At 47.1% G+C, this 533,187-nt stretch overlaps 10 protein-coding genes, 4 long non-coding RNA genes, 3 other non-coding genes and 2 pseudogenes across 26 annotated transcripts; 8 read left to right on the top strand and 11 right to left on the bottom strand.

Moving 5' to 3' along the window:
• Nucleotides 1-4,435: 4,435 nt before the first annotated feature.
• On the bottom strand, nucleotides 4,436-12,666 carry LOC109264932 (uncharacterized). Its single transcript, XR_008422605.1, has 3 exons — nucleotides 12,079-12,666; nucleotides 9,714-9,830; nucleotides 4,436-5,290 (listed from the first exon to the last, which is right to left on the bottom strand). It is a non-coding gene; the product is annotated as an uncharacterized LOC109264932 (long non-coding RNA).
• A 13,566-nt stretch (nucleotides 12,667-26,232) lies between these two features.
• ITM2C (integral membrane protein 2C) lies at nucleotides 26,233-39,860 on the top strand. The gene is made up of 6 exons (XM_019445619.2): nucleotides 26,233-26,453; nucleotides 34,137-34,277; nucleotides 36,189-36,377; nucleotides 37,359-37,469; nucleotides 37,983-38,133; nucleotides 38,641-39,860. Exons 1-6 carry the CDS (start codon nucleotides 26,328-26,330, stop codon nucleotides 38,730-38,732), a joined length of 810 nt encoding a protein of 269 aa, XP_019301164.1. The 5' UTR covers nucleotides 26,233-26,327; the 3' UTR covers nucleotides 38,733-39,860.
• Nucleotides 39,861-47,139: 7,279 nt separating this feature from the next.
• LOC128777331 (uncharacterized) lies at nucleotides 47,140-48,605 on the bottom strand. The gene is made up of 2 exons (XR_008422606.1): nucleotides 48,359-48,605; nucleotides 47,140-47,968 (listed from the first exon to the last, which is right to left on the bottom strand). It is a non-coding gene; the product is annotated as an uncharacterized LOC128777331 (long non-coding RNA).
• Nucleotides 48,606-64,255: 15,650 nt separating this feature from the next.
• Nucleotides 64,256-106,621, bottom strand: GPR55 (G protein-coupled receptor 55). The gene is made up of 3 exons (XM_053903836.1): nucleotides 106,523-106,621; nucleotides 89,487-89,735; nucleotides 64,256-67,228 (listed from the first exon to the last, which is right to left on the bottom strand). Exon 3 carries the CDS (start codon nucleotides 67,218-67,220, stop codon nucleotides 66,258-66,260), a length of 963 nt encoding a protein of 320 aa, XP_053759811.1. The 5' UTR covers nucleotides 67,221-67,228; nucleotides 89,487-89,735; nucleotides 106,523-106,621; the 3' UTR covers nucleotides 64,256-66,257.
• On the bottom strand, nucleotides 92,819-94,261 carry LOC128777328 (uncharacterized). Its single transcript, XM_053903840.1, has 2 exons — nucleotides 93,560-94,261; nucleotides 92,819-92,925 (listed from the first exon to the last, which is right to left on the bottom strand). The coding sequence occupies exons 1-2, from the start codon at nucleotides 94,231-94,233 to the stop codon at nucleotides 92,904-92,906; spliced, it is 696 nt and encodes a 231-aa protein (XP_053759815.1). The 5' UTR covers nucleotides 94,234-94,261; the 3' UTR covers nucleotides 92,819-92,903.
• Nucleotides 106,622-131,102: 24,481 nt separating the features above from the next.
• Nucleotides 131,103-134,313, bottom strand: LOC109264929 (uncharacterized). Its single transcript, XR_002078931.2, has 3 exons — nucleotides 134,033-134,313; nucleotides 133,612-133,722; nucleotides 131,103-132,241 (listed from the first exon to the last, which is right to left on the bottom strand). It is a non-coding gene; the product is annotated as an uncharacterized LOC109264929 (long non-coding RNA).
• A 102-nt stretch (nucleotides 134,314-134,415) lies between these two features.
• Nucleotides 134,416-145,844, top strand: SPATA3 (spermatogenesis associated 3). Its single transcript, XM_019445615.2, has 4 exons — nucleotides 134,416-134,847; nucleotides 138,203-138,377; nucleotides 140,513-140,655; nucleotides 145,781-145,844. The coding sequence occupies exons 1-3, from the start codon at nucleotides 134,538-134,540 to the stop codon at nucleotides 140,616-140,618; spliced, it is 591 nt and encodes a 196-aa protein (XP_019301160.1). The 5' UTR covers nucleotides 134,416-134,537; the 3' UTR covers nucleotides 140,619-140,655; nucleotides 145,781-145,844.
• Nucleotides 145,845-168,434: 22,590 nt separating this feature from the next.
• Nucleotides 168,435-169,225, top strand: LOC109264750 (uncharacterized). Its single transcript, XR_002078846.2, has 2 exons — nucleotides 168,435-168,628; nucleotides 169,004-169,225. It is a non-coding gene; the product is annotated as an uncharacterized LOC109264750 (long non-coding RNA).
• A 2,564-nt stretch (nucleotides 169,226-171,789) lies between these two features.
• Nucleotides 171,790-181,827, top strand: CUNH2orf72 (chromosome unknown C2orf72 homolog). Of its 3 annotated transcripts, XM_019445613.2 has the most exons (4): nucleotides 171,790-172,493; nucleotides 175,270-175,383; nucleotides 179,010-179,045; nucleotides 179,194-179,302. In XM_019445613.2, exons 1-3 carry the CDS (start codon nucleotides 171,887-171,889, stop codon nucleotides 179,012-179,014), a joined length of 726 nt encoding a protein of 241 aa, XP_019301158.2. In that variant the 5' UTR covers nucleotides 171,790-171,886; the 3' UTR covers nucleotides 179,015-179,045; nucleotides 179,194-179,302. The 3 variants fall into 3 exon arrangements, with proteins under 3 accessions (XP_019301158.2, XP_019301157.1, XP_019301156.2); XM_019445611.2 differs by lacking the exon at nucleotides 179,010-179,045 and having other exon boundaries at nucleotides 171,792-172,493; nucleotides 179,194-181,827; XM_019445612.2 differs by lacking the exons at nucleotides 175,270-175,383; nucleotides 179,010-179,045 and having other exon boundaries at nucleotides 179,194-181,827.
• A 7,528-nt stretch (nucleotides 181,828-189,355) lies between these two features.
• Nucleotides 189,356-283,427, top strand: PSMD1 (proteasome 26S subunit, non-ATPase 1). Its single transcript, XM_019445609.2, has 25 exons — nucleotides 189,356-189,536; nucleotides 193,964-194,007; nucleotides 194,644-194,717; nucleotides 194,896-195,065; nucleotides 197,043-197,248; nucleotides 199,290-199,433; nucleotides 202,423-202,649; nucleotides 207,330-207,390; nucleotides 208,307-208,435; nucleotides 209,946-210,034; nucleotides 210,472-210,550; nucleotides 211,050-211,223; nucleotides 213,086-213,197; nucleotides 214,379-214,575; nucleotides 215,537-215,632; nucleotides 216,679-216,743; nucleotides 252,527-252,641; nucleotides 256,941-257,057; nucleotides 264,414-264,516; nucleotides 269,676-269,845; nucleotides 271,817-271,909; nucleotides 273,466-273,552; nucleotides 274,324-274,470; nucleotides 280,931-281,087; nucleotides 283,211-283,427. Exons 1-24 carry the CDS (start codon nucleotides 189,521-189,523, stop codon nucleotides 281,075-281,077), a joined length of 2,862 nt encoding a protein of 953 aa, XP_019301154.1. The 5' UTR covers nucleotides 189,356-189,520; the 3' UTR covers nucleotides 281,078-281,087; nucleotides 283,211-283,427.
• HTR2B (5-hydroxytryptamine receptor 2B) lies at nucleotides 222,777-238,782 on the bottom strand. 2 transcript variants are annotated; one of them, XM_019445610.2, is made up of 4 exons: nucleotides 238,326-238,780; nucleotides 236,748-237,359; nucleotides 228,028-228,228; nucleotides 222,781-223,965 (listed from the first exon to the last, which is right to left on the bottom strand). In XM_019445610.2, exons 2-4 carry the CDS (start codon nucleotides 237,163-237,165, stop codon nucleotides 223,073-223,075), a joined length of 1,512 nt encoding a protein of 503 aa, XP_019301155.1. In that variant the 5' UTR covers nucleotides 237,166-237,359; nucleotides 238,326-238,780; the 3' UTR covers nucleotides 222,781-223,072. The 2 variants fall into 2 exon arrangements, with proteins under 2 accessions (XP_053759795.1, XP_019301155.1); XM_053903820.1 differs by lacking the exon at nucleotides 228,028-228,228 and having other exon boundaries at nucleotides 222,777-223,965; nucleotides 238,326-238,782.
• Nucleotides 283,428-287,957: 4,530 nt separating the features above from the next.
• On the bottom strand, nucleotides 287,958-288,571 carry LOC128772532 (40S ribosomal protein S20-like; annotated as a pseudogene).
• A 17,610-nt stretch (nucleotides 288,572-306,181) lies between these two features.
• On the top strand, nucleotides 306,182-458,558 carry ARMC9 (armadillo repeat containing 9). 6 transcript variants are annotated; one of them, XM_019445602.2, is made up of 25 exons: nucleotides 306,182-306,280; nucleotides 313,150-313,240; nucleotides 314,903-315,028; nucleotides 320,240-320,410; nucleotides 321,965-322,120; nucleotides 328,251-328,343; nucleotides 330,037-330,061; nucleotides 337,397-337,554; nucleotides 344,023-344,121; nucleotides 356,626-356,660; nucleotides 360,350-360,464; nucleotides 363,407-363,499; nucleotides 366,906-366,996; nucleotides 368,250-368,373; nucleotides 371,032-371,171; nucleotides 373,140-373,216; nucleotides 375,912-375,986; nucleotides 379,770-379,860; nucleotides 384,211-384,266; nucleotides 424,727-424,831; nucleotides 436,238-436,353; nucleotides 440,793-440,917; nucleotides 445,511-445,625; nucleotides 454,309-454,481; nucleotides 455,877-458,558. In XM_019445602.2, exons 2-25 carry the CDS (start codon nucleotides 313,190-313,192, stop codon nucleotides 455,897-455,899), a joined length of 2,433 nt encoding a protein of 810 aa, XP_019301147.2. In that variant the 5' UTR covers nucleotides 306,182-306,280; nucleotides 313,150-313,189; the 3' UTR covers nucleotides 455,900-458,558. The 6 variants fall into 6 exon arrangements, with proteins under 6 accessions (XP_019301147.2, XP_019301145.2, XP_053759777.1 ...); XM_019445600.2 differs by having other exon boundaries at nucleotides 454,309-458,558; XM_053903802.1 differs by having other exon boundaries at nucleotides 356,626-356,661; nucleotides 360,354-360,464; nucleotides 454,309-458,558.
• A 21,485-nt stretch (nucleotides 458,559-480,043) lies between these two features.
• B3GNT7 (UDP-GlcNAc:betaGal beta-1,3-N-acetylglucosaminyltransferase 7) lies at nucleotides 480,044-484,793 on the top strand. The gene is made up of 2 exons (XM_019445599.2): nucleotides 480,044-480,175; nucleotides 482,284-484,793. The coding sequence occupies exons 1-2, from the start codon at nucleotides 480,165-480,167 to the stop codon at nucleotides 483,476-483,478; spliced, it is 1,206 nt and encodes a 401-aa protein (XP_019301144.1). The 5' UTR covers nucleotides 480,044-480,164; the 3' UTR covers nucleotides 483,479-484,793.
• Nucleotides 484,794-490,745: 5,952 nt separating this feature from the next.
• On the top strand, nucleotides 490,746-508,707 carry LOC109264720 (protein SET-like; annotated as a pseudogene).
• A 5,673-nt stretch (nucleotides 508,708-514,380) lies between these two features.
• NCL (nucleolin) lies at nucleotides 514,381-523,962 on the bottom strand. 2 transcript variants are annotated; one of them, XM_053903792.1, is made up of 14 exons: nucleotides 523,776-523,962; nucleotides 522,608-522,724; nucleotides 520,829-521,312; nucleotides 520,233-520,447; nucleotides 520,033-520,117; nucleotides 519,698-519,839; nucleotides 518,864-518,988; nucleotides 518,135-518,258; nucleotides 517,230-517,387; nucleotides 516,621-516,744; nucleotides 516,310-516,443; nucleotides 515,632-515,758; nucleotides 515,040-515,263; nucleotides 514,381-514,861 (listed from the first exon to the last, which is right to left on the bottom strand). In XM_053903792.1, the coding sequence occupies exons 1-14, from the start codon at nucleotides 523,791-523,793 to the stop codon at nucleotides 514,785-514,787; spliced, it is 2,154 nt and encodes a 717-aa protein (XP_053759767.1). In that variant the 5' UTR covers nucleotides 523,794-523,962; the 3' UTR covers nucleotides 514,381-514,784. The 2 variants fall into 2 exon arrangements, with proteins under 2 accessions (XP_053759767.1, XP_019301142.1); XM_019445597.2 differs by having other exon boundaries at nucleotides 520,033-520,119; nucleotides 520,241-520,447.
• Nucleotides 515,445-515,579, bottom strand: LOC128772734 (small nucleolar RNA SNORA75). Its single transcript, XR_008416900.1, has one exon. It is a non-coding gene; the product is annotated as a small nucleolar RNA SNORA75 (small nucleolar RNA).
• LOC128772752 (small nucleolar RNA SNORD20) lies at nucleotides 516,126-516,206 on the bottom strand. The gene has a single exon (XR_008416906.1). It is a non-coding gene; the product is annotated as a small nucleolar RNA SNORD20 (small nucleolar RNA).
• On the bottom strand, nucleotides 519,920-519,988 carry LOC128772749 (small nucleolar RNA SNORD82). The gene has a single exon (XR_008416905.1). It is a non-coding gene; the product is annotated as a small nucleolar RNA SNORD82 (small nucleolar RNA).
• Nucleotides 523,963-533,187: the final 9,225 nt, after the last annotated feature.

Genomic DNA, 533,187 nt, shown 5'->3' with positions numbered 1-533,187 from the left:
TCCCTCCCCTGGCTCCCGTCCCACTCTGTACAGGGGCTTGCTGGGATCAAGTTCCGAATAAATGACCAGTGTTCGAACCCTTGTCCCGGGCTCTGCTGCTGGGGAAACCCAGACTAAGGCACACTCTGTTCCTTTTCCTAACCCTGAGGCATGAGCAGCCACGCCTGTGGTCAGCCGCTTCATGGGTGGGGCCCCTCTTAGAAGAGCAGGACGTGGAACAACCAAGCTGTGCCGCCCGCCCTTCAGGTCACACGCTTCCCGTCCCTCTCGCCTCCATATTCAGGAGGTGCCGTGGCCACAGCGTGTGTGGCAAAGCCGGACACCAGGTACCTGTGGCCCCAGACAGGCCGCAGACCTGGGCCTCCCGTCGGTGCCCCGGGGCCCCCCCAAGCCCCGTCAGCCGACGCCCCTGCCCCCAGACACTTCTCTTTCCAAAGCAGCTGGACAGGCCCTGCCACTGCTCCGAAATTGTTCTTCCTGGTCATCAAAAATACTAGCAGAACTGGAAAGAAGACTCCCGGTTCCCTCATGCTCTACCTCCTTCCAGAAAAGACTTTTTTGAAAAGTGTAGTACGCATAACCTTACGAAATGGCTGCGCCATTGGGAACTGGGGCCGGAGTTGGCAGACATCCGGGTCTAGGCTAGAACTGGCCAAGGGGTCAGGGTCCTGCCTTGGCCCCCAGCCAGAGGGGCTCCCTGCCTTGCTGGGCCTCCTCAGCTGGCCCTCAACCACTCAACTTTCATTTCTCTAAGTATCCATTGGGTGACAGTAGAGTTCTTTGTTTCCAGCTACAGCCGAGGCTGGGGACGGGGCATTCCTAGAGCGTACCAGACTTGGAGACCCGGAGAGCTGGAGACCCCGAGACCCCGTGGCATTGAGAGCCCACCTGTCCCAGCTTCCCACGTGCCGTCTTGAGCAAAAAAGAGAGGGCAGTCAAGAGAGGTAAACAGAGACGGATAGATGCGTGATACACACGTAATGTCTGATGTGGACAGTAAAGTGTGAAGGGCAGAATTTAGGTGGTGGGTATATGGCTGTTTGGTTTTGAAGCAGCTTTATTGTCTGAAAGAATTTTAGAGTTGCAGAAAAAAAGGCAAAGATGATACAGGGAGTTTCCATATCCACCCTGCACCTGGTTTCTCCTATTATTAACGTCGTAAATTAGCGTGGTGTATTTGTCATAATTAATGGACGAATATTGATGTCCTACTATTAATATGTGAAAGTATTATTAATACTTAAAGCGCATCCATTACTCAGATGTCCCTAGTTTTCCCTTTCCCTGTGCCGGATCCCATCCAGGACCCCACGATGACACTTACTAGCCCTCCTGTGTCGGTAGCCTCCTCTTGGCTGGGCAGTGTCTCAGACTCTGCGTGTTTTCCACGACAGGCACTTGGTAGAATCCCCCACAGGTGGGATCTGTCTGATTATTTCTCTCCTGATTAGGAGACCACCCAGAGAGAGCGCTGCCCTCATCACAGCTCATCAAGGGTGCGCGCAGCCCCGTGACTCAATCCCTTGATGTTGACCTTGATCACCTGGTGGAGACGGCATGGTCTGGTTTCTCTGCAGTAAAGCTGCTCGTTCGCTTTCCCTCTTTCGAGTCTGTCCCCAGGAAACAGTTGCTATGTCTGCCCACACTCAGGGAGTGGGGATTAGGCTCCACTTCCTTGAGAGCAAGTATCTACGTCGATTATTTGGAATTTTTCTGCATGAGACATCTGTCTCTTCTCCCCATCAGATCATTTTCCCCTGTAAAATTCCCTCGTAGTATCTTCTGAACACTTGAAATGTTTTGTAATACAATGGTGGCAACAAAATAAATGATCCAAAAATATTGCCCCGGGGAGGGGGATATACGCCCAGCAGATACCGCTGAACCCCAGGGCCACGTGGCTTTGAGGGATGTGAGGGGACCCAGCAGCACCCACGACCCGTCCTCCGGAGTTCACTCTCCAGCTGCAGCCACCCACGGCCCATGGGCGTCCAACAGCAGTCCCGGATGAGGCGGGCCCAACCCGGAACTCACGTCAGCCCACCTGCCAGGGCACCCCACCCCCCCAGCCCCTCCAGCCCTGGTTCCTTAAGTCAACAATCATCCTGGACTTCCTGCCTCATCGGCTACCCCCTCCTCCCATCCAGTCGACAGCAAATCCTGCTTGGCTCCGCCTTGAGATGTGTTGGTCTGGGACTTGCAAATCAGTCATCCTTACGATAATTATAACAAGCATTCTCAAATCGGGAAAACTCTCTTCCCTCCTTAGGAAACAGACGTAGAAATTCGATTGCGTGATGATGCAATACGGAAGAAGTATTGATGCGGCACCTGGGTGGCTCAGTCAGTTGGGCATCGGACTTTGGCTCAGGTCGTGATCTCCCGATTCATGAGTTCGAGCTGTCCGCGCGGAGCCTGCTTCTGGATCCTCTGTCCCCCTCTCTCTCTGCCCCTCCCTTGCTTGTGCTCTCCCAAAAACAAATTATTTTTTTTTTTAAAAGAATGAGTATTGATTTAATTTCTGTTTTGTGGTAACTGGCAGGTAAATATTTGCTGACCTCCATGTGCTAAATCCTCCGAAACCACCCATGTCAACAGAGCCCCACTCTTTCAAGGTTCTCTGTTAACCGCCTACAACCCTCATTAATATTGACTGAGTGATTACCAAGTGTCTACAAGGGCTAACTCAATCCTCAGGACACTCCGATAAGTGGGTCCTCTGGGATCCTGATTTGACAGATGAGGAAACAGGCACAGAGAGAGGTCAAGCAACTTGGCCAAGGCCGCACAGCAGCAGGCAGCAGAGCCAGGAGTGGACCCGGCAGGCAGTACCTCTTCTTTAGTCCGACATTCCACACGCTCTTCCAGCTGCCTGCCTTCCTCCAAAAATCATCAGTAAGCAGATAATTGAGGCCCAGTTGTCACCAGCTGCAGCCCAACACCTAACCTTTACTGCTCACCTGCTTATACCCATCAGCCTCTCTCCCACATGTTTGCCTTGAGCCCTTCTTTCCAGTTTATCTCTTAACTCAGGCAAAGGACCAGACGGGCACAGCATCCTCTGATGGAAACCCACACTACCCTTCAAGCCATAACCGCCCGGACGGACCGAGAGCTCAAGCGGCCCAGACGGCCCAGACCAGTTTGAGCTCAAGCCCTGACTTCCACCTGCGCAGATGGACCGTGGAATGGCCCACGAGTGACCCAGTTACCTGTACCTCATGACGATACTGAAGTCCCCACCCGAAGATAAACACGAGCCTCACTTACATCACACTGTGTGAATAGGCACGTTTCCTCACGGTGCATGCGCGGCCCTACGCCCTCCACATACGATGACGCCCTCCCCTTTCTAAATATTCATCCTAACCCTAAATAAAGGAAACCCACTCACCCCTGCCGGGGAGTCAGAGCTTCAGAAGTTATTCCCTGTGATCTCTGTATCTGCTTTGCGAGACAACTCACCTGGTGTACTTTCTACCTGTGACCCCCCCCACCCCAGGAGCAAAATGAACAGTAGCAAAGGGGGGGGGGGTCTCAGAATCCCTCCCACTCTGATCGCCTGTTTAACAGCAAAGCAGCTATTCGTCTGGCACTCTCCTTGTACGTTAGACTGGAGTGTTTTACCGTCATAGGCTCCTGGAGCCCTGTGACGCTCCCAGCCCCGAGGTGCTCCCACCTCTGTGATTCTCCCAGCCCTGAGGTGCTCCCACCTCCGTGGTTCTCCCAGCCCCGAGGTGCTCCCACCTCCGTGGTTCTCCCAGCCCCGAGGTGCTCCCACCTCCGAGGTGCTGCCCGGTCTCAGTGATGTGCTTGCTGCTCACGTAGGGGTTTTGATAAAAAGCTAGTTCTGGTCCGGAGGGTCTGGGATGGGGCCTGAGATTCTGCTCTTCTAACCAGCCCCCAGGTGCTGCGGCCCAGGGGCCACACCTGGAGAAGCAAGAGAGGGCAGGTGACATCAACCGCTGGTTATCCGGCTTCCATGCAAAGGAATAAGGAGCAGCCCCCAGGCACAGGCTGGGGATTGAGGGGGTTGAGGTAGATGGGCCTCTCCAGGATGAGGATGGGCCCCGGGCGCAGGGCAGGGCTGTGATGCCACCCACGATGGCCGTGGTCACCAGAGAGACCAGGGGGGCTGGGTGTGGTGCGGACCAGCCTGGGGGCCAGAGGACTGAGCCAGGCCTGGACACACACCCGGAAGTGCGGCCACCCAAGAAAGGGTGTGGGTCTGAGCTGGACCCCCACAGTTGGTTGTCCATCCTTCTCCTGCATATCACACCTTCTGTTTCTGTTTCTGGGTCTGTCCCTGTTCCCCTAGACCATGAGCTTCCCCCGATTGGGGAGCTCAGGGGTCGGGCATCACTCAAGCTCAGCTCGAGAGCTACATCCCAACAGGGGACCACACTGCACGCCTCTAGGGGCACCATCACCTTCCTATCATATCCAAGTCTGTCTATTCAACCTGACAGCTTTCCAGCAGATGGCAGGGGAGCGTCTTGGGGACAAATGCCCACAAACCACCATCAGGGCTGCCGCTCAGTGATGGAACAAAATAACATGAACCCAAGCTGGGCTGGTGGCTTAGGTTCTTAGGGGCCAGGAGCTCAGACTTGCTGAAGGCAGGGAGGCGACTGTCCACCCCAGGCTGGGAACCTGAGCGTTCCTGGGTCTTCAAGCCCAGGAAGCAACCGGAAGACTGGCCCAAGTTCTTGTTGAGGAGGGGCGGGCACCCACCCTCCCATTGGACCTTCCAAGAGGGCCTCTGCCCCGTGGCCTGCCACTGCTCAGGAACGAGGCATGTGAGGAGGACATTCCCGAGCTGTCACCGGGGTGGTGGCTCTGAGTCTGGCTGGGGGAAGCATCACCAACTAACATGGTGGCAGTGATCTCTGTGTCCCATCCGAGATGCAGGCAGACGGGGCATAAGGCAGGAGCACGTGTTCCTCCAGGCTTGGTGGGGATCCTGGGGGCCTGGTTCATCCTCATTCCACAGCAGCCTGTCTGGGGGCAGTGCAGAGGGGATGCCAAGAATTGAGGCCCTCGGGAGGTGCTTCCGGGAGAGCAAGCTGCTGGCTGAGGGTGGCGTCCCAGGAGGGGTGGGGACATCCGGTAGCTTCAGGGTGTTCCTCTCCAACTCGTGGTGATGCTGGGTCCAGGCTGGCAGGCACAGGGGAGCCTTGATGAACTAGTTCCTAAGAGGACTGAGGCTCTCGTGGGTGAGCTGAGGGGAGCTTCCACGGGGAGGTGCTGCGAGGTCTGGATAAGAGCAGTCCTGCCATGGATGGAGAAACTTTGCAAGGGTAAGAGGAAATCGGGCAGAGCTTAGAAAATGGAGAGGGTTCCTAAGACAGACGGGAGTCTGGAAGAGCCCCAAACACAAGAACAGTTCACTCGACCCAGAAATCCCCTCCACTGAGTTTGGTCAAGAAAACAGCAGTAGGGGTAGGGGATGGTGAGTAGAAAGAAAGTGTATAATCCCAGCCACTCGGGCGGCGACTGGTTCCGGGGGCTCTTCCAGAGTCTAAACAAAGATCTTTCACCCTTCATAAAAAATTAACTCGAAATGGATATAGACCTGAGTGTAAAAAGCAAAATTATGAAACTCCCAGAGGATAACATAGGAGACATGACCTTGGACATGGTGATGACCTTTTCTTTACAACCAAATGGATAACCCATGAAAGAAATGACTGATAGGCAGGACTTCGTTGAAAATTTTTGGGACACCTGTGTGGCTCAGTCGGTTGAGCGCCCGACTCTTGATTTCAGCTCAGGTCATGATCCCAGGGTCGTGGGGTGGTCGAGCCCGCGTTGGGCTCTAAGCTGAGTATGGAACCTGCTTCAGATTCTCTCTCTTCTTCCCTCTGCCCTGCTCTCTGGCTCAAGAGCTCTCTCTTTCTAAGAAAGAAAAGAAAAGAAAAGAAAAAAGAAAAGAAAAGAAAAGAGAAAGAAAAGAAAAACTAAAAATTTCTGCTCTGCAAGTGACATTATCAAGAGAAAGAAAAGATAAGCCACCGACTAGGAGAAATATTTGCAAAAGACACATCTGACAAAGTGCTATTATCCAAAATATACAAAGAGTTCTTAAAACTCAACAATAAGAAAGCAAACAACCTGATTTAAAAATGGGCCATTATTAACAGACACCTCACCAAAGAAAATATTCCAATGGCAAAGAAGCATATGAAAAGATGCCGTACATCAGAGATCATCAGAGAAATACAAATTGAAACATCAAGGCAACACCACCACATACTTACTAAAATGGCCAGGATCTTCAGGGAAGTGAAAAAAACCTTATGGATACGTGTCATTGTACATGTGCCCAGACTCACAGAATGTACAACACCAGGGAGGAAGCCTAGTGTAGACCATAAGGCTGGGTCTTAAGACCATGGGTGATAAGGACACGTCAATGCAGGTTTATCAACTGTAACAATGCCCCACTCTGGTGGAGGAGGTTGATGACGGGGGAGGCTGTGCATGAGTGGAGGCAGATGGGATATGGGAAGTCTCTGTGCCTTCCTCTCGATTTTACTGTGACTTCAAGATGTTTCTTTAAAAAAGATAGTCTTTTGGGGGGCACCTGGGTGGCTCAGTCAGCTAAGCGTCTGACTTCAGCTCAGATCATGATCTCACAGTCCGTGAGTTCGAGCCCCGCGTCGGGCTCTATGCTGACAGCTCAGAGCCTGGAGCCTGCTTTGGATTCTGTGTCTCCCTCTCTCTCCTCCCTTCCTCTACTCGCATGCTCTCTCTCTCAAAAATAAACATTAAAAAAAATTTTTAAAAAAAGATAGTCTTTTTAAAAACCTGGGTACCATTAATAAAGAGCTGGAAACCACCGACTCTTCTTGGACTTAAAATAGAGGCTTTCAGGGGCGCCTGGGTGGCGCAGTCGGTTGGGCGTCCAACTTCAGCCAGGTCACGATCTCGCGGTCCGTGAGTTCGAGCCCCGCGTCAGGCTCTGGGCTGATGGCTCAGAGCCTGGAGCCTGTTTCCGATTCTGTGTCTCCCTCTCTCTCTGCCCCTCCCCCGTTCATGCTCTGTCTCTCTCTGTCCCAAAAATAAATAAATGTTGGAAAAAAAAATTTAAAAAAAAAAAAAAATAGAGGCTTTCAGAAAAGGACGTGTCAAAGGGAAATCTGAACATTCAGAACAGGTGGAGCGGGCAGCCAGCATCATAAGAAACCTTCAGTCTTCAGAAGATGTGTCAGAACACATCGCTGTCACGTACCTGCAGCCAGAACAATCTTCAAAATACATCAGAAGGAAAAAAAGGACAGCTTGGGACGACGGTAGAGACACTTTGGATGAAAATGATGACCTTCAGGGATGCACGAAGTTGATTTCACAAGAAGCCAAAGAAGGGAATAGGAGGGTCAGTGGACAGATGAAACAAAGTGGAATGTTAGAAAACTCGGAAGAGGGGCGCCTGGGTGGCTCAGTCGATTAAGCGTCCGACTTCGGCTCAGGTCATGATCTCACGGTCCGTGAGTTTGAGCCCCATGTCGGGCTCTGTGCTGACAGCTCAGAGCCTGGAGCCTGTTTCAGATTCTGTGTCTCCCTCTCTCTGACCCTCCCCCGTTCATGCTCTGTCTCTCTCTGTCTCAAAAATAAGTAAACGTTAAAAAAAAATTAAAAAAAAAAAAAAAGAAAACTTGGAAGAAAATCAGATGACGCCTCTAGGTGACCGCTCACCAAGGAGGAGCGCCTGGGTGGTGGTCTCGGGGGACGATAGCCTGGATGGTGGGGCCGGGGACCCGGCGTAAGGAACACAGGAGCAAACAGACGCTTCCTGGACAAATCGAAGCACTTTTGAAGAAACTGGTTGATGCCACTGAGTTAAAAGCGTTATTTCAAAACACTTGAAAGGAAATCAGATGCACACTAAATCAGCAGAGGAAGACGAAGTATAACCCCGCAGATGTAGAGTCTTCAAACTGCGAAAGCTTCGCCGAGGTCAGGAAAACACAGAAAGGGCGAGGCAATAACACCAGCAGAAATTTTGAGTCCTTCCTGAATTACAGCGAGACAAACAAACGAACGCTCAGCAAATAGCCAACTGGAAGGAATCTGCCCTTTAACGGGAGAGGAGAATCTTTCCAAAGCAGATGGCAGGACCGGCCGCGCTGGACAACTGCGGAACAGGAGCCAAAATTCCATCGGGAAAATTCAAAAGGATCGTGGGCCGTTACCGAAGCCGGTTTATTTCCCACGAGAGAAAAAACACTCTCGGTGATGGGCGGAGAGCACTGGCGGCTGGGAAAGAAACGCTTGGAACGTTGAGAACATTCCTACATCCAGATGTAAGTCACTGGGGAAGAATGTATGTATTTGGAAGAGTATTCTTACATCCCCGATGTTCCACGGGGACATTTGGCAGAGGCCAGGAGGACCCCTGGAGAGGGTTGCCCGATAAAAGGCAGGATGCCCGGGTAAACTGACCAGTGTCTCCTCAGCCTGGTGGTCAGCAGCATCAGGGGTGAGGCATGTTGATAATACGTAGCTCTGACATGACGCGGTAAGAATGACGCTTCACCTCTGGTCCTCCTCCCCCAACCCCCTAACCCCCATCTACTCGTAACAAGCACATCAGACAAATCCCCCAGTGGGACTTTCTACAAAATACCTCAACACTGTCAAGGTCATCAAAAACAAGGAAAGTCAGGGGTGCCTGTGTGGCTCAGTCGGTTGAGCGTCCGACTTTGGCCCAGGTCATGATCTCACGGTTCATGAGTTCAAGCCCCGTGTCGGGCTCTGGGCTGACAGCTCAGAGCCTGGAGCCTGCTTCGGATTCTGTGTCTCCCTCTCTCTCTCTGCCCCTCCCCTGCTCATGCTCTGTCTCTCTCTGTCTCAAAAATAAATAAAAACATTTAAAAAAAATTTTTTTTTAATAATAATAAAAAAAAAGACAAGGAAAGTCTGAGAAAATATCACAGCCAAGGGAAGCCTAAGGAAATGTAATTACCACCGTGTGGGATCCTGGGTAAGATCCTGGAACAGAAAAGTCACATTAGCTAAAAACTAAGGAAATCTGAATAAAGCATGAACTGTAGTTAATAATAGTATATCCATATGGATTCCTGATGTGAATAAAACATCTACATGTAAGATGTTAATTGTGAGGGAAATTGGATGTGAGGCATCTGGGAACTGTCTGTCCTTTATATGTAATTTTTCTGTAAATCTAAAACTGTTCTAATAAATGAAGTTAATTTTTTTTAAATTTAATGTTTGTTTATTTTGAGAGAGCGGGGGAAGGGCAGACAGAGAAGAGAGAGAGAGAATCCCAAGCCAGCTCCACACTCAGCGAGGAGCTCAACGTGGGGCTCAAACTCACAAAACGTGAGATCATGACCTGAGCTGGGATCAAGAGTCAGACGTTTAACCGACAGAGCCACCCAGGAGCCCCTGAAGTTAAGTTTTTAAAAAGTTACTGGGGAGGGGCGCCTGGGTGGCTCAGTCAGTTAAGCGTCTGACTTCGGCTCAGGTCATGATCTTCCGGCTCGTGAGTTCAAGCCCTGCATCGGGCTCTGTGCTGACAGCTCGGAGCCTGGAGCCTGCTTCGGATTCTGTGTCTCCCTCTCTCTCTGCCCCTCCCCCACTCATGTTCACTCTCTCTCTCTCCCTCAAAAATAAATAAAAACTTAAAAATCATAAAATAAAGCAAAAAGTTACTGAGGATACAGGAGATTCGAATACTACCAACCAACCTGCCATAATCGACATTTGTAGAAGTTAAAACCCCAAACTGCACAAAACACACAGTTTTTTCAAGTGCACGTGGAACGTGTGTCAAGATCAACTGTATACAGGATCACCAAGTGAGGCTCAACAAATCTGAAAGAAAAAGTATTTAAATTATTTGGGGTCCGTTCTCTGACCACAGTGGAAATAAATTAGAAATCAATTACATAAAGACAGCTTTCAAATCCCCCAAATATCTAGGAATTAAAAACACTTTTTACAATAATCCTGTGTCAAAAAAGAAGAAAGAAAGAAAGAAAGAAAGAAAGAAAGAAAGAAAGAAAGAAAGGATGAGGGAAATGAGAAAGTATTTTAATGTAAATGAAAATAAAAACCTAATATATCAAAAGTCATCCTGGCCTCCGGCTTCTTTATCCAGGTGACTTGACCTCGTCCCATGACTTTAAATTCTGTCTGCAAACTGCCGAATCCCACATTTTTAGCTCCGGCCCAACCTGCTTGCAGAGTTCACAAATCGAGCTGCTGTTTGGTATCTCCTGGATGCATAAAGAGCATCTAAAACCCCAGATGCCTAAGAAAATTCTAGATTCCCCTTCCATTTCCCCATCATGCATCCTATTCCTTGGCCCTCCAACCCAGGAATCATCCTTAGGAATTCTCTTTCCTTCCCACCTCCCCATGGATCCAATCCCTCCCACATTCTTCTGACTCTACTTCCAGCCAGTCTTGAATCCACCCACTTCTCTCCGTATCCAGAATACAAAGCCTCCCTTTTCAGGGACCCTGTCAACCCCCCGCTGTGTATCTCTAGTGCCTGGCACAAAGCAGGTCCTCAACATATAAAACTTGGCCGGGGGAGGGGGGGGGGTGGCGAGGGGAGGGGTGGGGGTGGCGAAGGGAGGGGATATCTCTTTCCCAGTCAGGGGACGTGGAAAGCTCAGTTGGAAACCGGAAGGTTGTTTGGTGAGCGTCCAGCAGGGCAGAAGGGTGGGTGACGACAGGGCAGAGCTGAGGGGCTATCTCAGCAGATTCTGGAAAAACCTGACGTCTCCTTGACTCACCAGCGCATCTCTCTGTTGTCTTGTTTGCCCCCAAGTTCACGCGTCCCTTCCTTAGCTTTGATTCACTGCCATCCCCTGGCCGGTAGGTGACCCTGACTCAGTGTCGGCTGAATGAGTGAGTTTCTTCAAGCTGCCTGGTCCCCACCCTCTGAGCATCCACGTTCTACCTTCTTCCCGCTAACACATTCCCTCCTCACCCCAGGGCCAGCAGGATCCGTCAGGTCTCCGCTTCCTTCGGCTTCACCGCATTCCCACCTCGTGGTTCCCCACTTGTAGGTGCTCCTAAACCTTCTAAGCTCGTGTTTACAAACATTTCTTAGAGTAAGCCCTTCATTTCAACCATCATCAAGTTTCATTTCAACGAAACCATTAAGTTTCGTTCTAAAGAGAACATTCATCTACATGGATTCGTCCCCTAGAGCTGCCCTAACAAGTACCGTAGCCTGTCTGGCTTACACCGTAGGAAATTACTTTCTGGCAATTCTGGAGGCTGGAGGTCCAAGATCAAGTTGTGGTCAGTGTTGGTTCCAACTGAGGCCTCTCCCCTTGGCTCGTAGGGGCCGCCCCCTCGCTGTCTTCACGTGGTCTTCCCTCTGTGTGTGCCTGTGTCCTGATCTCCCCTTCTTATAAGGACTCCGGTCGTATTGGATGAGGACCCACCCCCAAGCCCGCATTAACTTAATTACCTCCTCAAACATGCTGTTTCCAAATGCCATCGCGTTCTGAGGTAGTGGGGTCAGGACTTCAACTTGGGAAGGGGGGGGACCCAATTTAGCCCAGGACGCTATGTGTCATCGATTCCTAGACTTGCTCTTTCGTATCGACAACAATAATTACAGCCTAAAAAGATGTCATTAAGCCAGCCCGAAAGCTCAAAGCCAAAAGAGAAATGCCTCCCACACCCAGGCCAAAGCCCCGACAGCCACATTCCGGGAACAAGAGTCACTTTCTGGGCCTGCAGACCCCACTTCCCCACGTGATGAATAGGAACTGTGCTCTTTCTTGTGGGTGAAACATAACAGCATTGTAAACTATGGCTATGAAGGAAGGGACAAGGCAGCAAGAACGTATATATTCCACTTTTCTCCTAACTGAATTTCCACTTCTGTGAAGAAAAGACGGGCTCCGGACTGGACAAGAGTGAGTCGTATCTAGCTCACCCGTCTCCACGCGTGGACCTCTCGTTCCCCTGTCCCTCCATGGGACACCTCTTCACCTGCCCTGGCCGCTAGCCAGTGCTGGCCACGCCCACCGCCTCTGTTCCTGCTTTCTTTTCTTCAAATTATTTATTTCTCTTGGAAATAATCACATTGACTTATTTGATTATCTGTGTCTCCTTTCACTAGAATACACTGTGCAGGGGAACAGTGGGGCCCTTGTCTGTCTCGGTTCGCGTTTGTATTGCGGCGGCCTGGCCCCTAAGATCCGTTGCATCAGCCGATTCGGAGTGAATACATAAATAGCTGCTACATTTTCAAGCGGCGGTTTGGCTTTAGGGGGACTTTTTCATATTCATCTTCCGAGGTGTATTTTGCTGAATCCAAAATGTTGAAAATCGTTTGCCTTCCTTCATGGGGAGGTGACTCAACAGTCTAGCCGGGAAGGTGATGATGCCTGCGTGGCATTGAAAGGCAGCAGAAGCGCCACACTGGTAACGGCCACCAGGGGGCGCCACCGAATCGCCGTGGCAGGCAGCGGAGGCGGCAGCTCGGGACCGCGGGGCTGCGGGCGGAACTGGGAGTTCCAGTTGTCCGCGGCGCCGGTGCGCTCTCGCCCTCCAGGTATCCCAGGGGCAGCAGGAGGGGCCCGGCCTGCTACGGGGTCCCCAGGAAAAGAGTCGGCCCCGAAAGCATTCCCTTCGCGAGAACAACTACGAATATACAATACTTGGGTAAAGATGAGCCACAAGGGGCGCCTAGGTGGCTCAGTCAGTGGGGCGTCCGACTCTGATCAGGTCATGATCTCACCGTTCGCGAGTTTGAGCCCCGCGTTGGCTCTGTGCTGACTGCTCAGATCCTGGAGCTCGTTTTGGATTCGGTGTTTGCCTCTCCCCCACTCACACTCTGTCTCTATCAAAAAATGAATAAAAATTTTTTAAAAAGTCACAAAATTGTACTGGGGGCCCTAAAGCTTAAAATAAATGGAGAGACAAACCAAACTCCTGGATAGGAATACGCATTCTCCCCCAAATTAAAGCACCCCCCAACAAAAATCCCAGTAGGGTTTTGCAGACAACTAAGAAAATTCATTCTAAAATTTGTCTTGAGAAGCCAATACATTACAACTGTCAAGAACTTTTTTTTTAAGTAGTGAGTAATGTTTTCGATGTTCTATATATAACAATGCTAGAAGGAAATATTGGTGAATATATAAGTTTAAAGAGGAGAGAGTCTTTCTAAGTGTACAGGCAAGGAAGAAATCCTAATGGAAAATGTGATGAATTTACATATCAAAACAGTCCATGAATGCGATAAAAAGGCAGATGTCCAAATGGGAAAAACACCAGTGACTTCTGGTGGACGGAACTAATAATCTTAATATGCAAAGGAGTCTTCTCTGTGTTTTTATGAGATAAACACGGGAATGGAAAAACGGGGAAAGGACACAGGCAGGGCCTCACGGAACAGGATCTGGAGCCCCCTGGCTAGGGCCTTGCGGTTTATTCTGGCAAGTCCCAGAAGAGGCGGGCAGGGTCTGATTTGCGTTTTAAGGTGCGCCCTCTGGCGGCTGTAGGGAGAACAGACTTTGAGGGGGCGGGGCAGACCCCGGTCAGGTCAAGGTGAGAGACCAGGGAGATGGTCCACGTGAGAAGATGATGTGGACCAAGGTGGGAGAAGCGGTCCGATTGGATAGACTTTGGGGACAGAGCTCAGGGAACCTGCTGAGAGCTTCAGTGCGAGGTGTGAGGCAAAAAGGCAACAAGGATGACTTCAAGATTTGACCTCGGGACGCCTGGGTGGCTCGGTGGGTTAGGCGTCCAACTTCGGCTCATGTCATGATCCCCGGGGCTGAGCCCCACATGGGGCTCCGTGCTGACAGCTCAGAGCCTGGAGCCCGCTTCAGATTCTGGGTCTCCCTCTCTCTCTGCCCCTCCACCACTCACGCTCTGTCTCTCTTTCTCTCAAAAATAAGTAAGCATGATAACTAAATTAAAAATAAAAAAAGGTTTGACCCCGGCTGCTAGAACGGAGCTGTCCTCGCTGAAGTACGGAAGGCTGGGGAGAAGCAGGTATGGAGGAGAAAGGGTTTTGGCGGCGGGAGTGTGAAGGGTCACCTCCGCGTTTCTGGAGGGCAGGTTGTCAATATGTGTCAAAATATTTTGCAAGACACGGGCCATTTTAAACCAGCGGACCCGCTTGCAGCTAGGAATCCAGAGAGCGCTCTGCATATGGGCATCTTCGTGGCTGCTCTGCTTGAAGGGCAAACGTGGAAAAACGAACATTTCTTAGATCCATAAAACATGGCTCATCAAAGCATAGAATTCTATACACCCATTTAAATATCATCTGTGTCTGGTCACGTGGAAAGGTGTTCAGAACATTGTGTCCAGTGGGAAAAAAAAAGCAAATTAGAGAACTGTATGATTCCATGTTTTACAAAATAAATTGCGTGAGTGTTCGCATGCGTGTAGAGCAAACCTGGAAGAAAATACACCAAGTGCACGGTGATGGCGAGACCAGCAGTCATCCTGGGGAAGGGTGACTATGAACAAGGCCGCTGTTACGCGTCGAACCGCGCCCCCGAGAATTCATATGTTGAAGTCCTAAGCCTCACAGGACCTTAGAATTTGACCTTATTTGAAAATAGAGTCAATGCCAAGGTAATTAGTTAAGATGAGGTCATTAGGATGGGCCTTAATCCAATATAAAAGATGTCCTTGCAAAAAGGGGAAATTTGGAAGCACACACACACACACGCACACACAGAACACCTTGTGAAGAAGAAGACAGACATCAGGGTGGTGCTCTACGTACCGAGGAGCAGCAGAGATGACCAGGAAACCAGCAGAAGCCAGGGCAGAGGCCTGGGTCAGACTTCCCCTCACAGCCTCAGAAGGAACCATCTGTGGCAACAGTGTGACCTTAACTCCTAGCCTCCCAAACTGAGAAACCCTACATTTCCGTTGTTTGAGCTACTCGGTTTGTGGGACTTTCTTCATTAAGGCAGCCCCAGCTAACTACTACAGCTGACTTTCTCTACTGTCTGAAGTTTCTGCTATGTGCAGGTACTGAATTTATCCTCAGAAAAAGAAAGCATCTCCCTTTTAAGTAAATTTTCATTGAAAATTAAGTCTCTGATGTCATGTGATAAGACAGGTAGAAACAATTTGCCTCGAAATCTATTTTTTTTTAACGTTTATTTATTTATTTTTGAGAGACAGAGGTAGAGAGCGAGCAGAGGAGGGGCAGAGAGAGGGAGACACAGGATCCGAAGCAGGCTCCAGGCTCTGAGCTGTCAGGACAGAGCCCGACGCGGGGCTCGAACTCACAGACCGCGAGATCATGACCTGAGCCAAAGGTGGACGCTTAACAGACTGAGCCACCCAGGCGCCCCAAGCCTAATATTATGATTTAGTCATTAATACCTATGAAATGGGATTACTTATTTCCCCGAATCTGAACATCAGGAAAAGAAAGTTCATCTTCAGTTGCAATTAAAAGAAAAGAAAGGAAAGGGAAGGGAAGGGAAGGGAAGGGAAGGGAAGGGAAGGGAAAGAGAAGAGAAGAGAACAGAAGAGAACAGAAGAGAACAGAAGAGAACAGAAGAGAAGAAAAGAAGAGAAGAGAAAAGAGAAGAAAAGAAAAGAAAAGAAAGGAAAAGAAAGGAAAGGAAAGGAAAGGAAAGGAGGAGAAAGAAAAGAATACACATGAAGAAAAGAGAAGGAAATTAATTTTTTAAGGCAGAAATAATTAGAAAACAGGGGAAAAAACAGAACTGATAGACCCAAGAGGTAATTCTTTTTAAAAAGTACATAATTAGCAAATATCTGGCACTTTAATTATGTTAATGAAAAAATTGACAAATTCTTATTATATCAAAGTATACGTTTTTACTTATCAAATTAAAGGGTACGTCTTATGTGACTTCCCTAAATGTTGGTAAGAGCAAGATGTAGCCATTTCTCTCCAGTATGGCTGATGATGAATTGAAAGCACATTTCCAGAGAGAAACCGGGCGACATTTATAAAAAGCCCATGAGATGGGGCCAAAGATCTACATACACAGATGTTCGCGAATACGGTGGAATTGTTCATCGTGCCAGATGTATTTGTTTTCTATTGCTGCGGGAACCTTATCGTAAATTTCGCGGCCACACAATTCGCCATCTCAGGGTTCTGCTGGTCAACAGTGTAGGCAGACTCTGCCGTTTGCTCTGCTCCTGGGCTCACAAGGTCAAAAGCAAGGTGCCGGCCAGCTGGAGCTCCAAATCTGGAGGGTCTGGCTGGGGAGGGGGGGAAGGCACTACCCGGGTTCGTTCAGGTTGTTGGCAGAACTCAGTTCCGTGAGGTGCCTGGACTGAGGTCCCTGTCTTCTTGCCCTCAGCCGGGAGTCTCTCTCTGCACCCGAGGGGCACCTGCATTCTTGTCACGTTGCCCCTGCCCCATCCCCAATCGGCGACATCACCCCTGTCTTTCCACGCTTCAAGTCTGTCGGCATTCTTCTGCCTCGCCTGTCTCACTGGAGCCAGAGAAAGTTCCCTGATTCTAAGGGCTCCTTTGATTTGATGAGAGTGGGACCACGCACATCATCCAGGATGTGCTCCCTACCTTCAGGTTCCTACCGGAGTTATTTCTGTGAAGTTCTTTTCACAATGTGAGGTGACAAATTCACAGGTTCTGGGCAAGGTGGGCGAGGTGGGGTGGGGGGATTCTGCCCACCTCTGAGAAAATGCTGACTTTTTTTATAATAACTGCTTTTATTTTTAAGTTTATTTATTTATTTGGGGAGAGAGAGAGAGAGAGAGAGAGAGAGAGAGAGAGAGAGAGTCCCAAGCAGGCTCTGCACTGTCAGCACAGAGCTCAATACAGGACTCAAACTCACAAACCCTGAGATTGTGACCTGAGCTGAAACCAAGAGTCCGTTGCTTAACCGACTGAGCCACCCAGGTGCCCCTGAAATTATTTTAAAGAGAAAAAAAGCAAGATATTAATCAGGGTTTCCCAACCTTGGCACTATTGGTATTTTAGACTGGATAATTAATTCTTTGTTGTGGGGAGTAAAAAATATTGGGTGAAAAGTAGCAAAGTATTCACAGTGGTTATTGTGGGTTTTGTCGTAATAGTTGTTTTATTCTCTTATGCTTTTCTACACTTTTCAAGTTTGAATGGCCATTACTTTTAAGCACTATTTTCCAGAGCAATTTCTCCTCAGATAGGTTTTCAAACATGAAATCTGTGTCTTTCTTCTCGGGAGAAGTTCTACTTGATGGCACTTCAATGCCCTCCTCCTGTACTGTTGCATTTTTTGTATATTCATATATTTTTGTATATTCATAGCTAAAATTCTATTTTTCTTGTTTATTTTGTCAGATTTTTGTGTCAGAATATATCATCTGTGCCTAAAATAAATAGAAGCATCCATAGAAGTAGCCGTTCCTTCATTAAGAAAGAACTATCTCGTTAAGGGGTCTGCCTGTTCAGACCATTTTTTGAGATCATTTCTTTGAGAACTTTCTTCAGTAGCTTCCTTGATTACAGGGCATTATGATATTCTAATTCTTCTTTAGTTCATGTTGGCCATTTGCACTTTCCCATAAACTCGTCTAATTCAAAATATTTATATTGATTAGATATGATTGTATATAAAATAATTTATAACATCCACCTTATCTATAATTATATCTTTCTCACTGAATTAATATTTTCTCTCTTATTTATTACTAAGATGGTCTATAGATTTGTCTCTTTCCACTGATTTTTCCAGAAGAACTCTCTCTTCATATACTCATCAGGTATAGCAATTATGGAAAACAGTATGGAAATTCCTAGAAAATAAAAAACAGACCTGTCATATGACTGAACAATTCCACTACTGGGTATATACCCAAAGGGAATGAAATCAATGTCTCAAAAAAGATACCTGCGCCTCTGTGTTCCGTGCAACATTATTCACAATAGCCAAGACTTGGAAACAACCCAAGGGTCTGTCGACGGATGCATGGATAAGGAAAACTAGTTATATAATGGAATACTGTTCAGCCATAAAAAAGAAGAAAACCCTGACACCTGGGACAACATGGACGAACCTGGAGGACATCATGCTAAGTGAAATAAACCAGAGGGAGAAAGACTGTAAGATCTCATTTACATGTGGAGTCTGACATAGTCAAACTCATAGAACCAAAGAGTAGAATGGTGTTTACCACAGGCTGGGGGGGGGGGGGCGGGGGGGGCGGGGGGGGGAGGCTGGTCAAAAGGTACACATTTTTAGTTCTAAGGTGACTAAGTCCTAGGGATCTAAAGTGCAGTGTGGAGACTAGTTAATCGTACTGTGCCGTATACTTTAAATTCGCCAATGGAGGAGACCTCGAATGGTCTCATCACACAAACACGAGATAGCAACGACGTAAGGTGGTGCATGATGTGTTAAGTAACTTAATTATAGTGATCACTTCACAATGTATACCTACATCAAACCATCACACTGTACCCTTGAAGTACATACACAATTTTCGTTAGTCAATTTTACCTCCATAAAGTGGGGGGGGGGGGGGGGGGAGAGATAGTTCAGAAAAAAGAAAAACAATATATATACTTACCAGTTCTTCCATTTTTCCATTTTTTCATTAACTCATTCCCTTTCTTCTCGTCGGATTTGTTTTGCTGTTCCCTCCCTCGGTTCTTGGTGTCCATACTTAAGTCATTCACTTCATCTTCATTTCTCGTATTATTAATTTGTTGAGGTTTGGTTTACTTTTTTTTTTAGTAATCTCTACACCCAACGCACGCTCCTCTGACTAGTTCTGGAAATAACCAGAACGTTTCCCGTTTGACATCCGCCTCTCCGTTTCATACATGGTATTTTCATATATGTAAATATATCAAAATTTCCATCACGATTTCTTGCCTCGTGTAGTTAGAAAATTGTCCACACCAGTATCTTCTTCTTCTAAATTTCAGCACACCATTTGTTAGGTTGAAACTGTAGTCATTTTTTTCTTTCTTTTAACCTTCTTGGCGATTGCAATGACCAATTTGAGAATAGTATTTCTACTTGTCTGCAAAAGGCTGTTAGGATTTTAATTGGATTTGCTTCGATTTGGAGGGGAATCAACATTTTCGTCATCTTCCCGTCCAGGAATACCGTTCGGTTCGCCTCTCCGTTCTTCTTACGCTTTCTGCCTTCAGGAAAACGTTGTGCCTTTCTCTACACAGGTCATCAAGTTTATTCCCAGGAATGTGACGTTTGTGGTTTCGCTCTCTTGAAGGGAATGTCTCACCCATCCCAGCGCCGACGGCCTGTGCCAAAGCTGCTAGGTTGATGTGACAGTTTGCAGGAAGCCTTTTTAGTGGGGTCACTGCGGGAGAGTCCCCTGTCCCTGCGCTCCCAAGACCTGGAGAGAGTGAGAAGCCCCTGGAGTTAGCAAGGGGTGGGGGTGGAGATTCAGTCCCAAGGGCTGTATGGCCGCAGCCCAGTCGCCATCCCACCTCTCTTCCAAAGTGACACTTTCCACCAAAATACTTTCACGGCACCGATCCAGCTTTGCGGGTCACACCGACGGCCCTGGGGTGTGGCACGAGGATAAAAGAAAGGGCTGGCGGAAGATTCCAGGTGGATAACCGGGAGCTTTGTATCCCCCCCACCTCGGCCAGGGTGGCTCTGGTGGAACGCGCTCGCTGCCGTGAAAGTCTCACCTTCCGGTCCGTGGCCTGACGACGACACACTAAAAAGGAAACCCGGCCCCCAGTATGTACCCAACAGTAACGGGTGGAACGTTCCCGGAGGACGCTGTAAGAATGTGCACAGAAGCTCTGTTGGTAAGAGCCCCACCCTGGAGACAACGCAAGGGTCTACCAGCAGGAGAGCGGATGAGCACATGGGGGTGCGCTCAAGGCTGAGCCAGCCCCCAGCACCCTCCCCGCGGGCCACCCTCACGGTCGTGACCTTAAAGATGCCAGAGGGTGGGGCGCCTGGGGGGCTCAGTCCGTTAAGCATCTGACTTCAGGTCAGGTCATGATCTCGTGGTCCGGGGGGTCGGGCCTCGTGTCAGGCTCCGCGACAGTTTGGAGCCTGGAGCCTGCTTGGGATTCTGTGTCTCCCTCTCTCTCTGTCCCTCCCGCACTCATGCTCAGTCTCTCCATCTCTCAAAAATGAATAAACATTAAAAAATTTTTTTCTTAAGATGCTGGGTAGAAAAGAGCACATACTGTGAGATTCATGTGTAGGTAAATTTTTTTTTCAATAGACAAAGCTCCTCACTGGGCGGGGAAATAATGGTTACTCTTGGGTCCGGAGTGGGGACAAAAGGGAATGTTCGTGTTCTGTTTCTGTCGCTGCTAGTTACATGCGTGCGAATATTTCCGTTTTGGTTTGGTTTGTGAATATTCCTTGAGCTGCACGCTTATAATCTAAGAACATTTCTGTATATATATTATACTTCCATAAAATGTATTCCTCTCCCTCTCCCCCCCCCCAAAAAAAAACTGTCTAAATCAGCAGTTCTCAAATTTTTTGGACTCAAGACCCCTTTAAACTCTTAAAAACATCAAGGAGCCTAAAGATCTTTTGTTTATGTGGGATATACATTTAATGGTATTTAACATATTGAAAATTAAAACTGAGACATATATGGGATATTTATCAAGTCATATAAAAGTAACAGCACAAACCTATTACATGTTAATATATATAACATTTTGATTTTTAAAAACCGTGTTTTTCAAAGAAAAAAAAAATCGGACGAGCAGTGGAGCCTTTTACTTTTTTGCAAATATCTTTAATATCTAGCTTCAGAGGAGAGAGCTGCGTTCTCCTACTTGCTTCTGCTGCCAGTCTGTTATGACGCCGCATGTCATGTAACCTCTCAATTACTCCACTGTACTTTCATGAGAGAATGAGGTTGAAAAAGGCAAATAACATCTTAGTGTTATTAGAAAAATAGCTTTGGCCTCCACATCCTCACAAAGAGTTGTGGACATGCCCAGGTGCCCCCAAAACACACTTAGAGAACCAGTGATCTAAATAGATTAAAATTTGGGGAGGGGGGTGTCCAGGCTCCTACAACTTTAAGCCAAACTTACGTGCACCTCACCGCTCCCTTATGAGAATTTTCTGGTGGTGAATCCACTCCCAAGAATGTTTCACCTGTTCTTCCTTCACAAATGGCACGTGATCACCAGGCCAGCTTTATTGTATTCTCTCTGTAGCGTGCTGAAAGAGCCCAGGCAAAGGCCTTGGTCTGGAGTTCTCTCTTCTGGCCTGCTGAGGTCCCGAACTTCCACACTGACCTCTCCACTCAAAATGTCACCACCTTGATGATTTAGATGGCATGGGTAAATTCCTTCCAAGACACAATTTACTAAAACTGACTAAGAAGAAATAGAAAATCTGAATAGCCCCATGTTTCTTAAAGAAAATGAATTCATAATCAAATGCCCACCCATAATAAAGATGCTGGATCCCCATGCCTTTATTGGTGAATTACATCAAACATTTTAAAGAAGAAATAACATCGATCTCAAACTTTCTCAGAAAACAAAACAAAACAACAAAAAAAACGGAGGCCGGGAAATTCCCTAACTTATTTTATGACGTCAGCATAACCCTGATACCAAGAACCGGCGTTACAGAAAAGAGAGACTGATCGCCCTCATGAACATAGATGAAAACAAAACAAACAAAAAACTTAATGAAATATCAACCAATTGACTCCAGTAATGTATAAAAAGATCAATACAAGTGAGGTTTATTCCAGGAATGCAAGACTTTTTTGATATTCAAGAATCAATTAGTAAATTCATAATAAGAGACAAAACCCATATGGTGAAGATAATATATTTGACCGAACGTAATACCCATTCATGATTAAAACTCTCCGCAAACTAGGAAAAAAAGAGAATTTGCTCAGTCTTATTAAGGATGTTACAGGTTGAATTGTGTCCTCCAAAAAGATATGTTGAAATTCTAACACCCTGTACATGTGACTATATTTGGATATAGGGTCTTTTCAGATATAAGAAAGTTAAGATGAGGTCATTATTGTGGGCTCTAATCCAACATGACTGGTGTTATTATAAAAAGAGGAAAATGCCATGTGAAAACAGAGACACAGGCAGAAGCGAGCCATGTGATGATGGAGGCAAAGATTGGGGTGATGTGTCTGTAAGTCAATAATGCCAAGGTTGCCAACAAATGCCAGAAGCTAGAAGAGGCAAGGAAGGATTCTCCCCTACAAGTGGAAGAGGGAGCATAACCCTACTGAAACCATGATTTTGAACTTTAGAGCTTCCAGAAACTTGAAACAATAAATTTCTGGTTTTAAGCCACCCAAGTTGTGATGTCAGCCTGTATGTCAGCCCTAGGAAACTAATACAAAGGACATCTATGCAAAACCTATAACTAAATTACATTCCTGGTGAAATAATGAACATTTTCCCTCCTAAGATAGAAACGAGGTGAAGATGTCTACTCTCACCATTTTTATTCAACATTGTACTCGAGTCCTAACCAATATGGCTAGGGGAAAAAAGGCACAAAGATTGAGAAAAAGAGTAAAACTGTCTTTGTTCTCAGATGGCATGAGTATATTTTAGAAAACCCGAGGAATCTATAAAAATACCGTGACAAAGAAATATATTAAATTTGCAAAATATAAGATTAATTTTCCAAAATCAATTGTATGCCTATATACTACCAGTAAAGAATTGGAAAATAACATAAATGATAAGTGCAATAACATCAAAAACATAAAACACTTAGGAATAACTCCATCAAAAAATATGCAAAACCTCTGCACTGAAACCTACAAAATATTGGTGAGAGGAATTAAAGAGCTAAAAAAAAAGGAGATCTTGGGGCACCTGGGTGGCTCAGTCGGTTAAGCGTCCGACTTCAGCTCAGGTCACGATCTCGCGGTCCGCGAGTTCGAGCCCCGCGTTGGGCTCTGGGCTGATGGCTCAGAGCCTGGAGCTTGCTTCCGATTCTGTGTCTCCCTCTCTCTCTGCCCCTCCCCCGTTCATGCTGTGTCTCTCTCTGTCTCAAAAATAAATAAACGTTTAAAAAAAATTAAAAAAAAAAAAAAGGAGATCTACCACGTTCATGGGCTTAAATTCAATACTGTTAAGACCTCAGTTTTCCCCAAATTGCTCTCTAGATTCAACTCAAACCCAATTTATATTTAACAGGTTTTGTTTTGTAGAAATTGATAAGCCAATTCTAAGGTTGTATGGATCTAGAAGGGCCAGAATTATCTTGAAAAAGAAGAAAAAGACTTACACCACCTGATTTAAGACTTAATAGAGATCTACAGTTAAGATAATGTGAAGTAGCATAAGGATAGAAAAAAAATAGAGGAACGTAACAGAACAGAGTGCAGAAATAAGCCAATATATAAAGTGTCAATTGATTTTGAAAAAAGTGCCAAGGGCAATCCAATAGAAAAAGGAGCTTCTTAAATGAACGATCCTGGAACATCTAGACAACTGTATAGAAAACAAAACAAAACAAAACAAAACAAAACCTCTACTCCTATACACAAAAAAACAACTAAAAATAGATCATAGACTTATATGTAAAGCCTAAATCTACAAAGTTCCTAGAAGAAAACATACTCAAATATCTTCACAATTTCAGGGTGGACAACGAGTTTTTAGCCAAAACCCTGAAAGTGCTAACCATAAAATTAAAAACCGATACATTGAACTGTATCAAAACTATAAACTTCTGCTCGCCATAAGACAAAGTTAAGAAAACGAAAAGCCCAGCCACAATCTGGGAGGAAATATTCACAATAAATATATATGCCGAAGGACTTGTCTTCAGAATATACAATGAACTCCTACGAATCAATCGTAAAAAAGATAATCCAACTTCTAAAATGACCGAAAGGCTTCAGCAGACGGTTCACAAAAGAAGTTATACAAAGGATCAATACCGTAAGAAAACATACTCAACATCATTCGTCATCAGGGAAAGGCAAATCAAAATCACAATAAGATATAACTTGTTATATCAACTAAAATTGCCAAAATTAGACCGGCTGACAGCACCAAATGTTGGTGAAATTGTGGAGCCACTGGAACTCTCATACCTTGCGGGTGGAAGGGTAAAGCGATACAATCCCATTCCTAGGCAGTAGGATACCAAGGTGGGAGCAGGGCCATGTGACTGGTCTGGCCCAGGTCAGGCCGCAAGGGGGTGCAATATCTGTGGAGAATTTAAAAACAATAATAAGATGAAACCAACTAAACTTGGCTCACTTTATATTATTTCTAAACAATGTCATGGGATAAAGTATGCCTGTCTGCTGGAGTGAACCATTCCCACCTCACCCTTTGTGATGTTCTTTATTCAAGACAAGTGACAATAAATGTCAACCAAAAGTGCCGTGTACACAAATGTTCACAGCACCTTTATTCATTATAGCCAATGATGGAAAGCAACCCAAATATCCATAACCAGGAATTTGGATAGACGACTGCAGTCTGCTAACAAAATGGAATATTACTCAGCAATAAAAAAAAGAATAAAGTATGGGTAAATTTCATAAACATTGTGAGGATTTGGCAGGTGGAAGGTTTAATGTGATTAGGTCCTTGGTTGCAAAGTTGCATCTTAGGGCTTTCTGTTTTCTGCCACAGGGATTAATATAATGCTTGATACGCAGGGGCACTTAGGAAACTCTTTCTTTTTTTATTTTATTATTATTATTATTTTAATTTTTAGAAAGAGAGTGTGAATTGGGGAGAGGGGCAGAGGGAAAGAGAGAGAGAGAGAGAATGAGAATCTCAAACAGGTTCCATGCTCAGCACAGAACCCGATCCCACAATCCTGGCATCGTGACCTGAGCCAAAATCAAGAGTTGGTTGTTCAACCTACTGAGCCAACCAGGCTCCCTGAAAAACACTTTCTGAATGGAGGAATGTATGTTGGGGATGCTGAGTGGGAATCTAACCAAGGGTTGGGACTTAACTTCTTCAAACACCAAGATTCATCTAGGAGTTCTTAGAGTTGGTTAACAAGAGTCCACAGCCCGTTCCTCTCTGGCTCTTGTCCAAACCAAATTTGTCCCCAAATTATCTTCTTCCACCTTCCCTTTCCCTCTCCCAGTTCCCCAGGACAGTGGCCTTAGCTTCAGTTCAACCGTCCTTCTTAACATGTTTGTCCTCAAGTCTGATAAATTCATCCAAGACCTGAACCAGGATGGTGGAGTCTGGGATGTGGGTACCCAGGGCTCAACACAGCCACTCAAGACCTGACAGGTAGGACAGGTCAGTGGAGGGCTTCAGACTGTCCTCAGCAAGCTTTCAGACTCCTCTAACTTCCCCTATCACCCCAACTGCAGAGCCAAAAGCCAGTGTTCAGCCCAAGGCTGTGTGTGTGTGTGTGTGTGTGTGTGTGTGTGTGTGTGTGTGTGTGTTGCTGGGTGTTGTCTCCAGTCCAGTCTGGTCCAGGAACAGTAAGGAAAGATCCAGGGTTGGGGGGACAAGAGATGCTCCAGCAACACAAGCCCCTGGTCTTATACAATACCAGTGAGGCTTTGCAGGGGCAGTCTTGTCTGGGACCCAAGCCTCCAGACACCCGCCCTGCCCATCCTCCCACCTCCCACCACACTAGATCCTTCTGGATAGGGGAGAAATGGGCAACAGGGCTTGGCACTCACTAACCGACGCTGCAGGCTGCCCTTCTTTCTCTACTCCCAGCATCCTTAGCACGCATCCCCAGAGCCCCTCAGGAAGGTTCTACAGGAATGAAAAATGAAGGAAAAAGGATGATGGAGAATGAAAAGAGACGTGGATGGATGCAGGATGCAGGCAAGCAGTTGGGCACCTGGCCTTGAAGCCTCCTCCTGGGTCAGGACAGGTGGGGAGCAGTGGGGACAGGTGCAGTAGGGGCAGTCAGTGTTTCCAAAGAGGAGGGTATGAAAGGGAGCAGGAGAGACGGGGCATTTGTGTAGAAGGCGCATTTGCTGGGCAAACATTCTTTTAACAAAGGCTGTGTTACGGGGATGCTGGTCTCGGAGAGGAAGCTAGAAGGAAAAAGTCTGCGAAAGGGGCTTAGTCCATGGGTGATTGGATGGATGGATGAATGGAGTGAGTGAGTGAGTGAGTGAGTGAATGAGCGAGTGTGTGAGTAAACCTCAGCCCTCCCTCGAACGGAGCAGAGCGCCCGGCAGGGGTCACTGCGCCCCCCAGGGGCTGGAAGGGGGCGCAGGCGCGGCCAGCGCCAAGACCCTCCTGTGGGGGGCGGGGCGGGGCGGGGCGGACTGGGGGCGGGGCTAGGGGGAGGGACGCGAACACCGTCCAAACTTCCGGTGCCTGCGGAGCGCGGAGAGGCGGCTGCACAGATAGAGGCTGCACGGGCAGAGGCTGCAGGGCGGACGCGCGGCCGGGCGCAGCCATGGTGAAGATCAGCTTCCAGCCCGCCGTGGCCGGCATCAAGGGCGACAAGGCCGACAAGGCTTCGGCCTCGGCGTCGGCCGCGGCTCGGGCCCCGGCCGCTGAAATCCTGCTGACGCCGGCTCGGGTAAGAGGGGCCGGGGGTCGAGGCGCGCCCCGCCTGCCCCGGGAACTGCTCTAGGTGCATCGGGGTCCGGGAGCGGTGATCGGAGTGGAGTGAGGGTCCGCAATGGGCCATTCATCCCAGAGTGGGGAGGGGGCTTGGGTCCTCTCTTAAAACGGCAACCGAAAGCAAAAGTCCGAAGAGTGGGAGGGGTCCGAGTCACAGGTCCCCAAGGAGGGAAACGCTCGAGGTCTCTTCCAAAAGTGGAGGGGCTAGGCGGCTGGCCCCAAGACAGGGGAAGGGGCTGGTAGAAATAAGTTGGAGGAATGTTGGTGGGGGGTATGCGTCTGGTTCTAATCAAGGAGGAGGGGCCGAGAGAGTCGAGTCCCCGGTGGGGGATGGGAGAGGGGTTGGACTGGGTTTCCCCAAACTGGGGGTGGGTCATGATTGGTAGGGAATGGAGGGGCGGGGGGTGGGGGGAGTCTGGTGCCAACGAAGGAGGAGGGGCCATTGATTTCGTCCCTAATGGGGGGGATGCTGTGGGGGGCGGGGAATGTGCTGCTGGTCTGCACCTAAATTGGTGGACAAGAAAGTGAAGAAATGGAAATAAGCCAGAACCGGCCCGGCTGCACGTTTGGGATTCGAGGTTCGAAATTATGAGGCCAGGCGCCCTGATTTCCCCACCCCATGCCGTCTGGGTCTCCCTGCTCCCGGCTTCCTTCCTCTCCCGGCTCTCGTTCTGGGCGGCTCTCTCCATCCCGCCGGGAGGCTCCCCCACTGCCCCGGTGCCCTCCCGCATCCTGGAGGCTCTTTGTGGGGGCGGGCCTCGGTGCAGCCCGCCCCCTCCGGCGTCCTCCCCCTCCTCCCCCTTCCCTCCTGCCTGGGGGAGAGAAGGCATTTCCGCCAGTGGAAAACTGTCTGAGCTGCGTGGAGTCTGACCCGGAGAGGGCAGGACGCGTGGCGGGCAGGGAGGCGAGGGGAGGGAGAGCTGGTCCAGCCAGGCTGTATTGTGCCCCGGCAAAGGTGTCCACGTAACCGTCGGTAACCGTCGGCTGCGGCGGTCTTCGGGCGCGCCAAGCAGTCCCGTCGAGACTGGACTTGCGACGTCTTTGTCCACTCCCCTTCTCTTCCCCCTGCTGGCTTCTGAGGAGTCTTTCTCAGGGCAAGATCCCTCCCCAAGTTTTGTGGCTCAGACTCAACCCTGCCTGGAGTATTCTGGGGGCTGCGGGGCAGGGGGGGAAACCTGGGCCCTGCTGGAGGGCACGCTGGAGAGGGGCCTCAGGTGGGTGTCACAGCCCCAGCAGAGACCCTGAGTGTGAAATGCACCGAGCAGCCTCAGGCCAGCTCCCCTGCCCTGGTGTGGTCACTGCATCATCCAGGACCACCTGGGCTGGGTTGGGGGGTTGCTCTGCACCCCCAACCAGAGCAACTCAGTCTTTATCCGATGTTTAGATGGGAGGGGACATTCCATATTTGAAGACCATGGTCTGCAGCTTTAAAAGTTTGCAAGGGTCTCTTCAAGCTTCTTTCCTCCCTTCACCAAGGAGCCCGCCTCCTCCCCTCCTCCCAGCCCAGGGAGGGAGTGGGGATGGGACCTGGCTGGCCCCTCTCTTCTCCCAGGGCCTGCTGCCCAGCTCAGGCCTGGAATTCAGGACCCTGCTTCTGAGAGCTACAGGCTTCAAGCGGAAGGGGAAACCAGCCAGACAGTAGGAGGATGTAATTCAGACTCTGAGAAGGTCCACCAAATTTCACCGGAGTGGCACATTCTCCAGCAGCCTCCTGATGGTGCCGGGCTAGATGGCAGATGCCAGCATCCCCTTGGCAGTAACTGACAACCAGCTTCTGGCTCTGACATCGGGCATCGTCTTTTCCCCCTCACCCAGTGTGAAGTGGAAATCTCAACACCTTCCTGGTGCTGTTTGGAATGGCCTTGGGCCTGATGAGCCAGCCTCCTCTCCCAAACCTTGTTAGCTGGGCGGGTCCCCTAGCTGTCTTCATTGGCAAGGAGGAGCACTGGGGGCCCAGGAGGAGGATTAACCCCCCCCCCCCACCACCACCACCACTAGGACAGAAGTGCATAGCAGTAAACTATCGCAGCTTCCCGAGGCCCTGTTGGATGTTGCCTGTTGGCTCTGACAGTTGCCTGATGGAACTGGAGTGGGGAAGAGAGTTCACAACTCTGAGCCGATGTGCCCTCACCTGGCCAAGGGGCACACTTCTCACGTCCAATAACCAGGGGGCGTAGATCAAGTCCCCTCTCCTGCCTCCGGCAGCGAGCGCAGCAGGCACCCAGCATTCAGACACAGTGCCACCATTATTAGGGTACCATTTATTAGAAGGAGAAGGTGGGTGGGACAGGCAGGCAGACTGGGAGGCCCGGCCATCTGCTTTGTCAAGACAGAGCGTTTGAGGTTTGCCCCGTGCTGATGAGGATGCAGAAGAAAGCTTTGCAGAAGGTTTCCTCTGGCTGAGGGTGACCCGAGAACCCTCCTTGGCCACTGAACTGGACTCCAAAACCAGATTTAAAGCCCTAGAAGGACCGCTTGATGAACAGATGAGTTTGCGAACGCCCTCAGCAGTGAGCTCCCCCGTGGCCGTTAGAGCAAAACGTCCACCTGTGTACAGGCTTACAGGGCCAGGGTGAGACCTCAGCAGCACCCCCACAGCGGGGCTCCCCCTGCTTCTGAGCAAAAACTGAAATACAACGAGGATTCTGTCCCCAGACCTGCTGCTGGAAGGAAGTGCCTCAGTGGGCCGGGAAGGGATGGGGGTGGGGGCCCAGCTGGGCCTCCAGCTGCCCACCCTCCCCTTGGCGCTCGCCTCTGAGATAATGAGAAGCCTGCGCTGATGGGCGACTGGCCGGAAGCCAGCTTGGAAAGTGGGTTGGCCGGGAAGCACCCCCTCTTAGCACCCTCTGGCCAGCCCTGCACCTCTCAGCCTGGCTCCCCTCTCCCGTCCATCTGCTTGTGCTTGAGTGCACACGTACACACACACACGCGCACACACACACACAGCCAGGTGTGGGCGTGTACACACGGGACTGGGCTGGGGGGCTGCAAATGGTGGGGGGGGGGGCTGCAAGAGGAGAGAGACATGTTCAATACCATCATCTTCTCAGCCCCCGGTAATTTTCTCCTTGGCCTTGCCTTTGATTAATGGCTCCTGTGTCGCCCCCTCCCCCAGCTGCATACCTGGGGATCAGATTTCACTTTCCGAGTCCTGGCCTCGGGCCCTTGGCAGGCGGGAGCTGGGTCTCCCAGAGTGGTTGGGGGAGGGTCCCCTGCCAGCCTGGAGGGCGGTACTGGTGGGCGTGGAGTCTTCCTGCCCCAGTGCCCCAGTACCCACTGGCTCTGCCCGCTGAGCTGAAAAAAAGGACCTTTGTGGACAGGTGGTCCTGTTCCTGGTCCTACCTCGTGGAGGGGTGGGGGCTTTGGTCCCCTTCGTGGTCTGTCCTGGGCCTTCCCAGAGGGGCTTTGGCTTTGGGGCACACACCACAGTGGTTTTTCTCTTCCCTCTCTATTTCCCTCTCTTTTCTATTTGCTTTTCTGGGCCGGTCCTTGCATGTTTCAAGGCTGTCAGTACCGCCAGGGAGGATGAGTTCCTCTTAGAAGAAAAAAAAATGTTTATGGTAAAATCACGGAAGCACAGCCTGGCTATCCCCCAACACACACACTCTCCAAGTTCTCTCTCCCCCAGGAGAGCTCTGTCAGCAGCCAGCTTTGCTTCTCATCCTTCGGAGCCTTTGTTCTCTAGAGTCTCATCTTGACCATCAGGACCGGAATAGATGAGAGAATGGGCCCAGCCTGGCCAAGCAAAGCAGAGGGTGGTGCAGGGGTCCACGCTGTGCTTACTCACCCGGCGTGTGTCCAAGCCGCTGAGCCACACGATAGGAATGGGGTTCCACTGAGAGCGAGTCCATGAGTCCCCGTGGGCATTTGTACATAAAACATAGCTCTCTGTGCTCCTGTGGACAGTGGGCATTTGCCCACTCCCCTCACCTTCACTAGGTCTCTCTCTCTCTCTGTCTCTGTCTTTGTCTCTCTGTCTCTCTGTCTCTCTCTCTCTCTCACACACACACACACACACACACACACACGTTGGTGCCCTTGAATCTGTGGTCTGCAGCCTAGGAAAGAAAGATGCTGAAGAAGAATGATACCAAGGAGGCCGGGCAGGAACCCCTCCCTCTCCAGCTGTCAGCCTGGGCTACAGCAAGTGCATTTCTGACTCCCCTGCCAGCCTCCTCCCAGCAGCCTGCGACTGTAGTTTAATCTGCTTGCAGTTAATTTGGGCATTGTTACTGAGAGGCTCTAGCTGGGGGGATCTCCAGGAGCCATGGGAGTCCGCTGAGTTAATGCTCCAGTTGGCTGGGTTCCCCTTGACCGCTGTGGCCCTGGCTTTGCTAAATCATTTAATGAGCGCCATTGCGGGCCTTGGTGCCGTGGGCAGAGGAGGCCCGGGCCCCTCCAGGTCCCCGCACGGCTGGCTCACGTGCCCCACACGAGTGCACAGCAAAGCACTTTGCTCAGAAAGCCCAGTTGCCTTGGAGACAGTATGCAATGTTTTTCCACTTTCCAAGTGAAAGCCCCCCCAAATGTCTGGCTGCTCCATGCGGGGGTGGGGGGGGTGGGGGGGCAGCATTTTCCTGAGTCTCCAGCATAAGCGAAGCAGCTCAGGGGTCTCAGGAAGCAAGCTTCTCCACAGTCCTTCCCGGTGAGCTGGACAGCCAGGAGTCCCCAGGTTCTCCGTTGTGGAGCTCAGGGCCAGGCAAGCAATGGCAGCTTCGGGGCAGGATTCAGGGGCCCTTTCTCCTGCCGGGGGGGGGGGGGGGGGGGGGGGGGCGAGGGGGGCTTGATGTCTGAAGTGCCTTTTGTCTCCAAGCAGGGACATCCATGGCTTCCAGTCTGCTTCCTGGCAAGCTCTGGTCCTGCTTTCCCTTCCTGCCTGCTGCTCAGCCCTGAATTTTCTGAGGTTTGGGCCCTGCAGGCAGGAGGGGTGTGGGCTTAGGGAGGGGAGCAGGGCAGCTGAGCCTCAGGCACGCACTAGGGGGCGTCAGTAAAGGTGGGATAGGGAGCTCTGTGTTAGCCCCAGACACGTGAGGGGTATGTCCCCACACACCTAGGACAGCCGGGGATCCTCAACCTTCACAGTGACCCCCACAGAGTAGGGACGGAGAGTGGTATCCAGGGGGCCTGCTGGAGGCTGCGTTCTTCTCAGCCCTAGAGCCGCAGCCGTGCCCCAGGCACTGACCCAGCCAGAAGCAGAAAGGCTAGAAAGGCTGCTCTAAAACCAGCCTCCTTGTCTGTGAACTTCGTTGTGGAGCAGGCCCTCAGGCTCTCGCTTGTGGCCCATTGGCTTTGTTTTGTTTTGTTCTTTTTAAAAGCAGTTCTCACAAGCTGGCTTCTCTGGTTTTCTGACCGCATGGCCAGGGTGCAGTCTCTACAGCTGGCCCTGGCATTGGCCCTGAAAAGGAAAGTTTCAGCTGATAAAGATCTGCTATTTTTATCTAGCACTTCATCCTTGACAAAGGGCTCTCGGGTTCCTGGTCTCCTTCAATCCCTGCCTCTTCACACTTCCTGAGAGATGCTCCCCTCACGGGGGATCCCGGCCCCCACTGAGGCCTCTCTCAACTTGGGGCCACCACTCACCCCACTGTCTGTGAACGTCCAGCCCCAGGGGCAGGATCCACAGCTGGCACGACAGCCTGACCTGTCTTCTGGGTCTGCCACCGGTGGAAGAGCAGAGACGCCACGACCCTCCTCCACAGAGGTCCCCGGGTGGCGGGTGCCTCGTGGCACTTTGGCTGTCAGGCTGCCCCGTCCTGCGCTGCTCCTGGGAGCCCATTGAAAGTCAAAACCATTATAATCCCCTGGCTCCTGTCGGACCTTGGTTAGAGGGCCCGAGCGTGTGGAGGAGATGCCAGCCAAGTGGGAAGTCTCATGAATTTACCTCTCTGGTCTGGATCACAGGACCCCTGCAGCAGGGCCGGGCTGGGGAGGGTCCCCAGGCCTGCAGAGGGGCTCAGCTAGTGAGTTTGGCACAATGGGTTTGACCTCCCACCCGCGCCAGGCGACCTCCCCCGAGGGCAGACTGCGGCGTTGGGGAACAAGATGGGCCGGGGCACCTGTCCGTCCTGTGTCTGTCCCATGGTGCAGAGGCGGGGGACCAGCTGGTCTGGTGATGGGTGTGCCCAGTGAGGGGGAGGGTCCTCGTGGTATTTTTGTCCTTTTCCTGGGCTTTGAGGGTGTGTGGGAGAGCGGGAGGCATTTGCCCCATCTGATGGTTACCCCTCCACTCCCTGAGGCCTGGGCCCCATGCCCTGTATGCTGTAAGCCAGGAGGCCTCAGGGATCGGGGCCTGGGCATCACAACAGGCCGTGCCTCACCCCCACCAGGCCAGGCCCCCTGTGCTGGGCTAAGAGATAAGGGCTTCTCCAGGGTAACTTGGACCTGAACTGTGTCCCCAGCCCCCCAGCGTAAAGGGAGACAGGAAACCTGGCACAAAAGGGGCTAAGCAGACAGTTTGTGGCTTACGTGGAGACCGGAACTCCTTCCCTTCACCCACCCTGCCTCAGCTCCTGGAGGGTGGGGAGTCCTTGGGCCTGGACTCTGACCTCACCATGACTGTGCCTGGACACCATGGAGGAGGGTGTGAAGGGTGGACAGCGGAGGCCGAGACAGGCCTGGGCTTTTGCAACATCTCCCAGGGTGGGTGAGGGCCCGGGTTAGGGCAGGGGTGCAAGGGAGGACGTGCACAAACAAGAGAGATGGCCAAGGCTCATTAAGAGCCTGAATCCTTAGACTCTCAGTCCAGTGCTCTGGGTAAAGCGGTGTCACTGAGATCTACGCACACACCTTCGTCCACCAGCCCAGACCCGTGTGCCCTGAAGTTCGGTCAGTTGAACTTGCTGCTTCTTGGCAGACCTGTGGCTACTGTTCTGAGCCCAAGTCTGGCTTCCCCAGAGCAGGTTTTGTCCAGGAGCCTCCAGACTTCAGCCTTCAGGCTTCACTCCTGACAGCCTATTTAACACTGCCAGCCGGTGCCTGTGCGGGGCCGTAGCTGAGCTGTGCCCAGCATGGATCGCAGGCTTAGGGCCGCCGGGTCCAAGGGAGACCAGCACCGTGCCCAGGCCCCATGCGCCTCCTGGAGCCTCTGTTTCCATCAGCCGGTGACTACTGCCTGCCATGGGCTTCTGGGGGGAGCCCAGCAGGCACCTCCCGCTGCCCCAATTCCAGCCCACCCTGTGCACCCCAGCTTTCGGGTGGATCCAAAGCCTTCTCTGGCTCCCAGCCTGCCCAGTGCACCCCATTTCCTATAGGTTCCCAGGTCTGGTGCAGTTATTAAGGCCACATCTGTGCTTCCCCCATTCTGTGTTGAAGAGTATATATCGTGATCACAGCTGGCATAATAAAGAGTACTAATGGCATGGATAATCCAAACCTGCCCGCTTAATCCCAGTGGGTCGTTATGTATGGCTTTGATGCGGGTCTCAGTTTCTCTTTACCTGGGAGGAAGCTGGGAGGACCCTGGCGGGGCATCCCTTCCAGATGATGCTCATGTGTCCCCGGCCCCGTTCTCCTCTCCCCTTTTTCCCAAGGCTCGCTCCCGGCCGGCAGGGTGAGATCTCACTTCCGGGAAGGGGGTGGGAGGGTCCCCAGAGGTGCGGGACCACCATCTATCTGGCTGACCCAGCACTGCTGTCCACAGGAGGAGCGCCCCCCCCCCCACCGCTACAAGAAGGGGGGCTCTGTGGGCGGCGTGTGCTACCTGTCGATGGGCATGGTCGTCTTGCTCATGGGCCTCGTGTTCGCCTCCGTCTACATCTACAGATACTTCTTCCTCGCACAGGTGAGGCCAGGCGGGAGGGAGGCACGGGGCTCGGGGAAAGGCTTGTGAGGAGGGGGAACAGCAGGTGACCTGCCCCCAGGTGGGAGTGAGTGCCCAGCCAAGCACCAAAGACCCGCATCCTCCCTCCATGGGGCCTCCTTGGGCTCATGCCAGCCTCTTGCCTGGTCCCGGAGACAGAACTGGAGCCCCGCCCTCTGACCCCCACGGACCCTGGTAGAGTGTCCTTAGCCATGTCTTCAGACACGCCTGAGGCCACCCAGGAGCTCTCCCAGGAACACAGTTAGTGGCGGGCGAGCTGGGACTGGAATCCATCGCCCCTTCCCACAGTGTTACCCTGGAGTGTTACCACCAGAAACTCAGATCCAGAAGAAATCGGAACTCTGTGATCCCTCTAGAGCTGGACCCTGTGGCCGAGGGTCATGCCTTGGACGTTTGCTTGGGTCACAAAACAAGGAAGGCAGAGAGCCGGATAGTGGACGGATGCACCCCCACCTCCCGCAAGGGGTGGCCTCCGCCTGTGACAGCACCCCCGTTATCTACTCACACAGCCAAGTAGGGGCACGAAGCTGGGCGGGAGGACTGGTCATGGTCACGGTGACCTTGCGATCAGCCCAGATCTGGGGAGGGAGACAGTTGCCACCAAGGGAGTTAAATTAAAGCTCAAAAGAATAACCGTAAGTGCACTGAACAGGGAATTTCAGAGTGACAAAGAAGCTGAGAATTGCCAGTCATTTATGACCCAAGTGACCTCCCACCCTCAAGCATTGGCTTTTCGCTTTGTTACTTAGTTTTTCCATGATGGAAATTACTGAAGAGTTTTTGTATTCCATGTGACTTTCCCCTAGAAACCTCAGCTCCCACACACCTGCCGACTTCCCTTTTTTTTTTGGCTCCCCCCCGCCACCGCCTCCCCATCTTCCCCCTCCACGGCCAGCTCCCCGCGTGTTCCCGGTTCTCCCTTTCCCATGGGAGTCCTCTCCTGGGCCCTTTCCTGTGGCCCTTAGGAGCCTGCCTGGCTCCTGGCCCCCTCTGTCCCCAGCCCCAACTTGTACCCTCCTGGGGCTTCTCACCCCACCCCAACTGCTGGGGACTAGGGGAACCTCAGAGCGGCCTCTGAGTCCGTGCCCTGGACAGTATGATTCATGTGCGATGATTCATGCTCTGGGAGAACTTACACTGCAACAGAAAGGGGAATTCTGCCCGTGACAGGCCAGGAGTCTGTACACAGATCTGGAGGAGCCCCGGAGAAGTGCACATGGGCACATCACTGGGCCTCGGTCAGGTCACACAGCCCCCCTGCCCTTGTTGATGGAGCCGTTAGGCCTGCTCTGCAGATAGAGGCACAGTGTTGCTCGTGGGGCCCGGTGTCCAGGGAAGGTGGTGGAACTTGAGTGAGGTTGCACACGGGGTTGGCTGTAGTGATGCCTCCAGAATCTTCACGCAGCTGATTTTCTCTGAGCGACTCTCCTCCCTCCTGGGCACCCAGCCTGTTCAATCCGGGGCTCCTGTGTTTGCCCCTAAGGGCCCCCTCATCCACTCCAGGCTCTTGCTTGGGGGTCTGTCCCTCTGTGGAGGACACGTGGTGGCCGGGTCCTACCCCTGCCGATCCATCCCATTTCAGTCACAGGCTCATGGACCCAGAGGCCAGAAAAAGCCTGATGGATCACCTCGTTTCACGGATGGGGAAACTGAAGGCCAGAGAGGTTGTTCACCTGGGACCTGGCAGATCCCGCTCAACCCTCCCTGACTCCCCGTGCTCCTCAGTTTCTCCACCTGTGAAATGGGTCTCATTAGTCCCACACTTCGTGCTTGCCCAGGCCTTGGGGGTCGTGGCGCAGTGGGGTGGGCGGGGTGGCCGTGCCGGAGGCGCCGTGTGACCGGTCTGCCTGTCTCTTCCTCCACCTTGCCCAGCTGGCCCGGGACAACTTCTTCCACTGTGGCGTTCTCTACGAGGACTCCCTGTCCTCCCAGGTCCGCACTCGGATGGAGCTGGAGGAGGACGTGAAGATCTACCTCGAAGAGAACTATGAACGCATCAATGTGCCCGTGCCCCAGTTCGGCGGCGGGGACCCTGCAGACATCATTCATGACTTCCAGCGGGTGAGGCCGGCCGGGGCCGGGGCAGGAGTGGTGGAAGGGTGTCCTAAAGGCCCAGAACCCCCTTCCACCAAGGGTCGTGAGAAAGGAGAATACGAGCGCCCGTGGTACCTCCGTCTGTGACGGCAACTATGTCTGGCAGACGTCTACGGGTCCGCTTTATCAGGATTTTAAAGACCTCGCTTCTGTTGCGTAGGGGTAGCGTTTCTCACCGAATGTGAGCTAGTGTGGACGCTGGCTGTCATGGCGAGGCCGATGTTCCTTTCAACTGGGTATTTTGCAGTGCCTTTGTTTTGAGGTAGGGCACGCCAGTCAAGCTCGTGACGTGTACAGCTTAGTGGATTTTCTCTGAGGCCCCCATGTAGTGCCACCCGGATCAAATGTGGACCTCGGCCAGCATTCCGGAAGGTTCCCTGGTGCCCTCCCCTCGCCCCAGCCAGTACCCCCTCCCCAGAGGTAACCATCCTTCGCGCTTCTGTTGCCGGTGACCGTTTTGAGGCCCGTGAAACACAGGCTCTCCAGCTATCTGTCCCCCCGAACTTGCCTCCCAGAGCTTCCTAGGGGTTGTCCAGTACGATCCCTTCACTCCGTATCCTGGACAGTCTTCCAGCTGAAACCCCCCAGAGAGCCAGGGACGGAGCATCTCCTGCTGAGGGTCCTGGCTGTCCGCAGGGATGCCGGGACCTCAGAGGTCTGATGGAATGCACGATTGGAACATTACTGGCTTCCCCAAACCTCAGCTCTGGGATATCCCATGAGAAGAGCCCTTGTAACAACCGAGGCCCTGGACAGTGGTGTTTTTCACGTAGTAAGTGGAAGTCCCCGCAAATACAGGCTAGGAGACGAGCAGGAGCCCAGGAGCACCCGCCCGGGTGTTCGGGAATCGGGGGTGCATCGCACCGGCGTGGTAGGGCTGGTGCCTCCCAGCCCACCCAGGCCAGGCCCTCGACTGCAGGGACTGACGGGGCCCCTCCTCCTGCCCAGGGGCTCACCGCCTACCATGACATCTCCCTGGACAAGTGCTATGTTATCGAGCTCAACACCACCATCGTGCTGCCCCCTCGCAACTTCTGGGAGCTCCTCATGAATGTGAAGGTGAGCAGGGGCCCCGCTGCCTCGTAGAGGCCAGGCCCGGGGCAAGGGAGCCTCCTGCTGTGGGGGTCAGGGGGCCCGGGGGCGTTGCTGTCAGCGGGGCCCAGCACCCCGGATCGGTTCCCGCCTTCTCCATCTTCCTTCTCCCACGCCCAGAGTCCACACTTCTCCTTTTCTTCTCCCCACCACGCTTCCGCTCCCTCTCCAGCTTTGTAGCCTCCTAGGCTGTGCCCCGCTTCAGCAGCGCAGGGAACAGGTGGGGTCGCCCCCCTCCCCGAGCAGCACTCCCCGTGGGAGACCAGACCCCCACACGTGCGGCACGGCGGGCACCAGTGCTTGGCACAAACGGAAGGTGCCTGGAGACGTCAGAAGGGCGAGGCCCGGGGCCTCTGGATGGGGGAGGCGGACGCGTGCGGACGGGACCCTGCCGGAGTGGGGAGCGGACAGTGGGCCAGGGGACCCCGAGGGAGGAGAGCCCCGGGTACTGAGCCGGCGCTGCGGCTTCTCCCTTCGCAGAGAGGGACCTACCTCCCGCAGACGTACATCATCCAGGAGGAGATGGTGGTCACGGAGCACGTCAGCGACAAGGAGGCCCTGGGCTCCTTCATCTACCACCTGTGCAGCGGGAAGGACACCTACCGGCTGCGGCGCCGGGCTACCCGGAGGCGTGAGTGGCCAGCTCCTCCCGTCTGGGCCCCTGCCCTGAGCTCTAAACCATCATCCGGCCGTGCCGGGCCCCGTGGCTGGAGAGCAGCCCTCCCAGAGCTCAGACGGTAGCAGCAGTAGTAACAGCTAATGGTGACTGAGCACGTCCTATGGGCCAGGCCCTGGTTTACACTCTTTATGTCCTTCTGAGACGGTGTGAGTTATCCCCACCGTCATTATTCTCGTTGTCCCTTTGAAAGATGAGGAAACGGAGGCACAGAGAGGTTCAGTAACACCCCTGAGGTCGCACAGCAGGGAAGATGGCAGAGCTGGGCTCTCACCCCTTCAGTGCACTGCCTCTCAGTGGGTCTGGGTGTCTCTCCCGGGGCTGCCTCTTCCCCCCGCCGCCCCGCCCCAGGATCCCGAGGTCCCGCGGTCCCGCTCAGGTTCCCAGTCTGATTGCCTTTGCAGCCCAGCCGGCACTGGGCCGGGACACAGTCCTCACTGAGATTTCTCTGTTCCCTCTCAGGGATCAACAAGCGAGGGGCCAAGAACTGCAATGCCATCCGCCACTTCGAGAACACCTTCGTGGTGGAGACCCTCATCTGCGGGGTGGTGTGAGGGCCTCCCCTTCCAGGCCCCGCCCTTGCCCTCTTCCTTCTTTCCCTTCTGGCCACTCCGGCCCTCCTCCTTCCTCTCGCTTAGCTTGTACTTTGGACCTTTCCATAGATGTGACGTGTCTCCTGGTTCCTTTCCAGCCCTGCCCGCCTCCCTGTACCAGAGCCGTGACCTCTTGAGGCCCCACCTCTTCTGAGCTCCCAGGTCTGGGGGACAGGAGGGCGCCACAGGGTGGTTTCTGGGACCACCATCCTGAAGTCAGGTCCGCTGGGGCCAGCCCACAGCTGCACTGGCAGCCCAGGGGGAGGGCTAGACGGAGGGACCGGGCATGTGGGGGTCCTGGGCAAGGGGACAGGGTGGGGTGTGGTATGGTGTTCAGAGATATCTGCACAGTTGGGAAAGTCCCAAAAGGCTTGTTCCTTGGACAGCACATTTCCTCCTGCGTCCAGATACCCAGCCCTGGGCTGAGGGTAGGGTCATGTGCCCAGGGATGGACCCCCCCCCCCCCCCCCCAGAGCACAAGGGAAGACAGTGTCCTGGGGCTCTCCCCCCAGGACTCCTGTCAGTGCCTTCAGCCCACCAATGGGAGCCTGGAGCGAGGGGTGGGGATGAGTCCGTCAAGCACAATCGTTCTCCGAGTGGAACCAAAGAAGGGAGGAGCCAGGGCCCCCCGCCCTGGCCCCCCAGGAGCACAAGTGGGGTCCTGCAGCCATGGCCACGGGAAGGGGACAGAGCAAGGTGGGCGGCCTTGCGGGGCTGAGCGCCGAGCAGAGACGAGGGGGTGGGCTCGTTGCTTTCTCCAAGCTTGGAGCTGTTTGAGAAGATAATGTGGGGGGAAGGGAGAGCCACCTGGTACTTGTGCACCCTGCCTCCCCCTCGTTCTGAAATTCCGTCCCCCGGCTTTGGAGGAATGCAGCCTTTTTTCCCTTTTCCTTCTCACTTTTGCATGTTTTTACTGATCATTCAATATGCTAACCGTTCTCAGCCCTGAGCCTTGAAAAGGAGGCTTCGACGCCTCCAGCCAGACTTAGGTGCTCTCTGGAGATGAAAGTCTTAAATGCTTTGTATATTTTCTCAATTAGATCCCTTTTCAGAAGTGTCTGTAGAACAATAAAAATGTTTGACTTCTGACGTTGACTTGGGAGCAGTGGGTAGGGGAGGGCGCCGGGCAGGTGCACCCCATCCCGCAGGCTGGCCGGGGGTGCCTGGATGCGGAGGGCGGGGAGGCCAGCAGAGGTTCAGCCAAGGAGCATCCGTGTCCCCTCAGTCCCCTTCAGTCCTCACACCAGGCCGAGCCGGGTCGATTCACATTTTACAGGAAGAGTAGACCTGGAGTAGACTTGGAGACCGGAAGTAACTTGCCCAAGGTCATGGCTGCTTTTAAGTGCCTATAAACCATCATGTTTAGTTCTGCACGGGAGATGACATCATTATTGCTTGTCCTTAAGCACAAGGACGATGTAGTGTTCTTCGCAGTTTCGGGGCAATTAGTAACCACCTCGGTGGGTCCGAGCTGAGGTTGGCATGAGTCACAGGGTCTCATTCTACAGACGAGGTGGTGGGAGAGCTTCCCGGAACTTTGGCGGGGTGGACCCAGCGGGACCGGGGTGAGGGTGGGTGCCTACATCCTTGCCACTGGTCTGGCTCAATAAACCTGTGAGGGACATAAATGACTCAAGTTTGCAGACACACCTTGTTCTCAAAGGCAATCTTGGGAAGACGTCAATCTGCATGCAATGCAATCACAATTAAAATGCTGACAGGATTTATTGTTTAACTTGACGAGGTTCTTTTGGGAAAGTAAACATGGGGAATAGTCTGGAAGTCCTTATAAGGGGAAAGAACAGCCTCCAGGTATTAAACATCATAAACTACTATAATTAAAGAGTTCCACGTAGCAAAGGAAAAGGTCAACGGGACTCAGTGGAGGGTCTGGAAATGGTCTTAAATATGAGGATAATTAATGGGACACATGTGGGGTTTTTTTTTAAGTGCAGTTATTTATTTTGAGAGAGTGCGTGTGCACAAGGGGAGAGGCAGAGAGAGAGGGAGAGAATCCCAAGCAGGCTCCACACCGTCAGCGCAGAGCCTGATGCAGGGCTCGAACTCACAAACCGTGATATGACATCACGACCCGAGCCAAAATCAAGAGTCAGACGCTTAACCGACCATGCCACCCAGGCACCCCTGTTGTTGTTGTTGTTTTAATGTTTATTTATTTTGAGAGGGAGAGGGGGAGAAAAAGAATCCCAAGCAGGCTCTCCACTGTCTGCACAGAGCCCAATGTGGCCTCGAACTCACAAACCATGAGGTCATGGCCTGAGCTGAAATCAAGAGTTGGACGCTTAGCCAACTGAGCCACCCAGGTGCCCCCTGGGTTTTTTTTGTTGTTGTGTTTTGGTTTTCTTTAATGGAACAACTGGCTAGCCATTTTGACAAAAATTAACCTGGATCCTACTTTCCAGTAATAATATTAATTCTGCATAAACCAAGGTTTTTAAGTATGAAATGAAGCCATAAAAGGACTTAAATGATTTAGAAGAATCTTAGAGGAGAGAAGACCTAAGTATGATACCCACCAATTACAACTTGGACTATGAAAAACTAGAATTTATGGACAGCAAAATATACGACAAAGTCAAAAGGTTTTTAAGGGGCACTGGGGGAGATGTTTTTGAAACTTAGGACACTTTAAAAAGGGCTATTTTCCTGATAGGCAACATTTTTAAAAATCATGAAAAATGAACAACCCAATAGATAAACAGGCGAAGAATATGAACAGGCAGTTCACAGTAAGGGAAATATAAATGGATCATTGCTTAAGCATGAAAAGATGTTTAATTGCACGTACATAGAAAATACAAATCAAAATTAGGAAGATGCATTTTTGCAAGTCAGGTGAAGCTTTTTTTTTTGGTTAAATATGTTACACTGCGAAGCATTTACTACATACAAAATGCTGTATATAAATCACGAGTATGTAGGGGCGCCCGGGTGGCTCAGTTGGTTAAGCGTCCGACTTTGGCTCAGGTCATGATCTCGCAGTTCCGTGAGTTCAAGCCGGGCCTCGGGCTCCGTGTGGACAGCTTGGAGCCTGGAGCCTGCTTCTGATTCTGTGTCTCCCTCTCTCTCTGCCCCTACCCCACTTGTGTGCTCTCTCTCTCTCTCTCAAAAATAAATAAACATTCAAGAAAGTTTAAATCACTGGTATGGAAGTTATAAAGCATCATGACCAATGTGTTTCTGGAAACCCACCAGCCAACTAATGAAACAAAAGATGCCAATAACACTGGTTTTCTTGCATTCACTTCTCCATTTGCTGCTGCCTAACAAACCACCGCAGAACTTCATGGCCTGGTTCCGAGGGATGGCCGAGTTTGACCAGCTCTCACTGGCTGCTCACTCCTGCTTTGCATGCAGCTGAGAGCTTGGCTGGACTCCGCATCCAAGGTGCCACTCCCATCCTGGCCTGGCTCAGCATGGCCTCCAAGCAATAGCCTGGCCTTTCTTACAGTTTGGCAACTGAGCTCCCAGAGAGAGGGAGCCAGGGACTTCAGTCCTCATAAGGCGTGCAATCCAAAGTTCCAGAATATTAGTTCATTGCATTGTTGGTCAAAGCAAGTTACAAAACCAGCCCTGACTTAAGTGGAGGGGAAGTGGACCACCTCCAGATGTGAGGAGAAGCATTCATGCTCAGGGACGCAGGGAATGTTGGCTCCCATGTTTGGGGACCCCCACAGCATCCCAGCTTCTACCCTCCACATCCCTCACCTCCATATCTTGTGAGGGACATTAAAGCACCTCTATTCTCTGGGGTGCCTGGGTGGCTCAGTCGGTTAAGCAACAGACTCTTGGTTTTGGCTCAAGTTCTTGAGATCTTGAGATCTCACAGTTCTTAAGATCAAGCCCCGTGTCAGGCTCTGCACTGACAGCATGGAGCCTGCTTGAGATTCTCTCTCTCTCTCAAAATAAATAAACTTAAAACAAAAAAAAGACACATCCATTCTTAGAGCTAAAGACCACCATGAAAATATGTCAATTTCCCATGTATTAGCCAATCTCTTTATAGTAATTACCCAAAACAGGTGAATTAATAGCTCCTGAGATTCTCTGCTTTGCTTTACAATTCTACCACATACCTATGAACTCCTAGTGTAGTTTTCCTTGGATTTGAATATTATAAAAGTAATAACATGTCTTATTCTCTGACATGTGTCCTCCCAAACCTTTTATTTCTAAGATTCATCCATGTTAATGCCTCTAATATTATTTAATTCACTTATACTGCTGTATATCAGTCTATTATGTGAATATGCGATGCAATTGCCTACCTATTCTAACAACGAGTATTTGGGTTCTTTCCAATTTTTTGCCATTACAACAATGCTCTTACCAACATTTCATTTACAAGGCATCTGATGTAGCTGCGCGAGGATTTCTCTGTTATATACACCTGAAAGTGGAATTACTGGGTCGCAAGTGTGCAAGTATTCAACTCACAAGATTCTGCCATATTGTGTTTTGTACAGAATTGAACCAATTTACATTCCCACCTGTGCTGCATAGGCGTTTTCCTTCTTCCACATCCTTGCCAACACTTAATATTAACAACCCTTGGGATCTTTTTTTTTTTCTCTTTTTGCCAATGGATTGAGAGAAAAATGGTAGTTCATGATGGTTTTCATTTTCCCTTCCCTGATTACTAGGAAAGTGAGACGAGCTTCATATGTGTATTGGATCCTCAAATTTCCTTTTCTAGAAAATGGCCGTTTGTGTTCTTTGGCCTATTTTTCTATTGGATGTTTTGTTTTCTTCTTATAGACTTGTAGGGGTTCTTTTATATTTACATGTTTTACATAATCTTTATGTATAATGTCATTAGTGTATGAGAAATCTCTTACCCAAGTTTATGACTTGTCTCCTCACTTTCTTTGTTGTTTCTTTGATGAACAGAAATGACTGGTTTTAATGTAGTCAAATCCATCCATCTTTTTCTTTATGATTATGACTTTTTGCGTCTTGTTTCAGAAATCCTTCCTATCCCAACATTGAAGAGATACTGTCTTATATTTTCTTCTAATCCTCAAGGATTATTTTATAATGCTTTTAATATTTTGTATATTACATTTAAACATTCCCTGGAAGTTATTCCTTGGTATGGTGTGAGGTAGGGATAACCAATTGTTCTGTTTTTGTTTCTGTTTTGGTTCTTTCTTTCCCTGCTGAGCTGCAGTGTGTGCCTACAATGATCAAGTTTCCATCTGTGTAAGGTCTGTTGCTGGACTTTCTGTTCTGTCCTAGTAGGTCTATCCTTTGGACCATAACCACATTTTTAAAAAGTCCAGATATCTGGTAATGCAGGTCTCCTACCTTGATTTTTCTGCAGCAGGGCCATGCCCATTCTCCTCTGTTTTCATATGCATTTTGGTTTCATGTGGTTCTATGAAATGTTGAGGTTTTAATGGACTTGTGTCTACACATCCACTTGAGGAGAATTGAGATTGCTCTGATACCGAGTGTCCTGAGCCATGAACATGGCATTTAAACAATTATTCTGGATCTTCACTGTCTTCCTACTGGAAGATTGGCTTATACTTATCTCAGAAGCCTTGCAAATCTTTCATCAGATGGATTCCTGAGTCTTTTCTATTTGTTGTTATAGTAATTATACCTCTTTGTTGCTAATGTATAGAAATGTAATTTCTTTTTGAGTATTGATCCAGTGAACTTGCCAAGCTGTCTTCCTTATTTATTCTAAGACATTATCTGAGGATTCTTTTGTGTTCTCTACATAGGCCGCTGTACTGATTATGAATAGATTTTGTTTCTTCCATTCAAATAATTAAAACTTATTTCTTTTCCTTATCCCACCTCATAGAGTAGGAGCTCTGGTATCATGGTGATGGTCATAATTTTTGTTTTGTTCTTGATTTTTAAAGGGAATTCACCTTGAGTATAGTTTTAGTGATAGATATTGAGAGAATACTCTTTTGAAGTTAGTTGGAGAAGTTGTTCTCAATTCTTTGTTTACATTTTTAAGCGGGATATATGTTGAATTCTTTTATCAGATTTTTTTTCTGTACTTAACCAATATGATCACATATTTTTCCTTTTTTAATCTGTTAATGTGGTGTATATGTCTACACTATTGGATTCTGTTTGTTAATATTTTATTTAGGAATTTTAAACATATGTTTATTAGTAAAGCTGACCTGTAATTTTCTTTCTCGTGCTCTCCTTGTCAGGCTCTAGTGTTAATGGTTCACTGGTCTCATAGAATGAGTTAGGGAGATTGGTTTTGTGGTTTTGTTTTGTTTCAATAAAACCCAGTTTTCTCAAGTATGCACAAGCTCTGTTGTATCAATAATGGCAGTAAAATGGGTTTGACAAGAATCAAATTTTAACATTCCAGAAATTTCACTGCTAGGAATTTACCATATAGATATACTCAAACAAGTACACAAAAATATGTGTACAGGATATTTATGGCTGTAATAGCCAGAAACCAAAAACAAAAGTCCCTCGATTGGGGACTTAACTTTTTAAAAAAAGTATAGATGAGGTAGATCTATTTGTTCTGATGTGTAAAGTTCTCCAAGATCTATAATTAGGGGAAAACAGATGGTAGAGTGACAATATGTATCCCATTAGTGAATTTTCTAAAAGATGGCTCTATGGATGTGCATATACTATTTCTGGAAGGATACTCAAAGCCAACTAACACCAGCTACCTCTGGATAGCAGGGATGGCAGGGAAGTGTAGGACTTTATATCCTTCCTTGTCTAAAGATGTATTCTTTTTATAATTCAAACGTGTGTGTGTGTGTGTGTGTGTGTGTGCGCGCGCACATGCCTTGCAGCAGGTGTTGGGGAGGGCCTGCTGGTTGAGGAGATGCCCTCACTGTCAGCTAACTGCGCACAGTTTCACCCATCTCCCCTGTGGATCTTGAGGTCTGTCACCCCTCCCTCCTAGAAAGCAATTTCTGTATCAGGCCCAGGTTTGGCCTGAAGACTAGAGTAGTTGGAAATGTTAAGTTGACACATATAGGAAGCTCTGTAACCTCGTGCAAGTGTTACTATGGAAACCAGAGCCTGGGCGGTCTCCATGGAAACCCTTCTCAGCCTTCTGCCTGAAGGAGTTACCACCCACTGGTGTTGAAGTCTTACTTAGCAGGGACCTCAGAGCTTCAATAAATGCTTAGGGAGAAAATGGCGCACGAGTCCCTGCCCACCCCAGGGATGTCTGGTGGGCTGTGGGCACCACTAGCTGCGGGGAGTGCCCTTGTGGGGAAGCAGAGTGTATATGGGGCAGATACCTGTGGTAGTAGTTGCAGTGTCCCCAGAGTGGACGTGGGGTCCGCGTCTGGAGGCCCAGGGCGTCTGGACTCCTCTGCTGGCCACTAGTGAGGCTGGCACCATCTTGGTGCTAAGTCATTCCGAAGGCCTTTTCCAGCTTTAAAAACACGGTTTCTGGAGCCCCTGGATGGCTCAGACGGTTAGGCCCCCAACTTTGGCTCAGGTCATGATCTCACAGTTGGTGAGTTCGAGCCCCGCGTTGGTTTCCGTGCTGACAGCTCAGAGCCTGGAACCTGCTTCCGATTCTGTGTCTCCTCTCTCTGCCCCTCCCCAACTTGCTTTCTGTCTGTCTCTCTGTCAAAAATAAATAAACATTTAAAAAGAAGAAGAAGAAGGGTTGCATGCGGCCTGGCAGTGTGGGGCTCAGAGGAGACCAAAAAATGGCCAGTCAGCCTTCCCGGGATTCATCTGAGCTTTGGACAACAGTGAAGAAGAATGGCAGGGTGTGGAAAAATCCAGCAGGGAAGAGAAGTGCACGCTCCTGGGCCAGAGGACACAGCCCAGTGCGATAGAGCTGCTGGCCCTCCTGGGACCAGGTTCCTCCAGGGGTCTTGGGGGCTGGAAGGGAAGCTTGAAGTCCAGGGCTTGGGGACACCAGGGACGGCCAGTGCTCTCCCAGGACGGTGGGTCCAGAGCATCGGTGATGCCCAGATGCTGCTGCCCACCACGGGCATCTCATCCTCTCCATGTGCCACACATGCTCCAGCTGCCAGAGCACAGAGCCCAAGACACGAGCTGGATGAAGGTCTGGGTGCCGGCCTCCCACCCGTGAGACAGAGAGCTTGTCACTGGAAGCTAACGAGTCCTGTCTGGGACATTCCTGCACGAGGACTGAAGAGAAATAGAAGAAGGACAGCCGTGAGGTGATAAGGGGGTGGGGGGGTCACGGGGAGGGGGGGGCTCTGTGACTTTGACCACCGTGGTCCCCCAACACCTGCTGAGCCGGCGCCCACCATGTTCAAGTGTGTGGCCTGGGACTTTCAGTGATTTATGTTGCTCATTTCTTGCATTATCTCTGAGGTGAGTGTGAATTCCACAGCTGAAAACTCAGGTGTGCAGAAAGGTACTTTTATTTTCCCATAATAATCTGTTTTGTATAACAATCTAGTTTTCAAGTCCCCGTTTATCCTGGTGGTGGAAAAATGTAATTTTGGTCATTTGCAGGGTAAACTGAGCCATTACTTTGCTTTCAAGCTCCATCGATTAAAGGCTCACCCTTTTAGTAACTTTCAATTCCGTTCCCCCCTCCCCCAGGGCCCAGCACCAGAACCATGTTCCTGTATTTGAGGTCTTCCCTCCAACGGAGCGCTGATGGAGACAGCCGCTGCCTCTTTTTATAACTGCTAGAAATGTGCGGGATGGGGGACAGTGGCCAGCACATCACCCAGCTTCCATGGGCAGAGGTGGTGGCATCTTCTCCGTGGTTCCACGGCCAATCTTCAACCGCGGTCACCGCGTCACCTCCCAATTACTGAAGCAGTCTCTCCAGCCGCCCAGTGATTCTCTAAGCCACCCAGCATCCTGTCGATAAATCCCCATCTGGCTCAATGAGCTAGAATTCTAGAATTCTTCCTGCTGCTTGTGCACCAGCGTTGCTGAGCAAGAGAGGCTTGTGGGATACTGTCAGAAAACAACTGAGTTCTTTCTTCCCCACTTCCTTTTCAAACCTGCTCAGTGAAGTTGGTTCTCCCCCGACCCCCGCACCTGGGGTGTTTTTGGAGGTCAGTCCGAGATAAGAAAAATGCCTTGGGGTCACGTTCACGACAAAAATCCGATTTCGGGAATTACGGTGTCTAGTTAGGAAAAAGAACCCAGATTCCGAAGTTCATCTGAAGCCGGAGCTGCTCCCCTCCACCATCTGAAAGCTGCACCCCGTGGGAAGCCTGCAGCGAGCAAAGGAGAGCTTAGCCAGCTTCTCCTCGCCCCTGCCTGGTGCTCCCGCGCCCCCTCTCCCTCCCAGGCGGCTCCCGGGTGAGGGCTTGGGGCCCGAGCACTTGTATCGGGCACCTGTGGGAGTCTCGCCTCCACCCCACCCTCACCTCTGCACCTCGATGCAGGTGAATGTGCTGCCAGCTCAGGGCTCCTTGGGCTGGAGCTAATTCAGACCCGCTGCTGGAATATTCCCACATCCTTTGATGCCACCAGCTCCCACAGGGTGGGCCTTTCCTGGCACAGCCACCCCTCCTTGCTCTGTGCTCCGGCCACAGCCCGTCACCCAAGCTTCAAGAGCCTGTCGCACACTGTGTCCTCAGGGTCCTCCCCTCCCAACATACCAAGCTCTCCAGCAGTCTTAGGAAGCCCTTCTCCCCAGGCAAAAGGCAGAGGCATGGCTTTGTGGGACTCTCATTATCATTCTCTCCTTAGAAATGTTCTGCCCAGAGGCACCTGTGTGGCTCAGTTGGCTAAGCATCCAGCTTCAGTTCAGGTCATGATCTCACTTTTCGTGAATTCAAGCCCCTCGACAGGCTCTCTGCTGTCAGGGAAGAGCTGGCTTTGGATCCTCTGGCTTGGCTTCCTTGTTCTCTGCCTCTCTCCCGGCCTCTCAAAATCAAATAAACATTAAAAAGAAAGAAAGAAAGAAAAGAAAAAGATAAATGTTCTGCCCAGTTAGCAAGCCAGAGTGGGGGGTGGGCGCAAATTTCAGGACCGGTTTGGAGCCTCCTCCTTTGCCAGTCCTTTGTTTTGGGGTGTGTGCCCAGTGGGCACAACCCCTCCCTCTTCTCAGAGCCCCAAGGGGTGCTAATGGGTCTCCCTGGGAGCTAACCTCAGGTGATTGGAGGAAGGAGGACCCAGACCCCCCTCAATGACCTCACTTTACCTCTCTGACTTCTTTTTCTCTCAGCTTGTGGGATCTTTATCTACACTTGGATGACAGGTGGGGGAGAGGGAAGATGGGAGAAAAAAACCTCATTGGGTTTACTTACTGCTCAGGCCTTGCAGGTTCCCCTGTGGGCATCCCAGGCAGCTGGTTCTCTAGCTGAGGAAGGTGCTAGAACAATGGGTCTAACTTGAGGCCCGCTCTTTGCACCCCCTGGCTGGGCTGGGAGTTCAGGGAGCATGTGAGGAGGAATGTTCTGGTGCTCCAGGCTCCTGGGAACGGAGGGCACCAAGCTGCATCCGGGACACAAAAGGAAGTCTGCACAGCCTCACTTCAGGGAGGATGGTCAGAGCTCCGGATGCCGCCGTGCGTGTCCGTGGTGGCAATGCAGCCCGGGGGGGATGGCCGCAAGAGAGGGGACCCCGGGGTCCCAGACCTGGGTTTGGAGACCACAGCCGCTATTTATTGGCCGTGTGATTGCTCTGGTTATCTGTTGGCTGCGTAATAAACACTGCAAAACCCGTGGCTGAAAATAGCAAGCATTTGCTCAAGGTTTTACAGTCTGGGCAGGGTTCAGTGGGGACGGCTTGGTTTTGCCCTGTCATCAGCTGAGTTGTCTTTGTGGAGGCAGGAAGACCTACCGCTAGGAGAGCCTCACATCAGTTCAGAGTTCAGCCGGGCTGGTCAGCCGGGAGCCTCAATTTTCTTCCAGATGGGCCTCTCCGCTTGACTGCTTGGGGTTCCCCACATCGCTGGGGCTGGGTTCCAAGAGGGAGGAAGCAGCAGCGGCCAGGTCTTCTAACTGCCTGGGCCTGGAGGCCCCGGCACACCACTTCTGGTATGTTCTATTGGTCAAAGCAGTTCTGGGCCCAACCCAGATCAGAAAGGGGTGACGTGAAGCCCCTCCCCACCGGTTCCCACTACCCGGGGTTGATTTATTGTAAAACTATAGCTAACCTCCTGGGGGCTTCCAGAGTCTTCCCTTGGTGGTAAAATTAGCTCTGTCGGGAAAGGGTGAAGCGGGAGAAGAGAAAGAAGTAGTCAAACCTGGCTTTGAAGAGAAGACACCAGCCCCTACCTCCCCCTCTGCCTGGGCAGCTGTGCGAAGGCAGATGCTTGTTAGGCCACAGGCCCCGCCACAGGCCCGGGGTTCCAGGGTGCAGGGCCCCAGGCTGTGGGCTTTCTGTGGGAAGCAGGGGACGCGGTGACCCAACCCCGGGGGATCCTCAGGCCTCTGTGGATTGAGGGCTTTGGAAGCAGTGGGCGGCAAGGTGACAGAAATTAGGAAATTGCAGTTTGGGAAGGGGGGCAGCCCTAACCAGTCTGGGGAGCAAAAGTCCCTTCTTCCCAATTCACGAGAGATAGAGAAACCTGATTCTCAGAGCGTTCAGAAATGTCCAGTCTGTAGCGGGGGCAGGGCGGGCCTGGGCCGTGGAGGCTGGGGGTCTTGTGGTGCGGGGTTTCAGGAGTGCCCCCTTCTCTCAGGCATTGAAGGGCATCCTAGCCCCTGGCCACCCAGGTGCACCCTCCTTCCAGGCCTGCTATGTGGATGGAGTCCCAGCGCCCACCCAGGTCGTTTCTGCCGCTTGTGAATCCCCCCGCAGCAGAGCTGGCTCCAGAGACCCCCCCCAGCAGGGCCTGAGCTCCCCATTCTGGCCCGCTGTTACCCAGGAGACCGCTGTCACCGAGGATCCCCCGGCCAGGCTTTGCTGAGCAGAGACTGTGCCTCCGAGACCAGGAAAGTTTCCAGCTGGATGTTCTCCGACCCTGTCTTTGTGCTGTGGCCTGCTGTTGCTGCTGGTAATAAAACTTGCATTTACCAGAACTGGGGCAAACACGAGGTGGAAAGAACAGTATTTTGGTGACTTGTACCGAGTCCCAGGGCTTCAGCGGCCACCCTCGGGCGGCTTGGAGCCCAGGGAACTAGATGCTGGCTTAGGAGTGCCGTCTTCCACCAGTTTTGTAGGGCAGCCACGTGGCCCAGCCCTCCTCGGGGAAGGCGAGTGCACCTCGGGGTGAAAACTCTCCGCGCTGGCTGTGCTCCCATCCTTGGGAGGCTGGAGCCGTGAGAAAACCCACTCCTATCTCTGCACGGAGGGGGGCGTCACAGTTTTCCTAGTTAAGAGAAGTTTCTTCGCACATCATCCAGCTGGCCCTGGCCACAGACTGAGGTGGAACCAAGAAGGAAATGAGTGAGGAGGCGATGTCAGTCGTTCATTCCACGAATGGTTTGGAGTCCTACTGTGTCCTGGGCCCTGTCCAGGGAATGGGGACAGACGAGCAGGACACCAGCCCTGCCCTCCAGGAGCTCCCAGACCTGACAGCCAGACTCCGGGCGGGGGGCACACCTGGTACCTGGGCTGAGATACAGACACGGGCCCCTGAGCTCACCTGGGAGCCCGCAGTGGGGCGGGTCCTGGGCATGGAGGGGTGAACAAGAAACGGGCCTGGCCCTCCCAGAGCTCACATCTAGTGGCACAGAACAAACGGGACGTGATGGGACACTGTGCCGTGTTGTGAGGGGCAAGCCCAGGATACCGTGGGGGAGCTGTGTGTTGGGTTCATGTTAAATCTCATCCTGTGCCATCAAGGCTCAATGTCTCACCGTGTTATGACTCCCCCGTGCCACTCTTCTCACCTCTCTTTGACCTGGGCCAACTTCCCAGCAGACCACAGAAGCCCTGACCATCCCGCACAGGCAGATGGTGAGCGCACCCCGCCACCAGCCACCAAGGGCCACTCTCTCCTCACCCGACCTTGAGGCCAAGGGGTGGGACCCCCGGCTTCTTGAGCTCCGTGACCTCCTGGCTCCTACCCTGGGGAAAGGCTGGGGTCTGAGCATGATACAGTGAGATGAGCAAACGCACGGTGAGAACAACTCCCCCCGTCCTCCCTTCAGCGGTGGGCCAGGCCTGGGCAGATCCCAGTTCCTTCCAGATCTACCACCCATCTGCTTTCCAACCCTCCACATCCTTTGGCAAGATTTCGAACCTAGCCGTTTATCTTTGGATTCCCACCGCCACACCCAAGTGCTCTGTTTTAGAATTTCTCTACTACAGGCAAGAAAGCGTTCGGGAGTTTATGCCTTCTTTCAGCTTCATTTCACATTTGCCGAGCAGCATTTTAAGACCACTCTGGATTCCTCAGGGAGAAGCTCACTCTGCCTTTTCTTTTGGGGGTGGGCTAAGGACTTGGTCCTCACTAGAGACAGAGGACCTTCCCTCAACCCGATGACTACTCCAGCCCCGGTTATCTCTTTGTGCAAACGGCGGTCAGCTTCAGTTAGAGGCGGAGCCCAGCTGGTCTGGAGAAGGACACGGATGCTCTAGCTGTATCCCAGCCCGCCCTCTCAAGTTCCTCTGTATCAGACGCCTCTGTGTGCTACTTTGGGCCCCTCTCACTTGTCTTTGGGCCATTGGCCACGAGCCCCAGCCACTACTGAGACCACCCCCCGTGTGTGGACTCGGACCAGTTTCACCCACGCACAGCGCAGCAGCCTCTCGTCCCGGAGGTGCCCCTCTTGCCTTTGGGGTTTCCCTGGACATCGGGGAATGAGACTCTGCGTCCACCCAAGCTCGGCCAGGAAGTCCAGACAATTAACATGCTAGGAGTGAACCTGCGACGGAGCCGGTGGACACATTCTTCTCCTTTTCTCTTCTGAAGGACCGTGCCGAGAAACAGTCCCTTGCACAGCCTCTCAGAGGACGGCCCCCACGACTGAGCAACCGGTTTGTGGCCAAGCTCCATAACACCCTCTGGAACTGGCCTGTACTTCTTCCCAGCAGCGTGCTCCTTTCCCTCCCTCCTGCTCCGGGGGGGTCACCCCCGCCCCAACAAAGGAGTGTCGCTGGACCCTTCGCTTCCTGCTCTGCTTTCCAAGGAACCCAAACCAAGTCATCTTCGTTTCCTTTCCAGAGTCCCTCTTCCAGCCCACAGGATGCTCTTGGTGCCACAGTCGGTGCCCCACCTGCCCCCTCCGAGATGGGCGCGTGCCCTAGGCTGGCTGGCCACACCCCATCCCGCTGGTCACAGAAATTGGCTCAGGACCTGGTATTGACACTGGGACACTAGGGGCCTCCTATACCAATAAGGTCACTGCCTTCCTTCTTCTCTGCCAGCGATGGACTCCTCCTCTTTCGGTCAAGACCAGCTGGACGCCAGCTCCCGGGAAGTCTTTCTTCATCCTCTGTGCCTGAAGAGACCCCAGCTGCTTCATTCAGTGACATCCAGAGTCTCTACCGCAACGGCCTCTCCAGCCCCTGGGCTACCGTCATCGGGCACTGCCTCGCTCTTTTGCCCGGTTGTTTGAATCCGTTGCCGTTACGTAGGCGCTTATGTGTGTGACTGTTTCTGTCAGGCAGGCAGTTCTAGACAGCAACCCGTAGTGGATTGATTGGCCAAATGCAGCGGGCGGTGCTTCTGCTTAGAAAAAGGCCAGGCTGCTCAACATAAGGTGAACAAATCGTTCAGCTTTGCCCAAGGCTTTCCCAGCTTTTGCACTGATTGTCCCATGTCCTGGGAACCCCACCGTCCTGGGCAAAGTGACGCAGTCGCTCACCCTGTCCAATGGGCGGGAGAGTGAAAAGGTTGCTCATTCTAAAGTGAGGGGTGCAGAGGGTTCAGAGCCAGCCCAGAGCCATTCATTCATTCATTTACCACCATTTATCGAGTTCCTACTCCATGCCGGCACTCTGCTAAGTTTGGGGAGTCCAGGCATGAACGAGACTAAGCTTCTGCTCTCAAGAGCTTACAGTTCCGAGTAGAGGTCAGGAAATGTTTTCTGCGGGAGCCCTATTGGAAATATTTGTGGCTTTGCAGACCCTACGGCCTCTGTCGTAACTACCTGACTCTGCGGTTGTAGCTCGAGAGCAGACACAGAAGGTACAAACGGGAGCGACCGTGTTCCAGTGAGACAGCAGGGAGCGGCCCCAGGCTTAGGGGCAGGGACCGACACGTGGAGCCTCAGAACCCCTGTCTGGCGGCACCTCCAAAGGTGGACATGTCACGCCCTGCGTGGCCCCGTGGCACCCCTGCCACGGTTGACTGGACCGACAGTGAGTGCCTGACCCACAAGCAGCCCATCTTCAGGATGCCAGCGATCAACGTAGGCAGGCTGGCCGGCAAAGACGGTGGCCGTTAGGAGGGGCAGCGGAGGCAGGAGACAGAGCTGAAAGGCTAGAAGGGGAGATCAGCGTCAGCAAACTTTCTGGAAACTTCTAGTCCTTCCGAGCACTGAGCCACGTTCCAGGCCCCGTGAGGCCCACCCAGGGAGGTCTTGTGGTGGTCTGGCCAGGGCTCTAGGTGGCCTTGCAGTGGAGCTAAGCGTCCTGTTGGCTCTATTTCCATATACGTCCTGGCCATGAAGCAGCTGGCTTTCCCTCCCTCCCACCCTCCACCCTCCTTCCTTGTTCGACAACGCGATAAGTTTTAGTAAATTTATAAAATCGTGTAGTCAGCATCATCATCTGCTTTTCTTGAAGGAATCTGAGGGAGTTTCCTACAACCAAAAGACCCTCACACACCTCAGCTCCATGTGAGAAGCCGGAATACGATGGGGACGCATAGGAAGGGCTTCACTGGGGCTTGGGGGTCAGGGATGGCTTCCCGGAGAGATGTGTGTCTGAGACCAGAGGACAGTGAGAACCCCCCGGAGATGTGGGGCAGGTGAGTTTACTGTCGCCTCTTTGACCTTCAGGCCGCAGCTGCCAGGTGCTAAAATCCAGACCAGGTACCCAGACTGTAGACACAACTCTCCATCCAGTGCTGCTCACAGCACCCAGAGAACTCAGAGCAGCTTCCTGTTCCTACACATCCTCCTGTGGAGACCACCCTGGTCTCCGTGGACATGGCTTTTGGAGGTCATGTCAGGCCTCTGCCCCCTTGGCCCCAGGAAAGGGAAGAATCCGTGCCTCTCCCCCCAGGGGCCATCTATGACCACCGTCCTGCCTCCACCACCCCAGAATGCTTTCATCCGAGAAAAGGCCCTCATTTAGTGTTTCCCAAAGGATGAAGGTGAGATTATCCAAAAGGGCTTACTTGTAGCTCAGAGGCTTATGGGAAGGGTCTGTCCATATGACACCCCCTTGTCAGCCCCCATCGAAGAGGGAATCTTCTAGTCCCGCTTGCACCCTGGAGCCCCTGATCCCCTCTCCCCACAGCCAGCCTTTCTCCTTCTGGAACGGGAAGCATCATTTCCCTAACAGGAGGGTTCTTGCTTGCCTGCAGGAGAAACCAGTTTGAGTTACCCCAAGTAACCAGGAGAAGCACCAGGTAAAGATGAGTTGCTGAGGGCACCCCAGCAGGTGAATGCAACCTCCTGGGGCCTCCCAGGGCTTCCCTCCAGGAGAGAGAGCTGATGTCGGTGTGATGCTGGGGTCCCCAGCCCCGGGCCCTTGGGTCACCCAGGTGTGGCAGGGAAGCAGACATGAGCCCAGACACTGCCTCTGGGGCGATGCCACCCCTCTCTCCTTCCATGTCCCAGGAGAAGAATCCGGATTGGCTCCACCTACACAGACCTGCGTTCCTCCAGGAACCATGGGCACACGCCATCTCTGCCCAGACCTAAGGCAACCTTGAATATGAGGCATCTTCCACCTGGCCACGAAGAAGACGCACACACAAAAGAAATCATCTTTCCAAATGAGAAGATTCAACTCGAACGTACAGACCATGAGGCTGAGCCTGCAATTGTTTAAATGTCTCTCACGGTAGTAGTTCCCAGGCGCCCATTTTCAAACACCTATTTGAATTCCACAGCAGGTAAATAATACATTAATTTGGAAACGTTGCTTGTTTCTACTTTCACGTGTCACGGAACATTTTTATCTCAACTTTTCACCAGGGGCCTGGGTGTCTGTGTCCTCATCGTCCCCTGGGCCTCAGGGTAAGCCACCAGGGACTTCCAGAGCGTGTGACCTCCCCTCAAGTCTCAGTTACTCCAATTCAGCGCTGTTCGAATCCCTGTGTGACACTATCACCGGAGACGTTATCCCAAGCCACAGGTGGCCTTTCCCATCACACTGAGTTGTTGCGTGAACTTTAAGACAAATGTCGCCTTACTTGTAAGTGGTGATGGGAGACACCCCCGTTATTCCTGCACTGCCGTCACCTCTACCAGGACGGCCGAGGCTCCCTCACCCAGCTGGGGATGACGGGCTCGGGGGCAGGACTCCTGCTCTCTGTTATCTCCAGCAGGTGCTAGGGGACCCTGGCTCCAGGGGGAGCCAAGCCTCCAATTGCCCCCTTGTTCGAAGAGAGGTGTGGGGCAAGGGTGAGGCCTGCAGCTGTCGATCACCAGGCATTTACGGGCTCTGCTGTGCGCCCAGCTTGCGCCAGGCACACGGGAATGGAAAGAAGATGTGAGCCCTCGCTGAGAGCGACGGTTAGGAGGGATCGTTTCTAGTTAGAACTCCTCGCCCGGTGCAGGGCGCCTGGAGGGCCAAATGAGGCAGAACAGGCAAGCAGAGAATATGTCTGTTCTCCGCCAGGTGCTGATCGGGTGGAGGCTGGCACTCGGGCTTGCGCTAACCTCTGCTGGGGAGCAGGTGGGTCACCCTGTGATGGCACAGGGTCTGTGAAGAGCCCGAGAGGGTCTTGGAGTGGGGAGGGAGGGCACAGAGACCCAGAGTGCTGTCGCGGAAAGAGCACTCACCTGCGAATCAAAATATTGGTGCCATTCCTACCTCGGGTCCATATGTTTCCGCATCTGTAAAGCAGTTCCCTTCATTTTGGGTTTTTTTTTTCAACTTTTTAAATGTTTATTTACTTTTGAGAGACAGAGCGTGAGCAGGGAAGGGGCAGAGAGAGAGGGAGAGAAACGCAGAGTCCGAAGCAGGCTCCAGGCTCCGAGCTGTCAGCACAGAGCCCGACGCGGGGCTCGAACTCACCAACTGTGTGAGGTCATGACCTGAGCTGAAGTTGGATGCTTAACGGACTGAGCCACCCAGGCAGCCCTTGTTTTTAGTTTTTCAAGTAGGTTCCAACGTGGGGTTTGAACTCATGACCCAGAGACCAAGAGTCACATACTCCACTGACTGAGCCAGCCAGACGCCCTGGTAAAGCAGTTCCCTTTGAAGGCAGGTCCTGGCCACACCCATCAGTAGCCCCAGGGCCTCAGCTTTATGGGCTCACCCTCCCTTTCCTCTTCAAACGGAAGAGCTTGTGATTTCACCCGCCGGGACCTGGCTGCCCCCACAACAGTCCTGGAAGTCTCGGGAGAAACTGCGCCCTTCTCCATCTTAGCCACGAGTCTGTGGGTCTGACCCCACCTGGGAAATGTTCCCACCTCCTTTCTCCCATAAAGGGCAACTGACCCAAGGCGACTGAGTGTGGGGGCTTTGTGGAAAGCCAGGGGTAATGGAGACGGATTATGATGCACAGAAATTTAACACGCACCCGAGCCCCGTCCTCTGCCGAGGTGCCTCGCTTGCTTCGTGCGGGCCCCCCCCTTCCAGGTTTGCTGGTTCCAGATGCTCCTCGGGGGGCGGGGTGTGGGGTGGGGGGTGGGGGTGGATATTTCTAAAAGTGTCTCCCTTTTGCTCTCTTGATTCTTTGTTTGAATGACAGTTTCTCCCGGTTCCATTGTAAATATCCCAAGACGGAAAAACCATATGGCCGAGCACTCATACCAGGAGTAATGACTCCTAAGAGCAGAAGATGAAGAGCAGAGAAAGGACACGGCCTGGGTGGGGTGGGGAGCAGTGAGCGGGGGAAGGGGGTACTGGAGGAGGGGGCGGAGGGTAGGGGAACAAGTCACAATCGTGCCAAAGACCGGATCTGCTGGCGTGATTGGCCCTTGGAGATGCTTTATGGCATGACGGTGATGTCCCTCCAGGACCTTTACATAAGGTTAGGCGAGGTCATCCTCTGAGGGTGGAACTCATTACATCAACACATTGGAGGAACAGTACTGACAATAAAATATCACATACGATATGATGACGATGATGTTACTGGCACAATCCACTTTACCGAAATATGTTCACATTTCTTTTCTTGTTCTAATTCATTGGACAGGGGGCGGCAGGGGAGGGAGGGTAGTTGCCTCAGTTTCCCCAAACGCAAGGGTCCTCCTTAGAGCAAAGAAGAGGTCAGCTTGGCTTCCTAACCCCAGGAGGAGAAGCAGGGCCCCCACAGCCCACGGCTACTGTTGCTCCCTGCTGTCACAAGGTGTCACTGTTGAAGCTTGCTTGCACAGAGGATGCTGCTGCCCCAAGGCTGGGATGCCCCTGTCCAGGTTCAGGTTTATGGCTCCTTGTAGTCCACTTTTCCACACGCAGGTGTCATTTCCCAAAGCACTGCCCCTGGGGCAGGGTGGCTGGGTGGGAAGGGACATCAAGCGCCAGCCACCTTCCACGCGGGCCTCAGCCCTCCAGCTTTGAAATGAGAACAGCATGTCAGCCTCCCGCCTTTACTCAAGGTCATTTACTTTGAGGGCCTCGCTGTTTTTCTCTGCCGTTGCTCCTTGGACCACCCGTAGCACTCCTGCTCAGGCACGCCTGACCCTGCATCTCAGAGATCAGGGGTGGGGACATGGGTGTCTTTGCTTTCCGAACGCCCCAGAGAGCCTCCCCCTATATATCAACGGACCAGCATCTGCTAAGCCCCACTGCCCACAACCCCACGAGGAAAAGGGCACACTGGTGCCCACATTTGCATAACCAAGAGGGCGCACACACGATCCTTCCTCAGAGGAAGAGCATCTATTTCTAGGTGCCCTTAAGTCTGCCTAAACCAGAGGTTCGTAACCTGGAGGTCAGGCGTGAAATTCAGGGCAGTCATGAACTGGCTGGGGAAAAAAACATTACACGCTTGTTTTCATGAATCGCTAATTGAAACTAGCATTTCCTTCCACGGTGTGAGCGGGCCTCGCACCAGAGGAGAGCAGACGGTCCCTGGGACCCGGCCTCCAGTAGAAGCCCAGCTATTTTCGCATCACACCATAGTCGCTGCAGAAATTTCAAAGCATTGGTTCAGCTCAGCTCATCGCTAATTCAAAAGTATGATAATTATTAACCATGGTCCCAGACCTTCTTATGCCAGGCCTGAGTAATGAAGCATGTACGTGGCTCTATCACAATTTTTAAATTTTGGTAACTGCATTTTAATATATCAGCTTTCCTTTGTAATCCTATGCATTTTACTGTATGCACTTAAAACCGCTGTCCTGGGGGCGCCTGGGTAACTCAGTCATTTGAGCATCTGACTCCTGATTTTGGCTCAGCTTGTGATCCCAGAGTCACGGGATCGAGCCCTGCGTGGGGCTCGGTGCTGAGCATGGAGCTTGCTTACGATTCCCTCTCTCTCTCTTCCTCTGCCTCTCCCACCTCGCTCTCTCTCTAAAAAAATTAAAAAAAAAAAAATAATAAGACTGCTATCCTGGGGAAAGCCCACAAGGGTCTCCAGACTGCAGGAGGAATCCATGCACAAAACTGATTTGAGACCCATGACCTACCCAGAGAGCAATAGGCCACTACTTCGTCTTCTTTTTTGTTTGTTTGTTTTATTTTGTTTTATTATTTTCTTAAATTTTTTAATGTTTATCTACTATTGAGAGAGACAGAATGCGAGTGGGTTAGGGGCAGAGAGAGAGGGAGACACAGAATCCGAAACAGGCTCCGGGCTCCCAGCCGTCAGCACAGAGCCCGACACGGGGCTCGAACTCACAGACCGCGAGATCATGACCTGAGCCGAAGTCGGACGCTTAACCGACTGAGCCACCGGGCGCCCCCTTTTTTTGTTTGTTTTAAAAAGGAACTCACCACAATCCTAACTCAATTATTCTACGTGATTGCAATTCTAGTTCTGAATAAATTATCGAGTGCTTGCCGCGTGCCAGACATCTTCTATGTGTTGCTGCATCGTGGGCAGAGCTGAAGTAAGGACACCGCATGGGGTACCTTGGCCGTGAGCACACATGGTCAGGGGTGGAGACAGGAGTCAGCCTTGACCTTCTGACCCAGCGCCCGAGCTTTCCCCATTTGCCTCCAAGGCCTCGGGAGCCCACCTTGAATGTAGCTCAGGACCATGGCCAACTCTGGCCACAGGAGGGAGGTAGTCTTGGGGAGTCCAGCATTCAGCCCACGGGAGTGGCCGTGGCCTGCTCTGGTCCCACAGTTAACAAGCAACCTTCAGTCCCCCAGGGTCACCCTGGCTTCCTGCCTGGAAGGCTTGGATAAGCCTCACTGAGACCCCAGTGTCACAGCCTTGAGGGGGAACAGAGCCCGGCCCGTGACAGCCACACATCCCATGGGTGACGCCCTTCGGCATCTCTTTCCCTGATGCTGCCTCAAGCTGCCGGCTGCCAAGCCTCCCTTCCCTGTTTCCACATCCGCCCGTGCTGGGCACTGCACAACTTTCCATCATTTACTAGAGATTTCCCAGATCACACTTGCCCTCTGCCATCCTTTTCGTCCTTTCCAGCTCCCTGACTCTCTCTGGTCTCCCCTCCTTCTCCTCCCAATGTATTTCGGGGCCTCCTGCCCCAGGACATGCTGCCAGGTTCCCCACGTGCCTCCCGGCTTTGCCTTCGTGCCCCGCTCCGCTCTGCGCCACACGCTGGATTCCCGTCAGTGAGAGCTGAGCCCCAGCTGCCGCTTTAAGGTCACGCCTGAGACTTAGGAAAACCTGCAGAAAAGCACAGCAGGGAGGCTTGTATCTGCCACTGGAGGTGGCCACACCCAGAGCCCAGAGCCCAGCACACCTTGGGGAGGGAGACATCTCCCCACCCATCTGGTGCCAGTCCTCTAGTCCGTAAGGCCTCTCTGCCCTTCGGGGAAACCCCCACCCCTCCACGGCCAGAGCTGTGGTTGGCCCTGGACCTCACCCGCGACCGCTGGCTTACTGGACACAGTATGTGCCCCAAGTCAGAGCCATTCCGTCTTAAACGCACCATCCATGAGAATCAGCTTTGGACCCTTGGATCTCTGATTCTTTGGACCCTTGGGCCACCTGCATCTGGCCCCGTCAAGTCTGATTCCTGCGGATCTCTCCTCAGTTCTGTGCGCCCCCACCCCCCCGGCAGTCCTCTGCGAGTCCTGGCTTCACCGAGAAGCACACACACACACAGCTGCGCGCCCTCACCTGCACGGAGGTACCCCCCGAGCTGTCCTTAGAGACGAGGGCTCTCTCAGGGGGACACACTCTGCAGAGACGCTTGTGTGACTGTGGGCGCCCCCCGGAACCCCGTCCCAACAGCCTCCCCTCACAGGGAGTATCTTGGTTACACCTGCTCCACGATGGCCCCCAGAACGAAGGTGAACTCGGGGCCCCTCCACCGAGCAGAACTGACCTCGGGCTTTGATGTGACAGCGCTTCGAATCTTCCCTCCCAGACTTCAAGGTGCAGAGGGCCATAAGTAGGTTGTAGCTCACGATCAAGGTGCCATGCTGTCCTTCCTGTAGTGGCTTTGTGAGGAGGACACGTTCTGCGGGCTCTTGGCTGGGGGGGGGGAGGGGGGCGGGCAGAGGAGGCTCAGGCCCGAATTGGGCAGAGGGGCATCTGCTTGGCCTTCGGCTTCAAGCTCGGGGCGTCCACCCTGCCCAGCCACCCACCCTCCCTTCAACGCCCGTTCACGGCTCTGTGTCCTGGGCTCCCTAGCGAAGCCGGCTGTGGGTGGACAAAAGCAGGAGGGGGCCATGACGGTAGCTGCAGGGGGTGCTGCTTCCACAAAGCGCTGTTCTTACGGATCCTGAGCCCCCTGCCCCCTCGGCAGCGGGGTTCTCGCGGTGACCCCAGCTGCCTCCTTTCCTTGGCCCTGGGAGGTCACTGTCCACGGCACCGGGATCAGCGGAGGGCGGTTCGGTGTGGGAATCTCCACCACCATTTCCACGCGGTTCCTGAGAGCGGATGCCGGTGTCTCCACCCCGAGACAGCTCCGCGATACCGGGCTCTCCTCGTGATCTCTTAACAAAATCCCTTTTACCTCTGCCGGTCTCCACAGTCACCTGCCAGGCCTCAGCCCTTTCAAGCATCTTTGCAATTAGCGTCTACTTGTGGCAACTTGCCATAAGGCGGGGATCTTTCTAGTGCAAAGGTCATCAGGATCCCGTAGCAGCTAGGTAGCATAAATATCATGACTTTCAGCTTCACAGGGTCCCCGGAGAGAGAGTCAAGAGGACTGTGCAGCCCATGGACCAGCACGCCTGCCAGATGCTCCACGGGGGCCGATATCCCCAAGGAAGGTCAGCCCTTGTCCCCCGAGGGGACGTGGCCCAGATGTGAGGTGGCCGCTGGGTCAGCAGGAAATGGCTGTTGTATCAGTCTTCCTGGGCTGCCTTAACATCACACCATCGACTCTGACAACAGGAATTTATTTCTCACTGTTCTGGAGCCGGGAAGTCCAGGGTCGAGGTGCCAGCGGGGTTGATGTCTGCTGAGGGCTCTCTGCTTGGGTTGCAAATGGCTGCCTTCTTTCTCCCTGTGTCCTCACATGGCCTTTCCTCGGGGCATGCAGGTGGAGCGGGAGAAAGCACTCTGGTGGCTCTTCACGTCAGGGCACTAATCCCATTATGAGGGCGCCAACCTCAGGAAGCCATCTAAAACTAAGTATCTCCCAGGGCACCCAGGTGGCTCAGTCAGTTGAGCGTCCGACTTGGGCTCAGGTCATGATCTCACAGTTCGTGAGTTCAAGCCCCACATCGGGCTCACTGCTGTCAGCACAGACCCTGCTTCGGATCCTCTGTCACCCTCTTTCTCTCCGCCCCTCCCCCACTCACTCGCGCGCATGCTCTCGCTCTCTCAAAAACAAACATTTAAATAAATAAATACAACTGAGTATCTCCCAAAGGCCCCATCCAAATACCATCATACTGGGAGTTAGGGCTTCAACATATGGATTTGCAGCGGGGGGTGGGGGGCACATATAGCAATCGTCAAGGAGCAAGGATGTCCCCAGCTAGCCCTCGGTACCCAGGCCAGAACTGGGCTGTAGTTGAGACTGTGGGGAATTTAGGAGAAAGAGGTGGCCCCGGGGCCAGCACCCAGGAGTTCACATTCTCCAGGAGCTCTGGATAGGTGAGCAGGGTCCACATGTGAGGAGCCATAAAGGAAAACTCAGATTTAACCCGGGAGAGTCAGACTCGCTCCGCAGGCAGTTCGTGAAGGGACGGGTCACAGCAAAGGACCTCTGGAGTACTGGCCCTGGGTCTTCGGCCCCTTGGTGGTCAGCAGGTCTCCTCTGCTGGGCCTCGCGATGTCTGTAAAAGGAGCCAGGGCCTTGGGAAGCAGCTCCAGTATCATGGTGGTGGTCGGACAAGATGGAGGGAGAGGGTGCAGCTGCTATCGCGGAGAACCAAGTCCCCGAGCAGATGCGGGGACCTGCACTGAGCCAGACTCTGCAGGGTCCGGCTCCTGGCCACTCGGGCAGGCCCCGGCTCCGCTCCTGTGTCTGCTCACACTCGGCGTCCATGTGGCTGCTTCCGCCTGGGCCCCTCTTGGTCCCTCCGGCCAAGATTGTTGGGTCACCAGGCAAGGGGCCACCAGGGACCGGCTCTACACTGGAGCCAGTAAGCGCCGCCCAAGACCAGATCACACAGCATCCCAGGAATCGATTTATTTGGCAAATCCGATTAAACAAGTCATTTTCCACTTAATTGGGCTAGCTTCATACATGCACATATGACAAGTATGCCTCGGGTTTTTCCAGACCGGGAGGAAAAATAGGTCACATTTATGGCCAAATAACGTCCCCCAGCCTCCTTTGATGGCAGGAATTTCAGTGATTTCCACAACTAAGCTCAGCGTTCCCCAACTCGATACCGCTCGCTGCGGGCGTGGGCCCTCGAGTGCTTCAGCACCTGAACCCTGACCCTGACCCTGACCTCTGTCCCTCCTGTGCCTGCTGGGCCTGACTGGCCTCCAGTGTGGACCCTCCTGCAGAGCGGCCTGGTCTGAAGCGCTGGACCTGAGCCCACCCCTACAGGCCCTGCTGAGTCCTCTGTGACTCGTAGACCAGGATGGGTCCCCGTGGAGAGACGGGAGAGGCTCGTGGGCTCCTCCAGCCTGTTGGGATCAGTGGCGGGCGGGCGGGGGGGTCTCCAAGGCTCACCCACAAGTCCACGGTTGCCATATCAACCTGAGCTCACAGGTCTAGCTTCCCCTCTCGCCTTCTCCATCACCCGGCTCGGGCAGGGTCATGCTGCCCCCAGGACAACATTTTATGTTTATGAACATCCACAGGGGGTGATGGGTTGTCAGGGCCCTGCCATCAATCTTCTCTCAGGAAACCTGTCTGGCCCTATGTAAGTGGTCGATATAAGTGCCACATGTTGGACTCCCAGCTCCCAGTGCAAAGAGAGAAACTGAGGGAGAGGCGATGACTGCACGCCCATGGGCTCTGACCGCTCCCCCCCCGCCCCCCGCCCCGCCACCAACCCCCGGCACCAATGTCCTGCTGGATGTAACAGCCTGGCTTTCTTAGAGCCTCTGTCCAGGATGGCCGCGAAACGGTGCAGGGTGTAGGCACCTCAGGGCAGCTTGGACAGCAGAGCCCCTGCCCCAGGCTACCGGTTCCTGGATGCCCAGTGTGGGAGGGGCGGGAGCCTCTGGTCCTGGTCGCGATCATTCCTCCACAGCTATTTCCACCCTTTCGTTGACGCCGTGTTCTCACCCTTCCCTCCACCTGACTACTGGGTTGGCCGGGGCGGAAGCAGGAGGCAGAGGGGCTCCTGCCCTTGGATGCTCTCAGCCGAGCTGGCGATTCTCAAGCAGGAAGCAGCTCTGCCCTCCACGCTTCCTCTCCACCACCCCCCACCGCTACCCCACCCCTTCACAGAGCCCTGTGGCTTCGGGCCTCACCTCGGTAATCACCCAGCCTCCGCCCCCGCCTCCTGGCAGGGTTATCGAAATCGCCCTCTTCTTCGGCCACAAGCCACCTACCTTCCATCCGCCCTTTGGCAGTGGAAGCCCCTTTCCCTCCAAGTGGAAAGTGGTTCTTTTCTTCCTAAAGACCTCCCCCTTTCTCACATCAGGTCTCATCCCTTACATCTCGTCCCACTCACTCCGTCTCGCAAAACCACCCCACAACCCATCCTTCTAGTCATTTTGCTCTCTGGAGCGGCGGCTATGTCCTCGCAAGGCTCACAGCCGCCACCGTTCCTCCTCCTCAGGGCCACTGGAGAGAGAAGCCCGGTCCAAATCGGGAGGCAGTTGTTTGGTCTTCGAGTAGGAACTGCCAGGGGGCTCCATGCCATCGAGATGATTCCTCCCATTCCTGGCTGGCTCATTTGCCTCCTCCCGGCCACTGGAGAGGGACAGTTCTGTGGACAGTGGCTCCGAGCCAGCCGTCCTGGCAGGATTCAGGTGGGCAAGACAAACACATGTTCCTTATTCTCCTCTGGCTGAACCAAATCAAGCCTGATTCTTTCTCATCCTTCCCATGAAATGGTCTAATTAACAATTAGACTGGTCTCGTCTGGTCAAGAGAGCCAGCTAGTCACGTTCAGGAATTTCCCCCTCTTCTAGGCTTGTCCCCACTGCCTCTCTTCCTGCTGCACCAGTGCTAACACTCCATGTAAAGGACATCATGATGGCAACGGGGGGTCCTTGGCCTGTCACCGTCCTTCCCCAGGTGTATCCAATTCCCTTGTGGCTCTCAGGTGTCACCAGTGCCCTTCCACTCTGTCCCCAATTCTTCCACAAAGCGTCCATAGCTTCACCATGGCCTGGTTCACACCGGCTCCCCTCATCCTTCTGCAGCCTTGGGGAGGACACGGGAAGCTTTGGCTGGCTTCCCAGGCCCTTCTTCCCCATAGGAAACTTGGGGCTCTCTGTAGGTTCTTTCTCTGCCCCTCTCACCCCCACTTGCTATCATCTCTGTGAGGTTATTGGCCAACAGAGCCCCAGAAAGGATGGGGAAGTACAAGTCTGCTCTACCCTGGGATCCCCAAACTAGAAAGGAGCTTGCTACATCCCTCCTGCTCCGTCTGTTCCCAGAGCATCTTCCACCATGACCAACCCTCTCGGGTCTCTCTCCTAACTCGTCTCTCTTCCTTTCTAGAACCTTCTAGTCTAACAGAAGGATGGGGAAGAGCTGGGAAACAGCCTGGCTCCGATGGTCTCCTTCTCTTTCTCAATTCTTCTGCCTCATGTTTTTGAGCTTAGAAATAAAGAATTCACCCGTTTCTCGGGTCCTTCAGAGATTCCCAAATACCGGGTGATTCATGTCCAGTTGTCTGCATACTGGGGAAAGCTCTTTGGAGCATAATGAGCAAAGACAGTGTTCAATGAGCATCACAAGGGAAAGCACACCAGCAAATGTGCCACATCCGTCCACCACATCAGAAACGTCGGAACGCGATATCTGCTACTGGGATTTGGGGCCGGGGGTTCCTTCTTCTGCGTAGGTCTTTCCCTCCTTAGATCCTGCTGGTCATGGTATCCTGGCGGACGAGCTGGACCCTGGAAGGCTGGTGGGCCATGATGTCCGTGCGGAATTCTTTGATGACAAAATAGTAGCAGAAGACATCTAGGCAGCAGTTGATGTTGGAGAAACACATGGACAATTGCAAGAACAAGCTGATGTTCTGCTTAGCTCTGCACTCCACAATAAAGCCATTCCGTACCAGGAACTGCAAGAAGAAGCCCAAATGGACCGGAAGAAAGGAGACCACGAAGACAGCCAGGCTGGCTGCAATTGTCCAGATGCAGGCCTTCTGCTGGACACAGTCCTCGGTGAGGCCCTGACGGCGGACCAGGATGTGAATGCTCCTGGAGGAACAGAAACCCATGACACCCAGGGGAAGAAGGAAGCCGAACACCTCAAGGGGGAAGAAGACCTGGGGACTCCAGGTGCCATCGGACATGTTGTGGAAGCACGTGTACTTTTCCACCTTCCCGTGGAAGCTGTAGATGGGAGTACTCCCCGCCCACACGAGGACCCAGATGGTGCAACAGATCCCAAAGATCTTCCTGGGGGACCGGAGGTGGCTGACCAGGAACGGGTACCGGATGACCAAGAATCTATCCAGACTAATGAAGCAGATAGTGAAGACACTCCCGTACATGCTAACGAAGTAGACGCACTCCACGAAGGTACAGACGGAAGGATGGGGAGCCCATACGTTGGACATCGCCATCTTGAACGGAAGGGACAGCACCAGCAGCAGGTCAAAGACTGCCAGGTTGATCATGTAGATGGAAGTGGCAGCATAATTTGGCCACCTCTTCTTCAGGAAGGTGCTAAAGCCTCGGATGGCCAGCACGTTGAGGAGGAGGCCCAGGAGGAAGGTGGGGATGTGGACGGCCAGCTGCACCGTCCCCATCAGCTCATCCACATCGCTGAAGGAGCAGCTCCGGCTTCTGTTTAGCTGCTGACTCATGTTCTTTCCTACAACACCAACAGCAGATTAGACGAAGTTCCTCTCGCTCTCTCCAAGTGATGGACCCAAGTGACTTTGTCCCACCGCCATTCGTGCCCATTAAATAACAATTCGAAAATGCAAGAAAACATTGCCTCTAATCCAGCTGCCCAAGTATAACCACTATTACCTTTTTCTGTGTACCATTCCAGACTCTCTCACACTCGCACACACACGTGCACACGTGTGTGTCCCTTTTTTCTTTTACACAAATGGAATTGTGTGTGAACATCTGTCCTTTTCTTCAGTCGGAACTTTTTCTGTTGAAAGTAGTAACAATCACCAGGATGCCTGGGTGGCCCAGTTGGATGAGTGTCCAACTTCAGCTCGGATCGTGATCTCACGGTTTGTGAGTTCAAGCCCCATGTCAGGCTCTCTGCTACCAGTGCGGAGCCGGCTTTGGATCCTCTGCACCCCACCCCTCCCCCGGCCCTGCTGTCTGCACCTCCCCTGCTCACTCTCTCTCTTTCAAAAATCAAGAAACATTTAAAAAGAAGAAGAAAATAGTAACAATGACATAAACCTGACCCAAACTGGCTTAAGCAAAGCGAGAATTTCACACCGCTGAGAACATGAGAACTAGGGCAGGGCTGACGAGCTACAGCTTGACCAGGAACTCAAATGCTGTTTCGGGGACCCAGACCCTCTTTGCAGGCTGTCTGTCTGCTCCCTGCCACCCGCATCCAAGAAGGCTAGACAGAGTTGACCCCACCCCTGCCCGAAGGGCTGGTCACAGACACGTGACTAGTTGTTCATTGGTTCAGGGATAGACATTTGACCCACTCAGGACAAAAAGCAACAGTAACTCTTACTTGGGTTTCTAGGAAGGGGGTTGGGGCTCTCTCTCAGTGGGACTTGACGTTGGAAAGACATAAAGTCTAGAGGTGCTGCAGCCCCTTGTTACATCAAGGAGAAAACCAGACAGAAAATGGAGAGACATGGAAGAAAGGACATTCCCAGAGGGAATGTGACGGCTTGAGTTCTCCACGGGGCAAAGAAAGGCTTTTACACAGGTGGACAATTAGAACTGGTCTCAAGGACAAGAGGACCAGGCTGCAGTGTGGCTGCACGGGGAAGCTGGTTGCCAACAGACAGAAGATCCCAAGTCAGGGCTTCCGATCAGGCCAAAGATGAGGGTCCAAGGCAGGACCTGGTCAGGTCTCACTTAAGAGCTGGCCAAATTGGGGAGAGGGGGGCGGGTGCATGCCCTTGTGGACTTCTGTATTGTGGTAGGTGACTGCCTTGGTTCAGTGGGCTGTGTAGCTTATAAACAGCAGAAATCTGTATCTCACAGCTCTGGGGGCTGGAAGTCCGAGATCAGGGTGCCAGCACAGTTGGGTGAGGGCCCTCTTCCAGGGTGCAGACTGCCAACTCCTCTCTGTGTCCTCACGTGGTGGAAAGAGGACAAGAGGGCTCTTCGGGGTCTCTTTTCTAAGACCACTGATCCCATCCACAAGGGCTCCGGCCTCAGGATTTAATCACCTCCCCCAAAGCCCCACCTCCTAATGCCACCACCTTGGGGGTTAGATTTCTGCATTTGAATTTGGGAAAGGGAGGTTGGGACACAAAGGTCCGTAACGGTGGTCCTGGAGCAGATCAAAGCCAGGGCGTGTGCAGCCCAGTGGACAGAGAATTCAAATATGAGCCCGATTCCACCCAAGCTCCTTTCTCCCGCCCCCAACAGATGAGCGGGTGCGGCTGGTCTGAGGCGCTGGGCGTGCCAGGTCCTAGAGCACACAAGGTCGCTGCATGTGGGAGGTCAGTCGCTCTGGGCCACAAACTACTCATTAGGACTCTCCTGCCCTCAGTGACTTCCTGGCAGCAGGGGCTGAGGTCCAAAATGTCGATGTGGCAGGGAGAAGGTGCCAACATAGTCTGTGACCAAGAACCCTGTACTAGCGACCAATGCAGCTATCAGCTGAGCTCGTGTTGTGCTACTAGGTTTTTTTAAGTATATGTATTTATTTTGAGAGCGAGAGAGAACGTGCGCGCACATGCACACGAGCCAGTCAGGGAGGAGCAGAGGGAGGGAGAGACAGAGAATCCCAAGCAGGATCCCCACTGTCAGCACAGAGCCCAGAGCCCAATGCGGGGCTTGAACCCATGAACCGTGAGATCATGACCTGAGCCCAAGTCAAGAGTCAGACACTTAACTGACTGAGCCACCCAGGCGACCCTAGTTTTTTTTTTTAATTGAAAAAGTATTCCATGCATTCCATAAGATATTCAGACAATACAAAAAAGAAAGAAAAGAAAGGAAAAAGAAAGAAAGAAACAGAAGCCCCTATTGTACCCCAGGGCCTCAGTTGTCTTTTCCAGAGGCAACCACGGTTAACAGTTCTGTGCATACTTTTTCCAGAAATTTTCCAAAGATAGGCATACACACACACACACACACACACGCATACACACACATATACATACATACATATATACATATGATGCTTCTTTAAATTTGGAAAATATTACACCCACAGCTCTTTGCTTTGTCACTTTGCAATGTTTCTTGGAAATTGTTCCACGTCAACATCGATGAATTGACTTTTTCTTCTTAATACGCACTGTTGTTTCTTGTTGTGAGGAGATACCACAACTCATTTAGCTAATAGCCTACTCACGAACATTTAGGTTTTCTAGGGGTTTTAGGGAACAAAAACTTCCACAACAAACATCTGTGTGACTTATTTCTTTGCTCCACAGATATGGGTAAGAGAATTCCCATTCTGCTATTGTCTTTTAGTATAATTCCCTTATAAGCCTTTGGGAAGGAAGGATTTGGGTATTTTTGAGACCCTATATAGAATGCCATTCCCAGGGCGCCTGGGTGGCTCAGTCAGTTAAGCATCTGACTCTTGATTGAGGCCCAGGTCATGATCTCACGGTTCATGAATTCGAGCCCCATGTCAGACTCCACACTGACAGCAGGGAGCCTGCTTGGGATTCTCTCTCTCTCTCTCTCTCTCTCTCTCTCTCTGCCCCTCCCCCAATCTCTCTCTGTCTCTCTCAAAATAAATTAACATTAAAAAATATATAAAAGAATGCCATTCCCAAACCCTCTCTAACCGCTAGCAAAAAAGAATATATTTTTGTATCATCCATGGAGAACTATGTGTTAAACATTTAACATACATTGCTTGATTTGGCGGTTTCCTATGTGTTAACTATGCTTAGGGGTTTATATCACAAAGGATGTAGGAAAATGTATTTCCTCACATTTAAAGCTTCGTGCTCCCGAGGTGTCTGCGAAGAGCGCCTCCTGGAGTTGTGCAGTGGGGAGCCCCAGGCGCACCTGCTCCCACTGGAGGACACCTGTCAGAAACACAAGCTGGCAGGCTGCTTCCTCCCGGCTACAAATGCCAAAATATCCCCAGGCCTATCTCAGAAAATAGCTAGAATAACTTAGAACCAGCAAGAGAAATTTCAAAAATGATGACAAAGGCAGGCCAGAAAAAAACAAAAAACAAAAAACAAAAAACAAATCCCGGTCTCACCGGAAAGTGTTGCAACACCAAACAGGAAGACTCGATTGGCTCAGAGAAGTCACCTTCAATAGCAGAAGCAGCAGTAAGCCAAGAGCCACAAGAATAAGAGCAAATATAGGTTTGTTTTTAAAGAAATTCAACGAGGCTGCAAAAAAGAGGAACTCAGGCGTCCGTTTTTTAGCTGGGTCATGCTCAGGCGTCCTCCATGGAAGAATCTACTGCATCACCAGTGGTTCAATGACTACAACTAAAGCGGCCAAGAAAAAAAGTCAGTGATGCTCAAAGGTAAAACCCAACCCAGCCCCAGCATGGGGCTGAGTCAAACAAACTAAAGAAAAACAAAGGGAGAAAAATGGTCTGACGGAGGCTGGGGCTTGTCTGACTCGATGGCACCGGGTGTATGTGTGGGAAAGAGACACAATTCAGCTATCAGTGTTCTCCGGGAGGACCATCCTAAAGGGCACATTTGAATTACTGACAGACTTCAAATGGCAACTTTTCAAATGGAAATCTTTGAAGTCAGAGAAAGCACTCTATGGACTGTCAAAAAGAAATTAGGTTGAAAAAAAAAAAAAAAACCTTCCAGCTAACGGCAGAGTAAGCAGAGCATCTGGAAAATTAATCCTCTGAATTCCCTCGGAAAGTTCAAGGAAACCATCTTTCTAAAAAAAACCTTCTTTAAAAAAAAGATCAGGAACATCTCTGGAAGAAGATAAAAAGGCTCCAGCCTGCAGCAAGAGATAAAGCAGTCATTTTTCTCGAAGATCAGCTGCCAACAACGGCCAGTCCACTTGTGCTAGGAGCCAGCAAGCTCCCCACACTTGACCTGTTGCCAGGGGCCCTCGATAGTTCCTGTTCCCGCCAACCCGGGGATCCGCACCAACCCACCTGTCCACCTGTTGCATTGAGGTGGGGGGTGGCGGGGTTGGGACGCTGAGAAGCAGACGCTGAGACAGGAGTAGACATTTGAGAGATTTCTTGGGACAAATGTCGGTGCGGGATAAAGAGGAGAGGCAGGTCGGACACCTGTGGAAGGAGAGAGGGAAGGAAGCCTTCTGTGGGAGGAGAGTCAGCGCACGGTGAGGCTCTGAAAACCTGCTGGCCGGACCACTGGGGAGCCCCTAAGCTTGGGTGGCCTGGTGGAGGGGTCCCAGGTCAAGCGGGAGTCACCCAGGACTAGTGCCTCTGCCGGGCTCGGTGATTGGCTGGAAGCAGCACAAGGACCGTGTGGCCCCAGGACCACCATCACTGTGGAGCTGAAGGGGCAGAGCTGGGCTGTAAGTCACCAGTGCTCCCACGGGGCAGCGGGGTCTCCTGAAGGGGGACGCTGGAGCAGCCACCTGATGGCCACCCCTGAGGCTGTCGTAATGCTTCTATTTACGTCACAAGCTGGGTAGCGTGCGACGTGCAGTAGTGGGGACGTTCCCGATTCCCATTCCCATCAGGACCATCCATATGTGTTCTCTTTCTTCAGCAGGGATGGTGGGTCTGATCGCCTCACAAGAAGCATTTGAACGGGCCCTGGTTCCAGCCTCGGACCAGGAAGGAAATAGAATTGAGTGGGAAGAGGTCACGGGTCAAGCAAATCAGATGTGTGAAGAGACCTGAAGGGCCCAGGATGACCTTGGTTAGTCACCGACAGGCAGCGGGGCGCCTGAGAGATGGGGCTGAATCGGAAACAAAGAAGATGAGAACTTGGATCAGAGAAGCCATGTTTCGTGCCAAATTTATGGAAAGAGAGCCCCTCCCAGATGTTCCGCTCCCATCTTTAGATGGCATTAATATCGAGGCCTACAAACGTCTGTGAATAAACAAAGCAAATTCCTTGGAAACTTCTCTGAAAAAGTAATTCACGACGGAAGAGGTCGGAGGGAGAAAATGTGGACACGAGTCTTTCCTACCCATCGGGGTTGCTGTGACGGTGTGAAGAGCACAGAAAACTACCCTCAGAAATGTGTGGCTTCCAGAAAGAAATGGACTCCAAGACGCAAAAATTTAGACCTCCGTGAGGTAATGACAACGAAGAATGAAAATATCAAGGTGGAAAGCTTAGGGCAGAGCATCAAAAGCAGGGAACCACGAAGAGACGTCAGTTATGATGACTATGGTTACAAATGTAAACTTAAAAGAAAAGTGCTGTAAAAGAGGTCACTTAAAAAAGACAAGAGGTAGGGGCGTCTGGGTGGCTCCGTCGGTTAAGCATCCGACTCTTCATTTCGGCTCAGGTCATGATCTCGCGGTTTGTGAGTTCGAGCCCCATCCTGGGCACAGAGACTGCTTGGGATTCTCTCTTTCTTTCTGTCCCTCCCTCAAAATAAATAAATTAACTTAAAAAAAAATAGTAACAGGGGCGCCTAGGTGGTGCAGTCGGTTAAGTGACTGACTTCGGCTCAGGTCATGATCTCGCGGTCCGTGAGTTCGAGCCCCGCATCGGGCTCTGTGCTGACAGCTCGGAGCCTGGAACCTGCTTCGGATTCTGTGTCTCCCTCTCTCTCTGCCTGTCCCCAACTTGTGCTCTCGCTCTCTCTCTCTCAATAATAAATAAACATTAAAAATTTTTTTTAATTAAGGTAAAAAAAATAATAACAAATTTTTTTAAAAGACAAGTGGTAATCCCTTAGATCAATTAATGAAGAAGGAAGAATGCCCTTGGAGTGGTGGGGGCAGGGATGGTGGTGAGTAATAGGACACGGGTAAAGCAGATATTCCATAAAAGGAAATTAAAGTTATTGTTCCGGGGTTTTTTTCACTTTGATAATTACAGAGAATGTAAGAGGTTTTTTTTTAAACCTTGAAGTAACTAACCACGGACTATTAAAAACAGGATGCATATCTTCAAATCACCAAAGAAGATAGAAACAAACAAACAAATCAGACCATATAGCAAAGGAGTAAATAAATTGGAAAAAGAAACTGAGCAGAGAAATTACAATAAACATAAAAAAGTCATGCTTTCCTTATTAACTAACGTTTTTAGGTCAACTATGAAATACAACTCTTTGTTGCTTATAAAGGACACACTTAATGACAGAGAAATGTTCAACGTAAAAGTCCTATGATGGTATAGCAGACAAATCTGGATAAAAAGAAAGTCAGTGGTAATATTCATATCAAGCATTATAGAGTTTAATAAAGCCACGCATCAGAACCAAGGTTATTTAACATTAACAAAAGAAAAATTATGAAGGCCGATAGAGTTATCTTATGCACTGAATAATAGTCTATAAAAGTACAAGAAGTCTAATCGCTAGAATCTGAAGGGCCATTGGCAAAGACACGGTATAGCATCAGACTCCAATGTACTATAAACTTGAACAGATCAAGTAAGCAAGATATAAGTTGGGATGTAGAGTTATATAAACAATAGAATGAATATAATTTGATTAAAAGCTCTTGAATTGGTTTGAAACAGAAATGTAATCTACTCTTTTCTCAAGTATCCAAAAAAAAAAAAAAAAAAACAATTGCCAAAATGAATTATCTGCCTACCAAGAACAAAATCTTCTATTAAAAAAAAAAAGCAGAAATTATGTTGGCTATATTCTGACCACAATATATAGAAACCTAGGAGATTTTCTTTCTGTTAAAAAAGGTTAACATCAAGAAATATACTAGGGAAGGAAAATACACAAATAATGTCAGACAAATGATGTTCTTTCTTTATGAAGAGTATAAAAAACATATACATTATCAAGACCCTCAACAGACAAACAGGCAGAGGACACAAACAGTTCCCAGAGGAGGATTTACAAAGACATAAATTTTTGCTCATCATCTCAATAAAGAAGCTGGTAAGGGTTCTGTGAAACAGTCATTGACATGCTGGTAAGTACACACAGCTTCTTGACTTGATCATTCACAGTACAAGTCAAAGAAATGTTATTAATCTCTCATCCGGTGATTAGAAATTTACCTCAAGTCAATTATGAAAAAGAAAGAAAAGTTGTGTACAGAAACGTGTTTACTTTAGCATTTTTTTCTGATGGCAAAAAACGCACAAACTTTTAAATAGAAACAGGAGCTTAATTTCAGGATGGTAAATCTACTCAATGGAAATTTTTTCTGTCTGATTATGTTATGTTTATGCTGACTATGCTAAGTAAAAAACCCACAAACTACAGAACTATACATTCAGAATGACTTCAACTATGATTTTAAAAGCCCACACACAGGGAAAAAAAACCTAGAAAAAACTTTCCATATGCCAAACATTGGTCGCGTTCTAACAGGTAGTGGGTGCATAGTCAATCTTTTATCTCCTTCTCTTTTTCTCTCTGTATATATTTTTCCAAGTAATTAGCGGTGACACAAAAACAATTTTAATTTTTGTAAGGTGTAGCAAATGCTAGGAGAAAAGTAAGAAGAGGCTTTGACTTTCCCTTAAAAGAAGAAAAGTCTGGGTGTGTGTTTGAGGCACGGCAGGGGTGGGAGTGAGGCTCATACAAAATTTAAAGAAATGCTTTGAACTAACCAGTGCTCAGCTGATGAAGCATAGATCTTGCCAGGTCAAAGATGAACATCTCAACACGCAACGTCTGAGAAACTTGGGAACAAAGCACAAAGTGACAGAGAGGATTGGAAGTCACAGGTGAGAGAGCAGATGCCACCTAAGAGAGGAGAAATGGCCACAGAAACCTGATGTGTGATTTAAAAAGGAAAAGTCTCGGGGCGCCTGGGTGGCTCAGTCAGTTGGGAGTCTGACTTCGGCTCGGGTCATGATCTCACAGTCCGTGGGTTTGAGCCCCTGCTGACAGCTCAGAGCCTAGAGCCCCTTTCGGATTCTGTGTCTCCCTCTCTCCCTCTCTCCCTGCCCCTCCCCTGCTCATGCTCTGTCTCTCTCTCTCTCCTTCAAAAATAAATAAACATTAAAATAAAAAAAAAAAAAAGTTTCATCTGTCCATAGGTCAGCCATTAGGAGTAAAGAGCGATACAAAAAAACATTCAAAATGCTGATCAGCAATGGAAAGAGGGGCAAGGGAAGGGAAGATATTTAAATAAATCCTCCCAAAGTCTGGACAGCTGTTAATAGAAACAAATGTGGGAGTTCAAACTTAAATAGTTTCTAAATTCGATATTCAGGTTAAATTATCTTGTCTATCGTAAAGAAACACAAGGAAGAGAAAATTCACGATAGAAACTAAACATGAAAAAACTGCCATGTCTCTACGTAGACAGTAACCCCGTGGAGGTTTACAGAAATGTAACATTTATAATAAAATTATAATACTCCTTAAAAATGATAATACTCATATAAAAAGGAGCACTCATAAAAAAAAAAAAAAAAAAAAGGGGCGCCTGGGTGGCGCAGTCGGTTAAGCGTCCGACTTCAGCCAGGTCACGATCTCGCGGTCAGTGAGTTCGAGCCCCGCGTCAGGCTCTGGGCTGATGGCTCGGAGCCTGGAGCCTGTTTCCGATTCTGCGTCTCCCTCTCTCTCTGCCCCTCCCCCATTCATGCTCTGTCTCTCTCTGTCCCAAAAATAAATAAAAAAAAAAAAAAAAAAAAAAAAAAAAAAGCCCAAACCCAATCCTCTTTTGCCAGTAAGAAACACAGAGAAAACAAAGAGACACAGACAGAGTAAAACGATGGGGTAATCTCTGGTTTATCAGGCACACAGAACTCTAGAAAAAAAGGGAGTATGACAAAGTCATTTTTTTTTTTTTAGTAAAAATAGAGAGAGTAACATATAGACTTTCCAAAGGTCAAAGTTACAATAAATAATTAAAACATAAAACAATTTATGTTCCAACGTGCACAGTAAAGAAACACGTAATGGGAACGCACCAGAAATGCACAAAACAGTAGAAACGGAAATATAATTGTAGGTAGAGACCTTAATGCTCCCCTCTCAGAGTATCATCGATCAAGTGGACAGAGAACTTTCAAGCTCTGAATAGCCCAATTAAAAAGGCAGATCGGTGAGGACTGCATCATAAATCAGGGGAATAGACTTTTCTTGCAAGAAGACAAGGATCTTTTGCCACATTTATCCCAGGAATGGGCCCCGCCGAGTATGCCCCGGCGGTGCCACCCTTTCTGTTCTCAGACCACAAAGAAGACAGCACTATTTGCTGAGCACCATGATATTAATAATATATAATAGGTACTTCTATGCATTCTCTTAAGTAGTCTCTTAAATAACGTGTGAGTCAGAGATAAAATCAGAACTATGTCACTGAAATATTGGGAAAGAACCAATGTTTATACACAAAACACAGAGGCGGCCACAGCGTAAAGGGAACCGGGGACTCGTAAGTATTCTTGCAAACACGAAAGCCAGCGAGGAATGATGGCAACCAGGCCTACATTTAGAGAATCTAGAAGCGGAACACGGGGAGACAGAGGTCTTTGTGCTGTTTTGGTAACCTGGGCACTCTCGGCTGGGGCTGCACGTGGACAGGCAAGGAAGCCACAACCCAGGGAGATCGTGGAAAGGACTGGAGTTGCCCGTGGTCTATATAAGAATAGCCATTTTAGCACCCTCAACGCTCAAGGCACGCTCCCCTGTATGACTCTGCAGAATGGGCTCCAGGTGCCGTAGAAAGAGACCTGTCTCGTTACTGGAGCATCTGACAGCAGACAGAGTGGCCTTGCTCTGTACTGAGCTCTCCGTCACCAGGCGTATGTAAGGACAGGCAGGAGATCCATTTATCCAGAATGTTGTCAAGGGAATTCACGCTTAAGAAAGGTTTTGGGGGTTTTTTTGTTGTTGTTTTTTTTTTTAACCCTGAACTGGAATCTTCTGTCAATATATTAATGTTTCCTAATGTTTAGTAAAGAGGAGAGAAAATTGTGTGTGAAGAGGGACTGGCCTAGGAGTCCAAAGGCTCCTAGCTGCTCTGGCTGTGTGGCCTCCGTCTGGGTTCTCTCATCCGAACGGCACTGCCTAGCTCTGCGAGCCAGGAGCCCGTGGCCTCACCTTGCCGGCTCTCTTACTAAAGCAGGCTGGCTCTGGGCTGTGATTCCTGTGGCCGCCTAGGCCGGTGTCGCACTTGGGGCAGACCCCAGGCCTAGTATGCACAGCTGTGGCATCCAGACCGAGCTGTGTGGCTCAGACCAAGCCAGCCCTCCTCCCATCAACAGAAGAACTTTCCAGAAACACCAGCAACAGTGAGAATGGAACTTTGGGAGGTTTGCGGGCTGAGACGGTCCACCCTCCCCCCTTTTGCTGCCAAACTCCTCATCCTCACGGAGCACTGTGGTGTGAGCCACCTACAAGATGGGAGGGCCAGCCATGGCTGAGAAGAGTTGGTACAGCCTGAGAAATGTCATTTGAGGAGGAACACGCTCCTGGACCAGTGTCATCAGGTTCCTCGCCTGAAATTCCTGTCTCCTCTGGGAGTGCAGTGTTGAATCCCACAGGCAGAATATAAATATTTATTTGGATGCCATTATCTGCCACTAACACCATAGCATAAATAAATTCATCTGTCTACACCTGAGCTGGGCTTCTACAAGGGGGACACGATGTGAAAAGGAACAGGACACAGGCGGGACAGAGCACATAGAATCTCCCTGACTCCAAAGTTTTGCTGAAGCTGCACCCCGAGCCTGGCAGGTTGGAGTGGGGTTCAGGGAGTCAGAGAGGGGTCAGTTCAGGGACTTGAGATGTGGCTGTTCCTGTGCTAAGTGCTCTCTGATGGCAACTCGGTACATTCCTGGACCGTTGTTATAATGATGCCCATTTGACAGGTGAGGACAGTGAGGCTCACAGAAGCTAGAGTCTACCCGAGGTCAAACAGATGGTGGGGGGCCTCACTGGCCCTCACGTTGAGTCTCTCCTTTATCTCCCCTCCCCCAACAGCATCACCAGTATCACCGGCAAGAGCCTCCGATATATCCAGGAGCCCCCAGCTCCCCCTTCCTCACTTTTTGGGGTGCCTGATTCCACTTACCGCCTCCTATTTCCCCTCAGACTCTCGCCTCCCCTCTTAAAAACCTCATCCCTTCCTTCAAGTGTCCACTGTCCTGATCCACCTGTATCACCTGACGTGATTTCCCTGCTGTGGCCAAGTGGGGCCAATCATCCGCGTGCACCGTAGGGGTACATATAGGGACTAATCCAGTTATGATATATAACAGCAGGCACAGCTTCCCAGTTGCTGACTGCATGGCCGAGCTCTTCCATCACTTACTGCTCTTAAGAGCCCCAGGAAGAGAAAACCATTATTGTTTCCATTCTCCAGAGGGGTCCACTGAGGCCGGGGAAGTTACTCACGGCCCTGGCCTGCCTGGAGCACCTTGCCCAGGGGCTAGAGGGTGATTCCTGACAGCGTGTGGTCTTGGGCTCTTGGTGCTTTCCAGGCCCAGGTTCCGGGAGGCAGGCAGTAGGGTCGGCAGGAGGTAGTGACACGCAAGCCAAGCCCCCCTGGGGAAGGCTCCCGGGCTGCCTACGGTGAGGTTTCCCCACCCCAGCAAGATGCTACAACCCTGAGTCAAATCAGGAGGAAGTTGAGGGTTCGTAGGAAATGTCACCAATAGTCAAGAACAAACCAGCCCTCCGCCTGCTACTGCTATTGTCGTGGAGGCTGCTGGGGGCTGCGGCCACCCCTTCCAACTGGGACGCCGAGTCTGGGCAGGTGTGGACGGAGCCCAGACCACAAAGCACCAGCAGGCCTCAGGAAGTCACCCGGCATCCAGGAAAACGAGGTCAGTCCGTGGCCTCTGTGTCTCGATTTTTCTAAGTGGCCCGGGGGGCTGTTACCTGTTGGGGGTCCGGTGCAGCTGAGTGAGCCGTGAGATGTCACTTGTCGTCCCAGCTCGGTCACCAGCCTGCCCTGGAGAGAACCACTTCCCTCTCTGGGGTTCGGCTTCCTTATCAGTGAAATGAGGGGGTGGGACCAAGATGCTTTTCAAATGGCTCTAGCCCCAGCCTTGTCTGGCGGGGGGGGGGGGGGGGGGGGGGGGAGTTAAGGGTGGGCTCTTTCCCTTGGCTCTGGAGAGGGGCTGCGTGGGCGTCCCTCCCCACCAAGCGAACGAGAATGGGGCATGAGAAACATGTTTCTAGGGGGACGGTCTCACTCTTAGGCCCTCTGATGTTCACTCAGCTTCCGAAAAAAAACAGGGAGAAGTGGGGGGGCAAGAACCACGGCACGCGCAGAGGTGAGACACAACTGCAGAAAGGCTGGGGGTCACACAGGGACAGCCAGCGTCTGAAGAAGGCTGTCCCGACTTCCAGCCCTTCTGGGGTTCAGGATTCAGAACTGCCGTCCACACGAGGAGTGCGATGGTGCACGCCTTCAAGTTGAGGGGACTGGCGGGCCAGGAAGGCCCCAGCCCGGGGGACGCGTCAGCCCCTGTACATGCATCTTCAAGGGCCGGGCAGCAGGGCGGGTGTGGGTAGCCGTGCCGGGCCCTGGCTTCCCACGCCAGGGCCTCCACCGCAACATGGTTCGGCCTTGGGCCACACAGTCCCCGAGGGCCCTTCAGGCAGAGATTTTCCCCGCGCCTCCCACATGCAGGGCTGGGAGAGCTGAGACTCACTCGTGGACCCTGGGTGGCTCTCAGCAGGGACCCCCTCAGAGATGGCAGCTGCTCAAGAGAGTCTGGGCCGAAACACCCTGACGGATTCAGCTTCGGTGCTGGGGAGGGACCAGGAGATCCCGTTAGAGACCAAAGCACGGGCTATTTTTATAGGCCGGGCACGCTGTGACTTTCGGGTGTCTACAGGAATAGAAACTCCCCATTCTGGGTAATTCATCCCAGCATAGGGCCATCTCTGTAGAAACAACAGCTGTGTGTGACCGTGGGGAGGTCGCCTGGCCCTCCAGAGCATGGGGTCCCTATCCCTGGGAGAAGAGGTTCACAGAGCCATATGACTCTGATCCTGCCCGTGCTTGTGCTATGGGCAGAACCAAGTTCACTCCCTGACCCGGGCCGCAAGCTGGCCTGGGAGTGAAGACCGCAAGGCCCCCGTAGGCCCCTGGCCCGATGTAAGCCCCCATGAGTCGGCCAGGCCTGGGCGTCGTGGGCGCAGCTTTGGAGGCTGGAAGCGTCCGGAAGGACAGGGAGGAGCCATGCAGGTGTCCAGGGCCTGTGGCGTCGGGAGCCCTGGGAAGGGGTCAGCACGCGGGGGCCCACGGCCGGTGACTCTCCACTCAGCCCCTCCTCAAAGGGAGCCTCGCCCCCTGGCTATCCTCTCTTTTGTAATTACTATTTCTGTTTTATTGCTGTTGCTTTTGATTTAGAATTTTGAGTACGTGCACATGATCCAAATACACACGTAAACACATACGGTAAGATGTCTCTGCCCAACCACTGGGCCCCCAAATCCAGTGCCCGCCCACCCTTCAGGGCACCCCTGATGACAGCTTCTTCCAGAGCTTCTATACCAACATATGTACATATATGTTCTCGTTTTCTCCCTCTTTTAACACAAAAAACTGTGTATGACGTAAGCTGTGCTGCATACAAATCATCTCCCACCCTTACTTTTCTTTTTAATTTTTTAATGTGTGTTTATTTTTGTAAATTTTTTTAATGTTTTATTTATTCTTGAGAGAGAGAGAGAGAGAGACAGAGCAAGGGAGGGGCAGAGAGAGAGGAAGACCCAGAATCCGAAGCAGGCTTCAGGCTCCGAGCTGTCAGCACAGTGCATGACACAGGGCTCCAACTCACAAGCGGTGAGATCATGACCTGAGCCAAAGTCCGACGCTCAACTGACTGAGCCACCCAGGCACCCCAATGTGTGTTTATTTTTGAGAGAGGGAGAGAGAACGAGAGGGGTAGGGGCAGAGAGACAGGGAAACACAGAATCTGAAGGAGGCTCCAGGCTCTGAGCTGTCAGCACAGAGCCCGACGCGGGGCTCGTGGGGCTCGAGGGGCTTGAACTCACGAACCCTGAGATCACAAGCTGAGCTGAAGTCATCATGAGCCAAAGATGGACGCTTAACTGACTGAGCCACCCAGGCGCCCCGTCTCCCACCCTTTTTTGAAGAGTTTTGCTAATGACCTTCATCAGGAGCGTGATGGGGGACCCCGCCCGAGGCAGGAGCCTGTTTGGGCCAGAGAGACTCTCCTCAGGGGGAAGCCAGGCAGGGACTTGCCCAAGGCCCCACCCATGACTCTGGTCCCTCCATCTAGGTCCTCTCCTCCCCCTGCCCCCGCCCCAGGCCTGGGTAGTCACAAATATGAAGACTTTTTTCTCAGAAGATTCATTAAGCCTCCCAGAAGCAGCCACCCTGCCCACCCTCTCACCTTCCCGAACAAATCAGAAGCTTTGGGAGCCTGGTGTGGGGGCAGAGGTGGGAGGTCCTGCCTGCCCACCAGCTGGGAAGCCCAGAGTAGGGGGCTCAGACCTCCAACCTTTCCAGTGTCCTGCGGTAGCATCTGAGCTCCAGAGTCACTTGGGGTGAGGAAAGAGCCACTCTGGGTTTGGCAAAGGGCGGCTCCTCAGCACCTAGGGACTCACCACACCCTCTCCTGATGCTGTTTAAATTTCCTCCTTCAGCGACTGAAGTTCTCCCTGTACTCATGGAGCGTCTCTTCCAGAGACGAAGACTTGCCCACTGGGGGCATCACAGAGTGTAAGAGCTGGGCCAGAACCATCAGGATGCCCCCCAATCCCACCTGGGGGAGTTTCTCAGGGACCAGGGATGGGGGACAAAGTAGGGACAGAAGATGCCAGAAGCACAGAGAATAGCCTAAGTGCAGACAAAAGGAGGAAGGAAATTGACATCTTGGGTGAGGCCAGGAGTCTCTGTGCAGCTGAAGCCTGGGGACATGGGGGGCTAGCCAGAGCCGAGACTGGGGGGGGTGCTGGCCAGACAGGATAAAGGCAGGGGTGCTCAGAGGACCCGGGGAACAAATTCGGTGGACAGGAAACCATCCCATCAGGCTTTATAGTATAGTGCCTTTCTTCCAACAGCCACCCAAATCCAGCTACGGTGCGATGGGCAGTTCAGGGACTGGACACAGGACAGACCCACTCGGGTGGCAGGGCCAGGGTGGGGTGAGGGCAACAGCAGTAACAGGAAAGGAGTCGGGAGGGGAAGGGGGTCGCCGTCATCTGAGGCAGCCTGGTTCCAGTGAGAGCCTCAGGCAGCCCCAGGTTCAAGTAGCCACAACCTCACGTAGCTACTACGTCAACTTGGCTCTTGGCCTAACTTCTGGTAATTGCACTCATACATTCATCTAGCCAACAAGGATCCGTTGATCACGACTCTGCACCGGGCACTGGTGATCAAGACAGACAGTAGCACCTCTCTCAAAAACTGTTTTCAGGAGCTGGCGTGACAAGAGGGGTGGGGGCTTGAGGCTGCTGAGACCCACCCCCAGCCCCCACTGCCATTGTGTCAGCCTCAATGGTCTCCGGGGAAAAGAACAACATAAAACACTGAAGGCGGTGGGCGGGGTGGGGGGAGGGGTCCCAGAAATGAGGGTGCCTCAGCAAAGAAGGGAGGGCAGGAGAAACTGAGGACCAAAAGGCAGGAAGAGGGGGATGGGTCCAGCCCTTCTGTGCCCTCCCACTCTCTGATCCAAAATTTCAGGCTCTGCCACAGTTCTGTCCCCAAGCTCGTCCTATGAATTTAGCCTGTACGACTCCACTGGAGCAGAAATGAGGCCCTTTTCTGGGGTCTGAACCGAGTCCCCAAGGGCCGCCCCCACGCTGCCCCACCCCCCTAGTTGCTTGAAAAGACAGCTGGACCGTCATAGCCACCCATACAGACGGAAAATGTTCGGCCTCCTTGGAAGTGGGCACCTGGTGGCTGGCAGCTTCAAGGTCACAACTCACAATGTCGAGGCAGGGTGGAGTAAAACACACAAGGGGGCAGCAACCCTTTAGAACTCACCCCTTCCCCTCCCACACGCCCCCTCTGGTTCTCACTGGAAATGTAGCATTGAGGTTGCAGGCCTGAAGTTCTGGACAACTGGGTGTGGGCTTTCCTTCCGTTTCTGCCACGGCTCTCGTAATTCTTTCAGAGCTCCCTGCTCCCTGCATCGTCCTGCCTGTAGCCATTTATGGCCCGAATTGGGGGGGCCCAAGTCCCCCTGAGCAAAGGCTGTCTTCAAGCCAGAGGCCGAAATTCCACATCAGGCAGAGAGGGCCCTTCACTGGGAAGGTTGTAAAGACCATGGAAAGACGGACACCCAAAGCCTCCCCTCTGGTTGCACTCAGGAGAGGAGAGGTTCTGTGGTTTATACACGAGAGGCCAGCACTTCTAGGGAGCCTCGGAACATCTCAGGACTCGAAGTGGATGCCCCCAGGTTAACACAAGAGCTTCTAGTTCAGGCTCCCCAATGCCCTGTGGGGGTGCAGGACTTTCCAGGCCTTTCCTCTGCTCCCACCTGGCAATCGGGGCTCCCTGCCACTCCTGCCTGGGCCCTAGGGGCTTCTGGCCTATAGCCTCGCCCGGCTTCTCTGTACCTGTCACCTGCCAGAAGCCGCAGCTATTGGGTTGCATTTGTATGTTTCCTAGGGACACGTGGGGGGTTGGAAAGGGTGGATCCTTTTGAAATCGTTTTCTTTTCATGTTTCCTTTTTTTTTTTAATTTTTAAAAATGTTTTATTATTTATTTTTGAGAGAGAGAGAGTGCACGCAGAGGAGGGGCAGAGAGAGACAGACAGACGATCCAAAGCAGGTTCCAGGCTCTGAGCTGTCAGCACAGAGCTCCATGCGGGGCACTGACTCACGGACTGCGGGATCATGACCCGAGTCGAAGCCGGACGCTCAACCGACTGAGCCACCCAGGTGCCCCTCTTCATGTTTCCTTTTGCATAAAGTATACTTAAGTCCTTAGCCCACGTGTCAATCGGAGTTTAATGTTTCCTTTCACACTTCAGCTATTAAATGTCTGTCTTATTTTTTGTGACGTGTTTTCTCCCCACACCACCCCTCCCGACCCCTCCCTATGGGCACACATTTTTATATTTGTTTTGCTGCATGGAAATTGTCGATTTGGGTGTTAACAGTACTTTCTTTTGTTCCCGTAAACTGTCTTGGGCACTTCGATAATGTGCGTATCTTCACTCCTCCACAGTTAGAGTAAGTATGGTATTCATTTCCTTCCTGGAAGTCTCTGAATTTTTTTTTTTTTTTTTTTTTTTTTTAGCCTAGGTTGGAGGATTAAAAACTTCTCCATTACCTAATGCCCGGCAGGTCAGAGTCACGGGGGTCCCAGAACTCCCCACCTCCCTGGGGTGAAGGAAACACTCTCACTCTCAGGCGAAAGCCCTTTGTCCCGAGCGCCTCTTGCCCCCCACATGGAGTCTTCCACTTCTGCTTACTCATTGTCATCAAATACCTGCCCGTCCCACCACCGCTATCACCCCAGCCCTGCAAGGAGACTTCATTAATGACAGAGACACAACCCTCCACCATTTATATCAGGAGTCCCAAGGGTCAGTGAGCGATGCACTTTATAAATAAACTCAGTACGTTCTCCAAACCACCCATGAGGTGTAGACTATCACTAGCCTCATTTACAGGTGGGGAAACTGAGGTGCAGCAAGGCCGAGTCACGAGTCTACACGTGCCCCAAGAGCACAGAGCAGAGCTGAGGCTGGAAATGGCGGTCTTAGGGCTCCAGCAACCCTTCTTGGCCGAAGGTCAGCCCTTGTGCCAAGCTCCCCCAGCTCCCCACATCCACGACACCTTTGCCTCCAGCTTCACAGAGAAAGTCTGGCGAGTCAGGCATGAACCTCAGGCTCTTTGTCCTCAAACCAGTGCTGTCTGCACCCAACCAATAACCTCAAGGTGCTTCTGCAGCTGAGAGGAACTCACCCCCACCTGCAGCCCATCCCACCTGTCTCCTCAGGGGACTCTACTCCCTCAAGCTGTCACTGCGGTTTCTGAGAGGTGGCCGCAGGGCACAGAAAAGGTCAGCAGATGTCACAAGAACAAAAATTCATCCTCTCCTTGTTGATTTTGAAGGTAGAAAATTCTCCATGAACTGGGTGGATCCTCATTCTAAGGTGACCAGAAGTCTTAATTTATGCATTAAATAATTTTAAAACCATGGAGAATTCTGTGAAAGCACGTTAAACTCCATCATAGAAGCCATATAATGTTACATGAAGAGAAAGCTATTATGGAAGAGGAAAGTTTTCAGGATTCGTTACAATAATTGGACCCACACGTCTTCTACGAGAAGAGGACGTGATGAATGAGTGTGAATGAACACGAGTATGATGAGGTCCCGAGGCCTCGCCTAAACCACTCCCTCAGAGTCCAACTTAAGAAGATGGTAAGACGAGGACAGTCTCCCCGGGCGGCCGAAGGTCTAGCATCTTCCAGCTGCCCGGATGTGTCTGCAGCCTGGCTCTCTTACTGAGTCTGGCCCTCCAGCCTGATCCAGGATTGTTCACTCCATTCCCAGACCCCACCTCTTTCTGGGTCCTTGACAAAAACACACCTATTTCCAGCCCAAGCGCTGCCTCTGAAGGCCTCCGTCAGGGCCTCGGTTTCCTCATCTCTGCAATGGGCACAGCTGTGCTGCAGGCAATTCTCTCTCAAGAATTCTCCGCCTCTGAGGTCACAAGGACAAATCCTAAAGCAACACAGGCTGATGGACCTTAGATTCCAGAACCCTGGGGTCAGGTTCTCACCTGCTCCCTGGCAGCAATGAAGAAAAAGCAGCCCTACTATTACCCTACCCCCTGGCACTCCCCCTTCCCCTGCCCCTTCCCTTGCCCCTTCCCCCCTACCTGCTGCCCTCCAGCCCTGCCTCCTGCAGGCCCCCACTCTGAGCCCTTGGCCCCACCCTCCTCCTGCTGGCCCACCTTGCCTGGCCAAGCTCCTGCCTCTCACCAGCTGGCCCCCTCCTCACCTGGACGCCCACAAGGCCCACTGTCCCCACATGCTCCCTGGAGTCCCCTGCTGCCCCTGCTGCCCCTGCCCTGCCAGCCCCCCTTCCCCACCCTACCTCCCCTTTTTCTGCCTGGCCTCCCTCTCTGCTCTTCACTCTTCCTTTGCCCTGGACCCCCCTTCTGGCCCTTGTCTGGCCTCCAGCCACCTGGGCAGACTGCTCAGCCGCCCCTACTCCCCTCCCACCCAGTCACCTCCTCCCACCATCTCCCCACCCTCGGGCCACCCTGCAAACCGTCCCAGGGACCTGGCCCTCCTGCCAGTGGGCACCTGGACCTCTTGGCTTCGTGAGTGGGGCACCTGCTGGGCGCAAGGAACAGCACAGGCCTGGCAGGTGTGGGGCAGCCTCGAGGGCCCTCCGGAGCTCCAGGAAGCCCCCATCTCCAGAGTGAGCTCTCAGCCACGTGGGGGTCTGGCCTGGGTCACCGGGTAGGTGCCCCTCCTCGGGATCGGTCCATAGGCCAAGGAAGAGGTGACAAACAGCTTCGTGTCCACACTCGAGCCCCTCCAGGCTCTCAGAGTTACCACTGGGAGGGGGTGGCTGGGCTCAGAGGACTCAGGGGATCTTTCCCTGCAGGGCCGTTCCCCGCCCTGGGGCCAAGCGGGCTGGCCTCCCTCATTCAGAAGGGGCAACGGTGCCCTGTGCCTGGTACACACCCCGTTCTCCAAGCCAGCCTCCCCAGGAGACAGCGACCAGGGCTCCCTATGGCAGAGGGAGGCTGTGGCAGCGAGGGGAGGGGGGAGGCCTTGCTGCATGACATTAGGGCATGGATGCTTACAGGGAGGAGTCAGGAAGGGATGTTTGGGTACTTCGACCAAGGATTGCCAGGCCTTCCCTAGCCAAGCTTGGCCTCAGAAGTCCCTGGCTTTCGTTTCTGAGGTCATGTCTACAGCCACCTTAAAGCCTCCCGCCATACCAGAGGGGACTCTGGTCACCCCATCCTGCCCCCACCCCCTTGCCTGACCAGATTGCCACCTGGGGTCAGACACTTTCCTCGCCCACCTGATAAACTCCCTTTCACCACTAACAGCTCATTTGCCTTCACGGGGCACGGGCCTGGGCACTTGTGCTGCCTGTCTGGGGGGACTCCTCACTGCCCTGGCTGTTTCTCCTCTGAACCTTTTTACCCAAAAGGCTGATTGATGGCCTTCCTCCTCAGATGACAGAACTTGGTGGCTTCTACCCCAGCCCTGGCTCTAGAATCACAAAACCTCAGTCTGCAAAAGGGGCAGGACCTCTCACACTTCTCTCACCAAAAGAAGTGCAACAATGTCAAAATCAATGCTTGGGTTCCGAACCCCTCTCTCAGCAGCAACCCCCTCCCCGCCCCAGCTCCATTGACTTTTTCTGCCCCAGGACCTTGGGGAGGTAGGTGTGGAAACCAAACTGAGGCGACTGACAGCTGTTACCAGCCTGAATCTCCCACTGAAAGCCCCAACCCCAAGTTCCTGGTGCCAGGGAAGCTGGACACAGGCCAGAAGCAGCAGGGAAACCCAGACTTGACCAATCTGAGCATGGTGAGCAAAATCCCCAGACGTGCCCCAACCCTTGGGCCCCACACAATGCACTCAGTGAGGATACTTCCTGGGCAAGAGGCAGCTTCCTCTCGGGAGACCCCAGTGCTACCTGGGATGGGGTTGGCGTGACCAACTATCCCGGGTGCCCGAGGCTGTGGGGACCCCTGGGATACTGGATCTCCAGGACAGCCCCTGACAAACACGGATGAGCAGGCCACCACGGGTCAGCGAGGAAGCTTTGGGGACCGGCCCTCTTTTCATTCTGTGAGTTTCTCGCCCTACCTCACCCCCAGGGAAGGACATTGTCCTGTTGGGGTTTTGGCCCCGGGGTCTCTGCTTCTAGCTGACTGTGCCCAGCATGCCCTGACCCTCTTTGGCTTCCAGAATGCACACGGGCCCCTCCTTTTCTCCACGCAGACAAGTGAGCACACACAGCAGCCTTCACTGCAGCGTCTCCGGGGTCTGAGAGCACACACTTGGGGGTGGAGCGAGTACTTTTCCCCTTGCCCTCGCAGAGGCCTGGCAGGCACCCCGGCTTCAACACCGCAGTGAAACACATTTCCAAGAAAAGTCTCCCCGCACCACAGCGAGACAAAGGGGCTGTGAGTCACCTGGGCTGCATTTGGCTGTCAGCATGTGGGAAGGTCTGGAACCTATCAGAGAAGGGGCTTCAGGTTACACGAGGCAGCCCTGTGGAAAGGAGGGTGGCCTCCCGCAGCCCCAGCCTGGCCTCCTGTGCAGATGAGGGGCCCGGGCAGCAAAGGATGATGGGACTCCATAGGTCTGCTCACTATTTTCTCCGTCAGGAAGTCTTTCCTTCTTCATGGCTCTTAGGGAGCCTCAAACGGGCAGCATCCCACCTTGCCATCAAGGGGGCTTTGCCCAATTAGTTCAGTCCCCGAGTCCAGAATCACTGCGCTACGTGTGGTGGTCTTCCCTCAGATCTTCACGGGCTTACAGCCAGAATCATGCACGCCCACCCCTAGACACACACGCACAGGGGCACGTACCCTCCCACACACGTATACACCCAGAGATACACCCAAACCTAGAAACGAGCACAGACTCACCCGAACATACATGTACAGAGGCACAGGGACCACCCCCACCTCACACACACACCTCCAAGGACGCGCACGCACACACACACACACACACACACGTGCGCGCTCATTCTCCCACAGACACACTCGTATTCAAATACAGTGAGACCCTGGTTCGCGAGCATCCTTCGTGCCGGAAACACGCTTGTGATCCAAAGCACCTGTACATCAAAGCGAATTTCCCCAGAAGAAATCATGGAAACGCAGATGATTTGTATGATTCGTTCCACACCCCAAAAATATTCATAGAAAAGTGATCACAATGCTGTAATATAATCCAAAATAATAAAGAAGATACAAAGAAAAATAAACAAACTAACCTGCCCTTAGCTGTGAAAGCCTCTGTGGCTGGTTGTGAGGGAGATGAGAGGAGAGTTGCTGTGTAGGACGACTTTCGCTATCACTAATACAAGCACCGTTATCGGCTCGATGGAATCTTTTTCTGCATGGGGGCCATCGTATCAACGGATGTTGACTACGGTACAGTATTAATAAACTCTTGTCATGTATTTAATGTAACTGGCAATCAGGTAGTGGAGGAAAGGGTCTCTCTCTGCAGGCAGCCTGACCTAGAATGAAGCAAAGTATTCCTAAGCTCACTCTTGTCTGGAAAAGCAAAGGACTGTCCAGAGGTGCTTTGAAGTGACAAAAAATACACTAGTCCCAGTTGTGGGCACCTTCCAACATTCTGAAAATCACTGATTTCTGCCAAACACCACAGCCTGAGACAGAGCATCCTAGTATGGGAGATGATCACCCACAATCCCTCAGAGAGAGAGAGAGAGAGAGAGAACCATTGGCTCGGTTGTGATCATGCAACATTTGGCACCCCATACTACTTGTATCACAAGACGTGGCTTGTTCATCAAGTTAAGATGTATTATAAATGTTTGCTCGTCTTGTGGAACACTCGCAGAACAAATTATTCGCAATCCAATGCTTTACTGTACATGTATTTATCACATCGCACCAAATCACCCTCACACACATCACACAAATGTGTAAGGAGATCTGAAGTCAGAAAAAGTACGCATATGCACACACACACAGAGCTAGCACTCCCAGGGAAGCACACCCTGAAACCCCTTAGATCCTATGCAGCTCCATCATTGCACAGCTGACTCGTGGCCACCTGTCCGTCCCCCATCGGCAGTCCCGGCATCCCAAGCACCCCATGCCCAGGGCCCTTAGCGGGAGAAAAGGTGACACAGATCGTTCAGCAGACCCCCAGAGAGGACAGAGCCAGGGGACTTGCAAATTTGGCCTGAGCCAGTGACACTGACATAGTCACTTTTCCACCGTGTGGCATAATCCAATTACTCATGGCAGGGCCAAGCAAGAAGAAGTCCCCAGACCTCCCAGCTACCTCAGGACGCAGTTGAAAAATTTGAAAATATTCCTTCAGCCTTCATTCCAAAAGTCATTTGGTTTTCAAAGAGTCCCAAACCCAATAAAAACAAACAACTGAAGAATGAATCCTATGGAGAATTACATATGAGAAATGAAAATCACAGTGCTTACAATAGTGAACATTTGGTTAATTATGGTGTACCTTGCATGAAATGAAATGTGTTCGATTTGTAGCTAAATGGAATAATACATAAGCTATACCATAACTTGAAGGAAATACACTTGGATGGAATTTTTTACTATGATGACAACTATGCAAATAAACAAGCAGTTGACAATTTAATGGGAAACACACAGGAGAGAAAATGCAAGCGAGAAGAGGAAATAGTCTTTCCCTACACTTCTGTAAAATGGGCAAATAAACATTAAATCCAGCCACCCACAGAGAATAAAGTCACCATCCCAAGTGTTTAAAGATATCTTCTTTGTAGAAGCAGAATGAGTCCTGTTTCTTGAGTTTGACGCTGGGGGACACACTTCTGCCAATTTGCCATTTCAGAAAGATCCAACTTTAAGTATGATGTTTCCGGTTCACTGATAAAGCATTAAAGCATTTATGCGTGGCACTGGAGATACACAGTTGAATAAAACTTGCTTTATACTCTAAGTCTTCTTGGAGGAGATGGTCCCTGAACTGAGGGTGAAGGACAGGTGGAAGGAAATGTGGATTCCAGTAATGGTTAGGAGACCAGGGGACCAAAATGAACTAGGTGAGAGCAAGGAGGTTGTTTGTGGAGTCCACGGTGACTCTGAGGTTTCTGACGCTGGGCCTGGATGGGTCACAGGGGAATTCAAAAGGAGAGGCAGCATTGGGTTCCAGGATTAGACTGGGGAGAAAGTGGTTCCATTTTGGACCCAAGGATTTGGGGTATCCAAAGATGCCACCCACTCTCCATGGAGATATAGAAGAAGGAGTCATCAGGGTGAGGACAGTGGAGAAAGCTTGCAGGGTTGTAGAAAAGAATTCAGAGTGTAAGAAAATAATCTAGGAGCTAACTCTGGGGAAGAGAACTAGTAAAAGGATTGGCGGACAGATTGGACCCGGGAAGACAGAAAGGAGCTGGTCAGAGGTAGAAGGCAAGTCACAAAAGGCAAAGGAAGGTCAAGGCGAAGGGCTAGTCAACACATGAAGGAGCCTCGAAGTGAGGAGGGGCCAGTACTGGAGAGCAAGATGTCTGAATCCTTTAAAATTTGGTTAGTTGTTCTCATATTAGGAATGGGGGGGGGGGGCTCAGGTAAAACCTCACATAAAAAGCTAGCCAGGCAAGGACTGTCCGAGCTTCCTCTCGAAGGGCAGCTGTCAGGCTGGGCTTCAGACAGGATCGGTTTTCTTTACAAAAGACCATGTAATGCTGTTTACTACTCCTAAAATACATAAGAAGTACGATCAGAGTCCTCCTTCTGTAACCAGATGACCGAAAAATGGTTGAGCCAGCCCTGCATACCTTGGCCTTTGGCCCCGTTTCTCGAGGAAATGGTCTTAACAAATATTTCATATCGCATTGAAAAACATTTGCTCGTTCCTGAGGGCGTCTCATCTGAAGGAAAGAAAGGCTGGGGTACTTTAACTGGTTGGTGCTGGGGATACTGGAATCAGGAGGAGAGTAAGTGAAGATTGCAGGTACTCTTTTGACTTGGTCCTCCCAGTTCCGGAAACTATGAAACTCTATAGAATCCCTAGCAGGAGGAGGCTTTGGGCCCTTGTACCCAGGCACCATCAAGGCACTGGGGCAGCCATAAGCTCTCCATGAAGTCTCATGACCTTGTTTCTTTTTGCTCCTCTTGAGCCGTGAAGGACATCATTTTGGGTGAGAGGCAATAAGGCCTCAACGTCCAACCGTTTGTTCATAAGAACTTTGATTCCAGCTGCCTTTCTTCCAGGTCTCCGTAAACAACTCCCAGTTAAAGCAGGAGAGCCTGGTCTTTCTTAAGAGCTCATTAAACGTTACCTCCAAATAGCCCTTGGGAAGGAAAGTGGGCTACGTGATTCCCATCTCCCCACCTGGGCTAGGAAGCAGCATGCACCTTGGAAGCTTGTCCTAAGAGAACAAGCTTGCAAGATGGACAGCGATGGACCAGCTAACAATGAGCCCTTTTTAGCCCTGGGGCCCGGCTGAGCCTCTGAGAACCCGGCGCTTACATTGTCGCCGGCAGGAGGCTGGGGTGCTCTAGGTGACGGGAGTCCTTCCCCGTGGCTCCAAGGAGCTGGGTCATTGGTTTTCTTACAGGAGAGGACATTGCACAGTTCCTGTTGCACAGTTCAGGCTGTGTGGCCCAGCGGGGCAGACAGGAGAGTACAAACACGGATGCCCCCATTTCTGGCTGGTCTAGCCTGTTCTTGCTTCTGTCCTGGGTGGAAAACAGGAATGGCTCTGGCTGTACTGGGGTCTGCAGGGAAGGGAGTTGAGCAGAGCATGGAGGCCAGGAGGCCCGGGAGGCTCAGAGAAGCCCCTGAAGACAGCCTTCACCTCCAGCTGGGATTCTCTCCCACAACACCCAGGAGCCTACAGCCGGCCCAGGGAGGCTGCAGGAGCACAGTCCTGACACAGCAGGACACTGATGGCCGGTTACAACCACAAAGCTAAGCAGCTGCCCTCTGAGGTGCCAGGACCCTCAGTGAGCAGGGTGCTTTGCTCAGTGAAGGGTTCCAACCCAGCACTCAGCACCATACACCCCTCCCCCCATTGCCACAGCCTCCCTCTGCCATAGGGAGCCCTGGTCGCTGTCTCCTGGGGAGGCTGGCTTGGAGAACGGGGTGTGTACCAGGCACAGGGCACCGTTGCCCCTTCTGAATGAGGGAGGCCAGCCCGCTTGGCCCCAGGGCGGGGAATGGCCCTGCAGGGAAAGATCCCCTGAGTCCTCTGAGCCCAGCCACCCCCTCCCAGTGGTAACTCTGAGAGCCTGGAGGGGCTCGAGTGTGGACACGAAGCTGTTTGTCACCTCTTCCTTGGCCTGCGGACCGATCCCGAGGAGGGGCACCTACCCGGTGACCCAGGCCAGACCCCCACGTGGCTGAGAGCTCACTCTGGAGATGGGGGCTTCCTGGAGCTCCGGAGGGCCCTCGAGGCTGCCCCACACCTGCCAGGCCTGTGCTGCTCCCTGTGCCCAGCAGGTGCCCCACTCACGGAGCCCCGAGAGGTCCAGGTGCCCACTGGCAGGAGGGCCAGGTCCCTGGGACGGTTTGCAGGGTGGCCCGAGGGTGGGGAGATGGTGGGAGGAGGTGACTGGGTGGGAGGGGAGTAGGGGCGGCTGAGCAGTCTGCCCAGGTGGCTGGAGGCCAGACAAGGGCCAGAAGGGGGGTCCAGGGCAAAGGAAGAGTGAAGAGCAGAGAGGGAGGCCAGGCAGAAAAAGGGGAGGTAGGGTGGGGAAGGGGGGCTGGCAGGGCAGGGGCAGCAGGGGCAGCAGGGGACTCCAGGGAGCATGTGGGGACAGTGGGCCTTGTGGGCGTCCAGGTGAGGAGGGGGCCAGCTGGTGAGAGGCAGGAGCTTGGTCAGGCAAGGTGGGCCAGCAGGAGGAGGGTGGGGCCAAGGGCTCAGAGTGGGGGCCTGCAGGAGGCAGGGCTGGAGGGCAGCAGGTAGGGGGGAAGGGGCAAGGGAAGGGGCAGGGGAAGGGGGAGTGCCGGGGGGTAGGGTAATAGTAGGGCTGCTTTTTCTTCATTGCTGCCAGGGAGCAGGTGAGAACCTGACCCCAGGGTTCTGGAATCTGAGGTCCATTGGCCTGTGTTGCTTTAGGATTTATCCTTGTGACCTCAGAGGCGGAGAATTCTTGAGAGAGAATTGCCTGCAGCACAGCTGTGCCCATTGCAGAGATGAGGAAACTGAGGCCCTGACGGAGGCCTTCAGAGGCAGCGCTTGGGCTGGAAATAGGTGTGTTTGTCCCAGGGCAAAGCCTCTCTACAACCTAAGCCAGCCCAGGTTAGGCCCCATCCAGGGGCCTGGGGGGCACAGCATCCTGGCTGGTTCCCTCCAGGGACATTGCTGAGACCTGCCTAGCTGGTGCTCTGGCATGGCCCCACCTTCCTGTGCACATTCTCCCTCCCCCAGGAGTCCCTCCACGGGGGAATCAAGAGGCTCAGCCAGTCTCTGAGCTTGGGTGGACTCAGGAACTGAGATGTCTGAACTCAGGAATTTTCTGGAATGGACAGGGGTCCCATGTTTGTCTCTGGGCATCCCCAGCCCAGGGAGCTGGGGGTCAAGACAACAGAGGTAATGATGGAGTCAAGAAGCAAGAGCCTGGAGAGCTGAGTCCTCCTCGGGCTCTGGGCTGGGACGTGGTGAGCCCGGCATGGGGTGCCCCAGGCCAGCCCTGTTCTGCCTGCCTTCCTCCCCCAGGCCCAGTAGTAAGGACAAGTGAGAAGAGTCAGGCAAGAAACCTCTCCGCTATGACACCTTCATCATTTGTCACTCACATAGCAACATCCCTGGGCTACTGGGGTTCCAGGAACGACCTGGATAAGGCTGCCCAGGGCAGTGATGAAAGTTACCTAAGATTGGACACCGGGTGGGGCAAACCTCATGTGGAAAGGGGTGAATCAACATCCCTCCCACATGTGACTTTATGGTTTTTCCTAGAACTTCTGTGAGCTTAACAACAGGGACTAGGAAACCTTGTTTGGGGGTTGGCGGGGGGGCGGCTAGTGGACTCACCTCCCAAGAGCAGCTGACCCTCAAGTATCTCCTCTAGATCCTTCATTGTCCCCTAGCAAATGCCCGAGGAATCCTGAACCCCATCGGGCCACCCCTGGGTCATGGCCACTCTGGCCCCACAGGGCACAGAGCTTCTGTCCAACAGTTGTCAAGGCCCCGAGGTCACTGTCGGTCTTTTGCCTGCTCTTTGCTGACCTCCACGCCCCTCCTGGCCTCACTTGCCTCACGGTAATGGCTCCCTTGCAAACACCCCGAGATGCTGGCCGGTCGTTGAAAGGGAGCCCCATGCCTGCCTCTTCTGTGCCCACAAAGGGAGCAGAGCCCCGGGGGGTTGGTTTGACCGAGCCCCAAGTAGAGTGTGGGGATCCGAAAGCGAGGACGGTGGGGATGCTCCCCCTGCCCAGGTAGAGACCGGGGCGGCGTGTCAAGCCTCCCAGGGACCCCAGCGGCCCAGCCCGGCATGGGAGCACCTGTCTGACCTCTGTGCACCCAAAGATGGGTGGAAAACCATGAGGTGCCTCATCCAGTCAGCTCTGGGGTTCTTCGTCAGGGGCCATAGCTGAACCCTGAGCTTGTGAAGGGGCAGGAAGCCGCTGAGCATCCAAGCTGGGAGGAATGGGGACGGGTTAACACAGCCTGTGGGAGCTGATGGCCCAGGCCACCTCTGTGGATGTCACTCAGCATGGATCCGAGAAGTCTCAAGGACTGGAGTCTGGCCGGCCCTGCACTCCCTACACAGCCTCACCCCCGCGCTCATGCAATCCTGGGGAAAGAGGAGAAATCCTGACTTAACCAAGCCCGGGGTCCTCAGAACAGAAGTTAGATCCTGGAAAAACTGAAGGCGCCTGTGGTCCCATCACACCTGAGTCTGGGGACTGGGAGGTGTGCCGGCCTCATGAGCGTGACTCGAATCCCCGGGGAAACCCCCCAAGTTTAGAGATGAAGGGAAGAAAACTCGCGGAGGGGACTGGAGGGGACATGGTTCCAGTAACCACTGCGGTTAGTTCAGAGGGAAACATCCACAGCCCACAGCCGAGATGACTGTGCCACAGCACGAGGGCTCCTCCTCAGGGCGAGAGCGAGGATGCCGGCGTGAGTGGGAGCCCCGAGAATGACTCAGCACCGAATGATGTCAGCCAGGAGGTGCAGACACTTTCTCGGGAGCGGGAAGAATATAACCGAATGCTCTGTCACAAATTTACATCGGGCTCACTCATCACGACCCCTCAGGCACAGGCCACTGGGCCCAGCGTCGCCACAGAGGGCCCCCCGGCCCACGCTCACGCCAGAAATCCTTCTAGAGGCCCTGCGGGCAACAGGTGCCCCACTAGGCCCTGCCGACGCAGTGCGGTGCTGAATTAAGGCTCCGTCCCAACCGCAGGCGCTGCCTGGTGAAGAAGGCAGATACCTGAACAGATAAGATGCCCCCATATCCTCCTCTGCCAAACGGGGCCTACGTTCTCACCATGCTGCGGGAGCCCGCACCGCTTCCTTCCTCCCCCGGCCTCCAAGGGAAGGACGGACGGTGCCTGCTGCCCCGGGCCCCGGGCTCTTCTCCGTGCTAGCCGATCCTGGTCACCAACAAAGCACAGAGAACACTGAAGAGCCGGAGGCTCAGGGGATCTGTGCAGAAACACGGTGGAGGGCGGGGGGTCAGGAAAGCCCCGCGTTAGGGGGAGGTGGGGTTGCGTGGCTGGGATTTGAGAGACACAGAGCGGGAGCGAGCGTCAGGGAGGTCAGGGAGGCAGCTGCCTGAGGACGCAGCAGGTTTCCAGGAGGCTGGGGGCGGGAGGGGGGGTGGATATCTGAGTATGGATTGAGTGGTAGATGATATTAAAGTGACTTTCAACTTCGTTTCCTATGATGCTGGCACATGATGGTTGCATTAAAAAGGGTCCTTGGGGCGCCTGGGTGGCTCGGTCGGTTAAGCGTCTGACTTCAGCTCAGGTCATGATCTCATGGTTTGTGGGTTCGAGCCCCACAGCGGGCTCGGCTGCTGGCAGCATGGAACCTGCTTGCGATTCTCTGTCTCCCTCTCTCTCTGGCCCTCCTCCACGCATTCTCTCCCCCCTCCCTCTCTCTCAATAAATAAACTTTAATAAACTAAAAAAGTGTCCTTCACAGAAGACAGGCATCCTAAAGTACTGGGCTGAGATGTCACGAGGTCAGTGGGAGCGGGCAAAGAGAAGAAATCCATGAAAGAAGGTTCATAGGAGTTGACTGTGGTGGCAGCTGGGCACAGGGTCCCGCGGAGGCAGGGTGAGGTCCTGCAGCAAACCACACCCGGGCCCGGCTGTAGCCCGGGCAGAGTTTCTGCTCTGGCAGAGACACAAGCAAACAGGACGGGCCCGTTAGACCCTCGGGGACGTCCTGCGCCAGTCAGCACCACGCCAGGTGGGAGCTCAGTGTGGTCCTTTTAGGACTCTACCAGGGTTGAGACATGCTTCCAAACTAAACCCCTCCGTCACATACGTGAATGAGCCCCAGAAAGTAAATGAGAATCATCGTAGATTAATGATGCTTAACCGTGGTTGACCTAATCTGCTTTCAACTTCACCATGTTTGATTTTGGTAGACTCAACTTTCCAACAGCCCTATCACCCTTGTCCGCAACACAGACCCACGCCCTCCACCCCTTTCCAACACCCAATCCAGAGACAAATCTGCGTTTTGGACTACGGCCTGGAGCACCTGCGTGGCGTCCAACAGCTGGTAGTGCACCTGCCCCTCTTGGTCTGTACCACCGTGGTTTTGCCCGTCACGGGACTATTTCACGGAGGCGCGTCTTTACGGTTTTATGACTGTGAATGGAAAATGGCAAAGTGAAAGCATTGACACCGGCAGTGGGAAACAACCACGCAGGGAGATGGAAATTGTGAGGTGTGCAGAAGCAGCCAACCTTGAACCTGAGTCGGCTGTACCTGGGACGTAAGCCAGCCAGCCGTGCTCCAGTGTGAAGGATAAGAGCACAGTCACAGAGCTCGTGCTGGACTTGACGTCTCCAGGGCTTCTTTCTTCTTTCTTTCTTTCTTTTTTTTTTTCTTTTACCTCATTGCACTGCTTACAATTTATTTGAAGAAGCCCATGGAAAGAGCAATTTGTACAGTTTTTTTCCTGCTCTTCCTTTTCTGTACTCCATTTAAAAAGAGAAAACCCTTTTTTTTTGTCAATTCTGAGGTTTTGCCTTTTTACCTCTTCTTTCCCACTTTTTTTTCTTCTGCTCTTCTCATTCCTCTTCCTTGCTTTCCTCTTGTTTTTCTCCTTTCCCTCCCCCAGCCCAAACTCTCAAAACAAAAGTTGTACAGATAACAGCACCTTCCCTTCTTCATATGAATTGAAATTTTGTCTCATATCTAAATAGAGACTTAATGACATTTGAAATAGGCTTTTCATTATTACTCATCCCATTCAAAAGAGATAGTGTGTATATTTCTTCGCATGTAAGCAAAGGACTGAAAATGAAAATGAGATTTTTTTTTTCATATCAAATTGGCAGAGATTTGTTCAATGGCAGTCCTTAGTGCCGGCAGAACTGTAGGGAGGACATTCTCAGGTGATTTCTGAAGGCAATTTGGCAACATGTATCAAGAGCCTTAAAAATAGCCTACCTACTCTTTGACCCCAAGGAACACAAACATCTGTCAGTTCCATTTTGTACTAGATGTAGTTTGGAGTGGCCTGGAATCTAAGAAGGGAGAGTTAGAAAGAACGTTTCTCCCTTTTGTTGGGCCCTGAGAAGATTACACTGGGGACAGAGGGGGTTACTGGACTTCAGATAGAGACCACATGGTCAAAGGTGAGTCCTCTAGGGGACTGTTAGGCTACAGAGAGGGGGAAGCCTGATGTAGGGTAGCTTGGGCACAGGGAGCCTGAAAACCTGGTGACCACCTTGAGAGTTCTTCACACTGGAATGCCCTCCTGTTATCCCCATACCTTCAGAAATGTATGGCTGAAGGGTACAGCCTGGCTTCAGCTGTGAGATCTCAAAGTCAGCTGGATTCTAGCCATCCCTTGAGCTCTAGGTGAGATTGGCTCTTCTGGACCTCAAGGGTCCGGGGAAGGAAAGCTCTCCGTGGGATGTTCTGTTCCATGGACTACAGATGGCCAAAGCCTTCCCAGATTTTCTGCAAGTTCCCAGGGCAGGGGTGGCTGACACCTCCATGAACCCTCCTGGCCACCATGCTTGTTAGCCTCTCCCCAAAGTTCCGCCAAGACTCCCCGCCCACAGGCAGTCATCAGTGTTCTGGGCATTTCTGAAGTTTGGGGCTACAGAGAGATGGGGAGGATTCATGTCCCAGAAACACAAACTTTGGCTTCTCAGTCCAGCATTTCCCCAGCTAAAATGGCCACGGCCACTCTGTCCCTAGGGGACAGTCTCAGGCCGGTTTCCACATGGGCCCCAGCCTCTTTCTGGCAGGCTTCTCTCACCCCACTGCTTTCCTGACCCTCCTCTCTCTCTCTCTCTTTCTCTCTCTCTCTCTCTCTATCTCTATCTCTATCTCTATCTCTCCCTCCCTCCATCTCGAGCCCCTGAGTTGTGACCCAGGGTCACGCTGACACCTCCTCAGGTCCCACCTTCTGCCCTCACAGTTGTCAAGATGCTTCCCTAGCTAAGAGGACACTTGGTGCCAGTTGTTATGGTGATCTTTTCATCCTGTTTTAACTGAGCCTTGGGGAATCGGGGTGATGCCTGCACCCACCCTTGGGTTCTCAAGGAGAATGGACACCCCAGAGAAGCTAGTTCTGAGGTGGCCAGAGGTGAGGAAGGAGAGACGCCAGCTGAAGTGACCAGCAGCAACCAGGAAGATTTTGTGGACCATGGGGCATTCCTCAGGGTTTCTGAGGTGAGCAGGATAACACCCTCCCCACAAAGATATCCGCATACCAATTCCCAGAACCTGTGAATGTGTTATGTTTCACAGCAGGGGGAATCAAGGACACTGATGAAATTAAGGTTGCTAATCAGCGGGCCCTAAAAATAGGGAGAGTAGCCTGTATTATCCAGGTGGACCAAATATAACCACAAGAGTCCTTAAAAGTGGAAGAGAGAGAGAAGAGAAAGTCAGAGGGGTACAATGTGAGAAGGACCCAACCCTTTGTTGCTGGCTTTGAAGATGGATGGAGGGGCCGAGAGCCAAGGACCACGAACAGAGCATTCTCTGGAAATTCTCAGGAAATTCAGAGCATTTCCTGGCCTCAAGAGCCAGGAAAATAGGTTCTCCCCTGGAGAAAGCTCCAGAAGGAATGCAGTTCTGCCAACCTCTTGATTTTCACCCAGTGTGACCTATGTCAGACTCCTAACCTACAGAGCTGTAAGAAGATGAATTTGTGGTGTTTTAAGCCACTGAATATGTGGTCATTTGTTACAGCAGCCAAAGAAAACTGATACAACTTCTCAGACGCTATCAGGGAAGAGAACCTGGTAAAAGTCTGTGTATCTTGGGTCCCTGGGACTGTAATGAGAGCATTGAAGGCAAGATGGATCACCCGGGACGCTGTAGAGCTAAGAAACATCCAGGCCACATACGCCCCGTGTAGACCTCATCAAAGACCATGAGGTGAGTAAGTTTGAATCTACACATGACCAGGTCTCCCAGGTCTCCTGGAGCCACCTGCCCTGGGGGGATTCCCAAGGGAGGTCCTGCAGGCCTGGAGGCTCAGAGATCTGATGGGTGGGCCTCCTGGAGCTCACATTAGCCAAGCTCATTCGGAGAACCACAGCTCCCAAGGCTGCAGGACCTTCTGATGAGAAGGCCTTGTTCCACTTGAGCCGAGATCCCCAGGAAGTGAAATCATAACCAGAAGGCGTCTGAGCAAGTTCTGTGATTTGACTATTTCCAACCATGGCTACACAGCCTGACAATCGCATCCACAAGAGCCTCCCCTGGCATCAGATGGGCTACGCATACCCATGGGCCTGGTCTCCCCCAGCCCACCCCCGACAGAGGGTAGATGGGACTGCCAGTGGCCCGTCCATGACAGTTGTCTTTTTTCAGTGTTCTCACAATAACAGCCAAGCCCTTGTTCTGGCCCAGGAGCCATTCTGTCTCCTGAAGGCAACTTAGCTTAGGGCTCTTAGACGCCATTATCTGTTGATTTTAACCCCTAGCTTTCGGACAACAGTCTTATTTCCCTTCTTTCCACGTCATTGGCAGAAGCCTCCTAGTAGCTTCTGTGCACTGTCAACATCTCCCAATTTATTTGTTCTTGAGACAAAAAACAAAATCCTCGGAGAGAGGGGTGTGAGTGTGAACAGCCTGGGCACCCACATGGCCCCAGGTGTCCCCACCCAGGAAGCCTCCTTTGTCTCCATCCCAGCAGGCTGCAATTTCCAGCCTCGCCTCTCTTCAGTGGAAGCCCCCCCAGTGTGGACAACCTAGCGTCTCATACCCAAGATGCTCCTGCTCTGTCAGTCCGGAAGCCTCTTTGGCTGGAAGACCAGCCCCTTCCTCTCCAATTTCCTCTCAAAATCTGTAAACCTCATATTCTCTGTGGTCTCTGGGGCTCTTTGCCATATTTGGTATTCTTTTCAACTGCCCAACAGAAAGCCAACCATGAGATTCTCCCCTGCCCCCTCACCTGTCACACTAAGTGGCTGTATGACCTTCGGGATAAGGTATTTAACTACTCTAAGCTTCATTCTTTAATTCCACAATGATTTATTGAGCACCTATAAAGTGCCAGGCAGTGACTTAGAAAAGGTGCCAGAGGGGCACCTGGGTGGCTCAGTCAGTTAAGCGTCCAACTTTTGGCTTTGGCTCAGGTCATGATTTCACAGGACGTGAGTAAGAGCCCTGCAACGGGTTCTGTGCTGGCAGGGTGGAGCCTGCTTGAGATTCTCTCTGTCTCTCTCTCTCTCTCTCTCTCTCTCTCTCTCTCTCCCTCCCTCCCTCTCTCTCTCTCTCTTTCCCCCTTTCTCTCTGCCCCTCCCCTACTCACACTGCTTCTGTTTCTCTCTAAATAAATGAATAAACTTAAAACAAATATTTTTAAACGAAGAAATTTTGCTAGAAATATAGCAGTAGGCAAACCCAACCAAATCATCCAACCAACAAAAATCCCAGCCCTCCAGGAGCTTACATTCCAAGGAGAGAAGACAGACAATAACTAACTAACATATATACAAGGTCAGGAGGGTGGCAGGTGCCAAGGAGACAACTAAAGCAGAGAAGAGTGATGGGGGTTGAAATGTGAAATACAATAACCAGAAAAAGCTTACTGACAAGGTGAGCAAAGACCTGAGGAAGCCGGCTTCAGTTCCTTGGTTGCAACGCGAGCATCAGAATGGCGTTTACCTCATCAATCGTGCTGAGGATCGATTAAGTTAATCCATGCACAACATTTAGGTTACTGCCCGGCCCACTGCAAATGCTTCACAAATATTAGATATTGTTATGATCCATGACTTTAATAAATGCTTTTTTGAAGTCTTCGGTGTTTCAAAAGCATTCAATGTAGTCTGTGTTGGGAACTCAAAGATGGCCAGCGTGACACACAAACCAAGGTAGTCTTTCAAAAATCATACACAGGGGCACCCGCGTGGCTCAGTCAGTTAAGTGTCCGACTCTTGATCAGCTCGGGTCTCGATCTCATGGTTGTGGAATTGAGCCCCGAGCCGGGCTCCGCGTTGAGTGTGGAGCCTGCTTGGGATTCTCTCTCTCTCTCTCTCTCTCTCTCTCTCTCTCTCTCTCTCTGCCCCTCCCCTGCTCAAGCTCCCTCTCCCATGCCCCCTTCTCTGTGTCTCAAAATAAATAAATAAATATATATTTTTTAATCATAACACAAACATCACTAGTCAGCTACCGCACTCTGCCTGCCTGAGCCAGGAGTCCTTCTTAACCTACTCCTCCAGGACCAGTCGTCAGCAAATAATTGGAATTGGCAAGCAAAAAGAACCTAATACGCCAGTCCCTGATGCAGCTGCAGTTAGGGACAGATTCATCTTTTGAACTCCCTCCACTATCCTTCTCCATGTACTACGTGACAGTAATTTCCTCTGTCACCAAGAGCTGACATTCCATCTCAGTCATGCTTCCTGTGACATGATCATCTCCATCTGCTTTGAGGGGCAAAGAAAAGAATAATTCGGAATCCACCACTGACATCGTGTAAGACAATACAAACCAGCCTACGTGGCTAGTCGTCTAGCTGTTATGTGTTATTTCTTCAGGCATCACCCAGTAAAAAGATCTTAACTTCCTACTTGCTGCGTTTCCTTGATGTGACAACAGGTCTGAGTCATTGTTAGGGGCATGTATGACAGGGGATCCGATGTTCTTGGGAAGGAAAGCGGCTGTCACACAGACGCCTTGTTCTTCCCACATAATTGTGAAATTTCCACAATGTAAACACAGGCTTCTTCTCACTGCACCCTCTCCTGAGCCTGTTTGAGACAGTCCCAGTGTCCAAATATAGCGACACATTAGTAGTATCACTACTTGGGGGCCTATGAAACATTTGCTCAATGGAAATCTTCTTGGAACTGTAAAGCAAGACCAAACACAATTCAAGTGTAGAGAATGATTACACTTCACCTTTTATGGACCAGATGTTCATAAAGAAGACACACAGGAAAAGAACACCAGGCTCGGTCAGTTGAACGTCCGACTTTGGCTCAGCTCATGATCTCACGGTTCATGAGTTCAAGCCCCGCGTCGGGCTCTGTGCCGACAGCTCAGAGCCTGGAGCCTGCTTCGGACTCTGTGTCTCCCTCTCTCTCTGTCCCTCCCCCGCTCGTGCTCTATCTCTCAAAAATGAAATAAACATTTTAAAAAGAAGAAGGAGAAGGAGACACACAGGAAAATGCAACCAGAAAAAACTATGCGTCAGCGTTTACACCAAATGCTCTCTAATTTTCCTTAGGAGGGACGCCCGATGCCTAGGCCAGTGGGAAGTCTTGTCCTAGCATTCACCTGGAAGCTAGGTTTTATTATGAACTTTTAGTGTTTGTAAATATCAAACTTGGAAAAAACTTGAAAGACACAAATACTTGGTTACGTGTCACCAATTTTATATATATACACATATATGTGTATACCCACACCTTTTTTTGCTGAACACTTTGGAAGTAAATTGCAGACGCAAGATCGCTTTCACCCTTAAATACTTGACTTGCTTCTACAAAAAGAAGGACCTTCTGTTATACAACCAAAATACCATCACCACACCCGATAATAGCAGGAACACAATAATATTATTTAATAGTCAGTCCTTATTCAAATTTCCCCAATCATCTCCTAAATGTCATTTATATCCTTTTTGGAAAAAAAATACCACGTGGCATCCAGTCAAGGTTCCCACGCTGTTTAACGGGTTTTCACGGAGAGCTGTCCCTCCACCTCTTTTGGTCTTTCACGACATTGACATTCTTTAAGCGTCTCGTGGACTATCCCTCAATCTCGGTTTACCCAGTGGCTTCCTCATGATATAATTCAGATTAACTCTTTGGGGCAAGATGCTACCGAGGTGAGGTTGTGCCCTTTCCTAATAGATCACATCAGGAGGCACATAATGTTAGTCTGTCCCGTTATTTATGAAGCTCATTTTGCACGTCTAGTTAAGGCGAGGTCTGACAGAACTCTCCACTGTTACCAAAACGTAACCTGCCAAAAGATGCTTTCATGCCATGTGAACATCCCGTACCCAACGGTGCTTTGCTCAATGGCTTTGGCAAAGGTTGATGCTGTTGACTGAATCTGTCGTTATGGGAGTCTTTGCAGAATGGTGATGACCCAATTCTATTATTCCTCCTTTATTTATTAGCTGGCATTCCTCTGTGAAGATGCGCTGGAACCTGGAAACCTGGGTCTCTAATTGCCATACATCCCATTTAAAACGGCAGGAAATCGTCGGCTGGCAGTACGATCAGGCACCATGTCGGTACACGGCTGCCAGGTCCTTCTCCTCATGCTTCTTTCCCTCCAGTAGATTCACTTATCGAGTACTTTGCTCCCAGCACTGGACAAAGCACTTTAGGTACCCGAGATCATTTAATGAACTCCAACCCCCCGGGGGCTAGCTGGTGTTAGTCTCGTTTTGCAGATGAAGACTGCAAAGCTGTCTGTCTAAGCTGGTGTTAGTCTCGTTTTGCAGAAGAGGACACTGAAACACCGAGAGGCAGCTCGCCCAAGGTCATCCACTAAGTGACAGACCTGAGATCTGGAACCCGGACGCAACTGACCAAAAAGGCTGTGTTCCTGCCCAGCCACTTTCCTAAACCACTGTGTTATCCTTTTTTGTATATAGATACAACAATTCAGGTAGTAGCTGTCCTTGATTTTTTTTTGCTGATTCCTAGAGAACTCCTCATCCTTTCCCCCTGAGTATCAGCCATGCATAGTAAAAAGGCCAAAGGACTAAAAATAGTGACTGTGGGATCATGGATCATTTTTATGTTCCCCTTTATACTTGTCTGTATTTCCCAAGCTTTCTACAATGAACACGCATCGATGGTTTGGGCAAATTTCTAGTTGACAGATTCAGAAAAACTCTTCTTCAGAGCCATCTGTCCCTGTTAGAGCCAGGCCCAGAGGATCAACACGTGGACACATGCCTGGGCTTATGTGCTGGTAAGTGGCCTTTTAGTGACATACGTGATTCGTTCTACACCAAACCAACTGGGGGAAAGAATGCAGTTCAAACGACGGTCCATTTTCCCAGAGTCCGAATCACAGCCTGGCTTTGTGCAAGACTGCAAATGGCTCTCAAGGACAGAGACTGAGCCTGGGGCCTCAAACTTTACAAGGTAACAGCGAGACAAGGAAACACACAAGAAACACTTTTTGAGAAAGCCAAGCTAAGAGATGACCTGTCAGCAGAGCAAGAGAAGTGGCCAACCTTCCCTAAGGCCAGATACACAAGAAGTTACTGAGGCTTCGACAAATTTCCAGAGGGGAAGTCAGAATCACAGACCACAAAGTCCTTACTCTGAGACAGTTTATAAGATTCTGGGCCTTTATAACTTTCTCATGCTTCTTACGCTCGGTACTCCATGTCTGTTTCCCTATAGTCTTCAGCAGAAGGGGGGAAATGCCTTTAAAAAGGAAACAAAGAAGAATTAGTAGGAAGATGGATCTGCAGGGCAAAACTGTATAATTCGGAATAACAAAAAGCCACCTCAAGACAACTCTTATACGTGGAGCGCTTGGAGGTCAACTACTTCCAACCTCAAGAGAAAAAAAAACCGTGAACAGGCTGCAAATCAACAGCTTTTCTTAGATGCATTGGAGAAATGAGGTCACAGGGTGAAGCACCAGCCCGAAATCCGGAGAGAGGGGGGAATACAGAGAAGCGGGACTCACCGGAAACAGAAGTCACCATGGGAGCCGGCAATCCGTAGGAACCCTCAAGCAGTCTGATGAATTGCTAGAGGCTGGGTGCAGACTAGCCTGAAGGTTACAAGGCCCTGGAATACTTTCCCAGGGTTTATTTACTTCCAGGAGCCCCACCAGGCTCTCACTGTGAAAGTAGGGAAACTTCTCCAGTTGTCAAGCACAGGGAGGGAAAAGTAACCATTTTCAAACACACTCGGGGAGAATGTAACGGTTTTGAAAGAGCAGAGCATCTTGTTCTCCTTAACAAAGGCCTGAATCCAGGCGAACTGCTTTACCAGAGCCTTATCTGCCCTGGGAGAGGGGCAAGGAGACATTCCAACGCCTCCAGGCTTTCAATCCGCTTTCTTTCGGGCTGTCTCCCCCTCCCTTTAGAGCCCTTAACACGTTAATCACAGTTATTTCAGATTCCCTACCTGGTAATTCCAAAACCATTGTAATTCTGAGTCTGGTTCTGATGCTTGCTTAACCGACTGAGCCACCCAGGTGCCCCAGTCATAATCTACTTTTATTATACTGGAGCTTGTTGATGTGGTAAATGCAGTGGGTTGAATAAAGTCCCCTCCAAATTCATGCTCCCCTGGAACTTCAGAATGGGACCTTATCTGGAAATAAGATTTTTTGTAGATGTAATTAGCTGTACTAATATGAGGTCATACAGGGTTAGGGTGGACCCTAAATCCAATGATTGATGTCTTCATAAGAAGAGAACACACAGGGATACACACAGACACATGGAAAGAAAAATAATAAAGCTATCGTTGAACTGAACAGCACTATCAATCAATTGAATCTAATTAGCATTTACAGAATACTTCACCCAACAACAGCATAATATACATTCTCGCCAAGCTCACATGGACCATTCACCAAGATAGACCACATTCTGAGCCATAAAGCAGATCTAAATGAGTTGAAAAGAATAGAAATCATGTAAGTTATGTTATCAGGCCACAGTGAAATTAAACTAGAAACCGATAACAAAAAGATAGCTGCAAAATCCCAAAATATTTGGAGATGAAACAACACATTTTTCTTTTTTTTAATTTTTTTTAAATTCGTTTTTGACAGAGAGAGAGAGACCGAGCACGGGCAGGGGAGGGACAGAGAGAGATGGAGACACAGAATCCGAAGCAAGCTCCAGGCTCTGAGCTGTCAGCACAGAGCCCAACACGGGGCTCGAACTCATCAATCGTGAGATCATGACCTGGGCCAAAGTCAGCAGCTTAAGCGACTGAGCCACCCAGGTGCCCCTAAACAACGCATTTTTAAATGACATATGGATCAAAAAAAGTCTCCAGAACTTATTTTGAAAATACTGTAAATGAAAATGGAACTAAAACTTATCAAAATTTGTGGGATGCAGTAAATGCAGTGCTTAGAGGAAAATTTATAGCATTGAATACACATATTAGAAAAGAAGAAATATCTAAAATTAATAATATAAGCTTCTACCTGGAGAAACTAGAAAAAGAAGAGTAATAGAAACCCAAAACCAGCAGAAGAAAAAAAAATGGCAAAAATTGGAGCAGAATTCAATAAAATTGAAAATAGGAAATTAATAGAGAAAATCACCAAAACCAAAAACTGGTTCTTTGAAAAAAAAAATCAATAAAATTGATAAACCTCTAGCCAGACTTATCTTAAAATTGATAAGCCTCTGAATTACTAACATCAGAAAAGAAACAGGGGCAGTCAGTGCTGAACCCATGAACATCAAAAGGATAATATAGGAATATGATGAACAACTCTATGCCCACAAATTTGATCATTTAGATGAGATGAACCAATTCTTAAAAAGCACAATCTACCAAAACTCAAGTAAGGAGAAACAGATAATATGAATAAGTCTATTCAAAGAAATTGAATCAAAAGCCTTTCAAAAAAAAGAAAGCCCAGATGATTTCACTGGTGAATTCTACCGAACATTTAAGGAAAAAAATGATCTAACTAACAGACAAAACTCTGCAAGAATTAGTGATGACTGGGAGGCATTTATTTTATAAACCAAAACAGTTATCAAGAGCTTTCCAATGGATACATCAGAAAGCAGACTAATAGTTGAGAGAATGTGTTAGCTAGATAACTTCTGAAAAAAAAACTTATCTTTTATAGTGTGACACATAACGCAGATCTAAATGACAATATTAAGCAGAATAACAGATTAGATTTTATCACAATTTTAATCTTTATAAAATTGTTTGGTGTATTTGCATTTGTAACATTAAACTAAATAACCATTCAGATGGGCTGTCAAATTTTTAGTTATACAATTCAATTATACATTTAGACTATGAATCATTCAAGTAAAAAGCCTCGTTTGGGGATTCTTTATAGCTCAAAAGTTTGCAAGATTGAAAAGTTCCAAAATCATACAAAACAATATCCATGACGTGTTTGATAGGGGATTAATATTCAGAGTATATACAAACCTCCTAAAACTCAAAAAAAAAAAAAAAGAAAAAGAAAAACAAACAACCTGGTTCAAAAATGAGCAAACAACTTGAATAGACATTTCCTCAAGAAGGATATGGCCACTGAGCACATGGAAAGATGCTCCACATGACTAATCATCAAGGAAATGCAGTCAAAACCACAGTGAGTCCAGGGGCACCTGGCTGGTTCAGTAAGTAGAGCCTGTGACTCTTGATCTTGGGGTTGGGAGTTCAAGCCACAGGTTGGCTGTAGAAATTACTTAAAAATAAAATCTTTAAAAAAAAAAAACCCACACTGAGTTCACAGAAGGCATACAGAGGGCTAACAGACCATGAAAAGATGCTCCACATCACTTATCATCAGGAAAATGCAAATCAGAAACACAATGAGATATCACCTCACACCTGTCAGAATGGCTAAAATCAAAAACACAAGAAACAAGTGTTGGTGACAATGTGGGAAAAAAGCTACCTTCGTGCCCTGCTGGTGGGAAGGCAAACTGGTACAGCTACTGTGGGAAACAGTATGGAGGTTCCTCAAAAAATTACAAATAGAACTACCCTACAATCCAGCAATGGCGCCACTGGGTATTTACCCAAAGAATACAAAAACACTAATTCGAAAGGCTAAATGCACCCCTATGCTTACTGCAGCATTATTTACCATAGCTAAATTATGGAAGCAGTCCAAGTGCCCATCAATGGATGAATGGATAAAGAAGATGTGGAATATATAATATACATATTATTAAATACATAAACATTTTTTAAAAAGAAACAAAACAAATGCGCAAAGAGAAAAAAAAGAGAGACAGAGAGACAAACCAAGAAACAGACTCTTAACTATAGAGAACAATCAGATGGTTAGCAGAGGGGGGGGGGGGGAGGGGGGAGGAGTGAAGTAGGTGAGGGGAATTAAGAGCACATTTATCATGATGAGCACAGAATAATGTATAGAATTGTTGAATCGCTATATTGTACACCTGAAGCTAATATACCACTGCATGTTAACTATACTAGAATTACAATTTTAAAACTTTTTAAAAAGAGAAAAAAACCACAGTGAGAAAAATTAGAATGGCTACTATAAATTAATTAGCGGAAAAACACAAGTGTTGAAGAGGAGGTGGAGAAACGGGAACCCTCGTGTGCTACCGGTGGGAAGGAAAGTGGAACCACTCCTGTCGGAAACAGGATGGCAGTTCCTCAAAGAATCAAAACTAGAATTTCCATATGACCCAGCAATCGCATTTCTGGAAGTGGAAAGACTTGAGGGGGGCCGGGGTGGCTCAGTCCCAGCTGAGCATCAGACTCTTGATCTCAGCTCAGGTCACAACTCCAGGGTCGTGGGTTTGAGCCCCACATCGGGCTCCACACTGAGCATGGGGTCTGCTTGGGATTCCCTGTCTGTCCCTAACCCCCACTCACGCTCTAAAAAAAGAAATAAAATAAAATAAATCTTTAATAAAACAAAAGGAAAGAATTGAAAGCAGAGACACAAGAGATATTTGCACACCCAAGTTTACAGCGGCATTATTCACAGTAGCCGAAAGGTAAAAGCAACCTGATTGTCCATCTATAGACGAATGCTTAAAAACATCATGCTAAGTGAAATAAGGCAGTCACAAAAAGACAAATACGGCACGATTACAGTTATATGCAGTCCCTAGAGTAGTCAGATTCACAGACACAGGATGTAGAATGGTGGTTGCCAGGGCCTGGGCTTGGAGGAAGGAATGGGAATCAATGCGTAATGAGCACAGAGTTTGCAAGGTGAAAGTGGTTCTGGACATGGACGGTCGTGATGGTTCACAACAACGAAAATGTATTTAATGCCATCGAACTATACCCTTAAAAATGGTTCCGAGGGTAAATTTTTATGTTGTGTATATTCTACCACAATTTTTCAAAGAAATAATAATAATAATTCGTGATAAATCAGGCAACCATGTGAATTATTGTCCAAACTGAGACACTTTGGATTGTGGAAGTCGACGCTTTTAACAACTAGACCTGGCCCCCAAAGGGAAAGCTGACTGTCTTGGGTAGCCCAAGTGCCCCACAAATATCCTGCTCTGACCTCAGCTGAAAAATACCCACTTATCTCAGTTGAAAGTGAGTGTCTTTCTTCATTAGAGTAACTAGGGATCTCACAACTAACAATGCCAAGAAATAATTATTCCTGTTTTATAACCTCACGCTTTTAAAATTTGGCCATGAAACTTTTATTTTTTATTTCTATTTTAGAGACAGAGAACTTGCGAGTGGGGCGAGAGGGGCAGAGGAAGACAGAATCCCAAGCAGGCTTTGCACTCAGCGCAGACCCCGACGTGGGGCTCGATCCCAATACTCTGGTATGATGACCTGAGCTGAAATCAAGAGTCGGATGCTTTCCCGACTGAGCCACCCAAGTGCCCCATGGCCATGAAACTTTTAAAATAAAATTGCCATAATAATTTTTAGATGTATTTCAGATTTATGGTTTTATCCTAGAAATCCCTTGTACTTTGCGACTCTGACTTTGGTTTTCAGGTTCCACTGTCAGTATGTGCATGTGGGACACACCTTTCCTTCCTGCCTCTATCCTATCCTTCCTCTTCCCTTTTCCATCTCAATCGCATCCATCCTTCGAGGTAGGTCCCCCCCAAAAGTCCAGCCTTTCCCGACCCACTAGGCAGAGTTCCTCCACTTTCACACTTCACTGGTCCTTTATTTGGCATGAGGATTACATAAGACCTCGATTACTGAATGAATGTTATTAACATCTGCTTGGCTGCCAACGCTGAGAAATAACCATAATTAAAATCATTAATCGCCATAAGGAAAATTACCTGGGACCTCCTCTCTTTAAACCCTTTGGATTTTCAGGAGTTTGGGGGTGCTTGAGGCTGAGGCTTGGAGAAAGAATCTGATTTGGTTCTTGGCCGTGGTGGGAACTGACATTCCTCTTAGTGTTTTTCATGTACAGGAAGTGGTAATTCTCACCCTCCCTGGTCTCAGAGCTCTGACTCATCGGGGTCCCCCAGCCCCCAGGGCCTCGCCTCCGTGCCGCTAAGGCCCTAAACAGTAAGGTGCCTGGCTGAAAAATTCCCCTGGTGGGGAGGGGACGCTGGTCCTGAGAGGTGTTACTCGCCACATTCACGTGGTTTCGTCAGGATGCGTGGACCCCACAAGCCTGGGCCGGGTTACCCTGATCACACAGGTCATTGTAGGTTGAGAAACAGTCCGAGAGGTCACCCGTCTCATGAAGCATTTCACAGCCCTCCCCCGAAGTTAATAATATCACCCTTGTGCTTCTGTACTCCCAGAGTACATTGTGATATGCCTTTGTGCAGTAAAAATTTGGTTTATTTGAGGTTTCTTGCAAACGTTCAGCTACCGTCACGCTCAGTATGTACCTGGATTCCTCTCGTATGGCCGTGGATCCCCAGGATCCCCAACTTAAAAGACAACAAGGACTAATCCCACAGGAAATGGAAGCCTCAGGTAGCCCCGCGAAACCAAAGGGCAGCATTATGAGAACATATAATGTGCATCTCCAGCTCATGAGCAAAGTGTGCACTTAGACCACTTCACACCCACTAGGATGGCTGTAATCCAAAGCACAGAAAATAAAATGTGTTGGCAACGGTGCAGAGAAATGGGAACGCTTATACGTCGCTGGTGAGAATGTCCACTGGTGTGGCTGCCGTGGAAAACAGTTCGGTGGCTCCGCAGAGGGTTAAACATCTAGAGGCACCGTATGGCCCGGCAATTCCACTCCTCGGTACACACCCACACGAATAGAAAAAAGGTGCTCAAGTGGGTGTCAGATGTGTGTAAGAATGTTCATAGCAACACGAGCCATAGCGGCCGAAAGGTGGAAACAGCCCAGCCGTTCATCAGCTGATAGACGGGTAAACGGGCTGGAGCCCAGCCGTGCTATGGAACGTGTAGTCATGGGAGGGAATGGAACACTGATACATTTGCAACACGGACGAACCCTGAACACATTAAGCCAAGTGAAAGAAGCCAGACATAAAGGGCACATCGGTACGATTCCCCTTATACGTAATGTCAAGAACAGGCAAATGCATAAAGGCAGAAAGCAGCTTACGATTGTCAGGGGCTGGGGCGGGGCGGGGAGAGAAAATGGGAAGCAACCTGCTTAACGGGTGTGAGGTTTCCTTTGGGGGTGATGAAAATGTGGTCACACAACTTTGTGAATGTACCGAAAGCCACTAAATAGACCCTTCAGAATAGTGTTGAGTTCTATGTAATGTGAATTTTATCTCAATTTTTTTTTTTAAGTGTGTACTTTGACGGAGGCAAGAGTTTGCCGCAGGAACTGTTTCTCTCTTTGCAATATTTCTTAATCCTCCGGGGTCACCCGTCCTCTTCTCCAAAGCCACCCACATCCCAAGAGACGCCCGAGGACTGGAGGCGGGGACAGGAGAGGTCAGTCTGCTGCGTGACCTTCACCCCAATTTGTGCCCGTTGCTTTCCCTCCACTCTCAGAATCTGGAGGTCATCCGAGCCCCAAGAGGACCTAGATATTCCCAATGCCCTGGCGTCAGACATCACAGGGGCCTCCCTAACACCCAGCATCAATTGACAAAAGTCAGCACTGAACAGGTTCCATGTGAAGTCAGAACATTCTAAAACAGGAGGAAATGAAAGTGAGCCCCAGAGGTCTATTTAAGTGGGTAACAAAGTTCAGGGTAATGTGAAAAAGAGGAAATAGACCCTACTGTCTTTGTATAAGAAACCAGAGAAAATGAGAATACGTGTGTGTTATTTTCATGAAAAGAAACACAGGAAGTATAAGAGAAACTAATGAAAAGGGTTAACTGTGTTGGTGGGAGGGAACAATGTAGAAGGTACAGAGAGGGTGGTGAGACTTCTCTTATACACCTTTTTCTATCGTTTTAACTTTGAACCATATAAATGTCTTATGTAGGCAAAAACTAAAATTAAAGTCTGCAAGGATGGGATAAGGCAAACCCTACCGCAGAGTGTGGACGGGAACAGAACAAAGTGATACTATGTCACACTGATAACCGCACAGAGCAAGGGCTGAATTCGAGTACTCGGTACATCCCTAATGGGATCTGTTCTAAGAACAAAATCAACTGCAAAAAAAAAAAAAAAAAAAAAAAAAAAATCTTATGCTTTACTTAGTAGGCGTTCTGTTAGTAATGACATTGGTCTTGTAATTCTGAAACTCTTTTATGCATAATATAGTATCAAGAAAATACATAGTTGACTGTAAGAGAAGAAAACACTAGTAACAAGTAAAAGAAGTTAAAGAAAAACCCTACAATGTCAAATTTGAGGTGGAAATATCAGTTTGAACTCATGATTGTTTTAAAAATGAATTTCCAGGTTCTGTTCCCTGACAGACACTTCTGCAGCAATGAACACATTATATATTCAATATAGCCCTGCGCTCTTGTGATCTAGCTAGCTGTCATTCACCACGAATGGAGCCAGGACTCCTTGAAGAAACAGTTAGCTCTAGGTCTAGGGCTAAACATGTACAGCGGGAGCCCAGAATATCCTGTGGTGCCAAAGATAAACGCGATCGTGTCAAAGGGATGACCTACGCGACTCCCCACTGCTCAGCGTGGGATTATGTTAATGCCAAAATGGATAACGATAGTCGCAGGTTATAACACATTTTTTTAGTAGGCTCCATGCCCAACGTAGGGCTCGAACTCACGACCCTGAGATTAAAAGTCATGTGTGTGCTCTACCGACAGAGCCAGCCAACCGCCCCATACAACACATTTTTTAAAATCCATGAATCCACTGTGATTTTTAAGGGGGGGGGGGCGTGGAGTAAATTCCAGCTACTAAATGTGGAAGGAATAAAAGAATGAAAACCCCCCACTTTGCAACCTCCGTTGTGGTACTTGCTTTGGGCAAGCCTCATCCGTGATTGCCAGGAACTATTAGGTGAACGGGATACTCCCTTGATGTCGGGACCATGTGAGGATCCCATGAATTACTGATTAATCGCAAAGGAGAGAACGGAGAACGTCACTCAGCGTCACCACGAAGGCACCACCTGACGTCACGTGATACAAGTGGCAATAATGACATCACCTAGGGAGTACTCTTGCCAAACACATTAAGCCTGAATCTAGCCATGAGAAAATAACCAGACGAATCCAGCAGGTGGGATGTCCTAACAAACCCAAGTGGCCGGGACTCTTCAGAAAAGCCTATGTCACCAAAAAAACCAAACAAACAGCAATAGCAACAACCAAAAGGTGACAGACTGTGTTAGATCCCAAGAGACTAAAGAGACATAACCAAGTCTCATGGGCGAACCTCGACTGGATTCCGGAGAGCAGGAAAAACCTCCAGCTTTAAGAGACAGGTGGGGGACAATTGGAGAGATTTGAATACAGATGGTGTCCTGGATGCTATTATGGTTGTGAAAATAGCGTTGTGGTTTTGTGGCAGAACATCCTTGGTAGGAGATGCTGAGATATTTAGAAGTGAAGCATCGAGCTGTCAGCAACTAATTGTTCAGCAAAATAAAAGTAACACAGAAAGGGGGAGAGAAAGAGAAAGCAAACATGACAAAACGTTAACAGTTGGAGAATCTAGGGGAAGGTGGACGGGTATTTGATGTACCCCTTTTTTCAACTTTTCTGTGGGTTTCACAATGTCAAACTAAAATGTTGGGGTGGGGGCAACTGCACGGTGAGCAGACCGTGGTAACAGGCCTGCTGCCAGGCCAAGGCCGGCTGCCACCCACGCGGGAAGCTCAGAACAGCTCTCTGAATTGCACTAGACTAACCTTCCTTTTTTTTTTTTTTTTTTAATTTTTTTAACGTTTATTTATTTTTGAGACAGAGAGAGACAGAGCATGAACGGGGGAGGATCAGAGAGAGAGGGAGACACAGAATCTGAAACAGGCTCCAGGCTCTGAGCCATCAGCACAGAGCCTGACGCGGGGCTTGAACTCACCAACGGCGAGATCATGACTTGAGCCGAAGTCGTACGCTTAACCAACTGAGCCACCCAGGCGCCCCTAGACTAACCCTCCTTTTAAGTCTTCCTGAAGGCAGTGGGAAGGGTGTCCATTTCACTTTCCTTGAACCCCCTTCCCGCGCTCAGCACCTGGTAAAACTCCCACCATTTGCAGATGCTCTGAACGCAACGCCCTTTGGGAGAGTTTAGTGAATGGCAAACGCACCTGGCAAACACATACAGGGGGAGAGAGGAGTCTTCCAGAGTCCCGGGATGAGGACTCCAGGTTCCAGGACCTGTGAGGCTTCTGGCTGGTAGCAGCCCTGTGCTCAGATGGGTGGAGGGGGTCTACCTGCCAAGTCTCCCCCCCTCTTATCTTCTAGGACACCTGGGGCTATTCCTAAGTGGACCTCGGACTCTGCTGGGGAAGCCTTTCTATTTCTTTCCAGCACCACCCTGGCTCAAATGTAGCATTTGTCCACTTACTCGCTCATTTATTCAACCATTTGACAAGTATTTCTTGAGCATCAGGCACTGTTTGGGGCAGGAGGGATGCCCTGAAGAACAGGTAGCCATGGTTTCTGTTCTCAAAGCAAATCGCAACCGTGAAAAGAGCCACGAAGGGGAGGAACAAGATGCCAACAGAGCTGGTAAGGGGAGAAACTGCTGAGGTGACATTTCAGTGACAAGCAGGAAATACAATCTGGGGCTCTGGGGCTGGGATGGATTTGGGTGACGATAAGGAGGAGGGTGTGGAGGGACACTCCCAGGGTTCTGACCTGTATAACTGCCTAGATGATGATGGTGGCCTCAAAAGGACATCCTGGAAAAGGCCTGCAGTGAAGGGGAGTGACAGACATCCACGCAGGCCACTGCACGGCAGAAAGGCACACGGAGAAGCATGGGCTGCGCTGGGGACCTGTGAGTCATTACAGGGGCTATGTGTGGCCAGAGCAGGGCAAGGCGGCTCTGGCTGGCTGGCTGGCTGGAAGGATGCCTTCCCTTCCGCCCCTGACAGCAAGGGTGGCCGGGAGGTGGAGGAGGGGAACCGCTTGGGGACATACGCGCAAACACCCTCTCTGTCACACACACACACACACACACACACACACACACACACACACACACACTTCTGTTTCTCAGGATTTGCTATCCCACACGTGTCTGATTAACTATGCAAAAGTTGGGCATCATTTTATTTGCCCAAATTCCGTTGAGGGAAAACTCAGTATCAGCACTGGAGAATGGAGCCCCTCTCTGCCACACTCCTGCCCCATGGTTTCCCAAGAACAAGAAACTCGGGGCGAGCACATCTCACACGCAACAAGCCCAGGGGACTGTCTCACTTCTGGGTGGACCTAGAGCAAAATGGGGCAAAATAGGGCACGTGTGGAAGAAGGAAGAGTCATAGGGGTGCAAACCCCCAGGGATGAGTAGAAAATGTGGGTTGGGATGTGCATTCATTTCCTGGGGCTCCTGCAACAAATTAGCATAAACTTGCTGGCTGGAAACAACAGAAACTTATTGTCTTGCCGCTCCGATGGCTGCAAGTCCAAAATCAAGGTGTCAGCAGGGCCACACTCCCTCCGGAAGCTCTAGGGAAGATTGTGTTCCTGCGTCTCCCAGTTTCTGGTGGCTCTGGGTGTTTCCTGGCTTGTGACTACATCACTCCAATCTCTGTTTCCATGCTCACATGGCGTTCTCTTCTTCTGTCTGCGTGTCTCTTCCCTGTGCGTCTCTTGTAAGGACACTTGTCATGGGCTACAGGGCCCATCCAGATAATGATCCCATAGATCTCTTCATTTCAAGATCCTCAACTATGTCTACAAAGACCCTTTTTCCAAATAAGGTCACGTTCACAGGTCCCATGAATTACAACGTGGACGTATATTTTGGGGGCCACCATTCAACCCACTACAGGATGAGGCTCTCACAGAACATGGGGGTTAGGAGGCAGCGGTTAAGATCTCTCTCTTTCTAGCGTGGTACTAGCAGCTTGTGGGCAGGGCCACTCATACTAGAACTGCACTGAGAAACCCATCACTCCCTTGGGCTCTCACCACTTCTCAAGAAGAAAACAGAAGGCATTCTGGGAAATGCTGATAGGCCCCAAAGCCCTTCCCAGCTATGCAAATGATACCTCCTCTTCTGGGCCTATTTCCAAGCCCCCCCCCCCTTTGCTGGCCACCCCAGGACCTTGCTATCTCATCTTCCAGTGGACTCTATGACTCTGGGCTTCGATCTTGTTGAACCCCTGGACAAGCATTTGCTAGCTGCCCACTTTATGCCAGACCCAGGTTTCTGAGAAAACCCATTTGGCAATTAACCCTGCTAATTGCTTTGGCGTGCTAGCCTTGGACCCGTACTGTGAAGTCCCACATTTCCTCGAGGGGGAGGGGAGGGTTAGCAAGACGTTCAAAGGTCAGTACAAGATGCTAAAATTCCTTTAGCCAAAATCACTCTCGGAGACCACCTTTAAACCACCAAGAACCAGACCCTGAAGTTCTAAAGCAAAAATTTGTTCCCTTGCTCGGTAGGTAAGCTATTCCTTGCCCTGGGGCAGATCTAGTTTGAAAACGGAGGTGGGAAGAGGGTAGAGGGATTTTTCTCTTTTATTTTTTCATTTCCAGACTTCACAGTTGGCTTTCCTAAATTATGGGCATGTTGGTGGCAATTCACTGTGTATTATTCTTCTCGTGGATGAGCCACGCTGACCCAAGCTCCCTGAGAGCAGAAGGAAACCACTTCGTCTCCCCCTGGAATGGGCCAAAGAGCAGCCCGTACAAGGCTGGACAGAGCAGGTGCCGGATAAAGTCACTGAGGCAACGTAGAGAGGAAGGAGGAGGATGTGAGCATCCTGTGGGTCTCACTAATCCAAGTGGCTCTCAGATATTTTCCCAAACGGAGATTGTTCCCATCAAGAGGAATTCTGGGGTGAGCTGTTAATAGATGGCTTTCTCACCTCAATCCCCAGGTTCAGTGCCTTTCCTCGGGGCCAAATACCCATCCAAAGCCACGACAAGGACAGACAAAGGCCCACCCAGCCAGCTCTGGAGTTATAGGCGGCAGCCATGAAAGAGAGCCACTGTGCCCGGTGCCTGAGACAGAGCTCAGCACATAGTGGAGGCTTAACAAATGTTGACTGTCTCAGAGATTCTCGGTCTGCCAATCTCAGCCAGGGCCCTGGGGCTCCCTGTATCAGTCAGCGTTCTCCAGAGAAACAGAACCAACAGGACGCATAGAAAGAGAGAGATTTGTTTTAAGGGATTAGCTCACATGATTCTGGAGGCTGGCAAATCCAAAATCTGCCGGGTGGGCTGGAGACCCAGGGAAGACCTGATGCTGCAGTTGGAGTCCGAAGGCATTCTCCTGGCGAATTCCCCCTCTCTTGAGGGAGGTCAGTCGCAAGGCCTTCTACTGATTGGATGAGGCCCACCCACATTATGGAGAACAGTCTGCTTTACTCGAGTCCACTGAGTTAAATGTTAAGCCAATCTTTAAAATACATTCACAGAGGGGCACCTGGGTGGCTCAGTTGATTGAGCGTCCGACTCAGCTCAGGTCATGATCTCACAGTTTGTGAGTTCGAGCCCTGCGTTGGGCTCTGTGCTGACAGCTCAGAGCCTGGAGCCTGCTTCGGATTCTGTGTCTCCCTCTCTCTGCCCCTTCCCTACTCGTGCTCTGTCTCTGTCTCTCAAAATTGAATAAATGTTAAAAAATAATAATAATAAAAATAAAATAAAATACATTCACAGAAACATCTAGAATATTTGACCAAACATATGGGTGCTATGGCCCAGCCAAGTTGACACATAAAATTAATTAACCATCACACTCCCCAACACCTGTCCCACCAAGGCCTTCTGGGGATCGCTGAGGATTCTGGCTCTCCCTCTCATTCTCTCTGCCTCTCCCTTTCAGGCTGGGCTGACCCTGAAGCTCTCCCTTGCCCTGTTCTATCCAAAGAGGTCCAGGCACTTAAACTCCTCTTTCCTGGACCTTTCTTTTTCCAGCCAGGCAGTTCCCAATACTTTGGCAGCTCCCAGAATTCTATTCTCCTCAAGACCTCTAGATGGAATCAAGGGTTGTTGGCTGTGCAGGTGGCTCTCCCCGCCCCCTCTTCCTGCTCCTCCCTCCCCACTGCATCACTGCCAGCCCGGACCAGCAGGAAACAAGATTAGGATTAACTGGGATCGATTACCTTGCTTACTTTTCTTCTAGAGCTTAACACCGTGTGAAACAATAGTATTGTTCTACCTGTTTGTTGTTTGTCTCTCTCCTATGAAAATATAAGCTCCGGGCGGGCAGAGATCTCATCCCCAGAGCCCAGCCCAGCAACGGGCACAAAGAGCATCTCAGAGTATTTGTTGATTGAATGAAAAACATTTACTAAACTTTTTTGTTCAACATATGCTATGCTTAAGTGTGGACTTAAGCTCCGCTAGTCAGCAATTTACGATCTCTGAGCATCTCCACACACGTGCCAAATAGCCTTCATTTCTCTCTGCCTGGGAACTAGACCCTGCCTTCTCTGAGCCGTGGATTCGCCTCCCCGCCTCTCTCCTGGAGTCCGCCCCCAGTTGAGCGTCCCAGGGCAAGGACTGCGTCCCCAGAGGCATAGGAGCTGAGTCAGTGAGAGATGCGTGGGGTCAAGTTGGAGGAAAGGGAGCAGGGCACCCAGGAGGAGGCAGGTGGCTGCTAGCTCTGTTCAGCCCGCGGATCCGTCCACACAGTCAGTTCCGGGGCGAAAGAGGCGAGGGGTGTGCTTTGGCGGCAGAGCTCCAACTTTGCACCCAGCTCTTCCTGAAACCCCTCCTGGCCCTGCCCCTGGGGACGCCTCAGGGCCACCTGGATCCGAAAGGCACCTGGATCAGAGGAAGCACGTTGAGCTTTACCCCTCCCGGGACTCTGCGAGCCCAGGCCGCCGGGACCGCGGCCCGGCAGCGCCACCCGGTGGTCGGAGTCGCTCCGCCCGCTCTGGGAGTCGCCGGTCAAGCCGGGGACCCGGTGTGGGAGGGCAGTTTCTACCGCAGGTGACTTGGCCCTTGGCAATGCAGGAATCCCCGCGCGCCTCTAATCCTTACCAAGGCAGGACTCCGATTGATTCCGCTTTTTATTTCAAAAGTAATGTATATTTAATATGAAACACACTAGTAAACAAACAAAATCCCACCCATAGGGTTGCCAGATTAAAAAAAAAAAGAAAAAAAAAAAGGACATCCCGTTAAATTTGGATTTCGGATAAACAATGAATAATTGCGTGGGCCTTGCTTGTTCTAAAAATTTTCAATTTATCTGAAGTGCAAATTTAGCTGGATGTCCTTTTTTTTTATTTGCTAAACCTGGCACCTCTATATTCATAACCTAGTTACACTCTAGTCAACACATTGAAGTATATTTATACAGCTTTTTAAAATCCGTATATGTACATTTTTTTACCCAAAAAAGCAGAAAGAGGCTCATAAGGTAGACTGTTTTGCAACCTCATTTTTCCACTTAACAATATCCCATGAACGTTTTTTTAATAGCATCAAAGTTTCTCTTACAGCCTAGTTTTCCGTGCTGGCATAATATAAGACTCTGACATCTGGACGTAATTATAGTTTCCTGACCTTCTTCTTGTTTTCAAGGGCCCGACTGCCCTGGGCCTTCTCTGGTTTCCGGTACTCCACTACCAGGCTCGCTTTCCTCCGCCCTTGCTGCAGGTACCAGCCGGAATTCTGCAACCCAAGAAAGCAACAAGCGGGCCTTTCCTCAGAGAACCACTAAGGCCCGGGCTCAGGAATTAGACTGTGGGGTCAAAAGCCTCCCTGCCACTCCTCACTCAACAGCAGCAAGGCCTTGGACATGGCCTTTAACCTCTCGGCAACAGCCTCCTTGATTGCAAAGCGGGGCTGGTGATCATGGTAGGGTTACTGGGAAGATTAGCTTTCCACTTCCTCACCAGATGGCAGCCTCCACGTGGGCAAGAAACTTTCATGCCTATCGTGGCCACCATTATGTTCTCATAGAATATACTTAATGCTTGCACATCACAGGCATTCAGGAAATGTATGCTGACCGGGGTACCTGCGTGGCTCAGTCAGTTGAGTATCCAACTCTTGACCTCAGCTCAGATCATGATCTCAGGGTTGTGAGTTCAAGCCCTGCACTGGGCTCCACAATGGGCGTGAGGCCTACTTAAAATACACACACACACACACACACACACACACACACACACACACACGTATATATATGTATATACCAAATGAGCAAATTTCAGATGCTTTTCCACAGGAGGAAAAAGTGTGACCGCCCACTTTGAGGGAGATAGTACAATGCTATTAGGATCTGTTATAAGATAAACTGAGGCCTTTTAAGATTTTTGAGTTTATTTGAGCAAAACTCAGATTGGGAAGTACCAAACTGGAACTGGTTGGGAGCACTTCGCTGGTCAGAGCCATGGGAAAGACAAATAGAGAAAGTGTAGAAGCAAAGAAAGGAAATTCTTTGAGTGTAGCTTAAAGCCTCGTTGGCTGTCTGTGATTGGATGTTCTTAGCATTTTGATTTCTTAATCCCGAGGCATTTACAGGCTTAGATTTTGGTTTGCCTCCACAGGCCTCCACAGCATTAGAGACACATGAGTCTAATGGCTTCCTTGTTGAATTAATTTAACAGATCTGACCTGTGTTGTAGCTACAGGTTCCTGAACAGCCAGATTAGCCTGCGTGGTCTCTCCCCACAATAAGACAGCTGCCACACTTCCAGCTCAAGTAATTCAGTCATCAGGTTTGTGAGCTCCTTCTGCGGCAGAAAAGGTAAGTCTGTCTAGTATGTGAATGGGCTTCAGGTTAGACAGACCGGACTTGAATCCTGGCTCTGCCACTTTCTGGCTATGTGGCTTTGTTTTTTTAATGCTTATTTATTTTTGAGAGAGGCAGAGTGAGCGCGTGAGCAGGGGAGGGGCAGAGAGAGCCGGAGACACAGAATCGGAAGCAAGCTCCAGGCTCTGAGCTGTCGGCACAGAGCCCGATGAGGGGCTTGAACCCACAAACTGTGAGATCATGACCTGAGCCCAAGTCAGATGCTTAACTGACTGAGCCACCCAGGTGCCCCCTGGCTATGTGATTTTGTAGTAGTTTCTTACGGCTGCAAATTACCACACCTTAGCAGCTTAGAACAACACACATTTGCTGTCTTATAGTTTCTGTGGGTTAGAAGTCCCAACACGGGTCTCACTGGACTAAAATGCAGAAGTTGGCAGTGCTGTGTTCCTTCCTGGAAGCTCAAAGGAAAATCCATTTCTGCCATACACCGAACGCTTGTGTTCCCCCAAATTCACCTGTTGAAATCCCAACCACTGATGTGATGGTATTGGGGGTGGGGGATTTTTGGAGGTGACTTGATTAGGTCTTGAGGGTAGCCCTCTGGCCCACCCCTTCCACACAGCAAGATGACGACTGTCTATGAACCAGGAAATGGGTTCTCACCAGACACGGAATGCGCTGGCGGCTCGATCTTGGACTTTCCAGCCTCCAAAAGTAGGAGAAATACATTTCTGTTGTTTATAAGCACCCCTGGACTATGATATTTTTGTTATAGCAGCCGAAGATGACTAAGACTGTTCTCTTGCCTTTTCCAGCTTCCGCATGCTGCCCACATTCCTTGGCACGTGGCCCCTCTCCTCCATCCTTAAAGCCAATGCTCTGGCATTCTTCTACAGTCACATCTTCCTCTGACTCATCCCCTCTCCTTCCCTTTTAGGACCTTTTAATTATATCAGGCCTACCTGGGTAATCCAAAATAACCTCCCTATTTTAAAGTGAGGGACTAGCAACCACAATTCCATCTGAAACTTTAATTCACCTTTACCAGGTAACCTAACAAAGTCACCGGTTGTAGGGATTAGGACACGGGCAACTTTGGGGGACCATTATGCTGCCTACCACAGACCTAGAGTAATTACATAACCTCCAAGAGTTCACTTCGTCATGAAGTTCCTAAAGTTCATAAAGGTGACTGGAGCAGGGATTAAGGGTGGTGATTACATGAGTCATTTATCGCTGTGTAACAAGCTACCACAAAACTTAGCGGCATAAAACAATATTATCTCACCCCCTTCTGAGAGTCAGCTATCAGTGAGGAGGTTAGCTGGGTAGTCTAGTGTGGGTCTTTCACAAGGCTGCAGTCAAGGTATCAGCCAAGGGTCCACTCATCTGAAAGGTTGCCTAGGGCCGAAAGCTTCCAAGATGGCTCCCTGTGTGGCTGTTAGCAGGACGCTTCAGTGCCTCACCCGTGGACCCCTCCACAGGCTGTTTGAGTGTCCTCACAAGGTGGCAGCTGGCTCCCCTAGAAAAAGCAATCCAGGAGAGCCAAACAGAAGCCACAATGTCTTTTTACCTATTTAAAATAATTAAATGATTTTTCAAAATAAATAAGAATCACCCACATCACTCTATTTGATCTATTTCAGGGGTTTCTAAGCATTATCAGCGGAATCCTTCCTCAAATGAAATGTCATAGGGCATCTCAATTTGGCAACCGGCCATAAAGGCAAGGGACCCCAATGAGTGCAAGGCGTGGGACCGTCTACACACCTCTCACACTTCAGTTTACAAACCTCTGATTCAACCTTTTATCTGAGCGGGAACTTCCTGACTTTTCAAAGTTAGAAATGAGAGCTTTTATGAGATTTGAAATAGTCAATCCTTTCTTCTCAATATCTTATTATGAAAATATTTTATTTTATAAATATTTTAGTCAGAAAACCCCCCACCTTAGGGGAGCCTGAGTGGCTCAGTCGGTTAAGCATCCACCCCTTGATTTCGGCTCAGGTTACGATCTCACGGTTTGTGGGTTCAAGCCCCACATTGTGCTCTGCGCTGGCCGTGAGGAGCCTGCTTGAGATCCTCTCTCTCTCCCTCTCTCTTTGCCCCTCCCCTGCTCACATGCTCTATCTCCCTCTCTCTCTCAAATAAAAATTCTTTAAAAAGGAAAACGTCTTAAAGAAAAAAAAGGAAAGAAAACTGCCACCTTCAAAGGAAGGAAGGAAGGGTTAATCATTTGGTTAGAACAGAAATTTCCAACCTTTCTCACTGTGCCCTTAAAACTGTGTACCCAGAAGGCTTTATAACCTGAGAGCCTAAAACAAGTGGAGGAAGGGGTTTTTTCCGGGTAATCTCCTCTCCCCCTTCCTCAACCAGCCTTCCCCTTCCCTCCCTATCTCCCCACCCTATATCAGTCAAGATTAGCCTCCAGAAGCCAGTAGGACAGACGGTTAGCCCCACCTCAGCCTCAGGATGCCATGGGACTCACTAGGTCCTGGCAGGTACCTACAGTTTGCAGCCCGTCCGGTCTGGGTTTAGATTCCAGACCTAACTCACTAGCTAGTTGAATTTCTCCAAGTTACTTAATCCCTCTGAACCTTGGTTTCTGCATCTATAACTTGGAGACAGTGCCCTATCCATTGCCGATTCGCAGTAAAGATGACATGTTTATACCCAGCACATGGAAGGACCTCGGTCAATGGGGGCAATTATTACCAGAGGCAAAGGAGAGTCTGTTAAATGTCCCTCAATATCTTCTCACCCTTTCTTCCTTTTTGTAATAGAAGGGTGAACTGGGTGCCTGGCCACTCAAGCAGAGGCCACATCTCCCAGCCTTTCCTGCCACCAACATGGTCACACAGCTAATTCTGGCCAATGGCATATGAGTAGAAATGATTCACCCAACTTTCTAATCATGCCCTAGAAAGGATGCTTCCTTCCTCTCCCTCCTGTCTTTGTATCTCCCACTGTCCGGGAGATGAAGGGTCCCGGGCCAGCTGTCCTAGAGGCAGGAAAGGAAGCCGCCTCTTGAAGGGACAGAGAGCCTCTCCACCACCTCTCGATCACTGAGCTCAGTAGAAATAAATGTCACTTCTAAGCCAATATATCCTTGGATCTATTTGTTACATCAACTTAGATGAATCATGAAGGAGTTCAAAGTTGTTGAGGAGGAAACTTTTTCCCTCCTTCCCTTCTGGGTTCTTTAGGTGGTCTAGGAATTAAACTGACATGCAACAGATTCACAGGAGAAAAACATTTAATTCTGTACACACGGGAGCCCCATAAAAACATGAGACTCAAAGGCAGTCGGGCAATCGAGGCTTATGTGCCATCGTGAGCTAAGAAAAGGGACAGGGGCCCTGGGTCTCCAAAGGGGAGGAAGACACTTCATAGGACGATGAGAAGAGCAGACATTTAGTAATCAGATGTTGAGCTCACCATGCGGGTAAGTCTATCAGATAAATTATCTCTAGTAATATCTCTCTTTCTGGGCCAGACCCCCATGTAAATTCTTTTAGGCAGTTAAGAGAGGTAAAAAGCTTTTCCTGAGTCTTTGAGTCTTGATTGCCTTCAGCTCAAAATAATCCACATGCCCAAGTAATGCATTTTGGGTCGTATATTCTGCCTCCCTTCAGAGTGTATGCTCAGGAGTCTTAGAATCCACTTTTTAACACTAGCACATACAGCACCTGCCCTTAGTGCCACTTCCTGCCAGATCTCTCCCTCCCGGGGGGAAGAAAAAAAGCCCCAAGAAGGGCTGTTAGGGATGACTGGGCTCCGGCCTCATCCTCCTACTCTCTAAGGTCACACAGAGTCCTGCCACCTCCCTGCTCCTCTCTCCATGCTGTGTCTTCACTCTGCCCAGGGATGTGGCCTAGGTGGGACCCTTTGGCAGTGGCCCTTGAGTCTTAACCTTGCGCTGAAGGACAGTACTCCGTGTCAGACAGGTGAATGCAAAGGTCCTCTGACACCTCTGTCTGACTCTTTGAACTGATGTCGGGAAACACAACATTGGGCCCCACCCCCCACCCCTGCAGCCCGGGGCTGCCTTTGCCCCCAGGCATGGGGGACAGAGCAGGAGAGCGAAGCACCCTACCCTCCTGACAGTTCAGTTCAACTCTAGCCCTTCCTAACTGGTACTCCCCAGTTCGGGACTTGATAAAAGAGGGTTTAGAAAGGGCGAGTCAAGTCCTGGCCCAGGTAAGGGCCTCCTCCCTCGCAGCGTGATCCAAATCCTAAGACTCCCGTGCTCAGCCATGCTGGCAGCCGAGAGCTGGGAGCCTGCTTCAGATTCTGTCTCTCTCTCTCTCTGACTGTCACCCACTCTCACTGTCTTCTCAATCTCAAAAATAAACATTAAAAAAAATTTTTTTTAAGATTCACACACTCAGGTTAACCTGTCCAATAGCAGACACCTGGGTGGCACGGCGACAGGTATGATGCATCCTGGAAGAAACTCGCATCGATTTATAATACAGCGGCCCAGCACCCTAGGGAAGGGTCACCCATGAGTCCCTAATTCTGACCTTTTCCATTTGCTGAGGGGAAGGGAGGAGGCTGGAGAGGTTCTTACCAACACTGTCCAGATGGAAGGGGAGCTGAGTGTCTGGTCCAAGGCTGAAAAACCAGGACCCCAACAATGTCCATCCTGCTTCCGCAAAGCTGCGGGGGTCTTCTGCCATTACCTGGTCTTCCCCAGTTCCCAGGCCTGAGGGGTCCTGCAGCTTTCGGCAGGATTCCAGCTGGGGTTTTCTGGTTGACAGGTTGCTTTTCAGAGTCTTTAACTTACATATTTTTAAAAATAATTCTAAACAACCTAAAAAAGCTCATTTAAACATTTTTTTCATTTAATTTTTTATTCATTCTTGAGAGAGATTGGGACAGACCATGAGCAGGGGAGGAGCAGAGCAAGAGAGGGACACAGGATCGGAAGCAGGCTCCAGGCTCTCAGTCGTCAGCACAGAGCCCGACGCGGGGCTCAAACTCACAAGCTGCGAGATCATGACCTGAGCCGAAGTCGGACGCTCAAGCGACTGAGCCACCCAGGTGCCCCTCGTTGAATTCATTTTAGAGAGAGAGAGATCGTGCATGCCAGCAGGGGAGGGGCAGAGAGAGAGAAAGAGAGAATCTCAAGTAGGCTTCACGCTCAGCACAGAGCCTGAAGTGGAGCTTGATCCCACGACCCTGGGATTGTGACCTGAGCTGAAATCAAGAGTCGGACACTCAGGGGCGCCTTCAGCTCAGGTCATGATCTTCCTGGTCTATGGGTTCGAGCCCCATGTCGGGCTCTGTGCTGACAGCTCGGAGCCTGGAACCTGTTCCAGATTCTGTGTCTCCCTCTCTCTCTCTGCCCTTCCCCCAATCATTCCCTCTCTCTCTCTCTCTCTCTCTCAAAAATAAATAAAACACTTAAAAAAAATTTTTTTAAAGAGTCGGACGCTCACTGACTAAGCCACCCAAAGCTCATTTATTAAAAAAAAAAAAAAAAAAAAAAAAATCAGCAAAGGGAAAAATCTTCCCCACCATTGAACTCTAGTCACTGTGGCCACCTTGAGTGCCTTTGTCCCACCTCCCCAGGGCAGGGAAGGAGGTTTTATGCTTTTTGTTTTGGTTTTGCTAAAGATTTTTCTGGCACTTTGACAAGCCTCTGATACCCTGTAAGATACATATTGGTCTCTGCCTCCAGTTCCTGAAACCCTTGCGATGTCTTAAGTCATAAGGGCACTAAGAGCATTTTTTTTGTTCTAACATTTGGTCATTGACCCTGTCCCTGACACTGAGCTCCTAAATCCCTTGGAATTTCCTAGGTAATAGGAGTGGCTTTTGTTCTAATGAAGTGACTCTGGGTAGGCTCCTGGAAGGAGGCAGGTCACCAGAAAGACCAAGTCATGATTAAAAGCTTGGGATTTCCAGATTTTTCACCTCCAGAGAGGGAAAGGGGCTAGAGACGGAGTTCATCATTGATCGTGCCTACATGAAATCCCACTAGGGTTGGGGTTTAGAGAACTTTCAGGTTGAGAAACACGTGGGAGTTCAGGGAGATCGGTGTGCCCCGAAGTGGCAGGGAGGCTCCGTGCCCCTTCCCACGTCCCTTGCCCTTCACATCCCTTCCCTCTGGATACTCATCTGTGTCTTTTATCAAATCCTTTTATAATAAACTGGCAAGCATTGAGTAAACTGTTTTCCCGAGTTCTCTGAGCCATTCTAACAAATCAATCACACCTGAGGAGGGGACAGTGGGAAACTCAGATTTACAGCCAACTGGTCAGAAGCACAGGTAACAACTGGCAGCTGGAGGTGGGGACAGTCTCGTGGAATTAATCTATGGGATCTGATACCATCTCCAGGAAGATAGCGTCAGAATTTACTTAAATTGGGGCGCCTGGGTGGCTCAGCTCAGGTCACGATCTCACGGTTGGCAAGTTCCAGCCCCACGTGGGGTTCACTGCTGTCAGCATAAAGTCTGCTTTGGATCTTCTGTCTCCCTCTCTCTCTGCCCCTCCCCAACTCATGCGATCACGCTCCCTCTCTCTCTTTCAAAAGAAGTAAACGTTGAAAAAATAAAAAAAGAACTGAGTTAAATTGTAGGACTCCCAGCTGGTGCCACAGAATTGCTCAGTGTAGGGACAACAAAAAAACAAAAACAAAAACATGTATTTGGTGACCAGAAGTGTCAGAACCCGGTTTGGTGTGAGTAGCGAAGGAGAAATACAGGGGGGAAAGGCTAGATTTTTCTAATACATACACATAGAAGACTGGATGGAAGCAGACCCCAAACCATCTCCTGCAGCCCCAGTAGTTCAGGCTTGGACCGGGACCCTGGCTCCCGGATCGTCCAGGGAGCAGCTGGGCCCAGCCACCGTAGGGCGCGCCTCCCAGGCTCAGCCATCTAGAACCAGCCTCTTTGCTCCTCACTGTTTTTCAAATATCCCAGATGCAGTGAGCACCCAGGTCCACTGCTTTTTAAATGTCCACCAGGTGCACAAAAAGCTGTTTTACTTGGAGGCTGGGGCATAATGGTGCATCCGCGAGGTAAAGGCTTTTGCCCTTTTGACACCGAAGTCACACGAAGTGACAGAGAAACTAAACACAGCTGGCCTTAGAGCAGCCAGCAACAGCAATTTCCCTGTGTTGAAAGATTTCCAAAAAGTAGAGAGCGCAGGCCCTTGGTCAGGACAGGGAGAGGCAGGACCCCGGGGTATTGTGGCCTGCTCCAGGGAAGGGCAGCTTGTCCCGTGACCAACAGAGGCCCGGGCCCGGAGGGGCAAGAGAGCCGGACTGGACATGGAGCCTGGGGACGGGCCCTCCAGGGCCCCGCACGATGGGACGGATGAGTCACAGCAGCCGGCTGCGGCCCAGTGCATCGAGGGCCACCGCCTGATACCGCTGTTGGACGAGCTTTGGAAGAGCGACCAGTGCTGCCTGGCCCTGCAGGACATTCCGGAGCAGGCCCCTGCCAATCAGTGCTCCCGGCCCTCGTCCACCCGAGCCACGAGCGGGCACAGCAGCTCCAGCAACTGCGCCGCGCGGCGGCCCAAGCGCTCCGGCGACAGCTCGTGGAAGCCCGCCGACTGCCCCGCCGCCGAGCGCCAGCGCCCCACCCGGGAGAGGCCACGCCCCAGGTGCAAGACCGCAGACCCGTGCGAGCCCGTGACGGCTCGGGCTCTGGCCGGGACCTGTGGTTCCGAGGCGGTGGAGGAGCCGGCGCCGGGATGCCGGGAGCCTTGCCAGCCGCGGGAGGCGCCGGAGCCGGGCTGTGCTGCCCGTCGGCCGCTGCGCTCCAACCTGCGGCGGCTGCGGCTGCTCCTGCAGCAGGTGCACGCGCGGGATCGCCAGCCGCTCGCCGCGCTCGTCGGAATCGTCGTGCAGCCGCGGCCCGAAGAGGAGGAAGAGGCGCGACGCCCCATGGAGACCCTGCTTTGCAGCGCCTTCGCGCCGCACCGCCCCACCGTGGAGGTGCACACGGCGGTGTTCAGCCCGAGCCGCCCCGAGTGCAGCCTGGGCGTCCCGCGCGCCGGCAGCCCAGCCGAGCGCGGGGCTGCGTCCCCCTAGCGCATCGGGAGACCCAGACGGATGGTGAGGGGCCCGAAAGCGGGGGTGTGGGAAACTGCAAGGACGGAGGGAGTGCCGTACTGGTCCAGTGTGGTGGGCAAATCCCCGATGTCACGGCCCCTCTCCTCGTGGCCCTACCTGCACCACTCTGGGTGCAGATTGATTAGATTTCTCACCCCAGGTGTGCTCACGGGGCGATCTCCGGTCAAAAATGTTCGAATTTATTTAATTTGTAGAGTTACACTTGCACCCACCCACCCTACCCCTTGCCCCCTTGCCCCCTTGCCCCGTACTCCAAATCACACTTTTTTGCAAGGTACAGGTTTGGGAGTTTGTAGGACCTGGGCCCACACCTTCCTCTTCACATCCACTTATTTTTTGCTTGGTTCTGTGGGTTTCTTCTCCAAAGAAATCACAATTTACGGTAAAAACTGCCTACTGTGAACCAGGCACTGTACTAAGGGCTTTTTGCGTCTTAGGCTCGCAATTGTATTCCGGAAGAGGTGCTATGTCAGAGTAGCTGGCCGACTGCGCGATTCTTATTCAGCCCTTGAGAGCTTTCCTATCAAGGAATCCAGGCCTGTGGGCCCAGAGGGTCAATCTGCGGGTCTAGGGCCCTGGACAGGGGGCTCAGAAATGAGCACCAAGTGCCTTCTGTCTCTGAAGTCCCCTCCAGAGGCAGCAGCAGGGAAGAAAGAAGTGCTCTGGGCAGGGTGGTCCAATGTCCAGTTGTTCAAGCCTCTGCCACCTTCCCACTTGGTGACCAGAGCAAGCTGTCTCCTCTGAGGACGAGTTGCCCTCCTGACATGTGGGGTCCAAGGGTCAGTTGGTGTCTGAGGTCTCATCCAACTCTACGACACTAGCTTCAGGACAAATATTGACACGCTTGCTCTCGTGCCCTGGACACAGCCAGAGGGCCAGGATCACTGGGTGTGGATTTTAACACCCTCGGAACTGTATCCTGACTGCCTGACCTCGCATCCCCCATAGACTCCATCTTTCTCACTTTCCTGAATAGTCCATGAGGTTGCCCCATGGCTGCCATGTCCGGGAGGAGAGCTCAGACTGTTGGGTGGTCCTCAGCCAAGGCCAGAAAGCCCCAGTCCGTCCTTGAAAAGAACCCCATGGTGATGCAGTCTGTGAGTGCCTTGTCCCCCATCGTCCATGCCCACCCTGCTTGCAATGATTTCCTGCTTTCTTTTTCCTCCTACCGTCGCCTTCAAGCAGCTTGTGTTGAGTTTCTTCTCTGGTCTTTGGCCCTCCAGGGCATTCACTGCCTGTGAGCAGGGACCACGTGAAAAGACAGGAGAAACGTCATCCTAACTCCACGCAGTATATGAATGATCTAGGGCTTGGAAAGGGAGGGGTCACTTCCAGGTAGGGATCTCGAGAAAGGCTGTAGGAGGAGAGGGGTCCACTTGGGATGGATCTGGAAGATGGGACAGAAAGGGAGAGAGGTCTGATGGAGGGGAAGGGCTTTCATACATGCAGGGAAGCAGGCCTCCACGCTCGCAGCTGCCAAGGGCTGGACAAGGTCAATGAGCCTGGGACACTGGTCTGTGACTGTGTTCTAGAGAAGTCAGACTCCCTGCCAGGACCTTGTGCTCCAGCCAGAAGGCAGAGGGGGCCACGGAAGACCTTCTAGCAAAGTCCTGCAATGCCATTCTTCCTCGTCCCTCTGGGCCAGCCTCACTCTACAGGCACTGTCTCCCTGCTTCTTGCTTAAAGAACGCACCAGTATTTTCTCGCGCCGTAAACCTCTCACTCCTCTGTTTCCTCCATCACTCTCCCCGGGAACAGGGACTTCTTTTCTGTGCCACTTGGCCCCTCGGTATGACATGGCACGTTTCTTTCATCTACCAGGAAATACTACCCACATGAGTTTGCCTTATCTAATTCATTTAAACCGGTGGTTCTCAACCAGGGGCAATTTTCACACACACACGCACACACCGGAGACATTTAGCATTGTCTGTAGACATTTTGGTGGCCACAACTTGGGGCGGGGGGGGGGGGGGGCAGGGGGACATGCTACGGGCATCTCTTGGCAGAGGCCAAGGATGCTGCTAAACTTCTCCAACACACAGGAGAATTATCTGAGCCAAAATATCAGTAGGGCTGAGGTTGAGAAACCCCGGGTTAAGCCAGGTGGAAACCCCAGGCAAAAGCCCACTGGTGTCTGAAAATTGAATACTGCAGAGATGAGTGCCTTAGGAGTTCTTGACCTGTCTGCTTTATCTGGACGGGGTCCCTGACCCGGGTTTCCAGTCTCTGACTCTAAGTTGAATCCCCCAGAGGGATCCATCGCTCTTGACTTCAGGGAATTACTTACCTGCTCCCTGAACCTCCTCATGCGAAGGGTCAACCAAGTTCGATGCAACTTTATCGATCTGAGCCATCTTCCACTTCTAGTCCCTGGTGCCTTTTTTTTTTTTTTTTCTTCTTCAATCTTCTCAAGACCTTTTTTAGTTCATTAACTTTAAGGCCTATATAATGATCCGATTCCCTATTGCCTTCTGAAATCATGAAAGAGCTCTGAATGAGAATTTGGCCTTGTCGGATGCTTCCAACCAGCTGTGTCACCTTGGAAGGTGACTTAACGTCTCTAAACCTCAGTTTCTCTTCCTTCAGTTCTTTTCAGGCTCTAGAATCCCTAAACTACTTTCTGTCATTTCATATTTCATATTGGCTCTGGCCTTGCGTGGAGGTGCCTTCTGGCTATGTCTGCCCTTAACCTTGTCCTGGAGCAAAGGCTTCACCCCCTAGGAACATACAGTTAACAGCTGAATATGCACCCACCTGGTGATGCATCGGTAGTGGAGAGAGGGTCTTCTAATCTGAACACATCCCGTGTTGCAGTCAGTGTGACGTTTCAGGTTGTCTTTTAAAAATGCTTTATCCGCGTCCATCCTAAAAGGAAAATCATATTTTTACCTTCAGGAAAGATTCAGAGTCCCCTGATTGACCCGACGACTTTGGGGTTTAGGAGGTAGTCAGTTGTTGCCAGCGTAATGAGTTCGAACAAAGCTGGTATGTTTTCAGGGGAACGTCTTTCACCATAACTAAGGGTTCTTATTACAGCTGGGGATCCCCTGCCCCTTCCCACAGGAGGGGGGGCAGGTTTGGGAAGAAAGGAGAAGCTACTTTAAGAGAACCTGAGTGGGCAGGGGGGAGGGGGGGACAGCTGATCCACGGACTCCCCAGTCTTCGGTAAAGTTACCTAAAACTCCCAGAGCACGTGGTGAAAGCGTTTGGTTTTGGTAAGTGGAAACCGGTGACAGAGCTGAGCGTCACATGAGCTTCACAGCCAGGGTGCCTCCGAGCGAAACAGAAAGCGCACAGGGACCCACGAACACACCAGCGGGGAGGGGCCCGAAGGAGGCGCTCAGGTAGCAGAACCGTGGGGGTCCAGGTTGTCACAGGCCCTGTGGCCAGGCGGAACTAGGTGCTGGAGGGCCCAGCAGGTGCCTTCTGCCCATCCCAGTAACTGGGGAGGAGGGAGGGCAGCAGGCTAGTGTGGGCAGAGGACGCTGTCCGCAGAGCCCTGCCACGGGAGCCCCCCCGGCTTTTGTGACCTCACAGGAGGGCTGTAGGTGACTGTTCTCTGTGGGGCTGAGGTCCGCAGAGCCTTCCCCCAGGGCAGGGGCAAACGGCCCCCTTCCAGGAGGGAGCCGGGAGATTAGGCAGCTCCATGTAGGTCCACATGTAGGTGAACAGAACCCACCATGAGGAAGGGCAAAAAGAAGAAGCCAGAGTCCAGACGCCGCGGCTCCACACCCCAGCACGCCAGCTCGGAGTCCACACCCCAGCAAGCCAGCTCGGAGTCCACACCCCAGCACGCCAGCTCGGAGTCCACCCCTCGGCCCAGCCCTGGGTCCACCCCGCAGCCCAGCTCTGGATCCATCCCCCAGCAGCCGGCACCCCAGGCTCTCCCAGCTCCAGAAAGCAGACCCTCAGCCCGGGCCCCTGCACCGGCCCTGGGCCAGTTGCCTCCGGACCCTACCACAAAAGCATCCTCTCGATCCAGGAAATCAGGTGGGCACAGGGTCCCCCAGAGGCTGGCTCATTTCGGGTCGTGGCGTCGGTTGACACGTATCCTGGACCTGTGCTTGTGGGGTGTGCGGGTTTGGGGTTTCGCGTTTACCCAAGAGACTAGGATTCCTGGATCTCGCCATTCCCCACCACCCTGAGTCTCAATGAAGAAGGCAGCCCCGCGTACATGTCGACGACATTTGCCTTGGCTCTGCCACGATACTAGCTCAACGGGAGTCAGGAGTGCCGTGCGGCTGCTCACAAATAAAAACCAAGGATGCGTTAACAGAAATATACGGTTTAGGACGAGGGAGGTGGTCATACTCCGCCCTCGTCGGACTATCCTTGTGTGCTGTAAAAGATGCTTCCCAGTCCAGTCCAAAAGAGATAGTGCGGGTTAATGGGGGATGAGAGGGCAGGGAAGCAAGAACCATTTGACGTATGCGGTTTGGTTGAAGGCATCGGAGGAAATCTGCCAAGTGAATGTCGGGAGCACACTTGCTCCGTGTTGCCCTCCGACGTCTGACTAAGCGCCCAGGAGTAGGGTTGCTGAATAAAATACAGGACACCCAGTAAAATTTGAATTTCGGACAGACAAATAATTTTTTAGCGTGTGTCCTAACATGGCACGGGCATTCTGCATTTTTATTTGCTAAATCGGGCGGCCTTCCCTGTGGAAGACACCGTAGACAGGCAGATTTCTGCTCAACACGAAGAAGACATTTCCGACGATTAGTTCTGTCTGAAAATGGAATGGCTGTCTAGGAAAAGTGGTCCCCTGTCTTCTTGGGTAGCCAGGGTCCGAATGAACCTTGGATTGTGTAGAGGGAATTCGAGTGGCGTTCAGGAGACGGGCTGGTTCATACTTTTGCTAATAGTGGTAGTAACTAACTCTCGCCACTGGGTATTAACCCAGCATTCGGCTCAGCTGTCTATGTTAACCTTCCCGTTTGACGGTCCTATAAAGGAGCTACTGTTATCCTCGTCTCCCTTTTATAGATGGAGAAACTGAGGCTCAAAGAAATCAAACCACACACTCTCAAGCAAGCAGTAGTAGCGGGGAGAGGGCAGCCTCCATCTACTCTGATTCCAATACCCTTGCTCTTCACTGTGACATTGATCGACCTTCTGGTCCCAAGAGTCCGGTGGTTTCCCCAGGAGGAAGAACACCCTTCTCTGGGATTTTGTTGAATTCGCCGTGAGCCAGTGCCGGTGGCTCTATGGTCCTGAGCAGGCCACGCTCTCTGGGCTGCAGCTTATTCCTCTGCGATGGTGTGGATACAAAAAAAAAAAAAAAAATGTGGGGTTTAGTGAGAGAGCCAGATCCAACATACCACTGTGACAACAATCCTATTTCCATGGCTAAGAATCAATTCATTTTTAACATGTAGAAATAGTTATAAGTGTGATATATCATGTGTATTGTGATCATCAACCACGGACATCAACATTTCTGGATTATGGCCTTCAGAACTGGTATCTGTAGAAAGCAAAATTTTCCATCCCCAAATCTTTTGATGAATGCATGTGGCTCACCCCTGGGGAAAGGATTCTGCTTATTGAGAAGGCCGAGCAGGAAACAGTGATGATCTGTCAGCGGTTACAGTGGACCCCCTACACTTCTTCTGCCAGAGGAATTTTCTCCCTTTGAACCGGAGTGGGAAACAATGTTGGCGATAAGGGACAAAGGCCTTTATTTAAATAAAGGGTGCCATTTTCTAAAATCCAAATCTCTTTGTATGCAGAAAACATTGTAGTTCAGGAAGGTACAAGTCTTCCACTAAAATGGCTATAATCGAAAGATGGACCGGGGCACCCGGGGGGCTCAGTCAGTTGAGCAACCGACTCTTGATTTCAGCTCAGGTCACCATCTCATGGTCATGAGATCGAGCCCTGCGTTGGGCTCTGCACTGACAGCATGGAGCCTCCTTGGGATTCTCTCTTTCTCTCTCCCTCCCTCTCTGCCTGTCTCCCAGCTCATGCTCTCTGTCTCTCAAAATAAATCAGTAAACTTAAAAAAAAAAAAAAAAGTGAAGTTACCATGTGACCCAGCAATTCCACTCCCAGGTACATACCCAAGAGAATTAAAAACACAACATCCACACAAAAACTTGTACGTGAATGTTCACAGCAGCTTCAGTAATAATAGTCGAGAAGTGGGGGGAAAAAACTCAATATCAACCACCTGATGAATGGATAAACAACGTGAGGGGTATCCATACAATGAAATACTATCTGACATATTGACACGTGCTGCCACACGGGTAAACCTCAAAGACATTAGGCTAAGTGAGAGAAGCTTGCCCCCCAAAAGCCCACATGTGTGATTCCATTTATGAAAGGTACAGAATAGGCAAATTTCTTGCCAGGAACCGGGGCAGTGGGGAAAGGCAGTGCCTGCTCAATGGTTATGGGGCTTCCTTGGGGGACAGATGAAAATGTTCTGGAATTAGACAGTAATGATGGTTGTACACCTTTGTTGATTGACCGAAACCACTGAAAACTTTAAGGGGTAAATGTCATGTACAGGAATTAAAAGCCTATTAAAAAAATTGTTTTAACAGAGAAAAAAGACCAGTGTTGCCTTTAGAGTCCCTTCCTTCCCCATTCCAGAAAAAGTATCTGTTGTGGGCGGGTCTAAGCAGGAAGGGTGCTGAGTCTGCCCGGTGGACCGCTGGCCGAGCTTTGGTCAGAAGAACCTGTAGCTCGGTCAAGAAGCCAGGACTGAAGTCACTGCACGAGGAGGGAGTTATCCACCTGGAAGTCCCCTTGGGTAACAGCACAGCATCTCCGAGTTCCGCTGGGATCCTTGGCAGGGGACACATGGGAGACAAGTTTGGGGAGGCGTCTCAAGGACCGTAAATCAGAGCAGCAGCTGGCTTCTGGATAAGTCAGTGAACCCCGGGCAAATGGACCTTGGACCGATGTCAGATGCCCCCTCTTGCCGAGCGGACGGTCCCCTGCTGCCGTCCGTTCCTGTGAAGTCTCTTGAAGGAGCGCCGAATGAGTTAGCAACCCTGAGCCGAAGCCCACTTCTTGAATCTACTTGTTATAAGGGCACAGCCCATATATTCTCTGAGCCTCTGTTTCCCTATTTGCAAACTGAGAATATTCCAGTGGAATATCGAGCGATATTCCACTCGGCAGGGTTGTCCTGACAGACGAGAGGATAATGACGAGGGGAGGGAGGAAGCATTGCTCGGGTGTGAGCTGTTAACAGCGTGATTTTGCAATCCCCAGGGAGCTCCGGTCCCTAAAACAACCAGCTTCCCCTGCTCTCTCTCCTGTGTCTCCCTGGCTCCCGCCGGCCTCCTGGAGGCAGGGGGTCCCTCATCTGTCTCCTTCTCTGTCCATCCAGGGTCTCTGACTCGTGCGGGGCCGCGGGCCTTCTGTTCCTGTTCCGCTTGCCCCGGAAGCTCTGCTTGCTGGCGTCGTCTGGGCCTGTGTCACAGCCGCATCTTTGATGTCCTCCTTCCTCTACCCTGGCCGACCATGCCAGGAAGAGGATTTCCAAGCCTCCTCACTTTCTACAGGTTCTGGAGCGCGTGGGGGGCTGGACCCTCAGGGCACACAATTCCTGGGGTCAGGCTCTGCCCCGGACCATAGTAGCAGCCATGGGTAACTACTTCTTGGGAAGCCCAGGCAGAAAGGAAGCCTCTCCCGGGGTGGCCAGTTCCTGGGGTTTGGCACCCTGCCCTTTCTGACCAGACCCACACCCCCAGGGTACCCCACCTGCACGGAGGGGTGCCAGTTTTCTTCCTTACTGAAAATGGCTTCTTTGGGAGGCACGTTTTTCTTTTCTCCATAGGCCCACTGCTTCCTCAGAGTCTATGCCCTCACAGCCCTTAGTAAATCCCCTGTCACCCAGAGCTTTGTGATTAAATGCTGTGTTTGGCGATTGGCCGCCTTCTCTGGCCCATACCACAGCTGAGAGCTTCTGGTTCTTGACCCGCATCTGCACTACCCCCCAGACTTTAGTGACAGATGCTGACTGCAACTCACACGTGCCCTTGGTAATAGCAAGATCCCCACTCCTTCAGCGGTTTCCGGCTACTTCCGGCAGCTCCACAGGAGACATGCCCCCAGGCTGGGCAGCCTCCCCTAGAGTCTTCCACGGTACCTGGCCTTCCTTTCCTCTTCCACGGAGCCATCAGGAGAAAGCCACCCCTCGTGGGAAGACCCCTGTGCAGAAAACATGGACTGAACATGTCAGTCCCCCTGCCCAGTGGTGCAGGGCTCTGTGCAAGGGCTGGGTGGAGGGGAGCCCTCATCATCTGCCCCCAGTTCTGGGCCCCAGAGTAGTTGCACCTGTATTCAGGGTCTCACCCGATGTCCACGAAGCGGCTTCCCACTTGGGGATCTCACACCCCCAACCCAGAAGCAGAGCCTACCCACCCCTCACCCTCATCCTGCTCCTCCTCTTGGCTGGTGTCTCCACCACCAAATCCCCTCTCCTGTCCATCCTTGAAAAGCACCATCTCTCAGACATACGAGAAGCAAACGGATACCCAGGTGTGTTGGGAGAACATGCGTAAAGCCAAAAATACCACCTGGTAAGTCCCCGTCGAGGAATGATCTGCCCACCACTCCCCTTTACTGACTTTCCTCCCACGCACTTAGTATTCCTATCCATCTGGTGCTAAGCCGAACCACAGATTCGTATCACTTTAAAACCAACAAGCGGGAAAACCTGTTCTGGATAGAATACTAAGCCCTGTGAGGGAAACCAGAACAGGGAACTTTACCCTTAAAAACCGTACCGTCTACGTGGTAAGCTGAGACATGGGCCTTAGGATCTCAGATGCAAGCCGGAAAGTGACGTCTGTCCTAGAGATGTTCTAAGAGCTTCAGGAAAAGAGCGCTCGCTCCTAAATCAGCGTCCAGGGAGACTTTGCAGTGTCATTGGTATCTGAGCTGAGTCAAAAAGGGTCTTGGGATCCTCTGTGGCTTAAGATGAAAAGACAGAGCATCCTAGGTGGCAGAGGGAAAGGTAAAAGGCTCAGAATTAGGCAAGTGAGGGGAAGGGGCAGAGATCCAGTCTGGCCGGGGTAAGACGTGTCAGTCTTGATTCCGCTCAAATTCTAGCACCAGCGTCCATCATCGTGACGCCTCTCGGTGCAGTGGAATGTGAGACCTTGGCCTGAAACACACAGTCACGTTGAATAAGGTTCTCTACTTCAGTAGGATTGATGTCAACACGGATACTGCACTTTGTCAAAGCCTTCCTCGGGAGCGTGATCATCTGTTTTCCTCGCCTGTGTGGTGGGCGTCATATGTTGTTTCCTCGGATTCCTCACCTCCAAAATGGGGTCACGTGACACACCCCGCTTCACATGGTGGTTGTCAGGCTCGAGGAAGACGCTGGGTGTGAGATGCTTGGCACGGGGCCTGGCACACCGCGGCCTTCGCCGCCTTCGTACCCTGCTCCCTGGGTGTCCCGGGGAGCTGGCACCCCAGGCTAGCCCATCCTCAGACGCAGGGACTCTCGCGACAGGGATTTATTGGAAGGGGTGGGCGGAATTGTGTCCCCCTGAGAGGAGGCTCGGTCACGGGGAGAAGGCGTTCCTGAAATCCTGAGGCCACCCTACGATTTCTGCTTTCTCTGCCTGTAGAGGGCCCTAGAGTCCCAGCTTCCCCCAACCTGTGGGCTTTCTGTTTCGCTCTACAGAGAACCTGCAAGAAAACACTCCACTCATCGTAATTCACGTGCTCCAAGCTCTCGGGCCTGCCGCTGTGGCTCTGGGAGCCCTGGGGGCTGCCTGTTACATCACTGAATCCTTGTGAACAAACCCCAGGCCCGCGGCCCGGCAGGTACGTGGACCCCCTCTGTGCCCGCTCCCCCTTGCAGAGCTGGTCCTCAAGCCACCGAGCCGCCGTCCCTGCAGGACCGGGCCGAGGGAGTGTCTCTCCTTCTCTGAATAAAGGGGGAATTTATGGGTGGACCAAGCCCCCAGCCTCTCAGGGAAAGCTTAAGAACCGAGGGACTCTTCCTGGATTCAAGGTCACCTGGCTTTGTCAAGCAGCCCCGAAGCTCTTGGACAATGCCAGACCCATTACTGGGATTGTCAAACCAAGGTTCCCCCAACCCCCACTGGCCTGGGATACCAGACAGGAGGAAATGGGAGACGTGGAGCAGAGGTTCCTAGCCAGGCTCCTAGGGGCAGAGCCTGAAACAGGGATTTGGGTGCACAGGATTTGTGGAGGAAAAAGGGAGTGAGGGAGGTAAGAGGACAGAGGAAAGAGTAGAGCGAGGAGGAGGTCTCAGCGGGGAGTCCAGCTTCAGCTTGACCCCAGGGGAGCTTTGGCGCGTGAGTTACACCACAGAGCTGGTGGGGATCTGGGTGGGCACCAGGAGCACCCACAGTTGTCCCCAGTGCCAAGTCCCCATTGCAGTGAACGCCTGCTAATGCTGGTCGGGTGGTAATGGCAGCTTCTCCACCCACCCCCAGACCTCCACCGTCCCCAGAATGGACAGGGAGTGGCCACAGCAGGGCACGAGGTGGGAACAGATGCTCAAAGTATCTCAAAAGCCCGACCCAGACAGTAAACTCACCAGCTGCTCAGGGGCTCTGCTGCCTGATCGAGGGACTATTGTGGATGCACCTTAAGTTTCATGAAATTCCAGAGCCACCAAGAGGCTCTATTTCCCCATCTAGAAACAGGGAAGACCGTGGGGCCTTCTTCTCAAGATTATTGGAATGTAAGATAAGGTGGCCAGGTGGCGGGTCTTGTTACCCCTACCACCATGGGGGTGGTTGGAAACATGCAGGCTTTGGAGTAGGTCCCAGGCCTGACTCTGCTCCCTGGTGGCTGGGTCTTAGGGGACGCATCACTTAACTTCTGTGAGAGCCACGCCATGGCTAACGTAGGGGGACTAGTGACGGCCTCCAAGGGCGATGGTTTTGAGGATGCACTGAGGGGATGTTCAGACATGCCAGGCGGGTCACAGGGGATGGGTAGATGGTGACCGGCAGTCTGAAGAATGCCCTTGAGCCATTTTGTTCTAGAGGCTCCTTACAACAGGGCCCACGGTGTCAGCTTGGGTTCTGTCCCTCGAGGCACGCAAGTTTAACGTCAGATCCCGTTCCACACCCAGGATCTCTGGAGCCTGGGACAAGTTCCTTAACTCCTGACACCTCATTTTTCTTTTTGTTAAACGGAGGTAATGATAGTATCCCTCTCACTGGGTTGACATCTGTAATATCACTTACTCTTTTTTTTTTTTTTAATTAGCTTTCTTTTTAACTCCCACGCATTTATTTTCAAGGGAAATTTAGTTCTGGCCATAAATGGAAAATCCTATCCCTTTCCATAAAAAGACTACACAGTAAATATACATCCAAAATGTCATGGAATTCTAGCCGATAAGGATACCTGAGAAAGCCTCCGCTTTCAAGGCAGTGCCCTGTGTGCTCCAAGGACAGGTGTTGGATGTTGAGACAGGCAGCGCCACACTGAGACGCTGTCTTCCACTTTAACCGGAGTTGAGAGACCCCAGGAATGGCAGGGACTCCAGTTACTTAATGTGAAGCATCGTATATACTGCACTTCACACAGTGCTGAGCCCTGCGCGGAGGGTGCAGGGAGGGGAGGAAGGAGATGGTTGATGGCAAGGAGGGGAAGAGAAGGTGGCCGGGAGGGGGAAATGGAGAGGACGGGAGAGGAATGGAAACCCGCCCCGGGTCTGGAGGAGGTCACTCCCCCAGGGCCTGAGAGTGAATCAGTGGCAGAGTCAACAAGACCCCAGAGACTGAAGCCCCGAGTGTGTTGGGGGTGGGGGTTCAAGTGGCTGGTGGGCCCTAAATCGCGGACGTCACTTAGAAACGCACGCAGTGCACGAACTTCACCCAGCTTTCTTCTGCTCCGAGGGGTAACTCCTTATGTCCTCTCAGGGTGGGCCCGGTGCCTGGATGCAGGGCTAGGGTGCAGCTTTCTCGGGGCCAGACGAAACCAGCCCAGGGACAGGTCTCCAACCTGACAGGCTGGTCCGGCCAGCGACCAGGGACCAGGGACATGCTGGTCCTCTCTCTGCACGGAGCTGTCCCGCGACCACTCTGGTTTCCCTTGAGGGAGAGGGAGGCTGTGCCACCCACCCTGAGTGGCCTGAGACAGGGTCCTTCCCAGACCCCACAGCCATGATGAGGTGGCCTTTCTGCACGTAACCCACTGCTTTTGTCAAATTACTGTTCCAGCACTGGGATGGCATTGGGGTACTTGAAATGCGTTTTAACCGACCTCAGCAGGCCTAGCTTCTTCCAGACCTGCTTCTGTCCGAGCCTGTGCTACAGGGTCATATCCCATCATTGAGTAGACACTGTGAGTCTGAGGGTCTGATTATGGCACCACCAGCAGGGGGCAGGAGAGGCCTTTCTGGAAGCCTAGAGGTTGCAGTGACAGTTCCTGGACACTAGTCAAGCACAGTGTCTCCCACTCTGACTTCCCACTGTCCCCCACAAGAGCCCCTGCGAACTCTGTCAACAGGCAAGTGGGGCAGCACGGCTGTGACATGTCAGTACTGACCATGTGCCCAGCACCACACCGGGTACGGTGAGACTTGATGACACCAAGGTCCACCAACAGCCGACGGCTAGGCTTGGGACTTTGAGGTCTGGTAAAGTCAGTGCATCTAGGTGGGTCAAGGCCCCCAAGAGAGGGGAACAGGGGACAATAATTCACAGGGAGACACAAATGCTTACCTGACATCCAAGCTAGAAGGCAGAGTGCAGATGGGGGGAAAGAGTGTTCATTAATTAAATAATGCATTCATTCATTAAATATTCCTTGGGTATGTACCCTGTGCTATAGGAGTAAACCAAGATGTACAAAAGCCCTCCCCTGGTGGAGCCTGCATCCTAGAGGGCACAGACAGACAATTGACAAGTGAACGAATAAACAAGATCTCTTGATTGTGTGGCAAATGTTAGGAAGGAAATAGAGACATAAAGTTGATCTGATAAAGAACAGAGAAGGTCAGAATGATCGGGGCGGGGGGGTTGCTCCTGGGAACAGGCTGGTCTGTAAAGGCTTCTCTGAACTGAAGCACACATGCCAGAAAGAGCCAGACTATGCAAATATGTCTGTGTTCTTACAGACAGAATAGCAAATTCAATAGTCCTGAGGCAGGAAGGAGCCTCACACGTTTTGGGGGCCAGACAAGAGGCCAGTATGGCTGAAGCCAAGATGCCACTGGAGGGACCAAGGTCAGGCAGGGCCTCGAAGATTTCTCTTGTGTTCCAGATGGGTTGGAAGCCCCAGAAGCAGGGCAAGAGCAAATTCTTATATAGCACTTCCTGTGTGCAGGCACTGTTCCGGGTCCTTTACATATACTCGTTCATTCATCCTCCCCTCAGAGGGAAGTCTCTCAAGCTGCTGATTTAGATTTCAAAATAATTGCAGGTCCTGTCGAATAGAGAATGGAAAAGGGGGAGGAGGACGAGATCAGAATTGTTTGCACTACTCCAGGCAGGCAAAGATGACACTTGGAACAGGGTGATGGCTCTTAGGGATATAGAACCAGCAAGTCTTGCTGATAGATTGAATGAAGCGATGAGGGAAAGGAAGCCTCAAGGAGTCCTTGAGGTGCCATTGCCAGAGGCACAAGGCACAGGAGGGGGCAGTAATCAAGAGTTCTGTTCGTTGTTACTGTTAAGATGTTGGACAACCAAATGGGCATGTCACATAGGCAGATGGATATATGGAAGTCAGCGGAAAAGCCCAGTCTTAGCTCTAAGCGTAGGAGTGATTAGAAATAGCTGAGATACACAGCCACAGGCGGTGGCTAAGATGACTCGGGGAGAAGGCATAAATAGAGCAGAGAGCCAGGAACTGAGGCCAGGAAGAGGTCGTTTAGAAGTCTGCTAGTGAAGGAAGGTGCCTATGGACAAGACACCTACTGTGGGTCTGCTCTGGGTCAAGCAAGTATGCAGGGTCCCTGTAAGTTCTCAGAGATAAGCAGAACAGATAGGTTCAGGTCAACAAGCGGTGTCCACAGGTAGGGAAAGGCAGCAAGGAGACAAGAATCTCAATGGAAGGGGCTGAGCAGGGCTGGGACCTCTGATCATAAGGACCCTGCCGCTACCTTTCTGCTTGTCCACGAAGTGTGGACAGACAGACATGTGCTTCCCTTTCCTAAGGGAAAGCACCCACTACAATAGGTAGGAATGTTTTTAGAAGGTGATATGGGAGCCAAGCGCAGAATGAACTCTCAATGCGGATCTGTTGGCTTGGACAAGTGCTTCAGCCACTGAAAGCGACCCTGAGGTTATATGAAAGTCGGTGTGTGTGTGTGTGTGTGTGTGTGTGTGTGTGTGCATGGGGGTTACACTGAGTCATCCTGGGTTCCATAGGCTCAGCAATGAGACACAGTGGAAGGGAAATAGAGAGTTTGGTGTCCTTCTTAGTCCATAGACTATAGAACCATCTAATGACAGTGACAAAGCCTCCTCTCTGGGAAAAGGTGTTTCTAGAATCCTCCTTCTTAAAGCGTGGGAAGCCCCTCTCTTAGCATCCCTCCAAGAATGATGAGACACTACAAGCAAAGGGCTGTTTCCCCTCTCCTTTTGGGCACTGAGCATAGTAAAATTCATTGCCACAATCCAGCTTGGGGGCCATGAGGCTCTATCGTAGCTGCTGGGAGCCCTGGGAGAAGGGACAGGAAAAGAAGGCGCCAATGTTGACTGAGCCAAGTACCTGCCAAGAACTTTGCATAAGTGCGTTATAGCCTAAAGGGAACACCAGGCTCTAAGTGGCTGCGTTTAGATGAAACTAGTTGACAAGACAATGACAGAAATTTGAATCCTAAATCATTTATTTTTCCACAAGAGGATCTTAGCTGCTGAACCTTCACCCATGGGGTGGTAAAACTGGGAAGCCACCAAAATTCCAAGGTCATGGAATATTGTCCAAGCTAATGGCTCTATCCTCATTTTTCTTACAGATCCAGTTTCCATCAAGGATCTCTCTTGTCACCAAAATAGAACAAAAAAAAAAAAATTCTGTTTCATGAGTGTGTTTTACCCAGAGACACAAAGTTCGACTTGGCAAGTGTGTTGGGAGACGGGTTTGGGATGACTTTGAGAGCCCCAGGCAATGAGGGTGGGATCCTGCAGTTTCCTGTTGGGGCCACAGACCCGATGGTGGGGGTGGGGGGAGGGCAACTTTCTCTGCACATTCAGAGCAAACTGTTTCTGAGTTTCCCAACCTAAAAACAAGAATTCTAGAACTTAATTCAATACCTAACACAGTCAACTGCACTTCCATCAAGTGGTAATCCCGGTTAGGGGAACAGGAGGAATGTGCTGGCCCCCTTCCAGGCCTGCGCCTTGGGGAACAGGGGCCCTGTGCCTGGGGACACTCTGTCTCTGGGAGGTGGCTTCATTTAGCTTCACCTGTGATGGGGGACACGCGGGGTCAGGGCCAGTCACCACTTGCAGTCTTGTGCCCTCTCGGAGGACTTAGCCACACCCGCCAGAGGCTGGTGGGGCTTGAGCAGCTGAGGCAGAGGTCTCAGTTCAAAGCGGGAGTACGGGAGAGGGGTGTGAAACAGGGAAGAGATGACAGTCCATTCAGGTGCGGTGGCCCCTGAGGACAACTGAGGCCTACCCAGTTCTGCTGGGGCAACGATGGGAGACAGACCATATACCTCAGAATAATCCCACTGGAGGCAGGAAAGCTGGATGTTTAGACACCCGTCCCATTGGTCCTCAGTTAAGGGCTGCTGGAAGGGAGATGGTTCTTTCTTCCAGGACTTTCCTCCGCTCCAGAGATGAAGCTCCCAGGCAAAGAAGGCAGATGGCTGCCCTTGGGAGTCCAGAATGCACTGAAGCCCTCAGTAATGACCAGGGTATGTGAGCGGGCAGGGAGCCAGCCTACCTGTAACAGGGAAGGCAGGACTGGGCCAGGTGGGCCGGGCCAGTCCCAAGGAACCCTGCAGCCCACTCGTCACCTCCCCATCCTGGGATTTCCTTTCCTAAACAGGCACTGACTGATAGGCTGGGAGAGGGTCCCTACCCCTGGACTGAGAGTCACCTCCTCTGGGAAGCAGCCCCCCCAAGAAGAATGCAGACTTCCAGGCTGGGGCAGGGTCACGCTATAGTCCTGTCCTGAGGGTCAGCATGAAGGGGGCATAGATCTGGTGCCGAGGACTGGGGCCCCTGGTCAGCCTGGCTCCTCTGACTGAAGACACTCAGCTCCTTTTCCCGGCATATTAATCAGTCCCTTTTCGTTGTCCCCGTCAGACAACCTCACCCAACCTGACCTGAACAAGACGGGGATGTATTGGCTCCCGTCAAGAGGGAAATTCCAGTGCAGATGTGGCTGGTTCCGGGGGTGCAGACCGTGCCCCCAAACCTGTTTCTGCTTTTGCAGGGTCACCTATCTTCAGGCAGGGGGCCTGACGGCTGCAGCAGCAACAGCCCCCCAGCCTCTGAAGGTCAAGTCTGGCAGGGAAGGTGGTCTGTTTCCCAGCAGCAAAAGGGCTCTGATCAGCCTCAGATCAGGTCCTGTGTCCCTCCTGGAACCCATGCTCTGCCCAGGGGAAGGCAACGCTCTGACTGGCCAGGCTACAACCACCTTTGGAACTGAGGGTCAACCCCACGGAAGGTCTGAGGACTGACGGCAGGGAAGAGGCCAAATGATAATTTTGGTAACCTGTTACTCAAAGAAGTGGGAACCCATGCCAGGCAGCTAAAAACCACAGCTTTCCACTCCAGATGGTTTTGAGCCTGTGACCAGAGCTCTAGTGCTGCCCTCCACTGCTGCCCCCTTCCCCTCCACCGCCACCATTTCACCAGGATGAATGCCTGAGTCGCTAGGAGTCAAGAATTCACAGTTGCCTTGAGCCACGGACCCATGGTATTTGGATTCCTCAGGGCAGTGGTGACCTGGGCAGTCCCACCCTCCCACCTGTGGGAAATGTGACTGGCTGTCATCATGACTGGGGGATACTATAGGCTGTTAGCGATGAAGGCTGAGAATGCAAAGCACAGGACAGTCCCACACAACAAAGAGTTATCCCACCCAAAATGTCAATAGCATTCTCTTTGGCAATCACTGCCACCAGGGCTCATCCGTGGATACTCTGGTAGTACACTGCCCTTGCATTGGGTCTCACGGTACTGGTCACGGACCATAGGCATCACTCTCGAAGAGTAGAAACCATGCATGATAAACGGTCACATGCCAAGCATCCCCCAAGTAATGGGGGGATGTTGGTATGTTCTATTCTGTTGGTATTTCCTGTAGGACATACCCTCTTCCCTCTATTTGTTAGGTCCTGGAGGCAGACACCAGCTGTTTTTCCTCTCTCGAATCCTTCCTGGCACATAATAGAATCTCATGAATGAATAAGCCTGCCCCCACTGGGACCATTTTTTGATAAGCTGAGATTTGGGTTAGGCCATTGCATTCAGAGTGGCTTACAGTGATGGTTGGATTGAACTATTTTAATTACCACCAATTTCGAGCAACAGCCCCAACAGGTGCTTTGGAGAGGGAAGAGGAGAGCTAGAAAGAAGCGTGGCCAAGTATACTTCTGACCACAGTGCAAGAGCTAAGGCTACCGTGGCTGTGAGTTTGGGGACAGCCTGGCTGAGGCTGGGCCTGTGGGTCTGGCATCTTCACCAGGCTAGATTCAGACCTTGGCTCTGACTGTGGTCTCTAGACCACAGACTGGCTATTCCTAAGAAAGTCGGGTCTTATCCCGTTGCAGCAGTCCTTCTGAGGGCGGAAGAGGTACACCAGAAGAGGCTACAAGAGGTGAAGAGCCAAGTCCAGGCTGCCCGAGCCCCCTGCAGCTGCCCATCTGGCCCACCCAGCTAACTGGCGCCAGGTGCTAGGACCAACTGAAAGGTCCCGAGCTTTTCAGATACTTCTCTGGTCCTCCTCCTTCCCACCCTACCCTCCAGAGGACAACCACTCTCCCACTGGCCACGAAACCTGGTGGGCTACAGGTAGAATGAGTAAGCAGGATGCAGGGAACCAAAATGACAAGTCCAGTCGTAAAACTGAGGTGGAACACCCAAGGGCAGCCCCTTCCATCTCCTCTGAGGTCCCAGGCTCAATGCTATGTTTGGCAGGGCAGTAAATCAGGCCTGTGGCTGCTGGTAGCCCGTAGAGGTAAGATAGCTTTTCACGCTGCTGCTGCGAGTTCTGCCTTCACTGGAAGATTCTGGAAGACCTTTTCTCCCCAGCCAGCGCTCCTCGGTATAGGCAGCGACAGCATACACATTAATAACATGCAGATACTATACTCTCACGACACCTCACACAGCCAGTCATGGAGACTCGGAGCAGGAATTTGAGTTGGCAAAGTGCCCTTGTAAAAACGATTCATGATACGTTCCTGGCCAAAGTCAGGGAACTGAGCCATGAGCTGGCAAAAGGACTGGGGCTAAGAAGTCTTAAGGTACCTCCTTACTGGGAGTGTTGCATTGTTGGCTGCCAAGGAGGGAAGTATCCAAGGAAGAAGGCCAGTTGGTCTTAGCTGCAGGGCTGAAGCAAGGGATCCAGGCTCAAACTCCTCCAGGAGATTGAGAGCTAAGGAGTTCTGTTCGAATCCGGGGCGACTGATCCCACTTAAGAAGAACATAAAATAGGGGCACCAGGGAGGATCGGTAGTTGAGCATCTGACTTCGGCTCAGGTCATCATCTCACAGTTCGTGGGTTCGAGCCCCACATCAGGCTCTGTGCTGACGGCTCGGAGCCTGGAGCCTGCTTCGGATACTGTGTCTCCCTCTCTCGCTCTCTGCCCCTCCCCCACTTGTGTGCATGCGCGCTCTCTCTCTCTCTCTCTCTCTCAAAAATAAACATTAAAAAAAGGAGTACATAAAATGGATGAATTGGACAATCGGCTTGTCTTGCATTAGACTCAGGATGAAAGGTCTGGGTGGGCCAGCTCCATGAAGATGCTGAACCCCTGGGATTGTGTTCCCTTTTTTACCTTTCTCTTCCTCCCTCTTCCACTTTTTCTGCCTTTCTCTTGCCTGCCCACCTCCAGTGGTCAAGGGTGAGCTGCTTGTACCTTGTTCTGGGAAATCCGAGGATACCCGGGACGCCTGTGTGGATTGAAGTCGGCTGCAGAATGCCACTGGGATTTAGATTTACCCTCTGGTGCTCTATTCTGCAGATGTGGTAGGAGGTGTTTTGATGAGCTGATAAGGGATCTTGAAGGAGGTAGTGCGTGTGGAAGAATCCCAAAGCTACTGTAGCTCAAAGAGCCCAGCAGGCCCCCCGGGCGAGCCCCTGAAGCTGGGCAGAGCTGACCAGGAGAAGTGGGTTGGAGGAACTTTTGGGGTCTACGTTGCACTTCGGGGGGATTTGTGTTTCGCGCATATGGTGGGGGCGGTGTTGCTTTCTCTGTGGGAAGAAGCAAAAGGAAAGTCTTGTTCTAGTGGGCTTAGGAACCGATTTGCCCACTTTCTTCCTCTTACTCACTTAGCAAAACCACATCCTGGTTCAAAAACCAGTTCTCCATCTCTGGTGCACGTCCAGCGGGACTTGGTCAAATACAACCATGCCTCCTGGAATTACTCTAAATTTATGACCTCGAATTCCAAGTAGGCTTCAGTGCTGGCGGGGATTGAATCACTGCACATCTCCCTGATACTCTTCTGTCTTCAAACTTTACCCCCAAGTCTCCCCATCTACCAGCCCCTCTCTAGTCAATATTCATGTCCCCTTCACCCAAGACAACCACTGGTTTGATTTCTACACCCACCGACAGACAGACACATAGTTTTGCCTGTTCTGGAAACTCATATAAGTGGAATCAACCAGCACACACACTTGTATCAGGCTTCCTTTGCTCAATGTTTTGAACCTGATTCATAGTCTTGTATATATCAATAATCTATTCCTTTCTCTTTCTGGGTATTTCCATGTGTGACCATGCCACAATGTGTTTATCTCCTTGCCCATTAATGGGCATTCAGATGGTTTCCAGTTTGGAGATTTTTAAAAAAAAATTTTTTTTAGTGTTCATTTATTTTTGACAGAGAGAGAGAGAGAGAGAGAGAGAGAGAGAGAGAGAGAGAGAGCATGAGCGGGGGAGGGGCAGAGAGAGAGGGAGACACAGAATCCGAAGCAAGCTCCAGGCTCTGAGCTGTCAGCACAAAGCCCGATGTGGGGCTCAAACTCACAAACTGCGAGATCATGACCTTGAGCTGAAGTCGGACGCTCAACCGACAGAGTCACCCAGGCGCCCCTCCAGTTTGGGGATTTTAAAATAAAGTTGCTACGAATATGTTTGTGTGATTCTTTTGGTGGGCTAAAGTTTCCCTTTCTCTTTGGTGTATACCTAGGAATGAAATTCCTGCGTCCAAAGGTAGGCCCATGGTTAACCTGAAAAGAAACTGCCACACTCCCAAAGTGGCTGTGCCATCTGACCCTCCTGTACCAGAGTATACCACACAATCTGACCATTTAAGGAAGTAAATTAGAGCACATTATCCCTCCGCAAAACACCCTCTAATGACCTAAGGACGGGATATTTAATTACAGTAAGGAATTATTGTAAATTTGTAGGTGTGAAAATGACTTTATGTTCAGCTTAAAAGACGTCCTCCTCAGAGATACACATAGAAATACTTAGGGATGAAATGATGCGGGACACGGGAAATGGAGATACGGATGAAACAAGGTGGACGTGAGCTGCTCACTGTGGAACCCGTGTGATTGGTTCACGCTGAGTTTATCATCTTCTTCACTCTACTTTTGTGTTGCAAGAGGACCAGAGCCAGACAGAAGTTAAAGCAGTGAGGGCACGTTTTATTCTGGAAACATTGCAATAGGGGAAGAGGGACCTCAGTGTAGAACTGAGCTCCGTTCTGAACATAGGGACAAGGGGGGATTTATAGTCAAGGAGCAGGGTGGGGTCAATGGGCAGAAAATCACTAAGAGGAAACATAGGGTAAGGGGCAATTCTGGCTTAACCAACTCGACAGGATTCTTGCTGTAGGCAAGCCAGGGTGAAAGATATTGAGATGGGTGAGGATTTTGATCAGATATCAAGGATAGTTAGATACCAAGGATTCTGTAAACTGACCCAGCAGGATTCCCACTAAAACCAGATGAAGCAGGCCCAGGTCTGGGCCAGATAAGCCTGGCTACAATTAGGTCAAGAAGAGACACTTTGGGGCGCCCGGCTGGCTGCCTGACTCTTGATTTCGGCTCAGGTCATGATCTCATGATTCGTGGCTTCGAGCCCCATGTTGGGTTCTGTGCTGACAGTACAGAGCCTACTTCAGATTCTCTGTCTCCGCCCCCCCCCCCCCGCCCCTCCCCTGCTCATGCCCGCTTTCCCTCTCACTCTCAAAAATAAACATTTTTATAAAAATATATTCTTTAAATTTTAAGTGTTTTAAAAATCCTCCAGTTGAGGTCTTTCCAAGGCCCCTCCCTCTCTGACCAAATGTCCTGTTATGCCCCACCTACTGCGCTCCAGCTAGGGAGACCTCCTTGCTGTATCTCCCCAGAGCCAGGCACTAGGCCTTTGTGTTGGCTGGTTTCTGTGCCTGGCACGCTCTTCTCCATAGCGCATGGCTATCTGAGCCGAAGGAATTTGAAAAACAGCAGGTGCAGGAAGGACTCTGTGACCTTCCCCTCAAGTAGGTCATAGACCCTCAGGTGAGAGATGGCTTCTCTACACCTACAAGAAAAAAAATAATAAGCCTTATCTCCAAGACAGCTGTCCTATCGCATTTTCCTACAACTTTTCATTCTTCATCAACCTGGCATTGAAAGGCTCAGGTATAACCACTTCTTCAGGTCTAGATTTCCTTATAAAATCTTCTACATCACATAAAACTTAAATAAGTCTGCATGCTTTTCTCTTATTAATCTGGGGTTTTTTTGTTGTTGTTGTTACAGAAGCCCCAGCCAAGAACTTGGACGGGCAGGGGGAAAGATGTTTTTCTTTCTCTGCATTTGCCTTCGAGTCTCTGCTCAAATGTCATGTTCTCAATGAGGTCCACCCTGACCAGCTGCTTAGAACTGCAAACCCCCACTTACTCTATTCCCATGACCCTCAGTCCTCTATAAAACACTGTAAAATTCACTTATTGCTTATGGTGTTGTTATTGCCTGTGTCCTGCCTCTAGCCGGAAGATGTGCTGGCCAAGGATCTCTTTATTGTTCACAAGTATACTGCCAGTTCCTGGCAATGCCAGTGGCTGGCATACAGAAAGAGTCAATACTTTGTATGGATTGAAAGAAAGGGAGAGAGTGAAGCAGAGAGGGAGAGAAAAAAGAAGGAATGGGGAGAGAAGAAGAAAGAGTAGTGTATAGGGTAACATTTTTCTAGGGGAAGGAAGCCACATACGGAGGCTCTTTTGTTCGATTAGTGTGTTGTCCATTTTATTACCCTGTTTGGTTAATGTCAGAAATAAAAGCAAGGGCTTTTCTTGGTCTAGTGTCTAGGCTGGTCTTAGAATGAGCTCACCTGAGGGGCCCCTGGCTGGCTCAGTCAGAAGAGCACACAACTCTAGATCTCGGGGTCATGAGTTCGAGCCCCACTTTGGGTGTAGAGATTGCTTTAAAAGGTAAATTAAAAACTTAAAAAAAAAAGGACACCTGCTTATGGTACGCCTGGGTGGCTCAGTCGTTTAAGCGGCCGACTTCGGCTCAGGTCATGATCTCCCGGTCTGTGAGTTCGAGCCCCGCGTCGGGCTCTGTGCTGACAGCTCAGAGCCTGGAGCCTGTTTCAGATTCTGTGTCTCCCTCTCCCTGACCCTCCCGCATTCATGCTCTGTCTCTCTCTGTCTCAAAAATAAATAAACGTTAAAAAAATTAAAAAAACAAAAAAACAAAAAAAAAGGACACCTGGGTGGCTCAGTCGGCTGAGCGTCCGACTTCAGCTCAGGTCATGATCTTATGGTTTGTGAGTTTGAGCCCCGAATCGGGCTCGCTTCCCCTCCTCTCTCTCTCTCTCCCTCAAAAATAAATAAAAAAACTTTGAAAAATAATTTTCAGGGGCGCCTGGGTGGCTCAGTCAGTTAAGCGTCCGACTTCGGCTCAGGTCAGGATCTCGTGGTCTGTGGGTTCGAGCCCCGCGTGGGGCTCTGGGTTGACAGCTCAGAGCCTGGAGCCTGCTTTGAATTCTGTGTCTCCCTCTCTCTCTGACCCTTCCCATTCATGCTCTGTCTCTCTCTGTCTCAAAAATAAATAAACATTAAAAAAATTAAAAAAAAAAAGAAAAAACAAAAAAGAAAACTAATTTTCAAAAAAGAATAAGCTCTCCTGAAATGATGTCCCATGCACGTCAAGTGACTTCAAAGGGCTTCAAAGTTACACATCTGGACCCCTCAGCTCTTTGGAGCCAAGTACAGTTACAGGCCCCACGCTAAGAATTGGGTCAACACCCTCACGGTGCCACGGGGCTCCTCTGGCACTCTGCTAGTCTGTGTCCGTCCAAGAGGACCCACACACCCAACAGACTGACCACAGGCCACAGGGGAAGGACTCCTGTGGGGAGGGGTAGGAGTGGGAAGGAGTGTTGGCGAACGCCCCTTCCTTGTCACTGTGACCTCTAGGGGGAGCTTCCCGGAGTGAGCCGAGAACCCAGAACTGGGGGACTCCCAAGCTGGGGGCAGGAAGCCTATGGCCGACTCTTGGTGGGTGGGGCTTTAAAGTGACCTTCCTTCTCAAGGCTTTTTTTCTCAGCCCCGGAGAGTGAACACAAACCACTTTCTCAGCTTCTTCAGAGAACGAAGATGAACGAGGGTGGGGCCAAGGGGAGCATTAGCAAACCACACAGGGAGGTCTTCTGACTGCCCAAGCAGCCACTGGTCCCAACTGAAGGGAGAAGGGCTGGAAAAGGAGCCCATGTGAGTGTGGGACTGAATTCTACGTAGGCGCCCAAACAGCCGGGCTCTGCCCCAACACTCCCCCTCCCCCACTCAGGACTCCCCTCCCCCTCCCCACCAGGCCACATCCTTGAGGCAAGAGAAGGCTGCAAAGCAAGGAACAGTGGCCCTTGGAATTGGGAATCAGGTCGCGAGTTTACCTCATGCAAACCAGCTCCCTGGAAACCTGCAGGCAAGAGATGACTCAACACGGACATCCCAGAATCCTCACTGGTTCTTGGCAAAGAGCCTTCCCCCACCCCCTCAGCCGCAGCTGCTGGGGTGGGGGGGGTGGGGGGAAATGCAATGTGCCTCCTTTCTCTTATCCCTCCTGTACTGTTCACATGGTACAGCAAACACAGAAAGCCCTTATTCACAGGCTCCATCGCTTGGCCCTCTATTGAAAGCGTTCTGGAAATGCAAATTCCTCAGAAGCAGATTCTTTTCAAACACTTTAAAGTTGCGTATTCCCACAGAGAGCGGTTAAGCTGACCAAGACTGCCTTGGGCTGGAGGCTCCTTAAAAATAATATTTACATTGAAAGGAGAAATGTCTGAAACAACCAGAAAGCAGAACTCCCAGCTGAAGTCAGGCTTGACGACAAAAGGCCAGGGGGGCCCTGTTTCTCTGGGCCTCACCTCCCTGGGGGCATGCAGGTGGAAAGCCCCCTCCTTTTGCTTTCTGCGCCCCTCCCCCACTTGGCCTTGCCTCCTTCATTCAGTACAGTCTTGAGACGACTGCTCCAGAATTGCTCAAATGAGACCTCAAAGGGTGGCCGGTTACACCATCCCACAAGACGCCACTTTGGCCTAAGGGTTGAGCTAAAAGCACTTTAATAACAGCAGATCTAGAAAGGGCATTCTAATCTCCCCCTTTCTTTCTGAAAGCCGGAGATTAACAAGTCCCATGAGAAAGATGCCCTCCCTGTACCAGAAGGAAAGCAACACTTATCAAGGACAAGCAGCTGAGACCTGGGGAATTCTACACAAACAGGCCTCTTCAAGATACTCATCTTCCTTTAGCCTCCCCACGTAGCCTAGTAATTTTTCCACGGTTGTCTCGCCTTGTTCAAGCTAACGGAGGAGTAAGTTGTTTTCACCATTTCTTTGGGTCTTCATTCCCTTACGAGTTCCCAGGTCACATAAAATTTATATAAATTTGTGTGCCTTTCTCCTGCTGACGGGCCTTAGGTATTTAATTCTCAGTCTCAACCAAAAAAAAAAAAAAAAAAACCCTTAGAGGGTAGAAAGAAATTGTTGCATTGCCTAGAGCCATCCAGCAGGAGTGCCCACAAGCAGGTGCCCTTCCCAGCATTCCAAGCGAGAGTCCTTTGATTCACTCTAATTGAACGGCGTTGGGTCACATGACCACCGATGATTGGTACCAAAGGCATGTGTTGATTGACTTAGGCCACCCCGGGCCCAGCCGCAGGTTGGGCTGAGGTTAGCTTCCCCTGAGTAGGCTGCCTGAGGAAAGGCAGAATATCTGAATGAAAATTAGGTGATTTTAGTTCAGGAAGCATATAATGCTGGGAAGACGATGAACACAGGTGGGTTCTCACTATGAGCTTTTCCTCTTGTGGCAGTTCACCTGCTGATGGATAAAGAAGTTTCTCCAATCATTCACTTTTAGAAACAGTGCTACAATGAACATCCCTAAAGATACGTACGTTTTTGCTGAAGATTCCTTCTCAATGCCACTCTCCTCTGATTACCAGAGCCCCCCCATACCCTCTTCAGACTTGCCCTGTCCCCCTCTCTCTGTGTATTTGCTGCTCCAAGGTCAGACTTCATTATCATTACTTCCACAGCCTGTAATGAACACAGAAATGAGTCAGGCTGGCCTTCTAGGGTTGGGACATGTGATGTTCAATTCTCGCTGCACAGCAGCCAGCTATGGTGGGAAAGTACTCCCCTAGGGCCAGAAATCCAGGAGAGATACCCTCATAGGTCCACCTACCATGTGTTTTTATATTAAACTCTTCTTTTAAGCCAAGCACATCATGCCGGAAGTTTGACCTGACATCAAATAAAGTGTCTGTAGCCTCCTTCATTTATCCCACTAATGGGAAAATAGTGGAAGCCTATAGAAATCTGACTGTAGTGAATGCTGTACCGTTCTACTGGATCCAAGCACTCATTCCCTTAGATGCCAGAAGTGTTGGCTACTGAGTGCTCACGGCGGTGCCCATCTCTGGGAACTGCCGTTGGTTAAAAAAAAAAAAAAATGTTGCTTCACCCAAGATCATGCCACCTCCCGAGAGGCAAGATGAATTTAATGACAGGTTTGTAGAGGCAGAAAATGTTTCCCTTCTTACCTTCTAGGTTCTTTGGCTGCTCTGATAATTAAATTGACATAAGACGGATTAACAGGAGAAAACAAATTTAATTACAGGCGTATGGGAGGGAGCCCCATAAAAATATGAGACTCAAAGGCACTCAGGCAATTGAGGCTTATGTGCCATCGTGAGCTAAGGAAAGGAAGGGATGGGAGCCTGGGGCTTCAAAGGGGAGAAAGGAAATTCACAGGAAGATGAGAAGAGCGGATGTGCTGTAATCAAATGACCCGCCATGCAGATGTATTTCACATAAAAAGAAGTTATCTCTGATAACATCTCCCTTTCTGGGCCAGGCCCCCGATGTAAATTATTTTAGGCATTTAAGGGAGAGGTAAAAAAGCTTTTCCTGAGTCTGCTGGGACTGGATCGCCTTCTGCTCAAAATAATCCACATGCCCAAGTTTGGGGTGGCATATTCTGCTCCCCTTCAGGTCCGTGTGGGGATGAAAAGGCCTGCGCTTGCGTCTCGTTTTGAGACAACTCTGAAAGACCATCCCAGCTCCAAAGTTTCCTATGTGTTCCAGTTTTCTATTGCCACATAACAACCCACCCCAAAACTTACCAAACCAAACAGTGGCGCAATGACTTGTTATGCCTCATGTTTCTACGGGCCAATGGGCTCGATGAGGTGGTTCATGGTATAGCTGAGGTCCCTCCTGCAGCTGCGTTCAGCTGGCAGCTTGGCAGGACCTGGAACCCCCAAGCTCGCCTCTCATCCTGCAGGGTCGGCTCCCCTTTGCCTTCCTCACTTGTAGCCTAACACGGGGCTTCTTTACGCGTGGCAGCTGAATTCCAAGGGGGTATTCCAAGAGGACAAAGCCCCACGGTGCAGGCCCTTACCCAGTCTCTATTTGCATCATTCTTACCAACGTCACAATAGCCAAGCCCTGAGTCGATATAGAGCTAAATGAGTCGGTATGGAACTGATGCGGGACAATCTACACAGGTCAGCCCTCCAGCAACTAATCATTTGTATCCACTTGTGACACGGAGTCACCCCACAAAACGAAGCAAAATAAAACGTCCCAAGTTATCTCGCCATTCCAGCATGACCCTCGGGTCTGAGGTCCGGGATCTTAGCGTCAAGATTAGATCCGGGTGGGGTGATGCACCCCTGGTTTGGTTCCTCAAGTACGCCTCAGATTTGGTTTCTTAGGTGCAGAGCCCTGTGAACCAGGACTAACGATGTTATTTCCCCAACGCGCACCTGACACATATTGGCGAGACAGAGATAGGAAAATATAATAGCTTATTCTCTCATTCAGAAGGTGAGGGGAAAGGGAGGCGCATAATAATCACTAGCCCATAGCTATAAACAAAAAAATCTTTCCACGCGCTCATTTAATTGCAGCTCCCAAATTTTGGCGTTTCGTTTTTGCATTTGTTCAAGTAAAAATATTTCCTCATTTCACGTGTGGTGTTTTAAGATTTGTGTGAGGGGGACCCTGGGTAGCTCTGTCCATGAAATGACCAACTGTTGGTTTTGGCTTAGGTCATGATTTCATGGTTCGTGAGTTTGAGCCCTGCGTCAGGCTCCACAGCTGGCAGGGAGGACTCCGCTTGGGAGAGAGTCCCTCTCTCTCTCCGCCCCTGCCCCCACTCACGCTGTTTCCCCCAAAACCAATAATTAAACTTTAAAAAATTAAAAAATTTAAAAAATTAAGATGTTATTTGGGATTGTTTGGTTAATTCCTATATATTTGAGGACTTCCTGGATATCATATTATTATTGATTATTAATTATATATATATATATTTACAATTTTGTTACATTTTTTAATGCTTATTTATTCTGAGAGAGACAGAGGCAGAGAGAGAAGGAGAGAGAGAATCCTAAGCAGGCTCCATACTCAGCATGGTGCCCGACACGGGGCTCGATTCCATAAACCATGAGATCATGACCTGAGCAGAAATTGAGAGTCGGATGCTCAACCAACTGAGCCAACCAGGCGCCCCTGATAATTAATTTTAATACCTGTATGATTGATGACTAATTTAATACCTCAGATAAAGTACTCTGCAGGTTTTCAATCCTTTGAAATTTATTGAGACTTGTTTCATGGCCCAGCGTATGGTCTATCTTGGTGAATGTTCCATATGCTTTTTTACACAATCTCATAATCACTGATTTTTACATGAAAATATTTAGGGGCATCTAGGTGGCTCAGTCGGTTAAGCGTCCGACTTCAGCTCGGGTCATGACCTCACAGTCTGTGAGTTCGAGCCCCACATTGGGCTCTCTGCTCTCAGCACGGAGCCTGCTTTGGATCTTCTGTGTCCCTCTCTCTCTGCCCTCCCCCTCCCCTGCTCATGCTCTCTCTGTCTAAAATAAATAAAAAGTAATAAATAAACGTTTTTAAAAAGTATTTACTTTGTTGATAATAAGTAACTATTAACATGGTTAAGTTTAAGTCTGGAATCTTGGTTTAGTTTTCTATTTGTCCCCCAAGTTTGTTTTTCCTCTCTTCAATCCTTCTCTGCCACTCTTTAGGTGAATTGAATATCATTTACTCTGCCACTTATCTCATCTATTAGCTCTTTAGGTAAGCTTCTTGGTGTTGTTTCTAGTGTTTTTTTTTTTCTAGAAACTGAAACATGTATCTGTAACTCATCCATAGTGTTGAGTTTAAGCCTGCCCATCACCCCCACATGTCACCTCGTCCCTGTGGACTGTCTGTCCCTCACTCATACCAATTCTGTGCTCCTGGAATCTATTTATTTGTGCATTCATCTAGCAGGCACACACTTAGTGAGCAGCAGGATAATGCAGGAAGAGAGTGCCAGCTCTCAAGCAAGCCATGAATAGAAAGGGAGCCGGCTCCTTCTGCTACCAGAAGTGACGAGGCAATGCAATCATTGAGACAAACATGAGATGATGCTGTCATTGTAGAAAGGAAGGTCCTTGTAAGGAGGAAGCCAGACACTTTCTTCAATCATCTCCTGAACAGTTCTGGGTAGCGAGGCCTGAGCAAGTCAGGCTTCATGTGCCAAAGGTACAGCCAAAGTCATTGAACTAGAAAAGTCAGAAAGATTACGGGTGATGTGGGCTCACTTGTCCACATTGGTGCTTCTGAGGATGACTTAAAAGCATCTTGAAAGCATCAGTGCACAGGTTTTCTGTCAAGTTGTGGACAGAAGTGCTTTTTATAATCGCATGGAAGTTTACAACATGAGGGCACTGACTAAAATAGAGTACAGCTAGGAGCACATGGGTGGCTCCATTGGTTAAGTGTCCGGCTTTGGCTCAGGTCACAACCTCGCAGTTTGTGGGTTTGAGCCCTGCATCAGGCTCTGTGCTGGCAGCGTGGAGCCAGCTTGGGACTCTTTCTCTCTGCCTGTCTACTCTTCCCCTGCTCAAGCTCACTTTCTCTTTCTCAAAATAAATGAAGTATGGTAATCAGATACAACACTATTTGGCGTTTTGAAATGATGATGTCAGTCCATAGGTGTTGATATGGAAAAGTATCTAAACTATATGGTCCAGGGAGAAGAGTAGGTATGATAACACTATGTACTGTGGGATAACCACTCGCATAAAGGTATTATGGGCTGTGAGATGCATGATAGGAAGCACAGAGTAGGGACTGTGTCTAGTTTTGAACAATGCAGGACATAACACATAGTAGGTGCTCAATAAATATTTGTTGACTATAACAAGCACTTTGTTCAAAACTTGGAAGGCTGGGGCACCTGGGTGGCTCAGGTGGTTAAGCGTTCGACTTCGGCGCAGGTCATGATCTCACTGTTCATGGGTTCAAGCCCCGTGTCAGGCTCTGTGTTGACAGCTCGGAGCCTGGAGCCGGCTTCGGATTCTCTGTCTCCCTGTCTCTCTACCCTCCACCCACCTCACCCCCTGCCCATGCCCTGTCTCTCTGTCTCTCTCAGAGATAAATGAACATTAAAATAAATAAATAAACAAATAAATAAATAAACTTGGAAGGCTAATCCCCTAGTTGCTAATAATAAGAAACTGAGTGATATTTTTTCTTTTTCATTGTCCTTATGTTTTGTTTTTGTTTCCACAAAAAACATGGTGAGTAGAGGATTGTAACTGCTGTCTCAGATTTATCCCAGAATGAATACATAAATTCCTCTGTACGCAAACACTGTTTTTAGGTTTCTGTTGTTTGTGTTGGTGGCTGAGGGAACTTGAACTTCACTGAGTACAGATTTGTCTCTCAAGATTGCCTCTAAAGCAAACTAGTGATTTTTTGATGTGGATTTGTCCCACATCCACAGCAAAGAGGAAAAAAAAAAGTGTAAAAACGCAAAATGCTTGGAATTCTTGTTAGAGGATTAGAAAACTGAATGAGAACACGAGTCTCTGAATCCCATTCCGCTCTCCAGAGAATAAAGATGCGTTCATAACGATGGTGTCAGGTACTAAGTAAACATCAGAAGCCAGAAGAGGAGTTTTGAAAGATTGCAAATGTATGAAAATTCTTTCTACCACAGTGATCGCAGGAGTGGTGACAAAATGATTATTCTTAAAGACTAAAATGAAAACTTCAGACCCAATAAGATCCCTGAGCTCCCCAGATTAGAGAATAGCTCAGAGTTCAGTATAAGGGTCCAAGTGAAAATATAAAATTTTAAATATTTTGTGTGTATCTTTGTTTTTATCTTTCTTTGACTAAAAAATAAAGAACAAACATTTAAGCTTGCTTACAAAATATACCAATAAAATGCTTTTTTTAAAAGTCACAGGAGGGGAGCCTGGGTGGCTCAGTCGGTTGAGCATCCAACTTCTGCTCAGGTCATGATCTCACGGTTTGTGAGTTCGAGCCCCACATCCAGCTCACTGCTGTCAGCACAGAGCCCACTTCAGGTCCTTTGTCCCCTTCTCTTTCTGCCCCTCCCTCGCTCATGTGTGTGCTCTCTCTCTCTCTCCAAAATAAATAAACATTTAAAAATAAAAAGTCACAGGAAACATTAGGAAGAAGGGAAAACAGGTTAGGAGAGATACTGTGAAGCCAGAGATAAAATTAATACACAAAATGCTTACCGTGAAAATCCTCTACACTTGCTAGATATGGGCCACAATTTGACTCTGAGCTTCCTAGCAGCCCATGCAAGGAAAGAAACAAGGCCAGCCATATCACTCACAATGTTCATTAGATACAAAAACAAATCAGGAGCTTAATTCCAAGACCAGAAAGGAAGTTCTTCCATATGCTTTCATTCAAAGGGCCTATGTAATATAGTGAACAAGGCCCTAAAAAACATCCTTACTGTAAATAAAACAATGAGTGCTGTGGGGTTGGTGTTGACAGTCTTCCTTCTTTAAGTCAATGGCATGACTCCATGTGGGTTCAAACCAAAAAAATCCTACCAGGGCAGAGAGCACGTGATCATCTAAGTGTATTGTTCAAACCTAAAATAAATGCTAACAAGGACTAGAGCTCGGGGCGCCTGGGTGGCTTAGTCGGTTAAGGTTAAGCGTCTGACTTCAGCTGAAGGCATGATCTCAGTCTGTGAGTTCGAGCCCCACATAGGGTTCTGTGCTGTCAGCTCAGAGCCTGGATCCTGTTTCAGATTCTGTGTCTCCCTTCCTCTCTGCCCCTCCCCCACTCACACCGTCTCTGTCTCTCAAAAATGAATAAGTGTTAAAAAAATTAAAAAATAAAAAAGACTAGAGCTCTTATGCATGACTGTGTGACTGCCATTCAGACAAGTCTTCCTAAATGTTGTTAAATTCAACCAAATGTTTGCTAAGTATCAAACAAGAGTGAGTTTTAGGTTGTGGCTCCGATCTGACAAGGACCCTTGATATTCTATATTGCTGGTTAAGGGCAGACCTGAATGTTTAAAGAGACAACTGAGATTGGGGCAGGGTTAACAGCCTCTTCTGAAAGTCAAGGAGCCTGAATAGAGGTCACCAGATATACCCATACTGTAGGGGGGGGGGGGGCGGGGGGCGGGTGTCAGCCGGCAGGACCCAGGCAGGGCCATTTCAGTCTTACCCTCACACACAAATGACCAACACCTCAAATTCTTAGGCTAGTATTCCTGACCTTTCCAAGCCCAAGAACCATTTTTAATGCCTGCCCACCCCCCACCTCCCTGCCTCAAGCATGTATAGTCATTGTAGCTTTGGAACTGGCTGACTGAAAAATATTTAAAATGACAGACTCTTTTTTAAAAGTTAGGCATGTAGGGGCACCTAGCTGGTTTAGTTGGTAGAGCAAGCAACTCTTGATGTTGGGGTCATGGGTTTGAGCCCCACATTGGGTGAGGAGTCTACTTAAAAAAATAAATTAAATATTTTTTAAAAAGAACAATAAAAATTAGGCATGTAATAAATGCTCATTATAGAAAAAATTGTAACTGTGTGTGGTAACTGATCTTAAATAGAATTATTATGATTATTTTGAAATATATACAAATATTGAATCATTTGTAGAATGCCTGAAACGAATATGTTATATATCAACTATACCTCAATAAAGAAAAAAGAAAAAAAGGAAGGAAGAAAGAGAGAAAGAAAGAAAAGGAATAAGTGAAGATAAAAATCGCCAGTATTTTGGCTGCCCAGCCTCTAGGACAGGTGGCAGGCAAGGTTCTTATCTATTCCTCTTTATGGAACCCAAAGGGGAATCAAATATTCTCATTCAGCTTCTTTATAACTAGTACATCATCATGTAACCTAAACTAGACAGTTAGGTGTTCCTGCCTAATTGAATTGTGAAGGAATGATGGAAAGGCCCTATGGTCAATCAGATAATATTCACAGTGGCTGAAGCAGAGTTGGGAGTCTAACAGCATAATCCTGAGAGGCCAACAGCAATAATGTCAGGGCCAGCATCCCAGGCAGGCTGTTACTAAGAGGACACTGCCATCAAAATGGCCTCTCTATTTTCAGCAGAAGGTCCCAGAGTGGCAGTGTGGCTTCTCTGATGTGTCAGTTCACAGTCCATTGAATTGAATGAAGACTGGGTCCCCTTGGAAAAGAAAACAAACATGTGATAACATCAAAAATGTATTCTGCCTATCTTACTCCTGCTTTTCCTACAGGGGATCTGACCATGTGTCAGGGAATCTGTGCCCCAAGGAAAACAATGAATACCCCCTTTCAGGGGATTTGGGATGCTAGCTCAAGCCAACAGTAATCCCAGGGGACAAAAACACCACTGAGTTGAGTGATAAATGGAGACTTGATTGAGTTCCCGCTCATAGTAGGGCTGCTGGAACCCTGAGCCCATTACTTCTCCAAAGCCTGGGTGTAGGATTGAAACAGATGCCTTAAACCTCAGGCAGAACCCTCGCATTGGTTCTCTGACCCAAAAGTAAGGGTTATTATGACAGGAAGGGCAGAGGAGAAGCCCTTGGAGTCCCCCCACTGCCACCCAACAAACGGCAAATCTGGAGGAAGACCAAGCCCAGAAGGTAGTACAGCCATTAGTATCACTGTGAATGTGTGTGTGTGTGTGTGTGTGTGTGTGTGTGTGTGTGTGTGTACAGGGGGATGATTACTCTCTCAGTCCTATACAATTCTCCCATTTGGCCAGTGCCGAAGAAAGTGTGGGACAGGAGTGGACAACGGCGAGTCCCCTCCATCTTGCTTCTAGACTTTGTGCTGGAATGACCTTGACCATCTCACTGCCCTATGGAACACCATGTCGGTCCACCTCATTGATGATACTGTGCTTAGACTAAGGTGAGCCTTAGAAGCTCTCACAGGACATGGGTTCACTGAGTTTCCCCAAATATTATCAACAGTTCAAAGAAAGATATTGATTGTCTTGGCCTTTCCCTCACAATGACAAGTTGGCTGTCCCGGGTCCAAATATCAAATCCATAACAGTGTCCCAAACAAGATGGAAAATGATGGGCTCAAAGGGGTTATTCACCTTCCTTGGTTGGGAAAGAAAATCTTTCCCAGAAGTCTCTCCAGGGGACTTCCTCTTGTGTTGGACCGGCTAGAACTGAGTCACAAACCCACCCCAAGACCAATCACTGGCAAAGAGGGGCGGGAGTATCATAGGTGGCTTAATCTACCAGTGATTCAACCCCTGGCCCTTTGTAACAAAGTCAGAGCTCGGTGAGCATGGAGTGGCAGCGAGTAGGGAACCACCAATGTTTGCCACAGCCAGTAACCTCACGCCGTCACTGTCTAATGTTGAAAAACAATGTAAACTAAATTGTCGATAAAGTCACAGAAATCATCCTTGGAAGAAAATGAAAGCGTACCTCTAGATCTGCCCAATACGATAGCCCCTGACTACCTGTGGCTACTTAAATTTAACCTAAAAATAATTGAAATTAAATAAAAATTTGAATCGAGTCACAACAGCCATATTTCAAGTGTTCAACAGCCACTGTGGCCAGTGGCTACCAGACTGGACAGTAAAGACATAAAGTATCTTCATCATCACAGAAGGTTCTATTGGCAACCACAGCTTCTGCTGCCAATGATAAGTGAGAAGAGGCTTCTTCTAAAGCTGTGAGGTGAGGGTTTCACCTGTCCCACCAGTGTCATGCCACTATCGTGTCAGCGGCAACACCCCCATTACCTTTGCCCAGCACAACCCGAAATTGGTGAGCTGAGCAGTCTCCAAGCCAGAAATCGCAGAAGCTTTCTGAGCCGTGGAGCCACATTCAACATACAGATTTGGCAATGAAACCCGTGTTTTCGTGCACTCACGGAGTCCATCCTGACTGAATCCTCAACGCATCTCTCTGGGCAGGAGAGGTGCTGGCCGGGAGCTGGTTGAGCAAATAAAGTTATCGTGAGATTAATATTTAATGGTTTTCTGGTCCTACGCCAGGCACCCTGTGAAGAGTGGTCATGAAGTCGCCCACTGCACGTGTCCCCAAAACACACACGCTTCCTATAGCTCATCAGCGAGGGCACTAAGGAGCTGCAGAAGGGGCACAGAATGAGACAGGGGCAGGAAGTGCATGGGGAGCGCTATGCCTCAGGTCCACCCCATGGACACAGCTGACATTGTACTTGATTGTCTATAAACGGGTGCGCGTGTTGAACCCTGGCAGAGGAAGAGGAATGTGTCCTGTGATAACCCCCCCCCCTAGTTCCACTCTAACTTCCAGAGGCCTGACAACTAAGTGCCAGCTGGAGTGAGGTTGGTACATTCATATCCTGGAGGAGATAAAGGCCCCATTCGGCTCTTGGAGACCGCAGCCACTTCCTGGCCACTACCGGCCAGTGCCATTCTCCTGCGAGGTTGGATCTTGGGAGACTCCTGCTCAAACTCTAACTTGACCTGGCCAGGGGGATTTTAAAGGAGGACCAAGTTGAGTGGCTTCGAGGTCACCCCACGCCACTGCAGGACAGGTCAGCTGCTGCTCCCCTCCGCGCTGTGCCGGAGGCTCAGACATAGGCGGATCCTCGTGAAGTCACCTTGAGGCCAAGGCCAGGGCAGCAGGTGCAGACGGCCTCCCTGGGATTGCATGCTGAAGCTGCATTTTGCCAACATTCTGCCGGGCTGAAGCTGCAGACACGCTGGCGATGCTCAGGCAAGCTTGTCACCTGCTCCTGGCTGCCAGGCAGAGCTGGCGGGTGTCCCCACTCTTGCATGGATGCTCTTTCAGCTGTGACTCCCAGGTCTCCTAGTGCACGCCTCGGAGGGGGATGGGTGGGGGCGGGTAGAATGCTCAGGCACCGGCTGAGTACGCATTTCTGAGGATGGGGGATCGCCTTCCTGCCCCCCACGCCCTCAGCCTGTGTAGACGTGCCCAGGGGGCCTGCCCCCTCCCCTGCTGACACCGCTGACCCGTCCTGGGCCCGGCAAGGGTGCAGTAAGGATTAGAGCTAGGGTCTTTCTGCCCGGCCTTCTTAACAGACCTTCATTAGACCCTCACTTACCTAAAGTTCAAGTAAAACTGAGACGCTTGACCCTCATAGGAGCGTGAGCCGTCACAGAGATCTACATCCCCAGTGCCCTGACAGGAACCAGCCCTGGTCAGGTAGACGCTGAAAGGGAACAGAATACCTCACCCAAAAATGCCACTTTGGCATGTGGACTATTTGAGCTGAAGGCAATCAAGACCCAAAATGTTCAGGAAAAGATTTTTACCTCTCCTTTAACTGCCTAGAAGAATTTAGATTGGGGACTTGGCCCAGAAAGAGAATCATTACCAGATATATATATATATATATATATATATATATATATATATATATATACTTTTTTTTTTTTAATTTTTTTTTATCTGCGAGACTCACCTGCATGGTAGGGCCAACATCTGATTACCAGACTTTTGCCTTCTCATCGTCCTGTGAGTTGCCCTCCTGCCCTTTGGAGCCCCAGGCCCCTATCCCTTTCCTCAGCTCAGGACAACAAGTGAGCCTCAATTGCCTCCCATAAGGATGTAATTAAATTTCTTTTTCTCCCGTTAACCTGCCTTATGTAAATTTCGTCATTAGACCAGCCAAAGAACCCAGAAAGGAAGAAAGGAAAACGTTGCACCTCGACAACAAGGAAATGAAGTCCTAGCACAGGGGTGCCCTCGTGGTCATGCGGCAGCGGGGACCCAGCACAGGGGCTGCTCCACTGTCGGGCCCACAGCGCCCCCATCAGACGCAGTCTTGAAACCTTTCTGGCTCCAGCCTTGGTCCTCTCTGAGTCCCGGGGTCTCCTCCAACTTCTTTCCCCTTCACGGTCTTCCTCACATTGAAGATCTTTCTCCCTCTACTGGGATCCCCAGGAGCCCATACACTCTCCCCAGGTCCCACTTTCCTTGGAGCTCCGAAAACAACTGTTTCATGGGTGAAGAGAAAGGAAGGAAAGATGTAAAGGAAGACCAGTGGGGAAGGAAAAAAGACTTAGGGACAGGGGAAGAGAGGAGAGGAGGGGAAGGAGGAGTGGGTAGAAGGAGAAGGGAAGGAGGGGGAGGGGAAGGGGGAGGAGAATGGGGAGCGGGATGGGGAGGAGGACGAGAGAAGGGTTGAGGGGTAGGGTAGAGTGGGGAGAGAAGGATGGGGAGGGGAAGGAGGGAGGGGTTGAGGGAAGGAAGAAGATAGCCTGAAAGATCGGGAGACTAGAGGAGAAAGGAGGTACCCGAAACCAGACCAAAATCACTCCTTTTTCTCCAAATCAACACTTTTCTGTCACTCTTCCTACCAAGTTCTGCTTGAGGGACCATGAGGAAGCAAATTGTTCCAGAAATCCCAGTTTCACTCTACATCTTCATTGAAAACCAGAGAAATCAGAAAAAGCCTATTTGTTTCATGATATTGTCGAGGGCATGGACACAGAGGAGGGAAAAATAATCTTGGCTTCCTGCCTTTTTTTTTTTTTTTTTTTAAGGTCTTTGTAGTTTCCTGTTAATTTAATCCCTGAACCTTCGCCATGTAAATAGCGCAGGTAAAGATAAACTTCACTGGCCCTGGACTCTGACCTTTGTTTAACACCCACCCCTTCTCTGATTCATTCTCCATCCCACCTCTGGAAGGCTTGGAATTGTTACCTGGAAGTTTAAAGCCGAAGAATAAATAGAATAAATGGCTCGCGGCAGAGCATGTTGGTTTTAGACAAGCCTGGCAAGACAGCCCAAAAATAAGAGCAATGCTCTAGTCAGCTGCTGTGTCTTCCTCTCTTCCTCAAAAAAGTGACCTCGCTGGGGTCCATTACCTGTCTATTCGCTAGGTAGGACTCCCACAGGCTGTCACCTCTGCACTTCTATGCACCCAGGCTGTGCTTTGCTGGCCCTGCACTGTACCATTTACTCAGACAAGAGTGATTTAAGCAAATTATTTAATCCCTCTTACTCAGTATTGTTGAGCACCCCTGTATTTATTTCTTTTCTTGTTGGAGTGCTTCCTCTAACAGTGTTTTCAAAGGGTGGCTATTTGCGAGAAAACTTCCGACCCTTTAAATACCTGATAACTTAGCTAGAAATCAAAAATCTAGGTTCGAAGTTCTTTCTCTTTGATACTTTAAAAGTATTATTCAACTATCATCTTAAATGCAGTGGTGCTGTGAAGAAATCTGAAGTCAATCTGATGTTTGTTCCTTCCTCAGCCCTCTGCTATCCAGGTGCCTGGAATACAGATGTGATGGCTGGCGCGGACGCTGCTAGCTTGGATTATGAAGATGAGATGGGGGAATAGTGATCTGGATTGAAACCTGAGTCCTCAAGAACCAGTGATACAAAGCTACTATGTCGACCATGAGCGGTCCACCCCCACACTTCTACAAAAGGGAAAAAATAAACTTTCATTGTGTTTGGAGTCTGTATTATCAGTAGCTGTTATTTGGAGTCTGTGTTATTAGTAGCTGAAATGAATCGTAATTCATGTCTTAATTAAATCTGATTAGTTTTCCCAGTGATTGATACTCACCTGGATATCAGCTACCCTGGAAGAGGCTAAAGCCTAAATTCTACCTTGTATCCCTCCTGGGGAGCTCAAAGAAGGGAGGGTGGCGGTGAGGACAAGGGAATTGCCTCTGGCATTACAGTGTAGACTTGGCTACCTCCAGGTCCCTCAGACCCCCCTCTGACCCTTACCAGGCACCTTGCTCAAGGGACTTCTAGGCACTCTCCCTTGGCCGCTACTCTTTTCATGAGCTAGGTCATGTGAGTGGAATGCCCTGACCCAGGCAGGGGGAAGAAGGGCCTGGACTTCGAGGGGCTGCCAGGTCCGGTTGTGCTATGCTTCTGACTCCAGCCTGATGTTACCATTCCTGGCCAGCACAACTATTTTCTGCCTCAGAGCGCCAGGGCAGTGATGGCGATAACTGTGGGGCTGGGGCTGGGCAACGATCCATCCAAGCCGATGCGGGCAGAGAAAAGTACATGTTGTGAGACATTCACTCATCCTACCCCCTTCTAGGGCCCCCAGTCCTTACCTGCAAGGGATTGCTGTTTCCTTCCCACCCTCCATGACCCAACCACCTGGTGCCTCCAAGGAGGTAGGATTGGGGGGTGGGAGGGGCGGGGAGAAGTTCTCATGGTTTGTGTGTTGCTTTCTTAATCCTCATCAACCCCCCTCTTGTTTCTGTGGCATCTTCAGGATTGTATTCACAGGAAGAGGCCAGCATCTCAAGTACGTGACCCTTTTGTCAGCTCTGCATTACTTTTCTCATAGCACCGATCACCATCTGAAGCTATTATTTATGCGTGTATTGTTTTCTCTCTCTCTCTCTCTCTCTACAAGTCCCCACTAGAACAGCCTATCCAGTAGGGTAAGCTGTCTCCCCAGCACCGGGCACAATACACGGCAGAGATGCTCAGTACATACAAGTTGAGGGACTGAATCACTGAGCTGGTGCTGGAACCCAACCCTGCTTCTGGCCCAGGGCTTCCAAATCTTGGGCTTTTCCCACCCAAGCCCCTGGATCTGTGCCCTGAACAAAGACCGTACACAATGAGAAAAGCTTTCTATGAACCAGGCTCACAACAAAGATATGGGGTCCTTACTCCAAGCACTGGCTAAAACAACTGCTGAATAATTTCGACTTAGGGCAGGGCTGCTTGCACATCTTCAAATTCCCACTGCTTGCACACAGTAGGTGCTCAAAAAAGGTGTGTTTTATTGAATGGACATACAATTTCTCCGGGAGGAGATATTTCAGTATAATCATGGGGGGTGGCAGGAAATAGGGTAACTGAAGAGCACATTGGAGGTTATATGGTGAAGGAGAGAGCTGAGCATGAATATGCTAGTGACCGAAAGGGAGTCATCGGAAGTAAAGCACTGTCCACTGCCACAGCCATTAACCTCGTGCAGCTATTTACATTTCATTAAAACGAGATAAAATGTAAAATTCAGCTTCTCAGTTGCTAATAACAGCCACATGTGGCTTGTGACTACTGCATTGGACAGTACGGATCATATAAAATATTGTCATCATCAAAGAATGTTCCATTGGACGAAGCTGACCTAGACCCTTAGAATGAAAGTAAATGCACCCCTGCTTCTAACTTGGCCTACTGACATCCCCTTGTCACCCCGTAAACCACCACTGCCCCTGCCCAGATCACAGCACCATCAGTGCCCATATCTGCCTTCTTAAGCTTTCTGCTCCACAGGGAGTAAAGCTGTCGGCCTTCTTAGTTTTCACATCCTTCCCCCCCAGCACCTGGGGCACTGCCCTGTGGACGATAAGTATTTGTTGCAATAATGAACCCTCAATTAGCTTTTGTTAAATGCTAAGACCCAAAAGGTGAGTTAAGTGACAGAAGAGAAGAAATCCCCCTTTCCATTCTTTTCTCACCTCCCTACCCCATTGTCTGCTTTCCGTCTCTGGTGCCCCCTCCCCCCCCCCCCCCCTCCATCAACTCTAAAGCCGCATAGTTAGAGGAAGGTTAATTGTCAGGCTCAGGTGATGATCTCATAGCCAGGGGACGGAGCCTGGAATCAAGCTCCACACTGACAGTGTGGAACCTTCTTGGGATTCTCTCTCTCTCCCTCTTTCTCTCTTTCTGTCTCTCTCTCTCTCTCTCTCTCAAAATAAATAAAAATACACATTAGGGGGGAAAAAAAGAAGTATCTGTTCCAGGTCTCAAACCGATCTAACTTGTGAAGGTGTATTTGTTCACATAATTTTCGGTCTTCCTTCACCCTCGGCTGCCCTGCTCCTAGTATGTGCTCAATTTGTGTTTGTTGAATGGATGGATGAATCGGTGCCTGTATACACGGCCGGCCGGCTCGGTGTCCCCGCGTTGCCACAGACACTGCGGGAGGAGCCGCCCTTAGAGCCCTGGGGGGAGAGCCCCAGCCGCGCCCCCCCCCCCCCCCCAGCAGCCGGCTGCGGCACGGAAAACGCGGCCCGCGGGCCGGGGGTCGGGCGGAGCTTGGCCCTCGGGGGCGTGTCCTACTGGGCCCGGGCGCCGGCGCCTGGAGAGGGGCGCTTCTGGCGCGCCCTGGCCCCGGCGGCCGCAGAGGACGCGCGGCGGCGAGCATGGAGCGCGAGCTGGAGGAGCTGGCGGCGCGGCCCCCGCGCCCGGCCGAGCCGCCCTTCCAGGCGCTGGTGGAGGCGGCGGGCGGCCGCGGGCAGGTGCTGCTGGTGGGCGAGCTGTGGGAGCGCGAGCAGAGCCGCGCACTGCTGCGGGACTTCGCCCGGGCCGTGTTCCCGCCGGAGCCAGGCGCGGGCAAGCCCGGCGGCGCGGGGCCCGGGGCGCCGGGGGCCGGGGCGCCGGGGGCGCAGAGGCCGCCCGGGACGGCGGCGGCGCGCGCCATCCGCTCGCCGCTCGTCTTCGTGCTGTGCCGCGCGTCCTCGCTGACCGCCCGCGAGCCGCGGCGCCGCCTGCGGGAGATGCTGCGGGACGTGCGCGGCCGGCGGCGGGCCGGCGCGGCGCTGGTCGGGGTGCTGGTGGCCGAGGCCGGGCCCGAGGACGCGGTGGCGCCGGGGCTGCGGCTCCTGGAGGCGCTCCTGCGCGCGGTGTTCGGCCGCCAGGCGGGGGGCCCGGTGCAGGCGGCCGCCTACCGCCCCGGCCACCCGGCCTCCAGCTTGGCCGTCCAGGCGGCCGCCTGCAGAGCCCTGCAAGCTGCGGGGCCCGCGCGTGCAGGTGAGACTACGAGGCCCGGGAGCGGGCGGGCGGGCGGCGTCGGGGGGTGGGGGGGAAGACCCCCCCAAGTTGGAACTCTTTAGGCCGGCTTCCCTCCTGGTGCACCACAGTAAACTGAGGCCGGGAGAGAGGGGAGGTCCTAGCACTAGGTCTTCCAGCTAGCGCAGTGGGCCCTGGGCACCGGGTCCAGTCTGTTCCGGAAGGATCCAGAGAGCCTTAGAGATGCAGGAGGGCTTGGAAAAGCCGAGCGGGCAAGCTCAAGGCAGGGGAAGTTGGTGGAGAGAAGACTGGATTGGGCTGGGAGCTGGGAGGAGGGAGAGGAGGTGAGAAAGCCTCAGGATACCCAAGTTTAAAGGTGGGGAGGGGAACAGACCCGGGACCAAGGGCTTGGCGGTGCGCGGAGCTTCTAGGACGCTGTGCAGCTAGAGATGCGACGGGGACGGGGAGGCTCAGTGCAGAAGCGCCAGGGGCTTATCATAGGAATAAGGAAAGGAATAGACGCCAAGACTTGGAGGTAGGGGGACAGGGTGTGAGGGACTGAGGGCCCAGAATTTTCTAATCCTCCTTGGCTACCCACTCTGTGCGCACCCACTGCTGTGTTTCTATGTTCTCCTGAAGTGGGAGGAGGGGAGTGAGGGGCTTTTCCCAGCCTGGGTGACGACGCTGGGGGCAGTGTCAGAATCTACTCCACCAACAAGAGCTTTTCTGTATCTCAGGATTAAAGTACAGACATTAAGTGTAGCTGGATCCGGCAAAGCTGAGAGGTGGCAGGATTGTTCTTTGCGTTCCCAGATCCCTCCCCACCCTCACTTTTCCAGCATCTGCTGCCCCCCAAGCCCTCCAGCCTTCCCTTCTTGCTAAAGAGTTAATGAAGACAGAGACTGTGTTCTGCTTCCCTGGGCACTGGTGTGTTAACCAGAAACTGGGAGATGCCAGGCTTGCAGGGGAGCCTTTTCCAGCAAGGAGACCTGGGACCTCTGACGGCACAAATGTCACAGACCTACCAGCTAGCCTGGCCTGCCTGGGTGAAGGCCGTGCAGCTCAGCCTTAGAGCCTGCCCCAACCTCCCCCCACATGCCTGCAACCCTTTTCTCTCGAATCTGTGAGCTAGCCAGCTAAATTTGAAACTCTGCAAGCAGTATCCTGAAAGACGTGGGGAATGTCCTGAGGTGGGTTATTACTGTGATTGTGGATGCCAGCTTCTTCACTGACCTGGCCCCATGGGGCAGAGGAGGGAATTTACACAACCAAATATTCTGTGCTTAATGAGCTGGTGCCTAGAAAATTCTGAGTTCTCAGTCTCTTAGCCCTCTCCCGTTCTCCAGAAGCAACTTTTAATGCCCCGGAGCCAAGCGTGCTCTGGCCTCCTAAGTTTTTGTACACATTACAGTTGCCTTGAATGCAGTTGCCTCGAATGAAAGCAATTTTTCCCATCCTCCTCTTCACCTGACCAATCCCATCTCATCTTTTGGGACTGGACTTCCTCTTCCAGGAAGCCTTCCCCAACCCTCCCTACTCCCCCTTGTAAATTTGCAAGTGAAATCCCAGAATTCTTAACGGGGTGGTTTTGTCACTTTCCCTCGTAAGTGACATTATATTCCCATTTCCCAACACCCTGCCTGGCCTGCAGAATCCTTGCCTCCTATCAACACTTAAGAAATTTTTTTTTTTAATTTTTTTTAACGTTTATTTATTTTTGAGACAGAGAGAGACAGAGCACGAACGGGGGAGGGTCAGAGAGAGGGAGACACAGAATCTGAGCTGTCAGCACAGAGCCCGACGCAGGGCTCGAACTCACAGACTACGAAATCATGACCCGAGCGGAAGTTGTCCACTTAACCAACTGAGCCACCCAGGTGCCCCAACACTTAAGAAATTTTAACACTCTGCAAGGGAATCATTCTCTACTGCTTAAACTCGTTTCTACTTTTTTAAAAACATACTAAACAACAATGAAACCTTTCATGACCAAAAGTCATGAGTGTGGTTGTAACTCATTGTCCCCTGGTTTCTTCAGGGTTCTTGCAGTGGGTGGCACCATGGCTTCCTTTGCTACGGTTTTGCTGGCAGCTGGGTCTGGCTTTTTAAAGTTTTCCAGTCTGTTTCCTCCCTGCCTGATGGTTATTACACTTTCAGGTTGCCTGCCTTTTAGCAGTGACCTTTTACCTAGTTTATGTTTAGTTCAAATCCTAATCCAACTAAGCATCCAGTCTCGTTAGGAGAGGGTACAAATTAAGAGTAAATAGATCCCGAGTAAGGATTTATGAACAGGACATTTTGTGTCCCAATTGGCTTTCTCCAGAGAGTTGGGACTCTCTGGGACTGAGGTGCTACTATATAATAAGGAAACTAGACTCAACATGTAATTGTTTTATTGTAATTATCAAAAGAGATTAAATCTGTTCCCATTAAGAAATAGTTTGAACTAAACCCAGGGGGAGAATTTCTGCTCTTTGAGTATTTTCTCTGGTGCTATGGAATTGTTAGTTTCATGGCAGTTGTGTTACACGGTTTCCCAGGCACGATACCCACATCATAGGGTTTTGAAAAGATAAAATAACATAATATATATAAAGCAATCTTTGGGGGGGGGGGGCTCAATTTTTTAAGTATAAAAAGTCCACCCCATTTTATAAATCAAAATCCTTGTGTTTTTAATCAAACAGTTGAAACTAGGGCAGTTGATGATTGAAGCTCTTGGTTTGCTGAACAGACAATCTCTCAGTCCTGTCAAGCACACTCACCTGCTGCCTCTGGGACTTTGTGTTCTTTCTAGTGGCAGGAGCCTGGGAGAGACCCGGCCTCCCAGCACTGCTGGCATGCTTTTCTTGGGGTCCCTGGAGCCGGGGAAAGGACCCAGATGCCACCTCCCCCAGTGACTCAGCTCAGGGTGAGTGTGCTGCCTTCCTGGCCTTCTGGACCCTGAGGGCCAGGTGCTTGGGATTATGGGAATGGTCATGTGCTCACAGGGACCTGAGGGATAGAGTGGACCAACATCCATGGAGCACCCGCCATGTGCGGGGCGTGGAGGTGAGTGATGTGAGGTGCCCCTGCCACTGGGCGAGGCACACAGGCTCCCCAGCAGGGCTCTAGCCCCGTGGGTCTCTGACTAATGAAGGCAGTTGGTGTGGGCAGGGCTGCCCTGCAGGTGCCTGCCAGGTCCATAGCGGGGCACTTGGATCCAGACGCATTCCATCTCCCCTGAGGATCCGGGGAGTATCAGGAACGAGTGACCAGGCAGCTAGGGGTTGGAGATCGTCCCAGGCGGAAATGGTAAGACTTAGAGAGGAAGTACTGTGAACGAAGGCTTGACGGCATGATGTCATGCTCCAAAAAGGAGTCCCTTGTCGGGAGAACTGGGGGTGAGGTATGGGAGACTGGTTAGGGCTAAGGCTGAAGAGGAGAGTTTAGATCAAATTGGGACCCTGGACCCAAGTGTCTGGGGAATAGTGAGCCGCTGGTCATTCTGAGCGGGGGTGTCCAGATTAGAGGTGTTTGGGAGAGGTGGCAGACTGCAGAGCAGGGAGAGACAAGAGGCAGAACCAGTTAGCAGGGGACCGCCCGGTCCTAGGAGGAACAATGGGCAGCTTGGACCCAATGCTGGCAGTTTGGGAACGGAGAGGAAGGAACTCAGCCTGAAGCCATTTTTAGGGTAGGATCATCAGGCCACTAATAGGAGAAGGGGAGGGAAGAAAGTCCTGCGAAGTCCCCAGAAGCACTCTGTAGGCATTGAGGCTGTTGTGACAGAGACAAGAAGTACCGGGGGAGTTAAGTTGTAACCAGCCGAATGTATGTGGCCTGCACCCCCAAAGTGTACTGAACAGTACAGCTCTGTTACAGAAACGGGCAATGTTTTATTTACTTTTTAAAGAATTTTTTTAATGTTTATTTATTTTTGAGAGCGAAGGAGGGGCTGAGGGAGAAGGGGACAGAGGATCTGAAGCAGGCTCCGCACCGTCAGCGGAGAGCCCCTGTATGTGGGGCTCGAACTCACGAACGTGAGATCATGACCTGAGCCAAAGCGGGACGCTTAACTGACTGAGCCACCCAGGCGCCCCCGGGGGCAAATGTTCTTTATGTTCAAAAAAAATCATAAATCAAATCAAAAATCAGAAGGTGAGGTATCAGCCTTCTACTGGCACGTAACAAGTTACCATAAACTTAGTGGCTTAACACAATGCCCATGAATTCTTCTTGATTTCCATGGGTTAAGCCTGGGCAGGGCTTAGCTGGGCCTTCCGTTCAGGGTCTCATAAAGCTGCATCAGAGTGTCTGCCGGGCTGCAGTCCTTTCTGGAGCCCGAGTCCTTCAAGCTCACTTCGTTGTGGACAGAATTCACTTCTTTGCTGCTGTAGGACTGAGGCCCCTGCCTTGTTGGTGGCTGTTAGCTGGGGCTGTTCTCTGCTCTGACAGTCACACCTCTACACATCTCTCAACACAACAATTGCTTCTTCAATTAGCAGGAGACTTTCTAGTCTCCTGTTATGTCACTTAATCATCAAATGTCACCTTTGTCATATACGGTACCCTAATCAAGGGATTCACAGGTCCCACCCACACTCAGAGAAGGGGATTATTCAGGATGGATACACCAAGGAATGGAAATCTTAAGGGTCATCTTAGAATTCTGCCTATCACAGGTGAAAGCTCAAAAAAAATTGAAAAAGCAAAACAAGTATTTAAGTCATTTGCTTAATTCTGCCACTTAAAAGTAACTATAATCTGCATTTTGGTGTAGACCATTCTATTCATTGATCCACTTGTGTTATAGAAATTTTAATAAATATACTTCTATATAATATATGCATCATCTGCAAAATGCATCAGATATTTAAAACATTTAATTACAAAAATGTTCACTTCAACTTTTGAATCATCATTTTGGATATTTTTGGGAACCAAAGGAAAAAAATAATAAAGCAAAGGAATCCTAAACAATTTTACATAGATCTTGTATAACTTCCCCCTCTGTAGCATATAACAAATTTTTTTAGTGTTTTTCAATTTATTATTTTTATTTTTGAGAGAAAGCACACACAGCATGTGCATGGGTAGAGGAGGGCGAGAGAGAGAGAGAGAGAGAGAGAGAGAATCTCAAGCAGCCTCCACGCTCATTCCAGAGTCTGATGCAGGGCTCGATCCCACGACCCTGGGTTCATGACCTAAGGTGAAATCAAGAGTTGGATGCTCAACTGACTGAGCCACCCGGGCATCCCAACAAATTTTTTTAAGTTCTGTTTGGTTAAGTAATCTCTACACCCCACTTGGTATTCAAACTTATGACTCTAAGATCAAGAGTCACATGCTCTTCTTTTTTTTTTTTTAAGTATATTTATTTATTTTGAGAGAGAGAGGGAGGGAGGAGCAGAGAGAAAGGGAGAGAGAGAATCCCAAGAAAGCTCTGTGCTGAGACTACAGAGCCTGATGTGGGGCTCAAACCCACAAACCGCAAGATCATGACCTGAGCCGAAACCAAGAGTCGGATGTTTGACTGAGCCACCCAGGTGTCTCTGTAGCATATAACAAATTATTTAATCTCAAGTAGAAGCAAATGTATTAAAATGAAAATTGCACTCATGGACTATGTGTAGGCAATGATATAACATATATAATAAATGTAGGATTATACAGACATTTATACATACTGTTTTGCAATTAGCTTCCTTCACAATAACATATGGTGACTGCAGTATTCCACGGCAATGATTGCATATCAACGATATCTTTTCTCTTTTGAGGGGATGGTGTGTAATTGTAGATTCACATGCAGTTGTAAGAAATCATACAAAGAGGTCTTGTGTACTTGGCCCAGTTTCCCCCAATGGTAACATCTTGTGTGAAACTATTGGATAATATTACCACTGGGATATTGACATTGAAACAATCCACAGATCCTCCTCAGAGTTCCCCAGTTTTACTTGTATTTGTGTGTGTGTGTGTGTGTGTGTGTGTGTGTGTGTGTGTGTTTAGTTCTATGGAATTTTATGTATCTTTTTTTTAAGGTTTATTTCTTTCTTTTGAGAGAGAGAGCGTGCACATGTGTGCATGCAGGGGAGTGGCAAGGGCAGAGAGAGAGGGGGAGAGAGAATCCCAAGCAGGCTCTGCTCTGACAGTGGCGAGCCCGACTGGGCTCGAACTCACGAACCGTGAGATCGTGACCTGAGTTGAAGTCAGATGCTCAGCCGACTGAGCCACCCAGGCACCTGCCCCGTGCATCATTTTTAATGCCCGAATCCCATCCTGTGGGTGAGCCATGGTTACCCCATCCCGTGGTTGCACATCTAATCGGTATGTTTGCTTTCAGCTGCAGGCAGAGAAAGCAAGCATAGCAGCACAGGCATTCAGTATCTCACCTAAAAGACGGTCTAGTGGTAGAGTCAGCTTCAGAGCTGGTCGATTCAGGGGCCCAGATTCTTTCCTTCTCTCCGCTGGGTTGCCCTCACTCTTGTTTCATCCTTGGGTTGGTAGCAAGACGGCCGCAGCAGCTCCACTAATTATCCCTAATTATCTCCATAGGATAAAATCCTAGAAGTGGAATTCATGGGTCAAAGGGTATGTACATTTTTAAGGTTTTTGATATGTATTTCACTGTGGTTTTTAAGTAGATATTTGCTGGAGCCAACTCTCTCCCTTTCACTCCTAGCTTATTCACTCCCAAACTTGACCTTCTGATTGGGTGGTTCCTGCTCTTGTGTTCCAGATCACCTCCAGGACCCTGAGGAGGAGCTGGCCCTGACAGACGTGTTTCCCAATGGAGACTGTGAGGACCCCAGAAAGGGGCTGAGAGCCTGTGATGGATTTGTCCACGCTCCGGCTGAGCCCGCTGCAGACTCAAGATGAAGGCCGGACACCCGGACTGCCTGGGCTCGAACCTGCACTCTGGGGACTGGCGCCTTCTCACTGAGCCCCCTTGCCTCCATGGTGACCTTGGAATGGTGGTAACCACAAAGGCCCCTGCTGCCAGGGGGCTGCCGCATTGAGCCAGCTGGGAAAACTTATTTTCCTGGAACCTGCCCCCACCTCATAATTTGCTCAATCTCTGATCACAGTGAGGTTATTTGTTCTTTCTGTACCTCAGTTTCTCTGTACCATTGGGACAGATGGCTGTCTCCTTTGAGGCTCTGTGGTGCTGTGGCAGCCTGTGGTGTGTTTGCATGAGCATCCATCATTTCAAGTGCGACTGGAAAGAACTCTGGACCAGAAGTCATCAGATCTGGGGGGAGTGGTCTTAGACATGTCACTGAACCTTTGTGGCTTCTGTTTCTCAAATACATGAGGGGACTACCAGCCCAGGGGCTCTCACCCAAGGGCCAGGCTGCTGCTCCAGGCAGCATTGGAAACTTTGAGTGTGTGTGTGTGTGTGTGTGTGTGTGTGTGTGTGTGTGTGTGTGTGTGTTGGGAGGGTTACTGTAACTATGAGGTGCCCTTGGCACTTAGTGGTTATTTTACAACGTACAGGACAATCTCAAACAGCCAATTATTGTTCCATCCAAATTGCTCATCATGGCAACCTTGAGAAACTCTGGATGAGCCAATCCCTTCTCCCTGTGAAATTCTAGGAAGAGTCCCCTGGAGCAGAGAGGGTTGGGCTTCCCAAGACCCTGGCTCCCAGAGCAAGCCAAAATAAAGACTGCATTGCTGCCCTGGGGGCCTATTGGGCCAGAGACAAGACATCCGAGTACTTTGCATGCCCTCTCTCTTCCTCATGTTGACATTGATCTGTGCCAAAGCCTTTGAGAATAAGAATGCTAGGAATGGCCCACAGCACCAAACAAGGAAAGGTAGGAATAAAGACATGGGACTTTCTCTCGATCTCAGGCCCTTGTCCAAGGTCAAAGCAAACCCAGCCCAGAGGTGCCAAGTTCCTGAATCATTTTTTCTCTGTTTATGAGTCAGACAGGGTCAATGATGTTCCCTTAAAAGCCAGGAAAGCCATCCGTTCACTTGTAGAAGGAGCTCTGCATTACCTCCATTGCCTTCCTTGCCTGCCCCTGGAGTTAATACAGTCTTTGGAGTGGCAAGCGCATCTCCTGATTTTCTGTGGTAGGAAGCGCTATCTAAGCAAAGTAGCTGAATTCATTCATTCGTGCACGGTTTGCTCAGCAGACGTGCTGTTGGGCAGGTTTCTGCCCAGCGTTCTGCAAGATGCTGCATGACTTCCAGTAGTTATTTTGGTTTCCATTTCTGGTACCAAAATGTGGAATTGGGGTTGAGGGGTTGTATGAGATCAAGGAGGGTCCCTTCTGGCTCTATGCTTCAATTTATTCTTCATAATCAGCCTAATTCAACCCCTCTCTGCCTCATGGGGATAGTGTAAGAGCAGACAGGGTGACATCTTATTTGGGGCTTGGTTAACAGCAGGTGTCATTTTAATAATGCAAGGCTGTCTCACCGATAAGTGGACCCAGCTGACCTCCTTCTCCGCAAGAATGAACTCAATGAATTAACTTTTGATTTTGTTTTAAAATGGGGAGACTGGTATTTTTGAAGCTGCTATATTTTTCTATTTCTCTGTTAATTTCTTTGTAATAATTGGGTTGGAGTTTTGTTGTTTGGTGGGGGGAGGGAGCTTTTATTAAGTTAGGAAGTTATCTAAGGCAGAAGTTCCAAGGCACCCCACCTCTGCTGTGTTCAAAAATCTTTCGTATTTGTTAACAATATTTGAGACTTGAGAGATTGCACATAAAAAAGCTAGTTTTCTAGGGTGGAGGATGGGGCAATGCCATCATCTCCAGTTTGCTGCAACCCCCTCCCCTGATTGGAGGCCCCCTCCCAGCCATCTACACCGCCCCCTATACACTGCACTTCACTCACGTAAGCCACCTGCCTGATCCTGAAGGACATATGAGTTTGCAAGCCTGTGGGGTAAAGGGTGGTTTGCATATTATTTTTTCATTGCTTTCAGTATCTCTGGTGAATAGTTGAAGAGAGAAGATCTTTACTGAGATTTGTGTTCTGCCTCCCAACAGATAAACACAAGACTGAGATCCTTCCGGGTCTAGCTTGGCTTCCTTGACACATGGCTAAGATAAGCGCTGTCCTTTTAGGAACAGTCTAGTTGGTATTTTCTAGCAGACAGAAGAGTTAGGTGCTGGAAGGGATGACCTTGGTGGTAGATCTCTTCCAAGGACTCTTCCGAGGCATGAAGATTGGACGGGCCTGTCCGAGAATAGAGGCCCCAGATTAAGTTGGTACCAGGAGCCATTGGCGAAGACCTCCGGTCAAGTCATGGTCTGGACTGTTGGGTATTAATCCTTCTAATATGGCAGTAATTGTGCTGCTTCTGACTTGAATCAATAATTCCTTATATCTAATAAAACCAAACCGTACCTCATTGCTGTCTAATCAAAACCAGAATGGATCTTCCCTTTCATTTTCATAAGGTGTTCCTTGCAAGGGCCCCTGGGAGCAGAGCATCTGGGCAAAAGGTGGGAACTTCTGGAATAGTTTGGCCTGAAACTCTTCCATTGCCGCCCTAGATCACACCTCCACCACCCTATTGGCCAGAATTGGAAAATCTATAGCTGGAAAGTAAATACTTGAAATTTTTAAAAAAGATAACATTGAGCTTGGTATTTAACAGGATGTGTGTGTTTTGTGTGCCCATATGAGCATGTTTAATGAGGTCAAATGGCCTTGCCTGAGTCTCGGAGAGCCCTTTATCATTTGTGTCACGGTTTCTTTCCTCTCAAAGAATTTGTCTCCAAGACTTGCCACACAGAAGGCATCCCTTGGTTGTCAAACCAAAAACAAGGCAAAGCTGCAAAGGGGCCAAGGGCCGAGCCCCCCATACCTGTGTGCTCTAAACAAGTCCCTCTTATCCCAGACAGAGAACCCAGGGCCCAGCCTCACCGGAAAAGGTGATGACAGCCATGTTAACCTGATGGCAGCTGCACTTCAAAGTGTAACAGAACCGCGCGGCGGGGCTGGGTTCCCTGTAGTCAGCAGGCCTGCACTTTGTCCTGTTTGGATGGCAGTGGAGACAACCTTTTGTTTTGTACCCAGGGGCTGCACAACTCCCCTCTGACCTGGTTTTGTGTGTTAGTGGATCAAAGATTGAGACAGACCGTTGTTTGTGTAATTTTAGAGTTCAAAGGAAATGAGGTACAAGGCAGCGTGGATGACAGGATCCTGCATGAATTCCTCAGGTGCCTTTGGCCCCCGAGCCAGAGCCCTCTGGTTGCATTATACTTGGGGCTGCCGAATCGGGAACAGAAACAGGGCCTACCAGCCGGGCCATGCCATAGCTCACAGACCTACCGAAGGGACCAGGGTGTGGGATTGCTTGGCTCCAAAGTTGGGCTGGGCACTAGGGCCACTGTGGGTCCAGGGCTTGGCAAGGGCGAGAGACCCCTCTGGCTTCCTCCCTGAGCTCCCCAGCCCCAGCCAGGGCTCCTGCTTCAAATGCAGACCCACACCTGCATGTTCCATGGCTGGTGAAATTCAGAGACACTCCAGTAGGAGTTCAGATGTTAAGTCTTAAGTCAGACTTCTTACTGTCGTTCTCTGCACTTATTTGGAGTAGTTAGGCACTTAGTCCTTGTGACTAAGCTGTCATTTTGAGTTCTGGTTACCAATACTGGGCCTCTGTCTTGTCACCCTGCGTTCCCTTTTCCTCACTGGTTAGTGAGGTCTTCTCAGATCATTTCCCCAACCCCAGACTATTCTAACCCTGACCACCTGCTCTCCCAGATATATCGTCCACTCCAGAACTCCTGGCTGCCAGGACAGCCACTCCAAGCCCCTTGCTCCCTGATGGGAGTGGGTCTCACCCTTAGCCTCTGCCCCTCAGTCCGGTCTGGTCCAGCACGTGCCGGCACCAAAGAGCAGAACCAGGCCCAAATGGCAAGTCGCAACAAGAGTTCTGGGTAGGTGTAGACCGGCCCTAAGAGAAATCTAACATCAGGAACATATATATGTAGGTTTAGATTTTCTAGTAGCCACATTAGAAAAAAGTAGAGGCGCCTGGGTGGCTCAGTTGGTTAAACATCCAACTCGTGATTTTGGCTCAGGTCATGATCTCACAGTTTGTGAGGTCAAGCCCCATATCGGGCTGTGCACTGATCGTGGAGCCTGCTTGGGATTTTCTCCCCCTCTCTCTGCTCCTCCCTTGCTCATGAGCACTCTCTCTCTCACTCTCTCTCAAAATAAATAAACTTGAAAAAAAGGAAAGAAAAATAATTGACAAAGCAATGAAATTAATTTAAATAATATATCTTATTTAGCCCCATATATCCAAAATAATATTATTTCAACTTAAATATAAAAAGATTTTGAGACATTTGACATCTTTGAAATTCTGTGAGAATTTTACACTTCGATCTCAATTCAGACACTAAATTTTTGTTCAAAGTACTTGATATTGTTCCAAACACACTTAGAAGTTTCCCATAACTGAGTTGGGTGCCAGTCTTTAAGTTTCAATGAAATAAAATAAAATTTAATTTAAAAATCAGTTCCTGGATTGAACAGCCACATATCCAGGGCTCAATATCACCTGTCGCTAGTGGCCACCGGATGTGAAAGCAAGAGTCTAGAGAACACTGGAAAGGTGGAGACCTGTCTTGGGGGTTCACTGTGGGGTTCCCACCCACCCCCCCCCCCCCCCCCCAGACTCCCAGCAAGGAGTTGTCCTCATGGAGACCATGCCTAGCTAGGGTGGAGAGCTTTCAGCATCTCGGATGGCTTTGCAGGTCTCTGGGCCTCGGTCCACCCGGGGCGGTTCTGGCCCCATCCAGGCCTTTCCCTCCCACCAAGCACCCGCCCACCGGAGGCCCACGTCACCCGCTGCGTTTCACGCTTCTACTCCCGAGAACAAATGCCTTCCCTCTAAAAGCACGTGGCAGGCGTGCTGTACGTGAAGCAGTCAGCAGCCTCTCCGCCAGGCCCTGTGACATAAGATCTGAGGTTCATTGAACGCTGCTCTGTGCCAAACCCTTGACTAGGGCACCCCCCACCCCGGACGAGTGGCCCCGCCAGGCAGGTGGACCCGCCCCCTTTACGCCTGGGATCGAGTGACCCCACCGCCACAGCGCCGCTAAGCGGCAAAATATCGGAGATTTGATCCTGCTGTTCCTGGCTCCGACGCCTGCCCGAATCAACTCATCACGCTGCTGCTCAAAAAGCAATCAAGCTCGATTCTTGGCAGGAATGAGCCCTCCTAAGACCCAGGATTCAAATGCCAGGAGGTGGGGCGCCGGGGTGGCAGGGAGAGGGGGATGTGGGTGGCCACAGGGTCTCGCACGTAGCGGAGTTTTCTGCCTTCCGGGGAGCACTGTGGCCTCTAGAAGGCGCCGCGCCGATCAGGGAGTGGCTCCAGGCAGAGCGTGGTACTGAACCCTTTTTGAGGTGGGCCCACTGGTTTCTTCCCTTCACCCTGACAGAGACCCCGGCCAGGCCGATACCCGTGTGAGCCCACAGATGACCTTGTCTGGGCTCTGAGAACTTTTGTGTCGCTCCTAAATTTGGAGGGAGATAGTTGTTTATGAACAGAGCACTGGCTAAGAATTATTTCTGTGGTTTTGGTATGTCCTCAAACTTCTTTGAAGATAAATATATCTCATTTTCAAATCTTGGAGAGGGATGGGAGCCTGGGTGGCTCAGTTGGTTAAGCATCAGACTCTTGATTTCTGCTCTGGTCACGATCTCATGGTTCGTGGGTTTGAGCCCTGCGCCCAGTTCTGCACTGGCAGCACAGAGCCTGCTTGGGATTCTCTCTCTCTCTCTCTCTCTCTCTCTCTCTCTCTCTCTCTCCCTCTCTCACTGCCCCTCCCCTGCTCTCTCTCTCACTCTCTCTCTCAAAATAAATAAATAAACTTAAAAAAAAAATCTTGCAGAGGGCAAGGGTTTGAGAGACATAGGTGTGAGTTCTAGCATTGTTCATCCATTCATTCAACAAACATTTATTGAGCACCTACTGTGTGCCTAACACTGTGCTAGTTACTATAGGTGACACCGAGATGAATAAGATGTAGCTTGTTCCCTTGAGAAGGTCCTGGTCCAGTTGGAACATGGGCAAGGAGACAGGATACTAACTGTGTGGGGTAAAGTCTGTAAGAGGGCACATAGTGGAGTGGTCAAGAAGGCCTACCCAGAGGAGGAGTTGCTTGTTAGCTGAGGGGGAGAGGGAGAGGAAGACAGCGGGAAGAGCAAGTACCAAGGTCAGAGACGAGGTGCATGGCAGCATGGCCACTCTGGGACATAAAGATTGAGGGTAAGCAGGGTTGGGTGAAGGTCTTGGGGGAGAGAGTCCTTGTCTTCCTTGTTTTTGATTGTGCTCTGGGCTGGCTGGGAAGAATGGACTGGGGAATCATGAGATGGTAAGCAGGAAGTCAAAGCTGTTGGAAGCTGTCGCAGCCAGGAAAGAAAAGGGGCAGCCAAGACCGGTGGGAAATGGAGCTGCACTAATGTGAGAGACACTAGACTGACCAGATCGGGTACAGACCAGGTGAGGGGCAGTGAACAGTCAAGTGCACGCCCCAGGGCCCCGCTACGGTAGCTGTTGGGTGCCCTTCACCACACTGAGATCAAGGCAGGAGACAAGAATGGAGCTTTGAGGTTGTTGAGTTAAGGATTATCTAGCAGAGATGTATGGTGCGTGTGTGGGTCTGGTGCTCGAGAGAGAGGACAGGCATGCAGGGATCTATTTTAGCGTATAGCAATGGGAGGCATTGATCTCTCACAGGGAGAATGCGGAATGAGACAAAAGCTATGGACAGAAAGAAACTCAGAAGAACGAAGCATAAGAATCGAGCTCGGGATGAGGGCTGAGGGTTTCAAGGAGTAGAGGCAGTGGTCAGAGTTGAGTTTTGAAAAGATCGCCCTGAGTAAAGAATGCACAATTGAATGGAGAGGAAGAAACCAAAGGCCTGGAACAGCCATCCAGGTGGAAAAGCAGAATCCCCAGGAAGAGAGGGAGCCCCTCACAGGGTTCCCACAGGGCTCAGATGAGGTTGTAGCAGCTGCAAGCACAGTATCCAAGCCAGAGACATGATTGTCCTTCCACAGGGAATTTCTTCTCTTTGAAGAGCAGGGGTGGTGACTGGCCTCCTCGTTTGTTTTGTTTTTTGTTTTTGTTTTTGGGTTTGTTTTTTTTTTATGAGAGATGGGTGGGGCCAGAGGGAGAGGGAGAATCTTAAGCAGGCTTCATACCGCAGTGCAGAGCCCCACGTGGGGCTGGATCTCACCACCGTGAGATCATGACCTGAGCCAAAATCAAGAGTTGGGCACTCAACTTGACTGAGCCACCCAGGCACCCCTCCTCTTGTTTTAGAACATTTTGAATTAGTTGCCAACATTTATTTTTTTATTGAGATATAACTGACACGTAACATAGTGGTTAGTTTTAGGTATACAACATAATGACTGGGTATGTGTATATATTGGAAAATGATTACCACAATAAGTTTAGTTACCATCCAGCAGGGTATCAGTATAATTGTTTTCTTGTGTTTAGAACTCTAAAAACTTTCATATATACAATACAATACCTTTAACTATAGTCACCATACTGTAACATCCCAGGACATCTTTTTAGATTGAAGTATAGTTGACACACAATTATACATTAGTTTTAGGTTAATAGACCTGTTTATCTTATAACTGGAAGTTTGTACCTTTTGACTACTACCTTCACCCATTTCACCCAAGTTACCACCATTTTTTTAAATTAAAAAACAATTTTTTAATAATTTATTTTGAAAGAGAGAGAGAGAGAGCATGCACATAAACGGGGGAGGGGCAGAGAGGGAGAGAGAGAGAGAAGAGAGAGAGAGAGAGAGAGAGAGAGAGAGAGAGAGAGAATCCCAAGCAGGCTCCATGCTGTCAGCACAGGGTCCAACGTGGGGCTCAATCCCACGAACAGTGGGATCATGACCTGGGCTGAAACCGAGATTCGGACACTTAACTGACTGAGCCACTCAAGTGCCCCCAAGTTATCACCATTTAAAAGTCATATTTCATATGAAATTCTGATTTCTGGCTTTTCTTGCAAGAGTCATAAGCTTTCAGGGGCACCTGGGTGGCTCAGTTGGTTGGGTGGCCGACTTCGGCTCAGGTCATGATCTCACAGTTCATGAGTTTGAGCCCCATGTCAGGCTCTGTGCTGACAGCTCAGAGCCTGGACCTGCTTCAGATTCTGTGTCTTCCCCTCTCTCTACCTCTCCCCTGCTCACGCTCTGTGTCTCTCTGTCTCTCAATAATAAATAAACGTTTAAAAAATTAAAAAAGTCATAAGCTTTCACAACAGCAGCCCTACATTTTGCACAGCAACGCTGGGCTACTCAGCCCCCGCTCTCTTTCAATGGGACGCTCATTCTTCGTGTTCATACAGTTGTCACCACGCCCTCCTGCCTCCCTGACACTGTTAGTTGCCATTCACCATCATGCTGATCTAATATTATACTCAGACTGCTTCACTCCTTTACATCACCTGTTACATTTGTGATTCCTCTAGAAGTTTCGGGCATGCAAGCGTCTTTATATGAGGGATTGGCCAAAATGCATCCGTAAAATGATACTCCCAGACATCTGTTTATTTTTTGTGCACACTTCCCAGGGCAGTGCCTTTCATCCTGAGCTATAGGTTCTTCAAAAGTGTTTCATAGTTATATTTGATATATTTTAACAAGCTTGGCTTAAGAATACTAATTTAAAAAATTCACACATACACTCCAACATGTTATCAAGCAAATTTTAATTGCACCGCAAAATATTTTTGTGCCAGTAGATTACATTGCTTTCACAAGGCCTCAGAAATAATCCTGATTTTTCTCTTTCAGAAATAATCTTTTCTAACTGCTATCCAATCGATGAGTCACTTGATGATGTAAGGCAAGTGGCTTAAAAATGCCACCATCTGTCTCTAACCTTTGTCAAGGCTTTCTCAGTACTGGCTATTGAAGCAAATTGGCCATGGAAGCTGGTGTATGACTGCAAACAGGGACCACAACTGCCATTTCAAATTAGGTATATGAAACACCAAGAACCTGTTGTTATTGGAGGAAAGAAGAATTAGGCAAGTGGAAAACAAGAATGGAAAGCTTTTTTTTTTTTTTCCCTTTGGGACATTTTCACTGTATATGTTTCTACACTTCTATAAAACAATGTACTGTGTTAATGACTCTAAATGTAAAACAAAATTCTCATGGTTTAATTTTATTCGAAAGCAGTGAATACGTAGGGATTCATTATGACAATGAAGCATTTCTGTGAGGATTTCTTTAGAAGACAGGTTCTGCTTTTTAAAAACTTTTGAGACTCGGGGCGCCTCGGTGGCTCAGTCGGTTAAGCATCCGACCGCTGCTCACGGTTGGTGAGTTTGAGCCCCACGACAGGCTCTGACAGCTCAGAGCCTGGAGCCGGCTTCGGATTCTGTGTCTCCTTCTCTCTCTGCCCCCACCCCACTTGCACTTTGTCTCTCTCACTCCCTCTCTCAAAAATAAGTAAACATTAAAAAGTGTTTTTTAACAAAGAAATAAAAACTTTTGAAACTCATTTCTCTAAGAAAAGGCTCTTTGCCCTGCTGCCAAAAGCTTGAGGTGGATGCTGCAGAGAGACCGCCCAGGCGGCAGGTGGCGCTGCGAGCTCCGCGAGCACCTGCCCGCAACACCCTTTCTCTGAGCAATGGCGGGTGATGGTGGGGTCCTCTTTCTGGGGGTGGCCATTCTGAAGCCTGATCGCAGGTGCGCAGTGGTGTCCGCGCCCCAGCGGGAGCGCCGAACCTCGAGGAGGGTTGAAGAAAACATGGAGCTCTCCTGCACCCTTCAGCGAGGGCCAGGGCGGCGGTCGGGGCGCAGAGAACCGCAGGCCGGGGGAGAATTCGCGCCGAGCAGCAGGCGGGGAGGCGGGCAGCCCCGGAGCGGGCGGGGTCCTGGAAGAGAAGCGAGCCGGCGGCCTGAGGAGGCTACTGACTGAGCAGCGCACCGGGAGAGCGAGCAGGCGCGGCGGAGTGGACGGGCCCGGAGCTGACGGATACACGGCGCGGCCGGGACGGCGAGCGAGCGGGCAGGCCTGTGCGGGACGCAGCCATGATCACCTCAGCTGGTGAGTGCGACCGCAGCCGGCGCCGAAAGGGAGGAGCCGCCACGCCGGCTTTTAGCTGAGTCAGGGCCGGTGACTGGGCACCTCCCGGCGGAGCGCCGGCCCGCGCGGCCCCTCGCTGCCCACGGCCCAGCGCCCGGGCCGGGGGCTGGCAGTCCGGTCCGGCCTCTCTGAGGGCCCCGCGTCCCCCTCGGGCTCGGGGGAATCGCGCCGGCTCGGCCGCCTGGGCATCCCTCCCCAGTCACACCCCCGTGCCCGGTCCCGAGGGGCTACCTGGGCCCTTCTCCGGCCCCGGGGCGGTGGAGGTTCTCAGTTCTGCGCCTCCCGAAGTCGGCCCTGTGGGGCCGTCTCATCCATCCCAGGGCTTCCTCGCAGGTGCCCAGGATGGGCCGGTCCCCCTGTGCGGTCGGCCGATAAGGCGGCCTCCCTGCAAGTGCTCTGGCCCCATCCTCCTGCTAATTACATTTGAGGCGGGTGGTTTCTGGGCCTATTCCAAGAGGATTCAGTTAAAACGCCCAGACAACTTTTGTGTTCGGTGAAGACAACACCCGGGGACAGCATTACGCTGCGAATCATTGTGTGGTTTGGAGGCGAGGTGCTCAGCAAACATTCTGCATTGAGGAAAGAATTCGCGGGTGTGCGGAGCAGGCTTCATACGCTTAACGTTGTATATGCAGATTCGGGTAATGACATTTGAAATGGGATAAGCTGTGCAGGTCTGGCGGCGATTTTTAAGTCCCCTGCTACAAATTGATTTGCGTGTAGCTGCCCACAGCCTTGATGTCTTTCTTTCTTTTCTTTTCTTTTCTTTTCTTTTCTTTTCTTTCTTTTCCTTCTTTCTTTTCTTTTCTTTTCTTTCTTTCTTTCTTTTCTTTTCTTTTCTTTTTTCTTTTCTTTTCCTTTCTTTTCTTTTCTTTCTTTTCTTTTTTCTTTTCTTTTCTTTTCTTTCTTTTCCTTCTTTCTTTCTTTTCTTTTCTTTCTTTTCCTTTCTTTTCTTTCTTTTCTCTTCTTTTTTCTTTTCTTTCTTTTCCTTCTTTCTTTTCTTTCCTTCTTTTCTTTCTTTTTTTTCTTTTCTTTTCTTCTCTTTCTTTTCCTTCTTTCTTTCCTTTTCTTTCTTTTCTTTTCTTTTCCTTCTTTCTTTCTTTCTTTTCTTTTCTTCCTTCCTTCTTTCCTTCCTTTCTCTTTCTTTCTTTCTTCCTTTCTTCCTTTTTTGCTTGCCTGCTTACACACCCTTTTCTCCTCCTGTTTTATTTACGCTTGTCCCTCAAGCATTTTGTTGTGAGCTAGGCTGGTGATCAGAATAACTTGTAAGGAGCTCAAAACCATGCATTTGTGGGGATTGCTGAAAGAAATTGGTGGAGACCCCAGGGACGTAATCGCTACTTTGAAAGACTTCAAGAGCCGTCACCTGCACCTGGAATCAGACTTTTGCCCCCAAAGAATACAAATGAGATGAATTTGAGCTGAATAAGGGCAGTTTTTCCAGTCCCGGCTCTCTAAGGATGCAATAAGCCTGAAGTCTCTTTCCATTTGTAAACGTAGGCCTCGTTTCACTTCACATCTGTCCACTACCACTGCTTCTTTGCCAGAGACCGCCTGTTCTTTTGCCTGGGTTCCCGTAACAGCCTGAAGATGAGGTTTTTCCACTGTTACCTGCATACATTCCGTTCTCCTTGTTGGAGTCAGGGTATTTTTTTTTCGAACTTTAATCACACAATATCATCTTTCTGGCTTTGAATCTCCCGTGATTTCCACTGTGTTTAGAACCAGATCCAGTCTTGTAACCCGAGACTTCCCTGGCTGGATACCTGCCTTGTCCTACACCACTCACTACATCCGAATCTTACTGGCCTTTCTGTTCCTTGAGTATGTCAGTTTCTCTCCTCCCTGAGGACCCTGCCCTCTTTTTAGACTCTTTTTCCTCAAGTTGTCCCTTAACTTCTCCGTCTTTAGTCTCGGTTCGAATGTTAGTCTTTCCTGATCATTCTGTTAAAACATGTGCCTGCCTCTCTTCGCCTTGGCTGTCCCCTCCCTTCATCGCAGTCCTGTGATTACTTTGTTTACTTGCCTGATAGCTTTCTCTCTGGTACAGTTTTGGGCGACAGACTTGTCATTTTCATAATTCTTCGAGCACCGTCAGGCAGATGGCAGAAGTCCACAAGTATGTCTTGAATGAAGAAATCATTAGTCAGCTGATCAAATCAATAAATCAATCCCTAAAGTGTTTTGGAGGCTGAAAAAGCACTTGGTGGGAATATAATGGGAAGAATTTAAACCTTTTGGTGGTAAGAATAGAGGCCTTTGAGGTCCTACTCTGAGACTGTGCTGATGCGCTATATTTGTGGTGAGTGTGTATTTGTTACTATCATTTGTTATGTTTACTGAATTACTTAGCTTCTGCTCCAAACCTTTTGTCACCTTATTTCCTGTCCTCTGGCTCACAGTGGCTTAGGATCTGTCCCAGGTGCTAAACAGGCTAGCCTCATGGTTCTGGTGTGGATTCATCCGTTCATTTGTTTATTTGTTCTCTACTCACTTGCTAGGCACTAAGAACACAGTGATGAATAAGAGGTGAATGTGGATTGTTACATTTTTCAAACCATTTGGCAGAGAAAGGGAGTGGAGAGATAGAAAGATAGGTGGTTACAGGAGAGAGATGGAAAATTGTTTTGTTTTGTTTTTTTAACATAATATAGGCACAGAAAGAGAAATTATGCTACAAAGCTTTAAAACAGTAGCCTCCCACTCCTCTTTCCTCTTCTTAATCCCTGGAGACAGCCACTTTCAACTTTTAAGCTGTTTCCACTGGAACACACGTCACTATGTATAAATCACATCCAAAGTTTTCTATAAACTGATTGGATAAGTTACATAGTATCTGCTTACTTTTTATTAGGGCAGAAGAGATTTTTCTAGCATGCTAAACTTCTCACATTCCTTGTGTGTCTCCCCTCCCCTGTCCAAAGGAGCGTTCTATTTTGTTAAGATGAGAAAGATTTGTGTATGGAGTGTAGAGTATCTGATTTAGTTGTGTTCCATGAACAAAGGCTGTGTTTCTAAGCCAGGATAACCATGTAACAAGCTAGTCATAAGTGAAACCAAATAGGAGAGTGTAAAAAATTCATTATCTCTTTTGGTAAAAGCAGTTCAGACACATCATTGATGATGGGCAATGGGTAGCATTTGTAGTACGTTGATGAAGTGTTCTGTTGTTCATGATCTGTTCCGCATTTAAAGCATTCTTGTCTATCAGCTATCCACGTCACTAGTTCAAAATCCCACCCATTACATTTTTTAATTTGTTTTCTCTCCACTCTGTCAGTTTAGCCTCTCTGTTCTGGACTTGTCCTACCAAACTAGAGTACCAAGAAGTTCTTTCTATTTGCTTTTTCTTTTAGAATAGCATTATGACCTAGCCAGCACCATGGTGTGATTTTGTTGGCTATATTTTGTATCCTTTCCTGTATGGCTCTCTAAAGACTGCTGGAGTTATTTGGCAGACTGACACCAATTAAAAATGGCGACATCTCCTAAGTAAAGTTGTCTTGATCAACTTTAATCAACTCGCAGTTTGAACTCAGTGTTCCAGAATGATTTTAAGACCTACATGGAAAACCTGTATCTGAGAGACCGTTTCTTTGTGGTCTAAGGACAGTAATTTCCCATATGTTTTTTCTAATAATCCCTTTGACTGTATTTCAAGGTGTATTCTTTTGGAGAGGTTAGTTGTTTCCTTTACTCTCCAGTGTTCATGTTAACACTTCAGGGTCACGGGAGGAACACTGTGCTTGGGTACTTAGAATTCAGAACAAGTCAAATTGCTCATCATTTCACATAACTTCTAGGTTACTTGTGATAAAAAGGAGGTGCCTTGAAATAATTGATGTATTTTACCCTGTTGAGTTGATTACTCTCTTTTTTTTTGGTAAATAATTTTATAACTGTTGGTTTATTTTGTGTGAATAGATTTGTTCTCAAACAAATTGTCTGGGAAGGTTTCTCCTTGATCAGTAACTAGGCGAGTGATTATCAAACTGTATTATCAGCATCCCAAGGAAAACTTGTTGCCCTGTAACTGGACCCCACCCCCACATTTTCTGATTTAGTAGATCTGGAATGAGGCCAAGAATTGCATTTTTAACAAGTTCCCAGGTAATGCTAATGCTGTGGATGCAAGGACTACACTTAGAAAACTATTGAATTTGGCAAATAATGTGATATATGTGGTGTCATGGTATCATAAGGATTTGATAACATAATTCTTAAACTTGAAAATATACGCATTTATAGATATAAAGAAAAATAATTATTGTAGTGAAGTCACTCCTCAAAAAATGCTTATTTTTTCCAACTGTGATATATTTTTGAATAAGCAGTAGCTTCTTTCTTCGCATATACTTCATTATCACGATAAACCTTTTGTTTTATAGCTGGAATTATTTCTCTTCTGGATGAGGAAGAACCACAGCTTAAGGTATGAGTTGAAGAAAAATTAACTGGGGTTAATAGGAGTGCTGTGAAACTCTTTGGCTATAGTGATATTTGTGTATTTTCCATCATTTAAAATAGCCATCTTACCCAGTCTATACCCATTCAAATCTAGCCCCAAAGGACAGTATTTTGGCAATAGCAGTTGTTCATTTAACAAAGCTAAGGTAAATAATTCTCAATATGCCACCAGAACACTCCCTTCACCCTTGTTCCTTTATCAAAGGAAAGCACAAAAAATTGATTCTCATGTGTCACGTATTTTTAAATTATTTTTATTTGATTGAAATTTGGAATGTATGGTAAGAGGCTCTACACACCTGAATTCATTTATGTCCAGAGTTGTAGTCAACTTTGTATATACAGAGAAGAAAAATGTTCCTTATGGTAAGGAATGACCTATGGCTAGTCTGATGTTTTATGATTAAAAACCAAGGAAATGTGTAGACCTAAGAGACAACATAAGTCAGTTAATTTTTGTGTTTGTCATAGTAAAAATTTTAGTAAATGTGACTGAGAATTTGGCCACTGATTTATTGGAAACATTTTTTTTTTTTTTTTTTTTGAGAAAATGTAATTGTAAGTCTCTCTCAAAATTGAATTTTGGTTTTATCTTCTACAGGAATTTGCACTACACAAATTGAATGCAGTTGTCAATGATTTCTGGGCAGAAATTTCTGAGTCTGTAGATAAAATGTAAGAAATTATTTTATTTCTATAAATTGGATTCAAGTAAATCAACTAATCTCTGTGGATGTGGATCATATGGCTTATTGATTCCTTTAGAAATTTGCTGCTACTAAACATATTTAGATTTGGGATTTTTGAGAAGAAGCACAGTTTAAGATTGCCCATACTTCCAAATTTCTTTCAGAGAAGTTTTGTATGAAGATGAAGGTTTCCGGAGTCGGCAGTTTGCAGCCTTAGTGGCATCTAAAGTATTTTATCACCTTGGGGCTTTTGAGGAATCTCTGAATTATGCACTTGGAGCCGGTGACCTCTTCAATGTTAATGATAACTCTGAATACGTGGAGACTATTATAGGTAATTATTCTCCATCTGGTAAGGCTTTATCTTGTTGGCTTCTCTCTTGCCGTAGTGCACATAACATTTTTTTTTTCCCGATTACTTCTTGCTCTTGCCAAATTTAATTCTTAATCTTTTTTTTTTTTTTTAAGTTTATTTATTTAGTTTTTGAGAGAGAAGGAGAGCAAGGGCAGGGGAGTGGCAGAGAGACAGAGGGGAAGAGAGAATCCCAAGCAGGCTCTGTGCAGGGCTTGATCTCACAGACTGTCAGATTGTGACCTGAGCCACAACCAGGAGTTGGATGCTTAACTGACTGAGCCACCTAGGCACCCTGCCAAATTTAATTTTAATTGGAAGTTTATAATCTTATAATTTTATGCAAGCTGAGTTTTTAGATCTGCCTTCCAGTTTTGTGCTTTATTATCTTTTGACATAATGAGCAGTAACATTAGTAACAGTAATAATGAAGATGCCTACCTCACAAAACATTTTAAGAATTAATCTGATAAATTATTCAGAAACTGCCTAATCAACACAAAGATGGTTATCTTACATTATGGTTATTGCTACTCCAGTGAGCATTCTGTAGCATGAAAAAGTTCAGTCAGATTATTATGAGTGACAAATTAAATGACAGCAATTTATAGAGTTGTTTGTAATACCAGAAACCATTATTGACTGCCTTCATTGTGCTAGGCACTATGCCACTCATTCTGCATGGTGTGGTTTATTCCACAGCTCCCCTGTGAGGAAGGCGCTATAACTCAGGTTTCGAGATGATAAAGACACAAGGCTATTAAATATGAGGGTCAGAATTTAAAACTGAGGCTTACTCACTTCAGAGTCCATACTGTTTCTACTAGAAACCATCATTTTCTAATTTGTTTCTTTATTTTTGAAGTGGGGGGTAGGATACTGGCAAGGCTTTAGGCTGTCTATCTTGTAAATTGAACTATAACTATGTAAGGTTTTGTTCAAAGATGTGTCACTTTAAAAAAGCGATTGGAAACTTATCTAATAGATGGAAAAAGGACTGCATACTCTCCAGGCAAGTGTAGGAATATCAAGTTTTCAGTCATAGTTACAGAGAGAGCCCAAGGGTGTGTTTTCTCAGGAGTGTGCGGTGTAGGTATTTTTTTGAATTGCTGATTTAGAAGAGATCTGCATTATTCACCTGAACCCTTAAAAGGAGAGATTTGGTATTCTTTTTCAGAAATTGGGAAGTGCTGCACAAGGTGGTCCAAAGGGATACTTTCAAATGTCTCTGATGTTGTAACTAGAATTCTGCGTTCATGTTTTTAAGTTTTATTTATTTTGAGAGAAAGCGAGAGTAGAGGAGGGGCAGAGAGAGAGGGAGAGAGAATCCCAAGCAGGCTTCACCCTGCCAGTGCAGAACCCAACACGGGGCTCCAATTCACAAACCGTGAGATCATGACCTGAGCCACAGGCAAGAGTCAGACGCTTAACCTACTGAGCCACCCAAGCGCCCCCACCATTATTATAAAGAGATGATTTAGACGTGGTTTCTACTGTTTTACTAACGTGAAGAAGTCTAATTTATTGTTCTGTGATAATTGTTACAGTAGGTCTTTTTTAATATCCTCGATGATAGCAAATATTTGTTTTTGAAAGTGAAAGAGCACTTGTAGCCAATTCTGTCTAATAAGCAGCACAGTGAAGTTGAAGAGTATAATTTTGGTTAAAATATAGTAACAAAGTAGAAATATAGTGAATGACATCAGCCTTACTGGAATTAGTGTGTAAGCCCTCCAGTATAACTTATGAAGGGAACAATATTAACTTGAATATATAACTTCTAGAATTTAAAATTTTTCAAATTTGCTTATTACTCTATAGTTATCCCATAAATTTTGAAAATTGCTTATTACTCTATAGTTATCCCATAAGTTTTTATGATTATAAATGTAGGCATTTCTCTTTTCTAGTAGTTCAGTCCTGTTTATAAGGTGATTCATTATTTTATTTTCTTCATAGCAAAATGCATTGATCACTACACCAAACAATGTGTGGAAAATGCAGATTTGCCCGAAGGAGAAAAAAAACCAATTGACCAGAGATTAGAAGGAATTGTAAATAAAATGTTCCAGCGATGTCTAGATGATCACAAGTATAAGCAAGCTATTGGCATTGCTCTGGAGACACGAAGACTGGACGTCTTTGAGAAGACTATACTGGAGTCGGTAGGTAGATGATGTGATTTTAGAGACTGTTATTAATGGGGAATCAGCAAAGCAAGTCATTAAAACTAAAAACCTCAAGGGTAGTGAAAAGAAAATCTAGTTTAGAAATAATAAGATGCTTTTTAACCAAATGTTTTATTTTCATGTATATATATATGAACTTTGGCTAGGTTTTGTGGTCATCAAATCCCTGCTTTTATCCTATCACATTCGTTCCTTTGAAGTCTTGCATAGGGAAGTTGTTTTTCATTATCCTACCCTTGTTAAGAAGACTGTACTGATAAGCTATTTTAATGCATTTATTATGGTTAAAACTACAGACTAGATTCCTGTTTGAGGGTGTTTTGCAGTAATTATAACATTTGTAGTAAGTTAGTGTAAGGAAGTGGTCAGGAAGGTATAAGACTGAGTTAAGTGGGCATTGATTTTTATGCCCACTTTGCCTGCCTAACCACCTGTCTCCATAAGCTGGCTCTGTTCTCCAGCCAGTTTAACCTCACTTCAGTTCCTAGATGTACCCTGCTCCATTCTCCTTACCAGAAATACTGCCTCTGCCAAAAACGTTCTTTCCTTTCTTTACCTGTTTTATTCCTGTACAAGATACAGAGTTTAGCTCAGCTGTCACTATTTTACAGATCCATCGATTCCCAGCACCCATACCTCCTCAACCCCTGCTGCAGACTAGCTCTAATTCTTTTATTAATCTCTTGGAGCCTTGTGTTTTTTTCATAGGGTTTACTATTAAAGTAATTAACTCATTGTGTTACTTGGTAGTTAACATCTGTCTTCGCCACTAGACTATAACTTCCGTAAGGACAGGTACTTTGTGCCTTATTCACCACTGTGTCTCCAAAGCCAGAGGCAGTGTTTAGCAGCAGTGTGATAGGATTTGTTTAAACGAGTAAATGAATGAGCAACCTTGTGTGATAGAATTGGACCTTGTTTTATACTGTTTCATTTTTGTGCAGTTGTAGCCTCTCCTTGTCTTCATGTGAATAGAATTAAAATATTTGTTTTCATTCACTCAACAAATATTTTTTGACTGACTACTGTATGTCAGACAACTATTCTAGGCTTTGGAGATGCAGTGGCAAATAAGACCAACAGAGTTTCTGACCAGATGGAACAAACCATTAGGGGAATAGGCAGTTGAGCAAGTAAAAATTTAAAGTCAAGGGGTGACGTGTTCAAATCAAGAACAAAGCTCAGTAAGAAATGCATCTTATTTTGCATCCCAGTGCACGTATACATATGGATATAACTTAGGTTTTATGAAACAGTACCTGCTTTTACTACTTATGATACAGCTCTGATATTTTTATTTTTTTATTTTTTAAGTGTTTATTTTTGAGAGAGAGCCGGGGAGGGGCAGAGAGAGAAGGGGATAGAGGATCTGAAATCGGCTCTGTGCCAACAGCAGAGAGCCTGACGTGGAGCTCGAACTGACTATCCGTGAGATCACGACCAGAGCTGAAGTCAGACACTCAACCGGCTGAGCCACCCAGGCGCCCCTTTTAAAGATTTTTATTTAAAATGGTTACTTTTTAATTTTTTAAACTTTTGTAAAGTTTATTTTGAGAGAGAGTGCATGCATACATGTGTGAGAGAGCTTGGGGGAGGGGCAGGGGGAGAGAGAATCCCAAGCAGGCTCCGTGCTATCAGCATAGAGCCTGTTGCAGGCTTGATCCCATGAACCGTGAGATCATGACCTGAGCTGAAATCAAGAGTTGGATACTTAATTGGCTGAAACACCCAGGCACCCCTAAAAACAGTTATTTTCTTTTAGTTTTATTTATTTAATCTCTCTACCCAACATGGGGCTCAAACTCATGACTCTGAGATCGAGAGTTGCATGCTTTTCTAACTGAGCCATCCAGGCATCCGCTAAAATGGTTGTTTTTAAGTTTTGCTGTTTAAGTAGCAAATAAATCTTTGGTTGCCTAAAATAACTAAAGAATGTAGATTAAAATAATTTGATTTCTAAATAAACATAATACTTCGGTAACCAGATAATGATATATCTTTAAATTATCTCTTTCAGAATGATGTCCCAGGAATGCTAGCCTATAGCCTCAAGCTCTGCATGTCTTTAATGCAGAATAAACAGTTTCGGAATAAGGTACTAAGAGTTCTAGTGAAAATCTACATGAATTTGGAGAAACCCGATTTCATCAATGTTTGTCAGGTACTTACATTACATTACGTTGTATTACTTTATGTTACCTTAGCTTATGTCACACTACTTTATGCTGCATTGCTGGGCTAGACCTTACCACATTACATTACTTTATGTTACTGTAATGGTTTCATACATGTATCTGAGTTGATTTTCACAACAGCTCTGTGAAGATAAGGTATATGCTTATATTCCTTTTTACTGATAAGAAACTGAATGTTAAAAAACTAGAAAACTTTTGTTACAACGCATCCTATGTATTCTTTTTTTGTTTTTAATGTTTATTTATTTATTTTGAGAAACAGAGCACGTGTGTGCGCGGGCAGGGGAGGGACAGAGAAAGGAGGAAAGAGAATCCCAAGCAGGCTCTGCGCAGATAGTGCAGAATTGTGAGATCATGACCTGAGCCGAAGTCGAGTTGGATGTTTAACCGACTAAGCCACCCAGGCACCCCTGTATTCTTTTTCATTTTGAAAGTATTCCAAACATTTATGGAAAATTTGAAAACTAGGTTAAAAAAAATAAAAGATAGAAGAAAAGATAAAAACAGTACCTTTGTTGTGTCATTCTAAAAAGAATTTCAGGTAAATGATCTCTGGTTTTATTACCCAAACACAACCAACACATTTGGGTATATTTTATCTCTTTTTATGTTTGAAAATTTTTAAAGGATTTTATTTTCAAGTAATCTCTGCATCCAGTGTGCGCTCAAACTCATAATCCCGAGATCAAGAACTGCACGCTTCCCTGACTGAGCCAGCCAGGCTCCCCTCTTCATGTATGAATTTGCTTGCACATTTTTAAAAAATTCAGATGGCCCAGAAAATGAAAAGTGTATCTTTCCCTTTCCCTGGGCCTTTTCTCAAAGATAATGCATAGATGTTTTTCTTTCACTCATTAGCACATTTCTTTTAAATGGCTGTATTTTATTGACTGGAAGCGCATGAGTTTGCTTTTTAACAATTGTCATACTGTATCAATTTTTGTATTCTGCTTAGAGCATAGCATTTCATCACAGATTTTGTTACTTTGTCACTATAATGTGTTCTCATATAATTTCATCATCTATATGTTTTTAAAATTTAGAGTAATGTATCCTTTTTTAAATGCTTTTTGAAGCAAGTTTGAAACACAGAAAAGGCTGGAAGAAAAATAATATATATCACCCAATGGCAACATTTAAGTGTATTTCCTTTCAGTTTTCCCTGTATAGCTATTTGGAGTTTTGTTTGCTTCTAAGTAGTTTTTAATAGGTTTTGTTTGTTTGTGTTTGTTTTTTAAATAATTGTGTTTTAAAACGTACATGAGAAACAATAGTCTTCTGCTCACCTGTGTATTTCAGTTTTATTCCTCAGAGGCAATTTTATTTCTTTGTAGTTGTTTTATTTTTTGTCCTTTCAAGGCTTTTTAAAACTTTATTTTACATTTCAAAAATACATTTTTTTTTGAACAGGTAATAATACATTCATGCGATTCAAAATTTAAAAAGAACCAAAGGGTGGGGTGCCTGAGTGGCTCAGATGGTTAAGCATCCGACTTCAGCTCAGGTCATGATCTCACGGTTCGTGAGTTTGAGCCCCACGTCGGGCTCTGCGCTGACAGCTCAGACCCTGGAGCCTGCTTCAGATTCTGTGTCTCCCTCTGTCTGCCCCTCCGCTGCTTGCACTCTGTCTCTCGCATTGGCTAAAAAATAAATAAGCATTAAAAAAAGAACCAAAGGGTATACAGGGAGAAGTCTTCCCACTCCTTTCCTTTGGCTCCTAAGTTCCTTTCTCGGGAGGCAAACAGTTATCAGTTACATAAATCCTTCAATTTTAACATTTTTCCATATTTAAATCTTCACAAACTCTTGTTCCAACTTTCTTGAATGTGCAGTAGGCATTTAGTGGATGTAATTTGCCTTACTTAACCATTTCCCTATTTATTTTATTTATCTTATTTCCATTATTTCCTATTCTTTAAAAATTTTTTTTAAATGTTTATTTTTGAAAGAGAGAGGAAGAGAGACAGAGCACAAGCTTGGGAGGAGCAAATAGAGAGGAAGACGTAGAATCCAAAGCAGGCTCCAGGCTCCAGGCTCCCAGCTATCATCACAGAGCCCGACACTGGGCCTGAACTCAAGAACCGTGAGATCATGACCTGAGCCAAAGTCAGATGCTTAACCCACTGAGCCACCCAGGAGCCCCATTATTTCCTATTCTTTTTCTAAGTAGGCTCCACGCCCAGTGCGGAGCCCAACATGGGGCTCGAACTCAGGACCCTGAGATCAAGACCTGGGCTGAGCTCTAGAGTTGGATGCTTAACTGACTGAGCCACCCAGGTGCTCCTCCATTATTTTCATTCTTAATTTGTAATAACTTTGGTTAATGTGTCCATTTTGAAATTAGTTATTTGCTACTTTAAGGGAACAAGAAAATTTTAATTGAATTCTTTAAAAAATCCTAAATTTATTAGATAATTTTGTTAAAGCATGACAGATTGTAAGAGTGATAAGAGAAATACTTCAAAATGGTCATTTCAGTGCCCCTTGTTCTGGCCCAGCACTATACAACATGTGTTAAATGAATCAATGACTCCTACAATTTATGGTTAAGCAGAAAATTCAAATTAAGGAGCACTTGATAATAATATACAGATAAGATTTGAAGAATCCAAGATTCATTTACCTATCAGTCATTAAGTACTGCTAATTGCCAGACACAATAATTAGGAGCTGTGAGTATGATCTGTATGGGTTTTCTTATGGAAGGCAGATGTCGTTTTCAGGAAAAATTTGTCTAATGGCAGGATCAGAAATAGAGTGCTAACACTGGAATTAAAATTAAAAATTAATTTAAAAAAAGAAAAAAAGAAATGGAGTGCTGGAACAATTTATCTGCCCCAGTTTGCCTGTGCTTATATTTTCAGGTTTCCCATATTAATATCAACTGTTCGTCAGTCTCTATCTTGTATACACAGTTTTCGATTATTATGTAATTGTTTTTTATCTGCATTTCAGTGCTTAATTTTCTTAGATGATCCTCAGGCCGTGAGTGATATCTTAGAAAAACTGGTCAAGGAAGACAACCTCCTGATGGCTTATCAGATTTGTTTTGATTTGTATGAAAGTGCTAGCCAGCAGTTTTTGTCATCTGTAATCCAGAATCTTCGAACTGTTGGCACCCCTATTGCTTCTGTGCCTGGATCTACCAATACGGGTACTGTCCCAGGATCAGAGAAAGACAGGTATGAGTATCTTTTTCTGCATCAGAACTAATTGGACAACCTTTATTTCATTTTGAGAATAGGTGGAATATTCATCGACCGTGTAGTCTAAGAATTATTTTCAGAATTAGCTTTCATAGATTGTAAAGTCTTATTAAGGCTATTGCTGTTTTGCACTGTGCTGGGTACATTAAGGAAAACCAAAACTGGGAACTCTTCTGGAAAGAAATGGAAGTGATTGACGGGGAGGGCTAATTGCATGTGTGCTATCTAACCAAGTAAATTAAAAATCTCAGGTTAGGTGGGCTAGATTTTAGTATTTGGAAAGTAAACATTTCCAGCTTTTTGTGCTTTTATTAGAACTAAATATACATTTATCTTAGACTGATGCAGTGTTAGATTTTATTTTCCTGTATTTTTTTATGCATTTAGACCACTTATTTAAAATGTTTAAATGTTTTTCTTATGCCTCCTTTTTTCCTTTTAAAGTTCACACAGCAGTGAGAGTTATTTTTCTGAAACAAATGTCACAACTCTTTCAATCTCCAATACTTGACAAACACATTTCATATAAAATTCTAAGTCTTGAACATGGCCTTCAAGGTTATACATGATTCGTCCTCTCCATACCCCTCAACTCATCTCTTGCTTTCTTCCTTACTTACTGCCCTCCGATCTCAGTGGCCTTTTTACTATTACTCAAAAACACTAGAAATAGTCCTGCTTCAGTAAGGTTTTCTTGAATTTTAGTTTTTAGTATTTGTTTTCTGCCCTTTATTTTTCTTTATTTGGGGCTTATCGTTATATGTAAGTTGGATTTTCTTTGCCCATCTTCTGTATTTCTCATTTCTTTTGAATCCTTTTCAGCTCTTCAATTTTCTTTCTTTCTTTCTTTCTTTCTTTCTTTCTTTCTTTCTATCTATCTATCTATCTATCTATCTATTTATTTTTAACGTTGTATTTGCTTTTGAGACAGGGAGAGACAGAGCATGAACAGGGGAGGGTCAGAGAGAGGGAGACACAGAATCTGAAACAGGCTCCAGGCTCTGAGCTGTCAGCACAGAGCCCGACGCGGGGCTCAAACTCAGGGACCGCGAGATCATGACCTGAGCAGAAGTCGGCCGCTTAACCGACTGAGCCACCCAGGCGCCCCTCTTTCTTTTATTTAAAAGGAAATCTTTATTTGGGGAGAGAGAGCACATGTGCACCTGTGGGAGGGGCAGAGCGAGGGAGATAGAGAATTCCAAACAGCTTCCGTGCTGTCAGTGCAGAGCCCAGCTTGGGACTCCATCTCACAAACCAACTGTGAAATCATGACCTGAGCCAAAATCAAGAGTCAGACACTTAACTGACTGAACCACCCAGGCACCCCTTCAATTCTTTCTTTTAATTGAATGATAATTTAAATACTGTTAAATACACATATCCTAATGATCCAGTTCAATGAGTTCTGACAGTGTAAACACCCATATAACCATCATCTGTATTATCATCCCAGAAACTTGCCCTGTGCCCTTCGAGGTCAACCCACTGCCCCTGAGGCAACCACTGGTTTGATTTCCGTCAGAATAGATTAGTTTTGCCAGTTCTTAACTTCATATAAATGGTTCATATAGCATGTATTCTTTTGTTTCTGCTTCTTTCACTGAACATGTTATATATATCTGTGTTTTTTGGATGAAATAGTAACTGATTTCTTTTTATCGCTGAGCAGCATTTCATTGTATGAATATACCACAGTTTGTTTATTCATTCTTATACTGATGGACATTTGGGTTGTTTCAAAACAAGGCTACTAGAACATTCCTATACAAGTCTTTTTGTGGACAAATATTTTCATTTCTCTTGGGTAAATACCTAGGATTAGAATAGCTGGGTCACAGGGTATATGTTTAAATTGGTAAGAATCTGCCGAACTATTTTCCAACATGGTTGCCCATTTTACCCTCCCAACAGTAATGTATTAGCATTCCATTTGTTTGCCAACATCAGATGTTCTCAGTCTCTTTAATATTACTCATTTTAGTGGTATAAAGTGATATTTTGTTGTTAATTTTTATATAAGTAATTTGTCAGATATATTGTTCTGAACATTTTCTCCCAGTCTTTGGCTTATCTTTTCATTTTATTGGTGGTATTTTTTGATGAACACAAGTTTTTACTTATTTTTTTTTAAATGTTTATTTATTTGGAGCTCAGTCGGTTAAGTGTCCTACTTCGGCTCAGGTCATGATCTCACAGTTCATGAGTTTGAGCCCCGTGATGGGCTCTGTGCTGACAGAGCCTGGAGCCTGCTTGGGATTCTGTGTCTCCATCTCCCTCTCTCTCTCTGCCCCTCCTCCGCTTGCACTCTGTCTTTCTCTCTCTCAAAAATAAACATTAAAAAAAATTTTTTAATTAAAAAAAATGTTTATTTAAATAAATAAGTGGGGAGAGGGAGAGAAAGAATACTATCAAGACGGCACTCGATCTCATGAACCGTGAGATCATGACCTGAGCCGAAATCAAGAGTTGGACACTTTACTGACTGAGCCACCCAAGCACCCCAGAAGTTTTTATATTTTATAATCCTCCTGAAGTTTTTATATTTTATAATCCTCCTGTTTTCCATTTTGGGATCCCAATCTAAGAAATTCTTTGTCAGTCTCACAGTTACAAAGGTATTCTGCTGTTCTGCCACACTCCTAGAAACTATATAGTTTAAGGTTTATAATACGGTGTCAGGAATAAAGAGTTTGTTTAAAAACATGGATGTCTAGTAATTCCATTAGCATTTGTTTGAAAGACTGTCCTTTCCCTGTGGAGTTGCCTTGGAACCTTGGACATGTGATATGTGGATTGATTTCCCTGTTTTCCATTTATTTGTCTTTCCTTATACCAGTATAAGGAAACAATGTCTTTATTACTAAAGCTTATAGTCTTGAAATCAGGTCAGTGGAAGACATACAGTTATGACCTCCCTTCTCTCCTCACCACCAAGGTTGTTTTGGGTCTCTTGCATTTCTGTAAGTCTGAGGGGATTCTGGTTGGGATTGTGTCGAATCTCTTCAATTTGGAACAAATTGAGACCCTCACAATATTGGGTCTTACAATCCATAAGCATAGTTTTGTTCTTAATTTATTTAGATTTTCTTTAAATTTTCTCAGCAGCATTTTATAGATTTTAGTTCAGAGATTTTGTACGTCTTAAATTAATTCCTAAGTATGTTTTTTGATGCTATTGTAAGTGGTATGTTAAATTTGAATTTCTATTTGTTTGTTACTAATATGTAGAAATACAGTTGATTTTTTATATTAATGTGAATCCCACAACCTTGCTTAAATCACTTATTAGGTCTAGTAATTTTTTTTTTTATAGATCCTCCTATAGACTTTTGTACATAGGGATCCTGTTACCTTAATAGAAACGATTTTACTTCTTCCTTTACAATTTTCATGACTTTTCCACCCTTGTTTTTCTGCATTGGCTAGGATTTCCAATGTTACTGGGTAGACATAAGAGTGAACATCCTTCATTCCTGATCTTAGGGGAATGGCATTTGTTTTATTTCTTGTTAATTTAAATTTTTTCTTTCATACCTTCTCCTTTATTTGATTTGTGTTTATCTGGTCTTATGTTTCCTCTGAATTAATTTTCTGAAATTATTATTTTGCTTCCCTCATTTATAATTTCCCCCCAGTTTTATAATTTCATTTCTGAATTATCTAATTCTGGTATGTTTTATTCTTTTATATCTTGTATACTTTTATTAATGTCTTTTACCTCTTTTGAAATAATTTTTTTCTTTTAATATTATATGGGCTTTAACTTTGATCCTTGTCAGTAGCTTGTCTTTACTGAAATTAGTTTTCCTAAATTTTTGCAAAGGAGGCTTATTTAGGATAGTTTTTCTAATTTTACTGCTCTCTAGAATTTCCTCTTCTGTTGTGTTACTGAGTTTTAAAATGGTATCTTACAACTTGAGATCTCTTAACTCTCTTTCTTGCTTTTTTTTTTTTTTAAGTTTATTTCTTTCGAGAGAGGCAGAGACAGCATGAGGAAGAAGAAGTAGAGAGAGAGGGAGGGAGGGAGGGAATCCCAACCAGGCTCCTCCCTGCCAGTGCAGAGCCTGATGCGGGTCTCGAACTCACAAACTGTGAGGTCGTAACCTGAGCCAAAACCAAGAGTCAGATGCTCAACCAACTGAGCCACCCAGTCCCCCTTACTTTCTCACTTTTATTTGGTCTTTCTTTTTTCTTTCTTTCTGCCATGGTAATTGGATTCTGTACCCAGCATTTTATCCCCATTAAAATGCTTTCGCCTAGAAGGGAGTATTGGCTGGTTGTTTTTCAGAGTCGTTGGGGTCCTCAGCTGCTTCACTTCAAACTGGTGTTGTAGCTGGTGATGGTGTATCTCCACCTGGCTGTGTTAGGAGTTTGGTGGGTGCTTTGTCATCTGGTTTTGTTGTATTTGTTGTTTGTGCTAACCTAGTTAGTTGTGTGGTTTTATGAATTTGGAGGAAATTAAATCACTGGGCTGCTTCCATCTTAATAGAATCGTCTCTGTTTCTTAAGGGAAATACTTAGGTAATTAAACATTTTTTCCTTGCAAAATATTTATTTGAACATGGTTCAGATTCTTTAGTTTGATAACTCGTTACCTACACATACTATTCAGAAAAGATTTATCAGATTAGTAACTGTTGATTCTCTTCATTTTAGTGACTCAATGGAAACAGAAGAAAAGCCAGGTAGTGTGCTTGTAGGAAAGACACCAGAAGTGGTAAGTGTGTTTTTTGAAGTTGAGGTTACCATTTAACATATAATTATATTGTAAGTTATTTTAAAGTGTTATATATCTGTCTTTGTTAGTGGTTTAATATTAAGTTTAATACCAAAGTTATTTTATAAAAATAGATCTTCTGTAAAGTAAAATTTTAAAGACTGACCCTAGAAAGTGCTTAACTTAGAAGAAAGCAAATCCTTGGATCCTTACAAAAGATTGACCTCTGTCTAGAATAACTCTGAATTATTTGTCACAGGATGAGAAAAAAGGATGGCCTCTAACAACTAAATGACAACTTAATTGTAGACGGGGCAGGGTACTTTAATTGCCTTTGTTATTTTTAATATTCATGGTGTATGGAGGAAAGGGGTAAGTATTAAAACAGTGGTCTGTTGGATGTAAATGTTTCCTCCACCAAGACTTTTGATTTTTGATACTCAGGTATATAAATGTCAACTATTATTTACCTGGATAGCTTGGTAGTTGATGAGATCATATATATGTGTTGGTTAAATGTGTTTTTGATTTTTCCAGTTCAGAGTAGGCAGTTTCTCACCTAAACTATGAGTTGTTCTGTATAAAATAGTTTTCCTTGCATATCATCAGTAGTCAGTTATTCTTTTACAGTTTGGGTTTGTTTTTTTTTTTTAACATTAAAATAATTGTACATTGGAAGTTTCTTCAGAGTGAATTATATTCTTTCATTAAACTGGTATCATATTTCAGTGGTAGCTGTTAAAGAAATATTCTTTCTTTCAAATAAGTGATACATGAGTTTTCTAGATCCTACTATTAAAATACAAGTTTTGCTCTGTGTATGGATTGTGAATTTCACTGGTTTAGGGCTGTTAAAGCACAATTGGTGGATATCAGTAATATATGAATTTTTCTTCTTGTTTGTTTATTTTGGCAGAGTCCAGAGCCCAAGGACCAGACTTTGAAAATGATTAAAATTTTAAGCGGTGAAATGGCTATTGAGTTACATCTACAGTTTTTAATACGAAATAATAACACAGATCTCATGATTCTAAAAAACACAAAGGTAGGAAATTCATCTGTAATGGAGGCTTTCTTGTATTTATTTCTTTGTTGATTATTAGTACGTATACTTATTTATTATTGAATACTTTGTTGCATTTTATTCTAATCAAGAAAGTAACTTAAAAAGAGTAACAAAGGGAGAAATTCTTGAATTTGTTGAGAGAAGAAAGGAAATTAAAATTGAGTTCCTGTTTTTGTGTTTCACATTCATTGGGAAGTTTAGTGGTTTGTTTTGTTTTGTTTTTTAACGTTCATTTGTTTATTTCTGAGAGTGTGTGAGCAGGGGAGGGGCAGAGAGAGAAGGAGACAACAGAGAATCCCAAGTAGGCTTCAGGTTGTCAGAGCCTGACTTGGGGTTAGAACTCACAAACCAGTGAGATCATTGCCTGAGCCGAAATCAAGAATCAGACACTTAGCGGACTGAGCCACGCAGGTGCTCCTTGTTTTAATTTTTTTTTAGTTAACTTTTTAATATGTACATGTAGCACTTGGACGAATGGCCCAATCAGAGCACTGATGCAGTTTGTTTATGTGTCTTTTTTCCCATTGAACTGCAAACTCCTTGAGTGTACAGGTTTTTGATAATTGTGTAATGTTTGTTGAGATACTGATCCTAACAGTAGGATTAATTTTAATCTTTGAATAGGTAATATATTCATCTGGTTCAAGAAAATGTTTTCATACGAAAAAACTTACGTATTTTTCTTCCCTTTCCTGTCTTATCTACCCAGTAGCTTTTGACAAAGTCATTTATTCCTCTTTTACAGCTATAAACTGTTTCAATACTACACAGTTGTTTGCCTGAAATATGTAATCATACTTCTCAAATTTTTAATAACTACAAATGTCAGTTGGACACAGTTACACAGTTTGTATTTATGACAGTTTTTTGAAACTAATCTTTATAATATTCTCATTAGAAATAAACAAAATCCCTTTGGTTACTGCCAGAGGTGCAGAGTGAGAAGAGATGCAGCATTGTTCTCTAGGCTAGCCTGATACCTTGGAGACCTTAGACAAGATGCTGAAAAGAAATGGCAAATTAAACTATTCAGAAACCAATAAATAGAAAATCTACTACCTAAATTGCTACCTAAAACCTACTGATCTCAAGACTACAGATAAAACTCTGACTTGCTTGTATTTATAAACTACCTATTTAATCTTTATAAAGAATTATCCAGGGGGTGCCTGGGTGACTCAGTTGGTTAAGCATCGGACTTCGGCTCAGGTCATGATCTCACAATTCATGAGATTGAGCCCTGCATTGGGCTCTCTGCTGTCAGCACAGAGCCTACTTCAGATCCTCTGCCCCTCCCCCACTCTCTCATTCTCTCTCTCTCAAAAATAAGTAAACATTAAAAATTATAATGTCCAAGATTCATAGTTTAATGTCAGTTCAGTTTATTAATATTTTCATCACAAAACAGGGCCTCTGATTGTGTGCCTACATGTGCCTTTGTGTATGTATGAATACTTTGCCAGTGGTACAAATGTATTTGTTTTTATAGGATGCAGTACGGAATTCTGTATGTCACACAGCAACCGTTATAGCAAATTCTTTTATGCACTGTGGGACTACCAGTGACCAGTTTCTTAGGTAAATATACTCGAAGGTTTCCACTTTGGTTTAAAATCATCTTTAATAGAGACACTTGACATTGTTACATAGATGTAGCTGCCAGTCCTGAATTTTAAATTCTGTTTTTGCTAATTTTATACATTTTTTTAGTGCATATGCCTGCTTATTTTAAGGTAAAATTAATTCCCTTTATTAGTTGGCTTGAATCTAGGCTTTTTCATGACATAATATTAATGTAATTCTGCTTTTGTTCATAGTGAAATTACATATCATGCATTTCTTCAAGTCTCTAGAATACTAAGAACTTAGGAGATAAAATAGAATCACCAGTAATTTGAGCTCCGTAAAGTAAAATGACTTGTAATAGTTCAAGGTAAAATTTTAATGCTTTGACTTTAGTATTATAAAAAACTTTATGGCATTCATTTCAATAGTATTGCTGAATTTTCTTGCAGAGATAACTTGGAATGGTTGGCCAGAGCCACTAACTGGGCGAAATTTACAGCTACAGCCAGTTTGGGTGTAATTCATAAGGTAATATACAATGATCAGTGCGAACAGAACCAATTTTTCTGGAGTTAAAAAACATAAAAGTTTATCGTATTTCTTTCATAAGTACATTTTGTTAAATCAGGTAGATTCTCTTACAGGAAAGAATAAAGTAAATAAGAAATGAAAATACATATGTATGTGTTTGATTTTAATAAAAGGTGGAAATCCTTTCCTTATGAAGACTAAGCCATTTCTCACAGGATGAATTGAAATAAATTATTTGTATAGTCTGAAATGAATTTGGGGAAATGTTATAAAACAAGGGAAAAAATTGAAGCGTTTGTTTCTAACAAGGATGTGATTCAATCTCTTAAAGATTCTCCTCTCATTTGAGTTATAAAGTTGTATAGGAGAGAGCTCCACTTCCTCCTCTTTTAGAAAGTGAACATTCTGGAGAAAAGAAAATAATTCTAGAAAATACTACATCTTTTTTCTCTCACTTTTCTCTTACTGACACCTTTATTGTGGCTCAATTTTACAGGGTCATGAGAAGGAGGCATTACAGTTAATGGCAACATATCTTCCCAAGGACACTTCTCCAGGATCTGCCTATCAGGAAGGTGGAGGTCTCTATGCATTAGGTCTTATTCATGCCAATCATGGTGGTGATATAATTGACTATCTGCTTAACCAGCTTAAGAATGCCAGCAATGATGTAAGTACGAGAATGGAAAACTAGTTTCTGTTACTTAAGAGTCCAAGAAAATAATTACATTTGCCAAATTACTTTAGTGAATAGAAATTTTATACATTTTGAAATTCCCAAAATGGAACTGTTCTTAAAGAATTCTTTTTTAAGGGAATTTTCCTTCCTGTTCTATAAACTAAAATTGTGCTTCTCAGTCCTTTAAAATTGGTATGTGACAAGCAAAATAAAGTACCATATGTTTGTAAAATATATGTTGTATTTCCACACTTAAGAGTTTTGGAATGTTAGAACTGTAAGTGACCTTAATGATCATTTGGTTTAATCTTGTTATTTTATAGGACACTAAGTCCCAAAGAAGTAACTGTCAGGAATCAATTCTTAGTTATTTGGTGTTTTATAATTTGTTACATGTAATTCTTTTGGAAAAACTTACTAAGCAGCTTGTTCTTATTTTACAGAACTTTGAAATAGGATTTTAGACTTTAACTTTTATGTTAGAGTAGACTCTTTTTTAGAAGGCTATTAGGAGATTAGCTAAGTAAGAAAGATAACTTTGTCCTCCTATTTCAGTGAAAAGATTGAGGCCGATAGGATGATCTGTCTCCACTAATAAGCCCCTCATCCACGAATTTTATATACATTTATTCATGGCTTTGCCTCATTTCCTTCTCAGGTAAAAATTTTCTAATCAGACAAATCTCTTTGGTTACCAGCAATAGAAACCTCCACTGATTGACTTTAAACAAAATGTTTATTGGAAGTAGTTTATATAATTAAAGGAAAAGCTGATGAACCAATTCTCACAACAGTTAAGAGCCAGGGCAGTTCTAGAGATCTAGATAACAGGAACTAATTGTATCATTTTTCTAGGGCCCTGCTGTCAGGATGAAGGAATTTGAAATGTTTTTTGTCCTTGGGTCATTTCACTTAAGAAAGATTGGAATTTCAGAGAAAGAGCATTCAGTTGGCCTGTTTTGGGTCTCACAGTCCCATACTTTGGGTAGGAGAAAGTGGGCACGTATTAAGTTGGCAATTCCACCAAAACTAACCAGTGGGAGAAGAGTATTTCCCAAGCAACGTTGAGGTGCTGTCTCCTGTAAAAGGAGACTGCACTCAAAAATGACAGATGACTAGGGGCGCCTGGGTGGCGCAGTCGGTTGAGCGTCCGACTTCAGCCAGGTCACGATCTCGCGGTCCGTGAGTTCGAGCCCCGCGTCAGGCTCTGGGCTGATGGCTCGGAGCCTGGAGCCTGTTTCCGATTCTGTGTCTCCCTCTCTCTCTGCCCCTCCCCCGTTCATGCTCTGTCTCTCTCTGTCCCAAAAATAAATAAAAAACGTTGAAAAAAAAAAAATTAAAAAAAAAAAAAAAAATGACAGATGACCACTAATGTGTCCGTCTTGAAATAAAGACCAACTTTTGCCCTTGACCCCGTTTTTCCTACTTCTTCATGACTGTGTTCCATTAGATACCTTTTCCTCCTCTCTTCAGCCTCCTTCCCCTTAGCCAGTAAGCATATTCAGGTCTCACCTATCCTAAAAAAATCTTTCCTTGACACTTGCTTCTCCTTCTTAGTTATCATATTTCTCCCTTTCTCTTGTAAACTTATTAAAAAAGAGCCATACCCTCTCTCTCCACTTTATCTTTCATTCACTTCTCAACTTACTATTATTTTGCATCAGCAAGCACCATTCTTTTGAAACTGAAATTGCTGAGGTTACCACTGGCCATCTGAGTCAAATCCTTTGGTCATACTCACTAGGTCAACTGCCCTGCATGTTTAATATCACAATACATTTTGAAGTTAGAATAAAAGCTTGGATTTTTAAGTACAGTATTCCAAATCACTGGAACCCATGCTTTTTCCCTAGATCGTTCGACATGGGGGCAGCCTGGGCCTGGGTTTGGCTGCCATGGGGACTGCACGCCAGGATGTATATGACTTGCTAAAAACGAACCTTTATCAGGATGATGCTGTGACAGGTAAGTGATTCTTTGCAAAGATAACTCACTTTAGGATTAGTTAACGTGACTAAATTTGTTTTCTACTTATATTTTGTTTTGTCTTGTTTTTTAAGTATTTTGAGAGAGAGTGTGAGCAGGGGTTCAGGGGTGGGGAGAGGCAGAGAGAGAGAAGAAAGAAAGAACCCGCGCTGTCAGCATGGAATCTGACGTGGAGCTTGATCTCATGAACTGTAAGATCATGACCTGAGCTGAAATCAAGAGTCCCAACATTTAACCAGCTGAGCCACTCAGGCGCCCCTCTACTTCTGTTTTGTAGCCTCTTAAAAATCTAATAGATTACTTGTATAGGGAGTGGATTTTGCCCCATTTGTCAAACTCATAAAAATAGATTTTGTGATGTATAAGTTTTTAAAAATGATATATCCTGTGTGTGTGTATAATTGATTTTTGCAAACAAATTTATTAGAGTGATCTATTTGTATCACAGAGCTATCTGTACTGCTTGGTGATAACATGGAAAAACATCATTGTGTCTCTTTTGAAATCACTGTTGGATTGATGGTACATTCTGTCACGATTTAAAAGGAAAATAGCTGGGGCGCCTGGGTGGCGCAGTCGGTTAAGCGTCCGACTTCAGCCAGGTCACGATCTCGCGGTCCGTGAGTTCGAGCCCCGCGTCAGGCTCTGGGCTGATGGCTCGGAGCCTGGAGCCTGTTTCCGATTCTGTGTCTCCCTCTCTCTCTGACCCTCCCCCGTTCATGCTCTGTCTCTCTCTGTCCCAAAAATAAAAAAATAAAAAAAAAACGTTGAAAAAAAAAAAAAAAGGAAAATAGCTATAAATATATGGATGTGCTTTCTATCAGCTGGCTTGAAAAAATGCCTTCATTTTCATTTAATAGATGTTTTGATAGTTGATAATAAGTGCCACTTCCAATAGGATAGGTTTTATTGAGTTTACGTATGTAATTTTATTTTTTAATGTTTATTTATTTTTGAGAGGGAGAGAGAGCGAGCATGAGTCGGGGAGGGGCAGAGAGAGAAGGGGACAGAGGATCTGAAGTGAGCTCCGCGCTGACAGCCCAATGTGGGTCTTGAACCCACAAACCTCAAGACCTTGACCCGAGCCAAAGTCAGACGTTCAACCAATTGAGCCACCCAGACGCCCTATATTTTTTAATGTTTTATTTTTTACTCACTAGGGGAAGCAGCTGGCCTGGCCCTAGGTTTGGTTATGTTGGGCTCTAAAAATGCCCAGGCTATTGAGGACATGGTCGGCTATGCACAGGAAACTCAACATGAGAAGATCCTGCGTGGTCTTGCAGTTGGCATTGCATTAGTGATGTATGGGAGGATGGAGGAGGCTGATGCTCTCATTGAATCTCTCTGCCGTGATAAGGTAAGACGATACATTGTTTATCCTTTTCCCCCTGTACTCCCTCATGCCCTAGTTATCACCCGCATTTACAGAAATACTTTTCATTAGAAATTATCTCTGTTCTTGTCAGAACGCATAACTATACTCGTTGATCAAACAAGGTATATAAAGCCTAATAGAATGTAGGAAAGAAAAACACTGATTAGAAGGGATGAACAGGACTAATTTGAGGATTTTAAATTTAACCAAGATTTCAGACCAGTAATTTTCGGATAAGCAGATCCAGAAAAGGTATTTAGAAATTTACAAGTTGATTTCTTTTAGAAATAGTATTTTTGGAATTATTTAATAATCATTTAATGAGATATAAATTTATTGTTTTTTCATCAAAAACCAGTGCTAATCCCCATGCTTATTTATTTGGGTAAGTGTTTTTCATTGCCTTTTGTATTGTTTTATTTTGACAGTGGTATTGTATATGGTGGGTACTCAGTGGTAAATAATGCTGTCCTCTATAGTCTTGATAAAAAGAACTACTACTGTATTAAATGATAAAGCTACTGATTATTTTGCTCAGCTCTCAGACTCCATATCTCTTCCATTCAGTGCTCATCAGTGCCCAAGAATTAAACAAGGTAAAAGGAGGTTACAATGTGGAATTAGAAGCGAGCTTCTTTCTTATTCGTTTAATAATGGAAGTTGAGTGTCAGAGGATAGTGTTGGTATTGGACTTGAGTTTATACTTCCTAGTAAGTGTGAGGCAGTACAGGCATGTTGCACAGAATGTTGGGAATTAGAAGTTAACTCCTCCTGTATTAGAGTCTTTTATTTCCACATTCGTTTTAGCAAATTACCAACCACAAAATAATTCTCCTTAAGTTTATTGTTTCCATCGTTTCCTACCTAAAACCAACTCTCCTGGTGGATGTCAGTTACTATTTGAAATGCTAACTTGTCTATTGATGTACATTATTCTTCTTAGGACCCAATTCTTCGACGATCTGGAATGTACACTGTAGCCATGGCTTATTGTGGCTCGGGTAACAACAAAGCTATCCGGCGCCTGCTACATGTTGCTGTAAGTACTCTTTCTTGGCTGGAGGGGGAAAGGAAAGTTTGCAGATGGACACTAAATGTCTAGGTTATTGCAGCACCCACACTACATGATCACCACCAGTGGTCTCAGGTACAGATTCTCATTCGCTGGACACAATCAGCTGTAACCTAAGCACCAGGTTCACTTGGCTTTTCAGAAGGTTGTAGTACAGGATAACAGTAAGTCGATATGAATAGAAGTCCTTAAAATCATTCAGGGGCAACTTCTGAAAACCTACTCCAAGGGGCATCCTCATTTGTAAGGAACAAGACCACATGAGTGTGTGCAGCCACCCTAGGATAGGGAAATCTAATGAACAGTAAAAATCACTTCTTTTTTACAACCTGTGAAGTTAGCTTCCAGGCAGCCCTAAGTGACATGGTCTGTTACAAGAGATGCATTATACAGGAAAGCCAGTGTCCGTGTTTTCCAGCAGGCTTTTCCCACTCATAGTCCTCCCAATCCAGATGGAGTTTATGAACAGTAATGTTGCCTGGTAACACAGAGGACATTGTACATATGTCTTCACTTAGTAGGTTTCTACCATGTTGGTGCCAGGAGAAAGTAAACCTCAGGTCATCTTCCCATGCAGAAAGGGTTCAGAACTATTATTATCTTCTTCCCAGAAATACTCACATCCCGCTGTATTTATTATTAATTTATCTTTTATCAGTGCAACATGTGGTATGTTGTAAATTTTAAATGTTTGTATTTTGCTTGAATTTAGGACATACTTTTTTGAAAATAACTTTGAAGAAATGGTTAGATTTTCAGTGTAGACCACAAAAGCTATATAGTGCGGCTGAAATAATCTTTAGAAGTAGCCCTGAATCCTAAACCTCACCAGGCTTAAAAGCCCTGAAATGAAAACTATATCTGATGAGTTTTTCTAAAGTGAGGAGGACATTCTAATTAAATAGTAATAAATTAATGAGGTCTAATTTACATTTGAATGATGTGAGCCTCATATCAGTTTATTCTAGTAATGGAATGCATGGTATAATGTAATCCTTTAAAATTTTTCCTAGGTAAGTGACGTTAATGATGATGTCAGGAGGGCAGCAGTAGAATCACTTGGGTTCATTCTTTTCAGGTAATTTCTAATTTCTGGTTCTCTTTATAGTCCTTTTTTTTTTTTTTTTTTTTTTTTTTTTTAAATAGTAACTAAACAGAAACTAGTGTCTGAGAAATATGTCTAGGTTCAGAGTGAAGACCATTTAACAATAAGATTAGTACTGTTCATCTGAAAAAGGAAGCAAGTGTGTCTTGAGATTCCAAGAACCTATTTGAGAAATAGTAAAATGACTTTATTATTTGTTTTTTCATAACATTCAGTGTATTTGTTTAGTTTTTTAAATCCAGATAACATATTTAGTACTCCTCTTTCCATGAACATTGGTAATTCAAATTGGATGCTTCTCTTACACAGATTTGTAGAGTTCTTGAAGCTCTTTAATGAGAATAAAAGGTAATGGACTTTGTTTAAAGAAGGTTGAAAAATTTGCGGAGTTAAGAAAACTGTTTTGGACTTGAGATTTGGAGATGCCTTGGCTTAGTACAGTTGTGATGAAGAGGACATACTCTGAAACCAGTCTGCCAGGATTGAATCCTGGCTCTGCCACTTACAAGCTGAGTGACTTTGGGCTTGTTACTTAGCCTTCTTGAATCTCTGATTTCGGGTACAATAATAGTGCCTATTTAAGAAATGTGTCTTTAGATGAATGACTGAGTTAATATCTAAAGCCCTTAGAACAGTGTCTGGCACTACTACGTGTTATTTAAGCGTGTTAGTGGTGGTAACTGTAATAGTGGTGGTTGCAATAGTACTTCTTGCAGTAGTTCTTCCTGTCTGCTTATTATCTCCAATCTCATACCGTTGTTTCTTTTAGCTAAGATGCTTTATATTAAAATCTAACAAAGGCAAATTAAAAGAGCTTCATTTAGCTCTATTTGTACACTGCTTATAACAACTTATTTTTGATGAAATTACACAGTAAAGTTCCTAGGATATATGTTAGATGAGTCAGATGAGTCTCATTCATGTCCGTTTAAATCTGGGGTAGATTTTCTACCCCAAGTCCCTGGGAGTGAACCTTTGTTGTAAAGGTCATAATATAAGTTTACAAATATTGAACGTCCACCGTGAACTGGTTATAGGATCTTCTTCATAACATCTTGGTAGGAACTTATTCCATTTATCAGGAAGTTATCCAGAAAGGCTGTAAAGTATTTTATTCTTTTTTTTTTTTTAACGTTTATTTATTTTTGAGACAGAGAGAGACAGAGCATGAACGGGGGAGGGGCAGAGAGAGGGAGGCACAGAATCGGAAGCAGGCTCCAGGCTCTGAGCCATCAGCCCAGAGCCCGACGCGGGGCTCAAACTCACAGACCGCGAGATCGTGACCTGAGCTGAAGTCGGACACTTAACCGACTGAGCCACCCAGGCGCCCCAAAAGTATTTTATTCTTATTGTGGATAAAAATGTTGAGTAAAACAGCAAAGTACAGACCCATACAACATGCTAATAGGTTTCTCCTTACACCAGTTTTGTTAAATAAGGTTGTTCAGCACATACTAACCTCCTTCATTGTGTTGTCCTCAAACCCTTATTTGCTCAACTTGTTCACAAAGACAGTAGAGAGCTTTCTTGAAATCCAAAGACATAGTATTTACACAGATCTACTGTCTAACACCTCCTAAGTAGAATATGTGATTAGTTGGTTATTACTGCTTTTAGTAAATCCATACAAGTGTCAGATATTCATTGATTGTTTTTCTAAGATATGACAGAGCCTATGTGCGTTAAGCTATTCTACATTTTTAAAAAAGATCTGCAGTAGACTACACGCTTTATTTCTTGATTCCTATTTCCCTTATCTTTTTTTGAACATCAGAATATTTAGCCACTTACAGTCTTTTTGTACCTTTGCCATTTTCTTTTTTTCTCAGATTTGTCAGCAGTGGTTCCATAATTACAACCACAAAGTTCTGTTTCAGGGAGGTGATTCATTTAGCTTAAAGAGTTGAACTCACTTAAGGCAGCAGGTCTTTTCACCCAGTCTACATTTTGATCACTCTTTCCATTACTTTTTATCTTGCTGGTCTAAAACTCATTATCCTGAGGTGGCGGGGGGGAAAAGGAAGCAAAACAGAGGTTGAATAGTTCTCTTTTCTGCCTGTCATCTTTGGCCAAGTTATGACCCTAAACTTTCACTGGTTTTGCTTTAGAATTTAGACACAGTGTAGGGTTGGGCATGGGTCATTATTGCCATCCGGAGAGGTTCTTTTGTTTTGTTTTTGTTTTTGTTTTAATTCTTATCAGAGAACTAGGTAATTTTGATTTGGAAAGTATATTTTTCTAGGAGTACCTTTTAATAACTGTTGGTTTGTGTAAACCATCCTACTCATGATGGTCTCTGTTTTGTTTCTTTGTTGTCAGCTGTTAATTTTTCCTGGTGATTTTCCATTTCATATTCTCTACATCAGTGGTCTAGTATGTATATTCTGCCACATAGGAAGTTGAGCTTCATGAAGACTGTTTCTCTTCCCTTTTTAACCTGACAGCACTTTGCTCTCTAACAAAATTCATTTCTGCCTTTGCATTTCCTGTAGTTCACACTCATGCTAAACTCCCAGTTTCAGCAGCAGATGTCTCCCATGAGCTGCTTTTAGGCTTTGCTAAGATCTCAGTTACTTACGATAGATCCAGCTAATGAGTGGTTCTATGTGCTTGTTATTTCTTAGGGATCATTCTCAGTTTTATTTTCATGATAGGATTCTTTATAAGTAGAAGAAACTGGAAAAGTCTTTAGAGATGATTTTGTCTAAAAGTTACTTTATAGATGAAGAAAATTAAATGTAATCAACTTGTCTAAGAAATTGCAGTTGAAACCAAATTCTCTAAATTTTAGATTAGTGTCATTTCCCTGGAGGGAGAATCTTTAAAGATGAAAGAAACTTAGAAATATTTTTTTTAAAAGAGAAGAAAATTCAATTCTAAAATAGTTAATAAAATTTCCCGTTGTCATAGAGCTAAATGGTAGAACTGAAATTCAAAACAGGTCTTGTTAGAGACCAGTGCTTTCTACATCATGCCTTTCTATCAGAGTACTATTTTCCTGAGCAACTCTCACGGAACATTTTTTTTCTCAAATTTCCTCGTTACTTTTAATATTTGGAAAGTTTCTGTCCCTTCTCTTAAGAATAGTTAATGTTTTCTGGTGCATCATCATTTATTTTCTTAGAGATTGCTCCATTTTATCATTTCTTCCCTTTTAGATTTACTTTTAAAATAACCGCAGACATTTCACCTTCTTGAACCATATTTTAAGAATTTGTTTCTTCTTACTTTTTTAATCTTCTTTTTCAAATGTACTTACTGGACATGAATACTGAAAATATGTGGGTAAACATGTATTTGTACTTCAACCACTAAGGTGAAATTGTCTTCGTGGGAAACTAAAAGTTCTTATGTATGTTATCTCTTTTACCCTCAAGTAGTCCAGACAGTTATAATATTTTCACTGTTTCTTTCTCCTGATATTTGTGGGTTATTTGTTTATAATGTATATAAATATTGAGAGTTGAGTTGAAAACATTCTTGCCAAGTTGAAATGAACCTAGTACATTTTTGTTTAGTAAATAGGTGATTATTAGGCCCATTGTTATCTATCGAGTAAGCAGATTTTATTATAACTCTTTTTATGGTACAATGACTGAAACTCAGTTGGAACTGAGCATAATCTGAATTATTTTAACTTGACATTGGAAAGCAAAGTGAAGAAATGTTAAAAGAAGCATTGGTCTTTATATACTTGTTAAAATTAAGTTGCTATAATGATCTGATACAGATTCTTCTTAAAACTAGACAATCCTAGAGACCCCTGGACATCTTTGCTATAACTTTACATTATAATAATAACTGCATATTTTCCAATGTATACATTAATTTGCTTTCAGATACGGATGGATCTTATAAGATATGAGGGAGAGTCCTGGTGCAGATATTTCTTTAGACCATAAGATATGTTTCCTTGAATATAAAAATGTTGCACCATTATAGATCCTTAGAATTTGAAGGAACCCCAGCAATCAGCTAGTTACCACCAAGTGCATGAATCATCTTTATAATATCTCCATTCACATTTTTTTATCACTTTGATACGTATTGTCTGTATTCTGTTCTGTTTCTGCCTCATTGTCTTTGTGTTTAGGTTCTTGATGCTATAACTTCCTTATTTTATTTCTGTCTTTTAAAACCTTTTCTATACCTTCCCCCCCTCCAGTAATGAATAAATATGAAATTTAATGGAAGTTTTCTTCCAAAATTATTTTTAGAGACAGTCTACTCTTTTTCATAGTCTTTTTATTGCCATAAATGTGGTTAACATCTGAAATTTGCTTTAAAATTACAGATTTTTTAAAAGTATTTTGAAATGGAAGTGTCAGTTTTATATCAAAATGGTAAAAGTTTGTGCTATGTTTTACTTTTTCAGAAATAGTTTATATTGGAGTTGTATTTCATTTTCTACAATCTTCTGGAAGTACTAGAATGATTAACTAGAGAAAGATCTCTCAGCTAACTATAAAGCAAAGATTTTTTTCCCCAGGAATTGAAGCTAACTAGTCATATAGTTAATTTTGTAAGTGTGTGATTGTTTAAGTACATACATGAATTTGGAGGCAGTATGGAGCATGTGAGAAGGTAGCCCATCTACTCTAGTTCGTCTAGGGGTAGAGCTTTGGCAGTGTGAGTGCCATCTCTAATATTTAGATTTCCTGAAACAATTATATATGCCTTTACATAGATAAGATTCAGTTTGTGATACTTTTAAAGTGACACCAGAAAACTTAATCTTATGTGACTTTGCAAGAATATAAATCTCAATGTATGTCAAACCCATCATATTAGAGACTAGAACCAAAATAGATAACAATATATATATATATTTTTTTTTAGGAATGTAGATTATTTTGCCTATCTGAAATGGGCCACCCTTAATGCTGCTGAAGAATCTTAGACTGGTAGGGAAAAGTGCCTAAAGCTTTGAGATTTAGGGATTAAATTTGAAATCTTTTCTTTCTGGCAGATGACATAGAGCCCATAAGATCTATGTTCTAACTGTGTGCTAGGAAAGGATCCTACCATGTGGAGAATATGTATGTGGTTCACTTATGCTGAGCTCCACAGCCAACGCATTTCTTGAAGTAATTTTCTTAAACTTAATCACCTGGAAAGGGACAGCGATATAGTAGTAATAAATAGGTTGAGACATAAGAATGGGTCAACACGAAAAGGAAAAGCTAAGATATGGACTGGCTTCACTGCAGACCCCCTCAGCCTAAATTTCTTTACCATTTATGGGAATAGTGTAACAATAAAATATCAAATGTAAATAGAATTGGCTAGCATGTACAGACTGCGCACATGTACTAATTCTCATAAGAACCGTATGAAATGTAGATGAGAAAACTGAGAAATTTAAGTACCTCTCATAAATTCAGTCAGTTAGCTAGTAAGTGACATGGTTTGGATTTATTCCCAGATCTTGCAATGCAAAATGAAATGAGGAAAGGGTGAATAAAAAATGTTGTGCCAGAAGTTCAACAGACTTTTTGGGTGAGCTTGGGCAACCATGATCACAGTTTTATGTGGCCATTAAAGGTTAGATTCCTGGATTGAGATCCCACAGCTCCAGTTTGTACATGTTCTTTAAGGAACAAACTGAGCTTCAGGTACCCAGGACTGACTTCATTTGCTTCCTCCTCCTTCTCTAAGTTAGCCCCACCTCTGCTGAGTAGATTCCTGGTATCAGTCATTTAACAAAGAGCTCCAGTTCTAAGATGCTGTTATTTTGTGTGATATCCAGCCACTATCGTCCCTATCCCTTCCATCAAGACAAGTTTCCTGATCAAAGCAAAATCATGACTACATCTAAGTAAGTCAGACTGTAAATGACAGTCTTAGCTTACCACCACATGTGATCATTTTATGCATTCAGTTTTAGTCTTCTCTTCCTATCACTGTTGTTCTGTTATGCCTTATATTTTTAAGGCTTTGAGGGGGTTAATGTGTTTTGTCATTTAATAAAATGACACTCTTAGCACAGCTTTGCATACAATTAGGAACTAAACGAATTCTTACAGTGACATTATTTATTTTTAAGCTTAAAATTATTTATTTAATTTTATTTCATTTGAATGCCATTAACATTTAGCCAGAGTGCTAGGTCATTTTCATTTGCAGCTGTACAAAATGATTTTTTTTCATGGAGTAGTTTTGTCCAAATAAAGAAAATTACATAATCTCGATAAAGAGATGATTTGATACATGGCATAAAGTTCCTCTTTATACGATTCTTGGCACATTTATATCTGCTTCATCACCATACTCGTTATATTAGATGAAAACTGACATTCCTTCTATACGTAACTGACTTGCTCTTCAGTTTTGTCACCTTCATTTTCTGTGAGGAGAAGTGTATCTAGTAGAATGATTGATGAAGACTGAATAGTTGAACTGCAGAGCCTCATTGGGCTTTGGTACATGGCAGGATTAATCCCTTTTCGCATTCCATGTTTCATGAAAAACTTAGAGTTCTCTGCCATCGGGTTTCGAAAGTAGATATTGCTGGAGCATTTTCTGACAGTTTTTACTGATTTTGTGGCCTGGTAATTGCAGGTGATGTATCGGCCAAATGCATTCCGAAATGTCTTGTTGAAGAGGGTGTAGACCAAAGGATTCACCCCTGAGGAAACATAGCCTATCCACACAAATATCTCCAGGAGCATTTGGAGAGTAGTCTCGTTGCAGGAATCACATAAAACGAAAGTTATATTTGTAATAAAAAAGGGGCACCACATAAGCAAAAAGAGAAAAAAAACAATCCCTAGAACTTTGGAGGCTCTCTGTTCATTGGAAATGGTCTGCACTGACTTTTTTCCAACTGTGGACATTCTTCGCATAAGCAGATCATTCTTTGAGTTGGGCAGAGTTTTGTCCTTGTGAGTACCATCCAGCATTGCCACCTTTTCAGGTGATGAGCAAGGTGTTTCATCCCTTTGGAAAACTGTAGACACAGTCAGCCATGTTAGGCGTTGAGGTGGCTTGTTTTTGACCAAGTAAGCTTTCTTCTGTAAAGCGTGGATAGTGAGAAAGTAGGTGACAATCATGATTGCCAGAGGTGTAAAGAAGGAAGCCAGTGAGCCAAAGAGCATGAAGTTGCCAAAACGGTCCTTTGTTAGCACACAGGTGATGTTACTTGGGTTATTCACATCAGTTTCTATGCCTTTAATAGGGACTGGAATGGCAATGCCTAAGGAAGAAGAAACGAGATAAATCTAGTTAATTTTAGGACGTTCAACTCTTAGGTTATGTCCTTTTAGACTTTATCTTAGTGACTTAATGTGGTTAGTGGTTAGTGTATTGTAATTCCTGATACACACAATGCAGAATTTGTCAAAGCACTTAATCCTTGGAAGATTTAACCAAGAGAACCTAAGTAAGCAAACCTGCTGTTTTTAAACAGACATTGATTACTGATTTCGAGTTTATAATTAAAACTTCCCTGGGGTGCCTGGGTGGCTCAGTCGGTTAACCATCTGATTCTTGGTTTTGGCTCAGGTCATGATCTCACAGTTTGTGGGATCGAGCCCTACATTGGGCTCAGTGCTGGCAATGCAGAGGTTGTTTGAGTTTTTCTTTCTCACCCTCTCTCTGCCCCTTCCCCACTCTCACATGTGTGCATACACTGTCTCTCTCTCTTTCAAAATAAATAAACTAAAAAGAAAAAAAAGCTTCCTAAATCTGCAGTATGTCCACGAAATGGCAAAGAATGTGTCCATTTATATCTGTTTATTGATCTATCCCAGGTTAAGGAAAATGAATTCAGAAGAGAATTTGCTTTTATCTTTATATTCGATGTAGTTGACTTAAAGAGACTTCACAGTACGTTCATAGAATATCTTAATTCTGGATAGATACCTATTATCTTTGAGCTACACAGTGTCATCGAACAGACATTTTCATTTTTTGAAATTCATGAATGTCTTCATCTTTTCCTTTGATTTAGGGAAAACTAAAGGTTTCATTGTTTTTTTAAAAACTCTACTTAAAAATTTGAGAGGATGTGGATCATAAAATTTATTTTCAAGTTGAGAGTTCCTCTCATAGATATGAAAGAAATGTATCTTATGCTAATCTTCTAATACTTTAAGTGCCATGAAGTAGGTAATTAAATATGATCTTGCCTAGTGAAGTAGCTTATTAGGAAGACAAGTACACAGGTGTTATCCTCATCCTTTCCCTTTGAAACAGCAGATCCTTAAAAGAAGTCTGAGTTAACTGATCTTTGGAAACCTGTAGAACACTTTTGTTTTATGAATCTGAAAGTACTTCATCATGTACACAGCCTTTTTATGGTTACTGAAGAACCTTTGCCGTAAATATTTTCCTCAAATCTATGGCTGCTTTTACTGTACTGCAGAGTTCAGTAGCGGTGACAGAAACCATATAGAGCCTGCAAGCCCAAAATGTTTACTCTCTTACCCTTTGTAGGAAAAGTCGGCTAACCCCTGCTGTATGTACCCTGTTATTTCTAGGTAATCATTCCACTGTTCTTTCCCCCCTAAACCTTCCCTTTTGAAGTCTATTTAATCTACTTACACCACTCTGTTCCCCATCCGGGTCATCTACCCAGCCCTCAGAACATTTGTCCGTCTTCCTCAATGGATTCAGTGCTTTGCTATTGCCTGTCTGCTGGTCCGTTGCCGTTACCTTCCATGATTTCACCTCACTGATGACCCTTCTAACACCGTCATTTTATGTCTCTTGAACTCAACTCTAATTCTTAAAATTATTTTTAAAATTCTAATTCCAATGTAGTTAAACATACATTGTTATATTACTTTCAGGTGTATCAGCTCTTAGTAGTAATAGTAGTAGTATTTTGGACTCCTGAAGCCATCCATAAGCCCTCTTAAAACTGTCCCATATCAAAAAAAAAAAAAAAAAAAACTGTCCCATATCTAAAGCTATGAACTTTGTTTGCTATTTCCCTTTCTTGTCCTGCTACTCTTCATTATTGTGGAACTTCTCTTTCCTATTATCTTGACCTCTAGTCCATTCTTCCTTCTGTTTTCACACTCCATTAATCCTCTATCAAGGCTCACAATACGTGCCTCAACCAACTGGTGGTCAGTAAGTTACATTTTCACTAGTACTTGTTTTTTTTTTTTTTTAATGTTTATTTATTTTAGAGGGAGAGAGAGAGAGTGGGGGAGGAGCAGAGAGAAAGGGAGACAGGATCAGAAGGGGACTCTGCACTGACAGCAGCAGAGTCATCAGGTGTGGGACTCAAACTCACGAACCGAACTGTGAGACTGTGACCTGAGCCGAAGTCAGACACTCAACCAACTGAGCCACCCAGACACCCCTTCACTGGTACTTATACCCTTTTCCCCTTATTCTTTCATACCTTAGCTTATATGCCAGGTCTTACCTAGGATAACTGAACTCTTTTCAAAGAGAATTTGCAGAATTTAACCTAAACTAACCTTTACTATCCTCTGCTTTTTCTTTTACAAGGTTACTTAATTGTATGGTTCTACAAAACAGTGTGATGAAATGAACAGAGCATTGATCTTGGCCTTGGTGCTGAAAAGCTGAAAGCAGTCTTTAAGCCAACGATTTAAAACTTCTAGGTTTCTTTTCTCATCTGTAAAAGGAAAAAGTGGACTTATAAGATCCCTTCTGAAGCTATAAATCTGGAGTCTTCTTTTTATTCTTTCCCCTCTGCATACTTAACACTTTGTATTAGTCTAATTTATTATCTACCTTCCTTGAATATAAAGGCTCTTTTTTATTTATCTTTCTTTGTATTCTTGGTACCTAGCATGTCATAGGTACTCAAAGATTTGATCTGTTTATGGAGTCATATGATCCAGCCTTGAGGTATCACTTCTAACAATAGGCTATTTATTGGCTTGATCATATTTCATGGTTTCAAATGTTTTAACTCTTCTTAAAGATCATTTCTCCTGTTTTCTCCCTGCCTTTGTCCCATTTCCCCACCCTACCCCAACACACATACCTCACACTGTCTTCCCTTTAGTCTCCCTCATTCCAGTGAGCTTACCAGAAAGATGTGGGTCTTTTGCCATGAGCTACTATAGTTGTCCTTCTTTGCACTTTAAATTTTGGTAACTGTTACCCATTATCTCCCATGCCCTTTCTCTAACTTCTTTTTGGGGGGCCTCTTCTGTTCTGTCAATCAGCATCTGTTCCTAAAACTATCCTCTCACCACTTGCATATCTGTCCATTCTGAATAGACTTTTCCTTGACCCTAACTTTCTTCCCAAGCCAGAATAGTAACACTCCTTACTTTTACCTCCAAACTATTCAGAAGAGGTTTGGCCCTGGTATCATCATTTCAGGAATATAAAGGTCATTTTCATTGTCTTGCTTTCTTGCCTTTTTTTTTTTTTTTAACCAAGTGTCCTTATTATGATTAGAGAGAGAGAGACCATCTTTTTCTTGTTTTCCTTTTAGCATTCCAGATCTCTCTTGATTTTATTCCTCTTTAAATTCTTTTTTTGCTGGGAAGAAATGAATCCACTTGTCAGACTATTAATGTAATGATCATAGTAACTGTTGTGAATCTGTTTGTTTTTCTGATGTTAACTTATAAACGGTTTGAGTTTTTTATGCTATACTTGATGCTAAGATAGTTTATTTTAGTAGCTATCTTTGAGCATTAAAGATGAGCACAACGGCATCAAACAGTTTAGAAGAAATATCTCCTTCTGTAAATCATTTGTGAATATCACTTGCATCTCTCTTAAAATCTCTGATTAAACACATATCCAAAACACACAGACATTTACTGACTTTAGTCTATACACATACTGGCTTCCAAGATGAATTTATGATCTTTAATATCCGCATATAAAACATTTGGATTTTTTTTCTCTTTTCCTGTTTATCTTCTTAAATGTGATGATACATTTTTTTCTTGTCACTTGCGATTTTGCCTGCTGCCTAGACCTTAATGATGTGTTTGACAAAAGTGAAAACTGTTTTCAGACTTAGTCTTCCTGCATGTCAAAATTAAAGCAGGAAGATATCTCAGTAAACATTGTGAAGACGGTTCCTTCAGAGCACATGAACTTTTCTCCGTTTTCACACGTATTGCTGATAGTGTGGGTTAGTAGCTGTATGATGACATGGCATAAGGAGCTTGTGTTGGTATATTAGTAGTCTGCCTTGACCTCTTTTGTTGGGTTTCACAGCCTACCAGGTCTGGTATATTTCCTAGCCAAATGGAACCAAGGACTGTTTATTTACACCACCCCACACACCCTGACATTCCCCACATACCTATTGAAATTAACCATACCACTGTAATCTTGATGAATGCTGTAGCTCGTGAGTTATATTGATTGGCCTGGATTGGCTTTTTGATGGCTATATAACGATCCACTGAAATGGCACAGAGATGCATGATGGATGCAGTAGAAAAAAGAACATCAAGAAATAACCAGGCAGGGCAGAGAACAAGTGGGAGGGGCCACACAGCCTCTGAAAAACAAAACAAAAACATATTCTCCTACAAAATGGCAATCTTCAATCTGTAGTTTCTTTTTAAAGTGATAATAGATTTTTAAACTTTTTATGTTATTCATCTGAAATTTTATGGTTTATCCTCCACAAGATGTTTAAGACAATGGAGTCAATAATATTAAGTATATTTCTGCAAATGACCCCTTTTAAATACATTTTCTATTTCATATAATAATTACAACACTCTTTCAAAATCTGCAGTTTAATATTTTTAACATACCATTGCTCTTTTGTCTATTCCTTTTGTGATCTTTTAAAAATTTCCAGTGTTGGGGCGCCTGCGTGGCTCATTCAGTTGAGCATTCCACTTTTGATTTCAGCTTAGGTCATGATCTCAGGGTTGTGGGATCAAGCCCCGTGTTGGGCTCTAAAATGAGCATGAAGACCACTTAAGATTCTGTCTCAGGCGCCTGGGTGGCTCAGTTGGTTAAGCGTTTGACTTCGACTCAAGTCATCATCTCATGGTTCATGACTTTGAGCCCTGTGTCAGGCTCTGTGCTGACCGCTTAGAGCCTGGAGACTGCTTTGGATGCTGTGTCTCCATCTCTCTCCACCCCTCCCCACTTGTGTGTGTACACGCACATTCTCTCTCAAAAGCAATAAACATTAAAAAAAAATTTTTTTTAATTCTGTCTCTCCCTCTCTCTAATAAAAAATTTTAAAAAAAATTTTTTAAGTGAATGGGAGTCTCAGTGTGGCCTGGGATTTGGGCTCAGTTCTAGCAATAACTAGCAGTATGATCTTTGTTTATACCAAACTCTCATTTGGTGAAATAATTAAGTGGAATGATTTGAGTTTTTTTTTTTGAAAGAAGTACTTCTTTAATAAAGTTTGCAAAAAGAATGGCTTCAGATAAGTTTGAAGAAAAGTAGATTGTTATCCTTCTGTATTCCTTCATTCACTCCAGGCACTGGAGACTATGGTTTAAAAAGTCTCAAGTATTAGACATAGTACTTAATTTATGTAACAAACTCTTATAAAAAAGCATTTACTCAATATTTCATATAGTCTTGAGCACTTAAGAAATACTTTGAAAATTTTCAGGGTTTGGATATGATAACTATATTCTACATAGCTTTCCAATAAATTCACTTAGACAAGTATCCATACATATGTGGGTTTGACACATAATATATTATACACACACCCAGTATATATATATTTACAGTTCTAAAACACCTAAAATTTATTTTAGGGTTTGCCCTAGAATATTTCAGTTAGAATCCACTTTACTAAAACACACACACTCACAGATTTTAGAACTTGCTATAAAAAGCAAATTACTTCTGTTTGAAACAAATGTCATATATATGAGAATATCTAAATCTTTTTACAGTTTAACTGTTGTATGTGCACAGACAATATAAATTACTTTTGTTGGTTTTTCCACAATGATCTGACTTTGACAGGTATAAAATGATTAGGATAATTGAAGGAGGACCAAGATAACCATTTTAGGATTTCAGAGCACCAAGAAGAAACTTGTCAGTTGTGATCTGTTTAAATTCAGGAATCCTGAGGGTGGAGAGAGGTTAGTATCCCAGAACAACAACAAAAAAGACTATAGTGTAGGAAAAGAGTGTTGAAATAGACTTAAATATTTTTCAAAAGTATGCGAATTAATGTTTGAGAAGGCTCTGAGAAAGATTGTGTCTTGGGTCTTAAAAGATGCACCTACATTTGTTTGCTGATATACGTTAGGTGCTCAGAATGCCTCATATGAAAAAATTTATGGAAGACCTCTCAAAATTAATCAAGTATGGTAGAGAAATCTGTCTTTAAAAGAATCTAATAGTATTTTTAAAGAATCTATAGTATTTAGATTTTCTGTTAAGTAGAAAAGGACTTTGGACAGTGAAAGACAGCAATGGACCTGAGCTTGAGTAAACTAAGAGTCTAAGTGAGTGAAAATAATGACATATGATTAAGAGAGTTTTGCAGTGGAAATGACTTGAAATGAGGCTACATTCTGTAGTAAAGTTCTACATTTAGGACTGAGTAGTAGAAAAATACTCAAGTCTAGAGCTACAACAAGAGATACTGATTATAGTTTTAAATGTGCCTATATAGCTTTTCTAATTATGGGTTCGTTGTCTTTAAATTAAGATCTGGAAAATTCTAGTCATAAATCTAGTAGCTGTGATAGGAAGCCACAATAGAACTCTCATGTAAAAAGGACAGATCTTTGGAAAATAGACCATTTGACCTACATATTCCTAGTTGTGAGCTAAAGCTCTTTAGTGCTCATTTAATTAAGCCTGTGAAGCCTTGTTAAGCTCACTTTCCAATAGAATGAATTTATTTTATAAACTCCAATTTTGGAACACAAAGTGGGTATTAAAATTAATGCAGATCACTAGAATTTTATTATTTCAGTCAGTACTTATTGCTAACAGTAGTACTGAGGCGTAATAGAAAAAGTATTGCTAAGTACTGAGGCGTGATAGAAAAAGAGACTGTAATAGGTTTAGGATTAAGAGAGATGGATCTCTATGATTAACCTCTATAATTGCAAGTTTCATGAAATACTAGTCAGTAGACTTTTGATGAAATGAATATAAAAGTAACATGACTGCATTTAATTAACAGATATCTTTTATATGTTTGTCTAATTGCTTAAGTAGGTTCAGGTAATGCAAGAATTTATACAAATTAAAAGCAGTTCTAGACATTCTCAAGTTATTCTCAAATTGTCTTTTCAGGTAGCATTAATTTGATAGGCTCAAGGTCAGAAAAGTTTCTTACTAGAGTAACTAGGGGCACCTGGGTGGCTCAGTCGGTTAAGTGTCGGACTTAAGTTCAGGGCATGATCTCGCAGTCCGGGAGTTTGAGCCCCGCATTGGGCTCTGTGCTGACAGCTCAGAGCCTGGAGCCTGCTTTGGATTCTGTGTCTGTCTCTCTCTCTCTCTCTCTCTCTCTCTCTCTCCCTCTCCCTCCCTCCCCCGCTCACACTGTCTCTCAAAAATGAATGAATGTTTAAAAAAATTTTTTTAATAAATAAAAAAATTAAAAAATATTGGGTTCTGGCTGTCCCTAGAGAAAATTCTGTGGCTGTCTTTTTTTTTTTTAAGCTTTTATTTGTATTTATTTTGAGAGAGAGAATCCCAAGTGGGCTCTGCACTGTGAGTGCAGAGCCTGTCACAGGGCTCGATCTCACAAACCTCAAAATCATGACCTGAGCCGAAATCAAGAGTCAGATGCTTAACTGACTGAGCCTCCTAGGTACCCCAATGGCTGTCTTGTTAGATAGTTATTTAAGATGTAAATGTTGGCTGTTTGCCAAATATGACTGTTTAGGTTGGTATGATTTCTCATTTCATTTGAGAAAGCAATGTAGAAGAGGTTAAGAGTATGAATTCTGGAGTCATTCTCCCAGATTCAAATTATGTCTCTTCCATTTATTTATTCCTATGTCCTCTCTTGTAAAGTAGGGATATGGTGATGATGCCCATTTTATAGGTTTGCTTTGAAGATTAAATGCTGTACTACATGTAAAGTGTTTAGAAAATGTCTGGCATAGAGAAAGCACTCAATAAACGTTAGTTCTTATTACTATTATTATCTGACAAAAACTAGCCAAGTAGCCTAGCCATTAAAACACTGCTACTTAGAAATGTAAGTCATATCATTGCTATAAAATCAGTATGTTTGTCTTCCTGACTGCTGTAGCAAGAGTGCATGTATCCAGGGGCACCTGGTGATGCAGTAGGTTGAGCAGCCAAAACTCTTGATTTTGGCTCAGATCATGATCCCAGGTTTGTGGGATTGAGCCCCCTGCATCAGGCTCCATGCTGAGCATGGAGTCTGCTTGGGATTCATTCATTCATTCTCTCTCTGTCTGTCTCGCTTTCTCTCTCTCACTCTCCCTCTGCCCTTCTCCCTTGTTTCCACGTGCTCTCTCTCTCAAAGAAAAAAATTTTGTTTCCAAAGGGGGGGAAAAATGAGTGCATGTATCCAATTGAATTTAAATCTGTACTCTTTAAAAAGCATGGGAACATGTTTAACTGTTTAAATTTGTCATGAAAGTATGCCTTTTTAACTCTGTCTATATGTGTGTGTCTAACTATAAATAGCAAACATAAATAACTTACGTTCATTGCCATGCTTGGCTATTTATGTGTATTTATTTGTTTGTTTATTTTGCTTTCTTTTTAACTGGTATAAAAACCTAAATTTTTTAGCCAGAAACTCCATTTCTTGATGAGATAGACTCATTTTATCTGAACCTTGCTTAATCTTTGGGCAAGTTTTTAGTTTGGAAAGCTGAATTATTAGTTTAGAAAGTAATTAAAATTAATATGTAAGTCTGGGATATAAGATATTTGCCTTTTGAGTATTTTAAAAGACTTTTTTTTAATGCTTTTTTATTTATTTTGAGAGAGAGAGAGAGAATGAATTGGGGAGGGGCAAAGAGGAAGAGAAAGAGAATCCTAAGCAGGTTCCACACTGTCAGCATAGAGCCAGACATGGGGCTTGAACTCACAATCCATGAGATGCTGACCTGAGCCAAAATCAAGAGTCTGACGCTTAACTGAGTGAGCCATCCAGATGCCCCTAAAAGACTCTTTTTAAAGCTATCCCAAGAGAGCTGTGCCTATAGAGATTACCGAGGTAAACAGTGTTAGAGCAGGACAAGGCCTAATAATCCGAAAAGGCATAGTTCTCAAAGTAGCCATTTTTTTAAATCTCAGAAATTCTTATGTTTGTATCTTTATCTTCCAGAAAAGAGAGACATAGATCAGTGCTTCAGTCTTTATTATGAAGCTTCTGTTTTGTTTTTGTTGTCATTTTCCTATTACATTAGAGCATATAAAATATTCTGGGATTAGATGTCTAATATGATAGTGTTTTAAATGTTTCAAGTGATTTAATACTTAGGAAAATTTTTTTCTTGGTTTTTACGTTTCCACTTTTCCAAAAAGAAGTGCCTTTAATTGCTTTGCTCCCTCATTTAAGAATTAGAGCAACATTTCACTGCGTAAGTGAATAACTGATGTTTTTTTCTTTTACTGCTGTACATCTGCTTCATCTCTGGTCAGACTTACACCTAAACTAAATCACATATTTAAGTATATAAACTCTTCTCATACTCCACTTGCCAATTATTTGTGCCTATAATGTGTCCCTATTTGACCATTTAACAAGATATCTGCAATGTCAGTTTTAGCATATCCGTTTTCCAGACGAGGTGATTGAACTGATGTGAGTGAGTTTCCTAAGCCAACACAGGAGAACCAGGATTCAGAGCCTGGGTTGTCTTGCTTTAAACCTCTGTAACCTCTGTCTTTCAGCCATTTTATTTTATACACCCTCTTCCAGCTGTATGACAGATACTGTTCCAGCTATAATCGTGAGGCATGAGTTAAAACTTAAGTTATAAATAAACTAGTAATGATCAATGAATGACCAAACACTGTTATTTTCTCCTTTACATTTTTAATCATTTATTTAAGGAGAGAAGGGAAAGTCCAGAGAATTTCTTAAACTGTGAGTGAACATTCTGTCTTTTTTGTATTAGCACATGATGTTCTGTTTTCCTTTGCATCCTATTCAAGTATTTCTAAAGTAGGCATTTCCAAGCCTTCTGTCGTAAGCTACTAACTTGTGATTGTGCATTTTTGGAATTACATGCAGGACAGTAAAAACTAGAACTATAAAGCAAAGTTAGCGCTCCCAGAGCATTGACATAGGTATCACAATTCATTTGAGAGACCATGTTGGGCCAGTCATAATCTTGGTAAAATAGAAATTCTATAAAAAAAAAAATTCGGACAGTTTATGATCAAATAGTATATAAATCATTGGTTGAATAAAATACTCTGTACCATAAGAACCAGTTTTAAAATGTGTAACTTCTCTCCTTTTTTTAAACTTAATTTTATTAGAACATTAGTTAATGTAAAGTTTCTTATGATAATTTCATTTAATTTCCCTGAGATGACTAAAATCACTCATACCACTCAGTAGTAGTTAATTTTTTTATGTTTACAGAATTGGGGACACTGTACCGACTTCAGAAGTTTGGAAGATTATTCCTGTAATGAGAGAAAAATACACAAAATCTGTTCCTGTCTTTTAGATTTATTAGAAATTCTTATAAATGCATTAATTTAGAAAGTCTTTGTTAACATGTGAACGCCTATCAAAAAATCTTAGTATTTGAAGTCAGGTCCCAATTTATAGTATGTGCAGTTCCCAATTTATGAATGTATCCTTTTGAAGCTTTTTAGAAGGCAGAGCATGTATTTTCTCATATACTTTCTCATAGAAAAAGAACAGCGTTAAAAAAAAAAAAAGAACAGTATTTTCAATAATGAATTTAATGCAATAATTTTTTAAATAGAAGTTAAATTCCCAGGTTAGTTTATTTTTTAAAAATCAAATCCCCCTATAGAGCTTAATTACTGTTAGTAAAAGTGTTTGGGACTATGAAAGATTTTATTTTGTAATTAAAAATTAACAACATTTGAAAGAATGAAGTGTAGTTAAAACATTATTAGGACAAAAATAGGAAGACATTCCATATATTTTATGTTAAAATATGTTGGGTTTTCTGCTAACATTTATTGGCAAGAATATGTTGGGCCCAAAAAATGTAAATATAAACTTAGTTGTCAGCTGCACATACCTACTATTTTCCTATGGAATACATGGAATTATCTCTCATCTGTTTTTGTGTTTTGTCAGGTCACTTTAATACTATGGAACTTTGCTTTTTAAGATTCCTTACTATTTAGCTGATAACTTGAATATCTACCACAGTATTTTTTTGTATGTGGTAGATTTTTGATATTTTTGGACTCGTGGACTTTAAAGTTAAAATTTAGTTCTGTGTAACTCATTCTATCTCATTTGTTCAATATAACATCAATTAAATTTTATGGTAGTATAAGATGAGCATTGTAACATTTGCTGTATGCCTATTTAAAGAGTGATTTTACTGTGAAGTTACTATTGTGTGTGCAGAGAAAAGAGCTTGAATCAAATCTCTGTACAGTCTTTACCAAATATACATAAATGGTTCTATATAATCCTCATTTTATTTCTTTTAAACTTTATTCAGGATTAAGATCCTTTAGGTTCTCCTTTCGAGTATGATTTCTTAATTCTTTTCCATGGTTACATGTAGCACTAAATTTTCAGAAGGTTACAGATTTACAGAAGAGAAGGGGAAAGATAGACATTATTAATGATTAGAGAGTCAATTAAAGCAGTGGAAACTTAATTACTGCGTGTCCTGCTACAGAATTTAAAGCCTGGATAAATGTTGATTTAGAATGAGAAGTTTTAGCCTGTCACCATCTGATATTTGGGGGATCAAACACTTAATTTTAGATATCTCTATAATTACTTAAAAATGTAACATTTAACCTAAATATAATAGTTTAAATTGGAGTTTTTCTTCTCCTTCTAATATGTATTCTAGTTAAATAAACTTTACTTTTCTAACCTGAAGTATTTTTATACTCACTATATAAACATAATTTCAAGAAGCCCTATCTGCTGCAAATAATCATTTTTCTTATGCAGTTAATGGATGGAATATCAATTTATGCCAGGCAATGAATACGTTAAATATCCTTTTAATTCTGATTCTTAGAAGCCCTCAGAATTTATTAGAATTATTTGAATTTACCCACATTCTATTAACTAGAGAGGATATGCATAAATCAAAACTAGTTCATTATAATATCATTATCTTTTTATTATAACAAACTAATACTTTAATATTGAACTACATTTTATTGTAATACTCAGGTTTTGATCACTTATTGTAATAACTTATGTTTAATAATTTTTGATGTTATTTTAAATAACAATTTAAAGTCCGATTTTTCTTACATGTATCAAGGACCTGGATGGTCAGAAATCATAAAAATTAAACAGATGAATCATCTTTTAGAACACTGTGAGCCAGACCATTTCCTTTAGCAACTAAACATAGTATTTTCTTAACATGACACTGGTGTAAGAATTATATTTAAGTCTAAAGTACACAAATGACAAATATAACAAGAATTTTAAAACAATTCCAGTTTTAAATTTGGGTTTGGTGATTCAAATTGGAATTTAGTTACTCAAAGATTTTATCATTAATAAGTAACTCAGCACATAACTGTCACAGAAGTGTCCTAGCTATTACTTTGTCAAGGGAAAAATGTATTAATAATGGGGAAGTTAAAGTATAGGTCTGTTCTTCACTATAATTTTTAGGTGATGAATGCGGAATCTATGAATATTGCTAACTTGGATGATTTTTTAAATGATGGCTAGGAAGGAGTAGAATTTCTAAGAAATTATTTTTTGCTCTTTAAAATTGATTATCAGCCATAGGAAATGATGGGAATAAGAGTCTGTTTACTCACTGTATCTTTAAATAGTCTAAGTTCACCTTTAAAGACTAAATGAGTATCCATTTTTCTAACAGTATATCACAGTTCTGTGGTTTGATGTCAGGAACAAAGTGAAATACTTACCAAACATTATTGTCAAGAGGGCAATCGGCATCACAAACAATCCAACCAGCAAATCAGCCACTGCTAAGGACATTAGAAAATAATTGGTAGCGTATTGCAGCTTTTTCTCCAGTGAAACCGCCAGAATAACCAGGATGTTCCCACCAATCGTGGGTATTATCACCATGAGTATCAGAAGAGCAGCCCAGCGCGGTTTATTTCCCTGTTGCTCACCAATCTGTTTCATTTCTTCTGGTATTGATTCTGTCTGTAATCCAGACCAATTAGCAAAGATTAAGTGATCAAATGAGCTCCGCAAAATGTGCTCAGGAATTGTGCTTTGTTCTGATATTCTATAAGAGAAGGCCATTTGCTGTTTTTGTGTGATTTGATCCAATTCCGGACAATGGTCAGCATGGTCAGTAGCTAAGCTGGTCATCTGCTTTTTAAAGGCATTGTACCCAGGCCACAGAAACACTCAAAAGCCAAAGTTGACTCCTTCCTTTAAAAAATATTTTCAGGTTCTCTAAAATGAGAGCATACATCATCTGTCCATTTCTGTAGGTAAGGCCCAAGTGTTTAGTCTTCAGCAGAGGCTCCACTTTCGTAAGGCTTAGTGAAAGAAACTGATAGCTGTGAAAGAAAGACCGTTGATTAGTTTCTCTTGCTCTCTTTTTTTTTTTTTTTTTTTTTTTTTTTTTTGCTGTAGTGGTAGACTCCTGTTTGAATTTGAATGCCAGTGAGTTCCGAGAGTTTCTCCCTAGATGTATAAAATATGTGAATTGCATTATATTATTTCTTTATTTTAAAAAAATAGTTAAACACTTGAGCTTAGTAGCCCTTCCCATCTGAGTAAGTCTCTTGTGCACTTGTGGCAATGCAACTTAGTTCCATAGTCATATTCCTGATATGCCTCAGGTTATGAAACAGGAGATACATTAATTTTTTCAGTAGTCATAAAAAAAGGCTAGCTGTTTCCGATCCTTGAATGTCTTTTTACCTTTACTCTAGAATATGTACATAAGACTAGAAACATCGAAGCACTAAATAGTTCTGAATAGACCTTTTTGGTACACACTCACCTAGAAATACTTCAAGCCCATGTAAGGTCCAAATAAATCATTTACCAGCTAGGAATCCTTATTTGTAGTTGGGTTTATCTGATCAAGTTTATCTTAATACTGATGTAAATAACATTTTTATGAAACATTTTATAAGTCCTTTAGAGAGAAGGAAAAAAATAATTACTAGAATCCAAATAATTGTTTTTAGTAACTTCATCTTTCAAAGAAAGCCTGTTTCTGCAACAACAAATATTCTCCAAATTTATCACTTTACGCCAAATTTCAAACAGTTCTTTCTTTTGGTTTTAAGTAATCGTTTTCTCCCTTAACCTCTGCAGTTTCCTTGGGAAGGAGGGTAAGCTAAGAGGAAGATTAAACCATTTATTCATAAAATCTGTAAATCCCCTATTAAATATCTCCTTTAACATCAGTAAATTTTCATTTAGGCTTTTAAATCACTGAATAGAAATGAAAGATAGCAGTTTTTTTTGAAGAAAGAAAAAAAAACCTTTTAGATTATTTGTTAAATACTTACCTCGTATTGTCAATCTCCCAAGCATGTTATCTTATCTGCTCGGTAGACCTGTTTGCTGCTGTGACTGAAGTTCTCCCGTGGACTTATTCAGAGCCTCCAGCACTGGCACTTGAAAGCAATGAAACAAATGTGTTGTATAGCTGCAAGCCTGCCAAGAAGGTTATTTCCTCTTTGATATATTCATTTTTAGAGAGTAGCAGCATTCATTATAATTCATAAAACTACCAGTTAAGTATGTTGAACCAGTTCATGACCCTATTCATGTTGTGTTTGTAAGAGCTTTCTTTGATATTTGGGGGAATGAAATAAGTCTCTGTCATTCTAGTTTAAGATAGTTTTGTTTCAGATTAATACTGAGCTGTTTTTCCCATTTGAGAAAAAAAAAGTCTAGAAATTCTGGAGCTTGCATTCTGTGAAGATTCTGCCCTGTGAGCCTTACAGTAATTTCCAGAGTTCTAGTTTCAAAACATGATTCTTATCCAGCTTTTATGTGTTTGCTGTGGAACACAATTAATTCTCTCTGGTTGCAACCTTATATAGAAGAGTGCAGAAAGGTCTACATTCTACTTGTATACATAGGTTTTAGCAGAAACTTTCATTGCTCATTTTTCAAGCAGATGTCCTCTGGATTGGGGAGTCGGTTCTTCGGCAGTTTTTTTTTTTCCTCCACAGATATATTGGGGAAAGCATACAGAATGTAATGAAAATATATTTCTGCCTTATTTTAGAAAATTGATATAAAAATTTTAACAGCTATGCAAAGTTTTTCTAAACTGTAAGACTAGCTTATTAGCATTAGAACTTCTAGCATTCTCAAAATTTCCTTTTAAAAGATCATCATAGATCCCTCATTTTAATTTTTTTTTGACATTTATTTATTTTTGGAAGACAGAGACAGAGCACTAGTGGGGGAGGGGCAGAGATAGGGAGACAGAATCCGAAGCAGACTCCAGGCTCTGAGTTGTCAGCACAGAGCCCAATGTGGGGCTCGACTTATGAACCACAAGATAATGACCTGAGTTGAAGTCGGACACTTTACCAATTGAGCCACCCAGGTGCCCCATAGATCCTCATTTTTAAAGTGCTTAATTACTTCCAGGTCAGCCATAGCATTTGTGCCCTTTTTCTGTTTCAAATTTATGTTCCTTAGCTTGTGTGGAAGATACTTGATTCATTTCAGTTCTACTGAGCAATTGAGATTTTGTTCAATATTTGTGTTTTTTTTTAACTCAAAATTCAGTATTTTATAAAAAATATTTGCTATGAATTTTGAGTATGAAAACATGTAAAATAATATTCAAGTGGATTTTAATGTTCCAGGATTCTCTTTAGGAATATGGAAATATTCTGAAACACTGCTTTATTCTGAATCACAGTTTAGTACCTGTCACACAATAGGAACATTATATTCAATGAAAAGACTTGTCTGAAACAAGTTTATGTTTATAGATACCTTCATGGATTTGTGTTTATAGATACCATGTTTGTTTATTATTCTTTCAATGTTTATTTATTTTTGAGAGAGAGAGAGAGCGCACAAACAAAGGAGGGGCAGAGAGAGAGGGAGACACAGAATCTGAAGCAGGCTTCAGGCTCCAAACTGTCAGCACAAAGCCTGACAGGGGTTTTGAACTCATGAACCGTAAGATCATGACCTGAGCCAAAATCAGACGCTTAACCTACTGAACCACCCAGGTGCCCCTCTAGATAAAATTTATTAAAATATTCATGGAATATATTTTTTAAATGATGACCATTATTACTATTATACTACTTTACCAGTACTAACCCTCTCACCCACATTCGCTCACCTTTTTTTTAATCGTAAGTATAAGTAGTTAAAATTGGTGGTTGGATTATTTTTTTCTATTTTTAAATTAGTTTAATGGCTAGGGAACATAGCTAGTTCAAACTACTTGTTTGGCAACTTTGGGTTCTTAGAAGTATAGCTGATAATCAGGAAAAAAGCAAGATAATAATAAATAGATGAAAGGTAGACAAGTCTCTCAGTTGGCAATAACTATAAGCCCTCTAAAAACTCACGCATGTTAGATGGAAAGCAGCCTATAAGTCCTCAATCCAAATCCCTTTACATATGTACTCACAGAAACATGTCTCTCTCTCCTCTTTAATGAAAATACCACTTGCACATGGTGGTAAATCTAAATAGTACAAAAGAATGGTCAGTGATAGGGGCGCCTGGGTGGCTCAGTCGATTAAGTGTCTCTTGATTTCATATCAGGTCATGATCTAACTAACGGTCGTGAGATAGAGCCCTGCATTGGGTTCCACATGAGTGCAGAGTCTGCTTGGGATTCTCTATCTCCCTCTCTCTCTGCTTTTCCCCTGCTCGCACTCACTCTCTCTCTCAAAAATAAAGAAACTTCAAGAAAAAGTTCAGTGATAAATTCACTCTTGAGACCATTTTAACAAACATTTCGATGCCTACTCCATAAGTAGATTAACAAATTAAAAGGTGGACAGGCACGTTGGTGATAGCAAAAGGGGTCCGCTGAAGAAACAGGAAATACAAAGTGTAGGCATGTAGGTCTACTCAGAATAGAGGCTTGTGGCTCACCTGTAACTCAGCCCTTCACAATTTTACGTGGTATAATACTTGCTACCAGAGTGGTTACTTCTACATATTTAAGAAAAGGTTAAGTCATCTTTATTTAGTTCTGTTTTAGATGGCAGGAATATGTGAAATGCATTTTTTAAAAGATTGCCATCCCAAATGACAATTATATAAAAGTACGATTCATACTAGTTGGATGAAATTTCAGATATCTGGAAACTTCGTTTGTGTGGAATATCTCATTTACCAAGAACTCCAGGTAAATTCTTACTAAAGTAGCTAAAGTTCAGATTCAGACTCTAATAATTGGTGCATTTTTTCTAAAATAATGCATTTTGTCCCTGGTGCCTTTTTAATTAACTTTTTTATTTTTTAAGTTTATTTATTTATTTTGAAAGAGAGAGTGCATGAGCAGAGACGGGGCAGAGAGAGAGGGAGAGAAAGAATCCCAGGCAGGCTCCAAGATTTCAGTGCAGATCCCAATATGGGGCTTGATCCCACGAACCATGAAATCATGACCTGAACCGAGACCAAGAGTCAGGTGTTTAACTGACTGAGCCATCCAGGCACCTCCTTTTAATTTATGGAACAGATTCTTTGACTTAAAAGAGCAGTCTAAGACTCAGATTGTCTAAAACTGAACTTCTGCTCTTTCCCTCCGAATCTGCTCTATGTATTGGTTTCTTTATCTCTGGCAAAGGTATTTGCATCCTTCCACTCTCTTTTTCTCACATTCTGCATGTTATCCGTCAAGAAATCTTGTTGGGGCACTTGGAAAGCTCGGTCGTTTAAGCGTCCAACTCCTCGTTTCGGCTCAGGTCATGATCTCCCAACATGTGAGTTTGAGCCCGCATATGGCTCTGTGCTAGTGGCACAGAGCCTGCTTGCCATTCTCTCTGCCTCTGCCTGCCCCCCCCCCGCCCCCCCCCCCCCGCCACTTCAAAATAAAAAAATAAACTTAAAATATCTTGTTGGTTCTACCTTCAGTGTGTGTGTGTGTGTGTGTGTGTGTGTGTGTGTGTATATATTATACACTGAATTTCCCCCCCCACATCTACTGCTGCCATCTTACCTTACTAAGTCACCATCATATCTTGACTGGATTTCCAGGTAGCCTCTTAACCAGTCTTCTTTCTTCTACCTTTGCCCTCTGTTCTCAGTAAAGCAGCCAAAATGACCCTTTTAACACAAGTCAGATCATATAATTCCTTTGTTCAGAATTCTCCATTGGCCCTTAATTTCACTCACAGTAAAAGCCAAAGTTCTAATAAACCCCTGGCCTATAAAGTTCCTGTAAAGCTTTTATGATTTGGCCATAGTTTCAACTATTCTTCCCCTTCTTCATGACACTCAAACCATTGGCCTTTGCTGCTTCGCAAACATGCCTGGCATTGTTCCAGCATAGGGATATGCATGAGCTGTTTCCTCTACCTGATACACTCTTCCCCCACATAACCACTTGGCTTGCTTCCTCACTGCCTTCCTGTCCTTGCCTAAATATCACTTTATCATTGAAGCCTACTCTGAGTGCCATAATTAATACTGTTAAACGCTCCTCTCCTGGCTCTTCCAATACCCCTTACCGTGACTTACTTTTTTTTTTTTTTTTTTGAAAGAGGGGGGTGGGGGGAGAGAGCACGCATGAGTGGGGAGGGGCAGAGGGAGAGAGAGAATCCCAGGCAGGCTCCACATTACCAGCACAGAGTGGCACTCCAACTCATGGAACTGTGAGATCATGACCTGAGTTGAAATCAAAGAGTCAGATACTTAACCGACTGAGCCACCCAGTCACCCCTATTAATTTCTTATCTTCCTCTGAATGGGCTGTACTTTCTTACTTCTTTGCATGACTGTTAATTTTTTATTGAAAACTGGGTATTTTGAATATTATACTGTGGCAACAAAGGAAATCAGACTCTTCCCCCCTTCCAAGGGTTTATTATTGCTGCTTGTTATAGATTGGTGACTTTTCTAAAGTAGTGTTATAAAGTCTGTATTCTTTCTCATGAATGGCCACTGAAGTCTGTGTTACATTAGCTTAGTGTTCAGCTAGTGTTTTTGCTAGAGTTTCCTTCATTGCCTGGAGCCAAGAAAAGAAAAATCAAAGGAAAAGGAAAAAGACTATTTGCAAATTGGCTGTGTGCTAGGGCGCTCCTTCAACACTTAACCAGGTCATTTACCACTCTGCCTTAGCTTTCGCTTCCTGTTTGTGCACAGCCTGAGATGAAAGTTTACAGTTCTCAGGCCTTTCCTGAGTATGCATCCAGCCCTGAGTATGAGTGTGGTATTCTCAATTCCCCCAGTATACGCGGGAGCTTTTAGAAGCCCTTATTAACTCCACATATCTCCTTTCCCAGCCTCTTTCTTTCCAAGCTTTTTGGTCTGTTTATTTCCTATCCTATTAACCCCTTTTATAAGGGTTATGGCCAATACTTTCGCCTTTAAGTGTTTTCAGCAAATATCACCTGGGAAGTTGCTGCAGCCCTGGGAGTACTCTAAGTTTGGTGAAACAAAGGCAGACTGTGCACTGGTGCTTCAAGGAGCCACCAGACAGGTTGAAACATAGCCACAATTCTGTGAGAATAGTCTTCCTTTCTCCCTCTCATTAGCAGCCTGTACCAGGACACAGGCCATGCTCTCCACTGAACCCACCAATCTCGGGAGTAGGGGTGGTAGGCAGGCAGTTGAAAATGTCACAGCCCTCCCTTACAACAATGATTCCTTAAGCTGTCCCCTGGTTGTTGTAAGTTTTTGACTAGATTGCAGAGTTCTATACAAGTTGATTCCGACAGTTTTTGCCAGATTGTTAATGCCAGACAGAGCTGCTTATGACTATCTACTTTTATCAAGAACAGAAGAATAAGATTTCTTAAAATATCAGTGAAACTCTATAATACAACTTGATGTCATGAAATGGCAATGTCCTTTAATCAAAAGAACTCTTATACCTGGAATTATAGTTGATGATCATAAAAGATCCAAATATTTTTATGTAAAGTTGCTCAGCTCTGCAAGTCTTCAGTAATCCCTGTAATCAGCTATTATAAACAGACTTTTATCATCGGGACACTTATTTAAATATCAGAAATGAATTAAACTTTCTGAGAATTGAGGTACATTTTCATTTGTATAAAATCAAGGAAATACCAATGAAATCTTTAATAATCTACAAGTTAATAGCATCCCACTCATACTGTAGACTTTTCTTGGTTTGGTCATTTTAAGGGCTGGTGGGAATGTACTAATAATATACTATAACTTTTTTAATATTACAGATTTCTCTAGATACAGGGATGCAATTTGATATATTTTTAAAGAAATCCCTCCTTTTTTTAAAGTTTATTTATTTTGAGAGAATGTGAGAACACGAGTGAGGGAGGGGCAGAGAGAGAGAGAGAGAGAGAGAGAGAGAGAGAGAGAATCCCAAGCAAGGGGCTCGAACTCACATATGATGAGATCATGACCTGAGCTGAAACCAACAGTCAGATGCTTAAGCGACTGAGCCACCAGGAACCCCTGAAATTTGATATTTTAAGAACCATGTTTCTTATTATGGTGAAGTAGCAATTTCTCTGTATTTATAAATTTTTTTAATGTTTATTTTTGAGAGAGAGCACACGAGCAGGAGAGGCAGAGAGAGGTGGGGACAGGATCCAAAGCAGGCTCCACACTGTCAGCAGAGAGCCTGATGTGAGACTCAAACTCGTGAACCATGAGATCATGACCTGAGCTGAGGTCAGACACTTAACTGACTGAGCCACCCAGATGCCCTTTTGTATTTATAAATCTTATGAAGCTGCTCTCTTCTCCCTTTTGAGATATTTTTGCCCTACTTTGGTAGCACCTGAAAGAAATCAATCTGTTTGGAAATAAAGCAAAAGCTTATCTAAAACTGTAGCTATTTTTAGTTATCTGAAGTCTAGTAAAATGATTTAAAAATATATGTATATATTAAAGGTAGGACTAAATTTGTAAGGTTTAGGACAGGATCTGTGTAATTTTGTTTTTGTTTTCTTGGTACTTTACATGTAGTAGGTAGATATAAACTGATAAAGTGGAAATCCACACATAGCAGTAGCTTGTGATATGGAAGTTTATGGGATAAAAGTATGCTTGGGAAACAAAACTGCTTCCTTCTTTTTCGGTTATTTTCCTGATAATGCATATTTGATGTATCTTTTTTATATTGTGATGAAAATAAAATTCAAAAAATCTATCTCTCTGCTTTTTATCCTAATGATACTCACTTTTTTATTTTTATAAACCAAAAAGTAAAGGAGAACAAGAAAAGTTGCTACAATTCCCACTACTTTTAGCTCCATTGTTAAAAACAAATGCAGCTAACAAATTTATAATTGAGTAAATACACTTTTAAATTTAACATACCAAAACATAAATATGTGAAAAAAAGCTGTCGTATGTGATACATTTTATGCTAATACAGTGGTTTCCAAACTGTTGAATCCCTTGCTCTCTACCTCCCCCTCTCCAATAAAACAAAATCCACTATTTTCCTGTGACTTGATCACTTCTAGACATTTATTTTTTTAAATATGTTCATGGAGACATAGAGATGAGGTGAGTTTTTATTGCTGATCAGGGATAAGTCATTTAAATACTTTATTATAAATGCTGATCTGAGTCTGAGGAAAGTATATCAAGTGACAGGAATTATTTCGTGATGTTATCTGAGAGAATTTTTTAGAAAAGCTAAGAGTTAGTGTCAGAATTATCTAAAATAACTGAAAGAAAGCCTTATGGGCTACTATTAAAGATTTGGTGTATTTTCTTTTAATTTAATTTCTCCCCATCTCTTGCTTTTCCTCGCCTCTTTTTGTTTCCTTCTTGCAGTTTATTTGTTGAAGAAACAAGGTCATTATTACTGTCAAGTTTCCACAGTATGGGTTTTGCTAATTGCACCCTGCATCCCTGTATGTAAAATAGTGTGGTTTTTAGTCTTCTCTATTTCCTGTAAATTGATAATTGGATATCGGAGCTTGGTTGATCACATTGAGGCTCAGTTTCTCTCCCTCCCTCCCTCTCTCTCTCCTCTCTCTCTCTCTCTCTCCCTCCCTCCCTCCCCCCTCCCCTCCCCCCTTTGGAGGGACAGGGCTGGCAGTACACATAAGGTGTACTTGTTTCCATTTTTATGATATCAGTAGTCATTGATAATTATCCTGAAGTCCATTAATTCATTCCAAGCCTCAAAGTGATGTTGATAATTATTTTACCACTTATTCATTTATTAACTTACTTTAAAATTTTTATATTTATACATACATTCTACATATATTATAATGTTTAGACAAAGATTAATGTGTAGAAATTTTGCTTTCAGCGAATATTTACATTCCAATCATTGCTTAGAAAGATCTTTTGTCCTTTTAGAGCTACTTGCTAAAAATTAAAGTAAACATAGAATATTCTGGCTTTATTGTACTCTTGAAGGGACTGAATGTCTAAGCTAATTTATTAAAGAATTTATAATTTCTTGTCTTAACACTTAAACTGAAGAATGTGTCAGGATTGGAACTGTTATAGACTGAGAAATTTGACAAGAATTTTTTTATGTTCTTTGAGTTTATAGCCTCACAACCTATTTCAGTCTTTATGGTAATCAACTAGATAAAGCTCTGCATTAAGCTCCCAGTATTTATGTTTGCTGGCAAAATTTTCTCTGAACCTTATGAAACTATTAATATCTTATTCTAAGTATAATACTTTTTTAATAAGTGAACATCATGAAATAAATGAAGTTTTAAGATACATTTAGAATAAGCTCTTTTGTGTTAGTCAGTTTTCCCTGGAATGTCTTACCCTGGCTGCAGCCAAGGGATGAGTGGGTAAATGTTCGGTGCCATTAGCTCCTTAAAAACTTGGTGAGGATATCTGGAGGTCAGGACTCTGAATACAACGAGCTTTCTAGGTTTAATATCCAACTCACTTTATATTATTTTGCATGAATATTTGGGCATGAGTTACTACCTTCCCTTTTTTACAAGTAAGAACCCAAACCACAGCTAGAGTAACCAAATTCCTGGTTCTGATCCAAAGACAATTTCTGGTAATGCATTTAGATTTCAGTCATTATAATACGGTATTCTACTCTGTCTGTCATACATCCCACCAACTCTCCCCAGCATAAATAAGGTGGAACAGATACCATATTATGGGTAATGCAGTTAAGGCTCAGAGAGATTTAGTGGTTGCCACTCTGTTATTAATTGGCTGTGCTGGAATTGGAATTCAGGTCTTTCTGATTCCAAACCCATGTTTTCCCTACCACAGCAAAATGAAGGCAACAGGAAAAGAAGGCAGAGAGATTATTTAAGGAGTCACTGTTACTTCCAGTGAGAGATTATTGAGGCCTGAAACAGGCAGTGGAAACAGAAACAAGATTTAAGGGTTTCACATGACTTGGTGGTAGATAAGATACGGGGAATGAGAGAATAGAATGATTAAAGAAAGATGTGAGTTTCCTGGGTGTGTAAATGAAATGTCATGGGAAGGGAAGCAGTTTACAGGAGGGCTGGCCCTTATTCCTCTTTCTGTATGGAATTCTGTCTGTTGGTTGAGGTGTTTGTCGTATATTTGGTTGAAGACATTGTAGGCACTTTGAAATTCAGGGTACTACTTAGCTTATTTAATCTTTTGGTAGTGAATACAAGGGAGTTTAACAGGGTGTATATTCATTTTATTTATTTATTTTATTTAAATCCAAGTTAACATAGTGTAATAGTAGTTTCAGGAATAGAATTTAGTTATTCATCACTTATGTATAACATCCAGTGCTATTCTCAACAGGGGCCCTCCTTAATGCCCATCACTGATTTAACCCATATCCCCACCCAACACCCCTCCAGCAGCCATCAGTTTTGTTCTGTTTAAGAGTCTCTTATTGTTTGCCTCCCTCTCTGTTTTTATCTTATTTTTCCTTCCCTTCCCCTATGTTCATCTGTTTTGTTTCTTATACATTATACATATGTTCATCTGTTTTGTTTCTTATACATTATATATATACATATATAATATGTATATATATAATATATACACCACATCTTCTTTATCCATTTGTAAGTTGATGGACATTTGGGCTCTTACCATAATTCGGTTATTGTTGATAGCACTACTATAAACATTGGTGTGCATGTGCCCCTTCAAATCAGCATTTTTTTTATCCTTTGGATAAATACTTAGTAGTGCAATTACTGGATCGTAGGGTAGTTCTATTTTTAATTTTTTGAGGAACCTCCATACTGTTTTCCAGGGTGGCTGTATTTCCAGTTTGCATTCCCACCAGCAGTGTGAAAGTGTTCCCCTTTCTCCGCATCCTTGCCAACATCTATTATTGCCTGAGTTGTTAATTTTAGCCATTCTGACAGGTGTGAGGTAATATCTCATTGTGGTTTTGATTTGTATTTCCCTGATGATGAGTGATGTTGACTATCTTTTCATGTGTCTGTTAGCCATCTGGATGTCTTCTTTCGAAGTGTCTGTTCATGTCTTTTGCCCATTTCTTTACTGGATTACTCATTTTTTGGGTGTTGAGTTTGATAACTTCTTTTTAGATTTTGGATACTAACCCTTTATCCGATATGTCATTTGCAAATATCTTCTCTCATTCCTTTGGTTGCCTTTTAGTTTTGCTGATTGTTTCCTTTGCTGTGCAGAAGCTTTTTATCTTGATGAGGTCCCAGTAGTTCATTTTTGCTTTGTTTCCCTTGCCTCCAGGCGACATGTCTAGTAAGAAATTGCTGCGGCCGAGGTCAAAGAGATTGTTGCCTGTTTTCTTCTGTAGGATTTTAATGGTTTCCTGTCTTATATTTAGGTCTTTCATCCATTTTGAGTTTATTTTTGTGTATGGTGTAAGAAAGTGGTTTAGGTTCATTCTTCTGCATGTTGCTGTCCAGTTTTCCCAACACCATTTGCTGAAGAGGCTGTCTTTTTTCCATTGGATATTCTTTCCTGCTTTGTTGATGATTAATTGGCCATACATATGTGAGTCCATTTCTGGGTTCTCTATTCTATTCCATTGATCTATGTGTCTGTTTTTGTGCCAGTACCATACTGTCTTGATGATTAGAGCTTTGTAATGCAGCGTAAAGTCCAGAATTGTGATGCCTCCAGTTTTGATTTTCCTTTTCAACATTACTTTGGCTATTTGGGGTAACAGAGTGTATATCCTTTTTTTTTTTTTTTTTTTTTTTAATTCTTTTTTAAAGTTTAGTTTTTGAGAGAGAGCAGGGGAAGGGCAAAAGGGAAAGGGGACAGAGGATCTGAAGCAGGCTCCACGCTGACAGCAGAGAGCCCCTTGTGGGGCTTGAACTCACCAACTGTGAGATCATGACTGGAGCCAAAGTCAGACGCTTAACAGGTTGAGCCACCCAGATGCCCCTGTATTCTTAATTCCTTTGTCATTATGTTATTCCTATGGCACTTAACCTAGTGAGAATTATAAATTCACAGTTATACTGAAGGACTACCCTGAGGTTTATGGCCTCAGCAGATTGCCAGTGTGATAGACCCCATGTGCATAGAACAGTGTTTCTGCCTATATACTTATATTGCCGTATTTTTCCTTCTCTAGTGAAGGATTAGAAAAAAGACACCATATTCTTGAAAACATTTATTTATTAATATGATTTGATGTTGAGGTTGCACAAAATATTCAGTAAAGAAACAGTAGTTAATAGCCAGTATGTTGAGAGAAAGGAGTTCATATATGCATGTATGGCATGTATGATCAGATGATATAGCAGTGACTTGTGCGTATTCCCTTGCATAGTTCCTGCTCTACGGTAAGTTTGTATAGATAATAAAGCTGGCAAGTTGACTGTTGACTACACGCCCAGAAATTGTACTGAAACAACAAATTAGAATTAGGTACTGGAGCACTTGGGTGGCTCAAATGGTTAAGTGTCCAACTGGCTCAGGTCATGATCTCATGGTTCCTGAGTTTGAGCCCTGCATTGGCCACTGCACTGACAGTGCGGAGCCTGCTTGAGACTCTCTCTTTCTCTCTCTTTCTCTCTCTCTCTCTCTCCCTCTCTCTCCCCCTCCCCACAAATAAATAAATAAACTTTTAAAAAAAGAATTAGGTACCTATTTCAACTGGTGTTTCATTTTTTCAAGCAGGCTTTACCTAGCCCTCTGTGTGGTCTCCCTACTGAGAACTTTAAAGCACAATAAAATTAAGACACTCAATTAGCCCTAATGGGGCAGCACAGGTACTTGTTAACTTTCCCTTTTTTTGATTATGCAGCTAAATTATAAACTTCAGAGGGCAAGGGAACAGGGAAGGTTTTGATTCCCACCCCCACCCCACCCTCTGCCAGAGGTTAATTAACCATTAGGCTTTGAACCTAGTAAAAATACTTACTGTTTAAGTCTATAACTATAAATTTATCTTGGTTCCTTTTACGTTTTACTAAATAATAAAAATTATTTTGTCTTTAGTATCAAGCACTCTGCTAATAATTTATGGAAAATAAAATATATAGAAAACACAGTATTAGCCCTTGGGATATGTTCAGTCTTGAGTTGGTTTTATTTGTAATTAATTTGGTGACAGAATCCTTGAGTTGGTCAGAGAATTTTAGTATCGAGTTATGGACAGAGCTCTAAGTTCTTAGCCTAATAGGAGTGAAAAATAAAAGTTAAATAAAAGTAAACTATAAGTTGCAGAATGACTCTGCAACAACGTATTGGTGTAATACCACTTTAAGTCTCATAGGAATATTTCTCATTGAAGAAATGTCCTGTAATAATGAACATTGAAAACCTTTGATGTTTGGTTCATTAAAAGCTATGAACCAAAGCTAATTGTAAAGTGGGACAGACATTATGGAACTTCTAGTCCCATTCTTCTTTTTTCATACATAGAAAGGAAGCCCAGAATGTTTGGTTCATTGAATCTTGTCTAAATTATCTCAGCTGTTTAGAGGCAAAACAGGAACTGGAACATGGGTTTCTGACTTTATGGCTTCCTTTTATGTAACATATTGTTATTTATGTCACTATGCATTAACTGAAGGTATGTATGTTATTACTATATTTTTAATTATTTGCTCATTTTGTTTTTTATATTACTCCTGCAAAAAGAAAAGTTATCGGGGCACCTGGGTGGCTCAGTTGGTTAAGCGTCTGATTTCACCTCAGGTCATGATCTCACGGTTTGTGAGTTCGAGCCCTGTGTCGGGCTCTGTGCTGACAGCTCAGAGCCTGGAGCCTGTTTCAGATTCTGTGTCTCCCTCTCTCTCTCTGACCCTCCCCCATTCATGCTCTGTCTCTCCCTGTCTCAAAAGTAAATAAACGTTAAAAAAAAAATTTAAAAAAAAAAGTTATCTGTAATTACAAAAAGAAGAAAGTGACTTGCCTAATGTCACATACTAAGAAATTAGCAAAACTAGGACTAGAACCCAGATCTTCTGTTTCCTAGTGCACTGAATCTTTCACAGCCCCAAACTTTTTCTCCATGGTGTTGTCATTAGTATTATTTATAGATTATTCCTACTAGGAAACTTAGTCAAACTGAGAACATTTTCGAGAAAGAATGATGGACTCTGTTGTAAGCAGTAAATAATCCAACTTTCTCTTGTAGCAAAATTCCACTTTTCTGGATGGTTTTCATCAATTTGCCTCTATTCCATTTGAAATTTGAGTTTGCCACTTACTAGAATTTGAGGCTAGAGGATAGTTCAAACAGAGTTATAGATTTTAATTGGTCTGTAGGTAATTACTGTTTCATTCACAACAAGATCATCTTTTAAAAGATTTTTATTAAATGTAGTATATGGTAGTGTTTTTTTTAAGTTGTTATTGAATGTAATATCCAAAAATATGCACATAATCAGCCAACAGCTTCATGAATTTTCACAACTGAACAAACACAGTGTATAACACACACCCAGTTCAAGATCATTATCAGCCTCCCATACATTCCCCTTACACTCATTTCTAGTTACTACCCCTATCCTGCTGCCCCCTAAAGAGTAATCACTATAACAGTAATCACTATAACACTATAATAGTCTTTTAATGAGTCAGGTACTTCATTAGTCAGGGTCATCCTATTTTTTTGGTCTTGGCCGAAGTATATGAAGAGGATGAGAAGAGAACAGTTTCTGTTCTTACCAACACAAAAATAATTGAAAACAGAATTTTTTCATTATCAAGGCATATTTACCAATTTTATATTCAATCAGTAATACTGGGTGACTCAAATCTTGTGTTCCACTTTGGAAACATACGGAGTCTCTGTAACAACTTTTGTCTTCTGAAAACACAGTAAGCAGGAAATATAAGAATTGATGTAGAGCATTGTGTGCTCCCCATGGTTATTTTCCACAATGGAGGAGGCATGAGGGAATGACTGTAATGCTCTAAGGCAGAGCTGTGGTTGAGGAATCACTGATACGTTCCACTTTCTTTGTGTATGTTCTGTGAATATTGAAGATAGATTTTTAATGTCAATAATTGGAATTCCGTGGATTTTTAATTCTCCGACTTCTGTGTGAAATATAATTATTGTTTTCCATAAGTTAAAAAAAATTTGGTTAAAATTCTTCCATCTTGATTTAAAATATTTTACCTGTAACACTGTCTTCACTTTCTCTATTCTTCTCAGGACCCCTGAACAGTGCCCCAGCGTTGTTTCACTGTTGTCAGAGAGTTACAATCCTCACGTGCGTTATGGAGCTGCTATGGCCCTAGGCATCTGCTGTGCTGGTACCGGAAACAAGGTAAAGTCCAAAGCCGGTGGGGTCAGTTCTTTCCTGGCACCAGACTGTTTTCCCTCGCAGAGAAGTTTATGCGTCCGCTGCAAAAATACAAGTGTGGTGTGATCTGTAAGAGGAAACTTGCCTCACAAAGCTTACCAGAACTTCCTTCCTCACTTTACTATGCTGGATTGCTCAAAGCCAGTTATGAACAAACCAGGGGAGCCTACCTGGCTCAGTTGGAAGAGTGTGTGACTCTTGATCTCGGGGTCATGAGTTTGAGCCCCGTGTTGGGTATAGAGAGTACTTAAATTTTTTTTTAATTTTTTTTACTGTTTATTTTTTGAGAGAGAGACAGAGCTCAAGGAGGGGAGGAGCAGAGAGAGAAGGAGGCATAGAATCTGAAGCAGGCTCCAGGCTCCGAGCTGTCAGCACAGAGCCTGATGCAGGGCTCAAACTCAGGAACCATGAGATCATGACCTGAGCCAGAGTTAACTGACTAAGCCACCCAGGTGCCCCAGAGATTATTTAAATTAAAAAAAAAAATTTTTTTTTAATTAAAATAGAACAAACCACATTCCATGGGGTGGCTGTAATGGAGACATGCTGTTGAATTTCTCTTTGAGAGCATTGATTTCTTTCAAAAAAGAAAAAGATAAAATACTTTTTTCTTTAAAGAATTTGGTCATTTTAAATGGTAATTTACATGTTTAATTTTCATGATTAGTAGTGTGGAAATCAAAATTCTCGTATAAGAGCACCAAAATCAATCCGCTTTGATTTCTTTTTTTGTTTTATTTTAAACAAATCACTTTAAGTGCCATTTGCCTGATCTCTCCTCACAAACATAACAGATAACCTGATATTTGTTAAGTCCTCAAAAGTGACAAAATAAAGAGTTGGGTTAGATAAGTAGATGATTGGAAAGTACAGTTCATCATGAGATTCATAAAGAAATGCACTGTTGCTTAAACAAGTATTCTTGATTTATAGCAGTGACCTAATCATAACATTTTTTGCCTTTCATAACACAAATGGACACACCTTGACCACTGCCCCAAGCTGAACTTTTTTTTCCTTTTTTTTTTTTTTGAGAGAGAGAGGGTGCAAATGAGCAAGGGGCAGAGAGAGAGAGAAGCAGGGCTCCCCTGAAGCAGAGCTCGAGCTCACTGGACCTGGGACTCAAACTCACGAACTGTGAGATCATGACCTGAGCCGAAGTCAGATGCTTGAGGACTGAGCCACTCAGGCGCCCCAAACTTTTTTGTTTTAATGGAGTGCATGAGGGAACACGAACATAACGAGAATGAGAACATCTAGAACAAGAACATAATTAGGGTATGCTTCTGATGTCTTTACATCAGAGAGAAGGAGAACACTTTGAATGTTTATTCATTTTTGAGAGAGAGCATGAGCGGAGACGGGCAGAGAGGAAGAGGGAGACAAAGGATCCAAAGCAAGCTCTGTGTTGACAGCAGCAAGCCCGATGTGGGGCTTGAACTCACAAACCATGGGATCGTGACCTGAGCTAGCCATACACTCAGCTGAGCCACCCCAGTGCCCCAGAAGGAATCATTTTTTTATCCTCTGTTGTCCAAACTAGATAAAATAAAACATAGGTATTTATTGATTGATCCAGGAATTAAATTTTAATTTGCTTGACTTTTTCTCAAATAAAGGGTATTAGTATTGGATACTAATAACTTTTACTAGTCCTGTAAAATGTTACTGAAGCTAGGAATTAATATGGGCATTTTCACTACATGTGACAAGAATTACATAAAAATTTATAGAGAAACATTCCCTTCCAGTATTTCTCATTCATCTCCTTACCCTGCTTTATTTTTCATCATGGCACTTATCACCACCCAACGTATTTTTACACCTGTTTATTTGTTGTCTATCTCCTCTCCACTGAATTGTAAGGTCCCTGAGAACACAATGTTCATTGCTGGAATCTAAGGTCAGACCTGGCACACAGTAGGTTTCACTAAATATTTGTCAAACCAGTGATTGGGGGCTGGGGGGCCTGGGTGGCTCAGTTGGTTAATAGTCCAACTTCAGCTCAGGACATGATCTCGCTTTTCATGAGTTCAAGCCCTGTGTCAGGCTCTGCGCTGACAGCTTAGAGCCTGGAACCTGCTTCGGATTCTTTGTCTCGCTCTTCTCTGCCCCTCCCCCACTCATGCGCGCACGCGCGCGCTGTCTCTCTCAAAAATAAATAAACACATAAAAAATTTTAATTTAAAAAAATCAATGATGGGGTGGAGATCATTTAAGGATATGATAGTGAACAAGTTGGACATAGTCTGTCATCACAGAGATTTGTTTTTAAAATGCTTTTGTTTCTTTTGGGGGAGAATTTCTTACATGAGAATATATCTGCAGTTTTATTGGAAATATCATTGGGTAGGGGCACCTGGGTGGCTCAGTTGGTTGAGCATCTGACTCTTGATTTCATCTCAGGTCATGAGATCATGGGATCCCAGGTCATGGGATCAAGCCCCACATTGGGCTCTGCCCTGAGTATGGCACCTGCTTAAGATTCTGTCTCCCTCTGCCCCTCTCCCCCAGTCACATGTGATGTCTTTCTCTCTCTCTCAAAAAAAAAAATTTTTTTTAATAAAATACAAATATCATTGAGTATATAAAATACAGTTTATAGAAATTGGCCTTCATTTTTTTTTCTGGGATACATCTGTAAACAAAGGAAAAATATAGATAGATGTTTTTCAAAGTATTTTCTCCCTCAGGTCTTCAGTAGACATTTATGGCAGGCCTCATAAGTTAAATATTTTAAGTTAGATTTTTTTTCTTTCCAGATTATTCTAACCTTAATATGATATCTAGGAGCAAATGTTGTTTGAGACACAGCATCTGAACAAGTTAATTCAATGAGAAATTTTTATTACTCCTACTAAGCAAGTCTGCTTTGTTTCTAGATAGTTTGTGTGGTCTCCATATCAGTACCTATCTGACCAAGGTTTGGTGCTTTATGTTTGGTTCTTAAAAACCTGAAACACCTGTTTATTCTAAAATATCTATCGCTGAGGTTATATCACATAGCTCAAAGACCAAGTTAGTGTCTTTTAACTTACAAGCTGGAAATTTGGTTATATTTGTATCATGACTATCTTAGAAACAGTATTGCCAGCATTATGAGTAATAGTTGAAAAACTTGCTCCTCTGCACAATGTCATGACATTTTTCAGTGAAATGGGGAGAAAGAATATACTTACCTGGTGTGTATAGTATCTGTTAACAGCACTGATTTTAAATAAATAAATAAACAAATAAATCCACATGTAAAGAAAACTGAAAATGTTTTCCCAAGAAAAAGGATTTAACTTTTTCTTTCCTTGGCCTTGAAACAAAGGATATTTAAGAAATGGTATATTATATTAAGAAATAAGTTTGATTATCTTGTAAACCCATTTCTCTGTTCCTCTAGATTTATACCTACCAAGGACCTTAGAAGGAATGTTATAACGTGGCACTTAACTAAGGTTCCACAGGGTGTTAATAGAAGTTAGTAGGGCAAAAGAGTTCTTGGTCAAATACAGTGGACAAATACAAAGTTCAAGTGATTTCTTTAATAAGACTTTTTGGAGCTTTTGCTAGGATATGTACATTTGTAGAGTATTTGATAAGCAGTATATATTTTGAATCTGTAAGAGGGGGTGATATATAGTACACAGGAACTCCCAAACTTATTTCACCAAGGAATCCTTTTTTTCATAGGACTGATTATTCTGAAGAATATGATTTTAGGGAAATCCTGGTAAATATCAATTTAATTTTTTAAGTTAGGTCTTATAAAATCATCAAAGACATTACCTTACCCTAGTATTTGAAGGAAGTTGGATACTTAATCCAGGCTTTGGGGTCAGACTAGCCTGGAGTCATTCTACTTGTATGGCTTTGGGCAAATTTCTTAACCTTTCTTACTCTGTTTCTTTGTTTATAAAGATGGTTTTATGTTGTGGGTTTTTTGTTTGTTTGTTTTGGGATTAATAGAACTATATGGGATAACATATAGAATATTGCTGTGCTTGGAAAATAATAGGTGTTTATCGAACATTAATCTCATTTTCTGTTACTTTGTTTTTGACTTCTTTTACTTCACGACAGGAGCGCTTGTGTTCTATAAGCTTCCTTTGCACTTACCATCAATTGTATTGAAACTTAAAGCATAACTCAGTTCCAGGTAGTCTTTAATGAACTTATTACAACGTTAGATGAAAACACTGATTTAGAATGACAGTAACTAATTTGAAAATCCAGCGATACCAGCTTTATTTAAAGTTTTTTTAATGCTTTCAGGAGGCAATTAATTTGCTAGAACCGATGACAAATGATCCTGTGAACTATGTGAGGCAAGGAGCTCTTATAGCTTCAGCTCTCATCATGATCCAGCAGACGGAAATCACTTGTCCAAAGGTAAGCAAACAAAAAAACTCTGTAGAAGAGAGCTGGTGCAGGCTTTTCTTTAGTAACTTATGTTCTTTTAAGGACATTTGTAACTCAAATATGATGAACACTGAACTTACAGGAAGTAAAAAGGTGTGAGAATGGGGAAACTTTAAATATGTAGTAATACTCCCTAAGTGCATTTTTTACAGATTTATAGTCAGTTTGCTAATTCAGCTATATAGCCATAATTGAAAAATTAAAACTTACAGATTGATGAAATCATAAAAATGAACTTTAATTTTTGCCTACTGCTGTCCTTTTAAAATGTATTTAGTAGGATAACTTGTTCCTCTGATACAGGATGCAGACTCAGGTGATCCATGAGTTTTTGATCCCATCTTTCTAAGATAATAAAAAGTCTTACATTCACTTTATATGATATATCCAGTCTCAGTTTAGAAAATGAGTACATCCAGGGACACCTGGATGGCTCAGTTGGTTAAGCACCTGACTCTTGATTTTGGCTGAGGTCATGATTTCGTAGTTCGTGAGATCGAGCCCCGTGTTGGGCTCTGTGCTGGCAGCACAGAGCCTGCTTGGGATTCTGTCTCTCCCTCTCTCTGCCCCTCTCCTGCTCACTATCTCTCTGTCTCTCTCTCAAAATAAATAAACTTTTTTTTTTTTTTTAATTTTTAACATTTTTATTTATTCTTGAGAGAGTATGAGCAGGGGAGGGGCAGAGAGACAAAGACACAGAATTCGAAGCAGGCTCCAGGCTCTGAGCTGTCAGCGCACAGCCCGACATGGGGCTCAAACTCACAAACCACAAGATCATGACCTGAGCTGAAGTCACACACTCAACCAACTGAGCCACCTGGGTGCCCCAAAATAAATAAACTTTAAAAAAAAAAAAAAAAAAGGAAAGGAAATGAGTACATCCAGACTCTCTCAGAGTGTCAGTGCCCTCCTGGGTGATCTTTTGGGCAGTTTCACATGGCTGCAGGACGGCCTTGTTTCCCTCTTGACCCCTTCTGTTCACATAGGCAGTCCTGCATATTTACCCTTGTAGCTGGAAGTATGGCTCTTAGTGCAGCTTCATCTGCTCCCTCCTGTCTTCCTTTCCCTCCTCTTCGTCCTACTCCCTCTCCACTAGTACCTCAATCGATAGCTAATGCCTCCTATTTTTCATGTCAGATGTCAATGCACAGTGACCACTGATCATATTAAGCTCTCTAAGCGATCCCTCTGAAGCCCATCTTTAGGCTTGGAGTGAGGGGGAAAGACCCACAGAAATCCCCTTCACATATCCTGCAGTCCCGTTCTCAGATAAACCCTGTGGATGACTCCCCTCATGGAGACATCTATTTTAAAATTTCCTCATGACAATCCCCTAGACATCATGTGAAGAGTATAATATCTAATGTAAATTGGCACCTCAGCCAAAATGTTTCATTTTGTTCAGAGACAGAAAATGCGTAGATCTTATTCACGTGGACTATAACTTACCACGTTTACTATATTAAGTAAATGTGTAGAGCTTATGCACTAATTTCAGATCTTTTCGTTAACTTGAAATTAGGGTATTTAATAGTTTTGTGTTAATTTTGCTTCTGTTTGAGAAACAGTCAAAATTAACAAGTGGAAAAACCATTAGTATACTGTCTTCTGCCTCATCTGCCAAGTGTAGAACATCCTCATTTTCAGCAAAGTAGATTGATGGGGCGGGTGGAGAAGAGGAGAATTGCCAGAACTCATCGATGCTGGATTATTCATTCTCATTTTACGAAACTTTGTTTAATAGATTTCCATTTCTAAGCATTTGCTGTCATTTTTATTTCATTTATCCAGTGCTGCTCTTTCTGTCAAAATAATTTGTAAGACTTCCAAAAATTGTATTATTGCAAAAATAGAATCTAACTTCTCATTCTGTTTTAATAATATATTACTTCATATATTATATCTTTTAAAACATAAACATCTTTTAAAGAGTCTGCATTTCTTTTTGGTTTTTATTTTTAAATATAGCAGTTATAGTATGAATAGTTTTTGCATCTTTTATTTCTGTTTTTGATCTTCTAAGCTTTATCAGCTGGAGGTTATCCAGTTGAGTAATGTCATTAAAGAAGGAAGTTTAGGCCATGGAATGCACCTCCCCTAATAGTAATATATAGATACTTACTCACTTTGACCTTGCATGTTGCTTTCATGTTATTTGTATTGCGAACAAGACAAATGTTTTACTATCTTTCCATCCTCTGCTATAGGATTTTGTTGATTTTTCAATCATAAACTCTGCACCAACAATGGCAGAGTCCTTTGGAATGGGGGTGGGGTAGGATATAGGCTGTGTAGTTTGAAAAAGCATTCAACTATTTATTCTAATAAGTAAAACTTTCTCACATTTAGAAAAAGTGAAAAAATACAGAATTTAATTCGCATTTTTAAAATCATTCCATAAAATACTGTTGAACCAAGTCTTAGCTGATGTGAATACGTGGGGCACACTTCCATCTTCAGATTGTACCAGAATCCTGAGTATTGATTAAGAATGTTGAAATGCAGTTAGAGCTGGTAGCCATTGCCATTAATATAAACTCCACAGGGAAAGTGAAATGTATACCCTGCCAACTATGAAAGCAAAGCTGTGTATGGCAGTATAAAGCTCCAGTTTTCCGGGAACACTATTCCTTAGAGGGAAACTATTACTCAGCTCATGAATTCTTAAAATTTAAGTTCTATTTCATTGTTTTCTGCTATTAAGCATGCAGTAAAGACTTTTGTGGACTGTCATTTATATCATTTCTCTTTTATCTGATAACTGCTAACAAGACAACTTGAGATTCTTTTGGAGTGGTATGTGACATTTTGCTGAAAAGAAAAAGCTGTTAAGCTTGAAGAGAAGTTCTCAAGATTATGAGTCCTAGTCACAAGGTTGCAAACTGGTGCATGAAATAAAGTGGAGATCAAGTGCTAATTTCATCAAACTATAACCACCCCTCAAAGGAATCCAAAAGGGACATTTCTCAGTTTATGAAATGCACAATGAGACGTTCCAAAGGAAATGTTTTATGTAATCATGATATACATCACATCCATTTACAGAATGCTGTCTTAATGCTTAGTTTGATACGTTATGGTTTTGGTTTAAGTAATCCCAGTGCATCTTTGCTTTTCTTCTGCTGGTTTTTTGCTCACTCACGCTCACCAACGTAGACCCAGGAACATGCATATACCCCTGGGTGATTACAAACCCAATTTAAAAAGCCTTTACACCAGATTCAGAAGCATTTAACTAGAATAATGTACTTTTATAGGTCCCTGAAACTATTTTCTCTGAAGAACCCAACTCTACTCTTTATGAAGGATCTATCTTTTATTTTCCTTTTTAAATGAAATCTACCTTTAGCATTTTTGAACACATACATATTATCATATATAGAATCAGATAAAAATATCACAGTGTAGGAATAAAATATTTGGTGCTCTTCCTGGCCTAATGTCGAGGTTACCTGCTGGGGGAAAGCTTCTCCCACCACTGACAGGTACATTTTTGGCAGTAGGATCATGTTGGGCCAAGCTTGATAAGCTTTTGCAGTTCTAAAATCACAATTTAAGTAGATGAGGCTTTTGTGAAATATCATAGTAACCTAGAAGTATTTCTATGGAGAAAGTTTGAACTTCTATAGGATGAAATTATAAGAATGAAATTTTGTATTATAAGGTGATAGTTTACAGCATAACACATCTATAAGTAATAATATATATTACCATACTGTCACCTTAGGTAGGAACTTGGACTCTAATAGTGTCAGTGGTAATATAAAGAAAGGACTGCAAGCAACTACCATAAGCAAAATAATACTCATAAAATTACGAAGGGAGCTAAAAACATCATTTGGCATATTGATAATGGGGAAATCATGGTAGCATTGACAATATCTTGAAAGAAGAATAAAGATCATTTTTTGTTTTAAGCATGTTGAGTTTGAGATGTTAGCAAGTCAGCTGGAAATAAGATGAGAGCATAGGAAAAAAGTCAGAACCAAAGAGATTTGGGACTAGCCACAAAGAAATTATATAAGTCATAGCCCATTATCTGCAGTTCCAAAATCTAAAAAGCTCTGAAAATTGAAGAGAGGTTTGTTTATTTTTAAGGACTCAATTTGGGGGGCATCTGGGTGGCTCAGTGAGTTAAGCCTTTGACTCTTGATTTCAGCTCAGGTCATGATCTCACATTGGTGGGGTCGAACCCTGCATCGGGTTTCCTGCTGAGCATGGAGCTTAAGTGCTGGGGATTCTGTCCTTACCCCCCCCCTCTCTCTCTCTCTCTCTCTCTCTCTGCCCCTCCCCCTTCCCCACTCATGCACTATTTTGCTCCATCAAAAACATAAAAATTAAAAAATTTTTAAGGACTCATTGGCTGCAGAACTTGACCTAATATGAACTCATCTATAGCCTTTATCCCATTTAGTGTTAATATTCAGTCATTTAACTGCTTTTAAAATATTAATTTGTTTGATTATAACTTATTGCCCCCATGCTCCATTGAGAGTATTGCATAATGTAGGGTATATGTATAAATGCTATCTTTCTGAATTCTGAATTCCAAAATTCATCTGGCCTCAAGGATTTCATGAAAGGAGTTATAGACCTCTAGTTTAAGTCATAAGAGGAGATGAAATCTCATGGAAAAGAAAAGAAAAACAACTTTAAAACTGATCGCCAATGTGCTGCTTTATTTCTGTATTTGGCAAAATAGAAGAAAATTGAAAGGAGACATTCCCAGGTGATAAGTACCAACAGAAATGACCCCAAAAAACTTTATTCCCTTCTCCCCATTTTTTTTCCAGAGAGTGATTTCCCACCACCCCCCCCCAGCCGTATAAGGTATAGAGTTAAAAATATGATGAATGTTAAAAATGCATGAATTTGGAAAAGGTAGGTTTTTAGATAATCATGCCCAGTAGAAAGCATGGATCACAGGATTGCCTAGAGTTTAATTGTCTTTTCTGTGAGATTGTCATAATATAAAATGGGAAATAAATATGCTTTTCTCCCACAAATTCTACTTTATATGGGGGCGCCATACTATGCATAACAATGAAATTGAAGCAGAAAATCATGATCCTAACCATGGTTGCAATTAGTTTTTTTGTGATTACAAGCAAACCAGGCATTTCACCCATCTTACTTCAGTTTCACATCTGTAAATAGAGGGAGTACATGATCTCAAACTTGCCTTTCAAATTTAAGATAACTGCCCTCACCTGCTAAAATAATTTTTTTAAGATTTTTTTAAGCTATCTATTTATTTTGAGAGACAGAGAGAGCAGCAGAGGGGCAGAGAGAGAGGGAGGGAGAGAATCCCAACAAGGTCCACACCGTCAGTATGGAGCCTCACACAGGGCATCAACTCATGAAACACAAGATTATGACCTGAGCAGAAATCAAGAGTCAGACACTCAACTGACTGAGCTACCCCAGTGGCTGAGCCACTGAGCCACCTCAGTGCCCCAAAACAATAATGCTTTCTGAAGAATCATAAACATGAGAATTAAGTTACTGCTGCATAAGTAATAAAATGTGAGGGGGGGGGAATGTTTAAATGATAAACATAAAAGTAGCTCTTTAAGTAGTGTACTTAATAGTAATTGGATAATCCTGTTATACATTTGTGTTGATTTTTTTTACCCATCTTTAAGTTTCACTGAATGTTTTCCTATTGTTTTGGGTGTAGTTTTATATTTAAATTCTTCCTCATAATGTACATACAGTGCTTTGTCCAGTGTTTCTTTTTATAAGTTCATGACATATTTCATAAACCTTTAGCACATAAAATTTCCATCCTATATAAGGTAATGTAAGTGTTCATCTAAAATAAGTTCAGAATCAAAGGAATTTGACCTGTTGAACCAGAGTAAAAGCATCAAACCTTAGGATTTGTAAAACTAGAAGGGAATTTTACAATGATCTAATCATGCTGGGTTTTATAGTTAAGAGAAAGTAAGACCGATAGAAATGGCTCACTAATGGTTAGTTGCTAGGTATTGGCAGAGTGACTTCATTGTTTTTCCCATCACCTTTTGTTGCTGCCTGTGAATAAAAAATGAGAAGCATGTTTAAGGAATATCGTTTTGTTAGCAGTATTAGGTTGCCGAGATCATAGTCAAGGGGGACTGGTAGGATTCTGCCCTAGTATGGTAGGATGGCCATGCTATTGAAGTCAAAAATGCCTTTTACACATTACATTACATACGTATTTACATCAGGTAGTCCTAACAGCAGCCGTGTAAGGTGTAGGCACTCTAATCCCTGTAGGGATGACGAAACTGAAGCTCATAAAATCTAAGTAGCTTACCTAAACAGCTTATTGGAGCAGAGGTATTTATAAGCCAGGGTTGTCTGATTCTAGATTACCCTGCACTGTATCACAGTGTGGCCTCTAAGACCAAGGCAAGTGAAGAAGGGAAGAGATTCTGAAAGAATATGTAATGCAGATAAAGTCATTATATTAGGAAACTCAAATTCAATATTTTCTGCTTTTGGCAGATTTGGGGAGCTCCCTGATTATGTGCTTCTTGAACAAGCAGACTTCCTGGGTGCCTACCACTTGAAAAGCACTGGTGGGAAAACAGAGAAGTGTAAGACCTGGAAGAAGCGTAAAATAGTTCCTTTATTGTCACCCAAACAGATTTAAAGGAATCACAAATACATTGATGATATTTATTTTATAAACTTTATTTTTTTTAATTGTAAAAGTAATGTATATTAATTTTAGAAAATACAGAAAAGAATAAAGAAACAAACAAAATTACTGGGTATCCCATCCTAAGTTAGCACATGTTCCATTTTGGTGTTTTTGTTTTTTTTTTGATGAGACTAACTATTGTGACATATTCTCAAAAAATTAATATGTGTGCATATCCATTAAATCCAAAATATACCTCACACAACTTCAGTAAAGGGTAGTTTATTTGAAGATAGAATTGAAGGACTATGCCTGCTAGTAGTGGTTATGGTAAGCAAAATAGCTGTAATTCACAGTACAATGAAGTCCTCAGTGTTTGCTTGAACTGTTTAAGCCTACTGACTAACCGTGGTGCGATATGAAATCGCATTCCGCATTCCCATGAGTGTGAATCATCCACTGTGGAATGAGGATTGAAAACAGAACTGGTACTCCCACACAAGAAAAGTCATAACACCCATGATTTCAGCCATGGAACTTTTCTGCTTTCAAGTCTGGTTTATCTCTCTCTCTTTTTAAATGTTGTAAAATTCAGAACTCAAGTTTCATTATAATTTGAGCAATCTATTCCCTGTTCTGAAACGACACCGCAAATGTATAGAATTTGACTATAATTCTTTTTCTTGTTCATACAGGTGAATCAGTTCAGACAGCTGTATTCCAAAGTTATCAATGATAAGCATGATGATGTCATGGCCAAGTTTGGCGCTATTTTGGCCCAGGGCATACTGGATGCAGGTAAATGTTAAGTCTTCCAGATGTGTTAATCTATTTAAACTAAATCTATTGAAGTAACTATGTGCTCTATGACATAGTAGAAATTGAGTCTGGGGGAAATTATTCCTGTAGAAAATGTGGAGCCTAGAATTCATAGAAATACTTTAGTAGAGTTGTTAAGCGTGCAGACTGTTAGGGTTTGAGTCCCAGGCCCTTTATAGTAGTAGCTGTATAACCTTGAGAAGTTTTCCCCCATGTTTATATTCTTGTCTTGTAAAGTCTACCTTGTGGTGTTGGGAGGGTTAAAAATCCATGTAAAGCTTTTAAAACAGTACCTATCACTTAATAAAGTGCTCAGTGTGGATTATTTTTCTCTAATTTTCTTAGTATATATCAATTTGAAACAAGTTGACACTGGAAAGATTTTGAGAAAAAAAATAGGTTTTAGACAAATTCTAGCAGCCAAATCATCTTAAAATGGGATGTATGGAATATTTACCTAATAAATAGAGTGTAACCGCCATCTAGCTCCTGAATTCACACTCTTCACCTCTACATTATGCTTCATGTCAGAGACAGGCTACCCTTCCAAGGTAGAAGCGTGTGCTCTAGTACCTGGATCTCTGCTAATTTGAAAGCTGTGAAGAATAGTATCTCAAGGTTTTCATAACAGTTCTGTTACTCAATGAATATTTTCTCAAATTGATTAGCCATCTGTATATCTTCTAATGAAAACACTCTCAGCCATAGCTACTACAGTCAGTCGTTTCTTGGTCAAGTAGAATTGCATGTATATTTCTGTAGGAGGTCAGGAAAAGAAGTTGCAGTCCTTTTATGTCTTTAAAGTTTTCTTAGTCTCTCCAGGTTTTCACTTGCTGAGAGTGTTTTCTTGATTATATTTGCCGGAGATTTCTTTTTATGTTTCTTTGCTGATGCTACTTTTTTTCCTTCCTAAATTCTTTTCATTTTGCTGAAATCTTTTATTTGCTTTTTCTCTCTTTTCTCAGGAGTTAGTTTGTTTTTTTTTTTTTCCCTAAATGTTTGAGGCAGATAGTCTTCTCTTTTAATCCATTGTCACATGGGGGTTTTTGTTTTGTTTTCATTGTCCAAAAAGAGTTTTTTGCTTAAATTTTTAGTGGTTAAGGCACAATTTATTTGTGTCTTTTTAATTTAAAGACAGTTCTTTGTCGCTGTGTATAAATAAGGAAAATACTCCATAGATACTTTAGTAAAACATTTCAGTTCTCAGTGGTATCGATTCTCTCCCATATATGAATAATACAGACATTGACATGTCATAATTTCTTCTTCCTTGTTCTTCATCGCCTTCTAATATTTTTATATTGTCATGGTTTATAATGTTTACATCCTCTTGTGAAATTGTAATTCTCACAGTTTAGTCTTAGTTCCATATTTGAATGGATTCAGTGCTCATCACCATTTCTTTATTTACTGCTGCTTTTTCCTGGGTATCTGTACTACGGCTTGACACTTAATTGGCTGGATTTTATCAGTCCCTAGTTTACATTCAGGTTCACTTTCTTTTTCTTTTAATTTCATTAATTTCATTTTTTTTTTATTTTTAGAGAGAAAGAGTGCACAAGGTGGGGAGAGGGGCAGAGAGAGAGAGAAAGAGAATCCCAGGCAGACTCCATGCTCAGAACATAGCCTGACATGGGACTCGATCCCACAACCCTGGGATCGTGACCTGAGCTGAAATCAAGAGTCGGACGCTTAACCGACTGAGCCACCCAAGCATCCCACATTCAGGTTCACTTTCTATGAGTTTTGACAAATGCATAAATATATATCCGCCATTACATCATACACAATAGTTTCACTGTCCTAAAAATCCTCTGTGTCACCTTTTCATCTCTCCCTCCTTTCACACAGTCCCTGGCAACCCCTGAACTTTTTACTGTCACTGTAGCTTTAGTTTTTCCTTGTCCAGAGTATTGTATAGTTGGAATCATACAGTATGTAGCCATTTGAGATTGGCTACTTTGGATAATTGGTTTTTAAGTAGGGTTTAGGAGTAACATTTTACTATTCCATAATCTTCTATGTATTCATTTATTTTTTAGCTGCAGTTTTTGAAGTTTGTACTTTTACACTACAACACTTTACTTGTTCATTCAGAGCTACTATGGTTTCTTGCTGGTTTCTGCTATATCAGAGTTGTTTGTTAAGAATTAGGGGAAAATAAGGGTGCTTGGGTTGGTTAGTCGGTTGAGTGTGTGACTCTTGATTTCAGCTCAGGTCAAGCAACTCAGGCCTGCTTAAGATTCTCATTCTCTCTCTCTCTCTCTCTCTCTCTCTCTATTTCATGCACACATGCGCACTACCTCTCTTGCTCTCACTCTGTCTCTCCCTCTCTTGCTCTTTCTCTCCCCCACTCCTCCTCCCCTCCCTCTGCCCCTTTCCCCCACTCTGCCCTCTCTCTAAAATTAAAAAAAAAAACAAAACAAAAAAACTGGGGGAGGATAATTCTCTTGTTTCGGCTTCATTTCGCTGTCTTTACTGGAAGTCCTTTCTCTCCCCTCTTCCTTACTCTTTCAGGCCTTTCTCCCTTCACTTCCTTTTGTGAATATCTCTTTGAATTGTTATGGACCAGTCAAGTTTTGATGCTTTTTTTGCATTTCTCTTTTTATTTATGTTTTTTGCCTTACTTATTTTAGTGTCATTTAGTATATAAAGGTTCTGTAGTGTCGTGTTCACTATTACAAGCATAATTATTCTGTCACCCCTTTCTACTTTGTCAGTGTCCTGTCCCCCTACAAACTAGGCTGCAACTGCATTAGAAAAAATGTGTAGTCATGTATTCTGGCTCTCAGAAGTTAGTGGTAATGGAGAAAATCTGGAGGGCAACTTCAAAGGAATGACTGAAGTTTGAGAATTCACTCAGTGATATGGTCTCTTCGAGGAGAAAAGCCAAAAATTAAGGTTTATGGTTGAAGTTTGCAAAACTGTGTAAACACTATCAATAGGACAAACTCTTTCTTGTTTTGTAGTAAATCTCCCGACTGTTAGAACAGAAAGCTAGTTTAGTTTCTAAGTCTGAAGAAAATGGGTTTCATTGAAATAAAAGGGAATTCAGCTTCAAAACTTAAATCAAAGATCACATTCTTTAGGAAGCCTTCCCCTCTGCTCTACCCTGCCCAGCCTCATGTTGGGGTAGGTGCCAAGGCATGCTTAGCTGTATGTTCTCACTAGTGCACAGGTTTCTATCCTAATGCTTGCCTGCTCTGGTCTAATTATCTAGTTATCTGTCTTCCCCACTAGACTAGAGACTCCTCAGGATCGCTTTCAGCATTTTGTTCAAGATTCTCAGTATATATTGTAAGCATTCAGTGAATGGGGGAGGTTGAGTAGAGAAAAGTACAAGCAGACAATAAATGTGTATAACTCATTCCTGTTGGAAAAACAAAGTATACCTGATTTTTTTTCCAGATAAAATCTAGGTTATTTGGTTGAACAATTGAACCCCGATTCTTATAAAAAATTAAAGTGCTTTTTAGTGTAGTAGAATTAGTACTTCCTGACTCTAATATGGAGGCATCTGGGAGAGACTGAGGTTTAAAGAAGTGAAATGTATGGGCGCCTGGCTGGCTCACTTGGAGGAGCATGTGACTCTTGATCTCGGGTAGTAAGTTTGAACCCGTGTTGGGTATAGAGATTACTTAAAAATAAAATCTCCAAAAAAAAAAGTGAAATGTGAGCAGAATTGGAATTCAATTAGGATGGTGACTAGGCACAGACAAGCGCCATTTCTAGGCTATGTTATATAAACTAAAAGATTGGGGTCTCAAAGTTCTGGGGTCCAGCACTAATACTTTATATAGAGTCTTCAACACAGCAGCCTGTGGGCCACATCGGACTTAAACATGTTTTGTTTTGCGTGCCTAACAAAGTGTGCAAAATATTGGACAAAATCCAGATTCTAATCTGCTTTTAAAAACAAAATTACCTAGTGACCCTGGACCTACACCCTTGGTAACATGTCCTCTCTGAATATGACATGAACTTTCCATTTGCCTCAATGTCCCATTGCTTCCAATCCAAGTTTTCTTATTTGTTTGCCTGACTGGTTCCTAAAGGCATTCAACTTTTCAACCCCTATTAGCCTTAGATTCTTAGTCTTTCAAGGGCCCAATAATGATCCAGCTGTCTAACTGATGGTTGGATCTTCGCTCTTGTTCACTAGTTTTCAAACTGTTTCTCTGCACTCCTTCAAGGGATAGTCTAGGGGATGTGGCAAGGAATGGGCGAACAGGACAGGCTCTGAGCCATAATACTCTCAACAGCCCAAACTTCTGATTACATAGAATTAGCTCCGGTTTCATTGTTTCACATATTGTACGTCCTCAAAAAATTTCATCTGAATCAAGGATTAGAGATTAAAATTTTTCTTTTGTTAGTGATAGTACTCTAGTTAAAGTGCTCAAGTTCAAACCTTCATATTGCCAATGGGAAAAGAGACTTGAAGAGGTAAAGTCATTTGTCCAAGGTCATAAGGCTAGTTAAAATGTTGGAGCAATCTACTATCAGACATAACTAAAGCAGAAAGAGTAAAACTAAGCAAACAACATCTGCCTCTTGCTCTTTGCTATTGTTTGCAAATGTGTGTACTGAAATTTTACTTTTTGTTAGCATTAAAAGCCCCAGTGTAGAATGTAGATTAATATTTAATTTAGTGGGACACCTGGGTGGCTCAGTCAGTTAAGTGTCCAACTTCAGCTCAGGTCATGATCTCATGGTTTGTGGGGTCGAGCCCCACATCAGGCTCTGTGCTGACAGCTCAGAGCCTGGAGCCTGCTTCGGATTCTGTGTTTTCGTCTGTCTGCCCCTCCCCCACTCAATGCTCTGTCTGTCTGTCTCTCTCTCTCAAAAATAAATATTAAAATTTTTTTAATATTTAGCATTCAGTTTTTATATCCTTTAGGCTTAGTTTTTGGAAAATGCCTACTTATACAGAATGAAGGTCTAGTGCTGTAAAATACAGCACTTCAGTTTTGGAGACCCTAGATAATTCACTGGCTAACAAACTCCAGCTACTCCATATAATATTTTGTGAACTGTATGCTTAAAATAATCACCAAATGCTTCCGTAGTGCAGTGCTTAGAAATCTTTATTATGGCCCTACTGGTTTCATGTTCATGGTTTCTCTCTTTTTCTACAGGTGGTCATAATGTCACAATCTCCTTGCAGTCCAGGACTGGGCACACCCATATGCCTTCTGTAGTTGGCGTCCTTGTCTTTACCCAGTTCTGGTTCTGGTTTCCTCTTTCACACTTCCTGTCATTGGCTTATACCCCTACCTGTGTCATTGGCCTTAACAAGGACTTAAAGGTATGTTTGTAAGACTTCACGTTTATAGTGTGTCTTCACTGTATCCTACCTAATCACCCACTCACAAGGATTTTCATGAAATTTTAAAGATGAATTGGCATCTCACCAATATTTGTTTCCCCTTCAAATTGAGTCATCACCTTGTTGAGTGGAGTGTGTCAGTGGAAGTTTTGAAAATCAGGTCTCCTTACTAACTGTGTAACCTTAGATGAATCAGTTGAGAGGGAATGGTAAGAAAGGAGGCAAATTTAAAAATACGAAAAGGTTTTATAGCTCACTCTTACCAATTTTATTTAATACTGAAGTTCTGTAAGAGCCGTTGAAGGATTTCTTGCAGATAAATGACATGATGAGGTTCGCACTCTAGAAACCTCATTCTGGTGTCCGTGGAAATCCATTACAGTGAATGCTATTGCAATCATCTGGGCAAGGAAGAAAGAGGACCTGAACTAAATCTTAATAAGGAGCGAGGCTTTGAGGCAGGGCCATGTTTCAGAGTTGTATGATGCTAGAGTATTTGATGGAAGAAAGGATTATTTCTAAAGGGAAAAGCAAAATAGGAGGATGTCTCTGGTAGTGGCAGAAAACAAGACCAACAATGAGAAGCCAAGGAATCTGACAGAGAGAAACTAGTCACATAAGTCAAGGACTGGAAGTGATACATCCCCTGTCATCACACCGTCCATGTTTTTTTAGTGGGGTTTGTGATTAGGTCTTTCCTAATCCTGTGGCCTGATGATTCACCTTCTTGTTCTTCCATCTTCTCAGAGCCTTTTGACCTTCAAATAACTCTTAAATCTGGTCATCACTTCTGTTAAAATGTTCTATTAAATTTTCAAAGTGGAAAAATTTGGGACCAGAAAATAGCTGATGAAGATTGAGTATTTCATCCAATTGACTCCCCCCCCCCCCCCCGGTATAGCTATACAGTCATTTATCCTTTAAGTGTTGCAATATAAAACTACTCACATTTGTAAATATTGAGCAAATATTTGTAAATATTCTTTCCAAACAAGAATCTTTAGGTTCTCCAGTCCCTAACCTTTAACCTTTAACATTGTGGTGAAGCATCCTGTATAATCTGTAGGGACTTTTCCCTCTAGCACACAATCTTCTGATCTCTGTTTTCCATTCTTTATAAGGAAAGTAGAATGAAAAAGACAAGATTCCAAGGGTGCCAGGGTGGCTCAGTCATTTGAGCGTCTGACTCTTGATTTCGGCTCAGGTCATGATCTCAGAGTTTTGTGAGTTTGAGCTCCGTGTTGGGCTCTATGCTAATAGCGCAGAACCTGCTTGAGATTCTCCCTCTCTCTCTCTGCTCCCGCTGCTCGCACTCTCTGTCTCTCTCAAAATAAATAAACTTAAAAAAAGACAAGATTTCTTATCCTGTAAATATGATGCCAGTTACCATTCTCTGTCAGTGTAAATTGGGTAAATAGGGAAAAATTCAGACTAGAGAACTTTAAAACCTAATCACTAAGTAGTGTGAAGCTGACTTTTTCATCAGGCTCATGTTGGGCTCTTATAAGGAATGATTACATGGTATAGAAACCGTGTTCAGACTTGTATAGATTGTTAGAGTAGTATAAGGAAGGTACATGGAAGTTAGGTGTGCAGGCTAACTAATCAAAGAACACTTTACAAAGGAGGTAACCGTTGATCTGATGCTCACACCATGAGTGAGACTTACGAAGCAGGGTGCGTGGCCAGTAGAGATGAGATCAAGGGGGTGCCCATGAACAGGCACAGAGCCTCAGAAAAGTCTAAGGAACTGCAGGTAGTTCTGTAAAGCACCTAAAAACAAATTCAGTGAAGAAGACAGATGCCTGTAAGGGAGTTTTGTAAGAGAACATTTAGCCTAGATTGAAACTTCTGGCATTCCTTTGCATTGTATTCTTGTTAAGAGCATAAAATACTTAAATCTTGATTTGGGTTATTTTAATGTAAGGAGAAAAACTTTTATTTCTTCAGATGCCGAAAGTTCAGTATAAATCAAACTGTAAACCATCCACATTTGCATATCCTGCCCCTCTGGAAGTACCAAAAGAAAAAGAAAAGGAAAAGGTAGGTTCTTTGTTCCCTTGAGCAGCATTTGTACTTCTATATAGAAGCTGCTTAGTGTTGTACTTGGGTTTGTTTTAAATATTTTAATGTTTTAAATTAGATATTTTCAAAGTAATACTTCTTATGGTAAAATCCAACATTACACAAGAATGTAAAGTAAAAGCCCTTTTTCTCTCCTGGTCATCCAGGTCCCACGTCACAGGAATCATAATTTGTGAATCCTTGCAAATGTTTTCTCTGCACATGTCAGTACTTTTTATGCCACAAATAATTGTTGACACACTGTTCTGCAGCTTATTGTTTTCACTTTAACAGTTAATCTTTAGGGGATGCCTAGCTGGCTCAGTCGGTAGAGCATGCAACTTGATTGATCTCAGGATCATGAGCTCAAGCCCCACTTTGGGTGTAGAGCCTACATAAAATTTTTAAAAGAATCTAAGTTTTTCAGTGTATATGGATCTCATTTATTGCTGCAGAGCATTCCCTTTATGTACAATACCATTATCTGCCTTCTCAGTTCCTCGCATGATGAACACTTTAAGGTGGTTTCTAATCTGTCACTGTTACAAATGAGACTAGAATAAGAGTCTTTATACATGTATGTTTGTGCACTTGTACGAGTATATCTATAGGTTAGGATCTTAGATGTGATTGATTAGAAGTAATGTATATTATTTATTTTCATAGATATTAACTAAATTTCCTTTCAAAATGGATATAACCAACTTATGCTACTAACAGCAATGTATGAGAATGCTCACTGATGTGTGTTAAATCAAACTATCGTGAGTTAGAGAGCTGCACTTGCCCCTGAAGTTTTCTCAGTAAAATTATCCTTTTTGATACCTTATACTAAGGAAAATACTTTTCTTCCTCTCAACAGTGTTCTGTATTAGCCAGTTGATTATTTGCCGTAAACTTTGTAAGTGGGGATAATTATACAACTGACCAAATTTGAGGGTGGTGGGTGATGAATATCTCTGACGACAACATCCTGTTCCATCAGCTATGTTTCAGACCCCCAGCTTTTAGGTCTGAAACAAAACCAGCTTATACCAATACTGCCAGCCTTCAAAGTCCCTGTTTTACCTTCGATTTTAGCAAGACCCATCAAGAAGGGTAGTTCTAGGCTAACCATTCACCCACTGTGTATTACAATTGTAGAGCATCTAATTCAGTAACAGGATCTTTATGACCAAGTTTGGAGGAAATTTTTATGTTTTCTAGTGCTTTCCCTATAAAGTAAAAATGTATGCAGCACCCAAATATCTCAGAATCTCATAATAGCAAATCCACATCCAAGGTAGACTACAGATTAAAAAAGTAGTAATAATAAGAGTTATATTGGATGCAGGCCTCTAGGAACTAAAGAATCACCTGAGGACTATAGTAGAAAATTATATGAATAAATGTCCTGCTTATTTTTCCCATTTATTCCCTGGTTATTTTGTTATTTATGATACTTACTTCCAGGAAAAGTTATATAGAACTGATTTCTCTGTGGGCTTGTACCTTGTAGGTAAGAGACTATGATTTACCATGTTCACTTCCTCTAGGTTTCCACTGCTGTGTTATCTATTACTGCCAAGGCTAAAAAAAAGGAAAAAGAAAAAGAAAAAAAAGAGGAGGAGAAAATGGAAGTTGTAAGTATAATTTGGTGATCATGTGGGTTGATATATCTATCTTTATCATGGTCCAGGTTCTTCGTAACTGAACATTTCCATACCTTGCTCTTGGCTTCCTTTAAGTAAGTATCCCGTTCCAAGCATAGAGACTCCTAAAGTTTTAATTGGAAGAGAGTTGAGTTCTTGGAGGAAATGACAACTAAAGTGGGTTTTGAAGGGCAGAGTAGAATTTTCAGACAATGAGATGATGTTGGGAGAAAAAAGGCCCTTTCAAGCAAAGAGAATATCATTTGTTTAAATAGACCCTCTTTTTATGGTCTCTCCTGGTAGAAAAACTTCCTTATCCTTTAAAACCAAGTTACATAGCATTCTCACCCCTAAGCACAGTTGTCCTGTCCATCCTGAGTCTGGTATGACTTTAGTTGTATTTTCATTACATCTAATCCTAGCTACCTTTTGTACCTAAGAGTTACTCAGTAAAAGGAATGTCTGAGTGGCCCAGTTGGTTAAGCATCCAACTCTCAGTTTCGGCTCAGGTTATGATCTCACAATTTCGTGAGCTCGAGCCCCGCGTCGGGCTCTGTGCTAACAGTGCAGAGCCTGCTTGGGATTCTCTCTCTCTCCCTCTCTCTCTGCCCCTCCCCTGCTCACACTGTCTCTGTCCCTCTCACTATAAATAAACTTCAAAAAAAATTTTAAAAAGGAGTTGCTCAGTAAATTTATCAAACGTTATTCAGTGATGTGGAAGAGAAGTAAACCTTTGTTGGGTTATTTTCTCATATTTTCCAGGACGAAGCAGAAAAAAAGGAAGAAAAAGAGAAGAAAAAAGAACCTGAGCCAAACTTCCAGTTATTGGATAACCCAGCCCGAGTTATGCCTGCCCAGCTTAAGGTCCTGACCATGCCAGAGACCTGTAGATACCAGCCTTTCAAACCAGTAAGTTATCTATGGCCCTTAGCTATATGCCAGTGGGATATTAATTCATAGAACAATGACATATTGATAGAGGAGGATAAATCTCCAAAGCATTGGAGAAAGCTCTCTAGAACAAATCAGTCTTTTAGCAAAAGAGAGGACATTCCCTTCCATTTCATAGAGATGTGGGAGAGATCTTTTTTTTCCTTTGGGTAACCCTACAAGCATCCTTCATCTACCAGAGGCTTACATAATAGAAGTTCCTAATACAGCATGGTGATAGCTATGAGGTCAGCATAGACTCCAGGACCAGACATCCTGGGTTTGAATCCTGACTCTACCATTTACAGCCTATGTAACCTTAAGTCTAATACTAAACCTCTCTCTGCCTCAGTTTCCTCTCCTGTAAAATAAGAATTATACCTAACTCAGGAATGAAAGAGTGAATAAGGTGATAACAGTTAATACACAAGCACTTAGAGCATTGAATTTTACAATTTGAAAAGGATCTTTCTGCCATTTAATTTATTCTAAGGAAGAATGTTTCAGGTTAGAAACACTGAACAATAATTTGAGCATGAAAATGTCTTTTTTTCCCCCCACATTCTTATAACTGGAAAACAAAGCTATTAGTAGACACATTTAATACATCCAGATCCTGGGCCTGTCTACAGTGCCATAGATGAGATTTCTAAAAAAAAAAAATAAACCCATTCTCATCAACTTGAAAGTGGTCCCTGATAGTGGTGAGTGGAAGGCATCTCTTACCTACACTTGTGAGCCAAGGTCTTACCTAACTAGATTATCGGCTAGAGGAGAGAAGGACAGGGATAGATGGCTGTATTTAGTGGTGAAGAGCTAGAATTGGGTAGAACTGAGTTTATACTCCAGCTCTGCCATTTCTTAGCTGTATAACTGAGACAAGTCTTTTGATCTTTTCATGTTTCAATTTCCTCATCTGTTAATGTTGTAAAGATTAAATAGATCATTATATGTAAAATGCCTAAAACAATATCTGGCACATGGTAAGTTCTTAATAAATATTAGTTGATGGGGCACCTGGGTGGCTCAGTTGGTTAAACACCTGACTTCAGCTCAGGTCATGATCTCGCGGTCCGTGAGTTCAAGCCCCGTGTTGGGCTCTGTGCTGACAGCTTGGAACCTGGATCCTGCTTCGGATTCTGTATCTATCTATCTATCTATCTATCTATCTATCTCTCTCTCTCTCTCTCTCCCTCCCTCTCTCTCTCTCTCTCCCTCCCTCCCTCCCTCCCTCTCCCCCTCCCCCACTCACAGTCTCTCAAAAATGAATAAATGTTAAAAAAAAATGTTTTTTAAGAAAATTTAATAAATATTGGTTGATGGTGGTAACAAGTCACCAGATGGCTGTAGGTAGCAAGGCAATCAGGCCAGGAAGGCAGGAATAGTGTGAAGATCTTTTCCTACTTCCTATTAGTCCTTCAGTATGACTAGAACCTGATACTACTTGATCTGTAGTGTACAATGAATGAATTCATAGAACCACCAATGCACACCTTAAATGCAGTCACTGTCTACTCGACTACCCAATTCATCTAAGTGGCATGTTTACAGAGAGTGTATTCTAACAGTGTCTAGAAACTGCTGTTGCCAGTTTAAGTGGGGTATATCAAGAATAGATCTATTAGCGCATAACTAGTGAGTACATAAAGCACACAAGACACCCAGTGTTCTTGACAATTACGAAGAACCGAAGACAGCAAAGTATACGCTCCATATCGTGAGGCCATATGAGAAGACTGGTATGTTTCTGTTGGAAATTAAATGTTTATTAGCATTTGCTCAGAATGAGAGGAAGCTGCAACCATTGTCCATCTAGGAGTCAAAAGACTGGCTTTGTCAGAGCAAGCCAGCAGTGAAGGCTAAGGAAGAGTTGCCAGCTGCCTGGCTGACTGTTGGTGGTATGCTTCCCTAATGCACACACAGCCCCTCAGCAAAGACTGGAGACTTACTGGTTCCAGGTGTTTAAGGAAAGCCCTGCCCAATCGTAGCTGACCACTCAGTTGAGTAGAGACTATGTGGTCACGTACAGCAAAAAATACTGACTTTATGGAAGAAGTTCAGAAAAGTCACAAAACAGACGATAGCAAACCCTGGGGAAGGGAGAGAATCTGATTTCCAGAGTGCCTGCATGATATTATTTTAATGTCCAGTTTCAACAAAAAATTACAAGACATACAAAGAAATAAAAACCTAGATGTCTTATGCAGACTAAATCAACTACTTAAAATATGTCTGAAGACCTAAAGGAACTAGGTTTAAAGAACTAAAGGAAAGTATGAGAATGTCTTGACAAGTAGTATCGGTAAAGTGATAGAAATCATAAAAAATAAGAGATTATGGAGTTAAAAAATACAGTAACTGAAATGAAAGCTATTAAAGGAGCTCAACAGCTGATTCAAGCAGGCTTGGGCAAACTTGAAGATAGGTCAGTTGAAGAACAACTCTCCAAAAAAGGGTGAAGAAAAATGAACCTCAGAGATCTGTGGAACACTACCAGGCATACCAAGCTACATAAAATGGGATAATGGAAGTCCCAAAAAAGAAAGCATAGAATATTTAAAGAAATAATGGATGAAAACTTGGCAGATTTTATAAATGTTACTAATCTACGTATCCCAGATGTTCAGTAAATCCAAGAGTGATAAACCCAAAGAGATCCACACCCAGCCCCATCGTGATAAAATTGTTGAAAAATCTTGAGAGAAGCAACTCATCATATACTGGAACCCTAAATAAGATTAACAGCTGATTTGCCACCAGAAACCATGGAGGCCAGGAGGCAGTAGGATGATATATTCATAAGTGCTGAAAGAAAAGACTCTCAACCAAAAATTCTGTATCCATCAAAACGGTCCTTCAAAAATGAAGGTGAAATTAAGACATTTCCATATAAAAATGAAGAGAATCTGTTGCTAGCCAACTTGCCATACAGGAAATAGTAAAGTGAATGCTTCAGGCTGAAATGAAAGGACACTAGACAGTAATTTGAATCCACATGAAAAAATAAAGAGCACTGGTAAATGTAACTACATAGGTAAATCCGAATGATAGTATAAATGTATTTTTGTAACTCTTCTCCTATCTGGTTTTAAAGACAACTGTATTAAGCAGTCATAAATTGGTATTGATGTATGCACAAAAGCATAATTTGCATTAAACTATGTCATAGTTCTGGCTGCTAAAGCAGATTGCCACCTGTTGTTTAAAACTAAATGGCTTAAACCACAAACATTTCTCACAGTTATGGAGGCTAGAAGTCCAAGATTAGGACGCCAGCATGATTGGGGTCTTAGTAAAGGCCCTCATCTTACTTTACACATGGCCTTCTTCTCATTGTATCTTCACAAGGCAGAGAGCAGAGAGGAAAGAAGCTCTCTTCATGGCTCTCCTTATAAGGGCACCAATTTCATTATTAATGAGGGCTAATTGCTTGCTAATGGCCCACCTGCTAATACTATCACTTTGGGGGATAGAATTTCAACATGTGATTGGCAGGATGAGAAGACACAGACATTCAGTTCATAACACAGTAACAACAAAGGAGTGGGGAAACAGCTATATTGAAGTGTAGTTTTTGTATACTTTGAAATTAAGTTGCTATTTTTCAGTGAGATTAAGATGTTAATTGTAACCCCAAAGACAACCACCAGACAAAACAACTCAAAAGTAGACTGAAAGAAACAAGGAAATTAAACTAGTACACTAGAAAGTACCTACGTAATGCCAAAGGAAGCCAGTAGTGGAAGAATTGAGAAACAAAAATATAGAAGACATACAAAAAACAAATTGCAAAAATGGTATGAGTAAATCTTACCTTAGTAATCAGATGAAATATCTTTTTTTTTTTTTTTTTAAAGTAAGTTCTAGGCCCATCATGGGCCTAGAACTCACAGCTCTAACATAGAGTCTCATGCTCTACCAGCTGAGCCAACCAGGCACCCTCATGAGATGTAAATGGACTAACCAATCCAGTTAAAAGGCAAAGATCAGCCAAATGGATAAAAAAGAAGAGGATCCAACTACATGCTCTCTTATTAAGAGACACACTTTATGAGGTGCCTGGCTGCCTCAGTCAGTAGAGCATGCAACTCTTGATCTCAGAGTTCAAGCCCCGTGTTTGGTGTAGAGATTACTTAAAAAATAAAACAGAGGGAGGTAAACCCTAAGAGGCTCTTAAATACAGAGAACAAACTGAGGGTTGATGGGGAGATGGGTGGGGAAAATGGGAGCTGGGCATTGAGGAGGGCACTTGTTGGGATAAGCACTGGATGTTGTATGTAAGGGATGAATCATAGGAATCTACTCCCGAAGCTAAGACTACACTATATATACTCACTATATGTTAGCTAACTTGACAATGAACTATTAAAATTTAAAAATGATAATAAAACAAAAAAAATAAAATCTTAAACACACACACACACACTTTAGATTCAGAGATTCAAAAATTAAAAGCAAAAGGATGGGGAAAGATATCCCATGCAAACAAGTAACTAAAAAAGAGCTGAAGCAGCTGTACTAAATCAGAAAAAAATATATTTTAAGACAAAAATTGTTGCTAGAGACAAAGAACATTTTATAAAATTTTATAAAAAGGTCAGGGACTGACTGGCTCAGTCAATAGAGCATGCAACTCTTTTTTTTTTTTTTTTTTTTTTAAAGTAATCTCTGCATCTGACGTGGGGCTCGAACTCATGATCCCAAGATCAAGAGTCATGTGCTCTTCCGACTGAGCCAGTCAGGCGCCCCAGAGTATGTGACTCTTGATCTCAGGGTTGTAAGTTCGAGCGCCATGTTGGATATAGAAGATTACTTAAAAAAGAATAAAATAAACCTAAACCACATAGCTATAAAAGGCTCTTTCCTTATGTTGTTTATAATTGCAGGATTTGAGTTGGATTATTTCATTCCAATTAAGCGTAAAATAGTACAGTTATAACCTGGAGCCATCTGTTTCCAAAATATTGGAAGTCCTATTTGTTGAACATAGATATTTTCTTCTGTTTGGTAGACAGTTCATCTCCATTTGGTCCTTTAAATGGTTCAGGTAAACTTGCAGGCCATGGAGGATTAGTGGCCTTGTACTGTGTTTGTTTTTGGGTGAATATGGATAGCACAGGCAGGGTCCATTCATAAAATGGCTCCTCTGCAAGGAAAGCATACTTTTTAAGGGAAAGAGTTAGAAATTCATGTGTATGGATATGTGGGTGTTGAGAGAAGAGAAATAGAATATAGGTAGAAATTCATGAAGGCACACCAGTTTTATAGCATGGCAGGGCAGAGTTCCGACGAGTAGAAATCAGATTAGGTTGAACTGCAGAGATACTTGTACATACATGAATCATTTGACTAATGTGCTTGTGCTTCTTTTCCTTCCCATTAATGTGCTTTGGTAGAAATAATGTTTTTCCAGATGTGCCCTGCCACTGTCGACTGATTTAATTACAGAGAGCAGCTTTCCATTTCCTTTGACACAGGCAAGAAAATAAGATAAGATTAGCACACCAGAGATGGGTGAAGAGTTTGGTATTTGAATTTACTTGTAATATGTTTGGGAGAGGGCTAATGCAATTGATTTTATACTATAGTTGTTCTTTGTTGCCTATCTACTACTTTGTTGTCTTGTATCACAAGGATTTATAAATTAAAGTGAAAAACAATCGGTAAATCTGTGATATTTCTGTCGTTCTCTCTGTCATTCTGAAATTGCTGGAGAAAAATTGGCTTTTCATTTGTAGATTGTCTTTTGTGTCCAAAATGATAGTTTTCTCACAAATAATAAAGTGTCTAGTAGACTAGCGTGCTTCTTAGACTTGAATGTGCACACATATCACCTATGGATCTCGTTAAAATGCAGGTTCTGTAGATCTAGGCAGGGCTGTGTTTTCTGCATTTCTAACAGAGCCCCAGGTAGTAATGATGCTGCTGCTCCAGGACCATGTGTTGAGTGGCAGGGCATTAGAATTCATATTTATACTTAGGCAGTAGACGTTCTCACTACATTCAGACTGAGGCAAAACTGGAAGTGCTTACTGTTCTTCGCTTGGGATGCATCATCTAAACCTCCTACCATGCAGAGCCACTGGGCTAAGTTTGTAAATATTCCTTATGGATTACAATTTTCTTTATCCTTCGTAATGTACACTGACGTTGCTTTCCTCGTTTAGTCTTCAGACTATTCCTGAAGGAATAGATGTGGAAGATCTTATTAGCCCCTTCTCCCTGTTGAACAATCTGTCACCGGTGTAGCATCACACAGGCACAGATGCCCAGGTTTTCTGACTTTTGTCTAGTAAACTGTAGTTCTATTCCAGTCCTTTACTTCCAACTCATTCGAGTAGTCTTAAAGGTACCATTTCACAAATATGCGCCCTAGACTCGGAAGCAGTCTGAAAATATGAGTGGAATTTGTGCTTCATTCCTTGCTCTGTGTTTCCAGCTCTCCATTGGAGGCATCATAATCCTGAAGGATACCAGTGAAGACACTGAAGAGCTGGTAGAACCTGTGGCAGCCCATGGCCCAAAAATTGAGGAAGAAGAACAAGAGCCAGAACCCCCAGAGCCATTCGAGTATATCGATGATTAAGGACCCAGAGGTATGTGTAGAATAAAATTGTGTATCAAGGGAAATCTGTTGTCAGTACGTCATAAATGTTTTAGGCAGAGACATTGTCTCACTTCTTCCATTCCTTTTATGCTTAATCCCTATTTACTTAAATGGTATTAAAATTTCCCCTCTTTTTGATTTCTTCCTGTGCGCATAACCACCCGTTCCTTTTTCTTTTTCCCTCCACTCTCTCTGCCCTGTAGTGTTTGACCAATGCTACTAAAGTGGCTACATACTGTTTTCATAGGTCCATGAGGAGGTAAGGAGCTTGCTCCAGAATGTAAATCTACTCAGTGCTTCTTTCATCAAAAAAACCTTGCTCACTTACCTGCTCCCCCTAGAAAAAAGTCTGCTGAACTAACAAGTTGCTCACGGTAGAGTTGATTTACATTTTGATGTAAGCCCCTTATTACAGATCATTTACAGTTCATGGGCCGGCCTGGTTCATGGATCACACAGGTCTAGGCTTCTCACTGATTGATCTCCGTCTCCCTTTCCTTTGGCAGTTCTTTTGGCACTGAAAGCCTTAATTATTTATTCACTGAAGCTATTGAACATCTAATGTGATAAGACACGGTGCTTAAAGGTACTTTGGAGTCCATCAGACTATAACACAAAGCTTTGTCCAGTTGAAAAAGATTATTATTCCAGTATTCTAACAGTGTTGGAGTAGGTCTTTAGATGCAGAAGATTGGAATAATCTATCTAAAGTCATGAAATTGTCCTTTTTTCCCCCATCTTGTTAGTAGTCATCACATATTTGAAGATAACCTGTGAACTATATAATCAAGGTTTACTAAGTCCACCCTAGTACATGTACATTGTCAGACAAATAAGAATTTACTCTTCTACTGTCCGAAGATAAGAAGAACAGGGGCACCTGGGTGGCTCGAGTCAGTTAAGTGTCCAACTTGCTTTCGGCTCAGGTCATGATCTCACGGTTTCTTGAGTTCGAGCCCCGTGTCAGGCTCTGTGCTGACAGTGTGGAACCTGCTTGGGATTCTCTCTGTGCCCTTCCCCCACTCACACTGTCTCTGTCTCTCTCAAATAAATACACTTAAAATAAAATGGAAATAAAAATAATAAAAACAGTATCATTTATTACATTATGACAAAAGAAAAATACATTCAAACGTCAGGTGGTAAATCTAGCACCATGAGTGTTACCCACTGACCAGCATTTAATGAAAGCTTTTTACAGAAGTCTCAGATAAACATTAAGTCAGAAACCCTGCCATTAGTAGGAAACTATATTCAAGCCTCTGAGAGTGTTTGGACCTTTGAGAGAGGGAGATTTATACTAACTTCCTGGTTATGTAAACTTAACTTTTGAAAATTATTTTTCAGCCTTTGGTTTCCTAAGCTTTACCCAAGCAGCACAAGGCACTGTTGATACAGTGAGCACTCGGTGTCTATGTGGAACTGAACGGACTCACATTAGCCCCCTTAATTAAGCCTTTATAACACCTTCACGCCTTACTGAAAACCCCTGATTAAATCTTTTAAGGCAGTTAACTACAAGATGGCTTATAAAAGTTTTAGTTAGAAATTGGACTTTTTTTCTTCCTTCCTTTTTTTTTTTTTTTAAGTGAACTCTGTGCCCACTCACAGCCCAGAGTTCGAATGTCGTACGCTCCACCGACTGAGCCAGGCCAGGCACCACAGAAACTGGATTCTTATTCTTTTCAAAAGGATAAAATACTCAGTCTAGTAGGAGTGTAAAAACTGTAGTCTGTCTTAGCAAAAAGTAGCTTTTAGGACGACACAGGCAGGGTTAGGGGCTAGTTTTAGACTTCAACAGCTAGTAATAAAAATAAAAAATAAAAAAATGTTTGAAGAATGACCCTAGGGGCTCCTGGGTGGCTCTGTTCGTTGAACATCTGACTCTTGATTTTGGCTCAGGTCATGATCTCACGGTTGTGATATTGAGCCGCTTGTTGGGCTCCATGCCTAGTGTGGACCCCGCTCACGATTCTCCCTCCCTCTGATCTTCTCCCCTGCTCACATATGCGCGCTCTCTCTCTCTCTCTCTCTCTCTCTCTCAAATTAATAAAAAAAAAAAAAAAAAAAAAAAAAGAATGACCCTAGCTTTCCCCCTCACCCCTTCCCTAGGATCTCATTGCTCTTCTGAAGAAGACTGTCCAGGCTCGTATGGGAAATGCCTGTGAGGACGTTCATGCCGAGACCCGCTATTCACTGCATGTATCATTGCCTCTGCGTTGACCTGAAGAACCTTGTCTCCAAGTCTTTGGTGAAGAGAAGATATAGGACTATTTAGTGTGCTCTTTACAGAACTTGGTTTTCAAATAAATATATTAAAATCTCAAAATGGACAAGAGCTTTTTAATTTGTTTTTCAGCCTCGATTTTAAATGAATGGACCTAGTATCCTCCCCCGCACCATGAAATGCCTAAACCCAAAGAGCTAAATCCTCGATTGTCAGGATGAGTACGCATGACTTTCATGTTGATGAAGTTAAACTGGTTTATAGGTTATTTGAAAAATTATGCCAAAAAAAAAAAAAAAAAAATCAACCTTTGTTCATGACTCCAAGAATTCTCTGCAGTTTTTAAAATTGGATTGAGGGTATGGGTGCCATCATTTACTGAAGAAGTCCTTGTAGTGGTCGAAGGGAAATGTTTATTTAGGCAGCTCAGAAACATTTGTTTCTAAATAAGCTTTGCTGGAGTGCCTGGGTGGCTCAGTCGGTTAAGCTTCTGACTTCAGCTCAGGTCATGATTTCATGGTCTGTGAGTTCAAGCCCTGTGTCGGGCTCTGTGCTGACAAATCAGAGCCCGGAGCCTGCTTCAGATTCTATGTCTCCCTCTCTCTCTGCCCCTCCCCCGCACGCACTCGCTTGCTCTCTCAAAAATAAATAAACATTAAAAAATAATTTTTAAGTAAGCTTTGCTTATTGCTACCTGCTTTTGACCCTGTTGAGGACAATAGATACAATTCATTTCATTTAGCCACGGGATTTGATAATGTACCCCTTTTTCCCATTTTTTTCTGCCCTTTTTTCCCACGTGCCTTTTAATTTGAAATATAACTGTAATAATGATGCAGAAATTTGAAGTATATATCATTTGGTATGTTTTGGCAAGTCCTATTTTGATTTCTGTATTATCAGATCTTACTTAGATGTTGGGCTTTTGAAATAAGCAGATAAGGTCCTTATTCTGACAACCTCCCCTTCTCGTCTTCTTGCCATATGAAGCGGGTCTTTGATGTACCGGGACACAGCAGTAAGAGCTAGTCTGGGGGGGATTGGGTGGGGTTCTTTGTGTTTTGGCCTTCAATCACGTAAAATAAAAGGTGACTTCCAGCATTTATACAAGAATAGTTCTTTGCTCCAACCTTGATTCTTACACTTTTTAATTTAGGATACAGCCTTCTAAGGGCTTCTGCGGGGGGTGCTATCATTAGAGGAAACAAACGCCCAGACGGATCAGCCATGTTCCACTCCACCACAGCTTTGTTGTTAGACCCAGGTCTAAAGGTTACTGATCCCAAAGGATGGCTCCACTCATTGGTTAATTTCATTGTATCCCCTCCTTTGTAAATTCCTGTTTCCTCAATATCAGATGATTCTATAAAAGAGATTATCTCATTTCCTAGCCTCTCATTAGCTATGTCCTTCCTGTTCAAGCTCTTAACATTGCTTGCATTTCAGACAGTTATCTCTAACATTTCCCTTAATATATGAAATGTTTATAAAACAGAAGTCTCTCAATGATGTCACTGTCCAAAATTGAGTAGTCTGGGAGAGGTGGTACATTCACTGGCCTCTGGCCAAAGTTATTCCATACTTACAGATTGAACTTCAGGGAGCGGTCAAGCTTTAGTTCCTTGTAAGCAGTGCAATTTAGGATTTGTAACTTGGTCTTAAATCTTGAGGTTGTAGCTCTAAAAAAAATGTAAGCTGTAAAGTAAAATGGCCACTTGGATCAGATTATGATGAGACTCTGTTTTCATGATGACTTTTGTTCTCCTAGAAGACTTCCTAGCATGTGCATAGCACTGAGAGCTAACCAAGGAGCAAAGGAATTTAAGGTGAAATAGAACAGGGTGAAATAAAGTCATGTGTGAAGACAGGATAGGAGCTAAGAATTGGCACATTCACCAGAAGAAACGGGAAAGTGGCGGCAGTTAACTCCCAGATGATGTCATTGTGGCGAACTTGCCGACTTGAAAGCAAGTGAGAGGCACAGCAAGGAAACCAAATGGAAGGAAATTGATTTCTTGGACTGGGCTGAATACTAGAATCCTATCTTTCTCAAACCCATCTGCAGTTAAATGACTGCTGAGTCTGGCTTTTAAAAGTACTTTCCTTATGGAGCGCCTGGGTGGTTCAGTGGGTTGAGCATCTGACTTCAGCTCAGGTCATGATCTCACAGCTTGTGGGTTCAGGCCCTGCGTCGGGCTCTGTGCTGACAGCTGGGAGCTCAGATCCTGCTTCAGAACCTGTGTCTCCATCTCTCTCTGCCCTTCCCCCACTTAGGCTCTGTCTCTCAAAAAATAAACGTTAAAAAATTTTTTTAAAATAAAAGCACTCTCCTTAGACTTTAAGGCAAAAAACATGACTTCAGTAAATGTCTCTAGTGGAATATAACCATTTTTAACTGCCTTTTATGCTAGTTGGTTATCATGGGTAATATATAAATTAATCTCCAAGAGCCATTTTGTTAGACAAAGAGCTTTGATATTTTCCTCTTCGCCCTCCAACTGTAAAGGTATAACAAACTGATAAATCCTTAAGGATACCTTATCTTTTAAAAAATTAATAAAAGTACTCTCCATGGCATCAATAGCAAGTCTTTTCCTCCTCTGACCAACCTGTTCGTTTAACAAATTCAAAAAATACTTAATTTGAGCATTTCTTTGTGCAAGGATTCTTGGGCACCTTGGCAGGTCCCACTCCCTCTGACTGCTTTTGAGCTCTAGCCTTCCTCAGAATTGGGTCCTTGGCCTTCTTGGTCCACTCTCCAAGCAAGCCCATCCATCCCACACCTTCATCCACCGTCTTCGTGCAGATGATTCTCCAGTCCACATCTCTCCCACCCTCTTCATCTGAGCTCTTGGCACGCACGTCCAGCCACTCTGGATCCCCATTCGGGCTGCCTCTCGGGCACTTAATACAGTGTATCCAAGACACTTCCAGTCTCCTCTAACTTTTTGGAGCCAATGACAACCCCTCTATCTGGCAGCTCGCACCAGAAACCCACGCTTCCCCCTTGACTCAATGTTTAGCCTCAATTATCTCTTCAGTTCATCCACCCTCCTTCCCCCACTGGTCACTACCCCTGGTTCAAGCGCTTAACTGTCTATCAGCCTCTAGACTTAGCCCACTCTAATCCATTCTCCAAACTGAGCTTTCTACAATGCAAATCATAGTAATCTGCCTCAAGTTTCTCAGTGGTTCTTTGTTGAATAATGCCCAAATTCTTCAGTAAGTGTTCAAAGCTACACAAGACTTTAGCTGCTGCTCAGCTCTCCAGCTTCTCTCTTGACTTCTCCCACCTCACGCCCAGAACCACTTACACTTCCTCCAAAGATCCAAGCTTTGTGTCACCTCCTGGCCTTTGCACATACCATTCCCTGTTCCCGAAATACCCTTCTCTTCTTCACTCCCACCCTGTCCCTCTAGGTCTGGTGAATCTACTAGTTAGTTCTTTAGGTTTCAATTTATAGAGACTTACTTCAAGAAACCCACACCAATTCCACCTCCCCTCCCCCACCCCCAGAGCTGGACTAGGTCCTTCTGCTTCCCTAGCACCCAGTATCACCCCCTATTGTCCTTACTACCGTCATTCATTGCCTAAGTTACCTATTTTCCCCCTCATTTGTCTTTGTTTTTGTTTTTTTTTTTTAATGTTTATTTATTTTTGAGAGAGAGGGGGACAGAGGATCTGAAGCGGGCTCTGCACTGACAGCAGTGGAGCCCGATGGCGGGGCGTGAACTCACAAACCATGAGATCATCACCCGAGCTGAAGTCAGACACTCAGCAGACTGAGCAACTCACCAGGCACCCCTCCCCCTCATTTGTCTTGCTTACATTTATAACCTTAGCACACAGGGCATGATCACCTAGTCATTGACTAGCTGTATCGAGAACTGAGAGCCACAGCTGAGCACTAACAGAAGGATTGGGACGGGGTCCACGAGCACGTAAGAGGTGATTAATTCATCTGTCTTGGAGCTGCCTTCTCCAGGGATCTATAAAAGTCTTTTCTCATTCCTGTAGTGATTAAACGTTCCTGCTAAGGACTGTTTTTCAGTTGTTTTGTTCTTGGAGAACCCAGGCTTTTCTTTGTGTGTGTAGGGAAAATCATGTCTCTGAAATCTATAATTGGCATGAGATGAGAAGAAATGAGCTTGGGCAAAGAAGCTTTTGTGGCTTTGTCCCATACCCCTCCCCAACCTCCTTATCTTCATTATTAATGAGACAACACTTCCACTTTCCACGAAAAATTCCTTAGAAGGTGGTTAGCTTGATTGTTTCTAAAGTTCAAATTCCTTTTCTACCCTTTCCTTTTTTACGATTAAAAGCCACAGGGGCCCTTCCAAGCCAAACTACGTAATGGGAAAATCGTGGACTCTGGCCTCAGACTGGTTCATATCCTGATCTTGTCCCTTGGTGGTTTTCTCATTTGTACAGAAGAAATCATGTTCACCTCAAGGTTGTTACAGGGATTAAATGATAATGGCTAATTATTACATCCTTAGTATGCGCCCGACACTACTGGGAATCACATGTGTTCATATACTCATTCCTCACAACCAACCCCCTAGGATATAGACACATTTACCTTGAGATCTTTTTTTTTTTTTAAACTGATAATCAATTTATTAAAAAGGCTGACTTAAGCATCTGCAATGGTAACCTCAACCTCAACTCCTGGCTCAATAGTGATGCAAGTAATCTGCTTAACAATCTCAGAAGGACGGTGCAAATCAATGACTCGCTAATGGAGCCTCATCTGAAGACGATCCCAAGTCTTAGAACCTTCACCGCAAGGAGTTTTTCTCGTAGTGATTCTCAGAGTCTTGGTAGGCATCCGAACTGGTCCTTTCACTTTGAGATTCTTTTCCTCGGCGCCTCTGATCAGGTCAGCACATACCTTCTCCAAAGATTGTACGTTGCGGCTGGTTAGAGTAATTCTAATTTGCTGAATCGCCACCTCCGGTTCCACAGGTGTCTTCCCGGTGGCTTTAAAAGCCACGGCTGCCGCGCAGCTTCCTGACCGACTTGTTCCTCGGCGACAGCGGTGAGTCAGGAGCAGGAGCCTCCAAAGCTCCACTGTGGCTGCGAGCGCGTTTTCCTCAAAGAGCAAGATCTTCTTTATTAAAGAGCCTAGTACTTAAGTAGGCCTTAACTAAATTTTAGCTGAATAACGGTATGGTCTCACCCTTCATTTTACACATGAGGACACTCGTAACAGTGACGGGACCTGTTCAACATCAAGAGCCATTTGTACAGGTGTGTCTCCAGTTCATCTTTCCATTAAGCTGGTCGGTCTCTGGCCTGTTAATTTTCTGGCCTTGTTTGATCCAAAGGGGCAACAGACAAATGGCAAATAGCTACTTCTTTGCTTATCCTATGTCCAGACTCTGCTCCTAGTTTGTGTCCGCCACACTCCTAAGCCAGGACACCTTTCTAGAAAGGGGTTGCCAACAAAAGCAGTATTTTATTTCATTGTTCTCTCTTTAAGTTTTTATTTAAATTCCAGTTAACATACAGTGTAATATTAGTTTCAGGTGTACAATACAGTGATTCAACACTTCCCTACAACATCCGGTGATGATCACAAGTGCCCTCCTAATCCCCATTCCCCCACCCACCTCCCCTCTGGTAACCATCAGTTTGTTTTCTATAGTTAAGAGTCTGTTTCTTGGTTTGCCCTCTCTTTTCTCCCTTTGTTTGTTTTGTTTCTGAAATTCTACATATGAGTGAAATCATGGTATTTGATGGTATCTTTCTCTGACGGACTTATTTCGCTTAGCATAATACTCTGTAGCCCCATCTACATCGTCGCAAATGGCAAGATTTCATTCTTTTTAATGGCTGTGATATTCCATTATATATATACATATATAGAATATGTGTGTGTGCGTGTGTGTGTGTGTGTGTGTGTCTATCTTACATCATTCGTCAGTCAGTGAACACTCGGGCTGTTTCCATAATTTGGCTGTGGTAGATAATGCTGCCTTAAACATCAGCGTGCATATATCCCTTTGAATCAGTATTTCTGTATCCTTTGGTTAAATAGTAGTGCATTTGCTGGATTGTAGGGTAGTTCTATTTTTAAGTTTTTGGGGAAACTCCATACTATTTCTCTGGAGTGGCTGCAACAGTTTGCACTCCCACCAGTGCACGAGGGTTCCCCTTTCACATCCTTGCCAACACCTGTTGTTTCTTGCGTTGATTTTAGCCATTCTGACACGTGGGAGGTGATAGCTCACTGTAGTTTTGATTTGTATTTCCTCGGTGATCAGTGATGTTGAGCATCTTTTCGTGTGTCTGTTGGCCATCTGTGGGTCTTCCAAAAGTAGTATTTTTCTAATCCCCCGAGCCTCTATAACACAGCCCACTATTGATGGGCATTTCCCATCTGTTTGCTGGGGTCTGGGCAGCTCCTTTGGTGCATGCGCTCAGTGTTTTCCAAATCAGTGGGTTATTTATTTGCATCCGGGAGATGATTACTTTCCAAGATCTCAGGCATTACATACAGCTGGGACTTGGCGAAGAGTTGGAGAGACAGAGTTTCCCATTAAGTCATATTCCCAGGACCTGGTGTGAGCAGCCTCTGACTCCTGTGCCATGATCTCTCAGAAGCCCTGATTCATGTTCTAAAGATTAAGAGGTTCACAAGCATCAAAGGCTTTCGCTTATGAGGGGTATAAACTAGCCCGTCCAAAATAAGGGGGGGCGGGGGGGGGGGGTGACGGGTCCCTAAGCAAATTCCCTTCTTTGTTCTTAGATTGGAAGCCTTCAGGGTGAGAGGAAGGGCTATTCAGTTACCTCACTGCCAGCCCCAGGAATCAGTCTCTCCTCCAAGCCCCTCTCGGGCATGTACGACACACGGTTAGCAAGGCGATTCATTGTTCTTCCATGGTTTCCTGTGTAGGATGTCTGTTAACAAGCCAGTCCATAAATAAGCTCCTGAAGGGCAAGCGTCAAAGTATCCCCCAAAGTCCCTGTCACAATGTTTGATAAATAAAGCCTATTGGTTTCAGATTAAATAATTGCATTAGCTTGGGGAGTCTGGTGATTCTGACTTACACAAGATTAGCATATAAACTTCATGAGGACAAGGAGCTTGTTTGGGATGATTGTGCCGTATTCTTGGCGCCTAGAGCGGTTCCTGGTTCACTGCAGACACTCAGTAAGTATTACATAGAGGAGCGGATGGACAGACGGATGGAGGGACAGATAGCGACAAGCCTGTATTTTGCCCCCGTGTGTGCTTGTTTATTTACTTTGAGAGAGAGCATGCAGGAGTGAGAAAGGAGCAGAGAGAGAAGGAGAGAGAGGGAATCCCAAGCGAGCTCTGTGCTGTCGGCGCAGACCCCGACCTGGGGCTTGATCTCACAAACCATGAGATCACGACCTGAACATCAGGAGTCAGACGCTGAGCCACCCAGGTGCCCCTCGCATTGCCATTTTTTTTTTTAATTTTTTTTCAACGTTTTTAATTTATTTTTGGGACAGAGAGAGACAGAGCATGAATGGGGGAGGGGCAGAGAGAGAGGGAGACACAGAATCGGAAACAGGCTCCAGGCTCCGAGCCATCAGCCCAGAGCCTGACGCGGGGCTCGAACTCACGGACCGCGAGATCGTGACCTGGCTGAAGTCGGACGTTTAACCGACTGCGCCACTCAGGCGCCCCTCGCATTGCCATTTTTAATCCTCCCAATTCTATCGTGAGGTAAATAGTTCTGCCCCAGGAAATGGGGCTCAGAGAGGGTAGGGGCACGTCGTAAGTTGTGAGAGGGGAGCTCAGAGCCAGATCTGCGGGACTACAAAATCTTTTTTTATTGCTTTTGCTTTTGCGTATATTTTAGTCACTATGGCAGTGACTCAGCATATCTGGAGTCCAACTCGGAAACCCAGCAAGTTTAGCTCCCGCTCAGATGATCGTGACGCAGACGGACCCAAGGCCACGCCGAGGAACACCGTCCTATACAAAACCGCCTCCACAAGACCAGTGTCCCCTTGCCACCTCGATGGGGTGTGGATTTGGGGAGAGCAGGGAGCCCTCCAACAGCGTGGCCTTCAGCAAAGGCCCGCCCGAGGAGAGGGGTGTCTCCGGGGGCAATGCAGGACCTCACGACCGAGACAGTGTGAGCGCACCCGGAGACAGGATGTCCTCCCCAGAGGAAAGGTCCTCAGAAGCCAAACTGACGGCCAAGCGGCGGCAAGTGGGAGTGCCGTCCTGCAGCGGTCCCTTGGAGGAGTCTTTGTGGTACAAGCGATAGCGGCCCAGGCCCGCTGGCCTCCGTCTCCAGGCTCTCCCAGACACGCCCCTGCGATTGCGACTCGCCATCAAAAAGGACTTGGGATTTGTCTAACTCTGGCAGCACCCCACTTTACGAGACGCCTCTTTGCCGTCTTTCCTAGAGCCCCGTGATGGGCATGCTGAGGAGCCCGGAGGCCACGATGCCCACTTTCCCTGGGAGGTGCCCCGCTGTGGCCCTAGCCTGAGACTGCGGCTCGTCGTGACGCGGCATTACCCGACGGCGCCCGGGAGTAGACGCCATCCGGGGGGTCCCGGCCCCGGATTCCCCAGGCCTCGGGCCGGCCCCACAGTGGCCTGAACACAGCCTCCCCTCTCTCGAGTGCTCTAAGGGGAACCGTGAGCAGTCAGCGCGGTCACACCTCCGCCAGCAGCCAGGGGAAGGCAAGAGGGTCGCGCTCAGGGGCGGGGGAGGACGGCAGCACCAGATCTGCCATCAGCAGGCCACACGCATGCTGGAGCCGGCATCGCAGGGGCCCAGGACGAAATAATTCCATTCTTCTGAAAATAATTTGATCAACATATATTTGTAGTCCAAATGGTCTTGATGGGAAAAAATTAACAAGTTGCTAGACTTCCTTACATTTATTTTGTGCCTTAGAAATGTTTTATTTTATTTATTTTTTATTATTTTTTTAAACGTTTATTTATTTTTGAGACAGAGAGAGACAGAGAACGAACAGGGGAGGGTCAGAGAGAGAGGGAGACACAGAATCCGAAGCAGGCTCCAGGCTCTGAGCTGTCCGCACAGAGCCCGACGCGGGGCTTGAACTCACAGACCGCGAGATCATGACCTGAGCTGGAGTCGGACACTTAACCGACCGAGCCACCCAGGCGCCCCAGAAATGTTTTATTTGGGGGCGCCTGGGTGGCTCGGTCGGTTGGGCGTCCGACTCCGGCTCAGGTCACGATCTCGCAGTAGGTGGGTTCAAGCCCCGCGTCGGGCCCTGTGCCGACAGCTCGGAGCCTGGAGCCCGCTTCGGATTCTGTGTCTCCTCCTCTGTCTGCCCCTCCCCTGCTCATGCTCTGTCTCACTCTGTCTCTCAATAATAAATAAACATTAAAAACATTTACGAAAAGAAATGTGTTTATTTTTAATGGGAGCAAGGAAGGGCGTTAAGTGGAAGCACCATAATCTTTTTAGTGCCTGGAGCCTTCAAGGGCCCTGATCTAGGCCCAAATGGGGACAGGTAGCCCGTGCTGGGTCCCTTCGTATTCCCAAGCCTCTGCTTCAACGCGGCCAGGCTGTGGTGGTGGAGCCGCCACAAAGAAGGAATATGGAAGAGCACTGCGTCTGAGCGGGAACAAACCAAACTGCGGAGGTCAGATCCATAAACGACTGGGTTCAGCCCCTACTTCTGTACCACTTTAGAGAGGACCCAGGAAGCTCATTCACTCACGTATCGCCCTTTCTCCAGAGAACTTCTATAACCTTTGCAGTCCAGCCACCACTTCCGTTCCCTCTGCTAACTGGCATCTGTATCTTCATTTCTCCCCGAGGAACGGGCCGCTTGCCGGCTCCGCTCAGGCACCGGTCGGCACCCTCCAGCCACAGGCCACGGGTATTGCGTCAGCGGGGAACCAACGACTCCCGTCAGGCCGACCCCGGCCGATAAGCCCCCACCCCGGGACGCCTGTTCCGGCTACTGGGAACCACCCTCTCTTCCGTTTCCGATGTGGCCTGGATGTGATGCCAACCCAGGGGACGCCGAGCCAAGAGGCAGCTCTGTGCCTCGACTTCCAGACTTTGAGATGCCGTGAGCAGCAAAATGCTGTGCTTAAGCAAAACGCAAGCCGCTTGGAGTTGAACTGGGGGCATCTGATACCAAAAGAGTACTTCCAGGGGCGACTTGCTCTTGCCACGGCCATGTCTTTAGCTGGACTTGGTCAATTCACGTTCCTATGCCCACCACTCCCAGGGCCCGAAGCAGTGGTTTTCAGACAAGGGGCACAGCTGCCCCGAGGAGGGAGGCATTTCACACATTGGTGGGGGCATTTTGGGGTGACTGGGGGCATTTCCACGATGTTGGGGGAACGCAAGCGGCACGCCTGGGGGGAGCCTGCCACACCGGACTGTTGAAGAGCGTGGCTGCGGTGACACTGGTCTTGGTTCGCTTCAGACCTTTACCGAGAGCCGCTCATCGTGTGGAAAACTCGCATCGAAAATGGCCACAGCACCGGGGACCCAAGTTGCTACCACGGCACACGTGCACCAGCCGCAGGGCGCTGGCTGCCTGAAGGCCACACGCATCAGACTGGTGTAACTGGCCCAGGTGCTTACATGTGGAAATAGGTTTGGTTTTTACAAATCGCTTTCCTTTGATTTCTTCTTTTTATTACAGTTAGGGCATTATAATGATTATTTTAAAGTCATGTGGCCAAACAGGTTAAATTACCTGGGAATTTCATTTTAGGATAGGAAGGAGGACGTTACAAAACATGAGGCTAACAAGGACGTCTGGGAAGTTGGAGACTCGCCACCCAGGGCAGCTAGGCATCCTCAGTGGGGAGCCCCTCTGAGGCCTCCCCGTCTGTTCCTCGCAGCAGCCTGGCCTCCGCTGGCTGCGTCGTCGGCAGGCTCTACCCTAAAAGGACATGTGAAGGCTGAGCAGGCAGAGAAAATGAATGGGCTCTTCTGGCTGGCGCCTGCAGCTCTCACAGCTTCCCGGAGGGAGGGAGTGGAGGCTATGGAGGGCCGGGGGCCAGGCAGCCTCCCAGGACAGGGCCTCACCCGGAGCTTGGGCTCCACTGTGGTTCCGGCCCCAGGAGCCCCCGATTAGAGAATCCAGAGCGAGGCAGGCCTCCAAGTGCAAGTAAAGAACATTGCCAGAGGCACGCACACATTTCTATGACACAGATGGTTCTAGAAAATGTGAGTCAGGACAGACCAGAATCCTGAGGGCTCTTGGGGCCAAGATGGTGGGGGGGGGGGGGGGGGGTTGGGGGGAAGGAAATCTGTCCCCATCTTGGCTCCTTCCCCGGACCTGTGTTCTGGGTTTGGTGCCGTGAGTGGACACGGCAAAAGGCCTGCTCAGGAAGTTGTGTGGTCGCAGCTGGCCTGGCCTGAGACCTGGCCTCCCAAAGGCCCGGACAGCATAGACTCGAGGGGCTTTGGGGTCCAGACCAAGGCCTAGACGCTGCAGGGCAGTGCCGCCACACTACACCGCCATTCCAGAGTACCCCTGGATTCAGTGGTGGGTCAGCCAGCACCCCCGCCTTCCCAGAGGGAGGGCCACCCCCCAGACCCCAGCACCCCTTCGGCACTTCCAGGCTCGCTCCAGGGAGAAGGCTGAGAAGGAGCTACCCTTGCACCTCCCTCCCCAGCTGTTCTTGGAACCAAGAATGTTTATTTACCAGCCTTTTGGTAGGTTCCTCCGGGAAGGGATCTCGTGGGAAGGCTCAAGGGGGAGACGGAGGCACAGGACAGGGTGATGATTCATCGCAGCTCATTCTTGCCTCCCTGCCCGGTCCTACTGTGTGTGGAAGCCCAAGTCCAGATCATGTCAAAGTGAGTCTCGGTTCCAGCAGTCAGCCGGGCCACCCTTCCCTCCACCTCCTGCTAAGCTCCCCCAAAGATGCTGCCCTAAGCCTAGTCCTGTGGCCACCAGAGATATAGGGATCTGTGGGTCTTTGCGGGACCACCTCTAGGTATGCCTTGACCTTGGGTCAAGACAGACAAGACAGGCAGGGTCAGAGTTCCATCCTTCCAGCTCAGGTACAGAGCTGGCCCAGGACAATGCTCTGGCACCTGCTCGAGGTAGAGTGCAGTGGATGGGCTGTGTGGGCCCGCTCACGTCCAGACAAGCTGGTCTGCGCGACCAGACAGGCAGGGCAGCGCCAGCTGCCCACTGGCTCTCGGGACAGGGCCTTGAATCTATGTCTCCCCCAGGGTCACGTATGGAGAAGGTCAAGGAACATCGTGGGGCCGTGAGGACTGGGGTGGGCAGCAGAGACAGAGCTGGGTCCTTGAGCAGTGACAGCCTCCTGATGCTCCCAGCTCCCAGGACAACCCCTCCCCAGATGCCACCCCCTGGACCTACCCCCTGGATGCTTGTGTCCCTCCTCAGTGCTCCCAAATCAGAGTGCTCAGCGCAGGAAGTGCTTCTCGGTAGACACATCATCCGGGCGGATGTCAGCTGCCTCTCCTCCTCAGGCTGTGTCGGGTTTTCACCCTGTGCCCAATTATAAAGAGAACTCAGCTTCCTTTCAAGCGCCCCACTCATGAATGCCCCCAAGAGAAATGTGTAGATGGCATGAGGGGTTCTGAGGGGCTATATTCGCATGAGTTAGAAGTGACCACAGATCTCCCTGGACAATCAAAATGATAGTAGCTTAAATAAGGTAGAGGTTTGCTTCCCTCTGTTCATCACGTCTGTAGGCATTTAGAGCAGCCTGGCCTGGTGTGCCTCAGTGTCAGGGACCCAAGCTCCCTCCACCTTGTGGTGCTGTGTACTGGGCAGAATAGAGTCCCCACAGGGTTCACGTCCACCCAGAACCTCGGAATGTAACCTTATTTGCAAATACGATCCTTGCAGGTAACCAGGAGGAAGTCAGACAGGAATAGGGGGAGGCCTTCAACCCAGCGGCGTCCTTATGGGAAGAGAGGAGGACACACTGAGACACAGACGCAGAGGGAAGGCCACGTGATGAGACGCAGCCAGGGAAGCATCTACAAGCGGAGGATGGCCCACAACCACCAAAGGCTGGGAGAAAGTTTCCGGAAGGAACCGACCCCGCCCGCACCTTGATTTCAGACTTCTGGCTTCCGGAACTGTGAGAGAACACACTTCCGAGAGAAAGAATATGCTTCCGTCGCTTTAAGCCGCCCAGTTTGCGATCATTTGTTCTGGTGGCCTCACCAAACCAATAGGGCTATCACGTATGGCCTCCTTCCCCAAGGTCACCTTGAGGTCCCACGTGGTACCTGCACTTCAAACAACCCATCTGCGTTTCCAGCCGTCAGGAAGGAGAAAGGAGGAAGAAAACAAAGAAGACATAACTTTCCCCTGACGGACGCATCCCGGATGTTGGACGCGCAGTCTCTGTTTTTTTCATCCCCTTGGCCACAGTTGAATCACCTGGCAGCATGTGGCCAGTTAAAAATGGTTGCTTTTATTACTGTGGAGAAACGGGAGAAGGGTAATTGGGCACAATATTGCTCATGCTACTCCCTCCATTAGATGTTTCTGGCCCCCAAACCCCCTGCTGACGGATCTAGCCCCACCGTGGTTTCCCAGAGTGGCACCCCACCGGCTCTCTCCCCCCCCAACCCCCCTCCCACCCCCAGCTCCAATCCCCTTCTTTGTCAGGGCACTTCAGGTCAGTGCCAGCTCCCCCTCGTCTGGCACAGCCCACAGCCACCTCAGCGCTCAGAGGCAAAGGCCCTGGGGCCAGCACCCGGACTCCTGGGAAGGCGGAACACTAAGACCCCGGACTCCCGTCTGCTCCTCACCCCACCCTCAGCCCGAAGGACTTAGCCAAGTATTTCTTCCAAACAAGTCCAGGGCGCAGCCTATCAGAATATCTGGAGAAAGAAATTTCCTGCATCTCCATACAAACGAGACTGTGTCATCTTTCCAGCCTGGCCGTGGTTGGTCGGAAGTCACCACTTCACGGCCCAGCAAGGGAAGCGTCCAGACTCAGAGCATGCCCCCCCCCCCCGCCCCGCCCCATCACCAGCCAGTAGGCCGCGGGGAAGGAAGCAGCTGCGTCCAAGGGGCGCAGGCTTCCCCAGCCCAGCCGGGTGTTCAAAGGCGATGGATTGCAGGGTCCCTTGGCAGCAGGAGTTCCCCCCCCACCCCACGATGGACTTCTTTCACTCTCTGTGTGTTTTTCATGTGGTCCTGTTGACTCCAGAGCCCCTGTTCAGCAGTCCCAGAGAGCTCTGGGACTCTGCTTTAACAGCACCTGTCGGAGCTGGGGCCCACCGTATCCTGCAGCTGGTGGAACTGGAGGGCGGCCGCCAAGTGTCACAAAGCGGGGAGCACAGTCTTGACGTGTTAGTGTCGACGGCTGGGACGCCGAGGGGCCCAGAGAGCGGCCGTCCAGGCCTCAGGCTGTTGCAGTATTTGACGACGACGCCCCTTCTGTTTGCACCAGTGTCCCTGGAGCTTCCCCTGTTGGCTCTGCCCAGGCCCTCAGTTGGGCCATATTTGCCTGAGCCTGAAGGGATGGACACGGTTCCTATCACTTTTCCTGGACAGCTTTTTCGCCCCTAGAGGCTGCAAATACTCAGAGCAAGGGTGACTTAACTCTATTTAGCAGAAACCTCTGAGCCCAGACAAGATGCTGCTACCAAGCTCGTTACTCCAAATCTCTGCCGACTTTGGCACCTCCCCCCAGGATCTTGGCAGGCCCTCCCGGGACCTGGTCCAGCCTGGAGTCAGAGAACCGGGCCGCTGCCCTGACTTACAGTAAGAGGGGGGAGGGGGTCCCAGAGCTGGAGGCCGGGGCATGTGTCTGTGCCCCCCACCCCCACCTCTCCTCCTTGATGGGGAGTTCCAAGGCCCCGGGGTGGAGCCACCACTGCCCAGCCCGTGTGAGCCTGTGTGAGCCCGGAGTCGTCCTTGCAAGTCAAGCGATCAGCGTGAACACGCTCAGCAAAGGAGCCCTTACCCCATACACACAGAGATGTTTTAGAAAGCCAAGGGCCGCGCGTAGCCACCCCGGAAGGACTGGAATCAGACACTCAGGGCCCCCAGACTCCAGGGAGAGCCCTGCCCTGGGGCTTAGCTCTGTGCAGGCCACCCATTTGGGGCCTAGCCATAGACAGAACTGACTTCCAGTCACTCCCACACAGAGCCAAAGGCAGAGCCCAGAGAAGAGCGTCAAGCGCAGAGCTAAAGGCGGGCGGGAGTCCTCCTTCCAGCTTTGAGGGAGGGGGACTCCTCCTCTGACTTGCCGCTGACGGGAGCCAGCAAAGATCCTTTGGCTTAAGCTGGGTTTATACATATACATATATTTTTTTCTTTTTTTTTTAAACTTATTTTTTAAAGTAAGGCCACCCAACATGGGGCTCAAACTCACGACCCCAAGAAGTGTCGCATTGCTCTACCAACTGCGCCAGCCTGGCGCCGCTGGCTTAAGCCGTTTTGAGAGGGGTTCCTGTCCCTGGACTTGAAGGAGTTGAGGCAGGAGGGAAAGCGAGGCGGTCCCGCCAAAGGGGGAGAGCTTGCAGCGAGCGGGGAGCCCGCATGGGGGCCCGGGGCCGGGGGCGGCGACGGGAGGGCGGCCCGGGCGACCGATGGGAGGAAAGCAGCGATGCCCGGGCGGCCCGGTCCCCACTCCAGAGCGCGCGCGATTTCTGGGAACCTCTGCGCGCCCGACCGCTGCGCTGGCACAGCCGGAGTCCGGGTTCCTGGAAGTGACCGCCCGAGGGTGGGGCGGAGGGGGTGCGCCTGGGGCCTGGCAGGAGCCAGATTTCCGCCCCGCCCAGGCCCAGGTCCGGGTGGACGGCCGCTCCCCTGCTGCTCTACCCCAGGGCCCCGGCTGACCCCACCCTTCCCTGAGCTGACCGTCGGCTGGGGGTCTACCCCCCGCAGTCCGGGCTCCCGCACCACCCCCCCCCCCGCAGCCCGCTCTGTCCGCGGGGCCGGCCTCGCGCGCTCTCCCCGCTGCCCCTGCGCTCCAGCGCCGTCCCAGCCCCTTCGCGGCGCCCAGCGCCCGCAGCTCCGCAGTCAGCAGGTGTGGGTGGGGCCAGAGAAGGTGCACGTCCAACAGGTTCCCAGGTGACGCTGCCGAGGCCACTCTGGGGACCGCACTTCGAAAGCCAGCGGCCAGTCCATACACATTCTCCCCTCACCGCCCGTAGTTTCACTTTTGGCTTCGTATGTCTGTCAGCAGCGAAAGGCTTTTGGTCCCAGGGCCAGACAGAAGTTCTACCTCCTGCCCTTGACCTCAGGTTCAGCTGAGCTCATGGATCATTTGCTAATGATGAGGAGAAGGGTAAAAAGGGAGATTTAATGTGACTGTGTGCACTTTCCATCATCAGGAATTATTCCTTTTATGAAGATGAATCAACTATTTTATCTTGTGGCTCAGTTATCGCCGTCTCACACTCCTTTCTGGTCTGTATGGAGGTCTCACCAGGAGAGCAACGGTCACAAGGGAAAGCACTGGTGTTTAGGCTAAGGCAAGAGGAGGTCAGGGCGTGCTTAGTGGCTCACAAGAACTCCTTCTGCAGCATCCCATCCAAACGCCAGGGACAGCCACAAGACTAAAGACATTCCGTGTGCCTTGTCTTGCTGGTTCTCGAGATGTGTCAACAGCCGGGAAACCACCCAGATGCGGTCACTTTAGCATTTATACTCTGTGCTCACATCACATGCCGTGCAGTGTGCATTTTTAAGCTTGCTTAGAAGCTGGCGATACTCCTAAGCACCTTAAGCGTCTGTTATCTATGAACACCAGCTGCTGTGAGTCCCACCAGTCTCTTGCAGATGTACACTTGCTTGGAAAAGATCTTGCTTCCATGGGGCACCTGACTGGCTCAGTTGGTAGAGCATATGACTCTTGATCTCGGGGTTGTGAGTTCAAGACCCGTGTTGGGTATAGAGTCTACTCAAAAAAAAAAAAAAAAAAAATCTTGTCCCAGATTTGCTCTTCTGCAAGTCCATTAAAAAAAATTTTTTTTATGTTTATTTCTGAGAAAGAGAGACAGAGTGTGAGTGGGCAAGGGGTAGAGAGAGAGGGAGACATAGAATCCAAAGCAGGCCCCAGGCTCCAAGCCGTCAGCACAGAGCCCGATGCGGGGCTCGAACCCACGAACCATGACGTCGTGACCTGAGCCAAAGTGGGACGCTTCACCAACGGAGCCACCCAGATGCCCCTCTGGAAGTCCAAATAGCCCGCGTCTTTTTGCCAGCTTCATCAAGTCCACATGACAGTTGGGGACTATGATGTAAGTCACACCTCTGGGACAGGGCAAGGAAACCTGGCACTCGAAGCCAAGATGGACTCCAAGACTCCGGCCTCACCCACTGTCAGGACTCCCCTGCTTTCCTGCTCACTGATAACTCCCTTAGGGGATGGGGATGTGTATTCCCACTTGGGTATGCTCTCTTTCCACGAAATCAAGCGACCCTTGCGGACCAAAATCCAGTTCCGCCACCTCTGCATGGACTCTGAGCTGGGAAGACAGATGTATCCGAATCCCCCATACATCATGAGTTTTGGACAGTGACAAAACCCAACTTTCCTGGAAGGACTTTTTTTTTTTTTTTTTTGCCCAGGCAGTGGGTTGGCAGTAGCCCATCTTTTGATTTGCGCTCGGTATTTCAGTACGTTCCTCCTCCAACCTGCTGATTAGATCCAGGCCCTGTGCTTTCTCAGAAACATGCTCTTGGTCTGAACTCCCCCTGTTGGAGCTCCGAGATAAAGTCAATCCAGCTGATTGCCAGGTTTGTCTGAGTGGGTCAGCCTTAAGGGCTTAATTTAGGTGGCTTCACCCTCTCATCCGATTCATTCTCTTCGGGGGTTTTGACACAGTTCCTCTGTGTGTGGTTTCAGCTATTTGCCCTTCAGTAGAGAGAGAGGCCAGGCAGTTGCCTGCGACAGCTGCAAAGATGACTTCATTTTAGAGCTGTGTCACTTTTGGATCTGCTTTCTCAAGCAACGGCAACAAAAGAAAAAGAAAATAAACAAATGGGACTACATCAAGCTAAAAAGCTTTTGCACAGCAAAGGAAAATATTAATAAAACCAAAAGGCAACTTACTGAATGGGAGAAGATACTTACAAACTTGATAAGGGGTGGATACCCAACATATGTAAAGGACTCAGACAACTGAATAACAAAAAGGCAAACCCTATTAAAAAATGGGCAGAGGACCTGAAAAGAGGCATTTTTCCAAAGAAGACATAAAAGATGGTCAACAGGCACAGGAAAAGATGCTCCACATCACTAAACATCAGGGAAATGCGAATCAAAACCGCAATGAGATACCACCTCACACCTGTCATAATGGTTATTATCAAAGAGATAAGAAATAACAAGTGTTGGCAAGGAAAAAAGGGAACCCAAGTGCACTGTTGGTGGGAATGTACATTCGTGCAGCCATCATGGAAAACCGTATGTTGGAGGTTCCCGCAAAAATTGGAAACAGAACTATCATGTGATTCAGCAATTCTACGTCTGGGTATCTATCTGAAGAAATGAAAACACTAATTCAAAAAGATATATGTACCCGTATGTAATTGCCAAGATATGGGAGCAACCTAAGTGTTCACAGACAAATGAATGGATAAGATGTGGTATATATATATTCAATGGACTATTACTCAGCCATAAAAAGAAATGAAATCTTGACATTTGCGACAACATGGATGGACCTGGAGGGTATTCTGCAAAATAAAATAAGTCAGACAAAGGAAGACAAATACCATATGATTTCACTTATATGTGAAATCTAAAAAGCAAAAACAAATGAAGAAACAGAACAAAACAGAAACAAACTCAGAGATACAGAGAACAAACTGGTGGTTTCCAGAGGGGAGGGAAGTGGGGGGATGGGCCAAATAAATGAAGGGAATTAAGAGGTGCAAACTTCCAGTTATAAAATAAATAACAGGGACGCAATGTACATCATAGAGAATATAATCAATAATGCTGTAATAATTTGGGGGCTCTTGGCTGGTTCAGTTGGTAGAGCATGCAACTGTTTATCTCAGTGTCGTGAGTTCAAGCCCCATGTTGGATATAGAGAGTACTTAAAATTTTTTTTTTTTTTCAACGTTTTTTATTTATTTTTGGGACAGAGAGAGACAGAGCATGAACGGGGGAGGGTCAGAGAGAGAGGGAGACACAGAATCGGAAACAGGCTCCAGGCTCCGAGCCATCAGCCCAGAGCCTGATGTGGGGCTCGAACTCACGGACCGCGAGATCGTGACCTGGCTGAAGTCGGACGCTTAACCGACTGCGCCACCCAGGCGCCCCAAAAAAATTTTTTTTTAAATATTGTGATAACTTTGTATAATGACAGATGGTAACTAGACCTATTGTGATGAGCATTTTGTAATGTATAAAAATATCGAATCACTCTCTTGTACACTGAAACTAATATAATATTGTATGCCAATTATAATTCAATAAAAAATTAAAATGTTTGAAACTGGAAAAAAAAAAGAACTGTGTAGCATGGCACAGAGATGTGTGGCCTCCCACCCCCAAGGTGTTCAAGGGCTAAGGTCCATAGAAGGGCTGCAGATGGCTCAGATTTGTCCCTCGAATGCAGAACTCAGCCAGTCCCTTTTATTTTCAGGGAAAGCTTGGTTAGCTCCCCTGAAGTATTGTGCATATTCCAAGAATTGAATTTGGGGTTGAGTTTTTCCCAGCAGCAACATTTTGATAATCCTACAATTGGAGTGATGGGTTTATACAGATTCATTTCATTTCATTTCATTTCATTTCATTTCATTTCATTTCATTTCATTTCATTTATTTTGAAAAAGAGCATGAGCAGGGGAGAGGCAGAGAGATAGGGAGACAGAGAATCCCAAGCAGGCTCCACACTGTCAGCAGAGCCCAACGTAGGGCTCAGTCCTACGAACTGTGAGATCATAACTGGAGCCAAGATCAAGAGTCAGACACTTAGTCAACTGAGCCATCCAGGCACCAGAAAGTCATTGTGGGTGCACTGGCACTTTGGGAAAACTGGAGTTGTCAAGAAAAAAACCAGTGGGATGTCTTGGTAGGCCTAAGAACTGGGAAGGGGAGGCACTGGTTTACCGTACTGCTCTGAACTCGTGGATATACAGAGCAGACTCAACATGGGCACTGCCCAGATGGCACTTCAGAGGGAAGCAGTTTGCCTTTGTGACAAAAATATTCTTTGTACTCATACCAGGACATATCACATTGACATTTTTTTTTCCAATTTAGTGCTTGTATCACACAAGTGTTCAAGGAATTGAAGAAATTCTTAAAGTATAAAGAATGATAGCAATTTATCTACTGTTTCAAGTCATATCTGCTTGTTCCAGTATCACCCACAATCACAAAGGTACAAGTCAGAAACCAACCTAGATCCTTGACAACTTGAGGTAATCGTAAGAAGCTACCTCTGAGTTTATTGTAAGAAAATTAGCCTGACATTTTTAATTAATAACAAATCCCCTTGTTGAAGGCACTTTGAGTTGATATGACATATACAGAAATTATGTCTACAACAGGATTCTTTGGGTTGCAAGTGACAGAAACCCAATTTGAATCCGTCTGAATAGAAAACTATTTGGTTGATTGGAGGGCTGCTGGAGCTGCTGTAGGAACGAGAAGAGCTCTATGGAACTCAGAGTCTGGACCCAGTGATTTCACAATCCCAGCATCTTCTCTTTGCATCTCTCTGGGTGACAGCTTCATTTTCTCAGGCTTTTTTATGTGACAAAGGACATGGTTATAAGGCTACCCTGGAATCTCATTTTACAATAACCTGAACACAATTCAACAGAAGAATGCCTCGGAAAGACTCTCATTGGCTTAGCTTGAATCACATGCCCATCCTGGGCCAATCACCATGGTCAGAGATGCAGGGTAAGATTAGTCCATTCCCAGCTGTGTGCCCAACCCCGTGGTCAGGTGTATTACCAGGAGGGACAGAGGTGATGGGCAGACAAAGATAATAGCCACCACAATGACCATAATCCTGGAAGTCAGGCAAATGCACCCAGAAGGCAAATGCAAAACAGGAGTGGTATTTATTGTAGCCTAGAGCCCAGGGTTCAAAGGCACGAGGACCTAGATTTGGTCCGGTTCCACCACTCCCCTGCTGTGCGAACTCTGAGTTCTTAACCTCTCTGTACCTCCTGTTATTTATCTTGTCAAAGACAAAACTTGGACAAAGAGACTGATATGATTTAGCTTACTGCAATAGAAAGCACCCCAGATCAGACATCAGCATGTACATTACCTCAGGTAAAGTACAACATTAATCTATACAATTCTGAAAATATTATCCATCTCATGGATGTGGTGTGAATTAAATAATTTATGTAATTCACTTAGCACAATGCTGGGCACACATGGGGTTGTCATATTTAGCAAATAAAAATACAGGCCAATATAATGTCCTGTATATACATTAAAATAAACCAATAGTTGGGATATACTTATATTAAAAACTTATCTGAAATCCAAATTTAAAATGTAAGTGTTCTAGGGGCACCTGGGTGGCTCGGTCGGTTGAGTGTCCAACTTTGGCTCAGGTCATGATCTCACAGTTCCTGAGTTCGAGCCCTACGTCGGGCTCTGTTCTGACAGCTCAGAGCCTGGAGCCTGCCTCAGATTCTGTCTCCCTCTCTCTCTGCCCCTCCCCTGCTCATGCTCTGTCTCTCTCTGTCTCAAAAATTAAAATTAAAATTAAAAAAACGTTTAAAAAAATTTAAGTGTTCTATATTTTGTCTGACGACCTTTGGCACACAGTGAACTGACAAATGTTAACTTACTGTGAATGGGAGATTTATTTTTTTTTATTAAAAAAATTTTTTTTAATGTTTATTGAGAGAGAGACAGAGACAGAGCATGAGCAAGGGAGAGGCAGAGAGAGAGGGAGACACAGAGTCCGAAGCAAACTCCAGGCTCTGAGCTGTCAGCACAGCCCAGCTCAGCTGGAACTTACAAACCGTGAGATCATGACCTGAGCTGATGTCAGAAGCTTAACCCACTGAGCCACCCAGGCATCCTGACATTTATTTTCAATACATATTACATGGACAGGATTTCTCTTCCTGCCAAATATAGCTTTTCTTTGAAGGCAATCTCAGATCCCAGAAGAGCAGTGGCAGGGCTGGAGGCCAGGGAGATGGTGGCCACAGACCATCTTAGGGCTTCTTTAAAATAAAGCTCACCTACCTTCTCCATGACTCTTCCCTGACTCTGGCCTTGGCCGTCTTTTTGGAAGCATGAGGTGGAAACACGAAGACTCCCACTACAGAGCCTCAGTGCCTGGAAGGTCATGTCTCCAGCCACCTCCCCACCCTCCAGCTGAGCTGGAGACTGGCAGGTGCTCTTTCAGTGCTGTTTAACTTGAGCCCGGAAGCACCACGTGCAAGGAGAGGGAGGATTTGCGCTGTTCTATTTTTGAAAACCAAAATTTCACGTGGGGCGGGGGAAGTTTCTTAAAATTCCCAGAAAGTGCTGCAGCGGGGTGGAAGGGTGAAGCGTAGGCAGATTTGGGGCGACATTTTTGGTTCCAAGGTAACTCTGAGTCGCTCCTGCGAACGGGAGTAACACCTGTTTTTCCACGAACACCACTCTGTATTGTATTCTCTGGCCGGTTTTGTTTTTCCCGGGATACAACGAGCTCCTTGAAGTTAGGTATTGAGCCCAGTCGGCTCATCCCCAGAGCCGGGCAGAGCGCCAAGCACCGCGCGTGTGGAAATGAACGAACGGGAAGTCGTGGAGAGGAGGACAGGGGACGCCACCCCACAGCGAGCCTCACACAGCGGCCGCCGCGCCGCGAAATCCCGCTTCACTTCCGCCGCCGGGAGGCCTCGGAGCCCCAGCTCCCGAATCGCCCGCCTTTCCTCCCAGGATGCTCCGCGCCGGCTGCGTCCCGTGATTGGCTGCACCGCCCCCACGTGACGTCGAACTGGCGGCGCCGGTTGCCTGGGCGACAGCTGGAGAAGTGGCGGCGGAGCGGGTTTGGCGCGGGCGCCCGCGGCCGTGCAGCAGGTAAGCGCCTCCTCCGATGCGGTCGGGCCGCCCTGGAGCCTGCCATCCCCGGGCGGAAAGGAGCAGTGGTGGGGCCCGAGGGCCGAAGCTCTGCGGAGCCCTCGCCCCAGAGGAAAGTCAGCTTGGCAGCCGCTGCCGAACGCCCCCACTTCTGGTCGGCCGTCCTGGGCTCTTACTCTGGCGTGGGCCCGAGGCGGCCTCCTGGACAAACCGAGGACGGGCCCAGCCGCTTCCCGCAAGTAGTCTCTGATCTGTGCTGCAGTGGACCGAACTTGGAAGGGGCCGCCGGTCGTCCAGCTGGGTAGTGGCGGCACGAGCGGGTAGCCTGGGGCTTTTAGATCCATCCGCTCTGTTATCTGCATCAGCTAACCTCCTCTCCAGACTTCATCCAGTCTAAGCCAAACTAGGATGCTAACACTGCAATTTCGTCTTCCAGACAAATCCCATAGCCTTCGCCTTATTCGATCAGCTTGTAGGTCCTAGAGCCCTATTCTGTGGAAATTAAGAAGCAATCCTCAAGAATGGCTGAAGAAGTTTTGTCTAGTTTCTGCATAAAGTAGAGCAGTGGTTCTTAAACTTGAGTGTGCATAAAAGTCATCCGGGGAGTTTGTTTAAATCAGTTTCTGGGCATCGTGCTGCCATGGTGTCCAGTTAAGATCAGGGTGGCGCTAGGAATTTTCATTTGCAGAAGCATCCCAGGCGATCCTGATTGAGGTGGTCCCAGCGTTTTGGGTAGTACTTGTGTAGTGGTTAATATCGGTCTGGACTTAAATTCGTACTTTTGTCACTTACTGGCTGGATTGTTGGGAGCATCTCAACCTGTTTGAGCCTCAGTTACCTCATCTGTAAAATAATATAAATTATATTCATCTCTCAGTTTTGTTGTGACAATTAAATGTGAAGCATCTTGCATGTTGCCTGGCATACAGTAAACCCTTAAAGTGAACTTTTTTAAAATTTTTTTTAACGTTTATTTATTTTTGAGACAGAGAGAGACAGACCATGAACGAGGGAGGGTCAAAAAGAGGGAGACACAGAATCTGAAACAGGCTTCAGGCTCTGAGCTGTCAGCACAGAGCCCGACGCTGGGCTCGAACTCGATCTGTGAGATCATGACCTGAGCCGAAGTCGGCCACCCAACCGACTGAGCCACCCAGGCGGCCCTAAAGTGAACTTTTTATGATATAAAGGTTTAGATGAAATTCTCATTTCCAAGATGTCAGAGTAATAGAATACCCAACAGTGGCTCACATTCACTGAGAGATCATCACAGCAGAATCTCATTCAAATAGTGGTCTTGAAGAACTTCTCTGAGTAAGTGATGTTTATAAGCACAGGGATTAGCCAGGTGAAGAAAGAGGAGGAAAGTGTTGTAAGCAGCGAGAAGAGGATGTGCAAAGGCCCTGAGGTAGGAAGAGCTTGCGTTCTCAAAAACAACAACGTTCTCTTGTTCTCTGGTCTTCAAAATTCTGTTCTCTCTGCTTGGACATCATTTGTTTGTAAATATCTTGGGTGTCTGTGATGCCTACCGGGCTCCGTTAGGTTCTGGAGACATCAAATTTAAATCCACCTGCCTGCCTTTATAGACAGGGTGATAGGTATAGCAGTAGAGGTAAATGTAGAGTTCAGAGGAGAGAGTATTTCCTTGATAGGGAAGGAAGGGGAGGGGTTCATGGCCGACCTCCTGAAAGAGGTCATTTCTGGGTTAAGTTACCCTGATGAGCCAAGTTTGTGGTGGGGCGAGTGCATCAGACAGACGGTTTGGAGTTGTGGAAGAGCATGTGGTGTGGGGGATATCGGAGGTTTGCCGCTGGTGGGCCTGCTGTGGGGCAGAGGGGGCGGGGGTCCAGAGAAGGGCTGAGGAGGTGGTGGTCCTCAAACCGTAGCAGTGTTTCCTCAGGTCCCTGGCAGGCCTGCAGGTGCCAGGAAGGATAGGTGCACTCCCTGCTACATCCACGTCACTGTCTCCCTTCGTCAAAACCCCCAGCTCCTTTGAAGCACGTGCCCCGGCCTTTCCTCCCTGCCACCAACCTACTGGGGGCACAGCTTCCCCTCAAAGGCTGTAGCGCCTGGCTCACTGTCTGCCCCTCCACCTCCTCTCCTTCTGGTTTGGAGATTTCCCCATTCTGGCCACTCACTCCACTTTCTCCATCTTTTTTTTTCTTTTTAATGTTTATTTATTTGTTTTGAGAGAGAGAGAGAGAGAGAGAGAGAGAGAGAGAGAGACTCCCAAGCAGGCTCTGCACTGTCAGTGCAGAGCCCGACTCGGGCTTGATCTCACAGTGAGATCGTGACCTGAGCCGAATTCAAGAGTCAAATGCTTAACTGATTGAGCCAGCCAAGTGCCCCTCTGCTTTCTTCATCTTTCAGGCGTCTTCTTCCTCCATTCCTTCTCTCCGCTCCCTGCTGTGGCCACGAATGTCCTAATATGGCATCGCCTCCCAGATCAAGCACCTGTTCCATTCTGATCACACTTTTTCCTCTTTCAAGCTCACGTGAATGTGTCTCTGCCGCTGATCTCAGGCCCCGGGCCTCTTAAGCAGGTGTTTGACCTTGTTACTTTCTCACTGCTCTACGATCCCCTGTGCACCTCCCCCCTCCTCCAGCCTCAGTGCTCCATCACTGTTACACTGGCTTTCTCTTTTCCCTCTCTTCCAGAAAAAACCTCACCCTGGCTCACCTAACTCAGACGGCTGAAAGTGGCTGAAAAAACTGCAAAATTGTGCAGACTGGTTCCGGGTTTCGGATTCAAGTCCATGTGTCTTTTTTTTTTTTTTTTTTAAATATTTATTTTTGAGAGAAAGAGCCCTTGTGCGTGAGAGTGTGAGTGGGGAGGGGAAGAGAGAGAGGGGGACAGAAGATCCGAAGCAGGCTCCGTGCTGACAGCAGAGAGCCTGACGTGGGGCTGGAACCCATGAACCTCGAGATCGTGACCTGAGCTAAAGTCAGACACTCAACTGACTGAGCCACCAGGCGCCCCTCGAGTCCATGTGTCTTAAGCAGATTCTCAGCACTGGAAATCCTGCCACGTTTCCATAGTCTGCTCGGTTCCCACCTTCTCTTCCAGCCGTCAATGAGTTTCTTTACCTCAAAACACCTCCCATCTCTTTGAGACACCACTCCCTCCCTCCTTGTTGTGACAGATCTCCCTGTCCCTCCTTTGTGACTTCTCTCTTTAACCCTTTCCTTTCAGGCACCTGTCCTCACTGTTCTTGTCCACATCGCTGTCAAACCCGTGTTGTCAAATCCAAGGATTGAGTCTTCTCCCCACGTGTTCCTCGACCGTGCAGAGTGGCAGTTGGCGTGGGGAACACCTTCCCTGGCTCCCAGGTGCCACAGTCTCCCGCTCGTGTCCCACCAACAAGTCACTGCTTTGGCCGCTTCTGTCTCCCTGAGCCCCTGGTACCCGAGTGCTCCAGGGTTCAGGCACGGGCCCGAGCTCTTCTCCGCTACGCCTCCTCCCTAGGAGTCCCATCCGTGTAGGAGCCTTGTCTCCTGAGATGCTATCTTTATGCTGACAGTTTCCAGATGCTGATCTCCAGCTCCCACCTTCCCCTTTACTCGGGCTCCCACGCACCCACCTTCTCCACACCCTGCCGGGATGCCTCGTGGGCCTGTGAGACTATGGCCGGAACAGAGCTCTTGATGACCTGTCAGATGGCCCCTGTCCCCTTCCTCCCCACTTCAGCAGATGGCGTCTGCTCAGGCCCGCGTGTCTTCCTTCCCTTCTTACCCTCACCCCCGACCTCCAGTCCATCAGCAGGTTGTGCACCTCTCCCTTTCACGTCTGGAACCCGAACACTTCACGAGGTTCCCCTCGGCTCGTCCAGACTCCCCTCGTCACTAGCTCGGGCTCGGCCGTGACCCCCTTTCCGCCCACGGTCCGCTCAGCCTCTCCCCACGCAGCAGACGCTGCTGTTGGGAAATGTAAATCGGGGTTGGCAGTCCCTCCTCAGGGCCCTCTCGGGGCTTCCCACCACGCTCAGGCCGCTCGCCCACACAAGGCCTGTCTGACCTGGCCCGCGCCTCCAGGCCTCCTGTGTCTGCCTCGCTTCTCCCCACCCCGGTCCTCAGCGCCCTGTGGCCTCCACGCTTGCAGACGCCTCTCCCCGGATCCGGGAGTGCTCACGTCCTCGCGTCTCCACCCAGACGTTCCCAGGGAGGCCTTCTCTGCCCACACTGTCTAAAAGAGCCCCACACCCCTCTTCTCCAGGCTCTGTCCCCTTCTTGCTGTCTTTTCCTCACATCTGAAATTACTTCCGTTCGTTGTTTTTGAGCAACTACAGTGTGCCAGGCACTGGCCTGGGCCCCGGGCACGCCGAGGGCTGCAGCTCCTGAATCCACAGCGAGCGGTACTTAAGCAGATGGGTGTTCGAGTCAGATGGTGGTTAGTGCTGTTGAGAAAAATAAAGCAGGACGGAAGACTTAGAAGTGATGGGGCTCACCCCTTAGAAAGGGTAGTCAGGGCAAGCTCTCTGAGGAGGTGACATTTAGAAGAGACCTGAATGAGATGGGAGTCCCTGGAGGGTGTCTGCAGGAAGTGCAGAGAGAAGGCAGGAGTGGGCTGTGGGCGTCCGGTGGGTGCGGCCACTCTGTGGCCCTTGTACCTCAAGTTCACAGAGCAAAGGAGAGTGTGGGAGGCCAAGCTGTGTAGCCTTTGAGAGGTGGGCGTAAGGAGCGTGGCCTTGGTCCGGAGGGTGGTGGTACCCGAGGAGGGTCCTAAGCAGGAGAGGAAAGATCACTTGTCAATAGGCTAGCAACTGAAGTAGGGAGAGAGGGAACGGGAGATTGCGTCCCCATACATTGGGAAAGATGGGGCCACAAGATGATGGTGAGACAGAGAATGAAAACGGGGCAAGTTACTAAATTTAATCTGCCCGACTTACGCTCAAATAATTCAAATCAAAGGCACTGTAATGGGCAGATGTAATGTTAACAGAATCGTGTGTTCTTAGTAATAGAAGAGATCTGGTCAATTCTCCACTTTATTTCACAGATGAAAGAGACTCCGAGTTTCGGTGATTGCCCCAGATCAGGTGCCAGTGAGTGGGTAGTTAGTATTAGTGCACAGGCTTTTTCATTCCCCTGGTTATGGGCACCCAGTGTGGGTGAAGAGCCTGGGGCTGCGGCTCAGGGAGTGGCTGCTTTGGGCACACCTGGGGACAGAAAAAGTAGAAAGTACTTCTTCAAAACGTTTGCAGCGTTTTGTTTATTTAAACATTTGGACATGTACATAGGCGTTGTGCATCCTTACATGTAACTAAAAGAAAACAAAAAACAAAGACAAACTGACCTAATAAATTCTCTAGCACGTGAACCTTAACACTTGTGAAAATATGTATCACTTCCTCCTCCATTACTGTGAGGCTAAATGATTATGGTCTTCCAGAAACATTACGGATTTCTTTCTTTCTTTCCTTCTTTTCTTTCTTTCTTTCTTTCTTTCTTTCTTTCTTTCTTTCTTTCTTTCTTTCTAAGAGAATGGGTGTGCATGTGCAGTGGGGGGGGCAGAGGGAGAGGGAGAGAAAAGGAGAGGAAGAATCTTGAGCAGGCTTCTTCAACCCAGCATGGAGCCCAATGCAAGGCTCGATCGATCTCACAACTGCGAGCTCATGACTTGAGCCGAAATCAAGAATTGGACACCTAGGGGCGCCTGGGTGGCTCAGTCGGTTGAGCGTCCGACTTCGGCTCAGGTCATGATCTCACAGTCCATGAGTTCGAGCCCCGCATCAGGCTCTGTGCTGACAGCTCGGAGCCTGGAGCCTGCTTTGGATTCTGTGTCTCCCTCTCTTTCTCTGCCTCTCCCCTACTCATGCTCTGTCTCTCTGTCTCAAAAATAAATAAAAACATTAAAAAAATTAAAAAAAAAAAAAAGAATTGGACACCTAACCAACTGAGCCACCCAGGTGCCCCCGGTTACTATTTTTTACTTGGAGGCTGTGTGAGGAATTGGTGACTCTGTGTTTATTTATATCAGATTAATTTTAATGCATGTCCTTCTTAAGTGAATGAATCTTATCAAATTTTGTTTTGTTCTAAAATGTGCTTTGTGGTCTTGATCGTTTGAATTACATATACCACACTATGGCACATTAGAAAAATAATCGTCCCCAATCCATTAGCAAGCCTTGATTCTCATTTACACCGCCTTCTAGCCCATGTTCACACTCATTTTAAGTAGTTGTCATAGAAGAAGGAATTACGTCGGACTTTAGCCTCTGTATTTCCTAGTGCTGCTGTAATAAGTTACCATAAAATTAGTGACCTGGAGGTCAGAAGCCCAAAATGGGTCTCCCTGGGCTAGAATCCAGGTGTTCACAGGGCTTGTTCATTTTTTTTTTTTTTTTAATGTTTATTTTTGAGAGAGGGAGACAGGATCTGAAGCGGGTTCCGTGCTAACGGCACAGAGCCCGATGTGGGGCTTGAACTTGCAAACTGGGAGTTCGTGATCGGAGCCCAAGTCGGACGCTCGACTGACTGAGCCCCCTGGTGGCCCAGGGCTTGTTCATTTCTGAAGGCTCCGGAGGAGAGTCTGTTCCTTGCCTTTTCGAGCTTCTAGAGGCTGCCTGCACTCATTCCTTGGTGTGGGGTCCCTTCTCCATCTTCAGGGCCAGCAGTGCATCACTCTGACATTGACCCTCTTGTCTCCTTATAAGGATCATGGTGATTACACTGGGCCCACCAGGTAATCATAGATACTCTCCTTATTTTAAGGTCAGCTGATTAGCAACCTTAATTCCATGTGCAACTCGACATAGGGGCTCTGGGGGTTAGAATGGGGGGCCATTATTCTGCCCACCACAGCCATCTTTTTATGACTTCACAGATGATTGTAGTGAAAGCTTTTATCTTCTGCTTTTGCCTTGTAGAGGTTTTTGCTGCCGTGAGAATTAACAGTAACCGTTCAATATGGGGGACGTTCTGGCTCACGAATCAGAATTACTTGCACTAGTGAAAGAGGTATGTTTTGCCACACACAGGTCACAGAAAAAAAGACCTTGAAAACTCATGTTTTATAATGCAGCACATTTTATAGTGTCTTATAATAAATGTGTTTTCTATCCTTACATTAGAGTTCTCTGTTTTCCATTATATATGTATTATTGGTTTTCATAACTAAATTGAAATCTTAAAGTCACTTGAAAAGATTTCTTTAAAGAAAATTATAATAGTAACATGTGCTCACGGTAAAGATGCAAACAATGTGGAAATGTAAAAAGTTCATTACCCTGTTCTACTCCTGCAGCGACCACTGTTAATGGGTTAGTGTATTTTTCCAGACTTTTTTTCAGTGAATATGCAAAATACATGTACATGTCTATAGTTTGCTTTACAAAATGGAATATGCTGTCGTACATGTTGTTCTGAAGCTTGGCTTTTCTGCACCCACAGTAGTATAGTGTGACTGCCTTCCTGTGATCTGCCTCATACTTTTTAATGCTGTTGAATATTTCAAATCGAGTGGCCGCGTCTACTTAACTTGTTACCTATGAATGGACATTTAGGTTTGCTACAATGAAAGCTTTTGAAGGACAGGACCCACACCCTGTGCTTTTATATATTCTCTACTGCTTTTAGCACGGGGCTAGCACGTCGATGGTGCTTAAGAAACCGCAGCTGCTGTTTTATTCTGTGATTAACCGTCCAGTAGGCACCGCGAGCCACGGCAGTGGAGCAAGGCATCTATCCCGGAAATGAAGCTTAGTCATTTTTTGGTGTGCTCGTGAATAAATTATTTTTTCAAAAAATTTTTTACTATTAAAACAAATTTTTTTAACATTTATTTGTGAGACAGAGACCGAGTATGAGCGGGGGGAGGGGCAGAGAGAGAGGAAGACACAGGATCCGAAGCAGGCTCCAGGCTCTGAGCTGTCAGCACAGAGCCCGACGCGGGGCTCGAACCCATGAATCGTGAGATCATGACCTGAGCCGAAGTCGGACGCTCAACCGACTGAGCCATCCAGGAGCCCCATCTCATGAATAAATTCTTAAAGCCATCACAGCAATGGGTTGTGGACAGGGCCTGGGGAAGTAGCCTACCCCGAGGAGGTGGCAGGAGGCGACTGCCACAAACTGAGAAGGAGGGCAGAGGAGTGTGGAGGACGACGGTTGAGTACATGGTGGGGAAGGCAAAGGAGAGGGGCGTCTCGAGACAGGCAGTGAGCTTTAGTGCCGTGCTCCAAGGTCACTGCCGACATTGCCCATCTTTTATCTTCTGTTCTTAAGGGCAGGCATTTCTAGTGCCTGTTTCAAGTAGCAGATTCCCAGAGACCTACTAGACCCAAAGCCATCAGGCCTTCTAAAGATCACTTTTGCCTTTTTCAGACTGCTGCACACATCATTTTGTTTCTATTAATAATGGTAATGAATCGTGCAGCTCACTTTTTTTTTCCTGAAAACAAATTTATTTTCTGTAAATAAGCATGTTCTATGATACTGTCTTTCTAGGCTCTTGGCATGTGTGTCAACCAAGTAAATTGTAAGCTGGATCCCAAATTCTCCCAAAGATTAACCCCGTTATGAATTGGTGATAACACGGAGCTGGTATAGTTACTTCAAAGGCAGTTACTTTGTTGATGTTAAAATAGAGAAATGTATATACACTTATGTTCTTTTTTATAGTATTTAGATTTTGCTGAATTTGAAGACACCTTGAAAACATTTTCAAAAGAATGCAAAATAAAAGGAAAGCCGTTATCTAAAACAGCAGGTGGATCTTTAAGGGATTCCAAATCACTGCTCATCCAGGTAACATTTTGCTTTTCTTTGATCTCTGTCAATAATCAAGATGCTCCCTACTTGTAAAACATGCCATTATTAGAGAATATTGGCATTGTTCTGGGAACTTGGTCTGAGTGACTTTTCGTTTATTTGTTGATTGATTGATTGATTGTTTGGAGTAAGCTCTATGCCCAACGTGGGGCTTGAATTCACAACTTGGAGATCAAGAGTTGCATGCTTTAGGGGTGCCTGGGTGGTTCAGTTGGTTAAGTGTCCAACTCTCGATTTTGGCTCGGATCATGATCTCATGTGTCATGGGATTGAGCCCTGTGTTGGACTCTGTGCTGATAGTGCAAAACCTGCTTGGGATTCTCTCTCTCTCTCTGTCTCTCTGTCTCTCTGTCTCTCTCTCTCTCTCTTTCTCTCTTTCTCTCCCCCCCACCCCAATAAATAAAAATAAACTTTATTTTAAAAAAAGAGTTGCATGCTCTACTGACTGAGCCAGCCAGGTGCCCCCAAGCGACCCCAGAATGACTTTTAGATGCATAGGTGTTTTCATATGAATTAGTAATGTCATCTTTAAATCTGTATACCTTCTCTAGGAAGTGGGTTGTGATGTAATACCTTTCACATAAGTACATTTCTTGGGAAGAAGAAAAAGAAGAAACCATGCAATGCTTAGGAACAGAAACAAATGTGATCTCCATCCTGAGCAGCATAGGTTGTGAATTTTAGGCTCTGGGGACACGGTGGTGAACCAGACCAAAACAAACCTCAGCCCTCCAGGTGCTCTCATTCTCTCTTGGGGAGATTGGAGGGGGCAGGGAGCGAGAGTCATACTGAAAGGCAGTGTCCCGAAAGGAAGGCCGAGCAGTTCTGTGAATGCCAGGGGCTGCGGAGGACAGACGTTATACAGGCTTCAGCTCTCAGGATTAGAAGGGACCTTAAAGGTCCTGGTTCGATCTGTTATTCGATGCCTCCATCTCGTGTTTCAGCTTTGCATGATTTTATTATTTTAATAACTTTATTTGTTCTGATACACCTACTTCCAGGAAAAAAATTGACACTTAATTTGAGAGTCCTATCGACGAGCTGGAAGTAAGGCTGCAGCCCACGATCCCTTTGTTCCTGATCCCCAACTCCCTTGGATGGGGCACTGTTGAAGTGGCCCTTGGGGCTGTGCCCTCTGCTCAGTGTCCCTCCAGACCTCAGGCACCTGGACACTGAGCTGCCGCCATGTCAAACACAGACTCTTCTGTTGATGCTGCCACAGTGGGCAGCCTGGCGGGGCACCTCCCATCCCCAGAGCACATTTTTCAGAACATGAAACCAGAATCGAGCCATTGTTAGACTTGGACACAGAGGCTGTTCTTAACCAGAGTGGAGCTTCTTCCTCAGAATCTCAGCCTCAGTCCTGGGCCCTCAGCACCTAGTTTCCCCACGTTCCTTCAGAAGGAAGAAGGGCCACCCACCGTTACCCCGCAAGTTGGAAAACTATGTGCGCATCTCTTAATTGAAGGTACCGTTGAGAGGAATCTAACAAATCCTTGATAGCTAACTAGCAAAATGGTCAGAATCTTCTGTGAAACTCACACACAACCAGGATAAGCTCTGTGTCTGGAAACTTCTCTGTGTAGCTGGTATCTCCAGAAATGGCTGCCGTGCACTTTTTGCAACTGGTTTGACATCACACGCAGCGCCAGCCGCACACACTTCAGTGTTTCCGGGGCCTTTTTTTAAAATTGTGATTTAAAAAGCACAGGACATAAATTTACCGTCTTACCTATTTTTAAGTATACAGTTCAGTAGTGTTAAATATATTTATGTTGTGATGAAACAGATGTCGAGAACTTTTTCATCTCGCAAATCTGAAACTCTGTCCGTTGAACAATACTACCCACATTCCCTCCCCCCAGCCCCTAATAACCATCATTCTACTTCTGTTTCTATGACTTTCACTACTTAAAGATACCTCATATAAGTAGAATCATACTGTATTTTTCTTTTTGTGGCTGGCTTATTTCACTTAACATAATGTCCTCAAGGTTCACCCATGTTGTAGCATGTGACAGTATTTCCTTCCTTTTTAAAGCCGAAGGATATTCTGTTACGTGTCTGTACCACATTTTGTGTATCCATTCATACGTCCACGGGCGCTTGAGTTGCTTCCTCCTCTTGGCTATTGTGAATAGCGCTGCTACGAGCATAGGTGTGCTTCCAGTTATTTTGGGTTTATACCCGAAGTAGGTTACTGATCATATGGTAGTTCGTTTTTTAATTTTTCGAGGAAACTTCATACTGTTTTGCATTGTAATTGCATCATACATTCCCATCAACAGTACACAGGGGTTATAATTTCTCCACATCCTCACCAACACCTGTTTTATTTTTTGTTTTGTTTTGTTTTTGATAGTAGTCATCCTGATGGATGTGAAGTGATACCTTGTGGTTTTGGTTTGTATCTCTCAGATGCATTCAGGTCCATTTTTCTGTAACTTGAAAAACCTTCAAACTTTCTGATTGCCACAAGCATATCTTTTCTGCTCCTCCAATAGACAGCCATACCCACCATGATGGCTATCCCAAACAAAAGTAAACAGCAAAGATATTGCACAATTTCAGTGACACTCAATAAATGGAGAATTTCCCTAAGCACTGTTCTTTAAGCAGTGTGTGCGTGTGCATGTGCGTGTGTGTGTGTGTGTGTGTGTGTGTGTGTGTTGTGTTTATAAGTTACTATTGCTGGCGTGTAAATATTCTGATCTTGGTGGTTCTGGCTGGGATCATGGTTTATATAAGAGAAGGTCATTAATATTTGTGACTCTATGAGTTATAACACTGGATTGCTTTGTATGTAGATATTATTTTAAATGCAGGGACTGTTTCCAGGTACAGATCTATAAATCTGGTCACAGGTCTACAAATGTAGAATTAAAAATTTTTTTTAATGTTTATTTTTGAGAGAGAGATAGAGTATGAGCAGGGGAGGGGCAGAGAGAGAAGGGGAGACACAGAATCCAAAGCAGTCTGCAAGCTCTGAGCGGTCAGCACAGAGCCCAACGTGGGGCTCGAACTCATGAACTGTGAGATCATGATCTGAGCCGAAGTCGGACGTTTAACTAACGGGCCCACCCAGGCGCCCCTACAAATGTAGAATTTAGAACAGACTATACATGGCCCGTTTGACATGTGGACTCTGCCAAGGCACCTGACAAAATACCTTGACTCAAAGCCTTAAAATACTCCCAAATCTACAGTAAACTCATTCACACGAAGAGCTCTCGGTCACTAGACCTGTCATGGGAGAATGCTTCCTCCAGAGCAGCTCGCAGGGATGGCAGGGTTTGCTTAGAGCTCAGCAGAGGCGAGCCCGGCGTGGGGTCGGGCCCCAGCAGCACTGCCACTTGGGGAGATCCCCTCCACCCCTGCGGCGGCCAGTAACGGGCTTCCTCGTTCTTTCAGAGGAGGCAGAGCTCAGCTGCTCACATTTTGTTGGGCACCGCTCTTCCTCTGGTTGCTGACAGGCTGTCCTTCGCTATTACCAAGGCTGAGTAACAGCAAGAGGATGGTTCTGAGGAGGCAGACATTTCTTATAGGACTTACTTTGAAAAATTCTGAGTTTCATTCAAATATATGCCAAGACCTTCCAGAGTAAGGTAATATTCAGATGTTCTTTTTTTTTTAAACAGCATTTCTCTGATTTTTTTTTTTAAGTTTATTTTTGAGAGAGAGAGAGTGAGAAAGAGAGAGAGAGACAGTGCGAGCAAGGGAGGGGCAGAGAGCGAGAGGGAGAGAGAGAGAGAGAGAGAGAGACAGTGCGAGCAAGGGAGGGGCAGAGAGCGAGAGGAAGACACAGAATCCCAAGCAGGCTCCACTCTGTCAGCGCAGAGCTACTACGCGGGGCTGAAACCCACGAACCGTGAGATCTTGATCTCAGCCAAAATCGAGAGTCAGACGCTAAACCGACTGAGCCACCCAGGCGCCCCAATATTCAGATGTTCTTGATCACATGACATAGAGAACATTTCTGTACTAATTGTAGTTGAAGATTCCTTACTAATGAATATCTTCGAGTATAACCAGACACTGCAACATTGTTCAGTCTATTTCCATTTTATGATATTAACAAGCTCATTTATAAACAACCTTAACCAAAGAGGCAGTTATAGAGGAATACTATAAAGCCATTTTTCAAAAGTGTAAAAGAAAAAACAAAGTGTAAAAATACAATGACCAAATAATAGTGATGAATAATGGTGTTGGGTGGGGGGACCTGGAGGTTCCACAGAAAATCCAATCCAAGAAAAACTTTTGTAAATGAGCGCAAAATGTAGGTCTGAGTATCTTGGGCATTTGATATCATAAGGAAAATAATATGAATCACATTGCTTTGGACTGTTAGGAAGTTCTTTCCATTCTGCCTTATACTTAAATCCACAAAATTATGCAGCAGGTATTTGCGATGGGACGCTTAACATTCTTCTAGTGAGGCAGGCGGCGTGATAATCGCCACCTCCTTTCTCCAGAATTCTCTATCTCAGCTATTGCACAGTAAGTCCAGAAACTGTCTGCCCTGCATAGTCAGACTCGCACAGCCCCGAGGTCGGAATGGTACCAGGCCTGTGCCCCCTCCTCTAGCTGTAGCCTGTGCTTCCCTGCTTCCGTAATCGGTGGACACTGTATGGATGTGTTGGGATCCGTAGTCGCTTCCCGAGTGCCATCTCAGTGGGACATGCGTCAGCATCCCAGGCCTGGGATTGAACGGGTCAGCGTAGATGAGCTCCGGTTCACAGCTGTGCTGTTGGCAAGCTGCTTTGTGGGCGGGGTGAGCTCCGCTGAGGCCTGACTGGGCTCTGGGTCTGGCCTGGTTTTTATGGATTGCGCGCTGCGGGTCAGCGAGTCCACAGGGTATGTGTGTGCCTGTGAGTTTTCTGGCCTCGAGTCCTTGGCCTGGGAGTGGTTCCTCCCCCTTCAGGGACTTCACTGTTCCAACTGATCCTTTCAAAGCCCAGACTTGACATCACAACCAGGGTTGGTTTGCAGAAATCTCAGCCTCAGATGCTTGAAGCCTTCTAGCTCTCTTTCTGTCCTTTATCTTGGAAAGGAGACTGAGTTTTATCACATTGAAACCCCGGAGCGTGTGAGTATCCGGGGTATTGGGTGGGTTGGGATAATCTGGGGTGTTGGGAGAATGGCCATCCCTTGTGACTGGGGTTCGGTCTCCTGTCTTCTCCACAGAAGGACCTCATTGCTGCATTTGACAGCGGAGACCAGAAGGTGTTCTTCGATCTGTGGGAGGAGCACGTTCCCAGTTCCATCCGTGATGGTGACCCCGTTGCCCAGAAGTTGGAATTCTATCTTCACATCCATTTTGCCATCTATCTTCTGAAACACTCCGTGGGGAGACCTGTAGGTTCCTCTTGTGACTTGCGTGGGTCTGAGTGCTGTGTTCAAGGAGGATGTGCGCTGTTTGTTTTGCAGTTGAGCATTAATTTAGTTGTTGTAGCCGTTTTATCGTATTGCTTCCAAGGAGTAGGTGTCTTGTGTCCTGTGAATGATTTTCTATCTGATTCCCAGCAGTTTATTTTCTAGTTTATGTGGAGAGTTAATAATTTCTGTCTTACAAGCTGCACGGTTTTCCCCAATGCCTCAAATTTTTGACAACTCAGCAAAATAAAGTTTCCTTATTTGGCAATTTGAAATATATACACGTATGTCTAAGAAAACAGCTACTGAGACCACATATTAGACTGTCATAAGAGAAGTTTAAGTTTAAGCCGCGGAAAGATGCCAGTTGGCGAAGGTCCATTTGAGCACTGGCTGAATGGCCGCCGCAGGCCGTGCGCAGGTATGCGGAGGGCAGGGCCCGAGTGTCTCCGAGTGTAGAATGCGTGACACAAGGGAGCAGGGCCACGCTGACATTTGACCGCGTGCATTTCTTTAGTGGCTTCTCCTTGTATTAGCTACTGCCCCAGCACCTGTGTTCACTCATTAAAAAGTCAGGGGGGCCAGAGGAGGGGTGAGTGGTGGAGGGAGCAGCTCCACGGTACATCGTGGTAGCTTTAGAGTACATCAGGACAGTGCTCACGGGGGGTGAGATCATGGGAGATTTTCACTTTCTTTATACATACTATTCCTGTTCTATAAAGAAAATCAATCAACGCTGCATCTTATTTTAAGCCCGGTGGCCAGAAGAGGGCTTACAGTGGAGCTGCTACACTTGATCTTAGCCAAAAGGCCGAGAAGCGATTCACGGTGTAGACGGAATGAGATGCATTGATTGGAGACAGACACGCACAGGGCACACGTAACTGGGGCGGCCAGGTGGTCAGGGAAGGAGAGCACCCCGTTCCAGGCTGAGCGGCTCAAAGAGGCGCAGGAGGAAATCGAAGCCTGAGGGGGACTGAGTTGCCTTGGATCGCACAGAACCGGCGAAGCCCTCAGGATCAGTCCTTAGCTTCAAAAGGAAAGGAGGAATGCTGTGGAAGCTTCTGTTTCAAAAAACTGTAAAGGTCCACCTGTTCACCTTTAGACGTCTCACCTGAGGGAATCCTGGGGATGCAGACAAATGTTTATGATAATCTGACGAGGGAAAACAGTGCAGATACCTAATAATGGGGGACTTGGTTAAGGAAGTTGTAATAGACCCACAAAGTGAGGTTTTGTCCTGCCAGTAGAAATGATGTCTAGAATTTTAAGGACATGAGAAAATAGCAATAATAAAGTAAAAGGGCCGCATATTGAACTAGATACCTAGTTCTCTTTAACCCCTGACAAAGTTTGATCAAGGAGTGAGATTGGGGGTGGTGTTAGAATGGCTGGAGAGAGCCCGCTTCCTGGGCCACGTGGGGAGGATGCCACCAAAGTGGCTGGAACTGAAGGAGCCTCGGAGAAAGGGTGGGATGGACGGGGGGCTGGACGTCCAGCAGGAGACCCCGGGCGAGCATCTTCCCTTCTTTGCAGGACAAAGAGGACCTGGATGAGAGGATTTCTTATTTCAAAACCTACCTGGAGACCAAAGGGGCGGCGTTGAGCCAGACCACAGAGTTTCTCCCTTTCTACGCTCTGCCTTTTGTTCCCAACCCCATGGTACACCCCTCGTTTAAAGAGCTCTTCCAGGTGAGTGACAGCCTCTGAATCTCGAATCGGATCCCAGGCCACATTGTGGTTTCATCTTGTATGCGCTAGTGGTTTCTGAATGATGCTGTAAAAACACCCTAAAACTTGCTTGTTTTCAGATCATTTCTTTGACAAACTTTCCTTATGCCATAGAGTGTGCTTTTTGGTTGTACTGAGACTTGTTAACCCAGCCTGACATAAATATTCTTAAGTGTACGCACTTCCTAAATCATTCTGTGCATCCTTTTTTTGTATTGAAAGGATAGGTCTTCCAATTACATTGAAAAATAGTAGCGTGAAAAGAACTAGGTTATTTTACATAACTGCCGGCCACGTATGTTTTAATTGGTATTCAGAGTCTCACTTGCTTGGCGTGTGTCCGATTACCTGGCTGTTACTATTATTTCCTTCCGACTACTTGCCTGTAGCTGTTTTAGTTGTTATATTTCACATTAGTTGACATTTCAGCATACTACTTACTATCAGTGTTTGTTTATCCATTGTAGTAATTTTTATTGACCTAATAAAATTAAGATGTCCCCTGAGAGGCTTATTAAAGTGTGTTTAAGAGACAGAAACAATAGTGATGCAGTTTGCTTTTTCTAAAGAAAGATCTCACAGTGTTTCCAAGAATCTCTTTGGAGAGTCCTCTGTGCCACTGAACAACAGATACGCTTCTCTTTCCAAAGCCAGCATATCTCCATTTCCTATCCTGTTATAATTTAGTCGCACGACTTCCATCACTCCTAAAAAGTAGCTGCTAAATTTAGAAGGCCAGGTAGCTGACAGATTCCATCGAAGCCGGCTCGTTGTAGAGTAGCCGAAGTTGAATTCTGTGTTTGTGTTTCTTTGTCCAAATTTAGTTTTACCCCCTTCCTCTCCCAGGAGGTTGAAGATATAAAATGGTTAGGAAGGTGATGGAACTTGAAAAGAAATGTTAGATTTTCTCAGAGTGAAGACTTCGGTTTATGAAAATGATGGCGCGGTAATGTGGCCCCAGCTTAGGTCCGGGCAGGGGTGCAGCTGGCAGTCAGGGACGGGTCCAGCTGAGGCTGCCGTGGGCACCTGGCCCGCTCTGGCCTGGCATTCTGAGGCAGAGTTCGGTATTCACGGGGAGTCATTTTATTCCATTGTTTTTACTTTTGTTACTCTCTACATGTTCTTTCAATGGCCATCCTACATGCTTTAGTATGTTTCTGTAATAAAATCTAAAGCTAATATCTGCGTCCTCTTCCTGCAAGGACCTTGGGATGCATGAACCTCATTCACCCCTTTCCCAGTTTACTTGCTCTTGTTGTCCAGTATTTGAGTTATATATTTTAACCCCACAAGTTACAGATATTACTATTTTATTCCATCTGTGTGTGTATAGATTTGCCCTTATATTTGCCAGCATTTGTTCCGTCTTGCATGAAGGACCTTCCATCAGAAATCATTTTCTCGTCTGCCTTATGTACATTCCTTTAGAATCAACTGTACTTGAAGATCTCTTTCAGTTCTCGTTTGTCTGAAATGTCTTGGTCGCTTTCTCAGATGGGGTGCAGACTGGTAGGTTTACAGCTGGTTTCCTTCATTACAGTGAGGGTATGATTGTCCCCTCTCCTCGCCCCATTGCTGCTGTTGGAAGTTGGCCATCAGTCTACTTGCTGCTCCTGTGTGGGCGATCTGTCTCACTTCTCTGGCCGTTAAGATTGTGTAATTTCACTATGATTGTCTGGGGATAAATTTCTGTTTTTACTTGGGCTTTGTTGGGCTTCCTGGATGTGATGTTTTGTGTCTTTCAACAACTCTGGAAAATCGTTTTCTCTTCATACATTGCCTCTTCCCCGTTCTCTTTATGATCTTCTTCTGGGTATCTGATTAATCTACATTTAATCTACAGATCTGATGAAATCTGCATTGGACTTGCTCATTCTGTCTTCTGTGTCTATTTTTTCCTCATTAAAAAAATTGTGACAGAATACACATAAAATTTGTCATCTCTGCCATCGTGAAGTGTACAGTTCAGTAAGTGTCAAGTATGTTCACAATGTTTGCCCTCCTTGTCCCTTAACATCTCATATGTCCCATCTTGTGATCTCCGTCTGGGCTGTATTCTGGGTGATTTATTCACACCTATTTTCTCGTTCCCAGATTTACCCATCAAACTGTGTCCAATCTGTTCTTTAATCTCTTCATTGAATTTGTAATTTCAATTATTTTTAGAGTCTTTTATTCTTTGCTCATATTTTCAAGTCTCTCTCATTTCTTTACCATATTAAACATTTGTTTTATATTCTTTATCTGTTAATTTTAATATCAGGAGCCTTTGTAGATTTGATCCTGCTGTGTTTTGTGTCTTCTGCTTCTCATTCATGGTTCTTATTTCTTTAAAAAAAAATTTTTTTTTTAAGTTTATTTATTCTCAGTGAGAAAGAGAGCATGAGCAGGGGAGGGGCAGAGAGAGAGAGAGAGAGAGAGAGAGAGAGAGAGAGAATCCCAAGCAGGCCCTGCACTGTCAGCATGGAGCCCAATGTAGGACTTGATCTCAGGAACCACGAGATCATGACCCAACCGAAATCAAGAGTCGGGTGCTTAACCGACCAAACCACCCAGGTGCCCATCCTTGTTTAAAAAAAAAAAAATCAGTTATTTTGAGTTTTGATAATGAGTTTATTTTATGTGGGACTGGTAGGGATTTTTTTTGAGGCCTGCGTGCAGTTTGATTCTTTCAGAGAAGATCTGTGTTTGCATCTCAATCATCTAGGGCATTACCAACCCAGGATCATTTTAAATTAAATTCTTTGTTCAAGGCTTTGGGAACCACCCAGACAGTGTCAGTTTAGGCTGCAATTTTTTTTTTTTTTAATTTTTTTTTTTTCAACGTTTTTTATTTATTTTTGGGACAGAGAGAGACAGAGCATGAACGGGGGAGGGGCAGAGAGAGAGGGAGACACAGAATCGGAAACAGGCTCCAGGCTCCGAGCCATCAGCCCAGAGCCTGACGCGGGGCTCGAACTCACGGACCGCGAGATTGTGACCTGGCTGAAGTCGGACGCCTAACCGACTGCGCCACCCAGGCGCCCCTAGGCTGCAATTTTTAATGGGACTGGTTTGGGTTATGAACTTTCACATGAAGTTTTTCCTCCCTTCTACCTAATGTCAAGGTCAAGACAGGTAGACTTCCTTGCTGTCCCCTTCTAGGAAGTGGATTGATTCGTCCTTGAATTTTTCCTGATGGTATAGCCCTTTGGGATCCCAATTAAAAAATTTTTTTTTAACATTTATTTATTTTTGAGAGACAGAGACAGAGCATAAGTCGGGGGGGGGTGGGCAGAGAAAGAGAGACACACACACAGAATCCGAAGTAGGCTGCAGGCTCCGAGCTGTCAGCACAGAGCCCAACGCGGGGCTTGATCTCACGAACTGTAAGATCATGAACTGCGCTGAAGTTGGACGCTTAACCAGCTGAGCCATCCAGGTGCCCTGGGATCCCAATTTTATGCAAGGGTCTTCTTTTAGATTGTTTACTATGAGCATCTGAATCCTAGTGTCTTCCGTCTTGTGACAGCTCTTAGAACTCAAGTTGAAGGTCTTCAAGACTCTGGGTTATCCTTAGAGTGAAAACTCACTTTTAGCCTCTGCCTTTCCTTTCATGCCACTCAGGGATGCATTTTATAAGATGCTTTATTTATCCAACTTTTTTAGTTGTTTTCATTGCTTTTTCAGGTTATCATTTCTGCTGAGCTGCCAGAAAAGGAAATTCCTTTGTAGCGATTGTAGTGAGCTCTTTTCAGCAAACTCAGTTTGTCAGTGAGCATCTCCGTGCAGAAATACTTGGGTATTCCTCTAATGATTACTTCCAGAAAAACTTTTGGGCGCTTATATAGCAAGAGCCAAGTTAAGCGTAATTAGCGAAGACCGAAAGAAATGGAAGGAATTCTTGTGCGCCCTGCGAGGGGGAGAGAAGGCAGCGGGTAGGCAGTGAGCTCTGCCCCCTGCCCCCCAGGAATAGCCCCACTCTTACTCATTTCATATATTAGGGTTCTGGGCAAGATTTTGAGTGATCAGAGGGCTTTGCTGTTGGGAAAAAACAAGTCAGACAATCACTCTAGTGTAAAGTCCACATTCTACAAGTGAAGAAACTATGACACGAAGAGGGTGAGTGGCTTTGTGCAGGCGGTACAGCAGAACCAGCCCCGTGCTTCCCTCGTCCCATGGGAGCTGGGGAGGCAGGTGCCCATTGGACTTGAGAAACGTCCTTGTTCTCAAACAGAAGAATAAGAGCAGTCAAGAAAAAAAAAAAAAAATAAGGGATTTATCGCCCAAAGAGGTTCTATCGCAATGTTATTTATCCCTGTCATTAGCAGAGCATCATAAAGTCAATAGTTAAGTTGGAAATACAGATTTGTTTGTTATGCAAAATAGTAGTCAGCAACAGAGCAATTTAGCTGCAAGTCTACATGTCCCAAAGGTTTTGTTTTGTTTTGTTTTTTAAGATGTCTTGATTTATGTTGACCAACACAGCAGTCCTTTCCCGCGATTCTCTCCTGTGCGTTGAACACAGAAGCCTCGAGCTGCGGCACGCTCTGTCAGCTTCCCGCGGCTGCCGTGACAAAGGGCCACTGAGTGGGGACTTAAATGGCAGAAACTTCCTGTCACAGGTCGGGAGGCCAGAGGTCTGAAATCACAGGGTCGCGCTCCCTGTGAAGCCTCTAGGGGGAGGCGCCTTCCTTGGCTCTTCTGGCTTCTGGTAGCTTCGAGTAGTTTCAGGTGTCCCTTGGCTCATGGCAGCATATACTCCAGTCCCCAGTCTTTGCAGGCCCATCTTCTCTCTGTGTCTGTGTCTAAATTTCCTTCTTGTAAGGACACTGGTTATGTTGGATGAAGGACCACCCTAGTCCAGTACAACTCATCTTAGCTAATTACATCTACAGCAGCCCTGTCAGTGACCTCACGTTCTGAGGAGGTTGGGACTTCAGCGTATCTTTTTAAGGGGATGCAATTCAACCCATAACACACATTATAAATAAAGAGATCGTGCCATGTCAGGGATTTACACAACCTTAATTTTTAATTTTTATTTATTTATTTTTAATGTTTATTTGTTTTTGAGAGAGAGAGAGAGACAGAGCATAACAGGGGAGGGACAGAGAGAGAGGGAGACACAGAACTCGAAGTGGGCTCCACGCTCCGTGCTGTCAGCACAAAGCCTGATTCGGGGCTTGAACTCAAGAACTGTGATTATGACCTGAGCCGAAATCAGATGCTCAACCTACTGAGCCACCCAGGTGCCCCTACACAATCTTTTTAAAATATAAGAGTATTTTTTCAAAAAGCCAGATGATGCCCCGGGTAGAATGGGTGGGGTGGGGGGTGTGGATAAGGACGATGAGCTGGGGGTGGGGCAGGACCTAAGAGGTAAGTAGATACGAAGTTTTAAAGATATTGCTTCTTTTCTGTGGAGCTTCTTGGTTTGGGTGGTAGATATTCTTGCATAAAGGTTGTAAGGAAAATTGTCCTGAGAAAGATAATTGCTCGTCACACTTTTACTACTTAAGTCCTTTCCTTCTCAGTGAGCATTATTTGAGATAAATAATTATTAAGGGACAAGTCAAACTAAAAGTATATCATAATTCTTGACGTGATGCGGTATTTAAGGCAGACAACAGCTTCTGTCTTTTTTTTTTCTTTTCTTATCTAGATGAAATTTATGGAAATGAGTCTTTTTCTTTGGGAAACTTTTAGTAACTTAGTGATAACTGGGTGTGCCTGCCAGCGCCTTATACACTTAAACTATACTGAATTCTTCTTGGCATTCAACCTAATAAGGTTATTTGTCATGCCTGTGTTTAAATCACATGAAATATTCAAATCATGTACAGGGTTCTTTTTTCCTTGTTTATGAAAGAACTCTGTTCTTTCTTCCTGCTGTGGGTATTTGAATCTTTTATAAAGAATTGGTCAGATGTCCTAAAACCTATTTTTCGCAGCATCACACAACAGCCAAGGCATCTGCTTTTGATTTCAGTAACTGTGTTGGATAGGGTTATTTAAACCAAAGGCCACACACAATTTGACAACGCTGTTGGCATTTAATGATGTAGTGCTTTATTATTTTTCTTTGTGTGTGTGTGTTTTTTTTCTTCAGGATTCTTGGACTCCAGAATTAAAGTTGAAGTTGGAAAAGTTTCTGGCTTTAATTTTTAAAGCCAGTAACACGCCAAAGCTTTTAACATTATACGTATCCTTTTGAAGCAGATGGAGACCCTTCCCCCCCACCCCCCACCCCCTACCCAGGGCCCTGGAGTAGCGCACTGGCTTAGGTTGCCTCATGAATAGGGATAATTGATACTGTTGCTTTCATATTTATGAGTTGTGTGAAGCATTAATGGGAGAGTGTGTCAAGGCACATAAAGGGAATTCCAGGTAGAGGGAACAGCACATGCAAAAGGACTGAGAGTATATTTGGGAAACGACACAGAATTCAGTATTGCTGGAACGGGAGAGAGAAAGACACTAGGCAGGGCCGGCACAGAGATTTGCGTGAGGTCTTGCAAGTAATGAGGAGCCTTTGAAGCATTTTAAGCAGGAGGATACCATGCTCATATTTACATTAAAAAAAAAATCAATCCTTGTATTCCTGATTATAAAATTGACCATAATTTTTATAGAAAATTTGGAAAGCACAGAAATGCATTTGTATACATACATATACCCAGAAGTACGTAATGTTTAAGCATACATACCTGTCACGTGTGTATTCTTAAATATTTTTATCAAACGAAGAGAGCATTTCCGCATTTCATTAAATATCCTTCGAAAACAGGTTGTTTCCTCAAAAGTTTAAACACAGAGTTACTGTATGACCCAGCAATTCCACTCCTAGCTGTGTACCCCGGGGAGCTGAAAACATGTCTACGCGGCACCTTGTATACTAATGTTCACAGCAGCGTTACTCAGAACAGCCAAGAAGTGAAGACAACCCAAGTGTCCATCAAGGGAGGAATGTATAAATAAGATGCATAGATAGTATTCAGGCTTGTAACAGAATGAAGTACTGACCCGTTGCAATGTGGACAGACCTCGTAAACATTCTGCTGAATGAGAGAAGCCACACATGACAGGTTGCATGTTATATGATTCTATCTGTATGAAGGGTCCAGAAAGGGCAAAGCAATAGAGACAGCAGATGAGTGGTTGCCTGGGGCCAGGGAGGGTAGGTAAACTGGGGAGGACTCCTAATGGGTACAGGGTTTCTTTTGGGGGGTGATGAGAATTTTCTAGAATTGATTGCGGTGATGGTCGCACAACTCTGTGAATAGACTGAAAACCGTTGAAATATATACTTGAAATGAGTGAGTTATACATGGATTATGTCTCAGTGAAGCTGTTACCAAAAAAATTAAGAAAACCCAAACCAAACAAATACTTTGCCCTCAGTCATGTGGCCGGGTGTGTGCGAGCTGAGATTTGAACTCAGGCAGTCTGGCTTCAGAATCTGTGATCTCAGCTACTGTGCTCTGTGGCTGTCTTCCCAGTCTCAGTGTCCTTAGGGTAAAGCTTTAGAATGAAGGGGCAGAGTTGAAGGGTACGAGTTCCGTTTCCTTTTTAGTAGAATGTTCAGTAGCAGTGGGGAACGTCTTTTGAAGGGGGTCAGGAGGCCGCTTAGGGGGCTACCGAACAGGGTAAGACTTGCATGCGTGCTAGCAGTAATTGAGCTAGAGAAAAGATGATTCACTTGAGAGTGAGCCTCCAAGTATGAGAAGTTAGTACCTGTCTCAGCTATATGTATAGCAACATTAGGAAACGGCCTTTACTCTCCTGAGAATTGCTTTTCACCTTGCTAAGGTTTTCTCAGCTTGGCCACACAACGTGAAATACCGTGAGTACTTTATCTTCATTGCCTGTTTTCCTCAACTTCTTTCTCATCCCAGAAGGAGAATGGACAGAGTAACAAAGGTAAATCATGTAGATTAACATTTTTTTAATATTAACATTTTTAATGTTTATTTTTAAGAGAAAGGCAGAGACAGCATGAGCTGGGCAGGGGCAGAGAGAGGGAGACACAGAATCCGAAGCAGGCTCCAGGCTCTGAGCTGTCAGCACAGAGCCCAACACAGGGCTCGAACTCACAGGCTGCAAGATCATGACCTGAGTCGAAGTCGGACGCTCAACCGACTGAGCCACCCAGGCGCCCCTAGATTAACATTTTTTAAAGAACAACTTGGCCAACTCAAGTTTTGAGCAGTAGGCTAGGGACAGAGATGGTGAGAATTTGTGCATTTGGCAAACATGGGCTTTAAAAGTCTACATTATTTTTTAATTTAAAAGATGAAAGTCTAAATATCTACGAGGTATTTTGTGATCAAGTTTGTGATTCCTTGAGGCCCACTTTGCAGGACGGCTGGCCTTAGCTACGTCTTGTGTATCAGGTGACTAAGACCCAGAGAGATGAAGAGAAGAGAACCCAAGCAATGTCCTGAAGGGATGGGGCTGCAGCCCAGCCAGAGACACAGAGCAGCATGGGTGCCAGAAGTATCATTTTAGGAACTTCCACTTTTACCTTGAACTAGTCTAGTGGGGTCTTATTTACGTAGCAATGGAACACCCATCTTAGAAGCATTTCCATTTTTTTGCATTCAGTTTAGGAATTCCAGCCTTAAGGTTTTAGCATAAAAAGATGGTTTTCCATTGTTAGTCTTTTTTTTTTTTTTTTTTTTTTTTTGCTAGAACTATCCCATTTTTCAGTAAGGCAAGAAAAATTCAGTTAATATGAAGTCAGTGGCCACAATTGTGGTGCTTTGCCTAAGTTTTGTCTTTGATCCTACGTTACAAAAAGTGCTTAAATTAACATTGGAAAGGGTGGATGATGATGTGTTTCATGCCTTTGTGAGTTTTGGTGGCATAGTCCTCAGTCCCCAGCAGGTGGAGTGTTACCACAGGAAACAGCACATTTGCCCTTCTCACAGCAGGGCAATGTTAGAGAGGATCTCAGAACTTCCTGTCTTTGTTTTTCCACGGTCTTTTTTAGAGTTAAAGTTTTGTAAGACAAAAAAAGCTGGGGGGTGGGGTGGGGTGGGGTGTAGGGTTAGTGAATTATTTATCTCTTTGCTTTCCAACACAAGGAAGGCGGGTTCACCTTCAGATGAGGAAAGTCTGAGTGCTTCCTTTTGCCTTGTACAGCCTTGCCTCTCCCCCACCCAGCAGTCCTGCTCAGGTGAATGGTCCTGCCAGCTGCCCCCCCCCCACTCCTCCCACCCCCCCGTAGCTCAGAGGGACAAGCCCCACGATCCTTCACTGGGAAGCATCAGTCCGTGCCTGAGCACAGAAGAGCTGGGCCACAGATGTGGCCTCATGGGGTCAACATGGAATCCTCTAAGGGTCACCAGGCTGTGGCCTTGGAGCTCGCTGAGGCTGCTCTGTCCCCAGTAAAGTTGTGCCTGAGTCTGAGTTCCAGCGGCTCTCTTCAGGCCCTCAGGCCTGCTCCCTGAAGAGTTAGTATGGTTCCCAGACCAGTTTTCTCATGTTCAGAACAGTGGGTATTCTTCTTTTTTTTTTTTTTTTTTAATGTTTATTTATTTTGAGAGGGAGCAGGGGAAGGGCCAAGAGAGAGAGAATCCCAAGCAGGGTCCACATGGAGCCCGACATTGGACTCTTTCCCATGAGCTGTGAGGTCATGACCTGAGCTGAAACCGAGAGTCAGACACTCGACCGACTGAGCCACTCAGGCAGGTGCCCCAGAACAGTGGGAATTCTTAAATTGTGCCAGGTGTTGGGTCCCGCCCTGCAACTCCTGGAAATGCACCCTTGCCCCCCCTATTTCTGTTTCTGTTGCGACCTAGCAAACCATCTCAGGCTTAGTGGCATAAAACAACAATGTCCACTTATTATCAGCATCACCTTGCCTGGCCTGGAACCGTGTGCTTAGGCATTTCTCCCTGGCTGTCTCGTGGGTTCAGGGGAGCCATCCCCAAGGCTTCCTCACCCATGTGCACCTGGTGGCCAGTGCTGAGGCGCCCGACTGGAACGCCTCTGTGACCTGGGCTTTCTTGTGGCATGGTGGCTGGGTTCCCAGGATGAATGTCCCCAGAGAGAGCCCGTGGAAGCTGTGTCACCTTTTCTAAACCAGCCTCTCGAGGAACTCTGTGTCATTTCTGCTGCAGTCTCTTCATCAGAAACAAATTCCTAAAGCCAACTCACATTCAAAGGAAGGAGAATGACGTTCCACCTCTTGATGGGAAGGAGTGTCAAAGATGTGGCCGTCATATTTTAAAACCACTACCCCACCGGCATCCTTTGAGTTTCAGAAAATCGCCCTAGTTCTCCAGTAATCCTCGTTCAGACTCGGTCTTTGGACCCCTAGGCACTGGCGGAGGGAAAGTGGTGGGAAAACCTCCCTCATTCCTGAGTCTCAGCCAGCCCTTGTCACCCCAACATACCCCGCAGCTTTTGAGGACAACTTTCTGCCAGGAACCAGTCCTGTCTCTCAGAAGTGGCCCAGTTTTATGGATAAAATAAACCTGGGAGGGAGGGGTAGTGTAAAGGGAAGAGCCTGTGTTTTTCTACAGATCTTCCCTTCGGATTTCAGCAAGGAGACCAGGGTGTGTGAGCCCTCTTTAGGTTTGATTTTAATTGAGTTTTCTGAGGCTAGCCAAGCAGAATGTCGGTGGAATTGAGCCTGGCAGGCGCAGCGTGTGTCCGTGGCTGAATAAGCCCCATGATGCAGTATTGCCATGGAGATCAGAGGTGAGCTCCACAGGGCACTGGTACCAGGGGCTCAGGCCCAGGCCCCATGTCGTGACAGCCCCTTGTCACCAGTTTGTCCCCTCCTCCCACAGTTACTGCTGCAGTGACCACAAGGCGCAGACATGCTCCCAGTTTTTTTGAATTCTAGACTTAGGTGTTGTTTTTTACATTGAATGGTTGGGCAATATCATTATTCTGCGTATCTTGAGAGGAAGGTTTCATGAGTAAGATTTCCACAAGCTTTTGAAGAAGGCAAGAAGAGTGCTTGGAGTGGAAAATTCTCTCAAAAGGAATTACATTTTAAAATGGTACTTAGAATAAAAACTCAGGTTGGAAATACAGCATATTGTCTTACTATTTTACCTAGCCATCCAAAAAAAGGTACAGAGGGGTGCCTGGGTGGCTCAGTCAGTTAAGCATCTGACTCCTGGTTTCAGCTCAGGTCGTGATCACCAGGTCCATGGGTTTGAGTCCCTCGGTGGGCTCTATGCTGATGGCACAGAGCCTGCTTGGGATTCTCTTTCCCTCTCTCTCTGCCCTTCCCCTGCTCGCATGCGCTCTCTCTCAAAAAATAAATAAATAAATAAATAAATAAATAAATAAAATAAAAAAATAATAAAAAGGTATAGAAATGGTATCTTTTAGTATTTCTGCCATCCATTGATCTGACCTCTTCAGAAAATGAGCAACTGACTGTTTTTCTAGAGTTTAGAGCCCTAAATGGTATTTTTAAAATGATGATCTATATTCATACATCTACATCATAATTTTCTTTATTCGGTACTCATGGATTAGCAAAATAGCAAAGCTGATTTATATCTGAATACAAAGAAGAAAGAGTATGTCATATTATAAAGTTAGAGTGATTGGTTTCAGATTTTTAGATGTTAGAAAAATAGTTCCATGTATTTAAAATATATCATTTTGTCTTGAGCAACAAAGGGGTCTCTAAAGTTAAATCTCATCCACTCTTTAAAAGAAAAAAAAAAATGCAACATATTTAAAGTAGAAGTGTTGAGAGACAACTTGATGGCTTGGCCATGGAAGGAGAACTTCACTTTTGTTAGTGTTTCACTGGATGCTGGAATTACCGGAAAACTTTCTGTGACCTTAACTGACATTCTTTTAATTGTATATATCTCTTTGTTTAAAACTAGGGAAGTACTTCTTTGGACTTTTGTACAAATTATGTAAGTAGTTGTGAAATATGAAATAACTCAGTTTCATTAATATAACCTGGGATTTCTAGTAACACCTCTCCACTCAAAGTTGAGCTGTTGCACAGCAAGGGATCTTGGCTTAGTGGTCCTTGTCTCATGAAACTTTTGAGAAGGCAAAAAGAGTCAAAGTTCCTTTTACTCTCAGAAATAAAGTTGAGATTCGGCTTGGAGCTGGAGCCGAATCGCTTAACAGTAATGGCCAGGTCCTGTTTGTAGCCAGTTAAGGTGTCCTCTGGGTGACATCTTTGTACCACAGGCTGTTCTGTCCAATGGTGTATTTGAACTGGTCACAGATATTTCAGCCCAACTGCCCACTTCTCTCCTTTCTGTGGCTTCTGGCAGTTAGGTATTTTTCCTCAGGTGTGCCATACTTTGATACTGTCATAAATTCCAATTCTGAGTTCCTAAGGCAAAAGTGCCACAAGTAGTCCCTTACGTTTAGTTAATTGCACAGTGACTTTCTGAGAATTCCTTTGTGCAGTCCTCTTTCGAGGGGACAACTTTGGACACTTTTTTTTGTTCTTTCTTTTTCTTTTCCTTTCTTTCTTTCTCTCTCTCTTTCTTTCTCTCTTTCTTTCTTTCTTTCTTTCTTTCTTTCTTTCTTTCTTTCTTTCTTTCGAGAGCACAGCAGGGGAGAGTGGGAGGAGGCAGAAGGGGGAGAGACAGAATTTTGAGCAGGCTCCATGCTTAGTGCCGAGCCTGACGTGGGGCTCGATCCCACGACCCTGGGATCACAACCCAAGCCAAAATCAAGAGTTGGATGCCCAGCTGACTGCACCACCCAGGTGCCCCAATTTGGGGACTTTTATATTGATGATTTGTGAGGTTATTTGCCCCGGTTAATGGGTTTTGGGACTTCATCATCTGCTACTTGGCACATGTTAAGAAAGTTTGCACAGGTACTCTAATAGTCATTGCCATGAAGTAGAATTATGACTATCCTGTAGAATTTTTATAGTTGGATGTTCTGGTTTATGTAATTTGGAATTTTGTACATATGAAAAAGCCTTAATACTATTTAGCATAGGAAGATGGTAGTGACTCCTTCCTTCTCCCTAATAATATTTAAGAAAAAACTTGACAAATGATTTCCATAGATGTTTTCCAAAGTTTCAAGTGCTAGATGTAAATTCATGCCAGATGACCTTTTTTTTTTTTTTTTTTTTTTTTTTTTTTGAGAGAGCAGACGGGGTGGGGGGGCCATGATTGGGTAAGGGGCAGAGTGAGAAGGAGACAGAGATTCCCACACAGGTTCCGTACTGTCAGCACGGAGCCCGAAGTGGGGTTCGAGCTCACCCAGTGCGGGGCTTGAACTCATGAACCAAAGTCAGATGCTTAACCAACTGAGCCACCTAGGCACCCCATGGCCTGAGAACTTTTTAAAGTTATCTTTTAATACTGAGATTTGAAGGATGCTAAATAATAATAGTAATATTAGTTCATTATTATGTGATATTTGAGGTTTTAATAGTTAAAATATTTGACTTCTACACATAATTGTAATTGAGATACAGTTCACGCGTGATCCTCATAGCTATTTAGAACACAAATTAAGAGGAATAGATAATTTAGGACAGTGGGGCTCAAACTTGTGATATGCATCAGAGCCATTTGGAGAGTTTGTTGACAATATAGTTTCTCAGTCCCCACCCCGTATCCATAAAATCAGTCTCTGAAGGTGAGGCTTGATTATCTTTACTTTTGGATGATTCTGACGTTTCAAATTTTGCATACTGCGCCTTTAGGGTTTAATCCCTGGTTTTTTCAAGTTGTCTACTTGTATGGAAATATATTTAGGAAATCTTTGACCCCTTTCCATAATAGCTATTACTTATTGATTGCCTCTTGTGGGCCAGAATTGTGCTAGGCACTTTGAGTATATCTGTTCATTTAATTCTCATACTAACTTGTTTTTTGTATGTGTGCTTTTTTTTTTTTTTTTTTTTAGGTTGAAGTATAGTTGAAATACAGTGTTGTATTAGTTTCAGGTATACAACATAGTGATTCGACAGTTCTGTACATTACTCAGTGCTCGTCAGGATAAGTGTAGTCCCCATCTGTCACCATACAATGTTATTACAGTATTATTGATTGTTTCCCCTATGCTGTACAATCCTCACAATAACTCTTCAGGGTCATTATCATCATCCCCGTTTTATAGGTTAAGAAATGAGATCAGAGAAGTTAGGCGTCTTGCCCAAGATTATCCAGCAGAAAGTGGTAGAGTAGCCGCTTGAGCCCAGGTCTTTAGGGTTTTCAAATCTCTCAGTGCATGGATGAAATGTGTTCTAAAATGATGACAGTGCCCAATTAGGACAAGAGTAGTTAACTTGGGTTTGGGGGCATCGTCATTTCCTTCCGTCCAAACTTCGCCTTCTGGGAGGGGGAAAAGGAAGATGGGCCAAAGGAGTGCTGACACTGGATAAGATTCGCTATTCTGGCTGTGTCCAGGGTGGCTTGGCCATCAAGTGCTGTCCCTGGTGCAGCGTCCCAGAAGAGAACCCTGGAACCTTCCAAGGCTGCCTGCTCTAGGGCCCAGTGGGGTGGTTTGTGCTTTATCAAGCTGGCAGACCGAGCACCTTGAATCTTGACTAATTCTGGATTCTAGCTTTCTCAGCCTTAGGCAAGTAACCTAACCTTTACCGAAAATGAAGAGCTGGCCTGCAGATACGGATCACCTCCAGACAACCTCATGGGGCAAACACAGAGGAAAAGCTGTAGGTTTGCTTCACCCAGTGTGTGAGCTGGAAGAAATACTGAGTTTGTGTCTTTTACACGGAGAGAGCAACTACAAGAAATTGCATGGGGCTCAGTCAAGGAAATAGATTGTGTGAGGAAAACCAGTGACGATTCAGTTGAACTACTAGAGACCAGAAATTGAGAATCAGTGGTCACAAAGCACTTTGTAATTAAATGTGTCAGGAAATAGAAGTAAAGTGTTTTTTTTTTTTTAATATTTATTTATTTTTGAAGGAGAGAGAGTCAGAGAGTGAGCAGGAGAGGGGCAGAGAGAGAGGGAGACACAGAATCCGAAGCAGGCTCCAGGCTCTGAGCTGCCAGCACAGAGCCCGATGTTGGGCTCGAACTCACAGCCGTGAGATCATGACCTGGGTCGAAGTCAGATACCCAACTGATGGAGCCACCCAAGTTCCCCAGAAGTAAAGTGTTAAACACGAATAATATCAAGTTCATTGTGACTGCAGAACATTCTGAAAGCAGGCACAATACTGCCTTGAGAAGAGTATATTTTTTATCTTGTGGGGTTTTTTTTGTTTTGTTTTTACTGTTGTTTTGTTTTGTTTTGCTTTAATGTAAATCGTCTTCCTAGAAATGTCGCAGCAGCTCCACCAGCAGCTGATAGAAGCCGAGCGTAGGTCAATGACGTACCTGAAGCGGTACAATAAGATCCAGGCAGACTACCACAATCTCATCGGGGTCACGGCAGAGCTGGTGGATTCCCTGGAGGCCACGGTCAGTGGCAAGATGGTAAGGAAGATCCGCATCTGCTTGCGTGTCTGTTTGGAGCTAAAGCAGTGTTGAGGGCCTGGGCTGTGTTAATGGGATTCCTGGCCTCTCCCGGCCAGGGACACCTGCCCCCGTGCTTCACAAAGCCAGACGTACAAAGGAGACCACGCCAACGTTCCATGCCCATGATTGTGCTGCCCACAGTATTTTGTCCGTCTTTCCTGACATCTTTATTTCTCTACCTTACTCTTCACGTTGGCAAACGGTAAATTGTCTGGCAACAGAAAAAAATAATACGGAGTGGCATAAAAACGAGGGGGAAATATAGTGCTGCTATAAAAGAAAGTTACAGATTTTCACATATTGATTTTATATCTAGCCACCTTTCTGAACTCCGTTAATCTGATAGATTCTGTTGATTGATACCTCTGTATTCTAGACTGGCAGTCATATCATCTTCAGATACTGATTGTTTTGTTTTATATTATGTTTTCATTATTTGTAATGACTTTTTTTCCTTCGCATAGTGGCATTGTTGACTACGGGACATTATCGAATAATGGGCCTCCTTGTCTTATTCCTGACTTTAAGAGGAATGACTCTAGTGTTTCACTTACTAAAAAATTAGAAGTATAATAAAATCCCTTTGTAGAAGTGTACATTTTCTTTAAAAGTGGAATAATTAGCACATGCAATTTTAAGAAATAATGCAGAGAGGCTTGGCACGCTTTGCCCAGTTTCCCCCAAGAGTAACATTTTGCATAACTAGGTTGCAGTACCACAGCCGGAACATTGACATTGATCCAGTCTGTTGATCTTATTCTGATTTCTCCAGTTTTGTGCTCTTGTGTGTATGTTAAGTTCTGTATAATTTTATTGCCGGTGTAAGGTCGTGTATTAAAAGGACACCTGGCTGGCTCAGTTGGTAGAGCATGTGACTCTCGATCTCAGGGTCATGAGTTCAAGCCCCAGGTTCAGTGTAGACATTACTTAAAAAATAAAATAAAAATTTTTTAGTGACTTAAAACTATGACTATAAAATAATATGTATTATAGAAAATTTTAAAAATAGAGAACTGTGCAAAAATACGATTAAAATTACCTGCAATCGTGTCACTTAGTAACAACACTTGTTAACATTCCACATTTGTCGCAGTGCTTGGCTGCACTAGACGGACTCTGGTTCAGGCAAAGTTTTCTATTTTCCTTAATACCGCATCGTGCATTCTTGAAGACATGAGGTGTTCGACGAGCCTCACCGTTAGCAGCTCAAGTCAGTCGTGTAGCAGTGCTGCGTGTCGTATTAATGTCCAGGTTGGACATCGAGGTTGTTTCCAGCTTTTGACTTTCATAAATTATAAATATAGTGGGAGGAGATGAGCCTCTGTTACGTTTTAAATTTTTAAATTTTATTTATTTTTAAGATTTCATTTTAAGTAATCTCTCCACCCAACATGGGGCTGAAACTCACAACTCCAGGATCAAGAGTCGTATGCTCCACTGACTGAGCCAGCCAGGTGCCCCTGTTGTATTTTTTTAAAGTTGATTTTCGAGGTTGCAATCTGTACTAAGGTGCTCCAGGGAGGTTTTGCTGGTCTGGTTCCACTGGGAGTCCTTATCTTTATATCCTTGCCAGTCCTGTCTTCATGTATTAAAAGGACACCTGTATTTGTTGCAACATTTGTATTTGTATTTGTAAATTTGATCATTGAGAAGTAGTCTCAGGATTGAAATGTACCTCACATTGTTTCCACATGACAGTGAACATTTTTTATATGCTTCTCATTCATTGAATGCAGATTTATTGCAAGCTTACTATGTGCCAGGCCTTCCCTGTTCTAGGCCCGTGGGATACATCAGACAACAAAACAAAGATCCCTGACCTCAGGGAGCATACATTCCAGTAGGGGCGAGAATAATAAATAGTAAATATAAGCAGTAGATAATAAATGACATCGTCGTGTGTTAGAAAATGACAAGCGTTGTGAGGAAAAAAAGGAACAGGGTGGAGGGGATCAGAGTACGTGTGTCTATGGGCAGGGGACAATTTTAACTAGGCAGGCAGGGGGAGCTTCACTGGAAGAGGTAAGGGAATTCGTTTCGCAGCCCTCTGGGATTCTCCCAGAATTCTAGGCCAAAGGAAGAGGATGCAAAGGACCAAAAGGAGAAGTGTGCCTCTCCCAGTGAAGGACAGAGAGCAGCACCCAGCAGGTCAGGGCCCCGAGGGCCATCGTTAGGATGTCTCTACTATGAGTAAACTGGGGAGCGGAATAGGGGGGTGGCGTGGTCTGGCATGCTGTGGAAGGATTACCTGCCTTTGTTTTACAACAGTCCTTGGAGGGCTGGAGGAACCAGGGAGACCGGCAGGAGGGGCTTGCGGTCACGAGGGAAGACCTGGTGGTGGTGGTGGTGATGGCAGCCAGAGCCAGGGAGGTGCCCCTCTGGGTGTGTTATGAGATAGAGCCGATAGTGTTTCGTGCTGGATTGGACCTGGGCGGGGGTTTGGGGGTCAAGCATGACGCCAGGTTTTTGGCCTAAGCTGTGGGAGGGCAGTGGTGCCTCCGGCCGCGATGGGGAAGGCCTGGGGTGGAGCAGGTTTGGGGGAAATCAGGACTACAGCTGTGGGCATCCCTGTTGAGACACAGGCCATTCAGAATTCATCTTTTGTAAATGTTTTCCTTAGTTTGATTTTTGGTTTTTAAATTAGTGTTTCTTAAGTTAGTAAAATTGACATGTTTATATAGTCAAATCATTTTATCAGTTTTTCCCTTCATTCATCCTGCCTTTTCAAAGTGTTAATAAAGGAGCTTTTCCCACTAAAGGAGCCGGAATATTCACATTAATTTTTTTCTGTTGGTCGTTTGGTTTTGTTTTGTTTTAATTTTACTTTTAAATCTTTAATCCACAAGGAATTTGTTTTGATAGATGATATAAGAAAGAAATTTATCCCCCCACCAGAAAAAAAGATAACCATTTGAGCCAGAACTATTTACTTCTTTCCTCACTAATTTGAATGGCTACCTTTATCATGTAGTGGGATTTTAATTTTTTCCATTGATCTGGCTATTCTTAAGCTACAAATGCATTGTGTTTTTTACTATAGTAGCTTTTTAATACGTTTTAGTATCCTGCACTGAAAACCTCTCTGTTCGTGTGAAATCATAGCCCGCACACTGCTGAAAGTTGCCTGGTACGGCCATTAGCTGGGGTGGTGGCCACATGCTGAAAGAGGATGCAGAGAGGATGGGCCAGTAAAGATCATGGGGAGGTTTATAGATCATGCTTAGGAGCCCCTGATTTGTCCTGTAGTTAGTGAGGGTCTTTTGAAATATATACCTTAAAAAATGGACTTTTTAAATTAACTGGTTTTTTTTTTCAGTTTTAATAATAGCATGCGTTGACTTTAATACAGAAAAGTATCAGAAAGAAAACAAACATGGCTTCTATAACCTCTGTTGACAAAGACATGCCCGTGATTAGGAGGTTCAAACAATACAGAAATAAATAAAAAGAAAAGTATTTGCCTTCCTTTGCCTTCTCTCCTTTTAAAACATAGCTACCAGAATCCTGGTGTGCCTCTTACAGCCAGAGTCGATGTGACATCAGGGGTGGCATGGTGACCAAAGATGGGCACATGAGCTCCTGCTGGAGTGCGCAAGAGGCCCACAGACCACCAGGCAGGGAGAGATGGGGCGGGGCGGCAGGGGCAGGGACTAGACTTGTAACTGGCTTGTTTTTGTTTGTTTGTTTGTTTTTAATGTTTATTTATTTTTGAGAGAGAAAAAGAGAGACAGAATGTGAGCAGGGGAGGGGCAGAGAGGGAGGGAGACACAGAATCGGAAGCAGGAAGCAGGCTCCAGGCTCCCAGCTGTCAGCACAGAGCCTGATGCGGGTCTCGAACCCATGAACCGCAAGATCATGACCTGAGCGGAAGTCAGATGCATAACCAACTGAGCCACCCAGGCGCCCCTATAACTGGCTTGTTTTTAATGTAAAAAAAATACACGTTTGTGGTAACAAATTGGAACAAGTCAGAGTAGTCTATAGTAAGGAGCAAAAGCCCCCTCCCACACGGTTTCTTAGTGTCACTTCTTTATTGGTATTCAAGATTAACATTTGCTTGCGTCTTATTTTAGAACATTTCTAGGCATAGGCGTGTGTGTGTGCATGTCTGCACGCGGCCTACGTATACGTGGGATCATATGACCCATTATTCTTCTGAAACTCGCTATTTTACTTTCGGTATATCTTGGAGATCTTTCCACATGGCCACATAGCCCTCATTCCTTTCTAGGCTTGTACATTATGCCATTGTAAGAGCGAATTATAATCCGTCAGATCTCTGGTGAACGTTTAGATTTTATGTTTGCTATAACAAAAAAATGTGCCAATGAACATTCTTCTATATACTGTATACCTTTGAAAACAGGTAAGGTAAGATCCTAAGTGTGGAATAGTTAGGTCAAAGGTTATGGGCATTAACATTTTGATAAATGTTGCCAAATGATTTCTCCTGAGATTTCAGCGACGTCTACCCAAATCCCTGGGGGTTTATCTGTATCTGTGTTTATTTCTCCACACACTTGCCAACACTAGACACGATTATACTTTGAACTCTTTCCCAGTTTGGGAAGTAAAACTTGGTGTTCTGAATGTTTCAATTTACATTTCTTTAATTATGCATGAGGCTGAATATATTTTCATATATTTGTTGGCCATTTATACTTAGTCTACTGTCTATTTGTGTCCTTTCCTCATTCACCTGTTTTAAGCAAGAAAGTGACATAGTCAAATTTGCTTGTTAAAGAATTGGTTCTGGTAGCAGTTCCAGAAGTCAAAGGAGAAAACAGTTTCAGGAGTAAAGGGTTTATGCAAAGTCTCGGAAGCCACCGAATACTTTAGAAGACTAGAACTGAAAAGTGCCCAATGATTTTGACATAATAGAAGGTCAGCGGTGACGGCCTTTGCCACATAAGTTTCCACAGAATGATGCGTCTAGAAGCCTAATTGCAGCGTTTTGGGAGGTCCAGGGGAAGTGAGACAGGAAATGTGGGCTGTTCTCTCGAGCACCTTGGCTGTGAAGGAAGAATACTGGGAGGGTGGTTGATAGATGGAGACCTAAGGTGGAGGAAGGGGAAGGTACTTTTTAAATATGAAATATATTTGGATGTGTTTTTAGGTTGTAGATAATGAAAAGTCGTAAAAGGAAAGGTTAAAAATACAGGATGAAAAAGGAACCTTTCCTTTTCGATACTGTGGACATTCAGAGGAAATGGACGCGGGCTGATGTGGGAAGTGCCCCCTGGAGATGGGGTGCTGCTTTGTCTGAGTCGCTTCGCACAGAGCTGAGTGTCAAGGGATGAGCACAGACATCTGCCATGGATGGACAGGGCCTTTGGTGTGTCTGAAGCAGACCAGAAGTTTCCAGTGGGTAGACGGAGTCCCCCAAGGAGAGGAGAGGATGCGGTCCACATTCCCGGTGCTTTCTAACCCATGAATGGGTGGAGGGGGCCTCACGTGGGGACAGCTGAGTAAGGGTGGGGTAGCGGCCAGTCACGTGACCGTGTGGGGGGTCACCACTCGGCATCAGGAGGCTGAGGAAAGGGAGGTTTCCCTCCCACTGTCAGGCATAGAAAAAAACCTGGAAGAGAGCAAAACGGTTAATAGTTACCTCCAGAGATTGGTTTGTAGGGAAGGATGGGACTGGGGAGAGGTTGGGACACTTGCGCATTTGGAAGGTGCATTCTTTTTATAAAAAGAAAAGATGTAAAATGAAAAAGAACAAATCCTGAGATTACTACCTGAGAGGCTGTAAGCCAGTCCTGAGTCACAGTAGCTAGTGAGCCGGTGAGAGAAGCAGCCAGAAAGGCCAGAATAGAGTGGCATTGACGGGACGGCAGCAGACTCCCGCCCACAGGCACTCGATACAAATGCCTCCGTCATTCATTCAGTAAGCACGTACCCAGCCACCTGGCATGTGCCAGGCATACGTGTCATTCTCGTTCACCCTGTCACCATGACCCACAGAGGCAGACATAGTTCATTTCACTCGACAGGTCACAAGGCAAGGGGCGGAGCTGCTGGTTTTCCCAAGTCCGGGACTTGAGCCCAGATCTTTAGATTTGAAGGCTAGCATTCGTTTTACCACACTGTTGGCCCCCTGATTGACTTGATTGCTTGGATTCATACACGCCCGCACAAACGGTTTAAAGTCTGTTCCTTTTGCGTGACAGTGGGAGTACATCTACTGGAATTAGGTAATTTAAAATATGACAGGCCGTGATCATACCTGTAGCACGTTAGCAGTTTTTTTCTGTCAGGCTCAGGGCTTTAGTGCCCAAGAACCCCTGGGTTAATGCAAAATTCCATCTCTGTACCTTCCAGAAAGCCCAGCAAGGGACAGCTCTGATCATTGCTGGTCCCCTGCTGTCCCTGGGGGGGGGGGGGGGTTCGTGCCTCTCACCAGCCGCCCTCCTGTCCTCTTTGCAGATCACGCCGGAATACCTGCAGAGCGTATGCGTCCGCCTCTTCAGTAACCAGATGCGACAGAGCCTGGCCCACAGCGTGGACTTCACGCGGCCTGGGACGGTAAGGCTCTGTGCCCCGGGTCTGCGCCCCGAATTTAAAACTAGCCTAGGCGCGCCTGGGTGGCTCAGTCGTTGGGCATCCAACTTCAGCTCAGATCATGATCTAATAGACTTTAGCCTAACAAAAACAACAACAAAAAATGAAAGGGCGAGGGAAAATAACATTCAGGAATCTGCATTTCACCTGGCTTCAGGGATCCGTAAACTCCCAGAAGGAAAAGAAGGCTGTGTTTGAAGAGGGAGCAGCTGGGAGCTGGCCTCCTAGGCGTGGTGGGAGAGAGGCACGGTCTGCTCTTCCATTTGGAGCCCTTTGGTGCCAAGGGCTGGTAACAGTTATCAAATCAATAGGAAAGGAAGGAAACTTCTTTCCTTTTTTAAGAAATTACTGCCATATTGGAAGCTATACAGTCGAAGCAGGCACTCTCTTCTTTTTCTCATTTAACTTTTTCCTTGGAATAACTACAAACTTAGAGAAAATCGCAAAAATAGCACAAAGGATGCTTGTATACCCTTTACCCAGATTCGGTGACTGTTGGCATTTTACCCGTTTACTTTGTCTACACACACACGGACACACACAGGCACACACACACACACACACACACACACACACACACAGTCTGCTTTCTGAGCCATTTGAGAATAAATTACATATACCATGGCCTTTTACTCCTAAATACTTCAGTGTAGAGTTAATTTCTTACTAGAAGTATTCTCATGTACAAGGATCAACTTCAGTAAGTTTAATATTTTATGATACTCTTACCTAATCTGTGCATTTTCCAATTTTGTCAGTTTCCCTGTTTAAAAAAACAGGACATTTCTCTTTTTGTGTTTCATATTTTCTCACGATTCGATTCGGGGTTTGCATCCCAAGGCAAAATATTACATAGGTGATATCGTGTCCTTCTTAAGATATAGCTCATCTGGAGGCAGATGGTGTTGAGTTGGGGTTCTTAACCATGAGTATACCCATGTCTCCTCAGGATGTTTTCAAAGGTCTCGAACCCGTGTTCCTGGGGCTCACCCCAACCTATTGCCTGGGCCCCAGGCTGAATGGTAGAGCCAGATCTGTACAATTGGGAAGAAAGCACCAGGAGATCCCGAGCCGCACACCCCCCTCCCCCCGCCCCCCTGCCACCATGGGTCAGAGCCACAGCTTTTTTTTTTTTTTTTTTTCCCAATATATGAAATTTATTGTCAAATTGGTTTCCATACAACACCCAGTGCTCATCCCAAAAGGTGACCTCCTCAATACCCATCACCCACCCTCCCCGCCCTCCCACCCCCCATCAACCCTCAGTTCTCAGTTTTTAAGAGTCTCTTACGCTTTGGCTCTCTCCCACTCTAACCTCTTTTTTTTTTTTTTCCTTCCCCTCCCCCATGGGTTTCTGTTAAGTTTCTCAGGATCCACATAAGAGTGAAACCATATGGTATCTGTCTTTCTCTATATGGCTTATTTCACTTAGCATCACACTCTCCAGTTCCATCCACGTTGCTACAAAGGGCCATATTTCATTCTTCCTCATTGCCACGTAGTACTCCATTGTGTATATAAACCACAATTTCTTTATCCATTCATCAGTTGATGGACATTTAGGCTCTTTCCATAACTTGGCTATTGTTGAGAGTGCTGCTATAAACATTGGGGTACAAGTGCCCCTATGCATCAGTACTCCTGTATCCCTTGGGTAAATTCCTAGCAGTGCTATTGCTGGGTCATAGGGTAGGTCTATTTTTAATTTTCTGAGGAACCTCCACACTGCTTTCCAGAGTGGCTGCACCAATTTGCATTCCCACCAACAGTGCAAGAGGGTTCCCGTTTCTCCACATCCTCTCCAGCATCTATAGTCTCCTGATTTGTTCATTTTGGCCACTCTGACTGGCGTGAGGTGATATCTGAGTGTGGTTTTGATTTGTATTTCCCTGATAAGGAGCGACGTTGAACATCTTTTCATGTGCCTGTTGGCCATCCGGATGTCTTCTTTAGAGAAGTGTCTATTCATGTTTTCTGCCCATTTCTTCACTGGGTTTTTTGTTTTTCGGGTGTGGAGTTTGGTGAGCTCTTTATAGATTTTGGATACTAGCCCTTTGTCCGATATGTCATTTGCAAATATCTTTTCCCATTCCGTTGGTTGCCTTTTAGTTTTGTTGGTTGTTTCCTTTGCTGTGCAGAAGCTTGTTATCTTCACAAGGTCCCAGTAATTCATTTTTGCTTTTAATTCCCTTGCCTTTGGGGATGTGTCGAGTAAGAGATTGCTATGGCTGAGGTCAGAGAGGTCTTTTCCTGCTTTCTCCTCTAGGGTTTTGATGGTTTCCTGTCTCACATTCAGGTCCTTTATCCATTTTGAGTTTATTTTTGTGAATGGTGTGAGAAAGTGGTCTAGTTTCAACCTTCTGCATGTTGCTGTCCAGTTCTCCCAGCACCATTTGTTAAAGAGACTGTCTTTTTTTCCATTGGATGTTCTTTCCTGCTTTGTCAAAGATGAGTTGGCCATACGTTTGTGGGTCTAGTTCTGGGGTTTCTATTCTATTCCATTGGTCTGTGTGTCTGTTTTTGTGCCAAGAGCCACAGCTTTTAATTAAGGGGATGAAGGGTCTGCACATTAATATTAGGGTCTTCATAAACAGAGACATTTTTTAGTATTAAGAAAAAATTTCTAAGCTACCTCATTCTCAAGTCGGTTTGAAGCAGCGTATTGAGAAAACACAAATAGGAGAAATTGGAAAGAAATAAATTGTGGTTAGAACTCACAGAAACAGAAAGTAAAGTAGTGGTTGCCAGGGGGTGGGGGAGGTGGGAGATGTTGGTCAAAGGGTGTAACTTTTGGTTATGAGATGAGTAAGTTCTGGGGATGTAATGGATAGCATGGTGGCTATAGTTAACAGTGTTATATACTGGAAAGTTACTAAGAAAGTAGATCTTAAACGTTCTCACCACACACAAAAAAGTATGTGAAATGATGGATGTGTTAACTAACCTTGTTGTGGAGATCATTTCACAATATATACATGTATCAATTCATCACTTTGTACATCTTAAAAGTACACAGTATTATATGTCAACTACATCTCAGTAATGCTGGGGTCGGGGTGGCGGGGAGGGGGGCAGAAATTGTGGTTAAGAGAAAATGAGGGGGGCGCCTGGGTGGCTTGGTCGGTTGAGCGTCCAACTTCGGCTCAGGTCATGATCTCACGGCCCGTGAGTTCGAGCCCCGCGTCAGGCTCTGTGCTGACCGCTCAGAGCCCGGAGCCTGTTTCAGATTCTGTGTCTCCCTCTCTCTCTGACCCTCCCCCATTCATGCTCTGTCTCTCTCTGTCTCAAAAATAAGTAAAAACGTTAAAAATATATATATAAAAAAAAAAAGAGAGAGAAAATGAGGGTAGGACAACACAAGTAAGCCGTGGCTATGGCTAGTACAAAACAGAAGCTGCTGTATGGCCGCAGAAGCAGGCACACACCCAGCTCTGAGCTTCCTAGCGGCCCGTGCAACAGGGGCATGTGAGCAGTTACATGATATACTTAGCAGGAAAGAGAGATGCTTGTGTAATGTTTATTGCATATATTTGTGTATTTCACTGCATCTAAGACAACATACGGCCTGCACACGCAACCTAGGAAGCCCAGCAGCGAAGTGAGTCCCCGCGAGTCATGTTCCCCAAACAGACCATTCCAGTGCCACTGATGCGCTCTCTGTGCCCTTTAGACTGTCAGCTTTGTTGTGGATCTTCACAGAAAGGACACAGTAACATGGTGGAGAGCAAGTGTCCTTGACCCCATCGCCCGGCTGCTCACAGAAGTCTCGTAGAGCCGTTGGTTGTGGTGGCTGCACCACACATGGGCACGTGGTTATGGAAGCTGCACAGTCTGTGCTTTAGGATGCGGCCCCGGGGATTGTAGCCTGCAGAGAACTTCGGGAACCAGCCATTTGTGCGTGGGGAATCCGCCATTTTTAAATGTCAGTAAAGCACGCAGAGACATCGGAGTTTCAGAAAATTAACTGCCCCGGGCGCCTGGGTGGCTCCGCTGGTTAAAGGTCCAACTTTAGCTCAGGTCATGATCTCACGGTTCATGAGTTCGAGCCCCGCGTAGAGCTGTCTGCTCTCGGCACAGAGCCCACTTCAGATCCTCTGTCCCCCCTCTCTCTCTACCCCTCCCCCACTCACACACACATACACACAGTCTCTCTCTCTCTCTCTCTCTCTCTCTCTCTCTCTCTCTCTCAAAAATAAATAACCATTTAAAAAATTTTACTTCCCTTAGGGCCCTCCAGGATGAGGAGCTTCAAGCCACATCCCTGAGGACTGGCTGAGTTGACCCTGTGTGTACCCTGTATGCTTAGCTGTAAGTCAGCTAAGAGCAGAGCTTACCAAAAATGATGGCTTTCTGGCAGTAATTAGCACAGCAGGATCTGTGTCTAATAGAGCCATTCCTTTCCTCCCTGCCTTACACTTATTAGTTCAGCAAATACTTTGTGTTTTTCAGGTCTGTGTTGTAAAATCCCATCCTATCTACACATACAGGTATCCTTATATTTTCATTTTCTGTTGTCAGAGTGATGCATCCGGCTTATTTAAAATGGATATCATGTTAATAAGGAGCAGTTTAAAAGAGGGAGGGAGGCACAACATAGCTGATACTTTGTCCCATGAGACATTAATTCTTTGTCAACAGACTACTGCTACCGTCCTTCCTGCTTATAGTTGTATTAAGGTAGAGGTTCCAGGCCTTAGAAACCAGGGGAGAGATCATGAGCTCTGCTTGTCTTACTTCCTAACCATTTTTGTCCTCTGAGTCACTGACTTAGGAACAGACAATAAAAGCTACAAACAGTCTTTTATTATTCCCATAGATTTCTCTAGACGATAAAGAGTGGATATGAGTCATTGCAAAAGGAGAACATTGTTGTAAAAGTATAACAGTGGTGGACTAAGATGTCTGCAGTCCATATATAATATCAGATTTATAAGGGATGGAGAGGAAATGAGGGTGCAGTTTAGAGGGGGTGCCTCGTGGTCGAACAGTAGGATTGAGAAGAGAAGCGTCGCTTTCTTACTTGCCAGGATATGCTAGGTCCGAACAGAATGACATCAGTTTCAAGATAAAGAGGCAGGCATGAATCAGCTTCCTTTTTAGCGTGATCCTCGATCGGCTCCTCCTCAGTGTCGGTCGACCTTGAGTGTTTGAATTCACTGTCCTCTGTAAAGGAGCTGGGCCGGGCCCATCAGAACACTGCTGGTATCCATAAAGTTTAGTACATTTGATACTGGTTTTTAAATCTGGCTGTTAAGAATCTGGCCTTCTGCAACCTTTCTCGATGTTGAAAGTTCAGGACTCAGTAAATAACACTCTTCTGACCCCTGAGTTCTGAACCACTTGAAAAGTGGGACAAAAGAACAAAGGAAAGAGGAGCTGACAATATTGCCGTCAACTCTGATGAAGCTTATACGGGAGAATGTGGATTTTATTTGTAGACAGATGGGCGTCCTGCGTTTAAATCCTGGAATTCAAGAAATGTGACTACCCAGTCACGTCCAGCTCTGGCCAAGCCCCTCTCCTCCACCAGCACCACAGGCGGCGGGGACCTGCAGGACTGACCTCTGCTCCCGGGGCAGGGGGGTGGGGGGGGGGTGGGGGGGGTGGGGGAGGCTTATTCCCTCTGGGGAAGCAGGGAGCTGGGCGGTGCATGCCCAGTCCACTCCTAAACCCACCAATCCAGGAAGTCAGCCCTGCAGCAGGGGGATTATGCTGGTGCAGGACCCTGCAGAGGAGATGCCGAGAGTGGCCCTAGTTCATGCCCAGAGAACTGTGTCTGAACCTCCACTCACATTAGCGGAGCTGGTGGTCAAATCCAGATGTTCCCAGGACTGATAATGACGGGATTGATTTTTTGGAAAGAGAACTCTCCCAGGTGACCTCTTCTAGCTTGATTGCCTGGCGCCACCCCAACCCCAGGTGCGTCATTCTTCAGTCCTCACCAACTCACGCTCCAAACTATGGGGCTGAGTATCCGCCGGGATACAAGATAAATCTGATTCTGTATTCTCAGCCATCTGATAATCGCGAGAAGAGAAGCTTCTCCCTCAGGGCACAAGTGGTAGGGATTTTTTGTTTTCTTTTTTTCTTTTTTAGTGTATTTATTTTTTGAGAGAGAGAAAGAGAGCAGGGGAGGGGCAGAGAGAGAGAGAGAGAGAGAGAGAGAGAGAGAGAGAGAGAGAGAGAGAGGGCGAACCTCAAGCAGGCTCTGCACTGTTAGCACAGAGCCAACGCGGGGCTCGAACTCAAACCACGAGATCATGACCTGAGCTGAAATCAAGAGTCGGATGCTTAACCGACTTAGCCACCCAGGTGCCCCTGTTTTCTAAGACTGCACAACCGATACACAAATGTGTTCACTGGAAAATACATAACAATCTAATAGTAAAGTAAACATAAACCCCACGTCTGCCTCACACTCACCCCATCTCCTCTCCCTCCATAGGTAACCCTGTTGACTGCTTCCTCTTCTTCCTTCCAGACCTTTAAAAGTTCTGTAGAATTAAGGTGTTTATTATACAGTTCACTCTGCAACTGTCTCTTTGAACTTGGTACATTTTAAAGAATTTTCTGCGTCCTTCTGGGTTTACTCATCTTTTCCTTATCTTTTAGAGTTTTAACGATACATTTGACCGTTCCTCTACTAAACCTCAAAGGGGCTTTTCCGTTTTTCGCTGCTTCCAGTAGTGAGGCAGCACACACCTTTGTATGGCACAGAACAGCCTGGGAAAGCGCCGTGGTTTGTCTCTGTCCTTAACTCCTCTGTGTGTGCCGGGCAGGCACGAATGCAGAGACACCCCAGGAAAGGAGCACCGGGGCTGATGCGGGAGAGGCAGCGTCCAGCCCAGGGCAAGAGTGGGGCTGGGGATGAGCTGACCATGATACAGAGTCCGGGGCGTAGCCCCGTGAGCGAATCCCAAGCCCCTCCTAGTGGTACCTGTGCGTTTTGGGGTTCGTTGGCTGGGGAGGTTTCCCTTTGAATGTGTCCTTATTTGGAAAAACGGCCCACTTGGGAATGAACCCTTTTTTCAAAACTCCCAAGGAAACCGCATTGGGAGAATAAGTTGAAATACCACCAGGTGTGATTGCATTCTATCTATTCAAGACCCCACACACGTGAATCTTAGAAAGCATTTACTTCAAAATCAGCCATCTTTCTTCGCACTAAAACCCTGCAAGGCGCCGGGACGTGGCGGCGACCCTTTCTCGGGGTGGCCTCGTGCAGTTGCTCAGGAAACGTTGCCGTGGCATGCTTCTGCTGAGGAGGATACTTCCTACAGCTTCCTGTCGTGTGGACCATGGCTCTGGCTTGAAGTTCAGCACCTTCAGCCCTTACGTTCTCCATTCCATAGCTTTCTGAAGTCTTGGCGAGATGCCTGCCCTTTGTCGGCGTCGCCACTGCGTCTCGAGGCAGGCTTTCCGGGTCCAGTGCTCACTGTCTTGAGGAGGAGTTGCCGTCCTCGCTCACCTCTCCCTGCCACGCCTCGTGCCCAGTGCCCATCATGTACCTGAACTGACCCTGGATGTGAGGATGGACCACCTTTGATCTCAGCCACTTGCTGGGACCGTGATTGGCAGAGAATGTACCGTTAGCTCAGATTTTTCTTCTGACTTCCAGACCCGGACTCACGAGCCTTTTCTCTGTGAATGTGTGACCAGCACATCATTTCCGTGTCCAAAAGCAGGCTCGTCCTTTCCTCCAAACAGGTGGTCTCCCCTCCTGTGCTTCCTGTCTCGGTGAATGACACTCCAGAGAACACCTGGGAATCATTGAAACCTCTTCCCTCTCTTTTGCCCCATGTTCAGGCTGTCCTTGGGATCTGAGTGGCTTCCTCCCTCCTGCCCCACCTCTTTGTTGATTTGGGTTTGTTGAGGCTCTTCCTCTTTCTGTCCTGGCTAAAGCAACATTTCCTAACCGGTCTCAGTCTCTGAGCTCTCGCCTGGCTGATACTCCACACAAGTGCAGGGGTGACCTTTCTGCTTGTGTTTTATTTATTTATGCCCTCAAGTTTCAGGAAGGATTTAGGTACATCCAGTCATCGATCATGTTACTGTCTTGCTTAATACCTGTCATTGACCCAGGTCCCAAGTGCTCAGCGTGGGGTGCACAGCCTTCTGTGGCCTAAGGCCCATCCCTCTCCATGCTCAGCTCTGCTCACAGAAAGCCCAAGAGGCCCCAGCACCGTCCCCGACACCTCCCCACGGGGGCATGTTGCCGTGCACCTTGCCTAGCCACCCCCCCCCCCCCATCTCAGATGCCCACAGGCCACAGGGTGCTGAGGCAGGGCCAAGTATGAGGCCCTCAGTGGCCCGGAGAGGCTCCTGCCCGAGAAGTTTTGGAGGACGTGACTGGCACTTTCAGGAACTGGGGCACTCCCACTCCACTTACATACCTAGCGCCATTCCCAAATGGGCACTGTGTTCCAGCTCAGCCTCCCCTCCTGCGTTTCCCCCTGCAGTCCCGTGTTGTGCAAGCACCCCTTCCTGTTCCACAGCTGGTTGTGGCGGCCTCCCGCCTCCTGTGGCCTCTTCTGTCCCGTGGCTAAGGCGTTTCCTCATGCCTCCCACTGTGGTTGTTTGACCTCTTCCAGGTCACCTCTCCCTGAGGCCGCTCGCCAGAGGGGCCCGCCTTCACCGTTCAGCTGTCCAGCTGTCCGGCTGTTGTCCCGGGGCCCGGGAGGGAGGCTGGGGGCAAGTGGGCCTGGCCTTAGGTTTCCAGCCCCGAACGGTGCCTTCCACGAAGTCAGGGCTCGGCGGCTGCTGTGGGCTTCAAGCCACGGCCCCTTCTCTCCCACCCTCCGGGGCTGCACGCGCCTGCCTGTGGAACAGCCTTTTCCAGAGCAAGTGCCTAGAAGCACTAATCCCACAGCCTTTCCCCGTCCCCAGAGCCAACCGCTGATGTATTAAGTTTGAGACGTGCTGTGTTCTGAGACGCTGAAGACCCTTGAAGAGTCCGGCCGGCACGTCTGCAGACGCTTTTGACCAAGGGACGCTTTGTCACGTTACACCTCATACCGCGTTCTCGAAACACTGTCTGACGTCACATGTCCTGGCAGAGCTCCTCATCCTGCTGTTGTACGTCCTCGCCCCCACCCCGTGACCCCTGGCTTCGAGAGCAGTCACAGCTGAGAGGCCCGGGCGCAGGTGCTTCACCTGCAGCGGAGCAGCGATGGAGGCATGATGCTGCCGTGTTATCTCTGCGTGGGCAGAAATTCCTTTCTCGCATATTCAGGGGGTCCCGAGAGCCTTGCCCTGAGCCTGGCACAATGTAGGTGCCCAGTGAAGAATTGACGGGTCAGGATATTCGTTCTGCGGGCTTACACCTGCACTTTGAAGGGTTCATACTGTGCTTCCTCAGATGGGAGACCACCCCCTGTCCATTCACCTGTCTGCCGTGGAGCACATGGCTTCCCTCTGGTGCCCCCCCCGCCCACAGAGGCCTTTCCGGAAGCTCCCAACAGAAGGTCTGGAAATCACACAGTGCCCAGTGGGGCCGCATCAGGGCCTCTTTGGCAACTCCTCGGCAAGGGGATCCATTCTGGCGCTTGTCCATCGATGTCCACAATCCATTGTTAGCTCGTGAGGGAAATTATTATTATTCCGACTGTGACTGATGACCCTGGAGCTTCTCCCGTCTTTCTCCTCCTGAGTTATTCTTTGCCGTCCACACTGGCTACACACAGAGCGGCACCCACGGTTGGTGGCAATGACTTTTAGAAATCTAGTCCAAAGTAAAGTTTGGTCAGAAGATTGGAGCACAGCCCCTTTGGTGCTTGAGTGTTACTATTAATGCCTCCGTACAGCGGGTAGGAAGCAGCAGCTATATATAGATAGATCTATATAGGTAGATATATATATCTATATAGAGATAGATATATCCTATTGTGAGTTCTCCATTCGCTGGGCAAGTTTATCCTCAGGCATCACTGTTAAGGTCAATACCAACCTCCTAACTTAAAACGGAGCTCAGTACTTCCCAGCTCTGCCAGCCTTGTGTGTGTGGGGGGAGGGGGGGGGAGGGTCTGCATGGATAGGCAGAAAGGAAGGGGGAGCAGTGCTCTTTCTGTGTGCTCTCCTGGGGGTCCACATCCAATGGGGCCGTTACTGCCACCACTTGCCAATAAGGCACTGAGAATTATTGATCATTGACTCTCCCCGTTGGATTGTAAGCTCTCTGAGAAGGGGGCTTTGCTTTTTTCACTGGGGTATCTCTGTGCCTCACCAAGCCCAGCAGGTGGGAGGGAATCAGTAAGGACTCGCTGAATGAATGAAATAGCACAAAGTCCTCTCTCATTAAGAGCATGCAGGGCCTTTCTTCCCCCAGCTCATCTTTTCGGGGTTTTTTTGTTTTTTGTTTTTACTTGATTGGATAATAAAATCTCAGTAATGTTTGACACACTGCCTTTTTAGTTATTAGTGTTTTTCAATTAATTTCTTCGCAGGCCAAATAGAATGCTACAGAGTTTAGCAAAAGAGAAGCGCTGTTTTAAAAGATAGAAAGGGGGTGTCTAGCTGGCTCAGTCAGAAAAGCATGTGACGCTTGATCTCAGGGTTGTTTGTTTGAGTCCCATGTGGGGTGTAGAGATTACTTAAAATCTTTTTAAAATAAATGATAGAAAACATTTTCTTAACTGAAGAAAGGGGTGGTGTTCATGAATTTTATTTGTGGATATATGATTAGTCGACAACATTAATTTAAAAATATCTTTATTTTGTGTATACCTTAGCCTGATATTTTAACATGGTTATGCCCTTATTTGACTCACTATTTTGGCTTCTTAGTCTTCTTAATGTGTTAGATGAGTAATTTAGATGACATTTCAAACTTATTTTCTGAGCTACTTGCTATTTAAGCCAATAACAGAAATAGGCATTTCCGTTAATTACCAAAAAAAGTCAAGGGTTAAAAAATATAAAACATGGTCATGAGCCATTTAAAAATGAGGTTTGCTGTCTCCAAGATGGGAATCCGTGTGGCCTGTAAATACTACACAGTAGAAGCAGTAGAGACTGGAGTCCTCAGCCAGGGCCAGTTTATTAAATTTATTAAATTAGTCAAGGTTTCTGGAGAGCCCATTTGGGGATATCAGTCTTCGTTCATTCATTCATTCAACAAATTTGATCACGTGACTCTGTACGTCCAGGCACTGTAGCAGGTGCTGGGTACATATATTGAGGGTTACAGAACTCCATGTCTACTGAAGGAGAAAGGCACAGAAATAGTTGTAAAATTGTCACAGTTCAGTGTGCTAAGTGTGGATAATGACCATTTGAGAGCTGTTGTGACACAGAGGATTGAGTGCCACCACCTGCCCCTTCGAGAATGGCTCTATGGAGGGCTGAGATTTCTTGTCTTCTCCTCTACTTTTTTTCCTGGAGTTCCTTAAAACCTAGTCCAGGGGTGCCTGGGTGGCTCAGTTGGTTGAGCGTCCGACTTTGGTTCAGGTCATGATCTCACAGTTCATAGGTTCAAGCCCCTCATTGGGCTCTGTGCTTTGAGCCTGCTTCGGATTTTGTGTCTCTGTCTTTCGGCCACTCCCCGTCTCACGCTCTGACTCTCTCTCTCTCTCTCTCTCTCTCTCTCTCAAAAATAAACACTAAAAAAACAAAACAAAAAAAACCTAGTCCAAACGTTATGTCACTTTACCTGCAAATAATTCAATGTATATATCCAACGGCTAAGGGCTTCACAAAACAAAAACCAAACATAATTATGATGCCAAATACAATTGGCACTAATTCTTCAGTATCACACAGTACCAGTGAGTCCATATTCATATTTCCCTTATTTGCTCAAAATGTTTTTTTACAGTTGGTTTGAGTTGGTCCAAGTAAACGCCACACACAGCATTTGGTTTTTTGTTTCTCAAGTCTGTTTCAGTACATGTTTAATACAGCATTGTTTGTAGTGGCAAAAACAAAACAAAACAAGCAATGAATGGAACAATGTTGAATGTCCATAAAGTAGGCAGTGATCTGGCCTATAAGTAAGACGAAAGGGGAATGGAGTGGGAGGGGGATTTTTCTATAAACACCTCTATAGTGTTTGACTTGGTACAAAGTGCATGTTATTTTTATACTCAAAGAGAAAACCTTAGTAAAGAAAAAATCAGGATAATAAAATGACTTTCATTGCTTTTGTTCTCTATGATATCTGACTAGGCAGCTTTAAGTGCCTCTTGAATTTGGTCCGGGGGGACCCACTCATGTTTTTATGGAGTATTCCTTGGAGCAGAGCCACAATGAACCAAGGGTTGTAGGCGGCTTGGGAAATACATCAGTAGTGTGTTGCTTAACTTCGGTTTGGGCTAATTTTTAAATCATGTATGATTATGGCCGGAGAATCCTGAGGGATCAAAAACTTTGCAAATCTGTTGATTTTATGTGAGTAAAGCGATTTAGGATTAATGCATTGCTCTCCCTGTTTAACACAGCCTCTCTTCTTTTGTTTCCACACCCCACCCCCAGGCTTCAACCATGTTAAGAGCCTCCTTGGCACCAGGGTAAGTCATTGCCCTTAGGAGCTGTTATTATGGAGAACAGCCCTGGGTAAAACTAGAATTCAAAGTCACTTTAGTAAACATTCATCTTAACAGCCTAGCTTAGAGGAGTGCCTTTGATTAGCTAGACCTCCAGTCTAGCTGGATATTAAAGGAAGTGCCAGTAATTATAAGCAAGATTATTAAACTAGAGGTATTTTTTAGTATTAATTCTACTTATTTTGGAGAGGTAGCATCAAATGGAAAAATTCATTGAACTGTTCCCATGATATTGTATAGAATCTTCTGTCATAGGGCAGTCAGCAGAGTGGTGCAATGTCTGAATTTCACGATCTCTGCCGGCTCACACTATGACCAGAGCCACAGGATTAGCTTTGTCTAGGCCTGAGCATTCCTACCCACATCAGTTAGGTTGTCACCCGTGTGGGGGTCGGATGCAAGGGAGCTTCACCGGGCATGTATGTCGCAGTAACAAGGAAGTTGAGAACCTTTAGCAAAGGCGCGAGGAGTAGAGTGGCTTCTGTTGGCCCCCTGAGCCCCCCTCGTTATGGGAGTTCGGGGGATACAGTCAGATGACTCAGACACCTGAGAGAGACACAGCCTGCCTCCTCCCTCAGTCCTGCCTGAGTCTGACACTGACCCTGCACTTTGTTCCCTTCAGGTGGTGGCTGTATAATGTCATGCTTATGAGCACAGACTGCCGGGGCTAAAATCCCACCTCTGCTACTGGCTCTGTGACCTTGGACCACTTATGTAACTTCCCCGTGCCTCAGTCTCCTCACTTGTAAAATGACACTAATAATAACTTTCTTTTTTAAAAAAAATTTTTTTTTAACGTTTATTTATTTTTGAGACAGAGAGAGACAGAGCATGAACAGGGGAAGGGCAGAGAGAGAGGGAGACACAGAATCTGAAACAGGCTCCAGGCTCTGAGCTGTCAGCACAGAGCCCGACGCGGGGCTCGAACTCACGGACTGTGAGATCATGACCTGCGCCGAAGTCAGACGCTTAACCGACCAAGCCACCCAGGCGCCCCAAAAGTAACTTTATTATAGGATTATTGTGAGGATAAAAATGAGTTAATATGTATAAAGCACTTAGTACAATGCTGGGGATTTAATAAACTCCTTGGGTGTTTGTTAATGTTATTCCCAACGGTATGAGAAGCAAGGTCACCTGCAGAGAGTAAAGGGGGGTAGTTGGTGGAGGGGCTTAAGAGGACAAAGGAGAAGGTAGGACACAGTTTTCTTGGACAGTGGGAGAGTGGCTGGACTGCAGAAATGTGGGGTTTCTCAGCAACTTGGTTGGCAACAAATTCAGCCGGTAATATTGACGTGATGGGCGAGTAACTGTGGCCCGCATGTGACAGGGAAGTGCTATTTCCAGCCATAGGAAGTACCCCAGCTATAGGACAATTTCAGACTTGGCTTGACAGATGGGACTTTTTTGTCTAGAACAAGTCCTGGTTTAAACTTCAAATTAAAAAATCTTTTTTTCATTTTGAAATAATTTCAAGAGCTACAGATATCGTACAAAGAATTCTCCTATACCCTTCACCCGGATTCCCCATGTTAATATTTGACACAAGCCCAGGGCAGTTATCAAAATCAGAAAATTAACGCTGGTACCATACCATCTAATCTGCAGGCTTCGCTCACGTTTTACCCGTTGTTCCGTTACGTCCTCTGTCTGGTCCAGCATTCAGTCCAGGATCATATGTTGATGTGGTTGTCGTGTCTGATTCCTTTACTGGAAATCATTCCTTAGTCTCTGTCTTTCGTGGCCTTGACACTTTTGAAGAATACTGGCCAGTCATTTGTCATCGAAATTTTTAAAGTAGTCTGTGTTCATTTTCAAACACAGTAGTATCTGCCTCAGGAAAATAAGTGTCAAAATAGTGTGAACATGTGCGTGGCTCAACTGTTTGATGTACAAAATAGGACACGCTCCTCCCAGGGGTGTTTACTGAGATCTCATTTGTGGCCCTGTTTTCTGGCCTTTTTCCCTGGGCCCTTGAAGAGGATTTCATTTTGGCTTTTAAAATTTTACATTAAAAAAAACTAGCACGGGGCCACCTGGGTGGCTCAGTCGGTTAAGCGTCCGACTTCGGCTCAGGTCATCATCTCGCGGTTTGTGAGTTCGAACCCCGCATCAGGGTCTGTGCTGACAGCTTGGAGCCCGCTTTGGATTCTGTGTCTCCTCCTCTCTCTGCCCCTCCCCTGCTCATGCTCTGTCTCTCAATAATAAATAAACATTAAAAAAAAAAGTTGTTTTTTTTTTTTTAAACTAGCAGGTAGGGGTGCCCGACTGGCTCAGTCGGTAGAGCATGAAGAAAACTGACAGGATCCTGAACACTGCCTCCCAGAGGTATTCCCTCAGTTTCTGTCCCACCCTTCCAAACTAAGGAAACGAGTGAGATAGGTGAAGGAGACCGAGAGGTACGGACTTCCACTTACAAAATAAAAAGTCCTGGGATGTAATGGACGGCACGGGAACTATAGTCAATAATATTGTATTGCCAATTTACAAGTTGCTAAGAAAGTAACTTCAAAGTTCTCATCACAAGAAAAGGCGTGGGAACTTGGTATGGTGACAGAGGGCGGAGAGACTCAGTGCGGGTCATCATGCTGTTTGCCTGCAGCTAATATAACGTGTCCCCGTTACACTTCAGTGAAAAGCAAAAAGAACTCTTCATTTTTGCGTCTTTTCACCCAAGTCCTCCTGAGCCCCCCGTCGGTGTTGTGCAGTTAGTGTTGATAATAGTATTAATGTTCCGTGCGCGGGATCGGGAGAACCATATTTTTGTTTCGCTTTTGGTTTTTACTTGTTTTACGATGAACTACTTACGAATCCCCAGGGAGTCGAATCCCCAGGCCCCCGGTGGTGGCCTCTATGACGAGTATGACATGAAAGCGAGGAGGTGAACGTTGCTCCAGTCCCGTAAACCAGACCATAGGCCTCGCTGCCTTGTCACTCGCTCTCCCCTCTGTCCGGTCCCCTCCTGTTCAGCCAGGCAGACTGGCAAGACCCTGGGAAACCTGGCTTCCCCCCGGGGCTTGCCTGGAGTCCTCTCGGCCAGGGTCTGCCAACTGTCCTGCTTGCTGCCCGTGTCACAGGCGGGAACCCGCGCTACCTCCTGGCACACCCCTGCGCCTGCTCAGGGGTCAACCATGAGTCTTCACGGGTGTTTCTGAACCCGGTCTGTCCTTCCCCCGGCTAGGTTCCTCGGGTTCGAGAGGCACAGTGACCTCGGGTTTTTAGGAAGAACGCTCGGCCCTGCTGACGCTAATAGTTTTTGGGCTTTGCTCCAGGTTCTAAGGAGGACGTTGAGCGCTGCAGCAAGTGCTGGGGCCTCCGAGGAGATTTCATCCCTGTCGGATGGAGCCCGGGCCTAACGGGAATGCAGTGGTTTCTAAACCTGGTTAGGCAGGGACTCCTCGTTTTGGGGAAGATGTTAAACAAAACCCCAGTACGTACCACAGGAGAGACAGAGCCGGGCTAGTTGACGCCGGGGGTGGTGGGGAGCCTAGAACCAGCCCTCTCTGTGGAAGCCTGGACCTAGTTCCGGGAGCACAGAAAACAGCCGGGCCGCCGCTAGCCTGTGCAGCTCGAGACGGGGGTCCCGGTACTCAGGAGGTATAATGAACATGCCCTTTTGCCCTTTTCTTTCTCTTTGAACTTGTGTTGCCCAGTGGGAAGCTGAAGGATGTCCCATTGCTGCCCTCCTTGGATTATGAGAAACTGAAGAAGGATTTGATTTGGGGGAGTGACCGCTTGAAAGCCTTCTTGTTGCAGGCTCTGCGCTGGGTACGTACCTTAAGGGAGAAAAAGGCCATGCTGGTTTTCTTGGCTGGCTAGCTCAGGTGTATCTTGTAACCCAGCTACTAAAAATCTGTCTTCACGCTGCCTGCTGGCACCAGCAACCTCTCAGGATCGCCTTGCCTCTTTGTAAAACCCCCGTGTTGACATCACAGTTGCCATTGCCTTCCCTCGGTCATTTCACATAGGCAGTTTCTTTCTTTCTTTCTTTTTCTTTCTTTCTTTCTTTCTTTCTTTCTTTCTTTCTTTCTTTCTTTTCTTTCTTTCTTTCTTTCTTTCTTTCTTTCTTTTTCTTCCTTCCTTCCTTCCTTTCTTTCTTTTTCTTTCTTCCTTCCTTCCTTCCTTCCTTCCTTTCTTTTTAATGTTTATTTGTTTATTTTGAGAGAGAGAGAGAGCCCCCAAAATATGCAGTTTCAAGACTGCCCCTGTCGCCTGGTCTGGAGCCACACTCCTGGCCAGCGCGGTCGGCGTGTGAGTGCCCAGAGTCATTCTGACGTGACAGCTTCACCAAGACTTCTGCGTTCAGGCGTTGCCGCGTGGCCATTGGAGCAGACAGCAAGGGTGGACGCTGATGAACCAGTCTTTAAGGGAAGCAAAGCCCAGTCTTCACACTGGTCCCAGTTAAGCCAGTGGTTCGGGCTTTTTGGTCTCAGACCTCTTTACACTCTCAGAAATTACTGAGGACCTGAAAGCCTTCAGTTTATGTGAAATTTATCTACAAACGTTTGTAATATTAGAAATGAAACTGAGAAAATGTTAAATATTAATCCATTTAAGATGAACAATGAACCCAGAACATAACATAAATGACACTTTTTTTTTATAAAAAACGATTTTCCGAGCAAAAAAATTAATAGGAAAAGCAGCATCCTTATACATTTTTGCAAATTTCTTTAACGTCCGGTCTGATGGAGGACAGCTGGATTCTTACATCTGCTCCCCCATTCGATTTGTCACAGTGTCACCCTTCATACAGCCTCTGAGACATTTACTATGAAAAAGATAAACCGTATGTTAGTATTATGAAAACAATCATGACCTTGTAGGCTCCCTGAAAGGGCTTTGAGGACCCGTAGGGTTCCCAAGATGACACTTTGAGAACTACAGGTCTAGGCCAGTGCTGGTTGGCTCTTTAAATGATCCGTTCTAACTTATCCTGTAATCGTGTCAGACTCCTCATGGATCCCTGAATCTCAGGTTATGTTGCCATCAAAATGCCTTTGAGCAATTTCCCTGTCTCTGGGTGGAAAAAGGCCGCCTCACTTGCTCTTCTGATGGTTGGTGGTGCTTCCTGGAATGTGGTCTCGAGGCATGCTCTGAGGATGACTCTAGACTCAGCGGGAAGAGTCCTGCGATCGGTGGTGATGCCTGCCTCAGCGGACGAGGTGGGCAGCGGGAGTAATCTCGGGGGGCCATCCCTGCCCCAGATGTCGCCTCTCTCTGCTCAAGTCAGCAAGCCCTTTCCTTGGTGCTAGATTGTCTGCCCGGCACGTCCTCACAGTTCGTGCTGCTGGGCTCTTGGTGAGACAGGGTAGTCCTTGGCTGAATGAATGACATTGTCACAGAATAGTCAGGAAAAGTAAACCTGTGTCTTATGATTTTGTCTGTGTCCCACTCCAGCCCAGCAGCCCCGCATGTGACACTCTTGGCACACCCTCCTTTAACAGAGTGCCCTCTCCCCTCAGGGCCTCCTGCTTGGCCACAGTGGGTCCAGCCTGTCAGCGACACCTGCCTCCGGAGGCCTCCACCTTTCGGTTCTGGGGGGATCTGCCGCTCTTGTCTTCTCACCATGTGGTCCTTTACACACCCAGTGCCTCCTTGGCCAGAAGTAAGGCCTGCAGTCTCAGGGATTGTTAGGAGGATTTTCCTGGAAAAGCAAGGACATTTGCTCACTTTAGTTATGTGATGTTCTCGTGTTGTAATCCATACCTGTACACACCCATATGTGCACACGCACACACATTGCACACATGACATTTTCTTTCCTTCTTTCTTTCTTTCTTTTTAATGTTTATTTATTTTTGAGAGAGAGAGAGAGAGAGAGAGAGAGACGCAGTGTGAGCGGGGGAGGGGCAGAGAGAGAGAGAGAGACGCAGTGTGAGCGGGGGAGGGGCAGAGAGAGAGGGAGACACAGAATCCGAAGCAGGCTCCAGGCTCTGAGCTGTCAGCCCAGAGCCCGACGCAGGGGCTCGAACTCACAAACCGCAAAATCATGACCCGAGTCGAAGTCAGAGGCTTAACTGACTGAGCCACCCAGGTGCCCCACAACATTTTTTTTTCTAGCCCTATGGACATGAAGTAAATTCCTCCTTAACCCGAGACTTATGGCTCTCAAGATATACAAAATTCTACGCATCTACACCCTACGCACACGCACACGCACACAATATTGCTGCAGCGGTCTGTATAGTAGAAAGTCTAATTTGTTGGCAACACATTTGCTCCAAGCCCTCTTCCACCTGCCCTTTGTCCACCCCCATCACTGAGCTCCACTCACCTGCACCCTGCATTTTCACGCCTCCCTGACCTTTACCACACTTCCTCCCCCATCCGCCATGCTCACATTCCCGTGTGGTGGCTAATGGTCTGCTCATCCTTTATGGGCCAGCTCTTGAGGCCCTTCCTGGCAAAACCCTCTCTAGATATTGGTGAGCTCTCCTTATCTGTACACTTGCAGTCCGGGCATCTTACCACTTCACTTCTCTGGAGATTCCACGTGCAGGTTGACACCTACGTCACCCATGAGGAAATACGACATTGTAACTCGTTAGTTGACTGGTTGGCTGGGTAACTAACCCTCCCCACCCGGATATTATTTACTTTGGTTAAATGTGTGGTTACCGGTACTGCCATTTAAAAGATGCCCGCTATGGGAACATTTTCTCCATATTAAGACTTAGATCTGTTACTTTTCTTTTTCTTTATTCTAGCGCTTGACCACATCCCATCCTGGAGAGCAGAGGGAGACCGTTCTGGAAGCCTACATTGGCAACGACCTCCTGGACTGTCACGGCCACGGCCAGGTCTGCAAGAGGAGGGCCAGAGCCCAGCCAGGGCCTTTATTTCGAGGGGATGATCTTAGCAAAAGGAGGAGGCTTTACTTTTTATGAGATTTTCAGTCTAGTGACTGTATGTCAGCCTTGAGCTCCTGTTAGCTGGTGAGATCTGCTATTCACCCCACACATTGGCCCACTTTTCACCTCTGGTAGAGTCCTAAACAGGTTGAACTGCCTGATTCAACTCTGGAGCTCTTGCCTGTCGTTTTTCCTTTTCCCCAAATCCCAACTCTTTTCCTGACCCTGCCGAGTAACCGTGAGTCCCGCAAGCCCAGCATGATTTACGGCCGGCAAGGCGGGTAAGCCAACCCAGTTGTTTTCATCTGGGCCCGACTTGAAATGTGTTAACACTATGTTTGTATATAGCTTCGGACCAGATAGGTCTGACGATGCGGTGGGGAAAGTATGGGATTCAGAATGAGATTAACTGGTTTCAAACTTCTGCCCTGCTGCCTCTGAGCCAGATTAGCTTAAGTACATTACTCTTAACCACCTCTGAGAAAGAGCCTCACCTGCCTTGTGAGGTTGGGAGGATGATTGCATTTGGTCACGTGTGGGAAGTACTTGACCCGGTGCCCAGCACAGAGTAGCCAAGGCATGGCGGTTCCCCTCCCCACTCCTCACCCCCTTACCTGTTGCCAGCACCAGGCTTCGCTGGACAGGAGGAGGAACGAGCTCTTGAACATGGCATATATAAAGACGCCGCATTTCATTGTCCCACTGAATGTTTATCCAAAATGACGTAAATACTTTATCTTCCTATTGTTAAGCTCACAGCGTGTGCGCTGAGTGGAATATCGATACCCCTTAGGCTCGCCGATGAGACGGCACCCTGCAGAAACTAATCATGTTAGTTGTGCCTGTTGTGCACACAGGCGGTAGCGTTTGAGAATTCTGAGTTGCCAGTTTATTCTTTGAATGTAGTTTTCTTACTGCTCCCATGAAAGAGTTATGTTAAGTTTAAAAATCGTCTCTCAGATTCGTGACTTATTTTCTTTTATTTTTATTTCTTTAAAAAAATTTTTTTTAATGTTTATTTACTCCCTTTTGAGAGAGAGAGCGCGCGTGCCAGTGGGGGAGGGGCAGAGAGAGAGAGAGACACAGAATCCAAAGCAGGCTCCAGGCTCCGAGCTGCCACTGCAGAGCCCAGAGCGGGGCTCGAACTCACAAACCGCGAGATCATGACCTGCGCTCAAGTCCGACACTGGACGCTTAACTGATTGAGCCACCCACGTGCCCCTTTTTACTTCTGCTTATATTTATAATGGCATTGCAACCAACTTATCAGACATGAAGCAGTTGAAAAATACATTGTTGTGACTTTATAAACTCAAATGCAAAGAGTAAATTCAGTTGGATCTTTCTGAAACTATCTTATTTCATTGAATCTGAGATGCATTTTCCCCCCATGTTAGCATCTGGGAAATTGGAATGTATCTAATACTTGATGGCCTGTTGTAGTTTAATTGGCTGCTTTTCTTTCTTGGTTGTATATATAAAAAAATAATGTATCCTCTAATGAAAGATGCCTTAGGTTTTCCTCTCTCTGTTTTCTCTGTTCTTTTTCTGAATGTGGCACCTCTTGAACTGCTTCTCTAATTTTCTCTTGTGTCTCATGTTTTCCATATTTTTCTTTTTGCTTTACTTTCCGGGAGATCTCCTCATCTTTATTTTCTAACCTTTTAGTTGAGTTTTTCATTCTCCCTTTTTGTGACATTCTGGTTTTTTTTCGTGGACATAATACAACTTCTTGTATCTCTGAGGGCATTAGTGACACATTTGCGCTTATTTCTAGTTTTCTTCTCCCTTCACCGTCTCGTTTCCTTCAGGTTGTTCGCCCATTTGTTTCGACCTTATCTATCGCCCATATTGGAAACTTATCTTGAGTTTCTGATAGACCTTGTTTAACTCATAATGTTTTGAGTGGGGGGAGTGAAAGCCGATTGGAAGTTGTGAATGCGAGGGTAGGACCTGTAGATGCAGTGCTCCACTGGAGGGTGAGCCAGGTGGGCTCTCTATTAGGAACCTCTGATTTTAGGATCTCTGGTTCTTTTCTCTTGGGCTGGTCATTTTCTTCTAGGAAGAGTCTTCTGTTCTACCTAGAGGGTGAGGATCTGGGTGCAGTGTTCCGGGACTCAGGTAGAAGAGGACAGGGTACTCCCTGTTGAGCATTCTTTCTGCATTTAGGCACTGCCCCTTACCCCCTTCTGGTGTAGAAGTCCTGCTTACCTGGGCCAGGTGCCCCCCCCCCCCCGAGACCCTTTGTGCTACCCTTGCAAGAGACCAATGGGGGGAAGTATGCGGTAGGACAGTAGTGTGGGAGCAACAAAGTGGGATCTAGCTCCTGCTCTAACAGCTTTCATTCATTCTTCTTTATTTTTTTCCCTTTTGAGGGTTAAGTGCTGTAAATTGGGTAATTCCTCATTGTCCATTGCTGCCTTTGAGACTTGACATTCTTGGGTCTGCTAAGTCTGTTACTGCCCTGCATTCCTGATTCCGAAATTGTGTTACATTTCTTGTGCTGTCTCTCTGTCCTTCAGAATTCACGTATTTAAAAAAAAAAAAAAAAAATCCTGGGGCGCCTGGGTGGCTCAGTCGGTTAAGCGTCCGACTTCAGCTCAGGTCACCATCTCACGGTCCGTGAGTTCGAGCCCCACGTCGGGCTCTGGGCTGATGGCTCAGAGCCTGGAGCCTGCTTCCGATTCTGCGTCTCCCTCTCTTTCTGCCCCTCCCCCGTTCATGCTCTCTGTCTGTCTCAAAAATAAATAAACGTTAAAAAAAAAATCCATTCACTGTAGTTTTACTGTGGTTTGCAGGGAGCAAAATTAGATGTGTGCGTTGGAGCTCTCATTAACCTGGAAAAACATTAGCAACAGCAATAGCCAACAGTATTGCCTCCCTTGTGCCAGTCACTGTCTAAGTGCTCTGTATAACTCGTTCTTTTTTTTTTTTTTTAATGTTTATTTATTTTTGAGAAGGGTGGGGAGAGGGGCAGAGAGAGAAGGAGACACAATCCAAAGCAGGCTCCAGGCCCTGAGCTGTCAGCACAGAGCCCAACACGGGGCTCGAACCCACGAACTGCGAGATCGTGATCTGATCTGAAGTGGACAGTTAGCCGATTGAGCCACCCAGGCGCCCGTATAATTCGTTCTTTTAATTTAGAAGGCTGAATAACTTATTTTTTGTCAACTCTCATAAAAAATCAGTTGGAAATGGAGATTTCCAGATGAAGCGTTGGCTTCAGTCCCTTTATTTCACCTCTAATAAATTGACATGGAGGAAGGGAAGAGCAGACCCAGAGAAGGGACGTGTGTTTACCTGTCACTTTTCCTTAACCTCATCATTTTCCTCTTTTGCTGTGTTTCCCCCACAGAGGAGTGTGCTTCAGCTGCTGCACTCCAAGAGCGAGGTGGTGCGACAGTACATGGCCCGGCTCATCAATGCCTTCGCGTCCCTGGCGGAAGGTAGAGCGTCAACTTTTCCTCCCAGAGAGCAGCTAGGTCTTATTAATGCTTTTTATTCCTTTGAAAATTGACGTTCTTCTTCACGTTTCTTAAAGATGCTCTACGTCCCCTCCATTTATTCCCGTTTAGTGCATCTAAGGTGTTTTGTGCAAATTGGCTGTTGTCCTTTTGCTTAGTTTATGTCAGAGCAAATTTTTATGGTTTTAGAGTTTATTTTATAAGCCTTCTGGTTTTATTTTGTGAGCTTTCTGGTTTCGTAACCATAGTATTTCACTGGCTTTCAAGTATATAACAGGTAATGCATTTTCTATAGTTTTCTGCAAAATAAGGTTAGTGAAATAATCAAAGCTGATTCCAATAAGCACTGCACCATTTCCTTCAAAGGAGTGTAACCTCTAGGGGCTCCGGCCTGGCTCAGTCGGTGGAGCGTGTAACTCTTGATCTTGGGGTTGTGAGTCTGAGCCCTGTGTTGGGTGTAGAGATTACTTAAAAATAAACTCTTTTTTTTTTTAAAGCCTATAATCTCTTAAACCAAGAGGATTTGAAAATTCCAAAGATAATACATACCAAAGCTGAATTCAAGATGATTTTACAGGGTGCCATTATCTTCCATTAAGTTCTACTTTGTTTCAACTTTTTAAAATGTGAATAAAGGGAGTTTTCAAATGATGACTAGATGATACTCCAAAAGCCGGGTCAGTCATTCATTTGCTTGTTCTTCCGTCTGTTCTTACAAGGGAGGGTACATGCATTAATGTCATCTGTATCAAGACACAAGTCACAACAGGCTAGTGGTAGCTCAAGACTTATTGTAGGGTTCCAGGTATGGTTCCCAACTCCTTCCCCAGGCCACGGGTGTGTCTCGAAGGAGCAAGGAATGTGCCAGAAATCATTACTGCTTGGTTGCCTCTGTTATAAAGACTAAGGTACCCATAACATACAGATTCCTTACCCTCTTTCTCCTTGTAGATCTGACTTTTGGGTTCAAGATTTCAGGTAAATAAAAGAGCTCACCACAAAAACATAGTGATGAATTAATTATGTTTAGATTACAAAAGGAGTCGTTTTTTCTTCATTAGTTGATTAGATAAAACCAACTTTGCAGAAAAAATATGTTTTAAGTTTTTTAGAACCTAAAATTACCCAAACTCTATATAACGTTACGTGCGAAGTGTTCATCGAAAGTGGTTTTGGAGCATGAACTTAGCACAAGATCAATTCTTCTGCTTGTGCGTCTCTGGTTATATCACTAGGTCGTCTCTACCTGGCCCAGACCACAAGGGTGCTGCGGATGCTGGAGGAAAGGCTGAAGGAGGAAGACGAGGACGTCGTCACCCGGGAGAACATTCTCGGGGCCTTGCAGAAGTTCAGCCTCAGGTGCTGACCGCGCAGTAGGTCATGGTAGCTCCTAACAGTAAGGTTTAGCCACTGTTTGGTCCCAGTAGCAGCCCAAGGGGCACGTGATATTTTCAGTTAACATTTAGGAGAGGTTGGGTGACTTTCCAAGATAGGGCTGGAAAGCCTATCTCTAATCCTCGAAACCATCCACTCAGGAAGTGCCGTTGTGGTGTCCTCGCGAGCACCACGGCGGGGGCCGGCCAGGGGCTGGATTGTGTCTCAGGCCACGTCAGGGGTAGAGATGCACACGTGAGTAAAACCTGATGGAGCTCAGCTCAGCAAGTCGCTCGCAGCCTCTGTGGGAGATGTGCACGTGGATGAGGAGTCACAGGGGGTGTGGTGGGATTTCCGTGGAAGGTGGGCGGAGCCTCCCGCTCCCCAGTCCCTATGTCCCAGCGGCCCACCCTGACGTCTCCATCTGGACCCTGTTATGACTTGGATCTCGTAGCCACCTAGAGCTTTTGTTTGTTTTTCGTTGACAGCTTTATTAAGGTATGCTTTCATAGCACAAAATTCACCCCTTTAAATGCGCCATTCAGTGAGTCTTAGTAGATTTACAGAGTTGTACAGCCACCGCCACAAGCTAACTTTAGAACACTTCCATCACCACGCAAAGAAACCTCATGCCCACCTCCAAGCCTCATTCTTACCCCCGGCCCCCAGTAACCACAAATTTGCTTTCTGTAGAGTTACCCATGCTGGACATTTTAGATAAATGGAATCCTATAATGTGTGTTCTGTCGTGACCGGCTTCATTCACTCAGCATCGTGCTTTTAAGTTCATCAGTGGTGTAACATGTCAGGAGTTGGTTCCTTCGTCATGCTGAGTAACGTGCCATTTTATGGACAGAACACATTTTGCTTATCTATTCAGCGGTTGACAGATACCTGGATTGTTTCTACTATTTGTCTATTATGCACAAGCCTCTTAGGAACATCTGCATACAAGTCTTTGTGTGGACACATGTCTTCCTGTCTCCTGACTCGGTGTCTAAGAGTGGAATCGCTGAGTCGTTCAGAATTCTTGCAGCATGGCATTCCCTCCTGACCACCTCACTTTCTCTCGGCCTTAGTAAGAAATCTCAGCTCTTTCTGACCATCAGCCCCCTTCTGGACATACTTTCTTCCTGTCAGATGTGGTTAACTTTTTTTTGTTGTTGTTAGAAAGAGTGGGGGGGGAGGGGCGGAGGGAGAGAGAGAGAGAAATGTGGTTAACATTTGATTGATACGCTCTCGCTAGTAGCCCAAAGCCTGCAAAGTGACTTATTCTTCTTTTTTTTCTTTTTTTCCCCCAAGGTGACTCGTTCTAAGTGTGTATGTTTCATGAGGGAAAGCGATAGGTAGTTAGCTCCTACTATTTGCCAGGTCCCTGCCAATGCTTCTTGTTCTAACTATGTGAATTGAGAAGATCTGTAAGTAGTAATATCCAGTTATTATATTCCTCAGATCATATGAACACTTTGTTTGTTTATAAAGATAATTTAGCCTGGTGTCGACTGCATTTGGAAAATTTTTAGAAATTCAGTGACTATAGTTAAGTAACAGAGATGAGATACAAGGAAGAAATACTTCTTTCTGGGAGTACAGATATTTATTGCCAGTTTTTTCTTGCCCTGCAAACAGTAATTTAAGCTTCTCTGTTCTGGAAATATGCTTCACGTTTTTGCAGTTTTCTGGGGTCTGTACAGTGAATGTAGAGAGTTAGGATTACCAAAAGAGTGTAGCCTTCATTGTATTCCAGTAAATTTCACCGAGGTGGTGAGTGTGGTGTTTAAGACTAGCACAGATGGGCACCCGGCTGGCTCAGTCGGTAGAGCGTGTGAATCTTGTTCTTGAGGTTGTGAGTTCGAGCCTTACATTGGGTGTAGGGTTCACTTAAAAATAAAATCTTGAAGAATAGCGCAAGTAGATACTGTCCAGGTAGGAGTTTTACCATAACCTGTTCATTAGGAGATGTGCAGTGGTGGTTCCTCTGTGGTGTTTTGATTTTCAAAGAATTTACACGACTTCATAGTGATACCGTTATGCCTGATCTCATCAGTTCTTAAGGCCGGCATGAAGACATTCACCATAACACATTTTGATGAGGTGTTGGATTTTGTAAGGTTTTATACCTAGACTCTGGGTGGAAAACAATTCTGTATCGATTATACGACCCACATCATTCAACTACCCTTAGTTTCTAGAGACCTGACTCAAAATGGGATTGGGCTGGTTGTTTGCTTTTCTTGTTTTTCACACAGCTCAAGTGCCTAGCTGGACTAGAGTTTACTAAAAACCCATTTATTGGTGATGAACTATTCCTATGGCTATCTCCCGGGTCAAGTAGGCCAAAAGCTGTCAATAAATATTTATGAAATATTGGAAGTAATACTCTGCTAATTGTAAATGTTGAAAAAGAAACTTTCAAAGTAGGAGGCCTCCTGACTGCCTTCTCTCTGTCTGAACCCTTAGTAGTACCCTCGAAAGGTAAAGGCATCTGTTGTTTCAGCTGTGCAGGTCTAACAACAAAATATCCTTCAGAGTCTGTATGTCCTGCACAGTTTGCCTATTCTGACAGGTGTGCACATCACCCCGTAGTCTTGCAGGGAAGGTTTCTCGACAGCTGTAGTTGACCTGTAGGCTTTTGCATCCTAGGCGCCCGCTGCAGACAGCGATGATTCGAGACGGCCTCATCTTCTGGCTGATTGATATTCTGAAGGACCCCGACTGCCTGTCTGACTACACGCTGGAGTACTCGGTGGCTTTGCTCATGAACCTCTGCCTCCGGAGCGCAGGTCTGATAGTACCCCTCCCCCACCCTGTCCCTTAGCCCTCTGGCTCCCCCCCCCGACCCTGTCCTCCATCCCCCCCCCCCCCCGCCTCCCAGCCCCTAACTACACCCCCTACACCATCCCCCAGCCCTCCGGCTCCCCCCACAACCTGTCCCCCGTCCCCCCATCCCCCAGCCCTCTGGCTCCCCCCACAACCTATCCCCCATCCCCCCCATTCCCCAGCCCTCTGGCTCCCCCAACAACCTGTCCCCCATCCCCCCTATCCCCCAGCCCTCTGGCTCCCCCTCTACCCTGTCCCCCATCCCCTCCAGCCCCCAGCCCTCTGGCTCCCCCCCTACCCTGCCCCCCCCCCCATCCCCCAGCCCTCTGGCTCCCCCTCTACCCTGTCCCCCGTCCCCCCCATCCCCCAGCCCTCTGGCTCCCCCCACAACCTGTCCCCCATCCCCCCCATTCCCCAGCCCTCTGGCTCCCCCCACAACCTGTCCCCCATCCCCCCTATCCCCCAGCCCTCTGGCTCCCCCTCTACCCTGTCCCCCGTCCCCCCCAGCCCCCAGCCCTCTGGCTCCCCCCACAACCTATCCCCCATCCCCCCCATTCCCCAGCCCTCTGGCTCCCCCCACAACCTGTCCCCCGTCCCCCCCAGCCCCCAGCCCTCTGGCTCCCCCCACAACCTGTCCCCCATCCCCCCTATCCCCCAGCCCTCTGGCTCCCCCTCTACCCTGTCCCCCGTCCCCCCCAGCCCCCAGCCCTCTGGCTCCCCCCCTACCCTGCCCCCCATCCCCCCCATCCCCCAGCCCTCTGGCTCGGGTGTGAACCCGGACCACCACCCAGCCTGCTGTGGTTTGCCTTTAGTCTCCCTCATAGAGAACTGAAACAGAAGTAGGGTGTAAAACATTTCCAGCTAGTTATACAGTTGGTGAATCCCTGAAGCCAAATACCTTGCTGCCCTTGGAAATACCATTTTATGTGTTTACAGCACCTGCAGTAAGAGGAAATTAAAATACTTTATATTTTTCTTCATCTTCATTGCACTATTCAAAGGCAGGAAGTTAAGAATTCTGATCCATTCTGTCCCAAGACAGAGAACTATGTTTCCAGGATTCTACAGGGTTAAGTCGGTGGCAGAGCAAGGACGCCCGACCAGGCTCCCTGCTCCTCACCACAGCAGTCTCCCCACTTCACACACCGCCCCCCGGAGAGGGGGTTTTCACGCGCACATCTCAGCTCATCTGATCAGTAAAGGCAGCGATCGCAGCTTTTCTGCAGGTTCCACCCATGAAATGACCCGTTACGGGGATAGAAGAAGCTTCTTTAGAAGAAGTGCCAAGTCCGGCCTGTGGCCGCCCTCAGTCTGAGCAGCCCCAGTTTGTGGAGAAGAAGTTACGTGGCTAAATAGCTCCGGGGTATTCGTTAGAAGCTTCTTTGCCCTCGGATGCTTTGTAATCTGCAATCTGCACGGCCTGTGTATTGTTGACTGACTAAATGACTGTTACTTCAGTCTTCTCTTAAAAAACAACATATGCAGATATCCCAGCTTTAAAGCATCCGTCAGATTCTAATCAGCTTCTCTTACTATCATCAGTTTATTTGCAGTGATTGTTACAATGCTATTTGGACTTGCTAAAGCACCTGTGTGAGTTTTGTGACGCTGGCATGTGCACTTGGGAGGTAGAACGTTGCCCCGTAATGTACCGTGTGTTCACTGACACGACTAGCTCTGTGCCACCGTCTCCACTCGGAGTGCACGGCCTATACCGAGTTCCTTCATTCTGCATCACCCTTCGGTAGATGTTAATAATCGCTAGGGAACCCCAGGAGGAAGAAACCGAGGCCCGGATTGCTTAAGTGACTCACCCAGGGTCACACAGTTCATTAGCAGAGGGCCCAAGATTTGTGCTCAAGTTTGCCTGACTTGAAACTGTACTTCTGAGTTTAGACACGTCATGTTTTGTTCCGTTGTCTTTTCTGAAGGGAAGAACATGTGTGCCAAGGTGGCAGGCCTGGTGCTGAAAGTTCTTTCGGATCTGCTCGGCCATGAGAACCACGAGGTACGGGGCGGCGCCGCTAGCCTGGGCTTGGGGGAGGGCTGGCCGGGTTAGTGCGTGCGCTCTGCCCCCCCCCACATTCTGCAACCGGGAAGCCGGAAATCGATCCCCCACTCCTCATTTCCTGTCGCCCTGCCATCACTGGTCCTTGCCAGGTCCCCCTCGGGACTTAATCTCCTCCTTGTCACCCGCCCTGCTTCATTCCACCCCACGCCGATTCTCCCCGGGGTGTGTTTGTGTAACGTACGTCTGTGGACACGTACGTGGCCTGAAAATGTAGTTAAGGTTATGTGTTGCGTGCGTCATCGTGTAAATCGTATTGTGCTCTAGATCTCACTCTTTTCAGACTTTTTCACTGTGTTTTGAGGACTTTACTGTGTGCTTTGTATACATCTCATTCCTTAACTCCCGCTACTGCAAAACAGCCCCTGTTTGCAGTGCCCCCATCCAGTCCCCCGGGCTTGTCGGCCTCCATTACCTCCAGTTCTCAGCCGCCACAGGGTCCTCAGTGCCATGGCCACACTGACCCCCCCGAGGCCCCTGGGGTGCAGACACTTCGTCACTGCTGGCTCGCCCCACACGGCGGTCTCAGGTCAGAGTCCCGCCACGCTGTCCCGCAGAATGGCCTTACCAGCTCCTGCTCTCCCCCGTGGCCTCCCCAACACTGGGGTGATTTTCTGTCGTCTAACCTGTGTGCCGCAAGCCCTTTTTAAATAAAGTGGAGGTCTCGATAAACTAATTAACAGAAACTTATAAACAGTATGAGGATTCTCTCTCCTGCTTTCTACAGACGCCTGTGCAGAAACCACGACATCACTCTGCCCCTGAGGCCAAAGCCTCAACAAAAACCTGGCCTCTTTAGCCAGATCAAGTACAGGGGTGTCTTAGCAGGACAGGACAGAGTACCGCTGGGTCAGAGTGAGGCACTTGGTTTCCCTGTATCCATTCCCGTTGCAGACAGCTCCCCTTCTGTTCATTTCTCTCCTACCCTAGGTCCCCTGGCCCACCAGCTGAGTGACCCCGGCTGCGTCAGCTGGCGAGGGTTCCGTGGTTGTGACAGTGCTTGATGAGCTTTTTATATTTTCAGATCAGGAGCCCTCAACTCCTTCTAGACTCTGTTCTCCATTTTATTCAACTACGGCGGTTGAAGCCTGTGGCAAATTTGTCTCTGATAGTAAATGTTGGTTTCAGGTGTTGGCACCAGTATGCTTGCTACCTCTGAGAACAGAATAGACCAACAGATGTAAATCTTGTAATTGTCACAAATGCATTTGCCCTGAAGATGAACTGGAAAGTCTCCCTGTACACATGTTAGAGCCTAGAAATGTGTTTGCCACACAAATAAATGCTCCGTGCATGGGTCCTATGTGAGGTAGTCATAGTCTTGAAAGACAAAACCCAAAAGCCATGAAGAAAAAGATACGCATATTTGACTTTGTAAATAGTAGACTTTTTGGATATGGAAAAAGATGCCATGATAAGAGTCAAAAGACAGATGATACCCTGAGGAAAAATTGGCCTCACATAGGACAAAAGTTCCCTTATATATGAAGATCTCCTATAAATTGATAAATACAAGTCAGAAGAAGAAGATACAGTACACACGGGGGCAAGTTACAGAACAGGAAATCTTGATGACCAGTTTGGCCAGTGGTCAGGAAAATGAAAGAACAGCCATAGGACGCCTTTTATTATTTTTTTTACCCATTAGATTGGCAAAGATTAAGGGACAATAAAGTCCAGCGCCAGAAAAGACGGGTGGGACATGAGCCCTTCACTGCTGTGGAGAGTGTAGCACAAAATCTACTCAGAAGGGAGCTGCCATTTATCAAGCACCTGCCATGTACCATGTCCTGTGTGGCTTGATGTTGGGGTTACCTGTGTGAGTAAAACATGAGTCCTGTCCTCGAAGAGCTCACAATAGGGGAGACAGAAGTATAAATATGAACCCAGTATGGTAGTGGGGGGATGTGCAGGAAACAGAGCTGAGTGTGTGTGTGGGGGGGGGGGGGGGAGGGGCCCGTAAGTAACGTGGGATGTGTGCAGGAAGGGAGGGGCAGGGGGACATGATATTGAGGCCACACCTTGAAGGCTCCTGTGTGCCGTACTGAGGAGTGAGGACTTTCCAGGTAGGCTCTAGGGAAGGTTTACGAGGTAGGAAGAGGGACGATTTGGCCCACGTTGTAGAATTTTGGCAATGATGGGATTATTGGGCTAACGTGTGAACATCAAAGGCAGAGACCTTTTGGGAGGATCGATGTCGCCTAGGTCATGGAGGATGTCCGAACAAGGACCGTGGTAGTGTGTGTGGAAAAGAAGGGTTCCTATCAAAGGCAGCTTGGAGACTCAACACTGGAGAGCAGAAGCGAGAGCATTCGATGATGACTCCAGCGGTACTAGCCTGAATGAGCAGGCCGACAGTTAAGCAGTGGCATATGGCAGGAGTGAGCTTTGGGAGCCAGTAATGAACTTGGGTTTGAACTCTTCGTTGTAGCTGTCACTGGGACATGCACATATGGAGATATCTCCATATTTGGACATGGAGATATCTGTCCTTTGGAAACATGTGTCCTGGAGCTGAAGAAGGTGGTAGTGCTCTCTTTCCTCGTGAGCCACACTGTTCACAAGCGGGGTGTTTGATCACTGAGTTGTACGGTATGTGACAACTTGTAAATGGCTGTTTTTTCTCCCCTTAAAGATACAGCCGTATGTGAACGGAGCTCTGTACAGCATCCTTTCTATTCCGTCCATTCGCGAGGAAGCAAGGGCAATGGTAAGACAATGTGCTTGAGGGACACCTGGGTGGCTCAGTTGGTTAAGCGTCTGACTCTTGACTACGACCCGGGTCATGATCTCATAGGTTTGTGAGTTTGAGCCCCACATCGGGCTCTGCGCTGACAGCACGGAGCCTGCTTAGGATTCTCTGCCTCACTCTCTCTCTGTCCCTCCCCTGCTCGTGCTGTCTCTGTCTCTCTCAAAAATAAATAAACATTTACAAAAAAAAAAAAAAGAAAGAAAGCAAATATGCTTGAGAAATTTGTAAGCTTCAATCAGTGCCACGGTTCAGAAGCTGTTAGAGCAAGGAGCTCTGAGACTGGGCCCCGTGGCTTGCACGTAGCTTATGAACTCCCTGGAATTGTATGCCAGATATGTATTTGCAGTTTTCTGGAGAGAGAATCTGGAGCTTTTATCATATTCTCGAGGGATCCCTAACTCCTAAGAACTACCATGTTAGAAAGTTCCCAACAGGCTTAGTTTTGGAAAGTTAATAGACTTTTTTTTTTAATGATTCATTTTAATTTGGGGCGTTGGGAATGCCTATGGATTTCATAGTAGAAGCTTAGCAGGAAAACAGTGAAATGGAGAAAGTATCACTGAAATTCACCTGCAGGAGTCCTAGGGGACTTGCGGCAGGAGTGAGCAGTGGTGTGGTCCAAACGCTCGGAGGCTGCAGACGTTCTCACAGCAACCAAGTGGGACAGACACTCTGGTAAAGACAATAAAGCTGTCTGGTTCCTGGTGTGGTTGGTAAATAGTGGATTCAATACTTGATGTGTTTACATTAGTGCTTCTGTTGGATTAAGTATAAAACAAGCTTCAGGTGATTAGCATCGTATGCGATGACAAGTGTTTCTGGATCTAATCAGCAAAACCACTGGAGTTTTGTCCTTTTTCTCATAACGTGCGGAACCAGCTCAACTGTGTGCATATTGAATGCTATGATGAAGGGATTAAATATATTTCCACAGTCAAAAGACAGGCCAATTCAGTTTGAGACCAGTGAAACATGTTCTTCCACTTGATTTTGCTTACTTAGAAGAATTGCTAAATCTCCTAATTAGTCATCTAAAATTACATCAACAGTTATGCCAGAGATAAAAACTCAATTAGGAACCATTCGGTGTGGTCACACTGAACAATGGAACTTAATTGCCTATCGCTTTGGGGGAGAGGGGAATCATTTCAGTACGGAACAAGGGAAAATGAACTTGGTTAAATTCTGCATTATGGTCCTTCTGGTGAGAGGAATTCTCAACCAAAGGAGAGACCAAGGAAGAAAACACGTAGGCTAAGAAAAAAAGAAGGGAGGTGATATGGATCAGGCAGCAGGAAAGACAGCCTGGAGGAAGGACGTCCAGGGCAAGGGGCAGGGAAGGCAGGACAAAACGGAAGTAAAGGGACAGGGACCAAGTGGGGAGGAGAGATTCGTGTTATAGGACATTAGAGCGTGACCCTTAGAGATCAGCCAGGCCAGAGAGAAAAAGTGTGGAGGAAAGGGACAGTGTCTCAGAGACCTGGGGCACAATACCCAGAGGTCTCACACATGTGTAACTGGACTCCCAAAAGGAGAGGAGAATATGACATCATAAGAACTCTGTTTTTGCAACCAGGTAAAACATTTGTATGCTTGTGGAGAACGACAAAGAAAACATAGAAATTATATCGGTACCAAATGCTATGATGGTGGTCTTAAAATAATACCACCACCCCACCCCACCCACCCCCTGCCAAACAGAGAAGAAGATAAATGAGTGCACTGAGGCCATTTGAACTCTAAGAGACTGCCAAGGTCTGGGACGGGAGAGCGGTTCAGATCAATAGGGCTGCGCCGATGCCTGCTCCAAAGCCTCCCGCCCCCGGCGCCGGTGCAGTTGTCGGCCATGAAGCTCTTCCCCAGGATTGAAATCCCAGCCAGACAGTCTGGCCTGGGCTGGAGCAGACTCCTGCCTGCTTGATACCCTCTTCCCTTGACTCAAAGACTATCCAGAGTTGTTCCTCCCTTCCAGACCACTCCTTCATGCTCTCCTCTGTGCGCTTGCCTGTCTCTGCCTGCCTCTCTGTTAAACGTTTCCTTTCTCAAAGGTGCTGTCCTAAGCCTCTCACTCTGCTGTCACCCGGAACCTTGTTTATTCCCTTGGCCTCGGCTACCAGATCTCTCTTCTGAGCCACAAATCCCTTCCAAACACAGCAGGAACAATCTTAACCATTTCAGTAGGCTTTATACCCAGCATGGAACCCCACTCAGGGCTTGAACTCACAACCCTGAGATCAAGACCTGAGCTGAGATCAAGAGTTGGACCCTTAACCAACTGAGCCACCCAGACTCCCCTTAACCATTTATTGAGCATCTATTATGTACCAGCACTGGGACTGGATGCTGTTTTTTTAGGTATAATTTATATAGTTCAATGCAATGGACAAACATATGTATCTACCTAACCAACACCCAATTACATTCTTTACCTTTGAAAGATTTCATGTTAACCAGCATTGCCATCCTTATTTTACAGTTGAGGACACAGGTTGGGAGGAACTAAGTAATTTGATCAAGGTCACACTGTTAATTCATGAGGGAACTCAGATTCTAATCCAGACTTAGCCTTCTGGAAGGTAATGCTCTTCTCTACACGATGGGAATTCACCATGTTCAAAACCGCCCTTGACATTTCTTTGATTCACTTACAGCCATTGACTCCAAACAGGCCTGCATTAAAAGAGGGAAATATTGGCTCATTTAACTGAAAAGTCCAGGCGTAAGCATCAGGCAGACCTTGATCAGGGTTCATGTGTTACTGGATCCATTTCTCTCCTGGGACCTCTGGAGTCTGCTTCCTCTATTTTGGGGTCATTGTTGGATACACTTTCCTCTTGTGGCAAGAAGGTCTCATCAGCTCCAGCCACACGTGCTCATTCAGATCCCTCAAGGAAAGAGGAAGGCGGGGAAACATACCTGTGGTTAAGTCGGTATCTTACATTTCCCTGCAATTCTGTTAGCTAGTATTGAGAGTTCTGATGTCAGTGTTTTGTAACAAAGTAAATATTACACAATATGGTGCCTTTATAATTCTTTTGATAGAAGAACAATAGCTGTTTAAAAAGAGGTTCTGTTTGTTCATTTATTTCTCTAAACATATGGCTTTACTCTTCATTTTGTTTCTAAAATCCAGAAGGAAGTGTATAAACGTAAAGAAATCACAGGACAGAAATTACCTCCCAAAACAACATATTGCCCAAACTAAAGGGAATACTTATGCAGTTAAATTTTACAATAGTTTTTTTTTTCACTTCTTATGAGAATATAGTTGATATACAGTGTTCTTTGAGTTTCAGATGTACATCCATTGCTCATCAAGACAAACACAGTCACCATCTGTCACCATACATTATTACAGCATTATTGACTGTATTCCTGATGTACTTTTTATCTCTGTGATGACTTATTGACTTTATAACAGGAAGTTTGTGTCTCTTAATCCCCTTCACCTATTTCACCTATCACCCCACCTCCCTCTGGCAACCCCTAGTTCTCTGTACAATAGGTTTTTGTTGTTGTTTACCAAACGTTTTATAATTAGGTCAGATAGCCAACCAAGAAAAAAGCAGTTTCACTGTGAGTTGTGAAAAATAACAAGAATGTTTAGTACTGAGCAGAGGTATCTTTATTGTGTATATCCCTTCTCTCCTGCCAAAGGTTTTTTTTTTTTTTTATTGGGAAAAGCTGTTCTCCCCCACAAAACAACTAAAATACTAACTCTTACTCTGTCTACTGCCCCAGGGAATGGAGTACGTCCTCCGCTGCTTCATCAAAGAAGGCAATGCTGAAATGGTTCGCCAGATCGAATTCATCATCAAGCAGCTTAATTCAGGTCCGTTCAAAGCAGGAAGCTATAATCTGTCTGTGCATCTCTCATGTGTGCTGGAAGGATACACGGGCTTTCTTAGGAAGGCCTGTCATATCTTGGAATCCATTCAGGGGCTTTAAGGGAGGTGGGGAGACCCAACTGAACCCACCAACAAGGCGGTCCAGATTGTCCCAGGATCAACGAGCTTTCACCACACTTTAGGCTTAGAGTCAACAAAAAGAATTCAAAAGCAACCGCAGAAACCCTGCTCTACCCTTACGTTCTCTTTATGTGGACCTCCCCCTCCTCGTTCTCTCCCCCATTCACAGGGCTTCTCTGGGGGTCCCAGGGCCAGATAAGGAAAACAATGCCGACCTCCGTGGCACCACCACAGAAAATGTCACTCTCCCGCGTGCATTCACGCTTTCAAAACAAACTTATGTTGCCCGCTGGTGCCATGGAGGAGATGATCCTCGTTCTCTCGGGCTTTCTCCGTTACCGTGACAATCGACATCCCGTAGTAAGCAGGAAAGGAAGGTGCAGGAAGCCTTGGATGGGACCAGGATGGAGGGGAAGCTCTAGCTCTTTCTGTGGACTCCTGACATCTTGATCCTGACTCATACCCGTGCCAGAGGCACCCAGCAGCCCACATCACTCAAAGTCCAAGTGCACAGATCCTACTTAGCACGTGAGCAAGGTGAAAAAATGAATCTCCTGATCTCTACTCCTGAGTCAGCAGCTTGACCAAGGCCAAGAAACAGTTGCCCGAAGCCATTCAGTGGAGGAAGCCCATAGGTGGCTCATGGTTCGTGGCCTGAGCTGCACACGGCAGTCACCTGAGGAGATTTGAAAGTCCCCAAAGCAGCACCCCATGCTAGTCAAGTCGGAAGCTCCAGGGGGGCCCCAGGTGTGAATAGTGTTTACATTTATTTCTTTTTGAGAGACAGAGCACAGGTTGGGGAGGGGGGGTAGTGTTTAAAGCTCCCAGGTGATCCCCACATGCAGCCGGGGTGGTGGGTCCCTGCCTCGGACGAGCACAGAAATGGAGAGGCTGAAAGAGGACGTTAGGGGCTCCTGATCAACAGGAAGCAGCAGGGAGAGCAGCCAGTGAAACCTTCACTCCCTCAGGCCTGGGCACATTTCCATCTGAACATCCTCCCCCTTGGCTATTCATCCCAGATTCAGGTGAGCAAGGAATAGAATTTTGCTTTCTGCAACAGCTGCATTTCTGATTTGGAACCCCCACTCTGCTGGGCGGATGGATCGACAAAACACAGCGAAATAAAATGCGGCTGTTCCATGACAGCAGTCGGGACTCTGCTCGCTCCCTCACCGGCTGTGGGTAGAAGAGAGGCCACTGCTGGGGAAGGAGGGAGATGCAGGGAACAGCTGAGAACTCCGTCCCTAGCGAGTGGGGGTCCTCTGTGGCTTCGGGGTCACGTTTGGGCCCGGAATCTTCTTCAAGGCTGGCTTTGTGTTTCAGTCTATCAAGACCCATGCGCCTCCATTTTCTTGTCGGTCTCCCCTCCTTCCTGGCAGCCAAGCCACAGGGGCGGTCCCCCTTGCGCTCTGGCCCCAAACCGTCTCTTTGTCGTCTGTAAAACTGGCCCTTAAGCTAACATGCTGAAGAATGTGAAGAGGGAGTGTCAGTTAGACATTTCTGTGAGGGATGTGCTTTGTCAGGAAGTTATCGTGGGTGGAGTTCTGGTATATTCAGAAGGGGCTTGACATACACCTGCTTTGCTCAGTAAGTTCCAGTTTCAATAATGAATGTCAAAAGTATTTCTTTTTTTTAGCAAGCACTTCAGTTATTCTGTATCCATGGGACAGTGGCAGGTCCCCAGAGACCCTATTACTTAGGAGTCTGATCCTCTGAAACAAAATGAGGAAGTCATCGAACGTTTGAATGGAGGACGAGGCACACACACACAGCTGCCTTAGGATATGTGTCGTGAGCATGGTGTCAGAATGAATGGGTGTACCAGCATCACTGTGAAAGCCACAGAGGGGAGAGCTGGAGTTTCCACCCCGTTCGGGCTTCATCCTCAAGTGGACATTAACAGTAGAGTATGAATTAGTAGTAGCTTACTAGTTTAAGATAAGTCGGATGGCATTGCCACAATCTCTATTTAGCGTATTGGCTTTATTGTTCTATTTTAGTAAACATGTGAAACGTGCGTATGGGTTTTCATACATTCGGGCCCATCTCAGTTCTCTAGTCCTGTTTTTCCTATAAAGTTTTAAGGTTTCCAAGTACAGAAATTCCAGAGTATTTTAGGAACCTAACCCCACAGGTGGGGAAGGACTGCCCTGGGGAAGCTTAAGGGACGTGGCAGACAGAGGTGACCGCCACCAGCAGCAGCAGGGAGGTTCATCTATGACTCCAGCCCTCAAGGGGGGGGCCTGGCAGGTACTGGCCAGTCCCTGAGGAGAGGACGGGAGCAGGGCAGAGCCAGCATCGCCAGCTGGGCCGCAGGAAAGGAAGGACACTGATGGCTGCGAGCACCACTCACTGTTAGTTACTGGAGTGAGGGCAGCTGGCCGTGCCACAACCCAGGAGACAGTGCGGGAAGCAGGGCCGATGTCCCCGTCACCCCCAAGAGGAGGAACTGACATTTATAAGGTACTTAATTAAGTTCACAGGACTGGATTGTTCTGGGGAATAGGATGAGTCTGAGCCAACAGGCTCAGGGGAGGGGTTGTGGCTGCACCAGCCTGTGGCTTCACGAAACGCCTAAGATTCTTTTTTAAAAAGTGGGAGGGGGCATTTGCATATTGGAAAAAGAAATGTCCACAGCTGATGAATACAGCAGCACCCCCGTTTCGAAAGCCACCTGCTTGATAGGCATTTACCTGCAGGTAAATGCACGGAGCAGAGCTCTACGTGCACTGGGACGGCACAGAAGTTAGGTGAGGGAGCTTCAGCTCAAGTGCAGAATGGCGTAATTTCCCCATCTGCAAGGTAGTTTTCTTGACTTAAACAGCATTCCGTGACAGGGGTGGGGCCGTGATGGGCGTGGAGGTGTGCAAGCCCCCTGAGGTGGGGACAGAAGTTGGTGTCCTGCAGGCCTTGGTCTAGCCAAGTCAGTGAGAGTCCTTCCCTTTAGAATGAGGGTTGTGTCAAGGACAGTGGGTGTCCTGGGGCTTCTACATATTCCTTCTATGAATGGTTTTGGGGTTTAAGTTTAATCTGCCCCCTTTCTAAGTATGCTGAGCAGTCTCTTCAAGAATAGCCTTTGGCTCCTTGCCTCCTACTTCCTACTTGACTTCCTCTCCTCTTCTCTCAGGCTCTCTTTACTTTCATGTCATCTGTTCAAGAAACAAATGATCGTTAAGGAAGATGCATTAGGGATAGAGGGACGAGTAAGCCCGGTGCTCTGTTCTCAGGGACTCACAATTCAGTACAATGGGTGAGGAAGATGCCCAGACAAGTCCATAGCCATTCGTACATGAGTAAACTGATCATCCCAAAGTGGCAAGCACTATCAGACTGCTGTTCAGTATGGCACTGTCTAGTACTACTCTCCAGAACAATGCTGTCTAGAGAAAATGCTCAGTGTTCAGCAGACAGAGGGGTAACTGCCCAGTGAGGGGTCAGGGAAGGCTTCGTGGAGGAGAAAGTAAGCAAACTTCTCTAACAGCCACTGTGTACCTGGCCCTGGGCCAGGTGGCTTAGTTTGGTATACTGTGAAGTTCCCCCCCCCCCCCCGCCCACCCAACAACCCTAGGAAGTAAGTGGTCTGATCCCCATTTCACAGATGAGAACACAGAGGCTCGTCCTTTCTCAGATTCCATTTTGCTATTATCCCCCCTTTATATATAAACTCTTAAGATCTAGCAGTGAAGCACGGGAGCCTTCAGGAACCCTACCTGCCACGGCTGCTACCCCAGCCCCTGTGGGAAAATCACAGGATTTAAAAAACAGGCTTGAGTTGAATCTCAGCTCTGTCACTTACGGGAGTGTGAACATAAACAAATCTCTTATCCTCTGTATGCCTCCTTTTGCTGTTTGCTATAAAATGGGGAGAAGAGTCAACCAAATCTTTGTACGGAGGAAATAACACGTGTACAGCATCTAGCTCGATGCCTAGCAACACTAGTTAAATTTCTTTTTTTCTAAATTCCTCTCAAATTGTATGCTGGCTTTTAACTTTGCTCGCGCCACTACCAATGCATTCTGGCCAAACTGGGGGAGAGATTTAATTTGCTGAGGATGATCGCAACCTGTGGCCGCAATGGCCCCAGAAACCAAATTGTTCCGAGGTGACCCGATTCTCATTAGCGCATTTACGTGCCTCTACAGCAGCTGAAGGATTTTGTTGGCCAAGACTCCCAACTGTGTTTGCAGTTATTCATTTATTTTTTTCTTTATAGAGGAGCTACAGGATGGTGTTCTTGAATCTGATGATGATGAAGAGGAAGATGATGAAGTAAGTTGGTGGCCCCTGACACCACCTAGAAAACTCGTGCCAAATTATTGAGTCTCTTCCTTGCCTCGAAGAGTTAGTCCAGAAATGGAGGTTTTGATCCCTGCAGCATTATTCCTCACAGTGCTGGAGCTTGGCTAAGCTCAGCTGCGGGGGGTCCTGCCCGTCTCAGTTGAGGTATCGTGTGGCTGCTTTCCGCGTCCAAGCTGGCCTCCCACCCTCCCCGGCCCCTCCGCGTGGCCTCCGATCGCCCAGCGGTCAGGCTTACGGTTCCTCACCGGTTGGTGGCTGGGCTCCAAGAGGGAGGAAGTGAAAGCTTCCAGTCCTCTTCCGGGCTCAGCGGTCTCAGAACATCCCTTCTGCTGTGTTCTGCTCGGGGCACATCACAAGAGTGGCCCAGACTGGGGGACAGGAGGGTTCGAGGCGGGAGGATTGGGGGTGGCCGTGTCTGAAGGACACCTGCCGCCCCTGGGGTGGGTTTTCCGCAGCCACAACACATAGGTGTCGCGCTCCACAGCACTCGGCGCTTATGGGAGGTTGAAAGGCAGCACTTCTGCGACATGAGTCTTGCTTTGAAGGGGCCCGAGCCTGCCCTGGTCTTCCTCATGTTTGGGAGCGTCGGGCCTGGAGGCTGCCGTGAGACTCTCTAGGCTGAGAGGCTGGGTTCAGAGCGGGCGGAACCAACCACCTTGCTCTTTTATTTGCGCTGTTTCGATATGGGTTTCCTCGGCTCTGCAAAATCTGCTTACCTGGTTTTTTAAAACCAGAAGGTTCGGAACTAACGTCGGTGAGTCTCATGAAGCGCAGATAGAAAATGGCGACTGGTGGGCGGGAGATGGCTTTTTCCTCGTTCTTCCTCCAGGCCTAGAAAACCCATACACGTTACTCTCTCCACTTCTCGGTACTAATTCCTGGTTTGCATTCCTTCTATTTTGTGGGGAGCAAGTACTCCTGAAGTGAATGCTGGAGGAGAGGTTTCCCCTTGGAGTTGTGGTCTCTCGGCTTAAAAGGTCTGTAAAGTCAGGGTTTTGTCCACTGATGGCATCAGCTGGGGGAGATCTTCCAGCGCGTTCATTTAAGAGCCTTCATTTAAGAGCCTTCCAGAGAAGAAGGCCGTGCTGAGGTCGCCCGGTGATTGTCCTTCCCACAGGCCGCCTCCCGCCTGCCGTTTTCTTCCTGAGCTGTAGGTGGCACTAGAGGGTGAAGACCGCTCGGCCTTGTCCGACAAGCGCAGTTCTGGACCTCGGCTGGGGATCCTGGCCCCTTCCTTTGCAAAGGTGGATCCAGAGAGGGGAGGAGACCAGCCTAAGGTCACACAAAGTCGATGGCAGTAAAATCTGGTTTAGAACAGGAATTGGCAGGCTTTTTCTGTAAAGAGAAAAGTAAATATTTTAGGCTTTGGAGGTAATGTGGTCTCTGTTTCAACTACTCAAATCTGCCGTTGTGATGCAAAGTAGCTATCAGCGATACATAAAAGGATGAACGCGGCTCTGTTCCCATAAAATTGTATTTATGGACACTAAAATTTGGATTTCATTTGATTTTTGTGGTCACTAAACTTTTTTTTTTTCTTTCAAATATTTAAAGATGTAAAATCATTCTCAGCTTGCTGGCCTTTCAAAAGCGGGCATCTTGTCCTGTAGGCTATTGTTGGCCAGCCACAGGAGAGAACCCAGCTCCCTGACCCAGTCTTCTCAGGACTGTGATAAGAGACCATCTTTGTTCCTTGTCCCATCAGTATTGTTTTAAATTATATTTTGAGTTAATATCTTAATTAATTCCATTGAGTTTTTGTCATTATATCCAGAAGTTCTCCTCAGGAACTATTTGTCCTCTTCCTGAGTTATCTCTTTGGAATTTTTTTGTTTGCTTTGGATTTTTTGTTTTGTTTTGTTGCTCTCAACCCCTGTGTCTTTGAATTGCAAGGGAAAATTCATTTGGCTCAACTGTTCTGTTAATGGTGGGAATTCAACTTTGGAAAATATCCCTATGGAAGCAATTACAATCTACTAAAAATTAAGGAATATACAGATCTTTTATTTTATTTTTTTTTAAGATTTTATTTTTAAGTAATCTCTATACCCAAAGTGGAGCTCATCCACAACCCGAGATCAAGAGTCACATGCTCCACCGACTGAGCCAGCCAGGCGCCCCTATAGAGATCTTTTAATTTTCTGGACTTTTGGCTACCCTGATTTTTATTTTAAGAGGGTAGGGTTTGAAAATATTTGTTGTGATAACTAGAATTTTCAGAAGACTCCTAGAAGGTGTTTAGTTGGGAAATTGTAAGGAAAGGATCTGGCCTTTGGGGCCGGAACATGGCTCTGCGATGCACTCCAGTCAACAGGTCCTGGACTTTCCCTGTCTCTTCACCCCTGCAACACACCGCAGAGTGTTAGCAAGGGCGACCCGGGGAGGGCCCCAGCTATCTGTGTTTTACTCAGCTGGTAAACCGAGAGTGGGTGTTACTTTTTAAAATCGAAAGAAAAAGGAAAGTGATAGGTGCTTAGACCCAAGGAAAATTTCCACAGAGCATTTGAGCACGTGGCACTGTCTTTGGAACATGGCTACTACCTCCCAAGGTGACAGCTTTGAAGGAGACAGCACAAGTGTTTCCAGGACCTTTGAGTCAAATGGCATCTTGCTTAGCATTGTAAAAAAATTTTTTAATTTCCCATTGAAACCCAAAACACAGATAATGGAGCCCGTGTTTTCACGGAGCTCCTCAACGCTTCTAAAGATAACATGGCTCTATCGGGGTGGGGCTGGAAGCCGAGGGGAATTAGGCTCCGTTTACCTTACATCCAGTTAAAATCTGTGCACTTGCAACTGTGGCCGCTGGTCCTGCCGCCCAGGAAACTCAAGAGACCCCCCCAGGTGCACAATCTGATCTAATGTCTAAGAATGTAATGACTTGTGCTAAAAGTTGTGTCTGATATACACACATTTGTATGCCAAAATAAGAAGATGTAAAGGTAGCGTTAGGGATGTTTTTTTCTGACTTACAGGCTGTCTAGTGTATAACGTCAAATAGGAGAAGGAAATCACAAAGCGATGTGAACACTATGATTCAATTTCAGAAAGAAAACAAACATAAACACACAGCCTGATGAATGATGTATGTACTTCTGTGTACGCGCGGCAGAAAGGCGTGGCAAGTTACGCCCTCTTTGTTGACACTGGAAACTACCTGGAGACCAGGAGGAGGAAATGGGGGGAGGCAGCGAGGTCCTGGTCAGCGGGGAGGGCCGCAGAGTTACCTGTGAAGTGAGAAGTGAGAGAGAGGGTGCGCCAGATTCAGTGGGCGGAGGGCGGGCGCTGAGCACCTTGAAGACTAATGGGGCAAAAAGTCAAACCGAGTTGGGGAGCAGGCGGGAAGTAAGAGAATGGAGCCGGTAAGATATGCGGCTCTTCCCACGAACCTGGCTGTGAGCGAGAGAGCAAGTGCGAGAGCCCGCAAGCAGGGCAGTTGTGTTCGGTTCTAATTTGGGAGACACCGAAGCTTATTAAAACGCTGCTGGGAAGGATCCAGCTGAGAGGGAGAGGTGGAGCATTCAGGGCAGGAGGAGAGAGGAAGGATGGCCTCGGAAGGACAGGTGTTTTCATCATTTTCTAAATTGCTTCTGATGCTCTCTTGGCCCACAAGCCCCCAGACCCATTTAAACCTCCAGAGAAATAAAACCTTCATTAGATGGGCTTGGCCAGCGCACACACAGGAACAGGCAGGTAACGGCTACAGTTCGTAAGGGCGCGAACGCACCTCACCAGGTGGTTCAAAGAAATGTATCATCTAATACAATTTAGTCTTATTTCTAACATTTATTCATTTTTGAGAGACAGAGCGTGAGCGGAGGAGGGGCAGAGAGAGAGAGAGGGAGACACAGAATCCAAAGCAGGTTCCAGGCTCCGAGCTGTCAGCACAGGGCCTGACTTGGGGCTGGAACTCACTAGCCATGAGATCATGATCTGACCCAAAGTCGGTCGCTTAATCAACCGAGCCACCCAGGTGCCCCTAGTGCAATTTAGTTTTATGTTAAACATTTGTCTTATGTTCCCAAAAAGCTGATGGTAAATCACAGGGCTCAGGAACCCTGATTCCAGTGTTCCCACCACAAATGGCTCATTTCCTGATTACAGTTTAAGGTGAGGTGTCTAGCTCATAAGTGGAGAAGAAAAGCCTTCTTGTGCTATTTGAGAAGACTGATTTTAAGACAAATATTCTCCCCTCTTAAAACAGGCTTAAGTGCCAGGTGAGATCAGCATGGACATTGACTTGCTGGTTGCCATGGAAGTGACAGTCCTATGCTCAGCAATCTCCTCTAGAGATTTCTCGAGGCTAAGAGTCATTTATTTATTCAACAAATATTTGAGCGCCTTCACATAACATCATTCTAGGAAATAATGAGGAAGGGATACAAAACAAATCTGAAAGAGTATCTGGGCTTAAAATACCTCCAAGTAAGATTTGGATAAGTGAGATAATAATGATGCTGATCATCGCCACTCACGGTTGTGGCATCACCAGGTGCCGGGCGCTGTTCAGGCACCGTGCGTGCATTCGCTCATCTCCTCACAACAACCCTGCGATGGGTGCCATCGTTGTGCCCGTTTCACAGATGAGAAAACAGAAAATACGGCACTTACCGAGTTCACACAACCACAGTGACGGAGCTTGGAATCAAACCCAGGGGGTCTGACTCTCAAGTCCACGCCGTTAACCACTACACGATTTTGTCTCTTGTGAGACGTGTGAACACGTGTAGACAAAAAATAATAGAAAATAAATATATAAGTATAGGTTCATGAATGGGATAGAAACAAGTGCTGTAGAAATTCCAAAGGCTGCAAAAGTACTGGAACATGGCCGTCCCGACAGGACTTCCCTAGCCTAGGTTGACAGGTAAGAGGAATGGATTGAGGACGAGAAAAATGTGGTCAGGAAAGCAGGAGAGGCATCTTCCACGGGAGACAGCGTAAGCTTATCCCTTGCTGCCCCTGTGACCCACATCAGTATGTGTTTGTGCTTTCATAGTGTTCTTGTAAGATACACACATACAGTATTATACATATACATACACATATCCACGTATGTTTTCATCACTACTGGTTTTACAAAATGAGATGGCATAGATTATAGATGCAAGCACACACATACACTGTGTTGTCTTTGCTCTTGTTAATATTTCCTGGCAGTCCCTCTAGATCAGCCATCAGGGCAAATTGATTCTGTTTAATGCCATAGATGTACAGTTTTCCGGATCTTTGCTTTGTCAAACAATGCCGCAGTAAATATATGCTTTGTAAATATATGCTTATTTACTGGTACTTTTATTTACGTGGGCTTTTGTTGCTGGGTTGAAGTGTATGTGTGTTTTTAATTGTTAATAGACTTCTCCAGATTGTTTTTCAAAAAGGCGGTGGCAATTCGGATTTCACTGGCAGAGCAGGAGAGGAGACTTCCCTCCATCTCCACCAGCGTTAGGTGCAATCATTATTTTTGCCAATCTCCTATTGATAAAGTGCTATCTCGTTGTTATCTTAATTTACATCCCCATTGTATAGTGTGAGCGTCTTTTATGTTTATTTTATTGGATATTTGGGTTTGCCATGCTGTAATTTCCTATTCGTGTCCTTTCCTCATTTTTAACATTGTTTGTCTTTCCGTGTCACTTCATTTGAATTCTCAGTATGTTACAGATATTGCCCCTTTTTCACCTTCAGTGCACAACATTCAAAGATACGTCTTTTATTCATTGACTTATTTTTATAAATTTGCCACAACTCTTAAAATTTTTAAGAAGATACATATATTGACTTTTCTTTTACACCTTCTGTGTTTCTGTCCCAATTAAGGTCCCCTGAACCATAAATTTTACATTAGTCTCCTAGATTTTCTCTTCAGACTTTATTTTTTTCATTTAAATTTTAATTATTAAATATATATATTTTTAAGAGTGAGCAAGAGAGCATGTGCACACATGGGGGAGGGGCAGAGAGAAGGGGAGAGAGAATATCCCAAGAAGTCTCCACACAGAGCATGAGGCTCAATCTCACAAACCACAAGATCATGACCTGAGCTGAAATCAAGAGCTGGATAGGCGCTTAACTGACTGAGCCACTCAGGTGCCCTTGTTTTGTTTTTTAAGTAAACTAACTTGACCTCCAACGTGGGGCTCGAGCTCTTGACCCTGAGATCAAGAATGGCATGTTCCTCCGACTGAGCCAGCCAGGTGCCCCAATTCTTACACATACATAGAAAAATACATATCATATTTATGTAAGGTTTGAAGTAACTTCTCAGATTTTTGGTTTCAGGACATTTTTTCACTCCTAAAAATTATTGAAGATTCCAAAGAGCTTTTGTTTATGTGTATTTTGCCTATCAATATTTGCTAAATTAGGAAGAATTTAAAACTGATAGAATGTGTTTATTACTTTTTATTTTTATTCTTTTTAAGTTTATTTCTTTTGAGAAAGAGAGAGAGAGAGAGAGAGAGAGAGAGAGAATCCCAAGCAGGTTCTGTGCCATCAGCACAGAGCCAGAAGCAGGGCTGACCTGAGCAAAAATCAAGACTCAGATGCTTAACCAACTGAACCACCCAGGTGTCCCAAGCGTCCAACTCTTGATTTTGGCTCAGGTCATGATCCCAAGGTTGTGGCATTGAGGCCTGCATTGGGTTCCACACTGAGTGCGGAGCCTGCTTAAGATTCTCTCTCTCTCTCTCTCTCTCTCTCTCTCTCTCTCTCTCTCTCTCTCTCTCTCTCCCCCCCCCCCCACCCCCCACTCATGTTCTCTCTCCTTAAATAAACAAAACAAAACATTAAAAGCAAAACAAAAAAAGGTTAGTTGCAATGTAAAGTCAAACACCATACCAACAAATCTTTTTTATTCTGTTAAAATCTGCTAATCTCTTTTGCATTCTGTTAATCTTACTTTCTGATCGTTCATTGCTAGTGTATAGAAATACAATTGTTTTTAGTGTATTGATCTTGTGTCCTGAAACCTTACTGAACTCGTTTATTAGCTGTAAGAGTTTTTGTTTCTTTGTTTTGTTTTGTGATGGGTTCCTTAGGATTTTCTGTACACAATGCCATATCCTCTGTAAATATAGATAATTTTTCCTCTCTAGTTTAGATGTCTTTTATATTCTTTTCTTGCCTAAATTGCCCTGGCTACAACTTCCAGTACAACATTGAATAGAAGTGGCTAGCTGGACATGTTTGTCATTTTCCTGATCTTAGGGGGAAAGATTTCTGTCTTTTACTGTCCGTTGTGATGTTGGCTGTGGGTTCCTTATAAAGGCTCATTATCAGGTTGAACTTCCCTTCTTTTCAGAGTTTGTTAAGTATTGGATTTTGCTGAATGCTTTTTCCACATTAATGAAGATGATCATGTGAAATTTTTTCCCTTCATTCTGTTCATAGTGTATTACATTGATTGATGTATGTTAAACCACCCAATAACCACCCAATAACATATAAAAGGGATTACAAATCCCTTTTATAATTTGTAATTATAAATTACAAATAAATTTATAATTTATTTATATATAAATTTATTTATAAATTATCTATATTTTATATATATTTTATATATATATAAATTATATTATAATATAAAATTATATATAAATTACATAAATTTATATATAAATTTATATATAAATTTATAATTTACAAATTATAAATAAATCCCTTTTATTATTTGTAATCCCTTTTATATGTTACTGGATTTGGTTTGCTGGTATTTTGTTGAGGATTTTTGTATGTATATTTATAATAGATATCACAGTGTAGTTTGACTTCTCTTATGATGTCTTTTTCTAGTTTTTCAAAAATTTTCACTTCAAGTCTGGTTGACATACAAGATTATATTAGTTTCAGGTGTATAACATAGTGATCAACAATTATATACACCTCTTTTTCTGGTTTTGTACCAGGGTGAGCTGGAATATGTTCCCCCTTCTGTTTTTGGGAGAGTTTGTGAAGAGTTGATGTTGTTAATTCTTCTGTAAATGTTTGTTGGCCTTCGCCAGTGCAGCCTTCTGGACCTGCGTTTTTCTTTACAGGAAGTTTTTATTTATTTTTTTTTTAATTTCTGGTTTGATCTCTTTACTTGTTATAGGTCTATCTGTTCAGAGTTTTGCTTTCTTCTTGAGCCAGTTTCTATGATTTGTGTCTTTCTGAGAATTTGTCCATTCTACCCAAGACATCTAATGTGTTGATTTGTGTGCAGTTTTTTGTAGTATTGCCTTATGATCTTTCCTTCTATAAGGTCAGTAGTGTCCCACCTTTCATTCCTGATTTTAGTAACTTGAGTCTTATCTCTTTTTCTTGGACAGTGCTATGGACTGAATTGTGCCCTCTCACATTCATATGTTGAAGCCCTGACACCCCCCCCCCCCACCCCGTGTGTGTGTGTGTGTGTGTGTGTGTGTGTGTGTGTGTGTGTGTGTATTTGGAGACAGGGCGTCTAAGGAAGTAATTAAGATTAATGGAAGTCATAGGGGTTGGGGCCCTGATCTGGTGGGATTAGTACCCTTAAGAAAAGAGACAGTACAAGATACTCTCACCACCATGGGGGAGGGCACAGAGAAGGTGGCTGTCTGCATCCAGAGAGCTCTCATCAGGAAGTGAAACAGCCCACACGTCTTGGCCTTGGACTTCCCAGCCTCCAGAACTGTGAGAAATACATTTCTGTTGGTTAAGCCCCCTGGTCTGTGGTATTTTACTACAGCAGCCCGAGCTGACTAAGACAGTCAATCTAGCTAAAGATTCATCAATTCTGTTGATCTTTCCAAAACCAACTTTTCATTTTATTGATTTTCTCTATTGTTTTTCTGTTCTCTATTTCACTTATCTCTGCTCTAATCTTTATTATTCCCTTCCTTCTGCTTTTCTGTTTCTGTTTCTTTAAGGTGTAAACTTAGGTTACTGATTTGAAAGCCTTTTTTCTAATGTAGGCATTAAATGCATACATTAAATATATATCACTATAGTCTGCAAGGATATGGTGGATTTGCCCTGTTGGTGGAAAATAGTATGGAGTTCCCTCAAAAAATTAAAAATAGAACTACCCTACAATCCAGCAATCACAGTACTGGGTATTTACCCAAAGAATACAAAAACACTCATTCAGAGGAATACATGTACCCCTGTTTATGTTTATTGCAGCGTTATTTACTATAGCCAAACTATGGAAGCAGCCCAAGTGTCCATCAATGGATGAATGGATAAAGAAGATGTGGAACACACACACACACACACACACAGGAATATTATACAGCCATAAAAAGAGTGAAATCTTGGGGTGTCTGGGTGGCCCCGTTGGTTAAGCATCTGACTCTTGGTTTTGGCTCAGGTCCTGATCTCACGGTTTGTGGGTTCGAGCCCCATGTTGGGTTCCATGCTGATAGTGTGGAGCCTGCTTGAGATTCTCTCTTTGCCCCTCCCCCTCTCACTTTCTCTGTCTCTCAAAAATAAATAAACTTAAAAAAACTTATAAAAAAAGTGATATCTTGCCATTTGCAATGACATGGATGGAGCTAGAGAGTATTATGCTAAGCGAAATAAGTCAGAGAATTCAAGAAACAAACAAGCAAAGGGGGAAAGGAGAGAGAGACAAACCAAGAAACAGACTTGGGTCGCCTGGCTGGCTCAGTTGGTAGAGCATGTGACTCTTGATCTTAGGGTTGTGAGTTTAAGCCCCATATTGGGTGTATAGATTACTTACAAATAAAATATTTTTAAAAAATAAAGTAAAATCTTAAAAAACTAAAAACAAAACAAAACAAAACAGACTCCGGTATAGAGAACAAACTAACGGTACTAGAAGGGAAGGGTGGGGGATGGGTGAAATAGCTGATGGGAATTTAGGAGGGCACTTGTGATGAGCACCAGGTGAAGTGTTGAATGGAAGTGTTGAATCACTATATTGTACACCTGAAACTAATATTACACTGTATATTCACTGACTAGAATTTAAATTAAAACCAAGAGAGAGAGAGAGAGAGAGAGAGAGACATCTGACAGAGGTCCATCACCTAGCATGGGATGTCTGTCACACCCTCAACCAATGTAAAGTGTATATGTATATACATTTGTGTGTGTGTGTGTGTGTGTGTGTGTGTGTGTGTGTGTGTGTGTGTTCCCACTATACATTTCCCTCAGAGTACTGATTTTGCTATATCCCATAAGTTTTGGAAAGTTCTGTTTCCATTTCCACTTACCTCGAAATATTTTCTACTTTTCCTTGTGATTTCTTCTTTGGCCCATTGGCCATTTATGAGTGTGTTTTCAACGAGCCCTTGAGACAAGGCTGTTGACACTGAACAGGCTCTCAGATCAAATAAAGATAAGCCCTGGGAGGTGTTCCCAAGGACTTGCCTGACAGGTCAGATAATGATGGTTCTCTTGGAACGGGGCTTTTGGGCACCTGCTCCTTCCAGTGACCGCTTGGTTGCTGGTTTTCACTTTGATTGCAGGGCTGGGGGTTTTCAAGGAGCTGGGGAGAGAGAGGAATGCCACAACATTTGCTATTCTTACTGACAATTAGCCCTTTTTTTTTTTTTTTCTTGAATAAGCACTCCTCAGATGGTCATAAGCCATTGGTTAATTTCCAGAGTTCTGAAAATTTTGGTTTGGACAGTTTTTGCCAGTGTTTTCCTTGCTTTTGTGGAGGAGTGGATTTTTGGAAGTTCTTACATCACAATTCCTGCTGGCATCCTGCCTAGTTTATACCCATGCATGATTTTGTATTTTCATGCATTGATCATTTGGGAAATAACGCTTTCTCATTTTTGCAGTTTTTCCAAATGTGGCCGTACTTCATTACAAAACATCCAGAAACTGCATTAGTTAATATTGCCTCTGATCTCATCAGAAAAGTCTTTAGAGGGGCGCCTGGGTGGCTCAGTCGGTTAAGTGTCTGACTTCGGCTCAGGTCATGATCTCACGGTTTGTGAGTTTGAGCCCCGCGTCGGGCTCTGTGCTGATAGCTCAGAGCGTGGATCCTGCTTCAGATTCTGTGTCTGCCTTTCTCTCTGCCCCTCCCCTGCTTGTGCTCTGTCCCTCTCTGAAAAATAAATAAATTTAAAAAACAAAAGATTAAAGAAAAGAAAGGTCCTTAGGTATTGGGAAGCTATCAAGCTTGCGGTGGCAGGAGCAAGTGTTTTCAAATGTTTGGTTTCTCTGGAGAGTTCAAATTTCATCATTGATAATAGATCCTACCAGTTGTTTTCCTTGATGTGAAGGGCTCACCTCATTAATCTCTGAGAAAATGTCTGCCCGACACCTAAGTCTGAAACAACATAGTTTGTCTATCATTCTTTCAAGTAAAAACGGTGTTCCTTAAAAAAAAACAAAACAAAAAACAAAAACAAAAAACTGGCTAGTTAGGCTCGCAGCTCAGATAATCTCACAAATGTTTTTCAAGATAACCATCACGTACATCCCATTTTGTTACACAGAATGTTAGAAAGACAGTCCACTGGAGTTGAGACTCAGTCAAATTCCTGCTGCTTCATCAAGGACATTCTTCAGTGAAACTCTAACAGCTTTCTGTCACTGATCTATAATTTTTCTGTCTGTCCATGTGTTCATCCATCTATCTGTCCGTCTGTCCATCTGTCTATTAACCTGTGGTGGCCGTGGCGACGGCTACTCGAGTTTGGTGGCCCCGCCTGATGAAGGCACCGGTGGTTTTACCCTCTGTTGCGTCTGTTCCATCAGTGCAAATGTCAGCACAGTTGTCCGGGGATAAACCATGCAAGTCAATACATTAAATATTTCTTCTGGCAACACTTGTGTTTGTTGTCAAGCAACAAAAAAGATCTCTATGCAAAAGTCTTTGGTGGCTAGTTACTGTTGATACTGGATGAGTATAAGCAAAATAGCAAGTCCAGACATACTTCTGCAGCTGAGATATAAATTAACACAGCGTTCGTGTTTGCAGCTTAATCTTTGATTCGACGAGCTACTGTTTCATCGGAAAGTAGCATACTGTAATTTCTTTTGTTAACTGCCCATTCAGCAGTGTAAGCTCTACAAGGCTTTTGGGTATGTTTCTTCAACAAAGACAATAATTACCCTTCATTGCTCTTCAGTGGTTTTGTTGTTTCTTTTTGAAACTAATTGGGGGGGGGGGGGGGTGTGGTTTTAGATGCACAGAAGAAAACAATACAGAGTGCCCGTATACCCATCACACAGCTTTGGTGGCTTTTTAATTTCTAGTTTGAAAAAAAATGAAAACAAATTTTCAATTATTGACTTTTAAAGAAGTCATCACATCTATGTTTAAAATATTCAAATCCATTTTCTTTAAACTCTCAATGATTTGTCTCAAAATGATACCTCAATTATACTTATCTGTCATTATAATATTATCCAAATATGTTTTGTTACATAAGACACAATAAGGCATCTGTTGACATCTACAAAATTGAGGGAAAGATAGCTTCCGTGTAATTCCGTTTTTTATTTGAAGTCTGTCCAGCTTCTTTGGAGTACATCCTTCCCTTCCATGAGTCAGAGAACTTCCTGATAAGTATTTTTCTCGGCATCTTTTAATATAAATGGTGCAGCTGTGGGTTGAGAAAGTGGGGCCTCCGGTCTCCCTTTTTAAGCCAATGATCCATCCTTAAATATAAGAAAATATAAGAAAAAATACTGTATAAATAAGTTTTATTTTAATTTTTTTTCAACGTTTTTTATTTATTTTTGGGACAGAGAGAGACAGAGCATGAACGGGGGAGGGGCAGAGAGAGAGGGAGACACAGAATCGGAAACAGGCTCCAGGCTCCGAGCCATCAGCCCAGAGCCCGACGCGGGGCTCGAACTCACGGACCGCGTGATCGTGACCTGGCTGAAGTCGGACGCTCAACCGACTGAGCCACCCAGGCACCCCAAGTTTTCTTTTATTTTAGAATAAATGATTCTTAAATTTTAAAATAACAGTTTTAGTGAAAATCTTAAAAATTAGAAAATTTCTTGAAAAAATTATAAAAATACTATTCCAAAAGAAAACAATAAGTCTACTTATAGTCTGTTTCCACATAAGAGCAAGGAAAGATTTGATTTTGAAATAATGACATATCGAATGATAATGAAGTTGGATCAGTTATAGTAGATGTGACCAAGATAGCTAGTGAAAACACAAGGGAAGAACTGAGCACATGTTTATATCCCGAACCTTAGAAGCTTGTAGAAAGTACAAGAATACTCAAACATTCTGTTAGCTATCAGAGTGATATCACATGTCATGTAGCTCTAGAAAACTTCAGTGTATCATAAGAGAATGAAAGTAAAAAAGGCAAGTGTTATTACTATTAAAATAATTATATATTATTTTATAAATTATAATATAGAAGTGTATTGTAGCTGTGAACATAGTTTAGACTTCATGGACCCCCTGAGATCTTAAGGTCTCCAAAGTTTCCCCAGACCACACTTTGAGAACCACTGATTTACCGTTTTGTTTTGTACAATCTTTATGAGTTTGAGTATTACAATTTAATGAAAAGGGGCGTCTGGGTGGCTCAGTCAGTTAAGAGTCTGACTTTGGCTCAGGTCATGATCTCACGGTTCGTGGGTTCGAGTCCCGTGTCAGGCTCTGTGCTGACAGCTTGGAGCCTGGAGCCTGCTTCCAATTCTGTGTCTCCCTCTCTCTGCCCCTCCCCTGCTGATACTCTGTCTATCTCTCTCAAAAATAAATAAACATTAAAAAAAAAATTTACAGTTTACACTGACTTTGTAAAGTGGATAATAGGGTTTCTTCATCTTTTCCTAAGGACTGGAATTAGTTTTGTTTTGTTTTATTTTGCCTTCTCAGTTCTTCTGCCCCCACCCCATCCACCTGGCCCAGTGATACCTGCACGGTCACTCCTGAGGAAATGAATCTGGTCAGGTACAAGTAGGAAGATGGCAGGTGGGTGGGTCTGCGGCTGACCTCCCCAGGTGGCTGCAGTGAACTCAGACCCAGTGACCATTTCCTGTGGTTGACTGTGACACAGAAGGGCTAGATTTTTTTTTTTTTTTTAAATCTTATTCCCTACAGCATCAGTGCACAAAGCAGAAAACTGGGTCTTATTCCTTTAAAATACAAATTCGTGTCATTTTCAACATACGACTCAGTATGATACTCTCTTTAGATGTATTTCACCAAAACAAGGCCCTGCGTAGAAAGGCGGCAGGTAGGAGAGCCGCATCGGTAGCTTTTATAACATCCCTGTGGGTTCTGGCATCGCTAAGGGATAATTAGCATCAAATCGCTTTTTGCAGTTTCCGGGACATTGTCAGCCCTTGCTGAATGTTAGCTCTCATTACTATTGGCGTGACGATGATGATTGTCATTATCATCAATCTCCCCTCCGGCGTCAGCTCCAGGCCCACCGCGCCCGGCTTTGGAGAACCACGTAAGCTGGTGTTTCCGCACTTGGCATTCCGTCGCTGGCTCTGGTGGCAGCGTGGGTGCCACCGAGGAGCCCTCGATAAGAATGTGGCCTCAGGTGTTTTAAAATACAGTGTATTTATAGAAAATTTGAGGTTCAGTAAGGCTAAGAGATCAGAAGACAAGTGCCTTTGAAAAGATAGTTTGTTACAGTTCCCAAAAATCAGGGGCATGCTGCATCCTAGGGGGGGGAGGGGTGGGCGGGGGCGACGCCGGGAAGCCCCAGGGTCAGTCACGAGGCAGAGGGAGAGAAGGGACATGTAGCCAAGAGCTTCGATTGTGGTTTGTGCAGGAAGGAGTGAGGGAGGCAAGTGAAGCAGGTTCAGGATCCGCTAGTTTGAATAGTTTCAGTGGGCTCTGGCCTGAGGGGCTGCCCCTGGTTGTCTCGCACGTGGCCCTGGGGTCATTAGGGCAGGTGGATAATGGCCAAGAGTGTGAGAGCCTGATAACAGGAGGTAGTTGGGGTGCGGGCCCTGGATTGGTCGGCTTGCCTTTGAAAGGTGCGCTCCCGACTGAGTTTTCCACCGTCTCTGGGAACTGGCTTCTAGCCTCATCTCCCTCGAGAAGAAATGGACTCTCCCAAGTGTGAAGGAGCTCCAGGGACCTTACGTGGTCTCGAACCTTCCCTCCAAGTTAACCACTTCCTTCAGCCCACCATTGCTGCCACCCGCACTCCAGGGCCGGGATAATTACCGCCATCATCCTGCCCGGTTGTAAGATTCACACGGACCCCCTTGGTATTGACGAACGGATAAAGGCCAGAGCCTTTTGAAAGGAGCTTTTGTTTAAAAACCAGAGGAAGAAACTTAGCAAATGAGAGAGCTGCTAGAGCCGTTCGGGTCCAGAGCTGCGTCGCAGAGAGGTGGGCCTCAGGCCGAGGAGCGGCATGAGCCCAGAGCACAGGCCCGACCCAGCCAGGGATGCTTCACTGTGGCCTGGGCATGGGCTGTGCAAAGCGGGAGGCGGGACACAGCTGCAGCAGTGCCGGAGCCAGACTGCAGAGAACGGAGAGCCACTGAACTGTTGTGTGCCCGGGAGGGGTGTGAACAGAGCTGGGTCCTAGGAAGATTACTCTGGCACGAGCGTTCACGTTAACTGGAGATCCATAACGCTTAGAATTACCTGACTGGCAGTATTTTCTGAGCAGTTACTACGTGGGGGACTGGGCCAAGAGCTCTACAAGCTGTTTTCCGTTTATTCTTCGTACGCCTGCTGTCAAGAAGGTTCTGTTACCAGCACTACGTACTGGACGAGAAAACCGAAGTTTAGAGAGATTCAGGAACGTGCTCACGGTTACACGGGCAGTAACTAGCTGAAGCGAGGTTTGAACCCAAGCCCACGGACCGCCCCACGCCCCACCTACCCGCGGCTGTGCACTTTGAGCTTGGGTGGAGAGTGACGCTAAGCTGGCCAACGGCAGGGAGACGTTGTGCAGGGAGTCCCCGTGGACAGAACCCTCGGGAGTGCCGGCTACCGGGGTGTGCCATTAGGAACCAAAGGCTGGGGTGACCTTGGGAGGATGATGGTACCTTGAACAAAAGTGGGGCACACAGGCGGGAGGTGCATATCATGTGCAGGGTAAAGCTGGATTTTAAACGGGGAGGTCCAGGGGCGCCTGGGTGCCTCAGTCCGTTAAATGTCCGACTCAATATCTGCTCAGGTTGTGATCTTGTGGTCATGAGATCGAGCCCCACGTCAGGCCCTATGCCGAGCGTGGAGCCTGGTTGGAATTCTCTCTCTCCCTCTCTCTCTCTCTCCCCTGCCCCTCCCCTGCTTGTGCGCGTGCTCTCTCTCTCTCTCTCTCTCTCTCTGAAAATAAATAAACATTTTTTTAATAGATAAATGGGGAAGTGCCTACCATGATCTAGCCAGAACAGAAAGCAGAGGGGCGTAGAACCAGTCAGTTTCTACCCAGGCTTCCCTCATGACCTTGCATTCCACAGACAAAGACATACCGTGGAGTGCTTGGTCCATGACCTCCTTTTCTTCTGCCACCCTCGTCTATAACCTGTAAGACGGCTGACCCACCTGAAGCTGTACATGTCCAAAGAGCCAACGGCAAGCTGCTCTCCATGAATCATTCTGATGGGTCGCCCGCTGTGGTCGGCATGGTTGGCATGGTACAGATAGGCTTGTGATTCCCTGTTACCTAATTAGCAAAGAAATGTCTGTCTGTGTCTGTATTACTTGCAGGACCTTTCCATTATTTCACCGAGTCAATAAAGAAACCAGTGTTTCCCAATTAAGGCTTTTGCTTTTTTCTGGTTCTAAATCCGTTTATTTCTATAACGGCCCCTGTGCTCCCAGACCTTGGCTGGGATGAACCACCCGTCAGGCTGACTCACGGCTGCTGCCCTCATTTCCACTCTGGTTTCTATGGAAATAGACATCAGAAGGCTCAAAACAAGGTGAGGGCTCTGAGACACCTCATGATTCTGAGGCTTTTGCAAACCCTATTTGTCCGACATCTGTTTCCATGGAAACAGATGCAGAAAAGGTCAACCAGTGCTCTACAAGAAGCTTCTCTTTCTCTTATCTAGTTTTGGTCTTTTACAAATAATGAAACAGTGCATGTCTTTTTCACATTATCACAGAGGTTTTTAAGTTTATTTTTATTTATCTTGAGAGAGATAGAGACATCAAGGTAGGGAGGGGCAGAGAGAGAGAGAGAGGGAGAGACAGAATAGCAAGCAGGCTCCGCACTATCAGCACAGAGCCTAATGCAGGGCTCAGTCTCACAGTTCATGAGATCATGACCTGAGTGGAAATCGAAGGCCCCTAGAAATAGTGCCTTAGGGATGCCTGGCTGGTTCAGTTGGTAGAACATGTGACTCTTGAACTCAGGGTTGTGAGTTCAAGCCCCACATTGGGTGTGGAGCCCACTTTAAAAAAGACCAAAAAAAAAAAAAAAAAAAAAAAACGCTTAGTGTCTTAGGTCTGGGAGTATGACTGGAGAAAAATTGGTACATGACCCGCCATTGCTTCCAGCTTCAGAATTCAATTCAGGTGGTGACTGAGCCCCCCTCACGTGCATCACTGTGGCTTGTCTGTAAGGGCCCAGGGTCTATTTGATTCCAGTTTGAGCCCATTTGTATCTAAATTCTATCCACCACCTATGGTATATAAAGTACCAAACTGTCAACTAATTAGAACTTAAATAAAAACTTGGAATCAAAAAAAGTAGTGAATACATCTGCTCTGTAAAACATAGAAACAGAAGCAGTTTTCTGTTCTGGTGAGCAAACTGAGCCAAGGCACCACACTCAATTTTGTAAAATGACGAGAACCATGGAACTGATGGTCATGAAGCACTTGCTGGGCATGGAGCAAGGACAGTCAAATCTCTAGCGGGAAAAGCTGAGCAAGCTTACTGGAAATAGAAAAAAGCGAAGAATAGTGAAAGTCATCATTGTTCTGTGGGAGCCACACTACAGAGCATTAGTTACGCAATTCACTTAGCAGCTTTTTTTTTTTTTTAAGACTTTATTTTTAGGTAATTTCTACACCCAGTGTGGGGCTCGAACTCACCTGAGATCAAGAGTCACAGGCTCTACTGACTGGCCAGCCAGGCGCCCCAGTGTTCTACTTTGTGGCATTTATTTTGATGCTATCTTTCATGATTGATTCATCTTTTTTTTTTTTTAAGTTTATTTATTTTGAGACAGAGAGCGCGAGAGAGACAAGCACACAAGCCAGGGAGGAGCAAAGAGGGAGAGAATCCCAAGCAGCCTCTGCACTGTCAGCACAGATCCCAACGCAGGGCTGGAACTCACAAACCATGAGATCATGACCTGAGCTGAGACCAAGAGTCAGACCCTTAACCAACTGAGCCACCCAGGTGCCCTTTTTTTTTTTTTTTTTTCCTTTGATTCATCTTTTTTTAGCTGCTGTTTATTCGCACTGCCTTTTATCTCCCAGTAATGAATTAACTGTAAGTGCCACCAGGGCAGGGACAGTGTTAGCTTAGCTTTGTTCTCCAGGGCACCCCCACCACCTAGCACAACACATGGCCCACACAGGTCGGTGGACAGGGATCCACTGGGGGAGTAAGTGCTCACAGCAGACAGTTGTGCACGAATGCTGGTGGTTTTCTCTCTGCAGGGAGGTCCTCCAGGGCAGGCAGAGGCTTCTGCTTCAGGCCTTGGAGAATTTTCACGAAGTGCATATGCCTCTTAGAACCACCCAGCTCATTAGAACCCACATCTTAGCAGCCCTCCCTTCCCTCTGCTTCTGACTCTGGTTTTGAAATATATCTCAATGGAATCACACAGTATGATATACTCTGAGTCTGGCCCATTTACTCAATGTTACGTTTGTGGGTGCAGAAGTTAGGCTTTGCTGACTGATACAAAGCACCCCAAATCTTAGTGGCTTAAGAAAGCAGCAGCCTTTCGTTCCCGATCCTGTGTCGGCTGGGCAGGTCCTGGGCTGCTTTCACTGGGCTCACTCCCCATGGCTGTTTCTGGCCGGAGGTCAGCTGGGCGGGAAGGTCCTCGGTGGTCTCACAGTCTGGCAGTCGGTGCTGGCAGAAGGGCGTGTCCTCCGCGTGGCCTCCCCTCCCATGAGCTCGCTGGGCACGTTCACAGCACAGTGTCGCCAACTTCCAAGAGGCTGAAGGCAAAGCCACCAGGCCTCATGAGTCCTTGGAACTGTCTGGGCCTCACTTTGGCCACACCCTTCTGGTTAGAGTCACAGCCAGCCCCACCTGGAGGGGTTGGGATGCACACCCACCTCCGCCACGGAGGGCTTGCAAGGCACTGTTGCAAAGGGGAGCTTGCTGGAGTTGGGGGGTGCTGTGTGCTCAACAGTCCACCTCGGTGAGAGTCACCTCAGAAGACAGCAGTAGCCTCTGTATACTAAGCAAAATAACCTTCTATAACGAAAGGAAAAAAGACACAATAAACCAAGGAGTTCTGTCCAATTGAAGTTAAGAGTTTTAGCCACCTAAATTCACGTGTATTACCATCTAAACCCTACCCAAATGGGAACATCCAACTGCTCGTTGCAATCTGAATCTCCTACTCTGAGTTTTTAATTTCAGAAACTGAAGTTTTTCCTAACAACCAGAGAGCAGTGTTGCAAGGACTAAATGGGTACCTGTGTGTCTGAGCAGCGTGCTTGGCCCATATCGTCAGCGGTAGCCCTCTGTTTTCTCCTGCGTCGTCCAAGTTGATCATGCTCTGGGAACCGCACAGAAACAGACTTAGCGAGAATTCATCCGCTTAACACATGTTTGTCGAGTGCCTTTTGTATGCCTGGGCCTGTTCTAGATCCTTACTGATTTTTCTGTCCGTCCTAACAGAGAGAGAGGAATATAGAAATCTCGGATGATAATTCTAGATTTGCCTATGTGTCCTTTCAATTCCATCATTTTTGTGTCATCTGTTTTAGAGTTCTTATGTTTTAGGCATATATGTTTGTGATTATTATGTCATCCCACAGGGTTCACCCCTTTATCGTTGTGAAATATCTTCTTTGTCTCTCTGAATGTCCCTAGACTGTCTTGTCTGTCTGATATTAATATAGCCACACCAGTTCTCTCCTGCTCACTGCTTGCATGGTGTCTAGCTTTTTCCATTCTTCGGCCTCCAGCTGTGTCTTTGAATTTAAAGCACTTCTCATAAGTCATAGGAATGAAAAGTACAGCATAGGGATATTGTCCATAATACTGTAATGCGGTTATCATGGCGGGCATTTCATAATGTGCATAATTGTTGATTACTGTGCTGCACACCTAAAACGAATTTAATATTAATATGTCAATTAAAAATCTTTAGGGGTGCCTGGAGCATGTGGCTCTTGATCTCAGGGTCGTGAGTTCAAGCCCCACATTTAGGGGCGCCTGGGTGGCTCAGTCAGTTAAGCATCCAGCTCTTGGTTTTGGCTCAGGTCATGAGCTCATGGTTCGTGGGTTTGAGCTCCACCTTGGGCTCCACACTGACAGTATAGAGCCTGCTTGGATTCTCTCTCTCTCCCCTCTCTGCCCCTCCCCCCCTCTCAGAATGGATGAATAAACTTAAAAAAAATTGTTTTAATGTTTATTTAAGAGCATGAGGGAGGGAGGGGCAGAGAGAGAGGGAGGCACAGAATCTGAAGCAGGCTCCAGGCTCTAAGCTTGTCAGCAAAGAGCCTGACGTGGGGCTCAAACTCACAAACTGTGAGATCGGGAAGGACCTGAGCCAAAGTCAGATGCTTAACCAGCTGAACCACCCAGGTGCCCTTAAACTTTAAAAAACGTTTACTAAAAATTTTTTTCTTTAATAATAAAGTGCTTCCCTGTAGACAGGATATAGCTGGATTCTGCTTCTTTATCCAGTCTGACAATCTGCTTTGGATTGGATTGTTTATTTAGTGCATCCGTGAACACTTAAAACAGTTTTATTGAGGTATAATTTACGTACTATAAAATTCATCTTGGGGCGCCTGGGTGGCACAGTCAGTTGAGCTCAGTCAGTTGACTCTTGATTTTGTCAAGAGATCAGGTCATGATCTCACGTTTTCTGAGTTTGAGCCCCACATCAGGCTCTGCACTGACAGCACAGTGCCTGCTTAGGATTCTCTCTCTCCTTCTCTCTCTGCCCCTCCCCTGCTCATGCATGCACATGCCCCCCCCCCCCCCCGCCGTCTCTGTCTCTCTCTCTCAAAATAAATAAACTTTAAAAAATCTATCTCTTCTAAGTGTACAACTGAATGATTTTTAGTAAATTTACAGAGTTGCACTACTGTCCCCACAATTCAATTCTAGAACGTTTCCATCACCCCCAAAGGAATTCCTGTCCACCTTCCCCTTTCCCCCAAGCCCCAAGTGACTACTGATCTGCTTTCTGTCTGTATAGATTTGCCTTTTCTTTTCCTTTATTTTATTTTATTTTTTTTTGAGAGAGAGAGAGAGAGAGAGAGAGGGAGTGCGAACTGGGGAGGGGCAGAAGGAGAGGAGAGGAGAATCTTAAGCAGGCTTCACGCCCAGCATAGAGCCCGACATGGGGCTCAATCCCATGACCCTGGTATCATGACCTGACCCAAAGTCAAGAGTTGGACACTCAACCAACTGAGCCCCCCAGACACCCCTAGATTTGCCTTTTCTGGACATTTCAATAGCAGGTCGTCTTTTGCATCTGGTCGCCTTCATGGAGAATGCTTTTGAGGTTTAACCCTGGTATAGAACACAGCAGCACCTCACTCCTTTCTGTGGCTAACTAGAATTCCATCAGATGGAGACACCACCTTTGTTGTTTGTCCATTCACTGGTTGATAGACATTTGCATTGTTTCCACTTTTTTAGCTCTGGTAAGTAACGTCGCAACGGACATTCATGTACCAGTCTTCGTGTGGGCTGATGTTTTCACTTCTCGTGGGTAACCACTCAGGTGTGGAATCCCTGGGTCATATGGCAAATTTATGTTCACCCTTTGAGGCAATGGACAGACCGGCTTTCCAAAGTGGCTGTACCCACTGTTAGGTTCCCCCCCACCCCCGCCGCCCAGCGGTGTTCAGGGTTCCAGTCTCTCCGCATCCTGCCCGATAGCATTGTCTGTTGTTTTAGTCATGGCCATCCTAGTGGCTGCGAACTGATATTACAGCGTGTTTTTAATGTGTGTTTCTAACAACGAATGACGTTGAGCATCTTTGCGTGTCCTTGCCAGCTGCATTAGTTGGCTAGGGCTACTGTAACAAAGTACCACTAACTAGGTGATATGTATTGTCTCATAGTTCTGGAGCCTGGGAGTCCCGAGCTAAGGTGTCAGCAGGGCTGTGCTCCCTCAGGGCTCTAGGGGGAGATTCTGTTCCATGCCTTTGTCTCGGCTCCCGGTGCTTCTAGAAGTCCTGGGAGGTCCTCGGCTTGAAGCTGCACACCTCCAATCACTGCTCCCCTTGTCGTGCGGCCTTCGTATCTACTTTGTCTCTTAGTATCTACTGTGTCTCCGCATCATCATATAGGATTAAGGGCCCATCCTACTCCAGTATGACGTCATCTCGACTAACTACATCTGCAGCCACCCTATTTCGAATTAAGATCACCTTCCGAGTGTCTTGAGAAGCTGGAACTGGTGTACTGAATGAAGGAGCTACAGACTGGCCTTCTGAATGAGGGGACATGAGCCACGCACAGGCAGCTCCCTCAGCATCCGAGCTCCCACTTTGGGGAGGTGAGACCACAGGGTTGTTTTGCTTGAAGGCACAGTTTTAATACACCCACACCAAGGAAGTAGAGTGACAAGATTTATTACTTAACAGGGGCGCCTGGGTGGCTCAGTCGGTTAAGCGGCCGACTTCGGCTCAGGTCACGATCTCCCGGTCCGTGAGTTCGAGCCCCGCGTCGGGCTCTGTGCTGACGGCTCAGAGCCTGGAGCCTGTTTCGGATTCTGTGTCTCCCTCTCTCTCTCTCTGACCCTCCCCCATTCATGCTCTGTCTCTCTCTGTCTCAAAAATAAATAAACTTAAATTAAAAAAACAAAAGATTTATTACTTACAGATCCCAGAAATTGAGGGGGTTGGACAGTGAGCTAGGGGAACAGCTCCCCTTCCCAGGTTGCGAGCAGACGGGATAGAGAGCAGGCTGGTCAGCACCTGCTACTTGCAAGGTGGTTGGAGCAGAGGTCACTAACTTTCCTCACACTTCACTCTAAGTGGTTGAGTGGTAATTTTAAAAGGTGCCTGGGAGGGGTGCCTGGGTGGTTCAGTAGGTTAAGTGTCTGACTTAGGCTCAGGTCATGATCTCACAGCTCACGGACCCGAGCCCCGTGTCAGGCTCTGTGCTGACAGCTCAATCTGCTTCAGATTCTGTCTCCCTCTCTCTCTGCCCCTTCCCCGCTCACGCACTTTTCTCTCTCTCTCTCTCTCTCTTTCTCAAATATAAATAAACATTTAAAAAAAAATTTTAAAGTACCTAGTAAAAGCAAAGCAGGAATTTATGGCAAGAATCCTAAACTCGAGTCCTTAACTAAATGTCCAGACTCTGGGTGTGAGTAAGGTTATTATACTATAAGGTGTGCAGGCAACAGCTCAGTAAAACAAACGTTTTTCTCATCACACTGAGGTAGTGGGGGTTAGGGCTTCCACATCTTTTGGGGATACACAGTTCAACCCGTAATAGTAGACGTGTGTATGTTATCATAAGTGAGGTATCTATTCAAATATTTTGCCCATTTTTAAAAACTGGGTTGTTTGTCTTATTGAGCTGTGAGAATTCTTTATATATTCTAGATACAAGTCCTTTTTCTGATACATGATTTACAAATATTTTCTCCCAACACGTGGCTTGTCTTTTCATTTTATTTTATTAAGTTTTTTATTTTAATTCCAGTATTGTTAACATACAGTGTTCTGTCAAGACTGGTGTCCTGTCTTTTCTTTTTATCTTAATGAAGTTGAATTTATGTTTTTTTGGGTTTTTTTTTTTTTTTTTATGGTCTGTGCTTTTATGGTTGCATCTAGGGCCTCTGCCCCACCCAGAGTTTATCAACCTTGGTACTATTGACATAGGGAGAGGTAGCTTTGTTGTGGAGACTGTCCTGTGTTATATGGGACATTTCACAGCATCCCTGGCCTCCACCCCTCGGATGCCAGTGTTAACGACCCCACTCCAGAGTTATGACAACCAAGAATGTTTCCAGACATTGCTAAATGTCCCCTGGGAGGGAACAAGATCACACCTAGGTGAAAACCACTGGCCTAAACCAACACTGCAAAGATTTTCTCCTGTGTTTCCCTCTAAGAGTTTTGTAACTTTAGCTCGTACATTTAGACCCAGGACCGTTCTTGGTTCATTGTTATGTTTGGTGTGAGGTAAAGATCTAAATTTCTCTTTTTGCCCATGAGTACTCAGTTGGCCCAGTACCATTTGTTGAAAAGACTATGCTTTGACCCATTGAATTACTTTGTCAAAATTGTACCTCTGTAAAAAAGAATTGATTGGCATAAATGTAAGCATTTATTTCTGGACTCCCGTTTCTGTTGGCTTGATGTATATGTCTGTCTCTGTTGCTGGTACCACATGATTTTAGTTGCTGGGGCTTTATAGTAGGTTTTGAAATATGAGTTCTCCAACTTTGTTCATTTTCAAAAAAAACTTTTAAATAAATTTGTTTTGTTTAGTGTTCATTCATATTTCATGTAATTATCTAATTGGGTTTAATCCTGCTATCTGCAGTTTTCTATTTATGTCACCCTTTTATTCCTCTGTTCTCACTTTCTTTACATGCATTGCCTTTTTTTTTTTTAATTTTTTTTAATGTTTTTATTTATTTTTGAGACAGAGAGAGACAGAGCATGAGCGGGGAAGGGGCAGAGAGAGAGGGAGACACAGAATCTGAAGCAGGCTCCAGGCTCTGAGCCGTCAGCACAGAGCCCGACGCGGGGCTTGAACTCACAGACTATGAGATCATGACCTGAGATGAAGTCGGCCACTTAACCAACTGAGCCACCCAGGCGCCCCTGCATTGCCTTTTATACTAAACAAATATTTGGGGGGCACCTGGGTGGCTCTGTTGAGCGTCTGACTTTGGCTCAGGTCATGATCTCATGGTTCGTGGGTTCCAGCCCCGCGTCAGACTCTGTGCTGACGGCTCAGAGCCTCGAGCCTGCTTCGGATTCCGGGTCTCCCCTCTCTCTGCCCCTCCCCTGGTCATGCTCTGTCTCTCTCACTCTCAAGAATAAATAAACATTAAAAAAAAATGTTTTTAAACAGGTATTTCTTAGTATACCATTTTAATGACTCTCTTGGCTTTTTGGCTGTATTTGCCTTTTTCCTTTTAAGTTGGTTCTAGGAATTGCGGTGTGCCTATGTTACTTACCACAGTTGACTTCTGGTCAATACCGATCTGTTTCTGGTAAAAGAGGAGAATTTCGCACTAGTATGGCCCCATTTCTGTTCCTCTTTTGTGCTCTGTGGCCATATATACTACATCTATATTTATTATTGGCCCTGTGTTGTAACTGTTCGCTTTAAATAGTCACACGTCTTTGAAAGAAATACGGGGAAGGAATGTATCTGTGTCTCCACCCGCATGTTTACCATTTCCAGAGCTCTTCATTTCTTCCTGTGTGAAGTGACCATCTCACGTTAGCTCCCTTTCGCCGGAAGCCCTGCCTTTAGCGTTTCTGGTAATTCAGGCCTGTGGACGACAAGTTCTCTGTTTTTTAATATCTGGAATTGTCTTTCTGCCACCTTCATCTTTGAAGGCCCATTTCCCCGGATATAGATCTCTTGGCCAACAGGCTTTTCTCCGTCACTTGGAATATGCCAGCGCTTTGTCTTCCGACTTCCAGTGTCGCTGAGGAAAAGCCAGCTGCTTTTTCATCTTGTCACTTTTCATCGTTTCCCGCCACCTGATGAGTTCTTTTTTCCCCTGTTCCTTGAGATTTTGTTTCTAGTTTTGGCTCCCAGCAATTTGATTGTGATGTGTCTAGGTGTGCTTTTCCTTGTACGTATCCTTGTTCGGGTCCACTGAGCTTCTTGGGTCCATAAATCATTGCCTTCCGCCAAATTTGGGGAGTGTTCAGCCATTGTTTATTCAAGTATTTTTTCTGCCCCTTTCTCTCCTTTTAGAAATCCGATTACACATACAATGGAATATGTGATATTATCGGACAGATCCCTGAGGCTCTCTTCATTTTTCTTCAGTGTCTTTTCTCTCTATTCTTTGAGCCAGATAGTTCTGTTGGTCCGTCTTCCAGTTAAGGGATTTTTCTGCCATCTCCTATCTGATGCTGAGCCCATCCACTGCGTTTTTCATTTCAGTTACTGTATTTTCAGTTCTAGAATTCTATTTGGTCCATTCCCCAGTCAAGATTCTCTGGGTTTTTTCACTCAGCTTCAGTATATTTGCCTTTTTACTCTTGGGCATGTTTTTCTTTGATTCTTTAAACATTTTCATGATAGCTGCTTTAGAGTCCTTGTCCTCAGAGTCCGACATCTGAGCCTACTCAAAGTTAGTTCTGTCGGCTACTTTATTCGTCCTGAGAACTGGCCACACTTTTCTCTCTCTTCACCACGTCTAGTAATGCCCTTGGCTGAAAACGAGACATTCTAGGTAATATGTGCTGGTGATTGCAGGTTATGCTTTGTTCTCCTGAGTATTGTTGTCTTGCTTGTTTTAGTAAACAGTTAACCTGCCTGGTCTCTGGCTGTGCAATCTCTCTGCCCGGTGGTCTGCAACCAGTGGCCTCTCCGTGTATTATGTCCCCACTCTGGAGGGCTCCCTGCGTAGTCTGTCGGCCAGGCAGAGATGATGTTTATGCGCCTGAAGTCAGGAGGATTTCCGCCTGCTGCCACTTGAACTATGTATAGGTTGAGGGACACATTTAAAAGCACAGAGAATTTGTAAGTTCACCCAAGCTTTTAATTTTCACTGCCCCCCTGCCCCTGGGGCTTTCTGCCTGTGTTTGTAGTTTAGCAGTGAGTCAGAGATGCACGGAGATTTTATTATCTCAGTCTTTCTGCAGCTTCCTTGCTTCGAGATATCCCCCCTTAGCTTCTTGGCTGCTCTGTTACTTGTTACTGAGTCCACACCTTCAGCTGGTAAAGCTGTGGGTTTTCACTGCCTGAAATAGATGGGAACTCCCCAGGCCAGTGGACCATAGATGCGCCTTTCTCGCCGGGCTGCAGGAGTGCCTCCCCGGGGAGCAAACACTTCTCGGGTTGCTGCCTGCCACTGGTCATCTTCCAGAGTTCTGAAATGAGGCCTTTTAATAAATCTGTCACATTTTGCACTTGGTTTCTGTAGAGGGGAGTTGCCTGGCCTACTAGCTCCTATTACCAGATGCCGTCAGGCACTGTTGTGGGCCCTGGGGATACAGCAGTAAGCAAAATAGATACTCTGTCGGGAGAAAGCAGACCTTCAACAGATGAGCAGCCAGAACTATGATATGTCGCATGACAGTGCCTTGAAGAACAGTCAAGTGGAAGGGCACCAGGGAGCAAGCCCCATGACCGTAGGGACAGCAGAGGTCAAGGTCCTGAGATAGAAGCGTACTTGGGTGTTCTAGGAACCAGGAGAAACGGAGAGGGAATAAGCTTTGGAGCAGAGAAGATAGCAGTGGTCCGATCACCACAGGCTTTGAGAAGGACATAAGCTTAATTTATTCTGAGAGGAAGGAAGCTGTTAGAAGATATTTTGTGAGAAGTCCCATTATCACTCCTCTTGCATTAAGTGCAAAGAGTGCCCATTTACTGCTTCAAAGTGAGAAATAAAACTGCCGAGTGAATTCAGTAAGTCATTGATGGGGCTCGACTTTCGTGCACCTGGACTCAGCTTGGAGGCACTGAGTTCTGGGCCGAGGAGGCATTCTGGCTTAAAAAATCATCACCCGTCTTGGAACCGGGGACCCTTGTTGGGTCCTGACTCCGCCACGTACGAGAGTCGGCTTCTCTAAGTGGGCCAGTTGCTGGCTGTCCTAAACAAGAGCTGCGCTCAAGCCAGGGTCTAACCCGTGTGACACATAGTCGGTAAGACGGTCTCCGTCGTATGTGAGCGCTGACAAACCGTGAGGGTAGCAAACCGCCTGCTTGTCCAGGCACCCAGACTCTTCGAACTGCGAGGTGACCTGTGATTGCTCCTTTTCACTCATACTCTGTCATCATCTTCCAGAAACTGTAGCTCATCGTTCTGAAAGTCACTTTCATCTTCCTGTTCATTTCCTCTTCTCCACATCCTTGCTTAAACCTCATCCCTGTGCACTGCTGATTGCTCAGCCCCATCTCTTTGCTTCCCAGCCTGCATGTGGCCGCCAGACCATCTTCCTACAGCAGGGCTTGGGGCATGCAGGGACACGAGCACTTGATTTCAAATCGGGGAACGTTTTAATCTTTCCAGAAAGTACAGAAAATAATATAACAGACAGCTGTGGCTCTATCCCTTCATCCGGCCCCACCCCCACCCCGCCCTCCCTTTCTCCCAAGAATCAATCACTGGCCTGAAGTTGGCGTATACAATTCCACGGAGGATTCTGTGCTTTTATAATATTGTTCTGTTTCCGTAAACAAATACACCGTTGTTTCACGGGTTTTAATTTCACGTAAATGGCTTGGTACTCTATGAATCATTTACCAACTTGCTTTTTCCACGTAATGTTGTGTGTTAAGAGATTTATCCGTCCCAATACGTGCTGCCCTGGCTCATCGATTTAACTGCTGCATGGCATTCCATTGGATGCTTTTATCCATTCTTTTCTGAGAGACAGCACGTTGTTCCTGTGTTTCCCACAGTGCAGCAAGGAGCTTCTTCACACATGCCAATGCTTCTCTGAAGCACGCACCTGGGCCTCGGCTTGCTGCGTCACAGGGTGTAAGAGTCTCACCTTCACCAGACCCCACCACACTGCTCTCCAGAATGGCTGAACCCATTTACACGTTTACATGCTCCCTTTTAAAAAATACTTCTGGGGGCGCCTGGCCGGCTTGGTCAGTGGAGCATGTGACTCTTGATCTCTGGGTTGTAAGTTTGAGCCCCATGTTGAGTATAAAGATGATCTTAAAAAAATAAAATCTTGGGGCACCTGGGTGGCCCAGTTGGTTAAGTGTCTGACTCTTAATATTGGCTCAGGTCATGATCTCATGGTTCGTGGGTTCAAGCCCTGCTGTCAGCGTGGAACCTGCTTGGGATTGTCTGTCTCCCCCCTCTCTCTGTGCCTCTCCCACACATGCACACTGTGCTGTCTCTCTCTCTCTCTCTCTCTCTCTCTCTCTCTCTCTCTCTCTCTCCCCCTCTCTCTCTCAATAAATAAACTTAAAAAAATTAATAAAATCTTAAAAAAAAAAACCATTTCTATGTTCCCCATTACCTAATAAAATGCTAACAGTGGCATTCAAAGCCCTCCTCAATGAGACCCCAGTCTGCCTTTATCTTTTCTTTCACTACTAGGTTTATTTCTTCACCTATAAAAATAAGGATAAATCGTCATTATGGAACTGTTGTGAGATTAATGAGTTAATCTGTGGCACATAATGGACACACACGAAACTGATAGTGTCCTTTTCTTCTTTTCTGTCCAGACAGAATTCTCGTGTTCCTCCTTCTGGAGCTATGCAGAGTAAATCTAATCCAGAAAAGCCGGGGGGCGGAAGGTGCGGGGCGGGGGGGGGGGGGGTTGTTAAAGCCAAGGCTAGGACACCATCTTGCTCCCTGATAGATAGCTCTTGGCAGGTCACTTTATTGTTGCAGCTCACTGGGGTCTTGGGTCAGATTCTTGTCTCGTGTCATTGTGCTACCCATATTCCTCATTGCAAGTCCAAGGTGACAGGGAACTGGCAGGGCCAGGCACAGAAGCCTCTCCGTACTCCCCCAGACACCCTAGGAAATGACAGATGCTTACTGACTATGGGACAGCGACTGGCTAAATCTGAATAAGAAGGAAGTGGTTCAAGAATCAGACTGCCTGGGTTTGAGTCCTGCCCCACCACTTACCAGCTGTGTGGCCTTGGGCAAGTTGGTTAACCTCTCTAGGCTTGGGGCACCTGGGCGTCTCAGTCGGGTTATGATCTCTCTCTCAGCTTATCTCACAGCTCATTGTCCTTATCTATAAAGTAGGAATATAAATGCCCACTTCATCAGGTGGTTGCAAGGATCCAATGACATAATCCCAGCAAGACGCTAGCACAGACTCGATGCGTGTTAGCTGGTTTTAACATTAACATCGTAATCCAGAGGCAGGCTGGATTGGAGCGGTCCGGAATCTTCCAGGGCAGGGGCTCCTCACATGTAGCCCGGCCAGAGCTAGGACTGAGGCCACTGAACGGGTGGCCAGGTGGAGCTGGGGGTGGAGAGCAAGGAGGAGAGAAGTTGGGCACCCTCGGTGGGTAGACAGGGGAAGGAGCCTGTTGCCAGTGCAGACTTCCAGTAACAGCGGGCCTGGGAGGTTTTTCCTGAAAAACGGAATGAGTTCAGATTCCTACCTTGCCCTCTGTTCCCACCCCACCCTGGGCACTTGAGAAACACTGACGGAGTCTTACTTTTCAGATCTCCTTCGTCTAGATTCTACGAGGACTTTGAGGTTCATCTAAATGTTCAGAACATGTGTGGTCTCTTGAATAATAGTTTTTCCTTACGACATTCTTGCTGACACATGAGAAAATATCTTCATTATGTCAGGGGCGTGGTTTTCACTTCTGGGGTGGGGGTTTCTTGTTGCCGAGCCCTACCCCTGCTCACTCCCATTCGGGGGCACACCCAGGCTTGGTCCCAGGGTCTGTTGCTCCCCTGAGCCCCCCACCTCCTGAGCATACTCATGGAACCCCTGTTCAGAAGGAACTACGATTCGGGTTGCCCGAGTCCACTTGTCTGTATAAGGCATGGTCTCTGGACCCTGCTGTGCTGTCGGCTCCTGTCTTTGACTTCCAGGCCTGCGAAGCCTCCAAGTCTCTTCCGATGCTGTGTGCTACGTATTGTAATAAGCTCCCTTTTCACAGAGCAGCTATGCCCCCTTCTCCGTATATCTTGCTATTTTCACTTAGACTTCAGAGGAAGTTTAAGCAAGCAACTTGAGCAGCTAAAGCCATGGATTAAAAGAATCAGGGAGGGGCACCTGGTGGCTCAGTGGGTTGAGCATCCGATTCTTGGTTTCGGCTCAGGTCATGATCTCGCTGTTTGGGAGATCAAGCTCCACATTGGGCTCTGTGCTAACAATGCAGAGCCTGCTTGGGATTCTTTCTGTCTGTTCCCCCCCTCCCTCTCTCAAAATAAATAAACTTTAAACTTCAAAATATATATATATATATATATATATATATATATATATATATATATATATATATATATATGTATATGTATATATATGAATCAGGAAAGTAAAAGGTATTGGGTTTTCTCTGGTTTCTATCATGTGGTTACTTGTGAACTGAGCTGGTGGTTAGACCAGCTGTCAGCACCCCGGGATGCCTTCATTCTGTGAATGAGGAAGTTGCTTCTCGAACAACTTCTCAACATCACGATGAGTCCTCCAGGATCCAAGGCCCACCTGCATCCGCAGTCCCGGGCACACACTCAGAGCTGCAGAAATGGGAAGGATCCATGGCGCTGGGGAAAATATGTTCATTATACTGCCCGCCAGCTCACCTCGATCCACCCTTTCTCTCCCACGTGGAGTGATTTTCCCTTATTTTCACAAAGAATGAGATTTGCAATTCAGTGTTCTGAGAAGGTGTCTCAAATTTAAACTGCTGGTAGAAGTCTTGTAATTATTTCAAGTGGAAAACACACTTGATACTTTCACTTGTCATACGTGAAACCACTTGAATACATTCTGCTCTCCGCATTATATCTGGAAGAATCTGAGTTTTCAAATGCGTTTAGTGGTCCACCTTAGTTTTGTTTTCAGGCCAGTTGCTCAGAATCTGGTTTGTCTGGAGTATTATGTATCTAAAGCCTCCAGTTAAGAATCTGGTAGTGTCATAAGATCACCAAGCTGCTACGGGGAAGCTTCGTATTAGAACATCTAAATTCATCTCAGCTCAAGTGCCTTTTTTATGAGGCATTCTTCATTTCTGGAAGTAATCAGTTATCCCTGATCTGCACCTTGAGTAATCTGATGCATTCCGCTCAGGTACATAAAGACCAGTAATTTTAGTAAAATTCCTCCCAACAATGGTATTTAAAACCCATCCCAATGAGGCATCTATTCTTGAAGCATTTCCTTATCCATCAGCTCCTTGCTTCACAAAGTAGATTTCAAAATCTGTTTAATTTGGAATTCACAAGCAGCTGGGAAAAGTTAGCAGTGTGGCTGGTGCTGTTTTCACAGGGTGCCTTCCGGCCCCGGGGCGCCGCCACGCTCAGCCCCTCGCACCGGATCGCGGAGAATAAAATTCTTCCCATCTACACTGGGGGAAGCTAATGGAAAGGAGTCGCTTCCCTCCCCGGTAGACCACATACGCTCTAATTATCACGGAACGTCTCCCGGGTTTGTCCGTTGCAGAAAGTGCTTAGACATCCTCAGTGGTTTCAATCTGCTTGGCACCCACTGAGAAAGTAGAGCAAGGGCCCCGCTATCAGCAAAGCATCGTTTCTGGTAGGCTCTCTGCTTACATTTCCCACCGCATCTAGCGCTTTCTTTCCTCTGCCTCCCCAAATCTCCCTCTGCACATAGTTTCCCAAGTGCTGCCACAAACGGATTGAATAGCACTGAATTAAGCTCTTGCTTCTCTTTGTTAACTTGCATTTTCCAACCCAACTGGTGCAGCTCATTTTACGTGCGCTCTTTACATTTCAGAAGTCCTAACGTGCCTCTGCTTCCTTTTCACTGATGGTAGTGTTTCTTAGGAAAACCACGGCTGTTACTTGTCTCTATCTGTACAGTACATGGCTTTTCAAAACCGGAGAACTTAAGAAATGTCCTCAGTCTGTAAGTCGTGATTTTCAAGGAGGCGGCCAGATGATCTCATCTGACGAATGGAGAAACTGAGACACGCCGACAAGAATCATGTCTTTACGAATTCACAGCCTCAGTATGCTTTCTTAACCAAGAACTATCAATTTAGTCATGACTCCCATGTCCGTTTTCCTGCCTTTGTGCATTTTACCCTAACCTAATATTCTTGGTGCTTCCCTACCACGTGCACCAGAGGAAACAAATTCTCCAGGCCGACTCTGGAGCCCAGGTTCTCTCTCTGGCCCCGCACTCACGTATCACACTGTGGTTCGAGTTAACTTCCATTGAACGGTTTTATATATTAGAGACCAAATACAGAAATTGCCCTGTGTTTCTAGAGATTGGGGAGGGCCTATCAGTTGTCAATGAATTTAACTATAAAGTAGTTGTGATGAAAAAAAAATAATAACCCAGCTTCAACTTGTTTTAACTAAAAAAAGAAAATTGAATACATATTTCAATGACTCTCTTTTTTTTTTTTAAGTTTTTAAAATTTATTTTTGACAGAGACAGTGTGCAAGCATGAGCTGAGGAGGGGCAGAGAGAGAGGGAGACACAGAATCTGAAGCAGGCTCCAGACTCCAGGCTCCATGCTGTCGGCACAGAGCCTGACGCAGGGCTCGAACTCATGAACTGTGAGATCATGACCTGGGCCGAAGTCGGACGCTCCACTGACTGAGCCACCCAGGCGCCCTTCAGTGACTCTCTTACTAGCAAGTTTAACTTGTGCTGAGAGTGTGTGTGCTTGTGTGTGTGTGTGTGTGTGTGTGCGCGCGCGCACAGGTTGATTTGCAAGGGAGTGTCTTACATAGGTACTTGTCCAGGGGAAAGAAACACCCTTGCTTGCACGGGCTGAGGTTAGCCATCCACCACTGATTTTTCATCGAAATGGAATGTGGACGTTTGTGTTGTTTCCTAACGTTTCATATTCCGCCCTGGCAGGGGAGCGGTGTATCACCCGTACCTCCGTGAAACTGTGATTCATATGACCTCTTCCAGCCAGTGCCTGCAAGGCTTCGGTCCCTGGAAACGGGATGAAATACTACTCCACTGCCCGGAGCTCCCTGCCACTCGACCCTGACCACAGGGCCATTTTCCTGAAATAATCCTGTAATGTACACACTGTTCGATCGCTAAGATGTTGGCATTTTAGTAAACCAAACTCTAAGCCACGGCGGCACTGTAACTCTCACCTCGCTGTCCCAGAGCTGACCTCGGGCAGGGCCTCACAGATAACATTTCCTTTAAGGACGCCGAGTGAAATTTCAGGATAGTGGGTGTACTAGCGCTGGGCCGAGGTGCCGACTCAGGCAAGGCAGCGGGAGGAGAAGGCAGTTGCCCCGTGGAGAGGAGTCGGGACTGGGGGTGAGGTTGCTCTCGAAGGTGGTGGTTCTAGGGAGGACAGGAGTGCACTTTCTGTTTGGGATTAGACGGGACAGGAAGGAGAAGGATGGGACCGAGGGCTCCGGAATGCCGCTGCGCCCTGCCCTTCGCTCTCTGCCCCGTTGAGCTCCCTTTCAGCCGGGCGTGGGGACCCTCGGGCCTCAGAAGACCCGGGCAATCCAGCCTCAGCTTCCTCAGAAACAGGCTTCTCTGCAGGGCCCCAGGGGGCGGAGTCCCAAAGATCTGGGCAGAAAGGGGCTTCCCCCAGCTTAAAGTCGAGACTCCTGGCCTCCAGGCCAGCCTGTCACTGCGGACTGGTCACTTCTCTCAGGCTCAGGGTCCACACTAGACAAAATAGGTGTAGTAAAAGTAATCCAGACGGAGTCACTGTGAGAGCTTCAGATGTAAAGTGCCATGGAAATAAATGCAAGGTGGGTTCTTCAATGGTGCTGCAGTACGAGGGCATCACAGAGATGCTGTCGTATGTAAGCTGGTGGGGGAGTGTCTGCTCAGCTGCCCAGGCCACGAGTAAGACAATGCTGATTGTTAGAGAAGGCTCTGTGCCTTTGGGGACCACCTAGAATAAGTCAAACCCCCTTTTCTTAAGACAGCCTGCCCTAGGTGATGTTATCTAGTGATGGCAGATGGCCCTGTCCATCTGTGTGCTAAAGAGAACTGAGAGAGATGGCCTGTCCCCCCAGCAACAGCCCTGCCTGGAGGCTGCCCTCACGGGAAGGTGAGCCCTTAGATCCCTTGACACCTGACTCAGATAAATCAAATTCACAAGAGACCAGGGCACCCAGAATGACCAGATACTGGTCTGAAAATAAGGACCGGGCCACACATGTTTGCAGGATGGAGCTCTTCCTTCTTGTTGGCAAGTTCAGAGGAGCCAAATTACAGGTTGTTGAGTGGGCAAGGAATCAGGGGAAGGATTGATTAGAGATGATCTCAGGGACTGTTGTCACCAGGCCTGGGGCATCCCTACGCCCCAAGGCTGGACCAACACTCGACTGCCAGCTTCCTCAGGGTCCCAACCTCCCTTTTCTCACTTCCATGGCCACCCAGCCCCCTTCATAGACACATTCCTTCCTTAGTCCCTGCCAGGTGAAGGTCTGGTCTGTTTTGGGTTGATCTCATTGCTGGTCCCCCCACTACCCAGTTCCATCCAGTGGTAACATCTGGCAAAACCATAGTATATCACCACAGCCAGGATTTTACCACTGAGACACTCAAGAGCCAGAGGATCTCCATGACCACCAAAGTCCCTTTTACAGCCACCCCTACTTCCCTCCCACCCCCTGTCCTCCATGCCCCCTGGCAACCAGTAATCTGTTCTCCAGTTCCACAGTTTTGTCATTTCAAGAATGTCACATAGACGGAATCATATAGTTTATAACCACGAGGACTGGTTTGTTTCACACGACGCAGCTCACTGGAGAGTCATCCAGGTTTGTGTGTGTCAGTAATTCCTGGTGTGGGTGTGCTGCGGTTTGTCTCATCGTCCTCCTATGGGGACATCTGTCATTCTCTGTTTTGAGTTATTACAAGAAAGCTGTTACACGCATTCATGTAGAGTATTGTATGACCATGAGTTTCCCTTTCTCTGGGATAAATGCCCGAGAGTATAGTTGCTTGGTCGCATGTAGTTGTGTGTTTAGCTTTTAAAGAGACTGCCAAATCTTCCCAGAGTGGCTGGACAAGTTTGTGTTCCCACCAGCAGTTTATGAGGGATCCAGTTTCTCTGCATCCTCTCCAGCATTTCTTTTTTTTTTTTTTTTTTTTAATACATTTATTTATTTCGAGAGAGAAAGAGAGCAGGGGAGGGGCGGAGAGAGGGAGAGAGAATCCCAAGCAGGCTCCACGCTCTTAGTGCAGAGCCAGAAGCGGAGATCCAACCCATAAACCATGAGATCATGACCTGAGCCGAAATTAAGAGTCAGAAGCTTAACCAACTGAGCCGCCCAGGCGCCCCCTCACCGGCATTTCTCATGTTAGCCATTCTGACAGATGAAGAGTGCCATCTCATTGCGGTTTTAATTTACGTTTTCCTGATGCCTAACGATGTTGAATATTTGTAGGTGCTTATCTGCCACCCATAGATCCTCTTTGGTCTCTTCATGTCTTTTGCCCATTTTCTAATTGGATTGTTTGGGTTTTTTCTGTTGAGTGTTGGGAGTTTCTGGTATGTTCTATAATCAGATACTAGTCCTTTATCAGATATGTGGTTTCCAAATCTCTTCTCCCAGTCTGTAGCTTTTTATTCTCTTCGCAGGGTCTTGCAGCAAAAGATTTTTAATTTTCAATTAAACCCGGTTGATCAAATGTTTCCTTTTATGGAATGTGCTTTTTGTTGTCAGGTACCAGAACTCTTTGCCTCATGGATCTTTAAGCTTCCTTCTATTTTTTTTCTAACAGTTGGATAGTATTACATTTAAGTCCATGATCCATTTTAAAATAATTTTTAGATAAGTCACGAGAGTTCGATTGAGGTCCATTTTTTTCCTATGCGTGTCTAGTTGTTCCAGCGCTATTTATTGGAAAGGCAGTCCTTCCTCCATTGAACTGCTTTTACACCTTTGTCAAAAACCAGTTGGGCAGGGGTGCCCGGGTGGCTCAGTCAGTTAAGCGCCTGACTCTTGATTTTTGGCTCAGGCTGTGATCTCATGGTTCGTGAGTTTGAGCCCTGCCTCCGGCTCTGCGGAGCCTGCTGGAGATTCTCTGTCTCCCTCTCTCCCTGCCCCTCTCCTGTTCGCGCTCTCTCTCTCAAAAATAAATAAATAAATATTTTTTAAAAATCGGTTGAACATGTTTGTGTACATCTGTTTTGAGGTTCTGTATTCTGCTCTGTTGATCTCTATGTCTGTCCCTCTACCGCATAGTCTTGAAACCTGTACCTATAGAAGTCTTGACACTGGGTATACTGATTCTTCCCACCTTATTCTTATTTTTCAAAATTTTCTTAGCTGTTCTAGTCCCTTTGCCCTTTCCATATAAATTAGAATAATTTTGCATATATCTGCAGAAAAATCCTTCTGGGATTTTGATAGAAATTACAGTAAATTTATGTACCAATTTGGACAGAACTAACAACTATGTTGAGTCTTTCAGTTCGTGAACAAGGTAGGTCTTTCCATTTATTTAGATTTTCAGTTTCTTTCATTAGCACTTTATAATTCTCAGCCTACAAGTCCTATACATGTTTTGCTGGATTTACACCTAAGAATTTTTATTTTTTGTGAATTATAAATGATACTGTATCTTTAATTTCAGTGTTTTAAGTTCATCACTAGTATATAGAAATTGATTTTCATATATTTATCTTGTATTCTGTGACCTTGCTGAACTCACTTATTAGTTCTAGGATTTTTGAGGGGTTGATTCCTTGGGATTTTCTACATAGACAATCATGGCATCTCCAAATAGAGATAGTTCTTTTTTTTTTTTTTTTAATGTTCATTTATTTATTTTGAGAGAGAGTGAGTGAGCAGGGGAGGGGCAAATAGAGGCAGTTCTGTTTCTTCCTCTCTGATCTATATGCTTTTTATTTCCTTTTTTTTTTTTCTTGCCTTATTGCTCTGGCTAGAACTTCTAGCACTAGGAATGAATAAGAATGAATAGAAGCAGAAATCTTTGCCTTGTCCCCAGTCTTAAGGGGGAAAGCCTCCAGTCTTTGATCATTAAGTGTAATGTCAGCTCTACATTATTTATCGAGTACTCCTCTTTTCCTATTTTTCTGAGAATTTTTGTCATGTTGAGTTTTTTCATGCCTTTTTTCCATCCATTACTATGACCATATGATTTTTTTCTTCACAAACCCCTCAATATTATGGATTACAATGTTTAAATTTTAAATACTGAACCGGACTCGCACTGCTGGAACAAACTGCACTTGGTCATGACGTATAATTCTTTTAACATAATTGATCTGTTGCTCCATTCTGTTTGTTAAGATTTTGCTGAGGATTTTTTTTACCTTTCTCTTAGCTTGGTTGTTAAGGATTTTTGCATTTTTATTCATGAAGGACTTTCGTTTGTACTTTTCTTTTTATGGTACTGTCTTTCTCTGGCTTTGGTAACACAAAACCTTCATGAAATGAAATAAGAAGTATTCCTTCCTGTTTTGTTTTCTTGAAAACATATAGAATTGGTGGTATTTTTTTAAAAGTTTGATAGATTTCTCCAGTGAGACCACGTAGGCCTAGAGATTTCTTTCAGGGGAATTTTTAAACTATGAAGGAATTTCCTTAGTAGTAATAGGACTTTTCAAGTTATCTTAAAATTATATCAAAATTTCATATTGAGAGGCTTGTGATAGTTTGTGTTTTTATCTGCGTTGTCAACCCCATGTGTGCAGAATTACTCATAGTGATCCCTCATCCTTTTGATATCTCCCGGATCTGTAGTAATATCTTCTGTTTCATTCCTGACATTGGTCAGGATAATTTTATTAATCTTTTCCAAGAACCAGCTTTTTTCTTTGACTCATTTTCTCCCTTGTTATTCTCTCTTCCTTTTCACTGATATCTGTTCTTTATATTATTTTCTTCCTTGTGCTTGCTTTGGGTTTATTTTATTCTTTTTCTATGTTCTTGAGACTTCCTAATTTTTCATTTGTCTCAAGAACGTAATTGCTCATTGAAGCACTTTTGTGACAACTGCTTTAAAATCTATGTCAGATCATTCTAGTCGCATCTCCGTTACCTTGATGTTGGCATCGATTGATCGTCTCTTTTTGTTCAGTTTGAGAGAGCTTCCTGGTTCCCGGTATGATGAGTGATTTTTTATTTAAGCCCAGATATTTTGAGGATTATAAGACTTTTGATCTAATTGAAACCTTCTGTTTTAGCTGGCTGCTTCTGATACTGCTCTGGCGGTGGGGGGGGGGGGGTGCGGGGGGGGGGGGGGTGGCGGTGAGTCTCCTCCTCATTGCCGCCAGGTGTGAATAGAAGACCAGGATTTACACTCAGCCTCTGTTGACACCCAGGGGTGGTAGGGGATGGGAGGAGACTCCTTGTTACTGCAAGACAGGGGTGGGAGTTCCGGATCCCTACTCAGCCTCGACTAGTATCTCTCTAACTGGAACAGGAAGGAGTGCCTCATTAGTGCTGCCCACAGAGCCTCCCCTGGCACCACAGAAACATGTGGGCCGTGGTAAAAGCATGAATCTCCACCGGGCCTCCTCCGACGGCATCAGAGCAGGGAGAGGGGGTATCTCGTCACTGTCGGCTGGAAGGCTGGGCCCTCCACGTGGTCTCCACTCTCTCCTGGGGATGGGGGAACCTCATTACTGCCCAGGAGGGATGAAATTCCCCCTCCCTACTCGTCTCACCCCAGCTGAGGATGTGGGGGTGCCCGATGACAGCCCAGTGAGGGTAGAAGCCTGGACTCCCGAAGGCCCTGGCAGGTGTGGTTGGGACGGGGCCACAATATTTTCTGCGGTGTTTGGTTATTTTCTAAAACTTCTGTCATTGCTAGGCCCTCCCTTTCCCGGTCCTTCAGCTAGAGGATCAGGCTCTGGGGAGACTTTTTTTGTCTTCGCCACTCAAACGTTGCTGGGCTGCTGGCTTCTTCAGCTCCCGAGTGTGGAATCTGTAAGGAACCAAGGAACCCCAGGGAACTCAGCACCTTTCACTCCTTGTGTCTTTGGGGACCCAGCCAGTCTGCCTCCTTCTCTCTGTCTTTCAGGGTCTCTTGTGTTTATTTTATATTTAACGTCCAGTGTTTTGAGGCCGTACTTGGTGGGAGGAATAGGGAAAAGTATATCCACTCCATCTTCCCAAAAGCAAAACAGCTCTTCTCTTTTTGATGAGTCTTCTTACTTATTGACTGTAAACTGCTTGAGAACAACAAGCCTATAACGTACAGTTGCTGAAGGCCTGTGCATGTGAAGGTGCTTCATAGTTCTTGGTGGACTGGCCTGGCTATTCGTATGGCCCCTTGACCTCCCAGAGAAATTCTGAGAGCTGTGACTGAGGGAGACTATTAAGTGTCTCATTGAACCTCTTCACACCTGTGGCCGTGGAGGTGTCCATAGGTGCCCAGCTTCCGAAAGAGGCGGGCTGGTATTTTCCCTTTTGGCTTCATGGTTCAGGTTATGAGCAGAGGACAGACTGCCCCTGAAGCCGTTTGAAATGCAAACCCACCAGTTGCTGTGGTTGGGCAGATGCCTTCTCATTCCGTTGGCAGGTGCCCACTTGGGGACCCAGCTGTCTGGGAATGTGCAGCAGGGGGATCCAGAGCACTGACCCCCGTGTGTCCTTTGAAACAGGAGGACCATGACACTATGGAAGCTGATCTGGACAAAGACGAGCTGATCCAGCCCCAGCTTGGAGAGCTCTCAGGCGAGAAGCTTCTGACCACGGAGTACTTGGGAGTAAGTACCACATGAGGGGGTGGGGGAGAAGTAGAAAGGAGAGATGGGCCATTGATGCGTTTAGCCTTTGCAATGACACATGACTGCGTGGTTTGGTCGATACTCCGATACTACGATACTATGTTTATGAGAGTGTTGGCCAATCTGCTTCCAGCAGCCCTGAAGAGCACTGTGGCCCTAGCTACCTGTCACAGATAGAGCTGTCGGTGAACAGAAAAGAGATCAGGATATAACACGAGGGCACATGTCAGGAGCCTTCCTAACATCCAAAGGTGTGCCCGCCTCAGTAGTAATCACCCACCTGTCCAGCTTCTTAATTTTCATGTGCCTTATCTAGTAGAAGGGAAGACTGGCGGGTTTGCAAGTCATCGGCACACCGGTGATGGCTGAAACCATCAGAGCGGGCGAAGAGATGCCTAACGAAGCAAAGGGTGGAGAGAGAGAGAGAGAAAGTGAGGGGCTGAGGACAGAGGGGCAGACCAGCAGGTCAGGAGTGGGAGCAAGAAGCGGGGCCTCTGAGAAGGACAGAAAGTGACCGGAGAGGCTTGAGGAGAACCAGGATAATGTAGCGCCACGGGAATCGGAACGGAGGAGTGTTTCAGGATGGATTGAGTGGCCAGTCCGGGCATCCAAGAGGCCTGTGGAGTCACACATCTGAGATGGGGCCATCATCTGAGCTCAGAGAACTCCCCGCTGACTCCGATGCCCATCCAGCTCTAGGAGCCCCTGGTTACCACCCGCCAGCTAAACAGGGGAGGGCGTGAGGAGGGAGCTGCCGATTGGCCAGGAGAGGATGGCAGTGTCGGGGGCCCGCCCGCAGGTGTCTCACGAAACCTTGATCAGAAAGCACATCAATGAACAGGTGGAATGTTGGAGTGTGAGGTTTCTGAAGGGAGGAACAAGAGATGGGGGCCTGTCCGCTCTCCTGGGACAGACAGGAGAGCACACAGGAGTGAAGGCCATTGGCATTAAAAGGAGCTCCTGGAATTTTGAAGCTGGTGTTTGACTGGGTCAGTCCTGTGGACTCTGACATCTCGCATTGCTGGAGCAGAAGGCCAGGAGCCAGTCTTTCAACAATCCTTGAACAACTTGCTCAACAAACAAGTCAGGGACAGTGACTTGAGAAGGAAAAGAATGTGCGTGCAGGTGGCATGACCTTGTAGGAGTAGACAGAAGCAGAAAGTGCCTTCCCATCACTGCCCCCATCCTGGCCCTCCTCATCTCACCCTGGGTACTGTTCTCCCTGGACACCTGCCCCAGTTTTCCTCACCTGTCAAGGAATTTCCGGGGCCCCAGGCTGGAGTACAGAATCTGCTGGTGGAACTCGACGTTAGAGGACAGCCAGAAGCCCATCTGTGGGAGCTTTGTAGGCAAGGGTTTTGGATTTTCTCCCAGCCTGAGCTGGGAGAGTACTGGAGCAGGGGAGTGACTCAGTTTGACTTGTTTTAATGTATGAACTTGTATTTTCATTCTGGTTGCATGATGGAAAATGGACTATAGGGGGCAGGAGTGAAGGGAGATGACCCAAAGAGGCTCTGCCGGGGTTCCACCCTTACCCCCCGTACCACCACCACCCACCACCTTGCCTCTGGTCATGGTCAAGGCCTATAGCCCATCACAGCCTTTTGAACGTCTCAAGGATCAAAGGAATCTGACTGTGGAGGCTCTGTTTACTTTCAGTCAAGTAGGGAGGTGCTCCAGAAACGTTGGAAATGAGGCAGTTGGGTTCCAAGTTGTTGATGGAAGTCTGAAGCCCTAACTAGGCTTTGTTTCCCTTTGGAAGAGCACTGACTTTGGCAGGGAGGGACTGGGCTCCATTTGATAAGGTGTGCGTTTTTGAAAGCAAGGCTCTCCTGGGGCACCTGGGTGGCTCAGTCGGTTAAGGGTCTGACTTTGGCTCAGGTCATGATCTCATGGTTCCTGGGTTCGAGCCCCACATCAGGCCCTGTGCTGACAGCTGGGAGCTTGGAACCTGCTTTGGATTCTGTGTCTCCTCTTTCTGCCCCTCCCCTGCTCACGCACTCGCCCTGTCTGTCTGTCTGTCTGTCTCTCTCTCTCTCTCTCAAAAATAAAATATTGAATGAACGAATGCAAGACTCTTTTGCTACATAGGCAGGAGATGAGAATGGAACAGGCAAGTGGGTGGGGCATCTTCAGAGGGTGGAAGCCACCACCGGGAACCCAGCCCTGCAGTGTTGGGACTTTCCCACAGACACAACCACGCAGGCATGTGATGGTCAGCAAGGACATTCACAGAACTTGGCGAACCGAAACCAAGTGTGAATGCAGAGCGATTTACAGCCCCTCTCCCAGGTGAAGTAAATGCTTATGCGATCTTAGGTTGAGGATGGTGAAGGTTTTTCAACAGCAACAAAAACCAAGGCACAGAACGTCTGGGACTCCCAGCTTAACCGTGCCGCTTGGTGGGGCACAGTTGCAGAGTTTCAGACCAACCGGTAACCCAGGGTAATGGCATCTGGAAATGGCGTCATTTTACCCTAGCGTGCAGTTCTAAATCTCCCTCACATATCTTCACTATCCTTTTACCAGGAGGACATCTTTGAATCCAGCAGAAAATTTCCCTGCACGTTTGTCAGTTACTTTTTGGTGGAAATATGAGTAACACGAGTACAAAGTACAGAAAGATTCATTATATAAACGAGAAGACCCAGTGTCTTAGCTTCCTGGTGCCAGAGGGACAAATTAGTATAAAACACCGGAAGTTTATCCTCTCACAGTTCTGGAGGCCAGAAGTCCAAAATCAAGAGGCCCACACAGCCACGCCCCCTCTGAAGGCCCTGGGGGAGAGGCTCCCATGCTCCTCCAGCTTCCGGTGGCTCCAGGGGTTCCCTGGCTGGTGGCTGCACCCCTCCAGACTCCGCCTCTATCTCCACAGGGCCTTCTCCCCTTCTCTCTTTTGTGTCTCATAGGGACACTTGTCGTGAATCTAGGATAATCTGGGATGATGGCTTCATCTCGAGATCACTAACTTAATTACATCTGCAGAGACCGCTTTGCCAAATGTCACATTCACCACATCCATAAGTTCGTGGGGTTAGAACATGAGCGTATCTACTTGGGGCCACTTTTCAACCCTCCACACCAGGTCACTGTAGGATCTCGTCATGGAAGCAATTCTAAAGTTAGAAAACAATGTGGGGCAGCCACTGGGTTACTGGACACTCCCAGTTTTGCCGTCTCTGCCCATCAGTCTTCCTAAGCTGCCCTCAGTCCCCCGATCTTGATTTGAAATCGACAGCCCGCCAGCCTCTGTGTGGGGCTCATTGATTTCAAAGAGCCGTGCCTTTGGCTCCGGTACCCACAAGGCTTTGAGTTCGTATCTCCGTAACTGCTCGTGCCCAACGAGGGAACCCGCTAAAAACAGAAGACATTTCACCAGGGACTGTGTGCCCAAAAGCACTCACGCCTCCTCTTCTGATGTACGAGGTAGATTGTAGATTTTTCAAGATCACTTGAAAGATACTGACTTTTTGAAACATTGTATCAGAATATTATATTCAAAAAGTTTTCACCGAATTCGTGCCATTTGCCTAACACATAGCAGAATGCCAAAAAGTTTAAGACCTAGCTGTCACCTTTGAGAAGTTTATGAAAGACACAGAGCAGACGAAACTGTGCCCTTGGTAGGGATGCAGGTAACAGCAAGGAGTGGCAAGTGGGGCAGCAGATACTGTCCTGCAGGACAGAACTAGCCCAGGCTCTCTCAAAGCCCCAGACCCTCAATGGGGCTTAACGATAGAGCCTAGGACCCTCCTCAGGCCTCCTTACCATAATCCCAGGAACTGGGTATGGTACACACCAATGATTTAGAAACTACTGGCTTGGGGGTGAGGGTGGAGGTATGGCAGGGGCAGCCCATCGGTATTGGGGGATGGAAGGAAACCATTCCCAGGATTCCTGGACCCAGTGGCTCACCCCCTGCTAGGCATTTGGAGCCACGCCCTTCCCAGAAGGGCCCCGCTGCCATCCTGACCCTCCCGAGTGCAAGCAAACCGCTCCTGTGCACAGCAGAGCCCAGGCCACAAACAGTGCTGCCAACCACTGAGAACTCAGAAAGCTGGGACGAGAGAACAGGTCACTTCCTAAGCTTGCCTGAGCGTGGCCATGGTCACGAGAAATGTGCTGCTTACTCGTAATTCTGGTAGAAAGCAGCACGCCTTGTTTCTTCTTTAGGCCGTGACTGTCAGCAGGTCAAGACTGATGATTTGCCAACTTCTCCTTGCTTAGTTCTGAATTTTTTTTTTTTTTTTTTGTATCATCCATACTATGCTGAACAATCATTTAATCCTTCCTGAAAAGAGTGCCCTGATCTAAATAGCTTTGTCGCCTCGGTTAAAAGGGGCATGGATACGTATCACAGAATCTCAGCTTTTTGTTTTTATTTCACAGTTTAAACCTATTATTAATTACCTTTAACAACAGTAATGGGCACGTCTTAAATCAGTTCAGCACACGTCATGGGCCAAGCCCTGTGCAGACCACTTCGTACATCTGACTCCATTTAATTTGGTCCCTCCCAACAAACTACGGGGGAAATCCTGCTAGTGTCGCATTTTCTAGACAGGAGAGCTGAGGCTGAGAAAGGGTAAGGGACACTCTCAGGTTTATTTGAAGCTGCTTGCCCTTGCCCTGTCCCACTAAGCTGTGCCACCTTCTGGAAGAGCTGTCGATTTTCCAGTGAATTGCCCGCTGCGTCTGAAAATTCAGAGAACTCCAGCTGTGGCATATTCACAGTTTCTGTCTGGTCTAAGTTTCCTGCATAAACTCATTTTGAGGGGGATGCCTGCTGTAAAAGCTCATCACTCCCTTCCCACCGTTTCCTCCCTCTGTCGAATGAAGACCCAAATTCGTTTAGTTTTCCAGAGATTGCCTGAAGGACGGGTTAGCCCTGCCTCCAAAGAATGTGTGTATGGAGGCGGGCCTGGGAATCTGAATCTTTATTACCGCCACCCCCCACCCCGCCCCAGTGATCCTGAAGCCCGAGTCTGGGCCACGGAAACTTTGCCACTTGGGCGGCGGGCGCAGCTGGCCAGGGTGCAGGGCCGAGCCCGTCGGAGACAGGGCAGGGCTCCGGGCCCCTGCCATCCCACTGCCCGCCGTGGAAACACACGGAAGGGCCTCGGTTTGCAGTTTTTGCTTTCAGATTTCTTTTTTCAAATGTGTCTCCACTTTGGAGCTTATTCTGATCACTTTTCAGGTATTCCTGCCCTGCCTGACTGATAGTTGAAGTCTCAGTGCTCTCTACATATTGGGAGATGAGTTGGAACCAAAAGTCCATATTCTTGTGTGTGAAAACACAACCAAACAAGCAGGTGAAAAAAATCCCAAGCCGCAAATATTCCAAATCCATTTCTTTGTCAGTTTGTTTCTTGTATTTTTTTTTTAAGTTTGTTTGTTTTTAACTAATCCCTATACCAAATGTGGGGCCTGAACTCACAACCCCAAGATTAAGAGTCACCTGCTCCTGCTACTGAGCCAGCCAGGTGCCCTGTGTATGCTTCCTTCTAATTATAAAAGAAATAGGGGCGCCTGGATGGCTCAGCTGAGGCTCCGACTTCAGCTCAGGTCACGATCTCGCGGTTCGTGAGTTCAAGCCCCACATCGGGCTCGCTGCTGTCGGCACACAGCCTGCTTCGGATCCTCTGTCCCTCTCTCTTCCCCTTCCCTGCTTGTACTCTCTCAGAAATAAATAACACGTTAAAAAGAAAAAATTAAAAACATTAAAAAAAAAAGATGAGGGGTGGGAGGGAGGGGAGGATGGGTGATGGGCATTGAGAAGGGCACCTGTTGGGATGAGCACTGGGTGTTATATGGAAACCAATTTGACAATAAATTTCATATTAAAAAAAAAGTCCCTCTAAAGCCTTTTCCAAAATAAAAAATAAATAAAATAGAACAATAAAAAAGAAAGAAATACATGCTTATTATGGGAAAGTCCAAATAAACAGTCTAAACAACCATAATAAAACTCCACCCACCCAGAGGCAATACCACTGTTCCTTCGGTTATTCTTCCATTTCTCTCTGCACCTTCTCTTTCCTTTATTAGTTAGGACTGGCCCAGCTGCAAAACGCGGAGAACCTGTCCATCCCGCTGCTAATACTGAAGGATGTGGACTCCAGGCTCTTTGCATGTCTTTCGACACTCTGCCTGTCAGTATGAAGGGAAGACCCAGGTTTTGTGGGACCTCTGGTTTACAGGGCTTGGGAAGGCTTTCTTTCAATAAAGGAATACAGAGTTACTTATGAAGTGGATACTTAATCCGAATGAGAATGAGAAAATAAATCACAGTAAAATTCACATTTTAAGAATTGACAGAAAAGTGATGTTTTTATTAATTAGCTGCCTTGCATACCTTATAGGGGTTTTTGTTGGTTGGTTTTTGTTTTATGCCTTTTAATTGCCTCTACCTATATAATAATGAGTCTGTAATGTTTTCCACGGAGAGAAAAGGAAATTTGTCCTTCCTGTAACATATATGATCAAATTTTGTTTCTCATTATTGATAGACTGGAAAAATCTTTTGGCCTCACATTTAGTTTTTGGTAATGCTGTTGTATACATTTTTAGGATTGTCGCTAAATTTGAGAACTCCCTCCTCGAGTGTCTTCCACAAATAAGCTGTAAGATTTGGGGATATTTCAAGTTTTCTTGCACACTGATTATTCATAAATACTCTGACAACGCAGGGAATTTCTAGAAGCCATTCCTACCCCAGGACAGCTAGCGAAGGTTTGTCTGTGGACCATGATTGGGAATCATATGAATCTATTCGAAACCTGAATTAAATGTCATCGAGACTCAGCGCCCCCTTAGCTAAGTCCCAAATTGTCCCCCGTTAGCTAAATCCCAACACCACGCCACCAACGTGAAGGGAAGTATGACAAGGGAAGTCAGAGGAGGAAGAAACAGCAGAAGGGAAGTCAGAGTAGAAAGAAACAGCAGTATTAAGTGCTTGCAGTTAAAATATCCTACTTTTGCAAATGTTACAAAAACATTGGACCATGTGAACACATTGCTAGGGCTTCTTCTGGGTCTTGAAGCTTCAGTTTCATCCACTCCATGGTAGTTCTGCCTCAGTGAGGGAGCCCCTCATTCACACGCTTGTGGCCTCTTGGTCACGAGACGGCAGAGGGAGCTCCCGGCACAAACCCATGATAAAGTCAGGAAGAAGGCCCAACAGGCAGACCAGCCAAATCTACCCCTTCTATGGTGCTCCTTCCCAGGGTTCCAGCTGGCGACCTCCGCTGGATTCTTACTGGTCAGAACTGGGTCACGTGACCCCTAGCTGCAAGGGAGTCTGCAAAAGGGAGTATGTTTTTATTTAAAAAAATTTTTTTTTGATGTCCATTTAGTTTTGAGAGAAAGAGTGTGAACGAAGGGAGAGTCAGAGAGAGAGGGAGACACAGAATCGGAAGCAGGCTCCAGGCTCTGAGCTGTCAGCACAGAGCCCGACGCGGGGCTCAAACTCACGGACCGCGAGATCGTGACCTGAGCCGGAGTCGGGCACTCGACCGACTGAGCCACCCAGGCGCCCCAGGGGGGAGTATTTTTAAGTAGAAGCATTTGCGTGCCAATAGAATCAGAGTACTGTTGGTCAGGAGAGAATGAATATTGGGTCGACCGCAAAGAGTGTCTGCTTCAGCCTCCATGTCATCTTTTGCGTGGTGGGTGGATTGATGGGTGGAGAGAGAGAGAGAGAGAGAGAGAGAGAACTTGTGTTTCCTTACAAAAATTCGTCCTGCTTTATTAACATGTCACAACTTATGTGATCTGCCAATTCTCGAAAATTAGTCAATGGGAAATAACATTTTTTACCTCGATTGACATGTGTTGACCATCTTTTGCTATTAAATAAATTACATTTGGCTAAATCATATGCGGCATTTTTTTATTGTGGTTCAATAAGCTGCATTTTTTTAGGAGCAGAACCTGCTTTCAAGTAAAATCTCCATCTGTCACACAGATGAAGGCTGAGTCCTCTGGACGAATAAGGTGGCTGCCAGGGACCCGTTCCATTCTCTCTCCCAACGGCCGCCGCAGCATTTCTGCAGAACTCAGTATCGTCCACAGGTTGTTGGACTAGGTATCGTTTCAGATCTTCCTGGCCTAAAAGGGCCGCACTGAAAGTGAGGGGCCCAGAGAGGGGCCTGGGGACCTGTGGGCTACCGTGTGGCTCACGCTACAAGCACAGCACGTTGTCGGGTGAGAAGGAAACAGACCCTTCTGCAAGGCAGCTGCTCTGACACGCCGGGTCCTGCACACTTAACCCTCTTCCCCAAGGGCCTTTCCTCAGGCGTTTGAGTAACAGCCCAGACAGTTCTGGCCCACAGGCCAGACTCCGTTTCTTCATCCCCTGGAAAAGACACATACCATCCACCTCAAGTTATTTCGTAGGCCTGTGTGGCTTTAAAGAGACGGTACGGCTGGGGAGCCTGGCGGGCGCAGTCCGTAGAACGAGCGACTCTTGATCTCAGGGTTGTGAGTTTGAGGCCCCATGCTGGGTGTAGAGATTACTTGAAAATAAGATCTTAAAATAAAAGGGTGGGGGGAGGTGGTACGGCCGACGGTTTTCCAAAGGCTGAAACACTCTCCAGTGCACGTGATACGTTCCCTCTCCTCTAGGAAGGAGTTGGGAGGGTGAGCTCAGAAGGACCGTGGAGTGGAGGGGCAGGGGGAGGGTGGGGCTGGAAGGCACCTATTCACCGTCTCCCCTTTTCCAGTAGCTAAGGACTTCACCTTCTGAGCCTTCTTTGGAAAGACCCAGGCGTTCTGTCGGGAAGTATGGAGAGGGAAAGAGAAACACGAGTGTTCCTGGGGTGCCTTTGAGAATCGGACCTGAGGGGCCTGCTTCCCTGATGGGTCGTGCAGCCTGTAAAGTTACCCCGCATACTAGATGGGGCAGCACGACCGTGACCCGAACGGAAGTCCGAGTAAAAGCAGCCGGCGGAGTGAAGTGATTGCGGTTAAAATAGCCTCTTTTTGCAGATCGCACAGGAGATACAAAGGGTACTGCCTGCTAGTTCTTATCTGGAAAGCTTAATTACGTTCCGTTTCCGGGGTGCCTGGCGGCTCAGGTGGCTAAGCATCCCACTCCGGCTCAGGTCATGATCTCGCGGTTTGTGAGTTCGAGCCCCACATCAGGCTGTGTGCTGACAGCTCAGAGCCTGGAGCCTGCTTCCGATTCTGTGTCTCCCTCTCTGCCCCTCCCCCACTTACCCTTGCTCGCGCTCTCTCTCTCTCTCTCTCTGTCTCTGTCTCTCAAAATAAACATTAAAAAAAAACTAATTATGTTCCATTTCCTCCCCAGAAGCTCACACTTTCTCTTTCCTCTTGTCCTGCTCCCCTTCACACTCCCACCTGTCCGCCCCTATCTTCACCAGCCCAGGTGCGGCCCACCCTGCCCACCCTCCCTCGCTGGTGCTGGCCCCACAGCACAGTGAGGCCCTTTGTTCTCCCTACCTCGAACACTAGATAGACCCTAGTAACTTCTCAGCAAAAATCAAGAAATCAAAGATGTAATTCCAATTTTTACAAAAGTGTCTGCTTTGTTGTTGTTGTTTTTACTTTTTATTTTCAAATAATTCTAGGTTCACAGGAATCTGAAAAAGTGTAGAGAGGTCCCGTGTACCCTTCCCTCCAGTTTTCCCAGGGATCCCATCTTGTAGGACTGTAGTGCCATATCATGCGGGCAATCCACACTGGCACAATCCACAGACCTTATTCAGATTTCACTAGTTTTACAGTCATTTCTCTTTTAAACAAATTTTCTGAAGTGTTAATATAATCGTATTAGAGAACACTTGGAAAAGAAAGAGGAGAAAAATTCCTCTTGGTTCTACTATCCTATCTATCACTGTATTCATTTTAGTGTATATTTCCTTCCAGCCTTTTGTGTAATTTTAGCATAATTGAAGGCATCATTTATGTACAGCTTTATAATCTTTTAGTAAATGTTTTAAATAAGCATATTTTTCATAACCTAGTCTTTATCATTGTAAAAGGCCACTTACTATTTCAGATGAATATGTGTGTTTCACTTAATTCTTCCCCTATTACTGGACACCTAGATTATTCCAGTTTTACTCTATAACAGTTTTGTAGCAAGCAACTTTGTTTATTTGATGTTTCCTGTATTTGGGGTTCTTCCACTAGGGTTTACACCCAAAGATGTGAACATCGTTACGACTACTGAAAACACCAAATTACTTCCCAAAGTAATTGAACATTACTCAGCTTTCCCTGCCACTAAGGCTTTTGATTCCTGCCAGCAGCGGGTGGGATCCTTTCTTTAATTGTCACTCATTTAATAGTTGAAAAATGATACTTTCTTGTGTGAAATTGTATTTCTAATTACTTGTAAAGTTGATCATTTTTTTCCTTCATTTACTGGCGATCTCTTCTATTTTGTGACTTGACTATTGGAATTCTTTGATCACTAATGGACTGTTTCACCTACCGATTTGTACGAGCTACTTACCTAATGAAAGTCTTAACCTTTCATCTGTTAAATATGTGGAAATATTTCTTCCCAGTGTGCTGTTTACCCGTTCATTTGGCTTATCTCTAATATATAGGTGGAAAAGTTACTTTTTTTACTTAAAAAAAAATTTTTTTAAGGGCACCTGGGTGGCTCAGTCAGTTAAGCATCTACCTTCGGCTCAGGTCAGGATCTCACGGTTTGTGGGTTCGAACCCCACGTCAGGCTCTGTGCTGACAGCTCAGAGCCTGGAACCTGCTTTGGATTCTGTGTCCCCCTCTCTCACTACCCCTCCCCCACTTGTGTGCTCTATCTCTCTATCGCTCTCTATCTCTCTCAAAAATAAAACACTAAAAAAATATTTTTTAATTGTTTTAAAGCTTTTTCATTTCTTGAGAGAGAGAGTGTGAGCAGGGGAGGGGCAGAGAGAGAGGGGGGACAGAATCCCAAGCCGGCTCCACACTATGAGCGCAAAGCCCAACACGAACCATGAGGTCATGACCTGAGCCAGGATCAAGAATTGGACATTTAATGGACTGAGCCACTCAGGCACCACTGGAAAGGTTACCTTTTTATGAAACCAAATCTGCCTATCTTTTTTTTCTTCTCACTTTCAAAACTCAGTCTTCCCAGAGATGTAATTGTTACTGTATTCAACTGTTTTCTTCTCTTTTCCATGGTCTGGTTTTTTGTTTTTTTTTTTTAATTTATAATGGCATAATACGCAAACCTAAAGGAATTTTTCCCCAAATTTCCGTGTATCTGAATACTGTGTGATCCTTCTTCACTTGTTTGCAAAGCCTCTTACTCCTATAGGTTACTTTATTGCGTGTAGCATCTGCTACCTCTAGGTCAGCTTTCAAGTAGGTGATTTCTCCAGCCCATCTCCCCTTTCCTTCCACCAGATCATGACCAACACGGGGAAGATGAGGCGGAAGGGCCTGGCCGGTGTGCAGCGCAGCGCCGACGAGCCCCTGTGCCGGCCCGTCACCCCTGGCGGCCACAGGACGGGGTACCCAGTGTAAGTCCGGGCTAAAGGAGGCGGGGATTTCTTAAGCTTTGTTTTACCTGCAGCGTAAGATGCGTGTATTGAAAACTCCGAAATAAAACGTTCACGTTGGAAAGCATTTATCTCTTCATTATTTATCTCTTGGGAATTTTTGAGGGGAAAGATGTTGTCTCCTTCACTTGAGGTTTCTTCTTCCAGAAAATGAAGTGGTAGGATTGCAGGATCTCCAGGCACTTTGCCCTGAAGAAGCCAAGTGTTGGCCAAATGTAATTTCAAAGGAAAGGACCAGAAGGAGCAGTGGGTCCACCCAGACGCGACTCTAGTCCTTCTTTTCTCAGCCGCCACCCCAGGCCTTTTGTTCTTCTGTTCGGGTGGAGTATCACAGGTTCAGACACCAAATCAACTTGGCTTAAGTAAACACACTCACTTTTTAAAGCAACCCTATGTGTGTTTAGCGGCCCAGGTTTCTTCATTCTTCAGAGCCTTGCTCCTACCGTTTATGTCAACAAAACTACAGTGTGGTTACCCAAGAGCCTCTGATCTCCCTGGGAACCCTGTGGGCTCTGGGGGAACCCCAGCCCAAGCAGTCCAGCTGTCCAGAGAAACAGGTGCAGAGAAACAGGTACAAACCAAGGGGTTACAGAGAGCAGGCAGAAAACTGGCATTTCTTGATTCCTTCAACAAATACCGGCCATAAAATAGTTCAAGGGAACGTGACACATTTTACTCACTTATTCCCTGTAGCTGGGCAGTTTGGCTGTTTCCAGTTTTACTCTGTAGTAATTTGTAACTAACAACCAGGCCCTGGGGATGCAGCCACAAGCACAATGCGGAAAGGCCTGCCCTTTCGGAGCTCCGTGGATGGATGCTGGCATGCCGGAGCCCCGCAGCCAGACCCCGCTCGTGTGGGACTCAGCCTAGAATTTCCAGGCCCACCCTGTGGATCGGTGATCCGTGTGATTTGGTCTCAAAACTAGCCGCCATGCGCTTCACATTTCAGGGTTATTTTAAGTTACTAGCACCATGCTTTTTTTCTCTTAAACTTACTATCAGTATTTTTCAACTCAGCTTCCAACTATTAACGTATCGCCACCTTGACATCTTCCCTCGGGCTCCTTCCGTGTGCATAGTATATAACTTACACACGCATACTCGCTTGGCTGAACTGTTTGAAAGAAGGCTGCAAACTTGCAACACGTCCCCTAAGAATAAGAGCATCCTGTGCTTAACCACATTATCTATCACACCTAAGAAAGCCCACATTCGCATAATATCGTGTAGTGTATCAGTATTCCCTGATTGTCCCAAGAATGTCATTGATATCTAAGAGCTTTGGTGTTTGCTTTTTGGATCCGGAATACAGCCAAGAGTCAGCTCCTAGTAAATCTGGCTTATAATATATTTTTGAACGGAAGTGATAGTGGGAACTAAGAAAATTTCATCGTGCTTTTAACATGGGAGAGAGGACACAAAATGATCATCTTTAAAATTTTTAAGATTATCTTTGGGGCACCTGGGTGGCTCCGTCGGTTGAGCATCCGACTCTTGATTTCAGCTCAAGGTCGTGATCCCAGAGTCCCAATGTACATAATCCCGATGTGCTGGGTCAGTCGGTGGTGGCAGAGGCAGGGTGCTCCCTCCGGTCAACTCTCAGGATCTTTCGTCAAAGATTACGTGACTCCGTTCAGCCAGTCGGCTCTGATAACCTAGTATGGCCAAGAGCATATATCGAGAATCTCAGTGATCTTGGGGACCCCTGACAATATGTACTGCACACATTGGGGATACAACTCCCTCTGGAGTCAGTAATCGCACTGCTAGGATTTTATGCTGAGAAGTAATCAGCTATTCACAGCTCTGTGTACCAGGTATTTATTGCAGTGTTATTCATGAGGAAAAATCTAAATGCCCAAAGCGGAAGGCTGTTTACGTAAATTACATATCCACACAAAATGGTATTGAAAATAATGTTTTAGAAGAATATTTCATACATGGGGAGAGCCTCACAATATATTGCTAAGTGAAAAAGCAAATCATAAAACTGGGTGGATCCAGCCTGCCAGCCTCTTACAGTGATCACAGGTTGTATTTTTTAAAGTATATATTTGCAATTTGTTTGTTTTTATTCATTTTGAGAGAGAGAGTGTGTGTGCGTGCACACACACACACACACACACACGCACGCACGCACAAGTGGGGCTGAGGTGGAGAGAGAGAAAAAATCCCAAGCGACACAGAGCTCAATCTCACGAACCGTGAGATCATGACCTGAGCCAAAATCAAGAGTTGGCCCCGACTGAGCCATCCAGGCGCCCCTATACTTGAATTTAAGATATCAAATGTTAATAGTGGTTGTGTCTAGGTACTGGGAGGGCAAACCATGATTAACTGGTTTTTTAATCAAGAAAAGAAAGACTGAAAACAAAAAGACAGTCACCCTGCACAATTCAAGACCCTCTGTCACCCCAGCGTCAGATGTGTGCCCCCCAGCCCTCCCTCAGCACCCCCGCCCCCAGCCTCACCCCTCCATGGATTATGGATCCCTCTCCTCCTGTCACTGTCCAAACTCAGCCATCATTTAACACCTCCTTTGCTCCACCTTCAACCTCCCTTCCTGCTGCTTTCCTTCCCCCAGGCCTTTCTGGTCCCCAAGTGCCCTCCCCAGGTCCTCTCTGGCTGCCTCCCTGCCCCCTCCCCCCCTTTCATAGTCCGCAGCGTCTGGCAGTGACTTCAGGTTACTGCTGCCACGGCCACCGGTGACCTTGCAGTTTCCAGCCTCAGGGGACGCTCAGCATCTCTCGAGGTTGCCGCTGCTGACCACATTCCTGGTCACTCACCCACCCCCACATCCCACTGCCTTGTCGGCTTGGTCCCCAAATCACCCCTCTTCCTCCTAAAATGCCCCGTTTCCGGTCCCCACCCATCCTGCTTGTGCTGGGGTCTCCATTACATCCTGCAGACACAAAATCCCATTCCATTGTAGACTTGCCCCAGGTGCTAGGTATGTCCCGCAGCACCCTGAGTCTGTGCTTCCTAGGGGAACACCACCGTCCCCTCAGCCCCCTGCTTCAGGGAATGGCGTTAACACCCCCAAACACCTGAGCCAGCCTTCCCTCTCCCAGCCCTGGCCCTTCCCCTCTGCCCTCCTGAGCCATCTCTTCTCCCCCAGTGGTTCTCCCTGCCACGGTCCACCGTCCGTCACCCCAGAATGAGGTTTCTAGCACGTCATCATGGGATGTCATTTCTGTGACTCCTGTGTCCCTTAGGGATCAAATCTAATCAAACCCTGGCTGACAGGGTCCTTCTCAGTTGACCCCCCACCTTGACCCTGGGCCTTGAAGCTCTTCCCCAGGACACCCTGTCCCCTCCAGCCTGCATTTTTTTTTCCCTTTGGTGGTGCCTTAAATATTTCTGTAACAATGCAGCATAAGTATATACTTTTTTTTTCTTTTTCTTTTTTTTTGCCTCTCCATCTGCCTCCTGGTGTTACTTCCCCGGTGGAAAAATTTCCCCCCTTTGGCCCCAGGCAGTCCTGACTCAGAGTTCAGGACTGGCTGAATGCCACACACACACACACACAGCCTTTCCTGCCCCTCCGGGCAGCTTAACGTCTACTTGTCTTTGCTACTGGAACTGACATTCGAGAACAGCCATCTCACAGGGCCCACCCTTAGGAAAAACACCCTGTACTTGCCATGGTGTGCCTCCCACCAAGCCCTTGCTGGGCAGGTGGCTAGCAGCTCCTTGTTGAGGACCGTGCCCACCTGGAGAGCCTCCCCTGGGATCTGTTGTCAAGTCTGAACGGAGAGCCGGCCTACTTCCCACCACCTCTCTGGCGGGGGGATCCCTGGCTCCCACGCCTGGCTGGGGGTCCCGCACGATGAGGCACCCGACAGGTGTCTGCCGGGTGAATGCGTCTGCCTGGGCCGGCTCCACCGCCCCCGGTGCCGTCAGGCGATGTAGGCACACTTAGGTGTTGACATAGAGCGAGCTCTCCCTGGTCCCGGGCCTGTCCAGCTCTTGTCGTGGCTGACGTGACACATCATGTCTCTTCTGATGGCATTCGTCCGTTTGCAAATCTGCTTCATCCTCTGAGGAAAAACCAGAAGCTGGGTGCCTTCAACGGTTTGGTTGAAATGCCCTGCTCCCACGTCCCCCAAAGCCAAAAGATGCAACTGTGTGTCGGACAGATACTATATATCAGTGTGCATTTATAGGAGCTAAGAGGGTACATTCTAGTTTCCGCCAATACCTTTAAAAAAAAACCTCATATCTGCTTAACTATGTGTTAAGCATATCATATCTGATAGCTATCATATGTATTAGATATCCATTTAACAAAGGAACTTCGGGGGCTCCCGCTCCCTGTCTTTGTTTCTGGCGTCTCACGGTAGGCAGCAAATTCCTCCTGGCTACCTGTATTTACTGCTGTGTTTCATTCTTCCCTCCAGGCCGGAAGACCATCCCGTTCCTCCCCAGATGGCCCAACGTGCGGGAAACGGCGGCCTCCCATCCCTGACAAGCGCCCCCCGTCCAGAGCACCAGGGGGGTGAGGCTGGTGCTTCGGGGCCTTCACGTAAGAACGGAACGCCGGTGGCGTGGGGACCGGGCAGCAGCAGCCACACACCCGGAGAGGCCTCGTGCTCACACCCTGGTCTCGGCCTGGTCCCGAGGCCCGCTGACCCGCAGCCACGCGGCCACACCTGCCCGTGGCCTGTTCCTCCAGACCCCCTTCTGTCGCAGCATAGTGAGCACTGCCGACGTCTGCAAGCGAGTAGCGCGACACTTGTGCTGGGGAAAGCTGCGTTCGACGTGAGCTTTCCGAGTAGTCACGTCTCAGAAGGCGATGTCGATTCATGACCGAGGCTTTGGCACCTCAGACTGCACGAGGCGTGCGGCCGCGTGTTCGAAGGCTGGCCTGAGACAGAAATGTGTGAGCAGGGGCACACGCGTGGATAAAAAGTATTTTTTTTTTAGATGCCAGAAAAAATATATATGCTTTGAATCGGATATGTACGAAAGGTTTTATTTTGTTTTGTTTTTTTAATTTTCAAGAGGAAATTAAAAGGATATGAGCAGGCCAGATAAGACTGTAATCTCCATTCAAACGGGAAAAACAACAGAGGAGCAGGTCAGATTCCAGTATGAGAAACATCTGAGAACTTTTATAATCTGCTCACAATTGGATTCGAACGCTGCTAAGCCCCGGTTCAGAGCGGTAGGCTGGTCACAGAGCCGGAGGAAAGCCAGGTTGTTGGAGAGTCTGGGGGAGGGTCTCCTGGTTAGGGACAGTTTTAGAGGTTTTGCCACCTTAGATCATGTGTTATTTTACATGTTTTGTTAGAGCTGTAAACGTTAATGTGCCCTCGCTGAAAGCTGACTAGCTCCACCATTTGTCCAGAGATTTCTGTGCCAGAGTGGAGGTTTTAGGTGGTCTAACCACTTTTGCCAGTTTCACCTAATGCCCTTTGAGTTAAAAACGATTTCAAGTTCAGCCTGGACTTCTGAAAAGTTGCATTTAGGGCCGTTTATTTATCAGGTACGTCCTTGTTTTACCAAAGTGACCACCAGGGTGGCCCTCTGTCTTGCACTGATTATCAGTATGGTCCTGGATTTTGGAAGGATTTAGCATGTGTTCCATGTAGGATGGAGGCGTTCGAGGCCCCCGTGGATGGAGTAGCTGCGTGGCCGCTGACGATACTGCTGGAGATGTTGATGTCATTGTGATTTTCAAACACAATTCCTTTAGCCCTGACAAAGTCGAGGCCCTGGCAAATCCCGGTTCCTCACATGAAAACAGTGGGCAGCCACCAGGGGACCCAGCCTGGGTGATCAGCACGGTCCCCAGTGCCTCCCCCTGGGGAGGCAGCAGCCCCTCCACATGGGCCACCTGGAGCCAGGACAGCCGCTTGGCCGGAGTTAGCTCTGATCGCTGAGACCATGTCTCCCATGTTCCACGTGCCCCCTTCTCCTACCTGCTCCTCTCTGCTTAGGCCTGGCTGGGACCCAGGACCCCCACCCTACTCATCAACTCCCCTCCTGCCTCAGTGGGTTCCAGAACTAACCACCCTCACTCCATGGGCCAGAAACCGACCACAGGAACCATTCTCCCCTGCCCTGCACAGCCTGCTGTCAGCCTCAGGGCAGCACCCCTAAATCTCTCTTAACAATCCTTTTCCTTGACCGAGGGTCTCCCGTGGGAAGCCAAGCCTCCGCCGGGTTAGTGGCTCTCCCTGGGTCATTTAGGGAGCCTTTAGGGAGCATTTGTGGTGTAGATTCTGTTCTTCCTTCTGCCGTCTTCCGGGCTTGCCCAGCTGCAGCCACCCCAGGACCGATGTCCCGGGACCACTGGTCCGCTCCCTCGGTTGGTCTTGTCGCCACCGTCCCTCCCTCTTCTCACCCAGCCTCTGTGTGAGGACGACTGGCAAGCAGCCTTGGGTTTATGTGCTTAGAATGCACATAACCAGGGGCCCCTGGGTGGCTCAGTCAGATAAGCATCTGACTCTGATCTCAGTGCAGGTCTTGATCTCAGGGTTGTGAGTTCAAGCCCCATGTTGGGCTCCACACTGAGCATGAAGCCTGCTTAAGTAAAAACAAAAACAAAAGCCAAAAACAAGAACACACATGAGCAGTGTTGAGACTGGTTCTGAGGCTGCATCTGGGTCAGCAGATCAGAGGGCTAGAGAGGGAGACCACACTGGTGGGCTGGGTGGCCACCCTGGCCCTCGTTGTCTTCTGTGTAACTCCTTTCCTGTCAGAAGCCTGATTTGACTTCCTCTGGACCCCTCCGTCCATATAGTCCTGCTTCTCCGGCCCTTTCTCCTGCTTCCGTGCTCTGGCTCACTTTGTCCACCCCCCCCACACACACACGCCCCCAGCCCGATCTGGCCTCGCCCAGCTACTCCTCAGAGGCCCCTCACACATGACTTGCTGCTAAGCCTGGCCTCCTGGCCTTCACTCATACTGGGAATTCATGCCACACCTCCGACCCAGCGGGAACCCGCCACGGTGGCCTCGAGCGCGTTAGCCCAGGAAGCCCCTTCAAACCTCTGCATTCAGTCGATGCTAAAGGTGAAAACTCATGATGGGGAACCTGTGGAATCCTCCAACCGCTCGATCAGCTGACCGCAGGGCCAGAAAGTACATTTCTTTTTAGGCAAAGGGACTGGCTCCACAGAGCCAACAGGAAATAGTTCCCAAAGGAAAAAGCCAAGAATGTGACTTAGAATTTTGTTATGACATTGGCCTGGGGGGAATTTATTCTCATTCCCCCTCAACCAAGGCTATCTCAGATATCAAAGTCGCATACCTTGTCAGTGGCCTCAAGTGAAAATGCCCAGCCTGGTCTGAAATGGATCCACAGGCGGGAAAACAATACTTCATCCCAGGAAGCCTCTGGTGCACGCACACAGCTGCTGGTGTCCCCCAGTCCCCAGCTTTCAGTGGATCTGTCCTTCTGTGGTGGGAGTTCTGAACGCCTACGTGGTGACATTCAGTGGAGGGAGTGGGAAGGGGTGTAGGGGATGACTACTATTTGGTGACAGGACCAAAAAGACCTCAGAGGGTCTCAGGACAGCTCAGCTTAGTTCCTCCTCCCTCCTGCCAGGGGGCGTTCCCACCCACCCCCCAACCTGTCCCTCCACCCACTCCCACCTGGGAAAGCTCCTGATCCTGGAGGACTACCCACCCTTGGGCGCCATCTTGGTGGCACCATTAACTGGGATGGGATTTTCTGTGTAGCCCAGCACACAGCTGTATGTGGTTCCACTCAATTATTTCTTCATACACCTAAAGTCTGTGTCCCGGGCTATATTATAAGCTTGTAGAGCAGAGAGCACAGCAGGCCAGTTGTCCACTGGAGAACAGATCAGAGAAGGCTGAATTTCCAGGTCCAGTCCCAGCTTTAAGTGGAGACTGTCCTGGTGGGCTGTAAATAATGCCACCCATTGGGCTCCACACCAGAAACAGATTCCCTGTTTGGGTCAAAAGATAGTTACCTGGAAGTCAAAGCTGTGTCCCTTGCTATGCGTTTGAGGAAACCTGCAAAGAAGATTGTTTATATTGAAGATAAAGTAGAGGCCACGTTGCAAAGGTACCAGGGACATTTTTAAATGAAAGGGCTCGGGGCTCCTGGGTGGCTCAGTCGGTTAAGCATCCAGCTGTTGATCTCGGCTCAGGTCATGATCTCACAGTTCGTGAGTTCGGCCTCCCCCTGGGGCTCCGTGCTGATGATGCAGAGGCTGCTTGGGATTCTGTTTTTCCTTCTCTCTGCCCCTCCCCCACTTGTGTGTGCTCACTTTCGCTCGCTCTCTCTGTGTCTCTCTCAAAATGGATAAAACTTTAAATGGAAGGGCCGGAAGGAGCTTGGACTAAGGACATAGCAAATCTGGACTCTGTCACAGAATTGCTTTCACGGTGGTGTGAAGCCCTTTGGCTGTAGAACAAGAAGAAAAGTGGGGCCGGAGAAGAAGGGGTTCATATCATTTGAAACACAGAATAGGTCCCTCCCCGGGCCCTCAGGAGAGCTCCCCGGCAGTGTCGTCTGGGACTTCTCGGTCATTTCCCTGTGAAGGTCTCCAGGGTGACCCAGGCAGCCTGCTCCTTGTCCATGATGTCAGCACGAACACTGCTGGCTGGGAATTAGGGCAGTGCCTGCCCCTGTGGGTGGACTGGGGGATTCGGGCCTGAAGGGTCCTGGGGTAGCTCAGGGGGAAGAGGGCCCCACCTCTGGGGTTGCCGAATCCGGCAAATAAAAGTACAGGACACCCAGCTGAATTGGAATTTCAGACAAACAACAAATAGTTTTTTACCGTGCCTCCATGCTCCTCTGCATTGGCACCAAGCAGCGACCAAGGGAGACAGTTCCACGTTTGTCGGCTTTTCCCTGAGAGACAGAGGGGGGGCCAGGAGAAGCAACGGGGCCAAAGGTCTGTGGTTCCCTGTGCTGCGTGTGTATCCAGCCAGAGCGCTCGCGCTGCGCCCCCAGGTTGTAAGCACGCCGAGCGGCCGCCTGGAGACTTCTCGGGCTGCACACAAGCGAACAAGTCCTCCCCGGTGGGCTCCAGGGAGCTGTCAGGGGCTCGCGTGGGCATGTGCTGTTCTTGGCTTTGGGGCCCAGCCCAGTAAGGAGCATCCTCAAAGAGTCCACTGAACTCTCTCTCCTCCCCAGCCTCCACGGTGGACATCAAACCGGGAGAATGGTTGCCAGCGGGACATCAGGGAGAGGTTCGTCTGCCCTCGGCGGGGGACCCCAGCCAGGCCCTAGGCGGTGGAGACACCACCAGGTAGGGACGGGGAGGTGTCCTGGGAGGGCTCCTCTGTGGTCCAGGCTCTGACTCTGACAGCGCAGGAGCGTTTCACTGGGGCCCGAAGCACCCTACGGAGATACCCAGGGGCTTGTGGCCACCACACCTGTTAACCTCAGAGCCCACGGGGAGGCACCTGCCACCTGAGAATTATCGCTTGTCAGACTGGAAGGAAAGGAGACTCATAAACCTACCCAAGGGACTAGTTTTAAGAACTGCAAGCTGAACGTGTTTGTGAGGATGTGTGATTTGGGGTAACTTGTGAACAGTGTCCTATCTTAGCGGTTTGCTTTTGGAGAAGATAGGATGGATGGGAGAAAGATGGAGAACGAGGTTAGTGAAATGGTTTCGCTCAGATGTCACCTTCCTATAAAGTTTTTTTTTTAATGTTTATTTTTGAGAGACAGAGAGAGAGAACACAAGCAGGGGAGGGGCAGAGAGGGAGTGAGACACAGAATCCAAAGCAGGCTTCAGGCTCCGAGCTGTCAGCACAGAGCCTGACGCGGGGCTCGAACCCACGAACCGTGAGATCATGACCTGAGCCAAAGTCGGACGCTTAACCGACTGAGCCTCCCAGGTGCCCTCCGGACCTTCCTAAAATAGACACAGGATCCCACACAGAATACAAAGGTGTTTTCTCTTCCTCTGCACCAAATGAGTACAGACTGGCCTTTGATGCGTCACTTGGGGTTCTTTAGAATGGAGAAAGTCTGGGGCTCTAAGCCTCTTCTTTCAGATCTCAGGGAGCTTGCTCAGGGAGAGGGGCCTAGCCCTGGTCTCAGCCTATCCGCCCGGCACCCCGGCTGCCCCCACCGCGTGGCCGGGTGGACGCGGTGTAATTTCAGGATGGAGAAGCCAGCCTTCTGCACTAAAACACTGGCCTAGAACCGTGTTTAACATGACTACACCCTTGGAGTCTCTGATTTAGAGGAACTTTGCCATGGTGACCGGTCAGGCCTTCTGTGCCCCCACCTTTCTATAGAATTGGGAAGTATTTCCACGACTGCGTCAGCAGCGAGCAGGCCCGCACCCCAGCTGTGGTCACGGCTGACCTTGGCCCGGTCTGGAGTTCCTTGAGCGGCAGAGCCTTGCGGAGCCACAGACTCCAGACCCCTGAGGCGCGAAGCCTCCCCCACGCCCTGCAGACGCTTCCCCCTGGCAGTGTAGAGGGTCAGAGGAACCAGCCTGCTGGCTGCCCTCCCCGTACCCAGGCCCCCGCTGCCCTTCCTGCAGGCTCCCACAGATGGAAGTCACACACACAGGAGTCCCCGCTGAGCTCTCGAGGCTGCAGGGACACCTGGAGCGGCCTCTGCCCCCAGAGCAGGCAGACGGCCTAGCAGAGCCACGCACACGGTCTGAGAAGGCAGGCAGCGAGAGGGTGCTGCGGCCCATCCCCCTTTCTGGGTGGGCGGCACCCCGGCACCTTCCTTTCCCACCACTGCGGGCAGAGATTGCGGCCAGGCACGGGGTTGAAGGGAAGTCAGGGTTTCCAGAGGCAGCAGGGCTGCTTGGGGTGGAGCCAGAGGAGTTTGGGGGCTGCACTGGGGTGGGGGCCAGTCCTGTCAAAGGCTGTAAAAGATGGCAGAGGCTGGGGGCCGTGGGGGGCCTTGGGGGCCAAGCATCTGGTCTCCTCCGGCTCAGCCCCTGACCAGCCGGGGACCCAGGGACCCACCTCCCCGATCTGGGGCTCCTCCCCTCTCTCAGAGTGGCCGAAGGCGTGCTCCCGCAGGCTGGTCCACAGCTCAGGGATTCTCTGACTCTTGGCACCTCCGCGAGGTGGGGGCCCCAGAATGAGAAAGCTCAGAGGGGTAAGCCAGAGGCTGGCGGGGCCCCCTGCCATGCCAGCCCCCTGCTCTCAGGCCCGGACCAGATCCCACATCTCGGCCAGACCAAACCTGCTGTCCTGGGGCTAGAGCCGTTTCTTCTCTCTTCCTGTAAAGGCAGAATTCATTGCTGAGACTTACCAGTGGGGATAATCCTCTCTCTCCAGAATAAGTGTTTTCTTGTTTTCTTTTTAATGTTTATTTATTTATTTTGAGAGAGAGAGGGAGTGTGCACAAGTGGGGGGAGGCGGAGAGAGAGAATCCCAAGCAGGCTCCATGCTGTCAGCGCAGAGCCCAACATGGGGCTCGAACCCATGCACCCTGAGATCAGGACCTGAGCTGAAATCAAGAGTCTGACGCTTAACCGACTGAGCCACCCAGGCACACCCAGAATAAGTGTTTTCATAGTTGGCAGGGGACCCCACAGGCTCTCCTAAGAAACCTTCCCCCTGGTTACACTAAGTGGGCTGACCCAGTTGGCCCTCCAAGCTCCTCTTGGGCACAAATGCCCCGTTGGGGTTAAATCCATGGGTGCTCCCACCTTAACGTGAATCCTGCTCTTACTTTAAGCCCGGGGAAAGGGAGTATTCTGTCTGAGGAAGAGGAGGAAGGAAAGAGGGAGAAGGATACAGTTGGGCCACCCACCTCCCTCTCCACTGGCTATGTGACCCCTGCCAGCAACATTCTCCCCCCACCCCTGGCCTCCACTTCACCGGCTGCCCCAGGTCTCAGCTAAGCACCCCATCCTCCTTCCTGACCCCAAAGGCCAGTCACGCAGCCGTGTTCCCTTGCACAGGGGCACAGAGCACTGCGGTCACTTGGTCCATGGCTCTAGGGGGTCTGCCCCTGTGTTTGCACCTGGCCCGGAGCAGGCTCTCAAAATATTTGTTGGATGAATCAGCTAAAAGGGAGAGCGAGTGGCTCTCTGCATGGCTTGATGGGGGACATTTTTCCCTCTGCTTCCCCCAGCCCCTCTCTCTTAGTCCTTAGAGTGAGGACAGCCTCTTGCCCAGAAGACAGGCCACGGGGTGGGCCCCGCTTGGCTGCTGGTATCCCTGGAAAGCTCTGGAGCTGCGGTTTGGGGCAAACGGTAGATTAAACCATACTCTCATGGCTTAGCCCCAGATTGGAGGCGGTTTAAAGATCACTGAGGCTCCAGTTCCATTCTAGTGGCTTCCAGCCACTAGTCTGACCATGAAACTGGCTTTCTGGAAGCCAGGGAGTCAACGGTTCAGACCTTGTGATCGTACTGTCTCCCTCCCCCTCCCCCATGCCAAGGGGTTCCTGTTCTGTTTTCTGTCTGCTTCATAGAATCCGTAGTATTGAGTAGTTGGGGAAGATACTGTTAACCAAGCCGGCACATGGTCCATGCAGAGAGGAGCCCAGCTGGACCGACCGGGAGGCATTTGCCTGGACGGTGCCTCCCTGTGGCCCAATGATGGGCGGAGGGAACAGGCTCCTCAGGTCGGAGCGCTCGCTCCTGCACAGATGCCCGCTACCCCCCGCCCAGGCCAAGATCCAAAGACAACGGTGTCAAAGTTCCTGTCCCGCGACAGACAGGAAACGACTCTTCTGCAAGTATTATGGCTTTTAGAAAATAAAGAAGAAAGAAATTCTGCATGTGTTTACATACATGCTTTATCCCCCTCACGTGTGTCCCCAAATGTGGCATATGGGGTAGCTCATGACAGCACTACGATGCATCCAGCTAAAAGAAACTAGAAACTAGGAACCAGGAAGTCAGGGGAATGAGGACAGGAGCCCCGCGTGTCCATGTGCAGACATGGTGGGCGACCTTCTGGATCTGCCTTCATCTGCTGTGTCCTCCCCCCGCACCCCTCTCTGGGTTCTGTTAGTGGATAGATGAAATATCTTGAATCCTGATGGGCAGAGTCCACTAAGGGGACCCCCAAGCACTGTCGTTTGTGCCTTAATGGCCTCTTGAATAATTGCCTGTCTTGCAGGACACCTGCAATTTACATATGTAGTGAGGTTTTCCTTTTCCCTCTACTACCCAGCACCATTATCCCTGCGGCAACTTAGTTTTCCTAGGTCATAGGTGACTGCCGTCCTGAATTTCCTTTCCACGTGCTTTTCCTGCTCTACCCTAATCCGGCCTCATCTCCTACCAAACCATCACCATTTCCTGGCTCTGGCTCCTTGCTGCTCAGAGTGCTCAGGTCACCGTTCAGAGGTGCTGGGGGCCTGGAGGCCAAGCTGACCTCTACCTCTGCCTCCCTCGGTGTCCTTCCCAGAGGGCCTTGATGCCATCCCCCATGCCGAGGTCGGGGACGGTGGCCAGCATCCTCAGTCAACACCACCACCCCCTGCAGCAGCCCGCATTGTGGTTTGGGCTCTGCTGAGGGCCACCTTCTCCAATGCTGGAGAAGGAGCCAGAAGGAGCCCCTTGTCTGCGGGTGCTCTTTTCCCAAACAACACTACCGTGGCCAAACAAAGGTTGTGTCCTAGGGCAGAGAGGAGGCTGGCTTTGACGGTGTATTAGTCAGGGTTTTCCAGAGAAAGAGAACCAACAGGATGTGTGTGTGGGGTGGGGGGTCAGTTATTTTAAGGAGTTGGCTCGCATGATTGCAGAGGCTTGGCAAATCCAAAACCCACAGGGTAGGCCAGCAGGCTGGAGACCCAGGGAAGAGTTGCAGTTGGAGTGCAAAGGCAGTCTGCCGGCACAGTTCCTTCCCGCTCAGGGGAGCTCAGACTTTGTCTATTTGTGCCTTCAACTGATTGGATGAGGCCCACTCCCCACTAGGGAGAGCAATCTGCTCAAAGTCGGCCTATTTAAGTGTTCATCTCATCCAAAAAAAACACCCGCACAGAAATATCCAGAATAATGTTTGGCCAAATATTTAGGCACCATGGCCCAGCAAAGTTGGCACATAAAGTCAACCGATACATAAGAGTTTTTTCATACACATTGCCAAATTGTTCTCCAAAGGGACAGGACCCTTTTCTGGTTGCTCTGGGGTTGGGAGGTTATATACAGACTTCTAGCTCTGTTACCCAGACCTTTCTCTCCCTTCACTTCTTGCCAACTCATCTCAGCGTCCCCCCTTCCCTGCCACCTGACCTTGCCGCCCATTGGCTCTGAGGCCCCATGCAGTGAAGCTGGCCAGCCCTCCTGGGCTTGCACAGCTCGCTCCTTCAAATCTGGCCTCCCTGTCCCATGACATCCCCAGGTAACCCACAGCTAACCCTGTGCCAGGAAGAGCTGCCAGTGTTCGCCGAGTCACTTTTTTTAGTTTCTCTTAGTCGCTCCTTCTTAAAATGTAGTAGGGCTACAGTTTTAAATGGTCAAGATGGTCATTTTTATGTTATGTACGTGTTATCACAATTTAAAAATAATTAACCGCTATAACAGTACCGAAGATATCAAAATTAGAATAGCAAAATAGGAAAAAAAATCATTTGAACCAAATAATATTTTCAAAAAACAACAAACACACACCTCAGGGTACCAGGGTAGCTTAGTCAGTAGAGCGCGCGACTCGTGATCTCGGAGTCACGGGTTCGAGCCCCACGTTGGGCATAGAGCTCACTTAAAAAAAAAAAAACAAAAAGTAAACCACCTCACTAAACCACATAAAAATCGTCTTTATATGTGCAAGAAAAGCATCATCAGTGTGACTCATTTCATTATTTTATCTTTGTGCTCTGGTCAAACTGCCCTACTTCTCTGTGAACTTCCTAAGAGCAGAAATTTGGTCTCGTTGACCTTTGATCTCCAGGGCCTGGAACAGTTTTTTGCACACGTGTGCATTATCAATGAATGAAAGAAAAGCAAAATGTTAGGGAAAGGCATGATATATTCCAGTAGATCCATCGGATGAAATATATATATATATATATTATAAACATATAATATTTATATAAAAATCCTCCATCATAAATAATAGTGGAGGCTACTCAGAAGTCTAGAGAGCAGGTGGAATGAGGGTCATAAGAACAGGGAAGTATCGGGGCCCTGGGTGTCGGTAAACTTCCATCTCTTAATTTCAGCTCAGATCATGATCTCGTAGTTTATGAGATCGAGCTTCACATCGGGCTCCGTGCCGACAGCTGGGAGCCTGGAGCCTGCTTGGGATTCTCTCCCTCCCTCTCTCTGCCCCTCCCCCACTCATGCATGTTCTCTCCCCCAAAATAAATAAAAATAAACATTTTTAAAAATTAGAAGAATAGGGGCGCCTGGGTGGCTCAGTCAGTTAAGCGTCCGACTTCAGCTCAGGTCACGATCTTGAGGTCCGTGAGTCTGAGCCCTGCGTCGGGCTCTGGGCTGATAGCTCAGAGCCTGGAGCCTGCTTCCGATTCTGTGTCTCCCTCTCTCTCTGCCCCTCCCCCGTTCATGCTCTGTCTCTCTCTGTCTCAAAAATAAATAAACGTTAGAAAAAAAAATTAGAAGAATATAGAGCAGCATGTAAGTATGAATACAAGTATGTGAAAACGCACATGCGTGTAAAAGGTACAACGTGGAAAATATTCAGGGAAATACTATTATAAATGATATAAAAAGATAATTTCTTCTTAAAGAAAAAAAAGTCATGGGGGCACAGGGCTGGCTCAGTCAGTAGAACACGTGACTCTTTGTCTCAGGGTCGGGAGTTCCAGCCCCGTGCTGGGGCATGGAGCTTACTTCACGGACGTATGTACACACATACGTATACATACATTTTTTTAAACAAAGAAAAAATCATTTTAAACTTTAATAAAATACTGTAGGGCTAAACCTCCCTATCCTTTCCAATCTGGTATCAAAGATGTATTGCCCAAAGTATGGGCAGTTTTTATGCCAGACTTGTCCTAAATTTGAATTTGGAAATTTTCCAGATGTTTAAGTTTTATTTTTCTAATGATTAGAGTAAAATAGTCTCGATGTAGAAAAAAAAAAAAAAAAAGGAAAGAAAAAAGAAAGAAAAAAAAGAGGGGCATATAGAAATATAGAAGTGAATCCAAAAATTCCAGTTTCCTCCCAAGGCCCACTCCCCAAGAGCCAGAACCCCAAGTTATGGGGCCCACGATGGGGCTCAGGACACAACCTCCCTTGCAGAATCATCACAGCTGCCCTCCATTTTACAGGTGGGGAAACTGAGGCTCCCCAGATGTCAGCAAACTTGCTTGCATTGCAATGCACAGCAAACCGTGCACCAACTCTGTGAAGCCCGTAGACTAAGGCACCCACTTAGGGAAGGAACACGGACCTGCCATTTACGGGGCATGCGCCAGGCTGGCAGCTGGGCTGATGCTTACATTAGCTCGTTCAGTGGCTATGACAACCCTGGGTGACAGCCTGGGACTCCGGTCTTCAGAGTTATAGTCAGGAAAATGGGCACATAGGCAGCAAGGGCCCCAGAAGTCAAGGAGGGAGCAGCGTGGATCCAGCTCAGTGACAGCCAGACAGCAAAGCACTGGGCGGGGGAGTCCCCAACTCCAGCTGGGTGACTGGGAGGTCACAGAGCCACGATCTCACTCCCAGGATTTCTCGTCCAACAGCACCGAGTTTCAGTGGCTGCAGGTGCTGGAGGAAAGGAAGGCCCTGGTTCCAAGTCAGGTCCACTGTCTCTGTGAGGCTGCTCCCCGGGGCTGGGAGGCAGATAGCATCTGGACAACAGCTGGCTGTAAGATCCCACTGGGCTCAAATCTTGGCCTCGCAACCTGCTTGTTATGTGTGTGACCTTGGCAAGTTCACAAACTTGGGGCCTCAGTTTCTACATCTGAAAACCGGGGCAGTACTGCCTGCCCCACAGGATCATTTGGGGGCTCAATGTCACCTTCCCAGCACGGCCTTCCCTGGCCACCACGTCTAAAATTAGTTTCCTATTGCTGCTGTAACAGGTGACCACAGAGTTAGTGACCTGAACACCACAAATGTACCACCTTACAGTTCAGTGGGTTAGAAGTCCGACAGGGCTCTCACTGGGCTGGAATCGAGGCATACACAGGATACACTGTTTCCCCGAGTTCTGTGGGAGAATCTCTTTTCTGCCTTTTCTGGCTTCTAGAGCCCTCCTGCCCTCCTTGGCTGGCGGCCCCTTCCGCCATCTTCAAAGCCGGCAGCCTTGCATCTCTGTCTTTCTTCCGTGGTCATACCTATTTCTCTGTGTTCTTCTGCCTCCCTCTCCCACTTTTAAGGACGCTGCGGTTTCCCGGGGCTCGCCCTGATAACCTAGGATAATCTCCCTAGTTTAAAGTCAGCAGATTAGCAACCTCGATTCCACTGCAGCCTTAATTCCCCTTTGTCAGAAAAGGCTCCAGGGAGGAGGACGTGGACAGAATGGGGGGCCATTACCCTGCTGGCCACACCTTCCCTGGCCACCCTCTCACTTCAACACTCTCAAGCTCCCTGTCCCCCTTCTCTGCTTCATCCCCTCCTTAGCGTTTATCCCTTTTTTTAAAAATTTTTTTAATGTTTATTTATTTTTGAGAGTGAGAGAGAGACAAAGTGTGAGAGGGGGAGGGGCAGAAAGAGAGGGAGACACAGAATCGGAAGCAGGCTCCAGGCTCTGATCGGTCAGCACAGAGCCCGACGCGGGGCTCGAACTCACGGATCGTGAGATCATGACCTGAGCTGAAGACGGATGACCAACCGACTGAGCCACCCAGGCGCCCCAGCATTTATTCCTTTTTTTTATTATCTCCCTCCTCCCCTAGAATATGAGCTCCATGGGGGCAGGGATGTATGCCTCCGGGTGCCCGGCTCTACCCCACCCCTACCCCATGCCCAGGACAGTGCCTGCCTGGCATCTTTGTGCTCACAATGGCAAGTCCTTCCTTCCTCCTGTGACTCCTAGCCATGCAGTGGCTGTGACTCTAGACTACACGTTTTGTTCCAGGGAATTTACATCGGCCTTCACCTGCAAGCCCCGGACCCCCCGGACCCCTGAGATCCTGGACCTGAACCCACCCAAGGCCAAGGCATCCGCTCTGGCCCCTCAGTTCTCCTCGTGTGGCCCCCAGCAGGCCAGCCGCCCCAGCTCCATGACCTCCTCCACGAGAGGACCACAGAGTAAGTCAGACTGGAGGGAAGGGCACTGAGCTCCTCTGTGCCCAGCAGGCACAGGACCAGGACCCCAGGCAGTGGCTTCTTGTGCCCTAGGGACAGATCCGTTCTTCACCAGCCTTTCTATTTATGAAATTGCCATTGGCCCTGGTGCCTCATACACAAGCTGGTAAACTGAGACTGTCCAGGCAGTGCCTCTCGGAGTTAACATTCCCCCACCCCCACCCCCGCCTGTGGGACTTGTGTGATTGGCCCTGAAAACCTGGACCTCCTTCCTGGCGGGAAGCAGGCAGCCTCAAAATCCAACAGAAGCAGGTGTCTTGGAGGGAGGGCCACCAGAGGGACTGAGAGTGCGGTGGGCCCAAGGGGCCTCCTTCCTGCCCTGTTGCCCACTGTGAAGACCACTTCCTCTCTCCCCTCCCCTCCTAGCTTCAGCCGGTTGACCACACCAGAGCCTGGACCTTTCCAAAGAGTCTAAAGATAAGGGAAGGTCGCCTGGCTGGAGTGTGTGACTCTCGATCTCAGGGCTGTAGCCTTGAGCCCATGTTGGTTGTAGAGGTCGCGTCGAAATAAAAAAAAAAAAAAAAAAATGATAATAATAATTTTTTAAGTACATAAATAAATTAAATAAAAATAAAGGAAAACAAAAGAGAAGCCAGACAAGAATGTCAATCAGCAGAAGGTCTGTCACACTCAGGATATATGCATTTTGCCGCTGTGCTGTCCCCTGCTGCCCCAATCGCTTCCTGCCAGAGCCCCGGGCGCCCCGGCCAACGGGGACCCGCTGGGCTGGCCGTGTGGCTAATGGGCCGTGGCTGGAAAGCAGGGCCGCCCTCCCTCTTCTCGAACAGCGCCCATCTGCTGGGAAACACACGGTGAAGCCCCAGCCCCGTGTCCCCTCCAGCGGTGCAGGCCAAGCTGTTTCCTCACACGGGCCCAAAGGAAGCACCGGCAAATACCAGGAACACTGGCCCTAGAGAAGCAGACAGACCCATTTGACCCCTGCCGGGCTCCAGGCCACACCGGGCAGCACCGGGCCGGAGCTCCCTCGGGTCATAATCGAGGCAGCAATGGCCAGTACCCGACGGGCTCCACGGGGCCCTGCCTGCACGTAGATTGCTCAGCTAGCAGCAGATTTATGTCCTGTGGCCTCGACAAACAGCAAAACTATTGCCAGCAAAATTCACTGGGAGCCCCACGCCAAGCAGCCTGCTTCCTGAGAGGAAAGAGCATGGCCACGTGAGTCACGCCCCGGCCGCGGAGCAGGTGACCTGGGGGAAGGGAAGGTTTCAGTATTCGGTTTGCACAGAGCCGGTTGAAAGAAGGCTTGTATGGGACAGAGGGGACTCTGTGCAGTTACCGCCTTGGTGCTGGCAGCTTGCTCTCGCCTTTCTTCTCCAGGCGGCCAATCTTCCAGGAAGTGAGGATGGTCTCTTCGCCGGTGTCACCGTCCCGTTGCCCGAGGACCAGCCAGCTTCCCTTCCTCAGCCGGCCAGCAGCTGCAGGTGACAGATGTGGAGGAGACCGTTGTCTGCCAGCGGCCAGGCGAGGCTAGCTCTCCGGGCAGCCCAGGAGCAGGCCCCCCACAGCCCCCGGGACACCGGGTCCTGTCCCTGCCCGTCCCCGGCCGCCCCTCACACACAGGAACAGACCTGGGTAGACGGTGCGAGCTGCTCACGTCAGGAGCCTGTGGGGGGGAGCAGGGACTGGAGACTCGGCCCGAGACGGGGCCTTGGCCTCAATGGAAACCGTCGCTCCTCTCGGTCCAGCCGGAAGGAGACTGAAGGGATTTAGAATAAGGGAGACGCATCCCGAAGCCATATTCCTGAGCAGCAGATTTGATATTCTTCCTTTTTTAAAATCTGAGACGAATATGATACATTCCCGTACGTAGCTTGGACTATATCGCTGTTTCCGATCTTCTGCACGCGTGTTTTAAAGGCCTCGTAGGGTTGACGCCATTTCCCCCTCCCCTGCCTCCTTTAAGACCGTAAACACAAACAGCTCCCTGGCAAAATGATGGGGGAGGCTTGCCCCTTGCAGTGGGTGACGTCAGAGCTCACGCCTTAGGATAAAGGAAAGAACTTTGCCCGCCGAGCCGGCGAGGTCCCCCAAACTAGTGGCAGAATCTGACCTCTCCTCAAATATAAATACTGAAATAAACTGAATATTGAGACGGTCCTTGCGTGTGGTAGGGCGTGTGTGTGCGTGTGCGTGCGTGTGTGTGTGTGAAGTTACGTACTCTCCCCTCAGCACTCCATCTGCCATGGCCATGCCCTTTAGAGAAGACATCCCTGTGGTCCCGCTGGATGTAAATAGAGAAGATTTCATTTTTCGACGGCCTCCTCTCTCCTCAAGAGAGCAAGCAGAGGAGGGAAGCGGAAGAATTGTAGAGCAGGCCAGTCACCAGGTTGTCCCCACGACAAACTTGTCACGGGCCAGGATCCTGGGTTAATCTTTTTTTTTTGGCAGTGGCACAAGGCCGGGCAAGGTAGAACTCTGTGGTCACGTGACTGGCCCGGAAGCCGCATCTGGATTCTCTGGAAACGTGGGAGCCCCTCTTTGTTCCTGGAGAAGAAAGCTGTGGAGAACAAGGCCCTACCTTCTTCTTGGGAAGGCACTCCAGGCGCTCTGCGACTCCTGACTTGGAGGTATGAAGAGAAAACACCCACACTTATCACAGGTACTATCGATGTGGACAGAGACCGGGTCCCTGAAATGGGATCACTCCACGGTGACACTTTGAAAAGTGGTTGCGGAGGAACGTGATGGAAAAGTCTCTCCTGTTCTCCCCAGTAAATCCACTCCCTTCAGATTCCTCGGATGCCGCTGACTGGCGCGGCCTTTCCCCTGCCTTCGTGTGGGAGCAGCCCCGTCTCCAGAAATCCAGAGGGAATGGAAGAGTCCTCAGTTTCCCCCCTTCTCCACGGTGAAAAGGCAACTGCTGTTTTTCCCTCAAACCTGCAGATGAGCTAAAGTCTGGTTTGTGAACGTCTAGTGACTTTAAGGGGGAAAAAAAAGACAATCTTTTAGCGATTCAGGGAGTATCCAGTTCTGGATCAAACTACACTGAAGTCATCAGGTGTGGTTGGGGTGGTTCTTTGGGGAAAGTAAATACTGTCCAGCCTCTGCACCATGCCCTGGGAGACTCCTCTCTCTGCAACACATGTCCACATGCCACGGCTGATGGCTAGCAAGAGGCTTGGTAAAATACCAGCAACTTCTTCCCAAATATCCCAGCTATCTGCGAGCCTCACTGAGTTTGCCGGGGTCAGACACGAACGCGACCGACCTATGGGGGAAAGAATCGAGTAGGTGAATGAACCCAAATGGTTTCAAAGGTCATCTGGACATTTAGTCATAGAGCCACTAGGACTGGCCCATGACACCTACCCAGGGAGCCATGGTGGAGAGCCTGTGGAAATTTTGAGAATGGTAGGCCCGCAGAAAGATCACTTCTTCCCCTGGAAGCTGACCCCACCTCTCCAGTTACCTGGCCTCCTAATTTCTCCTGAGCAGAAATTAAAATTTTTTTTAATGTTGACTTATTTTTGAGAGAAACAGAGACAGAATATGAATGGGTTGGGGCAGAGAGAGAGGGAGACCCAGAATCCAAAGCAGGCTCCAGGCTCTGAGCTGTCAGCACAGAGCCCGACGCGGGTCTCGAACCCATGGACCGAGAGACCACGACCTGAGCCGAAGTCGGACGCTCAACTGACTGAGCCACCCAGGCACCCCATCTCCTGAGCAGAACTTGATCTCATTTTGCTTCATTCACAGTAAGGTGCAACTATCTGACAACAGCTTAAATTTTGACCTTGGGTGGGAATATAATAAGACAGGTAGAAGTTTGAGATCCAATCAGATACCAGCAGTCAGTAGGTTGGGAAGGATTTAGCCCAAATCTAAAGAACTAAATAAAAAACAAATACACAAATAAGACTAATGCAAAAATTCCATGACCAAAAAAGCCAAACTTTGTAAGAAAAACAAGATCTGACCCTGTGTTTACTAAATCCTAATCCCGGCCCCAATTCCAATAAAGCTTTTTTTAGCGGAAAGGGCAGCCAGCTCATGAGCCAGGGTTTGCTGATTTGATTTTTTTAAATACTGCATTAAAAATATTATTTGCCTTGATTCCTAAGTTTTGGGCTACCGCCTTACATTTCGTGTGTGAAGCGAATGCCTCACTGCCTCCCCCTTGTCCTGGCCCGAGATCTGGGGGATCCTCCTGGGCCCTCCCTGTGTGCCAGCGAAGCACAGCTTCATAGCCGGCCGGCCGGCCTTCCTGCCTGCCTGCCTGTCTTCATCTCTCCAGACGCTGTCTGTGATACCTTGTGCTGAGTGGTTCCCTTTGCTTTGCGCATAACAAACTACCCCCCCCCCCCCCCCCGCCACCCCGAAGTGACTTAAAACCAACAGTTTGTCAACTTTACAATTCTGTGGCTCATTGACGGGGGCTGGGCCGCAACTGGGCAGTTCTGTTGCACTTGGCTGGACCCAGGTGTATGTGTCCGTGGCCAGAGGGCAGTCAAGGGCCTCACTCGTGTCCGACAGCTGGCCGTCGGCTGGGTCCTGAGTTCTCCTCCATGAGGCCTGTCCTCCCGCAGCAAGCTAGCCCTGGGCTCGTTCACGGGCGGTCTCAGGGCTCGAACTGCCGTAAGATGAGGCCCACGTGCTGCTCAGGTTTCTACCTGCCTCGTGCTTCCTCTTCGCCCGTTGGCCAAAGCAGGCCGCACAGCCATGGCCAGAAGGTCGCGTGGACAGATGGGGATACGGGGAAAGTGAACAGACCCAGGGTATGGCCCGAACAATCAGCCACATTGAAGGCGTTCGGAACTTACCTCCCTCCTCAGGGCCAAATCTTTCAAGGTTGTTTTTCCGCTGGGGAGTAACATTTAGATTCAGCGCAACAAACATCCTGGGGCGCTACTCTGTGTCCGGACGTGGAATGTGGTGATTTTGTTAAGTTAACATTTGTTGGGGCGCCTGGGTGGCTCAGCCTGGCGTCTGACTCTTGATTTCGGCTCAGGTCATGATCCCAGGGTCGTGGGATCCAGCCCCACTTGGGCTCTGCACTGAGCATAGAGCCTGCTGAAGATTCTGTCTCTCTGTCTCTGTCTCTCTCTCTCTCCCTCTGTCCCTTCCCCCCCGGCTCACACTGTCTCCCTTTCTCTAAAATAAAATTTTTAAAAAGTGTTTAAAAAACTGTTAAATGGGGCAACAGCAAGAGAAAGTGAAATAGAGAAGGTTGTTACTCACAGGTCCTGACCCTGGGGAGGTCAGGCAGGGAGGTCGTGGTGGGGTGCCAGCGGAACAAGAGAGCAAGCCCGGGACGTGTGCCTTTCCTACGGTTGGGCGGGCGGAGTGTCTCTAGGGTTCCTGGATTAAGGCCCGGCTGGTCAATCCAAACAAGAGGAGCAGGGGTTCTAGTAAGCGCTGCAGGGGTCTTGTCTAAGGGGCACATGGGGGAAGGAGCTGAGAGGCAGGAGAGACAGTCACCAGGGGCCGCGGGGAGGTCCTGTCTTACTTCTGCCTCTGCCGGCTATGACCTCAGGTGTGCACTCGAGGAAGGCCTAGTGTCAGCCCCAGGCCCCGCAGGCCGCATGGATACCGCGGGGGCAACACTGTGGAGACCCGGCTCCACTGCCCCCCGAGTCGCTGCCCATCTTCTACGGAGAATTCCCAACCTTTGCCACAGTCCAGGGCGGAGCACCAGCGCCGCAGGGAAGCGAGGGGCAGACTTTCTGGAGGAGGCTGTGGGGCTGAGAGAAAGTGCCCCCTCAAGCGACCTACACAGAGTCCCCGGTCTAAGGGGACAGTTGAAGACCCGGAGCGGACGGGCTTTCAGAGGAGGGGACTAGGAGAAATAAGAAACTGAGGGCAGAAGGGGGGTTGAGAGAAAGAAGAGGGGCGGGTGCAGGAGACGCCCTCGGGGGAGGAGGACAGGGACCCCGGAAGAAAGCAGGGCACGCTGGGCAGTTGTCGCTGGCAGGACAGGGCTGCCGAGACCACCTTCCTGGGAACAGGAGCCCCAGAGCGATGGGCCGGAGGAGGTCGGCCTGGCACCAAGAAAGGCTGCCGAAGGCACTGAGGTCAGCGGGGAACATCCTGGAGAGGGAAGAGGGGGCAGGGCGCAGCCTGAGCTCAGAGAGGGGAGACGGAGCGAAGGCCTCGGGGCAGTGATCTTGAGGGGCGCCGGGATGGGGGGGGGAGGGCAGGGGGTCCACCAGGCCCTCCTCTGGCACCCGGGCCCGCGGCAGCCTGTGTCAGCTCACAGGGGCCGCTCCCTAAATTTTCATGGGTTCTATGAGCTGCTGTCAAACATAACGGCTAACAAAAAATTTTAAATTATCTAAACTTACAATTCAATAAATTCTATTTGATAGACGGTAATAAGGGGCGCCTGGGTGGCTCGGTCGGTTAAGCGCCCAACTCTTGATTTCAGCTCAGGTCATGATCCCAGAGTCTTGGGATCCAGCCCTGAGTCAGGCTCCGCATTGAACATGGAGACTGCTTGAGATTCTCTCTCTCTCTCTCTCTCTCTCTCTCTCTCTCTCTCTCTCTGTCCCCCTCCCTCCGTCTCCCTCTCTCTCTCTTTCTCTGCCCCTCTCCCTGGCTGACGCTTGCTTTCTCTCTCTCAAATCAAATAAAGTAACAAATACTCAAAACTCATCCCTTCCTAATTGTTTTACTGTATTTACCATCGTCTATGTCCTGGCGGTTACTTACATCTGTTGTATCCGTTTGGGGGAAATAGGACATGACAGCCGCTATGCGTCTCTCCCTGACTGTTCGCGGATATCATTTCCACAGCCTGGAACTGGCCGTGTTGGGAACAAACACACCGCAGAAGCTGGGAAACCCTACAGACCGGGGCTTCTCCCCTCCCCACCCCGCCCCCCTGCTTGTGAAAGACGGCCGGCAGGGGTGTGCAAAGAAGGGCAGTCGGAGGCAGAGTGTCAGGTGCAGGGCGGGTGCCCCCGACAACGGCAAGCCAGAATGGCGGCATGCGTGCTGGACGAGCAGCCGCCGCTCCGAAAGCCTCTGTCCACACCTCTGTCTACACCACCTCAGGTCTCTGGCGTCGGCCCAAAGTGCTAACATCACCTCACACCCAGGCCTTCGCCTTACGGGAGCCAGCCCGGAGCCTTTGCTCCTGGATTACGTGCTGAGTGAGGGACGACACCGGGTTACCCTGGGTGGCCTTGCCTGGACCTTGCCGCTTGGCACACTCCTGCCGCTCACACTTCCGATACCTACGCTGCCCAGAGACGCACCTGCCCCACCTGTTTAACGACAGGGCGCTGCTCTGCCTGCCAGTGACGGGTAGCAGTCACCACTCCCCGGGAGTGAGAACTCACTAGATACACAGTCGGACTCCTAGGACTTGGTGTTGTGGTCAGGGCAGGGGCACCGACAGGTCTGAGAAGAGATAAGGGGGCCCTCGTCACACTGGCAGGTCCCTGGGTGCTGCCCAGGCCAGGCTTGAACTCGGGCAGCAGCATCTTCTAGGGAGAAGCCAGGCAGAGGGCCTCAGGGACTTTATAGGTCCAGAGGGGCCGCGCCCAGGGTTTCCTGGGGACACTGGGCTTATGGGCAGAAGGCAGGGCATAGAGCCTAGATTCAGGCTGGGGTGTGAGGTGAGGAACACTAGCACCATTCCCAAGGCCAGTCTTCAACGGCCCACCCAGGGAGCAGCGTGATCAGAGGGCTTGCAGGGCCTCAGGGGAGCCCCCTGGCCCTGCGGCTTGAGGGTCCATTAATGACCTGGTGTGGGGACCCAGCTGGAGCCGACATTGAGAGTCTCCTGCTGGGCCACTTTGGGGGACACCTGTTTCTGTGCCCAGAGCATCACAGACAGGACACCAGGGGGCCCAAGGCAGTGGGACCAGGGGACAGTGGGGAGCAAACCCTGGACAAGGAAGGCATCAGTGGCCAGAAACCCCCTTCTACTAAAGGCGTGGAGCGGCCGGCAGGCGGAAAAACACAAAAACCAGGCAAAAGAGGAGGAGATTTCTGAGATTTTGTGGGATCTCCAAAGGAGCACATGGAAACAGCGAGGGAAAGGAGGCTGAGCCGGGCTGGGCCAGCCCCTCCTCTGAGCGGCAGAGTGAGGCAACACCCAGGCAAATGGATGATGTTCAGGCGGCTGTGAAGAGCACCCCCTGACCCCCCCACCCGCCCCCCCAGAAGAAATGGTGGGAGTGGCATTTTCATCACAAGGCTTCAGGGAAAATCAACTACTAAGAATGTGCAGGGCTGCAGCTGGTCCGAGGGCACGACCCAGGGGCTCTGGGGGCTGCATGGCGGGACACCCGACACCCACACCCGGAGATGGGCTTGAAGGCACCGCGGCACCCTGCAGGCCCCGTCTGTGGGGGCCTCTGATTCCAGGCAATCCCTGGGGTGCTGCCCTGGGAGGCCTGGGATGACTCCCTCCCAGCGGGAGGCGGGTCCTCCCGCCACATGGTCCGAAGGGCAACTCCCATTCACTGCCCGGACCCGCCTCTCCAGGTTCTTGCAGGGTGGGAGATGGACTGACGCGCCACTCAGAGACCCGAACCCCTATCTGGTGAGGCCGCAAAGCTGATGCCAGTGGCCATGTCCCCATCTGCAGGACGAGAGAAGGAGGCACCACAGGAAGGGGCGGAGGTGACGCTGGCCAGGCGGGCTCCCTGGTAGCAGTTGTCTCCAGCCACACCCTGACCTTTTCCGCTTATCTGGCCCAATAAATCCTGCCTTTTCTTTTCCCCCTAATGACTCTCAAGGTTGAGGGTGTCACTAGCAACCAAAAGATCTGAGAGTGAAACAGTGGCCCTCGTCGCTTCCACTTTGGCTGGTCTGCCACACGGTCCCCAGTATTCCTTCCAAACCCACTTTCAGTTAGTGGCTGAGCAACTCTGAGAGCGTGTGTGGTGCAGTCACCCCCCCACACACACGCACACATGCTGCTGACCCCGGCTGCCGGCAGGAAGTGTCTCAACGCCAGCGGCTCTGCCTCTGGTCCTTCTAGGGAAACGTCACGTAGCTGGGTCCCTTCTGATTCTTTAGCAGCAAAGCTCCAGACCCTTCCATCCGTCACTCTTGTGAGAACAAGTTTCCACCTTCATTGTTACTTCAACATGGTGAGAGTCCCCCTTGTGATATGTGTAACTACAAGCCTCAGAAAGGACAAGTGAGGTGACCTTGAGGCCAGGTGGAGGGGAAATCAGCAATGGGAGTAAAGGCGGGACAAGACGGCGACGTCACAGTGCCAAACTGGTGGTCAGATCAGCCCTGGGCTCTGCTGGGGGACTAGACTCACCCCACAGCCTCTGTCATGAGGGTCAGGGTTCCCGCCAGGATTCTGAGGTCACCTTAAGGCAGGAGTACCTGCAGACCAAACCGGACCAAAAAGTTCAAGGTCATAGTTAACCGTTAAATGCAACTCCTCAGACGTTGGCCCGGGCATGAAACATACCTCCATCTTTTTCCTGCACGATGGTGTGGCTGATAAAAAAGTTTACCGCCAGGATGTGAGGTTCTGTGACTGCTGGCTAGGGTGGGGACAGGCAGGCACTGAAATATGCCCCGCCTGGAACAACCCTGGCCTCTCCCCTCTGTGCCCTGGAGCAGGTGGCTCGGGGCTCACTCTGCCCTCACTCAAGCTCCATTTGGTCGACTTCTGCAGGATCAAACCCAGGACTGGGTTTTCTTTTCTCCGTTGTTGGTTCTCTGACGTCAGAACCAGTGACTCCTCGCACCTGACATGGAGGTCCCACGTTAAAGATCCCGGGTCCCAGCCTCCAGGATCATGGGTCCCCTGGCTCTGAAAATGCCCTTTTCTGTTCCTGCCTCTCATCCCATCCACTCACTGACCCGCTTCCTTCTGGGCCTTCCTCTCTCATCACCCAGGGTTCCGCTCCAGTCTGGTGACAGTTCGGGAAAGGAGGGCACCGGGGACTCCACACCGAGACGGGAGGATCCAAGTAGAGGGGAGGGGTGGGCGCCTCCTGGCCTGTACTCTTCCTTCTCCCCGGGTGTCTCTGGCTCCATGAAGTCTTGGAAGACAGATGTCATCCTGTGTCTAAACCCAGCCTGAGACCAAGCTGAGATTCAGAACTATAGTCCACGACTGGGCGAAAAGTGGCTTGAGCCACAGATCCAGAGAGAAGCTCCCGGTCAAAGGAAAAATGATTCCATCAGGGTATCCTTTCCTCGTTTTGATGGGGAGGGCAGGAGGGGATAGGAGGACCCCTGAAGATGAGGCCTCCCTGGGCCCTGGAGTAGACCAGCTCAGTCTCCTGCAGGGAACCCAAGGCTGTTCAGAGGGAGGTCCACCCGTGAGGATGGGGTGAAAAGCCCTCCCTACCCTGCTGAAAGCGCCCTGGGTCAAGCAGGTGTGGATGTGGGGTGTCACCTTCCCAAGCAGGCTTACCTCAGAGGGGTCCAGGGAAGTCAGCACCACACTCTCGGTGGCCTGTTCCACAGAGGCTGCCCTTACGGCCTCGTCCCTTCCAATGTCCGAAGCTTGCACCCCGAAGACAGCCAAGGGGCCCCACAGGAAGGCAGTTGCCCAGAGCCCAGACGCCTTTCTGGCGTGTGGCACTCCTGTGTCTGCACCCAGCTCTCTTGGCGACGCCAGAGTGGTGGAGAGGCCCCCAGGGTCCATCTCGCCCACTCTTTCCTCACTGCCTGTCACCTGGTGCCGTTCAACCGTCCACACTTCTCACCTCCCGGCCGCGGACAGGATCATACCAGTCCCTTGTCCCTGGCTGAGGGATGGCCTTCCACAGTGACCAGAGCGGCCTGGGGCCTCTGGTGAGGCAGGGGCACAGCCCTCAAGATAGGCATCCCACCTCATCTGCGTTACCACTTTTGGGGCAGAGCCCTGGGTTCTGAGACCCCGCCCTGAGGGGGGCGGGGTGAAGTGAGACCGGCAGCCGGGCACTGGAGGGGGTGGGGGCCGCGCAGGCTGCGCAGACCGCGCAGACCCCAGGCTGAGATCGGGGAGGGCCCACGCCTTCAAGGAAGGAAGACTCTGCAGGCCCCTGGGGAGAAGGTCACCCCCAGGGGACACGGGGTCAGGTTTCTGCCTGACCTTTCTGCTCCAGCCTCCGCCTCCCTTACCTGCCTAGGCCCCAGGAGGACTTTCCTGACCCCTCTCTGTCCCTGCTTCCCAAGATCTTTTGACGCCCCGTCATCTCACAGGCACACTGTGGGGTCCCTGCCCGTGAACTCCGCAGGGGTAGGGAGGGCCCGGGCTGCTCCCCGCAGTGTCCTGTCTGGGCCAGGTGGGGGTCAAACCTGAATTGCGGGAGTCTCCTGGGTACCAGGGCTGTAGGTCTCAATTCAGGGCCCCGTCCTGAGCTCCCCACACTCTGAGGTTACTCCCGGCTGTGGCCGCCCCTGGGTGTCCACTGCCTGCCTTCCCCACAAACTACAGGTTCCCTCAGGGACAGCCTGTGCGTAGCTGGTCTCTGGTTCCTTTTAACAGCTCTACTGAGGAATCGCTCAGGGTTCCTGGCTGGTTCAGTCGGTAGAGCATGTGACTCTTGATCTCGGGGTCATGAGTTCAAGCCCCACATTGGGCATGGAGCCTACTTAAAAATAAATAAATAAACAGGGGTGCCTGGGTGGCTCAGTCGGTTAAGGGTCCAACTCTTGATTTCGGCTCTGGTGTTGAGTTCGAGCCCCTCGTCAGGCTTGGTGCTGCACAAAGCCTACTTGGAATTCTCTCTCTCCTTCGCTCTCTGCCCCTCCCCCACTCTCATTCTCTCTCTCTCTCTCTCTCTCTCTCTCTCTCGTTCTCTTTCGCGCACGCTCTCTGCCTCTCCCCTGCTGGCACTCTCTCTCTAAAATAAAATAAAATAATTTTTTAATTAAAGAAATAAATAGCAGCTTTACTGAGGTATCACTGACGTACAATCAACTGTATGTGTCTAAAGTGTACACGGTGGGGGCGCCTGGGTGGCGCAGTCGGTTGAGCGTCCGACTTCAGCCAGGTCACGATCTCGCGGTCCGTGAGTTCGAGCCCCGCGTCAGGCTCTGGGCTGATGGCTCGGAGCCTGGAGCCTGTTTCCGATTCTGTGTCTCCCTCTCTCTCTGCCCCTCCCCCGTTCATGCTCTGTCTCTCTCTCTGTCCCAAAAATAAATTAAAAAACGTTGAAAAAAAAAATTTTAAAAAATAAAAATAAAAATAAAGTGTACACGGTGATAAACTCTGATAGATGGGATCATCCGTGAAACCATCACCATGAGCAAGAGAGTGAGAAACCATCACCTTCAACAATTTCCTCGTGCTCTCTTGTAATCTCTGCCCCCAACCTCTCCCCCATCATTAGGCAACTTATTTTTCTGTCACTGTAGATTTGTTTGTATTTTCTAGAATTTTTTACTTATAATCATACAGTATGTACTCTTTTTTGTCTGGCTTCTTTCAGCCGGCATAATTAGTTTGAAATTATCCCTGCTCTGGCATGTGCTGGTAATTCAGTTCTTTTTATTATGGAGAATTGCATTGTCCAGATATATCACCTTTGGTATATTTAGCTACTAAAAATAAAGCTGCTGTGAGCATTCATGTACAAGTCTTGGTATGGACATGTTTCTCTTTGGTAAATACTTAGGAGTGGAATGGCCGGGTTATGGGTAGGTGTGTTTAACTGGTTAAGAAACTGTCCAGCTGTTGTCCAAAGTTGACACACCAATGTACATTCCCACCACGATCGCACGAGAGTTCTAGGTGCTCCGTGTCCTCATCAACACTTGACATGGTCAGTCTTGCTAACTAACACATTCTGATAGATCTGTCTCTCATTGTGATCTTAATTCACACTCCCCTAATGACCAATGGTGTTGAACGTCTTTCATGTGATTCCTTGCCCTCTGTAGATCTCCTCTGGTGAGAAGTCCATTCAAATCTTTCATTTTTTTTTCATAGAGTTGTTTGTTTTCTAATTTTCCATTTGAGAGTACTTTCTGTACTCACCACGCAAGTTCTTTATCAGAAACTTGCTTTGCAAATAATTTCTCCGAGTCTCTGTCTTGTCTGCTGATTCTTTTCCAAATGTCTTTCAAAGAGCAGAAATTAGGTTGATGAAGTATGGTTTATCAACTTTTTTTTCTTTTATGAATCATGCTTTTGGTGTTGTATCTAAGAAATGTTCATTCCCGGTCCAGCACCTGGCAGCCTGTGTGCCCTCATTGCTCAATGTTTGTGAGTGGGGGGGGGGGGGGGGGTGCAGGTCAGGGCAAGGTGAACAGCACATTGAGGAACTTTGGCCCTAGATGTAGGTTCTGGAAAACATGGCTCCAGAGAGCTGCTTAAAGACCCACTGGGAACAACAAAAAATGCTGATGGTGCCTTGAGATTTTCCAGAAGAAACTGAGGGGGACCAGGTTACAGTTGCAGGAGGGCAGTCTGGGATGGGGAGGTGGGCAACTTAGGAGCTCAGATGCCATTATCTCCAGGCATTTTCAGGAGAAAATGGCATTTCTCTTCCTTCCTTCCTTCCTTCTTTCCTTCCTTCCTTCCTCCCTCCTTACTTCCTTTCTTCCTTCTCTCTTTCCCTCCCTCTTTCCTTCCTTCCCACCTTCCCTCCTTCCCTCCTTTCTTCTCTCCTTTCTTCTCTCCTTCCTTCCTCCCTCCCTCCTTCCTTACTTCCTTTCTTCCTTCCCTCTTTCCCTCCCTCTTTCCCTCCTTCCCACCTTCCCTCCTTCCCTCCTTTCTTCTCTCCTTCCTTCCTTCCTTCCTCCCTTCCTCTCTTCCTTCCTCCCTTCCGTCCTTCCTTCCCTCCTTCCCTCCTTCTTTTCTTCTTTTCCTCCTTCCTCCCTTCTTTCCTTCTACCTCCTCTTTATTTCTTTCCCATCTGTCTGTGAGTTAGCTTTATACTCCTTTGAGAATGGCTTCCTCATTCCCTTTGCATCATTTCTTTCCTTGGGCCTTCCTGTCTTTTCTATCTGGGTGATCTCTGCATATAGTAAAACACCAGCCTTTCCTGTCCTGTTGCTACAAATCTTCCTCTGAATCATGATTTCCCATGTTTTTTTTTTTTTCAGCTTTATTAAGGTATAATTGACAATATAAAATTGTAAGATATTTAAAGTATACATCACGGCGATTTCATATAGTAGACATTGTGAAAGGCTTCCCTCCGTCTAGTTAATTAGCATATCCATCACCTCACATATTTATTTATTTATTTATTTATTTTTTGGTGAGAACATTTAAGTTCTACTGTCTTGGTAAATTTCAACTATACAATACAGTGTTGTCTACTATCCTCGCCATTAGATCCTCAGAACTTATTCATCTTATAGCTGCAAGTTTGTACCCTTTCACCAACCCCTCCCTACTTCCTCTGCTCCATGGAGCCCCTGGCTCTGTTTTCTATCTGTTTCTGAGTTTGACTTTTTCTTTTTTTAAGAATCCACATATAAGTGGGGCGCCTGGGTGGCTCAGTCAGTTAAGCGTCTGACATTGGCTCAGGTCATGATCTCACGGTTCGTGGGTTCGAGCCCCACGTCGGTCTCTGTGCTGACGGCTCAGAGCCTGGAGCCTGCTTCGGGTTCTGTGTCTCCCTCTCTCTCTGTCCCTCCCCCACTCATGCTCTCTCTCTCTCTCTTTCTCAAAAACAAACATTTTTAAAAATTTTTTAAAAAGAATCCACATATAAATGATACCATGTAGTATTTGTCTTTCTCTGTCTGGCTTATTTCACTTAGTGTAATGCCCTCAAGTTCCATCCATGCTGTCACAATGGCACAATTTCTTTCTCATGTCTGAATAATATTCCTGTGTGTGTGTGTGTGTATACACATATATGTGTGTGTGTATATATGTATATATAGACCATATTTCTTGTCCACCTATCCATTGATGGACACTTAGGTTGTTTCCATAACTTGGCTATTGTGAACAATGCTGCAAAGAACATGGGCGTGCATCTGTCTCTTTGGTATCCTGTTTTCATTTCCTCTGAATATATAATCAGAAGTGGGAATGCTAAATCATATGGTAGTTTCACATTTTATTTTTTAAAAAAAAAAAACCCTCCATTTTCTTTTCTCTCTCTCTCTTTCTTTCTTTCTTTCTTTCGTAACCTCTGTGCCCTATGTGGGGCTCAAACTCACAGCCCCTAGATCAAGAGTCACATCCTCTACCAAATGAGCCAGCCAGGTGCCCCGTATTATTTTTATAGCAGCTACGCCAATTTACATTCCTGCCAAACATGCACAAGGAAAGGTTCCCTTCTCTCCAAATCTTCACCAATACTTGTTATCTCTTGTCTTTTGTGGCTTTGCTTTTCCCTTCCCTGATGATTAGTAATGTTGACCACCCTTTCACATACCTGTTGGCCATTTGGATGTCTTCTTTGAGAATATGTCTATTCAGTTCCTTTGCCTGCTTTCTAATCAGATTTTTTGCTGTTGAGTTGTATGAGTTCTTTGTATATTTTGGGTGTTAACCTCTCATCAGATGCATGATTTGCAAGTATTTTCTCCAATTCTGTAGGTTGCCTTTTCAATTTTTGATGGTTTCCTTTGCTCTGCAGAAGCTTTTTGGTGATGTAGCCCAACTTTGTTTAATTTTTTGTTGTTGCCTTTCCTTTGGTGTTAAATTCAAAAAAATTCCAAAAAATTGCCAAGACTAACATTGAGGAACTTACTTCCGATGTTTTCTTCTAGAAGTTTTATGGTTTCAGGTTACATTTCATTCAAGCCTTTAATCCATTTTGAGTTGACTTTGGGTGTAGTGTAAGATGAGGGTCAAGTTTCATTCTTTTGCATGTGGATATTCAGTTTCCCCAGCACCATTTATTGACAAGATTATCCTTTCCCCATTATATATTCTTGGTTCTTTTATTGTAAGTTAATTCACCATACATATGTGGGTTTATTTCTGGGCTCTGTGTTCTGTTCCACTGATGTAGGTGTCGGTCTTTATGCCAATACCACACTGTTTTGATTACTATCACTTTGTAGTATAGTTTGAGATCAAGAAGGGTGATGCCTCCATCTTTGTTCTTTCTCGAGATTACTTTGACATTTCAGGGTCTTTTATAGTTCCATACAAATTTTGGTGTTGTTTTTTCCTATTTCTTTGAAAAATGCCACTGGAATTTTGATAGTAGAGCCCTTGGGGGGGGCGGGGGATGGGTAGCCAGTTAAGAACTCTTTCTTTGTTTGCTCTAGTCTGGTCGGTCTCAGGGACACAAGCCCTGTAGGCTTTCAGAGCTAGGTGTCTGGGGGGCCCATCCTTTAGGGGGAAGTCTTAAAAGTCAGGGTGCTGGATGTTGGATCAACACTTGGCTCCTTGGGGAAAAGGTGGAGTTGTGAATCCCTTCGCAATTGTGTGTCACTGTGCCTGGGGTGATGTACGTAATGAGAGTGTATCTCAGACTTTTCAATGTAGATATTTTGTCGTTCTCCTGATGTGTAGTTGTTGCCCAGCTAGTTTCTGAACTTCCTTCAGAGGCAATTGCTCGTGTGTAGCTGTAGAGTCAGGGTGTCCGTGGGAGAAGGTGAGTTCAGGAGTGCCTTCGTTGCCATCTTGGACTGGAACCTCTATGTCTTTTGACCCTGCCAGCCTTTACAAGCTTGGACCAGGCCACCATAGAAAGTTTTCACAAGTCATTCCTCCCTGGCTCGCACGCACTGGCTTTCTCCCCATTGACCTCAGCCTTGCTGTGGGGAAGGGAAGGATCCAGCTCGGTGAGGAAGGGGCAGAGCCAGGCCACCTGCGCCTTCTGGAAGAACTGCCTCAAGCCTGTAAAGACTGTGAGATCTGAGAGGACCTGTCCCTCCCACACTCTTGGCTCTCCTCAAGCTTGTGCGTTCGTCTCAAGTTCTAGGTGTCCTGTCTCCTACATGCCTGTGACGGCGGGCCGTGGGGGGGAGCTTTGAAGGAGATAACAATAATGGCATGAGTTAAAAGTCTTTAGTTGGGGGTGACAAAAAAACAGCAACAAAAAATTATTGGCACCTGTAACCACATCAGGGAAGGCAGTGTCACACCAGTATTATATATAATATATTAATAATAATATAACATGATATGATATGATATAATATAATATAATATAGTATAATATAATGTAATATAATACTCACTTAGGGTGTATATTATCTTCCTAATGCTGCTGTAACAAAGTACCACAAACTTAGTGACTTAAAACAACTCGAATTTATTCTCTCACACTCTGTAGATCAGAAGTGTGGATTGGCTCAGCTAGTTTCTCTGCTCAGCATCTTACAAGGTCAAAACCAAGGTGTTGGCCAGCTGGGCTCTTATTCAGAGGCTCTGGGGCAGTCTGCTTCTAAACTCATTCAGACCGTGGGCAGAACGCAGTTCCTTGTGGTTGCAGGACGGAGGTCCTCGTATCCTCCTGGCTGTCAGCTGGGGCTCACAGAGACCTCTCTCCGGTCTCGGGGCTGCAGGCGGCTCCCTATATTTCAGAACCAGTAAAGGCACACCAAATCCCCCTCACTCCTGGAATCTTCCTGATTTTCCTTTCTGCTGCATTCGGACAGGGAAGGTTCTCTACTTCCACGGGCTCTTGTGATTAGATTGGGCCCCCCTGGGTAACACAGGCTAGCCACCCTATTTCGAGGTCTGTAACCTTAGTTACATTTGCATCCTTTTTGCCTATAACCCAACATAGGCACGGGTTCTGGGGACTAGGGCATAGATATCTTTGAGGGAGGGACTCTGTTTTGCTGACCACAAGGTCTCTAGAACCGCCATTCTGGCCCCATGCAGACTCTGCTTCTGTTTTGCTCTGTGTTGTTCTGTTCTCTCCCACTGCTGAGTGAAGGGGGCGTGGGGTGCATGTGACATACTTTCTCCCCCAATATGTTGAGTCACACCCTCAAAACCCCCATGATCAGAGAGAAAAGGGGAGTCCCTCTCCTAGTTTACTTTGAAACTCCCGAGGGCAGAGCCCTAACTGGCCCAGTGCAGGTCACAGGCCTCTCCCCTGGACTGAGAACACTCTTGAGGCAAGAGAAGGTGTAAGGGACTGTGACTGGCCCGCCCTGGTTGAGAACCCAGCCACAAACCAGAGGGGGAGGTCTGTTATCAAAAAAAGGAAGGGGTGCTGGACATAAAACCTACAACTGCTTTCGTGACTCTCATAATGCGGTGGCAATTTGAGGAACCCCCAGGGTGCCCGGCCTGGCCACCTCATCACGTTCAGCGCCATCCCGCGACGTGCATTGTGTTATTAACCCCTCTGTACCAGGACTGGGTCCCAGCTCCACCACTCACCAGCAGGTTGACCTTTCTCTGGGCCTCAGTTTTTCCCTTAGTAAAACGGGAATGATAATAATAATCTGTGCCTGGCCAGACTATTTAGGCCTGGTGAGGAGACAGATGGGAAGGTGTGTGTGAAGCATCTGTAGGCGTGAGGAGGCCTTTGACCAGAGCCTGGGAGGGATCTCCGAAGCTGAGTCTCACCGGCCCCTCTGGCTCTCGCGCCTCAGTGGTAGCAGCACCAGGGCCGACAGCTTCCTGGCAGACGCTGGCGGGAGCAGGGCTACCCAGAATGCACCTGGCCAGGCTCTGAGCCATGAAAAGGCAGCCATTCAAGGCTGGCTTGGACAGAAGCCGGGTGACGAGAGACAGGGAGCCCTGTGCTCTGGAGAGGAAGGAGGCCTCTGCATGGCCTCCCCGTGGGGCTCAGCTGCCAGGCTGGGAGGGCAGGCCGGCTCTGGGGAAGGAGAGGCGCCGGGGAGGGAAGAGTAAGCTAGTGTTTGAGGCTGAGGGGCTGAAAGGAGGCTGTGTGTGCCCAAGCAGACCATGGCGGGTGGGGACGTGAGTCATTGGTGGCCTGGGGGGAGGGGCAGCCCAGCTGCCCAGGACGAGGGGGCACAATGCCCACCCGCGTGTGAATGCGCGTCAGTGTGAATTTGAACGTGTGTGCTGGGGTGGGACCGGGCTCTGCAAAACTGTCTGGGCCGCCCAAGCCTCCCCAGGCTAGGCACACCCCGTCATGCTCTGAATGTGCCCAAGGCAAGACGGCGCTTCTCCCTGCCAGGGTGTCCTCCGGGTGGCCGGTGCTGGCAATCCATTCCCTGGCTATTCAACCGATAGGCGTCCGTGCCTCCCCTCCGCTCCCCGGTACTCCCCTGTGTCCAGTGTGGTGCGATCGATGGAGGAGGGACAGACAGACGTGATGCCGGCCAAGGGAGCAAGCATCCACCCCAAGGGAGGGGACATTTGAGCTGGGGTTTGAAAGATGAACAGGAATTCACTCGTTTCAGAAGTGGGGAGTGCATTTGAGCAGAAGAAAGCTGGGATCTTGGTAAATGGGAGAAGGCCAGGGTGGCTGGAAGAGGGGCTGGGGGTAGATGTGGGTGGTATTAAGGGCCCGTGGGCAGTGCCCAGAGGTTCCTGGAGGCAGGGACGGGCACAGACTCGAGGACCTGGGGGAGGATCAAAAGAGACCATTACTCGTGGATACAGTAGGGACCTGCCTCATCCTGAGGTGGCGCCCCTGGGCCTGCCAGGTGGGGTTTCACCGGTAGCAGGTGAGGTGGCGAGGGGAGGCCCCTCCCTCCCGGGAAAAACCTCGGGTGTGTGAGTGTACGTGTGTGAAGGTACGTGTCTCTCTAGGCGTGTCCCTGTGTGATGAGTATCTGTGTATGTGTGTCTGCCGTTATGTCCAGGTGTGTGTGTGTGTGTGCATCTCTCCAGAAATGTGCATCCCCGTGTAGGGGGTGTCTATGTGCCTTTCTCACTAGGTGCACACGTGTCTCCTGTGTGTACGAATACGAGCGTTATGCGTGCGTCTCTCCGAATGCGCGTGCTTGTGTGTGAACGTGTCCGTGCGTCTGTCTGGCCGCGTGTAGGAGCGCTTCCTCCGTTCCTGTGCAGCCGCTCCACCCCACTTCTCCCAAGCCTGCCCAGATGCCGGTTCCCGAGCCTTTGTGAACCCTGGCTTCTCTTTCAGCTGCCCAGCCCCGCCCTCAACTGACTGGCTCCCACACCCCCCCCACCCCCTAGCCCCGGGTGGCCTTGGCTGACCCCCAGACCAGCCAGTGGGGGCGCAGGCAAGGGAAAAGGGCCAGAGAGCGGCCAGCCCTCCAAGGAGCTGCGTCCACCCTCCACCGGCCAGCCTGGGAGCCTCCACCGGCCAGCCTGGGAGCTCCTCCCTCCCAGGAGAGAAGGATTTGTCAGGAAACCACGTGGGAACATTGCCCACACAGCCACCCACCCCTCTCGTCTTCCTCCTGGGGCCCCCAGTCTTACAGGTGTGTTTGAGAAGGCGATTTGAGAGTCCAAGGGGATTCGGCACGAGTGAGGAGACTGGCCGGCACCCCTGCCCCTGCTTTCTTGATAACAGCAGCTTCCTTTGAGGGACCTGCCCCTCCAGGTTGTTCCTGTGGGGCTGCTGGTCCCAAGGCCCTGCCCCAACCACCACAGGGGACGCATGAGCCAGGTCTAGCCGGTGACAGTATCCAGGCCCCCAGACACGATCACTGACCCAGGTTTGGGCGTGTGACTGAGGCAAAACCAACGAGAGTCCTTCCCTGGAATTTTATACATGGAGGTTGGGAGGGGAAAAAAACAAAAAACAAAAAACAAAAAAAACACCTCTTTCCTCTGGGATCATCAAGATAGAGCGATAAAGGCCTGAGGCCATCTGCACACCTACCTCTCTCCTACTCTTCATGGAAGGAGCCTGCGGATGTAGAAGAGCCAGGAGATGGGCGGACTATCCAGGGGTGTGGGTTGTAAGGAGACAAGAGAGAGCAAGAGAGAGTGGTTTCCCCCCATAGGAGTAAATACATTCCTTTTGCTTGAGCTAGTTTGAGTTGGGCTTCTGTCTCTCACACCCAGAGGAGCCCTAAATGGCACTGAACACTCCTTGCTGTCTCTCCCTGCCTCCCGCAGACCCCACACAGAGGCCGCGGCCACCCTTTCCCACTCTCCTCCAGCTCTTCCTTAACTGCCACCTGCTGGGCTGGGAAAAGTGAATTCCTCAGCTCTCCCCACCTCTACCCCCACTTTCCTCAACAGCTGCCTCCCCATCCTGGCCTCCTTCTATTCAGGGTCACAGGAGACAGTGTCCCTCCTCTGCCCCTGCTCACACCTAAGAGAGCTGGAACTGGAGGGCTCAATGCCAGTGGATCCCAAACCTGCCTGTACCTCAGAATCATCTGGGAAACTGAAAAAAAAAAAAAAAAAAAAAAACAATTTCCCAGGTTCCACCAGATTCTCTGCAGGCAGGCCCTGAAATTATAATTTAAAAACATCTTCACTGGTCATGGCCATGTTAGCTTCTTGGTTGTTCATTCAGTCTTGGCTTGAGCAGCATTTGGCCATCAAAGGACATCTGGGGGTCCCCAGGAACAGGATGTTGTTCATTGTGTTGCTCAGGTGGAGCCCCTTTTAACTCTCCCGCCCATCTTCTCTGGAGGCCTTGTGATCTGAGCTTCTCTCTGGCCCGATCTTCCTTTGGGTGCGGGGACTTCCCAGACTCCAGACCAGATCCCCCATGCTTTGAAAACCTTGTCCTCCCTGCCCCCCTGAACTCTTCCTCCCTTCCTCCACCTCCCCACCTCTCTGCCAGCTTCTTCTCGGTCTCTCTTTCTCTTCCTCCTCTGTGCTATGTCCTCCTGACTGAGCAGTTCTTCCCAGGATGCCCTGCAGGGTGGTCATCCTCTACAGTAGATGTGGGTGGCCACCAGGGACAGAGGCAGTGAAGATGGTAAGCCTCACCCCACACCTCCTCACAGGACGGTAAGTTACAATGAAATCAGTGCCACCCCATCCCTGCCTGGGAGCCTGGGGGAGCCCCACTCTCCATCCTGTGCAGCAAAGCTTCTCTCTGGGTAGATTCAAGGACATGATGGCCAAAGGTTGGCTAACACTCCAGTGAGATCATTGTGTGGGGCACCCAGGACCAATTAGAGAAAGTTCTGGATGCAGGGCACTGCTCTGCTGGGCTGCTGGACTCGTTCAGTCATGGGGAGCGGGGTCTGTGCTGTATTTCTTGCCAAGCACACGTCTTCAGGGACACTCTTTTCACTACAGAGGGATGGCTTCTAATTCTGATACACCACTGCTAATCAGCAGGCCCTCTGCAAGTGTAGACGGCCACACTCGAAGCACTGGCCATGGCTGCCAGGGTAGGGTAGCTCCTCAGAGTCTTTGACCATGAAAATGAATTCCATCACACACTCACACACACCCCACGGCCGCACTGATGTGATTAAAGCCAGGGCAACGCGGCCTCTGTTCACGGCAGTCTACGTAAGGAGCCCAGGGCTCCCTACACCCGGCATTCAGGTTCTCTGGGGCCCAAGTCAGCCCCACTTTGTCCAGTCAAAGGCTGACCCAGGACAACCTCTGGCCTTTCAGATGTCTCCCCACACCAGAATGTCTGCGGGTCCTTGGCCTCCCCTCCACCCCCCACCCCTTCCCCCGTCAACGGCCACGATGCTCTTGCGTCAAACCAGCAGGATCTGGATTCCAACCAATTCTAGAGTGTTCGTGGAGCAGATACAACAGAAAGTGGGAATAGGGATGGAGAAAGGGAAATGGCAGAGGAAAAAGGAGCAGGGATGGGGAGGAAAGGAGAGGGAAGGTACAAAGGAGGTGCGGGGAAGGAAGAGGGACTGAGGGAAGGGGAGTTTCTCCCACATCAGGGGCTCTCTGAGCTCCCTCTTCCAGGGCAGCGCCTCAGCCTGAAAGAGGGGACAGTGACAGGGACATCTAACCCACCGCCGCTGCATGGGACTCCCTCTGCCTACCCAACTACCTTTCCCATTCCCCCACCATCCCTCCAGGCTACAGACAGACCACCTCCCCATGCCCAGCCCCACCCCACCTCCTGGGACCTGGGTTCTGCAGCTTCCATAGCCTTTAGCCAGGGCTGTGGGCCCCGGAGAAGATTCCATCTGCAGACTGACCTCCCCCCTCCTCAGGGCCTTGCTCAACCACCTCAACTGTGGTTTGAGATAATCAGCAGGAATCCGCTGGGGTTCTGCCCACAGGGGCTGGGACAGGTGGAATGAGCCAGACTGGGTGAGCCTCCGAGCGCTTCCTGATAGGGACAGGCCCAAGCAGCCTGCAGGGTGAGAACTGACCAGGGGCTGGCCCGGCTCCCACATCCCCATCCCCCCACCCCACCCCGGGCAGTCAGGGACTGAGTATTTAACTTTCATCCGTTTCCCCCCATCCTAGTTCCACGTAGGTACGCACAGATCAAATGAATCCACGATGACAAACTGTTCCTCTCAATGAACCAAATTCCACTGGCAAACACTCAGTTGGCCTTTAGCGGCTCCAGCCATCACCACCCCCTTGAGCCCCGGTGGGTTCTGGGGCCTTTGGGTCAGGCCAAATATTAATACTATCAACAGCAGCCAACCTGTCATAATGCCACCATGTAGGAGACACTAATCTACGCACTTCGCATGCGTCATCTCGCGTAACCCTGTGCTGGCAGGAAATTGAGGTCTCAAGGGGATAAGCCACCTGCCCCTACTGACAGCCCGGAAGTGTAGAGCCCTGACCCCACCCCCACCCCTCCAGTCTCAGAACCTGGGCTCCAAGCCCCTTCCCAGGGGCGGCTGTGTCTGCCCCTCCCAGGCACCTGAGGAAACCCCATAGCTTCTGGGTGAGAGGTCAGTGCTGACCCTGGATGGGATGTCCTTGGCCAGGCTGCCCTGGCCCTCCCTCCAGGCCACACTTGCAAGGTGAAGGGGCAGAACCCAGAAGCCTGGGCAGTGGAGTGCAGCGCTGGGTGACCTGTGGGACAGGTGGCCAGTGGGGCAGGGGCCGGCAGCCAAGCCAAGGAGGGGCTCTGGGCTGCAGGTCAGACCCTCCTCTGCTCCTTCCCTACTTGGGAGGGGCCATTAGAAACAGCACTGGCCCCAGGGTTCTTGACTGGAATTCTGCCTGGAAGGCCCTTCACATTCCCTGATTGGAACTTGCAACATGCCGGCAAATTCTATCAAATCTTGGGTTTTTCCTCCTCCTCCAAGGGCCTCTGGAGCCTTAAAGAAAGAGCTGGGGGCTCCTGGCTGGTTCTGTCAGTAGAGCATGTGATTCTGGATCTCAGCGTTGTGAGTTTGAGCCCCATGTTGAGTGTAGCGATTACTTAAAAATAAAATCTTAAAAAATAAATAAAGAGGCTCCTCACCCCAGGCTCAGGGTCCTAGGTTTAGGGCCCAGCTTGGCAGGCATGGCCTTATCAGAGTTCCTACCTCCAGCCTCTATACTCAGGGACCTCCCGGCCTCCCTAGGGAACCCCTTGGCAGGAAAATAACTCCCTGCCACTGCTGTCCCCTGGAGAAGGGCTCAGGGGCCTGCTTCTTGAGCCAGCCAAGCCTTCTGGCTTTGTTTACTATAAGACCTGACCCCCTGGGTTTTCCTCCTCTGGGCACCTCTATTTCCTCCTTTGTAACTGGGAATAAAATAGTACATGCCTCTAGGATTAAGTGATTCATGTGTGAGCCTAGAATCATGCTTGGCGTATTGTAACTGCTTGATGAATGTTAGCTATTCTTTATTGCACTGTTAAATGCTTCCATTTCAATTCTATGGGCATTTTCTGAGGTCCTGCTGTCAGCTCAGCCATGGGACCTCATCATGGAGCAAGACTAGAACAGACCTGTGGGCAACGGCCAAACCAGCAGAGGTTTTTACCTGCTAGACGATTCTGGAAGTCACCCGGATGGAAACACCCATCTCCCCAGACCCTGCTGAGCCAAGAATTCCCTTCTGTGTCTTCTGTCACTTGAGCCCACTCCCTAGGAAACGCTGGGTCTGGCACACACACAGGCAGATTAATAAAGGCTGGGGACAAAAAAGGGGTTTGAGTGAAATATTTGTTGATGGATGAAAAGAGAGATGGTTGGGGCCAGGCAAGCAGGCCTTCCCTTGGTAGTGAGGGGAGCCCTCTGAGGCAGGAGGGACCCCAGAGGGGGAGAGGGCCTCCACTTTGGGGCACAGAAAAAGGCTTCCGGAGCTGTGGCCCCTAACACGGGCAGCCTAGCCTCCTGGGGCGTCTTATCTCACAGACATTGCTCCCCCCTGCAGCCCCTCTCCCCTGCAGACAAGCCCTAGATGGCTGGCCCAGGGGCCCCAACAGCAGGGTGCAGGGAGGCCTCCCTGGGAAGGGGGAATGGGGAGAAAGCAGAGGGAATCGGAGGGGGAAAAGGAAGCTTTGTCTTCCTCTGCCTCCCCTACCACGGAAAAAAAAGTCCTAATAGGGCCAGAGGGAGCCGGTGGGGACCGCGGGGCGCCAGGAAGGTTGCAGGTGGGTGGTGTCCTGGTTCACAGTCTTCCAGAAGGGCCGACGACCCCATGGAAGCTCCGCGGGAGAAACCGAGTACCCGGGGGCAGGGGTGACGGGAGCGATCCTCGTGGGCTCCGAGGTCCCCACTCCCGGTCGGGCCTCGGGTTCCGCCTCTAGGAAATGGGCCACCCGCGCTCGCCGCAGTGCGGAGCGCTGGCCCGGCGGCCGAGGGGCTGGAGGGCCGGGGGCGCCGAAGGGGTTAACGCACCTGGGCCGCCGCCGCCCCTCCCGGTCCCTCCTCCGGCCGCGGGGAAGTGGAAAGTCGCGGCGGGGGCGCGGCCCGGCCTTCGCTCCCGCCCGCCCCGTCCTCGTCCCCGCCCGCCGTCCCCGAGCCGCGGCGCCCAGAGCTGCGACCCGCGCGCCCCGCTCCGCCGCCGCCCCGGCCCGGGCCGCCATGTCTCTGTGGTGAGTGGGGGACCCGGCCGGGCCGTCGGGCGGGGGGCCGGGCCGGGGGGCGCGGGGACCCTGGGCTCCCTCCCCCGAGGTCCGGGATGCACGGGGGTGGGGGGGGAGCCGGGCGGCTCTCGGGGATGGGAGGATGCCGCGCCGGGTGCCCCGGGGCTGGCCTCAGTTTCCCGGGACGGACGGGCTCGGCGGCGGCGGCGGCGGCGGCGGCGGCCGGGATGCCCGGGGATGCGCGGCGCCCGCACCAGCCGGACGCGGCCGGGCTCCGCGGAGCCCGTGCGCGCTGCCCTCGCCGGCGGCCCCTCGGCTCTGCCCGGCCCGGGCCCCGCGGCACCCTGAGCCCACCTCGGGACCCCGGGCTTTGGGGACTCAAGGGCTCTCCGGCAGCCCGGTCGCGTCCCCCGTTCTGAGGGCCTCCTGCGTCCTGAGCGACCGCCGTCCTCTCCCCCGCTTCCCCCCCCCCCCCCCCCGCCCCGAGGGGCTTTCCTTCCTCCGGGGGAGCTCGGGCCTCCAGCCCCACTCCCCCTGTCCCCTTCTCTTTACTCCCCTGAGGGACTTCAGTCCTACAAATGGAGTGGGGTGGTGCAGGTGGATAGGCCTGGGCAGAGGGGCCTCGCCCGCATCCCCTTCCCCTGGGGTGACCCCCGCCGGACTTCCTCCAGTCCCGACCTCCCCGACTCAGGGGAAGGGGTGTTTCGCTGAAACGCCTGGGGCAAGAGACCCTGACCCAGAACATTCTGCTGTCCCCCTTGGGAGGGTCGAGTCTTGGGTCACACCCCCCACTCCAGCACCTGGGGTGACCCAGTCTTCCTCCTACCCCATAAACCGGAACCCTGGGAATCCATGGGAAAACATCGCTCCAGGGGGCTCAGCATTTACCAGCCCTGGGTGCCTGAACCTTCAACTAGTCAGGCATGAGGGCCACCCCCAACTTCTCCAGCATCCCTGTAATGCCACATCGCAGTCTATTTCTTCCATTTGCCCTGCGGCTCCCCCTCTGGAGGTTGGGGCTGTCTCCCTCTTGGCCTGGCCCTGTGACGCCACACTTCTGGACTGCCTGTGTCCCCAAAGCCCCCAGCCCCTGTGTCTCCACAAGAGAGACCAGGCCAGGAGGCCTAGCCACCTCCAGAGTGTGAGCTGAGGAGAGAGGGTCCTGGGGCCCCAGGGCTCAGGCCCCCTGCCTTGGGCCTGCCAGCACCTCTAGCAAAAAGCTCTAATTTTTGCTTCCGAAATGGGTGTGGTAGGAGCTCTGTGGACAAAGAGGGTCCCTGGAGAGTGGAGGTCTGAATGTGTTCCCTTCCCCGGGGAGGCAGAGCTGGGGGAACGCCATCTCTCCTAGGGGGAGAGTGGGGCCCAAGCTGAGCAGAGCCGGTAAGACGGCAGGAGACCCCTGTCCCATTCTCGGGCCTCGCTCGGCCATGAGGGCAGCTATTGTGCGTTGGATCAGATGGATGGGGTGGAAGGGGAAGGGACAGGCTTCTTCAGGTCCCACGTTAGAGACTGTCCCTGGTGTCCCCCCAGAGGTTCCTGAGCTCCCAAGCTGTAGAGCGGGTGCTGTCTCTGCCCCCCCAGGATGGTTCACCCCAATGGGTCATGAAGTTTGCACAGAGAAATGAAAGCAAACCGGGTGCCTTGCCGGGGTCGGGGAACAGGCAGAAAGTCTCCACCAGAGGTCGTCCTTGTAGACGCACAGCATCCCCGGACTGCATACCCACTGTGTGCCAGGCACATTAGACAGCACTCCAATTCCTTGTTGTTATCCTCATGCCGGGGAAAAAGAAATGACAGTTTGGAGAGGTTAAGGGGACCCACTCAGAGTCACTCAGCTTATAAGTGGCAGAGCCAAGATTTAAACCCCTGCAGCCTGACTCCACAGTGCTTGTACTTAAACTTCGTGCATCGAGGTTGCCCTGGTCCTGGAAGAGGGAAGTCAGGGTGGGGGAGAAGGCAGGACCCTCCTCTGACCACTCGGGCCGCAGGACCTGAGTCTGTGTCCAGGCTCCACATGCCCATCTGGGACTGCAGCTCCGAACAAGGCTGCTGGAGAGTCACAGGGGACTCACCCCTTCCTCTCTCCTCTGAACCACCCTCCATCCCCTCACCCCTAGGAAGAAAACCGTCTACAAGAGTTTGTGCCTGTCCCTGGCCCTGCTGGTGGCCGTAACGGTATTCCAGCGCAGTCTGACTCCCAACCAGTTTCTGCAGGCACCCCCGCCCCCCACTCTAGAGCCACCAAAGGCTCAGAAACCAAGTGGACACCTGGTGAACCCCAACAGTTTCTGGAAGAACCCGAAGGATGCGGTTGCCCCCACGCCCATGGCCTCACGAGGGCCCCAGACTTGGGACATCAACATCACTAACTGCTCGGTCAATGTCAACCTGACCCACCAGCCCTGGTTCCAGGGCCTGGAACCACACTTCCGGCAGTTTCTGTCCTATCGCCACTGCCGATACTTCCCCATGCTGCTGAACCACCCGGAGAAGTGCCACGGTGACGTCTACCTGCTGGTGGTGGTCAAGTCGGTCATCACGCAGCACGACCGCCGCGAGGCCATCCGCCAGACCTGGGGCCGTGAGCAGGAGACGGTGGGCAGGGGCCGCGGCGCCGTGCGCACCCTCTTCCTGCTGGGAACGGCCTCCAAGCAGGAGGAGCGGGCCCACTACCAGCAGCTGCTGGCCTACGAAGACCGCCTCTACGGCGACATCCTGCAGTGGGACTTTCTCGACAGCTTCTTCAACCTGACCCTCAAGGAGATCCACTTCCTCAAGTGGTTTGACATCTACTGCCCCAAAGTTCACTTCATCTTCAAGGGCGACGACGATGTCTTCGTCAATCCCCCCAACCTGCTCGAATTTCTGGCGGACCGGCAGCCACAGGAAGACCTGTTTGTGGGCGACGTCCTGCAGCACGCCAGGCCGATCCGCAAGAAGGACAACAAATACTACATCCCGGGGGTTCTGTACAGCAAGGCCAGCTACCCGCCGTACGCGGGCGGAGGGGGCTTCCTCATGGCCGGCAGCCTGGCCCGGCGCCTGCATCACGCCTGCGACACCCTGGAGCTGTACCCCATCGACGACGTCTTCCTGGGCATGTGTCTGGAGGTGCTGGGCGTGCAGCCCACGGCCCACGAGGGCTTCAAGACTTTCGGCATCTCTCGGAACCGCAACAGCCGCATGAACAAGGAACCCTGCTTTTTCCGCTCCATGCTTGTGGTGCACAAGTTGCTGCCCGCCGAGCTGCTGGCTATGTGGGGGCTGGTGCACGGCAACCTCACCTGCTCCCGCAAGCTGCAGGTGCTCTGACCCCGGCCCGACCACCGGGCCAGGCGAGGGCAGGTGTTCCTGAGCCCCAGAAATCATGGGGCCGGAGCCGCAAAGCCAGGACGTGGTCTGTGGTCCCCTGCAGGGAGCTGGAGGGTTTGGGCCGTGTGCGCCCCTGGGTGTGATGGGGTGCAGTTAGCCGGAAGGAGGCCTCCCTGCGCGGACACTCCCCAGAAAGTGGAGCTGAGGCCCAGGACTGTTGGGAACTGCCCGGACCGCGGGAGGATCATCTCGGGAACCAGGCCACCAGCCACGGGTCGCCCTCCTAACCTGGGTGCCCTGCGTGGCTCCCCGTGACCTGGTGGAGGCCCTGGCGGTCTCTGAAGGAAGCCGGTGCTCAGGTACCCGGGTCAGGCCTGACCCCGGACGGGTCTGTGGCGGCCCTCTCATCTTCACAGAGAAGATCCTCGTTCTCCCATGAAATGCCTCAGTCTCCCCCCGCTGGGCCCAAGCAGCCCTTTCAGGAGAGGCTCAGCCCTGTGCAGGCTCACAGGCCCCCCCCTTCCCCCACGGTCCCTGCCCCTGGGTCTCCAGGAGACGGAACCTCAGAAGGCCCTCAGTGCCACTCCCGCCCCCCAGACCCGCCTGGAGTTGCTGCTCAGTGTCTGCTCCCAGGTGGCCTGACTCCTGGCCGTGGCCTGTGATGCTCCATCTGCCTCTGTCTGGACGCGCGGCTGGCCGCTCCGACTACCTCAGCCATCCTCAGAACCTCCGGGCGGGCCGCAGCACCCCCCCCGCCCCCCCCCCCCGCCCCTGACACAGGGCCAGAGAGCAGTGCTCCAGCCCCCCGCGGTCACGGTGCTGCCCCACCGGCCCAGGGCCCTCGTGCGGTCCCACTGAGGCCTGGCTCCCCGGCCGGAAACCAGCTGGTTTGGCCCTGGAGATGGACGTTCCTCTATTACTGTGAAGTTTTATTTATGAAGAATCTGGAAGGAAAGAGTGCCGGGCCTCGGGAGATGGTGGTATTCTTCCCTCCCCTTCCCTCATTCCAGCAAGAGTCCACCTCCCTCGGCCACTCGCCTCCCCCCAGAGCACCCCCATGCCCGTCACAGCGCCCCCCCCCCCAGAACCCTGCCCTCCCTGCACGCCTACTTCTCCAGGGCCTGAGCAGGCCAGCGTGTGCCCCTGGGAGGGGATGGAGGGACCCTTGTGTTCCACCTCGCCCGGGGCCAGGGGTCCTTGTGGATGGGTGCAGAAGGATGCCACTTCATTTCTCAGGGTGGAGTCACCTGGGAAGCGACTGCGGGATCAACTCTGTTTTCTCAATAAAAGGAGGTGGTTGTTTTCCGGTGTGAAACTTCCTGTCACCATTGCCATCAGAGAGTGTCCAGGGCCCAGGTTGCCAGAGATTTCTGAAGACACGGCTTGTTCCTCCCTCTTGCTGGTGGGTACACAGGACCGCTTGAAGGGCTTTAGAGGGATGTGGGTGCCAGGATTAAAGCAGAGACCACAGAGAGACGCCCCCTGGACGGGGCGCTGGAGGGGAGAAGCATGCCGGCTAATGGTGCATTCCCGTGGAGCCTGATGCGCCCGTGAGCGGGGTCGGGTGGGGGTGTGCACGAGCTCGCGGGCTCCCTGATGTCCCTTGGGTCAACCTGGAAGCACTGATACGGTTGACGAGAAGCACTGAAACAGTGGCTCCGTGGGGTCGGGGGTTGGTGGTTCAGGGGACTGCAGGGTATGGGGAACCTTGGCCTAAGTTGCTTACCTCTAGGTTGGGGAAAGCAGCTGTCCCCAGAAGAGTCGCTGGGGCCCTAGTGAGCAAACCAGCTGCTCCCTGCCTGGGCCCAGCTCCAGGCATCACGGAGTAGGTCAGGTGCCCCCGGCTGTCTACAATGGGCCTCTCCTCCAGGGAAGTGGAAGGAATGGCTGGGTCCTAACGTCACACAACATCTAGGAGTGCAGAAGGGGGCACGGGACTAAACGGCTGTCCCTCGCGGCCCTGGCTGCCTGGGTCCAAGCCCCCAGAGGGAAAAGGGACACGGCGGCTCTTCCTCCTCAGCCCAGATTTTCCCATGTCTCAGACGACCAGCTGCATAATTTGAAGGGCCCAGTGCAAAATGAAAATGCAGGGCCCCTGGTTTTAAAAGTTAAGAATTTCCAGCTTGCCACAACAGAGGGTTAAACCAAGCACACAGCCTGCTGAGCACAGGTCACACCCCCAAGTCGTCAGCGCCCTGTGTCCCTCATACCTTGTGAAGCCAGGGGCTCCAGAAAGCAGAGGGGGGCAGTAGGTCCTCTGTCTAACCTGAGCTCAGTCCACAGAGGACAGGGGCATCAGGGAGGGACACCCAGGAGACTGGGAGGTGGAAGGTGGAAGCAACGAGCCCTGGGCGGGGTTCCAGGGACAGCACTGTGTTCGGCTAGGACCTGAAGAATGAAGTTTAGAGCTAGAGGAGGCCGTTGTACCCGAAGCAGAAAAGAGCTCCTCTCCGGGGGTGCTAGGGTGGGGTGTGAGAAGGGACAGGAGGGGCGCCTGGCTGGCTCAGTCAGTTTAAGTGTCCAGACTCTTGGTTTTGGCTCAGGTCATGATCTCACAGTTCGTGGGTTCGAGCCCCAAGTCAGGCTTCGCCCTGACAGCCCAGAACCTGCTTGGGATTCTTTCTCTCCTTATCTTTCTGCCCCTCCCCCACTCACACTTTCTCTCAAAATAAATAAACTTTAAAAAAGAAAGAAAAGAAAAACGGACAGGAGCCTGCGAGGGAAGTAGGGCCTAGTCTCAGGCCTGCATTGCAGGAAGATGTTCAGACTTGATCTTGAGAGCAAAGGGACAAGGTGCAGGGGCCCTGGGTGTGCACCCCCTTCCTGTGGGTCCCGTGGACCTGAGGCTTTAAGGGGAGACTGCACTTCCCAGCATGGGAATTTGCTCAGCCGTGGGCCCCCAGGGATGCCTTGCTGCTGACCCCATTTCAGACTTCAGGGGCCCAGGCCTGAGCTGGCAGAACTGGCAAAGGAGTGGGGCTTCTGTGCTGCATGGCAGGAGGAAGGGAGGAAGGTCAGGTTGCCCACCAAAGGGGGCCAGTATGTCAGGACCCCGCCCGACACAGGATGGGGAGCAGCCTTCAGCCCTGGGGGTGACAGTGCCTCTGCGTCCTGAAGGAGGGGTGGCATTCCTGCGCAAGAAGGGGAAGGAGGTCAGTCCTGGCTGGGAACATGCAGGGCATCAGGGACAGCGGCCAGCGGCCTGGCGGACAGGGCTGGAGATGGGAGAGACGGGGGTGGCAGTGTCCTGGTGAGAAAGGCGCATCTGCTGGGGGTGAGGTTGTTTTCCGCAGGCATGGAGGTTCTGCAGGCACCTTCCAGAGCCAGGAACAAACAAGATCGGGTGGAACCCTCGAGACATGTCCATGACCCCGGTCCCGTTTGGGACATGGAGAGGCAGCCAGTCCCAGGTCCCAAGAGCATCAGGCTGACACAGCCCCAAGGCCGCCCCACCACTGTCCCTGGCTCCTCTGTCCCCTCAGCAGGAACAGAACTCCAGGAAAGAAGGAGTTGGTGACTGGGGACATTGCTGAGACCATGCCCACCCTACGCCGGCTGCCCAGAAGCATGGCTCCAGCCCAGAGGGCACCCCAGCTGACCAGCCCTCAGCCAGCTCCTGGCCTGGCTCTGCCCCTTCCACTCAGCCGGCCCTGGTTTCCTCAGTCTGCCTGGGAGTGTGACCTTGGTCTGATGCCGATCACTTGGGGAAACAGGCACAAAGGCCACTCGGGGAAGCTTTGCAGGTAACAGTGACGACAACTGCCATTTTATGGGGCTTAGTCAATATGCCTGGCATTTCACATGTATAATGGGTATGACCTTAACTCAGGGTACAAATACGGATACATTTCAGCGTTTCTCGTTGAGTGATGGAGCGCCAGCTCCTCCTGTGCCCCCACTGGCAGAAAACTGAAGCAGAGGAGGACATTCCAAAATACGCCCCTTTGGCGTGAGAATTATCTGGAGCTGGTTATTCTTCAGAAACAGCAGACACAGGAGCAGCTCTGAAGAATGAGTGGATGTTACTCTTTTGCAAGGGGACGTTTCATCTTGTGAAAGAAATCTGCGCTTCGGTCTCCCTCTCTGTACCAGGGAGAGGAAGGTGGCTGGAAAGGGCTATAGCATTCCCAGTGCAGAGGGCGGGGGCTTAAATCTGCCTGACAACCTGCCCCTTGTTTGCTGTGCTTTTCCGGGTAACTTCTCACAACTCACCACTCCCCCTCCCCCTCCCCCCCCCACACACCACCTGTCCCGACATCTTTCTCTAATCTTGGGCTGAAGGTGGTATTTCGAGTGGCGGCTTCGGCCATTTCGTAGAGTTTTAACTCAGTTTTCCTAGGTTATCTCCCATGCATACAGGAGGCACCCATGTTGCTCAACTTCTGTTTATCTGTCTTTTATTACCGGAAGTCTAAGAAAAATTATTTTTGGGGGCGCCTGGGTGGCTCAGTTGGTTAGGCCTCTGACTTCGGCTCAGGTCATGATCCCACAGTTTGTGAGTTCGAGCCCCATGTGGGGCTCTGTGCTGACAGCTCAGAGCCTGGAGCCTGCTTCGGATTCTGTGTCTCCCTCTCTCTCTGCCCCTCCCCTACTCGTGCTCGCTCTCTCTCTCTCAAAAATAAATAAATAAACATTAAAAATTAAAAAAAAAAAAAGAAAAATTATTTTTTCTCCCTCTCGGAGCCCACTTACTCCCAAATTGCATAGAACTCCAAAGTCTTCCTCAGTGGAAAGTCCAAAGACTTTGGAAAGTCTGTTGCCTGCCCCTCCACACGGTTGGTCATGCTGTGGGGCGCAGCCGGCCCCGGGGCACAAGCTGTAGCAAGGCCCATGCTTCACACAAAGTGATCCTCCTCTCTTTTTTTAGAAAATTTTTATTTACTTTCGAGAGAGACAGACAGAGTACAAGCAGGGGGAGGGGCAGAGAGAGAGGGAAACACAGATTCTGAGGCAGGCTCCAGGCTCTTGAGCTGTCAGCACAGAGCCCGACGCGGGGGCTCGAACTCACAAACCACGAGATCATGACCTGAGCCAAAGTCGGACGCTTAATCGACTGAGCCACCCAGGCGCCCCAAAGTGATCCTTCTCTTAATCACCCTCACTAGTGCAGCCCTCCTTCCCCAAAGAGCAGTAGCAAGTTAGGGGTACTGAGTCCTGTGGCTCTCAGTCCCTTACACAATCTGCTCTCAGGCTCTCTGTCCCTGGCAAGCAAATTTCCAGGCCTCTCCTGACAATAGATTTTAGTCCTCAACCTGATCCTGGAGCAGGCTGACTGGGGGATGGGTCTCAAATTCTTCCTCCCCAAAGGCCCTGGGCTTGAATACAACCTGCTTCCTTCCCTCCCATGCTGTCAGCTTCAAGGCCGCTTGAAAAGGGGTCCCCACGGCCGCTCAGCCATGTTTACAGAACTATAGGAGATCACTGAAAGAACCCCAGCCTTAACAAAGAAAGCCTGTTCCCACAAGACTTACGCTGTCCACTTAGACTGAGAAGGAGTGGGGAGGGAAGCTTCTGGAGCCCCATTACACACCACAGTCAAGTGAAGAAACCACTCCCAGGAGAAGGGGCCCAGAGCTACCGTGTGACAGGACACAACTTGAATTTAGGTCTGTGCCCCTAAAGCCCTCAACCTGCTGTCTCCCAAGACCTTCATTCAACCCTTCCTTTTTCCCTTAGTGGTAACTTCCAGGTGTATTTGTGGATTTTTGCCCCAAAGCCCAGAGAGTAGAAAAATGTTATAGCCAATGAGTAGTTTGAAATCTGATATTTTGATGTGTGGAGGAGGCCAGGAGTATTAGCACTATAAGAAAAAAAAATCCAGATAGTTACTTAAAATACTGTGAAGAAAAGCTTGTTTCAAAAATACATTATGCTTGGGGCACCTGGGTGGTTCAGTCGGGTAAGCCTTCAACTCTTGATTTTTGGCTCAGGTCATGATGTCACGGGGCGTGGGTTCGAGCCCTGAGTCCGTGCGCTGTAAGTGCGGAGCCTGCTGGGGATTCTCTCTCTCCCTCTCCATCTGCCCTTCCCCTGCTCTCACCCTCCCTCTCTCTCTTTCTCAAGATAAATAAATAAACTTAAAAAAATATATATATGCTTTAAAGCACAACCCCAAGCTATCTCCTTCTAGCCCAGTTCATTGTCCTTGAGCTATCTTGCACCTTTTTAAAAATTGCAGGTACTGATGGCTATGGAAACACTTGTCCAGAAGAGCTTCCATTGACTTCTATCCCCCCTGTGGAAAAACCAGTTTTGCCTCCGTTTGCAATTCAATTCTGTCACTCCATATAAATTTGTGCTTGTCAATGTCTCCTGTGTGCCGGCTGTATCATCTGATTGTTCTCATGTGAATAAAATAAAACTTTACCTCGGGGGTCATTTTTAGATCTGTACGAATTATAAATTTATCTTTCTCAGAAAATTCTCTTAACAAGTTTTTATATTAAAACGAACACAAACTCGGGGCCCCTGGGTGGCTCAGGTCACCATCTCTTGGTTCATGAGTTGGAGGCGGTGACCAGCCCTGTGCTGACAGTTCAGAGCCTGAAGCCTGCTTCAGATTCTGTGACTCCCTCCCTCTCTCTCTCTCTCTCTCTCTCTCTCTGCCCCTCTCCCCCTCACTGTCTCTTGAAAACAAACACTGAAAAACGATTTTTTTAATAAAAAAATAAAACGACACATATTATGGAGCGGAATGCAATTTTTGCATGTACTTCTAGTACAAAATTTACATCTTGGAACAAATTTTACACCACCTAGGTGAACCCAGGCACACAGCTCAATCCTTTTGGACAGGACTCAAGCCCCCAGGCTTGTCTGAAAAGCTCCCCAGGGAGCTTTGAAAAATGCTGGCGTCCAGGCCCCAACCCAAGCGGTTCCTTGCGAAACTCGAGAGTGGACGAGAGTCTAGGTGTTTTAAACAGTTGCCCAGGTCACTCGGACAAGCACCCCAGGGGGAACTAGTGGCCGGACGAGCATTTACTGACCCTGCAGTGCAGCAGGTGACCTGTTAGGAATTTATTTTAATCCGGTGCGGCCGAATCTACCAGGAATGCCCAGAATTCTTGCCCCCGCCCCTAGGCTGGGCAGCCGTCCCCCCCGCCCCGGGGCTTGTAATCTCGGTGCAGAAAAGCGGTGCTGGAGGGCGCGGGCGTCCCAGGGCGGTCAGGCCAGCCGGCGACCCAGAGGCCATCCCAGAACCGCCCCGGGCTTTAGTGGGGACAATCGCGCTTTGCCATCGGGCTGGGGGCGGAGAGGAGGGCGGTGAATGGTGGCGGAAGCCGCAGAATCCCGGGGGTCCGGGCAGAGGACGGAGAGCGCGGCGCTCCGCTCCCCCAGAGAGGCGTGTCCGGGCGGGACGCACCTGCCGGCCCGCGGCTCCGCGGTGGGGGCGGCGCACTTACCCCCGGAGCCGGCTCGGCAGCGGCGGACCGGGCGCGGGGCCCCGCGAGGACCGAGGGCGCGGTGCGGCGGGAGGACGGCGGAGTCCTCGGCTCCCGGGCAATCCCAGGAGAGGGCGGGGAGCGCCCCCAACTGCCCACGTAGGGTATCGTGACCACGGGACGGGAGGGACGATTTGCGCCGGTTTTGTGAAATCTGTAATTTGCGTTATTTGTACCCCAAATCCCCGGCGTCACCTGAGGGCATGTGTGCCCCACAAACGCTGGAAAGCCCCACACCAAACTGTGTAACAGGAATTGTTTCGAGGTTTTATCCTTTTCCTTTGGCTTCTCTGTGTGAGGCTTTCTAGCACGTAGCCCTGAGTTGAGAGGTAAAGTTTAGGAGGTAGAAACGTGCCAACATCCGGACGGACATGGTGGCTTTGGAGGGAGTGAGATGGCTGTGAGGTCTTCTGGGCCACCTTAGGGTCGCTATTTCAGGGGAAGGAGGACTCATTATTTTACCCACCAACGAGATGAATTGCAGCCCCTTACAGTTGACAGAAATCACAGGCCAGGGCGCCTGGCTGGCTCCGTGAGTAGCAGGCCACCCTTGACCTCTGGGTTGTGAGTTTCAGCCCCACATTGGGGGTAGAGCCTACTTTAAAAAATAAGATGGTGGCTCAGTGGGTTAAGCATCTGACTTCAGCTCAGGTCATGATCTCTCAGTTCGTGAGTTCCAGCCCCACGTCCGGCTCTGTGCTGACAGCTCAGAGCCCGGAGACCGCTTCGGATTCTGTGTCTCCTCTCTCTCTGTTCCTCTCCTGCTCACTCTCTGTCTCTCTCTCTCTCTCAAAAATAAATAAACACTAAAAAATTTTTTTAATAAAAAATTAAGATGAAATTGGGCGCCTGGGTGGTTCAGTCGGTTGAGCATCTATCTGGCTCAGATGGTCTCTGGGATGGAGACCCAAGTAGGGCTCCCTTTTGAGCATGGAGCTTGCTTAGAATCCCCTCTCTCTCTCTCTCTCTCTCTCTCAATCAGCCCCTCTACCCAACTTGCCCTCTCTCTCCAGCCTGCCGGGTGAAAGCCCGCCTGCCCTCCCAGGCCTTCTGACGTCAGAATGAAGGCCTTAGATATCAGGGAATAGTTTGCTATCACCGTAATTGTTTAGTGTCTGAGCTCTCAGACGCATGATGCAATACTCTAATTTTTATATAAAGCTAACATTGGATATAGCCAACATTGGTTAGGATATGTTTGGTTGCAAGTGACATAAAACTCAGCTCAAGTAAAAGACCAAGGGCCACCTGCAGCATGATTGGTCTGAGTCCACTAATCATCCAGGAGAGACAGGTCAGTGGTCCCACCTGCTGAAGCAGGCTGCCCTAAGCGATGGAGTGAGATCTGTGCTCAGGCAGCTGGGGCGCGGAAGCTGAAAATTACCCACCACGCTGAAGCCATGCACGTGGTCTGGAAGGCTTCGAGAAGGAGCGGAGCATCCCCCAGAGCTGCCTGCAGTTAGCTAAAACCAGCTGCCAGTGGAAAGGTGGGACTCACATCAGCTCAGCTCATCCAGATCCCATCAAACGTTTCTTGCTAGATTTGTTTTATGTGATTTACAGCTGTGCTGTTTGGCACTTTAAAAAACAGAAAGTTCCCGGGGTGCCTGGGTGGCTTAATCAGTTAAGCATCCAACCTCAGGTCATGATCTCACAGTTTGTGAGTTCGAGCCCCGCATTGGGCTCTGTGCTGACAGCCCAGAGCCTGGAGCCTGCTTCAGAATCTGTGTCTCTCTCTCTGCCCCTCCCCTGCTCATGCTCTGTCTCTGTCTCTCAAAAATGAATAAATGTTAAAAAAAATTGTTTTAATAAACAAACATTTTTTTAAAAGTTTTTTAAATAGAAAGTTCCTTGGCACACTTGGGTGGCTCAGTCAGTTAAGTGTCTGATTCTTGCTTTCGGCTCAGGTCATGATCCCACAGTTTGTGAGTTCGAGCCCTGCATTAGGTGGCTCGGTTGGTGTCCACTTTGGCTCAGGTCATGACCTCGTGGTTCATGAGTTTGAGCCCTGCATCGGGCTCTGTGTTGACAGATCAGAGCCTGGAGCTGTTTTGGATTCTGTGTCTCCCTCTCTCTCTGACCCTCCCCTGCTCATGCTGTCTCTCTCTTAAAAATAAAATTCAAAACACATTAAATTATAAAAAAAAAAAAAATCCATGTCAAACTCTGTACCACACACAGCTTATACTTCCTTTTGCACATGAAACGTTTACCACATGTGTGTATTAAGAAGAAAGAAAACATCAAGTATCCTCCAAAGCAGAAATCTGACAGGCCAAACACTATGTCCAGGATACAATAAACCAGAGATTAGTCACAAAAGTAAAGCAAACAACAATCCTAGCCTCCTTCTTAAGTAACTGTCGAGTCAAAGAGAAAATAGAAACTATAATGGTTGATTGTTTTGAATTAGGAATACCACATAATTACGAGATAATGCCAATTTACGTCATTATGACTTCAAAGGTGTTATATGTCAGGCTTTAGCCCTGAAGTCGTGACTATTTGAACATTGTAAAATTTACCAACTTTAAATGCATTCATTTTTTGTAAGAAAAAATACTATAAATAACTGACCTAATATTTCAACTCAAAATGTCAGGGAAAGAACTTTAAAACAAAGCCAGAAAAAAGAAATAAGAAATAAGAAAGAGGAAAGTTAACTTTAATAAATGTGAAAGCAGTAGAATTGATAAAGAAATTCAAAAGTCGATTTTTTTAAAGATTTTTTTAATATCTTAAAAAAAATTTTTTTTGTTTGTTTCCATTTGAGAGAGAAAGAGAGAGACAGTGCACGAGCAGGGGAGGGGCAGAGAGAGAGACTGAGACAGAATCTGAAGCAGGCTCCAGGCTCTGGGCTGTCAGCACAGAGCCCAACGTGGGGCTCGAACTCATGAGCCATGAGATGATGACCTGAGCCAAAGTCGGACGCTCAACTGACTGAGCCAGTCAGGTACGCCTTAAGATTTTATTTTTATGTAATCTCTACACTCAACATGGAGCTTGAACCCACAGTTCTGAGATCAAGTCACATGCTCCACCGACTGAGCCAGCCAGGCGCCCCCAAAAGTAGAATCTTAAAAAAATTAAGCACTTCAATAGTTACAGTTTCTGCCAAATTGAATAAAAGGAGAGAAAAGACAAATGCAATTAGCAAGCTGATGTAATTAACACAGTTTATAATGTAAAATTATAAGAATTACAATTCCCACATGAACATGTGAATAGGTTTTTAAATCTTATTGGAAAGTATGGTTCAAATTAATACAAGAAACAGACTCACAAAGAAAAGAAAATCCTTATGTTCCCCTAAGTGAGGAAGAACCTCAAAGCATTATCAGAGGATCATCTTCCCAGGGGCGCCTTTGTGGCTCAGTTGGTGGAGCAGCCAACTCTTGATTTTGGCTCAGGTCATGATCTCATCGTTTGTGGGATCAATCCCTGTGTCGAGCTCCCTCCCTCTCTCTCTCTCTCTCTCTCTCTCTCTCTCTCAAGATAAATAAATAAGCTTAAAAAAAAATCACCTTCCCAGAGTCCCTGTAGATCATTTGGTCAGTAAGTTCTTTCAGATTCCAAAGAAACAACTCACTCCAGCCTATGTAAGCCACTGCTGATGTGGAAAAGGACAAACTGTCCAACCCCTTGTATGAAGTCAGTACAACCCGGATGCGAAACCCAGCAGAGCGAGCCCAGCTGCACGATGCTAGACTCCTGACACACATCCAGAACCCCCTTCCATTTCCTGGTCTTGAGCTCCCGGGTTCTTGCCCTCCCATTTGTCCCTAAATCCTTTTGATCAATAGTCCCCCTTTCCAGGGCAGACCCAGCCTTCACTTTAATCCCCCCAAGGGGCTTGTGTGCTGGATCATTCTCACCAAAGCTGGGTTTTGCTCGCTGCCTTCCTCAACACACTTAGTGACTTAGACCCGGTTAACCTACTCACCCAACACCCTGTGCCCACACTGCCGCTGAGTGCCTCTGACCCTCTAGCAACCCATGGGCATTGCTGACCAGCTACGGAACAGAAGGCCCCCTTGGGGGCCTTTTGCATGCCAAGGCTGCCTCTGTTAGGTCTCTGCTAGAGACAGCAGACTAGACAGTGACCATCCTCCCCTCCTGGACATTGCCGATGCCCTCCCCACCCCCCACCTCTGTATTCACCCCACAGCTGTCTCACCAGCACCTCTGCATCTGCACCTCCCTGAGACGCATCTCCCCTTCTCATGCCTTGTTCTCTTACAAGGGATGTGGATCCCACAGTGAAATGGCTCAAGTCCCTGGGGGAAATATGGTTCTTTCAGTTTTGCCACAAAGCTTTCCCCTATTCTGGTTGCAGTCACTGGTAACTGACAGAAACCCAACTCCAAACTTGGTCAAGAAAAAAAGAACTTTTAAGTGGATGTAACAAATCTCTAGGGCTTCGGGTATGGCTGGATCCAGGTGCCTAAATGATTGCCTTTCATCTGTTAGCTCTTTTTTTCTCTGAGTTGACTTGATTCTCTAGCAGGCAGCTTCAGACTTAGGTGGTCTTTACAGATCACACTCCCAAAAGAAAAAAAAAAAAAAGTAAGCAGAGTTAGAAGAAAAAAAAAAAAAGGAGATATAGCTTTTGTGATACCAGAGAAGTCATTTCAGACCTCCAGCTATTTATGCCCTACTGTGATTTATGCCCTACTTGCCCATGCCCATTGCCCTACTTGCCCATGCACACTTCTTGCAGAACTTTCTACGAGGTGTCAGAACGGGGGAAAAATGCAAAGACCTCGATAGTTAAGGATTTAAAGGGAATGCAAAGATGAATAGTCTCTACCAGGCCAGGAAATAGTCTAACCATAACAGAGACAATAAATCAGTGGTCAAACTCCCAGTGCTGTTTCAAAGGTAAGCAAGGCCCTGCATTGCTTACCCAGGATAAGGATCCCGAGACCTCATCCAGTTTATTCCAGCTCTAGGCTCTTGGAGCATCCCCATGACCCTTCTCCTTGTCCAGTTATCTCTGCCTCTTTATAATTTAAAACCTCTACCCAAGAAGGAGCACAAACCTCATTAACATAACATACAATGTGTAGGCATGTTTCCTTAAGACACAGGCATGACCTTATGCCCGTCTCTACGTACAATGACAAAGATCTCCTTTCTGAATGTTCATCCTAAGCCTAAAGAAAAGAAACCCACTCACCCCTGCTCAGGGAGCCACATGGCTTTGGAATTTATTCCCCCCTCATCTCCTTATTTGCCGCAAATAAATTTTCCTCTCTGTGTGACAGCTCCGCCCAATGTTATCTCTATCTGTACGTCACCAAGGAGCAAACTCGCATTCATTCAGTTCTGAAATGAGTATCTTTCCGATATTTCTGGCAAACACTCAAGGAGAGATTCTCCTTAGGCCGGCGTGTATCACATATCCAAGCCGGACCAGTGTTTATGGCGAGGAGAACGGAGTCCACTAACCAGGATATCACTGAGGCCCGGGACAGGGTTAGGCCCCTCCAATCCACATGGCCCAAGCAGGATTACAATGAAAGGGGGCTGTCAAGGAAGGATGGATTCCCCAAGGAAGGGGTTAAGAGCAAACAAAAATGACAAACTCAGCCTGCAGCGCCCCAGGCTGGGACAGATTACAGTTGACCCTCACACTCTGCTCAGGATCTGATGCTTCACACCCTTGGCCCCCAGATGAGCCTGGACCCTCCACCAAACCCTTTTCTCAAGAGATTGTTTTCCTCTTGGGAACTTTTTTTTTTAAAGTAATCTCTGTGCCCAAGGTGGGGCTTGAACTCATGATCCCGAGATCAAGAGTCGCGTGCTCCACAGACTGAGCAATCTGGCTTCCATTCTCTGCCCACCAAAGCCCATCAGGATTGTTCATTCGTGACTGACCTCCAATTTAAACAGGTTCATGGATCTCCCCATGGGGCTTTCAGGTCTATGCAAATCCGGAATTGCAGCTTGGACATCAGATTCTGAGTGAAGGAAAGAGGAACCCAGAGCAGAAAGAACAGGAATTTCCATTCTCTTTGCACAAGAAGGGGGCCTGCTTTCCAGAACTGAACCTGGGTAGTGAGCTATTGGTACCTAACAAACTATACCAAACTTTAACAACCCAAAACAACAAAAAACATCTCTGGAACTTGGGAGCAAATTAAGTGGATTCACCAAACACAGAAGTTCTAAATGAAAGATTATACAATACAGTTTAGTAGCATATTAAAAGTTCAATAGGGCAAAGGATCTGAATAGATATTTCTCAAAGAAGATAAACAGCCAATAAGCACACGAAAAGATATTTAACATCACTAGTCATTAGGGAAGCAAATCAAACCCACAATGAGGTATCACTTAGGCATCTCATTAGGATGGCTCTTATCCATGAGGATGGCTAATAAAAAAAGAAAGGGGGGTGGGCCTGGCTGGCTCAGTTGGTAGAACATGTGACTCTTGATCTCAGGGTCATGAGTTCAAGCCCCGCATTGGTCATGGAGCCCATTTGTGGGGGATAAAAGGGAGGGGGAGGGAAGAACAAGTGTCGGCAAGGATACGGAGCACTTGGAACCCTCGTGCGTTGATTGGTGGGAATGTAAAACGATGTAGCCACTATGGAAAACAGTTTGGTGGTTCCTCAGAAACCACTTGATGCAACAATTTTAATTCCAGGTATATACCCAAAAGAACTGAAAGCAGGGACTCAAACAGATACTTGTACATCAGTGCTCATGCAGCATTATTCACAATAACCCAAAGGTGGAAGCAGGCCCCAAAGTCCATCAGTAGATGAATTGATAAAGAAAACGTGGTCTATCCATACAGTGGGATAACTGAATGAAATTGCCACAACGTGGTACATACACGCTGCAACACGGATGAAAACCTCACGCTAAGTGAAATAGAACAGACACAAAAAGACAGATACCGTCTGATTCCACTTACATGAGGTACCTAGAGTAGCCAAATTCATAGAGACAGAGAGTGGAGTCGAGGTTACCAAGGGAAGTGAGGAGAGGAGGGAGTGTTTAAAGGGCACAGAATTTATGTTGGGGATGATGAAAAAGTTCTGAAGTTGGATGCTGGTGATGGTTGCACAGCTCTGTAAATGTATTTAATGCCACTGAACTGTACGCTTTAAAAAGATTAAAATGACAAATTTTGTGTAATGTATATTTTACCACAATAGTAGATAGATGATAGATAATTAAAAAAAAATTTTTTTTTTAATGTTTATTTATTTTTGAGGGACAGAGACAGAGCGTGAGCCGGGGAGGGGCAGAGAGAGAGGGAGACACAGAATCCCAAGCAGGCTCCAGGCTCTGAACTGTCAGCACAGAGCCCAGTGCTGGGTCCCTTCCTGGAGGCTGGCCACAGGTTGTACTCCCGCCACCCCAGAGACAGGCCAATGAGAGGGTACAAAAGCCCTACCCCTGCCTCCATCCAGAACAATCTGAGGGATAGTCCCAGCTCCAGAGCTCCCATGGGAACTGAGACCTCCATTTCAGCTGCATCCCAGCCCAGCTGTTCCTGTCCCCCATCTCCCTCTCTCCCCCCTCCTCCCCCCTCTCCCCTCCTCCTCCCACCCTTCCTCCCCCCACCCCCAGGAGCTGAGCCTGAGAGCCCTGCCCAGTAAACCTCCTTTTGCAAATTTCCCTCTCAGAGTCTGGGTCCCGGAGACCTGCCCAGTGACTCCACCTATACTTGGTCCAAAAAACTGAACCTCAATCTGATCTATTGTCTAGAAATACGAGGGGGCAGAGAACATGGTAAACACCACCCACAGGGATGTAATCAGCAAAACCAAGAGGAGGCCCATTCTGCAGGCAAATTACTTGATGTCATCGATGAACAAACAGCAAGAAAAATGAAAAGAGGGAAGGAAAATTCACAGACTGAAAGAGCCTCCAGGGGCTCCTGGGTGGCTCAGTCAGTTGAGCGTCTGATTCTTGATTTCAGCTCAGATCATGGTCTCACAGTTCATGGGATTGAGCCCCAAGATGGGCTCTGAGCTGACAACACAGAGTCTGCTTGGGATTCTCTCTCTCCCTCTCTCTCTGCCCCTCCTCCGTTCTCTCTCTCTCTCTCTCAAAACAAATAAACTCAAAAAGAAAGAAAGAAAGAAAGAAAGAAAGAAAGAAAGAAAGAAAGAAAGAAACTCCAAAGCCATGTGTGCCTCCTTTGAATGCAGGTTTGATAAGGGAAGTGAAAAAAAAAAAAAAAATGATGAGCTAATCAAGGAAATCTGAACACTGAATATTTGATGACAGCAAGGAATTAATGTTTAACTTGTAAGATGTGATAATGGAATTATTGTTTTATTAAAAGAATCATTAACCTTTAAAGATACATATTGAAATATCTTAAACAAATTAATATAATGTTGGAAATATGTGGACAAAATATTGGGAAAATTGGAAATACGGATGAAATTATATAATATAGAAAATATATTTCAAAAATTTCTGAGGGTTGTGGGAAGGATGAGGGACAAATGAAACAAATTTGGACAAAGCTGGGGGCCGTGGGGTAGCAGGTTCTTTTTTCTGGTCTTTCTACTTTAATATGTGCTTGACAATGTCTCTAATAAATTTATTTTTATTTTTATTTTTTGAATTTTTTGAGAGAGATCATGCAGGTAAGCAAGCAGGGGAGAGGCAGGAGAGAGAGAGAGATTGAGAGAGAGAATCTCAAGCAGACTCCATGCCTGGCTTTTGGCCCAACTCAGGGCTGGATCTCATGACGGTGAGATCATGTCCTGAGCAAAATCAAGATTTGCACACTTAACCGACTGAGCCACCCAGGCGCCCCAAAAGATTTTTTTAAAACATCAATTTGAACATAAAAGGTGGCATCCTATGTAATGGTAAAACACTTGGGTGGTTCTCAGCATGATCAAACGTATTCCCTCGAGGCCACAATCATGAGCTAACTAGGTCTGGAAGTCACAAAGCAAAAAGATGTGAAACAAGAAAACGGACACGAGAAATAGGACTAGTGAAAAGGAAGTTATGTGATTTGCAGATGACACAGTTGACTACTACAGAAAAACCAAATCAAGTGAAATGCGTCACACTTATGACAGTGTAGCAAAGAGACTAAATGCGAGAAGAATAGACATGTGGTTTTTTTGTTCTTTTTAAATGTTTATTTTTGAGAGAGCACAAGCGGGGAGGGACAAAGGGAGAGGGAGACACAGAATCCGAAGCAGGCTCCAGGCTCTCAGCTGTCAGCACAGAGCCCAACGCGGGGCTCGAACCCACCAACTTCAAGATCATGACCTGAGTGGAAACCAAGAGTCACACACTTAACCACTGAGCCACCCAGGTGCCCTAAGACATGTTTTCTGATATGTTAATAACATTCAATTAGATTACATAATGGTGGGAAAGACTCTATCAAAATAACCAGGAAAAAACATTACTAGGGGGCGCCTGGGTGGCTCAGTTGGTTAAGCGTCGATTGATTTCGGCTCAGATCATGATCTCATGGTTTGAGTTCGAGCCCCGAGTTGAGCTCTGTGCTGACAGTGCAGAACCTGCCTGGGATTTTCTCTCTCTCCCTCTCTCTTTGCCCCTCCCCCGCTATCTCACACACTCTCTCTCTCTCAAAATAAAGAAACTTAAAAAAATTTTTTTAGGGGCGCCTGGGTGGCGCAGTCGGTTAAGCGTCCGACTTCAGCCAGGTCACGATCTCGCGGTCCGTGAGTTCGAGCCCCGCGTCGGGCTCTGGGCTGACGGCTCGGAGCCTGGAGCCTGTTTCCGATTCTGTGTCTCCCTCTCTCTCTGCCCCTCCCCCGTTCATGCTCTGTCTCTCTCTGTCCCAAAAATTAATAAAAAATGTTGAAAAAAAATTTTTTTTAATAAAATAAGAGAAGAAACATGCAATTCTCCTTTAAAAAATTATTAGGATAAGAAAAAACATTATTTGGATTGGCCTTAATAATAAATGTAAGAGATGTGTGAAGAAAGGTAAATTTTTTTCTTAGTGATATAAGTCACCTGTTCCAGGATGGAAAACTGACGGTTGTAAGAATGTCGGTCTTTCCAAATTAATGTTAGTGTTTTAATACAATTCTAACCAAAATGTGGGGAGTCTTTTATGCCGTTATTGAAACATACGGACATACAATAATTTCACGTACTGAAAGTGGATAACGTAATAAGTCTGACATGCATACTCATGTCAAACCATGACCACAGTCAAGAGAGCGGACCACCCATCACTTGTGCCCCTAGGCACTCTCTCCCTTCTTTCCTTCTTTGCCTCCCCCTCTCCCTTCCCTGGTCTTCAGCAACCACTGATCTGCTTCCTACCATCATGGATCAGTTTGCATTTTCTGGAATTTTATAGCTGTGCAATCATCTATATAGCACCTACTCTTTTTCATCTAACTGCTTTTACCTAGCATAATTATTTACAAATCCACCCACCCTGTTGTGCATATCAATAGCTCCTTTTCAGTCTTGTTTGTTTTTTTTTTTTTTTTTCTAAGTACGCTCTACATTGAATGTGGGGCTTGAACTCACAACCAAGATATCAAGAGTCGTATGCTGTATGGACTGAGCCAGCCAGGCGCCCCTCAACAGCTCCTTTTCATTGTTGAGTGGTATTTCATTGTATGGATATACTAAATTTTATATCTTTTTTATTTTTTATTAATCTTTGAGAGAGAGAGAAAGAGGACAAGTGGGGAGGGGTAGAGAGAGAGGGAGACACAGAATCTGAAGCAGGCTCCAGGCTCTGAGCTGTCAGCACAGAGCCCGACCCGGGGCCCGAACCCGCGAACCATGAGATCATGACCGGAGCCAAAGTCGGATGCTTTAACCGACTGAGCCACCCAGGCGCCCCATGGATATACTAAATTGTAATCAGTAGTTGAACTTGCAAATATGAGATCTAAGAATAATGAAGGTCAGCTGTATATACTGAAATGTATTACAAGGAACTGCCTCTCACGACTGTGGGGGCTGCCAGAGGGGGCTGGCAAGCCCAGAATCCACAAGGGCAACCCGTCAGGAAGGGCTGGCTAGAACTCCACGCCCACAAGAGTTGAACTACACAGGCAGAATTTCTTCTTTCGGGAATCTTCCACCCTGCTCTTTAAAGCCTTTCAACTGTTTGAATTAGGCCCCCTTAGATTATGTAGGATAATCTCTCTTAACATCAATTGCCTATAAACTTTCATCACCTCACCAAACACCTTCCTGGCAACACCTAGGCTAGTTCTGACTCCAGAACTGGGGGCTGTAGCCTAGCCAGGTTGAGACATCAAAAGGCCATCACAGTCACTGGACGAAACCACGCTGTAGCTGCAATACTGAAGACAGAGGACTATGATAAAAGCTACGTATTATCCCGCTTCACGTTTAATAACGAACATGACAGAACACAAGAGCCAGTGTTCTTGTGCTGGAAAAATCTCGCGAATGAATGGGAGAATAAAACCGGCGACACTGAAAGGGCATGGCACGTCTGGCCCTCCCAAAAAAAATGCATTTAAAGATGCAGGGGGTTTTGTTTAAGGAGAGCTCAATTCGGGAAAAGTTGGAACACTCCCGACACTGGATGGGCTCACAATAAGCTTTTACTGCCGCGGGCTCTGAAACTGCTCAGCCGAAGACAAATCTCCCACACTGTTCGAGAGACGTGTGGAAGGCAAGGGCGTGCGCGAGGAAATTAACGAGCTACTTTTTGGGTTGGATCAGAGGACAGCAGTGGAAGCAGTTCCTTGTCGAACGGTGTGATATGTTCTAGAATAGATGACCTTTCTTTTACCAGTGGAAGCAGGTCGTTGAGGAAACAGCCTCGCTTTCCCCTCCAGCAGGCAAATGGACGAAACCGCAGACCCCTCTCAGCGAGGGGGCATCTCCTTGCTTTTGGTCACGAGGGACGCGCTGCCGCTTTCTTACTTTGTGAGTCGCCCCGTGCAAACTACAAAGGCTGTCGACGTTTTGGAAGCGCTAAACACGTTTTTTGCCAAATCGGTTGTGCCTGGAAAGAAACGCTTCATTCTCTGGCCAGATGGACCTCCCGCAAAGCTTATTTTGCAAACTCGAGTGATAAAGAGAGCTCTGCACGTCGTCATCGCTCGATGCTTTTTACGCAGACCGGCACAGGCAGTAGAGACTTGCCCAATATCTCTGAGAGATGTGTTGTCAACATTCATCAAAGTCATCAACTCTGTCGGAAGCAGGTCCCTCCATCACTGCATTTGAAAAAGTTTACGAGGAAATGGGAAAACAGTTTATAGAGGGCTTCTCACTGGCTTTTAAAGAACAAGTTCTTTTTTATTTTTTAATGTCTTTAAATATTTATTTTTGAGAGAGAGAGAGAGAGAGAGACAGAGAGACAGAGAGACAGAGTGAGCAGGAGAGGGGCAGAGAGAGAGAGAACAGAATCCCAAGCAGGCTTCAGGCTCTGAGCTGTCGGCACAGAGCCCGATGTAGGGCTCAAACCCATGAACTATGAGATCAGGACCTGAGCTGAAGTCGGGGGCTTAACCGACTGAGCCACCCAGGCACCCCAGAATGTTACTATTCTTTGAGAAAACCCTGTCTTCACCTAGTGAAGCAAGCCTTGGACGCTTAGATATATATCTATCCAAATCAAGATTTTCTGGACTTATACCAGAAAAAAAGAAAGCTGTTACAAACATTTTCATACAATTTTTGTGTGTGTGGACACATTTTAATTTCTCCTGAGTAAATACTTAGAAACAGAACTGGAGTCATAGCGTAGGTATATGTTTAACTTTACAGTATTATAAACTGTCGGTGTAGCTGTATGTTGAATTTTATAATAAACGGCCACTTTCCAAAATGGCCGTACCATTTGACATTTTACTGGCAATGAGTAAGAGATTTGGCTCCATAGCCTTGACAGCATTTGCCCTGCCAGTAGTCTTAACTTTAGCCATGCTGGTGGGTAGACAGTGGTATCTCTTTGTGGTTTTGATTTGTATTTCTCTGATGGCTAATGATGTTGAGCACTTTTTCATGTGCTTTTTTTTTTTTTTTTTTTTGCAAATTCAGATGTCTTCTTTTATAAAGTGTCTGTTTAAGACTAGTCTTTTTATTGGGTTATCTTTTTCTTGAGGACTTGTAATCCTGTATAGTTTATGGGTACAAATCCTTTATCGGGAATTCATTTGTGAATATTTTCTCCCAACTTATGGTTGTCTTTTCATTTTCTTAACAGTGTCTCCTGATGAGGGGCACCTGGCTGACTCAGTCAGTGGAGCGTGCGACTCTTGATCTCTGGGTTGTGAGTTAGAATCCCACGATGGGTGTAGAGATTGCTTTAAAAAATAAAATCTTAAAAATAAATAAATAGGGGCGCCTGGGTGGCTCAGTCGGTTAAGCGGCCGACTTCGGCTCAGGTCACGATCTCGCGGTCCATGAGTTCGAGCCCCGCGTCCGGCTCTGTGCTGACAGCTCGGAGCCTGGAGCATGTTTCAGATTCTGTGTCTCCCTCTCTCTGACCCTCCCCCATTCATGCTCTGTCTCTCTCTGTCTCAAAAATAAATAAACGTTAAAAAAAATTTAAAAAAAAAGAAAATCTTTAAAAAATAAATAAATAAATAAAACAAACAAAAAGTGCCTTCCGATGAGCAGACATTTTAATTTTTTTTTTAATGTTTATTTATTTTTGAGACACAGAGAGACAGAGCATGAATGGGGGAGGGTCAGACAGAGAGGGAGACACAGATTTTGAAGCAGGCTCCAGGCTCTGAGCTGTCAGCACAGAGCCCGATGCGGGGCTCGAACTCACGGACCGTGAGATCATGACCTGAGCGAAGTCGGACGCTTAACCGACTGAGCCACCCAGGCGCCCCCCGATGAGCAGACATTTTAATTTTGATGAAGTCCCATTTAACATTTTTCCCCATTTATAGTTAATGCCTTTTGTATCCTAAGAAATCTTTCCCTACCCTAAGCCATAAAGATATTCTCCTTTGTTTTCTTCTAGAAGTTTTGTAGTTCTATGTTTTGTATTCAGGTCTGTGATCCACCGTGCATTAATTTTTATATATAGGGTGGAGTAAAAGTTGAGGTTCATTTTTTTTTTAAATATAAATAACCTAGTTTTCTAAACACTATTTGTTGAGAAGACTGTCTTTTCCCCCCATTGAATGCCTTAATGCCATTTTAAAAAATCAATCAAATCAATATATGAGGAATTACTTCCAGAATACCTTCTCTATTTCATTGATATATTTATCCCCACAACAGTAAGGCACTGCCTTGGTTTCTGCAGCTTTCTAATAAATCTTGAATTCATTTAGTGTGAGTCCTCCAGCTTTGTTTCTTTTATTTTTCAAGGCCATTTTAGCTATTCTAGTCCTTTGCATTTCCATATAAGCTTTTAAGTCATCTTGTCAACGTCCACTAAAAACGTTGCCGAGACTCTGATGATTGGATTGAATCTATAAATAAATTTGGAGAGGATGACGTCTTAACAATATTGTGTCTTCTCATCCACAAACGGGGTATATCTCTCCAGTTCCCTAGTTATTTCAGTTCTCGCAATGTCTTCTCATCTTTTGCTGCAGTTATTTTGGCGGTGAGGAAGATGCATGGGAGGAGGCTCCCGCCGGGACAGCAGCCGCGCGTGTGGCGAGGGAGGGAGCGGCGAGTAGCGGCCGCCAGGGCGGCGCCCGAGAGCGGGGTGGTGCGCGGACTGGAGAGCCGAGTGGGCCCCCCTCTGCCTGCCCTTCTCTTCCGGTCCGCACGAGACCCTGAGCAGCACCTTGGGCCAAAATCCATGAAAGGGCGCCCGACGCTAACCACAAGGGGGCGCACGAGCCCTCAGAAAAAGAACAGCAAGAAGCAACTGAACATATGGATGAAGTACAAAATGCAATAGTCAGACTTAATGGCCAAGCCAGTAAGGAGACTTTGCAAAGACAACAGAAACATAACAAACCCCGCCAACCATTTTTTCAGGAGGGGTCGGAGCTGGTGGCCCAAATTCCACATCTGGGGGGAACGACATTTGTCAGCCATCCTCAAGTATCTGCACCGCTTAGGGAGGAGGATGAAGATGTGAGCATTGTTCGCCAAGAGTGGAAGCGACAGAACTTCAAGGTATTAAATCAGGTGACAGAATAGATTTTTATCTTGGTGAAAACCTCACTTCGAAAACAAAGTGCTTTCCAAAGAAGTTCATCGGAGTGTTGATCCACCCCCAGGGCTCACGGAAGTCAAGTGGAAATCTGGAAAGGATTTGGCAAAACGTTCAAGTCCGACTCAGAATCAAGCCAGCAGGAGGAGAGAGCGTGGGAGCCAGAGGGTGTCCTCCTCTGGTTTACTGACCAGTCTGCGCAGGTGCGGGTGAGTGGGGCGGGGCAATCAGAGAGGACATGTGGCAAATCCATGGCAGCACTCCTTGGCTCCCGACGTGGATGATGAAGAAGAGGAAGGAGAAGATGATGACGGAGGAGGAGGAATGGAAGATATTGACAAAGTGAGGATGAAGATGATGTTGAGCGGGAGGAAGGGGAAGGACGAGGAGGGAGAAGCCGACTCATGGAACAGGGATGGATTCCAGCCTTCCTTCCTAAATCGTCTCCAGTTCCTGGGAGCAAATTGCAGCCTTTCCCCCCCCCCCCCCCCTCCTCTTGTGCTCTGTCGCCCTGTTTTTTGAGGTCCCGTTTCTCTCTTTTACACCAGCAAAGGCTCTCAACTATCTGGGGAGGAAAAAACCTTGAGCAGAATACATTGGCGGGAAAAATCTCTACTCCTTTCTGTTCCAAATTCATTTTCATCCCTTCCTGTCTCAACAAAAACTTTATGGAATCAACACCACCGGGGAGCGGGGAACAAAACCAAACCACCTTCTGCTCCCTTAATTCACTGGCCGCTGAAGGGCACTAGGCCCCTGTGTAGAAGGGCATAGAAGTCTAGCTTTTCCCCTCCTATCTCCGTCTGTGGGCTAAGAGATTACACTGCGTCTCCATGTGCGTATAGACGGTTGGCATCTACCAACGTGTATCAGTCCACCTTCTCTTGTGTAAGAAAAAAAAATTTTAGGGGCACCCTGGTGGCTCGGTTAGTTAAGAGCGTCTGACTCCATTTCAGCTCAGGTCACGATCTCACAGCTCGTGAGATTGAGCCCCGCATCGGGCCCTGCACCGACAGCACGGAGCCCGCTTGGGATTCTCTCTCTCCCTCTGTGCCCCTCCCGCCCCCTCAAAATAAATAAAATAAACATGAAAGTTTTTTTTAACTTTAAAAAATGGGGTTATGAAAGGTCAGCAAAGGGTGGATTTGAGATGTTTGGGCGGATTAAAGGAGGCATTTTGACATTTGGCTTCTCCTTTGGCACGTTTAATTGTGATGTGTTTTACTTTTACAGGTTTTGACTTTAAATTTGTTAGTTCACATACAGTATCAAATTAGTTTCAGGTGTAGAATTTAGTGATTCAAAATGCACGTACAACAGCCAGTGGCCGTCACAAGTGCACTTTTTAATCCCCATCACTTATTTAACCCATCTCCCCCCCCCCCCGCCCCCCACCTCCTCCCTGGTATGATCGTGATGTTTAATAGACATCTCTGCATGTAAAATGACACTTTAGAAATAAAATTTTCTCCTAATAATGACTTGAGCCCTGCCTCTTGGTGAGACAATCAGCAGAACCTGTAGGATTTTATCTGGAATTGACCTGCTTCCATTGTGGAGTGTTTATTTAAAATTTGTATTTTGTGTCCCTGGAAAGCTGATGCTCAGTTTTAAAAGTAAAAATTGCACAGGGGCGCCTGGGTGGCTTAGTTGGTTAAGTGTCCAACTTCAGCTCAGGTCATGATCTCACCGTTCGTGAGTTCAAGCCCCGCATCCGGCTCTGTGCTGATGGTGCAGAGCCTGCTTGGGATTCTCTCTCTCCTTCTCTCTGTCCCTCCCATGTTTGTGCACTCTCTCTCTCTCTCTCTCTCTCTCTCTCTCAAAATAAATAAACTTAAAAAAAAAGTTTTTAAAGATATCATCCACTGTCTTATATTTTTCTGATAAGAATGTAGCCATTATTCTTACCCGTGTTCCTTTGCAGGTAATAGGTCTTTATTGAGTGGCTGTTTTAGTCTTTGTTTTTGAACAATTCGGTTATGATGTGCAGAGGTGTGGCTTTCTTCTTGGCTCTGGGGGTTGGTTCTCATCAAATTTAGAAAATTCCAATCATTATTTTTCAAAGAGATATTTTTCAGCTCCATTCATTCTCTCCTGTCCTCCGTGGACTCAATTACACGTACATGAGGCAATTTGATATGGTCACTGAGGCTCTCTTCAGTTTTTTCCCCAATCTTTTTTCTCTTTGAGCTTCAGTTTGGATAGTGTAGGGGAAGTTCTGGGCTTGGAGCCCCTGTAACAACAGATAAGTTAACAAGAGAAAAATCACACAAATTTCTTTAATGTAAGTTTTACGTGCCACGGGAGCCTTCACAAGGAAATGAAGACCTAAGCAGTGAAGCCTAACTGTTGTTAAGTTTGACAAAGAGTGGAGAGCTGTGGGCACGCCTGGTATCCGACTCTTGCTTTCTGCTGGGGTCATGATCTCACGGTTCGTGGGTTCGAGCCCCACATCGGGCTCTGTGCTGACACGGCAGAGCCTGCTTGGAATTCTCTCTGTCCCTCTCTGTCTGCCCCTCCCCTGCTCATTCTCTCTCAAAAAATAAAAAAAAAGAAAGAGTGGAGGGTCGTGGGAACATGTGACAGGACCAAAGAAAGAGAAGGTGTGACCTGAGTTCATGCAACGGGGGCAAATCCCATTCCTTCATCTCCTCTTGGTGTCCCTGTCTTCAGAGATAAGGGTGCTCCTTTCACTGAAGGGCCTATGACCCGCCTCAGGGAAGGTCACAGAGTCCTTCCGGAATCTGCTCTCACATTCCTTCCGCTTGAAATACTCAATATGCCAAGCTGCTGCTGTATTTTGGGATAGCGTGTGCCAAACTCTGTCAATAATTTCTATTGAACTGTCCTCTGGTTAACTGATCCTTTCTTCTGCTGTTAAGCCCTTCTAGTGAATTTTTTGAGATATTTTGTTTTTCGGTTCTAGGCTTTCCATTTGGTTCCCTTCTTAGAGTTTTCATAGCTCTCCAGAAACACCTCCATTTCTTTATTATATATACTCCTCTTCTGCAAATTGTTTAACATATTTATGATTGAAGTCTTTGCCTTCATATTTCAATATGTGAGTTATGTGTTTATCGACTTTATGATCGCGGACTACATTTTCATACTTCATTGCATGTCTAGTAATTTTTAATTTTTTTTTAATGTTTGAGAGAGAGAGAGACAGAGAGTGGGTGAGGGGCAGAGAGAGAGAGAGGGAGACACAGAATCCGAAGCAGGCTCCAGACTCGGAGCCATCAGCACAGAGCCCAACGTGGGGCTCGAACTCATGAGCTGAGATCATGACCCGGGCTGAAGTCGGACGCTTAACTGACGGAGCCACCCAGGCGCCCCTGTAGTAATTTTTAAAAGTCAGCTCTATGCCCAAGGTGGGGCTCAACCTCATGACTCCAAGATGAAGAGTCACATGCCCTACAGACTGAGCCAGCCAGGTGCCCCTAGCAATTTTTTGCTTACTGGACATTGTGGATGATGCACTGTAGACAGTCTGATTTCTATTATCCTTCTCTGAACACTGTTGAGTTTTGTAGGCAATTAAATTCCTAACACGTCATCTTGAGCATGAGGAGGGGCTCAGTTTCAGGCTTGAGGCTTTGTTAGGGTGAGCCTATTTTGGTTTTGCGTTTTGCCCCGCATCCTAGGCTCAGTCCTTAGGTGTGGGATGTGGCTGTTACTTTTGAATTGTGACCTTTCTAAGTCTCAGAGAAAAGCTTGCAGTGCTTATTAGAAGCCTCTATCTAACTGGGCAGAATTTGAACTCCAAACTCTGCCTCCCCAGCACTCGGCAGCTGCTGGCATCTATAGCCAGCTCTGTTAACTTTCCAGTTGTTTTCCCCTGGGCTCGTTAGAATCTTGGCCTGTGCATACACAATGTAGGACTTGGCTGAGAATTTGAAGGCAGTTAAGTGTGCAGGTCTTATGGCTCAGTGTGTCTTTTATTTTCAGGAAAATTTCCAGACTTAAACTCCAAACGGACTCCTCAGCGCAATAAGACAGGCCCCCTTTCTGATTAAACTCTGTGTCTGGGGATCCATGCTAACTCATGGGTACCCAACAGGAGAAAACTGACTAAACATGGATCTCACTCAGTACCCTTGTCTTCTAAGGATGATAGACATCTGCTTCAGTTTCTATCTGGTATTATCTGTCCAACAACTTTAAAAGCTGATTTATATTTTGTACAGTTTATAATTGTTAACAGAACGGTCTGTTTTCACACACTCCATCATTACCAGAATCAAACCCTAACTTAACTGTATTTTAAATGCAAATACATCTTATCTAATGCATTAGTGAACACATATAATTCTATCACAAAAGTTGTGCATAAATACTTTAATAAATTTACTTCAATATAATTGGTTTCCCTTGTAATCCTTTCTTTTAAAGCAAATAATCTTGAGAACGTTATTCTGAGAGGTTCAAAGTCTTTACCAGGACCCCCTACATGCAAATGTTAAGAACTCCTGGCCTAGGTTCTCTCCTGCTGCTATCACAGCTTTCCCTGCATTTGGGGGAAGGACTTTCTCCGGGGTTCCGTTTATCACTTACTGAGTACCTACTGCATGTCAGGCACTGTCCTAGGCCCACGGGACAGAACAATGACATCAAGCCCCTCTACTCAGAGGTTGGCAGGATACATGTGTGCTTTTCATGTTTCCACGTGGAGGGCCCAGCAGTAGAGGAACTCTCCAGGCCTTTTCCCGGCGTTGCTGGGTTACCTGAACTGCGGGGGATAGCCACTGGCTCCTATCTAGAAACTGGAGAGAATGAGCCTGTTGAAAGGCTCTAAGCCGAGGGCTGCTTGCTCTTCCCCTCTCCACCTCAGCCAAGGGTCACAGAGGGTCACAGCGCACACCGCTCTACTGTCTGCCCAGGTTTTCTAAGGGCGGGGAAGGGAGTTTCAGGCAGGAAGGAGGGCTCATCTGTCAAATGCTGCAAGGAAGCAAGGGGACGTAAGTCACAATGCTAGGGACGAGGAGTGGGACGCAGGAGTGTGGTCCTTCTCAAAGTTTGGCAATGAAGGCAAGCGGCAACAGCTGGGTGGGGAGGTCGGGTCAGGGGACAATTCTTTTGACGAGAAAACTTTTGGCACTTTTTTAGGCTGAGGGGAAACAGATTGAGATACAAAGAGACAGTGAACCAAGCCTACAAGAATGGGATACCTCTGGGAAAGGGCACAGGCCAACCATTCCATGAAATTGAGTTCTCTGTGCATTCCACAGCATCTCTTAGTGTGCTGAGTGGACTTCCTGCAGACTCCCAAGCCCCATCACTTAATCCAAGTGTAAATTTGAAGTTAAAGACACATTGGCCTGGGAGCACCTGGGTGGCTCAGTTAAGTGTCCAACTCTTGATGTCGGCTCAGGTCATGATCTTCCAGTTCCTGGGCACAGACAGCACAGCACAGAGCCTGCTTGGGATTTTTTTCTCTCTGCCCTTCCCTCGCTTGTGCGCTCTCTTTAATGTGTTAAATAAACATTAAAAAAAAAACAAAACACCATGGGGCACCTGGGAGGCTCCATCGACTTTGGCTCAGGTCATGATCTCACTGCTGGTGAGTTCGAGCCCCACTTCAGGCTCTGCATTGACAGCTCGGAGCCTGGAGTGTGCTTCAGAGTCTCTAATATAAAATGAAACAGAAGAAAAAAAAAAAAGTAAAAGAAAAAAAAACACACTGCCCTGAAACGCAGCCTTAGGTTTCCACATCCTTGTGGATGTGCTGCCACCTACTGGAAGAATGACAGAAGTGGCGACAACCATTTGCCAACGGGAGCTGCTTTTCTAAAATGGCTGCAAAACCTTCACCCAGCCCACCAACCTGGAGACCAGACCAGTGTCCGGGAGGGAAGAATTAAGACATTTGCAGGATTCTAGTCCCTAAAGGTAAGCATTAATGCTCCTCCTTCGCCCTCCAGGGTGAAGGACTACCCTCCAACCTCCTCTCCATTCCACACAAGTCAGCACACCACCCCCTGGAACAACCAGTAGTAACAGGACTAGACGGTCCCCGATTTAATGGTGAGGAACCGAACAGCAGAAAGGGAGAACGAACCTTACTTTTCCGCCCACATCAGGTGTATGGAGGGGCTGAGGGAAGGGCCTGAGGGAAGGCACACCATCAGCAGCATTCGCTTATTAAAGTAGATGTGTACAGTGATTCTAGATTTTTATGTTTATTTTTGAGACAGGAAAGGAGGGGCAGAGAGGGGAACAGAAGATCCGAAGTGGGCTCAGGACTGACAGCAGAGCCCGATTTGGGGCTTGAACTCACAAACCAGATCATGACCTGAGCCAAAGTCAGATGCTTAACTGACTGCACCAGCCAGACACCCCAAGAGCAATTCTAATGGTGGAATACGTTTCCCTTCCCTTCAGCAAGGGAACCCACAGACACCCCACACCTCTAGGGCTGTGAAGTCCTATTTAGTAACAGGTACTTAAGCACTGGCTGTGCTGGGCCTGGACTCATAGCAACCCTGGTCTCTGTTCCTAATGGCCAAATAACTTTTCAGGTTTATTTAAACCTCTAGGCCTGCCAGGTAGAGTAGCCAACCAAGGCAAGCACCTACACGAGAGAAGGCTGTAGGGTCACGACAGCCCTAGAATCCTCCTTTGCTAGGCCTCAGGAGACGCAAACACCAACCTCACAGGCCTTGCTAGCCCAGTTTTGGGACACTGTTTTGCCCAGATGCAAATTTTGACATTAGGCAGTCTGAACTCCACTGAGTGAACAGCAACTTTTGAATCCAGAGAAACACAGGCTGCCAAGCTTTTTTTTTAAGTTTATCCAAGAACATCTGCTTGCTGGCTTGACCTTCATAGCAGCAACAAGCTTCCACTGGTGCGCTCACCCTCAAAGCAGGCCATCATAGCTATCCCCCATATCCACAAGACTAGCTTAAGCTGCAAAAAATATGCATACAGCTGAGATTTCCTTAACCCACAGTGAAACTCAACGAGGCCTAAAACGAACATTTACTTACAAAAACACTTTTTTGATGTTTATTTTTAAGAGAGAACGTGAGCAAGGGAGGGGCAGAAAGAGAGCTCCAGGCTCTGAGCTGTCAGCAGAGCCTGACGTGGGGCTTGAACTCATGAACCCTGTGATCATGACCGGAGCAGAAGTCAAATACTTAACTGAACCACCCTGGAGCCCCTTTTCTTTGTACACTCACATTAAAAATGTATTGTAAGAGACACCTGGGTGACTCCATTGGTTACGCGTCACAAGCGGTCCGCAGAGGCCACTTCCATCCTGTCCTCCTCTCTCTGCCCCTCCCCTGCTCTCAAAAATATTTTATTTGGCTAAAATGCAAGAGTTGGTTTTTTAAATGTTTGAGAGCAAGCACAAGCAGGGGACAGACAGAGAGGACCGAGAACCCCAAGCAGGCAATCCCACAAACCCCAGAGATCATGACCTGAGCCAAATCAAGATTTTTTTTTTTTTTTTTTTTTAATGGTTTTTAATGGGGCACCTGGGTGGCTCTCTCAGTTGAGCATCCCACTCAATTTCAGTTCAGGTCATGATCTCACGGTTTGTGGGATCAAGTCCCAGGTCAGGCTCTGCGCTGACAGCTCAGAGCGTGCTTGGGGTTCTTGCACTCTCAAAGTGTTGAAACTAAAAAGTCACATGCTCTACCAGCCAGACACCCACCTACATTTTGATTTGGCACTTTGACTAGTCTAAAACAGGTGGTTAGAGTCCATGGGCTTTTTGGATGGCTGTTTTAACATCTCTGCTCCGCAGCATCTAGGGCATCATTCAGTAATCCTGTTAATCTGCTGGCACAGACCTTGGGGCCCTTGATTATTAGTAGTGCTAGAGGGAATAAGGGGTAAATTAGTGAATACTGAGTATCGTGTAATACCAAAGCCCTTACTTGGTTGAACCAGAGGTTGTTGGAAGATTTACAAAACACAAGGGCCCACCTACTGGACTTGGTTTTCTTCCCCAGGCTCACCATAATCCCCAAGCCCCCACCGTTCCATTCGTCTAGCACAAATTCTATTGAATTATCGCCAATTCCAGAATCCATGCTCTCAGCTGCAGGTTTCAGGAGGCCTGACCGATGTGCTCCTAGCCCCTCTCCAGAGTACTTCTTCAGAACACCTGATCCTCAGGCCTGCAACAAACAGGATAAGCCACAGCAGATTTCCAACAAGTCTTTCAAGTCACTTTACCAACCATCTCACCAAAACTTGTAGCCGGGATACTTGAACCCAATGTAACGAGCATTTCCAGGGCAGGGGGTGGGGTGGGGTGATCTGGAGCCACAGAGCTGGCTCCGCCACGCTCCACCTGCAGCGGTATTCCGGGAGACACTCTAGGAAGTACAAGTCTGGCACCAGAGTTTAGGACTTTTAATTTGTCCCAAAGTTGCTGAAGCAAAAATCATGATAAAACATTCTGCTTTCCTTTACACCCCCCCAACGCAAAAAAACAAAAACAAAACTATTCGTAGGAAAAAAATGGTTTTGTACATGGGAAGAAACAATATAAATTCAAAACTTACAGATAAGGATTAGCTCTATCACTCATCTCTTTAAAAAGTTTATATGAATATCCAGTCAAAACCAACAGGGTATCTCCCTTGAAATGTTATCTATACCAACTTCCAAGTAGACCACAGGACCGTATACTGTCTTGGAATGTCCTCAGAAGGCTCTGTCATTGATCAGGTAACAGAGTAAAAACCCCAGAGTCCTTTTCTTTCAAACAGAAGAGGGTAAAGACAGAGGGATGGAAGAAACTATTCAAACTTCGTCTTCTTTCCTTGTGGCTTGTGGTCTCCCCCTCCTCCTCTGCCTCCTCGGAAGCCTCCTCGCCCTATAGGAAGCCAAGACATTGAAGAATGAGTACAAAGCACCCAGGAGTCCTCCCCTCCCCACAGTGATCGGTGACAACCTGGAGGTTGATACAGGAACCCTGCCCTGGGCTCTGGACACATTGTGAAGGACACGTGCCAGTGTCCAGCGCACACATCGAGGAAGCCCAGCCTCCTTACCTCCAAAGCCTCCCCGGCCTCTGCCACCAAATCCACCTCGGCCTCCTCTGCCACCACCTCGGCCTCCAAAGCCACCTCTGCCTCCACCGCGACCTCCAAAGCCACCTTCACCCTTCGGTTTGGCCCAGTCCAAAGTAACTTTGTTTCCATCAATTTCACCATCTTCCATGGCCTCCTTGGCGGCTTTGGCATCTTCCTCACTGTTGAAGTCTACAAAACCAAACCTGAAATGCCAAATGAGATTACTCGTTATAGAAAGAACACATACTGCCAAGTGCCAAGATTAACCTCACATGTTGGGACAGTGATTCCACAGAAGTAGATTTGCTCAGTGGAGGAAAGACCCAAGTGACAGAGTGAAAGGCTTCCTTGTGGAAGGCTGGAACTCATTTTATCGACCCCCAGAAATGTCTCACAGATCAGCAGAATATACCTCTGTGAAGACAGAGGGCAAAATAACGCTAACTGTGAATTGTCTCTTCTTCTCGTGCGAATCCATAAACTGCCACCAATCGACAGAAAGGAGCTCAGTGAGAAGGTATACTACAAAGGAGGTCTCCGCTACGTGGACAAGTATTTCCTTTCATCTTACCCTTTGGAGGACCCAGTCTCCCGGTCAGTGACTATCCTTGCCCGAACAGAGCCGTCAAACGATTCCTTTAATGTTTCTTCTGTGGTATCCTCAGACAGACCTTTGACAAACAAGGTTTTGGACGGCTCTATGGAAGAAAAATCGCACATTTTACCTAAAGCCACAATAACCAGATGGTAGCTTTTAATAACGTCCAGTATGGGACTACTGGCCAAGAACACTCGGCTTAGCAGAAGCTAGCCTTTCACTTAAAAATCTCTGGAAAAAAGGCACATAAAAGCAACTTAGCAAACTAGTGCTCAATTAAAGCAAAAGGCATAGATCAATCATCTCAAGTTTATACCGATCACCAGAGCAGCTGAGGTCCTGTCTCAGATCCTTTATGGGAAGAAGGAGAAGCAATGCAAAGACCGCAATCCCTACACAAGCGGGCAGCTGTTGCAATCACCACATAGGGCAGTAACTGTGGGCGAATGTGCTGCTAGAAGACCTCACTGGATCAGAACTTGACTATCTAGAGGAATTTTCTTGGGATTTCATCAGTTATGTTCTCAGATAATCAATCATCATATCCAGTATCTTTCACTCAGCAGCAACAGGAAACACAAACGTTAATGATGAAGCATAGCACCGAGGAGGGCCGACCCTCAACGTAACACCATGTCAAACGTAACTCACGGCTTCTTGCATTAGGTGATCCCCTGGGTCCTTGCAACTCCAGCCTGATTGCTCTGCCCTCAATTTCCCTTTTATTACAGGAATTTAAAGCTTCTTTAGCATCTTCAAATGAAGCAAATTCTATAAATGCATACCTGAGAATAATAATCAATACTTAGAGTTAGTTACCAAGCACATAGTTGCTGGGCTGCAGACATCTAATGCCACCAAAGAGATACTTAAATGATGCTCTTTATACCCAATTTGTGAGCTAAAATGATTCAGCCTCTTAAAGCCCATAATTAATATCCTAACCATACTAATTATTTTACCCTTTAGATTTGCCATTTTGGTTCTGGGGCACTTTAATAAAAGTCGCCTTCTCAAATACTTCTTGAAGAGTTTCTTCTGTTGCATTGTAGGAGAGATTGCTTAAAACCAGAGTTTTTGATTCACCTACAAAGAAAAAAAAAGCCAAATGAAGACTCTGAAACAATAGTTCCTAAGTTCAGTCACAGCTATACCTTATTCTTCATATTCATAGAGAACTTCTATGACTGGGAAGAATTAACATGTCAATGGACATGCAGGTGGACTTCCACTTGTTACTCATACTGAGTACTTACCATGCAATATTATATTCCTATTACCTAAATATGTAAAAGCTATTTGTTTATACGTTCCTAGAACAAATATTCTAATTTAAAGACGCATATCATCGAAGTCCTTTAAAGGGTCAAACACACAGGGAGATCTATGTTCCAATGCAAAACGACTTCATACACCTCACTCAAGACACTGAATTACTATCATAGAGATACAGAACTTGACCGATCTAGAGCTATATCTAATTTACTAGTGAACTTAAAAAAAAAAAAAAAAACAGCAGTAAAAATGCAAAGATGTCCCTCCATCAATCCTGGAATTCTGTAAATTCTTACCACTCCAAGTGCTATTCTTTCCACCTCTGTAGTCTTGATTTTGACCCTTCTCTCCAGTATAGTACAGGGAAATAGATCGCCCATCTATCTCCGTTCCCTGCTTTTCTTCCAAGGTTTTTTCTGCATCAGCTTCTGTCTTAAATTCAATATAAGCAATCCTGCAACAGTAGAAAAAAAATAAAAAGACATTAAGAACTTAAAAAACACTGATTTTTTAAAAAAAAAAAACCATGTAGGGGCGCCTGGGTGGTTCAGTCAGTTAAGCGGCCGACTTCGGCTCAGGTCATGATCTCATGGTCCGTGAGTTCGAGCCCCGTGTCGGGCTCTGTGCTGACAGCTCAGAGCCTGGACCCTGTTTCGAATTCTGTGTCTCCCTCTCCCTGACCCTCCCCCGTTGATGCTCTCTGTCTCAAAAATAAATAAACGTTAAAAAAAAAATTAAAAAAAAAAAAAAAAAAACAAAAACAAAAAAAACCATGTTAACACAAATGTTCTAATCTCACCAACAGAACCTTGTTTCAAATGAGTACAATAAAAATGTTCTTGAAGAACTGAAATGTTCTGGTTTCCTGCCATGTTTCACTTGTCCATTAAAATTTTCCTTCCACTACAGAAGGTTGCCAAGCACACCTAGAAAACTTGTTCATGGTAACCCCATCTCACTGCACAACTGCTATTACTTACAAAGCTAGGTACATTTCACAATACTTTGTATATATTTGAAGTCTTTTACAATGACCCTAAAGTATGTTTTCCCACTGCACAGGTAGAAAGTTAAGACACTGGTTAAAGATTAGTTTGCACCAATCACACACCTAGGACAGTGAGATCAAAATTTCTTTTATAAAATCAGAGAAGTACATTAATTTTAATAGAAGTCGACATTCCTTACACACAAAACATACCCTTTACTCTTTCCATCCTTGCTGACTAATCTGATTTCCACAGCATCTTCAAATACTTCTTTTAATTCATCCTGAGTAACTTTGTAAGGCAGATTTTTAGCCAAAAGTGTTCTTGCGTCTCGATCTAGATTAAAAAAAAAAACAAACAAATGAAGCGTATTGCTTGAAAGACATACCCTCCCCTCCCCGAAGAACTAACGGAAAAGTTCTGTTCAACAAATAATTCGAGATCCTACGATATACAAGGCATGTACATATACGTACACACACTTATACATGGCACGTAAGTATAGAGATGCAGCAAATGGCAAAAACACAAGCTGCTGTCACCAGTGAAATCAAATTGCGTGTTGGATACTCAGAGCAGTGCTCAAACTAAAACAGGTGCTAAATGCTTTTTGAATTAAAAAAGATTACGATCATACATTTTGAAACGTGACAAACAAAGAGAGAAAAGATAAAGAATACAAAAAGAGTAGTTAGGATCTAATCTAGTTCTATTGAGGAAAGACCTCTATTAACCAATTCTTTTTTAAAGAAGTCTATTCTTGCTCGGGAATTTAGAAAACCGGCAAGCAGTACATTTATCACTTGAACTCATTTAAACCCTCACATTATAAGGAAACCAATAAAAGTTAAGCTATTTACCCTGGCCAACTAGCTCCCAACTAGATATATAACCATTAAGAAGTTAGAGGTCAGTTATCACAATTACCCAGTCTTACATACCTTTCTTACTGTCTTTTCCCTTTGGTTTTTCTAGTTTAATTTCATTGCCAAAGACTTTTAAACCAGTGAGTTCCAAAGCTTTTTCCAGATCTTCAGCAGATTCAAAATCCACATAGCCAAACTTCCTTTAAGACAGTAAGATGAAAAATACAAAATTACGAATGGGGGGAAAAAAAAACCCATGAAAACATGACTACACAATCCCTTCCGGGCAGGCAAAATGTGACGATGTGATGATGCAAACAAGAATTAAGCAAAGAAAAACCTATGGTCTTAACAGAAGTCAAGGCTCTATTAAACTGCTGCCATAGAGCAAGGTATCAGGGAACTGATGCAAGCTCACCTTTGAGGTCTGTATTAGCCATACTGCTCCTAACAACTGATACTAACAGCAATCAAAAGAACCCGGTTTAGGGGCTCCTGGGTGGCTCAGTTGGTTAAGCGTCTGACTCTTGGTTTCGGCTCAGGCCATGATCTCACAGTTTCCTGTGCTCGAACCCCACACTGGGCTCTGTGCTGGCAGCTCGGAGCCTGCTTGGGATGCTCTCTCTCCCTCTCTTGCTGCCCCTCCCCCACTTGTGCTCTCTCTCAAAATAAATGGAAGTTAGAACCATTACATCTCTTCAAATCCAGTAGTTTCAGATCTTTCTAGAAACCTAAGATTCAAATCTTGTAACTTACTAAAAATTAACGCTGTAACAAAATGTAAGGGAGATTTTAGGAACTTCAATTTGGGATTTTACGTTTTGATAATCTAGTAACTTAACTCATTAATGTCTAATATTTGAAAACTTGCAAATCCAGGAGTAATGTGCAGAATTCCTCCATACCCACCTAGACACACCAATTCTGACATCCACAACAGCAAGATCATTTTTAGCAAAAATATCACTAATGCCTGTTTTTAATTCAGGAGCAGATTTGCTGAAATTCAGGTTTCCAACAAAAAGATTGAATGATGTAGTTGGTTCTGTACCTGTACAAAACAGGAATTCAAATCAGTCTATTTATAAAGTATGGCATGAACTTAAATTTCCAGCGTGAAATTTCTACAGAGCACATCAGACATCACAATATCACATCAGGCTTCAGTATTAAGTCCCTCTGCTGTTCATCACTTGTGCGATCAGGTGCCACACCCTTCCCCTACCCTCCATTCTGCAAGTTACCTTCTACTTTCTGTTTCTTGGCTTCAGGAGCCGCTTTCTGTTTGGCCATTTCCTTCTTTCGCTTTCCAGGTGCTTCTTTAATAGGCTCTGTACACAAGATTTTCAACACTGTTACCAGTGAGTAGTCACACATATTGAAGTGCCTTTTCTTCCCCCCAAGTAACCTCTATAATTTTTATCACTGTACTTCAGAATCTAACTTGATTACCTTCTTCTTCTTCTTCTTCCTCCTCCTCCTCCTCTTCTTCCTCATCATCATCCTCCTCTTCCTCATCCTCCTCCTCCTCATCTTCATCCTCATCATCCTCCTCCTCATCTTCATCTTCAGCTGCACTCTTGGCCTTCACAGGAACGGCTTTTGCAGGGATTTTCTTTCCTTTGGCTGGTGTGGTCTCCATAGCTTCTTCTTCAGAGTCTGAAAGAGATGCAACTTACTCAAAAACTCAAAAGAATTCTCCCCAAACCAACTTTAGTTCTTGGAAAATCTAAAGGAAAAGAAATGCAATCCTACCAACGCCACCGTGCTTAGCAGTTACAGAAAGGAGTAAACAGATCTGTTGGGAGCAAATCCCACCTTATGAAAAATACTCACAAAATAGGCCATTTTAAACATTTTCTCAGGGGCAGGCAATCATTTTGGGTGACTTAAGACTTCTGTACCACAGACACCCCAGAAAATCCCTGGGAGGATTTTCATCTAACTCCTAGACCGTCCTGGAATGTGTAGCATTACTGCCAAAACCTCACCTCTAATGCACCTTCTAAAAACTAGTCCGGAAACAAAAGAACTCCTTACCATCGTCATCCTCATCCTCATCCTCTTCCTCATCCTCATCATCTTCCTCCTCGTCGTCGTCGTCCTCATCATCTGAGGCAGGGGCAGCAGCGGCGGCTTTCATCACTGCCGGCTCGAATTCATCCTCCTCTTCATCCTCCTCTTCCTCGTCCTCCTCTTCACTGTCCTCGTCATCTTCCTCATCACTGTCTTCCTTCTTGGCATTCTTCCCATTCTTTGCTCCCTTGGCTGGGGTGGCTGCTCCTTTCTTACCAGGAGTTGCTACCAATGCCTTGCCCGGGGTGGCTCCCTTCTTGCCAGGTGTTGCTACTGCTTTGGCTGGTGCAACGGTTTTTTTGGCTGGTGTGGCTGCTGCCTTTTTGCCAGGGGTGACAACTGCTTTCTTGGCTGGTGTGGCGACTGCAACCTTTTTTGTTGGGGAAACCATCACCTTCTTTGCTGGAGTTGCGGCAGCCTTCTTGCCTTTTTTCTGAGGAATGATAACCTGAAGAATAAATAAAACCAAACATAAATCTGTTTCCAATCCCGAAGAGTGCCTTGGTCCCATGAGCAAGTACTAAATTCTCACACTGGTTCTGGCTCAAGACCACACACATTAGATGTATGTTAGTGTGTTAAACTACAGGGCCATGACATTGGGTCCTCCCATGTGCCTGAAGTCACAGCCTTCTTCTTCAGATAAAATACAATACTGAAGCATAAAAAACTGCTCTTAACAGTTAAAATACCTCTGAATTCCTGTACTTCATACATTCTAACTGCATTTAAAGTGGCACAGCTTAATATGGACTCTGACAACAGTCAGTTTGGATCCTACCTGCCACTTTAGCAGCCTTAGGAAAAGCTTAAAATAACTTTTAAGCCTCAACTTTTTTTCCTCATCTGTAAAGGATAATAACATCAACCTCTTATACTGTTAGAGAGATTATGAGTTGGCATATCTATTAGAAGTCTTGCACACAGAAAGCTCTACTTGTTAAGTACTACTTAATCATTTAGGATTCTTACAGTGGGTGCTGGTATAAAAAGCTCATTCTTAGAACTAGAAAATAAAATGAGTAACAAATAGACTGGACAGTCAACCGTTGCAAAATTAATAAAGAGTGAGCATCTTAAGCTTGATAAAAACTTCCATTCGTCTACCTTAATTTTACACTCAAAGCCACTTTTTGCTCCTAGTTTCATCAGGTAATGAATTAACAGTAAAACCTTTATCAAATCCTCAACAAATCTAGGCAAAAATATAGGGATTAGTGGTCTTTACCGTGAGCAAACAGTAGCCAGGCATGTTATCAGTTAATACAGAGAGGTGGCCACCGTCAACCCATACCAAGAGGTTAACAGTAACTAGTATCACACAGCTCATAATCAATCCTCCTTGGAGGCTAGGAAAGGATCTGGTAAGGCTAACCGAGACCTGGAAACAATGCTCAGCAATGCCACTTACTAGACACTTAACAGTCCAGGCTGTTTATTCATCTAGTGTGTTGGCCTAACATACTAAAACTAGAAAAATGTCACGATTTAATACAACATATGGCACCAAGCCCTACAGAGAGCACAGGAAAAGGAGACTCTAAATCTTTTCTGTCAAATTCATTCAAATACTTACCCTGTATCTCAACATGCCAATGAAGAGCTTGGGAAACAATCTCCACAGACCATGGATGAATGAATATAATCTTATTTTTGCCAGTATTTTCAGACATCTGATACCACCTGTTTTAACTCTCCATTTCGTAGTTTAACACAACTCGGCATGAAGCTATATAGAATTACCTCTTCTCCACTGCTATCATCATCTTCATCTTCTGACATTTCCTCATCTTCACTGTCTTCTTCTACCTCCTTAGGAGGAGGAGCCATTTTCTTGGGGTCACTTTGATTTTTACCAGCCTAAAACAAACAATTAGCACATCACACCTCCAACATCTCAGATCATTCATATTTTCCCATCATTCCTAAGCGTAGTAAGCCACCTGCTTTTTTTAAATCCGCTTTTCAGACTGCTGGATAAAAATACTGACACGTGAACTACTAGGTAAACTAGTACTGAGGTCAACGGTAAAGCGGTAAGACTCTTGAGCCCCGCTCCCCCATTGTTCCTGTGATTTACAAACATCACGAATGCTTTTAACACTACAGACAACTGGCCCATTTTAACGGCCAACAACCCACAGCTCTTTACCGCGTGGGGGGAACTACCTTAAAAAAGCCTTTCGTTAACTCTGGCACCACGACCGACACTCTCGCCTGAATCCAAATTCGGGGTGGTGAGGGTCTTTAAGACAAGTTTTCAAAAAACCACGCTAGCCCTTACAACCTTCGCTCTTCCTAAGTTCTTTCCCGTGGAAACCCCGCCCCTTCCAGACCCCGCGGAGCCACGTGAAGATACCGCGCAGGTCACCATGTGCGCGCAGCACAGCATAAAAAGCACGAGGCAGGGCCTCCTCCTGGAGCCCACCTCGTGCCCGCCCGTCTGGCCGGAGCCGACATCCCGTAGGCCGCAGGCCCTCCGTTTAAAGCAGTCCCGCCTCTGCCCAACTCACGGCCAGGTCCCCTCCGCAGACGCCGGGACACACGCGGCGCGGCCCACGTGGCGGGCCGCGCGCTGGGGCACGTGCGTCAGGAGGCGGGGCCCCGCTTCGGCCCGTCGCAGGAGTTTGGCATCATCCCTCCACCCCAAGGCCCGGCGCCCCCTCCCCACTCAGTCTCGAAGTCTTTCCGCCCCACCACAACCACCCGCGGAACCTGCCGAAGCCCTTCACCTCGCCACCGATTAGCCAAAAAACGCGAGACCTCCCCGCTAACCGCGCGAGATTTCCCGCAGCATGGCGCCCTCGAACGCGCCCGGGACGGCGCGCAGGCCCTCCTCCTCGCGGCGCCGCGCGCGCCCTCCTCAGAAAGCAGGCCTCGACGTCCATGCTTGCGCAAGCAGGCTTCTTACTTTTGCGAGCTTCACCATGATGGCGGCGTATGCCGGCGGAGTGTGTGGCGGGCGAGTGGCGCAGACGAGTCCAGAGGAACCCAAGCGACGGCGATGGCGGCCGCTGGTACAGAATATCCCGGAGCACGTATGCTTGGCTGCCAGCTAGAGCTCGAGACTGAGGCGAAAGACTGAGCCTGCCCAGTAATCGCCTCTGGAAAGGCGACGACGGCGTCCTCGTGACTCCGTCTCGGCCAACCAGAGGTTGCGTCCATCCTATGGACCAATCGCGAGCCTCTACCCAAGAACGGCGCGAGGCGGGGCGCAGGCAGGAGTGGGCGGGCCGAGGCGGGCACGGGAGGGGGAGGGGATTCGGTGGCGGCGCCCCGGGGGCGGGATTCGCTTTGTGCAAGGCCGGCTCTGATTGGGTGGTAGGCGCGCGGTTCCTGAAGAGCCTCTTCGCTGCCCGCGCTCGCGGCGCTTGCGCCGTGGGACTGACGCTTTTGGCGCCGCCAGTTCCCGAGACGCGGGCGGCTGCATATGGGTAGTCTCAGGTACCTGACCGTGTCGGTGTCCTGTCTACTCGGGGGAGGGAGGGGTGCGTGGAGATCTTGGGCGGCCCCACGAGCGGCTGCAGCCCGCTCTCCACGCTGACGCGCCCGGCGGCCGTGGAGAGAGTAGTTCGTCCCCATTTCCCTGCTGATGAGCCCGAGACCTCCCGAAATAAAGGGACCACCAGGTTCACAGCGCCCGCGTAGGAGGCGCACTTCAGCCTGGCCCGCCAATGAACCCGAGCCAGAAAATCCCCGTCTGCAGGTGATTCTCTCCCAGGCCACGTGCCTGAAGCTGCCTCCTAAGAGCTGTTAATAAAGACAGTCGCCTATGTCTGTGAACAGTGCACAAACATTACATTTAGTGTCAAGTAGCCTCATGAGCTGGGTATTTCTCCCAACGAGGAACAAGACCGGAGAGATAACTTCCTGGTGGCCACCGGGCATTATAACTGCGGTGGGGAGAGGAACTTGGTGAGGCCAACCACAGGCCAACCCTTTGACCACTCACAAGTTACCCTTTTTGTTATCTGGGACTAAAACATAAATTAAAATGTGACTTAGAAGTCAGTCTCACCAAATGGTCCAGGAGTTAGTCAAGAGGCAAGGAAAGGTTTCCTCAATGGCAGAGGCACAGGAGATTCTTTGGGTGGTGCTTTTGCCAGTTCTGATGGGTCACTGCGGGCAAATTTAGTTGGTGCCAAACTTGACCCAGAGCACTTCCTTCAGTATAGAGCCTGCCTAGGATATATCCTGGGCATCTGGTATCTAAATGTCTCTGCAGGGTTGCCTGGGTGGCTCATTCGGTTAAGCTTCCAACTTCTCAGGCTCAGGTCATGATCTCACGGTTCATGGGTTCTAGCCCCACATTGGGTTCTGTGCTGACACCTCCGAGCCTGGATCCTGCTTCAGATTCTGTCTCTCCATCTCTCTCTCTCTCTCCGCCCTTCCCCCCTCAAATAAATAAACACTAAAAAATATTTTTTTAATAAGAATAAACGTTTCTGCAAAACCAGGATACCTTCAGCTATGATGATATTTCCACAATTGAACTGATGTCCAGAGTTGCCTCTGGAGATTCTAATTAAAGAGGTTTGAATTGGGGACCAGGATTTTGTATTTTAACAAGGGCCCATGGGGATTCTTAGGGAGCAATCAAGTTATTTTGCAATGCTTAACTAGCATACTCCTGGGACTGAGTGTGTAGGAAACCCACAGCTAGCCACTGGGGCTCTGATTAGGGAGGAGATTGGGGCCAGTTCTGGGGTCAGCACCCTGCTTTTCTGACCTATGGAGACCCCCTGAGGAAGTTCATATTTTGAACTCTGGGAGGGGGACCAAGGGGACACTTACTGGGTTATGGGGGACAAAAAGAACAGCATGGGCCCAGACATGGTGGAATAAGAAGACTCTGGTGTTTTCAAGCAGTTTGGCACAGAGCAAGATTAGGGTACTCATAGGAAGAGCCTGGAGAGATGAGAGATGAGAGGTGGGCATGATCAAGTGACAATATTCTACAACTTATTGGTGTGGCTGGCTTCTTGTCATTCAGATCTCAGTTTATATCACCTCTTAAGAGGTGATCATCCTTGACCCTCCAATGAAAGGTATCACTTGGGGACTCCCTATCACATCCCCCTAATTGAGTCATCTGCAAGTACTTATTACTGGCATTTTTCTTGGCCGTTAATTGTCTGTTTGCTCCCTCTCTGGCCTTGAGAACAGACTTTGTTGTCTGCTGTATTCCTGGCACCTAAAGCATTGCCAGACACCGTAGAGGTGAAAATTATTTGCTAAGTGAATGAGTGAATGATTCAGGTAAAAGAAGTAATGGGACGATTCAGTGTTGTTTAGTGTTCAAGTGCCTTGCTTTGGAATCAGTCTGGGACAGAAAAATAGTAATGCTTAGTATTTATATAATGTTCCCCGAGCTCTGCTGTATTCCTGGCACCTAAAGCATTGCCAGACACCGTAGAGGTGAAAATTATTTGCTAAGTGAATGAGTGAATGATTCAGGTAAAAGAAGTAATGGGACGATTCAGTGTTGTTTAGTGTTCAAGTGCCTTGCTTTGGAATCAGTCTGGGATAGAAAAATAGTAATGCTTAGTATTTATATAATGTTCCCCGAGCTCCAAACACTATTCCAGTTCTTTGTATATTGATTCATTTACTTTTATAAGAAAGGTATCTCTGTTTTACAGAACTAGGGCGTAGAGAGGTAAATTAACTTGTCCAGGGTCACACAGCTAGTAAGTAGAGCAGCTAGGACCCTACTCTGTCATCCCAGGTGCTTTATCTATGAAATGGGGATAATAATAGTACCAGCCTCTTGGGTCATAATGTGTATTAAGTGAGATGCTGCGTGTACTTTTCGAGAGCACATACTAAGCCCTCAGCCCTCAACTAATATTAGTTATTGTCATTATGGACAGATTTGGTGACCCAAATAGAGGAAGAGAGGATAATTTACCCATTATCTGTTGAGTGTGTGTGTGTGTAAGTGGAGTGATACAAACAGGGCCATAGGTTTTGGAGGAAGCTAATGAGTTCAGTGTGGGACATGTTGCGTGCATGAGGGATCCCCGTTGTTTCAGGAATGGTCACACGGCCACAGACACAGGTGGTATGAGGAACATGCCCAGAATAGCAGCTAGAACAAGGAGAGGAGAAGGCGGGGCAGCCCAGGCCCAGTGATGAGAGACGTCTCGGAGTGGGAGAAGGCCCAGAGGCAGAAGCAGAGCTAAGACGGGAGTTTTAGAAGCCAAGGGATCCGCGGGTTTCAAGAAGAAAGAACAGCGCCCAGTGCCATAAAAGGGTCAGATGAGGTGAGGTCTGAAGGAGTCTGCTGGATTTGGGACTGAGAAATGATGGAGATCTTGGCAAGACTTGTTTCAGTGTGCTGGGGGAGAAGCCACACCGCCCTGGACAGAGAACTGGCAGCGCTAAGTGCAGGGTGCCTGTGTAGGAAACACCCCCCGGGGGAGAGGAAGTGTTCCCTCTACTGATGCTGCTGGAAGAGGAAAATGAACGTATCTGTACAGCCTGTGGGGAAGAGCCGGTAGAGGGAGAGATGAGAGGTCAGAAAGGAAATGAGAGGACAAGATTCAGTGAGGAAGAATTCTTGAATAAAGGGGCTGGTCACCCCTTGATATAGACCAGTTTGAGAGTAAAGGTAAGAGCACCTATGTAGCTACCCAGTGAGTGTAAACCAAAATGTAGGCTGAGGGGCGGGGGCAGCAAGGCTTAACCGTCCGTCTGGTGCAGTGAGTGCCTCCTGAGTGCCCAGACAGTGCCTGGTGCATAAAAGGTGCTTAGTAAAGGGGCATCTGGGTGGCTCAGTCGGTTAAGCATCCACCTCCCGGCTCAGGTCATAATCTTGCAGTTTGTGAGTTTGGGCCCCCTGTCGGGCTCTGTGCTGACAGCTCAGAGCCTGGAGCCTGCTTCCGATTCTGTGTCTCTCTTTCTCTCTGTCCCTCCCCTGCTCGCACTCTGTCTCTCTCTTTCTCAAAAATAAACAAATGCTAACAAAAATAATTTTTTTTAAAAAAAAGGTGCTTAGTAAATATCCACTCAATGAATGGAGTGTGGATGTGAGAATCATGGTAGCTCGTGTCTGTTGTCTTCTAAAGGAGAGGGAGGGGGTGGGATGGGAGTTTATAGAGCAGAGAGTAGTAGGAGAAAAGGAGCCACCCAGGTGCCCCAAAAATAAAATCTTTAAAAACAAAAGATATGCAAGGGAATGTAAATTGGTGCAGCCACTATGGAAAACAATATAGAGGCTTCTCAAAAAATTAAAAAGTAGAACTACTGGGGTGTCCGGGTGGCTCAGTTCAACGTCCGACTCTTGATTTTCACTCAGGTTGTGATCTCACAGTTTGTGAGATCAAGCCCTGCGTGGGCTCTACGCTGACAGTGTGGAGCCTGCCTGGGATTCTGTCTCCACGCCCCCTCTCAAAATAAATAAATAAGCATTAAAAAAAATAGAACCATCATATGATCTAGCAATCCCATTTCCGGGTATATTTCCAAAGGAAATGAAAACAGGATCTCAAAGAAATGTCTGCACACCCATGTTCATTGCAGCATTATTCACAATAGCCAAGATATGGAAACAACCGAAGTGTCTGTCAATGGATGAATGGATAAAGAAGATGCGATATATATATATATATATATATATATATATATATATATATATTAGGACAACATGGATGGACCCCGAGGTCATTATGCTAAGTAAAGTAAACCAGACAAAAACAAATAATGCATGTTATCATTTGTATGTGGAATCTACAAAAAACAAACAAAAACAAAAACAAAAAAACCCTCCTAGAAACAGAGTAGAAAAGTGGTTGCCAGGGGGTGGGGGTTTGAGGAAATAGGGAGAGGTTGGTAAAAGGGTGTACACTTTCAGCTAGAAGATGAAGGTCTGAGGATCTAATGTAAAACACAGTGACTATAGTTGGTAATACTGTATTGATAATATTGTACTGTATAACTGAAATTTGCTAAGAACAGAACTTTCATGTTCTCACCAAAACAGGAAAGACAAGTATGTGAGATGACGCATGTCGTCAATTAACCAATTGGGGGAATCCTTCACAACGTCTATGTACATGGAATCACCACAATGCATACACTTTAAATATCTTACAATTTTAAATGTCAACACTGAAATTAAAAAGAAACACAGAGCATCTGAAAATAAATTAAAAAATAAAAGGTGAGTAAACGCCATGTGAAATAAATTGCTTATAGCCAGCACGAGACAGAGCAGACCATTGCTTTGAACACAGGATGATGCCCTTCAGGGTGGACCTCCCTAGCAAGGCCCAAATACATTGGACCTTGGATGAGGGGAAACTGTAGTCTGAACCTGCAACCTGAACCTGGTGGCAGATATGAAATACGAAATATTGGGGCGCCTGGGTGGCTCAGTCGGTTAAGCGTCCGACTTCAGCTCAGGTCACGGTCTCACGGTCCGTGAGTTCGAGCCCCGCGTCGGGCTCTGGGCTGATGGCTCAGAGCCTGGAGCCTGCTTCCGATTCTGTGTCTCCCTCTCTCTCTGCCCCTCCCCTGTTCATGCTCTCTCTCTGTCTCAAAAATAAATAAACGTTAAAAAAAAAAAAAAAAAAAAAAAAAAAGAAATACGAAATATTGCCTCTTCACTCTGATCTTCTGCCTCTGTGTTTTTCATCTATTTAATGAAGGCAGGGATTATTTTTCCCTTTTCCAAGGATACGGCTAAGTATGTTTTTAATGTTTATTTATTTTTGAGAGCGAGAGAGCACGCGCGAGCATGAGCGGGGGTGCGGCAGAGAGGAAGTCACAGAATCTGAAGCAGGCTCCAGGTTCTGGCTATTAGCACAGAGCCCGATGTGGGGCTCGAACTCACAAACCACGAAATGGTGACCTGAGCCTAAGTCGGACGCTTAACCGACTGAGTCACCCAGGCACCCCAATATGGCTAATTATTAAAAGTAAAGCAAAGGCAGCTCAGATCCACGTCCTTGGGGGTTCTAAATCTGAAATTCTGGAAAGGAAACCTTAGCTACCCAAATACCCAGAAACTTAAGTAAGGCTAACTCCAGTTTTATTCTCTTGCTGCTAGAATCCCAATGCTCCCTAACCTCTCCATCTATCCCTAACCTGTAACTGAGACCACAGGACCTACCCAGAGTAGAGTAACCGCAGCACAGGAGTTTTGTTTTGTTTCCAAATGCTGCCTTTTTTTTTTTTTTTTTTCAGTTTTCTAGAAATGACTTCTTTATTTGTTGTATTGCAAAGCACACACATGGTATAAAGTTCAAAAAGATACACAGTAAATGGTCTCCTCCCTCCCTGTCCCCCGGCCACCCTGTTCCAACACAAGTGCCAGCAGTAGCCTCTTGCATATCCTTCCAGATTCGACCAATGCATTTACAAATAGACATGTATTTATTATATTTCACACAAATGCTATATGCATACTATACACTCATCTGAACTTGGCCTTCTTTTTTATTAACTAGCCCTCTCTTGTAACTCGCATCAGTGCACGCAGAGCGGCCTCATTCTTTTCAAGAGCTACAGAGTGTGCCTCCTGTGGGAGGATCCTTTATTTAACCATTTGTCCTTATTGCTGGACATTTGGGGTTGTTTGCTGTATGTTTCCACAACAAGGCCGCCACAGTAAATAAACTTTTTACATACTTTATTTTGCACATATACAGTTTGTATCTGTAGAATAATTAAATGTAGAACAGTGGGGTCAAAGAGGACAGCCTTTCACATTTTGGTAGGTGCTCTCCCAAGTGTGGCCTTCGGTTGGAGTTCTTGGAGGCAGCTCCAGCCAGGGGTGATCCCCCCTGTCTGGCTGGCTGGGGTTATCTGCTGCCCCCGGAGCTCCAGGGCTGAGACAGCACTGTACATTTTTGCAGAGGAGGGATGAGATGGGAGAGAGGTGTGAGGTCACCACTTCCACCGGGGTATAACTCTAATTCTTTACCTTGAATTTTCTTTTTTTAAATATTTTCTTTTTTTTAATGTTGATTTATTATTGAGGGGGAGTGGGATAGAGGATCCGAAGCTGGCTCCGCGGTGAGAGCTCGCTCCAACAGAGAGCTGGATGCGGGGCTCGAACTCACAAACTTTGAGATCATGACCTAAGCAGAAGTTGGAACGCTTAACTGACTGAGACGCCCAGGCACCCCTCCTTGAATTTTAATACTAGGCATCCGACCAACTTCTGACAACAGCCTAGGGCCTGGGGTACTGCCTTGAACAGCCAGTGGCCACCTCTTCTACCCACTGCCTGGCACAGCCCCGTTACCAACCCCCACTCCCACTGCACCTGTCTGCACTGAGGTGCCCACTCTGAGCATCCACGGGCACTTCTGCACCCCGAGGCCCAGTCGGCCACAGTGAGCCTCACATCAGCACAGGGGTCCCACAGCGCAGCGGAGGAAGTCTGTGCATCTTCAGAAGGAGAAACTCCAATTCCCAGATGCGGCCTTCAGGAACCCAATGCCTCAGTCAGGCTCCAACCAGCAAAGAAAAATTGCCTCAGATATTTAAAACAGAGGGAGGTGTGTGTGTGTGTGTGTATGTGTGTGTGTGTGTGTGTGGTGTGTTTTAAAACAGAGTTTAAAGCAGGGAACTGGTTGACTGAATTGCCGAGAAGGCAAATGGGGGTGTGAGGCACAAGCAAGAAACTGCTGCCACCCTCAGCCCAGGGGCCCGTGGACGGCTAGTCCACTGAAGGGAAGGCCAGTCCACCGAAGGGAAGGCCACGGTGGAGTGATCAGGGCAGATGCCCAAACCAGAGGGTCAGCGCTCTGAGTAGGGGGAGGGGAGGGAAGGGTGCAAGGCAGCAGAGGGCGCCCTACTGGCCTTGAGAGGAATTCGCAGCCTCAAGTCCAGGGCTCCGAGCTTGCTGTGAAGAGGTGAAGACGGGCAGAGCCAACTTCCCTTTACCAACCCGAACCCTGCTTCTGCCTTTTTCTGTTTCGTGGGGCCTTCAGATGCTGTCCAGAACTCTTCCTTCCCTGCTAGGCCTTGCATGGTGTTTAGGCCAGTGTCCCCATGTGTGAGGCGACCTGTGCACGGAAGCCACCTAGCCTTTGTCTTCTCTCGCAGCCCGGAGCCAGCCCTCAGCTCCCACCTCAGCTCCCAGCCCGCCCCCAGGAGGGATCCTGTATGACAACCATCCTGTTCCCAGCAGGGCCCAGAAAGTCTTCCTGGAGCTCCCAGGGCTCATGGGCTCTCATTCCCACCTCCCTAGCACCTACCCGTGCCTCTCTCCGGGGCCCCCCACCTCCCTCCTCTCACTCTGGACTGTTACCCTACCCTCCACTTCACAGAGAAAAACAGACCTCCCCAGGGCACTCCCACAGCCTGATTTACATCCAGCCAAGTCCTTAGCTCCCCTCCAAGGCTCCAGGGCCCGGAATCTTTTCTAAAACAACATCCTTTCTCCCAAGTCCCTCCCCGCCTTCCTCCTGGGGGCCACTGCGGTGATCTCCTCAGCCACACCTTCCATTTCAACACCTCCTCTCCTCTGCGCTGCTGTCCTTCACTGGAGCAAGCCTCCGGAATCACTGAGAAAAGATGCTGCCAGGCCCTTTCAGACTCCGCAGGGGCCTCCAGCCCCGTGCTCTGGGGGGACCCCACACACCCTCTTGCTTGCTAGCCCAAAGGACACTTTAGACCTTAACTTTCTGAACCTTTCTGTGGCTTCTTTCTCTTGCCCACAAGTTCTCCTGGCCTCCTGCCTCCATTCCATTCTCTCCCGGGATCACCTCCATGTCCGCATGTGTAGAGCCCCCGCCTCCGGCCCCTCTGCTTGGGGCACCTTCTCTGGTGGCAGCAGCCGCCTCCCAGCGGAGGACTGTCACCCACCGTGTGCAAATGGGGGGAGGGTGCTCTTCAGAAGCAACTTCCTCCTGGGCTCCAGGCTCGTTAACCCTTTGCCTGCCAGACGTCTCCCTTTGGTGTCCTATAAATCTCAAAAAGCAGAGCACCACAAACTGAACTCAGCTTCTTCCTCCATGCTGAACTGCCATCTTTCAAACCTCAGTAAATGAAACACAGCCAGCAGCCCTCCTAACCCTCCCAGCCAAGAGCCAGATGTGTGGTAGATCCTACTCTCTCCCTCAGCTCCAGCAGCCAAGGCTTCCCAAGGCCTGGCCTTCCAGTGACTTAGGAATCCTCCATACCCTTCCCACAGCCTCTCTCTCTTCAAGTCTTCATCATTTCCTGCCTGGATTAACACCTCCCCGACACCAGTCTTGCCCTGTATCTTGATCTACCCATACAGTAGCCACCTTGGTTTTAAAAACAATTTTTTTCGGGGCACCTGGGTGGCTCAGTCGGTTAAGCGTCCAACTTCAGCTCAGGTCATG

This window comes from Panthera pardus, unplaced genomic scaffold (assembly GCF_024362965.1).
Source record: "Panthera pardus isolate Hobbes unplaced genomic scaffold, ASM2436296v1 HiC_scaffold_10, whole genome shotgun sequence".
Classification (NCBI taxonomy): Eukaryota; Metazoa; Chordata; class Mammalia; order Carnivora; family Felidae; genus Panthera; species Panthera pardus.
This window is presented reverse-complemented; position numbering and strand designations above follow the sequence as displayed.

Coding starts and splice junctions, on each gene's coding strand:
- GPR55 (XM_053903836.1), bottom strand. CDS start 67,220: ATGAGTCAGCAGCTAAACAGAAGCCGGAGCTGCTCCTTCAGCGATGTG.
- ARMC9 (XM_019445600.2), top strand. CDS start 313,190: ATGGGGGACGTTCTGGCTCACGAATCAGAATTACTTGCACTAGTGAAA. Junction 368,374..371,031: donor TTGCAGAAGTTCAGCCTCAG/GTGCTGACCGCG, acceptor TTTGCATCCTAG/GCGCCCGCTGCAGACAGCGA. Junction 375,987..379,769: donor GCGAGGAAGCAAGGGCAATG/GTAAGACAATGT, acceptor CTACTGCCCCAG/GGAATGGAGTACGTCCTCCG.
- SPATA3 (XM_019445615.2), top strand. CDS start 134,538: ATGAGGAAGGGCAAAAAGAAGAAGCCAGAGTCCAGACGCCGCGGCTCC. Junction 134,848..138,202: donor CTCTCGATCCAGGAAATCAG/GTGGGCACAGGG, acceptor CTGTCCATCCAG/GGTCTCTGACTCGTGCGGGG. Junction 138,378..140,512: donor AGCCTCCTCACTTTCTACAG/GTTCTGGAGCGC, acceptor TTCGCTCTACAG/AGAACCTGCAAGAAAACACT.
- NCL (XM_053903792.1), bottom strand. Junction 521,313..522,607: donor ATGATAGCAGTGGAGAAGAG/GTAATTCTATAT, acceptor TTTATTCTTCAG/GTTATCATTCCTCAGAAAAA. Junction 517,388..518,134: donor AAGGATGGAAAGAGTAAAGG/GTATGTTTTGTG, acceptor CTACTGTTGCAG/GATTGCTTATATTGAATTTA.
- LOC128777328 (XM_053903840.1), bottom strand. CDS start 94,233: ATGAAGAAAAAGCAGCCCTACTATTACCCTACCCCCCGGCACTCCCCC. Junction 92,926..93,559: donor GGTCTGGCCTGGGTCACCGG/GTAGGTGCCCCT, acceptor TTTTCCACCCAG/GACAGAAGCAAGAACAGGCT.
- HTR2B (XM_019445610.2), bottom strand. CDS start 237,165: ATGACCAGCTTAGCTACTGACCATGCTGACCATTGTCCGGAATTGGAT. Junction 228,229..236,747: donor CCTCTTGACAATAATGTTTG/GTAAGTATTTCA, acceptor TTTGTTTTTCAG/AGGCTGTGTGGCCCCTCCCA. Junction 223,966..228,027: donor GGTATGGTTAATTTCAATAG/GTATGTGGGGAA, acceptor CTTCTTCCTTAG/GCATTGCCATTCCAGTCCCT.
- PSMD1 (XM_019445609.2), top strand. Junction 264,517..269,675: donor CCAGGGCATACTGGATGCAG/GTAAATGTTAAG, acceptor CTTTTTCTACAG/GTGGTCATAATGTCACAATC. Junction 274,471..280,930: donor GATACCAGCCTTTCAAACCA/GTAAGTTATCTA, acceptor CTGTGTTTCCAG/CTCTCCATTGGAGGCATCAT.
- CUNH2orf72 (XM_019445611.2), top strand. CDS start 171,887: ATGGAGCGCGAGCTGGAGGAGCTGGCGGCGCGGCCCCCGCGCCCGGCC. Junction 172,494..175,269: donor TGCGGGGCCCGCGCGTGCAG/GTGAGACTACGA, acceptor TGTTCTTTCTAG/TGGCAGGAGCCTGGGAGAGA. Junction 175,384..179,193: donor CCCCAGTGACTCAGCTCAGG/GTGAGTGTGCTG, acceptor CTTGTGTTCCAG/ATCACCTCCAGGACCCTGAG.
- ITM2C (XM_019445619.2), top strand. CDS start 26,328: ATGGTGAAGATCAGCTTCCAGCCCGCCGTGGCCGGCATCAAGGGCGAC. Junction 26,454..34,136: donor TCCTGCTGACGCCGGCTCGG/GTAAGAGGGGCC, acceptor TGCTGTCCACAG/GAGGAGCGCCCCCCCCCCCA. Junction 37,470..37,982: donor AGCTCCTCATGAATGTGAAG/GTGAGCAGGGGC, acceptor CTCCCTTCGCAG/AGAGGGACCTACCTCCCGCA.